The sequence below is a fragment of the Thalassophryne amazonica genome, chromosome 14, assembly GCF_902500255.1.
Source record: "Thalassophryne amazonica chromosome 14, fThaAma1.1, whole genome shotgun sequence".
Classification (NCBI taxonomy): Eukaryota; Metazoa; Chordata; class Actinopteri; order Batrachoidiformes; family Batrachoididae; genus Thalassophryne; species Thalassophryne amazonica.
Window position 1 is genome coordinate 28285226 of NC_047116.1, and position 470728 is coordinate 28755953.

At 40.1% G+C, this 470728-nt stretch overlaps 8 protein-coding genes and 3 long non-coding RNA genes across 16 annotated transcripts; 9 read left to right on the plus strand and 2 right to left on the minus strand.

Moving 5' to 3' along the window:
- The first annotated feature begins 29871 nt into the window (after positions 1–29871).
- chn1 (chimerin 1) lies at positions 29872–49549 on the plus strand. Its single transcript, XM_034186565.1, has 7 exons — positions 29872–30526; positions 31752–31836; positions 38353–38526; positions 40403–40480; positions 45137–45274; positions 48564–48669; positions 48744–49549. Exons 1-7 carry the CDS (start codon positions 30275–30277, stop codon positions 48913–48915), a joined length of 1005 nt encoding a protein of 334 aa, XP_034042456.1. The 5' UTR covers positions 29872–30274; the 3' UTR covers positions 48916–49549.
- A 20251-nt stretch (positions 49550–69800) lies between these two features.
- gpr155a (G protein-coupled receptor 155a) lies at positions 69801–90841 on the plus strand. The gene is given in 23 exon segments (XM_034185978.1): positions 69801–69915; positions 71221–71713; positions 73515–73699; positions 73702–73759; positions 73762–73915; positions 74806–74852; positions 74855–74973; positions 75077–75236; positions 80078–80086; positions 82091–82119; positions 82121–82163; positions 82281–82340; positions 82343–82399; positions 82498–82582; positions 84967–85057; positions 85144–85351; positions 87418–87507; positions 87661–87791; positions 88550–88645; positions 88724–88788; positions 88910–89047; positions 89529–90302; positions 90340–90841. Coding segments are annotated over 21 exon segments (2454 nt in total). The 5' UTR covers positions 69801–69915; positions 71221–71280; the 3' UTR covers positions 89725–90302; positions 90340–90841.
- A 2079-nt stretch (positions 90842–92920) lies between these two features.
- Positions 92921–99289, minus strand: scrn3 (secernin 3). Its single transcript, XM_034185977.1, has 8 exons — positions 99133–99289; positions 97302–97464; positions 97030–97211; positions 96756–96955; positions 95187–95399; positions 93495–93660; positions 93230–93410; positions 92921–93100 (listed from the first exon to the last, which is right to left on the minus strand). Exons 2-8 carry the CDS (start codon positions 97455–97457, stop codon positions 92933–92935), a joined length of 1266 nt encoding a protein of 421 aa, XP_034041868.1. The 5' UTR covers positions 97458–97464; positions 99133–99289; the 3' UTR covers positions 92921–92932.
- Positions 99290–100512: 1223 nt separating this feature from the next.
- cir1 (corepressor interacting with RBPJ, CIR1) lies at positions 100513–117249 on the plus strand. 2 transcript variants are annotated; one of them, XM_034185919.1, is made up of 11 exons: positions 100513–100696; positions 101995–102089; positions 102311–102384; positions 102530–102543; positions 102700–102752; positions 102840–102888; positions 103273–103393; positions 115183–115289; positions 115636–115721; positions 116331–116753; positions 116874–117188. In XM_034185919.1, exons 1-11 carry the CDS (start codon positions 100625–100627, stop codon positions 117118–117120), a joined length of 1341 nt encoding a protein of 446 aa, XP_034041810.1. In that variant the 5' UTR covers positions 100513–100624; the 3' UTR covers positions 117121–117188. The 2 variants fall into 2 exon arrangements, with proteins under 2 accessions (XP_034041810.1, XP_034041809.1); XM_034185918.1 differs by having other exon boundaries at positions 100516–100696; positions 116331–116699; positions 117046–117249.
- Positions 117250–118976: 1727 nt separating this feature from the next.
- sp9 (sp9 transcription factor) lies at positions 118977–121124 on the minus strand. The gene is made up of 2 exons (XM_034185916.1): positions 120958–121124; positions 118977–120640 (listed from the first exon to the last, which is right to left on the minus strand). The coding sequence occupies exons 1-2, from the start codon at positions 120976–120978 to the stop codon at positions 119345–119347; spliced, it is 1317 nt and encodes a 438-aa protein (XP_034041807.1). The 5' UTR covers positions 120979–121124; the 3' UTR covers positions 118977–119344.
- Positions 121125–123756: 2632 nt separating this feature from the next.
- Positions 123757–294815, plus strand: LOC117524207 (obg-like ATPase 1). Of its 4 annotated transcripts, none has more exons than XM_034185976.1 (5): positions 123757–123858; positions 139030–139174; positions 272154–272251; positions 287507–287629; positions 294547–294815. In XM_034185976.1, the coding sequence occupies exons 2-5, from the start codon at positions 139108–139110 to the stop codon at positions 294589–294591; spliced, it is 333 nt and encodes a 110-aa protein (XP_034041867.1). In that variant the 5' UTR covers positions 123757–123858; positions 139030–139107; the 3' UTR covers positions 294592–294815. The 4 variants fall into 4 exon arrangements, with proteins under 4 accessions (XP_034041867.1, XP_034041866.1, XP_034041863.1 ...); XM_034185975.1 differs by lacking the exon at positions 294547–294815 and adding an exon at positions 294385–294481; XM_034185972.1 differs by lacking the exon at positions 294547–294815 and having other exon boundaries at positions 287507–288161.
- Positions 187290–206163, plus strand: LOC117524208. Its single transcript, XR_004564739.1, has 4 exons — positions 187290–187492; positions 200878–201055; positions 205067–205146; positions 205996–206163. It is a non-coding gene; the product is annotated as an uncharacterized LOC117524208 (long non-coding RNA).
- A 20081-nt stretch (positions 294816–314896) lies between the features above and the next one.
- Positions 314897–338331, plus strand: LOC117524216 (transcription factor Sp3-like). 2 transcript variants are annotated; one of them, XM_034185987.1, is made up of 6 exons: positions 314897–315193; positions 315564–315661; positions 328086–329337; positions 333265–333451; positions 333596–333792; positions 337732–338330. In XM_034185987.1, the coding sequence occupies exons 1-6, from the start codon at positions 315187–315189 to the stop codon at positions 338022–338024; spliced, it is 2034 nt and encodes a 677-aa protein (XP_034041878.1). In that variant the 5' UTR covers positions 314897–315186; the 3' UTR covers positions 338025–338330. The 2 variants fall into 2 exon arrangements, with proteins under 2 accessions (XP_034041878.1, XP_034041879.1); XM_034185988.1 differs by lacking the exon at positions 314897–315193 and adding an exon at positions 315205–315421 and having other exon boundaries at positions 337732–338331.
- Positions 338332–344050: 5719 nt separating this feature from the next.
- On the plus strand, positions 344051–347632 carry LOC117524217. The gene is made up of 3 exons (XR_004564743.1): positions 344051–344335; positions 346402–346724; positions 346855–347632. It is a non-coding gene; the product is annotated as an uncharacterized LOC117524217 (long non-coding RNA).
- Positions 347633–362985: 15353 nt separating this feature from the next.
- sp3a (sp3a transcription factor) lies at positions 362986–373032 on the plus strand (the record flags this gene model as incomplete). Its single annotated transcript, XM_034186011.1, is given in 9 exon segments — positions 362986–363267; positions 363270–364245; positions 368161–368204; positions 368206–368323; positions 368326–368347; positions 368491–368690; positions 372647–372675; positions 372677–372820; positions 372822–373032. Coding segments are annotated over 9 exon segments (1932 nt in total), but the record flags the coding sequence as incomplete, so codon positions are not given.
- A 5935-nt stretch (positions 373033–378967) lies between these two features.
- Positions 378968–381863, plus strand: LOC117524964. The gene is made up of 3 exons (XR_004564920.1): positions 378968–379252; positions 381310–381632; positions 381763–381863. It is a non-coding gene; the product is annotated as an uncharacterized LOC117524964 (long non-coding RNA).
- Positions 381864–470728: the final 88865 nt, after the last annotated feature.

Sequence of the window (470728 nt, forward strand, 5' to 3'; positions counted from 1 at the left end):
CTCGTGATTGGAGGACACACTGCCTCCATCACCACGGAGGTGCATCTGTTTAGCGGCATTAGCCGAGTGTATCGGGTCAGATATCACCAAGTACACGGGCGGAAGCCAATCCCCGGAGGGCATGTGCACAACCCTGGGCACTGCTGCTCCCCCCGCTGTGCCTCGGCTCACATCAGTATGCATGAAGGTCTATTCAGAGCAATAAGCCTGGTACGGTTTCACACTTACCCGCCTCCTACTTATGTCTCCTGTGTGAGTTTGCTTGTTTGGGCATCAATATTTAATCTCGATCCACCCCTGTTGTTGATGCAGCGGTGTTGCTCTTGCTAATCCAGATATCTTTATGTAAGTGTTGTACGGCAGATACGAACGCTTAGGTTTTTCAGTAATGTTCCGTACTTTGCATGGAGATATGAAATTGTTGTTTTCTGCATCTTTAAAAACCAAACATGAGTGTGTCATTGTTGATTCCTCCATTCCATAGGCACCTTCCAGGTGAGGTTTGATGTGGCTGTAGCCCCTCCCCAACATTTTCAGTAACCCCACCACAAACTTGATGTTTGGTATTCAGAATCTTTAGTTTTCAGCATCCGATTCTCAAACCATCACCATTCCCTCACAGATACAGTCCTATAATGCAGCCAGTCGCCACAGCAGCCAGTTCAAGTCAATGCAATTTATTTCTATAGTGCCAAATCACAACATAGGTCGCCCCAAGGTGTGTCACAAGGGTAACTTCACCTTACCAACTCCCCTGAGCAAATACGTAGACAACAGTGGAAAGGAAAAACAACCTCCGGTGTAATTTGAGGAAGAAACCTCAAGCAGACCAGGCTCAGGGGGGTGACCCACTACTAAGGTCGCATTTACAATAACTAAAGAGTTTTTTTTTTAAAGAATTTTCAAACATGTAGAACAAGAACAGAAAGGTTGCAGTCATGTTATAGTCCTTCCACAGTTGTCATCCAAAAATATTAATCAGACAGGCTGCACCCTCAAAAGACTGCTTCTATCCACTGTGACCATCTGCAAAAGGGATCATTGACTACGTTTACATGCAGTCAATAACCCTTTCATAACCGGAATATTAGCAATAACCCGGTTGCGCACGGCCATGTAAACACCCGCAAAAACCCGAATATGCTCATATTCCAGTTTTTAAAAACCCAAATATGACCCCTGGGTTACTCCTTTTCTAACCCGAATATCAGGTCATATAAACGCGCATCGGGATATCCCCATAGAAAGGAACATTATTTTGTGTTCTGCGCATGTCCTATCCGCAAGGAATCTTGGTCTTTTGAGTACGGTAACTACTTGTATGTGGCGCACGCAACCCACCGGACACCACAGAAGCAGAGATAAACAGTGCATTGTGTTCTGCGTCCTTATCAGGCGGGCCGGTCGCGGCACCGGTCGCGGCACCGGTCGGCATCACCGGTCGGCATCACCGCGATTGCTGTCACTGCTGCCGATGCGCTTACCGTGTCTGCGGGCTCGGTAAACGCCGCAGTGGGCCACTCACACTGCCCCCCTCTCTGCTGTGCGGAGCTGCGCCAAATCTGGCAACAGGTCCAGAGACTACTCTCGCTGTTTTGATGCGGAGGCAGCCTGCAGCAGAGAAAAGTGAGAAAAATGTTAATGCCTGTTTGAGAAAAGTGTGTAGTGAGGGGTTTTACACGAAGCAGGATTTGCATGAACGCCAGACCAAATCAAGCACCGGTGGAAGACATGCGTCGCTGTTTAGATGGGAATATTCCAAATGATACCAATGACCATGTATACAGGAGTAACTGTCTGCTTAAGCATGTAAATGGGTTATTCCTAATGATTCAGAAACCAGAATATTGACCTTAACCCGAATATTAACAGCATGTAAACATAGTCATTGAGAGTGTTTATGAACTGCACTGAGATCAACTGAGCAAGTTCAAAGCACTCACATACAGCGTCCACAGACACTGACGCAAATGAGAGTCGATGATTACGTTTACATGAAGCCAATAACCCTGTCATAACCCTTTCATAACCGGAATACTGGCAATAACCCAGTTGCGCACGGCCATGTAAACACCCGCAAAAACCCGAATATGCTCATATTCTGGTTTTTAAAAACCCGAATATGACCCCTGGGTTACTCCTTTTCTAACCCGAATATCAGGTCATATAAACGTGCATCGGAATATCCCCATAGAAAGGAACATCATTTTGTGTTCTGCGCATGTCCTATCCGCAAGGAATCTTGATCTTTTGAGTACGGCAACTACTTGTATGCAGCACGTGCAACCCACCGGACACCACAGAAGCAGAGGTAAACAAGCATGGGGAAATCCAGACGCAGCAGCACAGCACCACACTTTTGGAGCGAGGAGGAAACCGAGTACTTCATTAGTATTATGAAAGACATGAATATAATGTCTTTTATTGATGGTAGGAAGTACCGAGACAGCAACATTTACAAGAAGGTGGCTGAAAAGTTACGCAAAGCAGGATTTGCACAAACGCCAGACCAAATCAAGCACCGGTGGAAGACGTGTGTTGCTGTTTAGATGGGGATATTCCAAATGATACCAATGACCATGTATACAGGAGTAACTCTGTCTGCTTAAACATGTAAATGGGTTATTCCTAATGATTCAGAAACCGGAATATTGACCTTATCCCAAATATTAACAGCATGTAAACGTAGCCAGTGTCCTCCACTTGGAAGGGATGCCAGTCTGACGCTTGTTACTTCCACAGCCAAGGCCAGGACCCATTTACAGCTCAGTGGACTGAGTCAATGAGGATGAAATTACTTGTCCAAGGACACAGACAGGTCGCTTGTGTGAGAATCAAATTCGGTTCTCCATGTCGAGAGCCCATCTTGCTTATAGTTGGGATCTTATGTTTGTATTTTTGATCATTTCCTTGTCAAATGACCCCTGGTCAAATTGAGAGATGGGAGGATGGCTGTCTCTAATATTAAGAAGGAGTGAAGGAGACTAGCATCACTTAAGAGAGCAGCTTCAAACCTGGCTGCATTGTTTTTTTTGCTAGCTTTGTACGTTTTCTTATGTTATCTTTGCATGTTTTCCAAAATACTCCAATTTATATCCTGTCACCAGGAAAACTGTTCTGATTTCTGTTGTTAGCACCATGTGCTGTGTATTGTATGCATGAATTAACAGTTACAATCAGCTGCATAAACAGTTGGACAGTGACACAGTTTGTGTAACTTTGCCTCTGGACACAACCACAGTGGTTTTGAAATTAAACAGTCAACTGGTATAAGTACTGTATTTCTACAGCGATTCTCCAAATTTATGGAGTAGGCCCTTAAAATTTACTTTAAATGTGTGTGTATTAGTACATTAACTACTAATTGTTTGGCCCTGCCTCATTTATTATCACCTCCCCACCACCTAACCCCACAGGCAAAGAAGTCTCTGGAGCCGTCACTGTTCCGTTGCCATCTCTCCATGTTTGCATCAGATTTATTACCTCCACCAGCAGTGGAGGAGAACACAAGTTATAAGTCCACCCCATGTCTTTGTGTGTCTTCTCTATATTTGCATACATAAGAAAAGCATATATTTTATAGCAAGATGCTTTTTGGGTCATGGAAGAGTCGATTAAGGCTTGTTTGTGGCAGATCCAGATCAAGCGCATTGACACATAATCAAAACATTTTATATAGACTGCGCATGTTTAAACATGTTTATTGGCAGGAGGAGAACATAGCTTGAGTTTGGCGTCTAGGCTCTGAACTCATCACTCCCTGCAGATGCTTGCTTGTGATACTGAGGAGTGATCTATATTCACATTGCCCCAATCAGAGCCTACAGGTGGATGCTCAGGTGGAGGCGGGGCTGAGCAGGAACAGTAACATGGCAGCATTTTTCAGGGAGAGGGGGAGGTGGGAAATTTGCATCTTAAATAGCCTGCCCAATTTGGAGAGAGTGTTTAGTAAATAAATTTAGTAGGAATCATGTGGAGTGAGACATGTCAGTGAGCAGCTCGAGTTGTCTGCTTGAACTTGCTTGCAGGCTCGCTTCATTAATGGTTGTTTCGCTGCAGCATTTCTGTGACTGTATGTTCTCACAATTCTGTTTTGTGATTTGTGATTATGGCCAAAGCAGATAGTCACCCCACTGAGTCTGATCTGCTTCAGGTTTCTTCCTATAATTAAAAACATCTGAGGGAATTTTCCCTTATCACTGTCTCCAATGCTCATACAACTTTAGGACTTTATTCCACTGGCGTTTTACTGTATTTGCTGATGACAGCTGAATATTTTGGTGTCAAATCGGTCTTGTTGATTGCGGCTTCTTCATTATGTGTGAACATTGACTCACACTTGATCTGCTTTGTGATCACAGCTGGAGGTCGGTTTACTGTAAATTATTTCTAAATTTGCTGTCGATGTGTCTGCAGACTGAAGCGCTGATTGGCCTTTTTGCTTCAGAGTGAATCGCTAAATGCTGATCGGTCCAAAGTCATATTGATTTCCACATACAGCTTAACGCGGAACTAAAACTGAATTTATCTGCCACGCCGTCAACAAGAATTCATATTCATGGAAATAATGACCATATTTTAATTCATTAATGTTGAAGTTTTTATGGAATCGGTTTTATGATCACATTTAAGAAATCAACTCTGTTTCTTATTCTGCATATGAGATGAAGCTGTGCTTTTTGAAAAACCATAAAACATGATGCCTGCGTGCCTGACATTGACTTGCACCGTGGCAGCACCCCCACGGTGTGTCCCCGGACCCTCCCCCCTGTGCTCACTTTGCACTGACCGCTCTTACTGATTGCTCCTGTATCGTTGTGGGCACACTGGTGTTGATTTATTGGCTCTGCAGCAATCCTGATCCCCCTCATTAGCTTCTTCATTACCCCGTCAATCATCTTACTGTGGGCCATATTGTTTCTCAATTTTATTCAGCTGGCTCGGAGAACAATTTGGCTTTGCTGTTCTGATAGATTCCTCTTTATTTTTGAAATCATTTTCTCGGAATCAGTAAAAATATTTCAAATAGACAGTACATTGTGCATATATTTCTGTAAATTCTGATTTATTTATTTAAATTTAATTCTTTATGCATTTCATCAATACCCAATAATTCCCTCTCCTTCTGTTTTTCTGCAGCTAATCGCTCCCAGGTGTGTATCATATGGAACAGATGCAAAGCTTTCAGTTTTTAATTCGCTTTAATGTACAAACTAAGCAGCTTTCCGAACATTTTCAAATGGCCCCCGTGCATGCTGCTGCTGTTCCTTTGAGCGTTCATTATCACCAACACAATGCTTGCCATCATGCCTGATGTTTGCAGCACCTCTGCAGTGAGCTGTGAGGGTCTAGTTAAGAATTTCATGCACTCTAATGATATCAGTTATAGTATAAGGATGCCACGATGCAATGTTTTCATGTCCTGTACGATACCGATATTGGATACCGATTTGAAAATAAATCCACTAAATCGGTTTAAAAAGACCATTCCCCTGATTTGGATTTTAAAAAATTCTGATGAAAATACGTTGACGATTCAGACCATTTGATAGAATTAGTTCGGTCTCAGTAAGCGTCTGGGCTCGCACGCCTTTTCTTTAGTTGTTAAATCTGGGCTGAGCTTGATGAAGTTAAGGAGATTACAGAAGAGGCTGCTAACCCTGGATTTAAGACCGGCGGTAAACTAACGAGGGCTCCTCTCCGCACACATAAAGAAGGATGCGATTGCTCGGCTTTATCAGATGAGAGCAGGGCCTGTGAGGTCACAGTTTTTATTGGCTGTCTTCTGCTTTTCATGCTCATAAACTGTATAACTGTGTGGAAACAGGGATCCGTTCAGTCTCGGAAGCGACACAGCATAACAATCTCCACAATCAACACCATATTATATACACAGCCAAATATGTGATCCGTATTAAACAAAGCGAAAAATTCACTTTTGTACAACCTTAGTCAAATTAAAACATTTACCCCTGAGTGTTAGAATTACCATTAACCAGTGGTAAGCATAGTTAACAGAAAAGTTATCTTTGATCACCTCTAATCCACTAACTAAAAAGTTAATGCTAACCCGATAAGCATCTAAAAATTTAGCTGAAGCAGGCACAAACATTTATTACATGAATTTAGTTTTATGGCTAATCTGCAATCAAACACATTCTGATATGAGGTGATGCAAACAAGTGGCCGCTTGACATATCTGTGTGGCCACAGTGAGGTTCGAACACCAGAATGCTCATAGTAGTGACCAAGGCTCCACCAGGTCTATCAGATCCAGCAGGGGATAAAAATACACCTAGTTGGCCATATTACTTTGGCATTGTATCATCACTGTTGTAGTGTCAATTAAAACAAGTATATTACAGGTTTTATTTGGTTGCTGGTTTGATTGACTGGATGGAATAAAATCTAGAGGTTAGAGGTTAGAAGTTAGACTTCTGACCAGAAGGTCATTGGTTCAATTCCCCCATTACACCAAAAAATCACTTGGTCCTTAATCTCCAAGTTGCTCTTCATGTATAGTTGAACATGTTGCAAGGCAGCACACTGACATAAAAAAAACACTGAAGTACATTTTCTCTATTATCGGTAACTTTACAAAACACACACACATATTCACGTGTTGTATAATAAACAAAAGCTTTGTGGTGCGATGTTCATTTCTTAAGATTAGCAGAACACAGCTTCTTGCTTTCAGGCCAGTGAAGGAATTAATTATGATGACAAAGACACACTAATGACTGTTTTACCATTCCCCATTAAATAACTAATTACTGTTTGCCCTTTGTCAAGCTTCCATTAATTTCTAGATAGATTTGAATGTAGGTGTTCTCTTTAAGGGGGTTTACATCTTAAATTGCTTATGTTAGGGAGGGGTGTTATTTCAAAAAAATTTGGAAATCTATAAATGTTTGCATGGAATATGGAAATATACACGGAATAAATCATAACAGGATAAATTTTGGGTCATTTGGTTCCAAAAACCCATATGGACGAAGCCAGTGAAGCTATCGGGTTCAAATATTGGCAAAAATATCGACGAAAATGTCATATCTTGAGAACCGCTGCACCTAGAGACTTGAAATTTGGCTCCAAATGTTGCTTGAACCCAAGTTTATATTCAACGTCTATAGTAACAATAAGCCTATCTGGTGTTTTTTTAAGAGTAATTGACAAAAAACCTAATTTCAGTACATATTTTACGATCTAACTAATAAAATCTATGTAGTTTTTATTTCAGGAACATCAGTTGAGTATAATCATCACATGTAAAGAATGACACGGCCACAATGAACTAATTATAAGCAGCAGAGTGGTTTTCTATGTCAACAGCACATATACGACATGCATTACTTGAAATTTTCAAACGCTCCTTCCATATGGGTTTTTGGAACCAAATGACCCAAAAACTATGCTGTTGTGGTTTATTCCATGTATATTTCCATATTCCATGCAAAAATTTATTGATTTCAAAATTTTTTGAAATAACACCCCTCCCTACTTATATTAAAATAGATTTCTTTAAAATTTTATTTTATTATATTTTATTTATTCGCGAGTTTATGGGGTTGTCTAGGTACATCATGGTGGCAGATTGGTTAGTGCATTTGTTTATAGAGCAGAATGACCAGCTGCGCCCATTCTCCATGTTGTCGTGGCAGTCCTGTGGTGGCGAGGAAGATAGTCTCTTGGTCAATTCCTGGACAGGATGGTGGACACGGAGATGACTGAACAGGCCCAGTCTTGATGGTCACTGTTTCTTACAGATGTTGATCATGGTTGCTTGTGGAAGCTTCTGCCAGTCAGGGTCTTGCTCTCTCTCTTTCCTCTTTCTCCTGTGTGTTTGTCCACATTTTTTCGAAGACTTCCACTCCCATGTGGATTCTTGCTTACCATCTGGCTCAGTCCCTCACGTGTACTTCCCAGGTCTTCCAGTCGATTGAGTAGGTCTTGAGGTTGTGCTTCAGGAGGACTTTGTAGCATTTCTTCTGCCCTCCTCTGGACTGTTTTCCTTTGATCAGCTGGGAGTAGAAGATCTGCTTGGGAACTCGGGCATCATCCATCCTTCCTAACAATGTGACACTCCTACCAAAGTTGGTTCTTGATGATGGCACCACACTCTATACTGTGGAGCTTGGTTTCAGCCAGGACACTAATGATGGTATGGTAGTCTTCCCACCTGACACAGAGGATACTCCTCAGTCAATGTTGGTGGAGTTGCTTGAGGGTCTTCAGATGGTAGCAGTAGGTGGTCCAGGTTTCAGATTCATACAGCAGAGTTGGCATGAAGGCAGCCTGGTAGACAAGGATTTTTGCCTCATGTTGAAGGTCTCTGTTTGTTGGGAAAGTGTAGTGACATGGACCCACAACAGGGGGCGCAAATGAACGGTCAATAGATGAGCCAAAAAGTAACAATTTAATGTTGTGAAATGTGCACAACGAAATACAGACAATCTCAGAATATAATTACAGTCAAATCACAAAGGTGACATGTGGGCAGGCTCGAGGATAGAAGACGTCTGTCCTGAGAAGAGCCAGAACCACACGATTTCCGCCGCCACCGAACCTGGTGAATACTGGAGCCGCCAAGTCCCGAATTCCCAGGTGATCACCGTCCCCGACTGTCGGATCTGGTACTGCTGGCGAGAACAAAGACAGTCAAGTGTAGGTGTGTGCACACCCAGTAACAACAACGGTGGGAATGCCACCTCCACCTCTCACTCAGAAACTTGCAGAGTACCGCAGTGATTCCTCAGGGGAAAAGAGTGCCTTCCAGCGCTCTCTCAGCTTCCACCGACAGAGGTACCGGTACTCCTGCAAACACTCACAATATACAAATTATATTGTAACACAAACGGCTGAGGATATTACCTCCAATGAAGTACGATATCTCGGCAACGAGGTGGAGATGACGTCTGTTTTTTATGGAGTGAGATGATGTTGAGTAGATGGGTGACAGCTGTCAAGAGATAATAAGTGACAGCTGTCACCCCCGGCTGTGTCCGTGGCGGCAGCGCCCTCTCGTGCCTGAAGCCCGCACTTCAGGCAGGGCGCCCACTGGTGGTGGACCAGCAGTACCTCCTCTTCTGGCGGCCCACACACACAACACTGCTGTTGAAAACATGACTACGAAGCTGGCCGAAGGCAGTTCCTGTACACTCAAGTCGGTGTCAGCATTTGATGACACACGGCTGCCCAGGAATGGAAAGGATCACCTTCTACAGGAGGTGTCCATGAAGCTTCACAGCAGGAAGCTTTAGATGGACCATGTTGGGTGGAGGCTGATACAGGATCTGTGTCTTCTTCAGGTTGATGTGAAGACCAAGCTTGGTGTAGGCTTCATCTTAGGATTCAATGACTTTCTGAACACTGTCTGTAAAGAATGCCATGCTGCTGTCGTAATCATACTGGAAGTCCAGGAGCAAAATGGTGGCGATTTTCTTCTTGGCTCTCAATCAGCTTAGATTGAGGAGCTTTCCATTCATTCTTTACATGATGTCAATTAAAGGTGGCACCTTGTCTTTGATCAGGTGAAGGATTGTGGCCATGAAGATGATGGAGACCTTAGGGGCAATGACGCAGACCTCCTTTAATCCTGGTTGTACATTGAAGGCTTCAGTTTTTGTGCCATTTACCAGTATGGTGGACATGTCATCATGGATCTTGATGAATTTCTCCAGAGAGCCCATTTTGCTCAGAACCTTCAACAGAAGTGAATGTGTCCTGCTGTGGAATGCCTTGGCGAAGTCAATGTAGGGGAGGTGCAATGATTGGTGTTGCTCTCGACACTTCTTGTAATTGGTGGACAATGAAGGGCATCCGGTGTAAAACAGGCCAAGAATCTACATGGAGATCCATATCCAAGTGGAAAAAGGATTCATATTGGATCTACTGTGGTGACCCCAAAGGATTCATATTGGGTCTACTGTGGTGATTCCAAGTTAAAAAGGGAGAAGTAACTTACATGTGAATGTTTTGTCTATCTCAAAATGTACACAGTGGAATTCTACAAAATTTTGTCGATGGAGTGGTTCTTGGATGACGAGGGATGAGTTCATTCACTTTTTAGGTAGCTCAGGATTTCATTCGAAATATTGTCTTCCATCTGTTCATTTTTTTGTTGGTCTCTTTACTGGTACTTAAAAAAAAAACTTTATGACTTCACAAAGATCTGTTGACCCAAGTGTGAAATGTCTCATCTGCTGATTGATGGAACTGTGCTAAAAGATTTTGTTTGTGTGCTTCATGTATTTACTGTATGTACATAATGTGTATGTGTGTGTATTTTTATTTGTATATATTTCTTACAACCATATTCCAGTATTTGATATTTTATGTTTTAGATAAATAAAAATAACAGTATCAGTAAAAAATAATTTCCCTTTAATTAAAAAACAGAAAAACGTTCCATTGTGTTGACAACGCAACGTTCACCTTGTAAAGGTGATAATATTCTTTTTGTCCTTAGCAGGCTCTGTGTAAATAGACTGGTCCAAGTCTGCGGCGATACAATCACTCTTTTATTACATTTATGTCTCTGTACAAACAAGTGTAATACCACTCCGTACTGCTTCAAATCTAAAAATCTAAAATTACAGGTTTCCAGCATTCCCTGGTCAGGGAAGTTATAACAGGGAATTAGGACAAATATGGAGGCTCATTGGATCCAGCTCAGTGTGCGGCCCCTAAAGACCACCACAGACTGTGGATGTGTGCTGTCTGTAGTTACACTATCAACATTAAAAACACAACTAAAATCTTGTCTTTGATTCCGTGGGACGGGAATAACACCGTTAAAATAAATGCCATTACAAATGGCATTATTTTTTTCAGTAACGGGCAATCTAACTACACTGAACAAAAATAGAAATGCAACACTTTTGTTTTTGCTCCCATTTGTCATGAGCTGAACTGAAAGATCTAAAACATTTTCTGTATACAGAAAATACCTATTTCTCTCAAATATTGTTCACAAATCTGTCTAAATCTGTATTAGTGAGCATTTCTCCTTTGCCGAGATAATCCATCCCACCTCACAGGTGTGGCATATCAAGATGCTGATTAGGCAGCATAATTATTACAAATGTGTGCCTTAGGCTGGCCACAATAAAAGGCCACTCTGAAATGTTTAGTTTGCTTTATTGGGTGGAGTCGGGGTCATTAATTTTGACAAAGGTCAAAGAATTTGATTTTCAACCCAATTTGGAACAAATGTGGCACACACAAGTTTGATTTCAGAACTGCCCTGGCAAGGTGAGCCAGAGGTCGGTGATTTGGATGAAGGTCAAAGGTCACTGTGGTCAAATGTCATATTGCCGTGGCCCTGAATGTCTTCACATCCAAATGTACTATTACTAAGTCTAGTAAAATATAGACTTGTGAAAATGTCACACAGTGAGTGTTGTTATTGTTCAACAGGACAGAGAGAGATTTTGTCCTGATCAGGAGAGAATTTTCTATAAACCTTTTCTGTCTTGCATGTTTTGTGTGTGGGTGTATTAGTGCACAGAACTCGTAACCAGGGTAGGATAATAGCGGTCTGGAGTGGGATGTTCAGTGTCAGCACTTAAAAACAAAAGAGCAACTGTTTAAAAATGCAGGCAGATTAAATACTTCGGCCGGTGTTTGTGTAATGACTAATTATGTAAGGACAAAGCACTTTGGAGGATATGTGGACAAAAATGGACAGCATGCAAAAATAAAAATAAAGATTTTGCTCATTTAAATTATGATTTTTTTGCATGCTATTCATTCACTCTCTCTCACTTTTAAATTCTTCTTCCAGTCTGAGTGTTATTTCTATCTTTGATGTCACAGAATGCATCCAGCATGTGGAGAGTATCATCCACAAGCACGATTGATCAGATGTCCAAAATCTGAAATATTTCATATTCATTACCTGCTGATTTGAACGCTGCCTCCACCCAAATGCTTTAGATTGCGCCAATATAAATACATTCATCTCCAACTGCAGGAGGACCAGACAGGAACTTATGATGAGTTATTCATGTTCTAATTAGCGTTAATCATGTCTGGTTTTTCCAGCTGTCTTGTGTTGTCTCCAACAAAATTAGATTTTAAAGCTGACTCCATCCAAGCTGTTCCATGCCAGCTAACCCAATCCCCCCTCCTACCACCACAACTACCTCCACCACCCCCCCAAAATCTCAGTATCCTGTTCATGTATTTCTGTCATATATATATATATAAAATCCTTGAATTAAATATGTCCAAAAGGTGGAAAATCCATACAGATATCACACATCCAGGTTAAAATTAGCCAACGACCTGAAGAAACTGGCCGGTTGTCTGCCTGGGTGGTTGCCATCCAGGACCCCAGGTGGTTCTGTGGTGTCATGACAATTCAGTAGGTATATCTTATATATTATATTCCAATTCTAAGGTGGAACTATGCTACTATACTAAGGTATATCTAAAAAGGAAGAGTAAAATAGAGTAGAAAGGAGTAGAATAGACCCACTTAGGTGCCTGAGCTTGAGAACCAGGGATGGTAGGTTGAAAAGCTTTTTTATCCCATGGGAACTCTCCCTACCCAACAAAGCGGCTCAAGAAAAAAAGAATATATATAATAATAAATAATAAGACATAAGAAAGATAAGACATCATATATATAACTGATATTTAAATAATAAGGGTAATAAACAACATATACAATAAATATGGTACTATATGATATACAAGAGTAGGTTTTAAAACCTAAATATTAATACAGGAGAAGATTGTAGTATAGGTATTTTAGTATGGAGACTAGTAGTAAAATTAAATTTTAGTTAGTAGGCTAAGCTATAAATCTGATATTTTATTATAGAAACAGAAGCTATGATGTAATGTGTATTGTTATCTATTTAAAGTAACTCTGCTAGCATACTATAGGAAAATAAAAAGCATCATCTACATGCTATCAAATGGAAACCTAAGAACTTAGGTACTATATGTTGATATCCTAAAGAACACATAAACTGATGAATCATTAAAAATCTACACCATGTAAAATAAAATTGTAAATAACAAAAATAAGCTAGTTATAGTTAGAAGAGCTAAATTAGCCGGTAATAAGCCAACCGTACCTAGCAAGCTAACAAGATAAACAAAAATGGTAATAAGTATATAAAGTATAATAGCGTAGTTAAACCTACAATAACGGTATTAACAAATACATATAAAAATAAATGTGGACAAAGTATGAATTAACGTGGGTTATCAAACAGAAAAGAACCAACTATATTGTAAGCTTTGAATTCTGGCACCAGTGTGTGATCCCAGACATAACTTATTAAAATGATCTCATACTGTGTGTGTGAGAGAGACATGTCAGTGTTTTTGAAATCACTTACTGGGTTGGTTTATGCAGCTTTTATTAAATAACATTTTAATTTTGACAGCATACAATAAAATAGCATTAAGGTACTTTGTTTACTAGCAAAAAAATGCAAAATAGATAAATAGATGGTGAAGTATATATATATATATATATATATATATATATATATATATATATATATATATATATATATATATATATATATATATATATATATATATACGAGGTCTATTAGAAAAGAAACCGACCATTTTATTAAAAAAAAAAACTATATGGGTTTGATTCATATGTTTTTACGTCAGCCAAGCTTGAACCTTCATGCGCATGCGTGAGTTTTTCCACGCCTGTCGGTGACATCATTCACCTGTGAGCACGCCTTGTGGGAGGAGTGGTCCAGCCCCCTCGTCGGATTTTCATTGTCTGAGAAGTTGCTGAGAGACTGGCGCTGTGCTTCATCAAAATTTTTTCAGAAACTGTGAGGCACATCCGAGTGGACACCATTCGCGAAATTAAGCTGGTTTTCGGTGAAAATTTTAATGGCTGATGAGAGATTTTGGATTGTTTCTATCGCTGTAAGGACTTCCCATGGAGCGAGACGTCGCGCCACCTCCGTGTTGATAACCATTTGTAAAATCCAGGCGGCTTTTGGTGGCTTTCAGTTGAGTGAGTATCTGAGAAATTGTTTAACAGCAGGGCATGTTCCAAATTGTCCTTAAGGCTTGTCCTTGGGGCAACTGTTTGTTGTGATTTGGCGCTATACAAGAAAAAAGTTGATTGATTGAAAGTTGAAGGCTTCCAACGGAGGTGTTTTTCCTGTGGCGGGTGCGCCACGCTGGCTGCGAGCCGACGCGCCAATCCGTCCGCACGTCTTTCATTAAAAAAATCTCCTTTAACAGTGGAATGTCCAGAGAAACTGTTGATTCCGACCTCTTCTGAAAGTTCTCTGTTCTCTCACGACGTCCTGGGTCAACAGAGGCTTAAATTTGGAGGTTTTCAGCTTGAAACAGGATGACGACGTCGCCTCGGAGCGCTGTGCAACGTCCCGCTCCGTGGGAAGTCCTTACAGCGATAGAAACAATCCAAAATCTCTCATCAGCCATTAAAATTTTCACCAAAAACCAGCTTAATTTGTCGAATGGTGTCCACTCGGATGTGCCTCACAGTTTTTGAAAAAATTTTGATGAAGCACAGTGCCAGTCTCTCAGCAACTTCTCAGACAATGGAATTCCGACGAGGGGGCTGGACCACTCCTCCCACAAAGCGTGCTCACAGGCGAATGACGTCACTGACAGGCGTGAAAAAACATTCTGTCATTAGGAGGGTGCTAACTAGAGCACAATAGGTGCTAATTAGAGCTATTGTTTAGTCACTAGCCTATAGCAGGCTGCCTCTCGGTAGGAGGGGTCTGGTTAGGTTTAAAACTCCAGCTTTTGTGACTTCTTGATTATTCTTCTCTACAAGAGTCAAGACAGAAGTCAGACCACCAGAGCAAGAATTTTAGCTGAGGAAGCTTCTGCGATATGAAGCAAAATGTCCTCATGTCAAGCAACCCAGTCCAGATGAAGATTCAAGCTTCTCTACTTTGGAGGGAGCGCAAACTCTGTTTCTCAGTGACAGCCCAGTAATCTGGCTGATCTAGAGAAGATCTGTGTGGAGGAATGGGCCAAAATCCCTGCTGCAGTGTGTGCAAACCTGGTGAGAAACTACAGGAAACGTTTGACCTCTGTAATTGCAAACAAAGTACTGTACCAAATATTAACATTGATTTTCACAGGTGTTCAAATACGAGGTCTGTTAGAAAAGTATCCGACCTTTTTATTTTTTTCAAAAACCATATGGATTTGAATCACGTGTGATTGCATCAGACAAGCTTGAACCTTCGTGCGCATGCATGAGTTTTTTCACGCCTGTCGGTTGCGTCATTCGCCTGTGAGCAGGCTTTGTGTGAGCACTGGTCCACCCCCTCATCGTTTTTTTATTGCGAATAAATGTCTGAACAATTTGGAGCTTTGCTGCATCAATTTTTTTCCAGAAACTGTGAGAGACCTCCAGGTGGACACCGTTCGTAAAATTAATACTAGTACTAGTACTATTAATACTAATAGTCACAGTGGAGCTGCATGGCGCAAAGCAACGCCGTGATGAAGCCTTCCAGGACATGTTCCTGCATGTCCAGCTCATGCACAATCACAATCGGATAATCACGCGACTGAAAAGCAACCATCCATCTGAAATCCACCTGAAAGCCTTCCTGTGAGACCAACACGGAGGTGGTTTTGTGCCGCGTAATGAACGGCTCCGTGGCGCGTCCCTCCGCTTTTCTTTCCATGAAAAAAACTCCTGTAACAGTGGAATGTGCCGAAAAAGTGCTGATGTCCACGACTTCTGCCTTTTTGTGAAATTCAGATGAGGTCCCGGATCAACAAAGCCTTCACATTGGAAATGATCTGGTTGTTTCAGCGGGGTCTGAGCATGTCGATCGGCGCTGGGAGCACGCCGCGCTCTCTGCAGTTGTGGGCCGTCCTTAAAGCAGCAGTAACACTCCTTAATCTGTATAATCCCCATAAAATCGTCCCTGAAAGCCATATTAATTTTCTGAACGGTGTACACCTGGAGGTCTCTCACAGTTTCTGGAAAAAAATTGACGCAGAAAAGCTCCAAATCGTTCAGACATTTATTCGCAATAAAAAAACGACGAGAGGGGTGAACCAGTGCTCACACAAAGCCTGTTCACAGGCGAATGACGCAACCAACAGGCGTGAAAAAAGTCACATGCGCACAAAGGTTCAAGCTTGTCTGATGCAATCACAAGTGATTCAAATCCATATGGTTTTTGAAAAAATAAAAAGGTCGGATACTTTTCTAACAGACCTCGTACTTATTTGCAGCAGTAACATACAAATAAATTTTTTAAAAAATCATACATTGTGATTTCCGGATTTTTTTTTTGTTGTTGTTGTTTCTCGCACAGAGTACAGGCTAGCTCCGGGGGTGAATCTCAGAAAGCAATTGAGAGGCTACAAATGGGTGCAAAAGTCTGAAATGATCCATTTTTGGCCTAAATGTTCCTTATAGCAGGATAATTTCTACTGAGGAATGTTTCCCCTTGAGGGATAATGAAGATTTGAACAGAAATGATCACAAATAGGACAAGTTTCCTTCAGTTGTGAAATTTTTCCTTGACACTGCTGGTCTGATGGCAATATGTTTCCAGTGTAGCATCGTACAAGACACACCGATCAAGATATTCATACATCAGCAATATCATTAACACTGCCTCCTCATGGGAGCATTCAGCTATTTTCAGCTGCTAAGATAAGCAGCAGCGTATAAAGGAAATCCACCGGCTCACAAACGTTGTTCTCAGGGGAGCCTGCTGCTCTAAACAGATGCTGTAGCTGTACAAGGAGAAAAAAGTGATCATACACAATATGGCCACTGTTCCACAGGTTGCTGTCCTCTTCAGCCACAGCAGACAGCCAGCAGCTTGCTGATCAGGTCTGCAGCCAGAAAGTCAGCACCCACCACCAGCCCTCGGCCGACATGTGAATCTGAGCCACCTGTTTCTTTTGGGGGTACCAGATGAAGTGCATGTCTATGTCAGTTCCACATGTGCTGTTGCTCTGTTTCTAACCTGTAGCTGACTAAGAACATTATGTCCTATATATCCTATATAGTCTCTCAGGCTATATAGGATATATAGGCTTATCTCCAGATTCTGCAGCATGAAGCAGGACGCTGATCCATCACAGGTTACTTCCCCTGCCAAGGCTGGTACCCATTGACAGCTGGGAGGACTGAAACAATGGCGATTAAATGTTTTGTCCAAGGACACAGACAGATAGAACTGTCATATCTAAAGCGTTACACCAGATACCCTGGTGTGAAAAAAGCCGATCTAACAGGAAATATAGAAGGAAATGTATTCTTCTGTATGTGGCGGAGGAATACAAGTCTTAATGAGTGTTCACATTCAGTAGTGGAGTTTTGGCCATGTGAAAACCCCAGGGTCATCATATCACATCAGCGAAACTCAACTTTTCACAAGGAAGCAGAAAGCGTGTGGGTAGACTTTATGTACAGTAGTGTTCAGAATAATAGTAGTGCTATGTGACTAAAAAGATTAATCCAGGTTTTGAGTGTATTTCTTATTGTTACATGGGAAACAAGGTACTAGTAGATTCAGTAGATTCTCACACATCCAACAAGACCAAGCATTCATGATATGCAGACTCTTAAGGCTATGAAATTGGGCTATTAGTAAATAAAAAGTAGAAAAGGGGGTGTTCACAATAATAGTAGCATCTGCTGTTGACACTACAAACTCAAAACTATTATGTTCAAACTGCTGTTTTAGCAATCCTGTGAATCACTAAGCTAGTATTTAGTTGTATAACCACAGTTTTTCATGATTTCTTCACATCTGTGAGGCATTAATTTTGTTGGTTTGGAACCAAGATTTTGCTCATTTACTAGTGTGCTTGGGGTCATTGTCTTGTTGAAACAACCATTTCAAGGGCATGTCCTCTTCAGCATAATGCAACATAAGCTCTTCAAGTATTTTGACATATCCAAACTGATCCATGATACCTGGTATGCAATATATAGGCCCAACACCATAGTAGGAGAAACATGCCCATATCATGATGCTTGCACCACCATGCTTCACTGTCTTCACTGTGAACTGTGGCTTGAATTCAGAGTTTGGGGGTCATCTCACAAACTGTCTGGGGCCCTTGGACCCAAAAAGAACAATTTTACTCTCATCAGTCCACAAAATATTCCTCCATTTCTCTTTAGGCTGTTGATGTGTTCTTTGGCAAATTGTAACCTCTTCTGCACATGTCTTTTATTTAACAGAGGGACTTTTTGGGGGATTCTTGCAAATAAATTAGCTTCACACAGGCGTCTTCTAACTGTCACAGCACTTACAGGTAACTCCAGACTGTCTTTGATCATCCTGGAGCGATCAATGGGTGAGCCTTTGCCATTCTGGTTATTCTCCTATCCATTTTGATGGTTGTTTTCCGTTTTCTTCCACGCGTCTCTGCTTTTTTTTGTGTGTCCATTTTAAAGCATTGGAGATCATTGTAAATGAACAGCCTATAATTTTTTGCACCTGCGTATAAGTTTTCCCCTCTCCAATCAACTTTTTAATCAAACTACGCTGTTCTTGTGAACAATGTCTTGAACGTCCCATTTTCCTCAGGCTTTCAAAGAGAAAAGCATGTTCAACAGGTGCTGGCTTCATCCTTAAATAGGGGACACCTGATTCACACCTGTTTGTTCCCCAAAATTGACGAACTCACTGACTGAATGCCACACTATTATTGTGAACACCCCCTTTTCCACTTTTTTTTTTTTTTTTTTTTTTACTAATAGCCCAATTTTATAGCCTTAAGAGTGTGCATATCATGAATGCTTGGTCTTGTTGGATTTGTGAGAATCTAATGAATCTACTGGTACCTTGTTTCCCATGTAACAATAAGAAATATACTCAAAACCTGGATTCATCTTTTTAGTCACATAGCACTACTATTATTCTGAACACTACTGTACTTCTTGCAGCTTTAAATGTTCTGCTTTTGCACCTTGGCCATCAGTTTTTTGTAGTGACCGTAGTCCCAATATCTAGAAATCCATGGTCGAACCCACAAGTATTTGTTTGTTGACACAATTTGTACTGACAGTGAATGACATAAGCTACTGGGGATAATAAACAAAGCAAAAGGTGATTATAAAGAGTGTCTCCTGTGGTGATTTGCAAGCTGTTCATATTGTCTCTTTCGTGCACTTTAAAATATATTGTCTCATATCAAGACGCAGGTTAGTGCACGTTATTGTGACTACTACTTACATGTGCAAAAGCGCCCAGCATGAATCATGGCGTGTATGCGGGCATTGGATTGTCCCGTGTGATGCTGACTTTACTGTTCTAACCTATGTGCCATAAAATGAATATAAAACTGTCTATAAAGCTAAATGAAAACAAATTAATATTCAGTTAGCTTTATAGACAGACATTTGAGGCTCCATTAGCATTATGTTTTGTTTATATTGTGTGAGCTTTGAGTTTTATGTTTAGTTTCTGTTCTGTTAGATTTCAGTTAGTTTTACGGGGAACTTCCCAGTAGTCCTAGGGTCCTCTAGTCGTAGGGTCCTCTAGTCATAGTCCTAGTATTAAGGAAAGCATGTTGATTAAGAGACAACAGTACAATTAAAGGTGATTAGTGGTCTATGTCAACAGAATTATATGTTTTGTTTTTGTAATTTCAACAAAACTGGATCTGGCTTGTTAGCTATTTGAAAGTATTACACTTTTTTGTGAACTTTAAAATCGGTTTGGGGTTGTAATTTACATCATCAAATAACATAAAGAGGTAGGACCAGTGGACCCTCCTCGCATGTTTCATAGAGCTACTGTAATGCTAAATTTAACAGACTCAAATAAACATTTCAGTGATTAACGAAAGGTACCAAAACAGTAACTGCACAAAGAGTGACTCTTTAGAGTTACATTTTAAATGTTGGTTGTGGTATTCAAAGTGTTCTTCGTGGAACCTCACTGAGATAAAGATCCACTCAAGCTGTTTAATTGGTCCTCACAGCCATTTGTCATTCTCCATTATACACAGTCATTCTATATGCAGTCAGGGATTCCTGGTTAAATGGCTCAGTGGGAAGAAAACTGCTCCTTAAGACAGGATTAATAACAGTATTTGCTTTAGTATGTGTGCTCAGTTATAGTGGGAAAGAATTGGCTGTGGGACACATTGGCACATACACACACATACACACATACACATATACACACTCACTCACACTGTGCGTGTGTGGTATCCAAAGTTGCACTATATACAATTATAGACTTTTGATGAGGTGTACCCATGATTATGCGGCCCTGGCTCAGGTGAACCCCATCCTGACCAGGGCCACATAATCACGGGTACACAGAAATCAAAAGTCTACAAGTATAACTGCTTTATTATATGGTAAACAAGAAAATTGGAAGTTTGTCAAACATACTAAAACTGAAAAATCAATTTCAAGTTTCAACTTTTTATTATTACTGTCATACTGCACCAACTGACATCCCATCGATCGACTGGAGATGCCTGTTAAGTCTGTGACGAAGAGTCATCAGGCTTGTTTTCTTATAAAGTTCGCCATTCGCCTGTCTAGCTTCCGTATAAAATCGACCGAGTACTCCGTCAAGCATCCATCTTTTGTAAGTTTCAAAGTTGGGGGCATGTCCCTTTTCAGTGACGCACTTGCGAAACAGGTTGGCTGTTGACTGTGTATTTCTGCTGGGGTTATTCGCATCTTTTTCGTGTAAAATTTGTTTTAAGTCAGCGTCGCTAACAGACGCAAACCTGTCTTCTGCCATCTTGTCAACAAACTGACAGCCAAAGTAGGCATTGTATCACGTTATCTGATTGGTCGCTATCGATAGAAGGTGTCACTCGATTAGCTAGCGCTACGCTGCACACGAGGTGTACTCGTTTCGCACGCGCGGTCTACTCGGCTTCACCAGCGGTCAACTCGGCATGTGGTACAGCTCAGAAAGTGGCGAACGGGCCAATCAGAAGTTGGCAAAATCTCATACCATCCATGGTTCTCAAAACCAGGCACCTAAGTGGCTCTACTCTACTCTTCTATTTTACTCTACCTTTTTAGATATTTAGATATACCTTAATATACTAGCATAGTTCCACCTTAGAAATGGAATATAATATATAAGATATACCTACTGAATTTTCATATAATAATTAAGGGTGCATTCATGATAAAATAGGTAAATTAATAACAGAAGGAGGGTAGAAGTCAATTAATACATGGAAATGTAAAGGGGAATGAATAAATCAGAAAGATTAATTATTAAACAATTTTAGTGCCTTTTACAGTTCCATTTTTATGTCTATTTATTCGTGAATTTCTAATAATTATCTTTCTGCAGTTATTAGGTGGTGGCCAATTGGTTAGGGGTGTTGATTTCCAGTGTACAAGATTCCTGGTTCAGGACCACCCCTGTCCATTCTCTTTTTTAAAAACAACCATTCAGTCATCAATTTTTGAATTATACTGTGACCTGGATTCGAACCTAGGGTTGCTGCTGCAACAAAGCACTGAGTGCTGGCTGCTTTATGCGCTCACAGCATGCTATCCGGCCGTTACCCCTGCTCTTTCCCCATGCAATGTGGAAGGGCATCCAGCAGATCCATCTGTGATGACCCCGAGTGCAAATAAGGGAGAAGCCAAAGGGACTTAATATATTTATTTAGGTTTTAATTTATTATAAGGTACTATCCTCTTTCTATCTATGCATCTAGGTTGTTTTTTTTTTTTGCATATACATTTTTAATCCAAAAAAATACCTATACATGGCAGTGTGATCACTCACCCCCCCACCTGTGAACACACACACACACACACACACACACATACTATACAGGCCAAGATTGTTTTAATAAATAAATAAATGGAAATGTAATTGTGCATTAAAAATTAATTAAATAATGAATGAATAAATGCAGAACCTTTTCCCCCTTAGATTTCCATCTTAATTTCTTAAATTAATCATTGCTTTACTTATTTTACTATTTCCATATTTATTTTGAAATTAATGTTTATTGTGGCACTTTGTGTTCTCCGTAATATAGGTTCGGCATCTTTTGTCACTGTTAAATCCATGATTGCTGCGTTTTATAGAGAAATGTGTCCACCTGATAAATGCAGCTGTGCTTCAAAGAAAGAGGTGGCAGAACCACGGCAATATTTTTATTTATGCTGCTTTGAGAATAAAATCCCAATACAGATCAAGTCTACATGGTGGTGTAGAATACAAAGGCTTGAATACCACGGTCTATATTGTGTCTTTGCATTATAAAAAGTGTGTCCTGTGTTCAACCGTGCTGTTTGAGTAGCAAATGCTGATAGCAGCCGACCATACATCACTGTCAAAGCGCAGGCAGTTGGAGCCACATGCAGGTAATCTATTTGTCCCGGTAAAATATGGTGTAATTTGTTTTTGGTTTCTAGCAAGATCAGCAAAAACCATAATTACCTCAACCAACAAGGTTATGATTTCACCCATGTTTTTTTTTTTTGCTGGATTACTCAACAACTAATGAACTGAATTATAACAAAATTTTAGGCCTGATCTGGAAAAAAAAATGTGAGTGGTTCTAGATGAAGATGAAGGATGCAGATAAATTTCTGTGTGTATGTTTATTGTTAATATAACAATAAATATCTTATTGTCGCTCATAAACATTTTATGTTGACAGTATTTGTCTTTGAGTGTCAACCTGCTCTAACTTCAAGTTCATAACTGTTTGGACATTTTGCCTGAACTGAATTAACAATATTTACATTTAGCTTGTCCAATTACATATGGCCTCTGAAAATGGAGGGACTCTATTTAATATTTTTGTTAAACCTATGAGGTAAACCTGCAAATCTACATAACAACATCTTGACTGTTTCAACTCCAGGGTGGCAGTGCACAGAAAAAAATGGTCATTATCCAAATACCTATGGACCTAACAGTTTACCTAATTTTTAGATCAGACCTGTAAAAATTGATTTTAGTGTCTGTTGCTATTATAAGCGCTATATGAAAAGGATTTCATTTCAAGTTACACTTGTGACCAGAGGATCTTTAGTTCAAATCTTTGTTAGACCAGAAAGTCACTCAAGGCCCTTGGGTAATGTCTGTAATCCCCTAATTCCTCCTGATGTGCAGTGAGTGCCTCGCAGGGCAGAATCCTGACATCAGTGTGTGAATGGGTGAATGTGAGGCATCACTGTAAAGTGCTTTGACCATAAAAGAACCTTCCATGGGTCCTAATAGCAACCCCCCAGACAGGAAATGAAAGCAGCAATCACTGTGTCCCAGTCAGGTGAAACATGAATGAAACATGAACTACGACTCTAAGTGCCTCAGCAAACAGAGTCTTGTGTTTGGCCCTGTTTGTGTGTTTGAGTTGTTTGTTACTTTATAGAGTCAGATTAACAATGCAAAATATAATCAGTGAATATATTATTATATCATTAAGGCTATATTGGTCTACAGGGGGAGATTCACAAGCCACTCAGCAATGTGTAAAGTCATTTATAAAATGTATATAAAGAAATTTAAATTATCTCCACATATACCAGCTACAACTCCTAAACAATCATTATTTGTAGTATATTAAATTAAATGATATTATGTTATATTATGCTGTTGTTGCATTATTATTATTATTATTATTATTATTATTACATTAATGTGCTTATAATACGGACAGCACGGTGGATTAGTGGTTAGCACTGTTGCCTCATGGCAAGAGGGTCATGGGATCGATTCCCACCTGTGGCCTCTGTGTGGCATTTGCATGTTCTCCTTGTGTTTGCATGTCTTCCTCCCACATCCAAAGACATGCAGGTTAGGTGGATTGAAAACTTTCAATTGTCCGCAGGTGTGTGTGCAGGTGTGAATGTGTTTATTTGTCTGTATGTGGCCCTGCAACAGACTGGCATCCTGTCCAGGATGTATCCCTGCCTATGACTGCTGGGGATAGACCCCGGACCCGTGACCCTTAATTGGAGTAACCGGTTGAAGATGAGTGAGTGTTTATAATACAAATAATGAATGTTTAGGAGTGCAAAGGTAAGAATATTTGCATGAGTTGAAAGATGGAACATTCTATTCAACAAGGCAGAGTCGAGTCAAATAGAACTTAAAAAGATTTGATTACTTCTTCCATCCAACCAGAAACATTTTAAAAATCCTGCAATACCCCTGATGGAAATTTGACATTTGCAGTTCCAAATCCTTTTTTCAGCCTCAGTTTCTCACCACCATCACTCGCTGACTGAGCTGCCTGGTCCTGTAGCTATCAACCCCTGGTCTTAGCTTCTGAGATCCACATTTTGTTATGTTACAGCCTTATACCAAAATGGAGTCAATTCATTTTTCCCCTCAACTTCTACTCACAACATCCCATAATGACAACATGGATTTTTTTTTTAATTTTTGCAAATTTATTAAAAATAAAAAAACTAAGAAATCACATGTAAGTATTCACACCCTTTGCTCAAGACTTTGTTGATGCACCTTTGGCAGCAATTACAGCCTCAAGTCTGCTTGAATATAATGCCACAAACTTGACGCACATATCTTTGGGCAGTTTTGCCCATTTCTCTTTGCAGCACCTTTTTCCAGCTCATCTACATGCACATTCCCAGAGAAGCTCCATCAGGTTGGATGGGGAGCATGGGTGCACAGCCATTTTCAGATCTCTCCAGAGATATTAAATCAGATTCAGGTCTGGGCTCTGGGTGGGCCACTCAAGGACATTCACAGAGTTGAATGTCCTTGTTGTAGGACAAAATTATTGTTTGGGTTAATATGGTTCTAAAAAGGAATAGTTTGCACCATCTGTCATGCTTAGTTGTCATGTTACGGGGTAACATATGTCACATGTCATAGATCCAATGGATATCGACCTTGTTTGACCTTTACTTTGGAGACCAAACATTCCATACAGTCAAAACTGTTCCATTTATTCATGCTTTTATTTCCACCAATAATTTGCATCATTTTTTACTGAAATTGGAGCAACTTTAACTTTTGACCCCTGTACAAACTGAAACTGACCTTTGTCACCATTTGTGTTGATTTTACCCCATAACCCCAGAACATTCAGTCATAGATAGTCCAAACTATACCTTTTTGGAATTGTTATAAAAAGACTAATAATTTGGTACATTTTAACCTCTGTGTAATTCTTCTTTGACCCCTACCTGGCTACAGCTGCCACCCTGGGATGGCTGTACTACATTTTTGTGTAGGCCATGGTACACTGAGGCTGGTTTCTAAGGTCGTTTCGTCACCTTAAGTGGTACCGATTAGGTCATAATTGATTTGATGCCTGGCTCATGGACTAAAGAGAGAAAATGTAGCTTCATTCTGAATCAAGAGAACATTAAAAGAACATTTCCTTCCATAATTGGCTTTGTATCTGCAGAATCTGTCAGCATTTTCTTAAAAACTCAATGGGTTAGTAGTGGGAGAGTGCAGCCCTCAAACATCAAGCAAAGATCAAGAATATCTTGAGATTATTTAATTTTTTGAAAATGGAAATAAGAATCCAGATGTAGTGGCTGCTCAGACATGGACGTTTCAAAGGAAGATGGAAAGGATGGAAAAGAACTTCCATCCTCAAGAGTCTCATCTCTGGACATGTTTGGGAAACAAGCAAATCAATCACTGTCAATTAGGGCTGCGTTCAAAGTGAACCACATCCTGGGAGTCAGGCGTTCATCCTGCACTTAACAGCAGGCAATGCAATTACACCGCAAAGCCTTCTAAAGTGCTCAGGGTCAGAGAGGAGGAGCCGGCGGGGTTTTATCTGCAGCTCTCAGGTTCCCTCCTGAGCAGATGTGGACAGCAGAGGATCCAGGCCCTCACTACTTTCATGTTGCGCTCCAGTCGCCATCATTTTTGGAGTGCCATTCTGCATAACTACACTGATCCTCAAAGCTGCTCTCAGTCTCTCATGTTTGAGAGCATTCAGCCCGGGGGGGCACCATGCAAACAGCCCTTATTGATTCCTGAAGGACGCAATTGTGCACTCCTCCACTTCACACTCCCCCTATAAGGTGAGAGTGTTGCACTTTCACAGTCACTCTGAATTATCCAGAGACGTGGGAGTGTAATCACATTTGACTTGCAGTGTGAAGCAGGTTTCAGATCCCTTTTTGTCTCCACAGGACAAACCTGATGTTGTATGTGGTACTTCATTTGCATACGCTTGCATCCATGTGAGCTACAAGCAAATGAAGTCAGACAAAGAGTCCAATAACAAAAAAGAAAAGCGCCCATCCTCCACTTTATGTGGGTTTGCTGCATGCGGTATCACAATTATTAATCATGGGAAAAGGCAACAGACACTGACTTAAAACAGCAAAGTGCATACAAAAGAAATCCTAGGCTATTTTATGTTTTATTTCTTTACACCCAACAAAAGGTGGATAGTGATTCGCATCTAACAATACTCAGAAAGAGTATCTTCTTACAAATCAGCTTCATCAGTGTCTGGATCAAAATGTAATTTTTTTTTCTGCAACATTTATTTTTGCTGCAGCAATATTAATATTAATATATATATATATATATTCTTACTATAATCTTTACTTCATATTTACATATATTTGACTGTCTTTCTGAAAAACCATCTATTTACATGGGAAACCTGCTGTAGGAAAGAAAATCTAAATGCAGTTCAAATTGAAAAAAAAAAAAAAATCTTAGACACACAAAAAATAATAATTTATTCATTTTTTGCTGGGAAATCTTGACATCCACTGTCAGCAGTGTCAACAGTGTCAGTCTGTCCTTGTGTGTATCACCCTGACAGCCGCCCACGTTTGTTTCAGTGACTGTCTCGTACACGTTCAAGGTAACGGTGCCCAAATGTGGCAGTACACAGTACTTCCCACGTTCAGTGACACTGTATTGTTGCTCGCTTGCACATCCTTCTTTCTTGCTTTCCTTTCATTCATTCCCTTTCTTTCTGTCTGTCTTTCTTTCTTTCTTCTTTTATTTTTCTTTCTTGCTTGCTTCTGCAGTAAGGTCGAATCCTCTCAGGTGATGGTGACAGAGAAGAGAACACTGGACAAACTGCTGGACATTATGGCCGATGCCAGTCACCCTCTGCACACCGTCTTCAGCAACCAGAGGAACCTCTTCAGCCACAGACTGCTCCTTCCCAAGTGCAGGACCAACAGACTGAAAAACAACTTTGTCCCTTAAGCTATCAGACTGTACAACTCCTCACTCAGGGGGAGGAGGAGTAAGAGGAAGACAGATGACGGGAAGGAAATGAACCAGAACAGTACTAAACCAGTAACGAGCAGTATTTCTGATATTTATGTTTGTGTATTTATATTTAACCAAGTTAGTCCTTTTGAGATCAAGACCTCTTTTGCAAGGGAGACCTGGACAATTACAAAGTTTCTAATTCACCTAACCTGCATGTCTTTAAATGTAGGAGGAAACCCATGCAAACACTGGGAGAACATGCAAACTCCACACAGAAAGGCCACAGGTGGGAATCAAACCCATGACCTTTTTGTTGTGAGGTGGCAGTGCTAACCACTAATCCACTGTGCTTTATATTTGCAATTTTTTTTTTAACTTTCACTTTAGATGCTCTGTGTGCTTCTTACCGTGTATGCTTTACAATGCTGATGGAACTTCAATTTCCCTGAGGGAATCTTCCAAAGAGATTAATGAAGTTCTATCTAATCTAATCCAGACTGAAATATGTTCCTACTATCTTGGCTAGTGGAGTTTCTCCTTTAGCTGACCTGGTAGAGCGTCGGCTTCCTGAGTGAAGAGTCTCTAGTCAGGTTCCTTGTGTAATGGTTCATAGATTTATTGATTGTTTTGTTTTGTTGTTTTGTTTTGTTTTTGGAAGATTTGGAAAACTATACATTTTGGAAAGCTTCTGAAATGAGGAATAAAAAAAGGATGTTTCCATTTTTTTTAAAGGTTGTTATGGTGGCCATCTTGGAATTCTAAAAATGGAAATCTCTCTTCTCTCTCTCTCTCTCTCTCTCTCTCTCTCTCTCTCTCTCTCTCTCTCTCTCTCTCTCTCTCTCTCTCTCTCTCTCTCTCACACACACACACACACACATCTTCAACCGTTTATCCAGGATCAGGTTGCAGGGAACATGGAAACCTTCCAAAACTATTTTTTTAATATTCTGGGCTTCTGGTTAACATAGGAACATGATTGAAGTGACTAAATAAGTATTTTGGACGGCAAGAATCCAGACTTACTCATTATAAATTACTGAAGCTGAATAGTAATAGCGTGTGCTACCATTTTGGATTTTTATTGCGCGTAGCTGACATGAATGACTTACGGGACAAAGGAACATGATCCCTGTGGGGGTCTTTCCCTCTTAGTAATCAGATCCAGATATCTGTAACTGTCTATTACTATTTTTTTAAAACATGAATTCAATTTGTAATAAAGGTTATGTACCATTAAACCACTAATGGCGCTGTTATTTGTTAACTGCGTACCACAAAGTTGACCCACAAACAACCAGAAGTCAAGAAAGTGAAGAGTTAGTTTCCAAAAGTCACCAATTTGGGAAATCCAAGATGGTGGTCATAAGCTTTCTAAAAAATGCATAGTTTACATAATTTCCAAAAAAAAAAAAAAAAAAAAAACCTGAATGAAATTCTATAAGGAACCTGACTCCTGGTGTTTGAACTCCGCAGGAGCATAAAGGTGCGTGTCACTTGGTAATGCTTGCTTTCCTTTCCTGCCTTTCTTTTTACTTGGTTAAATGGTAAATGGACTGCATTTATATAGCGCTTTTCCATCTGCATCAGGCGCTCAAAGCTTTACAATAATGCATCACATTCACCCCCATACAAGGTGCTCACTACACACCGGGAGCAACTAGGGGATTTTCTGCTCAGGCTGGGATTTGAACCGAGGATCCTCTGGTCTCAAGCCCAACGCTTTAACCACTAGACCATCACCTCCCCTGGTTGGTTGCTCTTGCTTTCTTCTTTCTTTCATTTTCCTTCCTTCCTTCTTTTTTAAAATAGATTCAGATTTTGCAGTTTTGCATCGTTGCTATATGTACTGCTTATGAAGCCATTTCCACATAAAATACAGAACAAAAGCTTCATCTCTATTAATATTTATCCTTATAAACAGACTGACATAGCTTCAATAATTTAAGTGATCTGTGAGAAAGTACTGTAAATGTTTTCATAGGTGTCACAGTAATTGCCTTGTTGTGATGTGTTGGACTGTGGAACTGGAACTGATTTGGGGGGGGGGGGGGGTGCTCTGAAGTGTCTAATTGCTGTTGTTTATTAGAAGAATGAGGTCAGCCCTCTCCCACAGAGCACTATCATGTGACTTTAATCTTCTTTCTGTGTATAAACACATCAAAAGGCAACATTACAAAGAGAATTTTATGGGAGTCTGATGAAGCCGAACTGTTTTATCACTGTGTGGTTGGCTTGTTTATTGTTTGTGTGACAAACACAAAGTGTGACAGCAGCAGAATCCAGATTTGGATTTGTACAGGGTTTTTTTTTTTTTTATGAGTTTACTGTTGAGAGTTGGTATTTTTAAAGGAGGCATGAGTAAGTTTTTGGATATTTCAGTGAGTGGTGCTTTTGTGCTTTTGGGACCGATCTGTTTAGTCTGAAACATCGTTGGTTTCTGTGGCAACAGGATTTTGAAAATAGCTCCTCTCCATCATATGTTCTCCAGGCTGCAGCCCACTCCTGGTGCATGATTCAGTCATTGCTCATCATCCTCATCCCACTCTCATCACATCCCACCCTGCTTAAGATATCTGATGGAGACAGGGTGGGGGTGGGGTAGCAGAAGCTGAGCCTGCGTTTCCATGCTGCGATTGGCTGGCGGGATGCATTAAATCATCAGCAACTACTACGGGTTCCACCCCCGTACTCCTCCCCCTGGCTGCACCCGCCCCGCAGCATCCATACAGAGTGCTGTCGCTGTTCCAGGGAGAATATCAGCACCGCACAGGCAGGAGAGGATTAAGCACTCAGCTCATCTACATGCACATTCCCAGAGAAGTGCACGAGCACCCAGGGCCGCACCGCTTTTGTATCAAAGCTGGCACTCCCATCACTCTGGCTCCACTTGATCTACTGTCGCTGCTGGGAGAGGATTTGACAGTGGACATAATTTTCATCTTCTGGACTCTTTCAGATGGTCCCAGTCTCTTTATGTAGTTTAAATCCACTATTTCTTGTCTGTGATGTTTGTGTTTCAGCAGGACAATGCAACTTAAGTCTTTAGACTTAAACTTGCTTTGAGCATTGGAGGATTTTTCATTTTGGACTCACTTTGTGGTTTGGTCACCTGCAGCAATAAAATGCCATCTCGAGAGTCCTGTGAGGCTCACAAGGAGGAGAAGTCCCTGGTGCAGAAGGCCAAGCGGGAAGCCAACCAGGAGGATCTTCTGGCGGCAGCGTTGGGGATGAGGATGGGGCCACAGAAACCTCCAGCCACTTTCTGGCAGCCTCTCAAGCTATTCGCCTATTCACAGCTCACCTCTCTGGTGCGCAGAGCCTCGCTGAAGGAGAGCGACCGCACACCCAAGTACGAGAAAGTCCACAACTTCAAGGTGAGACTCAAATAAAGACTCTCTCGCTGCACGTCGCTTTAGTTTCAACAGGACTGATTTCAGCGTGAAGAGCTTTTGTTGTTGTAACTGTCCAGTGAGCTTTTGCCAAAAGAAAATCTGTTGGCTGGTTTGTGGACCGCCGCTGTTAGTTTGAGCGCCAGATGGAGAGATTAGGCCGATGGTCGGTGGAAACAGCGGAGGAGTGAATCTCTGTTTGGCGCCGCTTTGCTTGTTTAATGGGATGGAGAGCAGGGAGACAACATGACCTTCAAGGCTTTCAGACTGCTGATGCTCACAGTCTGTTTCTGTCTTTGTTCTTTCAAATTGCTGAATGGATCATTTCCACATATTCCAAATGCAACCAAACAGAGGATATAGTAATCTCCCTAAGAGTTTTGATTTTTAAAACTGTTAAAATGAGTACAGCGATAGGACCTGTTTTTTTTTCCTCGTAAAGTCACAGTCCCTCTGTTTTTGCTTTTTATAGACTATAAAATATGATCAACTATGGGCTGTTCATACACTATAAAGCTTATTTTATAGTCAGACTCCAAAATTTTAATCTTTTTCAGTGCAGTGCTCAGAAAAGAACAGAATGTTCCAACCTCCAAAGTGAAGAGAGAAAATGCATCTACTACTTGCACTTGGGTGTTTTTGTCCTTGCCCACATATGCATCATCGCAGATTCTTTGCAAATAGAAGATTCCGCACATTAAAAAAAAAGAAAATCAATACATTCAGTGCTGTAAGAACAGCAGGTTGTATTAAAGTATTCCAGTAACTACTACTGTTGTTTTGCATGACCATCATTTGTACAGGATTATTACAAAAAGCAGTTTTGCATTTTCCCAGCTTTTCTGCTTTAAGCTGCTACTGGAACGGGAAAACTGGAAGAGTTATGGATCGCTGATCCTCCCGGGGGCTTTCCTGATTGGCTGGGTTGTTGTTACCTGGTGGAGTGTGCAGACTGTTTTCCTACCAGAGCGAGGTGGCTTTTTTTTTTCTGTCTCCAAAGTAAAATTTTTCTGACAGCTTGCACCCTCATATGTCAGATCCTGTGTTGGCATGGTGGCACAGGTCCCCTGACTTCCTCTCTGCCTCTTTGTAACACACACATAATAAGCCTTCTCTGCTTCACTACAGATGGCAGCAGCTACAGCAGGCCACTAAAGCCAGTGGCTGCAGCACTTTATCACTAATACCTGTCACTTTCTGTCTGTTGTAGGTCCATACATTTCGGGGCCCACACTGGTGTGAACACTGTGCCAGCTTCATGTGGGGTCTGATGGCTCAGGGCGTCAAATGTGCAGGTACACATTGTTCTCATCACTGCATTATTAATATGTTATATAGTGGGGCACACAGCATCACTGAAACCATTTCTAGAGTAGTAATGCAGTGGCGGATTCGAGTGGGGGTGGGGATGGGGGTTGCAACCCCCCCCCATCCCCACCTCCCGTGCTGCTGACCAAAGATGTGATAAAATATGTGAAAGGTCTTGCATAAAGAAAGGCTGATTAATGGATGCTGCCGCACGCAAAATCAGTTACTGGAGTGCACAGCTCAGCTCATTTGGCTGATGTCACTGCCATCAGATTTCCAGTGTTTAAAATAAAATTTGTGTGTTAAAAGTGATGACTACAGAGTTGATATGCACTCACAAAAATATTTAACCCTAACCTTTAAGATTTATGTAATTTTATTACATGACAAATTCCCATTTACTTTTTTAGATCATTTTAATACAAACCTACCAAATACACCTTACATGATGCATATTCATTACTGTAATAAATCCTATTTATTTGAAATGCTTAATCCTCAGCTATATGTATTTAGTATTAATAAAATATAATTACTCTAAATCAATAATAATGACAGTATTTATTTAAAATACATAAAGTATATTGTTTGAATTGCATAATAATTATGTTACCTATACAAGATAAATGGCATAGGTAACATAATTACTATGCAATTCAAACAATATACTTTATGTATTTTAAATAAATACTGTCATTATTATTGATTTAGAGTAATTATATTTTATTAATACTAAATACATACTGTAAAGCTGAGGATTATGCATTTTAAATGAATAGGATTTATTACAGTAATGAATATGCATCATGTAAGGTTTATTTGGTAGGTTTGTATTAAAATTATAAAAAAAAGTAAATGGGAATTTGTCATGTAATAAAATTACATAAATCTTAAAAGTTAGGGTTAAACATTTCTGTGAATGTGTAGTTTCCCTGATTGCCTGAGAAAATATGGAAATGGCTACAGATTTTAAAAATTTTCTGGGGGAGAGGGGGGCAGGCCCCTGGAACCCTCAACCAGGTTACAATCCACCTTCACTGAAGCTAGAGCCGCCCCTGTGCCATATTTATATCAAAAATGCAGAAGCAAAATCAAAGAGTGTTCAAATAAACCCTCTGTGGAACACCTTTTTCTGGTTCTTGGCCCCAGCAGCGAACACAAACAAACATTGAAATTACTGAAGTCAGACTGGAAGCCTCAAGTGTTTTTAAACTGAAGGGTTGACCTCATTTTCCTGTAGCATCCTGATTTGGGGGCTGGCATTTCTTTAAAGGTGATAACATATTCTGCAAACTTTGTTTTTATCTACCTTTTGCAGTTACGTATGAATGGCGTCTCAGGTTAAACATCCCCAGATTTCCACAACATAGACAGTTATGTAGAAATAAGCAAAATTTAGGCTTGAAACAGCTTGATTTAGATTTTTGCGACATACATAACAGAAGTCCATATTTTGACTCCTACACTCTGACATGCCCATGTAGTGTGTAAGAGAGAGAGAGGGACATATGGCACTCTCAAAATAGAGGGCGTGGCAAGCAGGAGCTCCTTTCCATTTAAAGTGACAGATATGCAAACCTGTTGAGAAGTAGGTTCATTTCAATTGCATCACCTCACTGTGTATAGTGAATTTTTGGTTGCAAACTTTAATATCTGTTTTTTAAACACCTGTAATTGTTTGTGTGAAATGTATATAATATGCTCCTTATGCATTTTTCTTTATGACAATTAGCATCTGCATGAAACTGTAAATAAAATTGTGTAAATAACAATGATTTTAATGCAAAAAAGAAAGGGTGCACCTCGAAGCAAATATCTGTTTTTTTCCCACCAGATATTTAGAGGGGTTCACATTTTTATGTATCATTTTGCAACATTTCCTTCTGTTATTGAACAAACATCACTCTATATAGGTTACTTGGTTTTGCACATAGATTATTTTTGCTCTTCTGTATTATTGAGGTTGAATGTAAAATCCCACTGCTTGTTTTTTGGAGTGGATTAGGGGGTTGTATAATACAATAAAATTGGGATTGTATTTCTGTGAGATTGGTGGTGATGCAACATATACTTTACACAATGCCGCACTCTCCATTTTGACCTGATTACAAACCACCAGGCTGCTGAATGGGAAATTATTTTCAGTGCTGTCAGTGCTACAGCATTCAGATGATTAAAAAAATAAAAAAATCTAGACACAATTTTCAAATTTTTTTTTTAATTTTTTTTATTTCTCGATATATGACTAAATTATTTAGCTGGGAGCCAGGCTGCTCTTCCGATCTCATCTTTGCTGTGATGAGGATTTTAATAAATAATTTTTTAATAAAAAGTGTCATGTATTATAACAAAGACAAAATACCAGAAAATAAGGGAACTCATTTCTGAATGCATTATGTGCCTCCGTGGAGGCAAATATATTTTTAAACATACACATTCCCAGATCATTTTTAGCCAGTATTGAAATTCTTGCACTTCTATAAAAAAATACATCTAGTGTTGTTGTTGTTGTTGTTACACAGAATATGTTGTTGCTGCAGTTTTGTTTTTGTTTTTTGCCTAACAGATTCAGAAATGAGATTTGTATTTTTTAATGAATTAATAATTACTAATTTTTTAAAAAAAATATTTTTATTGATTTTTTTTTCCTCTCTTTTTTTGCCTATAGCTTTCCTGTAATCCATTTCCCACCCATGACTAGTGTATTAATGTAGTCTGGTGCATGCATTTGATGTATTATTAATGAAATAAAGTGTGTCACACAAATCATTGGGAGCGCTGACATAAAATATTGATGTCTCAAGTTTGAAAGCTGACAACAATCAAAATAAAAGCACATATGTTCGAAGTCAGTCTTTGTCGACTCTTACAACACCACTTCTTTAGTCTCAGACACAGCTACCGGAATCTAGGCCAACCAAGGCTCACATGATGCTCAGATTTGCATACCAAAAATGTTCACTCGCTCCCTTTTCTTTTTGAACGTGTGAACTGCTTTTGGCTGAGTGCCAAGAAGCTTGTGCCACATTTCCTCCTCACAGTGCACCCCCACCACCCTCAGCTTCATCCCATCATACCCACGGAGGGAAAACAAAAGTGGCATGTCTATTTAATGAGGAGCAGAGCTCGGAGCGTGGGGAAGGAGCTCTGTTTCCACACAGATTAAAATTCAGCACCTCCAACTAAAGAGCCAGATCATGCAACTCAACCTCCATCAGACTGGAATAACTAAACCATCCACCAGAACAACCCAACTTGTGCTTTCCTTTCTTAATTCCAAAGATGGGCAGCTTTTCAGTGTTTGGGTGCAAGTGATGATAATGTTCTCATTTCCAAACAGCCCCCATTAAACCACTTTTTATCAGTGTCAGAGCCTTTTAGGCCAACCTGGCTCATCCTCCATGCAGTTTCCTCGCCATAGCAACAGAGTCAGAGTTGACGGTGCAGTCAAGCAACATCCTCTGCTTCACCCTCACCCACCCACCAGGGACCCGCTCGGGTCCATCAACGTGCACGGCCCTGATGACAGGCTCCCCTCCATTATACTGCTTGTCTCAGGTCCTTAAGAGAATCATCTCTTAAGGTAATTACATTTCTGCATCAGTGCGGCTCGCATGCATTTCTCTAGAGACACACATTCATCAAAATATTGTCTGGGGCCCTCCACAAGAATGGCTTTTTATTTTAAATTAAAATCCAATAGTTCTTGTAAGGAAACACTTTTTGTCTCCTTCCCTAGGAAGGTTATCTGTTCATTGGCTGTTGGTGTTTATTGCTTATTTAGGAGGATTATTGAAAAACTAATGAATCAATTTTCGTGACATTTGATGAGAAAACTGGATCAAACCTGGAATTATGCAAAATAAACAGCCAGGACATTTAAATAAGCCACATGGCACACTATTGTTTTTATGCCTCTGCTCAACAAAGTTGGGGGGACACTCAGGCGTCCAGGTGTCCATCTATAATCTTTTTGTTTCCATACAACAACTGAAGAATGTCTTGTCTGACTGAAACCATTTCTTGGGTGAGGCTATCAGAAGTTTCTTTTCAAAAATGACCATCGTCTGTTATCTAATATGACCACTACGGACGCCATCTTGATTTTTGTTTCTGAGCAATACCTTTTCTGATTACAACCATTTCTTGGTGGTACATGGGGGAAGCTAGAGGAATGTTCTCTTTGAAAATGGCCATTGTTCCTTATCCAATATGGCCACTATGGACGTTATCTTGATTTTCATTTCTGTGCAATAATTAAAGAATACCTCCTCTGATTACAACCATTTCTTGGTGGTATATTGGGGGAAGCTAGAGAAAGTATCCTTTTGAAAATGGTGGTCAATACACCACATATCAATTGTAAAGCCACACTCTTTCTCTATAAAACTACACCATATACCATCTTTAAAGCACCAGTCTTTCACTATAGAAATAATTTACAGACTTCATTTACAACACTACTATGAAACCAAACACCAACTTAACATATCAGTGGGGGCGTATGTCACTTGTTGTGTTGCTCTTGTTATTTTTTGGTTAGTGTGGTTAGTTGTGCACAGTTCTATCTATGTATGGTTTGAAGTCCAGGTCCAATTTTCCACCCAGTGAAAGCAGAGAACTAAACAGCACATGTGCCATTGCTATTTTCTAAAATTTTACTTGCATTAATTTGTGCGGCCATGGGTGTGTTGCACTTTGATTCACTGCGCGTAGATCCCTGAACTCACCAGAAAACCTCTCACTTGAATCTCCTGCCTTAATAGACGTGAGCCAGGCTCCAGTTCACCCTGCTCCTAACAAGCATAAAAGATGAGCTCACTAGTTTATTTCATGTTATACCTAAAACACTTGCATGACTAATTAAGTAATTGCATACAATTCTCTTGCACCCTCGCACTTTACTTTGTGCACAAAGTAAACAGTTTGTAAATAGCAAAGTAGATTTGGACACCTGAATGCACTTGCCATGTGCACTGTAGATCGTGCACCATCATCAAATTGCTGCCATTTGTGTGATAGGGCCACAGGATTAATAGGAGAGAGGCAGTAAGACGGCTACGCTCAGCTCTTATCTATTTAAAGCAACAGGATCCATCAGTGCAGTGTCTTTGGGGTATTTTTGGCTTCAGATTTTAATGTGTGTGTATTGGTGTGTGTGTGGGGGCGGGGGCGGGGCGGGGGGGCGGCTTCTGGTGAATCATGTGAGAACGGTATGCAAAATGACCCCTTTAATATAATTTTCTTCTGACATTGTGAGATGGGCCACTTAATCAGTGAACAGAATTTTATGAAACAGTGTACGTTTCATGTGATATGGAAGAGATACTGTTTTATTTCAGAGTGGGTTGACTTATTAAAGTGCTTAACAATGAAATTTGCTCATTTTCACAAAGAACGACGAAATGGCTGTTTAACCTCAAATCAAAACTTTTACTTTACAAAAAGATTCAGCACAAATCAAATGGCAAGACACAACAATTATAGTGTCTCAGCAGAGGTATGCACTCTTTTAATTTTTAATGTTTGAGAGTGAAAGGCAGAATACCTTGCTTAAAAAAGAAAAAAACCTTTCAGTACTTGGCTCATGCTTAAAAAAATATCTAAGAGCTTGAAAAGCTTCCCCATTTGAATTTGGGAAAGTGGGTCTAGTGTTGCCTGCAGCGCCTGAACTGCTGCTTCCATTGTGTCTGTGTGTGAGCTCAGATTTGGACACGAATAGAGTGCACACAGCTCTTACTGTCCCTCCTCCAGGCCACAGTGTTTTCAGCAAGCCTCTAATTCCCTCTATGGTCCTCTGTTCCAAAGCCAGCCTGGAGTCTCTCTCTGCGGGCCCCTCTGTTCTCTACAAGGTGATTCTGCCCTAGAACAGCTTCGCCTCAGGTCCCGTCTGCTGTGACTGAAGACAAAAAGCAACGTGGGATCATTCACTGACACCAAGATTAATGCCACATTTAAAGACACAGCAACGCATATGAGAAAATATCACACAGCACTGAAACAAAAGCATTTTTAATTGAATTTCATCATCTAGTTATTTAATGATAGTTTAATGCTTTTCATTTAAATTGAGATTTTTATTTTCATTGAAACATATAATATTTCATCAATAACTAATGTTCTGTCATTCTTGTTTTACTTAATTTTCCATAAATTAATGTCCCTGTAGATTTGGATTCAAGGTGACATCAGCGCCACACGTGTCATCAGCTTCCCGACAGGAGCTCTGCTCTCCGGACAGGCAGCTTACAAATATTGATCGAAAGGTTTAAGTCTCATTCAACCAGCCCAAAACACACACGAAACCAGCTAAGAGGATGCAAAATGAACTTGAATGTACATTTGGTGGAAAGGAAACAAATGTACTGGCTGACAAGCAGTCATTTATTGGGCTTTATAACATTTTGGTTGACAAAAAAATAAGCATTACATCATCTTTTCATTGTAATTTTAATGACACAGATTAAAACTAAACATGCACATTTCTGTCTCTTTCTGTGCAGATTGTGGTTTGAACGTCCACAAGCATTGTTCCACTTTGGTGTCTAACGACTGCAAACCGGACCTGAGACACATCCGAAAAGTCTACAGCTGTGACCTCACGACCCTGGTGAAGGCTTATAACACAGCGCGGCCCATGGTGGTGGACATGTGCATACGAGAGATTGAGTCGAGAGGTCAGATCACGATGTGGCACAAACTCAGTATAACTCAAAGAATCACATGTAAAAACTAAATTAAATAAAATTTAAAAACAGAATCACCAAGACGCCCTGGGAGGAGGAGGCCAACAAACGGATGGGAAGATGCGATCTTGGCCCCATTCACTGACCTTTGACAGATTTGACCTTGATGGGCAATTCTGGAACCCACCTTCATATATGTGACAAGTCTATTGCAAATCAGAGGGAAAAAATTTAAATTTTGACCTTTGACCCTTATGACCTTCACTTTTTCCAAAACAGACCCTTTAAGGGCAGTTCTAGGGTTGACTGACATCCACATTAAGTGGTGGAATTCAGTCAAAGCACCTGGGAGGAGCAGGGGAACAACTTGAACAGCACTCAGTGCAGCGCATATCTCTGCCAAGACTGAAGAGTTTGAAACATGGTATTATAACATACGACTCTGATGGTAATGATCATCTCTGTGGATCTGGATCATTATCATGGATCCTAATTTTATGTGCAAAGACATTTATACATTAAAAATGCCAGATTTGTGTTTTTTAATGTAGATCTGTGCAAAGTTGCTTTCAATTTCTACTGCCCATGTCTGTCTGTCTGCCTGTCTGTCTGTCTGCTTGTCTGCCTGATTGTTGAATGAATAATGAATGAATGATAATGATAATGAGTAATCTGGTGGACAGGAAGAGTTGATTTAGTTGGGGAGGTGTGGATCCATCATAATTTTTAATTACTGTATTTTTGTAATATTTTTTGTGTGTGTGTGTGTGTGTGTGTAATCAGTATCCACACGTGTACTTCACTCTATCTAAGGGCAGATCAGCCTTGGCAGATGTACAGTATGTGTTCTCTGAACAATTTCTGCATTCTTCGAAATGTGATGAAAAAAAAGAAAGTGGGGTAAAAATAAATAAATAAATGTGATTTTTTTTGTTTGTTTGTTTTTTTTTCCTTTCCTGGATAAATACTAAAACTGTTCTGTTATTTGTTCTGGATCACGCCTACTATTGGAGATATCTTGCAAACAAATAAGCATTTGCAGAATTAAAGGGGAATCTTTAATATATGTAATTAACAAATGTCTTAATCTATTTTAATTATTTATTTACTGTTAAAGCAGGGGTGGTGGCCAAGTGGTTAATGCGCTTGCTTTCAGTTCAGAAGGCTCCGGGTTCAAATCCCACCCCTGCCACATTTCTCCATGTAATGTGGAGTTGCGTCAGGAAGGGCATCCGGTGTAAAACCTGTGCCAATTCAACATGCAGATCCAACTTGGATTTGCTGTGGCGACCCCGAGTGCAAACAAGGGAGCAGCCGAAGGGACTTACTTACTATTTACTGTTAAAATGTGTAATTTACTTAAAGTGTTGGACGTGTTAATTTTCTCAAACACAAAGTGAATATTTTACACCATCATCGCACTGCATGTGTTGACATTTGTTTGGGTCTGATTACATTACTAAGTCTGATTATTTTTTTTGGTGGGGGGCGGGGGGTGCTGATGAGAGTGCTGGTAATTGTACGCATGTAATGAGGAATACATTACTGTGTTTCCTGCTGCCTGAGTTGATTGTACTTCACTTAAATCATTCGTCTATGGAGGAACCTCATTGTCTGCCCTCTAATATGTCTGCAGCTAAGTTTGATTTATGCCTTTATTAGTTTTCCCAGTGATGCAGAAAATACTTGTGTCTGCCCTTGTTGTTGTGTTATGTGTTACTGTGGACATTCTTTAATGTTGTATGCATATTCAAGAGCTTTTAATGGCATTTCCTAGATTACCCAGATTGATAGATGTTTGTGAACTGTTCTGAATTACTTTTGCATTCACTGATGTTTGCTCTTCGTGTCACGTTTCTTTGTAAAGGACTGAAGTCTGAAGGTCTCTACAGATTATCAGGGTTCAGCGATTTGGTGGAAGAGGTGAAGATGGCATTTGATAAAGGTGAGTGATGACTGTTTAAAGATTTCTGTCAGCTTTCTGTTTTTGTGAGATTACACATGGCAACATAAAGCACAGAAAACATCAATTGGAATGTGACACATTTGAGAGGGATAAGTGTGTGCAGATCTGATTCTGATTGGTCCCTTCCACAGTGCTGCAATAATAATCATAAAGAATAAATAAATAAATAAATAAATCTGTTTTATGGTTAAAATAACAAAAACTGACAGCTTGCCATAATAATTCTGAGTGACTGTGCAAGAAGGAGAAGAGTGAGGAAAGCCACCAAGACACCCAGACAACCCTGAAGAAGTTAGAGGCTCCTGTGGCTGATTGGTGAAATTGTGCACAGTGTAAATTTTGCATTTTGCATCACCACTCTTAGGTTCATAGTGGAGTAGAGCAGATTAGGATTTTCTTTCACCAAATAGATCAAATCTAGGCTTGCATCTCAGATGTACCTTCTGGCCACATAAGGCTAACTTCTTCTGGGTTGTCTGGGTGTCTTGGTGGCTTTCCTCACTCTTCTTCTTGCACAGTCACCCAGTTTTTTGAGAATTGTATACTCCACACAGATTTACCGCAGAGTGTCATACTGTTTGTATTTCTTGATAATTGATGGAAATAAAGTCCAAGATATATTCAGTGGCAGCTTTACATTCAGAGAGCCTCGTCCACAACGACCACAAAAGCTGTCATGGATGTTAGAAGGGGCACTGCGTTAAGAACGGGAGTATGTAAACTTTTGATCTGGGTCATTTGGGTAGTTTCTCATGTCATTATGATTTAAAAAGAGTGAACACAGCTGTTTGACAATAAATGGCTTCACACAACCACTAACCATGAGTGAAAAAAAGTTTTTGTGTTATCATTCATATTCTCTGAAAAATGACCAAAAAAAAAAAAATTCTGCCAGGATATGTAAACTTTTGCACACAACTATATATGAACAGTGCATCCGGAAAGTATTCACAGTGTTTCACTTTTTCCACATTTTGTTATGTTACTGCCTTATTCCAAAATGGAGTAAATTCACTTTTTCCCTCAAAATTCTACTCACAACACCACATAATAACAACATGAAAACAGTTGTTTTTGACATTTTTGTAAATTTATGATAATAGTAATAATAATTAATAATAAAATTAATAATAATAATAACTTGAGAAATAACATGTACATACGTATTCACACCCTTTTCTCAATACTTTGTTGATGCACCTTTGGCAGCAATTACAGCCTCACATCTTGTTGAATATGATGTCACAAGCTTGGTGCACCTGTCTTTGGGTAGTTTTGTCCATTCCTCTTTACAGAACCTCTCAAGCTCCATCAGGTTGGACGAGGCGCATCGTTGCACAGCCATTTTCAGATCTCTCCAGAGATGTTCAGTTGGATTCAGGTCTGGGCTCTGGCTGGGCCACTCAAGGACATTCACAGAGTTGTCCTGATGCCACTCAGTTGATATCTTGGCTGTGTGCTTAGGGTCATTGTCCTGCTGAAAGATGAACAGTCACCCCAGTCTGAGGTCAAGACCGCTCTGGAGCAGGTTTTCATCCAGGATGTCTCTGTAGATTGATGCATTCATCTTTCCCTCAATCCTGACTAGTCACCCAGTTCCTGCTGCTGAAAAACATCCCCACAGCATGATGCTGCCACCACCATGCTTCACTGTAGGGATGGTACCTGGTTTCCTTCAAACATGACACCTGGCATTCACACCAAAGAGTTCAATCTTTCTCTCATTAGACCAGAGAATTTTGTTTCTCATAGTCCGACAGTCCTTCAGGTGCCTTTTGGCAAACTCCAGGTGGGCTGCCATGTGCCTTATTACTAAGGAGCAGTGTTGCCAGTTACTTTGAAAAAGTAATCCAATTACAGATTACTGATTACTTCTTGAAAAAGTAACTTAGTTACTTTACTGATTACTCAATTGTAAAAATAACTAAGTTAGATTACTAGTTACTTTTTAGTTACTTTCCCCAGCTGCCGACAACAACCCTCTGCCACCTCAACATGACAATGATACCTGTTTTGCCAAACTCACTTTATAGTCACCCTTTCTTGACTTCAATGAAAATAAATACTTGTTTTATAAAAAGTAAAATAAAGACCTCTTTCTTGACCTCATATTTAACTGTTGACAGCACTGTAACAGTAAAACTTGCAATTTCTAACCTACATTGTTTATAAATGTAACTATTAAATTCTTTCTAACATTTTTCTAACATTTAAAGTCTCTCTAAACATTTTACTTGTCGAAATTATTATTATTATTATTATTATTATAAGTAGTATTAGTAGTTGTAGTAAAAAAAGGCTTCAAAACTGGACCTTTAATCTAGGGGTGTTGTGGGGGGGCACATCCCTGCCCCATGCCCCCATTCCATCTGGATTTGCCCCTGCTTTGGTGTTTGAGCACAATGAATGGATAACATTTATTTATGCAGAAAACATGACCAGATTTACAGGTAAGAAAGTTTTATTGTGTTTTCACATCATGTGGTCCTCAGAAAGAGAGTTTAGGTGCATTTGAGTGGAAAATAGTGTTAGTTGTTGACGCGTCGCGGAGGATCAGCTGTTTTTAACGAGCAGATACAGAGCGGCTCAGCTCAGAATTCTAAATAAAAGAGGGAAAAAAAGCCTAAAAATATCTTTGTAAAGCTCAGTGCAGGTGTGCTGTTCTCTCCGCGCTTTAAGAGGTGAGGACAAGTCGTAGCTGCAGCAAAAAAACGCGGATGAAAAGCTCACAGCTCGCTTAAAGTGGGCGGTTCAGTCGAACCCCGACCTCCTGCCCACGGAGCAAGTTTAATGCTGCTATCAACCCACAATGCAAAAATAATAGTAACGCACAGTGACTTGGAGAAGTAACTTTAATCTGATTACTGATTTGGAAAGATTAACGCGTTAGATTGCTTGTTACTAAAAAAAAGTGGTTAGATTAGAGTAACGCGTTACTGGCATCGCTGCTAAGGAGTGACTTAAGTCTAGTCACTCTACCATACAGCCCCGATTGCGGGATTGCTGCAGAGGTGGTTGTCCTTCTGGAAGGTTCTTCTCTCTCCATAGAGGAATGCTGGAGCTCTGACAGGGTGACCATCGGGTTCTTAGTCACTTCTCTCACTAAGGCCCTTCTTCCCCGATCACTCAGTTTAGACAGGCGGCCACCTCTAGGAAGAGTCCTGGTGGATCTGAACTTCTTCCATTTATAAATGATGGAAGCCACTGTGTTCATTGCGACCTTCTAAGCAGCAGAAATGTTTCTGTACCCTTCCCCAGATTTGTGCCTCCAGACAATCCTGTGTAGGATGTTTACGGACAATTCCTTTGACTTCAGTCTTGGTTTGTACTCTGTGGTACCTTACATGTAGACAGGTGCGTGTCTTTCCACATCGTGTCCAATCATGCACAATTTTGAGCTTCATGGCAAAGGCTGTGAATACTTACATATATGTGATTTCTTGTTTATTTATTTATTTTTAATAAATTTGCAAAAATCTCAATAAAGCTTTTTCACAATATCATTATGGGGTATTGTGTGTAGGATTCTGAGGGGGAAAATGAATTTAATCCATTTTGGAATAAGGCTGTAACATAACAAAATGTGGAAAAAGTGAAGTGTTGGGAATACTTTCTGGACTGTATATATATATATATATATATATATATATATATATATATATATATATATATCAAATCAAATCAATTTTATTTATATAGCGCCAAGTCACAACAAACAGTTGCCCCAAGGCGCTTTATATTGTAAGGCAAAGCCATACAATAATTACGGAAAAACCCCAACGGTCAAAACGACCCCTGTGAGCAAGCACTTGGCGACAGTGGGAAGGAAAAACTCCCTTTTAACAGGAAGAAACCTCCAGCAGAACCAGGCTCAGGGAGGGGCAGTCTTCTGCTGGGACTAGTTGGGGCTGAGGGAGAGAACCAGGAAAAAGACATGCTGTGGAGGGGAGCAGAGATCAATCACTAATGATTAAATGCAGAGTGGTGCATACAGAGCAAAACGAGAAAGAAACACTCAGTGCATCATGGGAACCCCCCAGCAGTCTAAGTCTATAGCAGCATAACTAAGGGATGGTTCAGGGTCACCTGATCCAGCCCTAACTATAAGCTTTAGCAAAAAGGAAAGTTTTAAGCCTAATCTTAAAAGTAGAGAGGGTGTCTGTCTCCCTGATCTGAATATATATATATATATATATATATATATATATATATATATATATATATATATATATATATATATATAAACTTTCACTTTGTAAGGATTCAACAGTCGACTTAGTGACAATGAGCCTGTCTCAGCCCCAGTGCGGAGTGAATTTTAACTAGAGCAAAAGCCTGCAGCAATAGGCTAAACTCTTAGCCAGATCCGCATGTGGGAGATCATCCATGACAGAGTGTCATTCCAGCTCACAGCTCTGTGATGTTCAGTCTGCCAGCACAAGTAGGCCACAGCCCGTTCCGGATCACATACATAAAGTCAGAATAAAACAGGCCAGGCAGATGATAGCAGCCAGTCTGTAAAACACTGAGAACTGGGATGCATTTTTCTTCTTTTTATTCTTGACTTCACACTGTGATGTGAAAGTGCTGATGTGAGCCACTGTAAAATGTCTCCTTTCTCTCATTTCATCACAGATGGAGAGAAGACAGACATCTCAGTGAACAACTATGAAGATATCAACATCATTACGGGTGCACTCAAACTGTACCTCAGGGATCTGCCTGTTCCCGTTATCTCTTATGACGCTTACCCCAGGTTCATCGAGGCTACAAGTAAATCAAGATCAGATAAATTCATCTGATTTGAACACACCTGTTTCTATGTTTGGTAGTTTGAGACAATGCAACTTGATGAGTCAACACATTTAACTTAGTTCTGTAACATTTATTTATCATCTTTATCAGTTTAATTTTAATTCATCCTTTACATAGAGAAAGTGTTTTAATTCATCCTTTACATAAAGTGGTTTGATGACTCCCATGTCTGATGCAACCAAGTCTCACGCTTTGTTTTCATATCGTCATGAAATGTGTCATATTTTCATGACACAGTCAAGTTTAGTTCACTATTTTTAACCCTAACAATAACCCCCATGCCCCACCCCCTGTGTCACCCCAAATTTTGTGACCCATCACGAAATAGTTTCGTGATACCATCACAAAATGTTACATTTTGTGATGGTATCACAAACTAATAGATTAAAACACTTTTCATGATGAACTGGCGTGAGATCGGGTTATCTGATGTCATATAGATCCCTAAAGGGTCATGAAATTGGAACAACAATATGAACCACCAAACCTAAATACTACTCTTGTAATAAAAAAAGATGTTTATTGGATTGCACAAAATTTAAGTTTAGAGCGTGTTGTCCGTTAAATGAGTGCACAGGTGTTCAATTTCTGTGGGTTTGTGGAAGTGCAAAAATGTGTGTAAGTTTCTATAAGCTGTTATAATTATTATTTATCATCTTCTTGTCCACACCTGGTCAGGAACCAATTTTCTATTCTTATTATTATGTATGTATGCATTGTCAAGGCCCTGTGGTGTGTATATGCCTTAATTATTTGTGACCAGGAGAGATTAACCCACTGGCTGAGTGGAGGCACCTGGGCCTATTGCTTCTGCTTCAGCTGAAAGCCAAGATGTTTTTGTTGTTTTTGTTGTTGTTGTTGTTTGTTTGTTTTGTAGTTTACTTATGAGTAAATGTTGGTCAAATGCTCCATTCCTACATTTGTTCAAGCTGGACATAACAGTATGCATTTATGTAAATATGTAGCTTTCCTTAGTTTTTTTTTAAACCAATTTTTAAAAAGAAAATCTCATAATTATACCTTTTTCTTTTTCTTTTTCCTCATATGATTCCATATTTGAAAGTATTTATTTCTGTTTAACCCTTAACTATAATGTTATTCTTTCATTTCATTCCTGCATAGTTTTAGCTAACCCAGCATTATCCTTTTGCCAAACTGAAACATTTAAAATATGTTTTCAGAGAAGTTGCTTTTTTAACAGCATCTTCTTCAGACATGTAATATTTCCCAAATGTTTTCACAGCAAAATATGTTGAAATGCAGCTTCATAAAACATTTTCTAGTTACTGTTTTAGCTAGCTAGCTAATTTTAAACATGAGCCATTTTTGAGTAAAGTGTGCTGCCACAGTAAAATGTTTTTGCTGTGCAGCATATTCAGGCATATGTTGTTTGTAGTGGCAGAAAAAAATTACACCTGGAAAATATTCAGAGGAAATAAAAACTCAGGTGGACTCATCCATTACCCAGGCAGAAGTCACCGAGGTGGTTAGAAAGCTCCTCGGTGGCAAGGCTCCTGGGGTGGCTGAAATCCGTCCTGAGTACCTTAAGTCTCTGGATGTTGTGGGACTGTCTTGGCTGACACGCCTCTGCAACATCGCGTGGCGATCGGGGACAGTGCCTCTGGATTGGCAGACTGGGGTGGTGGTCCCTTTGTTTAAGAAGGGGGACCGGAGGGTGTGTTCCAACTATAGGGGGATCACACTCCTCAGCCTCCCCGGTAAGGTCTATTCCAGAGTACTGGAGAGGAGAATTCGACCGATGGTCGAACCTCGGATTCAGGAGGAGCAGTGTGGTTTTCGTCCTGGTCGCAGCACACTGGACCAGCTCTACACACTCCATCAGGTGCTCGAGGGTTCATGGGAGATCACCCAACCAGTCCACATGTGTTTTGTGGATCTGGAGAAGGCGTTCGACCGTGTCTCTCGGGGCACCCTGTGGGGAGTGCTCCGGGAGTACGGGGTCCGGGATCCTTTGCTAAGGGCTATCCGGTCCCTGTACGACCGCAGCAGGAGCTTGGTTCGCATTGTCGGTAGTAAGTCAAACCTGTTTCCAGTGCACGTTGGCCTCCACCAGGGCTGCCCTTTGTCACCGGTTCTGTTCATTATTTTTATGGACAGAATTTCTAGGCGCAGCCAGGGTGTAGAGGGGGTCTGGTTTGGGAACCACAGAATCTCGTCTCTGCTGTTTGCAGACGATGTGGTTCTGTTGGCTTCGTCAAATCAGGACCTTCAGCGTGCACTGGGGCGGTTTGCAGCTGAGTGTGAGGCGTCCGGGATGAAAATCAGCACCTCCAAATCCGAGGCCATGGTTCTCGACTGGAAAAAGGTGCTTTGCCCTCTTCAGGTTGGTGGAGTGTCCTTGCCTCAAGTGGAGGAGTTTAAGTATCTCGGGGTCTTGTTCACGAGTGAGGGACGGATGGAGCGTGAGATCGATAGACGGATCGGTGCAGCGTCTGCAGTGATGCGGTCGCTGTATCGGACCGTCGTGGTGAAGAGAGAGCTGAGTAGGGGGGCAAAGCTCTCGATTTACCGATCGATCTACGTTCCGATCCTCACCTATGGTCATGAGATTTGGCTCATGACCGAAAGAATGAGATCGCGGGTACAAGCGGCCAAGATGAGTTTCCTCCGCAGGGTGGCTGGGCACTCCCTTAGAGATAGGGTGAGGAGCTCGGTCACTCGGGAGGAGCTCGGAGTCGAGCCGCTGCTCCTCCACGTCGAAAGGAGTCAGTTGAGGTGGCTCGGGCATCTTTTCCGGATGCCCCCTGGACGCCTCACTGGAGAGGTGTTCTGGGCACGTCCCATTGGGAGGAGGCCCCGGGGAAGACCCAGGACACGCTGGAGGAATTACATCTCTCGGCTGGCTTGGGAACGCCTTGGGGTTCCCCCGGAGGAGCTGGGGGAGGTGTGTGTGGATCGGGAGGTCTGGGCGGCTTTGCTTGAGCTGCTGCCCCCGCGACCTGACTCCGGATAAAGCGGAAGAAAATGGATGGATGGAAATAAAAAAAAATCTACATTCATATCTTTATCCTGTGATAGAATTCAATGTTATCTATTCCAGGCCAGACTTGATTGTTTCCATAAGCATCATGATCAATAATTTGGAAAATTATCCTGTTGAAAAACAAACACAGAACCTTGTTTTAGAAAAAGATGCTTATATTGATGAAGCTTTAGTCTGAGGTCACGCAATGTGTTATATATTCCTGAAAAGCAAATGCTGTAGCTCTTTTATTCCATCTTCCAGAATTAACAGACCCTGAAAAGAAGCTTGAAGCTTTTCATGAGGCTCTGTCCCTGCTGCCGCCACCACACAGTGAAACTCTCAAGTACCTCATGGCTCATTTAAAAAGGTGAGCAGGCTCATTGAACGCTTCGACATCTTGTTGTTTTGCGGAACCTTTTCTAATTTTTATGCATTTTTCAGGGTAACACTCAATGAGAAGCACAACCTGATGAATGCAGAGAACCTCGCCATCGTTTTCGGGCCAACCCTCATGCGTGCCCCAAATGTAGATGCCATAACAGCCCTCAATGACATCCGTTACCAGAGACAGGTGGTGGAGGTGCTGATCAAAAATGAAGATGTGCTCTTCTAACCCACAGATCAGGAACTTTTTGTTGAACAGTTAATTGTTATTTTGTGTAAACAGTTGAATGACTCTTTGTACTGATGTATTTTTTTGTTCGAAGCCCTGTGTACGGATCAGTGCCGACCTCACATCTTTGCTCCCCTGGATCAGGTGTGGTTGATGATCTTGACACATGTACATACTTTATATCTCCCCATTTTTGTCGGGGGATTTTCAAAAACTGACAGACCAGCATGCATGGTGCAAGGTCTTTGTTTTTGTTCTTTTGTAGTTCTGACCCAGCATGTGTTAAAGATTGTGTACCGCTGTGACATTTATCTCTTCTTCAGTAGTTATGGTCCAGATTTGTGCAGTAGCTGCCAGCTGTACAGTTCTGTGTGAACACTGTATAGTTGTATGCAAAAAAAAAACTACTGATTTTTGGGAGGTAATTCTTATAATCGTGTATATTTTTTTAAAATCTTTCCAACTCTTTTTAATCTGACATACACTTGTTAGTTGAGTGAGCTTTATAATGTTTACATGTCCTTAACATGCTCAAGATGTTTAACATTTCTTGTGAATTTTTTCAATCTAACATTTTTGTACATAGGTTGTGCATGATAACTTTAATTTATTAAAACTTGTTTGGAACAATTGAGTGATGGGAGTCATCTGGACCTTTATACAGGAGGACACAAGCTTCTGGTAAAAAAAAATCCAAAACATTATTATTTATTTTTATTTATCTTTTGCACAGTTAATAAGGAACATGTATATTTGAAAACAACTGCATGGTAAAAATCATGTTGTTATCGAGACTGCCTCATACGTTTTGACTCTGGGGTATATATAAATGCTTTGGTTCATTTGGTTTTGTCCATCTGTGGACAGGATAAAGACTGCAGCATACTTCATCAGACCTTATAATGATGATGTAGGAGCTTTTGGCTAATTAATGCCCAGTCGCTAGGCAGATTTAAACCAAGATGATATCAATACAGCTTCATAACTGACAAAGCTGTTTGGATCCAGAGTTAAAAAGATGGACACTTAAGACTATATTCAGGTAGCAAATGAGCTAGCTACCTAGCTAGCTAACTACAATAGACAATGGAGAAGTTCTGGGCCTGACCCAGAAAAAGTAGGCCGTGGTTGACCATCAGCTGTAACAATACATTACATACAATACATTGATCCTTCCTATTGTGCTATATGGTCTTAGCTGCATAACCTGGACTAAGCGTCTGATAAAAAAATGTTAGAAACTTTCCAAAATAATTTTCTTCGCCTCATACGAGGGCATAGGCTTATTGATAAGTACTGTAAGAAATGAAACTAAAGTGGCTCCCATATTTAGCATGATTCAACGCAGAATTTAAAAACTTTTTGGCTACATTAAAAGATCAAAAACAGGACTTTCGTGAGTCTGCCTGGAAGGAATGATTGAAGGCAATCGCATGAGAGGAAGGCCAAAACAGAGATGGCGTGACAACATTAAAAAACTTGGGACAGGCATCTCTGACTGGCAATCACTAAACAACTTGTCCTAGAATCAGTCACATTGATTTGCAATCTGTTAATAGTGGAAACAGATAATGATGATGATGATGATGGTTGTCCATCTTTAGCATTCTGAGAAACCAACAATATCTTAAGAATGTGTGACATTTTGACTCATTGAGTGCAGTGATGAGAAATGTTGGTTTCTCAGAATGCAGAAGATGGAGAACCATGGCCTTTTTTTTTCTGGTTCAGGCTCAAAACTTCTCAGTCACCCCTCGTTGCCTATTACAGTTCATTTCGAGCCAGTTGGCTAGTTAGCATGTAGCTGGTTCCAAAACTAGCTCCCTTAGTTTCTTTGTTAACAAATAACATTCTTCTTAATATGTGTTTAATGTAATGTTAGGTTCCTACCCAATTAGTAATTTTATTAAATAAGTTTATCTTTCAGTTGTGGTATTCTGTTAAATGATTGTTTCCTCCTTTGGAGTTGCTGTGCTGTCAGCTAATGGCTAATGGCTATATCTGAGACATGAAGATCGAAGTTAGCACAGTGGATTAGTGGTTAGCACCGTTGCCTCACAGCAAGAGGGTCACGGGATCGATTCCCACCTGGAGACTTTCTGTGTGGAGTTTGCACGTTCTCCCAGTGTTTGTGTGGGTTCCCTCTGCGTGCTCCAGCTTCCTCCCACATCCCGAGACATGCATGTTAGGTGAAGTGGAAACTTTAAATTGGCCATGCGAGTGTGAATGTGTTTGTCTGTCTATATGTGACCCTGCGATAGACTGGCATCCTCTCCAGGGTGTACCCTGCCGCGCATCCTGTGACTGCTCTAAAAGAAAGTAACCCTTAATTGCATTAAGCAGGTATAGAAAATGGATGGATGAAGCCCAAAATCAAGGAAAAATGTGACCATGAGGTAATTATTTGCTTTTCTAAGAACTCTGTCAGCTAGGTCTTCATTGTTTCACTCTAGAATATTCACGGTGGCAAGTCATGCCTAAAAGCCACATGTCACGTGATTGCACAAAACCCCTGCAACAACACATCAGTCACACTGATTCATTGTGAGATTAAAGCAAATCCCACAATTCCTACGGCACCAGACCATTGTGCACTCAGGAGATTGCTAATTGGTGGTGGGTGTATGTGCAAACAATGTCACATGAAATTTATGCATTTTACATTTAATTACCCACAGGTCGTGTCTTTCCAAGCAATTTCCAAGAACCAGTCATGCACAGATGTGCACACATTGGCAGTTCATTATTATATCACTGTTATTCGTTGTTTTGGCATGTTATGTTTGGCAAATATGTTCTTCCTGACCAATTTTCTCAACAGTGTGTGCAGATGTGCTACTGTTGTAACTGCATTATGATTATTATCAGCTATCAAATTTTATGTTTGGTTTTCTGTCACCTCTTCTTTCAGCCACTGATCATTTTCCACTTTTACTCTTTTGTGAGTCAAATGTGCCCACAAAGCAATTGAGATGCAATCACTGCTTGACATGAAATCATTTGGCTTTTGTGACCACATCACATTGAGTTAGTGAACGTAAGCAGAATTCAGGCCATCTGGTGAATGTATGGCAAAATTGGATTTTCAACCAACCGTTTAGCATCCTCCCCCACTGTTATCAACCATATCTTACCTTCATCTACAACAACCCCTGGCTGTGAAAAGAAGTGAACTCCACCAATAATGCTTCCATGTGGGGGTTTTTTTTTCCGTCTCCGCAAGCTGCTGTGATAACACCGTGCTATATTTATCATGTGGTGAACATGTTTTATTCACAGTAATGAGTCTGAATTTGAAACGCCGTGATCCATGAGATCACTGACCTTTCTTTGTTGACTGGATAGAAATGCTTTCCTCCTGCAGAAGATTGACTGAAACACATTCCCACATAGTGGAATATAAAGAAATGCTGTCTTTGCATTTGTTCAATACAATATAATATTTTAATATTTATTTCTATTAGGTAATAGAACTTGTGGGCATGAAGACACCAAGGGCTTTGTCAATCTGACATTTCATCCCAGTGACCTTGACCTTCACCCAAATGACTGACCTCTGGCTGATTGTACCAGCTCAATTCTGGAATCCACCTGCGTGTGTGCCATGTTTAGTCCAAATCAGGTTGAAAATCAAATTCCTTGACCTTTGCCAAAATTAATTCTTTAAGAGTAATTTCAGGGTCAACCTTCAGTGACCTACCAGGTTTGGTAGAAATCACAAAAAGGACCAGAGAGGAGTAGGCCGGCAGACAGACAGGTTGACATGACCATCACCCCAACGACTGATCTTTGCCAAATGTTGCCACACCCATATATGCGCCAAATTTGGTGCAAGTTGGAAAAAACTACAATGTTGTCATTTGACACCAACTCCAGTGATTGACCTTTGGCAAATTTGACCTTGCCTGGGCAATTTCATTACTCACCTTCATATGTGTGCTGAGCTTCATGTAAATCAGAGCGAAAAAACTAAATGTTGCAATTTGACACTATTTACCGTGACCCCAGTGAGTGACCCCAATGATTGGTAAATTTAATATCTTCTGAACAATTCCAGACCCCATTTACATATGTGTACCAAGCTTGGTTGAGATCAGGGTGAAAAATCTACATTTTGGCCTTTAACCCCAATGACCATTGTCAAAACAAATCCTTTAAGGGCAATTCTGGGGTTGATTATCATCCACATACCAGTCAAAATCAGCCAAAAGATCTGTGAGGAGTAGGAAATAAACACACACAAACAGGAAGGCAGACAAATATTGCTGAAATTACAGTATAAAAATGACTGTTAATTGCGTATTTCACATAGGGATTGCAAAATTATTCTACCCATAGGTGCAAATAAAGTAACCTGAACCTTAACCTGTACTTTTTGCTGAAGTAAAATTTGTAATGCAGATTTTTTGCTCGGAATGTAGTGTTATATTATTATTTTGACAAGTAAAATAGCTAAGTACTTCTTCCACCACAAATCTCTCTTATTTCAGGCTTTGCCAAAATGGTCATTTGTTCCTAAGTGAGATGAATGAGGCTATCGGTTGAGTGACTGGCTGAGTGAACAGTTTGGGGAAGTAAGGAAATTGAGTTGCCTGACCCGTGTCTGCAGAGTGGGGGCATGTCCTGAACCCTGGGAAACCTAAGGCACATAAAAGGGTTTTCTTAAATAAAAATGTAATAAATAAATAAATACAGTAATACAGCTTCATGATGAAGTGGTATAGAGGAGGATTTTCTTTCACCAAAACATCAAATTTAGACCTGCATCTCAGTTGTACCTTCTGGCAAATTGTATCTGAACTTTCAGGTCGTCTTTTTAAGAAAACCCTCCTCTATACCACTTCATCATGAAGCTGTATAACTGGTGATACAAAATGTAAAACATGCACTGTGCACAAATTCTCCAATCACAGTCACAGAAGCCCCTAACTTATTTTGGGTTGTCTGGGTGTCTTGGTGGCTTTCCTCACTCTTCTTCTTGCACAGTCACCCAGTTTTTGAGAACTGTCTCCTCCATGCAGATTTACCATAGCATGACATGCTGTTTGCATTTTTTCACAATTGATGTAAATAAAGTCCAAGACATATTCAGTGACTTGGAAATGTTCATGTATCCATCCCCTGACTTGCCTGAAGAAAACTGGCAATAAAACTGATTATTTACAAGTATTATACCAAAGTGTTCCATTACTTATGCAACCCCTAACCTTGGCTTTTATATTTTTAATTAATTTATATGAAGATGTAGAGATTTGCTTTCAATTTGAGTTTAAGGAAGATAATTTTAGAAATTTGTATTTTTTGTATTTTTTTATATTTGAAATGGCACAAACAAATTAAAATGTAAGAAATACCAAGTGTTCCAAAACTTCTGGAGGGCACTGTAGTTGATTACTTTCAAGAAGTGCGAATGAACTGGGTGTTGCCATCCAGAACTCAAAGGTATTTCCGCAGTGTGGTGGATGTGGCGACCAGTGCATGTTCCCAGACCTGCTGTGACCTCTGAAACTGGAGGGACTGTTTATAAAAATGTCTGTAATTCCTAAATGATTAATGCAATATTTTTGTTCATTTGTTTTCTGTCTTCCCAGGATATAATCCACAGTAAATAGCAAATTCCTTCTTTTACTGTGCTGAGAATCATTCAATCATTTAAATAGCTAGTTGTTGTAAAACTACCTTTGTTTCAAAGCCATCTTACAAATGAAAGGGAGTGCTGCATCGGCTGGTGACAGGCATTGTACACACCTGTGGCAAAATTGCAGGATGCACTTTTAATGAAAAGGGCAAGACAGATCTCCTCAGACCCCAGCCATCCTCTATGGACTGAGTTCACACTGCTGCCATCTGGCCGCAGGTTCACTGTCCCCAAGTGTAGAACTAACAGATTTAAAAATTCTTTTATTTCGGTTGCAGTTGGTGTTTTAAACCAGTCTTTGTAACTGTAATTGTTGTTCATCTTTTTAATTGTCTATTTTTTTTGTGTTATTGTTTTACTGGATGTGTGAATTGGGGTGTATTTTTGCTGCTGCTGCAAACCAAATTGCCCCCTTGGGGATAATAAAGACTCCTTGAACCTAGTGTTAATCCTATAAAAAAATATCTCAATAAAAACAATGTAAGTGGTAAATGGACAACATTTCTGTAGCACTTTTCTATCTGAAGCAGATCCTCAAAGTGCTGTAATTTTATGACATTTAAATTTATTAGTGTCTCGAAAAGTATTTTTAGAATTTAAAATTCAAACCATATTATAAATATACTTTGAGAAAAACCAACAAATTTAGGTGTAACAAAATGACAGCAACTTTTAAAATGGCTTATCCAAGTTTCACTTTTTCCAGCGCAGTGATGAGTCACATTCACCTATTCATGCACACACTGAGTGTGTGCATGAATAGGTGAATGCCTCCTGGAAATAACCAGTTTTATTGCCAGTTTTCTTCAGGCAAGTGTGTGCATGAATGGGTAAATGTGACGCAGCGGCACAAGGGGAGCAACTTGGGGATAAAAGACCTTGCCAAAGGGCCCTGAGTGATTTTCCAGACTGACAAGGATTTAACCTCAGGGTCATCACCTCCCTGTATTTAAAAGCAGTATTTCCACATTTAGACACAAAATTACACAGAGTGAGGAGGACACACATGCAATCAGGTTTGATACGGTTATGACAGGCAATTGAGAACTTTGGAGCCTGACCCAGAAATGTAAGGTGTGGTTCTCCATTCTTTGCATTCTGAGAAACCAAATTGCACTTAGTCGTTCTCAAGAAATGTTGGTTTCTCAGAATGCAAAAGATGGATAATAACTACGGCCTGCTCTGTCTGGGACAGGCTCAAAACTTTCAGTCCCACCTCATGACCGTATCTATAAAACCCAGACAGTAAAGCTGGGCAACATTTAATGAACATAATTTAATAAGTACTGCACACACCATGAAAGTGGGTCAGTTTTGATATGCATAAAAACATAAGTGAATGTTATATAAGGATTCATGCAAATCTCTTATCTGACAGTTGACAAGTATTTTAAACTCATATTAAATGTCCAAGCATAAAATATCAGGTAATAGACTTTGGTACCCTGAAGGTATGCCTTTTAGACCAAAACCTCCAGAAAGTTGCATTGCCAGGGTTTCAACAATTAATTGAACAAATACACTCAACAAAAATATAAACGCAACACTTTTGGTTTTGCTCCCATTTTGTATGAGATGAACTCAAAGATCTAAAACTTTTTCCACATACACAATATCACCATTTCCCTCAAATATTGTTCACAAACCAGTCTAAATCTGTGATAGTGACCACTTCTCCTTTGCTGAGATAATCCATCCCACCTCACAGGTGTGCCATATCAAGATGCTGATTAGACACCATGATTAGTGCACAGGTGTGCCTTAGACTGCCCACAATAAAAGGCCACTCTGAAAGGTGCAGTTTTATCACACAGCACAATGCCACAGATGTCGCAAGATTTGAGGGAGCATGCAATTGGCATGCTGACAGCAGGAATGTCAACCAGAGCTGTTGCTCGTGTATTGAATGTTCATTTCTCTACCATAAGCCGTCTCCAAAGGCGTTTCAGAGAATTTGGCAGTACATCCAACCAGCCTCACAACCGCAGACCACGTGTAACCACACCAGCCCAGGACCTCCACATCCAGCATGTTCACCTCCAAGATCGTCTGAGACCAGCCACTCGGACAGCTGCTGAAACAATCGGTTTGCATAACCAAAGAATTTCTGCACAAACTGTCAGAAACCATCTCAGGGAAGCTCATCTGCATGCTCGTCGTCCTCATCGGGGTCTCGACCTGACTCCAGTTCGTCGTTGTAACCGACTTGAGTGGGCAAATGCTCACATTCGCTAGCGTTTGGCACGTTGGAGAGGTGTTTTCTTCACGGATGAATCCCGGTTCACACTGTTCAGGGCAGATGGCAGACAGCGTGTGTGGCATCGTGTGGGTGAGCGGTTTTCTGATGTCAATGTTGTGGATCGAGTGGCCCATGGTGGTGGTGGGGTTATGGTATGGGCAGGCATCTGTTATGGACGAAGAACACAGGTGGATTTTATTGAGGCATTTTGAATGCACAGAGATACCGTGATGAGATCCTGAGGCCCATTGCTGTGCCATACATCCAAGAACATCACCTCATGTTGCAGCAGGATAATGCACGGCCCCATGTTGCAAGGATCTGTACACAATTCTTGGAAGCTGAAAATGTCCCAGTTCTTGCATGGCCGGCATACTCACCGGACACGTCACCCATTGAGCACGTTTGGGATGCTCTGGACCGGTGTATACGACAGCGTGTACCAGTTCCTGCCAATATCCAGCAACTTCGCACAGCCATTGAAGAGGAGTGGCCCAACATTCCACAGGCCACAATTGACAACCTGATCAACTCTATGCGAAGGAGATGTGTTGCACTGCATGAGGAAAGTGGTGGTCACACCAGATACTGACTGGTATCCCCCCCCCCCCCCCCCCAATAAAACAAAACTGCACCTTTCAGAGTGGCCTTTTATTGTGGGCAGTCTAAGGCACACCTGTGCACTAATCATGGTGTCTAATCAGCATCTTGATATGGCACACCTGTGAGGTGGGATGGATTATCTCAGCAAAGGAGAAGTGCTCACTATCACAGATTTAGACTGGTTTGTGAACAATATTTGAGGGAAATGGTGATATTGTGTATGTGGAAAAAGTTTTAGATCTTTGAGTTCATCTCATATAAAATGGGAGCAAAACCAAAAGTGTTGCGTTTATATTTTTGTTGAGTGTAATTAATCCAATACATCTATATAGATATATGTCCATCTACAGGTATACTGGTTGAATTAACTGTTAAATCCTGGCATGGCAACTTTCTTGGGGAAGTTCACAACGCTATTGTGTGTAGGATTTAGTGCCATCTAGTGGCGGGGTTGCAGATTGCAATTTGGCATCTCCTGCAATGATTTTGTTTCCACTCCTTCTCTTGTCTCCTCATGTGATAAACACTATGTACGATCTCCCATTTCATAAAAATGAGGGTTCTCTCTTGTTACTCTTCACAAGTAACCAGTAGACAGTGTGTCAGGGGCCAACCACTCATTGCTCTTCTGTTTTTGCTCTTTTGGGCTCAAGTATCAACATGGTGCTGCAGCACTGACAGCCTCCATGAGGGGGCACTCTACCATGTACATGTAGTGGCTTGATTCTAAGCTTAGGAAAACAAATCGATTCGTTGTTGCAAGCAATTTTACACTAACGAAAGATGGTTGTGAATGTTATAATCCATTTCTGATAGTGAACGCTCTCAAATCCTACATACTGTGGTTTTAAGGAGCTGAGAGTAAAATATTACACAATTTTTTGCATGATTCCTTCAGCGTGTTGCCGCGGAGGCATGTCACTTCCGGGGAGCGGTCGATCTGAAGGCGAGAATTTGTACTTCCACGACTGGCCGCCCGATGAAAACAAGCTCGGGCTGCATTGATTGTCTCTTGCTTGCTTCTATCAGCCAGCTAACATCTATCACTGCCTGGAACAACGAGATTTATACACCAAGCTGACCTGAAATGAACCATTGTACATTAAACTGACTTTATTGACGAGTCTGACCCTTTTGAAAAGTAACCAAATTACATGTATTTGTATTGAGCTCGGCGATGTTGTCATCGGCCAAAAATAGTCACCAGAGGAAGCTCGGGGTAAAGTCAGCGCCAACCCATAATGAATGACAAAAAACAAACATGGTGAAAAACACAGTCCTGGATAATAATCCATCTTAATTGTAGATAAAGGTGTAGAGAGAAAAACTGAAAGATTTTGCAAAAAAGAGATTAATTTGCATAATCTTTGTTGCATGTATCCGTTATATCTCCATGCTCAAAATGTTGTAATGGGTTTCACTAATAAAATCCGGACCCGTGTGCCCACGTGTCTCTCTTTCCAACAATGGTGAATCAGAAACATCAACGTTCCATCCGTTGACATTTGGAGGTCTGTGGCACATTATTAAGCCACACCCCTCCCCTCAACCCAACACGGTTTATTCATTATGTTAACGTTGACAGGCTTTAAGTGGCCCACACCTCTAAAAACAATCAAAACACCTCCACATGATGCTGCGATTCACACTTTCTACCACTCCAGCGTGCAGCGTGTGGAAGCTGACATTTCATCAGTCTAAATCTGGCCTGTGTTCAGCAGGTCCGCCCCCTCCTCCTCACGCCATATGCTGCGTCTGACATGCTGCTGCTTTTTCCCTGACAACCGGCTCCGCTGCCTCAAACAACTGCTGCCAAGCTGAGCTCTGGTTGGTCGGTCAGTGGCCCGTCCTCTGGCGCGAATGTCACTTTGAGTTAGCGTGTTTTCTCCTATATGTCGGCAACGATGACCGTGTCTTTGCTGTCATTAATGACACTAAAGTGATGCTGGAGGACACTAGGACAGTGGTTTTGAAACTGTGAGGCGCGCCTCCTCCCCCTAGGGGGTGCCAGAGTTCTTCGAGGGGGGAGGTGCAAAAAAATAACACTGTTAACTAGAGGTGGGCGATACCGGGAATTCTGGTGTTGATCCGATACCAAGTAAATACAGGCCCAGTATTGCCGATATCGATACCGATACTTTTTCATATTTAAGCTTCAGAGATGCAAAGGATCCAAAAGACCTAGGATAGAATTTCACCAAACATTGTACGTGACAACAAAATCCTTTATAATCACAATCAACATTTTTGTTTAAAAAAATATCACTCAACACAACTTAAAACAAACTCTCCTGAGGTAGAGGGCTGACAAACCACAATACAAGGGTGCGCTGCTCCATGTTGTGTGACACAGCAGAGCGCTGCTCTTACAGACAGAGAGTAGAGTTTGATGAATCTGCGTGTGCAGCAATCAGTGCATGTGGGACAGAAAAAAAGCTTGAGTATCGATCTTTTTGCACGAGGATCGTTCAATATCAATACCAGCGTTGGTATCGATATTATCGATATTAGGATCGATCCGCCCACCTGTACTGTTAACCAACAAAAAAAGAAGGAGAAAAAACGAAAAAGAAAACATTGTTAGCTAACATGCCAGGAGCAAAATGGATAAATTTTAGTGTGTAAATCTACCAGTGAGAAGACAAAGTTTGGGGCAACCAAAAAAAGAAGAAAGTACGATGGACGATCTTTGTGTCCTCCTCTCCACAGTGCATCCCTGCATCAGCCGCCTGTGTGCGTCAAAGGCCCAGACTCATTGCTCACACTAAACACAACTAGACTAAATATGTATAAAAGTTGAATTAATATTATTTATGTTAAAATGTGTTAGGTATGCAAAGATGTTTAAAAACACACAGAGATGTTTAAATGTTTAAAAAAAAAAAGATAAAATATGACAAAAGGTAAAAATAGAAGAGAAAGTTTTTTGAAAAACACTTTTGAAAAGGGTGTGAAATGTGTGAAAGAATAGAAAGTTCTTTAAAAACATGTTTAAAATGTTTACAAAGGCTGTAAAATGTGCAAATGCATAGACAGTTCCTTAAAAACACACAAATCTATTTAAAATGTGTTTAAGATGTGTAAAAGAATAAAAAGAAACACACAAAGATATCGAAATTTTGTGTAGGGGAAACCGGGGCCATTATGTTATGCCATATTTTTATGCATAAAGACATCCCCCTTATAAATTAGTGTTTTGTTTTTGTATATATTAAGGGTAAAACTAAGTAGCAAGTGAAGTCGTTTTTTTCCTATCAAAAGTAAATTTTGTGGATGTCAGTGTCTTTGTATTTATTTCTCACAACAGAGGAAACATGGCCCAAAAAAATTATTAGTTAGAAGACAACCCTGTCCAACTGATGAGCATGTGTTATGTCTTCTCCAGACTATCAGCTATTTGATAACATGACTCATGTGTCACATGCACCCGGGGCACAGTGAATCGGGGCACAGTGAATCAGTCTAGAAAGTGATTTACTAAGCCCCAGTATCAAGTGGATGACAAATGGTACTTGTTGAAACTTTTGAAACTACATTTATTTTTCCAGGAATTATTTCTATAATTTGTGTATATAAACAATTGTTTTCACGTTTGAACAGAAATTCTAACCTTTGTATTTATAATAGTTTCTAATGGACTTATATTACTATATAAGACACTCACACATTACATAGCTGGTATGCTGGATTATAGTTTGTATATGCATCAGCATATATTTAAATTTTTGAAGAAATCTTTATAATCATGTGTTTTTTCAGTATATTCTAAGTTGATTCATTGTGCCCTGGACACTGATTCACTGTGCCCCATGAATTAGTGTCCAGGGCACAATGAATCAAAAATTTTAAAATCGATTTTACATACCTGTAAATTACACTTGGGGAGAAATAAATAACACAGTTCTCTGAGAGGGGCTCACTGTGCTAGGATGATCATGTACAATCCTCCTGTCATCTTCAACAGCTACTGTGAAAACTTACCACGTTTCCCCTTTGACCCCCACAACTGGTCGTCATCAAATCCTGTAAGACCAAACATCTTGCTGACCTTTTTCCCTCACATGATTGTAACATCTCAAAGATCTCTGCAGTGTTTAAACATGAACGAGGCAGTGACCACCCTGACCTGAGTCACTTCATGGAGAGTGGCAAGTGGGTTATGGAAGATTTTTGCAGCTGGAAGCTGGAAGATTTGCAGCCCAGACACCACTTATCTGGACATCATTTCCTCCTGCTACAATTCAACATCACTCTCACCATTCCCTGCATGTTCTGCTCCTTCCTGACCAGCCTCGTCTTTTATCTTCCTACAGATTCGGTATGCGTACACAGATTGCACATAAATGGCACTCAAGTGGCACCTTTTGTCACAATCGTTTATGTAACACAATCAGTCAAGCTGGCACGGTGTTAACTGACACCTGTGTCGGATATCTCCTTGTTCGTCATTCTGTTTGTGAGTTTGAGGTGTTGCTGCATCGGCTGGTTCAGAAGCTGCTCCGCTTCTATGCACATCTGGCCATGTTCCCAGAATGTAGGTCTGCCTCATTACCCAGAGTCCCTCTGTGCTGTCATGTCTGAAAGCAGGCCTTTGCTTTAATGTATAATACATCACTTGATTCCTGTTTCTGATGCGGCTTCTGACAGGACATGCTGCTACCAAAAGATTCCCTCACTGGAATAACTGCTTTCGCTGAGCAACAAAAACAAACTCTTTGAGTGAAAAAGTGTCAGAATGTGTTTACGTCTTCTGCTGTAGCGATGCTTTGAAGAAAATACATTTTTGTTTCTTTAGATATGGTTTACATGGTGTGTCAAATCAAGATTGTGTCATATTAGAGAAGTCCTTAACATTAAGTGTGTGTGTGTGTGTGTGTGTGTGAAGGTGGAACTAATCATCCAAAAATATGTAACATTCCAACTACAACTTGACACCATTTACTAAAATCATTCAGTGAGTAACAACCTGATGTTATCCAATAACACATATTAGCAGAATACATTTTAACATTTTACAGTGCATCCAGAAAGTATTCACAGCACTTCACTTTTTCCACATTTTGTTATGTTACAGCCTTATTTTAAAATGGACGAAATTCATTTTTTCTTCAAAGTCCAGCAGGTGCACAAAGCTTGTGGCATCATATTTAATAAGACTTGAGGCTGTAATTGCTGCCAAAGGTGCATCAACAGCATACTGAGCAAAGGGTGTGAATACTTATAGGCATGTGATTTCTTAGTTGTTGTTTTTTTTTAGTAAATTTTCAAAAAAAAAAACTTTTTTCATGTTGTCATTATGGGGTTCTGTGAGTAGAATTTACTCCATTTTGGAATAAGGCTGTAATATAAAATGTGGAAAAAGTGAAGCACTGTGAATACTTCCCAGATGCACTGTAACATGATGTGGCTGTGGATGGTGCCAAAACGTTTTTATCAGTACTGCAACAGCTAACTTGAAACACTGCTTCAGATCACTTCAAATCCTTCATCTTGAAGTTAACTGGCAAATTGAAACTTTAAGTTCCTACACCACCTACTGAACAGGAGTATGAACAGTCTGCATGAAAAGGAGTACATCATGTGGTGTGCTGCCACCAGCTGAACGCTGCCACCTGCAGGACAGTTCAGAATTGTGAATCCATAGCCAATTATGGCTTTCCCATTTAAATTCCACAGTCAGCACATGGTCTCTACCTGATCTAGCATGTATGTTGCTTGTATATAAGGGATATTTAAAAAGCTCTTTCTACACATTGGTTATACATGCTAGTACTCCTAACACTACTATTAAATGGAAATATTAAGTTGTATATCCACTTTCTATTTTTCAAGTGACCTTGACCTTGGGTGACCTTTAAAGGTCAAACTCAAAATCCTAACTGATTAACTGAAACAGTTTGGTGCCTGTATGGATTAAACGAGGTGGTTCTTCAGGGATAAAGTGTTTCACTTGTGGACAGATCAAATATCAAAGCCACACAGAACCATACAGTATATTATGATATAACTGCATGACAAAGAACTGTCTGAGTACCCCTTCTTTTTTAAATTTTACAGCTGAATGATTACAATTGAGCCTCTGAATTTGATTCACTTTCAAAAACAAGTTTTATTATTTGCACTGTATCGCCATCTGGTGGTATCAGATGAAATTACTTTTATTAATTTATTCAATTTGCTCTCTGCTCTCCCTGACATATTGTGTGTATATCTTTTTCATGGTAATGCTTTATTTAAACAGTTCTAAACATCATGTTCTTATCTACAGTGAAGTGCCTGAGCGAGTAAACTCAGGTCAGAGTAAATGTTGTTGATTTTAACATCTCAGGAAAGGCTTCTGCTTTTCTGTATGACTCACCCAAAGCCAACAATCCTGATGAATTTGCATGTGTTTGCAGGCTGACTCAGTGAGCTGATCATGTGTTACAAGCCTGTGAGGAGTTTTACTTTCTTGTTTCCGGCTTTGACCTGAGAGGATCTTCTTTTGTGTATGAAGAACATTGATATTTGTGCAAGGTACATGTGAGATCCATCCATGTGACAATTGTGTATCATTTACATCTGCATTTTCAAGGGAATATTTGGGAGATGCTGAAATGTGCCTGAGGGTTTATAATATTCTACAGGTTCTTTTAATCCTTAAGCGACCAAGCTATTTTAGCGACTAATACAGTAAGATAATTATAGCATCAACTATAGAAGACCAGTCACTGTTTTGGTCCATGTTTTACAGCCATACATTAGTACTGAGAGGACCAGTGTTTAGAAGAGTGTGGCTTTAGTTTTTCTGCCTGTTTCCTGCCTTTCACTGTGGAACTCTCCGGCTCTCAGCTACAGAGCGCGTAACTCTGCCACGCTATAGTTAAGTTCCTTCATGTTCTGTGAGATCCTGCTTTCACACTGTTCCTGTCAGTGACTATGCTTAACTAAGAACTGGCTCCAAGAACTGTACCAAGAACTGTTTTCCTAGAATTGCATGAACTCTGATATTGAACCACTAAGAAGTTTCCAAGTTGTTTCTGAAGTCAAGTCCTGCTTAATTGGAACTGCGTCCAGATGCGCAGCACTTGACCTCTGACCTCTGAAGATACTCATGAACTGAACGATTCCTGAACAGCAAACCTTATTATGTAGACTGTGAACATTATTTCCAGAACAGTGAACATTCCGGTTATAAACCTACAGTGAACTACTGGTTATTGAAGGCTTCAGTGTTACGAGTGTAAGCCCTCACTTCTGTTCTCCTCCGTTCTCCTAGTTCCCGTCCTCAGCTCTGTGAGCCCATCTGGCTCCAGATCCAGTTCACATATACCCCAGGATTCCTGCTTGTTCTCAAACTCCCAAGTCTGTCCGTGTGTGCACTGCAGCTCCCAGATGTTCTACCGCCACAAGCGGGCCCTGTCTTGGCTCAGCAGGCCGTCTAACCAGCGCAGCATCGTTTATTGGTTTATTGCTAATAAATCTCTTTTTGTTCACAACCAGTTCTGTTCCTTGCTCCCAACATTTAAGTCCATCACTTGTAATGGTCCCGTCCGGACCGCTAACCATAACAACTTACATATATAGGTGGGCCACATTCGGTGGACATGGAAGTAAAATCCATCCATCCATCCATCCATTTTCTTCCGCTTTATCCGGAATCGGGTCGCGGGGGCAGCAGCTCAAGCAAAGCCGCCCAGACTTCCCGATCCACACACACCATTGGAGTAAAATAAAAAATTAATTATTTAATACTTTTTTTTAACCTTTGAGTAACGTGACCTTGACATTTGTGAAAGAAACCCTTTACAAGCAAACCCAGGGCTCAATCCACACACCATGTTTTGTAGAATTTGGGCCATGGATCTGGGAGGAGTAGATAACAAACACAGAGAAAAGTGTTAAGTTATGGTATGTTTTGTAATGAGACCATATATGCTTCTAATTTATGCAGAATTGACTGACCGAATACAAAAATTCATGTCATGCTAGTTTTTCTGCAGTCTTGTTTAACTCACTTGATGCCATTGACTCTAAAACGCGTCTTTTCCGATAGTAACGCCCCGCGCCAAAGACGCGTCATCGAGCCAATTTCTTTTCTTCTCTTTTCTTTTCTTGTGGTATGTTTGTTGTTGACATGGATAAAGAACTCAATTTTCTATGGGTCTTGCAAAAACACTCAAATGCTGAAGAAATCCTGGCACTGGGATGTTCTGAACCTTGAAAATGGCTGGCACTCAATGAGTTAATGCCTGTTGCTTTCATACTTAATGACTGTCAGAAAAGTCTGGAAACATAAACCTAAATAATAGACAAAACTCAAAGTTACGAATGTGTAAATAAAATTCTAAATAAACCTGTACACATGATAATACATATTGACACATGAATCCTGAAAAGGGTATTTGCACATAGCCTAGGTATGACCTGCAGGGTCATTCTAATGTGGTTCTCCCTCTTTTTTTTATTTTTAATTTTTGTTTTCTTTCCATTTTAAATCTGTTGACAGATGATTCTTTTCTGTATTGGATGACGTGAGGCATACCTATGACCATCGCTGAGGCTATCACTTCCTCACTGTATGAAAATTTATACCAATATTTTTTGCTGTTCAAAATTCCTTTTGTCCGCATTTTTCCAAAATTCAGAAATAGTATTTAATATGGATCGATATGTGATGTGACCATTACTTGAGCACTATTGACATTGATTCTAATCCAGCAGTATATCGACTGTATCATCTCAGTACATCACTATTCTTGTATGTAACTGCTTCATATTTCATCTAAAATTTTTCAGACTACACTGGGTGGATCTTAAAGCAATAGATCTGCAAACACTGTGTTTTACTTCTTTCCTTGATGAGCTGGATCAGGCCTGTTGTGGGACATAATTTGGTCCAGTTCATCAGGAAAACAAACATTTAGGAAAACAAAACTGGGTGGGACATGTTTTTCATTATTTTTTATTTGTCTTTTTCAAGGAATGACACGTGACAAAATGAGAGCCTTTTGTCTTTCAGCTTTAACTGATGGAGGTTTTGTATGCAAATAATGTGACTCGAAGCCTATCCCTTTAGTTTTAATGTGTTTAAAATGTACACATCGGTTTATTAGTTGTGAAGTTTTTAACTGTCTAATGAAAACAGCCCCAACACAAAGTCCCACACAAAATCACATTTAACTAGGTAATACTCGTATGTCACATGAGGAAACAAGATGCTGATAGTATTATTTCATTATAACTTTAATATTTAGATTTTCTGTAATTAAAAAAAAAAAAATCTCATTGATTTCTTTCATAATGAAAAGTTTAAAACTAGATCTCTTTGGCAGCTGAAAGACAAACAACTGTTAGTTTATAGTTGGAATGTCCAACAAAATGAGAATCACACCTGTTGAAAAATGTAAGGGAGTGACAACCATGAATACAACTTATGTTGGACAACTTTATTTGGAATTTCGTGCCAAAAATGAAATCTTAACCAATTTAACACCTGTTATCAATGATTATTATTATTATCATCTGTTTATTTTTTAGATTGAATCCCCTGGGCGTCTATGGAGTATTTTAAAGCTATTTTAAGACCATTGGTGACCTGTATTAACTTGCTAAAAAGGACAAAAACCTCAAAAATTCCTGCTCTGTAAAATGAACCAAATTTACCACCATTGCCCATTTTATGTCAGATCTGCGGATTTTCCTACTTTTTGTGTTGTTTGCATGTTCCAATATTTTTGATGAATCTTTCCTCAAATTTTGATTTTGATGTATTTCTGCGTTGTTTTTGTTGCTGCCATGGGCACACTTTGGTGGGTGATAGGGGGGACATGTCCTCCCCACCTTTTCAACCAGGGGGGACAGAATATGGTATGCCCCCCCCACCTTCTGACATATATGTGTGTACTTGAAACATGCTATGCCAGTCTTATGTGCAAACCATGTCAGTCTTATGTGCAAAACCATGTCAGAATAATATCTTTGTTTCTGCAAGTTTGTATTTTTAGCAGGATTGACTTGTTAACAACAGTTGTTTCTTGTTTGTCACATTCGGAATTTTCTGGGACTGCATTTGCCCAGATTTGAAACCAGAAATAGTTGCCTCTAGGGACTAGTGTCTACACATAAGTATCAATGGACCAAATGCTAATTTACTAAATTCTGAAAGTTAGAAAAGGAAATCAGAAAAGCTATCTGGGACCTCAAAAAGCCCATCTGCAATTATTGCTTGATCTCCAAAATCAGTCTATGCAAGCGAAATTATGTTCAGTATGAGTGTTGTCATTAGTGCCACTTCGAAAATTAAATTCATGATAAGTAATTTATCCTAAACTTATGATCTGTTGTTTTTCAAACTTATGCAAAAAAAGTATGCAATAGTTAATAATTATTAAGAGCCTGTTCTGTTGGGAAAGTGAATGCACGGACCCACGTTAGGGGGCATAAATGAGCGGTCAATAGGAATGCCAATAAATTACAATTTATTATGCAAAAGTGCAAACAGGGTTCCAAATATGCAAAGTCTAATTAAGTAACAAATGGTGACACGTGGGCAGGCCCGAGGGTAGGAGACGCCTATCCAGAGAAGAGCCAGGACCCACGTACTTCCACCGCCAGCTGGAGGTGTGCAACACACCAGAACCGCCAAGTCCTGGTACCCCAGGTGGCCACCGCTCAAGGCTGTCGGACCGGTACTGCTGGCAGGAGCAAAAACAGATTAGGTGGGTGTGTGTACACCCAGCAAACAATCAGCAAAAACTCAGTAATCCTCCTGAAGGAATAAATCCAAATACTCCCAATACTCCCAGAGTGCAGAGGAAAACTGGAAAACGTGCAGTGTCAATTGTTATACTTAGCAAGTAAGAAGTGAGGAGTAGAGACGCCAACTCCTCCAAACTTCCCACAAACCCGGCTACAAGCTGCAAGTATATAAATCACAACTGCAAAGACTTCAGTAGCAATGAATGTGCGTACGGCACAAAACGGCGAGTATGTTTACCTGTATGGTAAGCTGATAACTCGGCAGAGTTATGGTGTCTTTCGCAGGCTTTTATGGAGTGATGATGAGGTGATGGATGACAGCCTAACGGTGCGCACCTGGTGGTACCAAAAAGGGCCAACAGGCCAGTACGCCCTCCAGAGGCCAAAAGGTGCCATCATGGCAGGGCGCCATCTGGTGGTGGACCAGCAGTACCTCCTCTTCGGCGGCCCACACAACACTGTTCTTTCATATTTATGAATACATTTTACCACATTGCAGTTTTTAAAAAAATGAAAACTCAACCTATCATTCTTTTTGAGTTTTACACATGTGGTGATACCTTATTTACACCAGGATGTTAATAAAATCAGTGCTGGCTATATATTCTCAGAATTCAGGGTTTTCACGTATCCCATAATCCCTTGTGCGCCAGAGAGTCGCTGCAGTCAAAACAACATAGAGAATCCACATGATGACAATTGTAAATTAATATTATACTACAAAAATGTATTTTTTATGCTTTTCCTCACGTTAATAAGAGACTGTTGCATGATACCCTGAAAACTTGCTAAAACAATTATAACAAATAATCCGTGTCTGCTACGTTTAATCTGCATGGAATTTAATAAACGCAAACTGAATTTCAGACATATTATATATATTAGTCTGGAACAAAGAGGACAAACAGTGTTGTAAAGAACAATAATCAAGACTTTAAAGAGCAAACTTCACTTTCCCTCAGAACAACATGATCAGGAAACGAGTGTAGCTCACAGCAGCTCCCATTGAAAATAACGGAGAGACAGCCTGTGATTCTCACGTTTACATAAACAAACGCAATAACAACGTCTATAAACCCAGAGAATATATTCACGAGAGTTTTAGGCACAATATAAAAATAGTTTTATGTTGCGATGTTAATGGTGTTGTCCATGTGCAGCGGTTAAAGTGCAGCATGATCAGAGCATCTCAATGCAGTTCTCAATGTTACTGAGATCTCGCAGCGCGACGACCTCTCCGAGATTTTACGGGATTTGAAACCTGAAAAGCCTCAATAAAGTACTTATACGTATCCACAGTTTCAAATTGCATAAGTCAAATGGTGTCCACTTTATGGTCTTCTCAAAACATTAAAATTACTGTTCTGGATGCTCAGAATGCATCTGAGCTTATCTAGAAACCATTGGCTTCTGGGGGCCTAAAGCCCCCCAATTTCCAGTTCTAAATTGCGCCCTTGGTTGCTGCTGCACATCTTTCAATAAAAATGCCTAAAGGTGTTGAAAAGTATTACAATGACAGAGAAAAAAGAAAATAATAACAACATAGACGAACCAAACAGGACCTTTAAAAAAAAGTTCTTATTTGTTAGAATGTTTTTTTTGTTGTTGTTGTTTTTTGTAGCTCCGCCTCTTTTTTGTAAACTGTCACGAGGCTCCGCCCCTTTCCCCCTCTCCTCGGTAAATGCGCTTGCTGTGGCTACTCGGGTCTGTTATCTTTTTACGCTATGGATGTTGTTGGCTGTGAGCTGCAGTGACGTTTATCTGTTAAGAAACATTAACAGTAAGTGAACATGACCATAAGAGTGAAGTTATACTGCGGTACATACTCTTTGTCGTGTAGCGACAGTGTGTGGTTGTGTTTTCTGCCACGCTGCAGCACGTTATGCTAACTGGCTACTGTCACTTTGATATTAGGAGCAATAAAAAGCGCGTGTGGAATAAACTTCGTCGTTTGTAAGTTCAAGAGGGATTTATTTGGTGCTCATTTGAATTCATGTGTTATTAGTTTGTTTTTCAACGTTTAAGCCATGACTCAAATGCTTTTTTGCATTATTGATTATTATGCAAATAATGAATGTTTATGAGTGCAAAGTCAATTTTTCAGTACAGTGGGGCAGATAATCAATGGCACGTGACATACAATCCGTCAATCGAATGGCAAGGATCTATTTCGGCGTTTACATAGTATTTATTAAGATGCATTGTATTCATATATTTGTGCTATTTTCATGTATTTTGCTTACATCTTTATTAAAGGGGTATATCAGGTTTTATCTACTCTTTCCGATATAATAAAGTTAAGGTTGCATGCTAAAGTAACATAGATTTTAACATAGATGTGCTTTTAGCATGTAAATTTATATTTGCAAATTTATTTTTTTATACTTCTGAGGCATGTGTGGAGCCAAACCAAAAGGAAATGCAACAGGCAAATAGAAGAACATACAGAAGAGCAAATTGTCCTTTTAGATACCTGATTAACATCTGCATTCTTAATTCAGTTTGTAAATTGAGATGCATTTCTCTTTTTAAAACTGCATTTTCAGTTTTAAAATCTATTGTTTATGAATTGATCATTGTATTTTTTTCATATGAATATCGTTTTTGTAAATTCCTTTTTAATTTGAACTATGTGATTGATATTTTTGTGAGTTCCTTTTTATAATTTTATAATTTGTCTAAAAAATTCAAATAATTAATTATTACTTCATAATTTAGTCTGTTTTATGTATAGATTAGTGGGTCCCTTGCCACAGCAGGGTGGATCTGCATTTTGATTTTGGCACAAGTTTTACTCAGATCCTGTTCCTGATGCAACTCCACATTACATGGAGAATGGGAAGGGATGGGGTTTGAACCAGGAACCTTCTGCAATGAAACGAGGCACGCTAACCACTTGTCCACCACCCCTGCCTTATTTATATATAGACTAATAAATTTATTTGCAAACAAATTCATTAATCCCTATTTTTGTTGTATAATTAGTTATGAATGATTATTTCCTGATATTTGTGCAACTCCATAGACATGTGGATTCGACTCCTGCATTCATAACAACTTAATCTATTCTATCTGTGTTTGTCAGTGTCAGGATCATCACATTAATATGGTCATGCTGCCGGTATGACTGCAGCACATCGGCACAATGGAGACACCAGGGAGGACTATCAGCTACCACACAACATACATGAATGAAGACCAGGACCATTCTGTTCTGCCCTCCACAATGTCCATTGATAAGCTCTTCCCGGCACTCCTGGAGTGCTTTGGAATAATCCTGTGTGGCTACATCGCCGGGAGAGCCAACATCATCACATCCACTCAAGCTAAAGGATTGGGGAATTTTGTGTCCATGTTTGCCCTCCCAGCATTGCTGTTCAAAAATATGGTACTGCTGGACTTTGGGAATGTCATCTGGCCATTCCTCTGGAGCATCCTCATAGCCAAAGTGTGTGTGTTTTTCATTGTTTGTGTCCTCACATTGATAGTTGCCAGTCCCGACAGTCGCTACAGTAAAGCTGGTCTCTTCTCAATATTTGCCACTCAGAGCAATGACTTTGCTTTGGGATATCCTATTGGTAAGTACCTGTCATTCAAACTGGGCCTACAGATTATGAATATCAGATGAATAGATTCGGCACAGTGGTTTAGTGGTTAGCACTGATGCCTCACAGTAAGAAGGTTGTGGGATTGCTTCCCGCCCTTTCTGTGTGTCATTTGCATGTTCTCCCGGTGTCTGTGTGGGTTCCCTCTGGGTGCTCTGGTTTCCTTCCACATCCTTAGACATGCAGGTTGGGTGAATTGGAAACTTTAAATTGGCCATAGGAGTGTGTGTGAATGTGTTTGTGTGTCTATATGTGCCCCTGTGACAGACTAAAAACTAAGAATTCACATGTACATAAGTATTCACACCCTTTACTCAGTACTTACTTGATGCACCTTTGGCAGCAATTACAGCCTCAAGTCTTCTTGAATATGATGCCACAAACTTGGCACACATATCTTTGGGCACTTTTGCCCATTCTTCATTACAGCACCTCTCAAGCTCCATCAGGTTGTATGGGGAGTGTTGATGCATAGCCATTTTCAGAGCTCTCCAGAGATGATCAATCAGACTCACGTCTGAGCTCTGGCTGGGCCACTCAAGGACATTCACAGAGTTGTCCAGAAGCCACTCCTTTGATATCTTGAATCATTGGCTTGCAGAAAGATGAGCCGTCACCCCAGTCTCAAGATCAAGAGTGCTGTGGAGCAGGTTTTCATCCCCTCAATTTTGACTAGTCTCCCAGTTCCTGCCACTTAAAAACATCACCACAGCATGATGCTGCCACCACCATGCTTCACTGTAGGGATGGTGCCTGGCTTCCTCCAAACATGATGCCTGACATTCACACCATAGTGTCTAATCTTTGTCTCATCAGACCAGAGAATTTAGTTTCTCATGGTCTGAGAGTCCTTCAGGTGCTTTTCGGCAAACTCCAGGCGGGCTGTTATGTGCCTTTTACTAAGGAGTGACTTCCCTCTGGCCACTATACCATATGGGCCTGATTGGTGGATTGCTGCAGAGATGGTTGTCCTTCTGGAAGGTTCTCCTCTCTCAACAGAGGAATGCTGGAGCTCTGACAGTGACCATCGGGTTCTTGGTCACCTCCCTGACTAAGGCCCTTCTCCTCCAATCGCTCAGTTTAGATGGGCAGCCAGCTCTAGGAAGAGTCCTAGTGGGTCTGAACATCTTCCAGGATGGATGCAATTTTGGTCATTGGGACCCTCATAGGAGCAGAAATGTTTCTGTACACTTCCACAGATTGGTGCCTCGATACAGTCCTGTCTCAGAGGTCTACAGAGAATTCCCCTGACTTCATGCTTGGTTTGTACTCTGATATGCACTGTCAACTGTGGAATCTTATATGTAGACATGTGTGTACCTTTCCAAATCATGTCCAATCAACTGAATTTAAGCTGTAGAAACATCTCAAGGAGGCGTCAGTAGAAACAGGATGCACCTGAGCTTAATTTTGAATTTCACGGCAAAGGCTGTGAATACTTATGTACATGTGACTTCTATATATTTTTTAATAAGCTGGCAAAAAAAAATCAACCTTTTTCACGTTGTCATTATGGGGTATTGTATGTAGAATTTTGAGGGGAAAAAATGAATTTCATCCATTTTGGAATAAGGCTGTAACATAGCAAAATGTGTAAAACATGAAACGCTGTGAATACTTTCTGGATACACCATATGTGGCAAGGGTGTCTGAACGTGATAAATGACAGATTGTATGTCTTGCCTTGATAATACATATCCAATATGTATATGTGGTGTAGCTTTGTAATACTGTGCCATGATTTTTGGAGTCATTTTTCTTTCTTTGTCTGCAGTTGAAGCCCTGTACAAGAGCACCAATCCAGACTACCTTCAGTATATCTACTTGGTAGCACCGGTGTCCCTCATGATTTTAAATCCCATTGGTTTTGCTTTCTGTGAAATCCAGAAGTGGAAGAATCAGGGACACCACCAGCAGAGCAAACTTAGGATTATGGGAGTTGTAGTTTTTACAAGTGTTGAAAAAACCCCATCGTGTTCATGGTCATAATCGGCATCATCGCCCATTTTGTCCTGCACCAGAGATCCCTGCTTTTATGGCTGAATTTGTGGATGGGCTTGCCAACTCTTTCGGGGGAGCAGCACTGTTCTACTTGGGTCTTTCCATGGTGGGCCAGTTGAGGAAATTAACCAGATCCACTGTTGTGACGCTGATACTACTGATTACAGCAAAACTGTGAGTTGAAGCCACTAATGTGCTAAATGTAATTATCAATTATAATGTGAGGAACATTTGCTGGTTTGTGTGTTTCACGACTTTTCCTAGGCTCTTCGGCCGTTTTCCACCAAACTTGCTGTGTGCATTAGGCTGACCTCAGAATTGCCCTGAAGGGGTTTGTTTTACATTTTGGTTTATCTATTTGTTCCCCTACTCCTTCTAGGTCATTTGACCAATTTCCACCAAACTTGATATGTGGATGATGGTCAACCCTAGAATAGACTTTAAGTGTTTGTTTTGGTAAAAGACATTGGTGTCAGAGGTTAAAATTATGATTATTCTTTTGTATTATTATGTTCTTCATTGATACTTGCACCAAATGGCACACATTTGTAGGTGGGACCTGGAATTGCCCAGCAAGGCCAGATTTGCCAAAGGTCAATCATTGGGGTCAAGGACATGTCTGTCTCTCTGTTTGTTGGCTGTTTGATCCCAAACTTGTTATGTCAATTATCCTTGATCCCAAAAGTGCTGGTAAGAATTCATTTTGGTCAAGGAATTTGATTTTCAACCCAATTTGGACTCTTAGTTGGATTTCTGACAAGGTCAGTCAGTGGTTAATCATATGGGTAAAGGTCAGGTCACTGGGCACAAATGTCAGATTTTTGCAACTGTGCATTTGTGCAATGAGCTGCAGGTGGAGGGTAGCTGGAGTTGTAGACATTGTAAAGTATTCCCAACATGTAGTTTTGTGGAAAGCCTCATGATGACTCAAACCCCAGGGCTTTTCCAAAATGCATGACATGGCCATGTGTGTTAAGATAATAATAGTTATTGTATATAAGTGTTTAATTCAGCAGTGCTGAGCTTGGCATACATTTTTAAATAATGAGGCATTTGTCTTTAAGGTTGCTGATGCCCCTCATTTGTAAGGACATGGTGGATCTATTGGACAACAGAATGTCAGTGCTCTCAACCACACAAGCCTCTCCAATTATGCCTTTCTTTATGGAGGGTTTCCCACTGCGCCAAGCGTGGCCATCTATGCTATATACTACGGTGCTGAGCTAGAAGTTGTAAGTTGTTTTCATTGTCTTGTAAATAATGAAATTTGAAGGTTTGACCCACATTTACGTGAAGTCCTTTTGCCTCCTTAAAGTATGTGGTTTTTCCTCACAGGTTACCTCTGGGATGATGATCAGCACTTTTCTCTCCGCTCCGATTATGTACGTTTCTGCCTGGTTGCTTTCAGTCCGGGGGATGGATCAGCAGCTTTTGATGGATTCGTTGCAGAACGTTTGCTTTAACATAAGCGTAGTGAGCTTGGTGGCTTTGGTGAGTCATAAACAAACACCTCTTTACGAGAACCTGTTGGCTGAACTTTTTTAAGCTGTAATTTATTCCAATATGCAGCAATCTAAGTGTGTATGTGTGTGAGAGATGTGATGTAGAACTGGAGTTTCATCCGGAAGGGTATCTGGCATAGAACCTCTCTATCCTGATGGTTAAAAACAATCTGGGGTACAGAACACATTGGTTTATCTTTCTGAATCATCTGCCATAGTCAAAGAGACACTCCTGCATCATCAGTCAGTTTAAAATCACAATAGTCTTAACTGGAAGTCTGCATTTATTTACTTAAATCATGAATGTTGTTGTGCAAGTCTTAATGCTGGACTTCAGACCAGAGAACGTCTAACTCTGCACATAGTTTTTAACTACAGCTGTGTTTAAAACTACTAAGTATTTGGACAGTAGCACATTTTTGTTGTTGTCTCTGTACAACGCCACAAAGGACTTGAATTGGAGCAATTGAGATGTACTTGTAGTGTAAACTTTCAGCTTTAATTCAAGGGGTTTAACAAAAATATTGCATTAGCTATTTAGGAGTTGAGACCATTTATGGATACAGTTCCTCCATTTTCAGAAACTCGTATTGTAATTGGGCAAACTAAATATGAGAATTATCTTGAATGCGAATCGTTAATTACAGCCTGTTTGTTTAAATAGCGATCAGCATGTCTGGCTGTCCCTCCGTCCATCTGTTTTTGCTTGTTAGCATGATATCTCAAGAACCAGTTGACCAGTTTAATTCATATTTAGTATTGGAGTGTACTTTGGTGGTCCCCCGACACTTTTTATTACTGATTTGTGGGGACCGGGTGGATATGTCATATCCTGGTGACTCTTATTAAACAAGTCAGGAGTGGATATGTGAACATTTCATGGTCACTGAATATGTCTTGTACTTATTTTACATCATATGGTAAATCTGTCCAGAGTAGACAGTTCTTAAGAACGGAGTAACAATGCATGAAGAAGACACACAGGAGTTACAGGCTTCTGTAGCTGAGATAGGAGAAACTTTACACAATGTAACTTTTGTCTGTTGCACCACCAATAACGTCTTTGTGGTGGAGTGAAACTGGATTTTCACCCAGTAAACAAATCAAATCTGGGCTCAGGTCTCCCATGTGCCTTCTGGAAAATTGCAGCTAAAATTTCACTTATTCTTGATAAGAAAATGTTTCTCTCTTCTGCTTCATCACGCTGGTGACGCAACAGATAAAAGTTGCACTGTGCACAGTTTCTGCTGGCTGTAGGTGGAAGATAAGGCCCTGACATCTTTGGCTAAGGCTGACAAGTAATAATTTTAAATAAATAAAAAAGAGAGAGAGAGGAAAAAACTTACAGATGTCATGCACATAGGCTGAGCTGATGAACAAATGAATGTGTCAGTGCGAGTGAATATTTAAATCTTTAATCTGCACTGTAATGTAGCACACTAATGGCATTGTGCTTAAATGTTATGTGCGTTAATGGCGAAGTAGACAAGTCATGAATGCAGGAAAAGTTTACACTGCTGATGATCCAGCCAAGATAAACTAAATCTGTCTGATCAATTACAGCATTTTCATTTTGTTTTTAATTGACAGGAATAGTAAACATTCCTCAGAGGTCAGCTAGGTTCCTTTAGTTTTTCTTCTATTTGACAACGTTTTTCTTTGCCAAGACATTTTACTGTTACAGCAGCATTAAGTCTGGCAAAGGGAATATGGCAAAGGTTGTGTCCCAGTTCAGCAGCTGCACGCTTCAAACGCTGGAATCGTTGTCCGTTTACGTTATAAGTGGCATAACTTGGGTGTCCCATTTCAAAGGTTGCTTTTGAGGGGGCCACAGCCTTTTTCAACCCACAAATGAAGGATAGAAAAGTTGCATCCTTCACAGCCCAAACAATCCCATGAATCATTGCATGATTTTTTTTTTTTTTTTTGGCTTTCTTTCTTTTTCCAATACAGCATGTTTAGGCTTCATATCTACAATTGTAAATAAGTAATATTTATAAGTGAAACATAAATAAGTCCTGAAAAATAATTACTAAACTACAGGGAACACACAGTATGCCAGCTTGGCACTGGCAGGCGACAGGCGGTAGAGGCCGGGAAATGTAATGACGCAACATCAGAACGCTCCGTGGGCTTGACCGTCTCATTTCATAATGGTGCCGTCGCTGTGTCTGAAGGGCAGAATCCTGAAGAGTTTTGTTGGATGCAGCACTTAAAGGGTGCAGACTCTGAGCTGAGACCTGGCCAAAGATAAAGCAGTCTGACATTTTGTAACTTCCTCATTGAGTCTCACTTTCATATCTATTTAAGGAGCCTGAAAGTAAGTGCTGTAAAAAGCTATCCTGCAAATAAAAATGAGTTACATACTTATAGTTTGTAGGTTCCATCGACGTGTTGTCCTAGGCCTGCCATTTTATATATATATATATGTGTGTGTATGTGTATATATATATATATATATATATATATATATATATATATATAATATATATATATATATATAATATATATATATATATACATAGATATAATATATATACACTCAACAAAAATATAAACGCAACACTTTTGGTTTTGCTCCCATTTTGTATGCGATGAACTCAAAGATCTAAAACTTTTTCCACATACACAGTATCACCATTTCCCTCAAATATTGTTCACAAACCAGTCTAAACCTGTGATAGTGAGCACTTCTCCTTTGCTGAGATAATCCATCCCACCTCACAGGTGTGCCATATCAAGATGCTGATCAGACACCATGATTAGTGCACAGGTGTGCCTTAGACTGCCCACAATAAAAGGCCACTCTGAAAGGTGCAGTTTTATCACACAGCACAATGCCACAGATGTCGCAAGATTTGAGGGAGCATGCAATTGGCATGCTGACAGCAGGAATGTCAACCAGAGCTGTTGCTCGTGTATTGAATGTTCATTTCTCTACCATAAGCCGTCTCCAAAGGCGTTTCAGAGAATTTGGCAGTACATCCAACCAGCCTCACAACCGCAGACCACGTGTAACCACACCAGCCCAGGACCTCCATATCCAGCATGTTCACCTCCAAGACACCTCCACAATAAAAGGCCACTCTGAAAGGTGCAGTTTTGTTTTATTGGGGGGGATACCAGTCAGTATCCGGTGTGACCACCATTTGCCTCATGCAGTGCAACACATCTCCTTCGCATAGAGTTGATCAGGTTGTCAATTGTGGCCTGTGGAATGTTGGGCCACTCCTCTTCAATGGCTGTGCGAAGTTGCTGGATATTGGCAGGAACTGGTACATGCTGTCGTATATGCCGGTCCAGAGCATCCCAAACATGCTCAATGGGTGACATGTCCGGTGAGTATGCCGGCCATGCAAGAACTGGGACATTTTCAGCTTCCAAGAATTGTGTACAGATCCTTGCAACATGGGGCCGTGCATTATCCTGCTGCAACATGAGGTGATGTTCTTGGATGTATGGCACAACAATGGGCCTCAGGATCTTGTCACGGTATCTCTGTGCATTCAAAATGCCATCAATAAAATCCACCTGTGTTCTTCGTCCATAACAGATGCCTGCCCATACCATAACCTCACTGCCACCATGGGCCACTCGATCCACAACATTGACATCAGAAAACCGCTCACCCACACGACGCCACACACGCTGTCTGCCATCTGCCCTGGACAGTGTGAACTGGGATTCATCCGTGAAGAGAATACCTCTCCAACGTGCCAAATGCCAGCGAATGTGAGCATTTGCCCACTCAAGTCGGTTACGACGACGAACTGGAGTCAGGTCGAGACCCCGATGAGGACGACGAGCATGCAGATGAGCTTCCCTGAGACAGTTTCTGACAGTTTGTGCAGAAATTCTTTGGTTATGCAAACCGATTGTTTCAGCAGCTGTCCGAGTGGCTGATCTCAGACGATCTTGGAGGTGAACATGCTGGATGTGGAGGTCCTGGGCTGGTGTGGTTACACGTGGTCTGCGGTTGTGAGGCTGGTTGGATGTACTGCCAAATTCTCTGAAACGCCTTTGGAGACGGCTTATGGTAGAGAAATGAACATTCAATACACGAGCAACAGCTCTGGTTGACATTCCTGCTGTCAGCATGCCAATTGCATGCTCCCTCAAATCTTGCGACATCTGTGGCATTGTGCTGTGTAATAAAACTGCACCTTTCAGAGTGGCCTTTTATTGTGGGCAGTCTAAGGCACACCTGTGCACTAATCATGGTGTCTAATCAGCATCTTGATATGGCACACCTGTGAGGTGGGATGGATTATCTCAGCAAAGGAGAAGTGCTCACTATCACAGATTTAGACTGGTTTGTGAACAATATTTGAGGGAAATGGTGATATTGTGTATGTGGAAAAAGTTTTAGATCTTTGAGTTCATCTCATACAAAATGGGAGCAAAACAAAAAGTGTTGCGTTTATATTTTTGTTGAGTGTATATATGTATATGTATGTGTATATGTATATATGTGTATATGTATATATGTGTATATCAAATCAAATCAATTTTATTTATATAGCGCCAAATCACAACAAACAGTTGCCCCAAGGCGCTTTATATTGTAAGGCAAGGCCATACAATAATTACGGAAAAACCCCAACGGTCAAAACGACCCCCTGTGAGCAAGCACTTGGCGACAGTGGGAAGGAAAAACCTCCCTTTTAACAGGAAGAAACCTCCAGCAGAACCAGGCTCAGGGAGGGGCAGTCTTCTGCTGGGACTGGTTGGGGCTGAGGGAGAGAACCAGGAAAAAGACATGCTGTGGAGGGGAGCAGAGATCAATCACTAATGATTAAATGCAGAGTGGTGCATACAGAGCAAAAAGAGAAAGAAACACTCAGTGCATCATGGGAACCCCCCAGCAGTCTAAGTCTATAGCAGCATAACTAAGGGATGGTTCAGGGTCACCTGATCCAGCCCTAACTATAAGCCTAATCTTAAAAGTAGAGAGGGTGTCTGTCTCCCTGATCTGAATTGGGAGCTGGTTCCACAGGAGAGGAGCCTGAAAGCTGAAGGCTCTGCCTCCCATTCTACTCTTACAAACCCTAGGAACTACAAGTAAGCCTGCAGTCTGAGAGTGAAGCGCTCTATTGGGGTGATATGGTACTATGAGGTCCCTAAGATAAGAAGGGACCTGAATATTCAAAACCTTATAAGTAAGAAGAAGAATTTTAAATTCTATTCTAGAATTAACAGGAAGCCAATGAAGAGAGGCCAATATGGGTGAGATATGCTCTCTCCTTCTAGTCCCTGTCTGTACTCTAGCTGCAGCATTTTGAATTAACTGAAGGCTTTTCAGGGAACTTTTAGGACAGCCTGATAATAATGAATTACAATAGTCCAGCCTAGAGGAAATAAATGCATGAATTAGTTTTTCAGCATCACTCTGAGACAAGACCTTCTAATTTTAGAGATATTGCACAAATGCAAAAAGCAGTCCTACATATTGTTTAATATGCGCATTGAATGACATATCCTGATCAAAAATGACTCCAAGATTCTCACAGTATTACTAGAGGTCAGGGTAATGCCATCCAGAGTAAGGATCTGGTTAGACACCATGTTTCTAAGGTTTGTGGGGCCAAGTACAATAACTTCAGTTTATCTGAGTTTAAAAGCAGGAAATTAGCGGTCATCCATGTCTTTATGTCTGTAAGACAATCCTGCAGTTTAGCTAATTGGTGTGTGTCCTCTGGCTTCATGGATAGATAAAGCTGGGTATCATCTGCGTAACAATGAAATTTAAGCAATGCTGTCTGATAATACTGCCTAAGGGAAACATGTATAAGTGAATAAAAGTGGTCCTAGCACAGAACCTTGTGGAACTCCATAATTACCTTAGTCTGTGAAGAAGAGTCCCCATTTACATGAACAAATTGTAATCTATTAGATAAATATGATTCAAACCACCGCAGCGCAGTGCCTTTAATACCTATGGCATGCTCTAAATCTCTGTAATAAAATTTTATGGTCAACAGTATCAAAAGCAGCACTGAGGTCTAACAGAACAAGCACAGAGATGAGTCCACTGTCTGAGGCCATAAGAAGATCATTTGTAACCTCACTAATGCGGTTTCTGTACAATGATGATTCTAAAACCTGACTGAAACTCTTCAAATAGACCATTCCTCTGCAGATGATCAGTTAGCTGTTTACAATTACCCTTTCAAGAATTTTTGAGAGAAAAGGAAGGTTTGGAGATTGGCCTATAATTAGCTAAGATAGCTGGGTCAAGTGATGGCTTTTTAAGTAATGGTTTAATTACTGCCACCTTAAAAGCCTGTGGTACATAGCCAACTAATAAGATAGATTGATCATTTTTAAGATCGAAGCATTATTAATGGTAGGGCTTCCTTGAGCAGCCTGGTAGGATGGGGTCTAATAGACATGTTGATGGTTTGGAGGAAGTAACTAATGAAAATAACTCAGACAGAACAATCGAGAGAAAGAGTCTAACCAAATACCGCATCACTGAAAGCAGCCAAGGATAACGATATGTCTTTGGGATGGTTATGAGTAATTTTTTCTCTAATAGTTAAAATTTATTAGGCAAAGAAAATCATGAATCATTACTAGTTAAAGTTAAAGGAATACTCGGCTCAGTAGAGCTCTGACTCTTTGTCAGCCTGGCTACAGTGCTGAAAGAAATTTCCTCTCCAACTTATGGGTTATCTGCTTTAAGCTGAGAACACACACACACATAATATATATATTGTGGTTGTGTGTGTGTGTGTGTGTGTGTGTGTGTATATATATATATATATATATATATATATATATATAATATGTAGTGTGTGTATAAAAATTTATTATGTGCATGTGTGTAACAGGTGTGGGACAATAGCTGTCATGTTTTTAAGCAAGAAGTTTAAGGCGAATACCTCACATTTTAACAGTCAAACCTTTTCTTTGCACAGGTGAGCACATCCTACTTACATTCCCCCCAACAATATTTAAAATCAATTGCAACATCTATTATTAAATGACTTTAAGTGTTTTATTACTTTGTTGTTATGACAGCCAACTGTCTATAGTTTCTTACATGTATCGTGATGTTCCTGTGAACTTTGTGGCGAAGGACAACAGCTTAATTGGTCGGTCTTGACTTTCACATTGTTATGCGCCTCACTCTACAGCACTTACATATGGCCAGGTATGACACTTTGGTGCACATTTTACCTGCTGACCTCATGTTAACTATAGGCCCCTAAAAGCCGTACTTTATTTAACAATGCATTCTCTGTTGTTTAGGTTTAATAGCACTCTGTCTCATGCTCATAAAAAAGTATGAAGATCTGGAAGTTTCACCAGGTCCTTTAGTCATTGCCGGCTGGGGGTGAGTCCTTCTGCATTTGTATAAATTTTAAAAAATGATATGAGCCTTTTGTTTGAACCTTTAAAGTTAGTTAAACATGTTGAGCAGTTAAGATCATCATCATCATAATTGTTAATTTCTGGTTATGCCTTGAGGAAAAAAATAGGGTCCTAAGTAGGAAAACCTTTTTTTTTTAAGGTCTTTATTTATACACCTGAGATCATAGTAAATGGTACTGGAATGCAATTCTTCAGCTCAAAGGCATTCTGAGGAACAAGTATGCATTTGAACTCACTCCACCCACCCACACCTATTTTAGAATAGAATAATTCTTATTGTCCACCGATGTGGAAAATTGTCTTTGGCTCACACAGCACAAAAAGACAACACTAAAATACAAACATAGTCATACTATGATAAAACAAAGTTAAGATAGGTAAAATACATAGATGTAAAGGAAGAAGTTTCCTCTTTAAAAACTTTAAATACTTCCAAAGCATACACACCTCTGTGTTTTCTTCTACCAGCACGACACATCCTTTTTGACATGAGTATTTGACACGCATCTGTCATTTTCATGGAACGTGTCAAAAGCAAGATTTTACAGTCTCCGCTGTCTGTCTGCGCTGACAACAAAACGCAGCTCTTTTTACTCCAAGTTCTAATAGCTCTGCACCCGTCACATCCAATGATAACCTTGCTGGTGTTACTGTGCTTGTAACCTGGTACAGTTTTGGATCCTTACTTCAGGTACATGATCACATTTTTGGCCATTACGATTAAGCTGTTAGGAAAAACACTAGCTAGCCGGTGCATCTTTGAAAAGCTTGATTACATCATTAAAGGCCAGTGGTGGTCACAGATAACCAAAAAATTAACTTTGATAACAGATAATCAGATAACTGAAAAGTTATCTTCGATAAAGATAAAACAATATACCACCCAAAACTGTATCGGAAGTTACAGATAACCGATAACATATAAATTCCAATATGTCTCTGGTACATTTACACTACTAATAAAATGAATTTAAGTTTTAATGCCACAATAGCTTCTAGTAATATTTAAAGTAACAAGAGACCACACTTTCGTCTTTGAACATTCTGCCCCTGCTGGAAGCGCTTGTTTACTACAGCACTCCCAGCACAGAGGCACTCTGAGAGCAGCATAACGCCAACTCTCTATCAAACCTGTTGTTATTATTCTGGTCGCTGTCGTGAGGGTATCCTGCTGCTGAAAAGCTACAAGCATCCAACCGCTCGCACTGTGCCTGTGCAAACAACCGCAGAGCTTCTTGTAATGTTATTTATTTATATAGTTTTTGCTGTTGCTTTGTTTTTAAACTTCAGTTGTAAATAAAAAAAAGCCATTTGCAAAAGCCAAAAAGTTGATTTGACAATCATCTGATATAAATGGGGTCAAATAAATAGAACACTGGTGCCCAGACGCTTAGTACTTAGGGCGAATACTGCCATGAACACTACTGGCCAGTAGATGGCAGTAGAGGCCTTGAAAACAAAATTCCAGATAATCCCTGTCTGCTACATTTAAAATGCGTGGAATTTAACAAACGCACATACAATAACAACATCTATAAACCCAGAGAATATATTCACAAGAGTTTTAGGCACTAGAGATTAATGCTGTTGTCAATGGAGCCTGAACAGAGTGTCTGAAATGCGTTTGTCCTGTCGTGAACGTACTGAGATTACATCATCCTACCCATAATGCACTGCTGGGCACAGCATGTGCTCACAAAACCTTAAAAATTAGCACATTACTTAAAACTAAAACATATATCTGATATTTTCACTTTATAAAACTTCAGACATGACAGTAATTTTAAATAACTTGTCCAAAATTATTTGGTTAAAATTTGAACCATAAGTTAAAAATGTATGCCTCTGGATGACTTAGGTGATATCGCCAGCATATTGGTATGGTGTTAAAGGAAATGATTTTTTGTTGTTGTTGTTTGTTTTGTTTGGCCATTTCTCCTTTGTCTACAGAGGATAGAGACGCTTTTCATAGAAGCAGCTCTCTTCTGTTAGCAGAGGGTATAACTGTCCATCTGTTACAAAACTTTAGTTAGGTGCTGAACTGATTTTAAATTTTAAAAGTGCTTGTTGCTGTTCAGCTTTGTTTACTTTATCGGTCTAAAAGTTATTGGACAAAAAAATAATCGGAAGATAATTGGTCCGATAATGGTTTTTAAAGTGATCTAAAAAGATAATCCGATAATGAAAACATTATCTTCGATAATTATCTGTTATTGGATTATCGGAAGTGTGCCCACCACTGTTAAAGGCAAATTAGTCTGCAGTTTTCTGCCATTGAGCCACTTCCTACATCTTTAAGATGTCATTTCATTGGTATGATTCTTATTTTATTGTTAATTGAAACAGGGTTCCAGTCTCAATAACTGCCGTATTGTTACTTTCTGTGGAAAATATGCCCAACACGATTGACTCTTCATTCTTTTATGGAAGACCACAGGTAACAGTTTGACCGGAAATAAATTTTTCCTGCTGTGTCCTGTTTGAGAACAACATGCAACCAGGTTTTTTTTTTTTTTTGGTCAGGTAATCTGCAGCACATTTGTAGTTGCTGTCAGCCTGCTGGTGGGAGGAGGTTCCCTGATGTGTCTCAGTAGAGGCAGCTGGAACCAAAATAACCAGAACATAGAGGAAAGTACACCGTTTAGTACCGAAGATGATCTTGGGACTGAAAATGACCCAGAAAACCAGAATCTGATGGAGCCAGCTGACCGATCAGTAGGAAACAGTGAAGGTAGATTCTCCCATAAATGCTCCTTAGCTTAGTGTTGATTCATTTAGATGATTTACTCAGCCTTTGTTTGACAGTGTTTGAATAAAAACAGTACTTTCAGGAAAAATCATCATAACTGATAAGAGTGCGTAGAGACAGATATATCATTTTAAACGACTTATCTTAATTAAAGTGGCAGTTGGAAAGAAAATGAAGAGTGCAATCTAAGATTCAAAGTCTAAACACTACAACGTATCTAGAAGTTATCAGGAAGCTTCACCAGGAGAGTGCAATTCATGTCCATCGTCCAGTCTCCCAACAGATGTTTTTCTAACAGAAATCAGTCACTTGAGTTTCAAATTGACGAAACAAATACTGTTGTAAAAAACACAAAGGGGTGACAGTATCAAGAAGAAACAAAGTTCTAGTTCCTCATTTACCATAAATAACAAAAGTTGAGCATCTCCTTTCGTGAATGATGTCGTAAGTATATTATTGTCCCAGTTAGAAAATGCAGACTTCTGGCATGTTAAAGCAAAAATATTAAATAAATAAATAGCTGGTTAAACATGTCAGCAACACGGGCTGTCATGACACGCCTACAACAGAAGACATGCAAGTCATGAACATGATGTAATGCTGTGGTTTTACTCCGCTGTCTCCTGAAAGGGACGGCTCACTGAGTCTGTGCAGCTGCTGAATGTGAACACTTTTACCCTGAGTACATGGTTCTCAATTTGCGAACAGCGGCTCCCTAGTGGACCATGACTGTGCTGCATGTGAATCGCATGAAATCTTTGTAAAGAAAAACGTTTTTGATGTTCACACAATTAAGGTCTAACCTTACCAACCACTAGAGCAAGCAGACAGCCAACAGTGGTAAGGAAAAACTCCCTCTGATACTGAGGAAGAAACCTCAAGCAGACCAGACTCAAAGGGGTGACCCACTGCTTAGGCCATTCTACCAAAAAGGTTTACAATACACAACACAACAATTTGCAAGAGTCCGTGCAGGTGTCCAATCCATTGTCCTGGGGTCATTGAGCCACTCATTGGATCTGTTCCAACAGCAGAGTCTGTCATATTTGAAAGTGAGGTGCAGACTGGCACTCACTATCACCTGACAAAGTTTGATCTGGATCTGATCTTGATTGTGTGGATATTTGAATGTAATATTAAAAAGCCCATTTGGTGTACATTTTGCATTATATCTCAGTCAAAGATGCCTCAGTCACTCTCATTTGTGACAATGAAGTGCAAACTGGCTCTCTCAATGAATAGACTAAGTTTGTTCCGCATCATATTGCGGATTTAGGGGATATTTGATTTTAACATTGAAAAGCCCTTTTGATCTATATTTTGTATTATATTTTAGCTTATGAAAAACCACTTCTAACAGGACTCTGACCTTGAAAAATTTTTCCAAGGTAAAAATTTTTGGAATTGGACACTAGTGTTGGCGGAGGTTTGCACTCTATGACCACGGTGCTCTAGTATTAATTAATCTTAAATCTTGAAATTAGATTCATTTTTGTTTTCATATCACCTGACAACTCTGCAGTAGATTTTCCGATTTCAGGGCTGTGGTGTTCGTGGGGAAATGGCTGCCCAAAAAGCCCCCCCCCCCCCTGATAAAAGCCCTTCAGTTGCAGGATGATGGCATTTTAGTCCACCTGGTGTATGAGCTCCATGAATGGTTTACATATTTAAAAAAAAAAAACATTTTGTGCACTGATGGAAACAGTAAAGTTGATGTTTAACAGGAGACCAACTGGTCCTGGTCAACACCACCCAACTTCATAAATGAAACATGCATTGCTACTATATTATTATAATTTCAACACCTTATTGCATCGAAACAAAGTATGTTGTATGCATTCAAATAGATATTTCACATGATAACAAAATATTAATAAATAAGTCAGTCAAAATAAGTCTCCTGTCCAGTGTGTAGCACATTTCACTATTAGGTTCAAAATAGACAGGATGGTGCATGTTTCTACTTTGCATGCAGCACCTGTGCACAGTATTGAGGAAAATACTAATTTGTGGTTAGAGTATAACACTTTTTTTAATCACTTTAACAGTGTGTCTCCTGTGTGACTGTGCATCACCCCAACCCGTGTCTGCAATCAGTAACAGGTCAGATTTAAACGGCATGCCAACCGCCCTCACAGGTACGGTGTTCACACCATCATTTGTATTTTATGACAGTAGAATGTGGAATAAATCACGTCTTTCCAAAACAGTAGTACACAGCCATAATCGTGTGGATTTTGGTGCTGCTGCTTCCAGCATGTTCAGTGTGTTATGCTGCCCCCCACCCCCAGGTCAGTGCGAGAGCAGGTGCGAGTCTTCAGATTGTTTACTTACCCAAGCGGAGGAGCAGCAGCAGGCTGCAGACAGACAAGTTGCTCGTCATGTGCTCTTGTGTCTTCTTCTGACTGTCAGTTTGCTTGCTGTGAGTAACAACAGCACCGTTCACTCAGTTGGCTGTCGCGTCTGCATCATTATATCGACAGTACATTTCACAAATCAAATCAATCAGTGCAATCATTAAAGTTTCAGCATATGGCCATATCACTGGAAGGCAGATAACAGTAAAAAAACAACAACTTTAGAATATTCAAATACAGTTGTTTGCAAAGTTATGAGAAAATAGTTTCTTTTTAGAACATGAAATCAAAATAAAACAATGGACAATAATTTTTGTGTGTGTGTGTATATATATATATGTATATGTATGTATATGTATATGTATGTATGTATATGTATGTATGTATGTATGTATGTATGTTGCTGAATATTGTTTGGAGTTCAGTTAAAATCAATCTTTAATGAATTAAAACGGTATTGCACAGCATTATTAAATTTACATTCAACAGATATTTATTTAAAAACATGAAAGATTTTTTTGAAATTTAATATTTATTTGACCTGATTACAATTATGTGCTAATTTTCTGAGTGGTAACTGAATGTTTGCATATACTGCCTTTATTTTAAGACATTGTTTAAATAAAGAAGCTTTTTTATGCACATGGTTTAGTCCGTTAATCTGAAACTGTGTTCAGAGGCTGTTCTCAAGATGGCTGTATGTCATCATCTGTGTCAGATATTAATAAATGTGTCATGTAGCTCGTGTGACTAATTGCACAAGTTGGCACAGTACCTGCTTATTCGGCAGTACATGTTGTTGTACTTGTTGCTGTTGTTACAGAATTTGTCCAGCTTTCTGTGGTTGTTGTTGAACCAAACTCCTGGCAGACTTTATTTGGAGCTGCAGTTCTTCTGTGCGGTCTCCAACTATGGACAGGTAGGTTTTCCTGAAACACTGGGAGCCCTTATTTTCACGCCACACTGCTACTTTGACTGTCTTGTTTTCTGCTGACAGGGACTTCTCTCATTTGCACTATTTGGCCTGGACAAGCATTTGATTATCACCCCATTTAAGAAGAGGTGATCATGAAGCTTTACCAGCAGCAGTTCTCCATAAGGAATCGCTGTCCAAAATTAATATTTTATGCTCACGTTATTCATTTTTCAAAATTGCATGTTTGTTTTTTTTTGTGTTGTTAAGGTTAAAAAGCCTGTGGAGTAAGAAGAAAAAAGAAGAGCAGCCACAGACTGATTTACCAGAAGATATCAGGATGACCTGCAATCAGTTCATGACGTACCATAAGGACCAGTGTTTTCACGACATTGTCCAGAAGACAAGGTGAACGCAAGTGGCCTTACTACTGCTCAGATTTCAGTACAGAACTCTGGACCTTTCCAAAACGGGTCACATTAATGTGCGAGGAAATGTATGTATATATGTGAGGTGATTTAGATCTTTTCACAGCTTGAGTGCATGCTGCAGAATTTATGTGCAAATGATTGTTGTACAAAAGCTTCAGATATCTGTCACTGAGATAGATGATGACTGGAGTGCAATTTTAAGCAGAAACAAGGTGATAATCCATGAACCACGGCTGATGACGCATGCGCAGTGAAGGCAGGGCGGACTGATTTTTAGGGGGACCGTTCGGTCTGCAACAGCAGCCCAGTGGGCTTCAGGGTTGATACAATAAAGGACTTACTTCTTCTTTAGCATGTGTGTGCTGGGTTAAGTTGGCTGTTAGTTCTGTGTCTGCTTCCTGAATGCTGCTTCTCAGAGAAATCTGCAAGCTTTTGAGTGAGTTCTTTCTGACTCTCAGGTGTGGGAAGAGGACTGTGGTGGACTGCTTTCTCGGCTGTGACCTAGTGGAGTGGCTCCAACTGGTGGGCTTGGCTCAGGACCGTGGCGAGGCGATACTCTATGGGACACGATTAGAACAAGGTGGCGTTCTCCAACACATCAAGCAGGAATATGGCTTTCAAGATAGTCAACTTTATTACCGCTTCACAACATAAAGCCCAAATGTTTGGCCATCGCTTAAAATTTAATTTATCCTGAAGTGGATAACTTTTATTTGAGTGCTCAACATCTTCACATGTGGCTGCAGAATGAACATCAGTGACCTCAGAAGACTAACGCAGCTGGCTGTTACTCCCTGTACACACCCAAAGACAATGTACTATTGTGCAACTCAACATCACTATTGCAGTATGGGCATTTTCAAATGTGCCAAAAGGCCTTTAATCCATCAAGGTCACGCTACTTGGCTACTGCTATGCAACAGTTAGTTTCTAGCTGCTCTTCTTTGTAAAACAAGAAGATATGGGTTCAGAGACTTTTTTTTTTTTTTTTTGGTTATTTTAACAACCTGCATCTTCTTTTTGTAATATTGGCTTTATTTCCCATCAGCTTCATTTGCCTCACATGCAGACTAAACTGCAACTGTACCTAAAATACTATTTCTGCTTATTCATTACAAATGTGGCTGTAACTCACTATGAGGGGCTGTGCCTGACAGACCACCCCCCTCATTGGCAATTGACCTATAATGCATCAGTGGAGAACAACACTGGCCAACGCCTAGGAGGCTAAGGTAGGCATCTAACTGTATAATCTGGCATCTTATAAAGGTCATTTTGTGAGGTAGTAGTAGGCAGTCTCCATGCTACTAGACACTCCTAATGACATTCACCTGTTCAGTGGCACCAAGAAGCTGTTCATGCTGTGTTTATAGATGTTTCTTATTGGGTTACTCGTGTCAGTGCTTCTACAAAGTAAAGTTTTATCAAAGCTTCTTGGAATAACATCCAGAAGTACAAAAACAAGAGCTACACTATATAATCAAATTTTTCTTTCAAAATATGTTTTGAAGAATAACAAATGAGGGATGTCATTTTATTAGCAATTTCGAAAATCAGGTGTCCTGATGGGGAGGAACTGCGGTGAACGGTTTTGCATCAGTGTCAGTTCAAGTTGGAACAGGTCAGGAAACTTGCATACCAAAGTTGAGGAACAGTGACATTAAGCATTAGTTTGCTTTGAGCCAGTTTAATGATTGGACTAGTTTAACCAGTAAAAATGAGAGGCCATGCTGGTTTAGTGACCTACGGGTTATTATACTTGAGCACTGACGTAGAACAGCAGTTAAGCTGCTCACTGGAACCGTGTATAAAGTCTCCCTGTATGAATATTTGACAGATCTTACTCAAAACAAACAAAAAAAAAACTGTAGCCAAAGACGAAACGTGAACTCTGTTACATTGCTGCCTTCTACAATGCCAGCACAGGGAAATAAACGGGCATCTGAAAAGTTTACTTTGGTCACGAATAAACTGTGGTAACACAGCGCCATCGCTGACAGTCAGGACGATGACTCAGAACTCAGGGAACACAGGGAAGACTTGTCTTTACTTGAATGTGATCACTGACGTGTGTGAAAACTCTGTCTTCAGTTACTTGGAAATAAAATGAGGAAACTAACTGCTGATTCACTGCAAAGATGAGTCCATGATTAACTTAGTGTAAAGAAACTTAATTTCACAACTGTTGTTTTGTTGTATTTTTTAATGAAGTTAAGAGAGATAAAACGCCGCATGGTGGTCAAGAGATGTGTGCTTATTTCCAGAGCAGAAGATTACCATTTCAAGACCACCACTGACCATTCTCCATGTAATGTGGCATTGCATCAGGAAGGGCATCCATCGTAAAACTTGTGCCAAATCAACCCCATAACTGATCTACTGTGACAACCCCAAAGAATAAGGGAGAAACGAAAAGAACTTACTTTTGCTTTTTGAGATTCTATCAAGGGCTGCATATTTATATTTTCTACTTAAATAAACTTTATTCTAATCCAGTTACATTTTTTCACAAATGTCAATGTCAATTTTATTTGTATAGCACATTTAATACAGAAAAACTGCCCAAAGTGCTACACACACCCAATAATAATAATAATAATAAAAACACACAGGAACAAAATAGCTAAAATGATCATCATAACCAAATCTGATTGGTTAATCGTGTGAGATTTCAAACTGTATAATATCGGGGTAACAGTGGCAAAATATTCAACCGTTTCACATTTGGATGTATAACTCCGCGCCCTGACCGGTGTTCTGACAAGATGTCATTCCTGTCAAATATCATTCCTGTCCTCTGTGCAACTGCGCAGTATTGTTGGGATGTGGAACTATCGATTTATGCAATGAGACGCACAATTTGACAGAACACCAGACTCACGTGTTGCTAGCTGTTAGCGCTGTTAGATGAGAGCGAAAGAAAGTCGCATACTGACGACGACGACGCTGAAATGGGTGAATTTAAGCTACCATACGGCAGTATCTATGTGGATTCTGATACAGAATTAACCTTTCACATTTGAAGGATTTGATGAATTTTCAAATTTAATGGATTACTCCGCGCCCTGATCGCTGTTGGAGGGACGCTGCCTCACGGTAAGCCTCGCCGACCAAATTACCTACAGAAAAATAAACCGTGCAAACGATGGAATTGGATTAGAATGGGAATAACACCCTTGTGTCTGATTTGCGGCCGTTCATGCGGTTATACGGTCACAAATATCCGTTTTACCTACTCTAATGCTTCGCTGTAAAACTCCTTTTTACTGGCTCCACTAACGTCACCGATAAAGCTCAATTTGCGACGGTATAACCAGCATGAACGTCCGCAAATCATACATAACAGGGTTATTCCCTAATTTGACTCAGAGTTTGGCAATGTTTTAAAAGATGTTATAGTGCAATTTTTATTTGATTCATCAACAGAAAATCTGATTTAAACTATGCCAATAATGTATTACAAGAAAAATGCAATGTGAGCTGTTTTTTAAAACATCATTAAAGGAAAAACTTCCAAATATGATTTCTGCAATTTAATAAACTGATTAACTACACAACACAATTTAAGTACTATCTCATTTTCTTACAAACCTCATTTTAGAATTAATGGATACTTGGTAGTTTCTAAGTACTGTACAGATGTTTTAGGTACCTTTAATGTGTCTAAATGTTTGCTCAGTACCCTGTATCCCTGGTTCCAAACCTGGGGTCCAACAGGGTGCTCAGCCTTAGATCCAGATGTGCAAGCTCCAAAGAATAAATGGATGTGAATCACTGTCCTTTATAATTTTTGTATAGAAACTATTTGTTTTATTGAGTAAAGCAATGTGTTTTACATCGTAGATTTGATGTTCTAGTCCTCTCAGCTTTTTCCGTACAGCGCCATCTCCTCATCGACCGACCTCGAGAACAGATTGACCAGAAATGCTTCTTCCTCTATGCCGTCTGAAAGAATCTTCTCCATCTCAGTCACCTTCTCCTTCTCTAGCTGCCTCATATTTTGCATAATCTTGTGTTCTTGTTTTTTCTCCTAAAGAGAAACATGAAAGACATTAAGCACATTTTCATCAACTCTGGGCAATCAAAAAAAAAAAAAAAATTTAAAGGTCTTGTGGGTCATTTAAGGTTTGGAGGTAACCCGTAGGATTAAAGTTGTCACCTTGTGGGTACTGATGATGGCAGCTGCCAGTTCATGCTTGATGAACAGTTGGTGTTTGCGGTCCGGCTTGCTCTGGAATCGCGGTTTCTTCTTCACTGGGTCATCTGAACCGTAAGTGGGAGAGCATGTCTGCTTCAACTGTTTAATGTCCCTCACAAAGATGAACGGTTTGAATACAGACCTGTTGGACAAATTAATCACTTAAATCTCCAGTCAGATTAAGAAGATGGTTTACAACGTGGTGAGAAAAGATGATGATCTGCACCTTTCTGGATATGGAGTGGCTGTAAAATAATGAATTCCCGGCAAAGCAGGATTCACGGGTATCACAGACACCATACTTCCTGTGGTCACAAACGCACCTCCGTGCATGTTGATGCCGCTATCTTTATCCCTCAAGATGTCCATCATTGTCTCAGCACTAATGTGACCTTCAATAAACAAACATGTTTTAAAATGTATTCGACTGGCACAATTTACCGAGGACTTGTTGGTATTTAAACTTAAAAGTTGCAGTGTGCAGGATTTAGTGTCATCTAGTGGTGAGGTTGCAGACTGCATTATGCTGTCGCTCTTCATGATTTAGTTTACCTTCACATTTTTGCTTCTTTGGCGAGGGGGGTGGGGGGGATTCATGCTTTGATGTGAATTTGTAACAGATGTGAAGATATGAGTGGATTGTACTGGAGTGGGCTTTTCTAAAAAGTGGCTGGAAATCTCGGGGCAGATTACTACTATAGACTGGTTATACAAGATTACTATGATTCACTAGGAGAATCACATGCACGGTGTGGAAATACTGTGAGGAAAGAGCAAAGTCACAATTTGTAAAAAGTCATCCTCCCTATTCTTATGTCTATGGATGATACAAAAATGCACATGGATATAGATTTGACTACCAATTCCACAGTGACATTGCTTCAAAAACGTCATGTGAAATGGAAAGAAATCAGAAGTCAGGTGCTCAATGTTTCCAAAAAAATCTAACCCACAACTTGTTATTGGCTCTCTGAAAAGCTGCAAAGAGTCAAAAGATTACATGATGACAGAATGCTGTTTGGGTAAGGGTCCCTGAATTGGAATCGTGTATAAAAAATGAATGAATGAATGAATGGGGTGGGGAAGATGAGTGGATTGTATAGCAGGACTTTTTTTTTTTTTTTGCTGTTTTTGTAATTTTATTATATAGGGTGTCCCAAAAAATATACCACATTTAAAACACTCAGTTTGACCCTTAAATGCTACAAACGTAATCACTTGTTTCTTTTTTACTTGCAGAGACCCTGAAGTTTATGTTGATGCCAAGCAAGACTCAAGAAAATGCCAAGATTAACCATACTACAGTGAACAAAAATTGAGTTTTGGCACCAGACCAGGAGTGTCACACAGGTACAGCGACTTTATGCTAGACTGACAAAATGCAGAGCCAATATTGACATTGGTATGATAAACTTCAACCTTTCAGCTTTCTATCCAGCCATAAATTTATTTCCTAGACATATGCTTTGACCATTTTCTTTGCTGATAAAATGTTGCATATTTTTTTGGGACACCCGATATTTAACTAGTTATTTAGAAACTAATGTGTGGAATAAGTCACCAGAATTATCGGTAGTCACCAGACAGGACATCTAGTCAGTAGGGAAATTCAAAAAGTCATTAAATCTAGCTGGAACTCCCCAAATGCTGCATTTGCAAAATGCTACTCAAAAGGGCAATTTTGATTTAATTATAGCTGTCTTACAGGATCATTCAGGATATGTGATTAGTCAAATTACAATATCTGCAAAACCATTACAGATATCCCAGAAGGAATTCTGGCTTGTGAAAATAAGATCCTAATTAATGCAACTACTGATGGTAAGCAATACAATATGTACAAACATGAGCTAAAGCCAAGGAACCTTTTCCTTCTTCAATTCTAATTTCCACGTTGAAGTGCACAGCAGCAGCTAACCATTGTGTTTTTCCAACAACTTCTTCCCTTCACAGTACCGGCTCCCAGAAGCTTCTATTCTGGCTGTAGGCATAAAGGAGTAGACGGCAGCAAAGTTGAACTGGCTCTTTCCGTCCCACCAGCCTTCCCTTCTCGCGTATTCTCTCATTCCCGGATGCTCCTTGTCTATTTTTGTCGTTATTCCATACTGATTGGAGATGTTGCGATATCCGCCTGGAGTCAGAGTAAAATATGATTAGACATTAAAAATAATACATATTTTTGCAATTCATGCTGTGCCATTACTGAAACTAAAGCAGGTTAATATGTTAAAGATTGACTATACATATATATAGATATGCACATCACATTTGTAGAAGGACTGATGCTAATTGCTGTTTGCTTTATGTTACCATTACAGTGTTTCAAGCATTTTGAAACATTGAATCATCTTTTTTCTGAAATGTTTTGATTTACTGCTGTCAGTTTAATGGCTTATTGTCATCGGGAGTTGTCTCATTAACTCATAACTAATTAATTTAGTGTTTCTTTTCAAGCATTTGTCATTTAATGTTCAGAAAGTTTTGAAACAGTATTTGGCAATGCAATTATCTCATTTACTATTACTGGCATTTCAACAAATGTTTCATTTACGGTTTTCAGTATTTTGCCACAGAATAATTTTTTATGCACTTGGTTCCTTTATACTCTAAAGGAACCAACTGAAAAATGTTCATAATGCTAAAGTTTACTGTGTATAATTTTAAAGCATTTGTGCCATTTATTACTTAATGCATTATGAAATAGTGAAGAATTTTCTGAAGTAACTTTAGAATAAAATGTTGCAAAATGGTGCATTTGTATCATTTTTACATCATATACTTTCAGATTGCTGCGATTAATTTTTTGAAGCAATTGGTTCATTAAGTTATGAAATTTCTGAAACAGTGAAACATTTTTAAAGCATTTGCTGTTTATTACTTAAAGCATTTTAAAACAATGAATTATTTTCTAAAGCAAATGGATCCTTTGTTTAAAATTTTCAAAAGCCATCAATATGTGTTTAATTGAAATATTGGTTTAAAAAAATAAATCTAAATCCACTGATTTCAAGTTCATGGTGTTTTCTCAGAGACGCCCATGCTAACATCTAGCGCCACTGCTACTTCAAAATAACATTGTGGTGTGCAGAATAAACAAATTAAGTAGTTGGATTTAAATCGTAGGCATCCACAGCAATCGGTTTGAAGATTCACAGGTGAATTTCATTTAAGTAGCGATATCTGAAAAAGGAGCTTTATCAAACTGATATTTCATAGCAGTGAGGTAATGAAATATATCTAAAACGCAACCCAAAAATCATCACTAAGTAGTTTGAGGAATCTTAAATTGTCAAGTTTTAATTATAATGAACACAAATAACATTCTGAGTTATGACACTAATTACAACTCACTGAAATTCATTTTGTGATATTAAAAATATAGATGGTCAAATGAAACACTACTTCTTTCAAACAGTTTGCTGCAGATTCTGCATCATTTTCTGCACATTATACCATAGTGGTCGCCCATTTCCGCATTCCTGATTACCTTCCACTCTCTCCGCCGCCCAGTATCTGGCTGACGTTTCCAGCAGCCACGCCTCTTTTCTGTCCGCGATGAGGAAGCTGTTGTGGTAGGTGAAGCCGCACTCATCCTCCATGCAGGATCCTCCCTGGCCATATTTTTCCAGCAGCTTCGTTATAACTTCCACCGCCTTCTCGGCTGTGTGGGCTCTCTCAAGTCCAAGCCTGGCAAGTTGTACATTTGTGCAGATTTAAGCGTTGTCTTCTCTGTGATTATGAGAGGTTTAGAGAGGGCTTACCTGACAAGGTCCATGCCCAGAAGAGCCTCCTCTCCATCGGCACTCTCTCTGCCCCACACCGCTTCATTTCCAATACACACTTGATGCTCATTTGCACCCATTTCTGCCCCCCAAAGCCACGCTGGCCTGCTCAGTACGACAGCATATGTATGGGCAACCTGCTCTATCGCTATATACGTGCACTTTCCAAGACAGCAAGACAGAGAACAATGTTTTTAGTGGTGATGAGATGGGCAAGTCAGAAGGGTTAGAAAGTTGGAAACTCAACCTACCTCCACCTTCTCCCCGGCATTGTAGTTTTTTGCAGGAAAATAAACCACCTCCTGGACCTCATCATCAGGCCGGTCAGAGTTTTTTCCAAAAACGATGCGTTGTCCCTCAGTGGAAGGAGGAAGAGCCACGAAGGTGTCACAGGAAGACGGGTACATTTCAAAACTATAAACATTTACACAGAAAATAAATGAACAATTAGTCATTTTTGTTTCCAATGCTTTTACCATTATTTTCTGTTTTATATACTGAGTAAAAAAAACATTACATTATACAAGCAGCAGTGGTTTGGTGTACTTTGACATTGGTTCCTGAATGATACTTTTTCAAAATTATTTTCCTAAAAAAAAAAATGTATTTGAACAAAATGGAAATTAAATTATAGCACAAACATTTTTTTTTTTTTAGGTCCACTGCACATTTAAAGCAGTTACATGACATTTTAAACCATAAACTTTCCATTTCCTCACATTTCAGCATTGACATTTTTCTACCAGACATAAAACAACACCCATTTATTGCAACTTTAATATCTCTTAATACATGAATAACACCATATAAGTCTGCACCAAAGGGAAGAACTGACACGACTGAGAACTGACACGACTCTGGGTCTCTGTAATCCAATTCAAAAAATATTTAATGAAAAACAAAAGTTAACATTTGCTACTGTTTACAAGTTCTTAAACACGCAAATGCTATATCCATCCAATATTCATGTTTTAACAACGTAAGCGTTATGACTAATATACAACATCAAATGTCATGAAATATAATAAAATAATAAATTATGCTTCATATATGCACTGATATCGGGGAATGCATTACCTATGAAATAAACACCAAATCAGTGCGGCGCCAGGAATTTTTGTTGAGGGGGCTGAGGTAAAAGGGGCTCCACAAAATGTTGAAATGAACAATATATAGTAAATTGCTTTATAAATACCAAGGTATATGTTTTAGTCACCCGTGCTCCTCTAAAATGTGGTATCAATGTGCACACACATCACTTAGAATGATTGCAAGATCAGTAAACTTGCACATAGGTATAAATAAAGATAAGTGAAGTTTTAAGCGTGGCCGTAATAAATATTTAGGAAACCTAAATTTTTGGAGTATGGAGTATTAAATTTGTCTCATTAATACTTGCAAATGCAAAGAGGGTGATTTGCAAATAGCCTTTGATTTGTACACGTTTTGTGATCCACAAACACAAATTTCTGATTTGTAACGTGTGTGTGGGTTTTTACAAATAAATGTTTATTTGCAAAACTGAAAATTCTGTTTGTGAAGGGTGATTCAGCATTGGTGGATCACCGAACATACACATTCATCACTTTGCTCAGTTACGCAATATTAAGACATTCTCAGCGCAAAACTGCAGTTGAGATCCACAAATATGTCAGTCGCTATTCACATTATTGGCAGAATTAATGGGGGGACTGGGGGGGGCTTGGCTCATTATTGGGTGGGCTTAGCCCCCCAAGCCCCCCCTTGGCGCCGCCACTGCACCAAATTGAAGTCGATGCTTTTTCTCACCGGGATAGAATACAGATACTGTTAACATATGATTCTACTTACAGCATTTATTCATTAAAATAACTCAATTTTAAAATGCACTACTTTAAAAGTAGCATATTTGACAAACGCTTTGAAACATTTTTTTTGTATTATTTGTTGCTCTTCTCCCTTTTGTCCAGCAGATGACACTACCGAGCACTGTGTTCCAAAGCTTCGAGTCGTGATTCCATTTCGTTTCGTTGCACTGCTTCAAAAAGATTCGATTTACAATCATTGTTGATAACGCCTCTCAAAGCAGCCATATTTACTTACCAATTTCACGGCAGTGTTAAAAACCTCTTTCAGTTTCTTCTGTCTTTTCTAGCGAGACTTCATGATGCGTCCACAGAAAAAAAGATCAGTTCGAAGCAGGCCTGTCAGAAACGAGGCGGTGAAACTGGATTTTACATCGGAAATTCAGCGCAGTGTTCGGAAGCCCCGCCCCCGTGTTGTTAGGGTTATGCATTAGTCGGGTGGTTTGGTGAGCTGTTTCGTTTCCCCAAAAATGGGTCACTATTAAGTATTCACCATCAGAATGAATGAGATTTTACCACTTCTCCAGTTTGGTTTGTGAACTATTCACCACCTGATAAAATGTTTCATAATGTAATAATAATTTTTGCAAAAACTACATAATGGATGGATGTGTCAGATGATCCATCCATGTAATAAAATCATTGGTATGTATGTATTTATTTATTTGTCTGTCTGTCTGTTAGCAGGATTACGTCAAAACTACACAGATTTTGATGAAGTTTTCACCATTTTGTAGATGATCCAGATCCCGATTCTAGATCAAGATTTCTCTTTAAATAGGCTTTAAAGGATTACGAGATTCTTACCAAATTTGCACCACAGATAGATATTAGGGCATGAAAGACTCCACTGATTGTTGGAGGTGATCCAGATGCAGATTGGCGGATGTCAGAAATCTCTGATTGCTCTTGTTTTGTTGTTGTTGTTTTTGCGTTACTTTTGTTGTATGTTTTCTGGAGCCTGTGATCCATCACACAGGTACTGTACTGAGAACCCCGAATGGGCCAAGGACGTCCGCATAATAAGCTGACTGCCACCGACAGGTGGGAACCGCTGGGCGATGGACGGCACATCTGCCTGTCTCTCCAGTCACCAGTCAACAGTTTTGTAAAATGATGTTTCACTTAATATTGGATTTGGTCCACTTCCAGAAGTGCACACAGGCCACACCAGAATGCCAATGCTGCACAATACTTCCAAATCCATTGCACAATTCCAGAAATGGCTGTACAAAATTTCAGAACATGGCAAAATCAGACTTTGTTGTTACTGTTTTTGTTTGTTTTTTCTTTTTGTGATCCCTTTTTTAATTTCATCACAACCTAAACCATTTAAGAGAAAGTGATTTGAAAGTGGGGCTTAGTGGTTAGCACTGTTGTTACTGTGCGAGTCAGCAACTCCCAATGGAAGAATGCGTTTTCTTGTTGTCACAGATGCATATATTATATTTTGTTTGCAACTGCAATTTGTTATTTTGAATGTTCACTATATTTCATTTTGTTTCAATTTTATTCTGTGGTTGTGGTGAACTATGTGAGAGAAATACTGCTTCTCTTTTTTTCTTTATGTCATCCCAGTCCGCTTGCACGCAGGATCTGGCAACATCCGTCGTCATCACGCGATTCTCTGCAAAAACGACACAAGTGTCGATACGAGGCTTCAAAGAGATACGCTACGGAGCTTTGATATAAATCGTAAAAGTAGTGCTTAAGATTATAATTTTTCAGTCATGGGGAAGTCGTTTGCCAATTTTATGTGTAAGAAAGATTTTCACCCTGCGTCGAAGTCAAATATCAAGAAAGTGAGTGTTGGTTAGCAGTGAGCTATTAGCTTGCTAACTAAAAGCCAAGCTAACCTTGATTTCATAGCATTTAGTTAAGAAACGTAGACTAATGCTTATTACATTTATTATATAACGACTAATAATGATTAAGAGTAACCTGGCATTAAGTTAAATTTCGCTTTGATTTTGTGACGTACTAGCGTCACATAAATATTCTTCATTAAAACTACCTAAATGCGATTAATGGTTGTTAACTGTACAATAAATATATGCTGATTTGACAGAAATAAAGTATTGCACTTGATCTGAGTTTTACTTGCTACACACGTTCGGGAGCAATTTGTTCAAATGTTGCTATTTATTTAAATAGTCGTGTGTTTGTGTTTTTGTGCTTTAAATTAATTTATGCAGTGAATTAAAATCTGCAAATGCAGGGTTTGATTTACAATAGTAGACCAATTTACAGATACTCTGGCTAAAAACATTCACATTCAATTTTACCTTACTGCACACATCCTATTTGATAACAAGTCAGTTACAATGCTACTTATTTCCATATAAAGTTATTTCAAAATAATAGTTACAGGACAGACTTGTTTCAGTTTTTCTTGACTATATCAAATTTGCAGTGGGTTTGATGCATGTGTCTTTAAAGTCAGTTTTGGGTTAATGTTTTTGTTTGTGGTTGACAGTCTTAAAGGTCATCATGATGCAGCACCCTCTTGATGGTCAACATTACAATATCACATTTCAGTCTGATGCCTCCAAACTATCATCATTTATTTCATTTTGATCCCTAGAGCCTGTTGGACCTTTCAAACCAAGTTTGTTAATTTCTATGTGTTAATATGGGCCTCTCGTCTCAGTGATGTAAAGTCTTAAATGAATTAAAGCAATTAGACATTCAAAAGCTATAAAAATTAATTCCATTGCTTCCTGTAATCTTCTGTGCTGTTTAAAACAATATTCATATTGGTTTATTTAAACTGGTGACTCACTGGAAGTCTGAAATTGTGAAGAAACCCTGATATAAATCAGTAAAAATGACTGATTTTAATTTTAGTAAAAATCACTTAATTTGGAAACAAGTATATGCTCAGCATAATTGTTTGACAAATGTGTAGTAGAAGAAAATTGAGTTTGATTGTTTTTGACAGGATGTATATAAATTTATGTCCACAAATGTACATATGAAACCTAAACATGGTTTTGATGTTTAATTTTGGGTGGGAGTTAATGTAATGGTATCTTTGAATAGTACACCTAAGACAAATAATTCAGAAGGTAAATTTGAAAGTTACCTTTTTATCTTACAGGTATGGATAGCAGAACAGAAACTGACTTTCGAAAAGAAGAAACAAGAAGAACTTATGCAGGCGTACCTGAAAGAACAGGACACTTACAACAACAGGTTTGCTTAAATATTGCAGACCAGTGCTAAATGAGGACAGTTTGTCTGCTAAATAAATAACCAATTGGAATAAATAAATGATGGAAACAGTTTTGTAAAGTATCTTACACAAAAAAAATATATATAGTGTAAAATTAAGAAAATGCTGTTTTTTTAATTTAAGGATTCTTAAAAAGTTGTACATGAAAAACTCTTGAAATCTTTAACATTATTTTCTCTAGATTGTTGATGGGGGATGATCGTGTTAAAAATGGTCTCAATTTTATGTATGAGGCTCCACCTGGAGCTTCCAAAGGTAAAACCTTGCAAAACTTAAGTCATTAAACCGTAAATTGCTTGTTGTTTTCGGTGCAATAGATTTCAGTCAATAAGAGATGTATGCATGATATTATGTTAATTGTTCATTATTTCTCTTCCTGTGATTGCCTTTTTTATTACAGAGGAAAAGAAAGAGGTAAAGGAAACTGAATAAAGACACTTTACATGGATACCTTCTGACTTAATTTTAAATTGTCACTTTTTAATAATGCACATGTTATATGTGCTATATGTTGAGTGTCATACATATACAATTATTAATGCTTAAATACTAACATTAAATGTTTCTCAGGAGGGAGAAGCGGAGTACAAATTTGAGTGGCAGAAGGTGGCTCCTCGTGAGAAGTAAATTTTTATACAAATCAAAATCTTGTCAGCATACAGTTTATTCTCAGTCTTTTAAAACATGTCCTGTGTTTTCTTTCAATACAGGTATGCAAAGGATGACATGAATATCAGAGATCAGCCTTTTGGAATCCAGGTGTGTAATTATGTTCAGTTTTTCAGATCTTGGATTTACATAAATGACAGGAACAGTCAGAGGTTTCGTACATGTGCCCTTCCAATCATGTCCCTGTTTCTTCAGACGAATGCTTCATCTATAAGGGAACAGTGGTTGAATTAGTATCTGTACCTTTGGAAATGGGTATTCCTTCCCACCAAACAGGCTGGTGGTGTTAATTTATAAAAAACAAACAAAAAAAATTAAAAGAATATCAGGTGTAAGCTCTCTGAGCCTCGTTCTGTGACATCGGAGAGGTCACCTTGTTGATAGGGTCAGTTTTTGAATCTACATGTAAAACCTGATTACCTTTAAAATAACTCCTGTGAATAGGAGTAAAGTCTTTCGCTATTTACTTTGCAGGTGCGCAACGTGAGGTGCATCAAGTGTCACAAATGGGGCCACGTGAACACGGACAGAGAGTGCCCTCTTTATGGGCTCTCGGGTATCAATGCCAGCACTGTGGCTCCAGAGGAAGCAGCAGGTAGAATACACACACAGTAACTGTTATAAACATTAAATAATCGTCAGTATCATTTTCTGCCACAGTACTTACTTTTCTGAGTGATTCAGGCTGACATGCTGTGATCCAGCACTTTCTTATCCTCCTGACTACTAGGAAGGTAGTCAGGAGGATATACACATATAACTAAAAAATAAGATTTAGCGTGAAGAGTAACATGTGAACAGCAGGCCCTCTTATTTATAGAGCATAGTCAATTGCAAGTGAATTCAGTAAATTGTACACTGTGCAGGTCTTGCAGTACAAAATAAGAGTACTTTATCAAAATTCAATCAACCAGATGCACAGTTGCTATCTGGATTCAAGTAAAATCACATTTGTTAGCAAACAGCCATCCGACATGTACTCCTATTTATTTATTTAGTTTTCTAAAGACATTTGTGCAACTCTTTGGGTTATTATCAAAACATTTATCAAACTGCTTCATTTTAAAGGGGTTATATTACACGCCTGCTCAGTGAGCTAGCATAACCACCAGGTGTCTTAAATTGTAATGTTTGTAATCAAATACTGATATAGACACTGGAGTAATGATTCAAAAAGTGACTTCTTGAGGAAATAACTTGTTTTTGTGCTTGTTACTTTAACGTGCGCACAACCCCTGCTTGACTCATGCCTTTTACCCTTAAGACCAAGAGTGCCCAAGTTTTTCCATATGAAAGCCCAAAGGTGAATGTGCAGAGAGGGACAATTTAATGTTATGTCAAAGTACATTACATTATATTTTTTATAAAATTAAAATTTTAAATCTACAACTAAATTTCAGTATAACCAAAGCACTTCTCTGTAATCCTGTAGTGTTTTATTAAGTAGCACAATATTGTACCTGCATTAATTCTAAATGTCCACCAGGTGGTGATATTGTTTCATTTCTATAACCTTGAGTACAGGTTGCTGTGGGACACCACAATGACCAAGCTGTTGACTATATTAATAGATATCTGCAGATGGTAGAGAAAGTAAAACATTCATATGCTTCTTTTTGCATAAGATATTTCAAAGGAAAGACACTTCGCTGACAGAACATGTTTTGAAAAATTAAGCTGAAAACAGCTGTATTGTCCACCTTTGAGATGAAAAATTAAAATTTCACTTAAGCATGAAGAATTTACAAAAATGGCAACACTGTAAAAAAAAAAAAAAATCAGTATTGGATGGTATGTTTACAATATTTAAGTTGCACATACAAAATCCTGCAGACGGACCTTGTATAACATTTCTAAATGATGTAGTGATGGCAAAGTGGCCTGATGAAGAATTTGGAGGTTTACATGAGCCCTCTTGATGGCAGTGTTCATTCAAAAAAGGCTTCCAAAGAAACAGAAGTTATTGGTCATCACAGAAACTCAACACCACCACACAATTTCTACATGTAAATTTGGTCAAATATGGAACAGCAGCAAGCCCCAACAGACCATGACTCTTTTGCTGTAACATGACAGGCCAAATGAAAGGCAGTGCAGGCCAGCTTAACTCAAATTGGATTGCCCTGCTTAAAACAGTGAACAGTGGGTATCTCTCTCACACAGTGATGGGAGTTTTCTAGAATTTCCCGGGTATTTACTTCCATGGCGAATGTTATTTTTGTTTTCCTGGTGCGTGTCGGATTTACTCTATGGTTTGATTTCATGATGTTCATATTTGTAAAATCGTTTGGAAACATCTCTGATGTGACGCCACAGTGGATATTAAGTCTTTTGTTGTCATGCCCTGATCCGAGACTGAAGGATAAATGTAACATGCTGCCACTCGTGCCACACCGTGAACTCCATGCCATGTCGAAACCACAAAGAAATGGCTAAAACGTTGTTCTGATGCAGGGAGACAAATTAAAGTTCATCAGGAATAAGTCCAAAACATTGACCCAACTTTTTAATCATCGTTTATAAGGAAAAGCTAACACTCCTGGTAAGTCTTTGATTATATTTTTTTTTTTTTTTGACAGACTTCGTTGGTAGTTGATGTTATTCAAGATATTTTATATGAATTGGGATGAATTTATTTCAAACTGTCTCCATGCAAACATGATACGTTAGCCTGCTAAATCTGCATTTTATAGTTCCTTCTGTTACAAGGGTGTGAAATATTAATGTGAATTAAAATATGATAAATATTTAACATGTTTCTACAAGTCAAATATTGATGTGAAAAACGTTTGTGCGTCCTTTTACACGATATGTAAATTGTCAATATCCCAGAAATGCTGACATTAGCACTGGACGGAAAAATCTGTTATTGCGTTTCCCATTTACATAAATGAATAAGAATCAAATTTAAACCCAAATCAGTGTTCTTGCAAACTAAATATGATATTGGTGACTTAATCAACAGTAGATGCAGCTTTACTTGTATCAAATTTTATTGTTGTTCATGTTAAGACACTATTGGTTGTTGTAAAAGTACAAATTGCTGAAGTCAAATGTTGAGATAAATATAGATATAGAACAGCAACTGTCCAATGCAAATATGTGATTTTGTAAAAGAGTAATAACACTGTATCCTAACCTATGTGACAGACTGTGTATTATAGTTCTGTCATCTTGCCAATATGGGAAAAATATGCTTTTTATGGCTAAAATGAGCAAGAAAATGGGACTGAGAAATGGTTCTCATTTAGCTTATCAACTGCACAGATCTGGCAACTTGCTTCTGACGATTGTTTGTTGCTGTGACACCAATCTGAACTTCACACGGTTGTATACACTTCTTTTATTTCTGTTTAGCACTCTTCTGGTTATTAATTGTATCTACCTAACAACAGTCCTGTTGTGAATCGCTAGCAGTTAGCATTCGCTAGTGGTTACCTTTCACTAGCTAGGTCGACCCCTCCCCTCTCCGTTGTTACTTTTTATAGCTGTTTCTTTTCTACCCATTTAATACTTCTGTTCGTTTTTCAGTTGAAGTGCTGTGAATTTTAAGTAATTATTTTACTCCTGTGTAAAATCTTAGGAGCAGCTAGCATTTTCGCTAGCAGTTAGCTTGCGTTAGCTATTTCGGACCCCCATCATCATTTTTTCATTTCATTTTTTTACACTCCTGTTAGTTAATTAACTGTTTAATGTATTTTATAGCTGCTGCTTTTTTACCTGTTTAACACTTCTGTTAGTTTTTCAGTGTAATTGCTGTGAATTTTAATTCATTTATTTGCATCTGTGTGAGCCTTAGGAGTGGTTAGCTTATCCATTATTGGTTAGCTCATGTTTGCTTGGTTACATTCTTGAATTTCTTAGTGCACAAAGTACACTACTAATTCTACTTTACACCCTCCGTAAATCCTGTGTGATGTTGGAAGATAGGGTGGCTCTCTTAGAGAGCCATGTCCGTAAGTTAGAGCAGCTTCTTAGCGCAGTGGAGTTAGATGTTACGGGCACTCCAGATGAGGTTAGTGTTGGGCCGGCTAGCGAGCCCATTAGCATCAGCTTAGAAACGCCGGCTGTGGAGGACAGCTTTCGGACTGTGGCTAGGCTTAGGAAGCCCCGTAGGGCTTGGTGCCCGGTTGTGGCACCCCGATCACACTCGCCAGTGCGAACTGTGAATCGGTTCTCCCCCTTGGATTTGCCAGATGTGAATTCTCTGAGCCCACAAGTGACTTCCACTCCTGTCTCCAAGCCGAAACACCGGACTTTAGTGATAGGGGATTCTATTACCCACAAAGTCAGGTTACAGATGCCAGCTGACGTTAAATGTATTCCTGTGGCCAGAGCTCCCGACATTGCATCTCATCTTAGGGTGCTGACGCTGCAGAAGGGAAGACAGACGAAGGAACATGACATGAGATATAGTTACATAGTTATTCACATTGGCACCAATGATATCAGGATGAAGCACTCAGAGGTCACAAAAATGGACATAGAGAGGACTTGTGACCTTGCCAGAAAGATGTGTCAGCATCGATTTATAGTCTCTGGTCCCCTCCCCTCCTGGGGTACTGATGAGGCGTTTAGCAGGCTGACATCGTTAAATAGGTGGCTGGCGCAGTTTTGTAGACAGCAAGGCTTTAGCTTTATTGATAACTGGCCTTTGTTCTGGGGCCGCCGTGGCTTGCTGATGCCGGACGGCCTCCACCCTACTGGGGAAGGCGCCGCCATCTTGTCTGCGAACATAGATAGAGCACTACAGGGAGGGTAACATTAGGAATCTACAGCAGGCCATGGAGCAGGTGATTAGAGACCCTGCAAGGCTTATGACAAATGTCGGTGCAGAATCCATTAGCTTAGCGGGGAATTTTGTGCAGAAAATCCACTATGGTGATAGTGCAGTTTATTTGCAAGGGAGGGAGTTTTAACAAGTTGAGACTGTGGCCTGCTTCCGTAGTCGTGTCCATAAAAATCATAGAAGGATGTGCTTTCCAAACTTAATACCCATTACTATATTGGATGAAGTTGAAATTGAGGATGGCCCAGTGGTTGTTCCAGCAATAGCAAAGATTTCGTGTCTACTACCTACAGCGTGTGTGGAATGTCTAATGCCGCGTTCACACCGGGCGCGATCAGACGCTACAAATTCGCGGGGGTCGTGTGGCGATGGACGCAGCTCCTTCGCCCGGTGTGTCGCTCTGCTTGGGTGGACTTTCCCTGTGAAAATTCGCTCCAGTGCATCATCAAATAGGAGGAGCTTCCATTCCGCTCGGCGTCAAGTCATCATGACGGACCTTGATCACAAGGAGCGAGTTGTTGTGAAAAGCTCCCAATACAGAGAGTATCATTATTTGCTGCTGGAGCTGCGTCTGGATGACGGCCGCTTTCAGCGGTCCTTCCACCTCTGCGGGACCCAGTTTGAGGACCTCCTGTCCCGTTCACGCGCGCACATGTAAACAATAAAAAAAAAAAAAAAGAAACTCCGCTGCTTGCTGCAGCTGGCTCTTCCCCCCAAAAAACTCTGTCATAATTGTATTTAGAAACCAGTCACCATTTGTTTTATTATACATCTGTGTAGTTAATTAATAAAATATTCTCCAGAGACGATTCGCTCGCGCGCGCACGTAAAAAAAAGACAAGGAAAAAAACTCCGCTCCCTGCTGTTGCAGGGCTGCTGCTCACTCCAAAAACTCTGTCATAATTGTATTTAGAAACCAGTCACCATTTGTTTTATTATACATCTGTGTAGTTAATTAATAAAATATTCTCCACAGATGATTCGCTCGCGCGCGCACGTAAAATAAAAAAGAAAGAAAGAAACTCTGCTGCTTGCTGCTGCTCGCTCTTTCCCCCCAAAAAAAAACTCTGTCTTAATTGTGTTTAGAAACCAGTCACCATTTGCTTTATTATACATCTGTGTAGTTAATAAGTAAAATAATCTCCACGGACGATTCGCTCGTGCGCACACGTAAAATAAAAAGAGGAAGAAACTCCGCTCCCTGCTGCTGTGGTGCTGCTGCTCGCTCCAAAAACTCTGTCATGATTGTGAAATAAAGGACAAAAGAGACATAAGTCCTGCTCACAGGCTGCTACCAGATACAGGACATGTTCACATCTTCAGTCAAACTCCAGACATCTCCACGTCACTACATATTCATTGGTCATCTCGGCGCGAAGAGACGAAAAACTTCAGATTTTTCAACTTGGGGAGGAGGGCAACGCGACGTGATGCGACGCAATATCGCGCCACAAACACGCAAAATGCTCAAATTCGCTTCACTCGCGTCCATCGCGTCGCGCTGCATGGTTTGGCGCTACTCTGGAACCACCCCTAAACCCAAACAGTTCAACTGTCAACCCCACTGAGGTCCTTAGACTGGGTCTCATTAACATACGATCACTGTCCTCAAAATCATTGTTGATCAATGATCTAATTATTGATCATCATTTAGATATGATTGGGCTATGTGAAACCTGACTTAAACCTACAGCTGTCCTACCCTTAAATGAGGCCTGCCCACCAGCATATACATTTAGTCACGTCCCTTGTGATGCGAAGCAAGGCGGGGGTGTTGATCTTATTTATAAATCTAGGTTTAGCTTATTAGCTGTTGGGGTTTACAAATATCACTCGTTTGAGCATCTGATTCTCCGCTCTGCTCAGGATATTACACATTGCCAAGGTCAGAAGAATAAAAATCAGTCATATTACTTTGTCACTGTATATAGGCCTCCTGGCCCATATTCTGAATTCTTAGATGAATTTGGTGCGTTCATCTCTAACTTGTCAACTAGTGTAGATAACATTCTGATCATTGGTGACTTTAACATTAATATAAATAAGCCTTCTGATCCCCTCTGCAAATAATTTATGGAAATTGTGGATGCATTAGGATTTCGGCAATGCATTCGGGATTCGACGCACATTAGTGGAAATACCCTGGATCTGGTTCTCGCACGTGGTATTGCTGTCACAAATGTTGACATCATGCCTCTTACATCAGTGGTGTCTGATCACTCACTTATTAAGTTTACAGTTTCGCTGCCGTGTTTAGTGGAACAACAACCTTATATATCATTACGGCAATGCATTAACTCCTCAACTAAGACTGAACTCGAAGCTAGACTGCCTGATGTCTTAGCTTTACATTTGACAAATACCCAGTCACTAGACAGACTTGTGGATAGTTTAAACTCAGTGCTCAAAACTACACTCAACATGATTGCACCACCTGTGTTAAAACCGCGCTCCCCCAAATCACAGTCACCTTGGTTCAATGATTATCCTCAAGCATAAAGCAAGAGGTCTAGAACGGAAATGGCGTCGTTCAAAATTAGAAGTATTTCACCTTGCGTGGCGTGATGCTATCGTGGACTATAAGCATGCATTATTGGCTACAAAGCGGACTTACTACACTGATTTGATCAACAAAAACAAGCATAACTCAGAGTTCTTGTTCGACACGGTGGCAACACTTGTGTATGGACAACCACGCTCTTCTTTTACAGCACAAGATTTCCTGGATTACTTTGGGAAGAAAATAGAAGACATCAGGTTAAACATATCCCGGCATGTCTTAATCCAGCCACTACACTCTGCTATTGATGTGGGCGCCACTAGTGAGGTATTACCTAGATGTACAGAATTTCACAGTATCTCCGCTAGGCATGCTGACAAAACTCGTAATGTCAACAAAAAGCACAACCTGTTTATTTGATCCTGTACCAACAAAACTGTTTAAGGACCTGTGGCCCACTCTTGGGCCGACTGTGCTGGAAATGATTAATATTTCTTTAACTTCTGGATCTACTTCTAGTGTATTGACAAACTATCGGCCGATATCAAATCTATCATTTTTCTCTAAAATTCTGGAAAAAGTGGTGTCATGGCAGCTCGTAGACTATTTTACTGAGAATAATCTCTTTGAGCCACTGCAGTCTGCTTTTAGAAAATATCATTCCACAGAGACGGCTCTCACTAAAGTGGTGAATGATCTGCTTACAATGGATTCGGACACCACTACAGTTCTGTTGCTGTTAGATCTCACTGCTGCATTTGATACAGTGGATCATCATATTCTACTTGATAGGCTGGAAAATCATTTTGGGATTAGTGCCCTTGCATGGCTGATGTCATACTTGACCAGTCGTTCTCACTGTGTTTTGTACAGTAACACTACCTCTAACCTTAGTGACATGAAATTGGGGTTCCACAGGGGTCTGTCTTAGGCCCCCTGCTTTTCTCCCTTTATATAGCACCCTTTGGGCAAATATTGCGGCATTTTAGGATTACCTTTCGCTGCTATGCAGATGATACTCAGTTATACATGACGATAACTGCTGGTAATCTCGTTCACATAAAATCCTTGGAAGATTGCCTTGCAGCAGTGAGAAGTTGGATGTTTAGAAACTTCCTACTTTTAAACTCTGATAAGACTGAAATGATGGTTCTTGGTCCATTGAGACATCTGCATCAGTTTGACCAGTTAACGCTGAGCCGCTGCTCGTGTGTCATACATCACACTGGCAAAGTGAGGAACCTTGGGGTAATTTTTGATCCTTCGTTGTCCTTTGGCCTCCACATGAGAAATATTACTAGGACTGCTTTCTTCCACCTGCGAAATATAGCGAAGATTCGTCCCATCCTGTCTATGGCTGATGCTGAGACCCTGATCCATGCGTTTATCTCTTCTTAGATTGGACTACTGCAATGTTCTATTTTCTGGTTTACCGCAGTCTAGCATTAGGGGTCTCCAATTGGTTCAAAATGCTGCAGCCAGACTTTTGACACAAAGCAGAAAGTTTGACCACATTACACCCATTTTGGCATCTCTTCACTGGCTTCCTGTCCCAGTGAGATCAGATTTTAAGGTTCTGCTACTAACCTATAAAATTATTCATGGACTGGCACCTCCCTACCTAGCTGACCTAATTAAACCTTCCGTACCAGCCCGGGCTTTACGTTCTCAGAGTGCAGGACTACTTTGTGTCCCTAAGGTGAATAAGAAGTCTGCGGGTCACAGAGCTTTCTCTTATCTTGCCCCTGTTCTGTGGAATTATCTCCCTGCGTCAATAAAACAGTCAGATTCTGTGGAGACTTTCAAGTCCAGACTTAAGACGCACTTATTTTCCCTTTCATATGGCTAGCATACTGGTACAGTTTTGTTTTACGCTTTTTGCTCTTTTAAATAATTTATTAGTAATTGGAGCGGGCTGCGGCCTCAACTTTACCTAAATTCTAGGTCTTTTAGTGAAGTTTAGGGCTAGTGGCCGGTGATCACCTTAGTATTTCTCTGTTTTTCTTGTTGTTTAATGCTGGCAAATTATACAGTATTTTTTTGTCTTTCTGATGCCTGATTCTGTTTTTTCTCTCTGTTTAAGGTGCAGCTCCATCCAGAGATGGGAGTTGTATTCGTGTTGGCGATCGTCCTGTCCTGTGCGCCAATAGCATTTCTTGTATATTCGTCCGTGAATTGTTCCATAATTTATGTTTGTAGCATGGCCCAAGCAGAGGGTCACCCCTTTGAGTCTGGTCTGCTTGAGGTTTCTTCCTCAGAGGGAGTTTTTCCCCTTACCACTGTTGCTCTGGGGGTTGGTAAGGTTAGACCTTACCTATGTGAAGCGCTTTGAGGCAATTCTGTTGTGATTTGGCGGTATATAAATGAAAGAAATTGAAATTAAATTGAAATTGAAATTGCATGTAATATTTCAAAATTTTCTAGGGGTGGTACCCCAGATCCCCCCCCCCCCACTAGCTGCAGCAGTACTGACGCCATGAAAACATTTTTCAAGTCCCCCCCCCAAGGGCCACTCGCTTCACTGCTCAAGTAAAATGTTGGCATGATGGACTGAGTGCTGAACAACTCAGTGGTTGTGTCTTAGGGCGCAAACAAAAGTCAAGATATGGACTTTAGTGACATGTCATGAAAATCAAAAATGGACCATTTCAGGTATGATTTTGTTTATACGTAGAAGGGAATTAGCAACATGCACAGTCAAAATTGAGACTTTGAGGATGCTTATCATTGAAACTCAAACCACTGTGAAAGGAAGCCAAAAACGTAACAAACTGAGAAGTGACCAAGGAAGGAAGCTTTGTTTACATCCTGAAATGTGGCACAAGTTTGACATGTAGTGGCAGAAAAAAAAAAACGTCCCGGCACCTTTTAGTAAAGAGAAATTTTCTACATCAAAGAAACAAACCATCAGTATTATTATTATTATTAATATTATTATTAATGATAATAATAATTATTTGTTTTTACCTGAAGCCAACATATGCACCCAAAAACTGATGCATTGGATGAACTCAATTCAATTTTGAGCAGGATTTCCATCTAATAAATATATGTAGCCCAAACTCAAATAAAGTGCATCCATGCAAGATGAATTAATGTAATTTAGTTGGGACTACATATATTTATTAGGTGGGAATCCTGACCATAATTGAGTCCATTTGTTTGAGTGCTACACTCAAAAAACTGACTCATTGGATTGGATTCCACCTAATAAATATATGTAGTCCCAACTCAAAATTAAATTACATTAGCTTGCATGGATGCGCTTTATTTGAGTTGGGGCTACATATATTTATTAGATGGATATCCTGCACATAATTGAATTGAGTTCATCCAAAGAGCCATTTTTTAAGTGTGGCCATCAGGTATTGCAAAGACCTGGCGTGCGTGCGTCCGTCCGTTTGTCCGTCTGTCTGTGTACAGCATAAGTCCAGTTCTGTTACTGCCACAGTTTTCAAATTCACAGGGAACATTCTTGGGACACAGACCTTGGACAAGTTCAAAGATGGCTAACCTTGACGTATTTTAAGAGGTATATTGAGAGGTTAAAATCTCACATTCTGCATGAACCTTTAGCGTTTTGTTTTTGAGTAGTGGGTGTGACAGTCAATCAGCTGTACAGTGACGTCAGTGGCTGGTCTCTCCAAAAACCGCTTTGTTTTGTGTCTTTGTATGCATGTTTCTCATATTATGTAAAAGCTAGTGACAAATAAACACTTCTAAAACTGAAAATGCCGTTTTTGGAACATAATAACACCTCTGAACTTATTTTGCGGCTGTTAGTATGGTGACGTCACAGGCTGGTGGCTAACGTCCTGTAGAATTAAATTTGTCTCATTAATACCATCAAATGCACAGAGGAGGATCTACAAATATTCCTTGATTTGCACAACTTCCGCTTTTGTTAAAAGCTCATGTGTACACACACACACACACACATGCAAAGCCTCCTGCAGACGCTGTTAAAACATAAGTATTGTTTTTGATTGACTGATTAATAGAGGGGTTTCTTTTAACATGTACAAATTGTATGTAAGACAACAGGATCTTAATAATTAATTAAACAACTGCAAATTATAAAGAACACAAGGCTCATACGGCCGAGGGTATTTTAGCATTGCATTATATTTTTATTTTTTACAGTGGTTATATTCTTAAACTCAAGAAAAATGATCATAAACGCCACACTACCTCACACCGAAGATTTTGTAGCTGAAGCAGACTTCTTCCTTCTCTCTCTCGCTCAGCCAGAGCTACACAGTGTGCGGCCCGTGAGCCATGTTTGGTCTATAATCCCTTTGTTTTGGCCCACCAGGGATCTGTGAAATTATAAATGACTATTAAGCAGATTAAACAGTATGTTTATTTTTTACATTTATTTCAGATTCAGAATGTTAATTTTCTATCAAATAAAATACATTTAATTGTTTGTATGCAATTCACAAAACATCAACATTTACTTTTGGCCCTTAGTTCTCCAACCACATTAATGTATGACCCTTCAAAGGAAAGAATTTGAGCACCTCTGCTCTCAACACACATATTGCTTTGTATTTGCATGTAGCTTGAAATGAGCCTGTGAGTTTATTTCACTTCCAAAGCCTCAGTCTGGTGGCTGACAGCGGTTCTTACACTGGAAACACAGTGGATTTGTATATGATCCTATGAACACGTGTGCCTGTCACTGATGTTGCAGCAGGTGCACGTACTGTATCTTTCCTCTCGCCTTCTTGCCGGAGCTCTGGGTCTTGAGCTGATTCTGACTCATGCAATCAGTGAGTTCAGTTGTATAGTAATAATGTTTACCGTGGGAGAGTCTAGTCAGTGCACTGTGTTCATGGTGGAGTGCTGTAATGGTCCCCCTCCTGTGCAGGCTACACACACAAAAAAAATGTAATTATTGTGTATTCTGATTCTCCTATCTGCTGCTTTGGCAGAGAATGATATTGTATGATTTGCTCAGCCGGAAGTGGAGTGAGTTGATTTGATGTTCCATTCTGTTAACAAAGCCGCCCCTAAAATTCCCACTGTGGAGATAGTGGTTGGCATGGCGGTGACATCAATGGGACTCTGAGGCTGTGATTTGTGCTAACAGGTCCGTCGATGCACCCCTCGGAGTTAATGGCAGAGATGCGAAACAGTGGGTTTGCCCTGAAAAAGTGTGTCCTTGATAGAAATGCTACTGTTTGTGATCCATCGCAGGTAATTTTCTGCCTCACACAGCCGTCTGTGCACACATAAGCTGATCTGCTCCAACACACACACACACACACACACACACACACACACACACCCTTGAAAGGCAAAAGGCTAACAATATTCTTTGTATGTTCTCAGCCTATGTAGCATTTCTGCAGAGTGGCTTGTTATTGTGGTAACTTTAGCCAAGTGAAAAGATTTGATTTTTTTTTATTTTTTTTTTTTATCAGTGTTGGCATTGTGGTGACTCCATCAGATGTGCAGGAAAGCATGAACAGTTTACAGAAGGGTAGCATTCTGTTGATGTTTTGGCCTATACACTGCCTGCTACATGTGCCTGTATTTACAGGTATATGTTGCCAGTGAGGAAGAGGAGGATCCTGAAGTGGAGTTTCTGAAATCATTAACCACCAAACAAAAACAGAAGCTGCTCAGGTAATAATTTAGATTTGTACAGAATAATGAAGGGCACTGTAATTATTGAGTCAAAATATGATTCACTGTTATTGCTGTATTATTTACATAATTTCTATATTTTTGTTACATAGTAATAAACATTTTTAAAGTGGAAGCACATTAAATGTTTTTTGTAAACAAGCGGTTCTGAGTAATGACAAAGTGCTCACAGCAGAGATGTCTGTCAGGGGAACAAAATGAATAATACATGTAGTTTATCAGCTTGTTGAATTGTGTTATATGTTTAGCTTAAATTGACAGCAGTTCTGTAGCCGTTTTTGTCTGATGTAGATGCAAAAAGCGCTTTATAATGATAAATCACATTCACGCACACTGATGTTAGGGCACTCAGCTGCATACCAGCATCAACTTGGGGATAAAGGTCCTTGCTTAAGGGATCTTGGGGATTTTCCAGTCCCATGGGGAAATCATATGCCCGCCCCTCTAGCTGCCAGACCACCCTCTCCTCAGCACCTTAAGTTTCACGTTAAACCGTGATGTCATAGATGCAAAAAATAGTGATTATATTAAAGAACACCTGGTGTTTTGTCTGTAAACCATATTTCAGTAGCGATGTTTGTTTCACAGAAAACTTGATCATCTAGAAAAGCAGAAGTTCAAGAAAAAGAAGAGCAAGAAAGAGAAGAAGACAAAGAAGAAGAGCAAAGGCAAACACAAGAAAACGCGTGAGAGCAGTGAGTCATCTGATGACAGCAGTGACAGCCGCTCCGATTCGAGCAGCCACGGCAAGTTCAAGAGCCGAAAGAGAAAACACAAGGACAAAGAAGCTCGTCGGGACAGCAGCTCTGAGAGCGAGACACGAGTCGAGACTCGGAAAAAGTCCTGTTCTCACAGCCACGGGTCACCGAGTCCTTGCCGCAGACAGAGGCAGCCTGGAGAGGAGCGTGGAGATTACAGACAAAAGAGGACAGAGAGGGGAAGGAGTAGGAGCAGGGAGAGAAGTCCCCAGGACAAAAACAAGGTGGAGAGAGGTCAGGAGAGACCGAGACACAGCAGCAGGGACAGGGAGAGACACGACAGCCGGGACAGGGACAGACGCCACAGCCGGGACGGGGAGAGACGTGACAGTAAGCATGGAAAGAGACTTGAAAGTGGGGACAGACAGAGACGCAACAGTCGGGACAGACATAGACCAAGCAGCTCAAAGCCTGCTTTGGACAGCTGCTGTGAGAGCGGCAGGGAGGACAGAGGAAAAGACAGGCGTCACAGCAGAGATGCTGAGAAGGACAGAAACAGCACAGATGGAATAAAAGGCAGACGTGCAGATGGGAGGAGCAGAAGCAGAGAGAGGAGGAAGGAAAGAAGCAGGAGTAAAGACAGAAGAGAGAAAAGCCAAGACGGGGCTAAAAGACAGTAACGTTTTATTTTCTTGCACAGCTAAACATGAAAATGTCATTTGTACTGACAACTTTCATGGTGTAAATTCTTAAAAAAAAAAAAAAAAACATCCTTGTCAGTTTTATTTTCCTCCAGCAGAGGGAAGCAGTCAACAGAAAATATTTGTAACGCTTGTGTTGTAGTGAAATCAGTGGAAACACTCCACAGCTGAGATCCCTTGATTGAAGAATATTGTTTTCCTGTTTTGCAAATTTTCTTTTGCTGTTCATATTTTAGCACGGATACATTTATGTATTGTAAAATATCCACATTGCATTTCGCTTTCAAGTTCAGATCCCTGTGAATTTCAGAGCAAACTGCCTTTCTGATTAAAGATTTGAATCCTCTTAAATTAGCCGAGGTTTTATTATCATTCTGCAATAGATGAAATTTTTTTTAATGGATTTCTCCCACGACTATGTTACCGCAATGTGGTAAAATTGCATTTCTTAATTATTCATAATTAATTAGCTCATTAATTAATTTTGGTTATTTGCGAATTTATTAGGATATTGACCCAAATAAGAACTCTTGTATATTTTTTCATAAAAAGTGAAATATCTCTTACCTGTGGGTGTAAAATAATTGTGGCCTAACACAAATATTTTTCATATACAAATATAATATTCCAGAATTATTAATTACAGTATAATAGAGAAATAGGAACCAATATATATAAACTAAACGCACATTAAATTTTAATGTTTGAATTATGATTTCTGTTGGAGTTTTATTTTGATAGAAATCCTATTTCTTTTCATTTGGAGCTCTAAAACACTGATTTCAGTCAATTAAAAAATAATTGAATGTACGGTGTGGAATAATCAGCTGTTTTTTTTTTTGTTTTTTTGTAGTTTGATGTTTTGATGAAATAGCCAATCTGATTTGATAGTTCTCGCTGTGTGGCCGTTTCCTTGAAGCCGGTTGTACAAAAGGAAATGAAAATAATTTGCCTCTATTGCCTTCTGGTCAATTTAACATCCTTTTGGAACGAAAAAAAGTGTCTGGATGAGGTGCTTTCCCCCCCGACGGATATTCCTGGTGTCGGATGGACGCTGTAATTATTCTCCGCTTTCTCTGACAGCCGGACGCTGCGCTTTTTACGCACAAAGGAGGCAGAGAGCATCCTTGAACCCTTTCAATGCGGGTCCACTGATATTCAAATAATGCGCAGACACCATTTGACTGCGCTGCGCAAAGACCATTACTGATTCAACATTTGCATGTGACTCTTTGCCCCTTCTTGTTCCAAAGTTTAAAAACCTGTTCCCATAATACGTGCGAGCGAAGAGAAAGCCGCGTTTCTCCTCCTTGCTTCAGCGATTGCTATGCTAATTCAAGCAGTTAATTTGGACAATTAGAATAAATATTCAGAGACCTTTTGTCACCAAACCCCCTCGGAAACCCCCTGATAAAGTGAAAGTGAACAAAAGACGTTTCGGAGATTAATTAGATATTTGATAAGACACGAATCCCTAATCGCAAATACAAGACACATGGGGCTGCCATGTGCTCCAAGTCATAATTAATACCATTTAACAAGACTTTCATTTGGCCATGAAATGTCTTTTCCGGGGCATTAACCATTGATTTATTCTGTGGGGAGGAAATGGTGAAAATCAAATTATGTGTATATATTAAAAAAATAAAGAATTTGAGTTTCTGAATACAAAAAAAAATATATATATATATAAACGCTACTTCACACGCTTGCAGCCTTTTTTAAGTTGTTTTAATTACGATAAAATGAAAGTCTTATACGTGTGACTTTATATACAGGTAAACATTTATATATAGATTTTTTTTAGCAAAGAATTAAAACGGTTAACCAAAGTGTTAAAAAGCTGTGTACATACATATCCACAAAGTGCGTCGAAAGTAAACTCCCTGATTTCCAGGTTATACCAAACACGAATAAAGCAATCATAGCCGAACATTTACATGAAAATAACACACAGTTTACATTTACAAGATGGAACTCACATTGTCCAACAGGTTTTACGCATCCATTTCATTTTCAAGTTGTTCCAAATAATATCACTCTATTTTTAAATATTCGTTACGCATGTTTGTTTTTTTGTTTTTGTTTTTTTTTAATGACTCACTTTGATTTTTTCCTCTCCATCATGCTGTCTGTCCGATAAGACCCGTTTAATGCTGTGCGGTTTGGAATCTTTTTTATTTTATTCTTATTCTTATTATTATTAGGGTTCGTCGTGCGGAGACGGATCCTTGACAGAGATTCTGGGGTTTACACCTTCCAAAATAAGTTCTGGGGACTCGGACCTCGGGGTCTCCAGGTTACTGGTGTCGGTGTCACTGTCGCTGCCCTTTTTGCCCCCTCCACCGGCCGTGTGCGTTTTGATGTGCTTGCTCAAATGGTCACTGCGCATAAAGCGCTTGTTGCACACCGGGCACGCAAACCTTTTCTCGCCGGTGTGGGTGCGCAGATGTCTCTGGAGCTCGTCGGACCGAGTGAACCTTTTGCCACAGAAAAGCCAGTTGCAGACAAAAGGCCGCTCGCCCGTGTGCCATCTCAAATGCGCTTTCAGGTGTGACGTCTTTCCGTACACTTTACCGCAACCGGGAATGTGGCAGCTGTGGAGTCCTTTTCTCCGCAGGCTGGCCCCCGCCGGCCCCAGCCGCTCGGCCTCCTGGCAGTTGGGACAGTCACACGTGGCTCTGCCGGAGTAGCGCCTGGATGACCGGGAGGAGCTGCTTATTCCTGAGCTGCCGCCTGAGATCATGGCGTTGGCGGACGCGTCAGTGTACGTGGGGATGACAGTTTTGAAGCCGTCCTGCGTTAGCAGGTGCTGACTGGTGGACAGGAGGTGAGACGCGGAGGGACTGATTCCCGTGGAGCTGAACGCCGAGTGGGTCAGCGAGGAAAAGTCCGGGTTGTAGCCACTGAGCTGCGAGTGGATGGCTTGGGGCGTCCCGGAGTGCAGCGAGGTCTGGAGGGTGCTCGCTGGATTCTGGACATCGAGCCACGAGCCGGGGTTAGTGTGCACATCCCACCACGAGGACGCCCCGTTGGCGACGTCACCAGAGATGGTGGAGTGGAAGCCCGACTTGTACCACGACTCGTACGGGTGCGCCATCCCCACGCGCGGGTAAAGAGTCTCAGCTGATGTGTGGACTTTAGAGATAAAAGCAGACTGTCCAGACTCTTGAGAAGTGACGGTCGCGGAGTTGGAGAACAGACCGCTGTATTCTGCGGAAAACGCAGAGGAGGTTGGGGAGGTGGAGGCCAAGCAGAAGGCGCTGTTGCCTGTGCCGCTGGTGGATGTTAGTCCCGTAGACGCACGGCTGGTCGCCACCGTGAAACCGGGCAAGCTGGATCCCAGGTTGCAGCTGGACGAGGACCTTTTCCACGGGTGAAATCCACCTTTTGAGAAAGCGCTGGAGTCTGGTAATGTTGTAAGAGGACTGGTGTTGCCAATTTTGTTGCAAGTCGCAGCCAACATAGCGAGAGGTGTAGTTCCAAACCGTGGCTCCTCCTGAAAGACAGTTTAAAAAGTTGGACTTAAGCAACAATACTTTAGAACACAAAGCACAACTGTACAATTTATACTTATTTTAACAACGGAACAATAATGCTTTTTAAAAATTCGACACACTTTTCGCACTCGTTTAAGTAAATATGTTAAAATTATTTTTAAATAATTAAGAAAAACAAACAGCTTCTGAAACGTGAAATATCAACTACGGCAACTTTTAATGCGCATACAGAAACATTCACGCTCACTAAACGAGTTCTGTGGCAAAGAAAAACAGACTACGCCAACTTTTACGCACAGGCTGAAAGCGCACTCACCCCAAGTATAGACGTAGCCATATCCAGGGTCGGTGCTGCGATGAGTGCGCCTTCTTTCTCAGTTATGCGGGGCTCCGAATCGACCCACGCTCTCCGTGTTTTCCTCGAGTCACACCGTTTCTCTTGGCTCGCGGCTCCCGGCACTACCTAGTTGTACCGAGCGTGTTCTTTGAAGTACAGCTGAAGAGGACGCGCAGCCAATCGAAACGCTCCATCCGAGACCGGGGGGTGACATTCGCCAATGAGAGAGGCGGCTGGGGAGAGAAACACGAGAAGAAGGAAAAAAAAAAAAAAACACCTCCCCGTCAATCATCGGCGGTGCCGCGTCTGCTCCGACTGTCATACCAGACACGATTTAGTGTTTATTTTTAAAAAATACAAACAGTTATTATTTTAGACTGTGTGATCTCGCACGAAGGCTTAATGTCTCATTTTTTTTTGCAGAATTGAGTTGACGCCACATGAGGTAAGCGTTTTTATTCATTTAAAAGGGGATTATTGTCATTTTTAAAAAGGACAGTGCGCAACGCATCGGTGAGAATGTGCGCTAAAGTTTAAAGTCAACAGCGTGTGAGAGGCACTTTGGTCGCTGATGGATTTCTGAGAAAAAAAAGAACAATCTTCACGGTGAATTTTAAAAGAGAACTGAAAAGACGTATTAAGTTTACAAAAAGATTGATTGGTTTGAACACTGATCACTGAATATGATTAAAATCACGTGGGCATCAAGTGGGGAAAAAAAAACATGCCTGTGCGTTGCACGTGCTCGTGCGTAATCCACAACGCGAACAAGTGAAGGTGAGGGGTTAATTAAAAATGACAGCTTGTTTTATCAACTCTATTTTTCAACCCCAAAAGGCTTTATATACGTGCTTTAACAACAACAAAAGAAACTTTGGAAAAAAAATAAATCCAAATGCTGCGTGAGGCCGCGACTCTTCCACGGAACTTAGAAATAAATTTTAAACTCTAACATGGCGACAAATTTATTAGGATTGCGCACAATTAATACCGACGCTTCATCAGTTTTGATCCAAACGAAGGGGCTCAATTTTCCTCTCTTCTTCAGCTCACCATTCAATAAGTCAACATAATCCGCAGCTTGTTAAAGCGCTCGGAGATAAAGGCGCAATGTAAAATTGATCTGCTCTGATGTGAATCATCATCCCTTTAAAAGTTAAACCAATTTTCCACAGAAAGGGTTGAGCGAAAGATGCGCATTATTCAAAACGGCTAAATAATGCTCCATTATGGCATGTGAATGAACGCGGCTGGCGCAATTTGTTCAAATCTCCCCCATCCTTTAAATCCTTAAAGGAGGCTGGGGAGAAAAGAGGGGAAAAGAAAGAAAATGGAATCATTTTTGTAATCACGGCAATTTAGTGGAGTGCTGTTAACGGTATTAATGTCCTTTCTCCATAAATAAAGTGTAGAAGAAATGAAAATAATATATAGAAACAGATGCAAAAAAAATACATTTTAATATTTTATCATATATATATATATATATATATATAGACACACAATTTTTTTTTCTTTATTCTACATTATTATATCATTTACATTTTTATATTGCATAATGTTAGAATTTCCATCAATATATTTTATTTATGTGCCCTTAAACGTATTTGAACCTGAGATTTATTTGTCCCATTTTTAAAAACAAATATGTTGATTTGGAGATTGTTGTCATCTGAGTGAGGATTTTTGAGTAGAATCTGTAATTCCAGACTCCCTTCAAGAGCACTTTTCTGTGGCAATTAGGAGCCTATTACAAGCCATTAGATTGATCAATGTACCTTAAACAATGGGAATGATTTATTTGGTAGAACAAAACGGCCTGCGTCTATTGTGATGAGTCTAAGTGGGGGTGCATCCATCAAGGCCCTGAACAACAAAAGACAAATGATGAATTCAGACCACCATTCATTTCAAACCTTTCCAGAGGCAGACCTGCTTGCTTCATATCCAGATTATTACAGCCTTATTTTCTGCATGTTAAACTGGAGTGGGGTGAGAATGTTTTTTTTATTTTTTTTTTATGAACCCCCGTCTGCGTGCTTTAATTTGTATTTCTGCAGAAGGGAGTTTATTTGAGGACATTTAACTAATTGTTGTAATTTCTTGTGCTCCTGTGGCTACACCTGTTTTACTGAGGAGCTAAGAAGCTGCAGCAAAGCTCATTAAAAGAACGCACAGCCAAATCCTGTCAAGGATGCCTTTGATTGTGAGGTATATTCTAAAATTGCAAACATATTTATTCTTTTAAATGATGCAGCTGAACATGTTTTATTATCTGCACTTCTTGGGTTTCACATCTGTAGAGAATCTGTAAGAAAATGTGCTGTCAGAAGCTATAAAGGGACATGACAACAATTGGTGCAACCTGTCAGCAGAGATGCAACTTGTGGATGCTTTTAGTCAGACGACTGTCGCGACAGAAGAATCAGATGCTAATAGAAAGCAGTGGAAGCTTTGATAAAGATGAAAGCATGCGACTGTTGGAATAACGATTGGTGTGATCAAGCGGATCCAAAGTCAAACTTAGAATCCCTGCAGGTCAACTTGCCAGCTCACAGTGTCAACTTCCATTTCAAGACATTGCATGTTCTATTTTGAGAATGTGGAGTGAGCTTGTTGACGTGCAGTCAACTGGAGACATTTGAGAGCATACTTGGACACATTTCCTTTCAAATATGATTTTTTTTTTCTTTTTTTCATGAAAAATGTGAGAAATTTCCCAAAGAAGGTACATTTTTGAAGGCATATCGTCATTCAGATTGTAGATTATGTAACAGCAGTTGTCACCACTTTGTCTTTATTAAGGTAAAGGAGATGATGAACCAAAGCCACCACTGCTGATTGGAAGGTTTGGCACCTCACTGAAGATAAGAATGTAGGGTGAGTAGATGTTCTTGTGCACAGATGTGACAACATGTTCACACCTGACACACATTTGATGACAAATTCTAAATGTATGTACGACAAGATGACGGAGCCTGCAGAAATATAACAGGGTTAATAAGCAGGCTTAGTTTTGGGGTGGTGGTGCCTTATGACGAGAGGATCTTCAGTTTGAATCACAGTCAGGCAGGAAACTCACTGAGGTGCCCTGGAGCAAGGTCCTTAATTTACAGTGGCTGAGAGAAGCCACAACACTTTCAAATTAAAAGAACACTAGCAAATGCAGCAAATACAAAGAAACACCTGCATCAATTAAGCAACATGTAGTTGTACCAAAAAAGTCTTGCAAATTCAAAAATAATCTTGCAAACAGAGAACACAAACAAATATAACCTTCACATGCAACAGCTTAATTTGATAATGTGTCTGCTGCAAATTCAGACATCGTACTCAAAAACACATAGACACACTGCAATACTGCAAAGCTTCACCACACATCTGAAGTAGAACTTTCAGTGGTGGATGTACATTATAGCACTGTGTTCTTGATTTCCACCTGGTTGGCAAAATTAAGTAAGTTTATTTATTTCCCGAGGCCAAAATATGGCCATCGGGTATTGTGAAGGCCTTGTGTCCGCCCGTCCGTCTGTCTGACTGTGCTCAGTATAAGTCCAGTCCTGTTACTGCCAGGGTCTTCTAATTCACAGGGAACATTCTTGGGAGACAGACCTTAGACGAGTTCAAAGATGGCTAACTTTGACCTATTTTAAGAGGTCAGAAGGTCACATTCTGTTTCCTATTTTTATACTCATAAGGCCGAGGATATTTTAGCATTGCATTATATTTTTTACTTTATGATTTTACTCTTAGGCTCGCTTTATTTTCAAATGTTACTGTTTTATTTGCATTGCATTGAACAGTAGAAATTAATTAGTCGTCTGAGCAGAAACCACTTTTTGTGGTGTTGGTACTTTTGTAGTGGGGCTTTGCAAAGCATTTAGTTTAAGTGTTCTCTGTCTTTGTCAGCGTTATTTCCAATTTGCAAGATGTGATGCAGTTACATGTTGAACTGAAGCATGGTTTTTGTTGTATTTGTAAATGTTTTCTGCATTTGCTAGTGATGTCTAAATTTGGATGTGCTGTGGCCTCTCTGTGCCACCATACTTAATCCGCCTTGTGTGGCAGCACACTGATGCCAAAGTGGGAATGTGAGGCATCGTTATAAAGCATTTTGAGTGTGTCTACATCAGATGGACATGCACTGTGGAAATACAATCTGTGTACTTTGCAAGTCTGACAGCTTTTTGCATCCAACATTTTCATGCAGAACAATAGCATGAAGCACATGGCTCACGATTTAAAATGAATAAGGTGAATGAATATAGATTTAAGATAAATATTTGTGGAAGAAAGTCCACATCATGCTCCATCAATGATGCCATATCGTCGAGTGATTTTGACCAAAAGTGTTTTGGGAGTTAAATGTCAAATTACACAACTCATCTTTCATTCTGTGTCTGCTTACTTAATGTCTACATTAATCTGTGTGTGTAATTTTTCATTCTTTTACAAAATATTTTGTTTGTTTTGATGTTATAGAAGAAATTTGTTGATGCATTTTTTTATTGGAGTCTGTCTGAAAATGCATCCTTATAATTTTGAAAGAGCAGTGAGATAACATTAACAGCAAACTTGATTTGAAATGAAGTGTCACAGCAATTTGTGTTTTTAATAAAATCCACTTTGGGTTTCTACAACATGTAGTGCTGGTCATTTTTCAGTATTTTCTGGTAATTCTGATTTAAATATATGAATGTGTATCTTGTGATTTATTGTCTGTTTCTTTGTTTGTCTGTTTGCAGGATGACTAAAAAACTTTTGGCATTGGTGGAGGTGTGGCACATTAAAGGGGTCATATTGTAAAACTTTTCTTCAAGTGAACACAACTAATCAGGTGTTTGAAAAACAGATACTTGTAGCAAAAATGCTTCCTTAAAAATAAAACAAATTAAAAAACACCTATTGCCCAATGTTTTGGACACTTCCTGTTTCTGGGCTGCTGCACACCTGTGTCACCTATAGCCAACATAGAGAAAAGAATTATGGGTAATCAAACAAAACAACACACTGACGAGCAGCACATCCTCCCTACTGCTGATTGGCTGAATTTGACACTATATTCATGTGACAGGCTTAAAACGCAACAATGCCGCTGATGTTGGAGCTCAATACAGAGATGCAAGTTTTCTCAATATTCCCAGATATAAATTTTTTTTTCATTTGAATTATCATTTTCCAGGACATGGCTTCTGCATATTTGTAGTTTTGACTGACCAAGCGATGGATGACCCAACGCGAAATTCAGCCAATGCACTAGATACGGCAAGCAATACAATATACAACACTTGTATATAGTACAATACTGTATAAACACTGTACTGCAAAAGGCCAAATGACAAAATTGAAATGAGAACACATTACACTCAACTGTAAATGTAACTTCAAACTCAGTTCTCAATCAACAAGACTCCTCCTCCTCCTACTCAGATTGAACCCGGTTCCAGTGGCGGCGCCAAGGGGGGCTTGGGAGAGCTTAAGCCCCCCCAATAATGAGGCAAGCCCCCCCAATAATTCTGTCAATAATGTGAATAGCGACTGACATATTTGTGGATCTCAACTGCAGTTTTGCACTGAGAATGTCTCAATATCGTATAACTGAGCAAAGTGATGAATGTGTGTGTTCAGTGATCCACCAATGCTGAATCACCCTTCACAAACAGAATTTTCAGTTTTGCAAATAAACATTTATTTGTAAAAACCCACACACAAGTTACAAATCAGAAATTTGTGTTTGTGGATCACAAAGCACGTGTACAAATCAAATGCTATTTGTAAATCACCCTCTGTGCATTTGCAAGTATTAATGAGACAAATTTAACTCCATACTCCTAAAATTTAGGTTTCCTAAATAATTATTATGGCCACTCTTAAAACGTCACTTATGTTTATAATTTTATTACTGGTAAATTCTAAGTGTGTGCATTGATACCACATTTTAGAGGCGCACGGGTGACTGAAACATATACCTTGGTATTTATAAAGCAATTTACTATATATTGTTCATTTGACAACATTTTGTGGAGCCTCTCCAACTTTTACCTCAGCCCCCCACCAAAAATTTCCTGGTGCCGCCACTGCACAATTCGAGTGGTCTCTCCATGGAATCCAATTCAAACATTCTCTATAAAAACAGATAACTCTTTGTAAGTGTTACAGAAAAACAGGCCTATGCTATAGAGTGTGTGTCTATACCCCTGAACTACTTACATTACAATGAAGTGCAGCTTGACAGTAGTATGTAGTATACTGTAGTATTGTACTATTGTGTACAATACTAAAAAAAAAAAAAAAAAAAAAAATCAGTATTGAATGTGTCTTTTTGAGAGTACACTTACTTGCACATAATGAAATTGTTGATCTTCGACCATTCCTGAGTTACGCTCAAAGGGCACCCTCTACACCTGCTTCATGCACATCTTGTTGCATTGGAGAGCACAATCAGTGGTGGAAAGGCTGACGCTGTTAATACCTCCGAAGTCTGTATCGTCTTTGAGAACTGGCCGTTGTATTTCACGCAGTCTGATGGCATTATTCTGCATGACCATGTCAACAATGAGAGCCTCTTGTTGCTGGTTGAACATAGGAGTCTTTCCACCCTCACATGGTAGTCTTACAATTCTACAAAAAGAGTACATGCCTTTACGGAAACATACCTGCAGTACTGTATAAACAGTAGTGTCCCCCCCACACACACACACTTTATATTGGCAAAGTGATGTACTGAAATATGTGTTCAATGATCAAAACAAAGTAAAAAAAACACAAACCAAATGGAAATTAGTTGTTCTCTTCTCTGAATCTCCTGATTCTGGTGGCCACAGAGAACCTGCTCAGATTTGGTTGTATCCTCCGTCCTGCTTCCCTCATTGTTGTGCCATGCACAAGAACATGATCAATTCCAGCTGCCTGTATTTCATCTGAAATTACTACTCCTGGTCTTGAGCTCGCTCTTCCTCATTCTTCTTCTCTTTCTCCTCACCCACCACCTCTCACACGCACTCATCCTCCTCTGTCTCTGATAGCTGCCCTCCATATTTGTACCAACCTTCAACTCACCTGTGCCCTCTGAACTGGTTTATATTTGCTTCATCACATCATTAGCAACAAGCGTGTGCAATTGAATGGTTGTGTGTAAGTGATGACATCAGTGCTGTAACTAATGTCTGACACAAAACTGCTTAAGATTTTGCCAAAAGAGTTGCTTGATTCAGGAAATGAGTTCAGGCCACTGTGAATTTGGTTCAGGGAATGAAGTTTAATGTTTTAGCAATTCAGAAAAACTGTAAATAAAACAATTAAAGGATTACTAACCAAACATGCATAAAGTGAAAAAACGTAAAAGTACGCATTAGTTGTAGAATGACCCAATTCAAAATAATATATATTATGTCATTGGATTGTTTTTGATTTCTGCACTTTATCTTCATATGATGTTATGACATTTTTCACTTCAATGTGTTCAGTGGTCGTGCAATGTAAATGCCACTCTAATATAAATCAAATCATGTTTCATATTTACATATTTATCACTTTTGGCATAATTTCTAACTCATGCATATATATATATATATATATATATATATATATATATATATATATATATATATATATATATATATATATATATATATATATATATATATATATATATATATATGAGGTCTGTCCAAAAAGTATCAAACCTTTTTATTTTTTTCAAAAACCTTATGGATTTGAATCACGTGTGCTTGCATGAGCCAACCTTGAACCTTCGTGTGCATGTGTGAGTTTTTTCACGCCTGTCGGTTGCGTCATTCGCCTGTGAGCAGGCTTTGAGTGAGCACTGGTCCTCCCCCCTCGTTGGATTTTCATTTCGAGGAAAATGTCTGAACGATTGGAGCAGCGCTGAATCAAATTTTTCCAGAAACTGTGAGAGACAGCCAGGTGGAAACCATTCGGAAGATTCAAACGGCTTTCGGTGGCTTTTCAGTTGAGTGAGTATCCGAGGAATTGTGTAAGAGCTGGACATGTCACAACATGTCCTGTGAGACTTCCAACTTCCGCACGTCTTTCATTACAAAATCTCCTGTAACAGTGGAATGTGCCTAAAAAGTGCTGATGTCCACCTCTTCTGCAATTTCTCTGGTAGTCAGACGACATCCCGGATCAGCACAGCATTCACTTTGGAAATGATCTGGTCGTTTCAGCCTGTCGATGGCCGCTCGGAGCGCGGCGCACCCTCCGCCATTGTGCGCCGTCTTTAAACTGGTTGTAACACTCCTTAATCTGTGTGATGCCCATAGGATCGTCACCGAAAGCCGTCTGAATCTTCCGAATGGTTTCCATCTGGCTGTCTCTCACAGTTTCTGGAAAAATTTGATGCAGCAAAGCTCCAAATTGTTCCATCTCGCAATGAAATCCAACGAGAGGGGAGGACCAGTGATCACACAAAGCCTGCTCACAGGCAAATGATGCAACCGACGGGCGTGAAAAAAATCACGCATGCGCATGAAGGTTCAAGGTTGGCTCATGCAAGCACACGATTCAAATCCATATGGTTTTTGAAAAAAATAAAAAGGTCTGATACTTTTTGGACAGACCTCGTATGTCAAAGTAGAGTCTGCAAGTTGGTAGAATTGATGATTCTACTTGTAGAGTCTCCAATCAGAGAATCTACTGGCAGAATCAGAGACTGTTATAGTAGAGACTCTGATTCTACCAAGGTATTCATTATCATGACAAGATGATATCTAGACATAGAATAACAACAATACCTTACTGTGGAAATTAGAAAAAGATCTGTCATATCAACTTCACATTAGAGCCACACCATGCTGAAGTGATCACAGTAAGAAAGTAAGAACTTGTAATCGACGGAAACTCTACCAGTAGAGACTCCAATCGGAGTTTCTACCGGGATTATGCCAGTAGAGACTCTGATTGGAGATTCTACAACCCCTGGCAAAAATTATGGAATCACCGGCCTCGGAGGATGTTCATTCAGTTGTTTAATTTTGTAGAAAAAAAGCAGATGACAGACATGACACAAAACTAAAGTCATTTCAAATGGCAACTTTCTGGCTTTAAGAAATCAGGAAAAAAAATTGTGGCAGTCAGTAACGGTTACTTTTTAGAGCAAGCAGAGGGAAAAATATATGGAATCGCTCAATTCTGAGGAAAAAAATTATGGAATCATGAAAAACAAAAGAACGCTCCAACACATCACTAGTATTTTGTTGCACCACCTCTGGCTTTTATAACACCTTGCAGTCTCTGAGGCATGGACTTAATGAGTGACAATCAGTACTCTTCATCAATCTGGCTCCAACTTTCTCTGATTGCTGTTGCCAGATCAGCTTTGCAGGTTGGAGCCTTGTCATGGACCATTTTCTTCAACTTCCATCAAAGATTTTCAATTGGATTAAGATCCGGACTATTTGCAGGCCATGACATTGACCCTATGTGTCTTTTTGCAAGGAATGTTTTCACAGTTTTTGCTCTGTGGCAAGATGCATTATCATCTTGAAAAATGATTTCATCATCCCCAAACATCCTTTCAATTGATGGGATAAGAAAAGTGTCCAAAATATCAACGTAAACTTGTGCATTTATTGATGATGTAATGACAGCCATCTCCCCAGTGCCTTTACCTGACGTGCAGCCCCATATCATCAATGACTGTGGAAATTTACATGTTCTCTTCAGGCAGTCATCTTTATAAATCTCATTGGAACGGCACCAAACAAAAGTTCCAGCATCATCACCTTGCCCAATGCAGATTCGAGATTCATCACTGAATATGACTTTCATCCAGTCATCCACAGTCCACGATTGCTTTTCCTTAGCCCACTGTAACCTTGTTTTTTTCTGTTTAGGTGTTAATGATGGCTTTTGTTTAGCTTTTCTGTATGTAAATCCCATTTCCTTTAGGCGGTTTCTTACAGTTCGGTCACAGACGTTGACTCCAGTTTCCTCCCATTCATTCCTCATTTGTTTTGTTGTGCATTTTCGATTTTTGAGACATATTGCTTTAAGTTTTCTGTCTCGACGCTTTGATGTCTTCCTTGGTCTACCAGTATGTTTGCCTTTAACAACCTTCCCATGTTGTTTGTATTTGGTCCAGAGTTTAGACACAGCTGACTATGAACAACCAACATCTTTCGCAACATTGCGTGATGATTTACCCTCTTTTAAGAGTTTGATAATCCTCCTTTGTTTCAATTTACATCTCTCGTGTTGGAGCCATGATTCATGTCAGTCCACTTGGTGCAACAGCTCTCCAAGGTGTGATCACTCCTTTTTAGATGCAGACTAACGAGCAGATCTGATTTGATGCAGGTGTTAGTTTTGGGGATGAAAATTTACAGGGTGATTTCATAATTTATTCCTCAGAATTGAGTGAGTCCATATTTTTTCCCCTCTGCTTGGTCTAAAAAAGTAACCCTTACTGACTGCCACAATTTTTTTTTCTTGATTTCTTATAGTGTTTCTTAAAGCCAGAAAGTTGCCATTTGAAATGACTTTAGTTTTGTGTCATGTCTGTGATCTGCTTTTTTTCTACAAAATTAAACAACTGAATGAACATCCTCCGAGGCCGGTGATGCCATAATTATTGCCAGGGGTTGTATTAGAGTGTGTGTGTGTGTGTGTGTGTGTGTGTGTGTGTGTGTGTGTGTGTGTGTGTGTGTGTGTGTATGTATATATACATATATACTCACAGATCATAGTATTGTTTGAATGCTGGTGGGCACACTGGAAGGTCACCGTACACTCACACATACAGACAGAAGAGCACAGGCACAACATCTCTGGGAACTTCCATTTTAGATGAGAAAATCACAGCACCCATAGGATACTGACTTGATCATTGGGAGAAGAAAAAACAAACTCAGTAAAAAACAGTTAGCAGTGAGAGATGCTGAATGCCGATGCAGGACTGTTGAGGCGTTAAACAGGTTATGCTTCTGTCTGAAACCTAGATCTTAAAAGTACTAGGTATAGTACCTGTGGGCCTGAATAGAGTATAGGGTAAGGCAGCCTGACTTCACCCAAATGATTGACCTCCGGCTGATCTCTGCAGGGAACCTCTGGAATCCATCTAAATGTATGACATATTTGATTCAAATAGGGATGAAAATCAAAATTCCTTCACCTTGACTTTTGCCAAAATTAATTATTCCAGGGCAATTTCAGGGACAGCCTTCACTGACATAACAACTTTACTAGAAATCAGCTAAAAGACCTGGGAGGAGAAGACCAACTAACAGAGAGGCAGACATGACCTAGGCCCCACTGATTATTCCTTTGTCACATTTGACCCAGCCAAGGCAAATCCCAAACCTACCACTACATGTGTGCAAAGTTTGGTGGATGTTGGATTGAAGAAAGGAAAAAAGAAGGGCGGGCGTTAAAAATTTGGCCTTAGACACCAATGTGACCTTGACCTTTGGAGGAAAAAAACAAACTCTTTAAGGTAGGGCTGCCCAAATCTGCTCCTGGAGGGCACCTGTCCTTGCATGTTTTGTCACTCTTCCCGCTTCACCCACGGCTATTTGCCTCTTACAGGTGTGTTCAGCCAATGAGGAGCTGGGAAACACCAGAGTTAAGTAATCAGGTGATGGCAGAGCAGATAGACATGAATACGTGCAGGTCAGGTGATCTTCAGGAACAGATGTGGGCAGCTCTGCTTATGGGCAGTTCTACAGTTGACAGTCATCCATATATCAGTTTTGGTGGAAATCAGCCACAGGACCTGTACTGAGTTGGGAGACAGACAGAAAAAAGGTCTGTTGGATTTATGTACATTTTCTTGTTTCTTAATTAGAAACACAAAAATTAGGTTATTTAGACACATTCTGATCATGTGCAACTAATGTACATATTGTTTCCTTTTTTCAGTGCAGACAGACAGACGTTAATCAAATTGCAGTATGATATTTTCAGGGCTCTAAGAAAGAAGCTCTTTCTGATCCCATTGCTTTAAATGGAGAAGAACTGTGGCTGACTGGCTGCGTTCCACTCAGCTCATACCAGCTCAGTGTTTGATTGAGGAACACTGCTGCCTGCATGCAGAATTAGAACATTTCCAGTGTTTAAAACAAAAAATTCTGTATTAAAAAATGACATGTTCATCAGTATTTAGCTTCCCAGTTTGCCTTAGAAGGCAGAAAATGGTTAGATTTTTAAAAAAATTGTCCAGGGGAGCATGCCCTTGGACCTACTGTTATAGGGATTTATACCTTCAGCGCATCCAACCAAGTGTCTCACACCTACTCAGACAAATCCATCTGCCAACTTCTTCCATCACCTTCAGCGACACCACTGATGGAGTGTAATCACAGTACAAATCCCACATGACTTTCCACTGGCCCCTGTCATGTGGCTCATCTATACTGACAGCTTCTCATCGTGTTTCAGCTCCTTAACATTTTTTCAGTCCTTTCATTCAAAGTCTCATTTTCATGCTGACTAGAAAAGTTGGAAAGACCAGGAAACTGCAAATATCAACAGTGATGCTCCATCATTGTCAAATATCCACCTATTCTGTTAAAGAGACGGTTAAAAAAAAAGAAGAAAAGTTTTTGCTTCCTCCTGATTTTCTTTTTTCCTTGGATAAAAGGCAACGATGACTTATGAACCAATGAATGAGCCCATCCCTTCCATTGTGTTAACATGATAATGCAAAAAGCAATAAATGTTATAATCTTGTGTGTCTTCAAATTAATAGGGAATATGAGGACAGACTGATCACACTTTGGTTAACCTTGATGCACCACATCAATCCAAAAAGCAGCTTTGCTTTGCTCATGCTATACAGCACATACCTGTCTGCCACCTGCTGGACATGTCTGAGATTGCTGTAGGGATAATCTTATCATCCCACGCATGATGGAAATGCCAGGGCCCGGTTTCATGAAGCAGTCTAATCTTGTTTAGTTGACTAAACTCACTTAGCCGACTCATCTTTTGACATTAGATGTTGCACAAAGTGCTTAGTCGGTTAAAGTTTCGTGTTACCTGACTAAAGTTTTTAGCCTGGTACAGAGGAGGCCAATCTTGTTTTAGTTAACAAAACTTCAGTGTCTTACCTCAAAAAAAGGCGGCCAGGCACCTAAGTGGCTCTACTTTACTCTCCCTTTTAGATATTTAGATATACCTTTATATACTAGCATAGTTCCACCTTAAAATTGGAATATAATGTATAAGATATACCTTACTGAATTTTCATGTACCACCACTTGGATGGAGGAGGAAGGAAGGAGAACCTTGCAGCAGGAGTGAGTGTTCCGGGACCGGAATAATCCATTGGAGATGTTTACGGATGCGGAGGACGGGAGGGCTTCTCCTGTGCTGCAGTGGACCCCGTCATGTTTGTAGCAGATGGACCAACCCAGAAGTAAACAAAACTGTCACGCATTTGAGGCATTTCTTGGCAACGACACTTGCAAGGCTGCGAAAATTGGCGGCTAATCTACAAGCTTAGTCTTTGATGTGAAACAGAAATCAGACGGATAATTTTGGGTGACTAACCTTATTCGACTAAGCTTAGCAGACTGAAAGATTAGACTGCTTTATGAAATTTGGCCTAATTGTTTAGAAGTTACATGTTGCCCAAAATGAGATGGTCAGTTTCTTTCATTCCCAAGGCCTAGATATTGTTGCCATAAAGGCCACTGGTGCTTGTGCACATCTGTCAGTTATTACTCCTCTGTCCTGTGTGGCCGCGTGCCTATGTGCACAAGAATAACTAAAATCAAAATTTGAATCCAATTTATTTGCTGAAAAACTCATAAAAAGGTGAGAAAACAGGCCAAGGTCAAAATTTTGGCCTAATGGTCTCATATATATATAGAGAAAAAAGACCTATAGATACAAGTACAAGTTTTTGGGGTCCTGGTAATTCCTGTCTTAATGTTCAGTTGTGAGACTTGGACGGTAACCAGTGACCTAAGATGATGACTGGATGTATATGGTACAAAGTCTGTACAGAAGATCCTTGCATACCTCTGGAATGATTTTGGAGGAGTCATATTAGGTTGTTCCCTGCATTGTGAGGGAGAATCAGCTTTGATATTTTGGACATGTGGCATGTTTCTGTGTGCATGATCCAGCACATAGGTGCCTGAGTGTTGAGGCTAAGAGGATGCCCACACTTCAACTGTCTGATGTTCACATTTCAGACATGTACGGATGGACCAGCTGTCTTTGGAGGATCTCTGAGTAAGAATGTCCCTTCAGCTGTTTTTCACTCGGGGTCGCCACAACAGATCCAAGGTGGATCTGCATAGTTTAATTTGGCACAAGTTTTACTATACCGGATGCCCTTCCTGGCGCAACTCCACATGACATGGTGACGTGTGGCAGGGGTGGGGTTTGAACCAGGAACTGAAACCAAGTGCACTAACCACTTGGCCACCACCCCTTTTGGAGGGTTTCTGAGTACAGCTGAAATCACTTTGTACCAAAGAAACGGTTGCTTAGTGAGACACCCGCCTTCTGTTGCTTTGAGATGCACTGTTTTGGTCACTTCCTAGAGATTCTCTGGTTGGTTTTCTCTGTTGTCCTTGACCTCTGGTCAGCTTGGGCAGGTTGGATGGACTAAACCTAACAGAAGGCTTTGCGGGGTGGGGTGTCTGTCTCTGGATGGGCCGACCTCAATGACCTCTGCCACACTTTACCCACAATTTTGATGCAATCAGGATCTTTTCACAGCGCTGCACTGATGAAATCATTATCACCTTCAAGCACACAGGCAGGCTGAGACTCAAGAGGTTGCATCCTCTTGTAAAATATTATTTTGATTTAATCAATCAGTGAGAATTGAGAATAAATATGATATTCTGAATCAGTTTTTAGGGCAGTTTATCTTCATTCAAGTACATTTGTAACTGTCTTATCAGGTATTAGCAGAAGCTGCAGGAAATCCAGTGAAAATAAGGATATTTACTCCATATTTAGTTTAATTTCTGCATAGCTCTACAATGGAAAAATTTTGACCAATGCTGACTCAAAAAAATTGTGGCAACAAAGTGACATCATTGAATAGATTTTAAGTTCTACAATTTTGATTATAAAGTATTGAATACATTAACTAAACCTAGGGAAAAAGTACATGTTAATAAAAGCAACAGATGGATTTAGTAATAGCACAAAAATGAGTTATATTGCCAAAAAATATTTAGTAAATCCTAGTCAATTTAACAAGGAAAGCTGATTCATATTTTAAGTATCTGAGCAAAAATAACTTAGATTTACTACATATCTGGGGGAAGCTGATTCATATTTTTATTTGCATTATATTCATATACAATACTTTTTCATCAAAATTGTAGAACTTAAAATCTATTCAATTATATTGTCGCTTTGTTGCCACAATTTTTTTGATTAAACATTGGTCCAATTTTTTTTACAGTGTAGAAAATTTGATGTATAAATACAAATGTACAGTGTACATTTCATTCAGTCAGGCGGAAGACGCACAAATATCTTGTTTTAATTACTTTAAAATGTTTACATTCTATTAAAGTTGCCTGCATTTTTCAACTGCTAATTTTTTACACAGCAGATAATTGAGAGGAGTGTTAGTTTAACAGCACCGTCATAAACCTTAACTCTAAGGAGGTTTTCACACAGAACAACAGAGTCTCACATTCTGTGGTACAAAAACAACATACAGCCACGTGAAAAAGTTGTGCACCCTTAAGTTTATATACACTTAAAATATTTTATATCAAATGTTAAAGAAAATAATTCAGGATCTTTACATTATAAAATGTCTAAAATGAAGCTCTTTAAACTCAGTGAAAACTGTTCTCTACAACATGACATAACAATGGTTTGCATAAGTATAAATACCTTTATGCATAATGCAAATAAAACTTTTACAGGCAGTTTTCTTTAGAAAAGTTAGGGGTTGGATCTATGAATGTTTCCAAGTCACTGAATATGTTTTGAGTTTCATTTATTTCAATCTTAAAGAAATAGAAACAATGTGGTACTGTAAGTAAGAGTCCTATCTCACTGGGCTGCAACTGTTAAAGAGTAGGTGGAGACATGAATTACTGACCAAATATGCAAATGAGCAACAGATTTGTAGGTAGTATCTCACTGAAGTGGTACAAATTACATGTCCAAAGGTCTGCTGTATTTCACATGGACCTGCAGTGAAGATGTCCACATGCATATCGTGTGAGTGCCACGCAGCATTCAAGCTGCACTCTTGCAAATATAGTGCAGCTTTTACAGATGCAAGGATCTGCAAATTTGCACAGCAATGCCGTGCGGCACTCTCACAAAGTGTTCAGCTGTTGTTATCCTGCTAATTTGTGAGTAGGTGCTGCGGAAATTCTCCCAACTGTACCCAGTAAAGAGCAGCCCTGAAAAAATAAATAAATAAATAAAATGAAATTATTAATAAAATACTAATAATTAAATAAGAAATATAATAACAGAGCCTAACATGACTCCACAGAGGAGAAAAAATGCAACAGGAAGATAACTGACAACAGGGCACTCACCCACTTGGAGAATGATTTCCCGCAGTATCAAATATGTAATGTCCAGCTGTCCATGCCATTGAAGAGCTCCTGGTTGCCACTGTCACGCATGGATCGCTCACGATCGCCAGCAGTAGGGTGATATATGTAATCTCCAGTGGTCCACGTCATCGAAGACCTTCTGGATGCATGCCATGGTCACACACAAATTGTGCACGATCGCTAGCAGTAGGATGAAATATGTAATGTCCAGCAGTCTGCACCGTCAAAGAGCTCCTGGCTACATGCTACCATCTTGCACGGATCATGCGCAATTGTCAGCTACAGGATGAAATATAAAATGTCCAGGGGGATGTGGTTCTAGCTGCACGGATTGCATATGTCATCATGTGGACAGATGTACTCGGCAGTTAAGCCACTGCTACTGGTCTCCTTTGGCAGTTTCCAGAAGTGCTGTCTCTCTCCAGTCATCTCAGCTCAGAATCCAACAAAAAGTTAAAAACAAGCAAACGAAAAACTCACTAAGATTCAGTCTGGCTTATTTTGCTGGACCCCATATGGGGAAAATTTGCATTTCCAGGTCCAAATGTAATAGTAAGTAAGTATGATTTATATAACACCTTCCACAGATATTGCATCACAACATGCTTCACAACGCATACAAGTAAAATGCATCAAATACAGAAAGGGCACATTTAAGACACTGATTGAATGTGACTAAGACTTGTTTCTGTCAAATCGGTTTCATCTTAAAACACCTAAAACCACCTTAAATGACCAGACATATTCATCCATCTCTGTATGCATTTCCCCACTGAGTAGCGAATAGATTTTGCATTATTTTGAATTGTATAAGTTATTTTCTTAGTAAATATATATAATTTGCTTCCACTTTTTTATACCCGTTAGTGTTTGCAGTGTTGTGGTAGATTGTTTTTTTTTGTTTGTTTGTTTTCTCCTGAAGGTGACCCAAGAAAACCCTTCAAGTGTGTTTGAGAGTAATCCTGCTTTATAGAAAGGATTAATGCACCTTAACAATCTTGAGCAATTTCATGGCTACAAGATTTAGCAAACAATCATTTCAATGTTGAGCACCGAGTGAGGGGATAAAGATGGAAAGTTCCTGGATTATAGTTAACTGCTGCACCATTTTTACACTTAGACACTTGTCATTGTCTGTAGATCGTGAAGAACCCTTGAGCCGCTGGTGCCATAGAAAATAAATCTCCTGGTGAGCGCAACATGGGCTGTATTTGGCTGATCTCGTTCAACAGCTCACAACTATCAGAAATGTCATTTGGCCCTTGATTCCACCTCCAATTGATCTATTATGGGATTATCTGACCTTGTAATTGTACACAGTATTTTGCAGCCAGAGTATTTTTGATGTGAGTAATCAGATGCTTTACTATATTAAAATGACCTTTTTCTGTGCTTGAATGGAAAATAAAAATCGGAGCCTATCTTGCATTCGGCAATTTGCTGAAGTGTTTCAGCGGCAAACCGTCCAGCCATGAGGATGTGCTCGCCAGCACTCTTAGACGGATTGACCTCACTGCTGTTTTTATTTCCAGGAAGTCAACCTTTTTCAACATGCTGGCAAAGAGTCAGGCTGCGGCTGAAAACTTCTCCTTCTGCACCATTGACCCAAATGAAAGCAGAGTGCCCATTCCAGATGAACGCTATGATTTCCCCTGTCAATTCCACAAACCTGCCAGGTATGGCCTCTCATCATTCATATATTTATTCACACTTTAGATTTTGAAGGTCTTGTACACACTTGCCATAGGAATGTGAAAATATATAACAGTGCTGCTGACATGCAGCTGCCAGTTCGTTATGTGATGCATGATTTTATGGTAGAAAAAAATGCCATGGCTCTGAAACATTGGCTACATGGTTATCATACACCCTTATAGAGGCCATTAAAGCAGGTTCAATTCTTAGGCTATGTTGACACTAATGATATATATATATGTATATGTCTAGGACAGACAAGTGTTGAACATTGATTTATTAATATTTTAACGACAATAACGAAGCTCCTGTTTTCCATAGAGTAATGTAAAGCTTAGTTCTGTTCATTGTATTACTGTACATGCTGCTGCAAACTGGAAAATTTATAAAGTTGAATTTAGGAGCATGCATGCACAACACTAGGGAACCGCCTTGGGTCCTGCATGACACCCACCCAGGCAGACAACCAATCCATACCCACATCTGCAGCTAGGTGAAATGTGGGTGTCCCCTTGGCCTTTTCCACCGACTGGGATCATCAACACTCAGGCACCTGTGTGCTGGTTCATGTACAGAGAAATGTGCCACATGGCCAAAATGTTGAAGTGATACTCATGTTAGAATCTCATCTTAGAAAATTATAAAGACATATTTTTTAATTGTAATGTATGAATATATCTTCCATCAATATGTGGGTGATTCTTTAACTACGGGCACTATTGGCCTTGTAAATGTAATTTCCACCACACCATTGCCTTACAATATAAAGCGCCTTGGGGCAACTGTTTGTTGTGATTTGGCGCTATATACATGTGCTCTGATGTCACTGTTTATCTCCATAGAAACTACCCAAACAATCTTTCATACAAACTGTTTAGGGACATTACAGTGTTGTGGTGGAAATTACGGCAATAGTGTGGGACAACTACATTTTGTTTAAAAAAATCACAACAGTTGTATGACATTGAATACCCCAATTATGTTTTGATTATTTTACTGATATTTTATTCAGAGATATTTTAAAACATTAGAAAAAATGTTTCTTTACCATTAATTTTTATCATTGAAGATCAAAAGTCTGGTTGTGGGACAAGCACAAAATGGCAATATTTGCATATAATGATGCTGAAAAAAGGTGAAAAGTCATCATACACTACTAGAACAAATTTCTTAACACACTTTCATTGTAAAGATAACTATAAAAGTGTGAAATTTCCCCTTTTTTCTGTTTTTCATACAATATGATCAAGGGACATAATAAGTGCCTGTAGTCTAAGAATCACCCATGTGCAAAGGTTGTAACAATGCACCGATATAATCAGAAATTGGTTTTTAAAGTAAACGATACAGCATGAGAACCTGGTTTGATTTTTTTTTATTAATTTATTTATTTTTAACTATATGAACTGGTGAAGTGAAGTTATTAGCCTGCTACTTCCACATTTTCAAACTCTAATAAGTGTTCAATCGTCAATGTGAGACTCTTGTGGTTTGTATTTCAGCTGTAGTTAAAATTTTCATTTTGCTACTTCACGTTTGTCACTTCTGGCTCATGCACCACGACCTCAACTCTACCGCACAATGGGTTTGAATCGTAACAAAATAAAGAAGAAACCTTAGAAGTTCAAATGTTTAAAAAAAAAAAGAAGCTGACTGCTTCTTCTACACTTTCCGCTACTGTTTGTGGTGCTGCCCCTAGTGATGGAGAAAATGTGAGTAAAGGCAGTACCATCATGCTGCAGTACAGTAGTAAACACATGCAGAAGGTCCCTGGTCTTTTATGATCTTTTATATATTTGAAAGTAAGTAAAGTCATGTTGGGCTTACTCTAAAATAAATGTCTACATTAAACAGACAATTGTATCTGATTGCATCGTATTGTAGCCATGTATGTAGATATAGTTTGGACACACTTTCCCATACAATTGCATGGGAACTTTTGACAGGTATTGCATGTATTGGCTTGTTTTATAGTGGAGAGATAGATACACACCCCTAACATTAGCAGGAGGTGGTAATGGTAGAAAATATCTATTTTTTTTTTTTCAAATATGCTTACATCCACTTCAGAGATTGTGCATTGTGTAATTTGGGAGATATCTAATATAGGAAGTGAGTGTCTACCATGACAAAAAAAAAACCCCACCCCATGCAAAAGAGAAAACTGCAATATATACTGTAATTTAACATCTTTCGAAATATTAGAATGTAATTGTTTTGACTTCATGATTAGTTTTGATGAACCCTGCATTGAACACAACATTCAAGTTTATGATATATAATGCTCCTGACTTGGTAGTACTTGTTTTAGAGAAGTCACAAAAGCTACATAAGTACTGATATTATTACAGTGATCATGCAATTACACATGTAATTTCAAGTCACAGCATGGCAAGTTGTAGTAAATCAAGTGTCATGGCCAAGCCAAAAACAAGATCTCAGGCTAAAGAATTTGATAAAACCTTTGACAATGGTTTGTTTTTGAAGAGCGTGGCCTCCTCCTAAGTTCCGTTATTCACACAGTGTGACTGAAATAAAACCTTTGACAATGGCTTATGTTTTTAAAGTTTTGAAGAGCATTTGAAGAGATATAGGATTAATTTGATGCAAAATGCTGGTATTATATTGTGAATCATTTCCCAAGTGGATGTATTGAAATTCTGACTTGTGATTTTACCACCTCCTGCTACTAACATAGGCTTTTAGGACTAATTGTTACCATACAATAATTTAATTATAACCCCAAATCAGAAATAGTTGGGATGATATGGATGACAAAAAAATCCCACAATCATCATTACATTTACTGTGACTTCTATTCTATTGCAGACAGTATGAACTGAAAAAAATTTCATCTTTTATGTGGTCACTTCATTTAATATACAGCCATTCCTGCTTTTAAGGCCTGCAACACATTCATAAAAGTTGGGGCGGCGGGGCAGTTGATTATAAATATTATTCTAATATTCTAAATGGCATCACAGCACTCTTAAAACACCAAGGAATACTTCCAGTTGTTAGGGCGAATTTTGTTATGTGTCGGACGCAGCTCGGAGAACCGACCAGCGTTTGAAGGACCCAGTATGAAATAAGCAGAGCACGGTTCAAAGGCTAACTGAATTTAATACATAACAGTGATAATAAAAAGGTGCGGCCTGGCGTGGTGCGCTCCCAGCAGCGCTAACGGTCCGGAGCCAGAAGCTGTTTCGGACCCAAGGACCCCGCCGACACCCCCCAGGTGGCCGCAACAACCGAGTCTGTGAAAGAAGGAACCATTATGTGAGTCCACACTCTACACACAGAACACTTAAAGGTGTACAAACAGCAAACACTTCCTGGCTTGATTACTGATCAGCTTCCCAACCTGCAGGCACGGAACATCCCGTTCACAAACTCCACTGCAGTGGAAGCTGATACATGACTAACAAACAGCTCAATACTATAAGGTGTGAGGGACACCACATTTACTGACTGTATAACTGTTAGTCACAAAATCTAACGTACCTCAGGAAGTGTGCTGACGAGCGTGAGACCTCACCCCCTCCTCTTTCACAGACTGTGCATCAAACCTGGACGTTCTCAGCATCCGCTGTTGATGAGATGGCTCCCGAGACGACGATCTCACCCGTCTGGTCACAAGGTCGAGTCTCTGGCAAATACACACTGTGCACTCCAGTCTTAAATGCCAACATGTTCCAATCCATCCAGATGCACTACAGCTGTGAGTCCTGACGAGTCGCAGGTGATCAGGGTGAGGTCCTGACAGCCTCAGCAACACAGCCACTCAGTCCCAAACGCACGCCACCTGGGAGGAAACCAAAAGACAAACAAACCGGCAGCCAGGCCCCCCCAGCCATATAACAAATTTAGTACTATTCATAATGGAGGGCCGTAATGGACATGACAGCTTTAACAAGCCTAGCTGGCAATGGATCATGAAAATAAGTAGTATATTTAGCATCTATCACAATCTTCAACTCGATGAAGAAATAATGTTAAATTCAGAAAAGGTTTCAGAAAAGTCAAAGTGAGACTCACTAATTTCCTATCATGATTAAGGAATTTTTAAGTATTTTTTCTAATATCCTCTATTATGTTGTTGGGGAAAAATGCATAAAATCATGATCTGAAAAACTTGAACAGGCTTGTGCCCTCGTGGTTGTCCCTAGGTTTGCCACAGTATCAAGTATAAATCTAGAATTGTGTTTACTATTCTAAATACATTTAGAATCGTAAGTAGGGGTGAGTAAGATGGCCTCAATATTATATCATGATATTTCAAGAAAATTTACAGTGATATTTATATTGATAATGAAAAAATACTGAACAATAGGAGGCTGACAGTTTTCTCTCACTTTCAAACCTGACTGGGTTTGTGTAACTGTGTGCATTAGGGAACGTAAATACAAAATCACACAAAGCATCTGAAGTAGTGAATTCAATATACACTTAATGAAAACATGCATTTAAAAGAACTGCAAATTTGTTAATATTTAGAAAGACTTTCTCAACCATTGCTACCATCTGGTGACTGTGCCACCAGAGCAAACAATAGTGCAGGCCACCAGTGTGTTTGTCATGGTTTCAAATCCATTTTGGGGCAGTGTCGCTCTTACTACCGGAATAAAACCAGTCGGGTTGACCAAGGGTGAGGCTGAGCTATTTTACATACATGCACACACAGCAGAGCCTGTTTGTGGGCAGCATGGCTGTGGAGGATCTGTCACACTTGAAAACCAGTCAACCGGTACAGTGAATGAACCTTTTGGCATGAAGTCTGCAGTCTTAAAATCACATTCCACTCAAGTACAGTGCTTGTGTACTGACAAGATGACAAAAGTTATTTTGACTGCTGCTTGCTGCCTCTCTGCTTTTCCACACTCTCTCGTGCACAGGTGAAAGATATTGCTTAAATGGGCTCATGTCTACAGAAAGATGCCAAAACAAAAATCAGCAGATGGTCTCAGGAGTAGTAATGCTTGACTGTCCTGAATCAGGAGAGGAGAAATATTTACCAAAAAAACCCCCAAAAAACCAAGAAGAGCGGACGGCTTACCAAACACACCAGCACCATCTTGCTAATCCCTTCATCTGTAATGGAAACCCCACTAATTACACTGCAATATGACACTTTTTTCATCACCAAAAAATTTATCGCAGTATTATCGTGGATGGTATGATATGGCACAGTCCTAATAGTGACCTGTTTTTTTTTTTTTTTTTTTTTCCAGCTGACAGAGAATATTTATAGTCATAAAAGCAGTCGTGACATTAAGACTGAGCAAGCTGACTGTTGTAGTTTATGTTCCTTACTGTACTGCCAGAAAATAGGGCTGCAAATTGCTTCATGATTTAAAAAAAAAAAAAAAAAGAAACGCATGTACAGGGCTGCTATCCATCCATTTTCTGAACCCACTTATTCAGTATGTTTCATCAGTGTTATATATTTTCATAATCATAGATTGAGTATATTACATTAGTATGGAAAGGAGTTTTTGAGCTCAGCTTTTCTTTACTGTCACTTCTGCAGAAAACTTCTACCATTGAAAACTTATATCATTCCTTAAAAGCCCGTCACACTTGGTACGAATGGGCATGAGCCAAGTCGAATCAGGTGGAATGTCCAAAAAAAAAAAAAAAAAACAAACAAACAAACAAAACTCCACACAATTCATGCCTGTCATGCTCCTGCCCATGATAGGTTCATGTCCTAGGTTTTGAGTTCTCCAGGTTCTGAATCTTCTGTGTTTTATTTATATTATGTCAGGTTGCTATGGTCATGCTTCAGTTATGATTGGTTTTGTTTCTTTTTAGTCTCTGATTATCTTTCTTTGCCACGTATTAGTTTTGCTTTCACTCTTTGTCCCTTATGTTGCGTTAGTCTTAGTTTCATTCTGTTTATCACATTTATTATATTATGCTTTAGTCACAGGGTTTTATTATTTATCTTTATCTTCAGTGTTGCTTATCTGGTTATGTTCCACTTGTTATTTATTGCATTTTCTGTTTATCAGTTATCTTGTTCTATTTATTGCATTATTCTGTAGTCACTGGGTTTGTTATTCTCTTTTATACTAGTAGTTTGTTTGTCATCATCATGCTTTGTATTCACATTTATGTCTCAGTCAGTATCAGTTCTGTGCTAGTTTGGTTTTATATTATGTTCCTTGTTTTTTTTTTCCCCTTCCTACACTAGTCACAGTATTTCTTACCCCAATCTCAATTCTCTTTTGTTCCCCTTCCCCTGGGCCCTACCCCTACCCCTACGCCTACCCCTTTAAAACAACGGGTAGGCGAAGGGGTATGCCTCTAGCCCTATGAATTAGAGACACCCCTCTGCCTAGGAGAAAAAAAAAACTGCCGTCTCAAACTGCCGTCTTCACTGTTTAACATGGCAACCGAAATGCAACTTGTTGCAGTAGCCTGTTAGCTCTTTGTATTTCTCGCCTTTCTGTGTAAATGCAAAGAAATAGAAGAAGTCGCAGATTTCTTTGATGCATCTGAATCATGTCATGTTCATTTAATTAATTTGTATTTATTAATAATTAATTAGAAATTGATTAATGTTAATAATACCAATAATAATTAATCAATAATAGTAATAATTAATATTGTTTGAGTAATCATTAATTGATTGATTAGTAATTAATTAATTAGTAATTATAATAATTTATAATAATAAGAATTTATTAATTTCTATAGCGCCAAATCACGACTAATCGCCTCAAGGTACTTCACAAACATCATTAAAAGCAGAATAAAATTAAATAAGATTAAAACACAATAAAAAAAATTTAAACATAAATAAGTAAAAGAAGTAAAAGAATAAAAAGAATAAAAAAGACACACAGATCATATAAAATAACTAATGATAAAACAGGAAAACAGTTTATTTAAAATAAATAACATGAAATATATCAGTCTGTGTGGAATGAATGTATACATTATACAAGTTTCAGTTTTTGAAATAAATGATGATTTCATGATATTCTAATTATATGACCAGCACCTGTATGTATGTTATGGGCTGCATCAAGTTCTGTTAACCTTATATTTCTTTTTGAAATTCTCCAACTTTTGCATCCAGCCCTATTTCCTTTAGAAATTGCCTTGACAAATAAGAGCAGTCTATAGGATGTCAGGTATGTGTTACACAAATACATGTGTGTATATATTTTCCAACTTATTACCATTGATGAAACTCTCATTTTCTGCCTGAAAGCTTATTAGGAGACGAGTGTGCTCAGGGCTCCTGTTTGTTTACTAATACACACACGTTACAGACCTGAAATCCAACAGCAGGGATTGATATTATCCAAAGAATTATGAACATACAAAGTAACGTGCTTATCCTTTATCATGATTGTCTCCGTTGTGAGATATAAAAGTGTCTTAATCGTAGCGTTTGTGTGTATATGCAATTATAACGCCTCAGCGCACGAGCAAAGTTATGATATTCTTCAGAACGACAATATATGCAACATGCATCCAGCAGCATACACGTTACTGTCATAGACAACTAACTGCCTGTAAAGTTTTTGGCAAGTTATAACTTTCTAAACAGCGTAATTTGTAATGAAGCCGCTTCATTTGTGCGGCTCTTTCGGCGCCATGTTTGTTTTTTCTGAGACAGCAGTAAGCTCCTCCTACCCCTCCAACGGAGTGGGCATCCAGATTCACTCCAAATGGAGGGGTTTGAAGCCCTCCGCCTACCCCTCTGCCTCCCTCCAAAAAGAGAATTGAGACACCCCTCTGTCTCTCGTGCCTGTGCAAACGGAGGGGAAGGGGGAAGGGGGAAGGGCCAAGGGGTAGAATTGAGACTCAGCCTTAGTTTTGCCCCTTTAGATTTGTTCAGGTTAATTGTTTGTCTTGAGCACTTCACATTTTCACAGTTAGTTTTTCTGTCACTTACTTCTCTTGCTTTGCATCACTTTGTTTTGCCCTCTCATACGCTCTTGCCTTTCTTCCCTCTTCTTTGAATCACAAACCACACCCCTTTCAGAACCTTCCACTCACCTGCTTCATATTACCTTGATTAATCTCCTCCCTATTAATACCCTCACAGTATAACTCACTGCCAGATTGTTGATTTGGGTCACTTTCCAGCCTCCGTCCCATGCCTAGTTTTGTCCTGCTTATTGGTATTTTGACCTGTGCCTTTTTTGACTACGCCTCAGTCTCTCATCTGTCTGCGACCTCTGCCACGCTGCTGGACCACACGTGTACTGACCACCTGCCTGTTGCACCAATTAAACCCCTTTTGAACTCTATCAGTTGTGTGAGTTGCAGTTGTGTCCATACAGTTTGTGCCACACCTGATAGTGCCACATCTGGGAAGGAAAAAGAATTGCGGAGGACAGCCATCCGAATACACAGATTGCACGCTGACCGCCCCGACTGATTCGGCCACACGTGGAAGGCGCATGTATAAACCCCGACCCGATCTGAACTGTCAGTAAGGATCCAAAGAGTCATATCCAAAAGCTTTGATTTGTCAGGGATCTTCTACACAGAACCATCAGCCATTCCAAAGGTGATTACTTACTTTACACTGCAGTGCCTTGGTAAACAGTTGCATCGTCAGTCCTTCTAATGCTTTAGAAGATATATTGGTCATTATATGTTTATTACATCTGTGACAGGCCATTCAGCTGTGTGGGCTGGTCCACTGCTCATAGCCGTGGTGTGCAGCCGTCTGACCGGGCTGTTACAGCCATAATAACATATTATAGATAGAACGTCTAAATCATGAGGTGGACTGATTAATATATCTATCTTTTGATGTGTATTACAGCCCTGACAGGCCGTTCAGCTGCGTGTGCTGATCCACGGCTGTGTGATGCATATGGACTCACAGCGACACACGGTGTATTCACTATGATTGCACAATGTTCACGCCTACTTCATAAAATAACTGCATGCCACAGACTTTGCACATTACAATATTTCCTTTGCCCACTGCAAAACGGGATGCACAAGGGTGCCGTCCGGGACATGCCTTACCATGGTGACTCTCCCTCGAACACAATCAGACTGTTTCGAATGCTGCTTTGACACCATGAGATATTTAACGCAGTCAGATTGCCGTTAAGTCCACCTCGACTGCCGTATGACATTTTTGCACCTCGACTCTTTTGAACATGAGCTAAACATTTGGGGCGGCCACATGAATTTGTCCGACTGTTTATGGCAGTCCCTCTGAATGCTGTCGGAGGGTTTTGATTGCGCCTTGACTTTGCCCACTTGAAGGTTGAATTTTCATTTGGATGGCATTTGGGCTCATTCGGCCTGTAGTGTGACCAGACCTTCGTTGGCCCGTCACACATGATATGACATTGTTGGCCTTGTGAAAGGTGCTCATGGCGGTCAAGGACTAGGACACGCCTTCCTGTCACATATCACCTGTGACGACATCGTCTAGGTAATACGCGAGGCTCTGCTCCATGATTGCTTTCAAATGGCTCGCAGCTCTCATGAAATCTGTATTTTGTATAACCTAAACTGAAATAGAAAAACCCAGTTCTACTTCATGCCTTTACCACCCGCATTTTGAAAACAGAGGTGTTATTTGTTCTGTGGTGCCAAGAACAACATACCTGTCAGGATTAATGAAGTCAGAACAAACCCACATTCCTACTGGGCGGCTCCCTGAATGAGAATTAAAGATGTAACAAATTCAAGAGCCTGTATTTGTTTGGGATTCACACTATCGGTAGCCTGTTCGAGGTTTGGAGACGATGCAGCGCTGTTCAGATGTAGTACCCACATTTTTATTGCAATATGATACCAATGCCACATTTAATTAGTTTTTGCCCAGTGGTACTAAGCATGGCATTAACATATTGAGAAATAGAATCCTGCCTTTTCAGTTTTCACACATTGAGCACTTCTAATAGTAAAATAAAAGGGTGCTCATTAACATGTGAACTTCCATCAATATAAACACACCATCTTGAAAGGTTAAAATTTATTTTCTCGACTACCTGCACCCCTTCAATCAGATTCACCATAAAGTATAATTTTTTAACAGAGGGTATTTCTTTGAATATAACCCCAGAACAAGTACACAAACATAGTTATCAATGTCAACAAAACGCAAATACGAACAGTAAATTCAGTTATTCTAAGTAGGCTATACAATGTTCCAAAAGCTTCATAGGCTAACATGGCTGAGATTTCAAGACAGATTTAAGGCAGGTGATGAGCAAACCATTTCCAAAGGGTGAGGCCAAATCAAAGCTGGAAAGTACTGGGCATAATATCAACCAAAGTTAGAAGGGAACCTACAGGACAGTCTGGTTGGGCAGTACTGTTTTTTAGTAGTAGTATATACCCTGAGGTTAATGAGGTGATTCAAGTCAGGTGAGGCAGAGTCAGCAAGTGGTATGGGTTAACTCATGATGGCAGAAGCAGATGATGCCTGTGAGAAACGGAGACCTCAAATCAGTTGTATTTTCAAAATAAAAGTCACTGGTAACATTAATGACAGACTGAATACTTAACCTTACTGCCCCGGATTTACAAATGATATATACCAGGGGCTAATACCGTCATGTTGTCAACATGGACCAGATTATATGGCTGATTGCTTCCTGTGTTATGTTGAGGAGGAGGAGCTGACATCAGCAGAAGAGATGGTGGTGGATATGATTCCGACTTTGGAAAATTTTGTGGGTTTCAGATTACATTGCTGGAGCCTTGACCAGAGTGTGAGGGTTTCTTACGCATTCTAGCAGTCTCTGCTGAAATCCTGAATATTTGTGAAGAAACTGAAAACCTTGAGATCTCTTGTGGCGTTTGAAACACCATGAAAAAATATTCATACACTAGAAGAAAGGAAAAGGTCTCCACGTGGAAATGATGATCATCATTATCGTTGTTGTTATTTTTGTTTGACTCTACAGATGTCTTTTTCTCATCAATTGATTTTCAGTCTGCCTCCCCCAGTCAGGCAGCCTTCAAATTACACGTCTCCATTTCTTCTATGCGTCTGACATCCTCTTTGTCTCATACAATTAAAATATTACACGCCAGAATAATTCAGACTGCAGCTACTGAAATGAAAGTTGAGGCTCTTTTAAAAATAGATTAATTTGTTTACTCATCGTATGCGCCCATTGACTTTCTTATTGTGTGAAAAGATCAATGATTAGACACGCAGTCATAGACAACCAGCTACATACGGTAGGTTTAAAATAAAGGCCATGTGCCCGTATTGTGAATTAATCGCCGGACAGTTCAAAGGCCATTTGTTTTTGTTCACTTCTTCTTTATTCATTGTGATTCACTCAAGGTTTTGATCAGCTGCAAGACCACCCACTGTAACCCTGACTGACTAATGATTTACCAGGTGGACAACACAACAGATTAGATTGACTGGCTGTTTTTGTAGCATTTTTTTTTTTTTTTTTTTTGCCAAAAATTAAAAAAAATATTGTAAATTTTGGAGGCCAAAAACAATCTTTTTTTGTCTCCTTCCAAAAGACAAACATTCACATCACTTGCAGTTAGGATGATGGAAAGCTTCTTGTGTGTGTTTACGACTATTTGTATTGTTTTTGCTCTTGTGTTGTCCATGGAAACAATGCAGCATGTATCACAAGTTAACCATTAAACATAGCCGCTGTGGTTTGTAATTATATCTATATGGGTGCCAGGGAGGGTGCAACCTTTATATGGCCTGATTATACGGTTGTGGCTGATCACACTTTTTCACCGTATGGAAGTGGAATGTTTTCACCCTTAATAAGCTGCAGCAATGGAAGTCAAGCTGCAGAAACTCAGTTTGTGATATGTAAGGTCCTAAAACACAAGTGGCGGCTCCAGATATTTATTTATTTTTTTGGTGGAGCAGGATTAGCTTCATCAAGCCCCAAATATGTTTGCAGCATTTATTTGGCTTTTTGGTGAACAGTGTGCTGGTTATGTAGGAGGGGACAACAACATGTGTCACCAAAAGGTACTGAGACAAATCTGATTGGTGCACTGTTGCATCCTGTCTGCTATGCAACTGTCTGTCTCAGTGTCGCCAATTTTGCAACTTTTCAACCTTTTTTATCCTTGCAACAAATCTGGTGATGTTTATTTCACACAAGCCGATCAGTTGGTAAATTAGGGCTTTGTTTGAAACGTTATTGCTTGGGGGACGGAAAAGAAAGGGACAAGTCTGGGAAATGCAAGGGAGCAGCAGACGTTCTCTGCCGATCGTACTTCAAGTTATATTGAAGAACTTTTAATAAAAGTTTGACAGTGCTCATTATTGTGAGGTTCTGTGCTGCCAGGTTTAATTGGACATTTTAAAGATTTTTTTAGCTTTATTGTACAGGTTAAAACATTTGTTGGAAAAGTAATCAAAAGCAATAAATAACATTGCTCTGATTAAGTAATCGAAATAGTTACATTACATGTTACATTTTTAACAGAGTACTACACTCTTAGAAATGAAACATACACTCTTAGGCATAAAATGTTGAATTTAATTGATAAGTTAAGGTAACGTTTTCCACATAACGTTAATTAAGTGCAAAACAACATTGGCATTGACATTAATTAAATCAAATGAAACATTATTACTTAAATCCCAATACTGTGTTGCACTTAATTGACAAAGTTAGGAAAAAGTTACCTTAACTTTCAGTTAAATTCAACATTTTATTTCTTAGTGTAGTAATAACCTCCCCAACACTGTGATTGTGTGTACTTTGTGTCAGAGATCCACTTTAAAGTTCCATTCCAACACCCCCCCCCCACCAATGTACCCACTACCACCAAAAAAATGATCCCCCCCCCCCCCCAATAAAAGCTCCAGAAATTTTTTTCCCCCCTTCATAATAAATGTTCGCAATTTGAGTTTCTGACAGACATGAACGAGTTCGGTTTGCTGCGTCACAAATTGAACGGTCCAATCGCAGCACAACCCGAATTTGAGCAGGCCAATCTCACGGGTGGTGGCGGGGCTTGAGGACTATTTGCTGATGTAGTTTTCAGTGAGGGAACAGAAGATGGGTTGCATTCATGCCTTTTCATTAATTTAGTGATGAATGTTTTTTGGGGGGCGGTGGGGGGGTTGTTTAAGACCACATATAATTATTTTTTTATATGTATTTAAATAGTTCTGTGGGGATTCTGTAAAGTAACCACAGAGGTAATATTAGGGTATGGTCATATTTGGTTACAGTGCTTTATTTTCGAGGTTTTGTAATTTGAGAGAAAAGCAAATACTGCAAGTACCGTATGCCCAATGTGTGCAAGAGTGTTAAATATTGAAATAGTGTCTCATATTGATTTTTAGAATACCACCCCCACCTGTATTAATGCCAGCCAGTGATCTAACAGTGGTATTTTCTTTCTTTTCTGCTTTGTGTCTGGACTGAATTCATGTGGATGTATTGAATATTTTTCACCTCTAATGTCTTTGAAAGTCTTGTGTAAACAGTAGCTTTCCAATATTCATTCCAAAACCTATTAAGGTGCATTATGGCATCCTGAAAGCTGATTCTGTTGAACGCTTGCCGTTCCCTCGTCTCATAACCGAACAGTTTGCAGCCTAAGTGTTCCCAGTGCTGCAGCAGTGACTGGAACCCAGCTGGATCCTCGCTGTCTGAGACAAGACAGACATGTTTCCTCCATCTACTCTTCTGTTCCCTGCTAACAATCCTGCCAGCTCACCTGCCTTATTCCCAGATGTTTAGTTTAAGTAATTAGATGTATGAATTCACACTGAGTGTCCCCCATCAGGAAACCTGGAGTTGACTCTAATGAAGACGTAATCCGTGGATCCGCCAGCACTCGGTGAGAATCCGGCAATTAAGATGCTGCAACTATAACCACGGTTAATCTGCAGGACGGACTGTGGCTGTGGTCGACCAGCTGGAAAGTACAGTTATTTTGGGCATGCAGGCCTCTCACTCTGATCTTCATGCCTCAAACACCTGAAGTCTGTGTTAAGTAAAAGGTCCATGTGGGCAGTTTGATGTTGACCCCCATATATTGGATGAGCAAACACACGCATTACTTGAGCTAAGCCTGAAGTTTCAAACACCTTTTTCCTGTTGTTTCCTGAGGTGCTTGGGTTCACTTCATTCTTGCACACTATTTAAATACATTTTCTCATCCTTGAAACCTTGTTGGAGAGATGCTCACTCAGCATGAAGATTTGGCTATTTTTTTTTATTTTATTTACTTATTCTGCTAAATTACCTCTATTTCTGAAGTCCCAGGCTTGCTTGTTTGTTTTATTTTGTTGTTTACCTCATTGGAAATCCTGCAATTCATGCATACTCTAGTGTGACTTGCATCTGGAAAAAAAAAACATGATTAAATGGTAAATGGACTGCATTTTATAGCGCTTTTCCATCTGCATCAGACGCTCAAAGCGCTTTACAGTAATGCCCGATGTGAGGTGCTGCCATACAGGCGCCCACTACACACCGGAACAACTAGGAAATTATGGACCTTGGCCCAAGGGCCCTTAGTGATTTTCTGGTCAGGCTGGGGTTTGAACTGAGGATTTCTGATCTCAAGCCCAAACGCTTAATCACTAGACCATTACCTCCCCCTAACAACGAGTATTATCATTATTAATAATAACAATAATAACAGAAGCCCATCCTGTATGGATTTGTTTGGGCAGATACTGATATTAGAGAGTTTTTTTTTTTTTTTTAAAGTACAATACTGTTGTATAAAATTACAATTTTATATACTTCAAAACCAGGAGTGTTCAAACAAGTATGAAGAGAATGTGCATTTCTGGTGACAGGTGTGAAGGTTTGGAATAAACTTAGTGATGAGCTGAAACATTCTCCAAGGCATGAGTCTGTTCAAGAAAGGCTGAAATTGTTTATTTTTAACAGGTACAATGATGAAGATACAAGGTGAACACTAACAATGTATTTAGCACTATAAATATAATGGTACACAAATAAAATTAGATGACTAGTGTAAACCTTATGTCTAAAAATAAAAACCTGCTGTCTGTAACATCACTTTGTATGACCCACAGGAACCAGGACGATTATTGATGGTAATTAATGAACACTGGAGAAGGGGTAGGATTAAATAAGTTTATACTTCTTCCAACCCCTTTTCAGACATCTTAAATGGGCATAATGGCAGTATGTGATTCATTTGCCTTGAATTTCCTTCTACAAGAGTGCAGTGGGCCCCAGACCAGGGTCTAAAGCTGCACCCTTATCATTACTGGCTTTGTATCCGAGGGCTCTCTTCAAGATGGTGACCTTATCCATCTCCTCAAATACTGCCTTTGATCTCCTGCCCCAATTCTCTCAAGTTTGAGTAAGCGAAGCAGTGAGAGATCTTTTTTCTTCTCCTCAATGGACCAATTTACAATGATGCAGTTTCACTGGATTCTTTTTAGCCCATTGATGGTGTTGTTGCTGGGGTCCAGGATCAGAACTATCTGGTGGATAACACCGCTGATCTGGTGGATGACCCAGCTGAGTGCTGCTACAGAGGAGATGTCTCCCAGCAGCACTGGGAGAAAGTTGCACCATTTTCTTCATATGCCCTGGTGCCTAGGCGCTTTGTGGAGGTTTTTAGCTGGGGTTTGTTTCTTTTGAAACATCCTCATACCAAGATCTCTCCTGGCAAACCCCTTCACAGTGGGGCCGGGACACTCGAGGCTTGTGTGTGTAGTGTGTGTAAGTACATTATATGTGCATGGATATTTAGATAGGGTATAAACATTGGAAAATATTTAATTTACTAATGTCTTATTTATTAATTTACTAATAATTAATTAATTTACTATTGATTACTTAATTATTATTTAATTTGTAAATGTCTATTCACAAAAAGGAAAAAATGGAAGTGGAAAAGGGGAAAAATCACTTGAAATGGGTTATATGTACAGCAGTGTTCTCAGAATAATAGTAGTGCTATGTGACTAAAAAGATTAATCCAGGTTTTGAGTATATTCTTATTGTTACATGGAAACAAGGTACCAGTAGATTCAGTAGATTCTCCACAATGCAACAAGACCAAGCATTCATAATATGCAACACTCTTAAGGCTATGAAATTGGGCTATTAGTAAAAAAAAAAGTAGAAAAGGGGGTGTTCACAATAACATCTGCTGTGACACTACAAACTCAAAACTATTATGTTAAACTGCTTTTTTAGCATCCTGTGAATCACTAACTAGTATTTAGTTGTATAACCACAGTTTTTCATGATTTCTTCACATCTGCGAGGCATTCATTTTGTTGGTTTGGAACCAAGATTTTGCTCATTTACTAGTGGGCTTGGGGTTATTGTCTTGTTGAAACACCCATTTCAAGGGCATGTCCTCTTCAACATAAGGCCACATGACCTCTTCAAGTATTTTGACATATCCAAACTGATCCATGATACCTGGCATGCAATATATAGGCATATAACACCATTGTAGGAGAAACATGCCCATATCATGATGCTTGTTTTCTGTTTTCTTCCACTCATCTCTGGGTTTTGTGTCCATTTTAAGCATTGGAGATCATTGTAGATGAACAGCCTATAATTTTTTGCACTTGTGTATAAGTTTTCCCCTCTCCAATCAACTTTTCAATCAAACTACGCTGTTCTTCTGAACAGTGTCTTGAACGTCCCATTTTCCTCAGGCTTTCAAAGAGAAAAGCATGTTCAACAGGTGCTGGCTTCATCCTTAAATAGGGGACACTAATCTTTTTAGTCACATAGCACTACTATTATTCTGAACACTACTGTATATGCTTAAACATATGTGTATATATGAGAAGCTATAGGAGTATGTTCATATGTAAATATGCTTGTATGTACTATGTATACATATAGATATATTAAATCTGTTTGGTGTTAAAGATATGTAGATGTGGGTGTATTAATACTGTTTTGTTCATGTGGTTTTTGACATGTCTGGAATAAATTAACCTGAAACTGACCAATGATCCCAAACATTTCATTATCAAACCCTTAGACTAAGAAATGTAATTGAGGCTTACAGGGTAAGCATGAACTGTATTACAAATAACTATAAATACAACCAACAATGAACCAATGTATACCACTCTGCCTTCACTCAGATTGGTAATCATCATGTCACATCACTGTGTTTACATAAAACAGACTTCTTGTCTATTTTGGTTCCACCTATCATAGCGACCACTTGTCTCTTATTGCTGTAAAATTCTCACTATGATTGAAAATTAATGACAGATGACTGCTTAGCTTCTGTCTCTTGTAGCTAATGTGACCAAGGGGTGATGTGATCCCAGCAATGCTTGAATGTATTGTAAACAATGCCATCAGAGCACCCTCTGCTGGATGAAATAAGTTTTCATATTGGCAAAATATCGCAGATACCAATATGTACACGAAAGGCTCATATCGGCCGATATTACAGGCCGACCAATATGCCAGTCGGGCATTAATAATAAAAATAACTGTTATGTAGGGCTTTCAGAGGAATCGACAATAAAACAAACTTTAGTAATAAATGAGTGAACAGCAATAAGAAAGTATGCTGTAACAATACACAAAAAATGTAAATTAAAGAGTTGATGGTGGTTCTGGTCTTGTTAACTGGAGTTAACCATGAAATTAATGTTGAAATAAAACTGAAGTGTCTATAGACCAGTATTAAAAAAAAAGAAGCAGCATTGGGAAAAAAAAAACTATAAGCAGATTTTTGATAATCAATTAACTCACTGAATTAAATTAAGTCCAACTTAACTCCTTAACTATACTTAACTTGTCTTTGTCACGGTTATTACTACACATGGCAAAAAATTCCAAACACTTTCATTACTTCAGAAAGCTTTAAGAGACTGATTTTCACTCATCTGTTCACATCTAAGTGAATGCAGATTGGGACTGGCACTAGTCCCCATGTGCAAGGAATTAGGCTTAATTTTCTAATTTAATAGTACTTATGGTACACACCACAAGTTAAGAGCTTCGTGCATAAATCCACTGTTCACTTCTTCATGTTGCTGTAAGCCAGCAATATGTTCATTTGGGATAATAACTCAGGCAAACAACTGGTCCATCCCTACTTGTCTAATAAAATAACCATCTGTCCACTGCAGAAAGATAAAGTGTGAGCATCCCTTGGTCTTTTCCAGCCACTGGATTCCTCAACTCTCCAGCACTTGCGTGCTGGATCATGCACAGAGAAACATGCAATATGGCCAAGACTGATACTCGTCCACAATGCAAGTCATACTCCTCATCTGAGTCTCCCAAAGACATTCTAGTGTTACCCAATGATCCTCTGAGCAGAACTAGCACCAAATACATCCAGTCATCCTCTTGGGCCACTGATTAAGTCTCACGACCATACAGTAAGACACGGAGCACCAGGATTCTAAAGACTGGACCTTCTTTATCCTGCAATGATATCGGAAAAACATGGGCCAAAAGACACTATCTCTCAACAACCAAGAAGCCAAACTGATGATTCAAAGCATGTTTGATCAGCAAAATATTTGTGATTGATTGGTGGGATCAACTTCAAAATGAAGTCACAGAAGTCATAAAGAAGTCATGCATAGCCAAAAACACCATTACAGACCTAAGTATATTTACTTGTACATTTATGTATATTGTGCTGTGTAGAGGATGCAGCATATGGATCAGCCTTCTGAAGCCTTTTATTTTGTGATTCTGTTTTTGATCTTGAATAATTATGAAGTAGTGCTTAAAAAACACTTTAAAAGTGTTCACAGCCATGACTGCTCTGTTTTGAATTTTAGCCAATGATTCTGGTCACAGATGTGATTAAGTGAATGTGTATCTCAGCAACATTAAATATGAACAGTCATTCATATTTCCATGTGATTACCTAATGACTGTGTGAATCCAAGGATAGTGACTAGTGTGTGATTAAAGGAACTGTCTCTTGCATTATTCACCTCAGGCCACTGGCTTCTCATAAACAAACCAAACTGACTGGCGTGTTCATAAAAAAAAAAAGATTTATGGACAGAGACAAATGTTGGCTGATCTCCAAACATTTTATGTGTGTGTGTCACTCACTCATCACAGCACAAACTTTCAGACTTGACAAACATCCAGCACACACACTTAGATCAGAACCCTCTCCAATCATGTGACAACTGTTTTTCTAAATCAGTTGCTGCATAGTGTGGCTTGTTTTCTAAGGATCCAAAAGTAGCTACTGCAAACCCTTTACAGAGAGACTGTTTTCCATAAGATGGAAATATTTGTTTTCAATACTGTATGTAGTAGGCAGGAGAGTTATTGAGACTGAAAAAGCTGACAGATGTACAGTACTGTGCAAACAATTCAAGCACCCTGGAAGTTTCACAAAAATGTAGTGCTGGCAGTGCTTGCAAGAGAAAGTCGATTCCAACAAAAATCAAAATGTAAGGTTTTTTTTATTGTATTTCATTGAAGAAATTAATCAGTCACACTAGACATTCTTAAACATGTTTGGAGGTATTTATTGATTTTGGTCTGGTGATCATATACCATTTTGTAGATATAATCTATTTGTGAGACTTTCTGTCATATTTGTAGTCTGTTAATGTATAACACCCAAAAAACAAGCAGTTTTCATCAGCCCAAGTACACCTTGGCCTCCGTGCACTGCAGGTCAGACAGGCTGTAACAGCTGCTCACATTTACAGATGCTGTTTAGATGCATGTTGAAGCACGTGTTCTTCAGACGGCACCACTGTTATTATACGTAACGGCTGGATTCAAGTGATTCACGTGAAATAATATGTCAGCATTATTATGCAGTTAAACATAATGGGATTAAATTCAGTAACTTAATATAAATCTTTCTACAAATTCCTGTGATACAACACATTTGAAAATATTTTTGTGTTCGGCTTGACATTACCTATCATAACCTTGTCCATTTTTTCAGAAGGCAAGGTATTAATTCTTTGTCTAGTATATTTAGCTGACTGATTTTATTTTTAGGTGTACAGTCCGTGACAACACAATGACATCTGCCAACACTTGTTCAGGAATAAACTGATTAACAACCTGATTAAATGCATCATAATTTTAATATAAATGGCTGGAGACTCTCTAAATGAATCATGCAATTTAAAGTGTTAAAAGTGGCTACACAATTAACTTATTTGCATGTTTTTTAAAATAAATATTAGATGTTTGTCAGTGACCAATCATTAATAAAATTATTGTATAAAGCTTATTTAAAATATACCCCATTTTCTGAGAAATTACACAGAACACTGGCAAGAAATGTACCATTTTCCATCTAAAACAAATTATGAATTTTTAAAGGTGAAAAATTACCACCTATAAGCAACAGTTTGGTTATCGTCATTCAAAGTTCTTGAAATGGAGCAATATCTCCACCTGGTGGACATTTACCATTAATGCAGGTACAATAAAATTTCACCAATAGCTGATTTAATTCAATATTTAGCAGCTTTACATTATTAGTAAAGGTTCATAGTATATTACATATACTAAAACCAGGGATAGACCGATATTGGCCGATTATCGGTCTATCCCTACAGAGTACCCAGAGGGATTATTGGCTGATGCAGATTATTGGCCCAGCCTATTATCGGTCTGTCCCTACTAAAAATGCACACGTGTGTGTGTGTGTGTGTTTATATATATATAAAACACACACACACCATGCTTGCGTGCATGCATACATATACTTTTTGAAAGTAAACTCTCCCAACATTTGCAGTATGTTGTCATTTCGTGTTTGCAGTAAAACTGCTTTACTGTCCTCTGTCTAATTCCACACAGACAGAGTGGGGTTGGATGGGGTATGAGATTTTTTTGTCAGATATCACAGGTAATATTTGCACTAGTCATTGCTGTTCTATCAGCAGAGGAATGCACTTTCTGCGTGTACTTCACTTATGCGTGTTTATGTCTGGCTTGACGTAGATCATTGAGTTGTGGTGGTGGAATTCTTGTTTTTGTGTGTTTTCAGATGATGGCGAGATGCTGTCACAGCATTTAAATGAGAATTTTGATTCAGGCAGAATGAAGAGTTTTTGTCAGCCTCCACTCATCGCGGATGATTAGAGTAAAATGTCTACCCATCTTGACTGGAGATCGCCACAGCTCCACATAACATGCCCGATGATTGAAGGTCGCAATATTTCGAATTCTAATGGGGTTGCTAGATGAATTGGCTGAAATAGACTGCAGAATCTCCCTGCTTCCTCCTCATACCCCCCCTTGCCTTGTCCTCTGTGAAAGGAACCACTGGGAATGGCCAGGCCCGATCATCATAGAATTATGGATGGTGATTCTAAACCCTTCAAAGAGGAGTTGCTATGGAGATCTCGTTCCAAACTGTGAAATGATTCACCTTTGAAAGGCTGGAGGGCCTGAAAGCTGAACACATCATTGTCAGGTGGCGGTTGGTTAGGAAATTGCTGGTGCCTGTGCAATCAGCAGCACTATAGTAGTTAAGGATCTAAAACGTTTGTTCTCTGAATGATGTGGGACAACAGTAGCGTGCATATGACTGTTTCTTTCAATCAAGGCTCTCACACGCTCCTCACTTTAACAAAATAAATGGAATGACAGAGGTTAAGATAACGAGAAGGGAATTAACACTGTTGTTTTCTGTTACAGTTTATAAAAGCCGGACTATCTCTACTGCATTCTATTTTCAGCTCCTCAGATAGCGAGCCTGAATAGGTTTGTATGCATGATGATATTAGTTCTGTACCTCAGTCAAGGAGCGGATACTTTTTCACCCACATCTGTTTGTTTGTGAGCAGGACTGCACAAAAACAATGATCTGATTGAAAGTTGGTGACAGCGTAGGCCTCAACCAGAGGAATTAATGCATCCAGTCTTCATCAGACAAATAAAACATATGGGCCCTATCTTGAAACTTTTGGGCATACAGTCTTCTTTGCATAGAGCAAATCCATATAGGGGTATGCCCAATGAATTTGTGCTATTTACAGGACGTCTAATCTGAACACAAAGTTGGGTACGGGGTCAAAGGAGTTGGAGATATCCTCTGTATTAGTCATGAGCATGTTTTGGCTATAATGTGAAAATAACCAACCAGAGTGGTCATCTGTCTTTCCCTTTGAGCCAGAGTGTACCAGCTGTGCAGCAGTTTTCTGGTTTGTTCACAGACCTGCAACAACCTGCTAGTGTGCCAACAGCTACCAAAGCTCCCTGAGGTGAAGCACCAAAGCAGTAAGTGTTTGCTTTTATTTGTTGAATAGGTGTTTTCAGTTCAATTACATGTGTTGTACAAGCAGGATGTACAGTACATGCGTCATGAACCTGCTTCTGTAAAGTGTGTTTGAGTTTCCTGCTCCAAGCCTCATTCTCTGTTGCTTAAAAAATGAAACCACCAATGAAGGGTAAATCCTGCAGATCCTTGTATGGCCACTTGAGGCTGGCTCAAAAAAAGGACTCAATTATCATGAAGTGCATGTTTAAATCCCCTGTATAACAGAAATAATGTTTTCAGCTTGGTACACCATAAATAAAATAGAAATTGCAGTTAGCAATGTCCCAGTATCCCATTCATGACAACTGTTTGGAGGATGAATTTATATATAACTTACCAATTTAAGCTATTTTGAGCCATAAAGCTGGAAATAATTTGGGATGTAGTCTCTATGAGTGGATACTGGGCGCAAGTGACAGGAGTACTGACTGCAGGGCCCTGCTAGCAGGGGCTGCTAGTTGCTGTGGGCTCCACAATGTTTTTTATGCGCATTTTATTCCAAGTATCTGAAATAATATGGTTTGCTGTGCAGCTAAACGTACTAACGCACCATCTAAAACTTGGTGCTACCAGTATTCAAATGACAGATTTTTAGAATTACCAATAATTGGCAGGTATTGGTAGCTTGGTGAAATTAGATCCACTGATGGTGCAACAGTTACTGAGGCAATATGCAAGCCAGGCTTTGTTAAGCCTCATTTCCACATTGTGGTCCGGGTCGGTACGGCATGATACGGAACGCTATTTTGTGCATTCCCACATTCAGATTTAAGGACAGGTACCAAAATAACTGACACGTACCATACCACTTTTTTGGCACCCTTCACTTGGGGCACCAAAATAATGGAACAAAAATGGTAACAAAAAGGAGGAGCATTGAGAAAATTGAGAAAGTATAAAGTCTTAATCTTATCTGTTGCATCGTTTCAACAATATTCATCATCACAGCCTGATGACAACTGTTGTCCACATAAGACGCGCTTGTTTTGGAAGACGACGTCTGGAAATAGTTTAATTCCTTAATGTGGAAATTACTAAATAAAAGCAGCTTGGGACTTAAAATTAAGTTCCCTGTGGGGCCTGGGCAGAGGTATGGCTATACCGAGTGGCTTTTTTTTCCCCTCTTTCAATTTATATTTGACAGTGTGCTCTACATTGTGAGAACACATTATGAGATCCTAATCACTACCACTACTAAACACCATCAAATTCTGTGTTTTCACTTTTCTTCTATTTTCAAAGATAGGATCATATAGAAAACATAAGAACACAAATGTTTCAACCTCTGCTTTTTAGCAACCAATTCATTCACCATAACTGACATAAGCAAGGAAACGAGGCTGAGCTTGCCCTGAGCTCTGTTACAGAAGGCAAAGTACCACAAATTGCTGTCAGTTTCATGTATCTTAAAACGAATGCCAAGAACATATTTCCTGAATGAACATAAATACCCTTTTGTGCGCTGCTAGTGTTTTTATCGTAGGAAGACTGTGCTTTTCCTGACAGACTCATAAAATAGCTTTTACTGCTCTGAATACCAGAAGAATTGCAGCACTGAGTTTGCATGAACATTTTAAAAGCAGCACGCGGAATGCGAGTACTTTAGATGTGCTCTCACCCGTCTTGCATGTGAAAACATGCGCAGGAAGTTAGGAGTTGATGAATACTGTAATTTAGCTGAATTATGTTGACCACATATCCTCACAGGTAGCAGCATCAGAGGAAGCACCTCAGTCAGTATTGATCTTCTACCTGAAAGAAAAGAGCACATATGATAGTTTAAGCCAGCTCAGGGATAAACGTCTGGAAACCAAATTTAACTGGCTCTCTTCAGGTGTCACTATTTTGGAATCCCTGAATTATTTCTTTTAATTGGCTTTACAGTCGTTTAAGTCGGCTCATGGCGCTGCATCAGCTGAGAAGACTGTCTGTTAGGCCTCAAATTACTCCACCTGCCAGGTTCAGGAAAAATCATTTTGTCTGTACCAAAATAAGCCAAATTATTGGTATTGGGCAATTCTACGACAGTGATAGACTGAATTGGCTTTAATTTCAATTTATTTATCATAACAAAGTTGCCTCAAGGTGTTTCTCAAAAGTAAGGTCTAACCTTATCAACCCCTAGTACCCTTATAAAACCCTGTGCGGTTGCACACAGGCAACAGTGGTAAGGAAAAACTCCCTCTGATATTGAGGAAGAAACCTCAAGCAGACCAGACTCAAAGGGGTGACCCTCTGCTTAGGCCATTCTACCAAAAAGGTTTACAATACAGAATGCAACACAACAACAATTGACAACAATTGAGTCCATGCAGGTGTCCAGTCCACCGTCAGGTGGATCCGGGGGGGATCATCGAGCCACTCGTTGGATCTGTTCCTACAGCAGAGTCCATCCCACATCCGCCACAGAAATCATCCAATCCAGCACGTGGACCCAGCCGCATCTCAGACAGAGAGAAAAAAAATTGGCCTTACATAGACCAATACATTTCCAAGTTACAATGTGAATCCTTAAAGGAGAACTATCGCAGTTTACAACCTAGGCTCTATTGTTAGATGTTTTGGGGGATTATGCTTTCACTCCGGACAAAAACAAAGTTAATTGGGGCATTATTGATTTAGAATGTACGTAAACACTGTGACTGGCTAGGCAGCTAAAAATGTGTCTGCACAGGGTCGACTAAACACACTCACAGTAAACCCTCTGTTTTCACCATTGAATAGGTGAAAAAGGTCATTAGAAGTGTCTGGTAGCACAGAGTGAATGTAGGCGTATTTACTTCATTAAATGTTTTAAAGTAACCGATTATACAGTTAGCCGCTTACCTTAACGTTATAGCTGTTAGCCAGCGTTGGCTAACAGCTGCGGAGTGATTGCAAGCTGACTGCCAATGAGGAGTTTGTTCAAGTCGCAGTGGTGGTTACTGAGAGCGTGTTTGAGCTTGTCCTGTGCTGTAACATTAGTTAGCCGGTTAGCTTGTGATGGTGTTTGCGTTCTAAATCAACGATGTGGCGATTAATTTCATGTTTGTCCCAATAAGTGAAAAGATTACCCCCCCCCAAAAAAAATCTAAAAATACAGCCTAGGTCATAAAGTTCCCCTTTCACGAAGAAAATAAATTATTGTCTCATTGTTTTGTGTGTTTGAAACTCATTTTCTGTTTACCCATTTATTTATCTATTCATTCATTCATTCATTCATATCAAAGCTCGTCCTGTCTAGTCTCGGTTCTGCTTTTCATTCAGCACCTCTCTGATTGGCTGTCTAAAGAAGTCACATGGTTACACAGTATTCTAAACAAAACATGCGTGGAAGCCAGACTTAATTCATACTTGTGTGATGGGTGGGCTTGTCTGTCTCCATGATCTATTACACATAAATGTAACTGATGACTTGGCATATGGATTATGACTTGTTTAAATGTAAAAGAACACATTTGGGTTGTTTCTGTGAGGGATACGATGATCGTCTGTGGGGACCGACGCCTCACAGGTAACATGTTACAAATGATTTGCTTCCAAGTACACAGTGCACTGGGCATTTGCGAAGACCAACAGAGTCTCAGCTGTGATTCAGAAGGCCTTTATTTTTCTAGATCAGACCACTGCTGGAGTATCGTGTGCCGGTTTGGAGCCCCCATTTGTTGAAGGATGTTAAAGGCTTGAAATTTGTACAGAGGTGAGCCACAAAAATTCTTCCATGTCTTGGTAACATCAGCTATACAGAGATGTTAAATCAGCTTTATGTGCCCTCACAAGTGAGAAGATGTGAATAGGGTGAGTGTATACAGACATATAAAATAGTTACAGACAAGGAAAGCATGAATACAGATATGTTTTTTCATAATTCAAGGTGAATGAGTACTGAGAGGTCATCTCTTAATAATCTTCAAGCCCAGACAGAGGATCAACATCAGGAGCTTTTCTTATTCACATGGAGTAGTGAACACCTCCTGATGTGGTCTCAGCAGAGGCTCATCTAGACAAATATGGGAAGCTCTGGCTATTGCTACAAAACATACCAAACAGACTAGTAGGTCTGACTTAAGTGCCTGCTACTGAACTCATCTGAACATGTCAACTGTGTGCAACTCCAGGTTGCTATTTAGAGGGTGCATGATCACAGTGCAAACTAAGGTGCTGGGAGGAAAGAGGCTAATAAATACTTGCTTAATTAGTCATAGTCATCTTTTTGGCATAAGATAAAATAAACCAGTGTCATCTGTCATCCCCTTAAAGAGCCAACATCCTCCAGTAACCTGACACACTGCTCTTTAGAAAGCCAATTCAAGTGAGAAGTTTTCTGGCAAGTTATGGGCTCAGCACCACTACGTCAGTGCACCAGAAGTGCCGGAGGTGACACAGTTGGGTGAAGTTTTGTCTGTTTCCATTCATGTTTACTTTAATTGTTTAGTAGATGTTTTCAATTCAGTTTTGTTGGGGTACACAAACGGAGTGTACATACCTGGTGAACCCTCTTATGTAAGTTGTATCTGAATATTGCACCATCAGGGTGGTGGCCAAGTGCTGTGCAGAGGTTCCTGCTTCAAGCCCACCCATACTAATTCATGTAATGTGGAGCTGCGTTAGGAAGGGCATCTGGTGTAAAACTGACAGCACGTACTTTAAAAAAAAAGTAAGACATTTCAGTCAAGTTTAGACTAGGGTCCCCCATTTTTCAAATTTTCATAGACACAGGTTTGTGCGTAAACTGTGCGTACAATCATGAGTATGCAAAGTGTGGAATTTACGAACTTGTACTTAGGAATGTGTGTAAATATACACACAGCTCTGACATGAGTATACACAGTATCTAGTGGTAGACATAGAAATTATAGCTAGAAAGAATTGCTGCTATCACAGTATGCAACCTCATCCACATACAGTAGATTCTTTATTTCCAAATAAAATAAACCAAAATAATTTAACAGAACTCAAAACATTTAAGTTAAATGAACTTTAAATTAATAACTCCATAAATACACTCTTTGTTAAATCGCTAAGACAGACTAGGATGAGGAGTATCACTTGCATTGCGACGGGGTATCAGCTTCAACATTTTGGTGAGGTGGCGCATTTCTCCGTGCATAATCCAGCATGTAGGTGCCTGAGTGTTGAGGACCCCAGTGGCTGGAGTCTGTTTTTCATACAATATGATCAAGGGACATAATAAGTGCCTGTAGTCTAAGAATCACCCATGTGCAAAGGTTGTAACAATGCACCGATATAATCAGAAATTGGTTTTTAAAGTAAACGATACAGCATGAGAACCTGGTTTGATTTTTTTTTATTAATTTATTTATTTTTAACTATATGAACTGGTGAAGTGAAGTTATTAGCCTGCTACTTCCACATTTTCAAACTCTAATAAGTGTTCAATCGTCAATGTGAGACTCTTGTGGTTTGTATTTCAGCTGTAGTTAAAATTTCATTTTGCTACTTCACGTTTGTCACTTCTGGCTCATGCACCACGACCTCAACTCTACCGCACAATGGGTTTGAATCGTAACAAATAAAGAAGAAACCTTAGAAGTTCAAATGTTTAAAAAAAAAAAAGAAGCTGACTGCTTCTTCTACACTTTCCGCTGTTGTGTGGTGCTGCCCTAGTGATGGAGAAAATGTGAGTAAAGGCAGTACCATCATGCTGCAGTACAGTAGTAAACACATGCAGAAGGTCCCTGGTCTTTTATGATCTTTTATATTGAAAGTAAGTAAAGTCATGTTGGGCTTACTCTAAAATAAATGTCTACATTAAACAGACAATTGTATCTGATTGCATCGTATTGTAGCCATGTATGTAGATATTTTGGACACACTTTCCCATACAATTGCATGGGAACTTTTGACAGGTATTGCATGTATTGGCTTGTTTTATAGTGGAGAGATAGATACACACCCCTAACATTAGCAGGAGGTGGTAATGGTAGAAAATATCTATTTTTTTTTTTCAAATATGCTTACATCCACTTCAGAGATTGTGCATTGTGTAATTTGGGAGATATCTAATATAGGAAGTGAGTGTCTACCATGACAAAAAAAAAACCCCACCCCATGCAAAAGAGAAAACTGCAATATATACTGTAATTTTAACATCTTTCGAAATATTAGAATGTAATTGTTTTGACTTCATGATTAGTTTTGATGAACCCTGCATTGAACACAACATTCAAGTTTATGATATAATGCTCCTGACTTGGTAGTACTTGTTTTAGAGAAGTCACAAAAGCTACATAAGTACTGATATTATTACAGTGATCATGCAATTACACATGTAATTTCAAGTCACAGCATGGCAAGTTGTAGTAAATCAAGTGTCATGGCCAAGCCAAAAACAAGATCTCAGGCTAAAGAATTTGATAAAACCTTTGACAATGGTTTGTTTTTGAAGAGCGTGGCCTCCTCCTAAGTTCCGTTATTCACACAGTGTGACTGAAATAAAACCTTTGACAATGGCTTATGTTTTTAAAGTTTTTGAAGAGCATTTGAAGAGATATAGGATTAATTTTGATGCCAAAATGCTGGTATTAATATTGTGAATCATTTCCCAAGTGGATGTATTGAAATTCTGACTTGTGATTTTACCACCTCCTGCTACTAACATAGGCTTTTAGGACTAATTGTTACCATACAATAATTTAATTATAACCCCAAATCAGAAATAGTTGGGATGATATGGATGACAAAAAAATCCCACAATCATCATTACATTTACTGTGACTTCTATTCTATTGCAGACAGTATGAACTGAAAAAAATTTCATCTTTTATGTGGTCACTTCATTTAATATACAGCCATTCCTGCTTTTAAGGCCTGCAACACATTCATAAAAGTTGGGGCGGCGGGGCAGTTGATTATAAATATTATTCTAATATTCTAAATGGCATCACAGCACTCTTAAAACACCAAGGAATACTTCCAGTTGTTAGGGCGAATTTTGTTATGTGTCGGACGCAGCTCGGAGAACCGACCAGCGTTTGAAGGACCCAGTATGAAATAAGCAGAGCACGGTTCAAAGGCTAACTGAATTTAATACATAACAGTGATAATAAAAAGGTGCGGCCTGGCGTGGTGCGCTCCCAGCAGCGCTAACGGTCCGGAGCCAGAAGCTGTTTCGGACCCAAGGACCCCGCCGACACCCCCCAGGTGGCCGCAACAACCGAGTCTGTGAAAGAAGGAACCATTATGTGAGTCCACACTCTACACACAGAACACTTAAAGGTGTACAAACAGCAAACACTTCCTGGCTTGATTACTGATCAGCTTCCCAACCTGCAGGCATGGAACATCCCGTTCACAAAACTCCACTGCAGTGGAAGCTGATACATGACTAACAAACAGCTCAATACAATAAGGTGTGAGGGACACCACATTTACTGACTGTATAACTGTTAGTCACAAAATCTAACGTACCTCAGGAAGTGTGCTGACGAGCGTGAGACCTCACCCCCCCTCCTCTTTCACAGACTGTGCATCAAACCTGGACGTTCTCAGCATCCGCTGTTGATGAGATGGCTCCCGAGACGACGATCTCACCCGTCTGGTCACAAGGTCGAGTCTCTGGCAAATACACACTGTGCACTCCAGTCTTAAATGCCAACATGTTCCAATCCATCCAGATGCACCACAGCTGTGAGTCCTGACGAGTCGCAGGTGATCAGGGTGAGGTCCTGACAGCCTCAGCAACACAGCCACTCAGTCCCAAACGCACGCCACCTGGGAGGAAACCAAAAGACAAACAACCGGCAGCCAGGCCCCCCCAGCCATATAACAAATTTAGTACTATTCATAATGGAGGGCCGTAATGGACATGACAGCTTTAACAAGCCTAGCTGGCAATGGATCATGAAAATAAGTAGTATATTTAGCATCTATCACAATCTTCAACTCGATGAAGAAATAATGTTAAATTCAGAAAAGGTTTCAGAAAAGTCAAAGTGAGACTCACTAATTTCCTATCATGATTAAGGAATTTTTAAGTATTTTTTCTAATATCCTCTATTATGTTGTTGGGGAAAAATGCATAAAATCATGATCTGAAAAACTTGAACAGCTTGTGCCCTCGTGGTTGTCCCTAGGTTTTGCCACAGTATCAAGTATAAATCTAGAATTGTGTTTACTATTCTAAATGTATTTAGAATCGTAAGTAGGGGTGAGTAAGATGGCCTCAATATTATATCATGATATTTCAAGAAAATTTACAGTGATATTTATATTGATAATGAAAAAATACTGAACAATAGGAGGCTGACAGTTTTCTCTCACTTTCAAACCTGACTGGGTTGTGTAACTGTGTGCATTAGGGAACGTAAATACAAAATCACACAAAGCATCTGAAGTAGTGAATTCAATATACACTTAATGAAAACATGCATTTAAAAGAACTGCAAATTTGTTAATATTTAGAAAGACTTTCTCAACCATTGCTACCATCTGGTGACTGTGCCACCAGAGCAAACAATAGTGCAGGCCACCAGTGTGTTTGTCATGGTTTCAAATCCATTTTGGGGCAGTGTCGCTCTTACTACCGGAATAAAACCAGTCGGGTTGACCAAGGGTGAGGCTGAGCTATTTTACATACATGCACACACAGCAGAGCCTGTTTGTGGGCAGCATGGCTGTGGAGGATCTGTCACACTTGAAAACCAGTCAACCGGTACAGTGAATGAACCTTTTGGCATGAAGTCTGCAGTCTTAAAAATCACATTCCACTCAAGTACAGTGCTTGTGTACTGACAAGATGACAAAAGTTATTTTGACTGCTGCTTGCTGCCTCTCTGCTTTTCCACACTCTCTCGTGCACAGGTGAAAGATATTGCTTAAATGGGCTCATGTCTACAGAAAGATGCCAAAAACAAAAATCAGCAGATGGTCTCAGGAGTAGTAATGCTTGACTGTCCTGAATCAGGAGAGGAGAAATATTTACCAAAAAAACCCCCAAAAAACCAAGAAGAGCGGACGGCTTACCAAACCACCAGCACCATCTTGCTAATCCCTTCATCTGTAATGGAAACCCCACTAATTACACTGCAATATGACACTTTTTTCATCACCAAAAAAATTTATCGCAGTATTATCGTGGATGGTATGATATGGCACAGTCCTAATAGTGACCTGTTTTTTTTTTTTTTTTTTTTTTTTTTTCCAGCTGACAGAGAATATTTATAGTCATAAAAGCAGTCGTGACATTAAGACTGAGCAAGCTGACTGTTGTAGTTTATGTTCCTTACTGTACTGCCAGAAAATAGGGCTGCAAATTGCTTCATGATTTAAAAAAAAAAAAAAAAGAAAACGCATGTACAGGGCTGCTATCCATCCATTTTCTGAACCCACTTATTCAGTATGTTTCATCAGTGTTATATATTTTCATAATCATAGATTGAGTATATTACATTAGTATGGAAAGGAGTTTTTGAGCTCAGCTTTTCTTTACTGTCACTTCTGCAGAAAACTTCTACCATTGAAAACTTATATCATTCCTTAAAAGCCCGTCACACTTGGTACGAATGGGCATGAGCCAAGTCGAATCAGGTGGAATGTCCAAAAAAAAAAAAAAAACAAACAAACAACAAAACTCCACACTCATGCCTGTCATGCTCCGCCCATAGATAGGTTCATGTCCTAGGTTTGAGTTCTCCATTTCTGAATCTTCTGTGTTTATTTATATTATGTCAGGTTGCTAGGTCATGCTTCGTAGATTGGTTTTGTTTTCTTTTAGTCTCTGATTATCTTTTCTTGCCACGTATTAGTTTTGCTTTCACTCTTTGTCCCTTATGTTGCGTTAGTCTTAGTTTCATTCTGTTTATCACATTTATTATATTATGCTTTAGTCACAGGGTTTTATTATTTATCTTTATCTTCAGTGTTGCTTATCTGGTTATGTTCCACTTGTTATTTATTGCATTTTCTGTTTATCAGTTATCTTGTTCTATTTATTGCATTATTCTGTAGTCACTGGGTTTGTTATTCTCTTTATACTAGTAGTTTGTTTGTCATCATCATGCTTTGTATTCACATTTATGTCTCAGTCAGTATCAGTTCTGTGCTAGTTTGGTTTTATATTATGTTCCTTGTTTTTTTTTCCCTTTCCTACACTAGTCACAGTATTTCTTACCCCCAATCTCAATTCTCTTTTGTTCCCCTTCCCCTTGGCCCTACCCCTACCCCTACGCCTACCCCTTTAAAACAACGGGTAAGGCGAAGGGGTATGCCTCTAGCCCTATGAATTGAGACACCCCTCTGCCTTAGGAGAAAAAAAAACTGCCGTCTCAAACTGCCGTCTTCACTGTTTAACATGGCAACCGAAATGCAACTTGTTGCAGTAGCCTGTTAGCTCTTTGTATTTTCTCGCCTTTCTGTGTAAATGCAAAGAAATAGAAGAAGTCGCAGATTTCTTTGATGCATCTGAATCATGTCATGTTCATTTAATTAATTTGTATTTATTAATAATTAATTAGAAATTGATTAATGTTAATAATACCAATAATAATTAATCAATAATAGTAATAATTAATATTGTTTGAGTAATCATTAATTGATTGATTAGTAATTAATTAATTAGTAATTATAATAATTTATAATAATAAGAATTTATTAATTTCTATAGCGCCAAATCACGACTAATCGCCTCAAGGTACTTCACAAACATCATTTAAAAGCAGAATAAAATTAAATAAGATTAAAACACAATAAAAAAATTTAAACATAAATAAGTAAAAGAAGTAAAAGAATAAAAAGAATAAAAAGACACACAATCATATAAAATACTAATGATAAAACAGGAAAACAGTTTATTTAAAATAAATAAACATGAAATATATCAGTCTGTGTGGAATGAATGTATACATTATACAAGTTTCAGTTTTTGAAATAAATGATGATTTCATGATATTCTAATTATATGACCAGCACCTGTATGTATGTTATGGGCTGCATCAAGTTCTGTTAACCTTATATTTCTTTTTGAAATTCTCCAACTTTTTGCATCCAGCCCTATTTCCTTTAGAAATTTCCTTGACAAATAATAGCAGTCTATTAGGATGTCAGGTTATGTGTTACACAAATACATGTGTGTATATATTTTCCAACTTATTACCATTGATGAAACTTCTCATTTTCTGCCTGAAAGCTTATTAGGAGACGAGTGTGCTCAGGGCTCCTGTTTGTTTACTAATACACACACGTTACAGACCTTGAAATCCAACAGCAGGGATTGATATTATCCAAAGATTTATGAACATACAAATTAACGTGCTTATCCTTTATCATGATTTTCTCCGTTGTGAGATATAAAAGTGTCTTATCGTAGCGTTTGTGTGTATATGCATTATAACGCCTCAGCGCACGAGCAAAGTTATGATATTCTTCAGAACGACAATATATGCAACATGCATCCAGCAGCATACACGTTACTGTCATAGACAACTAACTGCCTGTAAAGTTTTTTGGCAAGTTATAACTTTCTAAACAGCGTAATTTGTAATGAAAGCCGCTTCATTTGTGCGGCTCTTTCGGCGCCATGTTTGTTTTTTCTGAGACAGCAGTAAGCTCCTCCTACCCCTCCAAACGGAGTGTGCATCCAGATTCACTCCAAATGGAGGGGTTTGAAGCCCTCCGCCTACCCCTCTGCCTCACTCCAAAAAGAGAATTGAGACACCCCTCTGTCTCTCGTGCCTGTGCAAAACGGAGGGGAAGGGGGAAGGGGAAGGGCCAAGGGGTAGAATTGAGACTCAGCCTTAGTTTTGCCCCTTTAGATTTGTTCAGGTTAATTGTTTGTCTTGAGCACTTCACATTTTTCACAGTTAGTTTTTCTGTCACTTACTTCTCTTGCTTTGCATCACTTTGTTTTGCCCTCTCATACGCTCTTGCCTTTCTTCCCTCTTCTTTGAATCACAAACCACACCCCTTTCAGAACCTTCCACTCACCTGCTTCATATTGCCTTGATTAATCTCCTCCCTATTAATACCCTCACAGTATAACTCACTGCCAGATTGTTGATTTTGTGTCACTTTCCAGCCTCCGTCCCATGCCTAGTTTTGTCCTGCTTATTGGTATTTTGACCTGTGCCTTTTTTTGACTACGCCTCAGTCTCTCATCTGTCTGCGACCTCTGCCACGCTGCTGGACCACACGTGTACTGACCACCTGCCTGTTGCACCAATTAAACCCCTTTTTGAACTCTATCAGTTGTGTGAGTTTGCAGTTGTGTCCATACAGTTTGTGCCACACCTGATAGTGCCACATCTGGGAAGGAAAAAGAATTGCGGAGGACAGCCATCCGAATACACAGATTGCACGCTGACCCGCCCCGACTGATTCGGCCACACGTGGAAGGCGCATGTATAAACCCCGACCCGATCTGAACTGTCAGTAAGGATCCAAAGAGTCATATCCAAAAGCTTTGATTTGTCAGGGATCTTCTACACAGAACCATCAGCCATTCCAAAGGTGATTACTTACTTTACACTGCAGTGCCTTGGTAAACAGTTGCATCGTCAGTCCTTCTAATGCTTTAGAAGATATATTGGTCATTATATGTTTATTACATCTGTGACAGGCCATTCAGCTGTGTGGGCTGGTCCACTGCTCATAGCCGTGGTGTGCAGCCGTCTGACCGGGCTGTTACAGCCATAATAACATATTATAGATAGAACGTCTAAATCATGAGGTGGACTGATTAATATATCTATCTTTTGATGTGTATTACAGCCCTGACAGGCCGTTCAGCTGCGTGTGCTGATCCACGGCTGTGTGATGCATATGGACTCACAGCGACACACGGTGTATTCACTATGATTGCACAATGTTCACGCCTACTTCATAAAATAACTGCATGCCACAGACTTTGCACATTACAATATTTCCTTTGCCCACTGCAAACGGGATGCACAAGGGTGCCGTCCGGGACATGCCTTACCATGGTGACTCTCCCTCGAACACAATCAGACTGTTTCGAATGCTGCTTTGACACCATGAGAATATTTAAACGCAGTCAGATTGCCGTTAAAAGTCCACCTCGACTGCCGTATGACATTTTTGCACCTCGACTCTTTTGAACATGAGCTAACATTTGGGCGGCCACATGAATTTGTCCGACTGTTTATGGCAGTCCCTCTGAATGCTGTCGGAGGGTTTTGATTGCGCCTTGACTTTGCCCACTTGAAGGTTGAATTTTCATTTGGATGGAATTTGGGGCTCATTCGGCCTGTAGTGTGACCAGACCTTCGTTGGCCCGTCACACATGATATGACATTGTTGGCCTTGTGAAAGGTGCTCATGGCGGTCAAGACTAGGACACGCCTTCCTGTCACATATCACCTGTGACGACATCGTCTAGGTAATACGCGAGGCTCTGCTCCATGATTGCTTCAAATGCTCGCAGCTCTCAATGAAATCTGTATTTTGTATAACCTAAACTGAATAGAAAAACCCAGTTCTACTTCATGCCTTTACCACCCGCATTTGAAAACAGAGGTGTTATTTGTTCTGTGGTGCCAAGAACAACATACCTGTCAGATTAATGAAGTCAGAACAAACCCACATTCCTACTGGGCGGCTCCCTGAATGAGATTAAAGATGTAACAAATTCAAGAGCCTGTATTTTGTTTGGGATTCACACTATCGGTAGCCTGTTCCGAGGTTTGGAGACGATGCAGCGCTGTTCAGATGTAGTATCCACATTTTTATTGCAATATGATACCAAATGCCACATTTAATTAAGTTTTTGCCCAGTGGTACTAAGCATGGCATTAACATATTGAGAAAATAGAATCCTGCCTTTTCAGTTTTCACACATTGAGCACTTTCTAATAGTAAAATAAAAGGGTGCTCATTAACATGTGAACTTCCATCAATATAAACACACCATCTTGAAAGGTTAAAATTTATTTTCTCGACTACCTGCACCCCTTCAATCAGATTCACCATAAGTATAATTTTTAACAGAGGGTATTTCTTTGAATATAACCCCAGAACAAGTACACAAACATAGTTATCAATGTCAACAAACGCAAATACGAACAGTAAATTCAGTTATTCTAAGTAGGCTATACAATGTTCCAAAAGCTTCATAGGCTTAACATGGCTGAGATTTCAAGACAGATTTAAGGGCAGGTGATGAGCAAACCATTTCCAAAGGGGTGAGGCCAAATCAAAGCTGGAAAGTACTGGGCATAATATCAACCAAAGTTAGAAGGGAACCTACAGGACAGTCTGGTTGGGCAGTACTGTTTTTTTAGTAGTAGTATATACCCTGAGGTTAATGAGGTGATTCAAGTCAGGTGAGGCAGAGTCAGCAAGTGGTATGGGTTAACTCATGATGGCAGAAGCAGATGATGCCTGTGAGAAACGGAGACCTCAAATCAGTTGTATTTTCAAAATAAAAGTCACTGGTAACATTAATGACAGACTGAATACTTACCTTACTGCCCCGGATTTACAAATGATATATACCAGGGGCTAATACCGTCATGTTGTCAACATGGACCAGGATTATATGGCTGATTGCTTCCTGTGTTATGTTGAGGAGGAGGAGCTGACATCAGCAGAAGAGATGGTGGTGGATATGATTCCGACTTTGGAAAATTTTGTGGTTTCAGATTACATTGCTGGAGCCTTGACCAGAGTGTGAGGGTTTCTTACGCATTCTAGCAGTCTCTGCTGAAATCCTGAATATTTGTGAAGAACTGAAAACCTTGAGATCTCTGTGGCGTTTGAAACACCATGAAAAAATATTCATACACTAGAAGAAGGAAAAGGTCTCCACGTGGAAATGATGATCATCATTATCGTTGTTGTTATTTTTGTTTGACTCTACAGATGTCTTTTCTCATCAATTGATTTCAGTCTGCCTCCCCCAGTCAGGCAGCCTTCAAATTACACGTCTCCATTTCTTCTATGCGTCTGACATCCTCTTTGTCTCATACATTAAAATATTACACGCCAGAATAATTCAGACTGCCAGCTACTGAAATGAAAGTTGAGGCTCTTTTAAAAATAGATTAATTTGTTTACCTCATCGTATGCGCCCATTGACTTTCTTATTGTGTGAAAAGATCAATGATTAGACACGCAGTCATAGACAACCAGCTACATACGGTAGGTTTAAAATAAAGGCCATGTGCCCGTATTGTGAATTAATCGCCGGACAGTTCAAAGGCCATTGTTTTGTTCACGTTCTTCTTTATTCATTGTGATTCACTCAAGGTTTGATCAGCTGCAAGACCACCCACTGTAACCCTGACTGACTAATGATTTACCAGGTGGACAACACAACAGATTAGATTGACTGGCTGTTTTTGTAGCATTTTTTTTTTTTTTTTTTTTGCCAAAAATTAAAAAAAATATTGTAAATTTTGGAGGCCAAAACAATCTTTTTTTGTCTCCTTCCAAAAGACAAACAGTCACATCACTTGCAGTTAGGATGATGGAAAGCTTCTTGTGTGTGTTTACGACTATTTGTATTGTTTTTGCTCTTGTGTTGTCCATGGAAACAATGCAGCATGTATCACAAGTTAACCATTAAACATAGCCCGCTGTGGTTTGTAATTATATCTATATGTGGTGCCAGGGAGGGTGCACCTTTATATGGCCTGATTATACGGTTGTGGCTGATCACACTTTTTCAACGTATGGAGTGGAATGTTTTCACCCTTAATAAGCTGCAGCAATGGAAGTCAAGCTGCAGAAAACTCAGTTTGTGATATGTAAGGTCCTAAAACACAAGTGGCGAGCTCCAGATATTTATTATTTTTTTGGTGGAGCAGGATTAGCTTCATCAAGCCCCAAATATGTTGCAGCATTATTTTGGCTTTTTGGTGAACAGTGTGCTGGTTATGTAGGAGGGGACAACAACATGTGTCACCAAAAGGTACTGAGACAAATCTGATTGGTGCACTGTTGCATCCTGTCTGCTATGCAACTGTCTGTCTCAGTGTCGCCAATTTTGCAACTTTTCAACCTTTTTTTATCCTTGCAACAAATCTGGTGATGTTATTTCACACAAGCCGATCAGTTTGGTAAATTATGGCTTTGTTTGAAACGTTATTGCTTGGGGGACGGAAAAGAAAGGGACAAGTCTGGGAAATGCAGGGAGCAGCAGACGTTCTCTGCCGATCGTACTTCAGTTATATTGAAGAACTTTTAATAAAAGTTTGACAGTGCTCATTATTGTGAGGTCTGTGCTGCCAGGTTTAATTGGACATTTTAAAGATTTTTTTAGCTTTATTGTACAGGTTAAAACATTTGTTGGAAAAGTAATCAAAAGCAATAAATAACATTGCTCTGATTAAGTAATCGAAATAGTTACATTACATGTTACATTTTTAACAGAGTAACTACACTCTTAGAAATGAAACATACACTCTTAGGCATAAAATGTTGAATTTAATTGATAAAGTTAAGGTAACGTTTTCCACATAACGTTAATTAAGTGCAAAACAACATTGGCATTGACATTAATTAAATCAAATGAAACATTATTACTTAAATCCCAATACTGTGTTGCACTATGTGGAAAAAGTTACCTTAACTTTCAGTTAAATTCAACATTTTATTTCTTAGTGTAGTAATAACCTCCCCAACACTGTGAATTATTGTGTGTACTTTGTGTCAGAGATCCACTTTAAAGTTCCATTCCAACACCCCCCCCCACCAATGTACCCACTACCACCAAAAAAAATGACCCCCCCCCCCCCCCCAATAAAAGCTCCAGAAATTTTTTTCCCCCCTTCATAATAAATGTTCGCAATTTGAGTTTCTGACAGACATGAACGAGTTCGGTTTGCTGCGTCACAAATTGAACGGTCCAATCGCAGCACAACCCGAATTTGAGCAGGCCAATCTCACGGGTGGTGCGCGGGGCTTGAGGACTATTTGCTGATGTAGTTTTCAGTGAGGGAACAGAAGATGGGTTGCATTCATGCCTTTTTCATTAATTTAGTGATGAATGTTTTTTGGGGGGCGGTGGGGGGGGTTGTTTAAGACCACATATAATTATTTTTTTATATGTATTTAAATAGTTCTGTGGGGATTCTGTAAAGTAACCACAGAGGTAATATTAGGGTATGGTCATATTTGGTTACAGTGCTTTATTTTCGAGGTTTTGTAATTTGAGAGAAAAGCAAATACTGTAAGTACCGTATGCCCAATGTGTGCAAGAGTGTTAAATATTGAAATAGTGTCTCATATTGATTTTTATAATACCACCCCTACCTGTATTAATGCCAGCCAGTGATCTAACAGTGGTATTTTCTTCTTTTCTGCTTTGTGTCTGGACTGAATTCATGTGGATGTATTGAATATTTTTCACCTCTAATGTCTTTGAAAGTCTTGTGTAAACAGTAGCTTTCCAATATTCATTCCAAAACCTATTAAGGTGCATTATGGCATCCTGAAAGCTGATTCTGTTGAACGCTTGCCGTTCCCTCGTCTCATAACCGAACAGTTTGCAGCCTAAGTGTTCCCAGTGCTGCAGCAGTGACTGGAACCCAGCTGGATCCTCGCTGTCTGAGACAAGACAGACATGTTCTCCTCCATCTACTCTTCTGTTCCCTGCTAACAATCCTGCCAGCTCACCTGGCCTTATTCCCAGATGTTTAGTTTCAAGTAATTAGATGTATGAATGCACACTGAGTGTCCCCCATCAGGAAACCTGGAGTTGACTCCTAATGAAGACGTATCCGTGGATCCGCAGCACTCGGTGAGAATCCGGCATTAAGATGCTGCACTATAACACGTTTAATCTGCAGGGACTGACTGTGGCTGTGGTCGACCAGCTGGAAAGTAGCAGTTATTTTTGGCATGCAGGCCTCTCACTCTGATCTTCATGCCTCAAACACCTGAAGTCTGTGTTAAGTAAAAGGTCCATGTGGGCAGTTTGATGTTTGACCCCAATATATTGGATGAGCAAACACACTGCATTACTTGAGCATAAGCCTGAAGTTTCAAACACCTTTTTCCTGTGTTTCCTGAGGTGCTTTGGGTTCACTTCATTCTTGCACACTATTTAAATACATTTTCTCATCCTTGAAACCTTGTTGGGAGAGATGCTCACTCATCATGAAGAATTTGGCTATTTTTTTTTATTTTATTTACTTATTCTGCTAAATTACCTCTATTTCTGAAGTCCCAGGCTTGCTTGTTTGTTTTATTTTTGTTGTTTACTCATTTGGGAAATCCTGCAATTCATGCATACTCTAGTGTGACTTGCATCTGGAAAAAAAAAACATGATTAAATGGTAAATGGACTGCATTTATATAGCGCTTTTCCATCTGCATCAGACGCTCAAAGCGCTTTACAGTAATGCCCGATGTGAGGGTGCTGCCATACAAGGCGCCCACTACACACCGGGAACAACTAGGAAATTATGGACCTTGCCCAAGGGCCCTTGGTGATTTTCTGGTCAGGCTGGGGTTTTGAACTGAGGATTTCTGATCTCAAGCCCAACGCTTAATCACTAGACCATTACCTCCCCCTAACAACGAGTATTATCATTATTAATAATAACAATAATAACAGAGCCCATCCTGTATGGATTTGTTTGGGCAGATACTGATATTAGAGAGTTTTTTTTTTTTTTTTAAAGTACAATACTGTTGTATAAAATTACAATTTTATATACTTCAAAACCAGGAGTGTTCAAACAAGTATGAAGAGAATGTGCATTTCTGTGACAGGTGTGAAGGTTTGGAATAAACTTAGTGATGAGCTGAAACATTCTCCAAGCATGAGTCTGTTCAAGAAAAGGCTGAAATTGTTTATTTTTAACAGGTACAATGATGAAGATACAAGGTGAACACTAACAATGTATTTAGCACTATAAATATAATGGTACACAAATAAAATTAGATGACTAGTGTAAAACCTTATGTCTAAAAATAAAAAACCTGCTGTCTGTAACATCACTTTGTATGACCCACAGGAACCAGGACGATTATTGATGGTAATTAATGAACACTGGAGAAGGGGTAGGATTAAATAAGTTATACTTCTTCCAACCCCTTTCAGACATCTTAAATGGGCATAATGGCAGTATGTGTATTCATTTGCCTTGAATTTCCTTCTACAAGAGTGCAGTGGGCCCCAGACCCGGGTCTAAAGCTGCACCCTTATCATTACTGGCTTTGTATCCGAGGCTCTCTTCAAGATGGTGACCTTTCCTCTCCTCAAATACTGCCTTTGATCTCCTGCCCCACTTCTCAAGTTTGAGTAAGCGAAGCAGTGGAGAGATCTTTTTCTTCTCCTCAATGGACCAATTTACAATGATGCAGTTTCACTGGATTCTTTTAGCCCATTGATGGTGTTGTTGCTGGGGTCCAGGATCAGAACTATCTGGTGGATAACACCGCTGATCTGGTGGATGACCCAGCTGAGTGCTGCTACAGAGAGATGTCTCCCAGCAGCACTGGGAGAAGTTGCACCATTTTCTTCATATGCCCTGGTGCCTAGGCGCTTTGTGGAGGTTTTAGCTGGGGTTTGTTTCTTTTGAAACATCCTCATACCAAGATCTCTCCTGGCAAACCCCTTCACAGTGGGGCCGGGGACACTCGAGGCTTGTGTGTGTATGTGTGTGTAAGTACATTATATGTGCATGGATATTTAGATAGGGTATAAACATTGGAAAATATTTAATTTACTAATGTATTATTTATTAATTTACTAATAATTAATTAATTTACTATTGATTACTTAATTATTATTTAATTTGTAAATGTCTATTCACAAAAAGGAAAAATGGAAGTGGAAAAGGGGAAAAATCACTTGAAATGGGTTATATGTACAGCAGTGTTCTCATAATAATAGTAGTGCTATGTGACTAAAAGATTAATCCAGGTTTGAGTATATTTCTTATTGTTACATGGGAAACAAGGTACCAGTAGATTCAGTAGATTCTCACAAATGCAACAGACCAAGCATTCATAATATGCACACTCTTAAGGCTATGAAATTGGGCTATTAGTAAAAAAAAAAGTAGAAAAGGGGGTGTTCACATTAACATCTGCTGTTGACACTACAAACTCAAAACTATTATGTTTAAACTGCTTTTTTAGCAATCCTGTGAATCACTAAACTAGTATTTAGTTGTATAACCACAGTTTTTCATGATTTCTTCACATCTGCGAGGCATTCATTTTGTTGGTTTGGAACCAAGATTTTGCTCATTTACTAGTGGGCTTGGGGTTATTGTCTTGTTGAAACACCCCATTTCAAGGGCATGTCCTCTTCAACATAAGGCCACATGACCTCTTCAAGTATTTTGACATATCCAAACTGATCCATGATACCTGGCATGCAATATATAGGCATATAACACCATTGTAGGAGAAACATGCCCATATCATGATGCTTGTTTTCTGTTTTCTTCCACTCATCTCTGGGTTTTGTGTCCATTTTAAAGCATTGGAGATCATTGTAGATGAACAGCCTATAATTTTTTGCACTTGTGTATAAGTTTTCCCCTCTCCAATCAACTTTTCAATCAAACTACGCTGTTCTTCTGAACAGTGTCTTGAACGTCCCATTTTCCTCAGGCTTTCAAAGAGAAAAGCATGTTCAACAGGTGCTGGCTTCATCCTTAAATAGGGGACACTAATCTTTTTAGTCACATAGCACTACTATTATTCTGAACACTACTGTATATGCTTAAACATATGTGTATATATGAGAAGCTATAGGAGTATGTTCATATGTAAATATGCTTGTATGTATATGTATACATATAGATAATATTAAATCTGTTTTGGTGTTAAGATATGTAGATGTGGGTGTATTAATACTGTTTTGTTCATGTGGTTTTGACATGTCTGGAATAAATTAACCTGAAACTGACCAATGATCCCAACATTTCATTATCAAACCCTTATGACTAAGAAATGTAATTGAGGCTTACAGGGTAAGCATGAACTGTATTACAAATAACTATAAATACAACCAACATGAACCAATGTATACCACTCTGGCCTTCACCTCAGATTGGTAATCATCATGTCACATCACTGTGTTTACATAAAACAGACTTCTTGTCTATTTTGGTTCCACCTATCATAGCGACCACTTGTCTCTTATTGCTGTAAAATTCTCAACTATGATTGAAAATTAATGACAGATGACTGCTTAGCTTCTGTCTCTTGTAGCTAATGTGACCAAGGGGTGATGTGATCCCAGCAATGCTTGAATGTATTGTAACAATGCCATCAGAGCCCCTCTGCTGGATGAAATAAGTTTCATATTGGCAAAAATATCGCAGATACCAATATGTACAACGAAAGGCTCATATCGGCCGATATTACAGGCCGACCAATATGCCCAGTCGGGCATTAATAATAAAAAATAACTGTTATGTAGGGCTTTCAGAGGAATCGACAATAAAACAAACTTTAGTAATAAATGAGTGAACAGCAATAAGAAAGTATGCTGTAACAATACACAAAAATGTAAATTAAAGAGTTGATGGTGGGTTCTGGTCTTGTTAACTGGAGTTAACCATGAAATTAATGTTGAAATAAAACTGAAGTGTCTATAGACCAGTATTTAAAAAAAAAAAGAAGCAGCATTGGGAAAAAAAAAACTATAAGCAGATTTTTGATAATCAATTAACTCACTGAATTAAATTAAGTCCAACTTAACTCCTTAACTATACTTAACTTGTCTTTGTCACGGTTATTACTACACATGGCAAAAAAATTCCAAACACTTTCATTACTTCAGAAAGCTTTAAGAGACTGATTTCACTCATCTGTTCACATCTAAGTGAATGCAGATTGGGACTGGCACTAGTCCCCATGTGCAAGGAATTAGGCTTAATTTTCTAATTTAATAGTACTTATGGTACACACCACAAGTTAAGAGCTTCGTGCATAAATCCACTGTTCACTTCTTCATGTTGCTGTAAGCCAGCAATATGTTCATTTGGGATAATAACTCAGGCAAACAACTGGTCCATCCCTACTTGTCTAATAAATAACCATCTGTCCACTGCAGAAAGATAAAGTGTGAGCATCCCTTGGTCTTTTCCAGCCACTGGATTCCTCAACTCTCCAGCACTTGCGTGCTGGATCATGCACAGAGAAACATGCAATATGGCCAAGACTGATACTCGTCCACAATGCAAGTCATACTCCTCATCTGAGTCTCCCAAAGACATTCTAGTGTTACCCAATGATCCTCTGAGCAGAACTAGCACCAAATACATCCAGTCATCCTCTTGGGCCACTGATTAGAAGTCTCACGAACCATACAGTAAGACACGGAGCACCAGGATTCTAAAGACTTGGACCTTCTTTATCCTGCAATGATATCGGAAAACATGGGCCAAAAGACACTATCTCTCAACAACCAAGAAGCCAAACTGATGATTCAAAGCATGTTTTGATCAGCAAATATTTGTGATTGATTGGTGGGATCAACTTCAAAATGAAGTCACAGAAGTCATAAAGAAAGTCATGCATAGCCAAAACACCATTACAGACCTAGTATATATTTACTTGTACATTTATGTATATTGTGCTGTGTAGAGGATGCAGCATATGGATCAGCCTTCTGAAGCCTTTTATTTTTGATTCTGTTTTTGATCTTGAATAATTATGAAGTAGTGCTTAAAAAAACACTTTAAAAGTGTTCACAGCCATGACTGCTCTGTTTTGAATTTTAGCCAATGATTCTGGTCACAGATGTGATTAAGTGAATGTGTATCTCAGCAACATTAAATATGAACAGTCATTCATATTTCCATGTGATTACCTAATGACTGTGTGAATCCAAGGATAGTGACTAGTGTGTGATTAAAGGAACTGTCTCTTGCATTATTCACCTCAGGCCACTGGCTTCTCATAAACAAACCAAACTGACTGGCGTGTTCATAAAAAAAAAAAAGATTTATGGACAGAGACAAATGTTGGCTGATCTCCAAACATTTTATGTGGTGTGTCACTCACTCATCACAGCACAAACTTTCAGACTTGGACAAACATCCAGCACACACACTTAGATCAGAACCCTCTCCAATCATGTGACACTGTTTTTCTAAATCAGTTGCTGCATAGTGTGGCTTGTTTTCTAAGGATCCAAAAGTAGCTACTGCAAAACCCTTTACAGAGAGACTTTTTCCATAAGATGGAAATATTTGTTTTCATACTGTATGTAGTAGGCAGGAGAGTTATTGAGACTGAAAAAGCTGACAGATGTACAGTACTGTGGCAAACAATTCAAGCACCCTGGAAGTTTCACAAAAATGTAGTGCTGGCAGTGCTTGCAAGAGAAAGTCGATTCCAACAAAAATCAAAATGTAAGGTTTTTTTATTGTATTTCATTGAAGAAATTAATCAGTCACACTAGACATTCTTAAACATGTTTGGAGGTATTTATTGATTTTGGTCTGGGTGATCATATACCATTTTGTAGATATAATCTATTTGTGAGACTTTCTGTCATATTTGTAGTCTGTTAATGTATAACACCCAAAAAAACAAGCAGTTTTCATCAGCCCAAGTACACCTTGGCCTCCGTGCACTGCAGGTCAGGACAGGCTGTAACAGCTGCTCAACATTTACAGATGCTGTTTTAGATGCATGTTGAAGCACGTGTTTCTTCAGACGGCACCACTGTTATTATACGTAACGGCTGGATTCCAAGTGATTCACGTGAAATAATATGGTCAGCATTATTATGCAGTTAAACATAATGGGATTAAATTCAGTAAACTTAATATAAATCTTTCTACAAATTCCTGTGATACAACACATTTGAAAATATTTTTGTGTTCGGCTTGACATTACCTATCATAACCTTGTCCATTTTTTCAGAAGGCAAGGTATTAATTCTTTGTCTAGTATATTTTAGCTGACTGATTTTTATTTTAGGTGTACAGTCCGTGACAACACCAATGACATCTGCCACACTTGTTCAGGAATAAACTGATTAACAACCTGATTAAATGCATCATAATTTTAATATAAATGGCTGGAGACTCTCTAAAGGAATCATGCAATTAAAGTGTTAAAAGGTGGCTACACAATTAACTTATTTGCATGTTTTTTAAAATAAATATTAGATGTTTGTCAGTGACCAATCATTAATAAAATTATTGTATAAAGCTTATTTAAAATATAACCCCATTTTCTGAGAAATTACACAAGAACACTGGCAGAAATGTACCATTTTTCCATCTAAAACAAATTAGGAATTTTTAAAGGTGAAAAATTACCACCTATAAGCAACAGTTTTGGTTATCGTCATTCAAAGTTCCTTGAAATGGAGCAATATCTCCACCTGGTGGACATTACCATTAATGCAGGTACAATAAAATTTCACCATAGCTGATTTAATTCAATATTTAGCAGCTTTACATTATTAGTAAAGGTTCATAGTATATTACATATACTAAAACCAGGGATAGACCGATATTGGCCGATTATCGGTCTATCCCTACAGAGTACCCAGAGGGATTATTGGCTGATGCAGAATTATTGCCCAGCCTATTATCGGTCTGTCCCTACTAAAATGCACCACGTGTGTGTGTGTGTGTGTGTGTAATATATATAAACACACACACACACTGCTTGCGTGCATGCATACGTATACTTTTTGAAAGTAAACCTCTCCCAACCTTTGCAGTATGTTGTCATTTCGTGTTTGCAGTAAAACTGCTTTACTGTCCTCTGTCTAATTCCACACAGACAGAGTGGGGTTGGATGGGGTATGAGATTTTTTGTCAGATATCACAGGTAATATTTGCACTAGTCATTGCTGTTCTATCAGCAGAGGAATGCACTTTCTGCGTGTACTTCACTTATGCGTGTTTATGTCTGGCTTGACGTAGATCATTGAGTTGTGGGTGGTGGAATTCTTGTTTTTGTGTGTTTTCAGATGATGGCGAGATGCTGTCACAGCATTTAAATGAGAATTTTGATTCAGGCAGAATGAAGAGTTTTTGTCAGCCTCCACTCATCGCGGATGATTAGAGTAAAATGTCTACCCATCTTGACTGGAGATCGCCACAAGCTCCACATAACATGCCCGATGATTGAAGGTCGCAATATTTCGAATTCTAATGGGTTGCTAGATGAATTGGCTGAAATAGACTGCAGAATCTCCCTGCTTCCTCCTCATACCCCCCTTGCCTTGTCCTCTGTGAAAGGAACCACTGGGAATGGCAAGGCCCGATCATCATAGAATTATTGGATGGTGATTCTAAACCCTTCAAAGAGGAGTTGCTATGGAGATCTCGTTCCAAACTGTGAAATGATTCACCTTTGAAAGGCTGGAGGGCCTGAAAGCTGAACACATCATTGTTCAGGTGGCGGTTGGTTAGGAAATTGCTGGTGCCTGTGCAATCAGCAGCACTATAGTAGTTAAGGATCTAAAAACGTTTGTTCTCTGAATGATGTGGGACAACAGTAGCGTGCATATGACTGTTTCTTTCAATCAAGGCTCTCACACGCTCCTCACTTTAACAAAATAAATGGAATGACAGAGGTTAAGATAACGAGAAGGAATTAACACTGTTGTTTCTGTTACAGTTTATAAAAGCCGGACTATCTCTACTGCATTCTATTTTCAGCTCCTCAGATAGCGAGCCTGAATAGGTTTGTATGCATGATGATATTAGTTCTGTACCTCAGTCAAGAGCGGATACTTTTTCACCCACATCTGTTTGTTTGTGAGCAGGACTGCACAAAAACAATGATCTGATTGAAAGTTGGTGACAGCGTAGGCCTCAACCAGAGGAATAATGCATCCAGTCTTCATCAGACAAATAAAACATATGGGCCCTATCTTGAAACTTTTGGGCATACAGTCTTCTTTGCATAGAGCAAATCCATATAGGGGTATGCCCAATGAATTTGTGCTATTTACAGGACGTCTAATCTGAACACAAAGTTGGGTACGAGGGTCAAAGGAGTTGGATATATCCTCTGTATTAGTCATGAGCATGTTTTTGGCTATAATGTGAAATAAACCAACCAGAGTGTCATCTGTCTTTCCCTTTGAGCCAGAGTGTACCAGCTGTGCAGCAGTTTTCTGGTTTGTTCACAGACCTGCAACAACCTGCTAGTGTGCCAACAGCTACCAAAGCTCCCTGAGGTGAAGCACCAAAGCAGTAAGTGTTTGCTTTTATTTTGTTGAATAGGTGTTTTCAGTTCAATTACATTGTGTGTACAAGCAGGATGTACAGTACATGCGTCATGAACCTGCTTCTGTAAAGTGTGTTTGAGTTTCCTGCTCCAAGCCTCATTCTCTGTTGCTTAAAAAATGAAACCACCAATGAAGGGTAAATCCTGCAGATCCTTGTATGGCCACTTGAGGCTGGCTCAAAAAAAGGACTCAATTATCATGAAGTGCATGTTTAAATCCCCTGTTATAACAGAAATAAATGTTTTCAGCTTGGTACAAACCATAAATAAAATAGAAATTGCAGTTAGCAATGTCCCAGTATCCCATTCATGACAACTGTTTGGAGGATGAATTTATATATAACTTACCAATTTAAGCTATTTTGAGCCATAAAGCTGGAAATAATTTGGGATGTAGTCTCTATGAGTGATAACTGTGCGCAAGTGACAGGAGTACTGACTGCAGGGCCCTGCTAGCAGGGGCTGCTAGTTGCTGTGGGCTCCACAATGTTTTTTATGCGCATTTTATTCCAAGTATCTGAAATAATATGGTTTGCTGTGCAGAGCTAAACGTACTAACCGCACCATCTAAAACTTGGTGCTCCAGTATTCAAATGACAGAATTTTAGAATTACCAATAATTGGCAGGTATTGGTAGCTTGGTGAAATTAGATCCACTGATGGTGCAACAGTTACTGAGGCAATATGCAAGCCAGGCTTTGTTAAGCCTCATTTCCACATTGTGGTCCGGGTCGGTACGGCATGATACGGAACGCTATTTTGTGCATTCCCACATCAGATTTAAGGACAGGTACCAAAATAACTGACACGTACCATAACCACTTTTTTTGGCACCCTTCACTTGGGGCACCAAATAATGGAACAAAAATGGTAACAAAAAGGAGGAGCATTGAGAAAATTGAGAAAGTATAAAGTCTTAATCTATCTGTTGCATCGTTTCAACAATATTCATCATCACAGCCTGATGACAACTGTTGTCCACATAAGACGCGCTTGTTTGGAAGACGACGTCTGGAAATAGTTTAATTCTTAATTGGAAATTACTAAATAAAAGCAGCTTGGGACTTAAAATTAAGTTCCCTGTGGGGCCTGGGCAGAGGTATGCTATACCGAGTGGCTTTTTTTCCCCTCTTTCAATTTATATTTGACAGTGTGCTCTACATGTGAGAACACATTATGAGATCCTAATCACTACCACTACTAAACACCATCAAATTCTGTGTTTTCACTTTTCTTCTATTTTCAAAGATAGGATCATATAGAAAACATAGAACACAAATGTTTCAACCTCTGCTTTTAGCAACCAATTCATTCACCATAACTGACATAAGCAAGGAAACGAGGCTGAGCTTGCCCTGAGCTCTGTTACAGAAGGCAAAGTACCACAAATTGCTGTCAGTTTCATGTATCTTAAAACGAATGCCAAGAACATATTTCCTGAATGAACATAAATACCCTTTTGTGCGCTGCTAGTGTTTTTATCGTAGGAAGACTGTGCTTTTCCTGACAGACTCATAAAATAGCTTTTACTGCTCTGAATACCAGAAGAATTGCAGCACTGAGTTTGCATGAACATGTAAAAGCAGCACGCGGAATGCGAGTACTTTAGATGTGCTCTCACCCGTCTTGCATGTGAAACATGCGCAGGAAGTTAGGAGTTGATGAATACTGTAATTTAGCTGAATTATGTTGACCACATATCCTCACAGGTATCAGCATCAGAGGAAGCACCTCAGTCAGTATTGATCTTCTACCTGAAAGAAAAGAGCACATATGATAGTTTAAGCCAGCTCAGGGATAAACGTCTGGAAACCAAATTTAACTGGCTCTTCAGGTGTCACTATTTTGGAATCCCTGAATTATTTCTTTAATTGGCTTTACAGTCGGTTTAAGTCGGCTCATGGCGCTGCATCAGCTGAGAAGACTGTCTGTTAGGCCTCAAATTACTCCACCTGCCAGGTTCAGGAAAAATCATTTTGTCTGTACCAAAATAAGCCAAATTATTGGTATTGGGCAATTCTACGACAGTGATAGACTGAATTGGCTTTAATTTCAATTTATTTATCATAACAAAGTTGCCTCAAGGTGTTTCTCAAAAGTAAGGCTAACCTTATCAACCCCTAGTAACCCTTATAAAACCCTGTGCGGTTGCACACAGGCAACAGTGGTAAGGAAAAACTCCCTCTGATATTGAGGAAGAAAACCTCAAGCAGACCAGACTCAAAGGGGTGACCCTCTGCTTAGGCCATTCTACCAAAAAGGTTTACAATACAGAATGCAAACACAACAACAATTGACAACAATTGAGTCCATGCAGGTGTCCAGTCCACCGTCAGGTGGATCCGGGGGGATCATCGAGCCACTCGTTGGATCTGTTCCTACAGCAGAGTCCATCCCACATCCGCCACAGAAATCATCCAATCCAGCACGTGGACCCAGCCGCATCTCAGACAGAGAGAAAAAAAATTGGCCTTACATAGACCAATACATTTCCAAGTTACAATGTGAATCCTTAAAGGAGAACTATCGCAGTTTACAACCTAGGCTCTATTGTTAGATGTTTTGGGGGATTATGCTTTCACTCCGGACAAAAAACAAGTTAATTGGGGCATTATTGATTTAGAATGTACGTAAACACTGTGACTGGCTAGGCAGCTAAAAATGTGTCTGCACAGGGTCGACTAAACACACTCACAGTAAACCCTCTGTTTTCACCATTGAATAGGTGAAAAAGGTCATTAGAAGTGTCTGGTAGCACAGAGTGAATGTAGGCGTATTTACTTCATTAAATGTTTTAAAGTAACCGATTATACAGTTAGCCGCTTACCTTAACGTTATAGCTGTTAGCCAGCGTTGGCTAACAGCTGCGGAGTGATTGCAAGCTGACTGCCAATGAGGAGTTTGTTCAAGTCGCAGTGGTGGTTACTGAGAGCGTGTTTGAGCTTGTCCTGTGCTGTAACATTAGTTAGCCGGTTAGCTTGTGATGGTGTTTTGCGTCTAAATCAACGATGTGGCGATTAATTTCATGTTTGTCCCCAATAAGTGAAAAGATTACCCCCCCCCAAAAAAAATCTAAAAATACAGCCTAGGTCATAAAGTTCCCCTTTCACGAAGAAAATAAATTATTGTCTCATTGTTTTGTGTGTTTGAAACTCATTTTCTGTTTACCCATTTATTTATCTATTCATTCATTCATTCATTCATATCAAGCTCGTCCTGTCTAGTCTCGGTTCTGCTTTCATTCAGCACCTCTCTGATTGGCTGTCTAAGAAGTCACATGGTTACAACAGTATTCTAAACAAAACATGCGTGGAAGCCAGACTTAATTCATACTTGTGTGATGGTGGGCTTGTCTGTCTCCATGATCTATTACACATAAATGTAACTGATGACTTGGCATATGGATTATGACTTGTTTAAATGTAAAAGAACACATTTGGGTTGTTTCTGTGAGGATACGATGATCGTCTGTGGGGAACCGACGCCTCACAGGTAACATGTTACAAATGATTTGCTTCCAAGTACACATTGCACTGGGCATTTGCGAAGACCAACAGAGTCTCAGCTGTGATTCAGAAGGCCTTTATTTTTCTAGATCAGACCACTGCTGGAGTATCGTGTGCCGGTTTGGAGCCCCCATTTGTTGAAGGATGTTAAAGGCTTGAAATTTGTACAGAGGTGAGCCACAAAAATTCTTCCATGTCTTGGTACATCAGCTATACAGAGATGTTAAATCAGCTTTATGTGCCCTCACAAGTGAGAAGATGTGAATAGGGTGAGTGTATACAGACATATAAAATAGTTACAGACAAGGAAGCATGAATACAGATATGTTTTTTCATAATTCAAGGTGAATGAGTACTGAGAGGTCATCTCTTAATAATCTTCAAGCCCAGACAGAGGATCAACATCAGGAGCTTTCTTATTCACATGGAGTAGTGAACACCTCCTGATGTGGTCCTCAGCAGAGGCTCATCTAGACAATATGGGAAGCTCTGGCTATTGCTACAAAAACATACCAAACAGACTAGTAGGTCTGACTTAAGTGCCTGCTACTGAACTCATCTGAACATGTCAACTGTGTGCAACTCCAGGTTGCTATTTAGAGGGTGCATGATCACAGTGCAAACTAAGGTGCTGGGAGGAAAGAGGCTAATAAATACTTGCTTAATTAGTCATAGTCATCTTTTTGGCATAAGATAAATAAACCAGTGTCATCTGTCATCCCCTTAAAGAGCCAACATCCTCCAGTAACCTGACACACTGCTCTTTAGAAAGCCAATTCAAGTGAGAAGTTTTCTGGCAAGTTATGGGCTCAGCACCACTACGTCAGTGCACCAGAAAGTGCCGGAGGTGACACAGTTGGGTGAGTTTTGTCTGTTTCCATCATGTTTACTTTAATTGTTTAGTAGATGTTTTCAATTCAGTTTTGTTGGGGTACACAAACGGAGTGTACATACCTGGTGAACCCTCTTATGTAAGTTTTATCTGAATATTGCACCATCAGGGTGGTGGCCAAGTGCTGTGCAGAGGTTCCTGCTTCAAAGCCCACCCATACTAATTCATGTAATGTGGAGCTGCGTTAGGAAGGGCATCTGGTGTAAAACTGACAGCACGTACTTTAAAAAAAAAAAGTAAGACATTTCAGTCAAGTTTAGACTAGGGTCCCCCATTTTTCAAATTTTCATAGACACAGGTTTGTGCGTAAACTGTGCGTACAATCATGAGTATGCAAAGTGTGGAATTTACGAACTTGTACTTAGGAATGTGTGTAAATATACACACAGCTCTGACATGAGTATACACAGTATCTAGTGGTAGAACATAGAAATTATAGCTAGAAAGAATTGCTGCTATCACAGTATGCAACCTCATCCACATACAGTAGATTCTTTATTCCAAATAAATAAACCAAAATAATTTAACAGAACTCAAACATTTAAGTTAAATGAACTTTAAATTAATAACTCCATAAATACACTCTTTGTTAAATCGCTAAGACAGACTAGGATGAGGAGTATCACTTGCATTGCGACGGGGTATCAGCTTCAACATTTTGGTGAGGTGGCGCATTTCTCCGTGCATAATCCAGCATGTAGGTGCCTGAGTGTTGAGGACCCCAGTGGCTGGAGAAGGCCAATGGGACACCCATGTTTCACCTGGTGGCAGCAGATAGGTGGTTATTTAAGAGATGTGGAAATTGACTCGTCTGCCTGGGTGGCTGCCATCCAGGACCCAAGGTGGTTTCATGGTGTCATGGATGCGGCAAAGCGCCAACGCATGATCCCAAACTTACCGTTAAATCACTCAATAATAGTTTTGTAAAAAGTTAAGTTCTTTCAGCTTCACTCCAGTAGATTTGATATTGACCTATACTCGTAGTGTTGATTTGGCACAAATTTACACTGGGGTGCCTTTCCTGACACAACCCCACATTACACGGAGAACAGGCACAAGTGGTCTTGAACAAGGAACTTTCTGTTTTGGAAGCAAGCACACTAACCAGTCATCCACCACGTTCGTTTTCTTTTGTAGTGCTTTAAATTAAACTTAAGCCAAACACTGATTTATGAAACGCAGAATCATGTTGCTCAATACTTAAAAACTTTATGACAATTCATCGCTTTGGTTACATTGGTTACAGATAACGTAAAACAAAATGTCCTCTTTGCATTAGGCTCGTTACTGCCACCTTCTGCTCGGGAGTGTAGATTAAAGATAAAATCTGTCAAATAAACTCAGATCTCTACTGTTCAAAGCACTTGGCAGGTTCATTGCAGTTTTGATACAAAGCTCCTGAACTCCAGTCTTCCTAAAAAGAATTCTTCATATAATCTTTCTTGATCATATTTAGTATAATTTGTGACTGTATGCTTAACATTCTCCTCGGCACATAAATCACTTGGATGCTTTCCTGTTAGGTATAGTCCTCACCACACACTGTATTAGTAAAGTGAAAATATACTTTTAAGCAGGGCTTACTTAATCCTTAAGAGTTCAGGTTAATCAAAATGAAAATGATCAGTTTATTAAACTCAAAAGGAAGAAAAAGTGACAGGAACTCAAAATATTTGTTAGTAGATGTTTGACTGATTTTATTTATTTTTAATTATGTTTACCATACTTAATCTAATTATTTTTTACATTTGGGTTTACAGTGTGTTTTCCTGATGACCTGTACATATGATGGTGGTGATTTGAACATGATCTTGGGTAAGGGAGTGTTTAATTCATAAAGTAGATCCGAGTTCACAAAGGGAGCTTGAAGAATTGGGAGTAGGATGTGATAGAGAGGCAGGCAACAGCTCAGACATAAAAACAGCACAGAGTTAGACATTACCATTTTAACACCATTCTAACATCTATTTAACATCCTCGTCAACAGGAGAGACCTCTACTCGGCTAACACTACCAGATTTAGAGTGTGATGAGTCTGAAGCCTTCACCGTGGGTGATGTGACCAATAAAAGTGAGAGTTAAGCCAGTGATGCACTACAGCTAAATATAAGTTGGAACAGATGTATCATCATTTTGGATTTAAAATACTCTGGAATCATTTCTCAGTGGGCTTTATACCTCTTTTACCCAAGATCCCAGATCTGATATAGATCCGCAGGTTGGTTTGGCACACGTTTTACACCGGATACTCTTCCTGACACAACTACAGATGTACATGGAGACTGGGGTAAATGTAATCTTGAACCATGAACCTTCTATTTTTGAAGTAAGCGTACTATCTGGAACATAAGTCCTGTGGCCCACTGACCTCTTCATTGCATTTGGAACACACTGTCATCCTGCATTCTGGGGCAGTGCACAGTACTAAAGCGCATCATTTTGTGTTGTGAGAGAATGTTAGCTATGACATTTTGGACGTATGGCGTGCTTCTTTGAGCATGATCCAGCACACAGGTGAGTTGAGGATCACAACAGTTGGAGAAGGCCAAGGAGATGCTTATATTTCATCTGGCTGCAACAGACATATCACTGTCAAGAGGTGAGGATGGATCCATTGTCTACCTCGGTGGTTGCCATTCAGGACCAGGGGTGGTTCCATAGTATGGTGGATGCAGTGATGCATGGCACCAGTGCACATTCCCAGACTTTGGATTCTCTTGGAAGGTACTTTAGGCTTTACAAGGTCTACCTGATATGAAGATGCTTGGCCAGTTAGAATTTTATATATTAACAATGGAACTATGAAATCTCACCTCACATGAAATGGAAGCCGATGAGGTGAAGCTAAAATGGGGGTAATGTGGTCAAATTTTCTTCCCTTAGTGCAAGTTCTTGATGCAGCATTCTGAACCAACGAACCCGGTACCAACCACGGACAGAAAAGGCCACATCTTCACACTGCTATAATGAATCAGCGGGACATCAAAATGTCTTATTTGAATGTTCAAGCATGTAAACTGCAAGAAAAATCAAATGTTAGTTTTTTCCCATTTAAGAGGATATGATCAACTTTATTTATCCTGAAGGAAATTATGAAACAGTTAAATTAAACAATTATTAAATTAAACAATTATCAAGGTATAAACTTAATTTTCAAGTTGATGTCATTATATCCACCAAGGATGTAATAAAATCATCTGCATTTATTATTTTGTCTGCCTGTCTTTTAGCAGGATTACTTCAAAACTACTGCATGGATTTTGATGAAATTTTCCACCACAGATAGATATTAGGCCATGGAAGACTCCACTAAATTTTGGAGGCGAGTTTCACTTCATATAGGCTTTGAAGGATTAGCAGGATTACGTCAAAACTACTGCACGGATTTTGACGATATTTTCAACACAGATACATATTAGGCTATGATTACCTCCAAATCACCATGATCACTAGATCACCTCCAAAATTTGGCACACATTTTACAGTGGATTTAAAGTACTCAATGGAAACGATGGATCCATCCTCACCTCTTGATAGTGACATACTCGTATGTCTGTTGCAGCCAGATGAAATATGAGCATCTCCTTGGCCTTCTTCAACTGTTATGATCCTCAACAAAGCTGTGTGCTGGATCACCTCCAAATTTTAAAAAAGAAGAAATTTTCCACAATGGGCCCCTTTAATGATATTTGCCATCTCATTCCATGGTCCATAAACGATCAGTGTGTGGGCCTTATCTGGCCCATGCGCCACCAGTTGGTGACTGCAGGTTGAGTCTCTGGAGCCCTTTCTTAAATAAAGCCACCTGTTCATATAAAATGCCACAGTAAAATTTTATTTGTGGCACAGACCTGACTCCTGAAACGTTTTCCTCTTTGTTTTTTCATGGCCTTACATGCGGCTTTGTGTGGCGCCGTGGCCTCATATGAGCTGTCTTCAGAGCCCAACCCAGACCTGGTGGTTAAGGGGCTAATTGTGGTGATTTCCCCCCTCAGATTTCTCTCTTTCACCTCACGCATTTGTTCCCCGGCTCGAAGCCCTGAATGGGGCTGCAGTGAAGAAGATGTGAGTGTTAAATTAGGCGAAATTAATTAAAGCAAATTACTTTGGAATATGTAGCATTCAGAGGAGAGTGTCAGCTGATGACTAAATAGTGAGCGATCAGCTGCTGTGCTCTTTGAAAGCTTCTTTTAAATTTTGATTTATCATCTTTGCATAACAATCATGATTACTTGCTTAAGAACATAGGAAATGCATTGCAGAATGATTGAGTCCATTATCTATTTAAACATAAATTCTTAAAAATGACCAACTTAACATAGTCATTGCCCGCAGTCATAAACAATGATTTATATGATGCATGAGTGCTTTATTAATGACAGCTTTTTCAAACCTCTTCACTCCTAATCATTATGCACCACATCGAACATTGGGCTCATATGAATTTTGTATTTGCACAGTGCACCATATCTGTGCATCCTAATCTTTTGTAATGTATGTATGTTCTTGCAGTTAACAAAGTGATTACATTGCATTATATTTCACACAGATCTTGCAGACACAATAGCAAATTTTCATTCCAATCAGTGCTGAACAGGGAGCTGCTAAATTGGAGCAGCAAAACAATAATTCCACTGATTAGCCCCTTTCTGTGCGGCGTAAGTGAACTGTTTATACTGTGGAGTACCTCTGCAAGAGGAGGGAACCAAAACAGCCTGATTAGGCAAAGAGTAATTGGATAAGTTCATTTCACTATGAGGACAACTCACAGGGTGACAGTTTGCACAAAAGTCTGCAGCTTCTGTTGACTGAGAAACGCCTTTACTGCTGTACGTTTGGATTTCATCTGTCTCATCCAGCATGTATGGTGGTATTTAATTAGCTCTGATGAATGATGAGCCTTGTGGTTTAGTTTTGTTCAGCATGTGAACATGTGCGCAACAGTGCAAAAAATCTTTTAATCTCAGATCATTTTCTGTAGAAATGTTTTTTTTTAAATATATTTTTCATTTTTTTTATAAACATGTTGGTAGAAGACCAAGTTAAATTTGTTTTAAACATTTATCTATTTTTAAAGTCATTTTTAAAAAATGTAACAAACTCATGAGTTGTTACACAGAGACAACAAGCTGATGCTAATGAGCAACGAATAATTAATGTGTCAACCTTTCATATAAAACGTTGACAGTTTAGGCTTCTTAAAAGTTTTAATGTGAGGTTTCTGCACACAAAATGCTTTATTTCAGTGGTTCTGAAACTGGACTGTGGCCTCTACCTATCAGACATGAAGGTAAAAAAAAAAGAAGTCAATTCCATCAAATTTCTTATCAAAACCTTTGTCTAAATATTGTGCAGCAAGCTTTAAACAAGCTTCAGCATGCTTTTTCCTTCAGCAATGGAGTTTTGCGTGGTGAGTGTGTACACAGGCCATGGCGGTTGAGTGCATGACGTATTGTTTCTTTGAAACAGTTTGTACCTGTTAATCCCATGTCTTTCTTATATGAAAACTCTTCTGATAATTCTTTTTACTCCTGTCAGAATTCTTGCAGGGAGCACCTGGTCGTGGCCGGTTTATGGTGAAATGATGTTCTTTCCACTCTGGATTATGGCCCCAACAGTCCTCACTGGAACATTCCAGACATTTAGAAATGATTCTATAACCAAAGCCATCAGTATGTTTTGCAACAATAAAAGTGTGAAGATCTTGAAAGAACTCTTTCTTTTACCCATCACGAGGTGTTTCTTGTGTGACACCTTTTTATAGGCCATCAGTTGGAACTGAACCACCTGATATTAATTTGCACTGATGAGGAGCAGGATTGCTTCTATTTACTGATAGATTTCAGCTGGTGTTCTTGGGTTTCCAATGGCTTTTTGTACCTCTCTTTCTTCAAGTGTTCAATACACTTTCCCTGTGTCATTCATATTATTATACAATTTATGGACATCTATGGTTTGATTTCTTTTATGTGTAGATTACTTGGGTTGTTACCAACATCCTTGCTTACATATAAAGCGCCTTGGGGCAAACTGTTTGTTGTGATTTGGCGCTATATAAAAAAATTGATTGATTGATTGATTGATTGATCTGGTTAAATTTCATGTCAACAGCAGCTTCAGAAATATATCTACTGAGAAAATGGTGACGTGTTCAATACTTATTTTACCAGCTGAGCAATCATTTCTATGAATGTGTAGGATCTGGATTAAACATTATGTCCGTTGGAACAAAATATGTTTGTTTTAGTTTTTTTGCAGTTTTCTGCATGGATAGAAAACATATCACAAGAGGAATATTGACACATTTACTTTGGTGGCGATTTGCCTGTTTAGTTAATTTGCCTAACTGTTACATTAAAACAAAAGTTAAGGACAGCCTGTTATGATTTCATCAATAAAATAGAATATGGAGTATAGCTTCCAAAATTTTAAAGGGTATACATTTGCCTATGCTGTCCAAACTACACAAATCTGATTGAAGGAGGGAGTACCGATTCACATCTTTTTTTTGTGTGTATTCATGCAGTCGTTTTTGAGTTATGCAAGTCAACACATATCTAGTTTGAGCTACTGCAGGTGTTTTGCCAAGTCTCTGCTGTAGAAAACTGAGGCAGTGACTTATATTAGTCCTCGTCTAGTATCCAGCTTCTCTTCGGTCTTGACTGTTCTATGGTATCCAGGTCTGCAGAGTTCTTTCTGCATGGATCTCAATATGCCTTTACTGAAAATGCTACACACAGCTATGAAACATCAATATTTTCAACATGAGTCACTGCCAGGAACTGGTGGCGGTGTGACAGTGCAGTGATAAGAAGTGTTGGATCAGTTCAGTGACGTAGTAATTATCAAGCCAGGCCTTAACTGTCATTTCACCATAAACCCGGCCACGACCAGGGTGCTCCTCACAAGATTTCTGTCCAACGTGCAGCGGCAACGCTTCACATAGACTGCTGAAAACACTCAATGTCCACATTCCAAATGTTGCAACACTTGAAAGTAAGAAGTCATGATTCACTTCTCTGTTGGATGAAATGCCATTCCTGTTTTATCACCTTATGAAACTTGGTGTTAAGTTCCTGTTGGTGCTTTTGCATTTTAAATTGCCAATGAAAAACCCAAATCAGGTGTCTCGAAACATTTAAAGATTTGAAGAATTGGGTTTAGCTCTACAGGGTTGTAACCCCCACAGTTTTATTCACCAAATTACTGATGATGTCAGACCAAACAAGGTTGTAAATTACCTTACTGACATAATAGATAATAAAACAATATGGTAGACTGGCAGAATGTCCAGGGTGTTCCCCAGTGACTGCTGAGATAAGCTCCAGGTCTCCAGTGACCCTTAATTGGAATAAGCGACTATAGCAAAGGAATGAATGATAAGAATGCTAATGTCCTGGGTAACAAATATACTCTGTGTCCCATAGACTAACCTAACCGAACGAACATATAACCTTTCCACCATAGAATGTTGACCTACCTGTGAACTTTCTCCTTCTTACCTGGCACAAAGCAGTGTTATCATACTAGATCTTGGGTCGTATCTTGCCTGCAGGTTTCCAGTTTGAAGACCCTGATTTAGCTCTCTCCAGTGGTTTATTTGTAACAAGTTTGTGAACAAAACACTTCTTCCTGCTTTAAAGCTCCAGCAGCTTTGTTTAAAATGTGTGACTGCTGATGTTTCACAAACTTTAATGATGCATCACACAAAAATAGATAATAAATACATAAAGAAGTGTTGCTTCCATTCAACAATATCCTAATTTCTTATGAAGTGGGGGGGGGGGGGGGGTATTGCCATCAGCATGTCCGTTTTTTGCACAATATCTCAAGCGTTGACCAGTTTCATACTTGGCATTAGGGTGTACTTGGGTGATCCCCCCAACCCCAGTCGATTATGATGACCTTGAGGTCAATTTCAAGGTCACAGCGAGATAGTCGAGATATTGTCATCGCCACCCTTGTTAAAACGATATCTGAAGAACCAGTTGACCAGTTTCATTCATATTTGGCATAAGTATGTACTGCACTGATCCCCGACACTTTGTATTACTGATTTGTGAGGACCCGGGGGGGGTGTTATGTCATCATTATGTCATCTCCTGATGACTCTTGCTATAGTTATATGTTGGTTGTTCTAGATTTGGCACTTACTCATGGAAAACAAGGATATGATAGATTTATACATAAATATATTGTTCTATTTGTAATGACTTTCTTACTGTCTCGGGGTGGGGGGGTGGGGGGTGTAATATGGATGCTAATTTTGAGTTCAAGAGATTCCTGAGAAGAGCTTTTGGCTTTATGAGGTCTCTTTATAGATGCATTTGGTGATGTTGATAACTTTGCAGGATAATGAAAGTCCCTGTCTTTAGTATCCTGGTGCTTCCTGTCTTATTGTGTGCTTGTGAGACTTTGACACTAACTAGTGACCTATGGTGACGGATAGATATTTTTCATGCTAGATATCTTTGGAGGATCTTTGGGTACCACTGGAATGACTGTGTCAAAGGAGCGGTTACTTAGGGAGAGTCAGATAAGAAAGATCACATGCATTGTGAGAATATGTTGGCTATGACATTTTGGCAGCGTCATGCATTTCTTTGTGCATGATCCAACACGCCAGTCTTTCAGTGTTGAGGACCCCAGTTGCTGGAAAAGGCTGAGAGAGGACTCCCACAATTCACCTGGCTGCAGCAGATGGATAGGGTACTTTCTGAGGTGGGGATGGGCCGGTCGTCATCTAGGACCCATGGTGCAGTGGTTGCAGCACCGTGTGGTACCAGTGCATGCACCCAGACGTGACCTGACTTGATGTTAATTTTCCCGTGTTCTCAGCAGCAGTTTACGGTCTCTCCTGTGTCAGTCTCGGAATGTGTCATTTATTTTGTCGGATAAAACGCTTGCTGATAAGAATAATTCTAAAGCCTTGTTTGATCTCCTGCTGCTCCAGGGGGCATTTGATGATGAGGATATCGCCCACGTTAAGGGCACGGTGGACCCAGTGAGGGATGCAGAAGATCATTCATGATTAGTTGTAGCTGAAGGGTGAGGAGATGATCTGCCCTGTTATTGACAAGCTGGAGAAAACGTCCATTAGAGGCGGTGACAAGAAACTCAAACCAGAATATGTGAGTCGATGTCCCAGCGTGCTGATTGCTCCCCCTCACAGTCAGACACAATTAATAACCCTCCCACACACATGGCCAGGGAGAAGGAAAAAAAACAACATATTTTTTTAATCTCTCTCCATTAGGACCCCTCCTCCTCCTCCCCCCCGACCCAACCCTGGCTCATTTTTTTCCCTCCATTCAGAGATTGAAAGTGATCAGGGGTCAGAGGTTCTCTGCTGTAGAAATCATTAATAGAGAGTTACTTATTCAGCTGCTAACCCAGACACCAGGCTAATGAAAGTGTTTCCACACGGCTCTTTTCATCTAAAGTAACACTCAAATCATGGCACAGCTCTCGCCCGTGCTCACACACCTATACGGCGGCTCAGGGAGCCGGGTTAGGGTGTGCGGCGGCTGACACGCGTGCCTATACCTTTATTGTGACTACAGTAAATGTTTGGGGTATACTTTCATAGAGGATTCCTGGGTAATATGCAGCTGGGTCCAAGGGTGGAAAAAAAAAGCAGGCCGTCACATCCTAGTGATGAGATCAAAATTCAGACGCTCCTATTGTGAAGATAATGAGGCTCGCTGGCTGACTTTAGTGGCGATCTGGTTGAAAATATGTCACGGTGCTCTTCCAGCATCAGGGCAGGACGAGCTACAGCAGGCAAGCGACGGTGTAACGCAGAATATCTGCGCTCAGGGTGAGCAGAGGGTGACCTCGCTGCAGACTGGGCCGGCAGCGGAGGTAATCTGGCCCTTTTACTCGCCCATTTTCAAGCCCTGACACACCAAAGCTCGGCCCAGTCATTACGCTAACGAGAGGGGCCATTTCACCTGCTACAGCGACCCTGTGCCTGCCTGGGTCCCTTTAGATTTTAACTCCCCCCACACCCCTGCAGCCCCACAGACAGGAGCCATTCACGCCAGGCAGGTGGCCGCTTACGCACATAATTGCTAACAATTTTAGGCAATGAATAAAAATGATCTACATTGCTTGTCAAAGGTGGCGCAACGTCTGTAAGCGAAATCTATAGAAGACGTCTTTAGATGGCGAAGAATGGTGCTTATCAAAGGCTGCGCCAATCTTGTAGATGGGAGGGATTACGTGATTGTCTCACAGCCCGGATCTGGTGTTTGACACGCTCAGCTGTGCGTATTCACGCATGTTTATGACAGAATCTATAAGCGGAACGTGTGCAGCACCGCCGCCTCTCTAAATGCAGAGTGAGGAAACAATGGTTTTATAGCGCCGTGAAGGTGCACAGTGTTTATATCCTGAGGTTTTGCCTTTACTGACTCGTTTGAAAGACTTTGAATGAAGTTCTAATTTAGTTTCCTGTAGGTTTTGTGGTGTCTCTTCCGAGCTGTAGTTATCTACTTTTATCTGCTTGGTGACAGATTTAAAGACTGAGCTTGGCAACAAGTCACTGTGTTGGGAAATACGCCTGAAGAAAACAAATGCAGCACTGTGCAAAAATCTTAGGCAGCCTTTATCTCCTTTTTTCTAAAGCAAAGATGCTGCAAAATTGACTCTTTTGAAATAACCCACATTATATATTATGTATTATACTGTATGTATTATAAAGTGTTTTTATACGTAGTTCCTTTTTTATATACTGTTATAATACAAAGTAATCTAAGCATGTTAGAAACAAAATAAAACCCTTTGTCTTGAAACAGCTTATATATTTATGAGAACATCATGTTGAACAATTCATTAATCACTGATTATTATCTCCTGTCTTTGTGTACTGGGTTGCAAACCTACAAAATAATTAGTATTTTTTAATTCACCTACCGGACTCTTGAAAAAAATATGTACAAAAATATTGATTTTGTTTTTTGCAAAGTCACATTTGGAAATTTCAAATATGGTATTTCATTGAAGAAAAAACATAAAAAATTGTGGACTTTGGGAGTTTGCAGAGATCCTCTCAAGTGCATAAAAAGATTTTTAGTTAAATAATACACTTGGTTTAATCATAACTTGCATTTATTTTGTCTTGTGTTTCTGCTAATTCCACACACACAAAAAGAATGAGATGCCTAGAGTGCTGAAGTGAATATTTATTTATTTAAACAAAATATTCCTAACCACACAAATTTAATTCTGTGTCTGCTGACCTGTGGCAAACTGATTTTATCTACTTTGTTTAAAGAAACTTTTATGTGCTTTCTGATACAGAAAATACAGTGTGTAGACAATGCAACATAGTGTTGTAGTTTTCATATTTTTACACACAGCGTGGCGACCCTGAGTGGAAAAAAGGAGAAGCTGAAATAACTTTTTAAAATAAGATTCTCAGCACAGGTCTCATTAATTGTGTTGTTAATGACATGCAAATTTCATAGAGGATGAAGGTTTTCCAGCTGCAGGAATACATCTGCATGTGTGACGCATTTTTCTTCATAATGTTATGTATTTTAGGTAATAAAGGATTGTACATGGAGGCTTAATTAAACCTGCAAATTAAATATCAATGAAAAGTGGCCATGAAAGTTTTATCAGTTTGCAAATATAATATAATCAAATATGTCAAATTGTGTTTTTACAGAAATGTGTGGAGTGTGGTTGAGAGGGGGAAAAAAGTCGCTTCTTATTCTTGAAACCAAATTTATGTACATGCACTTTGGGCATAAATGCCCTGATTTAAATCCACTTCTGTTGTCTTTTCAAGAACAATGTTTCATTGCTTTATGAATCCTCAAAATCCCTTCCCTTACAAAACAATAACAAGAAGCCGGCCCTCCAGCGGCGTTTTCGCGGCGGCAGGCATATGTGTTTGACCCCTGTGGGACCTATCTGCCTTTTATTAACACCTGCCTGTTAGAGGAGTGCTGCACGGCGGCTGCGAGCTGATGAGGGAAACCTGGAGCGGGTTCAGCCTGTGTCACTGACCGTTTGCTGTTTCCATTTCACAGATGATTAATCTCTCTGTGAAGACTTGGGCCGGCGCGGGCGGAGTGTATGCAGCTCTTCCTGCGCTCTCTCCCGCTGGCTGCTCTCTAGCTGCCTGACTAAAAGGCCTTTAGAATTCCTGTGGAGAGAGATGTGCAGAGAGTGAATGCAGCTGGCTGGGGGTCAGTGTGTGGAGCTTTTTCTGCCATTGTGTAATTGAGGCTCTGGCAGGATTTTTTCCTCAGTTCTTTCAAAAAAGGAGTATGATTGTGAAGTGCTGCAAGGGTTTGGGGAGGGAACAGGAGGTAGGGGGACTGTCACAGGGGGTGGGGGAGTTTTTATTTGAAGGGGGAGGTCAAGTTGACAGGAACAAAAAGAATGTGTTCCGCTAATTTCTGTGGGGCTGGATCAACAATAATAGGCTCAATTTCTTTATTACAAATTTTATAACTGCCTCCCTCCCATTTTCCCACCCTTTTCCGCTTCCAGATCCTGTCAAGACCCAATCTCGCCTGTGGTCTCAACCCACAAGTACCTCTGTAATGAATGTGACACACATTGCTGCAAATGCTCAATATTTTCTCCAGAAGAAACACGGAATAATTACTTCTATACCTCACTAGCGCATATTCAGCGCACTCCTGTGAGCATCCGAGGAAGAACTAATAGTTTACACTTAACGAAGCAACTTCCAATTATTTCTCTGCACCTTCCAATCTCATCCTCTCCTCATCCTTTTTATGAAACAGACCCGATGCAATATAGCAACGCTCAAAACTGTGACTCTAAGTGAGAAACCCAGAAGGCATTTTGTGACAATTTAAAAAAAGGGAAGGGGTGTGTGTGTGTGTGTGTGTGTGTGTGTGTGTGTGTGTGTGTGTGTGTGTGTGTGTGTGTGTGTGTGTGTGTGTGTGTGTGTGTGTGTGTGTGTGTGTGTGTGTGTGTGTGTGTATACACTGTCAAAGCCAGGCCACTCCTGCTCGACTGCTAGCACAGCCATTGTTCATTCTGGCATCAGGATGCCATGCATTTTAGGAAATAATTACCTCGTACCCTGCTGGGTTTATATTCTTTTTCATCTCCTTTAATGGCTTCTTGTTCGTTTTCTTTTAACCCCCAAACAGGACATAATGTGCAAATCAAGAGCCGGGGTAGTGGATAAAAGAATCATGCCTGCTACTATCATGACTGGAATGACAAGGAGGTAAGACTTTGATGTTGAATTTATTAATGCAATTAGTTTTTTGTGATGTTATCGTCTGCCATGAAAGTCAGCATTGTTCCAGGTTTGTTTTTTTATTTGTAATTTTATTTATTTGTTGCCCTGCAAAGCAGCGATAGCAGGGTATTGTTTTTACTGGTGCATGTGTGACTGTGGGCAAGATAACTCAAGAACAGCTGGATGGATTTCCTTCAAACTTGGTGGGAATATTACGTGGATAGATATCTAGAGGTGATACGATTTTGGAGTCGTGTGGCTAAAGGTCAAAGCTCAATGTCATGGAAAACATGGTCTGAGAAATGCCTTTTTTGTATATCTCAGCAACCAGTAATCCTAGATGGATGATCTGAAGGGTATATTGATCAGCAAAATATTTATGACTGATGAGTATGGATGAGATCATAATGACATCATATTATGAAGTCATACATAGTCAAAAACACCATTACAGACATGTGTGTTTACTTGTACATTTAAATTGTGGTGTGTAGAGAGTGCAAAGTATGCCTCAGCCCTCGGATGCATTTCCATTTTGGTTTTTTTTTTTTTTTGGTTTTTGTTTTGTTTTTTGGGGGTTTTTGAGCAACAAATGATCATGTAATGCTAAGTACAAGTTTTTAGTTTGTGATACGAATGACTTCAGTCTTCTACAAACTAATGACAACCTCCCATGCTGGATGTGATTGAAACACTTTATAGTTGCAGCCCATAGTGCTTCTCTACACACGTTCCAGTTTGATTTGGCTTCATTTATCTGTCTTCTCCTCAAAGGGCCACATCACTTTAGAAAGTCTGGAATCTTGACACTTGTCTCGTCTTTGTCTACCACAGATCAACATGTCGGACAAACGCTCGCTTCTGACATCAAAAGCGATGATTCACTTTAAGTTCTCAGAGAAAGATGATATCAGGAAGAAGAAGAAATGGTAAGTGCTTGGAAGCAGGGATGGAGCAGACACGCTACACTCTTTAATTATGACCAAACACTGTGTGCATCTACATTTAAATGGTAAATAAATGGACTGCATTTATATAGCGCTTTTCCATCTGCATTAGACGCTCAAAGTTCTTTACAAATGGTGCCTCATATTCACCCCAATGTGAGGGTGCTGCCGTACAAGATAATCACTACACAGTGGGAGCAACTAGGGGATTAAAGACCTTGCCCAAGGGCCCCAAGTGATTTTCCGGTCAGGCTGGGATTTGAACCGAGGATCCTCTGGTCTCAAGCCCAACACTTTAACCACTAAACCATCACCTGCCCTAAGTTTAGCCCTGATTGCAAACGTTATTGACATTTGTAGTATTAAAAGTGTCTGCATGCATGTGCACATGCACACACATTCACAAGCGCACCTATGTTTGCATGTGTGCACGCATCTGCATGTGCATGCACCATAATGCGAGAGGAGCATGTGAAAGCTGCCCACGACATGCCTCCTGGCTTTGACCTCCTGCTGGCAGAAACAGTCATATCTTTTGTAACAGGATTTGTCTGGAGGTGGCACGGAGTTTGCTCTCACTCCAAACAACATCCAGTGCAGCAAACCCACGTCCAGCCTCCAGACTCTGCACTTCATTAAGCACATACGAGCATGTGGTCTCCATTTTCCATCAAAAAATTTCTCATTTCCAAACGGTGCTGCGCAGAGAGTGAGGGCTTTCAATGACAAACAGAAAAATAAACACATGTAGATTCAAAGCAAACAACTTATTAATGTCATCTGGCGATGGCCAATAAATCATAAGGATAACGTGCTTCAGCTATTATGATGTTGAAAATTGTTCTTTCCTCAAAAATGTTTTGGCCTTCAGATGTTGTTGATGCTTTTATAAGCTTTATTGGGAGACATGAAATTCCCACAGATCGGTGTGACAACTGGAGCTTTGTATGCAGACAGTAAAACAATTACAGATTTGCCCCCCCCCCCCCCCCCCCACACACAAATATTGGATGAATGTATTTTACTCAGCATCATTTTCCCCTCATTTTGTCTATCCATCCATACTACTGCAATATCTTAAACAATGAAGAGACTTCATTTGAATTCTTCACATCTTTGGTTAAGTGAGGCGGTACTGCAGCTCAATGTCATACCTTATGTTTTGACCCTTTTTTGTTAGGTCAGAGGTCACATTGGTTGTTTTTTTTTTTTGTATTGTTTTGTTTTTTTGAGCACTCTCATTTGGGTGAAATCAAAGTACACTTTTCAATTTGCTGTTCCTTAAATAAGTTACTTTTTTTTTTATTTCTACCTTAGTCATATTAAAACACTTATTAATCAAGTGTCTGAGTGTTCTACTCACCTTTGATGATGGCTTCGTTTGTGAGAAATCTTGGTTTCAAATAGTTTAGATATGAATGAATGAGTGAAAGGTGCAGTCATCCCCAAAAAAAAATAATTCACCATACACTCAAAAAAAAAAAAAGAAGACATAATTGTATTTACATTTTACAAATTGTTTTTTGCTACTACTTTTGATACTCTTTTTCCCTCAAGCCATCAGACAACTGTACAACTCCTCACTCAGGGGGGAGGAGGAGTACAGGAAGACAGTGGACGGAATGAGAGGAACAGTAGTAGTTAGTAAACCAATAGCGAGCAGTATGTCCTGTATTTATATTGTGTTTTATATGCAAACTGTTTTTCTTTTTAGTTTCACTTTTGATGCTCTGTGTGCTGCTATACAATGCTGCTGGAACCTCAATTTCCCTGAGGGAGTCTTTCCAAGGGATTAGATAAGACTTTATTGATCTCACAGTGGAGAAATTCACGTTACGTCAGCTCTTAAGAAAAACATACAAGATCCAGTCCAATCCAGTTTATTTATAGAGCACATTTAAAAACAATAAAGTTGACCAAAGTGCTGTACAATGACATAAAATCAATCAATCAATAAATAAATAAATAAATTGGCAACAATAAAAGTTTTCAAAAACAATAAAATCATCAACCCTCAAAAGCCAGTCAAAAGCCAAAGAAAACAAGTATGTTTTAAGACGAGATTTAAAAACTAGAGGTGACTCCGCCTGCCTGATACAGAGAGGCAGGTCATTCCACAATCTGGGACCAACAACAGAAAAAGCTCTATCACCTCTACATTTGAGCTTTGTCTGAGGAACTACAAGCAAAGCTTGATCTCATGACCTAAGAGAACGTGATGAGGAATAAGACACGAGCAGGTCAGACAGATACCGTGGAGCAAGATCATTAAGACATTTAAAAACAAACAATAAAATTTTAAAATCAATACGATAGCGAACAGGCAGCCAGTGAAGGGAAAAAAGAATGGGCGAAACATGGTCATACCTCCGGGATCCAGTCAAAAGACGGGCTGCAGCATTCTGGTACCAGCTGCAGCTGTGCAAGTGAGGCCTGGCTAATACCAGCGTACAGTGCATTACAATAATCCAGCCGAGTCATAACAAAAGCATGGATTAAAATCTCCAAGTGATGCCTTGAAAGTGAGGACTTAATCTTAGCTAGCTGCCTCAGATGAAAGAAACTTGCCTTCACAACAGCACTGATTTGTTTATCAAGCTTAAACTCTTTATCCATTCTCACACCAAGGTTGCAAACCATAGATTTAATACATTGTGTCAATGGTCCAAGGTTTATTGAACCACAACTACCTGATTTACTTGGCCTGACCAGAAGAACTTCAGTTTTCTTTTCATTAAAGAGTAGGAAGTTTGCAGACATCCAGTCTTTAATGTTCTCAATGCACTCCAGAAGATGATTGGCACCAAAAGCATTCTCACGCTTTAGGGGCACATAGATTTGACTGTCATCAGCATAAAGGTGAAATGACACCCCAAATCTACGAAAAACTGATCCCAGCGGAAGCAAATACAATGAAAAAAGAAGTGGCCCAAGAATGGACACTTCAATCAATCAATCAATCAATTTTTTTATATAGCGCCAAATCACAACAAACAGTTGCCCCAAGGCGCTTTATATTGTAAGGCAAGGCCATACAATAATTATGTAAAACCCCAACGGTCAAAACGACCCCCTGTGAGCAAGCACACTTGTGGTACACCACATGACAGAGGAGCTGTGGAGGAAACAAAATCTCCAAGTCTTACACAAAATGTCCTATCCGTTAAGTAGGATGTGAACCATTCTACAGCATAGCCCTGAATGCCGACCGACCGAAGATGGGTGCGAGTAGAGGAAAATGTGCATCAAACAGAGTGTGCAAGGATAAGCAATAATAATACTTGTAACAATACAATAAAATAAGAAAATAAAGTAGAAATAGAATATATATATAAATAGAATATATATATATATATATATATATATATATATATATATATATATATATATATATATATATATATATATATATATAATTCTATCTAATCTAATAATGTTCATAAACGATATGTAATGGTCATCATGATGGTGGTTCAACCATGTATGAAGACATTTGGCCACATTATCAATATTTAAACCTTCACATTGCCATGTTTGAAAAGGAGTAGGCAGAAGTATAAACTTATATTATTACCCTACCCCGTTTCTACAGTACATTAAAACAGTTGTTTTCTATAACACAATTCTATCTTCTTCATAATAGATTTACACACACACACACGCACGCACGCACGCACGCACGCACGCACGCACGCACGCACGCACGCACACACACACACACACACACACACACACACACACACACACACACACACACACACACACACACTATTTGAACCACAATATTTCAAATATAGTGTTTCAACTTTTTGTGACTTGGCTCGACTTTTGTGAATTCATGTGAGGCATCACTGTAAAGTGCTTTAAGCATCTGCTAGATGGAAAAGCATGATAGAAACGCAGTCCTTCTATAAGTTTAGCTTTGCTCCGTTTGTTTCCTGCAGATGTAGAACGTAAGAAATTAAAACTTACAGCTGCAGTCTAGTTTGATTTTCCACAAAATTAACATAATTTACTTTGTGTTGAATGGTAGTTAATCTAAATTTATTATCAACAAAATTACAGCTAATTTTATTGCGTGTAAAATATTTATTTTGGAAAGATTTCATGACAGATACAGTGACATGTGCAAGGGTCAAAGTTCATACTGCATTCAGTGGAAACTGAAGAGATGAAATTTCTGGGCTCTGTTCAGTTTCAAAAAGCTTTAAAATATAAAATAATTGAGGACTGCAATGTAAGATGATCTAAATATAACATGTGTAAAGATCACAGAGAAAATGCAAAAAAATCTTACTTCCTTCTTTTATATTGCTGATATACTGTTACTGTATTTTGTGGATTTCATAAGAGTGAAAATAAGCCTTAGGCTTCAAACTATTTTTTTCCAATGATTTATTGTATTAATTTTACTGTATGTAATTGATTGGTCTGAAAATGTATAATTCAGGGTTCATTTAAATGGATTCATAGGTTTTGTTTCTCAAAATATATGTCCCTAACTAATGAAATAACAAACTAAATGTGTGAATGAGACATACAACTTGGAAAAATGCATATATAACAATTCAATTTCAATTTATTCATTTTATATAGTCACCTCAAGGTGCTTCACACAATACAATTCAGAAAACAAAATAAAATGAATTAAAAGATTAAAAAAAGCACAGTAAGAGTAAAAAAGTAAAGAGCGTAGTAACATAATATGCCAGTATGCTAGTCATATGAAAGGGAAAATAAATGCGTCTTAAATCTGCACTTGAAAGTCTCCACAGAATCTGACTGCTTATTGACACAGGGAGATCATTCCACAGAACAGGGGCACGATAAGAGAAAGCTCTGTGACCCGCAGACTTTTTATTCACCTTAGGGACACAAAGTAGTCCTGCACCCTGAGAATGCAAAGCCCAGGCCAGGACGTAGGGTTTAATTAGATCAGCTAGGTAGGCAGGTGCCAGTCCATGAACAATTTTATAGGCTAGTAGCAGAACCTTAAAATCCGATCTCACTGGGACAGGAAGCCAGTGAAGAGATGCCAAAACGGGTGTAATGTGGTCAAACTTTCTGCTTCGTGTCAAAACTCTGGCAGCAGCATTTTGAACCAGTTGAAGACCCTTAATGCTGGACTGTGGTAAACCAGAAAATAGAACATTGCAATAATCCAATCTAGAAGAGACAAATGCATCAATCGGTGTCTCACCATCAGCCATAGACAGGATGGGAGGAATCTTCACTATATTTTGCAGGTGGAAGAAAGCAGCCCTCGTAATATTTCTAATGTGGAGGTCAAAGGACAACATAGGATCAAAAATTACCCCAAGGTTCCTCACTTTGTCAGTATGATGTATGACACATGAGCCTAGTCCAAGCGTCCCTGTTGCAATATTGACACTGAGTGAAACACTTGTCTTATTTAATATTGTATGCAAACGATGCTAGCACTTTTGGCAGCTATCAGTAGGTCCATTTAATGCACAATTACAGAGGAAATATGCGCCGGATAACTTTTACTGTCCACATCAAAGTAAACCGCTAAAAGTACCACCTAAAATATGAATTGATAAACACCCAAACCGAGGTTAACTGTTGTGACTGGGGGGGGGTGTTCAACCTTTTTCCATCACACAGAGCCACCCACAATCCACTCGTTCATGTATTAATGTATTAATTAATACATAAACTCATCAATGTATTAATGAGTTCATTGTGAATCAGGGTGGGTGGGACATTCAACATTAGAGTGCCTTGATTGGAGAGTGGCATCAACTCAGAACATGGCGCCATTGTGGGTCTAACTGCCCTGAACTACTGAATGGACCTTTTATTTTTTCAGCATTTCACAGCACAGCAAGTCATATTATTCCAGGTGTTTGTAATAAAATACTCCAGACACACACAAAAGTGAGCAGCTCCATTTCGGACGGAGACTACGAGAGGACTTGTCCATGGACACATCCGCTGTCACTCAAAGCAACCACGCCCACAATTATACAGAATATTATTCATTAAAATGCCTTAAACTAAGAACTTAGAAAAAAAATTCACCGTACAGTTTCCATGGAGGAGGAAACGATCTATTGAGACCAAAACCATTTTTTGTACCAGGCTGTAAACATGTTTATTACTGCTTTAAAATTGGATGTTTTAAAATGGGATTCTGTGGGAATGTTCACTTTTTTGGAGCCAGCCTCAAGCGGTCAGTCACGGAACTGCACTTCCTGTTTGGGGTCAAAATGTGAGCTCAAGTGTTGCCGCTTGGCTCAGGCAGTAGGATGAGGGAATGATTTGTATAGCTAATCATCACTCCCTAATATCACAAGTAATATACTGATATCCAGCAAATGTTGGGGAAGTGTCGTGACACGGACCCACAACAGGGGGCGTTAATGAAGGGACAATGGAATAGCCAAGAAGTAACAATTTAATGTTGTGAAGGTGCACAACGTGATACAGACAGATACAAATATGTGTTATATCAGTCCAACAAAAGGTGACGTGTGGCAGGCTCGAAGATAGGAGACGTCCGGTGAGAGAGAAGCCGGAACCCACACAAGCCTCACCACCAACGGACCTGAAGAACACCGGAGCCGCCAAGCCCTGCGCCCCAGGTGGCCACTGTCTTCAGCAGTCAGACCCAGTACTGCTGGCAGAAAACAGAAACAGTTCTGGATGAGTGTGAGTCCGCACACTCAGTAATCCCACAGTCTGTGTTCAGTTAAGGAGGGAGAACCTCCACCTCCAATCACACACTCGTGCAGCTCCTGAATTAACCACTTATCTGAGTGGGGTGTGAGGCGAAGCCGTCGCAGTCCATACCAAACGCCAACTCCGCAGATAAGGCACACCACAGGAAAACGGCTGCAAAAAGAGATCAGACTAATACTCAAAGTTTAAGTCAGCAGAGAAAATTACCTGTATGGTAGACTATTTCTTGGCGAGGAAGTGGAGTTGCAGTCCGGTCTTTATAGTGGTGGTGATGGGTGACAGCTGGTGTTGATTGATGACAGCTGTCACCTCCAGCGGCTCCGACGCCCTCTCGTGCTTGGAGCCTGCACTCCAAGCAGGGCGCCATCTGGTGGTGGTGGGCCAGCAGTACCTCCTCTTCAGCGGCCCACACAACAGGACCCCCTCCTCAACGGGTGCCTCCTGGCACCCGACCAGGTTTATCCGGGTGCCGGGCGTAGAAGTCGGCCAGGAGGGCCGGGTCCAGGATGAAGCTCCTTTTCACCCAGGAGCGTTCCTCGGGACCATACCCCTCCCAGTCCACCAGATACTGGAAGCCCCGACCCTTGCGACGGACGTCCAGAAGCCGACGCACAGTCCACGTCGGCTCCCCGTCGATGATCTGGGCAGGAGGTGGTGCAGGTCCAGGGGTGCAGAGCGGTGAGGTGTGGTATGGTTTGATCCGGGACACGTGGAAAACAGGATGGATCCGCAGTGAAGCTGGCAGCCGTAGCCTACGCACTCCAGGATGACAGGAGAGTTTGGACCCATGGCAGAAGTCCAAAACCGCAGCTCTGGCCTCTGGTGGGACGTACAGCTTGTTCTTCGGGCCGGTCCCCGGGTCCAGGTTCCGTGCCAGGGCCTCCCGGACGGTCTTCTCCATGTCCCAGGTGAGGGTGGCCACGACAGTGGACTCGGGGATGATGGTTTCTGGGGGGTCTGACAGCTCGGCCCTGACTTCCTCTTCATGCACCCGGGACAGTGCATCCGACCTTTGGTTCTTGGGCGGTACATAATCTGGAAGTCAAAGCGCCCGAAGAACAGTGACCAGCGGGCTTGCCTGGGGTTCAACCGCTTGGCGGTCCGGATGTACTCCAGGTTCCGATGGTCCGTGAAAACCGTGAAGGGCACCGTCGCTCCCTCCAACAGGTGTCTCCACTCTTCAAGAGCCTCCTTCACCGCCAAGAGTTCCCGATTGCCGACGTCATAATTCCTCTCAGCCGGGGTCAACCTGCGGGAAAAATAGGCACAAGGGTGGAGGACCTTATCGGACTCCCCGCTCTGGGACAGCACGGCTCCTATCCCTGAGTCAGAGGCATCCACTTCCACTGTGAACTGGCGAGTAGGATCGGGCTGCACGAGAACTGGCGCAGTCGAGAACCGGCGTTTCAACTCCCTAAACGCGGCTTCGCACCGATCCGACCAGGTGAAGGGGACTTTAGTGGAGGTCAGGGCTGTCAGGGGGCTAACTACCTGACTGTAGCCCTTAATGAACCTCGTGTAGAAATTTGCAAAGCCGAGGAACTGTTGCAGTTTCCTACGGCTTGTTGGGTGGGGCCAGTCTCTCACCGCCGCAACCTTGGCCGGATCAGGGGCGACGGAGTTGGAGGAGATTATGAACCCCAGGAAGGACAAAGAAGTGCGGTGGAACTCGCACTTCTCGCCCTTCACAAACAGCCGGTTCTCCAACAACCGCTGTAGGACCTGACGTACATGCTTGACATGAGTCTCAGGGTCCGGAGAAAAGATGAGGATGTCGTCTAGATACACGAAGACAAACCGGTGCAGGAAGTCCCGCAAGACGTCATTAACCAAAGCTTGGAATGTCGCGGGGGCGTTTGTGAGGCCGAACAGCATGACCAGGTACTCAAAGTGACCTAAGGGGGTGTTAAATGCCGTCTTCCATTCGTCTCCCTTCCGGATCCGAACCAGGTGGTACACATTCCTAAGATCAAGTTTGGTAAATATTTGGGCTCCATGCAGGGGCGTGAACACCGAATCCAACAGAGGTAACGGGTATCGGTTGCGAACCGTAATGTCGTTCAGCCCTCTGTAATCGATGCATGGACGGAGTCCGCCATCCTTTTTACCCACAAAAAAGAAACCAGCACCCATCGGGGAGGTGGAGTTCCGGATCAACCCGGCAGCTAACGAGTCCCGGATGAAGGTCTCCATTGATTCGCGTTACGGACGTGAGAGGTTGTACAGCCTGCTGGACGGGTACTCAGCGCCCGGAATCAAATCGATGGCACAATCATACGGTCGGTGCGGGGGAAGGGTGAGTGCCAGATCTTTGCTGAAGACGTCAGCAAGATCGTGGTACTCACATGGCACCGCCGTCAGATTGGGCGGGACTTTGACCTCCTCCTTAGCTACCTCACCGGGTTGAACCGAGGATCCTAAACACTCCCGGTGGCAGGTTTCGCTCCACTGCGTCACAACCCCAGACGGCCAATCAATCCGGGGATTGTGTTTCAACACCCATGGAAAACCCAAAATCACTCGGGAGGTAGAAGGTGTTACAAAAAACACTATCTCCTCCCTGTGATTCCCAGACACCACCAAAGTCACTGGCTGTGTCTGGTGTGTGATTAATGGAAGAAGAGTGCCATCTAGTGCTCGTACCTTCACAGGGGAAGGCAGAGCCACCAGAGGGAGCCCTACTTCCTTTGCCCATCTGCTGTCCAGCAGATTCCCTTCTGACCCCGTGTCTATAAGTGCTGGGGCATGAAGGGTTAAATCCTCACAAAGGATTGTGACTGGGATTCGTGCTGATTTTCGGGGTTCCCCCGCGTGCGTGTTATGGCCCACCCTTAGCCCAGTTTCTAAGGACGGGCATTGTAGTTTGACCGTTTGGGACAGTTCTTCTGTATATGACTGTTAGACCCACAGAAAAAACACTCCCCGCGGGCCTGCCTCCCTTGTCTGTCCTTTGATTTTATTTTGGCCCTGCTCGTGTCCATAGCTTCGTCAGCAGGGGGAGCTGTAGCCACACAGGGCCCTCTGGCTGTGGAGCGTGGGGACGACGGCATCCTTTCGGACCCGGAAGGAAGAGGGACGGCCCGTGCCCGGTCACGCCCCCTGCGCTGCTCCCGACGGTGTTCCTCTAACCGGTTGTCTAAGCGTATAACCAGGTCAACAAGCCCGTCAAAATCCCGCGGTTCCTCCTTAGCCAGCAGGTGCTCCTTCAGGACCGGAGACAGTCCGTTTATGAAGGCGGCGCGGAGTGCAACGGTATTCCAGCCGGACCTCGCAGCCGCGATGCGGAAGTCGACTGCATACTCGGCTGCACTCCGGCGCCCCTGTCGCATTGACAGTAGCATGCTCGAAGCAGTCTCGCCTCTGTTGGGATGATCAAAAACCTGTTTGAACTCCCTTACAAACCCAGCGTATGACGTTAGGAGCCGTGACTTCTGCTCCCAGAGCGCCGTAGCCCAGGCGCGTGCCTCTCCTCGAAGCAAATTGATGACATAAGCCACCCGGCTAGCGTCTGACGCGTACATGACGGGACGCTGTGCAAAGACGAGCGAGCACTGCATCAGGAAGTCCACGCACGTCTCAACACAACCTCCGTACGGCTCCGGAGGGCTTATGTATGCTTCAGGGGATGGTGGGGGGGGGGGTCGTTGAACGACCAGTGGAACGTTTGTGTCTGACAAAGGATCAGCAGGAGGAGGTGCTGCAGCAGTGCCTGGATCGCGCGCCTCCACCCTGGCGGTGAGAGCCTCCATCCTCCGATTGAGGATAACGTTCTGCTCGGTGACCAGATCCAACCGAGCAGTGAAAGCGGTCAATATTTGCTGCAGCTCCCCTAACACGCCTCCTGCTGGTGCCTGTGCACCTTGCTCTTCCATTGGCCGTTCAGGCTCGAGTTGACGCCCCTCGGGATCCATGACGCTGGCCGTGAAATCCTGTTGGGGAAGTGTCGTGACACGGACCCACAACAGGGGGCGTTAATGAAGGGACAATGGAATAGCCAAAAAGTAACAATTTAATGTTGTGAAGGTGCACAACGTGATACAGACAGATACAAATATGTGTTATATCAATCCAACAAAAGGTGACGTGTGGCAGGCTCGAAGATAGGAGACGTCCGGTGAGAGAGAAGCCGGAACCCACACAAGCCTCACCACCAACGGACCTGAAGAACACCGGAGCTGCCAAGCCCTGCGCCCCAGGTGGCCACTGTCTTCAGCAGTCAGACCCGGTACTGCTGGCAGAAAACAGAAACAGTTCTGGATGAGTGTGAGTCCGCACACTCAGTAATCCCACAGTCTGTGTTCAGTTAAGGAGGGAGAACCTCCACCTCCAATCACACACTCGTGCAGCTCCTGAATTAACTACTTATCTGAGTGGGGTGTGAGGCGGAGCCGTCGCAGTCCACACCAAACGCCAACTCCGCAGATAAGGCACACCACAGGAAAACGGCTGCAAAAAGAGATCAGACTAATACTCAAAGTTTAAGTCAGCAGAGAAAATTACCTGTATGGTAGATGATTTCTCGGCGAGGAGGTGGAGTTGCAGTCCGGTCTTTATAGTGGTGGTGATGGGTGACAGCTGGTGTTGATTGATGACAGTTGTCACCTCCAGCGGCTCCGACGCCCTCTCGGGCTTGGAGCCCGCACTCCAAGCAGGGCGCCATCTGGTGGTGGTGGGCCAGCAGTACCTCCTCTTCAGCGGCCCACACAACAGCAAAACCATTAAACTGAATTTGCCCATATTTTATTCAGAGTTCTTCCCAATACAGTCTCTTGTAGCCTGTGTTTATTAGCAGTATCTGTTTTTTGGGTTTATTTTTCTTTCTTTTTTTTCTTGGTACTTTCAGTCATAATGTCTCCTGTGTTGCTTTGCCTCCATGCTGCTAAGATTAAGATTAGCCACAAAAAGTGTGTCATGACACCTTGTTGCTGTATTTTAACACAAGTGTGTCAAATTTCTAAATTGTTTCTATAAAAGTCACATTTTGCTCATATTTGCGATATAAGAACCCTTTATTTGAATAGTATAGAACAACTTTATGGTGTCACTGAAGAAAATCCTTTTACAATATGACTGAAATGGTAAAAAAAAAATATCAAGAGACTACATCTTTAGGGCCCCTTCACACATAGTATGAATAAGTACAAATCAGGGCGGATCACGGTGGAACAGCTTGTATGAGCGAACCACAAAAACATCGAGCCAATGGGCAGGTGAGAACAATCCCATTGCGACGGTTTCAGGGGATGCAATACAGAACCCCATCGTTAAATTACCCTAGTTAAATTAAAAAAAAATGCCACTCATGGGATTCAAACCTACAATTTACCAAAGCTCTGATTACCAGACGGAAACTTTACCACTGTGCTACAATCACTGTCTTATAACAGGAGCGTGAAATGACTAAAATCAACAAGGACACAAATGGATTTTTTAAAGAAAGAGGAAAAAAGGTCCATAATAACTGATCAAACGGCATTTGTTATGGCGTATTTCTGCTGATATGTGACTGAAAGTGGCAAATTTGTTGTACCTTTGGCTTGTCATATAGTCCTGCAGCGCACTGCTCACAGGAGGACACGCATGTCCTTTCAGACAGACATTGCAGTGGAGATACATCCCACATCGCACATCCCAAGCATCTGAAGAGGCGTGCAGGATCAACAGCATATCACCATGAAAAAATCAAAATGATCCACACAGCCACAGCGCTCTCAGTCAGAAATATTTTTATTAAACAGAAAAAAATCAAGTAACGTTTCGGGCAAGTGCCCTTTGTCAGATAGACATGACATTCAGATTGTCTGCTGTGTGTCCACATGAACTGACGGGCCATTTCAGCTGGGACAGCCTGTCAGTGTGTGTGCTGTACGCTCTCTCCAGCCCGTCGCAAAAGCGATATATGTTTTTATGTATTTCCACATGAGGACAGCAAGCACACACACACACACACACGTATCTGTCAACACGGTACTTGTTCTGCAGCTGTGACGTCCAGGACCAGAGATGTCAACAGCTCCTGCATGATGAGAGGCGCCTCGCCTGTGGGGGGTGTGAACCACATGCACGCCATGTGTTGGGCGGGGAGCGGGAGGGGCACACAAAACACACGCACACGTGTTGTGGGGGGAACTGACACTCTGGCACGCCACATGTGTACTTGACAACTTCACAATCATGGGGGCACTTAGACAAATTTCACCGCAAGCTCAAAAGTGATTGTCTGCTGACTGTTTTCATGCTAACAGCGCAAATGGCCATACATTTTCTAAGTGCCAAGCAAGCAGTGTTAGATGTTCATGTGTGTCACCTGGAATTTGGTCGACACTTGCCGCAAGAGGGATCGCATGGGCTCTCACAGGGCACACTCTGTTGTGAAAGTGTAGGAACACGGACCCACAACAGGGGGCGCAATGAACGGACAATGGAGAAGGTAAATAACAAGATTTACTTCTGTGAAACAAGCACAATTAATATAACAAACACAATTTGGGGTCGAATCCGCTGGTGTCGTGTGGGCAGGCTCGAAGGTAGGAGACGTCCGTCTCAGTCGAACCGGAACCACCCAGATCTCCTCTGCCACCGAACCCTGGAAATACTGGAACCGCCAAGTCCCGAATTCCCAGGTGGCCACTGCCTCCGCTCGTCGGATCCGGTACTGCTGGCAGGAGAGAGCAACAACACACAGGCGTGGATGACCGCACCCAGTAACGGAGAGGGGAGAAGCCGCCTCCACCTCTTGTCAAAGAACAGCAGGAAGGTGAGTACTTATCCAAACAATGAAGCTATCTGTAGTCACCAGTCCTGAAAAGGTTTAACAGGTTTAGCTGGTTATGCAATATATAAATGCAGAGAATACTACCTTAGTCTTAGGCGATATCTCGGCACTGAGGTGGAGACGCCGTCCTCCTGATATACCTCTGTGCTGAGTGGAACAGCTGTGTCTGGTGATGGGTGACAGCTGTCACCCAGGCTACTCCCATGATGCGGCAGCGCCCTCTGGTGCCTGGAGCCCGCACTCCAGGCAGGGCGCCCTCTGGTGGTGGTGGGCCAGCAGTACCTCCTCTTCAGCGGCCCACACAACACACTCTGTCTTTCAGCTGCTGGTGTGTGCAGATAGTTGTAGTAACGGGTGTACGATGCATTGGAGGCAGCTACAATTTCACACGTATTGCATACGATTCCTGCTTCATGCGCAGTTCGACCATATTTGTACATGTGTGAAGGGGCCCTTGTCACCAGCAATATATGTTGTCAGCAATCAAAAAAAAAATGCAAGATTACATTAATAATTACCCTTTACAGTTTTTCAGCTTGAGTAAAACATGGTTTGAATTATTAGCGCTCTACTGAACTTGTGCTATTGACACCCATTTATTTCTTTTTCAGCAATTTGTGGAAATCAATCAATTTCATCAAAGCAACTCCCCCTAGGATGATCAGCTTGGTGAACAGTACTTTTGTGTTCACATAGACGGGGCCTTGCTGGCGCAGCCTTATCTATTATCAACAAAGTGACTGGGAATGATTTTTTTTTTCTAAGCGGTGAGTCAAACTTTGTAGACCTGCATTGTCCCTGATCATCTGGTGTGTGCCTTTTTTTCGTCATACTGCCATCTGACCGCACTAAGAGCAAATCCAGAAAACAGTTTTTGGCATCCATTATATCTGAAAGCTTACTTTTATACAGCTGTTTTGTCAATAGCATCAACTTGTAGATTGTTATCACACTTTTCCAATTGCCCTCTAGCTTTGTGCTGTCAGTTGTTCTAGTTTTTGTGTGTGTTTGCCTTGGCAGCATTGCATTACACGGGAAGCTGTTTACCTATGACTGTTTAAAATCTTCTTGACACGAAAGTATGACTGTCAGACGGAGGGAGGGGGATCACTGCTACACAACACATAAATCAAATGATTCATGGTGTGTGGAACAGCAGTCACTGGCAGGAAGAGACGAGTTTTTTTTCCATGTTGCATTTTTTTTTTTTTAAACCGTGTTAAATGCAATAAATCTAAGAGCGTTTTAAACTGTAGTGTTCAAATGTCCTCGGGGCTCCGCCACTAAACAATACCAACATCAAAGCGTTGGCGTTTGACAAGTGATGAGTCACTTCCCTTGTCCAGAGTGCTGCTCACACCTGTATGGAGATGATTACAGGTAGATCTGGCCGGCCCTAATTGTACAATAAATGCTGCTCTCAGCCCTAATGGCAGCTAGTCTGCAGCTGAGACGCCAGTCTGCCATTTTGCTGTCGCCATGCTCTCATGTTTTTCCAGCAGCACAGTTGAGATGATGATACGGTTAAGGACTATTCAAAGCAAACAGCAAGACAAATTGCAATCTCAGCTTTAATGTGCACAGGAAACAAAGGCGAATCCTGGAATGAGGGAAATAAGCCAGTTTATTCTGTTTCTCTCAGGACACCCTCCCACACCATTTTACAGGTTCCCGGCCCCGCGTTTTTATTTGTTTATCCGACTGTCCAATGTCAGGCGTAGTTTGTTTTTGCATTTCTGTTCAACCACTTGTAATTTAAAGGGGGCACATTGTTCAAACCTGTTTTGCATCTTCCATTTACAAATAAACATCTTCAAAGTCCCACAATTCTACATTGCACTGGTGGAAGTTACCCAGCTATTAGTACAATTTAGCCCTAATATATCTTGTTTTAATCTTCTGTGACGTATGTCACAAATATCCTAATCTGAGGTCTTGTTTTCTGAGAAACAACTCTTACATTTTGCAAGGTTGAAAACAGAGGGCCCTATCTTGCCACTAAACTGCTGCACATGACCTGAACACAACATAAGGAACAGGAAGCAAAGGGGTTGTATTTATTCTCTTAATTAAGCACAGATGTGTTTTTGTGTCACCAATTAATCCACTTAGTTTGTCATCTGTTGCTGTTTTTTAAGAGAAATGTGCACATGGTTTATATTAGTTGTACATATATTGTGAAAAATTTACCGTTAAATTTCACTATTTTTTATATTGGCTAAAAATCACTTGCACCACGAAAAGCACCTTTTGGAGTTGCACTCAAATCTCGTTGTAATGCAAATTACAAGGACAATAAAGGCGATTCTGATTCACATCACCTTGATGTGTTACTATTTAGACAGAAGGTTCAAGTGAGAGAGTGTGAATTTCTCCACTGTGAGATCAATAAAGTCTTATCTTATCTTGTGAGGTAACAGGCCTCTGCTCAAAGCTCCAGAGTGCACAAGCAAAACATCAGTCATCCACAACAACATTCTGAGGTGAGGTAATTGAGCGCATCGTTCCTGCATCACCTGCTCCTTATCCTACTACCTGATCTTCTCCTCATCCTATCAGGATCATATTGTGCCCCAACTTCATGCTCCCCACCTGTAAACCTGAGGAGGAAGAAAACAACAAAAAAATATATGGTGTAAACCAGAGTGGATTTTTTTTCATTATCTTTGACTTTTATTTTGATTTTTATTTGATTTTTGTTTGCATTATCATTTGAATAGAACACTACATAAATAACAGCAAATCTCTGCAGTCAACTTTAGATCAGGTTTTTGTTGGTCATAAGGTCATTTTCTGCTGCCTCACAATAGTAATGCACCAATACTGTGCCTGACCATAAATCATTTTTAGACCAACATGTCCACTGGCACACAGGTGACCACAGTATTGGTGTGAAATTGACAACTGTCAGTTGGAAAATAGTGATAACACTTGCAAAGTGCACTGCCTTGCATCAGCTGTAACATACAGCCCAAAGAGCATTAAAAATATAATGCAATGCTAAAATACCCGCGGCCGTCTGAGCATAACATTAACAAACAGAATGTGACCTTTTGACCTCTTAAAATAGGTCAAGGTTAGCCATCTCTGAACTTGTCCAAGGTCTATGTCCCAAGAATGTTCCCTGTGAGTTTGAAGACCCTGGCAGTAATAGTAGTAGCACAGACAGATGGATAGACGGAAGGACGCAAAGTCTTTGCAATATCCAGTAGCCATATTTGATGGCCATTGGGTAATAACACTTTAACAGTTAAAAATCTGTCTTCCTGTTTGTGTGTGGCTGAGAAATCTTTAGCAAATGCAGAAAATGCTTAAAAATACCCCCCCCCCCTCAAAAAACCCCACCTGTATCAATTCAACAGGTTTTTACATCAAAAATGTCTTGCAAATAGATATAAAAAATGCTGCAATACATGTAGTCATCCAGCACATCCAGTAATTTGATTTAACGTGTCTGCTGCAAATTCAGACAAGGCACCCAAACACAGAAATGCTTTGAAATGTTCCAAAACACAACAGAACTACTAACAACAGACAGATGTTTCTACCCAGAGGACATTAACTGACTTCTGTTCAGTGCGTTGCAAATTTAAAAAAATTTAAAATAATTAATTAAAATTAACTTGATCAAGTCTGCTGACCAAATAGGAATAGAGAAACAGAGCACCATGACTGGACGGTCCGTCGGTTTAAGTCCGACAGGCAGAAACCTCTGTTTGTGTTGTTAGTACTTACATTGTGTTGCAGAGCTTTGAAAAGCATTTCTTTGTCTGCAAATTAAGAAACTGCACATGCAATTGTTGCATGTGCTGCAGGTTATATTTGTTAGTTTTCTCTTTTTTTCACACTATTTTATGCAACTACCTGTACTTGAATTAATGCAGACATTGTTTGGATTTGCGTTTTCTGCATTTCTTACTTTGGAAGTGTGTCTTCTATTGGTAACTGTAATTTCAGCAAAAACATTGAGGTTTTACAATACCTACTGACTTGAAGTGAAAAGTTGTATAATATGACTTTTACTTCATTCACTCTTTTTTTTTTGTCAAATACCTCACGATATGATTGATAAATGCACTCAGACTGCACAGACTGCTCCTTCCCAAGTGCAGGGCAAACAGACTGAAAAACTCCTTTGTCCCTCAGGCCATCAGACTGTACAACTCCTAACTCAGGGGAGGAGGAGTAACAGGAAGACAGTGGATGGGAAGGAGTGGAACAGTAGTAGTCAATAAACCAGTAGTGAGCAGTATTTCTGGTATTTATATTTGTGTATTTATATTTAAATTTGCAAATTGTTTTTTTTGTTTGTTTTTTTGCATTCACATTTGATACTGTGTGCTTCTTACCCTGTGTGCTGTTATAAAATGCTGCTGGAACAATTTCCCTGAGGGAGTCTTCTGAAGGGATTAACAAAGTTCTATCTAATATAAATCTAATCTTTAGACATGGATTACAGTATTTTTAATGCTGTATAACATTTTAATGTTCCAAAAAGCACATATTGTTGATAGAGATCATCAAGCGTGGACTATGGGAACCACATACCAAGCTGCCCTTGTTTGGACAAGAATCCACTTTTTTAGCTTTCACAAACCATCATTAATAGAGGGATCAGAGGAGGAGCAAGGCCTCCTTTCATCCCCAGGTTCTCTGCTGGAGACAGTACATCATTTACTGTGGAGAGGAGCACATGGCTTCAATCCTATACAGTGCATGTGTATGAGAATGTGTACATGTGCATGTTTGAAGTCTGTTTCAGAGGCGACTCCATGCTCATTTGGATGCTGGCGTAATTGCGGCACGGAGATCAAAGACGGGCAGAGCGAGTGATGTTCCAGAGGAGACTTTACCACGCAGCCCTCTCCTCTGTGCAGAGGGGGGGCCGCCTGCTGCTCACCGCTCTCCTCTCCCCTCCAGCCATGCGCTACCCCCTGCGCATCCCCGCTTGTAAAAAATGATTAAGGCCGCATTTGTCATGTGTTTATGAGTGAGGGGCATTGCGTGATAGGGAATGGCATCTACAAGAGTTTATCAAGAGGCTTTCTCCTCTTTCCTGGGCTTCAGTGAGCTGCCTGGAAGATGCCGCAGACTGGAGTTTGTGTGTTAGGGAGGTTTATTAGCGCGCTGTCGGTGATGCCACGCTTCCAATCTGCCCAGGGTTAGCATGTTTTCACTTGTCAGGGAAGAAATTGGTTATTTTACAAGCTTGGGGCCTCGCCATCTTTATCAACCTGTAATTTTTTTAATATGTTTCATATTAGTTATTCCATTTTTGTCCATGTCAGAGAAATGAGAGTCACACTTTGTAATGGCAGAAAGACAGCTGAAAAACACTCCTGATAGACTGCTGTGTTTTTCTTTCTCGTCTTTCTTTTTTTTTTTTTTCCCTTTTTGGACGATGTGCATTAAAGTAAACTGTTTCCTCCTAAGTAGGTGTGTTGACCTTTAAGGAAAGCAGTAAGTGTGACCCGTCTGTGAGTGTCTCTGCCGTGTGCATTCTCCTCGTGACTGGAAGAACTGCAGGGTAACACTGGATGGAGCTTTTATTAACTGTGTCATTCTCTATGCAATGTGTGCGTGTGCACAAACAGGCACACAAATGTATCGCTTTGTCTTTGTAGCCTTTCCTGCAGACTTATTTCTTTTCCCTTTCAAAATTTGTCTGTTTTATTACATTTTCTGTGTCCTTTCCATGCACCATTTCAGTGCATCAAGCTGTTTTGTTTCGTCTCAGAAGGATGTGATGTTCATTCATGATTAATCTCCACCCACCTGCATTTATCTGGTGTGAGGTAATCTGCAAAAACCTGAAGCTGTTTTTGAGTAACCGTTGTGCACCTCAGTGACCTGTGCTTAGACCAAACCCAGTGAAAGCAGAGCGTGTAATTCAGATAAGGGCTGCAAGAAACCTTCATTGTTATTACTGATTATTCAGTGTGTTGATGATGAATCAATTTATTGGTCTACATTAAAATACAAACTTCCTCTTTTTTTATTAACAGTTGTGCAAAAAAAAAAAAAAAAATACTTGGCGTATCAAAAATATATAAAATACTATTGCTGCAAATATAATGAAAATTTTCTAAATATGGAATACCTCATTAAGAGTGCTAAATGTTCTAAATTAAACAAAATGCACTTTTTGTGGAATCACTGTTTATGTTTCAAAGGGTGTTCTTTTAGGTGAACTGGTGCATGCATTTAAGATCAATTGATCAATTTATTATCGATCAACATCACCTGTTCATTGTCTTTATAAAGTCATTCATCAGGCTGCAAAGCTATAAAATAATCAGATTTTCTTAATCAAATCTAATTTTTTTACACCACTCTTTAATAAAATCTCTGCAACATTTTATTTTTTTAAATTTCAAATTTTTCAAATTCGGTTACTGACATATTAATGAGAAAAAAATTATATATGTTTATATAGTAATATATGAGGGCGCTTAAGGCTTTTTCCATAGTATAGTTTGATCAAAAATAAATCCACAAGGAATTAAATTTCCCTTTATAAAAACTGATCAAAATTATCAAATCATGATATAAACCAAATGAAAATGGGTAGTTTTCTTCATACACTGACAAAGAAGCTTTTTATTATCCAAGTAATTTCCATTTATTTTAATCTTGATGAACTAATAATTTCAGCACTATTTATGTCCTGTTGAGATGCACTCCGCCAAAAAAAAAAAAAAAAAAAAAAATTGCAACATCTCTGGTGTTAAGACCTCTTTGTTCTGCAAAAGGAGAGGAGCAGAAAAATGTTTCTCTGGTTGGCCTGCAGGAGGAGCTTTGACAATTAAAATAAAGAAAGGTCTACCGGGAGCTGCAGTGCGGCTGCACACGGTCGAACCTGCAGCTTTCTCACACATCCTGAAGAGATTTGCTCTGCGTTAACGCTGACTTTTACATTGCAGCATTCATTCTTTGGATGCGAAACTTCTATTTGTGTGAGCCCCTTTGACAGTGAGCCATTTGTGAGAAGATTTAAGAGACAGAATAAAAACTGTATAAAAGCCACTTTATGAAAGCGGTTGTCGCAGCCCTCTTCAGCTCCTCCAAAACCATAATTCCCATAAACACAACAGCAAGTTTATTGAGTGAAAAACCACAGGCTCCATCCGAGTTTTAGGAAGTACTATCGGGGGAGTTACACAGTTCACTTTTCAAAGCCATGTGGGATACACACTCGCTTGTTGCTCCCTTTTGTCTTGCGCAGGCGTCCTCTCTGTCCTCGTGCAGTGTGGGATCGTGAAAACCTCTTTCCCATGGTAAGATGTGGATTTCTGTGCCTGCAGTCAGTCCTAATGGCTGACTTTAGCTCGCTTTTGAATGACAGAAAACAACAGGAGAGGCTGTGTAATAAAATCAAAACAGATGGCGCTAATGAAGTCCTGTTGGTCCAGTTATCCTGGTTATTGACTGTGCTCAGTCCAGGTAATGAAAGGACACTGTTCACATATCACATGTCCGATTTGTTGGATGCACAAACACATGCGCACACACACTCACTGTGATTTTTGGTCTCTTTGTTGTGTGCTTGTGGTGAACGCTGTTGTTAAAACTAATGAGAGAGCCTCAAAACTTTGGATTGACGCTGACTCCTACTCTATAATCACTCTGCAAGACCACAGTATCCTGTCCATACCAAGGACACTAATGCAGACTGAGCACAGGCAAGTCTGAGGTCCTTGACGGGGTCGTAGTCCATCCCCCAAAAAGTCCAGTAGTACCAATTGGGCAGCACGGTCTCGTTTGAGGGTGGGCGCTAAAGGGGTAAAATATGATGCATATGATGTAATTTCTCTACTTCTGGGGACAGAAACACAGCACTTTCTGAGTTTTTGGGGCAAATTACACGCAAAGAAAGTGAAAATGCAAAGAAAAAGAAGATGCGGTGGAAAGTGGACATGTTGCGGTTTATTTATGACCCACAGCTCAAACATGTCGAGGCTGTTGTGCAGGCGAGAGAACGTAGCTACTCTGGTTAGCTGTGTAGGCTAACACGACATGTCTCCCATTTGTCTCATCTTCCCTTCTCCACTGAGAACCAAAAAAAACCCTGCACTTTTCGCGACTGCTTTGGTGATTGCAGCCGAAAACAAAACAGAACACCGTTTTCCCGTGTGAAGTTATGCTGTGTATATATTGCGCTAACCCTAACCCCATAAGTGGTCAAATCCCGCGATATCACACAGGGTTCAAACGAGACTGCGGTGCCCTATTGACACTCGCCACTCAAAATCCTGTGATTCAACCTCTGTTTGTCACCACCACCATAACACTGATCCAATTTTATAGAGGCCCCAGTTTCCATAGCAGCCATATAATAGTATTTCTGCAACATATGAGGATCAACTGAGAAACGACGCTGCTCATATAATGCAAGATTTACTTATATTTTCATTATTCTGGCAAAATCTGTGTAATGTTTTCTGTCTGTGTTCTTGGACAACACATATCTCTGCAGTCCCCGTCCACCCAGCTGCCATGGCTGGGGAATGGATTGGTGCGCCATATAAGGGAAATTTATCACTCATCCAATTCATGTTACAGAATCTGGGATAAGCATCACCACCAAAGGGCCACAGGGCCCGTGTAGGACTTTCTTTTTTCTTCTGTTCTGACATGCAATTTTGTGAAATTGAGACATGGGAGGATGACAGTCAAACCCGAAGTAGGACAGCTTCTATTCTGCTTGTCATTTGTGGTCTTCTTCTGCTTCTTTCGGATCACCTTTTACATTTGCAAATCAGTTCTTGCATTCTTGTGTCCAACACTTCTACATCACATGGTTGCACAAGACAAGATGAAGGATCATCAAGTAGGCGATGGTGGACTCCTTAGTGGTACACAGCCCATTGCTGTGCTACACAAGGATCAATTCAATCCTCATTAGGATGGTATATTTGTGGTATCGTAGTCTGTTAGAGTACACTGTGTGGCCAATCTTCAGCACTTGGGGTTTCTGTCATGGTTACCTCACCCTGTTCCAGGTAGCCCCACTCCAGAGGTTTCCTCTGGGGTTGTTTCCCAAACTCTTTCCCATAAATTGCTGTAACAGCAAGGCAACCCAGGTTTGAAATCAAAGGTTTCCTTTAATAGCTGATGAGCCACATCTCCCTCAAACAAATGGTTTTGAGGTACAAAAAACTTGTTTTCAGCCCTTCTTCTGTTAGTAGAAATGGTTCTGCTATGCTTACACGTTAAGGACGGATGATCACAGGCTTTTTGAGGTTTTTTTGGGTTGTTCTCCCCAATGCCACCCCTTGGCATTAAACTCTTAGAACCATGTCAAATGTTGTTAGCTGTGTAGTTTTTCTATGTTCTGCCTGTATGTTTTCCCAAACATTACAAATTTCCATCTGTGTCTTGTTACAAGGGTAACTGTTAGGATTCTGGAGCAATTCTTAATGTTAATTCTACACATTGTAGACTGTATGTGTGGATGAACAACATGAATGTAATAGACACTTAAAATGTATTTTAAAATGCATATTTGCACTATTGCTACAAATTCTGGCAACTCACCACTAACCAAGAAATAACTCCTGGAGCCGCCTCTGGAATTGACAGTCAAATGAATGCAGACATCTGAGCAGAAACACAGCACATTTTCTTTCTTCTGAGCAACTGAACAAATGGTGCCCTGGGACTTGTTCCTAAACTACCAATTTGTCATTGCACATATGTACAAGAACATGTCTGCGTGAACCTCTGTCTTTGTTGACACATTTGATGGCTTGTTCAGCTGTACTTATCTTTACAATAAGGATATGGCCGAACATGCCACAGCTTGTAGCCTTTAGTTCCAATAAGATAAATAAATTTAGCCTTGGCACAGCTACAAAAATAATAAATAAATAAATAAATAAATAAATAAATAAAGCTTGTTGAACTGTTTTGAACAGGGTGCTGTATGGGAAGGGGACGTGATTGGTTGATGTTACATATGTCCTTGATTACCTTGCTTCTGCTTTTATTCTAATAAGTGGCATTCTTTGTACTCTCCAGGACAGCTAGACAGTCTGACACACGATGAGAATAAATATTGCATGTGGTAGACATTAAGTTGTCATCCAGGGGGAAAAAAAGAAGAGACGGAGAAATCCGTGCTGTGTCTTCTGCTGCTACATTTTGCCTGCTCTTGTCACAATTGTCACAATCGTGATGACTCCTCCACTCTCCCCCGGCTCCCTTATTTTCTCTCGCCCAGTCAGCTGCCGTGAATGATAGAATGGATACCCCATATAGAGAATTATTTTTGGGCGAAGTGCAGTGTGCTCCTCCTGTTGTGTTCCAGTTTGGATTTCTGATGAAACTGGGGATGAGTGCTTGTTGGGTTTGTCGCTGTCGTGTGCAAACATTTAAAGCGAGTGGGGAAAAAAAAGAAGAATGTTTTTTAAAAATTTAATGGGTGTCTTTATCAAAGAAAAGAAACTTGCTAAAAAAAAAAAAGCTTGTTACTAGCGACGCCTTTGAGGTTTGTTTGAGGTATGATGTGAGATGATGCTCTTAATTAAAGCTGCTCCCATTGTGCCTGCACTGTGCGTCGCTCCTCCGGCCTGGGATTGCTTTGAAGAGTGAAAGAAGTTGGCGATATTGACAGTGGTGTGTGTGTGCGTGTGTGCACACGCGAGAGCATATGTGTGTTGGATCTTCCTCCTTTGGGACTGATTGTAATGTCTTTCTATCCGGCCATGGCACAGGGAGCAGAGCGCGTCTGCACTCTTGTCGCTCAGGAGCTCACCACAGCGAAGATGAAAAGCTTCCCACAGAGTCCCCGACTTCCCAGTCTCAAAAGCCACCATGAGATCATACCGCTCATTTCAGTCTGCCGTCATAGAGGAGGGTGTGAGGATGCCGAGTCCTGTTTGCATCCTAACACCCTCGTCCATGCAACATGATGGTTTTGAATCCAAAGTGAATGACTTGATGATCTTGTGTCTAGTTGTTAGGGCTGATGTAGAAAGTCTCAAAAAGAGGTGCCCCTGAAACTCATCTTTTATTTGCAGCAACTTCAAGGAATCTGTTTGCAGGGAACACATTTTGACTTCAGTTCAGATTTCGCCACACTTCATTATTACAACCACAGATGTTGAAGGAAGGAAATGGATGGGTAACTCACGTACCGTACATATTGGGGTAAAAAGATTACACATTGTCTATCGATATTGGACTCTGTCACTGATTCTGTTTTCTGATTTTCCTGCACAGACTCAACATGTAGCTGATAGATGGAGAATGCGCATTAGGGTGGCCCTCAAAAGAATATTGGTGCTTTCTGCAGATACAGTCACCTGTGGTATAGTTTCTGATAGCGTGGTTCGAAGTGGAACCTCTAGCGCTCATTTTGGACAATTTTCCCAATGTGAAGTACAGTAGTGTTCAGAATAATAGTAGTGCTATGTGACTAAAAAGATTAATCCAGGTTTTGAGTATATTTCTTATTGTTACATGGGAAACAAGGTACCAATAGATTCAGTAGATTCTCACAAATCCAACAAGACCAAGCATTCATGATATGCACACTCTTAAGGCTTATGAAATTGGGCTATTAGTAAAAAAGTAGAAAAGGGGTGTTCACAATAACAGTAGTGTGACATTCAGTCAGTGAGTTCGTCAATTTTGTGGAACAAACAGGTGTGAATCAGGTGTCCCCTATGTAAGGATGAAGCCAGCACCTGTTGAACATGGTTTTCCTCTTTGAAAGCCTGAGGAAAATGGGACATTCAAGACATTGTTCAGAAGAACAGCGTAGTTTCATTAAAAGTTGATTGGAGAGGGTACAACTTAAGCGCAGGTGCAAAAAATTATAGGCTGTTCATCAGTGAATGAGTACTAAGATCAATGAAGAGATGGCTTCTTTGACTCAGCCATCAGCAGTCTGTCTGTATGCTGAGTGGAACTTGTAGAGAGATTAATTACCTTGGCAGTGACAGTCATGCCTCTGGAGCTCCACCTATAAAGTTTAGCGACATCTGGGAAGATCTTGCAAATTGATGACATCTCTGGACAGTAGAAGTAGGTCCAAGCACCTAAGGTGTTCTTGTGGTTGAGGTCATATTTAATGGGTTGGCGACAGTATGATTTCAATAATGTGTTGTCTGGGTACTTTTGCTGTGAGGCATGGGGTTCCTCCGGGCCAGTTCTTGGCCCATTATTCTTCTTTCACTATTTGGCACATTTGGAAAAGCGCTTACTGTACATAGCCTTGGGATTTGTTTCACTGCTATGCAGATGATTTACAGTTCTATATGCTGTTTCATATGTTGGAGTGTTGCCTGGTTTGTTGTGATGAATTCATCATCTTATAACTTCCTGCTGCTCATTGCATATAAGACTGAAATGTTGATTAGTGGACTAGTAAATCTAGAGAATTATGTGACAATTTCAATGTACAGTATCTTGAGGTGGTGTGGTGGTTAAAAACAGTGACACAGTTTGGAATCTTGGTGTGATTTTTGATCCTTCACTAAAGGTCACCTGCTTGATTGCTGAGTGGGAAACAAAAATTTGATCATATTACCCCAGCGTTGGCTTCCCTTCACTGACTGCCTGTTTGAACAAGGACAGATTTCAAGGTCCTTCAGCACCATCGTAGCACACACACACACAGACAAACACATCCACACTTACACGCACACTTATTATCAATTTAAAGTTTCCAATTCACCTAACCTGCAAGTCTTTGGAAGTGGGAGGAAGCCAGAATTCCTGGAGAGATCCCATGTGAACATGTGGTGAACATGGTAACTCCACACAGAAAGGACCAGGTGGTTAAGCAAGTAAGCTAAGCAGAGTGGGTCCTGATTAGTACTGTGTTGGGATACTGCTTAGATAGACCAGGGGCTATGTCAGTTTCTCCAGGTAAAGCCTGGAGAAACTGACAGAGTAAGGAAGGGCATCCGGTGTTAAACTTGTGCCAAATCCCAATGTGGATCTATGCTGGATCCGCAACCTGGTCTCACGGCAAGTCGTGATTCAGCAGCACGAAATATACCTTAATCTACTGGTTCGTGATATTGTGACGAAAAGCGCCTCATTTTCGTCACAGCAGCACAAATTCATTCTAATTCATTCCGTGATGACTGCACGAAATTAAAAGTGAAGGTGGGGGGGGGGGGGGGGTCAGGGGTGCTTGATGTTAGGGTCGGGGGGAGGGGTAGGGTTAGGAATGGTGAGTTAAAAAAAAAAAAAAAAAAAAAAACGTGAGACTGGGCTGGGATCCGTTGTGGTGACTCTGAGCCAATGAGAGCAGCTGAAAAACCAACAAAATTATTCATGTTATTAAGTCTTCAGTGTCCTGATATTCCATATTTTATTGTATGATAGTGAGACCTGGATGGAAACCAGTGCTGATACGGCGATGAGTGGATGTAGTAGGTTCTAGAGCTCTCTAATGAATCCTTGGGCAAAAGTGGAATACCCAAAGTAGATGTCCCCCCTACCAAATGAGGTTTCTTCCTGAAGAAAAAAAAAAAAACATCAGGGTGTTTGACCATACCACTGTCACCAGTGTGCTTGCTCATAGAGTGGTAAGGACTAGACCTATCTTCTATACAAATTAGCAGTTGAACTGAATTGAATGCCTATGTGTCCACATTGTTACTTCTGGAGACCCAAATAAGGTATACTCTTTGCATTGTGAGGAAATGTCAATTCCATGATAGCAATTTGTGAATTGGCGCAATAACACAAAGCTCCACACAGGAGAAGGTTTGGGTACTGCTGGGTTAGTTTATTGGCAGATTCTATACCTGGGGTTGAGCTGAAGTTGTGTTCTGGTAATGGATCACTCATCAGGTTTACCAGCATTCAATTGCATCTGAAAGAAGGTCCTCAGAGTGGAGGTGGCGACCCGCCTTTTACAGGTTTAACTGGCTAAGTGCTTCTAATAAAGCCACTCTGTATGAATGGACGGCAGACACAGCTCCCCTCCCACCTCTGATCATTGTCTCAGGTAGCAGCACCTGTACTTTAGGAACTCCCATTGTTTTCTCCTCTTGATTCGTTTAATCAGATCTGAGCTCTGACAAAACCCAGGGAAGCCCCAGGCACGTAGAAACACAGGAATTAACCAGCTCTCAGGATTCCCACACAAAAAGACAAATAGACTAGCACTAGAGGGGCTCCCCTCTGGGACGTTTCCATTCACACATAGATTGTTGTGGGGTCTCTATTGTCCCCCCCCCACTCCTTTTTTTTTGTTATTTCACAATATATCTGGCTTTTAATTGGCAGTATAGCAAATGCTGCGTGCCCTAACCCCTAACAAATAGCACAAAAGCTGTTTTTCCTAATGAAAGGTAAGTAGCTTGACAAATTAACATAAACTTAAAAATAAAACCACATTGCATTTTGGGTTTTGTGAAAGCATATGCAAGATGACTGTTTTTCTCCTGGAAGTGAGAGCAGCTGGAAAAGAGGCGCAAACACAGCTTGTTCCATCGTCTTGTTTGAGCCTTTTAAGCCGCTGAATGATTAGCAGAAATAATGTCCCTGTCACCCTTAATCACATTAAAACGTGGTTAACATTTAATTTTTCCTACTTGATATGCAAAAATTTCCACTAGATTTGCAGCAAAGGCCATCGGAATTCCATTAGAAAAAGAATAAAAATTTCAGGCATCATTTGTTCAGAGAAGATTATCAAGACCAGAAAGTGCTGAATCTTTTTATTAACAGGGTAGTGAGAGGATGGCGCCCAGTGCTGAGACACAAAAGGAGACTGACAAAACATGCATACACATCCCACTGCAACCCAGACTTGTAAAACCTTTTAAAGAGTAAAGCCAACAAACACGTCTATAATTATGGAATGACACAAATCAAATGTGACACTAGAAGAGCACTTTTTAGAGTTCATGCATCCCCCAGTGCCCAAAACTGCTCATGTTGCAGTGGCAAAATTTCCTATTCCACCTGCTTATGCAAAACCATCCTAAATTCAGTGGATGGTGTTGATGCATATTTTACCCAAAGCTGTTCTGCTAACCTGCCCTGTGTTGCAATTTTAAAAGCTTTTAACATTTCTGCTCCTCTGCTTTAAAATGCTATGGTGCCTATTCCAAACCAAGCCTAACAATTGGTCCAAACTGTGGATAAGCTGTTCATTACTTACAATGTCCTATTTTGCAATGATAAAAAAATAATAATCCTTACTCAAGTCCATTATCAAGTCCCATCTTCAAATGTAGCATATCGTAGTCAACATTTACACCATGATTCATGAAAATCATACCTACCTTATTACCCTACTCGCCAACGGGACGTAGGGTATTGTAATTGCTCCTACTTGTGCTTGTGTGCATGCAAACAAAAATAGTTAAAAAAACAACTAGGGATGGGTATCAAAAATCGGTTCCTGTTAAGAATCGGTAAGAAATGATTCAATCCACCGACACTTTTGCTCAATGTTTCCCTATTGGTTCTTCAGTTCACTTTACGCCTAAGCTAGTTGGCGGTCGGAGATGGCTCGGACTACTCGTCATGATGAAAACACGCTTGTTTTTGTCTCGCTCACGCTCCACTGAGGAAGCAAGGTTAGCTGCACAATCAATGGGTCGAGTCTGACGATTACCTGGACTGACAACAAATACGAGTAAATCAAATACTTTATGTTTTTTGTGTGTGTGTGTGGTTTCTTGAGGAATTTTGTGAATACAGAAATGTGCTCCGACCATCAAAGTGCGCTCCTGTGATATAAATCAAATGCACCCTCTCTTCTGTGGCATTTAATGGCAGCTGGACCGGCAGTCCTTATTATTGCATGCTGCCACCTTCTGCATCAGTCTATTATAGCAGTACTACATTCTCTCGAGTCCAGTGTCTTTTCAAGTTTTAAAAAGCCAACCCTTCCCCCTCCCACTTTACTTTAATCTTTATTTAACCAGGTTAGTCCCATTGAAATCAAGATCTCTTACAAGGGAGACTTGGATTATAAAGTTTATAAAGTTTCCAATTCACCTAACCTGCTGATAATAGGTCTAAAATACTTCCAACAGAAACTTCTTTCAGGCCTATTCTGAGAGAAGCTCTTGTCTTTCTCTGGAATATTTATTTCAATACATGAGGACATCCCTAATCACCAAAACAATGTCCTAAATAAGGTCTTGTTGACTCCTGGATGAACCTGTCCCAGAGATCTAGGATCCAGTGACCAATTTCATATTTATTTACTTTAAGACTCAATAAAATGTTGAAATAGAAAACCTGTAAAGCCTACTTTTTGTATTGATAAGGGAATCGAGAAAGAATCTGATCGATGAGTGGAATCGATAATGGCATCAATAGATATCAATATCCATCCCTAGAAGCGACTGGACAAATTTTCACCAAACTTGTTAGGAATATTACTTGAATTAGTGTTTCCAGATGATTAAAGTTTGGAACTAATTTGGTCAAAGGTCAAAGTGAAGCAAAACATACCACATGAAGCACGTTTACCATAAAATCTCCCTTACAAATGTGGCTTGGGATTTGTAAGTGATTATCAGTGACTTTATGATGAGGTCACAAATACAACCCCTGGCAATAATTATGGAATCACCGGCCTCGGAGGATTCATTCAGTTGTTTAATTTTGTAGAAAAAAAGCAGATCACAGACATGACACAAAACTAAAGTCATTTCAAATGGCAGCTTTCTGGCTTTAAGAAACACTATAAGAAATCAGGAAAAATAATTGTGGCAGTCAGTAACGGTTACTTTTTAGACCAAGCAGAGGGAAAAAAATATGGACTCACTCAATTCTGAGGAATAAATTATGGAATCACCCTGTAAATTTTCATCCCCAAATTTTCATCAGATCTGCTCATTAGTCTGCATCTAAAAAGGAGTGATCACACCTTGGAGAGCTGTTGCACCAAGTGGACTGACGTGAATAATGGCTCCAACACGAGAGATGTCAGTTGAAACAAAGGAGAGCATTATCAAACTCTTAAAAGAGGGTAAATCATCACGCAGTGTTGCAAAAGATGTTGGTTGTTCACAGTCAGCTGTGTCTAAACTCTGGACCAAATACAAACAACATGGGAAGGTTGTTAAAGGCAAACATACTGGTAGACCAAGGAGGACATCAAAGCGTCAAGACAGAAAACTTAAAGCAATATGTCTCAAAAATCGAAAATGCACAACAAAGTAAATGAGGAACGAATAGGAACTCCAGGAAACTCCAGGAAACTGGAGTCAACGTCTGTGACCGAACTGTAAGAAACCGCCTAAAGGAAATGGGATTTACATACAGAAAAGCTAAATGAAAGCCATCATTAACACCTAAACAGAAAAAAACAAGGTTACAGTGGGCTAAGGAAAAGCAATCGTGGACTGTGGCTGACTGGATGAAAGTCATATTCAGTGATGAATCTCGAATCTGCATTGGGCAAGGTGATGATGCTGGAACTTTTGTTTGGTGCCGTTCCAATGAGATTTATAAGATGACTGCCTGAAGAGAACATGTAAATTTCCACAGTCATTGATGATATGGGGCTGCATGTCAGGTAAAGGCACTGGGGAGATGGCTGTCATTACATCATCAATAAATGCACAAGTTTACGTTGATATTTTGGACACTTTTCTTATCCCATCAATTGAAAGGATGTTTGGGGATGATGAAATCATTTTTCAAGATGATAATGCATCTTGCCATAGAGCAAAAACTGTGAAACATTCCTTGCAAAAAGATACATTGGGTCAATGTCATGGCCTGCAAATAGTCCGGATCTTAATCCAATTGAAAATCTTTGGTGGAAGTTGAAGAAAATGGTCCATGACAAGGCTCCAACCTGCAAAGCTGATCTGGCAACAGCAATCAGAGAAAGTTGGAGCCAGATTGATGAAGAGTACTGTTTGTCACTCATTAAGTCCATGCCTTAGAGACTGCAAGCTGTTATAAAAGCCAGAGGTGGTGCAACAAAATATTAGTGATGTGTTGGAGTGTTCTTTTGTTTTTCATGATTCCATCATTTTTTCCTCAGAATTGAGTGATTCCATATTTTTTTTTACCTCTGCTTGGACTAAAAAAGTAACCATTACTGACTGCCACAATTATTTTTCCTGATTTCTTATAGTGTTTCTTAAAGCCAGAAAGTTGTCATTTGAGTTTTGTGTCATGTCTGTGATCTGCTTTTTTTCTACAAAATTAAACAACTGAATGAACATCCTCCGAGGCCGGTGATTCCATAATTTTTGTCAGGGGTTGTAAGTCATAATATGAAGTCATATATAGTTAAAAGAGAAACCTAACTCAACTACACATTATCCTATGAAGCTCACTACATGTGTTTCTGGCAATAAATACTCATAATTCATAATATAAATTTACATTTTAGTGTGCAGCGCCACCTGATACCTTTCATGTTATTTTTTTAAATAAACATGTGTGGCTGAAATGAGTTTGTCTGTCTATATGTGGCCCTGCGATAGACTGGTGGTCTGTCCACATTAGACCCCACCTCTTGACCAGTGACCGCTGACTCTTAATTGGAATAAGCAGGTTTAGAAATGGATAGATTATCTGGCTACAAAACCTTTGCAGATTACCCCCAAATGTAAGGATTTCTGTTCTACTTCAAGTCCCAATCCTTTCACCAAGTTTCACAAAATCAGTTAGTGTTTTGAGTAATTGTGTTAATACCCAACCATACCAACAAATAGATGTCAGAAAGCATAAACTCATTTGTTGAGGTTAAAATTTCACTTTTAAGTCTTAAATTGTACACCTTTCAGCAAACTCAGATTAGTCAGAAGATATTAAAATTTGTAGCCAAAATACCCTGTAGACACTGAGATTATGTCAAGTATTAAATAAATAAGTAAGTACCTGTTTCTGTTCAATCTGGGAGCATGCACTGGTGTCACTACATCCACCACACCATGATACTGCCCAGCAGCTGGATAGTAACCAGCCTAGCAGACAGCCGTTCCATCCACACCTCTCAAAAGTCGTAGCTCACACTCCTCACAATGCAAGTCGTACTCCTCATCTTAGTCTCCCTATGTAACCATGCTTTGACACAAAGTCAGCGGTTACCCAGGATCCCGTGAAGAGACTTCAAAGACATGAGGTCAACACCTTAGTCACAAAGCCTTACAGTTGTAAGACACAGAGACAGGAAGCACCAGGAAGCTTAAAGACTTGGATCTTTATTGTCATGCAAAGATATAGGCTTCTCCGAACACCTTTGTCCAGCAACCTCAAATCACCAGGTTAGGGTTAGGTTTCCGATGGCTGTTACTTTAAATTGAAAGGATGTCTAGTCTGTTATGGTCTCTCTCTGAAAGAGGGAGCATTTTCTTCCTTCTCGGGAGATGATGTTTTTGTGCCACACAGAGTCCACTCTGGCTGATTGGTCATGTTTCACAGACAAAGCAGAAGACCACATTATGGACAGAACATTCATCTCTACAGTCATAAAACTGTAGGATTTTGGGTATATTTAATCATGTGTAACTGTAAGCAAGTAGGTTGGTAAGTCCCGCACTTGAATTGGGAATGTGTCAGTTCAAGTTGCATGCATTCTGGTCTATTGGGATGATAAAGTCATGTGACCAGGTCCCTTTCTTTCCTGCCTTGCAACCCAACCAGAAGCACTCAGGAACCTTTTTCATGACTCGCTGAGCAGGATGGCTGCATTAGGTTCCAATCCCAGCCAGGACATGAACTGCCTACCTTCTGCATGGAAGGACAGTGCCCTAAGCATCAATTCAAATTGATGTCGTTCTGTGATTCACAGTATGTGGGATTTAGTGGTGAGACTGTACATTCTTTCCCTTCACGCTTTTGCTTTTTTGGCTATGTGGACTTCTGCTCCCCTGCCTTCTGTTGTGATAACCAATATCTATGATCCTGTATTTCACAAAAATGAAAGTTCTCAAACTTGTTAACCTGCAGTAGCAATGGTAGACTGTGTGTAAGGGAGCAACTACTAGTTCCTCTTCTTTTTGAAGTCTGTGTAGCAAAATGTGAAAGAGAGAGCAAAGGTGCCCTGACACTCGTATGCATTTTGGCTCTGCACTCTCGTGCACTTTGTTGTGACAATCCCACCCACTGTGTTCCCAGCTGGATGCCGTGTTTTGTTCCGCTGGATCCTGCGCTTTGTCCACTGGATGCTGTTTATATAAAATAATTATTTCGTAGCAGATTAATAATTTTCTCTGAGTTTGGCTGTTGAGAACACCTCTAATCTCGAGGACTGTTCAGATGGAGCCTTTTTTCTCTCCCTCTCTCTCTCTCTCTCCTGCGCTTCATGAGGTGAAGAACACATTTGGAACAATCTAAAAGGTAATTACAGTATGTAACAAATTTTTATTTTTTATTTTTCCTGGGTACACAGTGTGTTTTCTTAACCTGTTATGCCTTAAATAAATAGAAAATAGCTGTTATTCCACAGAAACTTTGCTTCTGTGATCAGGACAATGATATTTTGAAATTTGTTTTCAAGAATATTCTCGATTCGCCTTCACTACTACTGAGTAGTCTTCTAGAATATTCAACTGCTAGAACTGTCCAGAATTTTCTAGAAGTTTCCAGAATTATCTAGAAATTTCAAGAAACTTTTAGAACTTTCTAGAACATTAAAAAAATAAATAAATAAATAAAACCAAAGTTTGTGCTGAATGTAGTCATTTTTCCATAGACTTTAGACACAAGCAGTTGAAATATAACACTTAGAAGCCAGGAACAAAAATTGTGTTACATAGTGTTATTTGTAATGTTTATATTATAATGGCTTAGTAAATCAGTTGCATGTTCTTTCTTTCTCATGAGCAGCTGTGAAAGTATGCTTATGAGATTTAACATCTCATTATAATCGATCAGATGAGCTGCGCTGTGATGCGGTGCACTGATGCAATCACTCGCACTCGCATGCAGTGCTTTTAATTGTTTGTGCAATGTTCATGTAATTGATGCGTGACAGAGATTTTGAACATTTAAAATTTTCTTTGCGCACTTGCAGGAAGCCTCACACAGTTTACAACCATTTACGAGTTTACTCTCCTGTACGGCAGAGTGCGTGCAAGTGCGCAGATCAGTCATGCAAGTGTCAGGGCACCTTAAGTATGTCCCTTTTGGGCTGCTGTATCATCACGAGGGTGCAACATGGTAGCCTCCATGAGGGGTCCGCTCCCATGTAGATATGAAGCGCTCATTCTAAAATGATGAAAGCACATGAATTCATTGCTGCAGTTATACAATAACTAACAGGCTTTTATATTAATTTAAAATTAATTAGCTTATAATGTGCCAAATCACAGCAAAAGCCATCTGAAGTCACCTTACATGAAACAATACAACATAAATTAAATAAATAATAATTAAAATGATAAAAAATTTCAAATACATAATTAAAAGCTGAAGTAAAAGAATAAAACAGATAAAAATAAAAACTATTCATAAGAAAGAGAATAAAAATGGGTTTTCAGTCTTGACTTAAAAATGTCCACGGACTCAGGAAGACTGTTCCACAGGGTGGGTGCACGATGAGAAAAGGCTCTTTGACCTGCTGACTTCTTCTTCACCCTGGGAACACAGAGAAGTCCCGCATCCTGCGACCGCAACGCCCGGGCCGGCACGTGAAGTTCCACCAGATCAGCCAGATAAGATGGCACCAGTCCATGAACAACTTTATAAGTCAACAACAAAACCTTAAAATCTGCTCTCACAGAGACAGGGAGCGAGTGCAAGGATGCCAAAATAGGTGTGATATGTTCAGACCTTCTACATGTCAACAGTCTGGCGGCAGCGTTCTGAACTAGCTGAAGACCCCTAATGCTGGACTGCGGTAATCCTGAAAATAGAACATTACAATAATCTAGTCTAGAAGAAACAAAAGCATGAATCAGGGTTTCAGCATCAGCCACAGACATGGTGGGGCGGAGCCTCACTATATTTCGCATTTTATGCATGCTACAGTCCATTTCTGTAGTTTTAATAAAGCATAGACCTGAAAAGAAAACATTTATAGTACGAGTACTTGCCTGTTTTGTTCTTTGGCGAAAAAAAAAATTGCAACATGATTTACATAAACATTTGCTCACACCTGCATGCAGAAATAATTGGAAAAGCCACAAATACAAATTGCAGAGTGGCGTGGGTCGACAGCAGTGAAGTTGACAGAATTGGTTTTAGGATTCGTGTTGACGCCGCATCAGAGCTCTTAATTGACAGTGCTTTGTTTCTGGAGTTGAGGGAAAGGGGGTGTTTCATGTTCCCGTAACACGGTGTTTGTCTGGTCCTGTGTCACTCAGTGCGAGGACCCAGAGACCCCGTGCTCATTTGCAGCTCACGTTCTCCTTCTCGGCTTCACATTATTAAAATCATCCCCAGCCTTCTACCAGGAGCCTCTTTGTTATTTGGCTGGCCTGGCTCAGCTCTGTCAAGTCTTCACCAATTACAGTCTCAGGTACAATGGTCTATTCAAAGGATCACAGCCCTTGACTGGTGTGGAGAGAGTGATTGTGATGGCAGCTACAATTTCACACGTATTGCATACGATTCCTGCTTCATGCGCAGTTCGACCATATTTGTACATGTGTGAAGGGGCCCTTGTCACCAGCAATATATGTTGTCAGCAATCAAAAAAAAAATGCAAGATTACATTAATAATTACCCTTTACAGTTTTTCAGCTTGAGTAAAACATGGTTTGAATTATTAGCGCTCTACTGAACTTGTGCTATTGACACCCATTTATTTCTTTTTCAGCAATTTGTGGAAATCAATCAATTTCATCAAAGCAACTCCCCCTAGGATGATCAGCTTGGTGAACAGTACTTTTTGTGTTCACATAGACGGGGCCTTGCTGGCGCAGCCTTATCTATTATCAACAAAGTGACTGGGAATGATTTTTTTTTTCTAAGCGGTGAGTCAAACTTTGTAGACCTGCATTGTCCCTGATCATCTGGTGTGTGCCTTTTTATCGTCATACTGCCATCTGACCGCACTAAGAGCAAATCCAGAAAACAGTTTTTGGCATCCATTATATCTGAAAGCTTACTTTTATACAGCTGTTTTGTCAATAGCATCAACTTGTAGATTGTTATCACACTTTTCCAATTGCCCTCTAGCTTTGTGCTGTCAGTTGTTCTAGTTTTTGTGTGTGTTTGCCTTGGCAGCATTGCATTACACGGGAAGCTGTTTACCTATGACTGTTTAAAATCTTCTTGACACGAAAGTATGACTGTCAGACGGAGGGAGGGGGATCACTGCTACACAACACATAAATCAAATGATTCATGGTGTGTGGAACAGCAGTCACTGGCAGGAAGAGACGAGTTTTTTTTCCATGTTGCATTTTTTTTTTTTAAACCGTGTTAAATGCAATAAATCTAAGAGCGTTTTAAACTGTAGTGTTCAAATGTCCTCGGGGCTCCGCCACTAAACAATACCAACATCAAAGCGTTGGCGTTTGACAAGTGATGAGTCACTTCCCTTGTCCAGAGTGCTGCTCACACCTGTATGGAGATGATTACAGGTAGATCTGGCCGGCCCTAATTGTACAATAAATGCTGCTCTCAGCCCTAATGGCAGCTAGTCTGCAGCTGAGACGCCAGTCTGCCATTTTGCTGTCGCCATGCTCTCATGTTTTTCCAGCAGCACAGTTGAGATGATGATACGGTTAAGGACTATTCAAAGCAAACAGCAAGACAAATTGCAATCTCAGCTTTAATGTGCACAGGAAACAAAGGCGAATCCTGGAATGAGGGAAATAAGCCAGTTTATTCTGTTTCTCTCAGGACACCCTCCCACACCATTTTACAGGTTCCCGGCCCGCGTTTTTATTTGTTTATCCGACTGTCCAATGTCAGGCGTAGTTTGTTTTTGCATTTCTGTTCAACCACTTGTAATTTAAAGGGGGCACATTGTTCAAACCTGTTTTGCATCTTCCATTTACAAATAAACATCTTCAAAGTCCCACAATTCTACATTGCACTGGTGGAAGTTACCCAGCTATTAGTACAATTTAGCCCTAATATATCTTGTTTTAATCTTCTGTGACGTATGTCACAAATATCCTAATCTGAGGTCTTGTTTTCTGAGAAACAACTCTTACATTTTGCAAGGTTGAAAACAGAGGGCCCTATCTTGCCACTAAACTGCTGCACATGACCTGAACACAACATAAGGAACAGGAAGCAAAGGGGTTGTATTTATTCTCTTAATTAAGCACAGATGTGTTTTTGTGTCACCAATTAATCCACTTAGTTTGTCATCTGTTGCTGTTTTTTAAGAGAAATGTGCACATGGTTTATATTAGTTGTACATATATTGTGAAAAATTTACCGTTAAATTTCACTATTTTTTATATTGGCTAAAAATCACTTGCACCACGAAAAGCACCTTTTGGAGTTGCACTCAAATCTCGTTGTAATGCAAATTACAAGGACAATAAAGGCGATTCTGATTCACATCACCTTGATGTGTTACTATTTAGACAGAAGGTTCAAGTGAGAGAGTGTGAATTTCTCCACTGTGAGATCAATAAAGTCTTATCTTATCTTGTGAGGTAACAGGCCTCTGCTCAAAGCTCCAGAGTGCACAAGCAAAACCAGTCATCCACAACAACATTCTGAGGTGAGGTAATTGAGCGCATCGTTCCTGCATCACCTGCTCCTTATCCTACTACCTGATCTTCTCCTCATCCTATCAGGATCATATTGTGCCCCAACTTCATGCTCCCCACCTGTAAACCTGAGGAGGAAGAAAACAACAAAAAATATATGGTGTAAACCAGAGTGGATTTTTTTTCATTATCTTTGACTTTTATTTTGATTTTTATTTGATTTTTGTTTGCATTATCATTTGAATAGAACACTACATAAATAACAGCAAATCTCTGCAGTCAACTTTAGATCAGGTTTTTGTTGGTCATAAGGTCATTTTCTGCTGCCTCACAATAGTAATGCACCAATACTGTGCCTGACCATAAATCATTTTTAGACCAACATGTCCACTGGCACACAGGTGACCACAGTATTGGTGTGAAATTGACAACTGTCAGTTGGAAAATAGTGATAACACTTGCAAAGTGCACTGCCTTGCATCAGCTGTAACATACAGCCCAAAGAGCATTAAAAATATAATGCAATGCTAAAATACCCGCGGCCGTCTGAGCATAACATTAACAAACAGAATGTGACCTTTTGACCTCTTAAAATAGGTCAAGGTTAGCCATCTCTGAACTTGTCCAAGGTCTATGTCCCAAGAATGTTCCCTGTGAGTTTGAAGACCCTGGCAGTAATAGTAGTAGCACAGACAGATGGATAGACGGAAGGACGCAAAGTCTTTGCAATATCCAGTAGCCATATTTGATGGCCATTGGGTAATAACACTTTAACAGTTAAAAATCTGTCTTCCTGTTTGTGTGTGGCTGAGAAATCTTTAGCAAATGCAGAAAATGCTTAAAAATACCCCCCCCCCCCAAAAAACCCCACCTGTATCAATTCAACAGGTTTTTACATCAAAATGTCTTGCAAATAGATATAAAAAATGCTGCAATACATGTAGTCATCCAGCACATCCAGTAATTTGATTTAACGTGTCTGCTGCAAATTCAGACAAGGCACCCAAACACAGAAATGCTTTGAAATGTTCCAAAACACAACAGAACTACTAACAACAGACAGATGTTTCTACCCAGAGGACATTAACTGACTTCTGTTCAGTGCGTTGCAAATTTAAAAAAATTTAAAATAATTAATTAAAATTAACTTGATCAAGTCTGCTGACCAAATAGGAATAGAGAAACAGAGCACCATGACTGGACGGTCCGTCGGTTTAAGTCCGACAGGCAGAAACCTCTGTTTGTGTTGTTAGTACTTACATTGTGTTGCAGAGCTTTGAAAAGCATTTCTTTGTCTGCAAATTAAGAAACTGCACATGCAATTGTTGCATGTGCTGCAGGTTATATTTGTTAGTTTTCTCTTTTTTTCACACTATTTTATGCAACTACCTGTACTTGAATTAATGCAGACATTGTTTGGATTTGCGTTTTCTGCATTTCTTACTTTGGAAGTGTGTCTTCTATTGGTAACTGTAATTTCAGCAAAAACATTGAGGTTTTACAATACCTACTGACTTGAAGTGAAAAGTTGTATAATATGACTTTTACTTCATTCACTCTTTTTTTTTTGTCAAATACCTCACGATATGATTGATAAATGCACTCAGACTGCACAGACTGCTCCTTCCCAAGTGCAGGGCAAACAGACTGAAAAACTCCTTTGTCCCTCAGGCCATCAGACTGTACAACTCCTAACTCAGGGGAGGAGGAGTAACAGGAAGACAGTGGATGGGAAGGAGTGGAACAGTAGTAGTCAATAAACCAGTAGTGAGCAGTATTTCTGGTATTTATATTTGTGTATTTATTTAAATTTGCAAATTGTTTTTTTGTTTGTTTTTTTGCATTCACATTTGATACTGTGTGCTTCTTACCCTGTGTGCTGTTATAAAATGCTGCTGGAACAATTTCCCTGAGGGAGTCTTCTGAAGGGATTAACAAAGTTCTATCTAATATAAATCTAATCTTTAGACATGGATTACAGTATTTTTAATGCTGTATAACATTTTAATGTTCCAAAAAGCACATATTGTTGATAGAGATCATCAAGCGTGGACTATGGGAACCACATACCAAGCTGCCCTTGTTTGGACAAGAATCCACTTTTTTAGCTTTCACAAACCATCATTAATAGAGGGATCGAGAGGAGCAAGGCCTCCTTTCATCCCCAGGTTCTCTGCTGGAGACAGTACATCATTTACTGTGGAGAGGAGCACATGGCTTCAATCCTATACAGTGCATGTGTATGAGAATGTGTACATGTGCATGTTTGAAGTCTGTTTCAGAGGCGACTCCATGCTCATTTGGATGCTGGCGTAATTGCGGCACGGAGATCAAAGACGGGCAGAGCGAGTGATGTTCCAGAGGAGACTTTACCACGCAGCCCTCTCCTCTGTGCAGAGGGGGGCCGCCTGCTGCTCACCGCTCTCCTCCCCCTCCAGCCATGCGCTACCCCCTGCGCATCCCCGCTTGTAAAAAATGATTAAGGCCGCATTTGTCATGTGTTTATGAGTGAGGGGCATTGCGTGATAGGGAATGGCATCTACAAGAGTTTATCAAGAGGCTTTCTCCTCTTTCCTGGGCTTCAGTGAGCTGCCTGGAAGATGCCGCAGACTGGAGTTTGTGTGTTAGGGAGGTTTATTAGCGCGCTGTCGGTGATGCCACGCTTCCAATCTGCCCAGGGTTAGCATGTTTTCACTTGTCAGGGAAGAAATTGGTTATTTTACAAGCTTGGGGCCTCGCCATCTTTATCAACCTGTAATTTTTTTAATATGTTTCATATTAGTTATTCCATTTTTGTCCATGTCAGAGAAATGAGAGTCACACTTTGTAATGGCAGAAAGACAGCTGAAAACACTCCTGATAGACTGCTGTGTTTTTCTTTCTCGTCTTTCTTTTTTTTTTTTTTCCCTTTTTGGACGATGTGCATTAAAGTAAACTGTTTCCTCCTAAGTAGGTGTGTTGACCTTTAAGGAAAGCAGTAAGTGTGACCCGTCTGTGAGTGTCTCTGCCGTGTGCATTCTCCTCGTGACTGGAAGAACTGCAGGGTAACACTGGATGGAGCTTTTATTAACTGTGTCATTCTCTATGCAATGTGTGCGTGTGCACAAACAGGCACACAAATGCATCGCTTTGTCTTTGTAGCCTTTCCTGCAGACTTATTTCTTTTCCCTTTCAAAATTTGTCTGTTTTATTACATTTTCTGTGTCCTTTCCATGCACCATTTCAGTGCATCAAGCTGTTTTGTTTCGTCTCAGAAGGATGTGATGTTCATTCATGATTAATCTCCACCCACCTGCATTTATCTGGTGTGAGGTAATCTGCAAAAACCTGAAGCTGTTTTTGAGTAACCGTTGTGCACCTCAGTGACCTGTGCTTAGACCAAACCCAGTGAAAGCAGAGCGTGTAATTCAGATAAGGGCTGCAAGAAACCTTCATTGTTATTACTGATTATTCAGTGTGTTGATGATAATCAATTTATTGGTCTACATTAAAATACAAACTTCCTCTTTTTTTTTAACAGTTGTGCAAAAAAAAAAAAAAAATACTTGGCGTATCAAAAATATATAAAATACTATTGCTGCAAATATAATGAAAATTTTCTAAATATGGAATACCTCATTAAGAGTGCTAAATGTTCTAAATTAAACAAAATGCACTTTTTGTGGAATCACTGTTTATGTTTCAAAGGTGTTCTTTTAGGTGAACTGGTGCATGCATTTAAGATCAATTGATCAATTTATTATCGATCAACATCCCTGTTCATTGTCTTTATAAAGTCATTCATCAGGCTGCAAAGCTATAAAAATAATCAGATTTTCTTAATCAAATCTAATTTTTTTACACCAACTCTGTAATAAAATCTCTGCAACATTTTATTTTTTTAAATTTCAAATTTTTCAAATTCGGTTACTGACATATTAATGAGAAAAAAAATTATATATGTTTATATAGTAATATCTGAGAGGCGCTTAAGGCTTTTTCCATAGTAAGTTTGATCAAAAATAAATCCACAAGGAATTAAATTCCCTTTATAAAAACTGATCAAAATTATCAAATCATGATATAAAACCAAATGAAAATGGGTAGTTTTTCTTCATACACTGACAAAGAAGCTTTTTATTATCCAAGTAATTTCCATTTATTTTAATCTTGATGAACTAATAATTTCAAGCACTATTTATGTCCTGTTGAGATGCACTCCGCCAAAAAAAAAAACAAAAAAAAAAAAATTGCAACATCTCTGGTGTTAAACCTCTTTGTTCTGCAAAAGGAGTAGGAGCAGAAAAATGTTTCTCTGGTTGGCCTGCAGGAGGAGCTTGACAATTAAAATAAAGAAAGGTCTACCGGGAGCTGCAGTGCGGCTGCACAACGGTCGAACCTGCAGCTTTCTCACACATCCTGAAGAGATTTGCTCTGCGTTAACGCTGACTTTTTACATTGCAGCATTCATTCTTGGATGCGAAACTTCTATTTGTGTGAGCCCCTTTGACAGTGAGCCATTTGTGAGAAGATTTAAGAGACCAGAATAAAAACTGTATAAAAGACCACTTTATGAAAGCGGTTGTCGCAGCCCTCTTCAGCTCCTCCAAAACCATAATTCCCATAAACACAACAGCAAGTTTATTGAGTGAAAAACCACAGGCTCCATACCGAGTTTTAGGAAGTACTATCGGGGGAGGTTACAACAGTTCACTTTTCAAAGCCATGTGGGATACACCACTCGCTTGTTGCTCCCTTTTGTCTTGCGCAGTGCGTCCTCTCTGTCCTCGTGCAGTGTGGGATCGTGAAGAACCTCTTTCCCATGGTAAGATGTGGATTTCTGTGCCTGCAGTCAGTCCTAATGGCTGACTTTAGCTCGCTTTTGAATGACAGAAAACAACAGGAGAGGCTGTGTAATAAAATCAAAACAGATGGCGCTAATGAAGTCCTGTTGGTCCAGTTATCCTGGTTATTGACTGTGCTCAGTCCAGGTAATGAAAGGACACTGTTCACATATCACATGTCCGATTTGTGGATGCACAAACACATGCGCACCACACACTCACTGTGATTTTTGGTCTCTTTGTTGTGTGCTTGTGGTGAACGCTGTTGTTAAAACTAATGAGAGAGCCTCAAAACTTTGGATTGACGCTGACTCCTACTCTATAATCACTCTGCAAGACCACAGTATCCTGTCCATACCAAGGACACTAATGCAGACTGAGCACAGGCAAGTCTGAGGTCCTTGACGGGGTCGTAGTCCATCCCCCCCAAAAGTCCAGTAGTACCAATTGGGCAGCACGGTCTCGTTTGAGGGTGGGCGCTAAAGGGGTAAAATTGATGCATATGATGTAATTTCTCTACTTCTGGGGACAGAAAACACAGCACTTTCTGAGTTTTTGGGGCAAATTACACGCAAGAAAGTGAAAATGCAAAGAAAAAGAAGATGCGGTGGAAAGTGGACATGTTGCGGTTTATTTATGACCCACAGCTCAAACATGTCGAGGCTGTTGTGCAGGCGAGAGAACGTAGCTACTCTGGTTAGCTGTGTAGGCTAACACGACATGTCTCCCATTTGTCTCATCTTCCCTCTCCACTGAGAACCAAAAAAACCCTGCACTTTTCGCGACTGCTTTGGTGATTGCAGCCGAAAACAAAACAGAACACCGTTTTTCCCGTGTGAAGTTATGCTGTGTATATATTGCGCTAACCCTAACCCCATAAGTGGTCAAATCCCGCGATATCACACAGGGTTCAAACGAGACTTGCGGTGCCCTATTGACACTCGCCACTCAAAATCCTGTGATTCAACCTCTGTTTGTTCACCACCACCATAACACTGATCCAATTTATAGAGGCCCCAGTTTCCATAGCAGCCATATAATAGTATTTCTGCAACATATGAGGATCAACTGAGAAACGACGCTGCTCATATAATGCAAGATTTACTTATATTTTTCATTATTCTGGCAAAATCTGTGTAATGTTTTCTGTCTGTGTTCTTGGACAACACATATCTCTGCAGTCCCCGTCCACCAGCTGCCATGGCTGGGGAATGGATTGGTGCGCCATATAAGGAAATTTATCACTCATCCAATTCATGTTACAGAATCTGGGATAAGCATCACCACCAAAGGGCCACAGGGCCCGTGTAGGACTTTCTTTTTTCTTCTGTTCTGACATGCAATTTTGTGAAATTGAGACATGGGAGGATGACAGTCAAACCCGAAGTAGGACAGCTTCTATTCTGCTTGTCATTTGTGGTCTTCTTCTGCTTCTTTCGGATCACCTTTTACATTTGCAAATCAGTTCTTGCATTCTTGTGTCCAACACTTCTACATCACATGGTTGCACAAGACAAGATGAAGGATCATCAAGTAGGCGATGGTGGACTCCTTAGTGGTACACAGCCCATTGCTGTGCTACACAAGGATCAATTCAATCCTCATTAGGATGGTATATTTGTGGTATCGTAGTCTGTTAGAGTACACTGTGTGGCCAATCTTCAGCACTTGGGGTTTCTGTCATGGTTACCTCACCCTGTTCCAGGTAGCCCCACTCCAGAGGTTTCCTCTGGGGTTGTTTCCCAAACTCTTTCCCATAAATTGCTGTAACAGCAAGGCAACCCAGGTTTGAAATCAAAGGTTTCCTTTTAATAGCTGATGAGCCACATCTCCCTCAAACAAATGGTTTTGAGGTACAAAAAACTTGTTTTCAGCCCTTCTTCTGTTAGTAGAAATGGTTCTGCTATGCTTACACGTTAAGGACGGATGATCACAGGCTTTTTGAGGTTTTTTTGGGTTGTTCTCCCCAATGCCACCCCTTGGCATTAAACTCTTAGAACCATGTCAAATGTTGTTAGCTGTGTAGTTTTTCTATGTTCTGCCTGTATGTTTTCCCAAACATTACAAATTTCCATCTGTGTCTTGTTACAAGGGTAACTGTTAGGATTCTGGAGCAATTCTTAATGTTAATTCTACACATTGTAGACTGTATGTGTGGATGAACAACATGAATGTAATAGACACTTAAAATGTATTTAAAATGCATATTGCACTATTGCTACAAATTCTGGCAACTCACCACTAACCAAGAAATAACTCCTGGAGCCGCCTCTGGAATTGACAGTCAAATGAATGCAGACATCTGAGCAGAAACACAGCACATTTTCTTTCTTCTGAGCAACTGAACAAATGGTGCCCTGGGACTTGTTCCTAAACTACCAATTTGTCATTGCACATATGTACAAGAACATGTCTGCGTGAACCTCTGTCTTTGTTGACACATTTGATGGCTTGTTCAGCTGTACTTATCTTTACAATAAGGATATGGCCGAACATGCCACAGCTTGTAGCCTTTAGTTCCAATAAGATAAATAAATTTAGCCTTGGCACAGCTACAAAAATAAATAAATAAATAAATAAATAAATAAATAAATAAAGCTTGTTGAACTGTTTTGAACAGGGTGCTGTATGGGAAGGGGACGTGATTGGTTGATGTTACATATGTCCTTGATTACCTTGCTTCTGCTTTTATTCTAATAAGTGGCATTCTTTGTACTCTCCAGGACAGCTAGACAGTCTGACACACGATGAGAATAAATATTGCATGTGGTAGACATTAAGTTGTCATCCAGGGGGAAAAAAAGAAGAGACGGAGAAATCCGTGCGGTGTTCTTCTGCTGCTACATTTTGCCTGCTCTTGTCACAATTGTCACATCGTGATGACTCCTCCACTCTCCCCCGGCTCCCTTATTTTCTCTCGCCCAGTCAGCTGCCGTGAATGATAGAATGGATACCCCATATAGAGAATTATTTTTGGGCGAAGTGCAGTGTGCTCCTCCTGTGTGTTCCAGTTTGGATTTCTGATGAAACTGGGGATGAGTGCTTGTTGGGTTTGTCGCTGTCGTGTGCAAACATTTAAAGCGAGTGGGGAAAAAAAGAAGAATGTTTTTAAAAATTTAATGGGTGTCTTTATCAAAGAAAAGAAACTTGCTAAAAAAAAAAAAGCTTGTTACTAGCACGCCTTTGAGGTTTGTTTGAGGTATGATGTGAGATGATGCTCTTAATTAAAGCTGCTCCCATTGTGCCTGCACTGTGCGTCGCTTCCTCCGGCCTGGGATTGCTTTGAAGAGTGAAAGAAGTTGGCGATATTGACAGTGGTGTGTGTGTGCGTGTGTGCACACGCGAGAGCATATGTGTGTTGGATCTTCCTCCTTTGGGACTGATGTGTAATGTCTTTCTATCCGGCCATGGCCACAGGGAGCAGAGCGCGTCTGCACTCTTGTCGCTCAGGAGCTCACCACAGCGAAGATGAAAAGCTTCCCACAGAGTCCCCGACTTCCCAGTCTCAAAAGCCACCATGAGATCATACCGCTCATTTCAGTCTGCCGTCATAGAGGAGGGTGTGAGGATGCCGAGTCCTGTTTGCATCCTAACACCCTCGTCCATGCAACATGATGGTTTTGAATCCAAAGTGAATGACTTGATGATCTTGTGTCTAGTTGTTAGGGCTGATGTAGAAAGTCTCAAAAAGAGGTGCCCCTGAAACTCATCTTTTATTTGCAGCAACTTCAAGGAATCTGTTTGCAGGGAACACATTTTGACTTCAGTTCAGATTTCGCCACACTTCATTATTACAACCACAGATGTTGAAGGAAGGAAATGGATGGGTAACTCAACGTACCGTACATATTGGGGTAAAAAGATTACACATTGTCTATCGATATTGGACTCTGTCACTGATTCTGTTTCTGATTTTCCTGCACAGACTCAACATGTAGCTGATAGATGGAGAATGCGCATTAGGGTGGCCCTCAAAAGAATATTGGTGCTTTCTGCAGATACAGTCACCTGTGGTATAGTTCTGATAGCGTGTTCGAAGTGGAACCTCTAGCGCTCATTTTGGACAATTTTCCCAATGTGAAGTACAGTAGTGTTCAGAATAATAGTAGTGCTATGTGACTAAAAAGATTAATCCAGGTTTTGAGTATATTTCTTATTGTTACATGGGAAACAAGGTACCAATAGATTCAGTAGATTCTCACAAATCCAACAAGACCAAGCATTCATGATATGCACACTCTTAAGGCTATGAAATTGGGCTATTAGTAAAAAAGTAGAAAAGGGGGTGTTCACAATAACAGTAGTGTGACATTCAGTCAGTGAGTTCGTCAATTTTGTGGAACAAACAGGTGTGAATCAGGTGTCCCCTATGTAAGGATGAAGCCAGCACCTGTTGAACATGGTTTTCTCTTTGAAAGCCTGAGGAAAATGGGACATTCAAGACATTGTTCAGAAGAACAGCGTAGTTTCATTAAAAAGTTGATTGGAGAGGGTACAACTTAAGCGCAGGTGCAAAAAATTATAGGCTGTTCATCAGTGAATGAGTACTAAGATCAATGAAGAGATGGCTTCTTTGACTCAGCCATCAGCAGTCTGTCTGTATGCTGAGTGGAACTTGTAGAGAGATTAATTTACCTTGGCAGTGACAGTCATGCCTCTGGGAGCTCCACCTATAAAGTTTAGCGACATCTGGGAAGATCTTGCAAATTGATGACATCTCTGGACAGTAGAAGTAGGTCCAAGCACCTAAGGTGTTCTTGTGGTTGAGGTCATATTTAATGGGTTGGCGACAGTATGATTTTCAATAATGTTTTGTCTGGGTACTTTTGCTGTGAGGCATGGGGTTCCTCCGGGGCCAGTTCTTGGCCCATTATTCTTCTTTCACTATTTGGCACATTTGGAAAAGCGCTTACTGTACATAGCCTTGGGATTTGGTTTCACTGCTATGCAGATGATTTACAGTTCTATATGCTGTTTCATATGTTGGAGTGTTGCCTGGTTGTTGTGATGAATTCATCATCTTATAACTTCCTGCTGCTCATTGCATATAAGACTGAAATGTTGATTAGTGGACTAGTAAATCTAAGAGAATTATGTGACAATTTCAATGTACAGTATCTTGAGGTGGTGTGGTGGTTAAAAACAGTGACACAGTTTGGAATCTTGGTGTGATTTTTGATCCGTCACTAAAGGTCACCTGCTTGATTGCTGAGTGGGAAACAAAAATTTGATCATATTACCCCAGCGTTGGCTTCCCTTCACTGACTGCCTGTTTGAACAAGGACAGATTTCAAGGTCCTGCAGCACCATCGTAGCACCACACACACACAGACAAACACATCCACACTTACACGCACACTTATTATCAATTTAAAGTTTCCAATTCACCTAACCTGCAAGTCTTTGGAAGTGGGAGGAAGCCAGAATTCCTGGAGAGATCCCATGTGAACATGTGGTGAACATGGTAACTCCACACAGAAAGGACCAGGTGGTTAAGCAAGTAAGCTAAGCAGAGTGGGTCCTGATTAGTACTGTGTTGGGATACTGCTTAGATAGACCAGGGGCTATGTCAGTTTCTCCAGGTAAAGCCTGGAGAAACTGACAGAGTAAGGAAGGGCATCCGGTGTTAAACTTGTGCCAAATCCCAATGTGGATCTATGCTGGATCCGCAACCTGGTCTCACGGCAAGTCGTGATTCAGCAGCACGAAATATACCTTAATCTACTGGTTCGTGATATTGTGACGAAAAGCGCCTCATTTTCGTCACAGCAGCACAAATTCATTCTAATTCATTCCGTGATGACTGCACGAAATTAAAAGTGAAGGTGGGGGGGGGGGGGGGGTCAGGGGTGCTTGATGTTAGGGTCGGGGGGAGGGGTAGGGTTAGGAATGGTGAGTTAAAAAAAAAACAAAAAAAAAAAAACGTGAGACTGGGCTGGGATCCGTTGTGGTGACTCTGAGCCAATGAGAGCAGCTGAAAAACCAACAAAATTATTCATGTTATTAAGTCTTCAGTGTCCTGATATTCCATATTTTATTGTATGATAGTGAGACCTGGATGGAAACCAGTGCTGATACGGCGATGAGTGGATGTAGTAGGTTCTAGAGCTCTCTAATGAATCCTTGGGCAAAAGTGGAATACCCAAAGTAGATGTCCCCCCTACCAAATGAGGTTTCTTCCTGAAGAAAAAAAAAAAAACATCAGGGTGTTTGACCATACCACTGTCACCAGTGTGCTTGCTCATAGAGTGGTAAGGACTAGACCTATCTTCTATACAAATTAGCAGTTGAACTGAATTGAATGCCTATGTGTCCACATTGTTACTTCTGGAGACCCAAATAAGGTATACTCTTTGCATTGTGAGGAAATGTCAATTCCATGATAGCAATTTGTGAATTGGCGCAATAACACAAAGCTCCACACAGGAGAAGGTTTGGGTACTGCTGGGTTAGTTTATTGGCAGATTCTATACCTGGGGTTGAGCTGAAGTTGTGTTCTGGTAATGGATCACTCATCAGGTTTACCAGCATTCAATTGCATCTGAAAGAAGGTCCTCAGAGTGGAGGTGGCGACCCGCCTTTTACAGGTTTAACTGGCTAAGTGCTTCTAATAAAGCCACTCTGTATGAATGGACGGCAGACACAGCTCCCCTCCCACCTCTGATCATTGTCTCAGGTAGCAGCACCTGTACTTTAGGAACTCCCATTGTTTTCTCCTCTTGATTCGTTTAATCAGATCTGAGCTCTGACAAAACCCAGGGAAGCCCCAGGCACGTAGAAACACAGGAATTAACCAGCTCTCAGGATTCCCACACAAAAAGACAAATAGACTAGCACTAGAGGGGCTCCCCTCTGGGACGTTTCCATTCACACATAGATTGTTGTGGGGTCTCTATTGTCCCCCCCCCACTCCTTTTTTTTTGTTATTTCACAATATATCTGGCTTTTAATTGGCAGTATAGCAAATGCTGCGTGCCCTAACCCCTAACAAATAGCACAAAAGCTGTTTTTCCTAATGAAAGGTAAGTAGCTTGACAAATTAACATAAACTTAAAAATAAAACCACATTGCATTTTGGGTTTTGTGAAAGCATATGCAAGATGACTGTTTTTCTCCTGGAAGTGAGAGCAGCTGGAAAAGAGGCGCAAACACAGCTTGTTCCATCGTCTTGTTTGAGCCTTTTAAGCCGCTGAATGATTAGCAGAAATAATGTCCCTGTCACCCTTAATCACATTAAAACGTGGTTAACATTTAATTTTTCCTACTTGATATGCAAAAATTTCCACTAGATTTGCAGCAAAGGCCATCGGAATTCCATTAGAAAAAGAATAAAAATTTCAGGCATCATTTGTTCAGAGAAGATTATCAAGACCAGAAAGTGCTGAATCTTTTTATTAACAGGGTAGTGAGAGATGGCGCCCAGTGCTGAGACACAAAAGGAGACTGACAAAACATGCATACACATCCCACTGCAACCCAGACTTGTAAAACCTTTTTAAAGAGTAAAGCCAACAAACACGTCTATAATTATGGAATGACACAAATCAAATGTGACACTAGAAGAGCACTTTTTAGAGTTCATGCATCCCCCAGTGCCCAAAACTGCTCATGTTGCAGTGGCAAAATTTCCTATTCCACCTGCTTATGCAAAACCATCCTAAATTCAGTGGATGGTGTTGATGCATATTTTACCCAAAGCTGTTCTGCTAACCTGCCCTGTGTTGCAATTTTAAAAGCTTTTAACATTTCTGACTCCTCTGCTTTAAAATGCTATGGTGCCTATTCCAAACCAAGCCTAACAATTGGTCCAAACTGTGGATAAGCTGTTCATTACTTACAATGTCCTATTTTGCAATGATAAAAAAATAATAATCCTTACTCAAGTCCATTATCAAGTCCCATCTTCAAATGTAGCATATCGTAGTCAACATTTACACCATGATTCATGAAAATCATACCTACCTTATTACCCTACTCGCCAACGGGACGTAGGGTATTGTAATTGCTCCTACTTGTGCTTGTGTGCATGCAAACAAAAATAGTTAAAAAACAACTAGGGATGGGTATCAAAAATCGGTTCCTGTTAAGAATCGGTAAGAAATGATTCAATCCACCGACACTTTTGCTCAATGTTTCCCTTATTGGTTCTTCAGTTCACTTTACGCCTAAGCTAGTTGGCGGTCGGAGATGGCTCGGACTACTCGTCATGATGAAAACACGCTTGTTTTTGTCTCGCTCACGCTCCACTGAGGAAGCAAGGTTAGCTGCACAATCAATGGGTCAGAGTCTGACGATTTACCTGGACTGACAACAAATACGAGTAAATCAAATACTTTTATGTTTTTTGTGTGTGTGTGTGGTTTCTTGAGGAATTTTGTGAATACAGAAATGTGCTCCGACCTCAAAGTGCGCTCCTGTGATATAAATCAAATGCACCCTCTCTTCTGTGGCATTTAATGGCAGCTGGACCGGCATCCTTATTATTGCATTGCTGCCACCTTCTGCATCAGTCTATTATAGCAGTACTACATTCTCTCGAGTCCAGTGTCTTTTCAAGTTTTTAAAAAGCCAACCCTTCCCCCTCCCACTTTACTTTAATCTTTATTTAACCAGGTTAGTCCCATTGAAATCAAGATCTCTTACAAGGGAGACTTGGATTATAAAGTTTATAAAGTTTCCAATTCACCTAACCTGCTGATAATATGTCTAAAATACTTCCAACAGAAACTTCTTTCAGGCCTATTCTGAGAGAAGCTCTTGTCTTTCTCTGGAATATTTATTTCAATACATGAGGACATCCCTAATCACCAAAACAATGTCCTAAATAAGGTCTTGTTGACTCCTGGATGAACCTGTCCCAGAGATCTAGGATCCAGTGACCAATTTCATATTTATTTACTTTAAGACTCAATAAAATGTTGAAATAGAAAACCTGTAAAGCCTACTTTTTGTATTGATAAGGGAATCGAGAAAGAATCTGATCGATGAGTGGAATCGATAATGGCATCAATAGATATCAATATCCATCCCTAGAAGCGACTGGACAAATTTTCACCAAACTTGTTAGGAATATTACTTGAATTAGTGTTTCCAGATGATTAAAGTTTGGAACTAATTTGGTCAAAGGTCAAAGTGAAGCAAAACATACCACATGAAGCACGTTTACCATAAAATCTCCCTTACAAATGTGGCTTGGGATTTGTAAGTGATTATCAGTGACTTTATGATGAGGTCACAAATACAACCCCTGGCAATAATTATGGAATCACCGGCCTCGGAGGATGTTCATTCAGTTGTTTAATTTTGTAGAAAAAAAGCAGATCACAGACATGACACAAAACTAAAGTCATTTCAAATGGCAGCTTTCTGGCTTTAAGAAACACTATAAGAAATCAGGAAAAATAATTGTGGCAGTCAGTAACGGTTACTTTTTAGACCAAGCAGAGGGAAAAAAATATGGACTCACTCAATTCTGAGGAATAAATTATGGAATCACCCTGTAAATTTTCATCCCCAAATTTTCATCAGATCTGCTCATTAGTCTGCATCTAAAAAGGAGTGATCACACCTTGGAGAGCTGTTGCACCAAGTGGACTGACGTGAATAATGGCTCCAACACGAGAGATGTCAGTTGAAACAAAGGAGAGCATTATCAAACTCTTAAAAGAGGGTAAATCATCACGCAGTGTTGCAAAAGATGTTGGTTGTTCACAGTCAGCTGTGTCTAAACTCTGGACCAAATACAAACAACATGGGAAGGTTGTTAAAGGCAAACATACTGGTAGACCAAGGAGGACATCAAAGCGTCAAGACAGAAAACTTAAAGCAATATGTCTCAAAAATCGAAAATGCACAACAAAGTAAATGAGGAACGAATAGGAACTCCAGGAAACTCCAGGAAACTGGAGTCAACGTCTGTGACCGAACTGTAAGAAACCGCCTAAAGGAAATGGGATTTACATACAGAAAAGCTAAATGAAAGCCATCATTAACACCTAAACAGAAAAAAACAAGGTTACAGTGGGCTAAGGAAAAGCAATCGTGGACTGTGGCTGACTGGATGAAAGTCATATTCAGTGATGAATCTCGAATCTGCATTGGGCAAGGTGATGATGCTGGAACTTTTGTTTGGTGCCGTTCCAATGAGATTTATAAAGATGACTGCCTGAAGAGAACATGTAAATTTCCACAGTCATTGATGATATGGGGCTGCATGTCAGGTAAAGGCACTGGGGAGATGGCTGTCATTACATCATCAATAAATGCACAAGTTTACGTTGATATTTTGGACACTTTTCTTATCCCATCAATTGAAAGGATGTTTGGGGATGATGAATCATTTTCAAGATGATAATGCATCTTGCCATAGAGCAAAAACTGTGAAAACATTCCTTGCAAAAAGATACATTGGGTCAATGTCATGGCCTGCAAATAGTCCGGATCTTAATCCAATTGAAAATCTTTGGTGGAAGTTGAAGAAAATGGTCCATGACAAGGCTCCAACCTGCAAAGCTGATCTGGCAACAGCAATCAGAGAAAGTTGGAGCCAGATTGATGAAGAGTACTGTTTGTCACTCATTAAGTCCATGCCTTAGAGACTGCAAGCTGTTATAAAAGCCAGAGGTGGTGCAACAAAATATTAGTGATGTGTTGGAGTGTTCTTTTGTTTTTCATGATTCCATCATTTTTTCCTCAGAATTGAGTGATTCCATATTTTTTTTTACCTCTGCTTGGACTAAAAAAGTAACCATTACTGACTGCCACAATTATTTTTCCTGATTTCTTATAGTGTTTCTTAAAGCCAGAAAGTTGTCATTTGAGTTTTGTGTCATGTCTGTGATCTGCTTTTTTTCTACAAAATTAAACAACTGAATGAACATCCTCCGAGGCCGGTGATTCCATAATTTTTGTCAGGGGTTGTAAGTCATAATATGAAGTCATATATAGTTAAAAGAGAAACCTAACTCAACTACACATTATCCTATGAAGCTCACTACATGTGTTTCTGGCAATAAATACTCATAATTCATAATATAAATTTACATTTTAGTGTGCAGCGCCACCTGATACCTTTCATGTTATTTTTTTAAATAAACATTGTGTGGCTGAAATGAGTTTGTCTGTCTATATGTGGCCCTGCGATAGACTGGTGGTCTGTCCACATTATACCCCACCTCTTGACCAGTGACCGCTGACTCTTAATTGGAATAAGCAGGTTTAGAAATGGATAGATTATCTGGCTACAAAACCTTTTGCAGATTACCCCCAAAATGTAAGGATTTCTGTTCTACTTCAAGTCCCAATCCTTTCACCAAGTTTCACAAAAATCAGTTAGTGTTTTGAGTAATTGTGTTAATAACCCAACCATACCAACAAATAGATGTCAGAAAGCATAAACTCATTTGTTGAGGTTAAAATTTCACTTTTAAGTCTTAAATTGTACACCTTTCAGCAAACTCAGATTAGTCAGAAGATATTAAAATTTGTAGCCAAAATACCCTGTAGACACTGAGATTATGTCAAGTATTAAATAAATAAGTAAGTACCTGTTTCTGTTCAATCTGGGAGCATGCACTGGTGTCACTACATCCACCACACCATGATACTGCCCCAGCAGCTGGATAGTAACCAGCCTAGCAGACAGCCGTTCCATCCACACCTCTCAAAAGTCGTAGCTCACACTCCCTCACAATGCAAGTCGTACTCCTCATCTTAGTCTCCCTATGTAACCATGCTTTTGACACAAAGTCAGCGGTACCCAAGGATCCCGTGAAGAGACTTCAAAGACATGAGGTCAACACCTTAGTCACAAAGCCTTACAGTTGTAAGACACAGAGACAGGAAGCACCAGGAGCTTAAAGACTTGGATCTTTATTGTCATGCAAAGATATAGGCTTCTCCGAACACCTTTGTCCAGCAACCTCAAATCACCAGGTTAGGGTTATGTTTCCGATGGCTGTTACTTTAAATTGAAAGGATGTCTAGTCTGTTATGGTCTCTCTCTGAAAGAAGGGAGCATTTTCTTCCTTCTCGGAGAGATGATGTTTTTGTGCCACACAGAGTCCACTCTGGCTGATTGGTCATGTTTCACAGACAAAGCAGAAGACCACATTATGGACAGAACATTCATCTCTACAGTCATAAAACTGTAGGATTTTGGGTATATTTAATCATGTGTAACTGTAAGCAAGTAGGTTGGTAAGTCCCGCACTTGAATTGGGAATGTGTCAGTTCAAGTTGCATGCATTCTGGTCTATTGGGATGATAAAGTCATGTGACCAGGTCCCTTTCTTTCCTGCCTTGCAACCCAACCAGAAGCACTCAGGAACCTTTTTCATGACTCGCTGAGCAGGATGGCTGCATTAGGTTCCAATCCCAGCCAGGACATGAACTGCCTACCTTCTGCATGGAAGGACAGTGCCCTAAGCATCAATTCAAATTGATGTCGTTCTGTGATTCACAGTATGTGGGATTTAGTGGTGAGACTGTACATTCTTTCCCTTCACGCTTTTGCTTTTTTGGCTATGTGGACTTCTGCTCCCCTGCCTTCTGTTGTGATAACCAATATCTATGATCCTGTATTTCACAAAAATGAAAGTTCTCAAACTTGTTAACCTGCAGTAGCAATGGTAGACTGTGTGTAAGGGAGCAACTACTAGTTCCTCTTCTTTTTGAAGTCTGTGTAGCAAAATGTGAAAGAGAGAGCAAAGGTGCCCTGACACTCGTATGCATTTTGGCTCTGCACTCTCGTGCACTTTGTTGTGACAATCCCACCCACTGTGTTCCCAGCTGGATGCCGTGTTTTGTTCCGCTGGATCCTGCGCTTTGTCCACTGGATGCTGTTTATATAAAATAATTATTTCGTAGCAGATTAATAATTTTCTCTGAGTTTGGCTGTTGAGAACACCTCTAATCTCGAGGACTGTTCAGATGGAGCCTTTTTTCTCTCCCTCTCTCTCTCTCTCTCCTGCGCTTCATGAGGTGAAGAACACATTGGAACAATCTAAAAGGTAATTACAGTATGTAACAAATTTTTATTTTTTATTTTTCCTGGGTACACAGTGTGTTTTCTTAACCTGTTATGCCTTAAATAAATAGAAAATAGCTGTTATTCCACAGAAACTTTGCTTCTGTGATCAGGACAATGATATTTTGAAATTTGTTTTCAAGAATATTCTCGATTCGCCTTCACTACTACTGAGTAGTCTTCTAGAATATTCAACTGCTAGAACTGTCCAGAATTTTCTAGAAGTTTCCAGAATTATCTAGAAATTTCAAGAAACTTTTAGAACTTTCTAGAACATTAAAAAAATAAATAAATAAATAAAACCAAAGTTTGTGCTGAATGTAGTCATTTTTCCATAGACTTTAGACACAAGCAGTTGAAATATAACACTTAGAAGCCAGGAACAAAAATTGTGTTACATAGTGTTATTTGTAATGTTTATATTATAATGGCTTAGTAAATCAGTTGCATGTTCTTTCTTTCTCATGAGCAGCTGTGAAAGTATGCTTATGATAGATTTAACATCTCATTATAATCGATCAGATGAGCTGCGCTGTGATGCGGTGCACTGATGCAATCACTCGCACTCGCATGCAGTGCTTTTAATTGTTTGTGCAATGTTCATGTAATTGATGCGTGACAGAGATTTTGAACATTTAAAATTTTCTTTGCGCACTTGCAGGAAGCCTCACACAGTTTACAACCATTTACGAGTTTACTCTCCTGTACGGCAGAGTGCGTGCAAGTGCGCAGATCAGTCATGCAAGTGTCAGGGCACCTTAAGTATGTTCCTTTTGGGCTGCTGTATCATCACGAGGGTGCAACATGGTAGCCTCCATGAGGGGGTCCGCTCCCATGTAGATATGAAGCGCTCATTCTAAAATGATGAAAGCACATGAATTCATTGCTGCAGTTATACAATAACTAACAGGCTTTTATATTAATTTAAAATTAATTAGCTTATAATGTGCCAAATCACAGCAAAAGCCATCTGAAGTCACCTTACATGAAACAATACAACATAAATTAAATAAATAATAATTAAAAATGGATAAAAAATTTCAAATACATAATTAAAAGCTGAAGTAAAAGAATAAAACAGATAAAAATAAAAACTATTCATAAGAAAGAGAATAAAAATGGGTTTTCAGTCTTGACTTAAAAATGTCCACGGACTCAGGAAGACTGTTCCACAGGGTGGGTGCACGATGAGAAAAGGCTCTTTGACCTGCTGACTTCTTCTTCACCCTGGGAACACAGAGAAGTCCCGCATCCTGCGACCGCAACGCCCGGGCCGGCACGTGAAGTTCCACCAGATCAGCCAGATAAGATGGCACCAGTCCATGAACAACTTTATAAGTCAACAACAAAACCTTAAAATCTGCTCTCACAGAGACAGGGAGCGAGTGCAAGGATGCCAAAATAGGTGTGATATGTTCAGACCTTCTGCTACATGTCAACAGTCTGGCGGCAGCGTTCTGAACTAGCTGAAGACCCCTAATGCTGGACTGCGGTAATCCTGAAAATAGAACATTACAATAATCTAGTCTAGAAGAAACAAAAGCATGAATCAGGGTTTCAGCATCAGCCACAGACATGGTGGGGCGGAGCCTCACTATATTTCGCATTTTATGCATGCTACAGTCCATTTCTGTAGTTTTAATAAAGCATAGACCTGAAAAGAAAACATTTATAGTACGAGTACTTGCCTGTTTTGTTCTTTGGCGAAAAAAAAAATTGCAACATGATTTACATAAACATTTGCTCACACCTGCATGCAGAAATAATTGGAAAAGCCACAAATACAAATTGCAGAGTGGCGTGGGTCGACAGCAGTGAAGTTGACAGAATTGGTTTTAGGATTCGTGTTGACGCCGCATCAGAGCTCTTAATTGACAGTGCTTTGTTTCTGGAGTTGAGGGAAAGGGGGTGTTTCATGTTCCCGTAACACGGTGTTTGTCTGGTCCTGTGTCACTCAGTGCGAGGACCCAGAGACCCCCGTGCTCATTTGCAGCTCACGTTCTCCTTCTCGGCTTCACATTATTAAAATCATCCCTCAGCCTTCTACCAGGAGCCTCTTTGTTATTTGGCTGGCCTGGCTCAGCTCTGTCAAGTCTTCACCAATTACAGTCTCAGGTACAATGGTCTATTCAAAGGATCACAGCCCTTGACTGGTGTGGAGAGAGTGATTTGTGAATCATTATTCAGCCGCCTGTAGAGACCGCAATACCTGAGGAATGCAAATAACATGCCACCAAATAGACAGCTGTGCTGCTAAAAGTGACAAACTACAGCTGTTATTATCTCCGATTGGATTTTTTTCCCCCGTCTGGAAGCAGAAGGCAGACATCTATGATTTCAAGTTTTGGTTTTTGAGTAAATGCAGGGAGTTTTTTTTTTTTCCTCCTGTCCTTTATTGGCGACCATCTTATTGCAACGGCTGTCAAACTTCATCTCTGCACATGTGTGAGCAGAAAGGGAAATATTGGGTTACGGCGTGTAATGGTTGGCAGGAGAGACAAATCTTTATTATTTACCTTTGCTGGGAAATGCATCCAATCAAAGCAAAACTGGTCTTCTGGACTGGTTACTCTATCATATGTTGTGCATTGATAATCATTAGGTAGGAGCAGCGATACGGCGCCGTATGTGATAAAGCAGTCACATTGTTATTGGAATAGATGGGCTCTGGCCCCTCCTCGTCTTTGATCCCTTATAGGCTTAAGAACAGGAAACTCAGATTACAGATGATGACAGAGACTCCGTGGAATCAATCCAGCCTACAGCAGCTCTGTCAGGGCCGTCGTGTGAAAATGGATTTGTGAGCGAGCCGACCAATCCCAGCCCAAGAGCTTGTGGCGCTAATCTCATAATTGCCTTAACCTCCTTATACGTTCTGAGCGAGATTTGCTGTTAATTATGAGGACATCTTTGTCTTGCAACATCAGGCGTGTCGCTGTGCTGAATGACAAAAATGCTTTGTCTTCTCCTTGAAGGTCCACAACTGAACACTACAGTACTGTAAAACTAACATTTTTAGAAACTGCTTATTTCAGTTCAAGAATAAGTTCACATTTTTTAAAACCTCAGCCATATTAAAATGGTATCATTAAAGCCTTTTAGGGAAAGAATCTGAGAATGAAGGGGGCATTTACAACGCAACTTAAAAAATCCAACATATTCTCAAAGTAGCAACAAAGTACACTAGCAACCTGATTATATAATAAGCATATTATAGGTGCAGTAAGTTCTATAAGTGTTGGGAAAACAGTTGATTTGATGTCTTTATATGGTTTTAAAATTAATATAGAAATTAAATCTAAACATCACTTAGATTTATTCTGTTTTTAACTGCAATTTACTTGGATAAAGAGTCTCAATGTTTTTGGAATGGGGGTTGTACAGTCCAGCAAGTATTCTGGCTGTCATGCTTTTTTTTAACGTTTTGTCTGTGTTGAACACAAGTTGAACTGAAGCAGTGAAGATGTGCTTGTAGTGTGGACGTTCAGCTTTAATTCACAGTGTTTAACAATATCACAGGCTCTATATTAGTATTTTTAACATGATTCCCCAGGAATATTTCCTGCAAAGTCCGATTTGCCCAATATGACCCCTTTAAAGGGGAACTATGCAACTCTTGTTATTTTTTGTTTTGGGTTGCATTCTTCTCTATGGAGCTTCCCCTGCAGCTCAAAGTACACATTTCACAAAGCTGTTGTTAAAAAACTCACTGCCAGCCCTCCCCCTCTCCTCTTCCCCTGCTGTCCTTGTACATTTGTTTTCAACAGAGCCAGTGAACGCAATCCGTGCAGCGACATTACACAGATATACATAGACAAAAGTGAGTTTATCTCAATATACTAACAAGTGCAACAGCAACAATGCCAGGTCTGCATCCGTTTTGCATGCTTCTTTATCTTTCAGTTCTCACTATTCCAAGAAAGCCCAACTGAAGTTGATTCGTGTGACCCCTCGCTCAGTTACGGTGCTCTTTTTCTCTTCCTCACTTCCTCTGACGGTGCTCGTCGTTGCTTTTTAACCTCCTCTGCCATGACAATGAACATGCAAGAAATAAAGCAATCGTTGGTTTGTTCTTATAGCTGCTAGCAAGCTGGGTGTGTGTGTGTTGTAGTGCTGTAAAGCAGTTTGTGTCTCTCATGAGATCTGAGACGTTCTCATTCAAAGGAGATTTAGTGATTAAAATTACTCAGAAACGGCACAATTAAGGTAAAAATGTTGCATTGTTCATCTTTAAAACTATCTTAAATGCCAGGAAGAGAAACCTGGCGCTCCAATGTTCGGCAGTCAAATCATGTCTCTGCTCTCATGCATATGCATGCACCAGATAAATACTTTGATGATAAGTCAGGTCATCCTACTAGTTTGGTGGCTGCTGTTTTACCATGTTGGTGAAAATGAAGGAGTGACCCAGAGCTTGGGCTCCCTTTCAACACAGCAGCTGGAGACCCAACTACAGGACCCAGAGTGAAGAAGAGAGCGACAGATGCAGAGGTAATTGCATTCAGTCTCCCCACACTTTATTATCAGCTGTGTCCTCCTGCACTTCTTTAATTGCATGTGCTGATAGAATAATAAATGGGCAGAGGTAATTAACACTATAAGCAAAGGATTCCCTCTCCTAACCGAACAACTCAGTCAAAGGGTTTTCCTCTAAATTAAGTTTTTAACTGGCATCTGTCATCTCCAGGTATATTATAACTTGGGCATTTTGGGTTATGGTTCCGTATGAAAACCTCTATGGAGAGAAAAATTGTGACAGCAGATGTTCTCTCTCTCCTCTCTCTCTCTCGCTCTCTACTCTCTCTCTCTCTCTCTCTCTCGCTGCAGAGAACGGGGTGTCGGGTTGAATTCTTAAAAATGCTAAATGAGTCTTCAAGCTTTCTAATTAATCAAAGAAGCCATTGGAGAGTTGCATGTGTTATATGAGACGAAGTGACCCATCTTATTCATTTAATGAGTTTATATTGTAATAAATGGAGCCTCGCCACTGAAGTGAAGTGTTACGAGGAGTCAGTGCCAATACAGAATCAACTTTATCCGTCATGTCTCCCTTGGAACCTGAAAGTGAAACCTTACCCAGGCTAATTAACTATTACAATTTTGTCAACTGTTGGCAATAATTATTGTTTGATTTGAGTTATTATTTAGTTGCTCCATCATATGTAATACCCTTTCAGTTTACACACCATTTGTAGACTCAAATTCAGTTTGTCAACCTAGACAGTAAACCTAAATATCTACCTCACTCGAAAAAACTTGGTGACACTATTGAACTTTGATAAGAATGTAGGATGTTTTTAAATAATTTGTTCTGCTTTCATCAACACAACAAAATAACTGTAATAACGAATTGTAAAATAAAAACCCCACTGTGCATCACTTGTTCTGCATCCATCTTTATTGCGGGCACAGAACAAATGCACTCTTGCAATGCATGCTTGTGGTAGTGTGTTCAAGTTCTATTAAAATCCAAAACGGCACATAACCTAAGCACAAAGCCAGCTACCGGATGCTAAGGATTAGCTTGTATTCATTAGGCACGGACGTGGTTGTGCCAAACATAAATTCATGTAATCAAAGTGGCACCTGTCATGTTCCCCTTTAAACAGAGTGTGCCCAACACACCACCTGGCATGGAGAAAATAGATGAAAGTAAAGGGTTTTGTAGGGTGTGAACACCAAAGCTCCCCGAGGTGAAGCACTAAGGTGAGGTTTTGATTTTTACATTAGTGTTTGCTCTATTTCATTTAAAGCCTGTTTTCAGTCAACTATCATTGTTTATGTTACAGCATATAATGTTGCCCGTGCACATATTGGTAGGTAGATAATGGGATTTTTTTTTCTCATCCCGAACAATGTTGCTATCACTTAGCAACCATCACAATATGCCAAATGCACATTAAAGCACTTGCAATAGCTTTTAACATGGCTGCATGTAATATTATGATATTTAGCGAAAGTGCTACCTGAATGAATACATGCTTTGTGTAGCAAACAGAGATTGAAAGGGAGAGACAGCAAGAAAAGAGAGAGTGTCTATATGTGTAATATGAGTTTTTTGGGCCCTAATATGCCAGCATATTACAACACATTGCAGGCAACTCGTGATGATATGTGCAGGAATCATGCACATGCACATGAACCCTCTTATATGAGGTGTGTCTGAATGTTATTCTCTTTAAATAAATAAATAGAGTGTTGGACTTTTTGACTAGTGTTTTCATGTCTCAAGGGCCTTTTCACAACAAGCACATTCAGAGCGTTAAACGCACCGCACATCGCTTTAATACCCATTATTTTTAATGAGAACGTCACGTATTTGACATGTCCTACCGGGCCCTCGAAAAGCCAGGTAGTGATGTAGAAATCTCTGCAAGCATTTCGGCCTTAAGGGCCTTTCACATCAAATGCGTTGGTTGATCATTTGAACATTTTTGCTTGCGCTGAACACATTAGAAGCGCAAGCAAAAATGTTCAAATGATCAACCAACGCATTTGATGTGAAAGGCCCTTAAGGCCGAAATGCTTTCTTAACTCATCTTCAACTGCTTATCTGGGATCGGGTTGTGGGGGCAACAGCACCAGCAGGGGACACCAACATTTCCTTTTTCCAGGTCACATTAACCACCTCTGTCTGGGGAATGCTGAGGCGTTCCCAGGCCAGGCCACTTCTCCTGACGCTTTCTTGTGATGGACAATATGAACACGCCAGCTCAGCCTCTGACCACAACAAATTTTTAAAACAACACATGCACATAAGCGCATGATTTAGAGGATATGGGAACTGGATGTAAAAATGCCAATTGCATCAGGTAGAAAGTACCTATTCCACTAACTGTGTGCTGGTTTGCGCTGGGTGTTTTTACCCAAAGCCAGAATATGGCCATCAGCTATTAGAAGACGTTGCGCCTCCATCCGCAGCATACAGTAGTGTTCAGAATAATAGTAGTGCTATGTGACTAAAAAGATTAATCCAGGTTTGAGTATATTTCTTATTGTTACATGGGAAAACAAGGGTACCAGTAGATTCAGTAGATTCTCACAAATCCACAAGACCAAGCATTCATGATATGACACACTTTAAGGCTATGAAATTGGGCTATTAGTAAAAAAAAGTAGAAAAGGGGGTGTTCACAATAATAGTAGCATCTGCTGTTGACACTACAAACTCAAACTATTATGTTCAAACGGATTTCTTAGCAATCCTCTGAATCACTAAACTAGTATTTAGTTGTATAACCACAGTTTTTCATGATTCTTCACATCTGTGAGGCATTAATTTTGTTGGTTTGGAACCAAGATTTTGCTCGGTTACTAGTGTGCTTGGGGTCATTGTCTTGTTGACAACACCCATTTCAATGGCATGTCCTCTTCAGCTAAGGCACATGACCTCTTCAGTATTTTTGGACAAATCCAAACTGGATCCATGATACCTGGTATGTGATTATAAGGCCCACACACCATAGTAAGAGAAACATTCCCATAGCATGATGCTTGCACCACCATGCTTCACTGTCTTCACTGTGAACTGTGGCTTGAATTCAGAGTTTGGGGGTCGTCTCACAAACGTGTCTGTGGCTCCTTGGACCCAAAAAGAACAATTTACTCTCATCAGTCACAAAATATTCCTCCATTTCTCCTTTAGGCCAGTTGATGTGTTCTTTGGCAATTGTAACTCTTCTGCACATGTCTTTTATTTAACAGAGGGGACTTTGTGGGGGATTCTTGCAAATAAATTAGCTTCACACAGGCATCTTCTAACTGTCACAGCACTTACAGGTAACTCCCAGACTGTCTTTGATCATCCTGGGCTGATCAATGGGTGAGCCTTTGCCATTCTGGGTTTCTTCTATCCTTTTGATGGTTGTTCCATTTCTTCCACACGTCTCTGTTTTTTTTGTCCATTTTAAAGCATTGGAGATCATTGTAGATGAACAGCCTATAATGTTTTGCACCTGCGTATAGGTTTTCCCCTCTCCAATCAACTTTTTAATGAAACTACGCTGTTCTTCTGAACAATGTCTTGAACATCCCATTTCCTCAGGCTTTCAAAGAGAAAAGCATGTTCAACAGGTGCTGGCTTCAGCCTTACACAGGGACACCTGATTCACACCTGTTTGTTCCACAAAACTGACGAACTCACTGACTGAATGCCACACTACTATTATTGTGAACACCCCCTTTTCTACTTTTTTTTTTTTTACTAATAGCCTAATTTCATAATCTTAAGAGTGTGCATATCATGAATGCTTGATCTTGTTGGATTTGTGAGAATCTACTGAATCTACTGGTACCTTGTTCCCATGTAACAATAAGAATATACTCAAAACCTGGATTATATCTTTTTAGTCCATAGCACTACTATTATTCTGAACACTACTGTAGGTCCAGTCCTATTACTGCCAAGGGCTTCAAATTCACAGGGAATATTCTTGGGACACAGACCTTGGACAAGTTCAAAGATAACTAACTTTGACCATTGTAAGATGTCAAAAGGTCACATTGTTTCCTATTTTTATGCTCATACAGCCGAGGGGATTTTAGCATTGCATTATACGAGGTCTATTAGATAAGTAAACCGCCCTTTTAATATATTTTTTAACTATATGGATTTGAATGACGTGCGATACAGCAATCATGCTTGAAACCCTCGTGCGCATGCGTGAGTTTTTTCACGCGTGTCGGTGACGTCATTTCCTTGTGGGCAGGCCTTGAGTGAGCTGTGGTCCCGCCCTCTCGGCTGAATTCCTTTGTTTCACACGCTGCTCGAGACCGCGTGTTGCTTTATCAAATTTTTGTCTGGACCTGTGAGGAATATCCGAGTGGACACTATTCGAGAAATTAAGCTGGTTTCCGGTGAAAAGTTTAACGGCTGATGAGAGATTATGGGGCGTTTCTGTCGCTGTAAGGACTTCCCATGCAGCGGGACGTCGTGCAGCGCTTCCAGGCGCCATCGTCGGCCTGTTTTGACCTGAAAACATCCTAATTTAAGGCTTAATTCACCCAGGACGTCGTGAGAGAACAGAGAAGATTCAGAAGAGGCCGGCCGGCATGAGGACTTTATGCGGACATTCCACTGTTTAAGGACATTTTTTAATGAAAGATGTGCGCGCAAATTCGCCGAGTCGTTTCCGTGACGACTCGGCAAATCTGTGTGCGCCGCGACATGAAAAACACCTCCGTGTTGAAAACCATTTGTAAAATTCAGGTGGCTTTTGATGGCTTTCAACAAGTGAGTAACTGAGAAATTGTTTAACAGCTTGGGCATGTTCCAACTTGCCCGTTAAGGTTTCCAACGGAGGTGTTTTTCCTGTCGCGACCCCCCGCGGTCGGGTCCGCCCCGACATGCGACTCTGCCCGCACGTTCTTTCATTACAAAATGTCCGTTAACAATGGAATGTCTGAATAAACTCTTCATGCCGACTTCTTCTGAAAGTTCTCTGTTCTCTGACGACTTACTGGGTCAACAGAGCCTGAAAAGTGGAAGTTTTCAACTTGAAACGGCAAGACGCTGCCGCCTCGAAGCGCAGATCGCCGTCAGGCGCCGTGGGCCGTCCTTACAGCGACACTACCAGACCAAAATCTTTCATCAGCCGTTAAAATTTTTACCGAAAACCAGCTGAATTTATCGAATGGTGTCCACTCAGTTGTGCCTTACAGTTTTGAAAAAATTTTGATCAAACAAAGCAGCAGTGTCTGAGCCATTCCTAAACAATGAAAAAATCGACGAGAGGGTGGGCGACTCCTCACTCAAAGACTGCCCACAGGCTAATGACGTAACCGACAGGCGTGAAAAAACTCTCGCATGCCCACGAGGGTTCAAGCATGTCTGATGTAATCACACGTGATTCAAATCCATATGGTTTTTGAAAAAAATGATAAGGTCGGATACTTTTCTAATAGACCTTGTATATAAAGATGAGAAGAGGTCATGCATTTTTTGTTTTATGTTTTGCAGCTCTTTTTTGTTTTGTTTTGCAAAATATTTTCCAACTTGTACATTTAGCGCCACTTTGCTGTCAAATCTTCTTAATAATCATGCACACCTACCCTCTTGGGACTGGACCCCACACAGTCTAAAACAGCTTTAGTAGTGTGAATTCACTCTTAAATTTTCTCTCCGCTCTGCTCGTGTCATTCCATCAGGGCTCCTGAGCAGAATCATCAAGTCGGGCTACGCAGTCCTGCAGCTGAAGTACTTCTTCACCGCCAGAGCAGAAGAGGTCCGTGCATGGGCCATTCGGGTAAGAGTCGGCTGCCTGGTGCGCGCTCACACATGCACCTCTGTGTGGGTGTGCACCAGACACATACACACAAAAAGGAATACACACAGTTCCACCCTGCTGGCACCCTCACTGATATCGCACACTTTCAACTTTGTCATGGTTGTGCTTTAGCTCGTCATTACAGGCCAAGGATAACTTCAATTACTGGTGAGCTGCTGAACAGTGAAAGTGGGGGATACATTGATTGAGGAGGGCAACAATTGATTTTGCCCATTACGTCCATGAGAATGTTTCCATCCTGTGCAGATCTGCCTACCCTCCTCCTGCCGCTGGAGATAAGGAGGCTGTGCATTGTGCCTGCCTAATCTGTGTGACGGAGGTTGTCTGTGCCAAAATTGATGCTGCTTTTCATTCGACTGTTTGTGGGCCTTGCTGGGGGCTCCTCCTCCCTGTGTGTCTCAGTTTACTGAGCCCGGCCCGTTGAAAGCGTTGTACGACAGGGTCACACCATTTACATCAATACAGATGTTGGCTTTGCATGCTCACATTATGTCAAAGTTAGTTTTTTCTTTAACAAATTGAAGCAATACACAAGCATTTTATAATAAGGGATTTGCCTGGTTGGAATTGCATATTCTTCAAGTGGTTTTATTTTATGTTAATTTTTTAGGAAGTTTGAATGTGAAAACACTGGTCTGCACCCTGTTCTATGTAATCATACTGATTGTTGAGCTTCTGCAGATGTCAGTTTTCACACACAATCCTCCATAGTGCCAAATGCTCGCAGTAAACATATTTAAATTTTTAAAATCCATTTCGCTCTTGCACAGAGACATCTATTCAAACGCAGGTGTCATCAGCAGATCACGGTGCCTTTGTGCCCTAAATGGCAGCCTGAACATTCTAATGGCAAATAACCGTGACTCTTTGTGCTCTGTGTTTTGTATGAAATGCTAGAAAATCTGTTTATATTGTTACTGTTGTGACAAATTCAGTTTAAAAAAACAAACAAACTGTGCACCTGCAAATCACATAAATATGATAGGACGTTCATTCATTCATTTTCTAAACCCGTTTAGTCCATTTAAGGGTGATGGGAGCCGATCGCAGCGGTCACTGGGCGAGAAGCGGAGTTCACCCTGGGCAGGCTGCCAGACGACACACATATAGACAGACAAACTCTCACTGACATAGGGGAGGTGATGGTCTAGTGGTTAAGTGTTGGGTTTGAGACCAGAGGATCCTTGGTTCAAATCCCAGCCTGACAAGAAAATCACTAAGGGCCCTTGGGCAAGATCCTTAATCTCCTAGTTGTTCCCGGTGTTTAGTGAGCACCTTGTATGGCAACACCCTGACATTGGAGTGAATGTGAGGCATTATTGTAAAGCGCTTTGAGCATCTGATGCAGATTGGAAAGCGCTATATAAATGCAGTCCATTTACCATTTGCATGTCTTTGGAAGTGGGAGGTACCCCATGCAAACACGGGGAGAATACGTAAAGGCCGGGTCAGATTTGAACCCATGACCTACTCATTGTGAGGTGGTAATGCTAACCCCACCCCTGTGATGACTTACAGTATTTCTGAATTATTATTATTATTATTATTATTATTATTATTATTATTATTATTATTATTATTATTATTATTATTATTATATAGCAGAGATTAAATGGATGTCGTCTTATTATTTTGTATGAGAGCTGAAGAATATCTGGTTACTAATCAGCATCGGTTTGTGTTATGTGTTAGCAGACATGTGATGTTTAATTAATTTGGTACGATCGGAGTTAACAGGCACAAAAAAAACCATATCATAAAGAATAAACTGCTATTCAGTAATTATTTTAGACTTTATGTCAAATTATTTGGAGTATTATTTGTTTACTTTATATGTTGTTTTCATGAGATCTGAGCATCATGCTCTTACACTGACTTAAATTTTTCCTTTAAGAATGAATGTAAATAATTTTTGAATACGCTGCACTCACAATATAAATATGTCAGAATGGTACTACGACCCCATTTCCAAAATGTTACAATGCTGCATAATAAAAACTAAATAACAGAATGTGTCGACTTGAAAATTGGCTGAACCCTACATTTAACTGAAGTCATATCAAATGTTGAAACTGAGAAATGTTATTGTTTTTTTTGTTTTTTTTGTTTCTTTGTTTTTTTTACAATATGGGCTGATTTTGAATTTGATGCCAGCAACATATTTCACAATAAGCAATCAGAGATTTCTGACATCCGTCAATCCAGATCCAGATCACCTTCCCTTCAGTCTTCCGTGCCCTAATATCTATCTGTGGTGCAACTTTGGTCAGAATCCGTGAAGTTGTTTTGAAGAAATCCTTCAAAGCCTATATAATGTGAAATATTGATAAAGAATCCAAATCAGGATCACCTCCAAAATTCAGTGGAGTCTTCCATGCTGTAATATCTATCTGTGGTGCTAATTTGGTGAGAATCCATGAAGTAGTTTTGACGTAATCCTTCAAAGCATATACAAAGTGAAATCTTGATCCAGAATCTGGATTCGGAGCTGGGTCAACTCCAAAATTTAATGGAGTCTTTCATGGCCTAATATGTATCCATGGTGAAAATTTGGTGAGAATCCGTGAAGTAGTTTTGAAGTAAAAGGCCATATAAAGTGAAACTTGAGCCTGAATCTGGATTCAGATCCAGATCACCTCCAAAACTGAATGGAGTCTTCCATGGACTGTTGAAAATGTTGTCAGAATCCGTGAAGTAGTTTTGATGTAATCCTTCAAAGTATATATAAAGTGAACTCTTGATCCAGAATCCAGATTTGGATCCAGATCACCTCCAAATTTGAATGGAGTCTTCCATGGCCTAATATGTATCCATGGTAAAAAATGTGGTGAGAATCCGTGAAGTAGTTTTGACGTAATCCTTCAAAGCATATACAAAGTGAAATCTTGATCCAGAATCTGGATTCGGAGCTGGGTCAACTCCAAAATTTAATGGAGTCTTTCATGGCCTAATATGTATCCATGGTGAAAATTTGGTGAGAATCCGTGAAGTAGTTTTGAAGTAAAAGGCCATATAAAGTGAAACTTGAGCCTGAATCTGGATTCAGATCCAGATCACCTCCAAAACTGAATGGAGTCTTCCATGGACTGTTGAAAATTTTGTCAGAATCCGTGAAGTAGTTTTGATGTAATCCTTCAAAGTATATATAAAGTGAACTCTTGATCCAGAATCTGGATTCGGATCCAGATCACCTCCAAATTTGAATGGAGTCTTAATATGGCCTAATATGTATCCATGGTAAAAAATGTGGTGAGAATCTGTGAAGTAGTTTTGACGTAATCCTTCAAAGCCTATATAAAGTGAATCTTGATCCAGAATCCAGATCTGGATCTGGATCACCTCCAAAATTCAGCGGAGTCTTCCATACCCTGATATCTGTCTGTGGTGCAAATTTGGTCAGAATCCGTGAAGTAGTTTTGAAGTAATCCTTCAAAGCATACATCAAGTGAAATCTTGATCCAGAATCTGGATTTGGATCCGGATCACCTCCAAAATTTAATGGAGTCTTCCATGACCTAATATGTATCCATGGTGAAAATGTGGTGAGAATTCGTAAAGTAGTTTTGACGTAATCGTTCAAAGCCTATATAAAGTATTGCTTCTGCATCCGTGCATTTTCTTTACACAAAGAAAACGAGGTACGGATATGGAAAGATGGCGCCATGTGCGGCTGGCCGTCTCCCACTAATGCTTCTCTTTCTGTCTGTGACTTTGATTTTAATATGTATATGTTGCGGACATGAATGAGCGAAGCTCTTCAGCATCTCACCATGTTATTTCCGGTGCAGTTCGTGGCTTTTTAGGGCAATGTTGTCTGGTTTGTGGCTTTTTCTCCGTTGGGCAGATTTTTTGTGCCATTTCTGGTTTGTGCCTCCGTCTACCATAGAGTGAGCTTCACGCCGCTTCAATCGGTCGATGGTCCTACGCACCATCATGGGCGTACTTTGGATCTCATTATTTCTCATGGTCTCTCAGTGAATATCAGTTATCTGAAGTCACCTTCTCGGATCACTTCTCCATTATTTTTGCACCGCTAATGTCCTGTAAACCTCGTGACATGTGTCACTGACGACGCAGTCTCACCTCTTCAACAGCTGGAGAATTTGCTGCTGCCTTCACAGACATTCAGAATATGGATATTGATAGTGTGGAGTCTCCTTTGAGCCCTGAGAGCATTTTGTCTTTCTTCCACACCACTTGTTCTGGGATTCTGGACTCAATAGCTCCTTTTCAACAAAAATCAGCCAAACCAAGATCTGATCCCTGGTTTAATGATGCTGTCCATGCCCTCAGGCAGCAGTGCCAACAACCTGAAAGATGCTGGAAGAAGTACAAACTACAGATTTTCCAGGAGATGCTGAGAAAGTGGCCTACTGACTTTCAACAGGCGATGAGAGAAGCAAAATGTCAGTACCTGTCAAATGTGATCCGGAGCAACAGTCATCACCCCAGAACTCTTTTTAACACTATTAATTTAGTTGTTAACCCACGCACATGTATTCTGGCTGATACTTCAGTCAGTACTTGAGAGGACTTTCTTCATTTCTTCACTGAAAAAGTTGACAGAGTAAGAAAACTTGCCAGCAACAGTGTGAGTGCTGACCAAGCTGTTGTTCCAGTTCCTCCTCCTGTGTTTGAGCCATTTGAACTTGTTTCTTTTTCTTCCTTCCAGCATATCTCACCGATATTGGCCTCTCTTCATTGGCTTCCTGTTAATTCTAGAATAGAATTTAAAATTCTTCTTCTTACTTATAAGGTTTTGAATAATCAGGTCCCATCTTATCTTAAGGACCTTGTAGTACCATATCACCCAAATAGAGCGCTTCGCTCTCAGACTGCAGGCTTACTTGTAGTTCCTAGGGTTTGTAGGAGTAGAATGGGAGGCAGAGCCTTCAGCTTTCAGGCTCCTCTCCTGTGGAACCAGCTCCCAATTCAGATCAGGGAGACAGACACCCTCTCTACTTTTAAGATTAGGCTTAAAACTTTCCTTTTTGCTAAAGCTTATAGTTAGGGCTGGATCAGGTGACCCTGAACCATCCCTTAGTTATGCTGCTATAGACGTAGACTGCTGGGGGGTTCCCATGATGCACTGTTTCTTTCTGTTTTTGCTCTGTATGCACCACTCTGCATTTAATCATTAGTGATCGATCTCTGCTCCCCTCCACAGCATGTCTTTTTCCTGGTTCTCTCCCTCAGCCCCAACCAGTCCCAGCAGAAGACTGCCCCTCCCTGAGCCTGGTTCTGCTGGAGGTTTCTTCCTGTTAAAAGGGAGTTTTTCCTTCCCACTGTAGCCAAGTGCTTCCTCACAGGGGGTCGTTTTGACCGTTGGGGTTTTACATAATTATTGTATGGCCTTGCCTTACAATATAAAGCGCCTTGGGGCAACTGTTTGTTGTGATTTGGCGCTATATAAAAAAAAAAAAAAAAATTGAAATTGAAATTAAATTCCTTCTCTAAAGTGGTGTATCAACTGAAACATACAAACTGCCCTTTTGACATTGTCCCAACTAAATTAATGATAGAGGTTTTTAATGTTCTAGGGCCATTTTTAGTGCATTTAGTAAATTCTTGCCTCATCGCTGGATCTGTACCAGTTGCTTTTAAACATGCTGTGGTTCGTCCACTACGTAAAAAGCCACAGCTCAATCCCTCTATTTTATCGCATTTTAGACCTGTTTCTCTCTTGCCCTTTCTGTCCAAGGTTTTAGAAAAAGTTGTTTTTATACAGTTACAATTGTTCTTAGAAAATAATATTCTCTTTGAAAAATTTCAATCCGGCTTTAGAACCAGTCACAGCACTGAATCGGCTCTTATAAAAGTTCATAATGACATTAGACTGTCAGTAGACGCTAAGTGCCCCATGGTTTTAGTGCTGCTAGACCTGACAGCTGTCTTTGATACAGTTAACCACTCAGTCCTACTGTCCCGTTTAAAAAAAACAAAAACATGTTGGACTTGATGGTACTGTTCTGAAGTGGTTCACATCATATTTTTCAGATCGATGTTTTTCTGTAATTGTTGGTGACTTGTCCTCTTCGAGTGCTTCTCTTTCTTGTGGTGTTCCGCAAGGCTCAATCCTTGGCCCCACTCTCTTCTCCCTGTACATGTTGCCACTCAGGTCAATCATTGCAAACCACAATATGTCATTCCACTGTTATGTAGATGACATTCAATTCTACCTCCCTTTAGAACAAATTGATGCGGTCACTGGGGGCAGGGTAGCCAGTTGTATCGCAGAAATAAAGCAGTGGTTGTCTTTGAATTTTCTGCACCTAAATGAGGACAAGACTGAGTGTATTGTGTTTGATGATTCACAGATAATGGACGTTGGGAGATTGTCAGTTAAACCCACTATCAGAAATTTTAGGGTGATGTTTGACAGTAGTTTTAATTTTGACAAACCTTAGTCGACTTCAACTGGTTCAAAATGCTGCAGCACGTCTGCTAACTAACACGCGTAGACACAACCACATCACCCCAGTCCTCTATGCTCTGCACTGACTTCCAGGTCAGGCTACAATTGATTTTAATATTCTTACGTTTGTTTTTAAAGCTCTGAATGGCTTGGCCCCACCATACTTAGCCGAGCTGCTGACACATCAGGACCAAACCAGAGTTTTGAGATCTTCTAGCCAGTGTGCACTAGAGGTTCCGAGGCCCATATGCTGCCACTGGGGAGACCAGGCTTTCTCTGTGGCTGCACCCAGACTGTGGAACAAGCTCCCACCGAGATCCCACACCACCACTGACCTGGGTTTTTTTTAAGTCTAAATTAAAAACCTTCCTTTTTAGAATGGCTTTGGCACAACCAGCAGCACTCTAACATTTTATTTGGTTCTCATCTGTAGATATTTTGGATCTATATTTTTTTATTTATGTCTGTTTTAAATTTGCTTATTGTCTTAAGTTATTCTTTGTTTTTATCTCACTGTGAAGCACTGTGGTCACCCTCTGGGCTGTGGAAAGGGCTATATAAATAAACTATGATTGATTGGTTGATTTATAAAGTGAAAGAGCCTGAATCCAGATCCAGATCACCTACAAAATTGATTGGAGTCTTCCCTGGCCTAATATGTATCTGTGTTGAAAATTTCATCAAAATCTGCGCAATCGTTATGACATAATCCTGCAGTAATCCTTCAAAGCCTATAAAAATGAAACTTCATCTAGAATCCGGAGAATCCAGATCACCTCCAAAAATTAACGGGTTCTTCCATGGCCTAATATGTATCTGTGGTGAAAATTTTGTCAAAATCCGTGCAGTAGTTTTGACATAATCCGGCTAACAGACAGAAAGGCAGACAAATAAATAAATGCCGATGATTTTATGATTTTAGTGGAAGAAACACAAGATGACTGTCAATCTCCCTCGGTCTGGGATTCCATGCAAGATCTCACTTTGTGGGGTAAGGATGATTCTGAGAAAGCTCAGAACTACACAGGAGGACCTGGTCAATGACCTGAAGAGAGCTGGGACCACAGTCACAAAGATTACATTAGTAACATATGATGCTGTCATGGTTTAAAATCCTGCAGGGCAGCAAGGTCCCCCTGCGCATGCCAGCACATGTCCAGGCCCGTTTGAAGTTCACCAGTGACCATCTGGATGATCCAGAGGAGGCATGGGAGAAGGTCATGTGTTCAGATGAGACCAGAATAGAGCTTTTTGGAATCAGCTCCACTTACCATGTTTAGAGGATGAGAACAACCCCAAGAAAACCATCCCAACCGTGAAGCATGGGGGTGGAAACATCATACAGGACGACTGCACCGTATTGAAGGGAGGATGGATGGGGTCATGTATTGTAAGATTTTGGCAAACAACCTCCTTCCCTCAGCAAGAGCATTGAAGATGGGCCATGGCTGGGTCTTCCAGAGTGACAGTGACCCCAAACACACAGCCAGGGCAACTAAGGAGGGGCTCCGTAAGAAGCACTTCAAGGTGCTGGAGTGGCCTGGCCAGTCTCCAGACCTGAACTCAATAGAAAATCTTTGGAGGGAGCTGAAACTCCAAACCTGAAAGATCTAGAGAAGATCTGTGTGGAGGAGTGGAACAAAATCCCTGCTGCAGTGTGTGCAAACCTGGTGAAAAACTACAGGAAACGTTTGACCTCTGTAATTGCAAACAAAGGCTACTGTACCAAATATTAACATTGATTTTCACAGGTGTTCAAATACTTATTTGCAGCAGTAACATACAAATAAATTATTAAAAAAATCATACATTGTGATTTCCAGATTTTTTTTTTTTTTTTTTAGATTATGTCTCTCACAGTGGACATGCACCTAAGATGAAAATTTCAGACCCCTCCATGATTTCTAAGTGGGAGAACTTGCAAAATTGCAGGGTGTTCAAATACTTATTTTCCTCACTGTATTTGAGCATTGAAGGCACCAGTTTGTGAAATTGAGAAGGTGAAATGTTCCTACATTTATCCTTTATGTAAGTCTTCATTCATTCATTCATTGAGTCAGTCATTCATTTTTGATACCAGTTTATTCCAGCTAAGGGTCACCAGTCAATGGGCGAAAGGTGAAGTACACCCTGGACAGATCGCCAGTTTACTGCAGTGTAGGCCTTCAGCTGCATGACTCTATGGGATTTACCTTGCTGTGTTGTGCACTTGATAATGTGCTACGCATTCTCCGTTGTCATACACTCGCCGTACAGTCATGTCTATGTGTCCCCTACCTTTGAGATCAAAGGATGCCGAGGAAGAGCTTGTGGAGTCATGAGGTCACTGGACAAAAGAGTGTGCTAATGCTATCATCTTTGCAGGAGAATGAAGGCTCAAATCTTTAGGCTCCTGGTGCTTCCTGTCTTCATGTATGGTTGTGAGACTTGGATGCTAACCAGAAGGCAAAGACTGGATGTCTTTGGTACCAGGTCTTTTTGGATGAATCTCTGGTACTGTTGGACTGCCTTTCCTCAAATCAGTGGTTGCTTGGGGATACTCAGATGAAGAGGATCACTTGTATTGTGAGGGAATGTCAGCTATGACATTTTACCTATGGAGTGCAGTTCTCTGGGCATGATCCAGTATGTAAGTGTCGCAATGTCGAGGACTACACCAGCTGAAGAAGACCAAAGGGAAGCTGCCGGTTCACTGTGGAAGATGGGTGGTCGCCAGTTGTCTGCATCCACCAACTGGGTCAATAACAGTTCTGTGGTGTGGTGGATGCAGCAATGTGCGGCAAGAGAGTGAAGGTCTAATCTGATCTGATTCTCAGTCAGAAAATGATCAGGAGTGTGGGCAGGGCATTTTAGCAGCTGCTCTTGATGTTCATGTAGCCATTCAATTCCAAACAAAGTGTGGTTTTGTCCTCCAGGGATGCCCCTGAAAAAGACACATCAGAATGCAACATATTTTACTCAAAAATGTGCAAATATTTTTTGTATTAATGTTGATAGGTGTTTCCCAGGTCATGGGTACTGACAGATTCAGTGTGATAGTGGGTAGTAAATCTGTCTGGAGCCGCCAATGCTCCAAAACTGTGTGAATGTACAAGAAGGAGACTAGTGAGGGAAGCCATCAAGACACTCAAACAACTCTGAAACTATTATATGCTTCTGTGGCTGCAACTGGAGAAACTGGGTGAAAGTTTTGCCTGTAGCTTCATGTGCCTTCATGTCTTCCTTTGGGGAAAAAAAATCCTTCTCTGTGCCACTCCTCCGCATATGAAAATTTGGAGAAATCTGTTGTGTTACATAAATTCAGGAATTACGCTCAAATGCAGGAACTCATGGTGTGTTTATGTCAATCTGGATTCAGTCATTTTGACTTTATTATGCAGTCAGCACAGTAGGGCAACATGGAATTTAAAACAGACACTGAATGAACGTCTCACAGGCCACCTGCCAACAGCAAGCCCCATGCTGGGTCTTTGGACATATGGGTGATTCTTTAACTACGGGCACTATTGGCCTTGTAAATGTAATTTCCACCACACCATTGCCTTACAATATAAAGTGCCTTGAGGCAACTGTTTGTTGTGATTTGGCGCTATATACATGTGCTCTGATGTCACTGTTTATCTCCATAGAAACTACCCAAACAATCTTTCATACAAACTGTTTAGGGACATTACAGTGTTGTGGTGGAAATTACGGCAATAGTGTGGGACAACTACATTTTGTTTTAAAAAAATCACAACAGTTGTATGACATTGAATACCCCAATTATGTTTTGATTATTTTACTGATATTTTATTCAGAGATATTTTAAAACATTAGAAAAAATGTTTCTTTACCATTCATTTTTATCATTGAAGATCATAAGTCTGGGTGTGGGACAAGCACAAAATGGCAATATTTGCATATAATGATGCTGAAAAAAGGTGAAAAAGTCATCATAGACTACTAGAACAAATTTCTTAACACACTTTCATTGTAAAGATAACTATAAAAGTGTGAAATTTCCCCTTTTTTCTGCTTTTCATACAATATGATCAAAGGACATAATAAGTGCCCGTAGTCTAAGAATCACCCGTAAATAAAGCAGAAGGAAAGGTGAGATCACCCTGCGGGAGAGATTACATTTTCTTCAGATGACATCATCGAGTTTAGGTGCTCACATGACTGATGTCCTCACTGTCTGAGGAAAAAAGTTCTCAAACACCTAAAGCATCTTCGAAAACATGGTTGTCCTGCTCATATGAGTGCAGCTAACCTTGATTGTGTGTGAGGAACATTCAGTCAGGTAGGCATCAGTGAGTAACGGTATGAATCCAATACATCTTGCATTGTAAAAACTACACTCAGTGATGTCGCATTCCTTTAACATGCTTTATTAGGCAGCCTCGAGGTGACCATTATCTATCAGCCTGCTCTGCACAGCTCTTAACTAGGACAATGTGGATCTCTTGTAATGCGCCATATGAAAAAAATCCCTCCCCTAATCTATTTTTCTCCAGATAGACAAACCTTGATGCAGATTAATGGTAGTTAAACTCACAAGCACTCCGTCAATGAGATTGCAAAGGGATGGTAATGTATTGGAGTCATTAAATACGCATCATTCTTTTGGCATGAAATATGTTGACCCCAGCCTGATTATATACATAATTAAAACTGCTCAACAGTTCCTGAGCACAGCGCTGCAGAGCAGAGAGAGAGCGAGCAGGTCGACAGGCGCGAGTCATAATGATGCACAGCAGCCACGTCACTTATTTGGGTCGTTTGTCATTTCCAGCCAGCATTATTTCAATGCATATAAATTGCACATTTTATTAGTCTCCAGGTTGTCACAGAGAATTCAGTGTTAAGAGATTTTATGAAACTGTTGCACTATTATTTGGTGCTTTTAAAAATTGCAGTCTGAAATGGTTTCTTTGTTCCAATCAATCCATAGTGATTAAGATTACATAATGGTATGTTTTGAAAATACAATTTTTAATGTCTAAAAACAACTATGTTTATGTTGTCTAGAGCATAAAATCTCCTTCAATAAAATATTACTGAATTTTTATTTCGACATTGTTTCAATGCATTTTGCCAATTTTGGAATAAACTCCCTAAAATTACAAGGGTAGAAATATGGAAGTGATTCTTATCCATTGCTAAATATGCTGTATTTAATAAAGAACACTTTTTTTTAAACAAAACGTGATGAAAGTTTGGGCCTGCTTTTTGAAACATTCTGCATGACATCCCACAGCTGTATGACTGTCCAATCAGAAACTTTCCTGCTTTGACATTGCTATGAGTGGCATTTTGAATTAAATTGGTTTGATTTTAATAGATTTTGACAATAAAATACATATAAAAACATACAAGTTTAATTTCATTTGTTCGTTCCATTGACAAAGCACAACTAACAAGAAATTTCTATGTAAAATTTAGGTGCTTTGTGGCATCCTACACAGAAACTGAAGCAACACTCCCTCTGTGTTCTGAGCTTTTCTGTCCCTTGTTAATATTCTCAATCTACCTATGCATGCCCGTATATAGAGGGGGTTCAACCGAACTCCCCCCCCCCCCGAGAATTCTGCTGATTTTTTTTTTAATCTGGATATCAACGTTATGTATTTTCTTTTCATTGATAATAAGCAACAAGCACTAACTGTTACACAGCGATTATCACACACCCTCAAGTTTCAATTTCCTCTGCCAGAGTAATCCCTTAAGTGATGAAAGGGGAAACTGCTAGATAAACTTTTCCCATGTCATTCGCATCATTCGCAACCGACAGGCAGGTATAAAGTTTGCATTAATGTTATCTTGGTTCTTCCTGGGTGGTTCTTATGACAACTGATCCAATCCCAAGCAAGGACTATTTGTATATAAAAATGTATTTCCTAAAATGATACATTTTGGGTTTCAAATGAAATTTATGTAGCTTTTTACCCCTCAAAATCCTCAAAGCCCCCCACAAGGGCGTTGTCCCTCGACCCCACCGGGGGCCCTGCAGCCCACTGTACCCCCAACTCAAGGATTTGAACCCCCCTTTCACATTCCTATATACGGTCCTGCTATGTGTGCATGTTTAATGCATGAGATTTCTGCTTGTGCACATTTAGTGCATGTAAGTACTGTCCTGTTAAATTGTTCCCCTCCCCGTATTTATAAAGTCACAGCAGTACTCAGTACTTGCAGTGTAGCTGTTGAATTTTTTCAGGATGGTGGACAGCAGCTACTTTCCAGAAATATGTCCAAAAATCACATTTAGAAGCTAAAACTGCTACTAACCAAGAACACACAGCTTTTTGACCTGTTAAAAAGTTCTACCTGTGTACATTCTGCTGAATGCAGAGGACAGAGGGTTGAAAAGGAGTGGCCGAGGAGGGAGCATTACTTATAAGATCAGCTTTATTTATCCCACAGGAAATTATTTTGCCAGAGTACAGAAATGGTGAACTTTTTTTTTTTCAATAAGTACAACAAATTTATGCAAAATGATTGGAAGACATTTGCACAAGATGTTCGACAATATTGCACATAACTCTGAATAACTGAGTAACTCTGTTCATGATGTATTCATCCTGTAGTAGGGGGAGGAATCATACAGTCTGATTACCACAGGTAGGAAAGACCTCCTGTGGCATTCTGTGATGCACCTCAGTGGTCTCTGTCTATGGCTAAAGGTGCTCTGATAGGATGCCAGTGTGGCATGCAGGGGCATACAGGGGGTGGAAGGTGTTGTCCAGGATGCTGAGCAGTTTCCTCAGCATCCTCCTCTCTGACACCTCCACCACAGACTCCAGCTCAACCCCCATGACAGAGCCAGCTCTCCTGATGAGCTTGTTGAGTCTGTTATGTCCTGAAGTGTGGCGCAAGCCCAACATCTTCTGAGAGAAAGAAAATCATTCATAGCACCTTTAAGCAAAATTTAGGCATGAAATGGCTCATTTTAGACACTTGTAATATATGGTAAATGGACTACATTTATATAGCGCTTTTCCATCTGCATCAGAAGCTCAGAGCACTTTAGAATTATGCCTCATATACACCCATTCACACAGACACACTCATACACCGATGTCAGGGTGGTGCCATGCAAGGCCGCTCACTACACACCGGGAGCAACTAGGGGATAAGGACCTTGCCCAAGGCCCCTTAGCCATTTTCCTGTTAGGCTGGGATTTGAACCGAGGATCCTCTGGTCTGAACACTTAACCACTAGACCAGGGATTTTCAAAGTGTGGGAGAGTGAGCCCCCCCATCAGAGAACAAATGAAAGCTACTCCACAACACACATACACACAATTTCAACAGCTTTGTGTGTTTCTTTTTATTCTTTTGCACATCTTAAACACATTTTAAATATATTTGTATGTTTTTAAGGAACTGTCTATGCATTTACACATTTTACACCCATTGTGAACATTTTAAATGTTTTAAAAATATATTTTTACCTTTTTCATGTTTTAAACATTGGTTTTTTTTTAACATTTAAACATCTCTGTATTTTCAAATGTCTGACATAACTAACATGTTTTAACATAATTAATAATTCAACTTTTATACATATTTACTCTCTCATCTAGTCTGACCTCTTGTTTAGTGTGAGCAATGAGTCTGGGCCTTTGACGCACACAGGCGGCTGATGCGGGGATGCACTGTGGAGAGGAGCAAACAAAGTTCATCCTCTACTTCTTTATTGGTTGCCCCAAACTTTGTCTTTTCACTGGTAGATTTATGCACTAAAAATGTATCCATTTTACTCCTGGCATGTTAGCTAACAGTGTTTCTTTTTCCTTTTTCCCTCTTCTTCTTTGTTGGTTAACAGTGTTTACAGTTATTTTTTCATGCACCCCCCCCCCCCCCCCCAAGAACTCTGGCGCCCCCTGGGGAGAGTACACCTCACAGTTTGAAAACCACTGCACTAGACCTTCCCATACTGATATGTCACAGAGGTTCATATGCAAACTTAAGTGGTGAGACACACCCACTGAGACAATCTGTGGGACACGCCTGCGTGAACTTTGGGGGAGAGGCAGTTTCTGCCCACTTCTAGAGAAGGACGGGCCAAGGTGAAGAGCAGCTTCTTTCCATTTAAAGCATTGGGTGCAAAAATAGATTCATTTTTAGAACCCTGTCGGGTGTATTTGCCTACAAAATGTAGGCCTACAGTATATAAGCTTGTTGATATGGTGTATAATATGACCCCTTTAAAACACTAAAGTTGTGCATTATGAGATGTTTGGGGTCTTGGCATATATATATATATATATATATATATATATATATATATATATATATATATATATATATATATATATATATATATATATATATATATATATATATATATTTCCTCTGAGTGCCCTTCTGGGTATATCTGAATGGAAAAAAAAAAAACTTTTTTCCCCTCCCCTAAAATTTTGATATGATGCGGTGAACTCACAACCATCCTGGCCTCTCACTGCAACAGTGGGTCTCGCTGTTATGACCAGAGAGCCGAGCAGGGACCCACAATGAGGCGAGATTGCTTGGACAGAAATCAATACCAGCACGGAATGGGAATTAGAAAGCATTGATAGCAGTGCTGGGTCCTTATCAGTTTCCAGGCTGTCCTAGCAGGGCACAGCCGAGTGGAAAGCTATCCAGAAATCAGGACTGACACAAGAATACCTTTGACTGAAAACACCCCCCCCCCCCCCCAAGTGGTGCTCACGCCGCTATCACCCTATCAAACACCATGTCGCTCGCTTGCTGTAATCCATCTTCTGCAAAACAATTCATTTGTCCTCTCCTTTCCTTCCTCGTGACAGAAAGCAACGAAGGCTCCACAGGCTGCAGGGAACATCCACGCAGACTTTCAGAAGGGCTTTAATATGGCGGAAGTAATGAAATTCCAGGATTTTAAAGAGGAAGGCAGTGAGAGCGCTGTCAAGGTGAGCAGTCAGGGTGCCAGAGGAGATGAGGGGAAGTCTCCTGTGATCAGCAGAGCTGACAGTCGCCACACAGCTCCAACTGCAAACTGCTCTTCACCTTTACTCAGGGGAAGAAATTACTGCACACACTCCAGCTCCACTCCTGACAAGCCGGCTGATTTGGGCTCTAAACACGACCATTCTGCTCCAGCTGTGCATATCTTTATCACAATGTGTCTTAACTGGCTCGTGGCACTTCTTGCTCTGAGGTAGCACTCGTTCACCCCTCCAGGCGTCTATCAGATCTATAGAGGCCGCTGTTAGCTTCCAGCTCTCTGTTGCCAAATTCCCGCTAAGCCGCCGTACCAGGCGTGAGACGGTGATAAAAAGAGGCAAGTTAAATACAGTGTGAAATTCCTTCAATAAGGCCCGTGTTACGGATGGGGAGCACTGAAATATGACTTGCATATCTCTATTTTTGTGCCAGCTGGTGTTTGTTTTGGCCTTTAATCGGGGCCGTGTGGTGTTCCCGTGCACGCGCTTGTCAAATGTGAAGACAATGACTGGACGTGTGCAGGTGTCACCTCCATTAAGTAGGTAATGTCTTCACTCTAAAAAAGAATCACCGGCTCAACTTTAAGAATTAACTGGAACAACTTATGTGCAGGATCTTTATCACTCAGTCATTGCTGAGTAAATGCTATGAAACGTTTAAAGGAAGACTAACTCAAGTCTAGTGAAGAATTTAGTTAAGTAGTTTAGTACACTTGATTTGCTTTGTCCTCAACAAGGTTAATGAATTTGAACCAACTTAATTAAAAAGTTTTAGCGCTGTTAAATAGTCAAATGATTTAATTTGTTATTGACTTTTTTTTTTTATTTTACTTACATTCAACTCAGAAATGTACATGCAAATTGCTACTTTGATTTTCTTTTTTTAGGATTAGTAACTTTTTGCAATTAAATCAGAATAAATTACATGTAACAATTCCAGTTTTATGATGAAAGTGTTTATTTTAAAAACCATTGTCCACTTCTGTCCAATGTTTGTAACAATGTCTTGTAATAAGTTATCAATTATAAAACATTTTCACCTGCATATTTTATGACGTGTCGTCATAACGTGCATATTTTATGATGTGTCATCAACTTGGTTTTTTCCCCTTTTTTATGCTGAAAAATGCTCTTCAGTTTAAACTACACACACTAACCTCAAGAGACATTTTTTAGAGTGTTTAATTGTTAGAAGAATCATTCAAAAATTACCAGCTGATTACCACTAAATCTGGTGGAGAGGTAGGAATGACCCAGACACGACTCCACTGACTTCTGGGTTTGGGTAAAGCGGTCAATCTGGGATGTTCATTGGAGAAAAAAATTTAATTAAATTAAAATATGATTAAAAAATTAATCATATTTTCATCCTCTTAGAATAAGCCATGCTTATACTGAAAAACAAAAATACTTGAACCAACTGAATTGAATTGTCAACTGGTGACACCTGAATGAATTAAGTTCTTTGAAATTCAGTTAATAAATTAGATTTACATATGTTTAATCTAATTTATTAACTGAATTTCAAAGAACTTAATTCATTTAGGTGTTACCAATTGAAACAATTCAATTAAGTTGTTTCTTTTTCAGTGTAACTACATGGAAATGGGCCCCCTCATGGAGGCATGTTACCCCTATGTTGCATGTTGATACAGTAGCCCAAAAAGGACATATTTAAAAACTGCATTTTGCAAGGCAGCTGAAGACGGAAGAATAAATAAGAGGAATCAGTGGTTGCTCCCCTATACACAAGTTTGAGAACCCTCATTTTTGTGAAAAGGAGCATCAAATATAAGACTTTATTGATCTCACAGTGGAGAAATTCACATGTTACGTCAGCTCTTAAAAACACACAAGATGGGTGTGAGTAGAGGAAAATGTGCATCAAACAGCGTGTGCAAGGATAAGCGATAATAATACTTGTAACAATATAAGAAAATGAGATATAAATAGAATAGAATATATATATATATATATATATATATATATGTGTGTGTGTGTGTGTGTGTTGCTTATCACACGAGAAGGCAACTCAACATGAATCCCCATCGCCAAAGAAGTGAACACATGAAGAGAAACAAAATTGTGACTGGTAATGGTATAATGCAATCTACAACCTCACCACTAAATGACACTAAAACACACTGTAGCTTTAATGTACAACCCCTGGCAATAATTATGGAATCACTGGCCTCAGAGGATGTTCATTCAGTTGTTTAATTTTGTAGAAAAAAAGCAGATCACAGACATGACACAAAACTAAAGTCATTTCAAATGGCAACTTTCTGGCTTTAAGAAACACTATAAGAAATCAGGAAAAAAAATTGTGGCAGTCAGTAACGGTTACTTTTTTAGACCAAGCAGAGGGAAAAAAATATGGACTCACTCAATTCTGAGGAATAAATTATGGAATCACCCTGTAAATTTTTATCCCCAAAACTAACACCTGCATCAAATCAGATCTGCTTGTTAGTCTGCATCTAAAAAGGAGTGATCACACCTTGGAGAGCTGTTGCACCAAGTGGACTGACATGAATCATGGCTCCAACACAAGAGATGTCAATTAAAAGAGGGTAAATCATCACGCAATGTTGCAAAAGATGTTGGTTGTTCACATGTAGTCAGCTGTGTCTAAACTCTGGACCAAATACAAACAACATGGGAAGGTTGTTAAAGGCAAACATACTGGTAGACCAAAGAAGACATCAAAGCATCAAGACAGAAAACTTAAAGCAATATGTCTCAAAAATCGAAAATGCACAACAAAACAAATGAGGAACAAATGGGAGGAAACCGGAGTCAACGTCTGTGACCGAACTGTAAGAAACCGCCTAAAGGAAATGGGATTTACATACAGAAAAGCTAAACAAAAGCCATCATTAACACTTAAACAGAAAAAAACAAGGTTACAGTGGGCTAAGGAAAAGCAATCGTGGACTGTGGATGACTGGATGAAAGTCATATTCAGTGACGAATCTCGAATCTGCATTGGGCAAGGTGATGATGCTGGAACTTTTGTTTGGTGCCGTTCCAGTGAGATTTATAAAGATGACTGCCTGAAGAGAACATGTAAATTTCCACAGTCATTGATGATATGGGGCTGCATGTCAGGTAAAGGCACTGGGGAGATGGCTGTCCTTACATCATCAATAAATGCACAGGTTTACGTTGATATTTTGGACACTTTTCTTATCCCATCAATTGAAAGGATGTTTGGGGATGATGAAATCATTTTTCAAGATGATAATGCATCTTGCCGTAGACCAAAAACTGTGAAAACATTCCTTGTAAAAAGACACATAGGGTCAATGTCATGGCCTGCAAATAGTCCGGATCTTAATCCAATTGAAAATCTTTGGTGGAAGTTGAAGAAAATGGTCCATGACAAGGCTCCAACCTGCAAAGCTGATCTGGCAACAGCAATCAGAGAAAGTTGGAGCCAGATTGATGAAGAGTACTGTTTGTCACTCATTAAGTCCATGCCTCAGAGACTGCAAGCTGTTATAAAAGCCAGAGGTGGTGCAACAAAATACTAGTGATGTGTTGGAGCGTTCTTTTGTTTTTCATGATTCCATAATTTTTTCCTCAGAACTGAGTGATTCCGTATTTTTTTCCCTCTGCTTGGTCTAAAAAAGTAACCGTTACTGACTGCCACAATTTTTTTTCCTGATTTCTTATAGTGTTTCTTAAAGCCAGAAAGTTGCCATTTGAAATGACTTTAGTTTTGTGTCATGTCTGTGATCTGCTTTTTTTCTACAAAATTAAACAACTGAATGAACATCCTCCGAGGCCGGTGATTCCATAATTTTTCCCAGGGGTTGTATTACCCCGTTCTGCCATCAGAGGGCCTAGGGCTCTCCATATGAAATTCTGCCCGAAGAGGCCGTGGGCTGATGCATGAGCATGGCCAATATCATGTACATCGGAATGCCAATTTCAATAAAATGTCTAATTTCATAAGTTTTAAAATATATCACAAATAACTCACCATTTTTTGTCCTTTTTGTATTCATTAAATGTATTTCATGTAATTTAATTTAATTTCTGGCGGGCGTTTAGCCAACATTCATCAAAAAACGGGATGGGCTGATGTTTGGCCCCAGGCCCTCAGACAGGCAAATACGGTAATAACATTTAGGGTTTGTTATGGATTGAGATCTAATGGATTTTCTTCAGAGTCACAATACTTTCTTTTTTTCCTGTATTACAAGAGGTTGACAAATATGTATTGCCTGTAGTGAATACCATTCTAGTTTTAAATGGTCCTTGCTTTCTTACCACAACTAGTGATGTTTTAACTTTTTTCATTAAGTTGGTTTTACAGCAAAAAAATTCAGCTGAATGAGGAATTGGTTAATTAGCAGTAGTTGTATGGATGGACTGGTTGTCTGCCTGAGTGGTTCCTGTCCAGGATTATCACATGATGATCTAACCTGAATGTCAAACAATGCATGTTTGTGTTATGTTTTGTTGATTGGTTTGTTTGTTTGGAGGATTACGATAACTATAATGAACAGACTTACAAATAAAGGCTGGAGGGTTTTTATTAATCATGAGATAATGGATGTTAATAAATGTCATTTTTATTTTAAAAATTGCTGTATCCTGGACTAGATTGACATAGAATTTTAGGGCTGATCTAGATAAAGGGGTGGAGCCAGGCCATTTTATATGAAGTCATTTAATATTGTAAGACAAGTCATTTTATTAATAAAACAGATTTTAAGGACAATTTACATTTTGTTGTGGATTAATGTGAATTGGCAGAATTATTATTGTTTAAAAAGACATTTTACGGCAATCAATTTTATTTAAATTACTGAAGGTCGGCTCTGTCCAGGCAGGTGCCATTCAATTTTGGGTTCCATTGAGGATAAAAGGATTCGGCCAAGTGATTTAAAATAAAATTTTGGGCATAGGGCATGTTAATAATCAAGCAATTTTTGCAATACTTTATAAAAAAAAAAAAAAAAAAAAGTTGGTCTGGCAAGGATGATGGACTTTAGCTGTCTCCGTTACTTAAAAAGGTACAAACCTTTTTCACTAAACACAGCGACTGATGCACTCTTCCTGGAATAGATGACATAAAATCTTGTGACAAACACAGTAAAAGGATGTACACAGGCAAGATTAGAAACTGATTTAGCTATTTTAATATGAAACATTTAATTGCTCAGTGACCCTTAAATATAATGAGGTGGTCCAGAAAATGAATGAATAAATGAATTAAAGAATTATCATTCAAAATTATCTAAAATGTTGCATTTTGCCTGATATGAAGACATTTTAAGCCATCCTCTAATAAAGGGATTGAGTGGGGCTATTCATACTTTTTAAAAAGATTCTAAAATTTCACAGTACAAATTTAATGAGTGCTCTTTTCATCAAGTAATGCCATTTTTTTATTAAAGGACATTCCAGTTAACTTGATCAGTGTTATGTGTTGTGTGAGCAGCACTAATAAGCACGCTGCCCATTGGAGACAACAAATGTGATTATATAGGGATGTAGAATATACTACTGAAAATTACTATGAATTTTTTTTTTTTTTTGGTTTAACTATTCGAGCTGCATTTATATATATATATATATATATATATATAAAAATACAGAAATCAGCAGCAGTGTACTGTGCCCACCCATCACATGCTGCAAACAGAAGGTGAAGCGTACCGGCCTCTGGGGGGGGTCCACTATTGTTATCCGGGGTTGGGATCTGAGTGTCAGGTCCTTACTGCATGCTCTAATCCCTTTTTGGGCCTCATAAGAACATGGAGCGTTTCTGACTGTGGCATTAAAGTCTGTGCTATTTAATGCCAGTTGTGGGAATCGTCTGTGTGAATAGGGCCCGTGTACAGGGATATCACATTATTAGTAATCATATCTGCTTAAGCCAAGCTTGCTGCTCCAGATGGCTGCTTTCAAGTGCAAATGAACCAGTTAGACGTGTCTGGTTTAATACATACTCAGGACTCACAAATAGCCATTGATTCCTTCCCCCTTCCTCTCCATCCAGTGTTTCTGGTGGTATTGAGCATGGATTAAATGGTCTCCTGAGCCCTTTAAAGGGACATTGATTCTTCTAATTAATTGTGTGCTGTGCAGAACCAGAATGCATAAACCTGTCCATTTTAGCACTTCAAGTCAATTATTCTGACTTTGCCAGGATGAAGAACAAACACTTACTGTATACAAAAAGAAAAGTTATTTTTGTTGCCTTGAGAAGTTTGATACTGTTGTAATCAAAGAGTTAATTAGCATTTTACTAGAGAGAAAGAACAAAACAAGCAGATGAGAAGATTATTTACTCAGTGGGAATTCAGACACAACTTAGGTGAAACATAAATGCGAGCGTGCATGAGAGACATGTTGATTATTGTACTTAGAGGAATAAACTTGACTTTATTTTGGCAATAAAATTACATGTCAATTTATTACCAAGAATTAACACAATAAAGCTTCTTTAAAAAAGAAAGGAAAAAAAATGCTTATTACCATTGTGGCCCTCAAGGATAAAAATGGTGACAGGCATGAAAAATAAATAAGATACAACATGAGAAACAATTGTGTATTACTAGTGGTAACATTTTGAAACTATAAGTAATTTTACATAAAAGGCTATTCGATTCATTTCTAGATGATGGTTATATTGCAGTATAGAAGTGTTCAAGTATTTTATTGTATTAGTTATTGTTTGCTTGTTTGATTTTCTGATCTTACAGACTACAGAGAAATACAGGCAACATGGAGGGAACTACAATGTTGCAGGATTAAGACATCATCGCTTTCAAATTTAATATCCATCCCAGCTGCATCAAAGAAAAAGTGACTGAAAAACAAAGGTTCAAAGTCAGTTTTATAATTTTTCTTGTGACGCCACTTAGTTTTTTCCTCAATCTCCTTTCTGTGCCGAAGGCCGGGTTGACTAAACCCTGACAGCTTTGCTATTTAAGATCGGGATCAGCCTCACACTCCAAATCGTAGCTGCGTTTCAAGGAGCATATTACTCTCCAGATACTTCATTAATCTCCATCACGGGTTCCAGCACTGACGCAGATGACAACAAGGACAATGCCACCTGCTCCCCCTTCTACACATAATGCAAGTTTTACAGTAGCCCAGATGTCTACACTCAATAAAACATTTGACAAAACCAGTCTGTGTGTGTTTTGGGATGTCTGTATTGAGTGGCACACTGCATGGCACTGGTGATAGCAGTCCTGCCGTCCACTGATTAGAGAATTAAAAGAGACAGCTGACACTGAGTGCAGCAAAGAGGGGACCGTCATAATGGTGTCTGTTAGGCGATGTTGACTTTAGAAGGGCATGATGCTGATTTCAGCCAAAAATTTAAAAAAGGTCAGTTTAAAGCTACAATGTGTAGGATTTAGGTGTGTGTATTAGCAGAAATGGAATGTGGCATTCATAACCATCTGTTCATTAGTGTAAAATTACCTGCAACAAAAAAATAAATGTGTTTCCTTAAGCTTGATATGAGCCCTTCATATCTACATGGCAGCGGTCCGCCTCATGGAGGCCGCCATGTTGCAATGTCATGTTGATACAGGAGCTTAAAAGGGACATTTAGCAGTGCAGCAGGAAAACTGCAACAAAAACCCCCCGACATTTCAGTGGTTGGTCCTCTATACACTGTCTACTGGTTGCTCGTGCAGGCTAATAAGTTATGCTCATATTGCTTATTACAAGAGAAGACAAGGGAGCATGAATCCCCATTGCAAAAGAAGAAAAAACGTAAATGGGAACAAAATCCTAACAATGACAATAATGCAATCTACAACCCCACCACTAGATAACACTAATAACACACTGTAGCTTTAAATCAAACTGCTGATTTTCAGAAGCATAAGACTTTATGAATCCCAAAGGAAATGCTTATATCTGTTCACCTGTGCAGATGAACAGACATGCAAGTCAACATGAAGAGTAATATATAGAGGAAAAAAAAACGATCGGGTGCAGATTTTGATTTCATTTATGATTTAAAGTAAAGTAGTTGGGCTCCCAGTGCGTAGTTCTGGGTTTTATTCCCAGTCACCCATCTGACTTGTCTCTGTCCTTGTTTAAAACATTTCATCTGCATTGTCTCAGTCAACCATGGCACCAATGTTTGCTGGGGAAGTGAGCTGTGTCAGACTGATGTCCCATCCAGGGGGATTCTTGAACTCTTATTCACTTCATTCTGTGGAATCTGGGATAAGCACAGATATACAGTAGTGTTCAGAATAATAGTAGTGCTATGTGACTAAAAGGATTAATCCAGGTTTTGAGTATATTTCTTATTGTTACATGGGAAACAAGGTACCAGTAGATTCAGTAGATTCTCACAAATCCAACAAGACCAAGCATTCATGATATGCACACTCTTAAGGCTATGAAATTGGGCTATTAGTAAAAAAACAAGTAGAAAAGGGGGTGTTCACAATAATAGTAGTGTGACATTCAGTCAGCGGGTTCGTCAGTTTTGTGGAACAAACAGGTGTGAATCAGGTGTCCCCTATTTAAGGATGAAGCCAGCACCTGTTGAACATGGTTTTCTCTTTGAAAGCCTGAGGAAAATGGGACGTTCAAGACATTGTTCACAAGAACAGCGTAGTTTGATTAAAACGTTGATTGGAGAGGGGAAAAATATGCAGGTGCAAAAAAATTATAGGCTGTTCATCTACAATGATCTCCAATGCTTTAAAATGGACAAAAAAAAAACCAGAGACGCGTGGAAGAAAATGGAAAACAACCATCAAAATGGATAGAAGAATAACCAGAATGGCAAAGGCTCACCCACTGATCAGCTCCAGGATGATCAAAGACAGTCTGGAGTTACCTGTAAGTGCTGTGACAGTTAGAAGACGCCTGTGTGAAGCTAATTTATTTGCAAGAATCCCCCGCAAAATCCCTCTGTTAAATAAAAGACGTGCAGAAGAGGTTACAATTTGCCAAAGAACACATCAACTGGCCTAAAGAGAAATGGAGGAATATTTTGTGGACTGATGAGAGTAAAATTGTTCTTTTTGGGTCCAAGGGCCGCAGACAGTTTTTGAGACAACCCCCAAGCTCTGAATTCAAGCCACAGTTCACAGTGAAGACAGTGAAGCATGGTGGTGCAAGTATCATGATATGGGCATGTTTCTCCTACTATGGTGTTGGGCCTATATATCGCATACCAGGTATCATGGATCAGTTTGGATATGTCAAAATACTTGAAGAGGTCATGTTGCCTTATGCTGAAGAGGACATGCCCTTGAAATGGGTGTTTCAACAAGACAATGACCCCAAGCACACTAGTAAATGAGTAAAATCTTGGTTCCAAACCAACAAAATTAATGCCTCGCAGATGTGAAGAAATCATGAAAAACTGTGGTTATACAACTAAATACTAGTTTAGTGATTTACAGGATTGCTAAAACAGCAGTTTGAACATAATAGTTTTGAGTTTGTAGCGTCAACAGCAGATGCGACTATTATTGTGAACACCCCCTTTTCTACTTTTTTGTACTAATAGCCCAATTTCATAGCCTTAAGAGTGTGCATATCATGAATGCTTGGTCTTGTTGGATTTGTGAGAATCTACTGAATCTACTGGTACCTTATCTCCCATGTAACAATAAGAAATATACTCAAAACCTGGATTAATCTTTTTAGTCACATAGCACTACTATTATTCTGAACACTACTGTAAGTCCAGATGGGCCTCAGGGTCTATATAACTTAAAGGGGTCATATATTACACACTTTTTGTTAGCAAGCTAATACTGTATGTCAGCAGGTGACCTAAATCATATAAAGAGGTTAGGACCAGTGGACCGTCCCCGTTGGTTCAGACATTAAGCAGCACTGCTAGAAGTATATGTTTTCCTGTTTGTGAATTTTATGGTTTAAAAATCTCTTGTAGCAGTTTCCCGGCATGTCTAATACTTTGAAATGTGGGTGTAATGATGCTGTGGTCTCTAAACACTTTTGATCTTCTACCTTCACTTTGCTTCCACGTGGGAACATTATCATACAGATCAAAGCACGTGAACAAAAGCCACATGTGAACACACTGCCCCTTCACTGGTCAAAAGTCCTATGTGTATGTTCCAGGGTGTCTATCATAGTGGCATGTCAGGATCCTGCTAACCTGAGGCGCTAACATTGAAGCTATCGCTAGTGTCAGTGACATCAGACGTGTATCTGTATGCTGTGAAATTGTCAACATTGCCTTGACAGTGACATTCATGTCCCTGTGTCTTCGGGTTTAGAGCTTGAGAGACACCTTAAGAGCTTATGGAGTCACTGGACAGAGGTGTTTGCCAATACCTTTGCTGGAGAACAAGGATGCAAGTCTTAAAGTTCTTGGTACTTCCTAGTGTATGGTTGAACTTATGAGACTTGGACGCTAACTAGTGACCTAAGGTGATGACAGGGTGTCTTTGGTACTAGGTCTTTCTATGGATCCTTTAGTACCACTGGAATGACGTTGTGACAAACGACGGGTACTTAGTAAGACTCAGAAGAGGACTGTGATTTGCATTATGAGGGAATATTAGGTATGACATTTTGGCCATGTGGCACATTTCTCCAGGCATAATCCAGCATGCAGGTACCACAGTACTGAGGACCCCAGCAGCAGGGTAAAGCCAAGAAGATGCCCACAATTCACCTGACAACATCAGATAGCCTGTTGCTTGGCTGAGTGGTTGCCATCCAAGACAGAAGGCAGTTCCATAGTGTGGTGTTCTTGGAAGAGAGCTGAGTACCACCTCTTAAGGCGAACTGTGATCCACTTGTTTAGTCCACACCAGTGTTGGAATGTGTGTTCACAGCTCTTTAAATCAAACAATGTGTTGCTTTCAAAGTTGAAGTAGACACTGTTTGCTGTTTAAGTGACTAGGGCAGCTCCTTTCTCAAACAAACAGTGTGGGTGTGTCAAAGAGTGTAGGCCAACTGATGGGTTTGTCTCACAGAGCAAGCAAGAGTACAAATTTAAGCTTCTGTCATGCCACACAACTCCAAAAGAAGTCAACTATGGTCTCTGTGTGGCTTATAAGAGGAGTACAGACATATAATTGTGGGATTTTGATGATTTTTCACCAAGCAGCAACCTCCAGTGCTGAAAATTGAATCCAACACAAAACTGCCAAGTCTTGCAGTTCCTTAAATGGCTACTTGAAGTTGGCTCCAGAAGCGAGTTACTTTCCATAGAAGCTCATGTTAAAAATCACAGACTTTACAGCAGAAATAAATATATTTACATCCTGATTAAAATGGGTTTAGATCACTATAGAGACTTTCCCCGTTCATGACAACTGTGTGTGTGTGTGTGTGTGTGTGTGTGTGTGTGTGTGTGTGTGTGTGTGTGTGTGTGTGTGTGTGTGTGTGTGTGTGTGTGTGTGTGTGTGTGTGTGTGAGAATCATCAATTTAAGATATTTTAAGCCATAAAGTTATGAATAATTAGGGACATGGTTACTTTGAGTGACAACTAGTGGTGGATCCAGGCAGCCACAAGCTAGCTACTAGCACTGGCTACGAGTTGCTGTGGATTTGACCATGTCTGTCATTTCTGAACATTTTATTACAAATATCTGAGATAATATAACTTTACTGTACAGCTAATTGTACAAATGGACCATTTATGAAATCTGTGCTCCCTTATTTCTGTTGAGTGAAATTTTAGCATTTAATTTTTTTATATGAACATTGTTAGCACTGTTAGATAATATCTGTGCTAATTCCTTATTTTATGTTTGTTATCAAGTATTTGCTTTTGTTATCTGTTTGGAAGTGTTTGGAACCTGATTCAACGAAAGTTTCACTTCTATCACGCATGTGCAAGTTCTAGATAAAGGGAGGGCGCCCCCTGTCTGTTGAAAGCCAGTAACATTAGGACTGTGAGATTAAAACACACCCACTGTAACGCCCACAAGCCATGTTCGTGGTCTTACACAAAATGGAGACCGTCAGGGCCTGGTTTCAACATGACTTTCAATAAATTCAAACTGAGGAATATAACGATTTTGTTCTTTGTAAGGGGCAGTATATTACATAAAGAACTGGGTGAAATTACAGCACTAATTAGCAATTATCAAGAGCTTGGTGATGTTTTCTACAGTTATTCCAATGTTACTGAGGCAATATTCTGCTCACAATTATTAATGCCTGTACCCATTCCACTGGGTATGACCACCAATTCCACAGGAAACTCGTTCATAAAACACCTGAACCAAGATTAGCCTGTTAGCTTTAGCTTATTTGGTAACCGAGAGATGAGGGCGTGTTTGGGTTTCCTTCATCCCATCCAGGTTGTGCTAAACTTGCCCATGTTCCACCTCTTTACCCATTTATGGGTTGGCTGGGAGTCAGGTGGAGTTGGGCACTGCCAAGATGGCAACATTGGGAATCACGCGATGCAGCAAAGACACACACATCCAAAACACGTAAAAAGGCATGCTGGGTCAAGAAATATTGTATCAAAAATACAACCCCTGGCAAAAATTATGGAATCACCGGCCTCGGAGGATGTTCATTCAGTTGTTTAATTTTGTAGAAAAAAAGCAGATCACAGACATGACACAAAACTAAAGTCATTTCAAATGGCAACTTTCTGGCTTTAAGAAACACTATAAGAAATCAGGAAAAGTAATTGTGGCAGTCAGTAACTGTTACTTTTTTAGACCAAGCAGAGGGAAAAAAATATGGACTCACTCAATTCTGAGGAAAAAATTACGGAATCATGAAAAACAAAAGAACGCTCCAACACATTACTAGTATTTTGTTGCACCACCTCTGTCTTTTATAACAGCTTGCAGTCTCTGAGGCATGGACGTAATGAGTGACAAACAGTACTCTTCAATCTGGCTCCAACTTTCTCTGATTGCTGTTGCCAGATCAGCTTTGCAGGTTGGAGCCTTGTCATGGACCATTTTCTTCAACTTCCACCAAAGATTTTCAATTGGATTAAGATCCGGACTATTTGCAGGCCATGACATTGACCCTATGTGTCTTTTTGCAAGGAATGTTTTCACAGTTTTTGCTTTATGGCAAGATGCATTATCATCTTGAAAAATAATTTCATCATCCCCAAACATCCTTTCAATTGATGGGATAAGAAAAGTGTCCAAAATATCAACGTAAACTTGTGCATTTATTGATGATGTAATGACAGCCATCTCCCCAGTGCCTTTACCTGACATGCAGCCCCATATCATCAATGACTGTGGAAATTTACATGTTCTCTTCAGGCAGTCATCTTTATAAATCTCATTGGAACAGCACCAAACAAAAGTTCCAGCATCATCACCTTGCCCAATGCAGCTTCGAGATTCATCACTGAATATGACTTATTTTGTAAAACTCAAAATAAATGATCTATCAGTCAATATGTATGTATATGTACGTGTATATGTGTGTATATATGTATATGCATATATGTAGTATGTATGTGTATATATGTATACATGTGTGTGTGTGTATGTATGTATATGTGTGCGTGTATATATATGTGTATATGTGTAGGGGTATGTATATGTATGTGTAGGTATAAATGTATGTATGTGTATATATATGTATTGTATATTTATTTATGTGTTAGTGGGTATGTATATAGGTATATATGTGAGTGTGTATATGTGTGTGTATAAGTGTATATATGTATATAATGTGTGTGTATGTATGTACGTATACAGGTATATATGCACGGCCCAAGCAGAGAGTCACCCCCTAGAGCCTGGTCTGCTTGAGGTTTCTTCCTAAGAGGGAGTTTTTCCTCACCACAGTTGCCTAGTGTTTGCTCTGGGGGTCGACAGGGTTAATATGGAGTGACTTGGGCCAAGTTTGTTGTGATTTGGCGCTTTATACATAACATACTTACACATGAATTGAAATGTAATTGAATATTGAAGTGTATGTCTGTGTTGATATGTAGTGTGTTGTGAATTTGTGTATATGTTGTTATGACTGTTATAATTGTTAGACTCATTCTAGCAGGGGTGGGCGTTGATAAGCTTTGCTTCTGCCCACACCCTTTCGGACTCACAGGTTTGTTTATATAACATTCATATTATTGGTATGTTTCTGTTCTTTCGGATTTGTGTGTGTGCCGAATAAATCCATTCATTCATTCATTCATTCATTCAATACTGCTCTTTAAAAATCTCATGGGCAATATCACGGAGAGTTTATGTTTTTAACACAAAACCCCAAACATGCTTAAGTGTAAAAGGTACAGTAGGTAACATTTTGCACAATATGACCCCCTTTTAATAATGCATGTGAAATTCTGTCAAAAATGTGTGTGCTATTCTCTTGGTCCCAAATGTGCACCTGCAAAGTAAAGAAAATAAAATAAAAAATTGAACCATCATAAAAGTCAACATTTTATAATATTCTGTATGGCAGGAAATCAGAAGTCAACACAATACTCCAGCACAACCAGAAAACGATTCCTGCCGTCTCGAGCAGTGTTTTTCTTGTCCCTATACTTTGTGCGTAAGTGTTTGTGAAGCATTTATGCTGATGGAATTGTACGTCTGTGGTGACCGTGCTCCAAAATAAGATTGTGTTCTCCACAGGAGTCCGAACAAAGAGCCGTAGATCAGCGGTGCTTTGCTGAATATCTTGCCACTATTAATACTCCAGGGAACAAAATGGCCTTTTGATGAGAGCAAAAAAAGATTGAATAAAAATGGTAATTTTAACAAGGACAGTACTGCATATCCAAGTTTTCGATTGGGTGTTTTACAGAGCAAAGCCTGTGCTAGTTCTGCAAAGCATAGTGTTTGTCATGAAAATAAGGTGGATTATAGTGTTTGAGGTTTGAGATCAGTGGCAAAATATAGGATGGTGTTTATTGTGGTGGGATGGGAGGAAAGACAGACGTCAACATGCGCGGCAAATAAGCTCAACTTAGTTTGTAGCTGTAGTGGTAACCACCGATTTTAATCACTCGCACATTCATTATTTCATGCAACAACAAATGTTTATGGCTCTTATATGCTGTGTTTTGAATTCTTTGTTTTCACAAAAGAGTTTTTGAATTCTCTGGGGCTGGTGGTGGTGTTGGCCAACTTAAATTCTGCAAAGAAAATTGTTGTAGTTTTGAAACTTGGGAACTGACAAGTTATTCCCAGCAGTGTGGCCTGCAGAAATTTGGTTTTCAGAAACCAACAATAAATCACTTTGAGGCAAGTAATGCAACCCAGTCTCATGTTTTGTTTTCGTCCTCCTGTCACGAAATGATTCAAATTTTCGTGACGTCACTATTACTAACCCCACTCCTACCCCCAACCCTAACTGTAACCATAACCTAACCCTACTCCTTCCCCCAACCCCAACTCTAACCATAACCACCGTGCACCTGTCACAGAATGAATTAGAATAAATTTGTGCTCCCATGATGAAAATTTTGCACTTTTCGTGACAATATGACGAACCAGTAGATTAATGTATATTTTGTGCTGCTGAATCACGACATGCCTTGAGACTGGGTTGCGTAATGAAGCTATTTAGAATCACACAGGAGCAAAACACAAAACAACCCTCCACTTCTTATTGTCTAACAGGCCTGTATGGGGTTTATATAGTTTTGCTGTCACTGTAGGAAAGTTTTAACCTCCTGGTGTGTTTTTATATATATATATATATATATATATATATATATATATATATATATATATATATATATAATATATATATATATATATATATATATATCTGCCCTCACAGAATGGAAATCATTTGCAGAAGTAGAATGCCACTCAGAGAAGGCATACTTCCACCAGCATTTGGAGTGCTGTAACAGGAACCCATTCTCTCGCACAATTTTTTTGGAAGGTGAAAAAACCTGGATCCTCCCCTCTATTTGAATCCACATCAAAAATGATCTTTATATATCTCAGTAAATATTAGTAATTTTTTTCACTTGGTTTAACATTGTGGCACAAAGGGCATTTGTCAACATTTTCATGAATTTCTTAGGAGATAATGCACAGATCTTTTTGAAAAAAGAATTAGGTCAACATCACTCGGAAGGTCTGCATGCACATACACACACATACGAGGGCTGTCAATAAAGTAACGGTCCTTTTTATTTTTTTCAAAAACTATATGGATTTCATTCATATGTTTTTACGTCAGACATGCTTGAACCCTCGTGAGCATGCGTGAGTTTTTCCACGCCTGTCGGTGACGTCATTCGCCTGTGAGCACTCCTTGTGGGAGGAGTCGTCCAGCCCCTCGTCGGAATTCCTTTGTCTGAGAAGTTGCTGAGAGACTGGTGCGTTGTTTGATCAAAATTTTTTCTAAACCTGTGAGACACATCGAAGTGGACACGGTTCGAAAAATTAAGCTGGTTTTCAGTGAAAATTTTAACGGCTGATGAGAGATTTTGAGGTGATTCTGTCGCTTTAAGGACTTTTCACGGTGCGAGACGTCGCGCAGCGCTCTCAGGCGGCGTCATCAGCCTGTTCAAGCTGAAAACCTCCACATTTCAGGCTCTATTGATCCAGGACGTCGTGAGAGAACAGAGAAGTTTCAGAAGAAGTCGGTTTCAGCATTTTATCCGGATATTCCACTGTTAAAGGAGATTTTTTTAATGAAAGACGTGCGGACGGGTCCGCGCGTCGGGACGCAGCCGCCGCGACGCTCCGCCACAGGAAAAACACCTCTGTTGAAAGCCTTAAGGACAAGTTGGAACATGTCCTGCCTGTTAAACAATTTCTCATATACTCACTCCACTGAAAGCCATCAAAAGCCGCCTGGATTTTACAAATGGTTAGCAACACGGAGGTGTTTTTCCTGTGCCGCCGCACCGCGTCGGCTGCGTCCCGACGCGCGGATCCGTCCACACGTCTTTCATTAAAAAAATCTCCTTTAACAGTGGAATATCCGGATAAAATGCTGAAACCGACTTCTTCTGAAACTTCTCTGTTCTCTCACGACGTCCTGGATCAATAGAGCCTGAAATGTGGAGGTTTTCAGCTTGAACAGGCTGATGACGCTGCCTGAGAGCGCTGCACAACGTCTCGCACCGTGAAAAGTCCTTAAGCGACAGAATCACCTCAAAATCTCTCATCAGCTGTTAAAATTTTCACTGAAAACCAGCTTAATTTTTCGAACCGTGTCCACTTCGATGTGTCTCACAGGTTTAGAAAAAATTTTGATCAAACAACGCGCCAGTCTCTCAGCAACTTCTCAGACAAAGGAATTCCGACGAGGGGCTGGACGACTCCTCCCACAAGGAGTGCTCACAGGCGAATGACGTCACCAACAGGCGTGGAAAAACTCACGCATGCGCACGAGGGTTCAAGCATGTCTGACGTAAAAACATATGAATGAAATCCATATAGTTTTTGAAAAAAATAAAAAGGCCCGTTACTTTATTGACAGCCCTCGTAGATATGGACAAACAGCATTTCTGTGGCTACGTTTACATGCCGTTAATATTCAGGATAAGATCAATATTCTGGTTTCTGAATCATTATGAATAACCCGTTTACATGTTTAAGCAGACAGAGTTACTCCTGTATACATGGTCATTGGTATCATTTGGAATATCCCCATCAGCGAAGCACGTCTTCCACCGGTGCTTGATTTGGTCTGTCGTTCGTGCAAATCCTGCTTTGCATAACTTTTCGGCCACCTTCTTGTAAATGTCGCTATCTCGGTACTTCCTACCTTCAATAAAAGACATTATATTCATGTCTTTCACGATACTAATGAAGTATTCAGTTTCCTCCTCCCTCCAAAAGTGTGGTGCTGTGCTGCCGTGTCTGGATTTCCCCATGCTTGTTTACCTCTGCTTCTGTGGTGTCTGGTGGGTTGCACGTGCCGCATACAAGTAGTTGCTGTACTCAAAAGACCAAGATTCCTTGCGGATAGGACATGTGCAGAACACAAAGTAATGTTCCTTTCTATAGGGATATTCCGATGCGCGTTTATATGACCTGATATTCGGGTTAGAAAAGGAGTAACCCAGGGGTCATATTCGGGTTTTTAAAAACCGGAATATGAGCCTATTCGGGTTTTTGCAAGTGTTTACATGACCGTGCGCAACCGGGTTATTGCTAATATTCTGGTTATGAAAGGGTTATGAAAGGGTTATTGGCTGCATGTAAACATAGTCTGTGTTCCCCACCAGAGTGGGGGAGGACAATTCAGCATATGTAGATTGTGAATATCTAAGAACAGGAGAACTTTTGTTTGAATTTGGATAACAATCCATATGTTGTTGATCAAAATCCACTGTTAAAGAAAGTGGGGTGGGGGGGTCCTGTTTCCGCAACCTTAATGGTATAGTGCCAATGGGTTTTTTTAAGCTTTAAGTCATAAAATTTGAAAAACTCCTTTGTCCCTCAGGCAATCAGACTGTACAATTCCCCACTCAACGGGAGCAGTAACATGAAGACAGAGGTCGGGAATGAGAGGAACAGTAGTAGCCAGTAAACTAGTACTGAATAGTATGTCTGGTATATTGTGTATTTATATTTATATTTGCTACTCTGTGTGCTTCTTATCCTGTGTGCTGTGATACAATGCTGCTGAAACCTCAATTTTCTTGAGGGAGTCTTCCCAAAGGATCAATAAAGTTCTATCTAATCTAATCTCTAATCTAATAAAAAGAATTTTATTTGGTGCCACTATATTTTTATTCTTTAGCATTTAAATAATAATTCACAATATGATATTGCTAATATGATCAAAATTCATGCTGTCTAGAAACAATTTAGAATTTCAACCCCTGAGGGGGAGAAATTCAAGGGATCAGATACTATGACCAACATTTGGTAGATTTACAAGAAATCTTATGGATGTTAACATGAGATGGCTCACGGGTAATCTCAAAACCTCAAACATGTGCACATACACTTACTCTTGTAGTTAGTCTGCATGACAGCAATAAAGGTGACACAAGTATTCACTATGGAATTTCCCCCCAGATAAATATGTCATTTTCATTAAAGTGAGCTGTAATTTTGCAACATGTTACAAAAATAAACCTACAACCCCATTTCCAATGAAGTTGGGACATTGTGTAAAACGTAAATAAAAACAGAATACAATGATTTGTAAATCCTCTTCAACCTGTATTCAATTCAATACACCACAAAGACAAGATATTTAATATTCAAACTGATAAACTTTATAGTTTTTGTGCAAATATTTGCTCATTTTGAAATGGATGCCTGCAACACATTTCAAAAAAGCTGGGACAGTGGTATGTTTACCACTGTGTTACATCACCTTTCCTTCTAACAACACTCAATAAGCATTTGGAAACTGAGGGCACTAATTGTTGAAGCTTTGTAGGTGGAATTCTTTCCCATTCTTGCTTGATGTACGACTTCAGTTGTTCAACAGTCCAGGGTCTTTGGTGTCATAATTTGTGCTTCATAATGCGCCACACATTTTCAATGGGCAACAGGTCTGAACTGCAGGCAGGCCAGTCTAGTACCCACACTCTTTTACTATGAAGCCGCGCTGCTGTAACACGTGCAGAATGTGGCATTGTTTTGCTGAAATAAGCAGGGACATCCCTGAAAAAGACGTTGCTTGGATGGCAGCATGTATTGCTCCAAAACCTGGATGTACCTTTCAGTATTGATGGTGCCATCACAGATGTGTAAGTTGCCCATGCCATGGGCACTAACACACCCCCATACCATCACATATGCTGGCTTTTGAACTTTGCGCTGGTAACAATCTGGATGGTCTTTTCCCTCTTTTGTCCGGAGGACACGACTTCCATGATTTCCAAAAATAATTTGAAATGTGGACTCATCAGACCACAGCACACTTTTCCACTTTGTGTCTGTCCATTTCAAATGAGCTTGAGCCCAGAGAAGGTGGTGGCGTTTCTGGATGTTGTTGATGCATGGCTTTCGCTTTGCATGGTAGAATTTTAACTTGCACTTGTAGATGTAGCGGCGAACTGTGTTAAGTGTTCCTGAGCCCACGTGGTAAGATCCTTTACACAATGATGTCGGTTTTTAATGCAGTGCCGCCTGAGGGATTGAAGGTCACGGGCATTCAATGTTGGTTTTCAGCCTTGCCGCTTACGTGTAGAAAGTTCTCCAGATTCTCTGAATCTTCTTATTATATTATGGACTGTAGATGATGGAAACCCTAAATTCCTTGCAACTGAACATTAAGAAACATTGTTCTTAATCTGTTGGACTATTTTTTCATGCAGTTGTTCACAAAGTGGTGATCCTCACCCCATTTTTGCTTGTGAATGGCTGAGCCTTTTGGGGATGCTCCTTTTATACCCAATCATGACACTCACCTGTTTCCAGTTAGGTGTTCCTTGAATATTCATCAACTTTCCCAGTCTTTTGTTGCCCCATTTTGAAATGTGATGCAGCATTCATTTCAAAATGAGCAAATATTTGCACAAAAACAACAAAGTTTATCAGTTTGAACATTAAATATCTTGTCTTTGTGGTGCATTCAATTGAATATAGGTTGAAGAGGATTCGCAAATCATTGTATTCTGTTTTTATTTACATTTTACACAACGTCCCAACTTCATTGGAATTGGGGTTGTACATTATAATGCTTGGATTTTGGTACAAACTAAATTTTCTCAGTTTTGTGAAATCTGAAAGGCCCTATATCTTTAATCAAATCTGTTCCAAATGTTGTTGTGTGTTCTTCCATGACCCATTCCCGAACCTTCTATCACATTTCACGAAAATCAGTTGAGTATTTTTTGCATAATCCTGCTAAGAAGCAAAGAAACAAACAAACAGCACTGAAAACATTACCTCATAAAAAGGTACTTATAAGCAGCATTGCTAGTTACTTTGAAAAAGTAATCCGATTACTGATTACTCTTTGAAAAAGTACGCTAGTTACTTTACTGATTACGCTATTTAAAGGTACCTAAATTAGATTACTAGTTACTTTATTAGCTGCTAATGTAACTAAAGTAAATCAAGTAACGTAGCAACACTGCTTATACACAACACTATGCAGAAAATACGAAAGCGATAGTTGTTTTCATAAGTATTATAAAATAAACTGTGAAACAAAGAAATGGTAGAAAACAGATCTTCTGTTGGCTCAAAGGTTGTGACAGCAGCATGAGTCAAGTGGAGCCATTCTGCCGACAGTCAAACCACAGTGACACCAAACCGAGTCTTAAAACATGCACGAACACACAGCCCGTGCTGTGCCAGTGTAAATCACATGCACATCAAAATAATTACAGCTTTAAAAAGCAAAGTATGACTGATGACAAATAAACACATAAATAACCAAATCATTTTACACAACAGGAACTATATGCACAGGGGATTTTCTTGGGTCATTTATGACTAGTATCAAAATATTATATTGTGTCATTACAGAGATGAAATAGTATATCTGTTTTGTGGCACATTAAAATTGCTGCCATGTAATTATTTCCATTGTGTGGATTCTCTGTCTGGCACATGTTGCAGACATTAAATGAATGTAACATGAATGTAAAATCAGGATGCGGTTTAGTAACACTCGACTGTTGCTTCTTTAAGAAAGTTTATGCAACAGTTCTCACAGATTTGTGCCATACTGTCACGATACAACTTAATGCATTTTCTGGACTATAAGTCATAGGGTTTTTTGTTCTTTTGTAGTAGTAGTAGTAGTCTGGAGGTGCTGTGACTTACACTCTTGGAAATACAGGAATAATTTATTTGATTATTCTGCCCATGAGAATGACAAAACATAAAATATCTCTTTGCCATACATTGCTGAGAGGAGTGTCTCAGAAAGGAAGCATGTTAGTTGACACATTTTGTATTTAATTTACAACCAGTATTTGGACAATGACACAATTATAATTTTGTTTCAGTGTACAACCACAATGACATTTAAGATATGCTTGAAGTATCAGCTTTCTACTTTGATTCATGGGGGTTTAACAAAAACATTGCGTTTAGCATTTATTAATTACCGACATTTGAATACATAGTCCCTCCATTTACAGAGGCTATAATTAACTGGGCAAAGTAAATATATGTGAATCACTTTTACAGGGATGATACAACATCATTTCCAAGTCACTGAATATGTCTTAAGGTGCCTTGACGCTTGCACAAATTTGATCTACACACACTGGCACGCAATCTGCCGTGCAGGAGAGTAAACTTGTTGCAAAGTGTTGTAAATGTTGTAAACTGGGTGTGGCTTCGTGCAAATGTGCAAAGAAAATTGTGAAATTTTCAAAATCTGTGTCACGCATTAATTATGTGAACTCCATGTGAACATTGCGCACACAATTAAAACAGTGCAGCTGTTCATTTAAACATAATTTTACAGCCACTCATAAGAAGGAATGAACATGCAACTGTTTTACCAAACAATTACAATATAAATATTACAAATAATTACCTTTTAGACTATTCCAAATGCGTTCTCCACCTCATGAAGCACAGGAGAGAGAGAAAAGCTGCTGCCAAAACAGTCCGCTGTCATTCCGGAAGCAATTAGAGGTGTTTTCATCAGCCAAACTCTGAGAGAAAATGATTAATCTGCTACAAAATAATTGTTTTATATACGCAGCATCCAGCGGCACAACGCGCAGCATCCAGCTGGGAACACAGTGGGCGACACTGTCATGACAAATTGCGCGGAAGTGCGGAGCCAAAGTGCATGCAACTGTCAAGGCAGTTTTAGACTTAAAAAGTCGAATAAAGATGGCCCTTTAACGAAAATACTCAAGGATTTCTAATGAACTGCAGTAAGAGCCAATTAAACACATCAATACCTGTATATTTAATTTGCTTTTTAATTAACAAAATGTTCATTATATTTTGGAAACAGACATGACTGAATTAGCTATTTTTGCAGGAGCGATAAACTGCAGCACATGTGGAACCGGTGTGGTGTGTGTTTGAGAAAAGAAGAGAGTTTCAATCCTATTCAGATCGCAAGACCCATTCGTGCTGGTGCTTATCCACATATACATAGTGTGAAGTGTATGAGCCAGTCCCCCTGGGTGAAAACAGATGGGCCAGTCCATCGCGCGTTACTTCTCCAGCCAGTGACAGAACCCATTTACAGCTGATCAAAGTGTCTTGTCCAAGGACAGAGACAGGGAACATGAAGAGGAATCAAACCCAGGTCTGCATATTGGTAGCCCAACACCTATCCCACTCAGGTACCTGCTCTGCTGTATAAAATTCTCAAGGGGGGCATATTTGGTCTGCGGTGCTTTTGTCATTGTGGTTAAAGCACTAAAATAAAAGCTTTTATGGCAAATGCATTCACATTCTATATGGATTTCCAACTTAAAAAAAAAAAAATTAAGCTTACTTCCAAAAACCGGTTGTGCAACTTAATGTTCAGTATAATTCTGCAGAATAGTTAAATAGTATGAGTGTTCATATCCCTGCACTGGAGCTCTGGGATTTCCCATAACAATCATTTGATATTCCATCCACATTCCTCCATCTGCACCACTTTCAATTTTCTCTCTGAGCTCCCATTTACAGTGTCCCGCAAGATGCCTCCAGCAGGGCAGTTTCTCTCCGTGGGGTCGCTCTGCTTTGGACTGACCATCACAAAAATAACGGTCAGTATGTTAATTCGGCATGCTCAGAGCTATTGTGTGTATAACCTACATATTTGGTCTTCTTTGCTCTGCCGCAGAACCAGCATGCACTTAGATTCATTTTTCTCCTTGAATAATATGTGATTTTCTTCATCAAGAATTCAATTTTAAAAATTCACATAAGCATACGAATTATGAAACTGATGATTTTTTTTCTGTAATAATGACAGAACAAAGTGAAATGTTTGGTCTGTTCACATGTGGAGAGAAGGTCATAGAAGCCTCCATAGTTACACTTATATCTATTACACTGAATCCTTATAGATGAAACTCCCACTGGGTAATTGCTCAGAGATTCCTCTCACGAGGTGAATACAAGGTCTGTCAATACAATCTTGTTTCCTCCGTCTACAGGTTTAGCAGCAGACAACACTCACAGGCCTGATGGCAAACACTACAGCAGTTACGTATGTGCCTTGACCAGACCACTGCATCCTCCAGGATGTTAGGTTTGTGTTGCTTTTTGGATATTTGACTTTTTTTTTCTTCTTTAACTTCAACGCCTTTGTTGAAATTGCTGATAAGTTTCCAAGGACTGCTGAAGGAAGACAGACACAGGCGCAAGGTTTTTCTCAAGCTGTTTCCATTGGCCTGTGTTTACCTGACACTTGGATTGACAGAGGAGTGATTGGAAATATCCACCATTCACTGCCGTGAGCTCCTGAGTGCACGGAAAGTGCTTTTGTAGTCTGGCTGTAATGGGCCAAGTTTGAATTGAAGGTTGAGAGAAATAGCCTCATTGCAGTTGTGCACTGTGAGGAACTGACACACCACAAATAATACTGAGAAGTCAGGTCCAGTCAGGCACAGACCAAATACAATAGAATGAAAACTCTAATTTCTTTTGGCTTCTCCCGTTTTGCTCTAGGTTGCTACAACAGATCCAGTATGGATCCACATGTTGATTTAGCATGTTTTATGCCAGACGCCATTCCTGGCGCAACTCTGAATGTTCAAGGGGAATGGGGTACTGGTGGCCTTGAACTGGGGGCCGTCTTATTTGAAGGCAACCGTGCTAACCATCAAAGATGAGCAAATCAATCAGTCTTTGGCAAACTGGAGATTCTATCAATGAACAGGCAATCAGAATTAAAGACACCCCACTGTCACCACCACCACAAAGCGTATATATTCTCGGGTTTGATTGCTAGTCTGTTACGTGATTGATTTTTAGCCTCAGAGCAAAGTGAACAGAGGTTGTTGCAATGGCCATGTTTGTTTGTCTGGCTGCAGCAGCATCAATAGGGCACTGTAGTCTCATTTGAACCCTGCGTGATATGTGCAATATATTTATTACACAACGAGAGCATAACAGCGTAACTTCACATGAAAAAATGGTGGACTGTTTTGTTTTTGGCTGCAATCACCGAAGCAATCGCAAGAAGTTTTTTTTTTTTTTTTTGGTTCCCAGTGGAGAAGGGAAGACGAGACGAATGGAAGACGTGTCGGTAAGTGTTAGCCTACACAGCTAACCAGAGTAGCTACGTTCTCTCACCTGCAAAACCGCCTCAACACGTTTCTGCTCGGGGTCATAAACAAACTGCAACACATGTCCACTTTCCCACCACATCATCACTTTTTCTTTGCATTTTCACTTTGTTTGCATGTAGTATGCCCAAACAAAAACTCAGAGAAAATGCTGTGGATTTTTCCCCGGAATTAGAGAAATTACATCATATGCGTCATATTTTACCCCTTTTGCGTCCACCATCAACCCAAGACTACGGTGCCCAATATCTTCAAAACGCAATTTCAATCAAACTTGGTGGATAAAGTCAGTGGACTGTCATCTCAAAAAACAGGTTGTGTCAAGGTCATAGGTCAGAGATCAAGGTCAAATCAGAGGCCATCATCTAAAATACACTAGTAACCATATCTCAGGCACCGATGAGATAGTGAACTGTGGGTGTGATTATTTTGTTTGCTGTTTTTTTGTATGAACATCTGCTCTGTTGGTGTGAACCAAGGTAGCAGACCTCTGAAGACAATAATGTCACCTGTCCATGTCAACTGAAATAAGAAAAATTAGCAGTGAGTGAGTGTGTGTATGGGGGAGGCGGTAAAGACGTGGAGCGTGGGTGAGGTGTGTATGAGTTGGGTAGGACAAATTAAGTATGAACACCAACAAGCTCAGCAGACAGGCTAACCTCAATTTGGGTGTTTATTACATCATATTTTGGGGGCTGAGCAATGGTTTTGCTTTGGTGTGGCCATTAAAAAAATAGAACCCACTAATTTTCTCAGAAATTGTGGATTAACCAAACCTAACATCCTCAATCTAAGGATAGCTGCTACAAATGCTAATTTTGTTAGCATCTTTTCAACAAGCTCAGCTAACAGGCTAACCTCAGTGCAGGTGTTTATTACATCATTTTTTGGGAGGCTGAGTGGTGGTTCTCATAACAGTTTTGCTTTGGTGTGGGCATTAAAAACTATGACTCGTTTCCTGAGTAGTCTTGAATAAAAGCCTTAACATCATGAAGCTAACAACATCTGCTACAAATGATAATACATTACCATTTATAGGTACATCATACGATAATTTCATTCAACGCAAACACTGCGTTGAACGTCTACAAACATTGTAGACGATCTGTTTGGAGAATTAACCACACAGCAACCCACGTCATCACAGTTATTTGCAATAAAATGCTAAAAAAATTACAGGCCTTCATATTTGCTGCAGTCTGAGCCAGCCTCTAACCAATCGCAGCGTCAGCAAACAAGCTGTCACTCAAAGTAGCCACGCCCCTATGGTGGAGGAAATCTATGCTTTGTTGCATTGTGAACGTGAAAACAAACACCATGATGATGCCTGAAAGACAATAAATACATATTTTGATTATACCACTGGCTTTGATCTTGCATGTATTTTGATCTAAGATTTTTTTTTTCTTTTTTTATTTCTTGCCTCAGCAGAGTATTGTGTAACAGCATGTTCAAGGATGATGACAATAACCTGTTTCTCACCCCCCCCCCCCAAAAAAAAAAAAAAAAAAAAAAATTACAGCACCCATGGCCAATATTTACAGACTTTTTCAAACTAGTCATTCTCTAACTAATATAATATGGTCATTGCATTTATTTATTTATTTTATCTTTTGCATTATGCATTCTAACCAACTGGTATTTCTGCTAGTTATAATAATAATAATAATAATAATAATAAAAAATTGAAAATGTTACACTACATCCTGAATCCTGATCTTCTAAACTTCATATATTCTGTTTTCCTACCTTTATGGTAGCATATATTGAAATGTTAATTACTTATATATTTTATTTTGCAAAGCACTTCTTTATGTATGAGTTGAAAATTCTACATAAACTACTACTAATACTACTGTTGCTGCTGCTGCTACACTACTACTTCGACAATTACTACTACTATTGCATACTTTGGTGATAATTTAGCAGTCTACATAGTTTATTCTGTTGTCATGATTTTGTAATTATGCTCCTAAAATCTAATCTGTCACGTTTTCTCATTTCAAATATAAAAACACATACAAACACGTCTTTTCATGGGAAAAGCTAAGTTAATTGTTGAAAGTATAAATAAATACAACATTTATACCGAGCACTAGTGATTTTCCTTCTAATGAACAGTAAGAAGAGAAACTGAAAACGGAATAAAAACAGGAAAAAAAAAATAATTCAACAATAGTTGACTGACAGCTGTCCTAACAAATAAACACAGTTCTGGCTATACGAATTACCTATCAGCATTGGAAAGTAGGGCGGGATTTCCGGTATGTGACGCAAGTCAACAGCGGAGGCCCCACCCTTTGTGTTTCCTACCGCCCGTCAATCAAAATAGAGAAAATTTTTGACAGTTATTATCTTTTTTTCTGGGCGTCTATAATCAACATTATATACTAATCATGACCCGTAGTGTCTGACTATCAGGATTACCCATCTACGATAAGTCACGCGATGACTGGTAGGTAATATCGGTGCTGTTGATAATCCTTGCAAGCTAACAAGCTATCTCAGGCATCCCCTTGCTAAATTAGCTCGCTAGCTCGCTTAGCATGCTAGGTGGTTAGCAGAGTTGTGTCTCCGTGATACCGCTAATAATCGCCGGGTAATTAACAGCAGCGCTGCTTAACTTAGGTCTAAGCTTCTTTTGGACACGTTCTGCCGTAAAGTCGTTGTTTCTTGCATGGCGGTAAGTGCAGTGATTTCATGTGGTTGTTATTCCATTGTTAGCTACTAGGCTTGTGTTGTAACGTTCCAGATGTGAGGTTTGTTTGGCTGTACTTAGCACGTATATGCTTTTTTTTGTTGTTTGTTTTTCCTTAACCACATAGCCCCAGAACAGCCAATGAAACCAGACGAAATGGCTGCTTTGGACGTGGAAAGCAGACAAAGCGACTTTTTGCAGCAAGACGATGGCAGCACTAATCAGGTGAGGTTTGCGTGACAAATTACCCATCGTTACTGCGTTACTCTGCAGCTAAGTGAAGTTCGCAGCATTCTAACTTGGTGGGACACATCTTCCCTGAGTTGAGCCACTCAGGCTGCATATATATCCCGCCTCCTTGCTCCTGCCAAACCTAATCATTAATATTTAAATAATTAGTATTTAGTATCAGATTTGTCTATAAACTGCAGCAAAATTTCTTGGCTGTCAAACTAAACTTATTCTAACTATTGATCGTAAGAGAAAGATGGTCTGTTACTTTCAAGTAATACATCTGCCAGATTCTCAAGAGGGGCAAGTAAGAGTGAAACCAGTAGCATCCGTTCATTGAGCAAATTAGCAGCAGTAGAGATATAGTCAGAATTCCCTCCGGATAACATTACATTTTCAGCAAAGCATGGCTTACCGTTACATTGATAACCAGAGTAGGCTCTGAGACAGTATAATGGGAAACTGGATTTAATTGTATAGAAATGCCCATGGCAAAATTTGACTATTAAGTATTTTTTACTATATATATATATATATATATATATATATATATATATGTGTGTGTGTGTGTGATATGGTTTTGCCATGTTAATTTATGTTATGGGTGTTTTTAGTTTTTTGAGTTTGTGTGACCCTGGGTGGGGGTGTTGCTGTGTGTGCATTTGTCCTCTATAACTGTAAAATCTCAATTTAAAAAAGTAATTTGCATGGAGTGAAATAGCTACAGGAGAGATATTGTGAAATATTTTTTATACCCTCTCACACTTGGCATGAATTAGGCCGAATGACAATTCAAGCCACACTCATCAAGTGTCGAGGTGTATTCGGAAACATCGGACAGCGTTCGCAGTCAACGAATGTCGGAATCCCCGTCACAGTAGTGGTCGAATGAGCTTGAATGCCAACTCAATGAAAATTTGACTGCCATTCGGCCAAAGTCACGGCCCATTCGAAAACCTCAAACAGCTGTCTGAGTGCAACCCAGACAGTCGGCGCATTTGCATAGCCAGACGGAATGTACAACACATGCACCTAACTATTGAGGTGCGTTCGAGGTGGAAAAAGCTTGAATGGCGGTCGAAGTGCAGTCTGCAGTCTTAGCATTCGAAACACCTGAACATGGTCGGCCAACATAATGCAATGGCCAGCCAATACAGAACCCGGCTGAATGCCCTGGATGTGGCATGAATGAGCCAGAATTCACCTGAGTGTCTCCACAATGTCCCAAGTAGGGGCCGAGTGCAACATGACTGCGAGACGAATGTCCTAAGTGGCCCACCCAATGCAACAAGGCGGGACGTTGGCGTGCCATTCAGCGATGCATTGAATACCGGTTGATTAACCGCCAAGCGAGAGAGAAAGAGAGCTGCTGTACTCTGAATGTGCGCAAAATGCTCGAGGTGGCTTCGGCCCACGTTCTGGGTATTCACACGACATTCATACAAGGCTGGACGAATAGTTGTCCCTCCCGACTATGTCTCAAATTTTGGCTCTTTTTTTTTTGCACATTCATGCTGATTCGGCTTTGTTCATGCTCGGTGATGCTAAGTGTGACAGAGCCCTTAAGAATGACATTGAATTTTCACAGCGAAGCATGGCATACAATTACATTGATAATAAACCAGAGTAAGCTCTGAGATAATATAATGGAAAACTAGGTTTAATTGTACATGCCAAAAATCGGCTAAACGGGAACAAGCTCAACGCAGAGGAACGTGGGAAGTACATTTGTTCTGTAGAAGGCCACTTTGATCTTTTGAACATTGTGATTCCCACCTGTAGTGCTTTGGTGTTAAAAATTAGCTCACAGTGAAAGCTGAGTCCAAATTTACACCACCAAACAGTGTTTCCCCTAAAGTACTATACACCTGGTTGCCTGCCAGGCTAACAAGAACCCCTACCAGGCCAGAAATACCTTTTTTTTTTTTTTTTTTTTTTTTTTAATGCCAGTGAAAAACAACACAGACAAAAATGTAAAATGATGCCATATATTAAATAATCAGCAAGCTCATGAAGCCAGGCTTTGTCTGTCCACAGTGCTCTGATCATTTCTACACCTCTGAGGCTGTTCAAATCACACACAGCTTGTACGCAGTACACCCCCCACCCCCTTTGTGCTGCACTGCACACGTGCTAAAAACACCTGTTAAAATACTTTTCTTATGGAAGTAATACACAGTCAAGTAATTTCCAGTTGAATACATAAGTCATTTAAATGTTGTTAAACTGTTTTTCTATTTTCTGAACCAATGGACTTTTAGCAGTCTTTTGCCTCCACAGCCATTTAAGCTTTAACAATCATTAATTAAATTGTGTTAAACATGTGAAATTGTGTTAAAAGCTTTCATTCATTAGATTTTTCATCCATGTTTTAATTTCTTTGAGCAGATTTGAAAATGAAAATAGTCTTGCTCATAAGATAATTATTAAAGGGGTCATCTACTGCAAAACATGTTATCTGCCATTTATATTTTCATGTATTTGAGGTTTAATGTTAAATATCTCCAAAGTCTCACTATTCTATGAGCAGTTTTACAGATATTCTCCTGCTATAAACTGCTAAAACACAGCTTGATTGAGACATCTGTGATATATCTAACAGAAATACTCTAAATGCACATTCCGCAGCCAGACTGCTCTGTGTAAGCTTGATCCTGTCAGATCTCAGAACCTAACCAGAGTGGGTCTTGATTAGTACTTGGATGGCAGACCTCTTTGGAAGACCAGAGGCTGTGTGTGTTTCTCAAGGTAAAACTGGAATTGCGTTTGGAAGGCCATCTGGCATAAAACTTGTACCAAACTCAAGCCACCTGTCCCTTCTTTCTGACACTGTTGCCTTGCGAGGAAATAAGTATGTGTTGTGTCGTGTATATCGAACTACAAAGCAACTTGCTCAGAAACTTTGAAAATTCAGGTGCTAGTGTGAAGGCCATGTGCACACTCTGCTGTAGTATAGTTGGGACACTTATGCGTGTCCAGGATGTTCAGGAAATTCCCAGATGACCATTTTCCTCCATAGGTAAGGCCATGGTGACTTAGCTTTTACATGAAGGGTAGTTCAGTAACGTTATTCAACTATTGGACACGCTTATTCAGTGAATGTGTGCATTCTATGATGTGTGGGGTATCATAGTGCATGACTTGTAAAACTGCTGCTTGTTTTGCAGCACTGTGACCCAGAGTCTTAGATTCCTTCTCTTTTCGGCTGGAGCTGGTTCAGTAGCATAATGCAGTCTCCAGACGTTCATGGCCTTCATTCACGTTGTCGACGGAACACGTGAATGCATGGACGATGGTGGTTATAGCAGAATCATAGTCAACTACTGCAGCTGAGGGTAGATGTTATGAGACATGGTAGCATTGAAAATGTTTATAAAACACAAAGTTACATAAAAACAAGTTTGGTCTGTTCTGATTTTTGTTTCAAAGAATCAGGTTTTAGTAGGGATGGGTATTGATAAGATTTTATCTATCGATACCATTATCGATTGCTTATCAATAACTCTTGTGAATTTTCTGTGTACTAAAAGTAGGCTTTACGGGTTTTCTATGTCAACATTTTATTGAGTCTTAAAGTAAATAAATGTGAAAGTGGTCACTGGATCCTTAAACTCTGGACATAATGAACTCTATATGGTGGATCCTTGATCTCTGGACATAAATAGAAATAAAATAAACAAAATCTGTAGTTTTTGTCAAAAGCATTTCCTTTCAGACATTATTGGCATCAGTGTCTTTCCATACGTCTGAGATGAGCTCTTGCAGCTGGCTGTGCTGCACATCAGGATATAATTCATAAAGAATGCAGGACGTCTCATTTTGGGAAGAAAAAAACATTTTAGTGGATTGTAGTTTATTGTCTGTATTACAGCGTTCGTAAAGAGGTGTAATTTTATTTAAACCAGCAATTTGTTATTAATTCCCACCGGACTCTGTCTCGGCAGAGAGCCACACAGCGTTTGGAGCTGTGCCAACGGAACGGAGGACGGTTGTCGTTTCTTGACTGCAACAAGACGAGTCCCAGCTAGTGACTTTAATCCACACAAAAGTGACTCACAATTAACATATTTTAATGGCTTTGAGAGGGGTTAAGAAGCGGACTTGCCACTTCTGAAGAGCAGCGAATCAAAGACCCAATGAGCCAGAGAATCAAAGCATTGCTTCATTGGTTCACGCTTCAAAGTTGAGCCGCGCTGCAGAAACGGTTGATTATAGACCTGCTGCAGGGTCTGTAATCAATGTAGAGGAATGATCATTTTCCCGTCAAACACCCTCAAAAACAATGGCCGCTGTGAAAGACCGATAAGGGAATCGTTAAGCACAAAGGCTGTTGATTTCAGTGGATTGAATCATTTCTTAACGTTACCCCAAAAGAACCGGTTTTCGATACCCAACCCTAGGTTTTGGTGACTTTATAGCTTTATTTCTCTGTGTTGTCATGGAAGTCATTTCTGATTTGTGATATAAAAGCATTTCTGCAGCACAATGTAACTTCCACCTTTGACTACTGTTGACAATACATAAATCACCATCCAGCCTGTCGCTAATTCAAGAGGAAAAAGTTGAACCCCTCTGTTGACAGCACTTACTTTTATGCCATGTGGTGTGCCATTCACACAATCACCATTGGTGCAATTTTCCGCTGCCATACACCGTCAATCTCTGAATGCAGCTTTTATTGTTCAGTGTGTCAAATAGCCGCCTTTGCTCCATCCAGTTGAGCTTTGCGTTTAGCCCAGTCATTTTCAACCTTTTATTTGTTTGTTTAATGGAGTTTAAATGAAGCAGTTAAAATGTAGACATTTAGATTTAATTTCATGGGTTTAACAAAAATATTGCATTAATCATTTAGAAGTTACAGAATTTTTAGCATAGTCCCTCCATTTCTAATATAAATCATCACTTTTATATCCAGTTTTATTTAGACAAGTCAGGATGGATACCTAAGTTGCAGTATTTTTTTTGTTTTGTTTTGTTTTTTAGCTAATTTGAAACTTATACTCCATTGTAACTTGTATACTGAAAATTCACACATTTGTCAATACTAATAACAACTTTTATATAAATTTTTACTATAAATCAAAGCAATAAATAAACTCTAATAATAAATGAATAAATGGTGTGGCGTAGGCATGGTGGCCAAGTGGTTAAGTATGCTTTTTTCCAATGTGGAAGGTTGTAGAGTTGTATCAGGAAGGGCATCCGGTGTAAAGCTGATGCCACCTCGGGTGAGAAAGGGAGAAGCCAAAGGGACTTACTTCATCAAAGAATAAATGACAATAATATAAAGTACAGTACAACAGTACACAAAAATCCCAAATTAAAGAGTTGATAATACAGAAAAGGGAGCCACTTATACTCCAGTGTGGCTTACAGTTTGGATTTCTCAAGAGGAATTTTTTTTTAGCAGGTGCGACATACATTCTGCATAATACAGTATCTCAATGACTAAGAAATACAGAGAGTGTGGTGCTGTCAAAGTCACCCATGACAACTCTGAAGGTGTTGCCTTTTGCGGATGTAATTGGAGAAATTGTGACTCGTGCAACTTTTGTGTTGCATCTGCAGTTATACAGCTTCATGGTGTAGTGGCACAGAGAAAAATTTTCTTCAAAAATAAATTAAATTTTATCTCTAGTTTGCCACAAAAACACATCAGATAGTCAAGCCTGGATTTGATCTGTTTCCATGTTTGAAAATCTTCTGATCTACACATATTCTAGTCAGATTGACCATACAGTACCTGTACTATTTGTTTGTTGCTGATAAATGAAGTCCTCCAAGATAAATTCAGTGACTTGGAAGTGTTCATGTATCCCTCCCCTAACATGTCTGAAGAAAACTGACTGTAAAAGGTTATTTTTTTCAGAAATACTACTTATATTTACTTTGTCCCATTACTTATGGTCTCTGAAAATGGAGGAACTATGTAAATGGATAGCTGTAATTCCTAAGTGGTGAATATGCCTTTGTCCACTCCCTTGTATTAAAGATGATGCTACAAGCACATCTTGTTAAATTTATATTCCTTCGTGGTGGTGTGCAGAGGCCAAATACCTAAAATGGTCACTTTCCAGCTACTTATGGACCTGACTGTAATTCACCACACATTAAATGTGTTCAATCTGTTAAACTTGGTGTAACCAGTCAGTACCTAGCCATTTAGGAATTATTTTTCATTCAAATTAACTGTTTTTCCTGACCATTAAGGCCCCCCAAAAAGGGCATTTTGGGGGTCGGCCCTACTTTGAGCCAAATTTTCTCCATATTACAAATAATTCAGGATACTTATTCCTGCATTCAAATGATGTCATCACAGGATACGTTTGAAATCACATTCTTTTCTTTCAACAGAGACTAGGTATGTCAGGCAAGGTACTTGGAAAATAGATTTGTGGTTTAAAAGAATGTTCTTTGAACATCGATAAATTGAAAACTATACAACCAAAGAACCTTTCATTAGGTGTAAAATTGACAATAGGTACAGGTGGAAAGGCCCCTGGGAAGACATCAGTATCTGTTTATCTAGTCATTATACCTTTAGAGGTAGTATCCTTCAAAGTTTGCAAGAAAATAGATGTTGGTGCAAGTGCCATGCCCCCTTTTTGGAAGTTCTGGAAGGAAACCAATTTGGAGTATGAATCTAATATTTTTAGATTTTTCATACTGGACCTATAATCTACACAGTATATGAAAATAAAGCAAATGCCTGGATGCAACCAATACCTGGGAGCAACTTTGTTGGCTCAGTTACATGCATCAGTTTTTGTGTTAAAAAAAAAAAAATTGCAGAACTAGTTTTGCTTGCAAACTTGTGATAGCCTCCAGGGGAGTCATTTTCCTTTTTTATTCATATATTTATTTATTTTTATTTTTTTTTTATGTGAAGTAATTTTATTGGATTTAGTACCGAAGGAATTTTGTTTGTGGTTATCACAAATATCCACCACAGCAGTTTTTCTTCTCAGGCTACAACCTAAACCCTCCTCTTTCATTCGGATTAAATGCCTATATATGCTGACATGTAGGATAAAAGGCCTATATGTGCCAAATCTGAACAGAAATATTTGAACTGTTGCTAGGTCATGATGGATGCAGGATACTTCCTGGGGGAACATGCTGCCAGAGGGGCTCAAATGCAAAAATCCTTTAGTCTTCTAAATTCATACTTTGCTATTTAGAGATGAGTTAAAATTACTTTGTGGCCTAGACTAATGGCCACCCACTTTCTTCCTTTTAAACTGGCTTGTTGCGGGTAGGACACTCGGCTGTCATCTCTTGACCTGCTAGCCACCACCTGCACTAAGGTCACGTCACCGTCATCAGAGGTGGATAGAGGTGCTGGTGAGTATGGTAAGTCGGCACCTCTGCTAGATTTAATAATACTACATCTGACGTCAAGCCTTGTTTTGCAGATCATTCAGTCCCAAGCAGGAATAGTGGTGGGTGGTACTTAATGTTGTTCTTGTTTTCATGGCGTTACGGTCATGGAATTCTGGCATTACAATAGGATGCTACCCCAAATGCAGTCAGTTGCTCTAATGCACTTACATGTTAAATGTATTGGCAAGCCCCTGTGCTCAGTAGTTATTGGCTTGTATCACTGTAAGCTTGCAGTAATTCTGTAACTCAAGCTACATTGTCACAGCAAGTAATATTTTTAGAAACATTTTATGTCTTAAATTAATTGCGTTGAATGTTTGATAAGGTGCAATAAAAAAAATAGAAGTTTGGAAAGCAATCAGAAGAGGAGCTCTGTAGTTTATCAGATCATGTATTATTATTGTTGTTTTTGTAAGGCAAGACAAAAAGTTGAAACCTTGCATAGATCAAAAAAAAAATAAGCTAAGGCATTCTTGAGGTAATGTATAAATATATATATATATATAATGTCTTTATTAACATCGCTAAGGGTCCCTTCACACATAGTCCGAATAAGTACAAGTTAGGGCGAATCATGGTGGAACAGCTCATATGAGTGAACCACGAAAACATTGAGCCGACGGGCAGGCGTGAACGATGCTGCTGCGACGGTCTCGTGCACGCGGGACCACAGTGCGATCAGCTGCAAGATATGTAACCGCGAGAGGGATCGAATGGGTTCTCATGGGGCACACTCTGTCTTTCAGCCACTGGTGTGTGCAGATAGTTGTAGTAACAAGTGTACGAGGCATTGGAAGCAGCTACGATCTTACACATATTGCATACGATTCCTGCTTCATGCGCACTTCATGCGCAGTTCGACCACATTCATACTATGTGTGAAGGGGCCCTAATGCTTGGCAAAACATCTATATATTTTTAAAAAATGACAGTTACAGATTAGGACAAAATTATAAGTGGCCCCTCCCCCCATTAAATTGAAATTTTTCATCAAAATTTTCCTAAATTGCTTTTTAACAGAGCAAGGAATTTACAACACAGCATTTCTAAACATCCTAGTTTTATTTTGCATGCTTACATTATTTCATTTTGCACACAGAAATAAAGTTATTTCACAAAAACCATAAAATTCCAGGATCAAAATTATTAGCCCCTCTGATGCCAATAGGCAATTGTGTGTCCTTTTTGCTGGTTAACAGCCTTTTGTTGTAGTTTTCAATAACTTTCTGCCATGACTCCTGAGGAATCCCAGTCCATTCTTTTTTGCCAAATCTCTCATACTCCTCCAGGTTTGATGGTCTTCTGGCATGGAACTTGGTCTTCAGTCCCATCCCGTTCCTCCCACACATTTTCAATGGGATTCAAGTCAGGGCTTTGTGCAGGCCAGTCAGTAACATTTACTTTGATCTTCTGGAGGTAGTGCTTCAGCAGGAATGGCCTATGTATTGGGTCTTTGTCTTTGGAAGACAAAGTGAAGACCCAGACCATTTTGCTGCTGACTGCTTGAGGGTTTTTTTTCAAAGTCTTGACATATCCTTCTTTCTTCATGATTCCTTCCACCTTGAGGAGATTCCCAGTTCCAGACGCAGTAAAGCATCTCCCCAGCATAACACTCCCACTGCCGTGTTTCACTGTGGGGACTCTGTTCCTTGGGTTATACTTCTCTTCTTTCTCTCTCCAAACATAAGCACTGTCCCTGTGGCCAAAGAACTCTAGTTTTGTCTCATCGGACCAAAGAACACATTTCCAGTGTGAATAATCTTTTCCAGGTTGTCCTGAAGGCATACTTCAGTCTTGCTTGAAGGTGTCTCTACTGCAGAAGTGGAGTTCTTGTTGGTCTGCAACCTCACAGTTCATTCTTGTCGTGGGTTCTAGTGATTGTCTTCTTTGAGACTACAATTCCCAACTTGGTTAAGTCATTCACTAGTGTCTTGGCAGTTCTAGGGTCTTTAGACACATCTCTCACTAATTTTTTCTCCAGAGTCTTTGAAACCTTTCACTTCCTACCTCTGCCAGGCTTGTTCTGTACTGTGTGGCTCTCTTTGCATTTCTTGATGACACTTCTCACTCCACTTCTTGACTCTTTGCAACACTACGATAACGTTGTATATCCTTCTCCTTCTTTGTGATCATCAACAGTTCTTTTTCTCAAGTCTAAAATGATTTATTTTGTTTTTAGTATGATGCTTTCTCAAGTGACAACTCGAACCCTTACTGACGTTTTTATACCGTGTGTACATTGGAAGATACCCCTCAGTTTTAACTTGATTTCACAAGCTTTGAGCATTACAAAATTAAAGCACATCATTGCACAACAGTAGTTTGTGCTACGGTTCAACAAAATGTCAGTTCTTAAGGTGACTAATCATTTTTTAACCCTGGTAGTTTTTGTGAAATAATTTTGTTTCTTTGTGCAAAGTAAAATAATGTAAGCATCCAAAATAAAACTAGGATGTTTTAAAAATGCTTTCTTAAATAAGCACTTGGGAAAATTTTGAAAAAAATATTAAATATTATAGAGGGCTAATAATTTTGTTCTCATCTGTATGGGATGTAGTATCTAGATGCCACTTGTATTTATAGTTATATTATTTATATTATAAATGTATGAGGTCTGTTAGAAAAGTATCCGACCTTTTTATTTTTTGCAAAGACCATATGGATTTGAATCACGTGTGATTGCATCAGCCAAGCTTGAACCTTCGTGCGCATGCGTGAGTTTTTCACGCCTATTGGTTGCATCATTCACCTGTGAGCAGGCTTTGTGTGAGCAGTGGTCCACCCCTCTTGTCGGATTTTTATTGCGAATAAATGTCTGAACGATTTGGAGCTTTGCTGCATCAAATTTTTCCAGAAACTGTGAGAGACAGCCAGGTGGACACCATTCGGAAAATTCAGATGGCTTTCAGGGACAATTTTATGGGGATTACACAGATTAAGGAGTGCTCCAGCCGGTTTAAAGACTGCCCACAGCGTCTGACAGCGCGGCGCACTCCAAGCGCCGATCGACAGGCTGACACCCCGCTGAAACAACCAGATCATTTCCAACGTGAAGGCTTTGTTGATCCGGGACGTCGTCTGTCTTCCTCAAAAATGGCAGAAGACGTGGACATCAAGACTTTTTCGGCACATTCCACTGTTACAGGAGTTTTTTTCATGGAAAGAGAAGCGGAGGGATGCGCCACAGAGCCGCGAATGGCGCGGGACAAAACCACCTCCGTGTTGGTCTCACAGGATAGCTTTCAGACGGCTTTCGGTGGCTTTTCAGTCATGTGACTATCCGAGAAATTGTGCATGAGCTGGACATGCCAGAACATGTCCTGTGAGGCTTCATCGCGGCATTGCTTTGCGCCATGCGGCTCCACCGCGACGCGCGGAATTCCTCCGCACGTCTGTCTCAATGTGCCGAAAAAGTGCAGATGTCCACGTCTTCCGCAATTCCTGTGGAAGTCAGACGACGTCCCGGATCAACACAGCGTCCAGTGTGGAAATGAACGGCACATTCCACTGTTACAGGAGTTTTTGTCATGGAAAGAGGAGCGGAGGAATTCCGAGCGTCGCGATGAAGCCTCACAGGACATGTTCTGGCATGTCCAGCTCATGCACAATTTCTCGGATAGTCGCACGACTGAAAAGCCACCGAAAGCCATCTGAAAGCCGTCCTGTGAGACCAACACGGAGGTGCTTTTGTCCCGCGCCATTCGCGGCTCTGTGGCGCATCCCTCCGCTTCTCTTTCCATGAAAAAAACTGCTGTAACAGTGGAATGTGCCGAAAAAGTACTGATGTCCAGGTCTCCTGCCATTTTTGTGGAAGTCAGACGACGTCCCGGATCAACAAAGCCTTCATGTTGGAAATGATCTGGTTGTTTCAGCGGGGTGTCAGCCTGTCGATCGGCGCTCGGAGTGTGCCGCGCTCTCAGACGCTGTGGGCAGTCTTTAAACCGGCTGGAGCACTCCTTAATCTGTGTAGTCCCCATAAAATTGTCCCTGAAAGCCATCTGAATTTTCCGAATGGTGTCCACCTGGAGGTCTCTCACAGTTTCTGGAAAAATTTGATGCAGCAAGCTCCAAATCGTTCAGACATTTATTCGCAATAAAAATCTGACGAGAGGGGTGGACCACTAGCCCCACACAAAGCCTGCTTACAGGTGAATGACGCAACCGACAGGCGTGAAAAACTCACGCATGCGCACGAAGGTTCAAGCTTGGCTGATGCAATCACACGTGATTCAAATCCATATGACTTTTGCAAAAAATAAAAAGGTCGGATACTTTTCTAACAGACCTCGTATTTATATTGTTATTTATTTGAGTGTTTTTTTAACCAATTACTGATTACCTCTATACCAAAGAGCACCTTGTGGGATTACACACAGTTTTTCCAAACAGATGCTGTTTAGCTTTTGACATTTTATTTATTCTGCATACAGCAAGATTAAAGTTCTGTTCCACACAGTGAGGTACCAACATTTTGAAAGAGATTCTTTATCATTCTTTGTAGTGATGCACATTTTGACAATGCAGTGTGTTCCTTGTTACGCAGCAGCACTGGGTTGTTGTGGGTATCGGACAGAAACAACGTGAGAAATCATCAGTTCGTTGTCCTCTCACAATTACTTATGACAGTTTAAATCCACTTCTAGCCTCAACAAATGCTTTGAACCAACTATTTCAATCTAAGCTCTTCCTGGCTGTCAGAGAAGATAAATGAAGCCTTCAAATCCACTGAGGTGCAGCTTGACTTGTTATCCTTAAAAAAAATCCCTGAGGTTTGTGCAGTACTGATAATCCAAGAAGGAAGACCAACAGTACTGCACAGTCAATGAGCTACCTGTCAGTGTGCGTAACTCCAGGAATGTAGTATTGTTAAATAAATTACTGACTCTAAAATTGATGAAAACACAACAGGTTTACAACTACAGGAAGAATCACACCCTTGGATTAGTGCTGAATTTTACCAGGGAGATAGAGTATGTGCAAAACAACTGACACACTTTTTATTTTTTTTGCTAATGTCACTTGTTTTCTTTTGCAGACAACAGATCCCGTGCCTACACCGCTGACTGGGACTGATAAGTGGGAGGTGTTGACTGCAACAGCAGCAGAAAAGGATCAGCCTGGATTGATGCAGATCCAGAGTCAAGGAATTCTAACATCAAATGGACAATATGTTCTTCCTCTCCAGAACTTACAGAGTCAGCCCATCTTTGTGACATCTGGAACAGACTCTTCCTCTGCCAATTCAGTGCCTAACATTCAGTACCAAGTAATTCCTCAGATTCAGACAGCAGATGGACAGCTAAGCTTCTCCTCGTCTGCTGTGGAAGGTGCCACTCTGAGTCAAGATGCCACAGGACAAATTCAGATCTTGCCGGATGGTGGCCAGACTCTTAGTGTGACATCAGCTGCAAACATCCTTAATAACAACAACTTCATCTCACAGACTGGTAACATCCAGCAGATCCAGGGGGTTCCTATTGGTAGCTCCACCTTCAGTAGCCAGGGTCAGGTTGTCACTAATGTGCCTGTGGGTTTGCCCGGGAACATTACATTCGTTCCTATTAACAGTGTGGACTTGGACTCCCTTAGCTTGTCTGGAGCTCAGACTATAGCAACAGGAGTCACTGCTGATGGCCAGCTAATTATGGCTAGTCAGCCTGAGGATGGCACAGATAGCCTGGCGAAGATGGATGATCACCTCTCACAGACATTATCAGTAAGTGGCTCAAATGCAAATCCGGAGATATTTGTGCCAACTTCTTCCTCTCAGCTGCATGATCCAGCAAATGAATCAGGTCTGCTGACACAGAACACTTCGCTTTCATCAGTGGCTCCGGAGCAAGCTGACTCAAGTTCTGGTGCACAGGAAGGCTTTATCCAACAGAATCAAGAGCAGAGCCTGCAGGCATCCTCAGCTCAGCCCGTCATCCATCTGCAGCAAGTGCCTGTTCACACCAGCAATGGTCAGGTGGTCCAGTCAGTGGCTGCAGATGGACAGAGTCTGCAAAATGTGCAGCTGATCAACCCAGGAACCTTCATCATCCAAGCACAGACCGTCACTCCTTCGGGTCAAATACAGTGGCAGACTTTCCAAGTGCAGGGTGTGCAGAACCTGCAGAACCTCCAGCTGCCCACTACACCACCACAGCAGATAACTCTGGCTCCCGTCCAAACCCTGTCTCTGGGTTCTAGTCCAGTCAGCATCGGCACAGGACATATTCCCAACCTGCAGACAGTGACCGTCAACTCTGTGACTCAACAGGAAGGAAACACAGACTCTTCTGGAGGTACAGTCTCTCTCTCTCTTTTTTGAATTAACTGTTCCATACAGCAGCTAGCCTGTTTTCAGACATTTGTACAAGAAAATAAAATGCAATTGATAAATTAAAATCATAAAGTACTATGTAAACTTGGATTTTAACATCAAAGTCCTTTGACTTCTTATTGAACAGCAGAGTAGATATTTAGCAAAGTGCAACAAATGTCTGTATATTTACTACAAAGTGTACAGCTGAAACATTGAGTTGCAAAGTGTCATTCCACAGAATAGTGTCTAGGTCAAAATGGATAATCTACTGTACATCATGTTTACAGTAGGAACAATATGGCTAATTGAGTGTGAAGTAGGGCTGCAACTACGGATTATTTTCATTACTGCCCCCCCCATCCGATTAGATTAGATAGCAATTCATTAACCCCTTGGGAAGAATCCCTTGGGGAAATTGACATTCTAGTAGCATTGTATGGCAGCACACAGAGTAAGAAGCACACAGTATCAGAAGTAGAAGTATAAAACTTTGCAAAATGTAAATACAAATATAAATACCAGAAATACTCCTCACTCCTTGCTTAGTGGCTGCTGCTGTTCCTCTCATTCCTGTCCCATGTCTTCCTGTTACTCCTGCCCTCCCCTTCGAATGAGGAGTTGTATAGTCTGATGGCCTGAGGGACAAAGGAGTTTTTCAGTCTGTTGGTCCTGCACTTGGGAAGGAGCAGTCTGTGGCTGAAGAGGTTCCTCTGGTTGCTGATGATGGTGTGCAGAGGGTGACTGGCATCGCCCATAATGTCCAGCAGTTTGTCCAGTGTTCTCTGCCACTGTCACCAGAGTCCAGCTTCATGCCAACCACAGAGCCAGCCCACGTGATCAGGATGTGTCGTTGTTTGATGTGCTACCCCCACCCCCAAGCACTCCATGACATAAAACAGTATGCTGTTTTAATGAATAATGGGTTTTATATAACGGCTGAGTGGATCCTTGTCATTTGATTGGTGCTTTGTATGTCACATGACATGGATTAATTCATCCCATTTGTGTTGTATTGCATTTAAAGTGCGGCTTGGTTCGATACATTTGGTACCGTTGCACTCTGCCCACACACAGGCACGTGATCATGCACATCCTTGTGCCCATGCGTGCACGCACACACACACACCCCAAACAAATCCGCTGTGTTGTCTGGAGTCTGTTAGCATGAAGTTGGAATGAAAAGCTGGACTAATTTCTGATGTGATTTTTGTTGTTGTTTTGCTGCACTGAGGATGTACAGTCTTTTTTTTTTTTTGGTAGTACATGCACGCACAAGCGCTGATCACATGAAACACTGACATGATTTTTGGCTGGACTGAGGAACTACACAAAGTCTTTTTTGTTTTATGGAAGTCCAAAGTCAGTGCACAGCATCACTGGACTACACGTTACAATTTGGACTTTCGCAGCAGTGGAACACCAAAATGTAAGTCCCTTTTCTGTTGTTTATAAATTAATAAAACATAAAATGACAAGGATCTATTTTAGCCATTATATAAAATAATGAATATTTTTACATTATTTCAATGGAACGAATATTTAATTTGAGGAAAGGTGGAAAAAAAAAACATTCAACTCAGCTTCACCTCATTGAATGGTATGTTCCAGCTTTGACCTCATGAAATATTTGTACCATTGAACTCATAAACATCCATTATTTGTATACTGTTAAAGGATTTTATTTGTATGAGAATAAATAACAGAAATTGTTCAAGTCAGGTATTGAAATGTATTGTATGTCTAAAAGACCCACATTTGAATGCTCAAAGTTGCACATTTAACCCTCTGGGGCCGACGCCGGTTTGCGTTTATTAAATTCCACGCAGATTAAACATAACACACAGATTATTTGGAATATTTGTTTTGGCAAGTTTTCACGGTCTCTACTGGCCAGTAGTGTTCATGGCAGTATTCGCCCTAAGTATTGAGATATCCCATAATCCTTTGCATGCCTGAGAGTTGTTGCAGCCTCTTGCAGCTGCTAAAGAATTTAAAATGTGCATTTTAGTTGTATAATGTTCACTTACAATTGTCATCGTGGATTCTGTTGTTTAAACCGCAACAACTGTCTGGCACGTGAAAAAAAAAAAAAAAAACTGGTATGCAAAGGATTATGGGTAAGGGTCTGAGCATCTGGGCACCAGTAGATAGCAGTGTTCTATGCATTTTGACCCCGGTTATATCAGACGGTTGTCTAATCACACTTGACTTTTGGCTTTTACAAATGACTTTTTTTAACATGTCAATAAAATGGCATATTTTACAAAAGCACATTCATATGTAAATACCAACACACACATCATGTCACATTAACGTGTTGATTTTTACATAGAACGAATGAGTCAACCAATCAGTGTTAGTGGAGGCTCATTTACCCATAATCTCTTTGACATCTCTTTGTTACATAACTTCAGAATTAGTGCATTATTTAAAATTAAAAGATGTGTGTTATATTTTAACTTTGTACAAATTACAGAATTGACATTAATGGAGTTATCCTAGCTGGATTATTTTTTTTAATCAAAACCATGAGTCAAAACTGCTTTATTTTCCAAGCCCACTGCCTTACGGTGGCACTTCTGTAGCTCCTCTCAACTGCTTCACTGCTGCAAAATATGTAGTAAACAGGAGCTTCCAGCAGTGGGCAGGGCGCACAAAAACAGAAGTGCTGACTCGTTGTTTGGGTCTGTGGTCGCCTTTGATGCTACCAGAAGCGATCGTGGTGTTAAAACTCAAAATCAGCTTGTTTGTAGTTGTTGCAAGTGTACCGAATACTGAATGTTATCAGTTAGCTGTAGCTTCTGATAAATTTTTGAGTGGTTTATCGGTTTCGCTTTATAAAAGATAACTTTTCAGTTAGCCAATTAGCTGATTAGCTGTTATCGAAGCTAACTTTTTGGTTAGCTGTGCCCACCACTGGTCAGGTTACACACAGTCATTACATGAGGAAGCTGAAACATGGAATCAGATTTTTTTTTTCTTGCCTTTTCAAAGTGGAAAAGCATGACTTCAAGCAGATCTTGACTCTTTCATTTCAGTTCCATTTATAGTCATACAGAAATACACAACTACAACATTGTGTCACTGTCCAGTTATCTTATTTCATAACGGCCGCCTGTCTGCAGCAGATGGATGGCTGCTTTCAAGAGGTAGACATACTCCCAGATCTGATGATACGTTCACAATCACTTTGCTGAGTATTGTAAAGTTTTGCATTTTGTTGGGTTTGATATTTTGCCAAAAAGAGGAGTGCTTCCTTTTGTGAGTCGGACTTTGCTCTTGCAATTTGTTGGCTTAACTGTGGATGAAGTGTGTAAAGTCACATGCAGTGTGTATACACTGAGTCCAAAAACCTAAGTAATTTAAAATGTCAGTGTATGTAAGTGGGTGTAGTACGTAGATCAGGGTCTTTAATCCAGTCTTGAGCTGTCAAATCATAGGGATTGATGTCGTTGATGCCCACATTTCTCTAAATACTGTTGCTTGTCATTGACATTTAATTTCTCCCTGTAGGATTTCTTTCTTTCCTCTTCCTGGTCTCTTAATTTCTCAAAAAAAAAAAAAAAAGAAATCCAACTTTTTAACCAAAATAAAACTCCATATTACTGTAATTACTGTAGCAAAACAGCATGTGCTTCCTTAATTTGGAGGCGCCATTCGTAAATGCATTGCGGCATAAACAGCGCAACTTCAATTTCATGATCCAGAGCCAGATTTAATTACATTTGTGGATATCATGCACCGGTTGCCTGCATTAGGTACTCTCCAGCTTTTATCAACATATATCAAAGACCCTGTTGTGGATATGAAATTGGTCACTTCTGTATTCTGGGACAAAATGTATTTCCAACGCCTGTCTTGTATCAGCATTGACATTTGCAAGAATTTCTCTTTTCTTGCCACCCAGACATTCGCATCAAAGAAGAGCCTGACTCTGGGGACTGGCAGCTGAGCAGTGACTCCACCCTAAACGCCAGCGATCTCTCTCACCTAAGAGTGAGGCTGGTGGAGGAGGAGGATCAGTTTGGCCAGGAGGGCAAGAGGCTGCGCAGGGTGGCGTGCACTTGCCCCAACTGTAAAGAGTCTGGAGGAAGGTGAGTCAGTCTGATGTGTTCTCTTTGCCCTGAATGCTCACAGTAAACGGCGTGCGTGCCGCGTGGGCGCGAGTCCGGTTTTTCAGCTATACACGGGGAAATAAACACACAGTGACTGTAACCACCGGTGTCCATGTTTGTCAGGGGTTCCAGCATGGGCAAGAAGAAGCAGCACATCTGCCACATTGCAGGCTGTGGGAAAGTGTACGGAAAGACATCCCACCTGCGAGCACATCTGCGCTGGCATTCAGGAGAGCGACCTTTTGTTTGCAGCTGGATGTTTTGCGGGAAGAGGTTCACACGCAGCGATGAGCTACAGAGACACAGGAGAACACACACAGGTGCCCCTTTCTGCTCCATTACTCTTTGCACATCAGGAAAACATCAGCAAAATGTGTTAATTTGTGTCTCGCTAGGTATGAGTCATGTAAGGAATAACGACATTTGCGTGCAAGGCGAGCTTGAAAACCCGTTGTGAAAATGTCCAGATTCAAAAGACTGGGATTTCTCTTCCCCCACCCCACCCCCAGTTAAATACCAGTTTGAGCATTTTGTTCTGCTGTCTAATTTGCTGTTTTATTGACTAAAACAAAAATAAGAAGTTGTATTTATCTATCCATGAAGCCAGAGGACACACACCAATTAGCTAAACTGCAGGATTGTCTTACAGACATAAAGACATGGATGACCTCTAATTTCCTGCTTTTAAACTCAGATAAAACTGAAGTTATTGTACTTGGCCCCACAAATCTTAGAAACATGGTGTCTAACCAGATCCTTACTCTGGATGGCATTACCCTGACCTCTAGTAATACTGTGAGAAATCTTGGAGTCATTTTTGATCAGGATATGTCATTCAAAGCGCATATTAAACAAATATGTAGGACTGTTTTTTTTTGCATTTGTGCAATATCTCTAAAATCAGAAAGGTCTTGTCTCAGAGTGATGCTGAAAAACTAATTCATGCATTTATTTCCTCTAGGCTGGACTATTGTAATTCATTATTATCAGGTTGTCCTAAAAGTTCCCTAAAAGCCTTCAGTTAATTCAAAATGCTGCAGCTAGAGTACTGACGGGGACTAGAAGGAGTGAGCATATCTCACCCATATTGGCCTCTCTTCATTGGCTTCCTGTTAATTCTAGAATAGAATTTAAAATTCTTCTTCTTACTTATAAAGTTTTGAATAATCAGGTCCCATCTTATCTTAGGGACCTCGTAGTACCATATCACCCCAATAGAGCGCTTCGCTCTCAGACTGCAGGCTTACTTGTAGTTCCTAGGGTTTTTAAGAGTAGAATGGGAGGCAGAGCCTTCAGCTTTCAGGCTCCTCTCCTGTGGAACCAGCTCCCAATTCAGATCAGGGAGACAGACACCCTCTCTACTTTTAAGATTAGGCTTAAAACTTTCCTTTTTGCTAAAGCTTATAGTTAGGGCTGGATCAGGTGACCCTGAACCATCCCTTAGTTATGCTGCTATAGACGTAGACTGCTGGGGGTTCCCATGATGCACTGTTTCTTTCTCTTTTTGCTCTGTATGCACCACTCTGCATTTAATCATTGGTGATCGATCTCTGCTCCCCTCCACAGCATGTCTTTTCCTGGTTCTCTCCCTCAGCCCCAACCAGTCCCAGCAGAAGACTGCCCCTCCCTGAGCCTGGTTCTGCTGGAGGTTTCTTCCTATTAAAAGGGAGTTTTTCCTTCCCGCTGTAGCCAAGTGCTTGCTCACAGGGGGTCGTTTTGACCGTTGGGGTTTTACATAATTATTGTATGGCCTTGCCTTACAATATAAAGTGCCTTGGGGCAACTATTTGTTGTGATTTGGTGCTATATAAAAAAATTGATTGATTGATTATGTTTACTGCAGTGTGCTCCAAATGACCAAGAGTGTTGATTTCAGTTTCTTCTTTTATCTTATTGACCATTTAACCCTGAGCTGTTGTGCAGCCCTCTATTACCTCACCTGATTTGTTACTTTGTTCTGTAGGTTGTTTTTGTTTTTGTGTGTTTTATTTATTTTTATTTTTTAGCTAAGGACAAAGGCGAACAGTTGATATTCTCGTCCACATTGAGTAAATAGTTAATAATTAATCAATTATGAAAATCATCTTTAGTTGCAACCCTACTTTTGGCCATTTGTTTTGGACTTTTCAGAGTACTGCTCTCTGCAAAATCCATAATCGATTAATTCTTAACTGCTTCCTCAATTAAGCGATTGTTATTAGGTCCCTGAAAGCTCAGAAATAAAATTATGAAATCTGTCAATCAAGTGAGCCCAAGATGATGCCTTCAAATGTCTTGTTTTGTCCACAACCTAGAGATAATCACTTTACCACCAGAGAGGGGTTTAAAAAAAACCTAGTGAAATACACAAATTATTCACATTTAAGAACTAGAAATCTGAAAATTTGAATATTAAAAAAAGACTCAAAGCGATGAATCGATTATCAAAATAGTTGTTGATTAATTTAATAGTTGATTAATAATGACTCATTGCAGCTTTAATCTGTAGAATAATAAGTTAATTTCAATTTATTTTCATTTCTATAGTGCCAAATTGCAACAAAGTTGCCTCAAGGCGCTTCACACAAGTAAGTTATTATATCTGACACTCTTATCATGAAACATCTTTATACCCCCTGCAAACCAAAATTTGAGCAGTATAAACAGGAATCACTCTGTCCACCCGCTCGTATGGTATATCCGTGAGTCTTGAAAGTGCAGTTCCTCCATAAACCAGTGGCTTTTAACTTCGCACAATGGTAGCACACCATGTGAAGATGTGAACGAAGGAAAGTTTTTCTGGTTTGACTATTTAAGGGGAGACAATTGGACATTTGCGACAATTGATGGATTATACTGCATGATACTGACTTTGTAAGGGCAACTCCTCTTAAGTCCCTTTATAGAGTTCAAAGTAGCACACCATGTAAAGATGTACAGGAGCAAAAATAATTCCACTCAGATGTCTTGAAGGAGAGGTACTCAGACCTTTGCTGCTGTTGTTGATTTTAATACATTATATTTGTCACTACCAGAGAACAAAAAGTTGAATTCCATTATTTCACCACAGAAGATTTAGTACCATCAATATGTAATACATGCAAGCTGCTCGTGTGTGTGTGTGTGTGTGTGTGTGTGTGTGTGTAGGGGGGTTTATCTCGTGAGCTTGCATCTCTAGTTGGCATAGGTGTGGGTGTAGTTTAGTTCTATGTCGCTGTGGGATGTCATTTCTACTACCTTCTACATTTTCTACTGAGCATGAATACAAGTCAAGTGTGATTGCTGCTATTTTTCTGTGGAAGGTATTGTGTTTTCTGGAGTACATTCACATTGGTCAAAAAAATGCATTGTGAAGAGGGAAAAAATGTATATAAAGACAAACCATTTTTCTGTGCGTGGAACTCACTTTGAAATGCAGCATTTCCCTGGTGTACCACATGTGCGCACCACAGCCTATGCTGTTACTTAACAAGGACTTTTAAATTCTAAAAATAAAGAAGATGGGCAGTGAGCATTGTTGGATGTTATGTAATGCCTAAATAGATCCTCGTTATTTGATTGTTGGTTTGTATGTCATGATATGGATCATTCATCCTGTTTGCCAATGTGTTCCATTTACTGTGCTTGGGGGGATTCTTTCCCAGATTTATGTAGCACTAGAGTATAAGTTACAGCCCCCCCCCCCCCCAAATAAATAAATAAAAATGGAGAAGACAGCGTTCAGACCAGATATACTTTTGATTCTAATGTGTGATAGAGCACCTGGTGGTGCAATTTGGATGATCTGATATCAGTGTGACCCATTTCCATTTTACGAGGGGCCAGACTGTCACACTTAAAGCCGTCTTAGGTGCTTGGCAACATCACAGATAAATTACTTCAAGGGCATAGTGTAACTACAGTAAGGCTTCACTTACAGAGGAGAATTCAACTCAAATTGTTGAAAATTGGCCAGTCTATTTGGCAAAGTGTCCGTTAAAAATTGTGGATCCTGGTTGAGATCAATGTGATTCTTAGAGGTATATTGGGTGACAGTGACACATTTGCTTGTACAAAAGTCAGTCTGAGATGGGTGCAAGTCTGTCAAAATTTTTTGTGTTTGTTTAAGAATCCAGATCATCCCTAAAATTTAATTTCAGTAAGAGTTGTGAGTGGAATAACTGACAGCTTCTTTGTTTCCTGTTATGTGAAACATATGTTCCAGTCTGACAGCAACACTGAGCCTTTCCTAATATATTCAGAGCCAGACTTTTCATTTTTGTTTTCTCTGCATTTGGCAGGTGAAAAAAAGTTTGTCTGTCCAGAATGCTCCAAGCGCTTCATGCGGAGCGACCACCTGGCGAAGCACATTAAAACTCATCAGAACAAAAAAGGCGTGAACTCTGGTAGCGCGGTGGTGGCTTCGATGGAGTCGGCGGGGTCCTCAGACAGCATCATCACCACAGCAGGCGGGACTACGCTCATCCTCACCAACATCCAGCAGGGTTCCAGCACTGCCCAGGACATCCTGGCCAACGCCGAGATCCCCCTCCAGCTCGTCACCACGATAGCAGCCAGCGAAGTCATGGAGTGATTTATGCTCTAATTGTGAACTTTGAGCACCTCTCTTATACTCTTCCCCACATTTTTATTCAAGTTTTAAGACATTTAATTATAAATATATATATATATATATTTTAACACATAAATAGTCGGTCCATGTCAGTACTCGGACTTCACTGAGGAAAATGAGGATGCGGACTCGTCACCATGTGTAAAGACTTTGCGGTATACACAAAAGGAAATGCCTTATTTTGTATAATAATGTGCAGTCGGAAATGTAGGACACCATTTGGTTTTGAATCTACTTTGTCATTATCTCTTTTTTCATCACCCCATAAACAAATAAGTACTACCCCCCCCCCCCCCCCCCCCCCCCAACAGGTGTAAGTCCTTATGGTATATTCTGATAAGCTCTTTAGTTTGTTCCTTTTTCTTTTTGGCAAAGTTAAACCTCACTACAGCTAATTTGATTCAGCTGTAATAATGTTCTTGCTAATGCATTCGTGTATATGTTTCTTGAATATTCTGAAGTGTTTTTGTTTGTGTTGTTGCCTGCTAAATTAGCAAGCCATCCTTGTTTCTTTTAAATTTGCTCACACCTATTGTATTTAGGTGAAATGACAAAACAATCAAAAATTTTGTATTGTATTTCTTCTTGAACATTTACTGTTGATATAATACACATTATTTGCCTATCAGATATTTTGATTGAATAGTAGGCTTTGATATTAAAAGTCCAATATCTTTCAAATGGCTACTTCGTCATATGTAATTCAAATGTAAAGTGTTTTTGTAAAACTTTTTTAGGAGTTCTAAAAAGACATAATATGAAGAAAAGCCATTTTTAGAAGGTAATTGCCAAATCTGACTACAATCTCAGGGTGACTCGGTCTTGCAGTACTTTGTGATACGATGGTGAATTTCACACTATGATGGGGTGTTATTGGGTGGGGGGGATGGTTACGTGATGGACCAAAAGTTGAGGTGAACTCACACTGTCACCGTGATACCTGTGCTTGTTGAATCAGACCATGTCAGATACCCTCACACCTCCCCTTATGAAACACAATTATCTTTGTGCTCCATCAATCATAAATCAAGAGTGTATTTCTAAAAGTAGTATTTTTTTTTTACAGTACTGTCATCACTTTGATCCATTTGTATGAAACCTTGTATACATTCCAAGAAAACTGTCCTTTATACCTGTTGTCAGTAACTGACTGTAATATTTCTACCTTTGTTGTTTCCATGTTATGATGTGCATTTTTTTTTTCTGCTGCTTTTCCCACAGAATTGCTAATTCAATTCAGATAGATATGTCTTCTTCACGAGATTAAACTGTACCCTCAAAGCTAGGTAGCAAGACACTTTGACATCCTCAGTGTTCATTTCGCCCTGCCATCATATATCGTAAAGCTTTTATTGTCAATTCAGTTGATTGAGCTTGTGTATAGATGTCAGTATAACATCACTATAAACCTTTCTGTAACACTTAAATTCCATTTTTGCTTTATTTAAAATTACTTTTGAATGTGTCAAGCTTGGAAAATGTCTGCTTTCTGACATTTCCTACTAAAATGAATAACAGAAAAGGCTTCCTTTGTTGTTTTTTTAACCTTGTTTGCCTCATTATTGACGAAAGTCTTCACCCTGTGGCTCACACTCTGGCTTAGAAGTTCAGCAGATGTCACTACAGCCAAAGGAGCAGGACCAGAGGTATGTTTGACCCCATGACCTTCCCCATGTAGAACAGAAGGGTGTGTCCCCCAATTAAGAACAACTTAATAAAAGTAAAAAAAAATGATCTGAAATGAAACAATGTGCTTGTAGTGCAGATTAACAAGTGATTTAACAAAATTGGAGTGAACATTTTGTGATTAAAGCCATTTCTATACAGTTTTTCCATTTTAAGAACCAATAAATAATTGTTCAAAGCTTTCTTTGGGCAAGTTGGGGTGAAATTGAAATAGGGAGGGAAGCCACCAAGAAACCCACAACAACTCTGAAGGAGTTACAGGTGTGTGGCTGTAGCAAATGAGCAGCTTTTCTATTTCACCAGTATTTTTACAGCGTCACGGAGTGGCACAGAAAAAGGTTTCTCTCAAAACGTGACATTTCTCAACAACTTTAGAGAATGTGTCAAATCTTATCTCTGCAGTGACATCCATGTCTCTGTGTCCTCAACCTTTGAGATCAAGAGGTGCATGGGAAGAGGTCATGGAGTCGTGAGGTTCGATAGAGCTGTTTGATAATCCCGATACCTTTGCAGGAGGGTGAAGGTCCACATCTTTAGGATTCTCATTCTTCCCGTCTTACTATATGGTTGTGATACCTGGGTGATAACTAGTCCCCTGAAGTGAACACTAGATGTCTTTGCAATAGGTCTCCTTGGAGGATCCTTGGGTACAGTTGGAATTGCTGTGTCAAACGAACAGTTACCAAGAATTAAATGAGTATTGCTTACATTGTGACCGATTTTCGCCATGAAAATGGGCATTTTCTGGGCATGATCTATCACACAGGTGCCTCAATGTTGAGGACCCCGGCAGCTGGAGAAGACCAAGGGAATGCAGATGTTTCACCTAGGTGCAGCAGAAAGATGGTTACTTTGGGAGATAGGGATGGACCCGTTTTCTGCCTTGGTAGTTGCTATCCAGGACCTAAGGCAGTTCTGTAATTTGGTGAATCAAATCAAATCAATTTCATTTATATAGCGCCAAATCACAACAGTTGCCCCAAGGCGCTTCATATTGCAAGGCAAAGCCATACAATAATTACAGAAAAACCCCAACTGTCAAAACGACCCCCTGTGAGCAAGCACTTGGTGACAGTGGGAAGGAAAAACTCCCTTTTAACAGGAAGAAACCTCCAGCAGAACCAGGCTCAGGGAGGGGCAGTCTTCTGCTGGGACTGGTTGGGGCTGAGGGAGAGAACCAGGAAAAAGACATGCTGTGGAGGGGAGCAGAGATCAATCACTAATGATTAAATGCAGAGTGGTGCATACAGAGCAAAAAGAGAAAGAAACACTCAGTGCATCATGGGAACCCCCCAGCAGTCTAAGTCTATAGCAGCATAACTAAGGGATGGTTCAGGGTCACCTGATCCAGCCCTAACTATAAGCTTTAGCAAAAAGGAAAGTTTTAAGCCTAATCTTAAAAGTAGAGAGGGTGTCTGTCTGCCTGATCCGAATTGGGAGCTGGTTCCACAGGAGAGGAGCCTGAAAGCTGAAGGCTCTGCCTCCCATTCTACTCTTACAAACCCTAGGAACTACAAGTACATAAGCCTGCAGTCTGAGAGCGAAGCGCTCTATTGGGGTGATATGGTACTATGAGGTCCCTAAGATAAGATGGGACCTGATTATTCAAGACCTTATAAGTAAGAAGAAGAATTTTAAATTCTATTCTAGAATTAACAGGAAGCCAATGAAGAGAGGCCAATATGGGTGAGCTATGCTCTCTCCTTCTAGTCCCTGTCAGTACTCTAGCTGCAACATTTTGAATTAACTGAAGGCTTTTCAGGGAACTTTTAGGACAACCTGAAAATAATGAATTACAATAGTCCAGCCTAGAGGAAATAAATGCATGAATTAGTTTTTCAGTATCACTCTGAGACAAGACCTTTCTAATTTTAGAGATATTGCACAAATGCAAAAAAGCAGTCCTACATATTTGTTTAATATGCGCATTGAATGACATATCCTGATCAAAAATGACTCCAAGATTTCTCACAGTAATGAATGCAGCGAGATGTGGCACCAGCCCATCCTCCCACATCTGACCTGTCCAACTACTAGTAGATCTGATGGTATGTACTCACTGTATTTCAGTGGTACCCAAAGTATTCCAGAAAGGGCCAGAGAGTGCAGGTTTTCTTTGCAGTCACTGACTCCAGCAGGGGATTTCACTGATTAACATCACTTTGAACAGATGAGATGAGTTAATCAGTGAAACCCCCTGCTGGAGTCAGTGGCTACAAAGAAAACCTGCAGCCTTTTGGCCCTTTCTGGAATACTTTGGACACCACTGCTGTAGAATATATTTTATTATATAAAATTTCACTATGGAGGTCAACATTGGTATCTAATGACTGTATAATTTTGACCCAATGGTTTTGGGGTTGAGTAATGGCAGCAAAGGTCCAGCCTCGTCCAGTGGCCTATTTTTATGTGTTGACCTGGATTTGACCCAGAAAAAGCAGGTCAAAGTTGGAGGCATTTTAAGTCTTGAGAGAAGGGTCTGAGATGTACCTATGTGCCAAATATCTTGGTGTTACAATAATTTGATCACCAGCTCCATATAACTGTTCAAGTTATCAATGTATTATAGCAATTCTTCTTTTATTACAGATGAACATCATTAAATGGCAGCCTATGAAAAGCTTTATCTGGTAAATCAGAGTGAAAAGAACATGCTTTTTGACTCTTAGGCAATTTAAGTCATTAAATGTGCTCTACAACATTAAGAAGGACTCGTCCATTCTGTTGTCTCTTTCATTTGCATAATTTAATGAATTCAATTCATTGTAATGCAATACCAAGTGCACCAGGAATGTAGAATGACAGTTTGAGTTAATGAAATGTGTTAACGGTATCATCATTTGCTTGTATGTTAATTAGTCCAATTAATTTCCCCTGCTCAGTAATCTGAATATTGTAATAATCTTTGCACCCCTGCAGGAATGAAATTGGCAATGCACAGACCTCTGGGAAAATCTGCACAAGAATCATGCACACCCTCCTCCAAAATGTGAGTGCATTGGGAAAACTCTTGGAAGTTTAGGTTTCAAGAATGTTTTTCTGTCAGGGTCGTTTATGGGTTTGTGTTTCCACTCTTAAATATTGTAGACGGTGACCGTAATGCTTTCAGGTATTGAGTCAAATCGTGTCAACCTTTGAAAATGTGTCAAAGTGTGAAGCTTGTCTTACTTGCTGTTGTGTCAGAAACAATCAGGTTTTTCTGATTGTTTCTATATATTGTGATTGTGATTATATATTGTGACCTGATTGTTTATATATATGTACTTGTGATACCCTTGTTTGCGATGTCCATTTCAGAACTGGTGAAAATCAGTTATATTTTATTGAAATTATCATGGCCATAAGAAAATGTAATGGAGTGTATTTCAATAAACACTTCTTGCTTTATAGCCAACGGGAGATAAAAGTAGCACCTGTAAAGCTGCATACTCCTTTGTTTTTGCTGAGAGAGAACGTCTTTTAATGTGCACAGTCAGATCCTCTTTGTTACTGCTACGTTTTCAGCACTTCAAAAGAATTTTATGAAAGAACCATGAGACCCAATTCAATTTGATAATCCAAACAATTTCCATTCCATAATAACAAACGAAAGCCTTTAAAGTTTTGCCAGTTCCATATTGTTTGTGACTGACTGATGTTGTTTAAACCAAAAAGGTGATTGTGTGCTTTTATTGCACCATACGGGTTTGGGTGCTCTCCATCTGTGAAATTGTACATCAACATCTTTCAATTCATGTGCAAAAATACATAAATGCAATAAGTGTACAGAGGCAGGTGATCACCGTAATCATGTAATAACATTTCCAACTGTAGAGGAGATAGGATTCAAAATGCTATTGGGATTATGGTTCTTAAGCATGGAGAGGTAATGTGAACTGTTGGCAGAAATGACTTATTTCATTATACTGTCCCAAATATACAAAATCCTTGGGTGTTTCATTCCTATCTTTGCCCAATTTTAACTGTTTCCCCAGTTGTTGAAGGATAGGCCTGCAATTTTACAAAATGACTATTATTTGCCTTTCTCAAGGAATCAACAACTTGAAAGTACAGTGTAAGGAATTGTTGGGGATTTGCAGCTGCATTCATTTACATCTCTCTGAGATGTGAGAAATCCCACCGAATTTGGAGCATAAAGCGTTATATATGAAGCCCTACATTATTTGTAAGAAGAAAAAAAAACCCCTCTTGTATCTACCTTCATAACTTGTTTACACTCGGCTACTCAATGCTGTTTTGCCTCTTAAACTATTTGCATATTTTAAACCATCAGCAAAAAAAAAAAAAAAAGAAAGAGTTGTGTGTTTGTATTTTTCTAACAGATTCTTGCCCTTCATCATCTGAAAAACAGACTGAGATGGAGACAATCATTTTCTCAAGGCACGGAAGCACAGCATGGATCAACTCAATATCCTGATGGCCCCCGTCTACTCAATGTGGACAATTTCAACAGAAGGTCATCTTTTTTTTTATTTTATTCCAGAGACAATTTGGTGACCTCCCTGTGGAGCCTCAGCAGGATCAGAGGAGACAAACGGCTACAAAACTGCCATGTTGACATTGCGTTCAGTTCTGGACTTCTCAAGGTGAACATGGGGGTTTTTATGCAAACCTGGAAGCCACAGCCAGCATCTTGTTTGGATTTTCAGTTTCAGTTATTGCTTACCACCAGCAGTTTCATATGAAATCAACATGTCGTTTAAATTAAAGACATTCATCGGCCAATAGCATAATAAATGGTTATGCAAACTGCAGCACAGTGCCAAAGTAAATATACTTGTATATATTTTTTATTTCTTTTGTTTGTTTGATTCCATTGTTTTTCAGAAAATGAGATCAATATTTTGGCATCTATTTGGCACAGCCCTGGTGTTTTTCTTTTATTGGCAGTACTGTACAAAAGTCTTACCCCACTTTGTCTGTATGTGAGGTATTTTTTTTACATTGGTATGTCAGTAAATCAAGAATTTGTAATTTCCAGATGTTAATTTCTGGGTTGAGGGGAGTCACATGTTGGAGATGTTTGCCTATTTTATTGAAGAAAATAATATGTGGAAGAAAGTACTCTGATCTATGTATGTGTTCTGCCACATAAGAACTTGATTTGTTTGTCAGTATACACACTAATGCATGAGTCCACAAACGGGATAATAATTAATTGAACACATCATGTTCTCATAAAGCTCAAATGAATACAGTGTAAAAAAAAAAAAAGTGGTGCTGTTTATTTTGAACAATTAAAAAAAATACATCAAAGATAAATATATAGAAAAAGACAGAAAAAAAATCTGAAATCTAAGTTGCAGATTGGTCTTTTGTTAGCGTACTTAATTATTAATATTTTTTATGTTTAGAAGCTCCTCATTTTTTCATCATCTTTGATTTAGTATTGGGTTTTTCTTGCCTTACAAGAAAGCTGCACTTATGCACTCATCGATGTTGGCTATTGGCAGCTTTTTCTTTGATTCAATGTGTTGAATCAGTGTTGGCGTAGGTGGTTGAGAGAGCCACTCTGATTGTCTGTGCAGCTTTTTGCAAATCAGTACCCCAGAAGAGAAATGGAAGTGATGAAACCAAGTAAATGACAAAGTCAGGAGGGTACACACATATCGCATTTCATATATACAGGGTGACACCCCCCCCCCCCCCCCCCCCCAAAAAAAAAACCCAGAACCCATAAAAATTGTAATAAATCCTACAAAGGTGCAGCAAATTTCTTGAAATTTTCTGGACTTAAAGTTCAGTCTGTGTACGATCATTCCACAAAGTTTAAGTTATCTTGGTTGCTTTGCATAAAAGTCATGTTCTTTCAAAATTATGCTCCACATGGTATGATTGTTGGCGAAATAGGCCTCCAGGCAGAATGTCTTTTCCTTGGTTGATCAAGACATGTCTTGGGGAAGATGATTGCCTTTTGAATTATTAGAATTTATTATAATTTTATGGGTTCTGTTTTTTATTTTGTTATTTTGTTTTTTTTGGGGGGTGGGGTCACCCTGTATTTTGACACAGCTGTCAGTGACGAACAGGAGTGCAGTAGAACATTGTTTTGTATACCATTTTAGATCTCTACAGCAACGCGCTACTGGCAAGTGATGGTCTAAAGGTTAAAGCGGTGGGGGTGGGCTTGAGTTCAGAGGATCCTTGGTTGAAGTCCCTATCAGACTGAAAATCACTAAGTTGCTCCAAGTTGAGTGCCTTGGATGGCAGCATGCTGACATTGAGTGTGTGTGGCTGAACATGAGGCACAACTGTACAGGTGCATATAAATATAGAAATGCAGTCCATTTACTAGCGCCGCCTACTGGCATGAAGGGTTTACACACAGAAAGTACATGGTAGATGGCTGTCTGCTGTAGTCTCTCCAGTGTATTTAAATGCAATTTTTGTGGGGTGTTGGGAGGGGGGGCACAAACTCATAGATGTGTCTCCCCGGTGTGTACCCTCTTTCAAATTACAAAATTGAAAATCAAAGATTTGTTTGTTTATTTTTAATGCCTTTACACAGCTCACCACAAGGCCCTGGCCCACACTTTATGAACCACTGAATTAGAAGATTACAAAAACAAATTGTTGCTCACAGCAGTATTTGTTTTTGCAGTGTACAAAATAGAAAGTAATGCCTTTTTTTTTTTTTTTTTTTTTTTTTAAGATTGCTCCTCAAGGTCAAATGTGACAGCAGTTTGAACTGACTGGAGTCGAGTCGTGGAAAAGCTACATGACAGCAGTTTGCCTCCAGTGTTATTAAGCCCATTGAAAATGATTTAGGATATGAAAGGAATCGTTTTGTGTCTGGAAATGTACATTAAATGGTGTCAACAACATCCCTGAGGTCAGCATAGAGTCCCCACGGAGACTGAATCTGGCTTCTGCGTTTGAGGAAGGAACACCCTGCTCCCCCTCCACCCACCCCGAGCGGGGGCTCGGCGACGGCTCTCAGTTTCTCTCGTCATGTCCCTGGCAGCTTTGACACAGGTAATATGTATGCAGGCTGACAGTGCCCACGATGTGCAGCAGAGACAATGATGTACATATCATTTTCCTCCCTGACTGATTGAAGACTGTAATCTGTGCTGGACTTTCTCTCTGATTACACACGTCTCAGGGAGCAAAACAAGGACTCTGAGCTGCCACCGGCCACTGCGCTCATCCAGGGGCTTTCAGCCTTCAAGAGGACTAGAGTCCGCCTTTAAGGTGAGCTCAATTTTCCTCCCATTTACACTATTGTTACAAGTGTCGGATAGAATGCATCTGGTAGATGGTGGTCAAACAGCGGCTGTCTGAAGATGACATAGGAACAGAGATGTCTCTGCACGCCCAAGGTCATCCTATTCTGCAGCTCGGCTGCAGACGTTCAGAGCTGCTGCAAAGGCCCTGACAAAGAGAGGAAACTAATTCACACATTTTACATTCTTTATGTTTTGCATTTACAAAAGTGAAAGTGTCTCCTGCAGCTCTACAGGCCTCAACATGAAATATGCTGCACATATTATAAAAAAAAAAATCTGTATTCTTTGTGGGGAAGATGTTTCCTCTTGAAGGAAACCAATTTGAAGAATGAGTAAATGTAAATATGGTTGAAACAACATGCTGAGATGTTTGTCAAGAATTTAACCTGCCAGCATAACCTTGGGAGGAACACAGGTGACTTTATGGAAACATGGAGAGATTTCTCTGTTGACAATAGGTCAGTCCTTTACAGAACGTACCTATGCACATTACAAGGTGGGTCTCTGGGGAGAAGTAATGGGTTCTGGGCAATTGACCAACTTGCCATGCTTTAGTGCACCTGCACTGAGTTAGAGCTGTCATCATTACCACTTCCTCCAACGTTCCCCCACAGCAACCCAGACACTCCCACCTAGAGCGATATTTCACATTCCTGGAACATTTTCTGGTTTTATCATTCATCCCTGTGCGTGGAAGCGAAGCCCGTCTAGGTTACGATTTCAGTTTTAAGGTAACCTTTAACGGGCCTTTGGGGTACACACTAAAACATTAGTTTCCAAAATAGTTTCTCATTTCAGCTGTAACTGTGACTTGAACTTTAGGATAAAATAGCTTTAAACACATGTAATTTCCCATATCTTCTTTGAAGAAAAAAAAAAATCTAAAACAATATGAGCTGATTACTGTGTGGATTTTGTGGTGCTGGATCAAAAAGAACACTCTACGTGTTGGCCAACAGATATGGTTAAGTTCATTTTTACACGAACACGCCACAGTAGCACATGCAAGGGCATTGTTTGTGGTCCTATGTGTTTGTCCATTTGTTTGTGAACTTGAGGAGATAAAATACAATTTTGTCCAAAATTGATAAATGGTTGAGCTTCAGCAAAGGAGACAGTTTGATTTGGACAAAAATCTGTAAAAAAGATCACAGGCCAAGGTCAAGATTTGGGTCCAATGCTTACACAGTTTCAAGAACAGAGCTGGTAGCTCAGTGAAATAGAAGGTGGAGTATGACCCATGTAGACCTGGGTGTGATGCTTCATCTTCCCGGACTATACAGCTCTACATGGGTACCACCCTTGGCCATGGACTAGAATCCAATCATGGGGAATTATACATAGACTCTCACATACTTCATACTAGAGTCTAGGTATAAGTACTGTCACCAATAGGCCTCAGGACCTATATATGACTTATGTCTTGTATATCCGAAATATTTAGAATGGCTATTCCAAACAGCTGGATAATGATGATATCAATGTCCATTGCTTACTGTTGTTACCTAATCTCCCTAATTTCTCCAAAATTATTAGTTCTATCAACTTTCTGATTTCCCAGCATTCATCCTTGAGCCAAAATACATAAGCATACCATACGACAAATGTCAGCTCTCCCCAGTTTCTCCGTGATCGAAGCGATATACATGCACAGACGTACACAGAGGCCACTTGGCTTTAATATATAGATAGCCTACTACAGTATCCTTTAGCTTGCGCCATTGGACCGTAATCTTCAGAGTCGTTGCAATGATGGGAATGAGGCCAGGCAGACAAAATGTTCTACTGCTACTTTAGGGGTGTCTGCAATCGTATTACAAGATTCTGCCAGACATGAATATGGGAAATATTAAAGGCTTATTAACCAACTGCGAGGTCCGTACAGGGAAATATCCGCACAGCCAGCCAAGTCCATGCGAAAGGCACCGTAGCATTGCAGCCATATAATAAACTGTATTGTATATGGCTGCAAACGCTACGCGTGCTCTGATTGGCTGATAACTGGTCAGATATTTTCCCATATCGGACCGGTTTTCCATAACAATCACTCCGAAATGCCTATTTTCTTACAAACTAGAAGTAAAAAACACAATTAGAAAAAGCAAGTCAGACATGAACATACTCCATAAATATCTAAACAGCATTTGAAAAAAAAAAAAAAAAACAGATTGAAAGCTTACCAGCTAACTACCGAACCATCTGTTAGCAAGTTCTTCATGCAAGTGAAGTCAGCAAGTCGGACTACGAGCTGTTAGCAGCTTTATATTCGGGCAATACTGTAAGTTTGCGTGTTATATATAATAGCCATATAATAAATGAATGATTAAACGCGGCTCGCACAAAAGACCGTTCCCCTACCAGGTCAGCCAAAGGGGAACTCCCCGTTAGCCAGCTAGTGGGAACGTCTTTTCAATTGGGACCCGGGACTTTCATCCCGCTACACATCTCCCCACCATTTTTGACTTTGTCCTGAAGTCACAGGTGCATGTTAGCATACTCTGATGATCCACATCTTGTTCGTGACGCCAGATTGAAGCAGCAGGGGACCTTCGTGGCCGGGACAACGGTGGGATCGAACCCACTGCGGCTCGCACAAAAGACCGTTCCTCTACCAGGTCAGCCAAGGGGAATATATATATATATATATATATCAAAATCAAATCAAATCAAATCAATTTATTATAAGAGCGCCAAATCACAACAACAGTTGCCCCAAGGTCCTTATAATTGCAAGGCAAAAGCCATACAATAATTACAGAAAAAACCCAACGGTCAAAACGACCCCCTATGAGCAAGCACTTGGCGACAGTGGGAAGGAAAAACTCCCTTTTAACAGGAAGAAACCTCCAGCAGAACCAGGCTCAGGGAGGGGCAGTCTTCTGCTGGGACTGTTGGGGCTGAGGGAGAGAATCAGGAAAAAGACATGCTGTGGAAGAGAGCAGAGATCAATCACTATATTAAATGCAGAGTGGTGCATACAGAGCAAAAAGAGAAAGAAACACTCAGTGCATGATGGGAACCCCCCAGCAGTCTAAGTCTATAGCAGCATAACTAAGGGATGTTCAGGGTCACCTGATCCGCCCGAACTATAAGCTTTAGGCAAAAAGGAAAGTTTTAAGCCTAATCTTAAAAGTAGAGAGGGTTCTGTCTCCCTGATCCAAATTGGGAGCTGGTTCCACAGGAGAGGAGCCTGAAAGCTGAAGGCTCTGCCTCCCATTCTACTCTTACAAACCCTAGGAACTACAAGTAAGCCTGCAGTCTGAGAGTGAAGCGCTCTATGGGGTGATATGGTACTATGAGGTCCTAAGATAAGATGGGACCTGATTATTCAAAGCATTATAAGTAAGAAGAAGAATTTTAAATTCTATTCTAGAATTAACAGGAAGCCAATGAAGAGAGGCCAATATGGGTGAGATATGCTCTCTCCTTCTAGTCCCTGTCAGTACTCTAGCTGCAGCATTTTGAATTAACTGAAGGCTTTTCAGGGACCTTTTAGGACAACCTGATAATAATGAATTACAATAGTCCAGCCTAGAGGAAATAAATGCATGAATTAGTTTTTCAGCATCACTCTGAGACAAGACCTTTCTAATTTTAGAGATATTGCGCAAATGCAAAAAAGCAGTCCTACATATTTGCTTAATATGCGCATTGAAGGACATATCCTGATCAAAAATGACTCCAAGATTTCTCACAGTATTACTAGAGGTCAGGGTAATGCCATCCAGAGTAAGGATCTGGTTAGACACCATGTTTCTAAGATTTGTGGGGCCAAGTACAATAACTTCAGTTTTATCTGAATTTAAAAGCAGGAAATTAGAGGTCATCCATGTCTTTATGTCTGTAAGACATTCCTGCAGTTTAACTAATTGGTGTGTCCTCTGGCTTCATGGATAGATAAAGCTGGGTATCATCTGCGTAACAATGAAAATTTAAGCAATGCTGTCTAATAATACTGCCTAAGGGAAGCATGTATAAAGTGAATAAAATTGGTCCTAGCACAGAACCTTGTGGAACTCCATAATTAACCTTAGTCTGTGAAGAAGATTCCCCATTTACATGAACAAATTGTAATCTATTAGATAAATATGATTCAACCACCGCAGCGCAGTGCCTTTAATACCGATGGCATGCTCTAATCTCTGTAAAAACATTTTATGGTCAACAGTATCAAAAGCCACTGAGGTCTAACAGGACAAGCACAGAGATGAGTCCACTGTCTGAGGCCATAAGAATCATTTGTAACCTTCACTAATGCTGTTTCTGTACTCTGATGAATTCTGAAACCTGAATGAAACTCTTGTGATATATACACACACATTATACAAATAATGGATGGTAAGGAGTCCAACATAGAGAAATATTGGATGAAGAAAGTTATATTGGATGAGGCATAGCCGAGTCCAGTATAACTTTTCTGATGCGATGAATGCTTCTAAAACATCAGTAGCGTGCTTGTCTACCTTCTTAGTGTTTTTGGCATCCTTGGAGTTCAATATTTCCACCAGTTCCTCCTCTGTGAACTCAGCAAACCTTGCTGGCAGATGATTTTCTGCTGTTGCTGACATGTTTGTTGCCATTTTTTTCAACCAGCATCTGTCAGCTAGTTCCTGACCTTCGTATGTCGTGCTCTGATTGGCTAGCTGTTGGCAGTAAGCTCTAACGCTATTGGTCAGTGGGAACCGATCCAGTAGAACTTTTGGTCCTAGCCTTTTTGGATCCAACATAACTTGGCTCCAAGCATGCCAAAATAGAGGTAAATGATGGACAGAAAGGCTAAGCTGTGATTGGCTATTGCAATCTGAGTGGAGAACATATATATATATATGTGTGTGTGTGTGTGTGTGTGTGTGTGTGTGTGTGTGTGTGTGTTTGTGTGTGTGTGTGTGTGTGTGTGTGTGTGTGTGTGTGTGGTGTGTGTGGTGTGTTGTGTGTGTTTTGAACCCTCAGACTGTTGTTTTTACATCTTTTGGAGGGACCCAAGTCTTATCAGGGAGGTCTGACCCACTCTAATTCAAACCATGGCTTCGGTCCCAAATGACACAGAACTTTGAGGTTTAAATGTGTAATCAAGCATTTGGTTCTTTGTGCAATATTGATTGCCATGGCAACAATTTTGTCATAAACTTCACTTTGGAGAAGGGGGCGTGTCTGCGTTTCTCTTCCTCATGCTGTGGGTGTGTCACACACACAACCTCAGACTAGCTCAGTGGGTGTGGAGAATGGAGAATGCGCAATGTGACACATATGTCACATGTATGTCACAGAAGTTGAAAATGAGGTTAATGGCCCCTTCGCACATAACACGAAAGACGCAGAAACTGGAAGAAAATCCATGAACCAAACACAAAATGGGGAACCACCAAACATTCCACCTGCTGTCGTGAGGGATGCACAGTCGCACAGGTGTGCACAACACACCAGCGATGGTTTCGTGCATGCTCATGCATGCGCATGAACACAGTGTGAGCAGCTAGAACGTGTTGCACCACATCCCGCCTCTGCTGTGGTGAAAAAAGATAAAAACCACACACCATAAAAAACACTGCATTTTATTGAATCCCTCTTATTGAGCGGACAAGTATGAACTGTCTTTTCCTCTGTAGATAACCCATGATCACAGATGTACAGTCATGACATGACATGAATGTAGCAGTGCTCTTTCATCATGTCCATATCTACTGATCCGGCGTGTCTAGTCAGCCCACGCGTGTGTCTGGCCTGATACGCGTGTCCTGTGGGCGGCGCGCCACAGAACAGACGTCACGTCATGTGGAACGGAGCTCACATTAAATAAACAATAAATGCCACGTGCAGGATTCGAACCTGCAGTTTACAAAAGCTCTGATTAATAGACGGAAACTTTACCACAGTGTTACAATCGCTGTCTTAAAAATGCATTTAAAAAAGAGAAATTAGATGATGCAGGTGAAGAGGAAGTTTTCATTGTATTTAATTATGGTAAAAAACTGCTGTAATAACTGGCAAAACGATGTTTGTTACAGCGTATGTTTGGTGATGCGTGACTGAAAGTGGCGCATTTGTGGCACTGTTGGCTTGGCATAGCCCTGCAGCACGCCGCTCACAGGACACACATGTCCTGTAAGACACATGACATTCGGATCACCTTCTGCGTGTTATGATCTGACAGACCGTTTCACCTGGGACAGCCTGTCAATGTGCACGCTGTGCACTCGATCACTGCAGCCCGTCACATCAGCGTATATGTTTTTATGTATGTCCACGTGAGGACAGCAAGCAGACACGTGCATCACAGTGGACAGTTGTAAGGTCATCAAAACCGGTACGTGTTCCCCAGCTGCAACGTCCAGAACCGGACATCTCAACAGCCGCTGCTGTCAGCGGCCACGCCCCCTATCCATTCAGCGCACACACCAACGTGTCACTCTGTGTTATGTGATCATTATTTTTTAGTTATTTGTTATGTAATATGTAGTTATTGTAATACTTTATTAATATACCTGTCCTGGCTGTGGTCTCTGTGTTTTAATGTGTGTGCGAATGTTGTGGCGAGGTGTACGAGGCGTTAGAGGCGGCTCTGATTTTTTACGAATGCGATGCAATTCCTCCTTCGTGTGCTAGTCGGCTTCAATCGTGTTATGTGTGAAGGGGCCCTAAAATTTTGTTTGAAGTAGAGCAACTAGACATTAATATGGCTGTTTAAGGATGTTTAACATGAAAGGTAGATAATACGTACCTGTAAAATGTATAAAAATCGATTTTGCATGCAACTACTTAAATTGTTCTCATAGACAGCTAAAGCAAATGAATAGTTTATTGATTTGAGCTTGCTCACTCTGTACATGGCAGTTATTGTCAGTTACAGCCCAACGTACAGCACTGTTGTCACAAAAAAGCTTCTTTAAATTAAAAAAAATTATATAAGCCTTTTGGATAGTTGGTCTGCAGAAACTTCTGATTCGCAGATGTTTTTCCCCTCAGTTTTCACTTTCTCCTCCCACCCACGTCTTATATCAGTGTTTGCCGGATCCAAAATGACCAGCTTTGAAAATGAAGAGAGGAACTTTACATTGTGCCAGAAAAAGGAATGGAAATTACGGGCAGTGTCAGATAATTGAGCTTGTCGCAGGAGACATGTTAATAACAGACGGAATGCAGAAGACTTGTCACTCCGTACCCTGGGTGACGACTATTTTCTGTGTACTAAAGTAGGCTTTACGGGTTTTCTATGTCAACATTTTATTGAGTCTTAAGTAAATAAATGTGAAAGTGGTCACTGGATCCTTAAACTCTGGACATAATGAACTCTATATGGTGGATCCTTGATCTCTGGACATAAATAGAAATAAAAAAACAAAATCTGTAGTTTTTGTCAAAAGCATTTCCTTTCAGACATTATTGGCATCAGTGTCTTTCCATACGTCTGAGATGAGCTCTTGCAGCTGGCTGTGCTGCACATCAGGATATAATTCATAAAGAATGCAGGACGTCTCATTTTGGGAAGAAAAAAACATTTTAGTGTAGTTTATTGTCTGTATTACAGCGTTCGTAAAGAGGTGTAATTTAAAACCAGCAATTTGTTATTAATTCCCACCGGACTCTGTCTCGGCAGAGAGCCACACAGCGTTTGGAGCTGTGCCAACGGAACGGACGGTTGTCGTTTCTTGACTGCAACAACGAGTCCCAGCTAGTGACTTTAATCCACACAAAAGTGACTCACAATTAACATATTTTAATGGCTTTGAGAGGGGTTAAGAAGCGGACTTGCCACTTCTGAAGAGCAGCGAATCAAAGACCCAATGAGCCAGAGAATCAAGCATTGCTTCATTGGTTCACGCTTCAAAGTTGAGCCGCGCTGCAGAAACGGTTGATTATAGACCTGCTGCAGGGTCTGTAATCAATGTAGAGGAATGATCATTTTCCCGTCAAACACCCTCAAAAACAATGGCCGCTGTGAAAGACCGATAAGGGAATCGTTAAGCACAAAGGCTGTTGATTTCAGTGGATTGAATCATTTCTTAACGTTACCCCAAAAGAACCGTTTTCGATACCCAACCCTAGGTTTTGGTGACTTTATAGCTTTATTTCTCTGTGTTGTCATGGAAGTCATTTCTGATTTGTGATATAAAAGCATTTCTGCAGCACAATGTAACTTCCACCTTTGACTACTGTTGACAACATAAATCACCATCCAGCCTGTCGCTAATTCAAGAGGAAAAGTTGAACCCCTCTGTTGACAGCACTTACTTTTATGCCATGTGGTGTGCCATTCACACAATCACCATTGGTGCAATTTTCCGCTGCCATACACCGTCAATCTCTGAATGCAGCTTTTATTGTTCAGTGTGTCAAATAGCCGCCTTTGCTCCATCCAGTTGAGCTTTGCGTTTAGCCCAGTCATTTTCAACCTTTTATTTTTTGTTTAATGGAGTTTAAATGAAGCAGTTAAAATGTAGACATTTAGATTTAATTTCATGGGTTTAACAAAAATATTGCATTAATCATTTAGAAGTTACAGAATTTTTAGCATAGTCCCTCCATTTCTAATATAAATCATCACTTTTATATCCAGTTTTATTTAGACAAGTCAGGATGGATACCTAAGTTGCAGTATTTTTTTTGTTTTGTTTTGTTTTTTAGCTAATTTGAAACTTATACTCCATTGTAACTTGTATACTGAAAATTCACACATTTGTCAATACTAATAACAACTTTTATATAAATTTTTACTATAAATCAAAGCAAAATAAATAAACTCTAATAATAAATGAATAAATGGTGTGGCGTAGGCATGGTGGCCAAGTGGTTAAGTATGCTTTTTTCCAATGTGGAAGGTTGTAGAGTTGTATCAGGAAGGGCATCCGGTGTAAAGCTGATGCCACCTCGGGTGAGAAAGGGAGAAGCCAAAGGGACTTACTTCATCAAAGAATAAATGACAATAATAAAGTACAGTACAACAGTACACAAAAATCCCAAATTAAAGAGTTGATAATACAGAAAAGGGAGCCACTTATACTCCAGTGTGGCTTACAGTTTGGATTTCTCAAGAGGAATTTTTTTTTAGCAGGTGCGACATACATTCTGCATAATACAGTATCTCAATGACTAAGAAATACAGAGAGTGTGGTGCTGTCAAAGTCACCCATGACAACTCTGAAGGTGTTGCCTTTTGCGGATGTAATTGGAGAAATTGTGACTCGTGCAACTTTTGTGTTGCATCTGCAGTTATACAGCTTCATGGTGTAGTGGCACAGAGAAAAATTTTCTTCAAAAATAAATTAAATTTTATCTCTAGTTTGCCACAAAAACACATCAGATAGTCAAGCCTGGATTTGATCTGTTTCCATGTTTGAAAATCTTCTGATCTACACATATTCTAGTCAGATTGACCATACAGTACCTGTACTATTTGTTTGTTGCTGATAAATGAAGTCCTCCAAGATAAATTCAGTGACTTGGAAGTGTTCATGTATCCCTCCCCTAACATGTCTGAAGAAAACTGACTGTAAAAGGTTATTTTTTTCAGAAATACTACTTATATTTACTTTGTCCCATTACTTATGGTCTCTGAAAAGGAGGAACTATGTAAATGGATAGCTGTAATTCCTAAGTGGTGAATATGCCTTTGTCCACTCCCTTGTATTAAATGATGCTACAAGCACATCTTGTTAAATTTATATTCCTTCGTGGTGGTGTGCAGAGGCCAAATACCTAAAATGGTCACTTTCCAGCTACTTATGGACCTGACTGTAATTCACCACACATTAAATGTGTTCAATCTGTTAAACTTGGTGTAACCAGTCAGTACCTAGCCATTTAGGAATTATTTTTCATTCAAATTAACTGTTTTTCCTGACCATTAAGGCCCCCCAAAAAGGGCATTTTGGGGGTCGGCCCTACTTTGAGCCAAATTTTCTCCATATTACAAATAATTCAGGATACTTATTCCTGCATTCAAATGATGTCATCACAGGATACGTTTGAAATCACATTCTTTTCTTTCAACAGAGACTAGGTATGTCAGGCAAGGTACTTGGAAAATAGATTTGTGGTTTAAAAGAATGTTCTTTGAACATCGATAAATTGAAAACTATACAACCAAAGAACCTTTCATTAGGTGTAAAATTGACAATAGGTACAGGTGGAAAGGCCCCTGGGAAGACATCAGTATCTGTTTATCTAGTCATTATACCTTTAGAGGTAGTATCCTTCAAAGTTTGCAAGAAAATATGTTGGTGCAAGTGCCATGCCCCCTTTTTGGAAGTTCTGGAAGGAAACCAATTTGGAGTATGAATCTAATATTTTTAGATTTTTCATACTGGACCTATAATCTACACAGTATATGAAAATAAGCAAATGCCTGGATGCAACCAATACCTGGGAGCAACTTTGTTGGCAGTTACATGCATCAGTTTTTGTGTTAAAAAAAAAAAAATTGCAGAACTAGTTTTGCTTGCAAACTTGTGATAGCCTCCAGGGGAGTCATTTTCCTTTTTTATTCATATATTTATTTATTTTTATTTTTTTTTTATGTGAAGTAATTTTATTGGATTTAGTACCGAAGGAATTTTGTTTGTGGTTATCACAAATATCCACCACAGCAGTTTTTCTTCTCAGGCTACAACCTAAACCCTCCTCTTTCATTCGGATTAAATGCCTATATATGCTGACATGTAGGATAAAAGGCCTATATGTGCCAAATCTGAACAGAAATATTTGAACTGTTGCTAGGTCATGATGGATGCAGGATACTTCCTGGGGGAACATGCTGCCAGAGGGGCTCAAATGCAAAAATCCTTTAGTCTTCTAAATTCATACTTTGCTATTTAGAGATGAGTTAAAATTACTTTGTGGCCTAGACTAATGGCCACCCACTTTCTTCCTTTTAAACTGGCTTGTTGCGGGTAGGACACTCGGCTGTCATCTCTTGACCTGCTAGCCACCACCTGCACTAAGGTCACGTCACCGTCATCAGAGGTGGATAGAGGTGCTGGTGAGTATGGTAAGTCGGCACCTCTGCTAGATTTAATAATACTACATCTGACGTCAAGCCTTGTTTTGCAGATCATTCAGTCCCAAGCAGGAATAGTGGTGGGTGGTACTTAATGTTGTTCTTGTTTTCATGGCGTTACGGTCATGGAATTCTGGCATTACAATAGGATGCTACCCCAAATGCAGTCAGTTGCTCTAATGCACTTACATGTTAAATGTATTGGCAAGCCCCTGTGCTCAGTAGTTATTGGCTTGTATCACTGTAAGCTTGCAGTAATTCTGTAACTCAAGCTACATTGTCACAGCAAGTAATATTTTTAGAAACATTTTATGTCTTAAATTAATTGCGTTGAATGTTTGATAAGGTGCAATAAAAAAAATAGAAGTTTGGAAAGCAATCAGAAGAGGAGCTCTGTAGTTTATCAGATCATGTATTATTGTTGTTTTTGTAAGGCAAGACAAAAAGTTGAAACCTTGCATAGATCAAAAAAAAAATAAGCTAAGGCATTCTTGAGGTAATGTATAAATATATATATATATAATGTCTTTATTAACATCGCTAAGGGTCCCTTCACACATAGTCCGAATAAGTACAAGTTAGGGCGAATCATGGTGGAACAGCTCATATGAAACCACGAAAACATTGAGCCGACGGGCAGGCGTGAACGTGCTGCTGCGACGGTCTCGTGCACGCGGGACCACAGTGCGATCAGCTGCAAGATATGTAACCGCGAGAGGGATCGAATGGGTTCTCATGGGGCACACTCTGTCTTTCAGCCACTGTGTGCAGATAGTTGTAGTAACAAGTGTACGAGGCATTGGAAGCAGCTACGATCTTACACATATTGCATACGATTCCTGCTTCATGCGCACTTCATGCGCAGTTCGACCACATTCATACTATGTGTGAAGGGGCCCTAATGCTTGGCAAAACATCTATATATTTTTAAAAAATGACAGTTACAGATTAGGACAAAATTATAAGTGGCCCCTCCCCCCATTAAATTGAAATTTTTCATCAAAATTTTCCTAAATTGCTTTTTAACAGAGCAAGGAATTTACAACACAGCATTTCTAAACATCCTAGTTTTATTTTGCATGCTTACATTATTTCATTTTGCACACAGAAATAAAGTTATTTCACAAAAACCATAAAATTCCAGGATCAAAATTATTAGCCCCTCTGATGCCAATAGGCAATTGTGTGTCCTTTTTGCTGGTTAACAGCCTTTTGTTGTAGTTTTCAATAACTTTCTGCCATGACTCCTGAGGAATCCCAGTCCATTCTTTTTTGCCAAATCTCTCATACTCCTCCAGGTTTGATGGTCTTCTGGCATGGAACTTGGTCTTCAGTCCCATCCCGTTCCTCCCACACATTTTCAATGGGATTCAAGTCAGGGCTTTGTGCAGGCCAGTCAGTAACATTTACTTTGATCTTCTGGAGGTAGTGCTTCAGCAGGAATGGCCTATGTATTGGGTCTTTGTCTTTGGAAGACAAAGTGAAGACCCAGACCATTTTGCTGCTGACTGCTTGAGGGTTTTTTTCAAAGTCTTGACATATCCTTCTTTCTTCATGATTCCTTCCACCTTGAGGAGATTCCCAGTTCCAGACGCAGTAAAGCATCTCCCAGCATAACACTCCCACTGCCGTGTTTCACTGTGGGGACTCTGTTCCTTGGGTTATACTTCTCTTCTTTCTCTCTCCAAACATAAGCACTGTCCCTGTGGCCAAAGAACTCTAGTTTTGTCTCATCGGACCAAAGAACACATTTCCAGTGTGAATAATCTTTTCCAGGTTGTCCTGAAGGCATACTTCAGTCTTGCTTGAAGGTGTCTCTACTGCAGAAGTGGAGTTCTTGTTGGTCTGCAACCTCACAGTTCATTCTTGTCGTGGGTTCTAGTGATTGTCTTCTTTGAGACTACAATTCCCAACTTGGTTAAGTCATTCACTAGTGTCTTGGCAGTTCTAGGGTCTTTAGACACATCTCTCACTAATTTTTTCTCCAGAGTCTTTGAAACCTTTCACTTCCTACCTCTGCCAGGCTTGTTCTGTACTGTGTGGCTCTCTTTGCATTTCTTGATGACACTTCTCACTCCACTTCTTGACTCTTTGCAACACTACGATAACGTTGTATATCCTTCTCCTTCTTTGTGATCATCAACAGTTCTTTTTCTCAAGTCTAAAATGATTATTTTGTTTTTAGTATGATGCTTTCTCAAGTGACAACTCGAACCCTTACTGACGTTTTTACCGTGTGTACATTGGAAGATACCCCTCAGTTTTAACTTGATTTCACAAGCTTTGAGCATTACAAAATTAAAGCACATCATTGCACAACAGTAGTTTGTGCTACGGTTCAACAAAATGTCAGTTCTTAAGGTGACTAATCATTTTTTAACCCTGGTAGTTTTTGTGAAATAATTTTGTTTCTTTGTGCAAAGTAAAATAATGTAAGCATCCAAAATAAACTAGGATGTTTTAAAAATGCTTTCTTAAATAAGCACTTGGGAAAATTTTGAAAAAAATTTAAATATTATAGGGGCTAATAATTTTGTTCTCATCTGTATGGGATGTAGTATCTAGATGCCACTTGTATTATAGTTATATTATTTATTATAAATGTATGAGGTCTGTTAGAAAAGTATCCGACCTTTTTATTTTTGCAAAGACCATATGGATTTGAATCACGTGTGATTGCATCAGCCAAGCTTGAACCTTCGTGCGCATGCGTGAGTTTTTCACGCCTATTGGTTGCATCATTCACCTGTGAGCAGGCTTTGTGTGAGCAGTGGTCCACCCCTCTTGTCGGATTTTTATTGCGAATAAATGTCTGAACGATTTGGAGCTTTGCTGCATCAAATTTTTCCAGAAACTGTGAGAGACAGCCAGGTGGACACCATTCGGAAAATTCAGATGGCTTTCAGGGACAATTTTATGGGGATTACACAGATTAAGGAGTGCTCCAGCCGGTTTAAAGACTGCCCACAGCGTCTGACAGCGCGGCGCACTCCAAGCGCCGATCGACAGGCTGACACCCCGCTGAAACAACCAGATCATTTCCAACGTGAAGGCTTTGTTGATCCGGGACGTCGTCTGTCTTCCTCAAAAATGGCAGAAGACGTGGACATCAAGACTTTTTCGGCACATTCCACTGTTACAGGAGTTTTTTTCATGGAAAGAGAAGCGGAGGGATGCGCCACAGAGCCGCGAATGGCGCGGGACAAAACCACCTCCGTGTTGGTCTCACAGGATAGCTTTCAGACGGCTTTCGGTGGCTTTTCAGTCATGTGACTATCCGAGAAATTGTGCATGAGCTGGACATGCCAGAACATGTCCTGTGAGGCTTCATCGCGGCATTGCTTTGCGCCATGCGGCTCCACCGCGACGCGCGGAATTCCTCCGCACGTCTGTCTCAATGTGCCGAAAAGTGCAGATGTCCACGTCTTCCGCAATTCCTGTGGAAGTCAGACGACGTCCCGGATCAACACAGCGTCCAGTGTGGAAATGAACGGCACATTCCACTGTTACAGGAGTTTTTGTCATGGAAAGAGCGGAGGAATTCCGAGCGTCGCGATGAAGCCTCACAGGACATGTTCTGGCATGTCCAGCTCATGCACAATTTCTCGGATAGTCGCACGACTGAAAAGCCACCGAAAGCCATCTGAAAGCCGTCCTGTGAGACCAACACGGAGGTGCTTTTGTCCCGCCATTCGCGGCTCTGTGGCGCATCCCTCCGCTTCTCTTTCCATGAAAAAAACTGCTGTAACAGTGGAATGTGCCGAAAAAGTACTGATGTCCAGGTCTCCTGCCATTTTTGTGGAAGTCAGACGACGTCCCGGATCAACAAAGCCTTCATGTTGGAAATGATCTGGTTGTTTCAGCGGGGTGTCAGCCTGTCGATCGGCGCTCGGAGTGTGCCGCGCTCTCAGACGCTGTGGGCAGTCTTTAAACCGGCTGGAGCACTCCTTAATCTGTGTAGTCCCCATAAAATTGTCCCTGAAAGCCATCTGAATTTTCCGAATGGTGTCCACCTGGAGGTCTCTCACAGTTTCTGGAAAAATTTGATGCAGCAAGCTCCAAATCGTTCAGACATTTATTCGCAATAAAAATCTGACGAGAGGGGTGGACCACTAGCCCCACACAAAGCCTGCTTACAGGTGAATGACGCAACCGACAGGCGTGAAAAACTCACGCATGCGCACGAAGGTTCAAGCTTGGCTGATGCAATCACACGTGATTCAAATCCATATGACTTTTGCAAAAAATAAAAAGGTCGGATACTTTTCTAACAGACCTCGTATTTATATTGTTATTTATTTGAGTGTTTTTTTAACCAATTACTGATTACCTCTATACCAAAGAGCACCTTGTGGGATTACACACAGTTTTTCCAAACAGATGCTGTTTAGCTTTTGACATTTTATTTATTCTGCATACAGCAAGATTAAAGTTCTGTTCCACACAGTGAGGTACCAACATTTTGAAAGAGATTCTTTATCATTCTTTGTAGTGATGCACATTTTGACAATGCAGTGTGTTCCTTGTTACGCAGCAGCACTGGGTTGTTGTGGGTATCGGACAGAAACAACGTGAGAAATCATCAGTTCGTTGTCCTCTCACAATTACTTATGACAGTTTAAATCCACTTCTAGCCTCAACAAATGCTTTGAACCAACTATTTCAATCTAAGCTCTTCCTGGCTGTCAGAGAAGATAAATGAAGCCTTCAAATCCACTGAGGTGCAGCTTGACTTGTTATCCTTAAAAAAAATCCCTGAGGTTTGTGCAGTACTGATAATCCAAGAAGGAACCAACAGTACTGCACAGTCAATGAGCTACCTGTCAGTGTGCGTAACTCCAGGAATGTAGTATTGTTAAATAAATTACTGACTCTAAAATTGATGAAAACACAACAGGTTTACAACTACAGGAAGAATCACACCCTTGGATTAGTGCTGAATTTTACCAGGGAGATAGAGTATGTGCAAAACAACTGACACACTTTTTATTTTTTTGCTAATGTCACTTGTTTTCTTTTGCAGACAACAGATCCCGTGCCTACACCGCTGACTGGGACTGATAAGTGGGAGGTGTTGACTGCAACAGCAGCAGAAAAGGATCAGCCTGGATTGATGCAGATCCAGAGTCAAGGAATTCTAACATCAAATGGACAATATGTTCTTCCTCTCCAGAACTTACAGAGTCAGCCCATCTTTGTGACATCTGGAACAGACTCTTCCTCTGCCAATTCAGTGCCTAACATTCAGTACCAAGTAATTCCTCAGATTCAGACAGCAGATGGACAGCTAAGCTTCTCTCGTCTGCTGTGGAAGGTGCCACTCTGAGTCAAGATGCCACAGGACAAATTCAGATCTTGCCGGATGGTGGCCAGACTCTTAGTGTGACATCAGCTGCAAACATCCTTAATAACAACAACTTCATCTCACAGACTGGTAACATCCAGCAGATCCAGGGGGTTCCTATTGGTAGCTCCACCTTCAGTAGCCAGGGTCAGGTTGTCACTAATGTGCCTGTGGGTTTGCCCGGGAACATTACATTCGTTCCTATTAACAGTGTGGACTTGGACTCCCTTAGCTTGTCTGGAGCTCAGACTATAGCAACAGGAGTCACTGCTGATGGCCAGCTAATTATGGCTAGTCAGCCTGAGGATGGCACAGATAGCCTGGCGAAGATGGATGATCACCTCTCACAGACATTATCAGTAAGTGGCTCAAATGCAAATCCGGAGATATTTGTGCCAACTTCTTCCTCTCAGCTGCATGATCCAGCAAATGAATCAGGTCTGCTGACACAGAACACTTCGCTTTCATCAGTGGCTCCGGAGCAAGCTGACTCAAGTTCTGGTGCACAGGAAGGCTTTATCCAACAGAATCAAGAGCAGAGCCTGCAGGCATCCTCAGCTCAGCCCGTCATCCATCTGCAGCAAGTGCCTGTTCACACCAGCAATGGTCAGGTGGTCCAGTCAGTGGCTGCAGATGGACAGAGTCTGCAAAATGTGCAGCTGATCAACCCAGGAACCTTCATCATCCAAGCACAGACCGTCACTCCTTCGGGTCAAATACAGTGGCAGACTTTCCAAGTGCAGGGTGTGCAGAACCTGCAGAACCTCCAGCTGCCCACTACACCACCACAGCAGATAACTCTGGCTCCCGTCCAAACCCTGTCTCTGGGTTCTAGTCCAGTCAGCATCGGCACAGGACATATTCCCAACCTGCAGACAGTGACCGTCAACTCTGTGACTCAACAGGAAGGAAACACAGACTCTTCTGGAGGTACAGTCTCTCTCTCTCTTTTTTGAATTAACTGTTCCATACAGCAGCTAGCCTGTTTTCAGACATTTGTACAAGAAAATAAAATGCAATTGATAAATTAAAATCATAAAGTACTATGTAAACTTGGATTTTAACATCAAAGTCCTTTGACTTCTTATTGAACAGAGTAGATATTTAGCAAAGTGCAACAAATGTCTGTATATTTACTACAAAGTGTACAGCTGAAACATTGAGTTGCAAAGTGTCATTCCACAGAATAGTGTCTAGGTCAAAATGGATAATCTACTGTACATCATGTTTACAGTAGGAACAATATGGCTAATTGAGTGTGAAGTAGGGCTGCAACTACGGATTATTTTCATTACTGCCCCCCCCATCCGATTAGATTAGATAGCAATTCATTAACCCCTTGGGAAGAATCCCTTGGGGAAATTGACATTCTAGTAGCATTGTATAGCAGCACACAGAGTAAGAAGCACACAGTATCAGAAGTAGAAGTATAAAACTTTGCAAAATGTAAATACAAATTAAATACCAGAAATACTCCTCACTCCTTGCTTGGCTGCTGCTGTTCCTCTCATTCCTGTCCCATGTCTTCCTGTTACTCCTGCCCTCCCCTTCGAATGAGGAGTTGTATAGTCTGATGGCCTGAGGGACAAAGGAGTTTTTCAGTCTGTTGGTCCTGCACTTGGGAAGGAGCAGTCTGTGGCTGAAGAGGTTCCTCTGGTTGCTGATGATGGTGTGCAGAGGGTGACTGGCATCGCCCATAATGTCCAGCAGTTTGTCCAGTGTTCTCTGCCACTGTCACCAGAGTCCAGCTTCATGCCAACCACAGAGCCAGCCCACGTGATCAGGATGTGTCGTTGTTTGATGTGCTACCCCCCCCCCAAGCACTCCATGACATAAACAGTATGCTGTTTTAATGAATAATGGGTTTTATATACGGCTGAGTGGATCCTTGTCATTTGATTGGTGCTTTGTATGTCACATGACATGGATTAATTCATCCATTTGTGTTGTATTGCATTTAAAGTGCGGCTTGGTTCGATACATTTGGTACCGTTGCACTCTGCCCACACAGGCACGTGATCATGCACATCCTTGTGCCCATGCGTGCACGCACACACACACACCCCAAACAAATCCGCTGTGTTGTCTGGAGTCTGTTAGCATGAAGTTGGAATGAAAAGCTGGACTAATTTCTGATGTGATTTTTGTTGTTGTTTTGCTGCACTGAGGATGTACAGTCTTTTTTTTTTTTTTGGTAGTACATGCACGCACAAGCGCTGATCACATGAAACACTGACATGATTTTTGGCTGGACTGAGGAACTACACAAAGTCTTTTTTGTTTTATGGAAGTCCAAAGTCAGTGCACAGCATCACTGGACTACACGTTACAATTTGGACTTTCGCAGCAGTGGAACACCAAAATGTAAGTCCCTTTTCTGTTGTTTATAAATTAATAAAACATAAAATGACAAGGATCTATTTTAGCCATTATATAAAATAATGAATATTTTTACATTATTTCAATGGAACGAATATTTAATTTGAGGAAAGGTGGAAAAAAAAAACATTCAACTCAGCTTCACCTCATTGAATGGTATGTTCCAGCTTTGACCTCATGAAATATTTGTACCATTGAACTCATAAACATCCATTATTTGTATACTGTTAAAGGATTTTTATTTGTATGAGAATAAATAACAGAAATTGTTCAAGTCAGGTATTGAAATGTATTGTATGTCTAAAAGACCCACATTTGAATGCTCAAAGTTGCACATTTAACCCTCTGGGGCCGACGCCGGTTTGCGTTTATTAAATTCCACGCAGATTAAACATAACACACAGATTATTTGGAATATTTGTTTTGGCAAGTTTTCACGGTCTCTACTGGCCAGTAGTGTTCATGGCAGTATTCGCCCTAAGTATTGAGATATCCCATAATCCTTTGCATGCCTGAGAGTTGTTGCAGCCTCTTGCAGCTGCTAAAGAATTTAAAATGTGCATTTTAGTTGTATAATGTTCACTTACAATTGTCATCGTGGATTCTGTTGTTTAAACCGCAACAACTGTCTGGCACGTGAAAAAAAAAAAAAAAACTGGTATGCAAAGGATTATGGGTAAGGGTCTGAGCATCTGGGCACCAGTAGATAGCAGTGTTCTATGCATTTTGACCCCGGTTATATCAGACGGTTGTCTAATCACACTTGACTTTTGGCTTTTACAAATGACTTTTTTTAACATGTCAATAAAATGGCATATTTTACAAAAGCACATTCATATGTAAATACCAACACACACATCATGTCACATTAACGTTTGATTTTTACATAGAACGAATGAGTCAACCAATCAGTGTTAGTGGAGGCTCATTTACCCATAATCTCTTTGACATCTCTTTGTTACATAACTTCAGAATTAGTGCATTATTTAAAATTAAAAGATGTGTGTTATATTTTAACTTTGTACAAATTACAGAATTGACATTAATGGAGTTATCCTAGCTGGATTATTTTTTTTAATCAAAACCATGAGTCAAAACTGCTTTATTTTCCAAGCCCACTGCCTTACGGTGGCACTTCTGTAGCTCCTCTCAACTGCTTCACTGCTGCAAAATATGTAGTAAACAGGAGCTTCCAGCAGTGGGCAGGGCGCACAAAAACAGAAGTGCTGACTCGTTGTTTGGGTCTGTGGTCGCCTTTGATGCTACCAGAAGCGATCGTGGTGTTAAAACTCAAAATCAGCTTGTTTGTAGTTGTTGCAAGTGTACCGAATACTGAATGTTATCAGTTAGCTGTAGCTTCTGATAAATTTTTGAGTGGTTTATCGGTTTCGCTTTATAAAAGATAACTTTTCAGTTAGCCAATTAGCTGATTAGCTGTTATCGAAGCTAACTTTTTGGTTAGCTGTGCCCACCACTGGTCAGGTTACACACAGTCATTACATGAGGAAGCTGAAACATGGAATCAGATTTTTTTTTTCTTGCCTTTTCAAAGTGGAAAAGCATGACTTCAAGCAGATCTTGACTCTTTCATTTCAGTTCCATTTATAGTCATACAGAAATACACAACTACAACATTGTGTCACTGTCCAGTTATCTTATTTCATAACGGCCGCCTGTCTGCAGCAGATGGATGGCTGCTTTCAAGAGGTAGACATACTCCCAGATCTGATGATACGTTCACAATCACTTTGCTGAGTATTGTAAAGTTTTGCATTTTGTTGGGTTTGATATTTTGCCAAAAAGAGGAGTGCTTCCTTTTGTGAGTCGGACTTTGCTCTTGCAATTTGTTGGCTTAACTGTGGATGAAGTGTGTAAAGTCACATGCAGTGTGTATACACTGAGTCCAAAAACCTAAGTAATTTAAAATGTCAGTGTATGTAAGTGGGTGTAGTACGTAGATCAGGGTCTTTAATTCCAGTCTTGAGCTGTCAAATCATAGGGATTGATGTCGTTGATGCCCCATTTCTCTAATACTGTTGCTTGTCATTGACAGTTAATTTCTCCCTGGAGGATTTCTTTCTTTCCTCTTCCTGGTCTCTTAATTTCTCAAAAAAAAAAAAAAAAGAAATCCAACTTTTAACCAAAATAAAACTCCATAGTACTGTAGATTACTGTAGCAAAACAGCATGTGCTTCCGTAATTTGGAGGCGCCATTTCGTAAAGGCATTGCGGCATAAACAGCGGCAACTTCAATTTCATGATGCCAGAGCCAGATTTAATTACATTTGTGATATCATGCACCGGTTTGCCTGCATTAGGTACTCTCCAGCTTTTATCACATATATCAAAGACCCTGTTGTGGATATGAAAATTGGTCACTTCTGTATTCTGGGACAAAATGTATTTCCAACGCCTGTCTTGTATCACATTGACATTTGCAAGAATTTCTCTTTTCTTGCCACCCAGACATTCGCATCAAAGAAGAGCCTGACTCTGGGGACTGGCAGCTGAGGCAGTGACTCCACCCTAAACGCCAGCGATCTCTCTCACCTAAGAGTGAGGCTGGTGGAGGAGGAGGATCAGTTTGGCCAGGAGGGCAAGAGGCTGCGCAGGGTGGCGTGCACTTGCCCAACTGTAAAGAGTCTGGAGGAAGGTGAGTCAGTCTGATGTGTTCTCTTTGCCCTGAATGCTCACAGTAAACGGCGTGCGTGCCGCGTGGGCGCGAGTCCGGTTTTTCAGCTATACACGGGAAAATAAACACACAGTGACTGTAACCACCGTGTCCATGTTTGTCAGGGGTTCCAGCATGGGCAAGAAGAAGCAGCACATCTGCCACATTGCAGGCTGTGGGAAAGTGTACGGAAAGACATCCCACCTGCGAGCACATCTGCGCTGGCATTCAGGAGAGCGACCTTTTGTTTGCAGCTGGATGTTTTGCGGGAAGAGGTTCACACGCAGCGATGAGCTACAGAGACACAGGAGAACACACACAGGTGCCCCTTTCTGCTCCATTACTCTTTGCACATCAGGAAAACATCAGCAAAATGTGTTAATTTGTGTCTCGCTAGTATGAGTCATGTAAGGAATAACGACATTTGCGTGCAAGGCGAGCTTGAAAAACCCGTTGTGAAAATGTCCAGATTCAAAAGACTGGGATTTCTCTTCCCCCACCCCACCCCCAGTTAAATACCAGTTTGAGCATTTTGTTCTGCTGTCTATTTGCTGTTTTATTGACTAAAACAAAAATAGAAGTTGTATTTATCTATCCATGAAGCCAGAGGACACACACCAATTAGCTAAACTGCAGGATTGTCTACAGACATAAAGACATGGATGACCTCAATTTCCTGCTTTTAAACTCAGATAAAACTGAAGTTATTGTACTTGGCCCCACAAAATCTTAGAAACATGGTGTCTAACCAGATCCTTACTCTGGATGGCATTACCCTGACCTCTAGTAATACTGTGAGAAATCTTGGAGTCATTTTTGATCAGGATATGTCATTCAAAGCGCATATTAAAACAAATATGTAGGACTGTTTTTTTTGCATTTGTGCAATATCTCTAAAATCAGAAAGGTCTTGTCTCAGAGTGATGCTGAAAAACTAATTCATGCATTTATTTCCTCTAGGCTGGACTATTGTAATTCATTATTATCAGGTTGTCCTAAAAGTTTCCCTAAAAAAGCCTTCAGTTAATTCAAATGCTGCAGCTAGAGTACTGACGGGGACTAGAAGGAGTGAGCATATCTCCACCCATATTGGCCTCTCTTCATTGGCTTCCTGTTAATTCTAGAATAGAATTTAAATTCTTCTTCTTACTTATAAAGTTTTGAATAATCAGGTCCCATCTTATCTTAGGGACCTCGTAGTAACCATATCACCCCAATAGAGCGCTTCGCTCTCAGACTGCAGGCTTACTTGTAGTTCCTAGGGTTTTAAGAGTAGAATGGGAGGCAGAGCCTTCAGCTTTCAGGCTCCTCTCCTGTGGAACCAGCTCCCAATTCAGATCAGGGAGACAGACACCCTCTCTACTTTTAAGATTAGGCTTAAAACTTTCCTTTTTGCTAAAGCTTATAGTTAGGGCTGGATCAGGTGACCCTGAACCATCCCTTAGTTATGCTGCTATAGACGTAGACTGCTGGGGGTTCCCATGATGCACTGTTTCTTCTTCTCTATTTTGCTCTGTATGCACCACTCTGCATTTAATCATTGGTGATCGATCTCTGCTCCCCTCCACAGCATGTCTTTTCCTGGTTCTCTCCCTCAGCCCCCAACCAGTCCCAGCAGAAGACTGCCCCTCCCTGAGCCTGGTTCTGCTGGAGGTTTCTTCCTATTAAAAGGGAGTTTTTCCTTCCCGCTGTAGCCAAGTGCTTGCTCACAGGGGGTCGTTTTGACCGTTGGGGTTTTACATAATTATTGTATGGCCTTGCCTTACAATATAAAGTGCCTTGGGGCAACTATTTGTTGTGATTGGTGCTATATAAAAAAATTGATTGATTGATTATGTTTACTGGCAGTGTGCTCCAAATGACCAAGAGTGTTGATTTCAGTTTCTTCTTTTATCTTATTGACCATTTAACCCTGAGCTGTTGTGCAGCCCTCTATTACCTCACCTGATTTGTTACTTTGTTCTGTAGGTTGTTGTTGTTTTTGTTTTTGTGTGTTTTATTTATTTTTATTTTTTAGCTAAGGACAAAGGCGAACAGTTGATATTCTCGTCCACATTGAGTAAATAGTTAATAATTAATCAATTATGAAAATCATCTTTAGTTGCAACCCTACTTTTGGCCATTTGTTTTGGACTTTTCAGAGTACTGCTCTCTGCAAAATCCATAATCGATTAATTCTTAACTGCTTCCTCAATTAAGCGATTGTTATTAGGTCCCTGAAAGCTCAGAAATAAAATTATGAAATCTGTCAATCAAGTGAGCCCAAGATGATGCCTTCAAATGTCTTGTTTTGTCCACAACCTAGAGATAATCACTTTACCACCAGAGAGGGGTTTAAAAAAAACCTAGTGAAATACACAAAATTATTCACATTTAAGAACTAGAAATCTGAAATTTGAATATTAAAAAAAGACTCAAAGCGATGAATCGATTATCAAATAGTTGTTGATTAATTTAATAGTTGATTAATAATGACTCATTGCAGCTTTAATCTGTAGAATAATAAGTTTAATTTCAATTTATTTTCATTTCTATAGTGCCAAATTGCAACAAAGTTGCCTCAAGAGGCGCTTCACACAAGTAAGTTATTATAGCTGACACTCTTATCATGAAACATCTTTATACCCCCTGCAAAACCAAAATTTGAGCAGTATAAACAGAATCACTCTGTCCACCAGCCGCTCGTATGGTATATCCGTGAGTCTTGAAAGTGCAGTTCCTCCATAAACCAGTGGCTTTTAACTTCGCACAATGGTAGCACACCATGTGAAGATGTGAACGAAGGAAAGTTTTCTGGTTTGACTATTAAGGGGAGACATTGGACATTTGCGACAATTGATGGATTATACTGCATGATACTGACTTTGTAAGGGCAACTCCTCTTAAGTCCCTTTATAGAGTTCAAAGTAGCACACCATGTAAAGATGTACAGGAGCAAAAATAATTCCACTCAGATGTCTTGAAGGAGAGGTACTCAGACCTTTGCTGCTGTTGTTGATTTTAATACATTATATTTGTCACTACCAGAGAACAAAAAGTTGAATTCCATTATTTCACCACAGAAGATTTAGTACCATCAATATGTAATACATGCAAGCTGCTCGTGTGTGTGTGTGTGTGTGTGTGTGTGTGTGTGTGTGTGTAGGGGGTTTATCTCGTGAGCTTGCATCTCTAGTTGGCATAGGTGTGGGTGTAGTTTAGTTCTATTGTCGCTGTGGGATGTCATTCTACTACCTTCTACATTTTCTACTGAGCATGAATACAAGTCAAGTGTGATTGCTGCTATTTTTCTGTGGAAGGTATTGTGTTTTCTGGAGTACATTCACATTGGTCAAAAAAATGCATTGTGAAGAGGGAAAAAATGTATATAAAGACAAAACCATTTTTCTGTGCGTGGAACTCACTGTGGAAATGCAAGCATTTCCTCTGGTGTACCACATGTTCGCACCACAGCCTATGCTGTTACTTAACAAGGACTTTTAAATTCTAAAAATAAAGAAGATGGGCAGTGAGCATTGTTGGATGTTATGTATGCCTAAATAGATCCGCGTTATTTGATTGTTGGTTTGTATGTCATGATATGGATCATTCATCCTGTTTGCCAATGTGTTCCATTTACTGTGCTTGGGGGGATTCTTTCCCAGATTTATGTAGCACTAGAGTATAAGTTACAGCCCCCCCCCCCCCAAATAAATAATAAAAATGGAGAAGACAGCGTTCAGACCAGATATACTTTGATTCTAATGTGTGATAGAGCACCTGGTGGTGCAATTTGGATGATCTGATATCAGTGTGACCCATTTCCATTTTACGAGGGGCCAGACTGTCACACTTAAAGCCGTCTTAGGTGCTTGGCAACATCACAGATAAATTACTTCAAGGGCATAGTGTAACTACAGTAAAGGCTTCACTTACAGAGGAGAATTCAACTCAAATTGTTGAAAATTGGCCAGTCTATTTGGCAAGTGTCCGTTAAAAATTGTGGATCCTGGTTGAGATCAATGTGATTCTTAGAGGTATATTGGGTGACAGTGACACATTTGCTTGTACAAAAGTCAGTCTGAGATGGGTGCAAGTCTGTCAAAATTTTTTGTGTTTGTTTAAGAATCCAGATCATCCCTAAAATTTAATTTCAGTAAGAGTTGTGAGTGGAATAACTGACAGCTTCTTTGTTTCCTGTTATGTGAAACATATGTTCCAGTCTGACAGCAACACTGAGCCTTTCCTAATATATTCAGAGCCAGACTTTTCATTTTTGTTTTCTCTGCATTTGGCAGGTGAAAAAAAAGTTTGTCTGTCCAGAATGCTCCAAAGCGCTTCATGCGGAGCGACCACCTGGCGAAGCACATTAAAACTCATCAGAACAAAAAAGGCGTGAACTCTGGTAGCGCGGTGGTGGCTTCGATGGAGTCGGCGGGGTCCTCAGACAGCATCATCACCACAGCAGGCGGGACTAACGCTCATCCTCACCAACATCCAGCAGGGTTCCAGCACTGCCCAGGACATCCTGGCCAACGCCGAGATCCCCCTCCAGCTCGTCACCACGATAGCAGCCAGCGAAGTCATGGAGTGATTTATGCTCTAATTGTGAACTTTGAGCACCTCTCTTATACTCTTCCCCACATTTTTATTCAAGTTTTAAGACATTTAATTATAAATATATATATATATATTTTACACATAAATAGTCGGTCCATGTCAGTACTCGGACTTCACTGAGGAAAATGAGGATGCGGACTCGTCACCATGTGTAAGACTTTGCGGTATACACAAAAGGAAATGCCTTATTTTGTATAATAATGTGCAGTCGGAAATGTAGGACACCATTTGGTTTTGAATCTACTTTGTCATTATCTCTTTTTCATCACCCCATAAACAAATAAGTACTACCCCCCCCCCCCCCCCCCCCCCCCCCCCAACAGGTGTAAGTCCTTATGGTATATTCTGATAAGCTCTTTAGTTTGTTCCTTTTTCTTTTTGGCAAAGTTAAACCTCACTACAGCTAATTTGATTCAGCTGTAATAATGTTCTTGCTAATGCATTCGTGTATATGTTTCTTGAATATTCTGAAGTGTTTTGTTTGTGTTGTTGCCTGCTAAATTAGACAAGCCATCTTTTTCTTTTAAATTTGCTCACACCTATTGTATTTAGTTGAAAATGACAAAACAATCAAAAATTTTGTATGTATTGTCTTCTTGAACATTTACTGTTGATATAATACACATTATTTGCCCTATCAGATATTTTGATTGAATAGTAGGCTTTGATATTAAAAGTCCAATATCTTTCAAATGGCTACTTCGTCATATGTAATTCAAGTGTAAAGTGTTTTGTAAAACGTTTTAGGAGTTCTAAAAAGACATAATGAAGAAAAAGCCATTTTAGAAGGGTAATTGCCAAATCTGACTACAATCTCAGGGTGACTCGGTCTTGCAGTACTTGTGATACGATGGTGAATTTCACACTATGATGGGGTGTTATTGGGTGGGGGGGGAGGGGTTACGTGATGGACCAAAAGTTGAGGTGAACTCACACTGTCCCGTGATACCTGTGCTTGTTGAATCAGACCATGTCAGATACCCTCACACCTCCCCTTATGAAACACAATTATCTTTGTGCTCCATCAATCATAAATCAAGAGTGTATTTCTAAAAGTAGTATTTTTTTTTACAGTACTGTCATCACTTTGATCCATTTGTATGAAACCTTGTATACATTCCAAGAAAACTGTCCTTTATACCTGTTGTCAGTAACTGACTGTAATATTTCTACCTTTGTTGTTTCCATGTTATGATGTGCATTTTTTTTTTCTGCTGCTTTTTCCCACAGAATTGCTAATTCAATTCAGATAGATATGTCTTCTTCACGAGATTAAACTGTACCCTCAAAGCTAGGTAGCAAGACACTTTGACATCCTCAGTGTTCATTTCGCCCTGCCATCATATATCGTAAAGCTTTTATTGTCAATTCAGTTGATTGAGCTTGTGTATAAATGTCAGTATAACATCACTATAAACCTTTCTGTAACACTTAAATTCCATTTTTGCTTTATTTAAAATTACTTTTGAATGTGTCAAGCTTGGAAAATGTCTGCTTTCTGACATTTCCTACTAAAATGAATAACAGAAAGGCTTCCTTTGTTGTTTTTTAACCTTGTTGCCTCATTATTGACGAAAGTCTTCACCCTGTGGCGCACACTCTGGCTTAGAAGTTCAGCAGATGTCACTACAGCCAAAGGAGCAGGACCAGAGGTATGTTGACCCCATGACCTTCCCCATGTAGAACAGAAGGGTGTGTCCCCCAATTAAGAACAACTTAATAAAAGTAAAAAAAAAAATGATCTGAAATGAAAACAATGTGCTTGTAGTGCAGATTAACAAGTTGATTTAAACAAAATTGGAGTGACATTTTGTGATTAAAGCCATTTCTATACAGTTTTTCTTTCCATTTAGAACCAATAATAATTGTTCAAAAGCTTTCTTTTGGCAAGTTGGGGTGAAATTGAAATATGGGAGGGAAGCCACCAAGAAACCCCAACAACTCTGAAGGAGTTACAGGTGTGTGGCTGTAGCAAATGAGCAGCTTTTCTATTTCACCAGTATTTTTTTACAGCGTCACGGAGTGGCACAGAAAAAGGTTTCTCTCAAAACGTGACATTTTCTCAACAACTTTAGAGAATGTGTCAAATCTTATCTCCTGCATTGACATCCATGTACTCTGTGGGTCCTCAACCTTTGAGATCAAGAGGTGCATGGGAAAGAGGTCATGGAGTCGTGAGGTCGATAGAGCTGTTTGATAATCCCGATACCTTTGCAGGAGGGTGAAGGTCCACATCTTTAGGATTCTCATTCTTCCGTCTTACTATATGGTTGTGATACCTGGGTGATAACTAGTCCCCTGAAGTGAACACTAGATGTCTTTGCATAGGTCTCCTTGGAGGATCCTGGGTACAGTTGGAATTGCTGTGTCAAACGAACAGTTACCAGAATTAAAATGAGTATTGCTTACATTGTGACCGATTTTCGCCATGAAAATGGGCATTTTCCTGGGCATGATCTATCACACAGGTGCCTCAATGTGAAGGACGCCCCGGCAGCTGGAGAAGACCAAGGGAATGCAGATGTTTCACCTAGGTGCAGCAGAAAGATGGTTACTTTGGGAGATAGGGATGGACCCGTTTTCTGGCCTTGTAGTTGCTATCCAGGACCTAAGGCAGTTCTGTAATTTGGTGAATCAAATCAAATCAATTTCATTTATATAGCGCCAAATCACAACAGTTGCCCCAAGGCGCTTCATATTGCAAGGCAAAGCCATACAATAATTACAGAAAAACCCCACTGTCAAAACGACCCCCTGTGAGCAAGCACTTGGTGACAGTGGGAAGGAAAAAACCCCTTTTAAACAGGAAGAACCTCCAGCAGAACCAGGCTCAGGGAGGGGCAGTCTTCTGCTGGGACTGGTTGGGGCTGAGGGAGAGAACCAGGAAAAAGACATGCTGGGAGGGGAGCAGAGATCAATCACTAATGATTAAATGCGAGTGGTGCATACAGAGCAAAAAGAGAAGAAACACTCAGTGCATCATGGGAACCCCCCAGCAGTCTAAGTCTATAGCAGCATAACATAAGGGATGGTTCAGGGTCACCTGATCCAGCCCTAACTATAAGCTTTAGCAAAAAGGAAAGTTTTAAGCCTAATCTTAAAAGTAGAGAGGGTGTCTGTCTGCCTGATCCGAATTGGGAGCTGGTTCCACAGGAGAGGAGCCTGAAGCTGAAGGCTCTGCCTCCCATTCTACTCTACAAACCCTAGGAACTACAAGTACATAAGCCTGCAGTCCTGAGAGCGAAGCGCTCTATTGGGGTGATATGTACTATGAGGTCCCTAAGATAAGATGGGACCTGATTATTCAAGACCTTATAAGTAAGAAGAAGAATTTTAAATTCTATTCTAGAATTAACAGGAAGCCAATGAAGAGAGGCCAATATGGGTGAGCTATGCTCTCTCCTTCTAGTCCCTGTCAGTACTCTAGCTGCAACATTTTGAATTAACTGAAGGCTTTTCAGGGGAACTTTTAGGACAACCTGAAAATAATGATTACAATAGTCCAGCCTAGAGGAAATAAATGCATGAATTAGTTTTTCAGTATCACTCTGAGACAAGACCTTTCTAATTTTAGAGATATTGCACAAATGCAAAAAAGCAGTCCTACCGATTTGTTTAATATGCGCATTGAATGACATATCCTGATCAAAAATGACTCCAGATTTCTCACAGTAATGAATGCAGCGAGATGTGGCACCAGCCCATCCTCCCACATCTGACCTGTCCAACTACTAGTAGATCTGATGGTATGTACTCACTGTATTTCAGTGGTACCCAAAGTATTCCAGAAAGGGCCAGAGAGTGCAGGTTTCTTTGCAGTCACTGACTCCAGCAGGGGATTTCACTGATTAACATCACTTTGAACAGATGAGATGAGTTAATCAGTGAAACCCCCTGCTGGAGTCAGTGGCTACAAAGAAAACCTGCAGCCTTTTGGCCCTTTCTGGAATACTTTGGACACCACTGCTGTAGAATATATTTTATTATATAAAATTTCACTATGGAGGTCAACAGTGGTATCTAATGACTGTATAATTTTGACCCAATGTTTTGGGGTTGAGTAATGGCAGCAAAGGTCCAGCCTCGTCCAGTGGCCTATTTTTATGTGTTGACCTGGATTTGACCCAGAAAAAGCAGGTCAAAGTTGGAGGCATTTTAAGTCTTGAGAGAAGGGTCTGAGATGTACCTATGTGCCAAATATCTTGGTGTTACAATAATTTGATCACCAGCATCCATATAACTGTTCAAGTTATCAATGTATTATAGCAATTCTTCTTTTATTACAGATGAACATCATTAAATGGCAGCCTATGAAAAGCTTTATCTGGTAAATCAGAGTGAAAAGAACATGCTTTTTGACTCTTAGGCAATTTAAGTCCATTAAATGTGCTCTACAACATTAAGAAGGGACTCGTCCATTCTGTTGTCTCTTCATTTGCATAATTTAATGAATTCAATTCATTGTAATGCAATACCAAGTGCACCAGGAATGTAGAATGGACAGTTTGAGTTAATGAAATGTGTTAACGGTATCATCATTTGCTTGTATGTTAATTAGTCCAATTAATTTCCCCTGCTCAGTAATCTGAATATTGTAATAATCTTTGCACCCCTTCAGGAATGAAATTGGCAATGCACAGACCTCTGGGAAAATCTGCACAAGAATCATGCACACCCTCCTCCAAAATGTGAGTGCATTGGGAAAACTCTTGGAAGTTTAGGTTTCAAGAATGTTTTTCTGTCAGGGTCGTTTTATGGGTTTGTGTTTCCACTCTTAAATATGTAGACGGTGACCGTAATGCTTTCAGGTATTGAGTCAAATCGTGTCAACCTTTGAAAATGTGTCAAAGTGTGAAGCTTGTCTTACTTGCTGTTGTGTCAGAAAACAATCAGGTTTTTCTGATTGTTTCTATATATTGTGATTGTGATTATATATTGTGACCTGATTGTTTATATATATGTACTTGTGATACCCTTGTTTGCGATGTCCATTTCAGAACTGGTGAAAATCAGTTATATTTTATTGAAATTATCATGGCCATAAGAAAATGTAATGGAGTGTATTTCAATAAACACTTCTTGCTTTATAGCCAACGGGAGATAAAAGTAGCACCTGTAAAGCTGCATACTCCTTTGTTTTTGCTGAGAGAGAACGTCTTTTAATGTGCACAGTCAGATCCTCTTTGTTACTGCTACGTTTTCAGCACTTCAAAAGAATTTATGAAAGAACCATGAGACCCAATTCAATTTGATAATCCAAAACAATTTCCATTCCATAATAACAACGAAAGCCTTTAAAGTTTTGCCAGTTCCATATTGTTTGTGACTGACTGATGTTGTTTAAAACCAAAAAGGTGATTGTGTGCTTTTATTGCACCATACGGGTTTGGGTGCTCTCCATCTGTGAAATTGTACATCAACATCTTTCAATTCATGTGCAAAAATACATAAATGCAATAAGTGTACAGAGGCAGGTGATCACCGTAATCATGTAATAACATTTCCAACTGTAGAGGAGATAGGATTCAAAATGCTATTGGGATTATGGTTCTTAAGCATGGAGAGGTAATGTGAACTGTTGGCAGAAATGACTTATTTCATTATACTGTCCCAAATATACAAAATCCTTGGGTGTTTCATTCCTATCTTTGCCCAATTTTAACTGTTTCCCCAGTTGTTGAAGGATAGGCCTGCAATTTTACAAAATGACTATTATTTGCCTTTCTCAAGGAATCAACAACTTGAAAGTACAGTGTAAGGAATTGTTGGGGATTTGCAGCTGCATTCATTTACATCTCTCTGAGATGTGAGAAATCCCACCGAATTTGGAGCATAAAGCGTTATATATGAAGCCCTACATTATTTGTAAGAAGAAAAAAAAACCCCTCTTGTATCTACCTTCATAACTTGTTTACACTCGGCTACTCAATGCTGTTTTTGCCTCTTAAACTATTTGCATATTTTAAACCATCAGCAAAAAAAAAAAAAAAAAGAAAGAGTTGTGTGTTTGTATTTTTCTAACAGATTCTTGCCCTTCATCATCTGAAAAACAGACTGAGATGGAGACAATCATTTTCTCAAGGCACGGAAGCACAGCATGGATCAACTCAATATCCTGATGGCCCCCGTCTACTCAATGTGGACAATTTCAACAGAAGGTCATCTTTTTTTTTATTTTATTCCAGAGACAATTTGGTGACCTCCCTGTGGAGCCTCAGCAGGATCAGAGGAGACAAACGGCTACAAAACTGCCATGTTGACATTGCGTTCAGTTCTGGACTTCTCAAGGTGAACATGGGGGTTTTTATGCAAACCTGGAAGCCACAGCCAGCATCTTGTTTGGATTTTCAGTTTCAGTTATTGCTTACCACCAGCAGTTTCATATGAAATCAACATGTCGTTTAAATTAAAGACATTCATCGGCCAATAGCATAATAAATGGTTATGCAAACTGCAGCACAGTGCCAAAGTAATATACTTGTATATATTTTTTATTTCTTTTGTTTGTTTGATTCCATTGTTTTTCAGAAAATGAGATCAATATTTTGGCATCTATTTTGGCACAGCCCTGGTGTTTTCTTTTATTGGCAGTACTGTACAAAGTCTTACCCCACTTTGTCTGTATGTGAGGTATTTTTTTACATTGGTATGTCAGTAAATCAAGAATTTGTAATTTCCAGATGTTAATTTCTGGGTTGAGGGGAGTCACATGTTGGAGATGTTTGCCTATTTATTGAAGAAAATAATATGTGGAAGAAAGTACTCTGATCTATGTATGTGTTCTGCCACATAAGAACTTGATTTGTTTGTCAGTATACACACTAATGCATGAGTCCACAAACGGGATAATAATTAATTGAACACATCATGTTCTCATAAAGCTCAAATGAATACAGTGTAAAAAAAAAAAAAGTGGTGCTGTTTATTTTGAACAATTAAAAAAAATACATCAAAGATAAATATATAGAAAAAGACAGAAAAAAAATCTGAAATCTAAGTTGCAGATTGGTCTTTTGTTAGCGTACTTAATTATTAATATTTTTTATGTTTAGAAGCTCCTCATTTTTTCATCATCTTTGATTTAGTATTGGGTTTTTCTTGCCTTACAAGAAAGCTGCACTTATGCACTCATCGATGTTGGCTATTGGCAGCTTTTTCTTTGATTCAATGTGTTGAATCAGTGTTGGCGTAGGTGGTTGAGAGAGCCACTCTGATTGTCTGTGCAGCTTTTTGCAAATCAGTACCCCAGAAGAGAAATGGAAGTGATGAAACCAAGTAAATGACAAAGTCAGGAGGGTACACACATATCGCATTTCATATATACAGGGTGACACCCCCCCCCCCCCCCCCAAAAAAAAACCCAGAACCCATAAAAATTGTAATAAATCCTACAAAGGTGCAGCAAATTTCTTGAAATTTTCTGGACTTAAAGTTCAGTCTGTGTACGATCATTCCACAAAGTTTAAGTTATCTTGGTTGCTTTGCATAAAAGTCATGTTCTTTCAAAATTATGCTCCACATGGTATGATTTGTTGGCGAAATAGGCCTCCAGGCAGAATGTCTTTTCCTTGGTTGATCAAGACATGTCTTGGGGAAGATGATTGCCTTTTGAATTATTAGAATTTATTATAATTTTATGGGTTCTGTTTTTTATTTTTGTTATTTTGTTTTTTTGGGGGGTGGGGTCACCCTGTATTTTGACACAGCTGTCAGTGACGAACAGGAGTGCAGTAGAACATTGTTTTGTATACCATTTTAGATCTCTACAGCAACGCGCTACTGGCAAGTGATGGTCTAAAGGTTAAAGCGGTGGGGGTGGGCTTGAGTTCAGAGGATCCTTGGTTGAAGTCCCTATCAGACTGAAAATCACTAAGTTGCTCCAAGTTGAGTGCCTTGGATGGCAGCATGCTGACATTGAGTGTGTGTGGCTGAACATGAGGCACAACTGTACAGGTGCATATAAATATAGAAATGCAGTCCATTTACTAGCGCCGCCTACTGGCATGAAGGGTTTACACACAGAAAGTACATGGTAGATGGCTGTCTGCTGTAGTCTCTCCAGTGTATTTAAATGCAATTTTTGTGGGGTGTTGGGAGGGGGGGGCACAAACTCATAGATGTGTCTCCCCGGTGTGTACCCTCTTTCAAATTACAAAATTGAAAATCAAAGATTTGTTTGTTTATTTTTAATGCCTTTACACAGCTCACCACAAGGCCCTGGCCCACACTTTATGAACCACTGAATTAGAAGATTACAAAAACAAATTGTTGCTCACAGCAGTATTTGTTTTGCAGTGTACAAAATAGAAAGTAATGCCTTTTTTTTTTTTTTTTTTTTTTTTAAGATTGCTCCTCAAGGTCAAATGTGACAGCAGTTTGAACTGACTGGAGTCGAGTCGTGGAAAAGCTACATGACAGCAGTTTGCCTCCAGTGTTATTAAGCCCATTGAAAATGATTTAGGATATGAAAGGAATCGTTTTGTGTCTGGAAATGTACATTAAATGGTGTCAACAACATCCCTGAGGTCAGCATAGAGTCCCCACGGAGACTGAATCTGGCTTCTGCGTTTGAGGAAGGAACACCCTGCTCCCCCTCCACCCACCCCGAGCGGGGGCTCGGCGACGGCTCTCAGTTTCTCTCGTCATGTCCCTGGCAGCTTTGACACAGGTAATATGTATGCAGGCTGACAGTGCCCACGATGTGCAGCAGAGACAATGATGTACATATCATTTTCCTCCCTGACTGATTGAAGACTGTAATCTGTGCTGGACTTTCTCTCTGATTACACACGTCTCAGGGAGCAAAACAAGGACTCTGAGCTGCCACCGGCCACTGCGCTCATCCAGGGGCTTTCAGCCTTCAAGAGGACTAGAGTCCGCCTTTAAGGTGAGCTCAATTTCCTCCCATTTACACTATTGTTACAAGTGTCGGATAGAATGCATCTGGTAGATGGTGGTCAAACAGCGGCTGTCTGAAGATGACATAGGAACAGAGATGTCTCTGCACGCCCAAGGTCATCCTATTCTGCAGCTCGGCTGCAGACGTTCAGAGCTGCTGCAAAGGCCCTGACAAAGAGAGGAAAACTAAGTCACACATTTTACATTCTTTATGTTTTGCATTACAAAAGTGAAAGTGTCTCCTGCAGCTCTACAGGCCTCAACATGAAATATGCTGCACATATTATAAAAAAAAAAATCTGTATTCTTTGTGGGGAAGATGTTTCCTCTTGAAGGAAACCAATTTGAAGAATGAGTAAATGTAAATATGGTTGAAACAACATGCTGAGATGTTTGTCAAGAATTAACCTGCCAGCATAACCTTGGAGGAACACAGGTGACTTTATGGAAACATGGAGAGATTTCTCTGTTGACAATAGGTCAGTCCTTTACAGAACGTACCTATGCACATTACAAGGTGGGTCTCTGGGGAGAAGTAATGGGTTCTGGGCAATTGACCAACTTGCCATGCTTTAGTGCACCTGCACTGAGTTAGAGCTGTCATCATTACCACTTCCTCCAACGTTCCCCCACAGCAACCCAGACACTCCCACCTAGAGCGATATTTCACATTCCTGGAACATTTTCTGGTTTTATCATTCATCCCTGTGCGTGGAAGCGAAGCCCGTCTAGGTTACGATTTCAAGTTTTAAGGTAACCTTTAACGGGCCTTTGGGGTACACACTAAAACATTAGTTTCCAAAATAGTTTCTCATTTTCAGCTGTAACTGTGACTTGAACTTTAGGATAAAATAGCTTTAAACACATGTAATTTCCCATATCTTCTTTGAAGAAAAAAAAAAATCTAAAACAATATGAGCTGATTACTGTGTGGATTTTGTGGTGCTGGATCAAAAAGAACACTCTACGTGTTGGCCAACAGATATGGTTAAGTTCATTTTTACACGAACACGCCACAGTAGCACATGCAAGGGCATTGTTTTTGGTCCTATGTGTTTGTCCATTTGTTTGTGAACTTGAGGAGATAAAATACAATTTTGTCCAAAATTGATAAAATGGTTGAGCTTCAGCAAAGGAGACAGTTTGATTTGGACAAAAATCTGTAAAAAAGATCACAGGCCAAGGTCAAGATTTGGGTCCAATGCTTACACAGTTTCAAGAACAGAGCTGGTAGCTCAGTGAAATAGAAGGTGGAGTATGACCCATGTAGACCTGGGTTGATGCTTCATCTTCCCGGACTATACAGCTCTACATGGGTACCACCCTTGGCCATGGACTAGAATCCAATCATGGGGGAATTATACATAGACTCTCACATACTTCATACTAGAGTCTAGGTATAAGTACTGTCACCAATAGGCCTCAGGACCTATATATGACTTATGTCTTGTATATCCGAAATATTTAGAATGGCTATTCCAAACAGCTGGATAATGATGATATCAATGTCCATTGCTTACTGTTGTTACCTAATCTCCCTAATTTCTCCAAAATTATTAGTTCTATCAACTTTCTGATTTCCCAGCATTCATCCTTGAGCCAAAATACATAAGCATACCATACGACAAATGTCAGCTCTCCCCAGTTTCTCCGTGATCGAAGCGATATACATGCACAGACGTACACAGAGGCCACTTGGCTTTTAATATATAGATAGCCTACTACAGTATCCTTTAGCTTGCGCCATTGGACCGTAATCTTCAGAGTCGTTGCAATGATGGGAATGAGGCAGGCAGACAAAATGTTCTACTGCTACTTTAGGGGTGTCTGCAATCGTATTACAAGATTCTGCCAGACATGAATATGGGAAATATTAAAGGCTTATTAACCAACTGCGAGGTCCGTACAGGGAAATATCCGCACGCCAGCCAAGTCCATGCGAAAGGCACCGTAGCATTGCAGCCATATAATAAACTGTATTGTTATATGGCTGCAACGCTACGCGTGCTCTGATTGGCTGATAACTGGTCAGATATTTTCCCATATCGGACCGGTTTCCATAACAATCACTCCGAAATGCCTATTTTCTTTACAAACTAGAAGTAAAAAACACAATTAGAAAAAGCAAGTCAGACATGAACATACTCCATAAATATCTAAACAGCATTTGAAAAAAAAAAAAAAAACAGATTGAAAGCTTACCAGCTAACGACCGAACCATCTGTTAGCAAGTTCTTCATGCAAGTGAAGTCAGCAAGTCGGACTACGAGCTGTTAGCAGCTTTTATATTCGGGCAATACTGTAAGTTTGCGTGTTTATATATAATAGCCATATAATAAATGAATGATTAAACGCGGCTCGCACAAAAGACCGTTCCCCTACCAGGTCAGCCAAAGGGGAACTCCCCGTTAGCCAAGCTAGTGGGAACGTCTTTTCAATTGGGACCCGGGACTTTCATCCCGCTACACATCTCCCCACCATTTTTGACTTTGTCCTGAAGTCACAGGTGCATGTTAGCATACTCTGTGATCCACATCTTGTTCGTGACGCCAGATTGAAGCAGCAGGACCTTCGTGGCCGGGACAACGGTGGGGATCGAACCCATGCGGCTCGCACAAAAGACCGTTCCTCTACCAGGTCAGCCAAAGGGGAATATATATATATATATATATATCAAATCAAATCAAATCAAATCAATTTTATTTATATAGCGCCAAATCACAACAACAGTTGCCCCAAGGTCCTTTATATTGCAAGGCAAAAGCCATACAATAATTACAGAAAAACCCCAACGGTCAAAACGACCCCCTATGAGCAAGCACTTGGCGACAGTGGGAAGGAAAAACTCCCTTTTAACAGGAAGAAACCTCCAGCAGAACCAGGCTCAGGGAGGGGCAGTCTTCTGCTGGGACTGGTTGGGGCTGAGGGGAGAGAATCAGGAAAAAGACATGCTGTGGAAGAGAGCAGAGATCAATCACTAATGATTAAATGCAGAGTGGTGCATACAGAGCAAAAAGAGAAAGAAACACTCAGTGCATTATGGGAACCCCCCAGCAGTCTAAGTCTATAGCAGCATAACTAAGGGATGGTTCAGGGTCACCTGATCCAGCCCGAACTATAAGCTTTAGCAAAAAGGAAAGTTTTAAGCCTAATCTTAAAAGTAGAGAGGGTGTCTGTCTCCCTGATCCAAATTGGGAGCTGGTTCCACAGGAGAGGAGCCTGAAAGCTGAAGGCTCTGCCTCCCATTCTACTCTTACAAACCCTAGGAACTACAAGTAAGCCTGCAGTCTGAGAGTGAAGCGCTCTATTGGGGTGATATGGTACTATGAGGTCCCTAAGATAAGATGGGACCTGATTATTCAAAGCATTATAAGTAAGAAGAAGAATTTTAAATTCTATTCTAGAATTAACAGGAAGCCAATGAAGAGAGGCCAATATGGGTGAGATATGCTCTCTCCTTCTAGTCCCTGTCAGTACTCTAGCTGCAGCATTTTGAATTAACTGAAGGCTTTTCAGGGACCTTTTAGGACAACCTGATAATAATGAATTACAATAGTCCAGCCTAGAGGAAATAAATGCATGAATTAGTTTTTCAGCATCACTCTGAGACAAGACCTTTCTAATTTTAGAGATATTGCGCAAATGCAAAAAAGCAGTCCTACATATTTGCTTAATATGCGCATTGAAGGACATATCCTGATCAAAAATGACTCCAAGATTTCTCACAGTATTACTAGAGGTCAGGGTAATGCCATCCAGAGTAAGGATCTGGTTAGACACCATGTTTCTAAGATTTGTGGGGCCAAGTACAATAACTTCAGTTTTATCTGAATTTAAAAGCAGGAAATTAGAGGTCATCCATGTCTTTATGTCTGTAAGACATTCCTGCAGTTTAACTAATTGGTGTGTGTCCTCTGGCTTCATGGATAGATAAAGCTGGGTATCATCTGCGTAACAATGAAAATTTAAGCAATGCTGTCTAATAATACTGCCTAAGGGAAGCATGTATAAAGTGAATAAAATTGGTCCTAGCACAGAACCTTGTGGAACTCCATAATTAACCTTAGTCTGTGAAGAAGATTCCCCATTTACATGAACAAATTGTAATCTATTAGATAAATATGATTCAAACCACCGCAGCGCAGTGCCTTTAATACCGATGGCATGCTCTAATCTCTGTAAAAACATTTTATGGTCAACAGTATCAAAAGCAGCACTGAGGTCTAACAGGACAAGCACAGAGATGAGTCCACTGTCTGAGGCCATAAGAAGATCATTTGTAACCTTCACTAATGCTGTTTCTGTACTCTGATGAATTCTGAAACCTGAATGAAACTCTTGTGATATATACACACACATTATACAAATAATGGATGGTAAGGAGTCCAACATAGAGAAATATTGGATGAAGAAAAGTTATATTGGATGAGGCATAGCCGAGTCCAGTATAACTTTTCTGATGCGATGAATGCTTCTAAAACATCAGTAGCGTGCTTGTCTACCTTCTTAGTGTTTTTGGCATCCTTGGAGTTCAATATTTCCACCAGTTCCTCCTCTGTGAACTCAGCAAACCTTGCTGGCAGATGATTTTCTGCTGTTGCTGACATGTTTGTTGCCATTTTTTTCAACCAGCATCTGTCAGCTAGTTCCTGACCTTCGTATGTCGTGCTCTGATTGGCTAGCTGTTGGCAGTAAGCTCTAACGCTATTGGTCAGTGGGAACCGATCCAGTAGAACTTTTGGTCCTAGCCTTTTTGGATCCAACATAACTTGGCTCCAAGCATGCCAAAATAGAGGTAAATGATGGACAGAAAGGCTAAGCTGTGATTGGCTATTGCAATCTGAGTGGAGAACATATATATATATATATGTGTGTGTGTGTGTGTGTGTGTGTGTGTGTGTGTGTGTGTGTGTGTGTGTGTGTGTGTGTGTGTGTGTGTGTGTGTGTGTGTGTGTGTGTGTGTGTGTGTGTGTGTGTTTTGAACCCTCAGACTGTTGTTTTTACATCTTTTGGAGGGACCCAAGTCTTATCAGGGAGGTCTGACCCACTCTAATTCAAACCATGGCTTCGGTCCCAAATGACACAGAACTTTGAGGTTTAAATGTGTAATCAAGCATTTGGTTCTTTGTGCAATATTGATTGCCATGGCAACAATTTTGTCATAAACTTCACTTTGGAGAAGGGGGCGTGTCTGCGTTTCTCTTCCTCATGCTGTGGGTGTGTCACACACACACACCTCAGACTAGCTCAGTGGGCGTGGAGAATGGAGAATGCGCAATGTGACACATATGTCACATGTATGTCACAGAAGTTGAAAATGAGGTTAATGGCCCCTTCGCACATAACACGAAAGACGCAGAAACTGGAAGAAAATCCATGAACCAAACACAAAATGGGGAACCACCAAACATTCCACCTGCTGTCGTGAGGGATGCACAGTCGCACAGGTGTGCACAACACACCAGCGATGGTTTCGTGCATGCTCATGCATGCGCATGAACACAGTGTGAGCAGCTAGAACGTGTTGCACCACATCCCGCCTCTGCTGTGGTGAAAAAAGATAAAAACCACACACCATAAAAAACACTGCATTTTATTGAATCCCTCTTATTGAGCGGACAAGTATGAACTGTCTTTTCCTCTGTAGATAACCCATGATCACAGATGTACAGTCATGACATGACATGAATGTAGCAGTGCTCTTTCATCATGTCCATATCTACTGATCCGGCGTGTCTAGTCAGCCCACGCGTGTGTCTGGCCTGATACGCGTGTCCTGTGGGCGGCGCGCCACAGAACAGACGTCACGTCATGTGGAACGGAGCTCACATTAAATAAACAATAAATGCCACGTGCAGGATTCGAACCTGCAGTTTACAAAAGCTCTGATTAATAGACGGAAACTTTACCACAGTGTTACAATCGCTGTCTTAAAAATGCATTTAAAAAAAGAGAAATTAGATGATGCAGGTGAAGAGGAAGTTTTCATTGTATTTAATTATGGTAAAAAACTGCTGTAATAACTGGCAAAACGATGTTTGTTACAGCGTATGTTTGGTGATGCGTGACTGAAAGTGGCGCATTTGTGGCACTGTTGGCTTGGCATAGCCCTGCAGCACGCCGCTCACAGGACACACATGTCCTGTAAGACACATGTGACATTCGGATCACCTTCTGCGTGTTATGATCTGACAGACCGTTTCACCTGGGACAGCCTGTCAATGTGCACGCTGTGCACTCGATCACTGCAGCCCGTCACATCAGCGATATATGTTTTTATGTATGTCCACGTGAGGACAGCAAGCAGACACGTGCATCACAGTGGACAGTTGTAAGGTCATCAAAACCGGTACGTGTTCCCCAGCTGCAACGTCCAGAACCGGACATCTCAACAGCCGCTGCTGTCAGCGGCCACGCCCCCTATCCATTCAGCGCACACACCAACGTGTCACTCTGTGTTATGTGATCATTATTTTTTAGTTATTTGTTATGTAATATGTAGTTATTGTAATACTTTATTAATATACCTGTCCTGGCTGTGGTCTCTGTGTTTTTAATGTGTGTGCGAATGTTGTGGCGACAGGTGTACGAGGCGTTAGAGGCGGCTCTGATTTTTTACGAATGCGATGCAATTCCTCCTTCGTGTGCTAGTCGGCTTCAATCGTGTTATGTGTGAAGGGGCCCTAAAATTTTGTTTGAAGTAGAGCAACTTAGACATTAATATGGCTGTTTAAGGATGTTTAACATGAAAGGTAGATAATACGTACCTGTAAAATGTATAAAAATCGATTTTGCATGCAACTACTTAAATTGTTCTCATAGACAGCTAAAGCAAATGAATAGTTTATTGATTTGAGCTTGCTCACTCTGTACATGGCAGTTATTGTCAGTTACAGCCCAACGTACAGCACTGTTGTCACAAAAAAGCTTCTTTAAATTAAAAAAAATTATATAAGCCTTTTGGATAGTTGGTCTGCAGAAACTTCTGATTCGCAGATGTTTTTCCCCTCAGTTTTCACTTTCTCCTCCCACCCACGTCTTATATCAGTGTTTGCCGGATCCAAAATGACCAGCTTTGAAAATGAAGAAGAGGAACTTTACATTGTGCCAGAAAAAGGAATGGAAATTACGGGCAGTGTCAGATAATTGAGCTTGTCGCAGGAGACATGTTAATAACAGACGGAGATGCAGAAGACTTGTCACTCCGTACCCTGGGTGACAGACTCTCTCTGCTGTTGATGAGCTGTTTTAGAGGGGAAATTGTTCCACGCAAACACCATCGTTATTACAAGCTGGCAAGCCGCTCGCTTGTGTACCCAATTCAGCTTGAACTGACAGAATCCAATTGACCGGTACATATTCATGCACTTTATTTTCTTTATTCTCACCAACAATGTGGATAATTACTGCACCAAGTAAAACTGAAAATAGAATTTCACTGTGTCCCGGAGAACAATGGCAGAGCTGTCTCAGCATCATGTCTGCTCAAATTGCTGTGACTGGTGGAGCTACTGTAAGAGACGCAGGAATCCAATATTACTTGTCAAGTTAAAGAAGAAAAAAAGGGACTAAAACCATACTGATGCTGTCATTTTTCAGTGTACAGTGCATGTGTCTCTCCTGTGGAGGAAAGCAAGGCCAGGACACACATGCAAGCCCGCGTTCAGCTCAGCACTTACAGCTTTTGATCAGCTCAGACACTGTTTTGTTATGATGTGCACCTGTCAAAGGTGAAAACCCGTTTTTCAAGAAAGGCTCTTTAACCATTTTATCCAGTGGGACGCAACTCTCCGGTGCTGAAAATTTGATTTAAATAAGAAGAGACTTTACTTTTATTCTCAGAAGGTGGTGCCGCTTTCTGTCATTTATTTTTAATACCCCCCCCCCGGTAAGTTTGTGTAAAAGAAACTTATTGCAAGTTCAGCTGCTCATTGTGAATCCATTTGATATTCCTTGTCCCATACTAAAGTTCGATTGAGGGTTTTTCGTACCCTGTTTGTCCTGTTGACTAAAAAAAAGATGCTGTACATTTTTCTAATTGAAAAATAAATCAATCAGTGTTTAAATTAGAACATTATTGAAGCCCAACATTGTTGTTTATGCTTCATTTAATTAAAAACCTAATTAAATTGCTTAAGTTAGTAACACTCAAATTATTAAGTTTGTCCAAATTAAGTTAATAAATTAAGTTAATTAAGTTAATTTGGATCAACTTAATTCATTTGAATGTTACCACCTGAAGCACTTTACTAGTTGGATTCCAGCAGTTCTATTTTTCAGTGAAGGTCAAAGGTCACTGAACAACCGAAAACAATTTTATCATATAATAATATTAATAATAATAATAATAATAACAACAATAATATTCATTCCTTGGCCTAAATGAAGTTTGATGGGGGAATATTTTTGTACCCCGTTTGCCCTGATGATGAAATGAATTGTACTTTTTTCTATTTGTAAAAAAACACAAACACAAAAATTAATCTCTGCATTATTGAAAATGTTATTGAAGTTCAAGGTCATTGTTTTAGGCCAGTCTTTGCTACACTGGGAAAAAAGAAAGAAATTTTCATTAAATTGCTTCAATTGGTAGCATGCAAATGAATTAGGTTTGTCCAAATTAAGTTAAGACGTTGATGTAAATACGCGTTAAGGTAAGCTGGATCAACCTAATGTATTTGAGTGTTATCAACTGAATCAAATTATTAGGCTGGGCAGAATTCTTTCTTTTTTTTCTGCAGTGTTGGTCAGAGTTGTGGAACAACAATTTATACTACTGCTACTACAACTACAATGATAGTAATAATAACAATAATAATAAAGGTATTCATTAATGTGCCTAAAGCCTTTTAAATAACAATGAAACGTTTATAAATATGTAATGTTTATAAAAAAATTGTCAACACTGTAAAATTTAACCTTCAAAACTTTAAACAAATCAAGCTTTGTGTTTCAACTTATGCTGCTAGATCGTACTTTCATTGTATGATCCTGTCTCATATTGAATATTGCTGCACAACATGGTCATTTGCTGGTATGACGGTACTAAAACCTTTAGAGCAACTTTATAAAAAAGCCATCAAAGTGTTTGCTAAAAAGCCATATTCCACTCATTACTGTGAAATTCTGGAGAAATACCATCTTTTAAGTTTCAACAACTTTATAATGTTTAAGCGTGCTTGTCTCATCTACAAAACTCTCCATGGCCTAGCCCCACCTCCTCTGGAGGAATGTATTAGACATAGAGATCCTGACTCGGTCTGCTTCTAGAGGGGACTGTGAGGTGCCCCTCAGACGAACTGCCACAGGACAAAACACCATCTCTGTGAAGGGTTGTACAAACTGGAACAGCCTTCCAAAAAGGATACAAGACAGTCCCACCCTGTGTGGGAGTGCTTTTAAAAATGGCTCAAAAACAATCAAACCTGTCAACACAGGTGAGATGTATTGTACATAATCTCATGTTTTAATTTATTTATTGTAATTGTTTGTTGTGTGTCTGAGGACTACAGATGGAAAGTAGCTTTTAGCTAAATCTGGCATATTTACACTAAGGCATGAAAATGTACAAAGTGTTGATTAATGTGCATTGTCCTCATCAAATAAACAATAAATAAAATAAAAATAAATAAATAGAATGAAGTAAATGATGCAGTTACTTTTAAATTTAAAACACATGTTAATTATGGTAGGTGACAAAACTACATACTTAAAAACTCATTTGTCATTTTAGCTTCTTTATTGAAGTAGGATGGAGTCAGGTTTGATTTTTGATGGGATATGAAAATTTGGATGTAGTAAGTGTAGGTTTATACACAGTAAAATCACCAGTGTAAAACTAACACTGACAGGGTTAAATTAACACTGCCAGTGAACATATGGTCCCACTCTGGTCAGAGTGGGACCATATGTACATTAATACTGGTGATTTTACTGTGTGCCTGTATATTTTATATACAGACACACAGTCTTGACTTAAAATAGGTTTTAAGTCAAGACTTAAAACCTATTTTTATTCTCTTTCTTATGAATTGTTTTTTAATCTGTTTTATTCTTTTACTTCTGTTTTAATTATGTACTTGATTTTTTTTTTTATGTTGAGCTGTTGTGTGTGAGGCGCCTTGAGACGGCTTTTGTTGTGATTTTGTGCTTTATAAGCTGATTAAATTGAAAATGTATAAATTTATATACAGTATATATACGTGTATATATATATATATATATATATATATATATATATATATATATATATATATATATATATATATATATATATATATATATATATATATATATATATATATACTGCATATAAGTTTATAAATTTATATACAGTATGTATGTATATATATATATATATATATATATATATATATATATATATATATATATATATATATATATATATATATATATATAGATAGATAGATAGATAGATAGATAGATAGATAGATAGATAGATAGATAGATAGATAGATAGATAGATAGATATCAAATTTAGAAGTGCTAAGTGGTAAAAGTCAGATTGGTGTGAGAGAAGATGACATTTATGGAATTGAATCCAAACTCTCGTGCTCTCTATTTTTAGAAACACACTGGTTAAGCTGATTTGCCTGTTTTACTTTGAACTGCATCACTTAGTCATCAAAAGTGTTGCTTTTGAACATGTAATCAAAACCTAAGACTTATTTTTAATAATCCCAGGTAAGATTTTCCAAAACAAACACCCACAGAAAATTCACTTTTTAAAAACTACGTATTTTGTGATACAGTTATTTATGTTCATGAAACTCATGACAGTACGTGATTCACTGTAATTCTCACAGATGAACAGGAAGATTTTAGGTGTTTGCCCTTTGTCTTTAGGTATGACCTTGATACATTTTGGGTATTGACTGCACTCATTTAAAAATGAAGAACATAGATTTTACTTGGGTTAACAGCCACATTTACTTGACAGTTCATGTCGATGTTCCTCTCATTAGTTCTGGCTGTGATGTCCCGAGAGAATGGCTCCCTTAGCGGGATGGTGTCATGTCTCCCAGGGATCAGACCGCATCTGCTGAGTTCACGTCCTTCTGCCACCTCAAACACAACTCATGAAACAGGCACCTTTACCGCAGTGATGCCAGGGCATCGTGAGCGCTCGGAAGTTTAACTTTGTTGTGAATCCTGGCAGCGTGAGAAGGCTGCCTTACTCATGCAGAGAGACCTTCTAGTCCCGCTGTCCAACAAGTCGTCCGTTATCTGAGGGAAATGTGTCCATCCAGAGGTGAGTGCGGCTTTGTGCTCTCAACCAGGCCACCTCTCAGCCTTTGTGCCAGTAACAAGCTCAGCTCAGGCTCCAACGAAGCGAGAAATTGTAAACTCTCCGGAGGGGCCCAGTAGAGAGATAAGGGCTTAGTGTTTGCTGGCAATGTGCATGGGGCTGAATCTGATATGGCTGAGTCCCGCGCCAGAATGGGAGTGATGATACCTCCCCTTCTATGGAGAGTTATGTTTAATCCCCTTCACTGATGTATTCACTTGCAAATACTCCTGTCACCATTAATATGTATTAACATCCTTCACACTGTGTTCAGTACAGATTTGTCCGACTCTATTTTTCCTCTTGTGCTTGCGTCGTCTCTCTGCTGCTCGCCAACCGCAGCTTTCTGCACGTAGAATAGAGCTGAATTTGCTGATTTTCAAGCAGCAGAATTTACTGCAGGGTGTCGTCTTCTAGACTGCAAATAGAGCAGAGAGAAGAGCTGATAGTTTGTTTATTTGTATATAATTTGGGATCCTTTTATAAATGAATCTTTGCTAAAGTAGTGAGTCAATGTCATTAACTGTGTTTTCTGCAGTTGTTTGATAAAATATTGTTATAGTGTTTGAAATGATAAATAAAAACTGCGTTCACGTTCTTAAAATGTTCTTAGAAAACACCAATTTGGAACATTTTATTAGTATCGTGGACTGTCTTGATGGTGATTTCAGAGCGAGTGGCGTAAACGCTTTTGGAGCACGTCCACCTTCTGATCACTATCAAGAGGACACGTAAAATGGGTGCAAAGGGGCTGGATTTAGTGTTCATCATGGGCCTGTTGTAGTCCTAATATCAACCAATCAGAGTGGCACATACCACTGCCTTTAAACTGAAGTGCACCAGGCACACAGTACCATGTACAGGTCCAGGGGTTGGCGCTGGATGGTGCAGGCCACCCCTGAATTCTGATTGGCCACTCCATTAAACTATAATTGGCTATCTGTCCCATCAGAGGCGGGATTTAGATTGAACTCTTTTAGATTGAACTTGTCAATTATATGTGCTGAGGTGCAGTAGTTGTTATGTATTTTTGGTTGTCTGGGGTATGTATCATACCACTTAGCCTGCTTAGAAAAAAAGGCTAATTTTATTATCACTGATAACTTATAAATCATCAGCTTTAAAACCTGAATGTTAAGATAGGTTTGTCAAGTAAGCTCATGTGAAACATATGTGTTCATGTTGATGCTCCTTTGCACCTTTAATGCCAACCTATCAGAGCACACCAGTGGGCAGTGGCCACCAAAGCTCCCTGAGGTGAAACAGCAAGGTGAAGTTTTGTATACGTATTTCTGTCAGTGTTTACTTTTATTTCATTGCGTGCTCCCTTATCTGCAAATTTTTAATGTCTCCTCATTCTGCCTAAAGCTGATTAGCACATTCAGGAGTCTGTTTGTTCTTGATTGCCTGGACAAACCTATAGGAGCCAAATGTCTTTTGGCAAAATAGAGAGAGAGAACAAATGTGCAGTTTAGGGGTCCGAATGCTCCGGGATTGGGAACAACTGTGTTACAGCATATAATGCTGCATATATTGTCACCTGTGTTGTTTGCCAGAAATGTAATTTCATGCAGTTGACCACAACAGTGGCAACATGCACTTTGAACACCACTGCCTATGCTAATACAGGGTGGTAACATAGCAGCGATTGCGAGGTGCAGGCAAGCAGAATGTACATGCATTGTCAACCTGCTCATGTAAGGTGTGTCTAAGTGTTGTACGGCAGTCTTTGAACCAGCAACAGTGACCATGGTGGCCACCATATTACCAACAAGGTTGCCCAAAGACTTGTAATTATTCTGTGTTAGTCATTACACATGTCAAAAAATGCCAACTTGGCCCAAAATAGGAGGTTCTCTAATCCTCTGCTGTTGTGTTTACAGCTGGACTTTAGATCTGGTTTTTGAGCGTAAGTCATAAACGCTACCTTGTGACAGATGATATGTACACGCCAGCTCTGCACTTGACCACATCTCATTTTTTTAGACCAACATGCCACATGAGCACAAGTGGACTTGCGATTTAGAGCACAAAAAAATCATGCACAAAAATTCTTATCCCATGCATTTGTCGGCCAGCGTGCTGTGATTATATCACCAAAAGCAATACGGCAGATTTTCCGCCCGAAGGCAAACACGGTTGTTCGTCTTATTATTGCTACTTAAATCACAACCCTAACCTTCATCAAACCACAAAAGCGCAAAAGTGCTTCTTAAATTTGGAGCACATTTTGTAGTTGCATGTGCATACAAAAACTTTTAGGAATATGCACTAATTATTGCACTTTACTGTTGGCATGATATCGCAAGAATAGGTTGAAAAATAACAACTGCTTCGGGAGGAAACTATGAAACTAGTGGTGTGCTCCAGCGCCACATTATGCCAGGTGCAAGCTAAGGCCAAAATTAAGTCATAGATTTATCCTGGGTTACTTTGTTACTTTAAGAATTGAAATTTGTTTTGTTTTGTTGTTTGTTTTTTAAAGAACTTTATAAATTCATTAGGCAAATATTTGCTTCTGCAGTTTCATTCTATAACCTTTGTTGCTTTTCTACAACAAATTTCTGTTTCTGCTTTAGTTAAAAAAGCATGTTGCTCTTGTTCTGTCCTGATTTCCTGAAAACTCAACTTGTTTTTTCCTAAAAACATCTTGAAAATTTAACTCACTGGCAGAAAACCTCCTGCTCTGCTCGTTTCAATGATGCTTTAAGATGAAATTTGTCTCTTTGACATCTGTGTTCTTTGTTAATCTGACAGTTATTGAGAGTTGCATTAAATGGCATAATCTAACAAGATGAAGCGTGCTACATGGGATTTGTAAGAGGTTTAGTGTGTGTTTGTTCTAATCCACACAAAGCCCCGAGCAGCTCATTACAGCGTGACGAGGCCTTAAGTCTCCGCCGCCTGCATGTCAGCTTCCTGGCAGAACCCAAATCAAGCTGTCAATAACTGGACGTGTTTATGGAAATTACATGTTTGTTAACATGCTGGAAAAATGTGCTCTCGGCTCAAGCAGCATGTGTTTGGAGAAACAATTTTTCTTGGAAATCACCTTTCAAACGGATGAAGGTGATCCTCATCAGGCCACACACCACGTTTTATTCCTTCCTGTTTGGGTTGGTGGGGGGGAGACCCCTGAACGCATCATAGCGAACAAACAATGCTAGAGTTTTTTCAGGTTTTTGATTCTTTGTTTTTCCTACGAAACGTGAACTCTCCCAGTCAAAGATGCATTCAAGCACCGGGTCTAATATCTGACATCTCAAACTGACATTACATAAAACACATTTGTGCATATTTACTTTCTGCCGCTGATAAAACTGATCCATTTTTACCTCCTATACTCACTTGTGTTTTTGTGTAGCAAACAGCATCTATGAAGGTCCAATAGGTCCTGCAGAACTGAGAGGGACGGGTATTCTGGAGTTCATTGACATTTCAATCCTCCCGAATTTGACCACACCGTTCATAATTCATCCAGAGATAAATGGCCAAATTCCGGAAATCTTTTCATCCATTTGGCTATCAGCTGTAAAACGAGTCACTGCGCTTCAACAGGCAATGCTTAATTCCAAATGCTCAGATAGAACTTAAGGTTGGCCCATAGACACTTTACGTTCTTCATGAAAACCTGATGTTAAATCAAATTTGTGCTCTCTTTCAAGCTGATTTTTAAACAATTCACTAGGATGCTATGTAAAATTCAAGGCCATGCTGCTATTTTTTACTTTTTCATTAAATGTTTCAGGCAATGACATCACTCCTTTGAGTTTTAACCTGGCAGTCTATAGCACATGGTCTGAGACACAAAGTGCAGGTTGATTTGTGGCTTGTCTGACTCCTTTTTGCAATTGAGTGCCCATCTAATCTGAGCGCTGTAGGGCAGTGGGTGTAAAGTGGTTGGATTTATCCTCTTCATTAGGTATGGGTGTGTTTTGGCAATACCATGAAATAAACCAGAGTGTCATGTGCCTTTAATATTTGGAGTGTGCTGCTTTTCAGAAAGCAAACACAAGCATTTTCCTGGTGAGTTATCAGCTCTGTGCCAACCTGCCAGAGTGCATCAGCAGACTGCAGCCACCCAAGCTCCCTGAGGTGAGGCAGTGAAGCAATAAGGTGAAGTTTTGTATTTTTGTTAGAGTGTTTACTTTTATTTTGTTTCATTGTTCTTCTTATCTTCTGAGTCGAGCATAGGGTTACCTTCTGTCTTGGTGTATCCTGTGCCAACTGCTGAGTTTGGTCCAGCTTCATGTTCCAGGCCCTCAGGTCCTGGTCCATGACATCCAGCAGGCGTGTGTGTGTGTGTGTGTGTGTGTGTGTGTGTGTGTGTGTGTGTGTGTGTGTGTGTGTGTGTGTGTGTGTGTGTGTGTGTGTGTGTGTGTGTGTGCGTGGCGGTGGGGAGGGGGGGTACTCCCATTACAAAATTATTTTGTGATGTGTTTTTTAAATTTTATTATTTCTAGCCCTACCTCTTCCCCTAACCCTAAACATAAGCACAACCCCCACAGACCCCCCCCCCCCCCCCACCACATCACCCCATATTTCGTGATACTTCACAAAATGAATTCATGCTCCAGTCACAAAAATGTGGCACTTTTCGTGACGGTATCATAAACTAATAGATTATTTTACTTTTCATGGTACCATCACGAAATGGCATGAGATTGGCTTGTATATTTAATGATTGGTTTAAATTTATTTTTGTTCTGTGTACGGTTTGGCAAGTGACATGAACCCTCTTATGTAAGGTGTACCTGAGTCTTTATATACTTCAGATATACTATACTCAACTTCTGACCAGCTTTTTCCTGCTTCACAGAATAGCAAATTGCACTTGCATTGTGCTGTGCATTCTTATGTATCAAACTGCATTTTTCAAACCCCCAGTCATCCTCCCTGGGGGATCCAAAAGTGTTCCCAGGAAAGACAGGATATGTAAATATATAATCCCTCTGGCATGTTTTGGAGATAAGGGGGGTAAGTAGAGGGTCTGCCATATGTCTGAGTTTAATTTTGCATCATAAAATAAAAAAAATAAATATTCTGTTTGCATGATCATAGAATATTACAAAAAGTACACAGGTTTCTAGCCCAATACACTCACCCAATATAAATGCACACCCTTAAAATTCATATTGTGATCCATATATTTTGGATCATTATCGGGATCTGCACCAAATTTTATATATTTTTTCAATGTCCCATCATGTGAATACTTGATTTCTTTCATGGTGCTATGTATTATTTTCTGAGAAATTCTGGAAAATCCACTAAATTGTCAAAGGTTCAGGACATAGTCAGTGACTTGGAAATGTTCATGTATCCATCCCCTGACCTCTCTGAAGAAAACTAGCAATTAAACTGATTATTTACTGGTATTATACCAAAGGGGCTGATTACTTATGCAACCCATCATCTTGGGTTTTATATTTTGAATTAATTTATATCAAGTTATAGAGATTTACTTTCAGTTTGAGTCTAAGGTCATTTTAGAAAATTTTTATATTGAGAAGCCTGATTTACTTTTTGTATTTGAAATGCGATAAACAAATTAAAATGTGTGAAATACTAAGGGGCTGAATACTTTTGCAAGCCACTGTAATTTACTCAAAAATTCCTTATTTTTTTCCAGTGATATGGAATAAAGTGAGGAAAAGTAATAAAAAGTTTGTATAAATCATTTTTGTTCATGAAAATGTGTTTTGAATGCCTTTTTCATTATAAAAAGATTTAATCAATAATTATAACATTTTAGAATATATAGAATATAGGTAAAGGAAGCAGGATAGGTTAACACAAATAGAGCTTTTAAAAAGGTGTAAAATATAAATAACACCACTTTGTCATTTCAGTTTCTGTAATTATTATTATTATTATTATTATCTTTTTTATCTTGTTATGGACAACAATGGAAATCAGCGCTTGCACTTTCTTGTGTTATCCATTTATTATAATATGTCTGTATGTTACGTGTGATGTCATTTTAATAATAAAGTCAATTAAAAAATTGCTTGGCATCTTGGGGGTTAATGTATAGCCTTCACTTTAAATAGATCCTGATGAATACTTTGCAAAAAAAAAAAAAAAAAGAAGAAGAAGAAGCTCCATCTACTTTTGTTTCCATTCAGATGTTTACGTCAATCTCCCTTTTGATTTGCTCTCACATAAAGGCCCTGATTTCAGCCTCCAAACCATCATGAAATCGAGCCAATCGACATGCAAGCCTCAGATTTCTGGCCTAGCTCATCTTAGACAAGGTAATTTTGTCAGAGCAATTACTGTTGTAATGTATTCCAAAGTCGGGGCATTTTCTGCTGCTTAGGTGAGCCGCTGACAGCATGTTTTGATTTTTAAGCAATTGTGCTTTTCACTCCGAGATCACACTAAGGTCTGCATTTCTCCCAATGTAACAACCCGCCATGATTCCATTATTTCACATTAACATCTAATTACTTCACACAGACCTGCAGCTATATTGAAAAGCCACCGTGATTTTCTGGGGTTTGACAAAGCTGTAAGTACAGATGGGCGGGTGGGCGGGGGTGTTTAGGAAGAAGAAACTACGAGTGTAAGATGTACCCGATTCCCAGTGGACCCGTATTACCTGTCAGCGATGATGACAATGCCCCGGAGAACGTCACTGTGCAGTGAAACTGTCATCACACAATTACTCTCACCATTACTGGCCCTACATCTCCATGTAATGGCTGTGACACACTTTACAATTCAGATTGTATTCTCAGTCATTGGCACTTAAATGCTGCACTCGTTTTTATGAAAAGATAAAGATCTCTGTAATCTGCCGCAGCTCAGCCATCCTTTGAAAGCTTGTCAGGCAGCATTTTGTCGTTCATGAGAAGTTGTCATACTCTGCAGCATCCGCCTTTGTTGGGCTGCTCAAAGTGTTTTTTGAGTGCACTATTGTGCGCCTGTTGATGTGTACTTGCCTGTAGTACAGGGTCAGATTGTATTTTGGTCCACTTATCTATTGGAGTCATCACAACAGGTTAGAACAGAGTATGTGGAGTGAGCATTGATCTTCATGTTGAAAGCCATAAGGCCCCCTGACACTTGCACAACTTTGATCCACGCGCTTGCACGCATATTGTCGTGACGATCCCACCCACGGTGTTCCCAGCTGGACGCCATGCTTTGTTCCACTGGCTGCTACGCATTATGTGCTGGACACTGCATATATAAAATAATTATTTTGTAGCGGATTAATCATTTTCTGTTGGAGTTGCCTGCTGAAAACGCCTCTAATCGCTTTCCCAATCACAGCAGACCGCTCCAGCTGCAGCGTTTTTCTCTCTCACGCGTGCTTAATATTGTGGAGAACACATTTGGAACCATCTAAAAAGGTAATTATTTGTAATGCTTATTGTAATAGCTTGGTAAAACAGTTGCATGTTCATCCCTTCTTATGTGCAGCTGTAAAAGTATGTTTATGATTTAACATCTCGTTATAATCCTTCAGATGAGCTGCGCTCTGATGCGGTGCGCTGACACACTCACATGCAGTGTTTTTGACTTGTTTGCGCAATGTTCATTTGAAGTTCACGTCATTAATGTGTGATGGAGATTTTGAACATTTCAAAATTTTCTTTGCACACATGCATGAACAGTTTACAAGTTTGAGACAAGTTTACTCTCGTGCACGACAGTGTGTGTGCAAGTGTGCAGATCAAAATTGTCAGGGAGCCTATAGTGTGTACAGCAGTCTACTAATAATTGTACCAAAATTAATTTTAAATTGTTTATGCACTTTCCTTAATGGGTAATTCAGTTTTTTGCCACCCCATTTACAAATGCAAGATAAGTTTTTTACATTTTAATTTAGGTATAATTCAATGAAAGCAAAAATTTATGAGCTTTCAATAAAATTACAAGACTAAAGATTCCTATTCTAAATTTTTAGGTTTATTGATCTTAGCTTTGTGGGTGATGAAGTGATTCAATTAAATAAAAATTAATTATGTAGCATCAAATCACAACAAAGCTGCCTCAAGACGCTTCATGTGAATAAGGTCTAACCTTACCAACACACACACCCACACCCGAGAAACCACACAGGTGACAATGGTAAGGAAAAACTCCCTCTGGCATTTTTTGAGGAAGAAACCTCAAGCAGACCAGACTCAGAGGGGTGATCCACTGCTTAGGCCATTCTACCAAATAACAAAAGACAATAAAAATAAAAATAAAAAAAAAACATAAACAGTGCAAACAGTACTGTCGGATCAAGCAGTAACAAAAGTCAATATTATACCATCTCAAAGAAGTCCAAAGTCCTTGCTTCTGCTTTACAGTGAGACTCTGCGTTGCCCCAGTTCTTGCTGTCATCTGCATGGTGCCATTCAGCATGTGCCTCCAAACTACCCGAGCCGAGGGTCTGGTCTCAGCAGTAGTACCTCAAACAGAGAGAAAAGAGAGTGGAATCAATAGGATGGAAGTAACAGCACTTAAAGCATGAGTTTCGCTAGCAGTAGATCACATCGGGATGAATGTGAGACATTGATGTGTAAAGCACTTTAAGCATCTGATGCAGATGGAAAAGTGCTATATAAATGCAGTCCATTTACCATTTACCATTTAGATTAACAGAGAAGCAGAGAGAGTACAAATGTGGTTACCAGCAGCTAGCCCTTTGTTCCACTAACAAACCCAGAGTTTAGATACTGAAGCTGACATCTGCTCCGCTGTTACTAACACAAGTTAAAATGAGAGGAAAAACAATTAGACACTGCACACATATGTTAGCCATACAAAAGGTAAAATGGATGAGACTTTAATCGAGACTTAAAGGATCCAGAGAATCAGACTGTTTTATCTGAGCAGGCAGATTGTTCCACAGAACAGGTGCACCATAAGAGAATGTCCTGTGGCCTACTGACTTCTTTTTAACGTTAGGGACACATGGTAATCTTGCACCCTGAGAATGAAGAACATGGGCCAGTACATAAGCTTTAATTAGATCGGCCAGGCAGGGAGGCGCTAGTCTTTGTGGATCTTTGCGGAATCAATGGATGTCCTGATTGCGGCACTTGAGAAGCTGACTGAGGGCTGAGGAGTATCTGGGTTTGCAGTTATTATGGATCAAGACTAAGTTCCAGGCTTTCAATGACTTCCAGGACTTGTATATCTGTATCTGGAGAAAGTGTTGAATTGAAGAAACATTTACATATTTTAGCAGTGAAAATCATGTCTCTGGGTTCTCGGCCTTTGAGATCGAGAGACGGCTGGGGAGAGCTCATGGAGTCATGAGATCACTAGACAGATGTTTGGTTATTCCATGCAGAAAGGACCTACCTGGAATTAAACCCAAGCACTTCATGTTGTGAAGTAAAGTTACCAACCATCATATCATCATGTTACTGAAAAAAAATACTGAGAGAGCAGGGGATTCAAACCGGCACAGTCATTCCAGACAGACAAATTCCAGTTTGATGAATTGTTTTTTTTATTAAAAAATATGGATCATATTTTAACAAATATGCATTGTAGTCTTTTATTTTGATAAATTAAGTAAAATGAAAAAATTTAAAATATAGTTTTCGTTAGTTAAGGCGCTAACGCTCACTTAATTTGTTAGATTGCTAAATTCATGCACCCAGAATTTGTCCATCCAGAATGAAACCCTCTGTGTGTACTTAAACACTAAAAGATTTTGGTATTATTTTTGAGGGAAGTGGTAACCCTGAGAAAAGCAGTCTTGAGACCAGTAGGTTGTAGGTTCAATCCCTCCACCAGTCGGACAAAAGAAAAAAATGTAGGTCGAAAAGATGAACACTTGCTTCATTTCCCTTGAGTGAAGTCCTTAATATCCACCCTGATATTAGTGTGTGTGAGTGAGGTGTCTTTGCAAAACTCTTTTAGTATTGACTTTAGATGTAGGAATAGAAATTTGGTCCTTTTAGCATTTCTTCCTCTCAGTTTTCAGAATAACAACTCAGCCACATGGGGTGTGCAGCCAGTACATTCTGAGTGCCGGTCCCAAGCCCGGATAAATGAGGAGGGTTGCGTCAGGAAGGGCATCCGGCGTAAAACAAGCCAACCCAACTATGCAGACTCAGAATAGAATTCCCATACCGGATCGGTCGTGGCCTGGGTTAACAACGTCCGCCACCGGTGCTATTGCCCAACAGGGTGCCGGTGGAAATTGGGCTACTGCTGGGCGAAGACGACGATGAAAAAGAGGAGGAAAACATTGCCACGAACAGCGGGAGAAGACGAAAACTAGAAGGGTGGAAATGAGAGTGGGGACTTTGAATGTTGGTAGTATGACTGATAAAGGGAGAGAGCTGGCTGATATGATGGAGAGGAGAAAGGTAGACATATTGTGTGTGCAAGAGAGCAAGTGGAATGGAAGTAAGAGCAGGAGCATTGGCGGTGGGTACAAGTTGTTGTACCATGGTGAGGACAGAAAGAGAAATGGTGTTGGGGTCATTTTAAAGGAAGAATATGTTAAAAGTGTGTTGGAGGTTAAGCGAGTGTCTGACAGGGTGATGAGTGTGAAGTTGGAAATTGAAGGGGTGATGATGAATATCATCAGTGCATATGCCCCACAGGTAGGTTGTGAGATGAAGGAGAAAGAAGATTTCTGGAGTGTGTTAGATGAGGTGGTGGAGAGTGTGCCCAAGCATGAAAGAGTGGTGATAGGAGCAGACTTCAATGGGCATGTTGGTGAAGGGAAAAGAGGTGATGAGGAAGTAATGGGTAGATATGGTATCAAGGATAGGAATGGGGAAGGACAGATGGTAGTTGATTTTGCAAAAAGGATGGAAATGGCTGTGGTGAATACCTACTTTAAGAAAAGGGAGGAGCACAGGGTAACATATAAGAGTGGAGGAAGGTGCACACAGGTGGACTACATTTTTTATAGGAGATGCAAGCTAAAAGAAATCACAGACTGTAAGGTGGTAGCAGGAGAGAGTGTCACTAGACAGCATAGGATGGTTGTTTGTAGGATGACTTTAGAGGTAAAGAAGAAGAAGAGAGTGAGAGCTCAACAAAGGATCAGATGGTGGAAGCTGAAGGAGGAAGACTGTTGTGTGAAATTTAGCGAGCAGGTGAGAGAAGCACTAGTTGGAGGGGAAGCAGTTTTGGACAACTGGAAAGGTACTGCAGATGTGGTGAGGGAGACAGCTAGGGCAGTACTGGGTATGACATCTGGACAGTGGAAGGAAGACAAGGAGACTTGGTGGTGGAATGAAGAGGTCCAGGAAAGCATAAGGAGAAAGAGGTTGGCGAAAACGTTTTGGGATAGTCGGAGAGATGAAGAAAGTAGACAGGATTACAAGGAGATGCGGCGTAAGGCGAGAAGAGAAGTGGCAAAAGCAAAGGAAAAGGCATATTGCGAGCTGTACAAGAAGTTGAATAGTAAGGAAGGAGAAAAGGACTTGTACCGATTGGCCAGACAAAGGGACAGAGCTGGAAAGGATGTGCAGCAGGTTAGGGTGGTAAAAGATGCACATGGTAATGTGCTGACAAGTGAGGAGTGTGTGCTGAGAAGGTGGAGGGAATATTTTGAAGAGTTGATGAATAAAGAAAATGAGCGAGAGAAAAGGCTGGATGATGTGGTGAGAGTAAATCAGGAAGTAAAAGAGATTAGCAAGGAAGAAGTGAGGGCTGCTATGAAGGGGATGAAGAGTGGAAAGGCAGTTGGTCCAGATGACAAGGGTGATGTGCAGAGCTGCAGTAACTACAGAGGCATAAAGCTGATCAGCCACAGCATGAAGTTATGGGAAAGAGTAGTAGAAGCTAGGCTTAGAAAACAGGTGAAGATCTGTGAGCAGCAATATGGTTTCATGCCAAGAAAGAGCACTACAGATGCAATGTTTGCTCTGAGAATACTGTTGGAAAAGTACAGAGAAGGACAGAAAGCGTTACATTGTGTGTTTGTGGACTTAGAAAAAGCTTATGATAGGGTGCCAAGAGAACAGTTGTGGCATTGTATGAGGAAGTCTGGAGTGGCAGAGAAATATGTTAGGGTAGTGCAGGACATGTACAAGAATAGTGTGAAAGCGGTGAGATGCGCAGTCAGAATGACAGACTCATTCAAGGTGGAGGTGGGATTACACCAAGGATCAGCTCTGAGTCCTTTCTTGTTTGCAGTGGTGATGGACAGGTTGACAGATGAGATCAGACAGGAGTCCCCATGGACTATGATGTTTGCAGATGACATTGTGATCTGTAGTGAGAGTAGAGAGCAAGTTGAGTCTAGTCTGGAGAAGTGGAGATATGCTTTGGAGAGAAGGGGAATGAAAGTCAGTAGAAGCAAGACTGAGTACATGTGTGTGAATGAGAGGGAGCCCAGTGGAATAGTGCAGTTACAAGGAGTAGAAGTAGTGAAAGTAGATGAGTTTATATATACTCATCAAAAATATAAACGCAACACTTTTGGTTTTGCTCCCATTTTGTATGAGATTAACTCAACGATCTAAAACTTTTTCCACATACACAATATCACCATTTCCCTCAAATACTGTGCAGAAACCAGTCTAAATCTGTGATAGTGAGCACTTCTCCTTTGTTGAGATAATCCATCCCACCTCACAGGTGTGCCATATCAAGATGCTGATTAGACACCATGATTAGTACACAGGTGTGCCTTAGACTGTCCACAATAAAAGGCCACTCTGAAAGGTGCAGTTTTGTTTTATTGGGGGGGATACCAGTCAGTATCTGGTGTGACCACCATTTGCCTCATGCAGTGCAACACATCTCCTTCGCATCATCCGTGAAGAGAACACCTCTCCAACATGCCAAACGGCAGCGAATGTGAGCATTTGCCCACTCAAATCGGTTACGACGACGAACTGGAGTCAGGTCGAGACCCCGATGAGGACGACGAGCATGCAGATGAGCTTCCCTGAGACAGTTTATGACAGTTTGTGCAGAAATTCTTTGGTTATGCAAACCGATTGTTCCAGCAGCTGTCCGAGTGGCTGGTCTCAGATGATCTTGGAGGTGAACATGCTGGATGTGGAGGTCCTGGGCTGGTGTGGTTACACGTGGTCTGCGGTTGTGAGGCTGGTTGGATGTACTGCCAAATTCTCTGAAACGCCTTTGGAGACGGCTTATGGTAGAGAAATGAACATTCAATACACGAGCAACAGTTCTGGTTGACATTCCTGCTATCAGCATGCCAATTGCACGCTCCCTCAAATCTTGCGACATCTGTGGCATTGTGCTGTGGGGTCAATTGTTCAAAGTAATGGAGAGTGTGGTAGAGAGGTGAAGAAGAGCGTGCAGGCAGGGTGGAGTGGGTGGAGAAAGGTGGCAGGAGTGATTTGTGACCGAAGAATATCAGCAAGAGTGAAGGGGAAAGTTTACAAAACAGTAGTGAGACCAGCTATGTTGTATGGTTTAGAGACAGTGGCACTAACAAAAAGACAGCAGGCAGAGCTGGAGGTGGCAAAGCTGAAGATGTTGAGATTCTCTTTGGGAGTGACAAGAATGGACAAGATTAGGAATGAACATATCAGAGGGACAGCTCAGGTAGGACGGTTTGGAGACAAAGTCAGAGAGGCGAGATTGAGATGGTTTGGACATGTGCAGAGGAGGGACCCAGGGTATATAGGGAGAAGGATGCTGAGGATGGAGCCACCAGGCAGGAGGAGAAGAGGGAGACCAAAGAAGAGGTTCATGGATGTGCTGAGAGAGGACATGCAGGTGGTTGGTGTGACAGAGGAAGATACAAAGGACAGGGTGAGATGGAAAAGATTGATCTGCTGTGGTGACCCCTAACGGGAACAGCCGAAAGACAAAGAAGAAGTTTTCAGAATAACACCCAAACACGTTCAGTTTTGACATATTCAGCCCACTCTACACCCCTTTGCTGCCAAACTTTCACATATTATGAGGTCTTAGAACAGCAATGCGCACATCGATACCACCAACTGCAAACAACGGTGCTCTGGGGGCCTGAAAGCGAAAGCAGATTGAGTTTAACAAGCCAGATGGGTTGTAATTGTCTGATCAATCCATTGTTTGTGAGCTTTTATGCCTTTTATGATGATTTGTTTTCTTTTCGTGTTATTTCCTCTGCTGATTTGCCTTCCCCCTAGGGAGGGACTGGATCCAAAGCACTTGTTCTGCCTGGCCAGCGTTACTTCAGTCAGGATGTAGGGTTCAACCGTGTGCCGCCTGAGTTGTGCAGCGCCTCCCACGAAAGTGACTGGTGCAGCATTATCTTTGATGCCTGTCGGGCATGCTGCTACAGTTTCACTGTTCGCCGTTTGTGAGCAGTTGTCTGGCACAGTGCGAGGTTGTATGATGTCAAACACTTCCACGCTCTCCTCTGTGCAAAAGCTACAAAAGGCTTTCTTTCTTGCACATCAGACATTTCTTAATCTGCTGATGCTAAAGTAAGCATTGTGAAACACACAATGGCCTTTGCTGTTTTTGCAAAACTTTCATTTTCAGCACGATATGAAGTGCATAAATTCTGACACATTTGCTGATATTTGATTTATCTGTCACACACCATGTTTGAGCTGAATTTGAGGGTGTTTCCTGTACATCAAAACTGGACAAATGATGCAGGAATTACAGCATTTTGTGTACCATTTTTTTTAAAGTTAATTAGTCACTTGGTTGGCTTTTGGTGGAAATGTGTACATTAATCCTTCATCATTTCATTTACAAAAAAGCAGCCTGAATCAAGTCATCATCTCTTTGAACAACCTAAACAATCCCATTTAAGGGATTAAACAAAATGTTCTTTAATATCTGCCGTGCATGCTCTAAAGCACATAACACAAGTGCATTAGGGGCGTCTCAACCTCAACTTTGTTATTTATACAGTAGTGTTCAGAATAATAGTAGTGCTATGTGACTAAAAAGATTAATCCAGGTTTTGAGTATATTTCTTATTGTTACATGGGAAACAAGGTACCAGTAGATTCAGTAGATTCTCACACATCCAACAAGACCAAGCATTCATGATATGCACACGCTTAAGGCTATGAAATTGAGCTATTAGTAAAAAAAAAGTAGAAAAGGGGGTGTTCACAATAATAGTCGCATCTGCTGTTGACGCTACAAACTCAAAACTATTATGTTCAAACTGCTTTTTTAGGAATCCTGTGAATCACTAAACTAGTATTTAGTTGTATAACCACAGTTTTTCATGATTTCTTCACATCTGCGAGACATTAATTTTGTTGGTTTGGAACCAAGATTTTGCTCGTTTACTAGTGTGCTTGGGGTCATTGTCTTGTTGAAACACCCATTTCAAGGGCATGTCCTCTTCAGCATAAGGCAACATGACCTCTTCAAGTATTTTGACATATCCAAACTGATCCATGATACCTGGTATGAGATATATAGGCCCAACACCATAGTAGGAGAAACATGCCCATATCATGATGCTTGCACCACCATGCTTCACTGTCTTCACTGTGAACTGTGGCTTGAATTCAGAGTTTGGGGGTCATCTCACAAACTGTCTGTGGCCCTGTGTTGGTAATGACAGCTTCAAGACACCTCTTGAATGTAGAAACTAGTCACATGCATTGCTCAGGTGGGATTTGGCCCATTCTTCCACACAAACAGTCTTCAAATCTTGAAGGTTCTCTGGTCCACTCTATGAACTCTGATTTTTAGTACTTTCCATAGATTTTCTGTTGGATTCAAGTCAGCTGATTGGCTGGGCCATTCTAGCAGCTTAATTTTCTTTCTCTGAAACCAACTGAGAGTTTCCCAAACACTTGGCTGTGTTTGGGATCTTTCTCTTGCTAAAATGTCCACACTGCTAGATTTTTATCAAGAATGTCTTGGTATATTTTTCCATTCATCCTTCCTTCAATTATATGAAGTTTGCCAGTGCCGTTTTCTGAAAAGCAGCCCCACACCATCATGTTCCCACTTCCAGACATTACTGTTGGTATGGTATTTTTGGGTTGATGTGCAGTGCCATTTGACCTCCAGACATGGTGTGTCTTAATTATGGCATCCAAAGAGTTCCATTTTGGTCTCATCTGACCAGACTATGTTCTCCCAGTATTTCACAGGCTTGTCTAAATGTTGTGCAGTAAATTTTAAATGAGCTTCATCATGCTTTTTCTTCAGCATTGGAGTCTTGCGTGGTCAGTGTGGATATAGGCCATGGCGGTTGAATGGATTACTTATTGTTTTGTTTGAAACAATTGTACCTGCTAATTCCACATCTTTCTGAAGCAGTTTGTGGCTCTTGGACAACTCTTCTGATAATTCTTTTCAGTTCGTTGTCAGTAATCTTGCAAGGAGAACCTGGTCCTGTCTGGTTTATGGTGGAATGATGTTCTTTGCACTTTCAGATTATGGCCCCAACATTGCTCAATGGAACATTCAGAAGTTTAGAAATCCTTCTGTAACCAATGCCGTGTTTGTTTTGCAACAATAAGGTTGCGAACATCTTAAGAGAGCTCTTTGCTTTTGCCCATCATGAGATGTTTCTTGTGTGACACCTTGGTAATGAGACACCTTTATATAGGCCATCAGTTGGGACTAAGCTAGCTGATAATAATTTGCACTGACAAGGGCAGGACTGCTTTCTAATTACTAATAGATTTCTGCTTGTGTCTTCACTTTCCATGCCTTTTTGCACTTCCCTTTCTTCATGTGTTCAATACGTTTTCCCTGTGTCATTTCACATTATTACACATAACTTAATTTAGGATATCTATGGTTGGAGGTCTTTGCATGTATGAATTATTTTGGTTGTTACCGGTGTCTGGTGAAAATTTCATGCCAATAGCACCTTTATAAATATATTTACTGAGAAAAATGGTGAAGTGTTCAATTCTTATTTTACCTGCTCTATGGCTGAAAACTGAGAGGTTTTCTGGTGAGAAAAGAGATCAACTGGCAAATCATCCAACTGCAGAAGCAGATCATTTACAGGAGGAGCCACCAAAGCTTCCTGGGGTAAAGCACTTAAGCATCTTCTTCCCTACAATTCCTCCTCCTCCTCATCTCTGTCCACTTTAACTCCTCCTTCAGATAGCGGCCAGCTTCTGGATGCTGTTATACCCAGCTCCACTGCTCCCTACCTGGGAAGCAGTAGTAAGTCCTATATAGGAATAAGGTTTATTGGTGCCGGAGCATATCACTGGATTCTGGGACTCCCCTGGACTGGACACCAGTTTGACACTTAGCCAGCCAAGGCTGGTACCCCATTTCCAGTTGGGTGGACTAGGACACAAAGAACACAGACAGGTAGCAATCACCATGAACTGAACCCAGGTCTACATATTGGTCGGCCAACTCTATATCCCACTAACTTACCTGCCCATGGAGGATGAATACCAGCATCAAAATGTCATACAAGCCAGAGCTTTGTATTTTAACATTCCTTTTTGCTTTTATTTCATTTTTAATTTTTGTTTTCAGTTCAGTTTTGTTGCAGTATGATGCATAAATGGATTTCCCTGTGTGTACATGCAGACCGTACACATGCCGTGAACTCTCCTGTTTAAGGCATATCTGAATATGTTGCAGTACAAATAGCAGAAAGAGTCTGTAAATGACATGAGACCAGGTTTTGTTTTTTTGGTCTGTGGTACAATTGCTGTCTCCTGCCTCACCACCAGCACTGTCTGACCACACCTCATTTTAAGACCAACACACCTATGGACGCACAGATGAATGCAAGTACACTTACAACTTACTCATTACTTGCTTGAGCACTGTGAAAAATACAACCACTTTAGTTGGAAATGGACACTTGCACTTAGCACCAGCTGTAAGACAGAGAGCCCTGTAGATGTGGCCAAATCAAACACTTGCTATGTTCTTATAGAGACACAAATATGATAGTGGGCAAGAAGTGTGGTGGATGACAGTGGAAGTCTTTTCCTGTTTGGCTAGATAAAGAACACCCTATGCAAAGAAGGTTATTTGTATTAACGTAAACAGTGAATAAAAATTTATGTTCTGATGGTTTGCCACAAGATATCTGTAAATCATTAAGTCCAAAAAAAAAAGAAACACCCTTCAATCATTTTCTCAATACACTCAGTCCTGTTACCGGCCTTGGCGGAGAGGAGGGGAACTGGAGTCTATACCTGCAGTCATCGGGCGAAAGGCGAGATGCGCTCTGGACAGGCCACCAGCCTATCGCAGGACAAACCCATTTGACAGGCAAACTCAATGTAGATTCCAAATCACCTCTGGGGTGCAAGGCAGCCGGGGTACCCAGAGGGAACCCACACAGAGACACAGAGAACATGCAAACTCCACACAGAAAGAACCAGCTCACACTCGAACCCAGGACCTTCTCACTGTGAGGCAACAATGCTAACATGAAACTAATGTGATCAGAACAGGTAAAATAATGACTTCTTTAATGCCCTAATTTTTCTATACCTGAATTATCCAGCTTTAACTTCTAAGAATGTGATCAAAGCTGATCAAATGTTTTGAAGGAAACAACATTTCAGGAAGAGACATATTTATGTCTTAAAAGTTAAAAGGCAATGTTTTCTTTCTTCTTCTACTACTACTACTTCTTCTTACAGGAATTGTTATTTTCAGGTAACAGCAGGCATCCTTTTTCAATCAGAAACTGGAGTGATGTTCTTCCTGATGCGAAAAGGTTGAACTCTTTTGGAATCTGTGGACTCCAACATCATACTTCTTTTCTCTATTGCAGTAATTGAGTTTTTTTTGCACCACTTTTGTTTCTTTTCTTAGGTATACATAATGTGTTTGATTGATCCTCGAAGTGCTCAATCACAGAGAACTAATCTGACTACATTGTTTGAGGAGTGTTCCTCACCGGCTCCACGAGTGAGAGGCAATCTAAGTACAATTATACCAATTTCTGAGAACAGTATGGGGCAGGTAAGAACAATTTCAGATTTGCACGGGTTAAATGTCCACTCTAAGTGCTGAATTTCACACTTTGGGGGTGGATTTATACTTTATGTTACCTGTTTTCATGTCTTCAACACTTCCTGAGGTTTTGTCCTTTTTCTTTTCTTGCAGACTGTTGGATCTGCGTCTGACGTATGAAACGAAGAACTTGTCATTTTCTTCAGAGGTGAGGACTTCATTCTAATTCTGCAGCACATCAGGCACCTAATCTTAAACGATGGAAGCTAAAAGGCCCTGAAGGTGCACCGGCATTTCAGAAGCACTGAAGTAAAAGATCTCAAGGTCTTTGAAGCCCCTGTTGGACTTTAAAAATTTAATCACTCCTGATATTTGTTCTTGATGGCAAATTAACAGCCTTCCTTGTGCCATTCAGTTTCCTTTCTGAAGACAAGGCTTAAATATTGTCTAACTGTCTGGATTTACTACTATTCTATTTTTCACGCGACAGAATCAATAGCGGGACTGAAGGAGAGAGGATAAAAATTTATGGTATCTTGCAATTTAATGGTTGAAAAGATGCAATTTGAAAGATCATAAATTGTGAAGGAGCTTATGCTTCATTGCCCTTGATTCAGTGCTTTCTGTTAGAACTTGATTTGCGAGTGTCTGCAAAGTGTGATTAACGAGGCGATCAGTGCGCGGTGCAGCACTCTATGGCGCTGCTAATGCTCTTCATTAGAATAAATAAAATAAATTGACTGCAGCTCTATGAAAACTCTGTAATGGTTAAAAATCAAAGAATGTCATCCTCCAGCCACAATTTAGCTTCTCTCAGCCTGATTCCACCTTGATCACATTATCCTGACAGCCTCGTCTCTGAGCCTGCGGGGGCCCCGAGACGAGCTGGCGGACAGGGAAGTAAAAGGAAGCTGTGTCGGCGGGGGCCGCAGGGTACTGCTTAGTTGACTGGTAATCACTGAGAGTGTTTGGTGGGGGGAATGCAGTTTATGAAGTATTAATGCATGAAATAGCATTTCAACCTGATAAACGTTTTGCAGAATGGTCAGTCTGAGCAGTTTGCGCTTCTCTCTGACCATGGCGTATTGTTTGTAATAACATTTACCAGGAGAATTTATTCCTTTTCTCCTCGTGTTTGCTTGTGAGATGGTGCCGCAGTGGGCCGTCCATCTCAAATGAAATATTTGTTCCTCTTGTCTGTCTTCTTTGGGATAAATCGTGTTGAATTAGCCGCCTTGGGGTCGTTCACGCAGTCGATTAACACGATTGATATTGTGTTACGTGTCCTAAGTGGGTGTTGGTATCAATTAATTATACTGTGAAATCTGAAAATATGTAACATTTACTAATATTAACTTAATATAAGGCACAATCACTTCACAAGTAAAATGGACTCGTTTTTTTAGATAATATATGTTTGAAATATTAAGTATAAGAGTTTTGGAAAGGTGTCATTTTAAGTCACATCATCATGCAATTTTTGAGCTGCTCATTGCAAAAATGCAAAATCTTGCCAAGTATATATATATATAGAGAGAGAGAGATATATAAAATTTCAAAATATCTTATCTACAATTCATATAAGGCACAATCACTTCACAAGTATAATTTCAATAAGATATAAGGACTTGTATTTAGACAATACATTTTTAAAATCCTGTTAAGTAAAAGAGTCTTAGAAACATTTTAAGAGATATATCTCACATGAACTAAGCTCATCATAAGATTTTTAAGATGCTCACTGCAAAACACAAACTCGTACTAAGTATATTTGTTTAAATTCATAATATCTAATCTGCAGTTAATATAAGCCATAATCGCTTAACAACTACAATTTCTGTAAGATATAAAGGACTTGTTTTTACATCTTAAAAATCACGTTAATTGAAGAGTCTATGAAGTATTTTGTTTTGAGTAATATCTGAAATGAAACAAGTTTTTTTTTTGTTAACTCACTATATGTTTTTTTAAAGCCACTGTGTTATTTGTAAAAAGATGCAACACTTCCTAATAAAATTTCAAACAAAAGATTAAAAAGTAAAAAAAAAAAATTTGCTAATTTCAATACCGTATTATAGGAACTCTTCAGTGAACTTTCACTTACTTCATTTGCATTTTGTTTCAGGAAAAATGGTGTTTTTAGCTTATAATGAGCAAATACATTCTGTAAAACATAAAACAAGGTATTTTTGACTCGTAACAAGTAAAGATGTCATCCAGTGGAACGAGTGAAAAATCACTTAAGATTTCTTGGAATAAGATCTTTGAAATTAGGTGAGAAAATTCTTTGTGAGCTATTAGAAAGTGTTACATTGTTTACATACACCATAGCCCCTTAATATCTTACGGTGGGTTAAAGAAAAAAGCTTGTGTCATCTCAGATCAAAACAAGATGTTTCCAAGACTCTTTCACGTAACGGGTTTTTTAAGAAGTATTATCTCCAAACAAGTCTGTCTCACTGAAATTTTACTTGTTAAGTGATTGTGTCTTATATTAAGTGTAAATTAAATATTTTGACTAGAATTTAGGCAAACATACTGGGTAAGATGTTGCGTGTTTGCAGTGTATAAGTGAGCAATAAAACACAGTTTGTAAATCAATATTGTTGATACTTTCATCTTTTGCCATTAATGACTCAAAGCTTTTTGGCTTGTTATTTCTTTGTCTGTTACTCGAAATATGAGTGTCAGTGACTATCCAACATAAAACATTCATAGTGTCACACCTTTAATAAGTTACATCCTGAACTCTGAGCTGATGTCTTCTCTTAACAAAGAGAGGAAATGAGCAGATTCACATTTCAGTTTGCTTGTTTGTCCTTCCTGCTGCTGATGAGATGTGTCACCATGGCAGAAGAAGACAGAGCGCTATGGCAGCACATGGATGGTGACCAGCTTCCCTCCCGGCTCTTGTCTTTGTGGTGCTGCAGTTGGGTGAGTCACCTCTCCTCCTGCTCAGCCCGTCCTTTATTAGCTCTCTGCCCATTAAGCCTGACCTGAGTGCTCTTTTTGCATGGAGACACGTAATTGTGTGCTGCTGTGGCGCTACTACTATCAGGCTAAGTGCTTGTTCCAACAGTGACCATAAGAACTGCAAAACTTTTGCAAATCCTACACCACATTGGGTGCTTCTCATTATTTTAATCAGTGCAGAAATCCAACTTTCTGATCTGAACTTATTGGACTTGTGTAACTTTACAAACGAATCTTTCCTTCTTTGTAAATGTGAAATGCACAGCTGGCAATAATATGTAATTATTTCATATTATTTTAGTCTAATATGACAACGGTGTAATCAGGCTTTGGAGAAATTATTAGCAGTGTTGTTTATAGCAGGGGTGGTGGCCATGTGGTTAATGCGCTTGGTTTCAGTTCAGAAGGTTCTGGGCTCAAATCCCACCCCTGTCACATTTCTCCATGTAATGTGGGGTTGCGCCAGGAAGGGCATCTGGCATAAAACCTGTGCCAGTTCAACATGCAGATCCACCTTGGATTTGCTGTGGCGACCCCGAGTGCAAACAAGGGAGCAGCCGAAGGGACTTACTTATTAGCAGTGTTGTTTATCAGAAGTACAAAAATAGTGCTTTAGTTGTGTAGTCTGTCTGTGTGTTTGATGTAGAGATTGTATGTATTCTGTGTGCTGCTTTACTTTGTGTTCATTTAAAGCTACAGTGTGTAGGATTTAGGGCGTTTATTAGCAGAAATGGAATATAGCATCCATTACCGTCTCTTCATTAGTGTATAATTACCTACAATAATGAACTGATGTGTTTTTATGAGCTTAGAAGGAACTACATGGCGGTGGACCACTCATGGAGTCGGCCATATTGCACCGCCATGTTGATGCAGTAAAGGACAAAAAGGACATACTTACTATGTCTTTCACATTTTTTGCAGTGTTTCCGGAAGACTGAAGAAAAAAGAAGAGTAATCAGCGGTTCCTCCCTCATACACTATGTACTCATTGCTAATGCAGACTAACAAGCCTGAGAACCCTCATTTTTTCCAATGGAAGATCATACATATGACTTATAATAAAGGAAGGCAAGAGAGCATGAGTCCCTGTCACCAAAGAAGCCAAAATGTGAAGGGAAACAATATTGTGACCAACAATGGCATATTGCAATCTCCAACCTAATAATGAGATGACAATGACAATAAAACCTACACTTTCTTGTATTAATCAGTCTAAAACAAGCAACAGTAGCCTTAATGTACAGTCAGTTTTGCAGAGTAAAATATACTCTTCCAGGATAACATTTTGGTCCCAGTCCAAATTGAGTTAAATACACTCTATTACAGAGTGAATTCAGCTCTACCATCTTGTCAAATCACATTTTTCAGCTCCAACAAGAGTCATTCACAGCATGATAGAGTTGATTTTACACTGTGACAGAATTGATTTAGCACTGTAAAAGAGTATATTTAACTCTGTTTGAACTGCCACCAAATGTTATCCTGGCAGAGTATATTTTACTCTGCAAATTTTACTGTGTGGCCACCAGGATCCTGTGGCACAAGACTTCATAAATCACACAGAAACCAAGCCTACTTTCTATGTGCCTACCTGAACAAGCCCAGACATGCCCTCTTGTGCCAGTAGCTGCCAGTATTATGTTTAAGTAGCCAACATAGCCCAACAGCGGGGCTTCACTGGTCCTCATCTGTATCAATCACAATCCAATTCCAAAAATTAATATTTAGTACGGTAGTTTTTATGGCATTACTGATGGAAATTTTGCAGACTCACTCAACGACTCACTGACTCCCTGACTGACTCCACTATGGCTCTTTATAATCAGAGGGAATAAGCAATAGCAAATGTTCATGTCATATTGTCACTGTAAACATCCTATTGAAAATTGAGTGCATAAAATCCATCCATCCATTTTCTATACCTGTTTACTCCAATTAAGGGTCACAAAGGGTTCTGGAGCTTATCCCAGCAGTCAGGGGGCAAGGGGCAGGGTACACCTTGGACAATTTAAAGTTTCCAATCCACCTAACCTGCATGTCTTTGGATGTGGGATGATGCCAGGGCACCCGGAGGGAACCCACGCAAACACGGTGAGAACTTGCAAACTCCACACAAAAAGGCCACAAGTGGGAATCGATCCCATGACCTTCTCACTGTGAGGCAACCCCGAATACAAGAAAATGTTATTTTAAAAGCCATTAATTAAAACTTTTATAGACCCAACATGCCACACCAAACAATGTAAACATATTGTGGTAAACCACTGAGAAATTGTTGGACATGTCTCAAATAATAATCAGTATATGTAATAATCAGTTCTTTAGTTTTTGAGCAATGCTTCTGAAAATAAACAAGATATTTTCTTTGGATACAGTAATGCCATTTTTATTTTAAAAAAAGTGTAGGTTAAAAGATGCCAACATGGCCAAAAATAGGAGGTTCACTGGTCCTCATATTTCTCAACCACAACCCAAAATATTGAAATGCTGACTTGAACACAAAAGGTTTTATGGAGTAAATATTGCAGACCCACTCACTCATTTGCACACTGACTCCATTAATCCCATGCCTGCACTGCAAATCACATGGAAAACCACAAATAAGATGAATGAAAGTCAGAATTTGCTTTGTGAAGTAACTGACCCGTCACCAAGACTTACAGTTAGCTATCTCAGTTAGCGGGAGAGTTAAAGACCTTATCAGAGCATCTGTTCCAAATAACCCAAACTTATCTATGCATGCATGAGCTGTTATATTAATAATATTTTTACATCATTAACTGGTGTACATTATTTATCATTATTATTAATTGCATATTAAAGTATATCAACAACACTATACTTTTATTTTCAGGTGGAATCATTACTCTTTGTTGATCTCTGACCTATCTTTGTCCAGGAGGTCATTTTGTGATGGATTTTCTACTCTCTTAGGACACTTTGGGACATTCATAGTGGGAGTTTGTCTTCTTTTCCCTCATTTGCAATAAATTTCAACAGCAACTGTGGGTCAAACCGCAGACGTGGTGACCACTGATAGGTTCCATGAGAGAGCACTGGATACCCCAAAGTAATTATTGTAGCATCCTGAATTTTTTTTTCGCTGTTTTTTGTTCTTTAGATGATTTCCCTGGGCATCTCTTTTCAAACGGGGGACAATGTGTGTAATCATTTCTATATGTTTTTTCCCTCACCATCAGCCAGAATGCAGCTAATAATCCAAGCCTACCTACCTACTGGCTGTTCTGGAAGCTAAACTGTGAGCGCAGACGAATGGGCAGGTCGGTGCTTTTTGTTTTGAAACGGTGTTTAGAGAAGAATTTGTGTTGCATGGCTTCCATGAATAATAGATGGCATTATTTGTTTCCAAAGACTGCTTTAATTACACCATTACAATTTGCTCAGATGGGACAGATGTTTACTGAAACGGAAAACCAGACTTTTTTTTTACATCATCTCATAATAGCATTTATATTGGGAAGTTTCATTTTATTTGCAAGAAAGAAATTGTGTACAACCCTGTGGGAGGTGAAATAAATAATAATAGTACTGTTTGCATAAAAGTCTGCATGCAGTACCAAAAAAATTTGGTTCAATCTCCCTTAGCAAATTTGACCTTGACTTGTTGTAGCCTTCAACAAGATTCTGCAAAATTCAAGCTGATTGTTTGGCTACTCTTCTTGAGAGAGCTGATTTTTTTTTTTAAATGTTTTAGTTTCCTGGCACCGTCCAGGTATTTTTTTTTATTGGGGTTGAGGTTGGTATTTTGAGAAGACCATTCTGAAGTCTTAATATTAGCCTTCTCTCTCTCCACAGCCAGCTCTGGTGTTTGTTTGAGGTCACAGTCTTGTTGAAACACCCAATAATATCCAGCTTTATACTGTCCAGCTAATGGTTTGAGGTTTTGTTGAAAAATTCAGCAGTTGTCCTAATCCCTCTCATTACTCCATCCACTTTGAAGAATGTAGCAGCTCCACTAGCGCTGAAACAGTCCCAGATCATAATGCTACCAACCCAACCCAGTCTCACTTTTTTTTTTCATGATAGCATCCCAAAATGTTTTACATTTTTGTGACGTGGTTAAGTTTCAGTCACTATTTTTAACCCTGGCCATAACCTCAACATGGCTGTAGCACCAACTACTACTACAATATATTCAATCAGTTTTCGTGATGTCATCACTTTTTGTCATCTGATTGGATAGACCACCCCCATGGTTATAGCTAATACAGTGCTCTTGGGGTTGATTGCTTCACCTTTACTTATCCAAACATTTCTCTGGTCATTGTGGACAAACAACTCAAGTTTTCAAACCTTAGTCAAGTTTGGAAGTGTTGATTTTTGAGCAGGTGCTTTGTTCTTGGACAACAGCCTCTCTGTCCATGGCGATGTTAAATTCTTGTGAGTCCAGAGTCCGAACAGTGACACTGGTGTTCACGTTGCTTCTACTTCATTGCAGTCATGTGCCTTGGTAGTTTGTGGGCATCATGGGTCACATTTTTGTCTCTACTTCTGTTCTGGTCAAAGGTTATAGGTCATTTTGAGTTATTTCTGATAATTTTTCCTCTTTGATATTCCATGATAGTTATCAGTCGTGCTTTTAGTCTGATGTTTCTCCTGTGTTAATTTGACTTCCAGGTTGTTCACTTCTTCATTCACATGTCCGCCTGCTTCCGGGTTTAATTGATCAGCATCCTTTGTAACCAACATCAGAATGCCTACTCGCCAGATTGTATTAGATTCTGCCATGCTCTCTAGCGTTCCATGTTAAAATGTTTTTTTATTCCACATTACTGACTTTTACTATCGTTCCAGATTGTTAATGTTAATAACCAATAGATTAATGTATATTTCGTGCTGCTGAATCACGACTTGGCGTGAGACCAGGTTGGCCATGTCTGAGCTGTATATGTTATGATCATTTAGAACAATAAAATCAGTTCTAACTGTCCTTCATTGTTCTCTGCATTGGGGTACTTGCCTAGATACTTTACACAGGGTTATTCTTCCTCATCTGGATGTTCATCCAGAGCTTGCTAAACTGGATACACCTTCTAATAGCTTGTACTTACTTAGCTTTGTTTGCACTGATGGTCTTGGAATCAGCAAATAGCTCCAAGAGACATCCCCTCATTTGTAAAAGTCTACAATCCTCTTTCTCAGAAATGCACTGAAACATTTGGACTTTCCCATTGTGAGAGATGTTGGTCAGTCCAGTGAGTGCTGAAAACACACTCTCTGTATGTTCAAATGTATCTTTGAATGTCAATGTCATGCTCCCTCAAAACCTGTGACCTCTGTGGCATTGTTTTGTGTGGTAAAAATGCTTTTATGGTGAGCAGTCCAAGGCACGTCTGTGCAATAATCAAGCTGTTTAATCAGCGTATTGACATGTCATACCAGCCAGGGGGATTGGTTGCTCAAACAGGAACAAACATGATTTTGAATGATTTCAGGGTTTAAAAATGTTTTTTAACTGTTAAACTTGATTCAAGAAAAAAGTTAGTTGACTTAAAGTTAGCAGAAAGAAATTTAGTGGAATGGCTAATGGTTCAAACTTAGCTGAAACGCTAATTTGCTTCTAAAAATGCTAGCTATTAGCTGATTAGCTGAGCTCTGCCCACCACCGCAAGTCAGAAAGTTGTCATATTATGAAGTCATATATGACAACAGCAACAAAAAAAACATATCCAATTGTATGTGTGATCCCTTAAAGCTCACTGCATAGCATATCAGCCCTCCAAGGCCTTTCTTTCTTTCACTTTTTCTTTTTATTCACTCGTACTCAGGAGAAAAGCAGCTTGAGAGCATTGTGTCTTGGCATGAATTACGGTGTGCAAAATTATTGCTTTAAAACTTTAACAACACTCTTCATCAGGACAGCGGAGCTATGAATAGGCCTCATCAGTGAGGGTGAGAGTTCAGATCCTTATATTAGTTATACAGGAGTCACCCTCCCCGACCTAAGGCAAATAAGCCACTTAACGCAATTATTTGCAATCACTAAATGTGGTGTTCATTCTAAAAGATTTTTTTTCCACATCATTTCCTATTGTTTGTGTGAAAAATGCCGCACAAAAGATCATTCAGCGCTTTTTTCTTAACAGTGTTTCCAAGTCTGATTGAACTTCCAAATTGTGAGATGAAATTGCGTCTTATTACGCAGTGACCCTCGCTGAGAGAGAAAATGGAAGGCTTCTAAAGCACATTTTGTGTCAAGCTGATTTGCAAATATAAGCTTTTGAAAGGCAACATGAATATTTCAGATGGTTCCGTTTGGCATTGCTTTTATAATCCTGTAACCTTGTTTATTGACCTCATCCATATTTATTGTGGATGGAGCCGCGACACCTCGGCCTTACCTGGAGCTTATGGACAGGAATGTACATCTGCAATGACCGACTCTGTCACAGAACAATAATTATTCCAAACTTTCCTGCAGTGTTTATCCGTACATCTGTGTTTGTTTGATTACACTTTTGGAGAACAGAACTCTCTCCAGCCGCCTGTCTGTTTGGGCCGTAATGGCCTATTTGGTAATGCAAACCAAATATCTGACTAATTAGCAGTCGCCTCACGTCACTATACGTTTCTTCGCTCTGCATATTTTTGCCTTCCAGATAGTAAAGCAATTAAGCACAGCATTTTTTTTTTCTGTCAACACGGAATTGCTTAAGTAGATGTAATTAGTGAGTGAACGTCTTGATGAGCAGAACAGAACTTATGGAATATATCCATAACAGCAACAAAAGTTGAATTCTGGGGGTATATATATATATATATATATATATATATATATATATATATATATATATATATAAGCTATCTCTTAAATATGCTTGCAAGTATTTTGCATGACATTTGCTTTATAGTGGACATGTTTGCATCTCTGTGAAGTACTAATGTGTATTTTGTAATTATTCATTGTATGAAAGGCATTAACTCCTGTTCCGGAGCACAGCAGTGTTTGCTGTATCTGTTAGCTGTTTGAACTGAGCTGTTTGAGTTCTTTGAATTAACAGTCTTTTTCAAGACTTTTTTACTTTTTTTTTTTACTTTTTTACTTTTTTTTTTTTTTTTTTTTTTTTTACTTTTTCACCGTGCTCCAACGCCTAAAGAAGACCTCTAACGGTCGAAACATCGCGACAGAGCACTTTTATCAGCTAACTTTCATCAGCGTTGGCAAGCTAACTAGCTTGCTAACGCTTTCGTTTTTATTTTTATTTTATTTTTTAGCACTGTTGTCGTGCTGCTCCACAGCCTGTCTAGTGGATTTTTATTTTATTTTAGCACCGTTGTCGTGCGTTACCTGTGCTGCTCCACAGCCTGTCTAGTGGATTTTTATTTTATTTTAGCACCGTTGTCGTGCGTTACCTGTGCTGCTCCACAGCCTGTCTAGTGGATTTTTATTTTATTTTAGCACCGTTGTCGTGCGTTACCTGTGCTGCTCCACAGCCTGTCCAGTGGATTTTGATTTTTATTTTATTTTTTTTAGCACTGTTGTCGTGCGTTACCTGTGCTGCTCCACAGCCTGTCTAGTGGATTTTTTTTATTTTAGCACCGTTGTCGTGCGTTACCTGTGCTGCTCCACAGCCTGTCTAGTGGATTTTTTTTTTTTTTTTTTTTTTTTTTTATTTTAGCACCGTTGTCGTGCGTTACCTGTGCTGCTCCACAGCCTGTCTAGTGGATTTTTTTTTTTTTTTTTTTTTTTTTTTTTTTTATTTTAGCACCGTTGTCGTGCGTTACCTGTGCTGCTCCACAGCCTGTCTAGTGGATTTTTTTTAATTTTTTTTTTATTTTTTTTTTATTTTAGCACCGTTGTCGTGCGTTACCTGTGCTGCTCCACAGCCTGTCTAGTGGATTTTTTTTATTTTATTTTATTTTTTTTTTATTTTAGCACCGTTGTCGTGCGTTACCTGTGCTGCTCCACAGCCTGTCCAGTGGATTTTGATTTTTATTTTATTTTTTTTTAGCACTGTTGTCGTGCGTTACCTGTGCTGCTCCACAGCCTGTCTAGTGGATTTTTATTTTATTTTAGCACCGTTGTCGTGCGTTACCTGTGCTGCTCCACAGCCTGTCTAGTGGATTTTTATTTTATTTTAGCACCGTTGTCGTGCGTTACCTGTGCTGCTCCACAGCCTGTCCAGTGGATTTTGATTTTTATTTTATTTTTTTTAGCACTGTTGTCGTGCGTTACCTGTGCTGCTCCACAGCCTGTCTAGTGGATTTTTTTATTTTTTTATTTTTTTTTTTTATTTTAGCACCGTTGTCGTGCGTTACCTGTGCTGCTCCACAGCCTGTCTAGTGGATTTTTTTATTTTTTTTTATTTTTTTTTTATTTTAGCACCGTTGTCGTGCGTTACCTGTGCTGCTCCACAGCCTGTCCAGTGGATTTTGATTTTGATTTTATTTTTTTTAGCACTGTTGTCGTGCGTTACCTGTGCTGCTCCACAGCCTGTCCAGTAGATTTTTATTTTTATTTTATTTTTTTAGCACTGTTGTCGTGCGTTACCTGTGCTGCTCCACAGCCTGTCCAGTGGATTTTTATTTTATTTTTTACCACTGTTGTCGTGTGTTACCTGTGCTGCTCCACAGCCTGTCCAGTGGATTTTTATTTTATTTTTTAGCACTGTTGTCATGCGTTACCTGTGCTGCTCCACAGCCTGTCCAGTGGATTTTTATTTTATTTTTTAGCACTGTTGTCGTGCGTTACCTGTGCTGCTCCACAGCCTGTCCAGTGGATTTTTATTTTATTTTTTACCACTGTTGTCGTGTGTTACCTGTGCTGCTCCACAGCCTGTCTAGTGGATTTTTATTTTATTTTTGCACCGTTGTCATGCGTTCGCTGTTGCCGTGTGTTACTTGTGCTGCTTCATGGCCTGTCTGGTGCCTTAACTAAAGCACTCCTTCTGCTGAATCACCTCTAAATTATTTATACATTATTCACTTTGCGTGTTTTTAGGAATCCGCTAGGTTGCGTAGCTACTAGCTCTTAGCCGATTTAGCATGGCGGCTTCTCCTGTCTCTCCCGCACTTTTCTGCTCTGGTTGTGAAATGTTTAGTTGTTCCTCGGCCTCCTTTAGCAGTAATGGTACTTGTAATAAGTGCAGCTTATTCGTAGCTTTGGAGGCCAGGCTGGGCGAATTGGAGACTCGGCTCCGCACCGTGGAAAATTCTGCAGCTAGCCAGGCCCCTGTAGTCGGTGCGGACCAAGGTAGCTTAGCCGCCGTTAGTTCCCCCCTGGCAGATCCCGGGCAGTCGGGAAAGCAGGCTGACTGGGTGACTGTGAGGAGGAAGCGTAGCCCTAAACAGAAGCCCCGTGTACACCGTCAACCCGTTCACATCTCTAACCGTTTTTCCCCACTCGACGATACACTCGCCGAGGATCAAACTCTGGTTATTGGCGACTCTGTTTTGAGAAATGTGAAGTTAGCGACACCAGCAACCATTGTCAATTGTCTTCCGGGGGCCAGAGCAGGCGACATTGAAGGAAATTTGAAATTGCTGGCTAAGGCTAAGCGTAAATTTGGTAAGATTGTAATTCACGTCGGCAGTAATGACACTCGGTTACGCCAATCGGAGGTCACTAAAATTAACATTAAATCGGTGTGTAACTTTGCAAAAACAATGTCGGACTCTGTTGTCTTCTCTGGGCCCCTCCCCAATCAGACCGGGAGTGACATGTTTAGCCGCATGTTCTCCTTGAATTCCTGGCTGTCTGAGTGGTGTCCAAAAAATGAGGTGGGCTTCATAGATAATTGGCAAAGCTTCTGGGGAAAACCTGGTCTTGTTAGGAGAGACGGCATCCATCCCACTTTAGATGGAGCAGCTCTCATTTCTAGAAATCTGGCCAATTTTCTTGGATCCTCTAAACTGTGACTGTCTAGCGTTGGGACCAGGAGGCAGAGCTGTGGTCTTATACACCTCTCTGCAGCTTCTCTCCCCCTGCCATCCCCTCATTACCCCATCCCCGTAGAGACGGTGCCTGCTCCCAGACCACCAATAACCAGCAAAAATCTATTTAAGCAAAAAAATTCAAAAAGAAAAAATAATATAGCACCTTCAACTGCACCACAAACTAAAACAGTTAAATGTGGTCTATTAAACATTAGGTCTCTCTCTTCTAAGTCCCTGTTGGTAAATGATATAATAATTGATCAACGTATAGATTTATTCTGCCTAACAGAAACCTGGTTACAGCAGGATGAATATGTTAGTTTAAATGAGTCAACACCCCCGAGTCACACTAACTGTCAGAATGCTCGTAGTACGGGCCGGGGCGGAGGATTAGCAGCAATCTTCCATTCCAGCTTATTAATTAATCAAAAACCTAGACAGAGCTTTAATTCATTTGAAAGCTTGTCTCTTAGTCTTTTCCATCCAAATTGGAAGTCCCAAAAACCAGTTTTATTTGTTATTATCTATCGTCCACCTGGTCGTTACTGTGAGTTTCTCTGTGAATTTTCAGACCTTTTGTCTGACTTAGTGCTTAGCTCAGATAAGATAATTATAGTGGGCGATTTTAACATCCACACAGATGCTGAGAATGACAGCCTCAACACTGCATTTAATCTATTATTAGACTCTATTGGCTTTGCTCAAAAAGTAAATGAGTCCACCCACCACTTTAATCATATCTTAGATCTTGTTTTGACTTATGGTATGGAAATAGAAGACTTAACAGTATTCCCTGAAAACTCCCTTCTGTCTGATCATTTTTTAATAACATTTACATTTACCCTGATGGACTACCCTGCAGTGGGGAATAAGTTTCATTACACTAGAAGTCTTTCAGAAAGCGCTGTAACTAGGTTTAAGGATATGATTCCTTCTTTATGTTCTCTAATGTCATATACCAACACAGAGCAGAGTAGCTACCTAAACTCTGTAAGGGAGATAGAGTATCTCGTCAATAGTTTTACATCCTCATTGAAGACAACTTTGGATGCTGTAGCTCCTCTGAAAAAGAGAGCTTTAAATCAGAAGTGTCTGACTCCGTGGTATAACTCACAAACTCGTAGCTTAAAGCAGATAACCCGTAAGTTGGAGAGGAAATGGCGTCTCACTAATTTAGAAGATCTTCACTTAGCCTGGAAAAAGAGTTTGTTGCTCTATAAAAAAGCCCTCCGTAAAGCTAGGACATCTTTCTACTCATCACTAATTGAAGAAAATAAGAACAACCCCAGGTTTCTTTTCAGCACTGTAGCCAGGCTGACAAAGAGTCAGAGCTCTATTGAGCTGAGTATTCCATTAACTTTAACTAGTAATGACTTCATGACTTTCTTTGCTAACAAAATTTTGACTATTAGAGAAAAAATTACTCATAATCATCCCAAAGATGTATCGTTATCTTTGGCTGCTTTCAGTGATGCCGGTATTTGGTTAGACTCTTTCTCTCCGATTGTTCTGTCTGAGTTATTTTCATTAGTTACTTCATCCAAACCATCAACATGTTTATTAGACCCCATTCCTGCCAGGCTGCTCAAGGAAGTCCTACCATTATTTAATGCTTCAATCTTAAATATGATCAACTTATCTTTGTTAGTTGGCTATGTACCACAGGCTTTTAAGGTGGCAGTAATTAAACCATTACTTAAAAAGCCATCACTTGACCCAGCTATCTTAGCTAATTATAGGCCAATCTCCAACCTTCCTTTTCTCTCAAAGATTCTTGAGAGGGTAGTTGCAAAACAGCTAACTGATCACCTGCAGAGGAATGGTCTATTTGAAGAGGTTCAGTCAGGTTTTAGAATTCATCATAGTACAGAAACAGCATTAGTGAAGGTTACAAATGATCTTCTTATGGCTTCGGACAGTGGACTTATCTCTGTGCTTGTTCTGTTGGACCTCAGTGCTGCTTTTGATACTGTTGACCATACAATTTCATTACAGAGATTAGAGCATGTCATAGGTATTAGGGGCACTGCGCTGCGGTGGTTTGAATCATATTTGTCTAATAGATTACAGTTTGTTCATGTAAATGGGGAATCTTCTTCACAGACTAAAGTTAATTATGGAGTTCCACAAGGTTCTGTGCTAGGACCAATTTTATTCACTTTATACATGCTTCCCTTAGGCAGTATTATTAGACGGTATTGCTTAAATTTTCATTGTTACGCAGATGATACCCAGCTTTATCTATCCATGAAACCAGAGGACACACACCAATTAGCTAAACTGCAGGATTGTCTTACAGACATAAAGACATGGATGACCTCTAATTTCCTGCTTTTAAACTCAGATAAAACTGAAGTTATTGTACTTGGCCCCACAAATCTTAGAAGCATGGTCTCTAACCAGATCTTTACTCTGGATGGCATTTCCCTGACCTCTAGTAATACTGTGAGAAATCTTGGAGTCATTTTTGATCAGGATATGTCATTCAAAGCGCATATTAAACAAATATGTAGGACTGCCTTTTTGCATTTACGCAATATCTCTAAAATCAGAAAGGTCTTGTCTCAGAGTGATGCTGAAAAACTAATTCATGCATTTATTTCCTCTAGGCTGGACTATTGTAATTCATTATTATCAGGTTGTCCTAAAAGTTCCCTAAAAAGCCTTCAGTTAATTCAAAATGCTGCAGCTAGAGTACTGACGGGGACTAGCAGGAGAGAGCATATCTCACCCGTGTTGGCCTCTCTTCATTGGCTTCCTGTTAATTCTAGAATAGAATTTAAAATTCTTCTTCTTACTTATAAGGTTTTGAATAATCAGGTCCCATCTTATCTTAGGGACCTCGTAGTACCATATTACCCCATTAGAGCGCTTCGCTCTCAGACTGCAGGCTTACTTGTAGTTCCTAGGGTTTGTAAGAGTAGAATGGGAGGCAGAGCCTTCAGCTTTCAGGCTCCTCTCCTGTGGAACCAGCTCCCAATTCAGATCAGGGAGACAGACACCCTCTCTACTTTTAAGATTAGGCTTAAAACTTTCCTTTTTGCTAAAGCTTATAGTTAGGGCTGGATCAGGTGACCCTGGACTATCCCTTGGTTATGCTGCTTTAGACGTAGACTGTGGGGGGGTTCCCATGATGCACTGTTTCTTTCTCTTTTTGCTCTGTATGCATCACTCCGCATTTAATCATTAGTGATCGATCTCTGCCCCCTTCCACAGCATGTCTTTTTCCTGGTTCTTTCCCTCAGCCCCAACCAGTCTCAGCAGAAGACTGCCCCTCCCTGAGCCTGGTTCTGCTGGAGGTTTCTTCCTGTTAAAAGGGAGTTTTTCCTTCCCACTGTAGCCAAGTGCTTGCTCACAGGGGGTCGTTTTGACCGTTGGGGTTTTTTGATTGATTGATTGATTGATTAATTCATATCGAATCATCACTGGCGGCACCAGAGATTCTTTTTTATGGTACATAATTAGTTATTGATAGGGCAGAAGAATTTATAGTAAATGTGCTTATATGCACCTTAAAGTAAATTTCAAAGTCCATGCTTGTGTTACAGTTCACATGTATACCATAATTAATAGAACGGACAATAACATTTGTCGATTAAATTGTGGAAAATTCCTGCGCTCAGCAGGGCTCAGACCCACAAAATGTATGAGTCATACATGCTTGCTAACGTGAAAATTCAGTGGGGTGTACACATTAGAACATCTGATTTTGCATGATGGTGAATATTAATATGGAGATGAACTGATTACATTTGGATGCATGTAGTTATATATGATCATGAGATATTGATGCATTATTGATTACCAGTGATGACTATGTTGTTGCTTGGGCATGATTCTGTATTTTCACATAGTGAGGTAATGTTTGGCTGTTGGATGAACGAAAAGAGGAGGAGTTTTTACCACACTGATATGGCAAGATGATTTTGCAAAATGAACCATTTTTCTTAAAAAGCAACTTCACAATGAGTCATGATTACTTTGATGGCCTGGATTCCTACTTCTAAACTTCATCAAAAAGCAAGTGATGATTATTCCTTGTAACAAACCCAGACATGTCCAGTAGATAGCAGTGTTCAGTAAGTGGAAGACAGGCATATGGTATATTCTTCTTCTTTGTCTTTCGGCTGTTCCCGTTAGGGGTCGCCACAGCAGATCAATCGTTTCCATCTCACCCTGTCCTCTGTATCTTCCTCTGTCACACCAACCACCTGCATGTCCTCTCTCAGCACATCCATGAACCTCCTCTTTGGTCTCCCTCTTCTCCTCCTGCCTGGTGGCTCCATCCTCAGCATCCTTCTCCCTATATACCCTGGGTCCCTCCTCTGCACATGTCCAAACCATCTCAATCTCGCCTCTCTGACTTTGTCTCCAAACCGTCCCACCTGAGCTGTCCCTCTGATATGTTCATTCCTAATCTTGTCCATTCTTGTCACTCCCAAAGAGAATCTCAACATCTTCAGCTCTGCCACCTCCAGCTCTGCCTCCTGTCTTTTTGTTAGTGCCACTGTCTCTAAACCATACAACATAGCTGGTCTCACTACTGTTTTGTAAACTTTCCCCTTCACTCTTGCTGATATTCTTCGGTCACAAATCACTCCTGCCACCTTTCTCCACCCACTCCACCCTGCCTGCACTCTCTTCTTCACCTCTCTACCACACTCTCCATTACTTTGAACAGTTGACCCCAAATATTTAAATTCATCTACTTTCACCACTTCTACTCCTTGTAACTGCACTATTCCACTGGGCTCCCTCTCATTCACACACATGTACTCAGTCTTGCTTCTACTGACTTTCCAGACTAGACTCAACTTGCTCTCTACTCTCACTACAGATCACAATGTCATCTGCAAACATCATAGTCCATGGGGACTCCTGTCTGATCTCATCTGTCAACCTGTCCATCACCACTGCAAACAAGAAAGGACTCAGAGCTGATCCTTGGTGTAATCCCACCTCCACCTTGAAAGAGTCTGTCATTCCGACTGCGCATCTCACCGCTGTCACACTATTCTTGTACATGTCCTGTACTACCCTAACATACTTCTCTGCCACTCCAGACTTCCTCATACAATGCCACAACTCTTCTCTTGGCACCCTATCATAAGCTTTTTCTAAGTCCACAAACACACAATGTAACTCTTTCTGTCTTTTTCTGTACTTTTCCAACAGTATTCTCAGAGGAAACATTGCATCTGTAGTGCTCTTTCTCGGCATGAAACCATATTGCTGCTCACAGATCTTCACCTGTTTTCTAAGCCTAGCTTCTACTACTCTTTCCTATAACTTCATGCTGTGGCTGATCAGCTTTATGCCTCTGTAGTTACTGCAGCTCTGCACATCACCCTTGTTCTTGAAAATAGGAACCAGCACACTTCGTCTCCACTCCTCAGGCATCCTCTCACTTTCCAAGATTTTATTAAACAATCTGGTTAGAAACTCTACTGCCATCTCTCCTAGACATTTCCATGCCTCCATTGGAATGTCATCTGGACCAACTGCCTTTCCACTCTTCATCCTCTTCATAGCAGCTCTCACTTCTTCCTTGCTAATCTCTTTTACTTCCTGATTTACTCTCACCACATCATTCAGCCTTTTCTCTCGCTCATTTTCTTTATTCATCAACTCTTCGAAATATTCCCTCCACCTTCTCAGCACACACTCCTCACTTGTCAGCACATTACCATGTGCATCTTTTACCACCCTAACCTGCTGCACATCCTTTCCAGCTCTGTCCCTTTGTCTGGCCAATCGGTACAAGTCCTTTTCTCCTTCCTTACTATTCAACTTCTTGTACAGCTCGCAATATGCCTTTTCCTTTGCTTTTGCCACTTCTCTTCTCGCCTTACGCCGCATCTCCTTGTACTCCTGTCTACTTTCTTCATCTCCCCCCGACTATCCCAAAACTTTTTCGCCAACCTCTTTCTCCTTATGCTTTCCTGGACCTCTTCATTCCACCACCAAGTCTCCTTGTCTTCCTTCCATTGTCCAGATGTCATACCCAGTGCTGCCCTAGCTGTCTCCCTCACCACATCTGCAGTACTCTTCAAATTGTCCAAAATTGCTTCCCCTCCAACTAGTGCTTCTCTCACCTGCTCGCTAAATTTCACACAACAGTCTTCCTCCTTCAGCTTCCACCATCTGATCCTTTGTTGAGCTCTCACTCTCTTCTTCTTCTTTACCTCTAAAGTCATCCTACAAACAACCATCCTATGCTGTCTAGTGACACTCTCTCCTGCTACCACCTTACAGTCTGTGATTTCTTTTAGCTTGCATCTCCTATAAAGAATGTAGTCCACCTGTGTGCACCTTCCTCCACTTTTATATGTTACCCTGTGCTCCTCCCTTTTCTTAAAGTAGGTATTCACCACAGCCATTTCCATCCTTTTTGCAAAATCAACTACCATCTGTCCTTCCCCATTCCTATCCTTGATACCATATCTACCCATTACTTCCTCATCACCTCTGTTCCCTTCACCAACATGCCCATTGAAGTCTGCTCCTATCACCACTCTTTCATGCTTGGGCACACTCTCCACCACCTCATCTAACACACTCCAGAAATCTTCTTTCTCCTTCATCTCACAGCCTACCTGTGGGGCATATGCACTGATGATATTCATCATCACCCCTTCAATTTCCAACTTCACACTCATCACCCTGTGAGACACTCGCTTAACCTCCAACACACTTTTAACATACTCTTCCTTTAAAATGACCCCAACACCATTTCTCTTTCTGTCCTCACCATGGTACAACTTGTACCCACCGCCGATGCTCCTACTCTTACTTCCCTTCCACTTGGTCTCTTGCACACACAATATGTCTACCTTTCTCCTCTCCATCATATCAGCCAGCTCTGTCCCTTTACCAGTCATACTACCAACATTCAAAGTCCCCACTCTCATTTCCACCCTTCTAGTTTTCTTCTTCTCCTGCTGTTCGTGGCAACGTTTTCCTCCTCTTCTTCGTCGTCGTCTTTGCCCAGCAGTAGCCCAATTTCCACCGGCACCCTGTTGGGCAATAGCACCGGTGGCGGACATTGTTAACCCGGTCCGTGACCGATCCAGTATGGGAATTCGATTCTGAGTCTGCATAGTTGGGTTGGCTTGTTTTACGCCGGATGCCCTTCCTGACGCAACCCTCCTCATTTATCCGGGCTTGGGACCGGCACTCAGAATGTACTGGCTGCACACCCCATGTGGCTGAGTTAGGCATATGGTATATTATATAAGCAAAATGTTATGTTCGCCAAGTACGTAATAAAATCACCGGCATTTATTTATTTATCTGTCTGTCTATCTGTCTGTCTGTCTGTCTGTCTGTCTGTAAGCAGGATTACGTCAAAACTACTGCACAGATTTTGACAAAATGTTCACCACAGATAGATATTAGGCCATGAAAGAACCCCATTACATTTTGGAGGGGATTCGGATCTGGATTGGCGGACGTCAGACATTTCTGATTCCTCTTGTTACTTTTTGAGTTGATCTGGTGCATCAATATTAAATAATGTCTTATCAGTTTAACCTAATTAAATGTCCTCTTAATGTGGTCAATTAATAGATGAAAACTTTTTTTCTGTTTGTGAGCTATAGGGGATCAACTCATTTGTGTATCTATTTACTAGTTGCATTTTGCAGTATGTGGGTATAAGCCTAGTCTCATCCCAAGCTCACTAGCATGCAAGAAACACTTATATAACAATGTGCTAAAACTACCACATGGTTCTGTCATTGCTAATACTGTATTAGTTATTACCCAACAAATCTGACCAATCAGAGAAGGTGAGAAACTGAAGCCAAAAACAAACAGGCTAATGAAAATCCTGAAAGTGGAAGGGGGGCTGAGCCCCATCAATCCCCACCTCAAAGCCGCCCAGCTGTGTCACTGAAGCCGCTGTGAAAAGCTTCATTTTATGATTTAGTGCTTCAGAGATATTAATTTCCATTAAACGTGATGTGCAGAGGTGAGTGTTTACGTGGCGCCATCTGTGTGAAAACGTGACAGCACGATGCGTCACAATCGCCTGCGATCAGTTACAATGGAAATAAATAATTCATGCTGCAGGAATTGAGTCTAATTAGCAGGCAGTTTGGGTCCTTCGATAAAGCAGAGGACTAATTCTCTGAAGGGCAGGAAGCTCTGTCATCAGTCAGCCCTGAACAGATTAGCATCTCTTATGAATGAGGGACGAGCACCCTGGTGAAACCAAGTGTGTCCGAGAGACAAACTTAATAACTCCTGTGCCAGGACAAAATTCCGTGCCCTCCACCCCCACCAGCCTCAGCACACACATGCACATATCCTTATCCTCTCTCGCTGCCTCGCTCCCTCACTCTGCACGCTTGTCCTGCGGCTCTATTGTGTGCAGGTAGAAGCTGCTGCAAAGGACCGACTCCTCCCACTTGTCCATCATTCTGACAGCTGTGGAAATAAATTCTCCATGCAGAATTTGTCCACAGTGTTTAACAAAAAGGGACGAGGAGGGTGCTCAGTCAAATGCATGCCTCTTCCAAGAGTTGCACTTGCCTTTGTATGTGGCTCCACGCTGACATTTAATGGTATCGATTCCAGAACAGATGATTGATTATTTGATTATACTAGAGGCCACAATAAACATGCACATATTGGAGGAGTGGGGTACAATTAGTTATACCTAACAGCTAACGTTAGCTTATCTAGCTGGCCTTAGCAACGTTCATCGTAGCTTACAAAATAGTTGGTTCTTTTATGTTTGATAACCCACATTAATGCATACTTTTGCCCACATTTCTTTTATATGTATTTGTTAATACCGTTACTGTAGGTTTAACTACGCTATTATTCTTTATACACTAATTACTGTTTTTGTTTATCGTGTTACCTTGCTGGGTACGGTTGGCTTATTCACGGCTAATTTAGCTCTTCCACTAGCTTATTTTCGCCATTTACAATTCTATTTTACATGGTGTAGATTTTTAATGATTCATCAGTTCATGTGTTCCTCTAAAGACATCAACATATAGTACCTAAGTTCTTAGGTTTCCATTTGCTAGCATAATGATTATACTTTTTATTTTCCTATAGTACGAGGTCTGTGAGAAAAGTATCGGACCTTTTTATTTTTTTCAAAAACTATATGGATTTGAGTCATGTGCGATTACATCAGACAAGCTTGAACCCTCGTGGGCATGTGAAAGTTTTTTCACGCCTGTCGGTTACGTCATTCGCCTGTGGGGAGGCTTTGAATGAGGAGTGGTCCACCCCTCCCGTCGGAATTCCTTTGTCTAACAAATTGCTGAGAGACTGGCACTTTGCTTTATCAAAATTTTTTCAGAACCTGTGAGGCAGATCGAAGTGGACACCATTCGAGAAATTCAGCTGGTTTTCGGTGAAAATTTTAACGGCTGATGAGAGATTATGGAGTGTTACTGTCGCTTTAAGGACTTCCCACGGAGCGGGACGTCACGCCGCGCTCCGAGGTGCCATCATCAGCCTGTTTCGAGCTGAAAACCTCCAAATTTAAGCCTCTGTTGACCCAGGACGTCGTGAGAGAACAGAGAACTTTCAGAAGAGGTCAGGATCAATCAATCAATCAATCAATTTTTTTATATAGCGCCAAATCACAACAAACAGTTGCCCCAAGGCGCTTTATATTGTAAGGCAAGGCCATACAATAATTATGTAAAACCCCAACGGTCAAAACGACCCCCTGTGAGCAAGCACTTGGCTACAGTGGGAAGGAAAAACTCCCCCTTAACAGGAAGAAACCTCCAGCAGAACCAGGCCCAGGGAGGGGCAGTCCCCTGCTGGGACTGGTTGGGGCTGAGGGAGAGAACCAGGAAAAAGACATGCTGTGGAGGGGAGCAGAGATCGATCACTAATGATTAAATGCAGAGTGGTGCATACAGAGCAAAAAGAGAAAGAAACAGTGCATCATGGGAACCCCCCAGCAGTCTACGTCTATAGCAGCATAACTAAGGGATGGTTCAGGGTCACCTGATCCAGCCCTAACTATAAGCTTTAGCAAAAAGGAAAGTTTTAAGCCTAATCTTAAAAGTAGAGAGGGTGTCTGTCTCCCTGATCTGAATTGGGAGCTGGTTCCACAGGAGAGGAGCCTGAAAGCTGAAGGCTCTGCCTCCCATTCTACTCTTACAAACCCTAGGAACTACAAGTAAGCCTGCAGTCTGAGAGCGAAGTGCTCTATTAGGGTGATATGGTACTACGAGGTCCCTAAGATAAGATGGGACCTGATTATTCAAAACCTTATAAGTAAGAAGAAGAATTTTAAATTCTATTCTAGAATTAACAGGAAGCCAATGAAGAGAGGCCAATATGGGTGAGATATGCTCTCTCCTTCCAGTCCCCGTCAGTACTCTAGCTGCAGCATTTTGAATTAACTGAAGGCTTTTTAGGGAACTTTTAGGACAACCTGATAATAATGAATTACAATAGTCCAGCCTAGAGGAAATAAATGCATGAATTAGTTTTTCAGCATCACTCTGAGACAAGACCTTTCTAATTTTAGAGATATTGCGCAAATGCAAAAAAGCAGTCCTACATATTTGTTTAATATGCGCTTTGAATGACATATCCTGATCAAAAATGACTCCAAGATTTCTCACAGTATTACTAGAGGTCAGGGTAATGCCATCCAGAGTAAGGATCTGGTTAGACACCATGTTTCTAAGATTTGTGGGGCCAAGTACAATAACTTCAGTTTTATCTGAGTTTAAAAGCAGGAAATTAGAGGTCATCCATGTCTTTATGTCTGTAAGACAATCCTGCAGTTTAGCTAATTGGTGTGTGTCCTCTGGCTTCATGGATAGATAAAGCTGGGTATCATCTGCGTAACAATGAAAATTTAAGCAATACCGTCTAATAATACTGCCTAAGGGAAGCATATATAAAGTGAATAAAATTGGTCCTAGCACAGAACCTTGTGGAACTCCATAATTAACTTTAGTCTGTGAAGAAGATTCCCCATTTACATGAACAAATTGTAATCTATTAGACAAATATGATTCAAACCACCGCAGCGCAGTGCCTTTAATACCTATGGCATGCTCTAATCTCTGTAATAAAATTTTATGGTCAACAGTATCAAAAGCAGCACTGAGGTCTAACAGAACAAGCACAGAGATGAGTCCACTGTCCGAGGCCATAAGAAGATCATTTGTAACCTTCACTAATGCTGTTTCTGTACTATGATGAATTCTAAAACCTGACTGAAACTCTTCAAATAGACCATTCCTCTGCAGATGATCAGTTAGCTGTTTTACAACTACCCTTTCAAGAATTTTTGAGAGAAAAGGAAGGTTGGAGATTGGCCTATAATTAGCTAAGATAGTTGGGTCAAGTGATGGCTTTTTAAGTAATGGTTTAATTACTGCCACCTTAAAAGCCTGTGGTACATAGCCAACTAACAAAGATAGATTGATCATATTTAAGATCGAAGCATTAAATAATGGTAGGGCTTCCTTGAGCAGCCTGGTAGGAATGGGGTCTAATAAACATGTTGATGGTTTGGATGAAGTAACTAATGAAAATAACTCAGACAGAACAATCGGAGAGAAAGAGTCTAACCAAATACCGGCATCACTGAAAGCAGCCAAAGATAACGATACGTCTTTGGGATGGTTATGAGTAATTTTTTCTCTAATAGTTAAAATTTTGTTAGCAAAGAAAGTCATGAAGTCATTACTAGTTAAAGTTAATGGAATACTCAGCTCAATAGAGCTCTGACTCTTTGTCAGCCTGGCTACAGTGCTGAAAAGAAACCTGGGGTTGTTCTTATTTTCTTCAATTAGTGATGAGTAGAAAGATGTCCTAGCTTTACGGAGGGCTTTTTTATAGAGCAACAGACTCTTTTTCCAGGCTAAGTGAAGATCTTCTAAATTAGTGAGACGCCATTTCCTCTCCAACTTACGGGTTATCTGCTTTAAGCTACGAGTTTGTGAGTTATACCACGGAGTCAGACACTTCTGATTTAAAGCTCTCTTTTTCAGAGGAGCTACAGCATCCAAAGTTGTCTTCAATGAGGATGTAAAACTATTGACGAGATACTCTATCTCCCTTACAGAGTTTAGGTAGCTACTCTGCACTGTGTTGTTATATGGCATTAGAGAACATAAAGAAGGAATCATATCCTTAAACCTAGTTACAGCGCTTTCTGAAAGACTTCTACTGTAATGAAACTTATTCCCTACTGCTGGGTAGTCCATCAGAGTAAATGTAAATGTTATTAAGAAATGATCAGACAGAAGGGAGTTTTCAGGGAATACTGTTAAGTCTTCTATTTCCATACCATAAGTCAGAACAAGATCTAAGATATGATTAAAGTGGTGGGTGGACTCATTTACTTTTTGAGCAAAGCCAATAGAGTCTAATAATAGATTAAATGCAGTGTTGAGGCTGTCATTCTCAGCATCTGTGTGGATGTTAAAATCGCCCACTATAATTATCTTATCTGAGCTAAGCACTAAGTCAGACAAAAGGTCTGAAAATTCACAGAGAAACTCACAGTAACGACCAGGTGGACGATAGATAATAACAAATAAAACTGTTTTTTGGGACTTCCAATTTGGATGGACAAGACTAAGAGACAAGCTTTCAAATGAATTAAAGCTCTGTCTGGGTTTTTGATTAATTAATAAGCTGGAATGGAAGATTGCTGCTAATCCTCCACCCCGGCCCGTGCTACGAGCATTCTGACAGTTAGTGTGACTCGGGGGTGTTGACTCATTTAAACTAACATATTCATCCTGCTGTAACCAGGTTTCTGTTAGGCAGAATAAATCAATATGTTGATCAATTATTATATCATTTACCAACAGGGACTTAGAAGAGAGAGACCTAATGTTTAATAGACCACATTTAACTGTTTTAGTCTGTGGTGCAGTTGAAGGTGCTATATTATTTTTTCTTTTTGAATTTTTATGCTTAAATAGATTTTTGCTGGTTATTGGTAGTCTGGGAGCAGGCACCGTCTCTACGGGGATGGGGTAATGAGGGGATGGCAGGGGGAGAGAAGCTGCAGAGAGGTGTGTAAGACTACAACTCTGCTTCCTGGTCCCAACCCTGGATAGTCACGGTTTGGAGGATTTAAGAAAATTGGCCAGATTTCTAGAAATGAGAGCTGCTCCATCCAAAGTGGGATGGATGCCGTCTCTCCTAACAAGACCAGGTTTTCCCCAGAAGCTTTGCCAATTATCTATGAAGCCCACCTCATTTTTTGGACACCACTCAGACAGCCAGCAATTCAAGGAGAACATGCGGCTAAACATGTCACTCCCGGTCCGATTGGGGAGGGGCCCAGAGAAAACTACAGAGTCCGACATTGTTTTTGCAAAGGATCAGCAGTTTATCCGGACATTCCACTGTTTAAAGGAGATTTTGTAATGAAAGACGTGCAGATGGATTGGCGCGTCGGCAGGCAGCTGGCGGGGCGCACCGCCACAGGAAAAACACCTCCGTTGGAAGCCTTAAGGACAAGTTGGAACATGTCCAGCTGTTAAACAATTTCTCAGATACTCACTCTACTGAAAGCCATCAAAAGCCGCCTGGTTTTTACAAATGGTTATCAACACGGAGGTGTTTTTCCTGTGGCGGTGCACCGCGGCGGCTGCCTGCCAACGCGCCAATCTGTCCGCACGTCTTTCATTACCAAATTTCCTTTAAACAGTGGAATGTCTGGATAAACTGCTGATCCCGACCTCTTCTGAAAGTTCTCTGTTCTCTCACGACGTCCTGGGTCAACAGAGGCTTAAATTTGGAGGTTTTCAGCTTGAAACAGGCTGACGACAGGCGCCTCAGAGCACGGCGCGACGTCCCGCTCCGTGGGAAGTCCTTAAAGTGACAGTAACACTCCATAATGTCTCATCAGCCGTTAAAAGTTTCACCAAAAACCAGCTGAATTTCTCGAATGGTGTCCACTTCGATCAGCCTCACAGGTTCTGAAAAAATTTTGATAACGCAAAGCGCCAGTCTCTCAGCAAGTTGTTAGACAAAGGAATTCCAACGGGAGGGGTGGACCACTCCTCACTCAAAGCCTGCCCACAGGCGAAGGACGTAACCAACAGGCGTGAAAAAACTCACGCATGCGTACAAGGGTTCAAGGTTGGCTGATGTAATTGCACGTGATTCAAATCCATATAGTTTTTGAAAAAAATAAAAAGGTATGTTACTTTTCTCACAGACCTCGTATGCTAACAGAGTTACTTTAGATAGATACTGGTGCACTCACACACTCATAGCTTCTGTTTCTATAATAAAATACCAGATTTATAGCTTAGCCTACTAACTACATATATTTGATGTCACTACTAGTCTACATACTAATTACCTTTACTACAGTCTTCTCCTGTGATGTCTTATCCTTCTTATGTCTTATTACTTATTATATTATGTATACCTTTTTCTTGAGCTGCTTGTGTGGGTAGGGAGAGTCCCCATGGGATAAAAAAGCTTTTTAACCTACCATCCCTTGTTCTCAAGACCAGGCACCTAAGTGGCTCTACTCTACTCTTTTCCACTCTCCTATTTTACTCTTCCTTTTTAGATATTTAGATATAACTTTGTATACTGGCATAGTTCCACCTTAGAATTGGAATATAATATATAAGATATACCCTACTGAATTTTCGTGCACATGTTTTTTCATGCCATAGGTATTAAAGGCACTGCGCTGCGGTGGTTTGAATCATATTTGTCTAATAGATTACAGTTTGTTCATGTAAATGGGGAATCTTCTTCACAGACTAAAGTTAATTATGGAGTTCCACAAGGTTCTGTGTAGGGCCAATTTTATTCACTTTATACATGCTTCCCTTAGGCAGTATTATTAGACGGTATTGCTTAAATTTTCATTGTTACGCAGATGATACCCAGCTTTATCTATCCATGAAGCCAGAGGACACACACCAATTAGCTAAACTGCAGGATTGTCTTACAGACATAAAGACATGGATGACCTCTAATTTCCTGCTTTTAAACTCAGATAAAACTGAAGTTATTGTACTTGGCCCCACAAATCTTAGAAGCATGGTGTCTAACCAGATCTTTACTCTGGATGGCATTTCCCTGACCTCTAGTAATACTGTGAGAAATCTTGGAGTCATTTTTGATCGGGATATGTCATTCAAAGCGCATATTAAACAAATATGTAGGACTGCCTTTTTGCATTTACGCAATATCTCTAAAATCAGAAAGGTCTTGTCTCAGAGTGATGCTGAAAAACTAATTCATGCATTTATTTCCTCTAGGCTGGACTATTGTAATTCTTTATTATCAGGTTGTCCTAAAAGTTCCCTAAAAAGCCTTCAGTTAATTCAAAATGCTGCAGCTAGAGTACTGACGGGGACTAGCAGGAGAGAGCATATCTCACCCGTGTTGGCCTCTCTTCATTGGCTTCCTGTTAATTCTAGAATAGAATTTAAAATTCTTCTTCTTACTTATAAGGTTTTGAATAATCAGGTCCCATCTTATCTTAGGGACCTCGTAGTACCATATCACCCTAATAGAGCGCTTCGCTCTCAGACTGCAGGCTTACTTGTAGTTCCTAGGGTTTGTAAGAGTAGAATGGGAGGCAGAGCCTTCAGCTTTCAGGCTCCTCTCCTGTGGAACCAGCTCCCAATTCAGATCAGGGAGACAGATACCCTCTCTACTTTTAAGATTAGGCTTAAAACTTTCCTTTTCGCTAAGGCTTATAGTTAGGGCTGGATCGGGTGACCCTGGACTATCCCTTGGTTATGCTGCTTTAGACGTAGACTGTGGGGGGGTTCCCATGATGCACTGTTTCTTTCTCTTTTTGCTCTGTATGCATCACTCCGCATTTAATCATTGGTGATCGATCTCTGCCCCCCTCCACAGCATGTCTTTTTCCTGGTTCTTTCCCTCAGCCCCAACCAGTCTCAGCAGAAGACTGCCCCTCCCTGAGCCTGGTTCTGCTGGAGGTTTCTTCCTGTTAAGAGGGAGTTTTTCCTTCCCACTGTTGCCAAGTGCTTGCTCACAGGGGGTCGTTTTGACCGTTGGGGTTTTTCATAATTATTGTATGGCCTTGCCTTACAATATAAAGCGCCTTGGGGCAACTGTTTGTTGTGATTTGGCGCTATATAAAAAAAAAGTTGATTGAAGTTGATTGATTGATGATACCCAGCTTTATCTATCCATGAAGCCAGAGGATACACACCAATTAGCTAAACTGCAGGATTGTCTTACAGACATAAAGACATGGATGACCTCTAATTTCCTGCTTTTAAACTCAGATAAAACTGAAGTTATTGTACTTGGCCCCACAAATCTTAGAAGCATGGTGTCTAACCAGATCGTTACTCTGGATGGCATTTCCCTGATCTCTAGTAATACTGTGAGAAATCTTGGAGTCATTTTTGATCAGGATATGTCATTCAAAGCGCATATTAAACAAATATGTAGGACTGCCTTTTTGCATTTACGCAATATCTCTAAAATCAGAAAGGTCTTGTCTCAGAGTGATGCTGAAAAATTAATTCATGCATTTATTTCCTCTAGGCTGGACTATTGTAATTCATTATTATCAGGTTGTCCTAAAAGTTCCCTAAAAAGCCTTCAGTTGGTTCAAAATGCTGCAGCTAGAGTACTGACGGGGACTAGCAGGAGAGAGCATATCTCACCCGTGTTGGCCTCTCTTCATTGGCTTCCTGTTAATTCTAGAATAGAATTTAAAATTCTTCTTCTTACTTATAAGGTTTTGAATAATCAGGTCCCATCTTATCTTAGGGACCTCGTAGTACCATATTACCCCATTAGAGCGCTTCGCTCTCAGACTGCAGGCTTACTTGTAGTTCCTAGGGTTTGTAAGAGTAGAATGGGAGGCAGAGCCTTCAGCTTTCAGGCTCCTCTCCTGTGGAACCAGCTCCCAATTCAGATCAGGGAGACAGATACCCTCTCTACTTTTAAGATTAGGCTTAAAACTTTCCTTTTCACTAAGGCTTATAGTTAGGGCTGGATCAGGTGACCCTGGACCATCCCTTGGTTATGCTGCTTTAGACGTAGACTGTGGGGGGGTTCCCATGATGCACTGTTTCTTTCTCTTTTTGCTCCGTATGCATCACTCTGCATTTAATCATTAGTGATCGATCTCTGCCCCCCTTCACAGCATGTCTTTTTCCTGGTTCTTTCCCTCAGCCCCAACCAGTCTCAGCAGAAGACTGCCCCTCCCTGAGCCTGGTTCTGCTGGAGGTTTCTTCCTGTTAAAAGGGAGTTTTTCCTTCCCACTGTAGCCAAGTGCTTGCTCATAGGGGGTCGTTTTGACCGTTGGGGTTTTTCATAATTATTGTATGGCCTTGCCTTACAATATAGAGCGCCTTGGGGCAACTGTTTGTTGTGATTTGGCGCTATATAAGAAAAAAGTTGATTGATTGATTGATGTTTCTGTTGTATCAATGAAACATCGGGTAAATCACTGCACAGCGTAATCACAGAGACTCACCTTTGCTCACAGCATGGAGATAGTGTTATAAAGGCTACAGAAACTTGACATTTCAAAACGTACTGCACCATAGTGGGGTGATATCCGGGTGCAGGTCCTGTCCATAGCAGTAAAGGTCTAAGCTTTAAGTTATCAAGAGTTACATCCAGTTTTCCAGTGCTCTCTGTACTTATCAACAGTCCAATACTTTAAGCACAGAGGTAAGGTCCCTCTCTTCCCACAGGAGGAAGGGAGGCGAGTATTAAGGTCTAAATACCCTCTGGCTATCCTGTGGAACATGATGGGTATTAAGGGGAAGTTTGAACCTTGTAGCCCTGGGGGATGGTACCAAACTGGGAGGTGGCTACAGAGGGTCAGCAATCATTATGCTTCGATTTCATGTACGGATTAATTTTGCAATTAATAGAAGATATGACTCAGATGTGTAGGGGTGCAAACTATCTGTAGAGCAAGAAACGTCTGTGTGTGGGTATGTATGTGGCTCGAATATCTCTCTGACTGTTTGTCAGATCAACCTCAGAATTTAGATATGGCTTGCACATGGCACAATGATGTACATCCTTTATTATGAAAATTTGGGGGATTAATTTTCAAAACCTTTATTTTGACATTGTAACACTAGTACTTCCAAGATGGCTCCCTCCTTGGCGTCTCTGTCCTGCAAAATCTCAGTTTCTATGGATTGCCGCGGACTTTACCCGAGCGGCCTCTGGTGGTTGTTTTTGCCCGATGAAAACATCGCTGAACGCAATACAAATACATGTAATTTGGTCACTTTTCAAAGGGGTCAGACTCGTCAATAAAGTCAATTTAATGTACAATGATTCTGTAATTTCTCTCGGCTCTTTATGTAATTTACTGCCCCTTTCCAAGAACCAAACCATTGTATTCCTCATTTTGGATTTATTAAAGGTCACAATGAAAACCGGACCGGGACCCTCACAGACAGTGTCCATCTTGTGAAAGGCCCAGAAAAAGGGTCATACAACACTTTTTATACAATGTGGGCATTTACAATGGGTGTAGTATATTCTCACATTTCTAATGTTACTGGCTCTCACAGATAGGGGGAGCCCTCCCTGTATCTAAAACTTAGACATAAACGATGGAAGTAAAACTTAACTTTTATGTTTAAATGTCAAACTAGATTCCAGAGACTTCCAATCAAATAGCAAAAGCAAATACTTGATAACTAATATAAAATAAGGACTTAGCACAGATATTATCTAACAGTTCATTTCAGTTCAGCTTGGTGTATAAATCTCTTTGTTCCAGGCAGTGAAAGCTATCAGGTGGCTCTTAGACGCAAGTTAGAGACAAAACAAAGCCAGCTGATTTCAATAGACAATCAATGCAGCCGGAGCTTGTTTTCATCAGGCAGCCAGTCGCGGAAGCACAAATTCTCACCTTTGAAACCGCCACTTTGCCAGAAGTGATGTGTCTCCGTGCCAACCCATACGGATTTCTGTTAAAATTTGTTTCCATGATCCATTTATTTTGTCATATAAAACCGCTAGTTTATGGCTGGGCCATAAACTACAAATACGCAATGCTAAAATACCCTCGGCAGTATGAGCATAAAAATCTGAAACAGAATGTGACGTAAAATGGCTCTTAAAATAGGTCAAGGTTAGCCATCTTTGAACTTGTCCAAGGTCTGTGTCCCAAAAATGTTCCCTGTGAGTGTAAAGACCCTGGCAGTAATAGGACTGGACTTGCACAGACAGACGGACGCAAAGTCCTCGTAATACCTGATGGCCTCAGGTAAAAACCAGATGGAAAAACACCATGATGACCTGTGTACTCTAAACTTGAAAGCAACATTGTAATTCAGTGACTAAAAAAGCAGGGGCAGATCGAGCTTCAGTTAAGGTGGGGGAGAGTTGTTAACCCCAAACATAAATTAGCTGCAAATCGTGAATTATCTGCAAACCGTTAATTGCAAAACGTGAATACTGAAACCTCCACCCCTGCCAAAAATTGTAAAATAATCATCTTTTGGGGTTTGCGAACAAGATTTCCTGCAGTAATTGATCCGTAAACTGAAATCCATAAACTACTTAAACAGTCACTCAGAACTGTCTACTCCACACAGATTTACCATAAAGTGCCATACTGTTTGTATTTCTTTGTAATTGATGTAAATAAAGCCAGAAACATATTCAGTGGCAGCTTTACCATCAGAGAGCCTCATCCACAACCACCACAAAAGACCCCAAGCTGTCAGTGATGTTAAAGGGGGCAACACAAGGTAATAAGAACAGGGGTATGTAAACTTTTGATCAGGGTCATTTGGGTAGTTTCTGCTGTCATTATTATTTAAACAGAGTAAACACAGTTGTTTGACAATAAATGGCTTCACACAACCAATTAGCATAAGTGATAAAAGGTTTTTGTGTTATCATTCATATTCTCTGGCCAAAAACTGGCCTAAAAACCAGAACTTCTGCCAGGGTATGTAAACTTTTGAGCAAAGCTATATGCAGTGACATTTACATTTACTTTGACTTCTGTTTCATTACAGACAGTATGAAGCAAAGATACATATTTCAAGTGTTTGTGGGCAACTTCATTTCTTTTGTTAAGGTACATCCATTCCTGTGTTGTAGCCCTGCAACACATTCCACCAAAAGATGGAATAGGGGCCATATATTCTTGTATGGGTTAAATCATCACTTTTACAGTCAGTTCTCTTGAGACAAGTCAGAGGATGGACAAGAACATGTCCGTCACTGAATATGTCTTGGACTTCATTTACATTAATCATGAAGAAATACAAATAGTATGATGGTACTTTATCATCAACCTGTGTCAAATAATCAGGTATCAAAAATGGAATTGACGCATGTTAGACGTTGACTAGTGAGGGAAGCCACCAAGACACCCATGACCACTCTGAAAGAATTATAGACTTCTGTGGATGTGAGTGGAGAAACTGGGAATGATGCAACTTCTCCTGTTACATCTTTAGTCACAGCTTCATGTTAGAGTGAAGTAGAGAAGGACTGTAAAACAGGATTATGGAGCACATCTAGGCTTGGGTTTCCCATGTGCCTTCTGGCAAACTGCAGAAATTGTGAAATTCTGCATGTTCGAAGAACCTTCCCTATACCCCTTCATCATGAAGCTGTACCACTATGGAACAGATAAAAGTTGCACTGGGCATAGTTTCTCCGCTCACATCCACAGAAGATCTATATAACTCCTTTAGATTTCTCTGGCTGTCTTGGTGGCTTCCCTCACCTGTCTCCTTCCAGGATGAGTTTTTGAGAACTATCCATTTGACACTTATTTACCACATAGTACCATGCATTATCTGATTTGGGGTTGTACGTATTGATAGTCCAGCTCCATGTTCCGCTGAGATACCTGCCCTGCTTTGAGGAATTAAACACTATTTTACCTCATCAATAACTTTTATGTTTATACTGAAGTTTGAACAGCCAGTTGTGCGATGTAAGGCAACGTGATACCACGTTTATTCTTTTTCTTACAAGAGGAACACAATGAGGGACAATTACAACTCAATGCAGAGCCGACGTGACAAGCAAAGGTCCCAGTACTGGGGGGACAGGGGTGGGCGGGGTGGCCCTGTCAGCCGCACATTGAGGGAGATAACAATAAATAGGTACTAATGACGCTTAATGAGCTTGATTAAATTGATTTGTAATAGGGGGAAAAAAATCGACACTTGGCGGATGTAGGCGATACGATGAGAGATTGAATTTATGAGATAGAAAATCCTATTGGGGCCTTTGTGCACAATGGGGCTGGAAAGTAAAAATAAGGTAGAAAGACATACCGAATGGATTCTCCAGAGACATATTTTAGATAATTAGATAAATTTCACACAAGCAGATGTCATTCATCCAAGGACATGATGCACACGTTTGAATTCTCACCGTGCCGCTTTGCTACAGTTCCAAAAAACGGCTGTTCCGATTATTTTCATCTCAGGCGTTTCCAATATGTTCACGCCGTATATGAATGTCGTTAAATGCTATTATGGGAGCCGTAATGACTGCCAGATAATTATCCCTCCCACTCGGAGCTGAATTTCTCTCACTTCATAACATAATTGTCTGTGATTGAATTGGAGAATTTATATACTTCTCTGTTCTTTCAGCCTCCGTTGACTTTCCACAGTGGCGCTGGAGGTTATCACAGAAGTCCCGGAATTGGCCTGTAAACAACATGCAATAGTGAGAGGAAAGTTTCCCCGGCTTTGAATGCACCTCTCTCAGTTTTCCTTCGAAAGCGACCGCAAGTCAGATGAAGGGACGTTTAATTAAGTAAGAACCTGTTGAGGACGATTTCCAATCATGGTCTTCAGAATGAGTGCATTCAGCGTATTCATCTCCAGGCGATACGCGCTCTCTTTATCCAAGTGCGCGATGGCGTTCTCTAGAGGGACCTCAGTTAATTGAATACATTACAGGAGAGCGCCGGGGGCTTTATTTATTTTTCTGCTTTACTCAGACTTGTTTAAAGGAGACCAACTGCTGATGTTTGGCCCCTTCTAGAGTTTAAATGGTCTCCAAGCTGGGAGTGGTGTGCACGGGTTGCGGCTCCAGAAGAAATCTGATGTCATTCATAACTTTATTTATTGACAATAGGCCCCTGAGTGAAAGTGTAGTTTGTGTTTTTGGCAGTTTTTCAAATGTCTTGGCCCAAAAGTCTAATTATGTAGCTTGTGACTCAGTGCGTTGAAACCGATGAAGGTTTTCTTTAGTTCTCTTTACTATTTGTTTGCCACCACATTCTTTTCTACATCATACCTTTCACAGTACTGTAACTTCTGCCAACCTGTTTGCTCACATAAACACACTTCACATGAGTTACATAGTTAATTATAGTTTTATTACTGCTCTTTAATCCGACAAAAGCAACAGAGGCAGCACTTCTGTATCACTGACTGAAAATATGAATTCAAACATTTTTAAAATACGTAATTTACTGTGTGTGTGTGTGTGTGTGTGTGTGTGTGTGTGTGTGTGTGTGTGTGTGTGTGTGTGTGTGTGTGTGTGTGTGTGTGTGTGTGTGTGTGTGTGTGTGTGTGTGTGTGTGTGTGTGTGTGGTCAGACGTTTGCATCCACTCATCATGGACCCAAAAGCCATGGCAATATTGATCTTTCAATTATTTATTTGAACTGTTCTTTTTTTCTGGGGCACAATAATTCAACAACATACATCTGTAATAAGAATAAAAAAAACAATAATAATTGTAAAACATACACCTGAAATAAAAAGACAAGAATAATAACCTATAACATACATACATACATACATTTGTAATTTAAAAAAACAAGAATAATAATGGTATATCTTTCCTGAGGATAACTCTTGTGGGCTCCAGCTCCCCCTTAACCCTTAATTGGAATAAGCAAGTACAGAAAATGAGTGAATGAATGAATGAGTGAATAATGGTACAGCAGATGTCTTTAATTAAAAAACAAGAGTAATAACTGTACAACATCTGTACATACCACATGCCACCACATCTGTATTAGTAAAAAACAGACAGGCAAACACGACCTTGACCCCAGTGATTAATGTTTGGGGTTTGATGCAAATTGGAGTGAAAAACATGAAATTGGACATTTGACCCCAATGACCTCGGGCCCAGTGATTGATGTTTTGCAAATTTGAGCTTAACTGGAAATTTCTACAGACTCATTTGTAGAATCCATCGACAAATGAGTGGTCAGTTTGATATAAATTGAAGTGACAAATCATAATTTTGATCTTTGACCCTAATTATCTTGACCAAAACAAAGCCATTCACAGCAATTCTGGGGTCAGCCGACATGCACACAAGTTTGATGGAAATTGGTCCAGCCACCTCGGAGTTGGACCAGGGCAAACACACATATGCACAAACAAACAAACAAATATTTCTCACCCACCACAAAAAAAAAAAAATTATGCTCCCACCTCGCCCCACCGACAACAATCCCCTGGAGCCACCCCTGTTGTTTCGAAGTAGTCATTCCTGTCAGAAGTTGTGAGAACATGGTTTTGTGTCCCACCTCATGTGGACTAAATAACAGCCTGAGGCGGCATGGCGATGACAGCGCTGAGAGCCGCTAACAAGCATGTCGGCTGGTGGCCTTCGGGGGTATTAACATCATGTGATGTGTGCTTTCTCCCCAAGGGGCCTGAGATCAGGTCCCTGGATGACACTCATTTGTCAACATGCAGCTCAACTCCATCGTCACATTTATCACCGTGACACGGGAAAGTTACTTGCACAAGCACATGAAATGCTCATTAATAATCTGCTACAACATTCATCTCACTGGGATAAAACAAATTTCCTCGCTGCTACAGATTTATTCATTTAAAGCCAAGCTCCTTTTCTTGTCGAGTCCTGGGACAGACATTATTTGGCATCACTGAGTTATTCAGATATTGAGAAGTGTCTTAACTTCTTTTTTACAATTTATCAATCAATCAATCAATTTTATTTATATAGGACCAAATCACAACAAACAGTTGCCCCAAGGCGCTTTATATTGTAAGGCAAGGCCATACAATAATTACGTAAAAACCCCAACGGTCAAAACGACCCCCTGTGAGCAAGCACTTGGCGACAGTGGGAAGGAAAAACTCCCTTTTAACAGGAAGAAACCTCCAGCAGAACCAGGCTCAGGGAGGGGCAGTCTTCTGCTGGGACTGGTTGGGGCTGAGGGAGAGAACCAGGAAAAAGACACGCTGTGGAGGGGAGCAGAGATCAATCACTAATGATTAAATGCAGAGTGGTGCATACAGAGCAAAAAGAGAAAGAAACACTCAGTGCATTATGGGAACCCCCCACCAGTCTAAGTCTATAGCAGCATAACTAAGGGATGGTTCAGGGTCACCTGATCCAGCCCTAACTATAAGCTTTAGCAAAAAGGAAAGTTTTAAGCCTAATCTTAAAAGTAGACAGGGTGTCTGTCTCCCTGATCCGAATTGGGAGCTGGTTCCACAGGAGAGGAGCCTGAAAGCTGAAGGCTCTGCCTCCCATTCTACTCTTACAAACCCTAGGAACTACAAGTAAGCCTGCAGTCTGAGAGCGAAGCGCTCTATTGGGGTGATATGGTACTATGAGGTCCCTAAGATAAGAAGGGACCTGATTATTCAAAACCTTATAAGTAAGAAGAAGAATTTTAAATTCTATTCTAGAATTAACAGGAAGCCAATGAAGAGAGGCCAATATGGGTGAGATATGCTCTCTCCTTCTAGTCCCCGTCAGTACTCTAGCTGCAGCATTTTGAATTAACTGAAGGCTTTTCAGGGAACTTTTAGGACAACCTGATAATAATGAATTACAATAGTCCAGCCTAGAGGAAATAAATGCATGAATTAGTTTTTCAGCATCACTCTGAGACAAGACCTTTCTAATTTTAGAGATATTGCGTAAATGCAAAAAAGCAGTCTTACATATTTGTTTAATATGCGCTTTGAATGACATATCCTGATCAAAAATGACTCCAAGATTTCTCACAGTATTACTAGAGGTCAGGGTAATGCCATCCAGAGTAAGGATCTGGTTAGACACCATGTTTCTAAGATTTGTGGGGCCAAGTACAATAACTTCAGTTTTATCTGAGTTTAAAAGCAGGAAATTAGAGGTCATCCATGTCCTTATGTCTGTAAGACAATCCTGCAGTTTAGCTAATTGTGTGTGTCCTCTGGCTTCATGGATAGATAAAGCTGGATATCATCTGCGTAACAATGAAAATTTAAGCAATGCTGTCTAATAATACTGCCTAAGGGAAGCATGTATAAAGTGAATAAAATTGGTCCTAGCACAGAACCTTGTGGAACTCCATAATTAACCTTAGTCTGTGAAGAAGATTCCCCATTTACATGAACAAATTGTAATCTATTAGATAAATATGATTCAAACCACCGCAGCGCAGTGCCTTTAATACCTATGGCATGCTCTAATCTCTGTAATAAAATTTTATGGTCAACAGTATCAAAAGCATATGCATGTCATATTCAAATGTGTACTAATAGCAAACCAAAAACAACCAAAAAAAAGGTGTTCATTTGTTGCTGGAAAGGTTGGTTGAGTTTGTGGTATTTTAATGTGAAAAATGTAAAACACGGTCATTTTCAGGCTGGAATGCTTTTTACAAGAAAAGAGCAGAGTGAGATTTAAAATGAACAAAGTGATTAAGAAGAGCCATGCCGGACATTTATATAGCAGGACTGCCGTAATGAATAAAGATTCATGCTTTAGACTCAAATTTAAATTTTTGCACAAAATGTGCCCAATGTCGGCAGCTTTTAATCACCTTTAGTGACAGGAGTAACTGCTTTCATTTAACCTTGACTGAAGATCATGAATTCTAAAGCATTTAATTGGATACATCATTTAACAGAATGAACGGAGCAAATTTTCGCCAATTCAAAGGCTCAGATTGACAGACAGTGGCAGTAAGACCCACCACAATTAAAGCTGATCTGTATTCACTGGCGCTGTCACCCATCGCCATTAACGACAGGACTGTTTGATCAACTCTGCACAGAAACTTTGCTGAACTTGGCCTTGTTTTGAAAGGACTCAGAGCTGAGTGAAAGATGAAGGTAGAGGAGTGGGAGGGGCCACATGGGGGCCCCTCGGGGACCAAAGATCGCTCTGATGCACCTCTGTCTTACCCGCCGTCCTGACGTGGACGCGACAGAACAAAACAACTCAAAAAGTCTCACATCATTATGTTTATTATCTCAATCGGCGGCTTAATTAAAATGTTTCAAAATCAGGAAATAACGATGTCGTCTTTTATTTGAGATGTTGGAAGTAACGGCTTTGTCTCGCCGCTCTCCGCAGACAATTGCCCCAGTGATGTGAAGAACTGTGTCAAGTGGTACACAGTGAAATGTGCGGCACTCACTTAATTGTTTCCCTGCCTTTGACTTCAGAGAGAACAAATTCAATCTGTGTGCCAGACATTTCCTCTGTGACTAAGCCTAACCAGCCAGAGCGTGTTTGGTTAGGCAACCAGCCCCGAGGTGACATGTCACATTTTGCAATTACAGGCTCTCTTTTTTTATATATCCACAAAAATGCAATGTGTTATTTAAATGAACATAGCTTTGGGATGTTTCAGTGCAGCTCCAGTCTAGTGGTTCTCAAAGTGAAGGACCCCTGCGCGGGTCTTTGGAGTACCCAAGGGGTTCTCCAGAAAAACGAATTGCAGATTAATTTCACTCTATTTGAATTCACATTTTCATGGTGGGAGAATAGATTATCTGTTTTGGGGTCAACAGTAAGACGTCTTTATAACATCTACAATGTAAAAATTAAATCTTCAAATTGCTGGTTTTGTTGTGATTGTTGTGTAAGATGAACAGCATAAACCGTCTAATGTTCTTTGCTCCATCAAACTGTGCTCAGTTTGAGTGAAAAGTTGGGCTGACTACATTACTACATTGGGACGTGACCAACTATTTTAATGCCTTGATTAGAACGAGGTATCCAAACAGAATTTGCAAGGGTTTCATCGACCATATTGGTTTTACCATGTGTGGAAGTGGTAGCCAAGCGGTTAAATGTACTTGATTCTAGCGTGGAAGGTTCCCCGTTCAAACCAACCTCTGCTCATTCTCCAAGTAATACAGAGTTGCATCAGGAAGTAAAATTTATGCTAAATCAACATGCAGATCCACCTCGGACCTGGTGTGGCAACCCCGAGTTAGAACAAGTGAGAAGCTAAGGGGACTTACTTACCATTGGTTTTACCATGTGTTCAACATCCTTGTATGCTTATGAATGGGATTAGCCTTAGACTTTCCTTTCTGGAGGTTTTTGTTGAGGTATGACCATGTTATCTGAATTTTAGAGCATAACTGCTGTCAAACAACCAGAGAATAATGGATTACTTTTCTGATTTATTACATTTGTCATTGCAGAAACAGTCTGTTTCTCTTACAGCCATCCAGCAGGAGGTAGGCAGGTCTGTGCTATACTATATATAAGCAAAACAAGGTGTTTTTTAATACATTATTTCATGCATTAAGGTTCACCTGATTTGATTCAGTTTGCACATGTTCACCAGTGCCCTTTAATTTGTTGGTGTACAAAATGACAGCATTTATTGCTTTTGAGGTATGGTGTTAACAGACCTGAGGGGATGGACTCATTCATTTACCTGTCCTTTCATTCAGTGCATTTTACAGAGTACATGCCTAGGCTTTTTCAAAACATAGGAATAAATGAGTGATTAAATTTCCTTGTTTGCTGCAAGTAATACCCAATGACCAAAATATAGTCGTTGGGTATTGCAAAGACTTTGCGTCCGTCTGTCTGTGCTCAGCATAACTCCAGTCCTATTACTGCCAGGGTTTTCAAATTCACAGGGAGCATTCTTGGGGCACATACCTTGGACAAGTTCAAAGATGGGTAACCTTGACCTATTCTAGGGGGTCAAAAGGTCACATTCTTTCAACATACTCAGCATGACTCCAGTCCTATTACTGCCAGGGTCTTCAAATTCACAGGGAACATTCTTGGGGCACAGACCTTGGACAAGTTCAAAGATGGGTAACCTTGACCTATTCTAGGGGGTCAAAAGGTCACATTCTTTCTACATACACAGCATGACTCCAGTCCTATTACTGCCAGGGGCTTCAAATTCACAGGGAGCATTCTTGGGGCACAGACCTTGGACAAGTTCAAAGATGCCTAACCTTGACTTATTCTAAGGGGTCAAAAGGTCACATTGTTTCTATACACTCTTTCATTGATTACATGCTCATACAGCCGACGGGTATTTTAGCATTGCGTTATATTTATATGTTCTAACATCATCTGCCTGGCTAATGCTGGTTCACTGTAACTTTGTTTTGTTTCTGTGTAGTTGCTGTTTTTTTTCTTAGTCTTACAATGTGTAGTACAGTATGTATTCATTCAGCTGTACACAGTGCTCTGCATATAGCACACCAAAACAAGTTTACCTCAGTGACCTTATAGAACAGGGGTCACCAACCATGCTTCTGGACATGCATCAGCTGTTGCAGCCACAGCTAATGCATCAAGTCTGGTGTTTCTTCGGTCTTGAATGGCTGAGCTCATGTGATGTTGTTAATGAGCAGTGCGTGGAGCAGGAAATGTTGGAACACATCCAGGGCAGGTGATCTCCAGGAGCAGTTTTAGCGATCTCTTGAAACAGCCTGTTGTGAAGCAGTCTTTACTATGTGGGCATATTTTGTCAACTTTAAGAGAAGCCATCACATCCCTGAGTTTTCTTTAAAAAATTTGGGAACAACATGACCATTCCGAGCCAAAGGATGTGATCCAGATGAACCAAATTCTTCTCATTTATCAGGATTGTTCAATGTAAAAAATAGTAAATGCACTCGATTTCTACAGGACTCTTCCATTTGATGCAGACGTTCAAAACTCTTGACAACAATGCCTCAAACACACACACACACACACACATACACACAGTGATGTTAGCTCACTGCCGTGCAAGGCACTCGACTGCACACTGGGTGCAGCTTGGGGATTGGGGACCTTGCTGGGGTTGTCATTGTTACATTTTTCATTTAAAAATTCTCCACACATTCTCTATTGAGGACAGGTCAGTACTGCGTCCAGTGTCCCTAACCTCTTCTTCCACACCCAGGCCTTTGTAATGTGTGCAGAATGTGGTTTTGCATTATTTTGTTGTTGTTGTCTTGAAGGCATCATATGTTGCTTTAACCCCCATACCATGACAGATGCTGGCTTTTGGACATGTTTCTCATAACGGTCTGGATGGTCCTTTTCATTTTTGATCTTTAGCACATTGCATACATTTTTTCCAAAAGATCTGGAATACTCATTCGTCTGACCCCAGTACTCATTTGCAGTGTGTGATGGTCAAAGCCAGATGTGATGGTCCAAGCCCAGAGAAGTTGACATCGCTGCACAGTGAAGTTTTCAGTGCCATTTGTGAATGTAACTCTGTATTGTAGTGCTTGTCAAAGACTTCCCAAAGTAATCCCTTGCTCATGTGGTTATATCAGCTATTGATGAATGACTGTTCTTGATGTAGTGCCATCTGAGAGATCAGAGATCACAAATGTTTGGGTTAGGCTTGCTCCCTTGCCCTTTAAGCACAGAAATTCTCCTAGATTCCTTGAATCATTTAATGATAATATGTATATGTCACAGCATCTCACGATGTCACTGAGGTCCTTCAGACTGTTTTTTGAGCAAATACTTCAGGGGAGCATTAGCATGGCTAAAAGCTTTCAGCTTCTGGGGGGGTCTCCTCCACACACAGACACACACACACCCCAGACCCCTGCCTTTTTAAACATTTGTCTTTTGTTGCCTTTCAGCTTCTGTGGGGGGATGCCCCTCCCAGACCCCACATCTTTTTAAGTATTTTTTTCTTTTTTTACCTTTCAGCTCTTGTGGAGCTCCGCCCCCAGACCCCCTAATTACAGCCCTCTTAACCCCCTGCCACTTTAAACTTTTTTTTTTATGTAGATGTAAATTAATATTCAAAGTTTTGAGCTAGTTGACAGCAGGGCTGTATAATATGGCCAAATTATCATATTTAAATATTTTCATATCAATATGATATATGATATGGCTATGATTTCACACAAAGTGCAGCAACAGTGAAAATTAAATACGAGGTCTGTTAGAAAAGTATCCGACCTTTTTATTTTTTTTCAAAAACCTGGTGGCTTTGAATCATGTGTGCTTGCATGAGCCAACCTTGAACCTTCGTGCGCATGCGTGAATTTTTTCACGCCTGTCGGTTGCGTCATTTGCTGGTAAGCAGCCTTTGTGTGAGGATGGGTGGAGTCTCTCGTTTTTCCTTTGCAAGGAAATGGCGGAACGACTGGAGCAGCACGACTGCATCAAATTTTGCCAGAAACTGGGCAATAGCCAGGTGGAAACCATTCGGATTATTCAGACGGCTTTCGGTGACGATGCTATGGGCATCACACAGATTAAGGAGCGGTACAACCGGTTTAATGACGGCCGCACAATGGTGGAGAGCGCACCGCGCTCCGGGCAGCCATCAACATGCTGAAATGACCAGATAATTTCCAAAGTGAACGCTGTGGTGATGTGGAACAGTCGTGTGACTATCTGAAAATTGCGGAAGAGGTGGACATCAGCACTTTTTCAGCACATTCTACTGTGACAGAAGATTTTGCCATGAAAAGAGTGGCGGCGAAATTCATCGGCATGAAGCTGATGGCACAGCAAAAGCGCCTTCGTGTTGAAGCCTCACAGGACATGTTGTGACATGCTCACCTCCTCCACAATTTCTCGGATAGTCACATGACTGAAAAGCCACGAAAGCCGTCTGAATGTTCCGAATGGTGGATTAATCTCTCCATCGAGTCCTGGGTCTTCCCCGGGGTCTCCTCCCAGATGGACATGCCTGGAACACCTCCCCAGGGAGGCGCCCAGGGGGCATCCTTACCAGATAGCCGAACTACCTCAGTTGGCTCCTTTCAACGCGAAGGAGCAGCGACTCTACTCTGAGCGATTCTTTTTTATTTATTTATTTATTTGTTTGTTTGTTTTTGTTTTTAATTTAGGGTTGTATTTGTAGGGATTTTTTTGTTTTCAAATGCATCAAGGAAACAGCGAAATGGTTGAATGTGCAACATAACTGATAAGGAAAGCTACAAACACGTCTGACACTAAATGCTTTTTTCTGAAGTCTCCTCTTTGGGAAAGAATTTCTCAAAGATGTTGCAACTGTGATGACACACACACATACACACACACACACACACACACATACACACACACGTGCACACGCAGGTTTTTTCCAGCTGGAATTGATCAGTGCTGACATTTTGGAACAGAAGAAAGGCCTGTTAAAGGAAATGCAGATTAGGGGTACCAAATCAAATCCACTCAAGTGTTATTCATTCTGTCCTACCACAACACAAACCATGTGTGTTGCTTTTAAGTGGTGAAAATAATCTTAAGATTATAGAGCGGTCTCCAGTGCTAATTGTCTAAGAGTTGTTTTTCTTTTGCTCCCATTAATTCTCCCTTTAAGAGCCTGGCCCGAAGGTTTTAACCAGACTCTGTTAACTGTTAGCTTTGGAGATATCGCTTGATGGCAAATGTAATGAAGGAATCATCATTTCAACATGTGTTGTGAAAAAGATCTCAGAAATGTTCCTCAGGACAGCTGTTGCAGCCACAATTGAAGTGTTTGGAAGTTTCAAAGCATTCGTCGCATGCTCGCTGACGGCTGTTGTTACATTCAGGGTACGAACGTGACAACCGATTTGCAGGATGAATACATTTTACTGCATCCATATGAGCTTCATCATTACAAAACACAATTGAATCAAACATGTCCGATTCATCACTGGTTTGATTCATAGTTTTGCTGTTTTCTAACAACATTTCCAAAAAATCAGTTACCTCAGCCGAGGATGTTATGTACTGGACTTACAAAACTTACAAAATTCCCCGAAAAACGAAAGTGTTCCACCCACCGTTGTAAGTCATTGAGTTTACCATGTAGTTGAGTCACAATAGTAGTTGAGTTTTTGTGTAATTTTGCCCGTTACTGTAATAATTATTACAATAATGGTTAACTGTCCTGTGCTTTTGTAGTAGTTATTGTAATAGTCATTGAGTTTCCATGATTGTAGTTATTTCAATAGTCACTGAATTTCCACTATTCTTATAATTATACCAATAGCCATTGAGTTTCCTGTGCAATTTCACCCACTATTGATATCATTATTCCAATAGTTAGAGTTTCCATTATTCTAACAATTATTCCGGTAGTCATTGAGTTTCCACAGTTCTAATAATTATTCCAATAGTCATTGAGTTTCCACTGTTCTAACAATTATTTCAATAGTCATTGAGTTTCCACTATTCTAACAGTACAATAGTCATTGAGTTTCATGTACAATTTCACCCACTAATGTAATAATTATTCCAGTACTGAGTTTCCACAGTTCTAGCAATGATTCCAATAGTCATTGGGTTTATACAGTTGTAACAGTTATGCCAATAGTCACTGAGCTTTCACTATTCTAACAATTGTTACAATAGTAATTTAATTTCCTGTGCAATTTTGCCCACTGTTGTAAAATTATTCCAGTATTTACAGAGTTTCCAGTATTCTAACAGTTATTCCAGTAGTCACTGAGTTTCCACTATTCTAACAATTGTTACAATAGTCATTGAGTTTCCTGTGCAATTTCACCCCCTAATGTAATACACTCAACAAAAATATAAACGCAACACTTTTGGTTTTGCTCCCATTTTGTATGAGATGAACTCAAAGATCTAAAACTTTTTCCACATATACAATATCACCATTTCCCTCAAATATTGTTCACAAACCAGTCTAAATCTGTGATAGTGAGCACTTCTCCTTTGCTGAGATAATCCATCCCACTTCACAGGTGTGCCATATCAAGATGCTGATTAGACACCATGATTAGTGCACAGGTGTGCCTTAGACTGCCTACAATAAAAGGCCACTCTGAAAGGTGCAGTTTTATCACACAGCACAATGCCACAGATGTCGCAAGATTTGAGGGAGCGTGCATTTGGCATGCTGACAGCAGGAATGTCAACCAGAGCTGTTGCTCGTGTATTGAATGTTCATTTCTCTACCATAAGCCGTCTCCAAAGGCGTTTCAGAGAATTTGGCAGTACATCCAACCAGCCTCACAACCGCAGACCACATGTAACCACACCAGCCCAGGACCTCCACATCCAGCATGTTCACCTCCAAGATCGTCTGAGACCAGCCACTCGGACAGCTGCTGAAACAATTGGTTTGCATAACCAAAGAATTTCTGCACAAACTGTCAGAAACCGTCTCAGGGAAGCTCATCTGCATGCTCGTCGTCCTCATCGGGGTCTCGACCTGACTCCAGTTCGTCGTCGTAACCGACTTGAGTGGGCAAATGCTCACATTCGCTGGCGTTTGGCACGTTGGAGAGGTGTTCTCTTCACAGATGAATCCCGGTTCACACTGTTCAGGACAGATGGCAGACAGCGTGTGTGGCGTCGTGTGGGTGAGCGGTTTTCTGATGTCAATGTTGTGGATCGAGTGGCCCATGGTGGCGGTGGGGTTATGGTATGGGCAGGAGTCTGTTATGGACGAAGAACACAGGTGCATTTTATTGATGGCATTTTGAATGCACAGAGATACCGTGATGAGATCATGAGGCCCATTGTTGTGCCAACATCCAAGAACATCACCTCATGTTGCAGCAGGATAATGCACGGCCCCATGTTGCAAGGATCTGTACACAATTCTTGGAAGCTGAAAATGTCCCAGTTCTTGCATGGCCGGCATACTCACCGGACATGTCACCCATTGAGCATGTTTGGGATGCTCTGGACCGGCGTATATGACAGCGTGTACCAGTTCCTGCCAATATCCAGCAACTTCGCACAGCCATTGAAGAGGAGTGGACCAACATTCCACAGGCCACAATTGACAACCTGATCAACTCTATGCAAAGGAGATGTGTTGCACTGCATGAGGCAAATGGTGGTCACACCAGATACTGACTGGTATCCCCCCCAATAAAACAAAACTGCACCTTTCAGAGTGGCCTTTTATTGTGGGCAGTCTAAGGCACACCTGTGCACTAATCATGGTGTCTAATCAGCATCTTGATATGGCGCACCTGTGAGGTGGGATGGATTATCTCAGCAAAGGAGAAGTGCTCACTATCACAGATTTAGACTGGTTGTGAACAATATTTGAGGGAAATGGTGATATTGTGTATGTGGAAAAAGTTTTAGATCTTTGAGTTCATCTCATACAAAATGGGAGCAAAACCAAAAGTGTTGCGTTTAATTATTCCAGTACTGAGTTTCCACATTTCTTGCAATTATTCCAGTAGTCATTGAGTTTCCACTATTCTAACAATTATTCCAGTAGTCATTGAGTTTCCACAATTGTAACAATTATTCCAACAGTCATTGGGTTTCCACTATTCTAACAATTGTTACAGTAGTCATTGAGTTTCCACTATTCTAACAATTATTCCAATAGTCACTGAGCTTTCACTATTCTAACAGTCAATAGTCATTGAGTTTCCTGTGCAATTTCACCCACAAATGTAATAATTATTCCAGTACTGAGTTTCCACATTTCTAGCAATTATTCCAATAGTCACTGACTTTCCACTATTCTAACAATTATTCCAGTAGTCATTGAGTTTCCACAATTCTAACAATTATTCCAACAGTCATTGAGTTTCCACTATTCTAACAATTGTTACAGTAGTCATCGAGTTTCCACTATTCTAACAATTATTCCAATAGTCATTGAGCTTTCACTATTCTAACAGTACAATAGTCATTGAGTTTCCTGTGCAATTTCACCCCCTAATGTAATAATTATTCCAGTACTGTTTCCACATTTCTTGCAATTATTCCAGTATTCATTGAGTTTCCACTATTCTAACAATTATTCCAGTAGTCATTGAGTTTCCACAATTCTAACAATTATTCCAACAGTCATTGAGTTTCCACTATTCTAACAATTGTTACAGTAGTCATCAAGTTTCCACTATTCTAACAATTATTCCAATAGTCATTGAGCTTTCACTATTCTAACAGTCAATAGTCATTGAGTTTCCTGTGCAATTTCACCCACAAATGTAATAATTATTCCAGTACTGAGTTTCCACATTTCTAGCAATTATTCCAATAGTCACTGACTTTCCACTATTCTAACAATTATTCCAATAGTAATTCAGTTTTCACTATTCTACACTCTAAAACATTGCAGCCTCGTTTAGTTATGTCCACTTGCTGCCTCTCTTTAACATAAAGAGCTCTTACAAGTTTTGGATGTTGAACTCAACTTTACAACTCACCTCGGCTTGTAAAGTTGAGTTCAACATCCACAACTTGTAAGAGCTCTTTATTGTTAAAGAGAGGTATCAAGTGGACATAACTAAACATGCTGCAATGTTTAGAGTGTAACAGTACAATAGTTATTGAGTATTCTATGAAATTTCACCCACTAATGTAATAATTATTCCAGTACTGAATTTCTACATTTCTAGCAATTATTCCAATAGTCACTGACTTTCCACTATTCTAACAATTGTTACAAAGTCATTTAATTTCCTGTGCAATTTCACCCACTATTGTAAAATTATTGCAATAGTTAGAGTTTCCACATTTCTAACAATTATTCAAATAGTCATTGAGTTTTCACTATTCTAACAATTATTCCAATAGTCTTTGGGTTTTCACTATTCTAGCAGTACAATAGTCATTGAGTTTCTTGTGCAATTTCACCCACTAATGTAATAATTATTTCAATTCTAACAGTTATGCCAATAGTCATTGAGTTTCCACTATTCTACACTCTAAAACACTGCAGCCTCATTTAGTTATGTCCACTTGCCTCTTTTTAACATAAAGAGCTCTTACAAGTTTTGGATGTTGAACTCAACTTTACAACTCAACTCAACTTGTAAAGTTGAGTTTAATTTCCTGTGCAATTTCACCCACGATTGTAAAATTATTCCAGTAGTTACAGAGTTTCCACATTTCTAGCAATTATTCCAGCAGTCATTGAGTTTACACAATTCAAACAATTATTACAATAGTCATTGAGGTTCTTGTGTAATTTCACACACTATTACAGCAATAGTGTTTCAGTTTTCAGGGTAATTTTGCCCACGGCTATAATAATTATTAGTAAAGTGATTATTGTCTGATTTACAGGCTGCCAAAATATTTTTATATTCATGGGAAGAGGCATTCGTGACATTAATAACATTTATTGCGATAGTGATTGTGTTGTATTTGCCCCTGCTATTGTAATAATTATTACAATAGTGATCCTGGAAACTTTTAAAAACTTTGCATTTTAAACTCAAAGAGCACATATTGTCCATGTGAGCACACCTCACATGGACCTCAGTGTGAAGTGTAGAGAAAATTAAGCATTTTTAAATCAATTGACTCCAATCCTTTTAATGGATCTCCTCAATAATGTAATGGGATCTAATCAGTGCCAGAACGTTTAATTATTTTGTTGTTAAAATACCCTTCTTCGCAGTAGTTCCTTTGGTCTACCCCTGCATCCAGTACCATCTCAATTTGTATTGGTTTCTGTTTCAGGACAGACCTGCCATTTCAGCTTATTTTCAATAAATAGGTTGGAGTAACGTGCCTTTTTATAATGTTCTTCGTGCACTTGGCTTCAGTGCAGAAGGTTTCCAGTTCAAAGCCTGCGCATCTCTCCATGTAATGTGGAGTTGCATCAGGAAGGGCATCCATCATAAAACTTCTGCCAAAACAACAGCAGATGAGGCAGATCTGCTGTGGTGACCCCGACTGAAAACAAGAGAGCAGCCAAAGGGACTTACTATATATACGAGGGCTGTCAATAAAGTAACGGTCCTTTTTATTTTTTTCAAAAACTATATGGATTTCATTCATATGTTTTTACGTCAGACATGCTTGAACCCTCGTGCGCATGCGTGAGTTTTTCCACGCCTGTCGGTGACGTCATTCGCCTGTGAGCACTCCTTGTGGGAGGAGTCGTCCAGCCCCTCGTCGGAATTCCTTTGTCTGAGAAGTTGCTGAGAGACTGGCGCGTTGTTTGATCAAAATTTTTTCTAAACCTGTGAGACACATCGAAGTGGACACGGTTCGAAAAATTAAGCTGGTTTTCAGTGAAAATTTTAACGGCTGATGAGAGATTTTGAGGTGATTCTGTCGCTTTAAGGACTTCCCACGGTGCGAGACGTCGCTCAGCGCTCTCAGCCGCCGTCGTCAGCCTGTTCAAGCTGAAAACCTCCACATTTCAGGCTCTATTGATCCAGGACGTCGTGAGAGAACAGAGAAGTTTCAGAAGAAGTCGGTTTCAGCATTTTATCCGGATATTCCACTGTTAAAGGAGATTTTTTTAATGAAAGACGTGCGGACGGGTCCGCGCGTCGGGATGCAGCCGACGCGGTGCGGCGGCACAGGAAAAACACCTCCGTGTTGATAACCATTTGTAAAATCCAGGCGGCTTTTGATGGCTTTCAGTGGAGTGAGTATATGAGAAATTGTTTAACAGGCAGGACATGTTCCAACTTGTCCTTAAGGCTTTCAACAGAGGTGTTTTTCCTGTGGCGGAGCGTCGCGGCGCGCGGACCCGTCCGCACGTCTTTCATTAAAAAAATCTCCTTTAACAGTGGAATATCCGGATAAAATGCTGAAACCGACTTCTGAAACTTCTCTGTTCTCTCATGACGTCCTGGATCAATAGAACCTGAAATGTGGAGGTTTTCAGCTTGAACAGGCTGATGACGCCGCCTGAGAGCGCTGAGCGACGTCTCGCTCCGTGGGAAGTCCTTAAAGCGACAGAATCACCTCAAAATCTCTCATCAGCCGTTAAAATTTTCACTGAAAACCAGCTTAATTTTTGAACCGTGTCCACTTCGATGTGTCTCACAGGTTTAGAAAAAATTTTGATCAAACAAAGCGCCAGTCTCTCAGCAACTTCTCAGACAAAGGAATTCCAACGAGGGGCTGGACGACTCCTCCCACAAGGAGTGCTCACAGGCGAATGACGTCACTGACAGGCGTGGAAAAACTCACGCATGCGCACGAGGGTTCAAGCATGTCTGACGTAAAAACATATGAATGAAATCCATATAGTTTTTGAAAAAAATAAAAAGGACCCTTACTTTATTGACAGCCCTCGTAAATATATATATATATATATATATATATTCCCAACTATGTAACGTTTTCATCAAGATTTGTTTTGATCATAAATAAATTTGTTTAATAACTTTTTCCATCATCTGTGAGTCAACAGAGAGTCTAATTTCAGATGTCAAATCATTCTTATTTCAACAAAGATGTATTGGGGTTTTTTCTATTTTATTCAAAAGGCTAATAATTTATCAAGCTGCAACCCTAATAGAAGAAAAACAACAAAAAGTATTAGGTGTAAATTCATGTGACATCACACCTGTGAATTTTTTTTTTTTTTTTTTTTTTTTTTGTAAAAACCTGACTGAACACAGGATTTTCTTTAAAAAAAATGAAGCAGACCGTGCAAAATAAATTATCATCTAAAATGTATACTTTTAATGGTGAAAAGTGGTCACATATTTAAAAGTTTACACTTGTTTTGAAATGGTAATACAGGTTTAAGACACATTTACCTGAAACTGTTGCAAAGGTATGTTCTTTTTAGTAAGACAGAAGATCTTACAATTATTATTAAAATTAAGAAATAAATTCTTACCAACGCTTTAACTCATCCTGCTAACAATCCAGTGGACCAGTGCAGGTGAAAACACAACTTAAAAAAAAAAATCAAGGTGTCCCAGGACCATCCAGCAAGGAGTGCCATTCTCATTTATTTGTTGGTTCAACAGTAAGATTCTGAACTGATTAGCAAGTTTTTTTTTTATTATGTTGTTAGCTGTGTTTCTAAATGTTCTTAAACTGGTTATAGCTGCTCTGGTTAGAACTCTTTATTAATAAATGGTGACCAGAATCTTTTTTCCTTCTTCTCCTTCTTTTCAGTATTAATGTACAGTGAGCTGAGGCCCAGGTACTCCACACACTTGAACGAGGAATCTTCCTGCTGCTTCTCACTTCAGACCGTGTTACCACCTGCAGATCTCCAGTCTCAGTCCAACCCTGCTCCAGAATTCTCCATCATCCAGTGTAGATTTCACCGATGCATGTGTTCCTGTTATTGAGGACGAGGACAGTCACACTCAGAAATCAAAAAGGTAGTAAAGGTACTAATGCAGCCTCTTCTGTCTCTCAGCAGCATCACTGCAGCCGCCGGAGGCCGTCAGCAGAGCAGCATGCGCACATGCTTTCATGACTGACTGATATTGTTGGCTTTAAGGCTGTAATGTTAAACAAATGGTCCGCTATAAAGCGTCTGAGTGGAATTCTGATTCAGTTTCTTGCTGTGAAACAAAAAAGCCATTGAGGCACCTACTGTTTTGTAAATGAAGGCCTTAGAAGCAGGTAAGTGGAGGCAAATACGGCAGCAACATGACGATGGTGGTCTGTAATTACCATGCTGGATTTTAACACTGCAGTTATTAAACAATGACATCTGTCACTGTTGCAAAATACACTGTTATCATAAGCAAAAAGGCTTGAATCGTAGTTTCTGGGTAACTTTGTACTCGACCGCAGTGGGGTTTATTCCTGCAGTTGTAATGACTCAACGCGTCTCTTTGCAAATGCGTTGGATTCTTTACTTTAAAGCTCAAAGCTGCGCTCTGATTGTGCGTGGTTCGGGATTGATCTGAGGTTATGTGCATTTCATGTGTTACTGATTTGTTTGTACAGTGTTACTCGCCGGATCCACTCTGCTGCTGAGACTTGTCCGTTTGCCCGTGAATTCATGGCCGGCGATGAATCGTGCGTCGAATGGGTCTGAAGGAGAGAGTTAATGAAGTAAAAATTAATGAAGCACGTGAGCACTGCCATCTCCAGGCTGTAAGCTCTTCCATGCCCCATTTATAATGTATGATCTCAATAAAATCAATCCAATGTACCAGTCCTCACTTAGTGTAAGACTAGATTTACAGATTACAGCCCCATGCTCCCCCCCACAGCCTCCTGCAGCCAAAGTGTGCCGCTGCAGGCCTCCTCCAGAGACATTTAACATGCAGGTCACTCACAGTGCACGCTCAGTGTCACCATCCTGATGCAGCGGCTCTGGGTCCATTGTGTGGTGTTGAACTGTGACATCGTTAAGGCTGTCTGAGTGTTTTCTGTGTATTTTACGTGCATGCTGTCATATTAAGCACTGAAATGTGCTTGATGAAGAAGAGCTCAGCCTTCACTTTCTTATCCAGTCCTGAAGACTTGTTGAAAGTTGGAATACTAGGAGTTGCCTGTATTAGAGCTCCCCCTTCAGGTGGCAGGCAGAAGTGAACTCTCCCCCCCCTCAGATGACAAGAACCTGCAACTTTATTGCTCAGATGCAGATTATTTCTTCTTTAAAAATGTTTTCATCATGGAATTTGCAACATTAGAGTCCAGTGTGCTTATTTTTCTGGCAGCTGCTGATAAAATTTGCAGTTTTGTGTGCACTTATTTTCCAATAGGTGCCAAGAATTGTATGAAAATTTAATTTACTATTTAAGTATTCTTTACTTTGAGTTGGGTGGTTACTAGAAAGGTTGGAATATTTGTGTGTGTGAGATCATTCTCATTTGTTCTTTATGGCTATGAAGCACTTTAAATTCCAAATAGTTTTTGGTTTGTTTCTCTTTGTACTGATCTGTGATCTGAAGTTGGAAACTATAGAGTATTAAAAAAAAATCCTGCAATTACAATTTAATACATTTATTTTAGGAATGCGCTGTGTAAAAGTCTTAGGCACCTGAGTGTTTCTCAATATTTTTTTCTTCACTGGCATATCAATAAAAAAACACACACAATTGATTTTTTTCTAAATGTTAATAGACAAAATACATTCTAATCATTTATTAAAGATGGTAAACAGAGCTTTTCAGATGAATAAACACATAATTACGTTGTAGTTTTACAGCCCAAAGCAAGATTCCATAACAACAACAAACAGTGAACAGTAATCATTATAGTCCTGATCAGAATTATTGGCAACACTCAATTTTAAGTGCAGATTTTAAAAAGGGTTGTGAAATAAATTCAAATTAACCAATTTTGTACAATCATAATATTTAATAAAATGCTCAACAACAATATAATAAAAATTCTGTCATACTTTGAAATTTTAAAAAAGACATAAAATGTATGTATGACACCATTATTGGCACACTTGATGAATTAACAATAAATAATCACTTTCACAACCAGATTAACCAGATTTTTTTGGACAAGTCAGAGGATCGATACATGAACATTTCCAAGTCTGCCATTAAGAAATACAGACAGTATGGTATTGCATGGTACAGCAAGTAGGGCTTTCTCAAAAACCAAGTAACCATGCAAAAAGGAGACTAGTGAGGGGAGCCACCAAGACACCCAGATAACTGAAGGGGTAGGCGTCTGTGACTGTGACTGGAGAAACTAAGCAGAGTGCAACTTTTATGAGTTACAGCTTCATGGTGGTGCAGAACAAAGAATTATTACATTAAAAAGAAGTCGTGAAATTAAAACAACAATTTGCAAGATGTCACACGGGAAACTCAAGCAGTGAAATGATTCTATTACTTTTAATTAAATCCTTCTCCATTCAACTGTGTAACTGGTGATGCAAACGACAAAAGTTGCTGTATACAGTTTCTTAATCATGACCGAAACCTACACCTCTTTGAGAGTTGTCTTAATGTCTTGGTGGCTTCCCTCACTTGTCTTCTTGCAGTTTTGAGAACTGCCTACTTTAGATAGATTTACCATACACTACCATACCGGTTGTATTTGTTGACTGGTAGAAATTAATTCTAAAACATGTTCAATGACTTGTAAATGTTTATGTATCCATCCCCTGATTAGTTTAAAGAAAACAGGCTGTAAAAGTGATGATTTCCAGTCATCAAAGTGTGCCAATAATTGTATATTTTATTTCATTTTTCACTGGCAAAAAAAAAGAGAAAACCTAATTAATTGTTTCAGTTACATTACTAAGAGATTGGTGTAAATATTACATAAGTTCATTTGGATCATTCTAATTCATTTGTGACCAGTTGAAGCACTTTACATTGGCCCAACAGTTCTCTGTCTTCCAGTGTATTACCACATTCTTTGTGGTTGGCCAGTAACTTTGGAGATTTTATTAAAGATTCTGATTAAGCAAAGTTTGTTTATTTGAATTGATTCCTGAACATATTTTAAATTCTGCACTTGGAAATCAGCGTTGACCAGGAGTGCAATGAAATGATTGAGATGATGTTCTTGTAAAACCCAAAAGAATTCAGGTTTAATCACACGGTATGTTTAATTTGTAGTCTTTAATGCATGTTATTGTAAATATTTTGATGTTTATAAATTTTTCATTATTTTTTCTTGATGGAACTTTTTTTTTTATCATGCATGCCTAAGATGTTTGCACACCACTGTCTAAGAAACATCAAATATTTAGTTTCCGGTGTGCTCTAAAGCAGAATTGTCAGCTTGAGTTTGCCTGATGTGCCTCCAGCAGCACGAACAATTCTCTATTTATAATGTCATCTTATCACGCTCCCCTTGAAGGCAGCAGCGGTCGCACTTATGCCTTCCTTTGTTAGGGTGACTTGGCAATTTCCTCAGAGATGGAGCAACTGCAGGCAGCCTTTTTCCTTGATAATGTCCCTGACACCTGGGCCACACCGCTGTTTCCATCACTACGCAGGCTGGAGCGGGAGGAAAGAAACATGTCATAAGCCTCCTGCCACCCAGAGTCACTCATTGTACATTTAACAGCACTCTCTCTGCTGCACACTTTGCAGGAGGTCAGCGTGCACATTCTTACCTGCTAACACCATTTCAATGCATGCACACGAGTCAATATCATGTTGCGTCTCCTCCTTTCCAAAACCATATTCACCCCCTTTTAATGAATGCATTGTGCATTCACACTGGAGCTTTTTGATTCCCAAAGCTTGTCTTTCTTTCTTTTTTCCCCCTTTTTTGTCACTGCAACATAAAGCTGGTTATTAAGCAGCAAGTAAAAGAGTGTTTATCACAGAGGCCTGACAGATTGGTTCTAAATTATAATCAATCAGTTGATTTTGACCAACAGATTGTGATTGTGCCCTGTGAGTTTCATTTATTCAGCTTTTCTTCTGGCTCTGCTACAATCAGTGCAGACCTGCAGGACTCTCGAGCAAATTAACAGTCTCCTCGCTACCTTGCAGCCATAATTAAAATATCAGTCAATCAAAACTCATAGAGTTATGCTGTGCAATGCTGCCACATCATCTCCAGCAAATAGAAGCAGCCGCACTCAGCCTGCAGAGTATACGGTCTTAGAAAGCATGCATCCACCTGACACAATGAGATTTTACTCAAATCTGAGTGTTAAGAAGCTTTTGGGGGAAATCTGGCCCTGAGAGTGGAGCATGCTGGGACAGAGAGGCCCTGTCTGTGGGTCCAGTGATGTATCTCTGTGAGCTGGAAGGCCACACTCACAGCTGTGTGTTGCTGCTCAGTGTGCCATGGCACTCAGGGCACTTCAACCCCCAGTCCCTCCTAACAGGTACCCTGCAGCCTGCCACGGTGCACTGCTCATTTACTGCTACACTGGTTTTCATAATTAGCGCCGCAAGGCCTCATTAAATCCGCTCTAATGAATAAATATTGTATTTCATAGCCTGATTACCAGATCAGCTCAATGCTTGAGCGTTGTAAACAATTATTTCCCTAAATATTCATCACCTCAAAGTGGATGATCATTGGTATTTAATACAGGACCAGTATTTTCAAGTGCATCTTTATTATACTAATAATAGTTTGGGGAATAGTCCTGTTGGAGGGAAAGAAATCTGTGTCAACTGGAAGCAACTGGAAGGTATTTAGGATTTCCTCCTGTTTTATATATTATTTTTTTTACGAGTCAAATTCATTGGTTTATTACAAATCTGAGGTGTCCTTGTGATGACATTATATTGAAATATTTGTAATATTCTGATCAGATTATTTATTCATGATGCAGATAACAGCTAACTTTGTTTTCCACTGATCTAGGGATTATTTTGTTTAATTAATGAATCAATAACTTAATTAGCCTGTCTCAGAACCATATTGGTTTTCCTCCAGATAGTCCAAAACCTGTTTGGTTTTCACCTGTTTGCAACATATCTGTTTTAAAACTAGTTTAATGTGTCTTTTGTCAGTCTACCACTTGAATACGTGAAAAACATTTAAAAGTGTGTAATCTAGCCAGATTAAAGTTTGATGAAGACATTTACCTGTTGGTTTTGAGCTGTTTGAATCCTGTGACATTATGTGATTAAAGTGGGTCAGTACATTTGAAACATATTAATAAGAGCTCAAACCAGTTATTTTTATTTTTTTTTTTTTTGGTGTAGAATAGTTTAAAATCATTCATCCATTCCTTATCTATACCCAGGTACTCCAATCCAGGTCATGGGAAAGTGGGAGCTGGAGCCTATCCCAGCATTTAGTTTAAAATCAGATCATCTATAAATTACATAAATTAACAGACATTTTCTGCATTTAATCTGTTTGTTTTGGACCTGTTCACATCATTTTTTGGTCTCAAAAGGTTTGTGTCTTTCACCACATGATCAGCGGAACAGATTATCTGTAATACAACCAGATTAATGTTTGATGAAGATGTTTTACCTAAAGATTTAAGACTTTTAATTTCAATAAAGAACAACAGTATATGATTAACCTGTTTCAAAAGACATTTGAAACAGTTTTAAAACAGCTCAAACCAGGTTGTTATTTGTGTAAAATGGTTCAAAAACAGATTTTCTCTAAATTAGAAGGATTGATAGTTTAGACATTTTAAACCAGTTTGATTTAGACCTGTCTACAGTTAAAATATTTGGATTAAAACCTCTAAAGTGTCTTTCACTCTTGAGATGGTTGAAAACCAGATTATCTGTAATATAGCCAGATTATTGATTGATGGTTGGGTGGACTGTTGGTTTTGATGTTTAAATCTAATGTAAGATACACTTGTATGAAAAGGTTTGGGCACCCCTGATGATTTTCCTATAAATCATTGGTTGTTTGGATCAGCAATTTCAATTAAATGTATCATATAGCAGACAAGCACAGTGATATTTGAGAAATGAAATTAAGTTTATAGGATTTACAGAAAGTGTGCAATAATTCTTTAAACAAAATTAGGCAGGTGCATAAATTTGGGCATCCCAACAGAAAAAAATACATCAATATTTAGTAGATCCTCCTTTTGCAGAAATAACAGCCTCTAAATGCTTCCTATAGCTTCCAATGAGAGTCTGGATTCTGGCTGAAGGCATTTTTGACCATTCTGCTTGACAAAACATCTCAGGTTTGTTGGTTTCCGAGCATGGACGGCCTGCTTAAAAATCACACTACAGATTTTCAATAATATTCAGGTCTGGGGACTGAGATGGCCATTCCAGAATGTTGTACTCGTTCCTCTGCATGAATGCCTTAGTAGATTTGGAGCAGTGTTTAGGGTCATTGTCTTGTTGAAACATCCAGCTCCGGCGCAACTTCAGCTTTCTCACTGATTCGTGAACATTGTTCTCAAGAATCTGCTGATATTGACTGGAATGTGACCCTCAACTTTAACAAGCTTCCCAATACCTGCACTGGCCACACAGCCACACACCATGATGGAACCACCTCCAACCTTTACTGTAGTGTTTTTCTTGGAATGCTGTGTTCTTTTTCAGCCATGCATACCGCCCCTTGTTACGTCCAAATAACTCAATTTTAGTTTCATCAGTCCACTGCACCTTATTCCAAAATGAAGCTGGCTTGTCCAAATGTGCTTTACATACTTCAAGTGACTCTGTTTGTGGCGTG

Bases quoted from the DNA above. Each gene is read 5' to 3' on its own strand.
- chn1 (XM_034186565.1), top strand. From the start codon at position 30,275: ATGCCATCTCGAGAGTCCTGTGAGGCTCACAAGGAGGAGAAGTCCCTG. The intron at 30,527-31,751 runs GTGAGACTCAAA...TGTCTGTTGTAG, and splicing joins AGAAAGTCCACAACTTCAAG to GTCCATACATTTCGGGGCCC. The intron at 48,670-48,743 runs GTGAGCAGGCTC...TGCATTTTTCAG, and splicing joins CTCATGGCTCATTTAAAAAG to GGTAACACTCAATGAGAAGC.
- scrn3 (XM_034185977.1), bottom strand. From the start codon at position 97,457: ATGTACCCGTCTTCCTGTGACACCTTCGTGGCTCTTCCTCCTTCCACT. The intron at 93,661-95,186 runs GTTAGCTGCTGC...TGTTTATTGAAG, and splicing joins GTTGTTGGAAAAACACAATG to GTCACATTAGTGCTGAGACA. The intron at 93,411-93,494 runs GTGCAGATCATC...TTTGTCCAACAG, and splicing joins GCCACTCCATATCCAGAAAG to GTCTGTATTCAAACCGTTCA.
- cir1 (XM_034185919.1), top strand. From the start codon at position 100,625: ATGGGGAAGTCGTTTGCCAATTTTATGTGTAAGAAAGATTTTCACCCT. The intron at 102,753-102,839 runs GTAAATTTTTAT...CTTTCAATACAG, and splicing joins AAGGTGGCTCCTCGTGAGAA to GTATGCAAAGGATGACATGA. The intron at 115,290-115,635 runs GTAATTTTCTGC...CTGTATTTACAG, and splicing joins CTGTTTGTGATCCATCGCAG to GTATATGTTGCCAGTGAGGA.
- sp9 (XM_034185916.1), bottom strand. From the start codon at position 120,978: ATGGCTACGTCTATACTTGGG. The intron at 120,641-120,957 runs GTGAGTGCGCTT...ACTGTCTTTCAG, and splicing joins TGGCTACGTCTATACTTGGG to GAGGAGCCACGGTTTGGAAC.
- LOC117524207 (XM_034185972.1), top strand. From the start codon at position 139,108: ATGAAAGCAGAGTGCCCATTCCAGATGAACGCTATGATTTCCCCTGTC. The intron at 139,175-272,153 runs GTATGGCCTCTC...TCATTCCATCAG, and splicing joins CAATTCCACAAACCTGCCAG to GGCTCCTGAGCAGAATCATC. The intron at 272,252-287,506 runs GTAAGAGTCGGC...TCCTCGTGACAG, and splicing joins TCCGTGCATGGGCCATTCGG to AAAGCAACGAAGGCTCCACA.
- LOC117524216 (XM_034185987.1), top strand. The intron at 315,662-328,085 runs GTGAGGTTTGCG...TTTCTTTTGCAG, and splicing joins ACGATGGCAGCACTAATCAG to ACAACAGATCCCGTGCCTAC. The intron at 333,793-337,731 runs GTGCCCCTTTCT...TGCATTTGGCAG, and splicing joins ACACAGGAGAACACACACAG to GTGAAAAAAAGTTTGTCTGT.